Genomic DNA, 447500 nt, shown 5'->3' on the forward strand with positions numbered 1-447500 from the left:
CAGGACTCTTCCTAGAGCTGGCAGCCCAGCCAAACTGAGCAATCAGGGATGGCAACAGAGGTAACCAGGAACCTGATGCCTACTCTGGTTGAGCTACAGAGATCCTGTGTGGAGATGGGAGAAAATTCCAGAAGGACAGTTCCGTCTTCCTCATGTCTTAGTTTTTTGCTCTGAGATGCACTGTCAGCTGTGAGACCTTATATAGACAGGTGTGTCTTTCTAAAAATCATGTCCTATCAGCTGAATTTACCACAGGTGGACTGCAGATGATTGAGAGAAATGAATTGAATTACAAGAATCATAGTGAAGGGTCTGAATACTTCTGTCAGGGTGATATTTTTCCTTTTTAATAAAGGGATCCGAATACTTTCTGAACACACTGTATGTCAACAGGGTTTAGAGGACCTCAGAGATCTTGAAAAACAGCTTGGGTTTGATAGCATATAATGATAACCATCTTTAAGACCAAAACATACTCTGTGTAAGGGCACAGACATAGATATTTACCAAAATATATCATATATATCTGAAAATATATCACCTAAAATTGTTGGTGCCTGGTCACAAAAAAAGAAGCACAGATAACCTTATTTAGCCTTGTTTTTTCTTTTCTTTCCCTTTTTTTGTTATTATTTTAATCTCATTTAATTAAAGGCAGCCTTCTCTGTTCTCCAGCACCTGTAGAGGATAGTGCTACAGGTTGAGGTAATAAGGACTTGCCTCAGTTAAAACTGCAGTTATACAAACTTTCACACCTGAAGCTTGGTTCATTTGGTCTGGGACAAAAGCAACCCTTTATCACTCACTTTCTAATGAATTCAACTGCTGAAGCTACATAAGAATATAACAAGCACAGTACACTGCAACTTTTACTGCTTTTGACCAAGTGACTGATCAGGGAAAAAGAAACCTAAATCCAGCGGTCTTGTTCTGGTTGTTTGGTGAGCACCAAAGTTTTGACTGGCATCTTTTACACCAGCCCAAAAAAAAATACACTGAACAGCTCTAAGATCGTTTAAAACAAAAACCAGTGGTGAAAGCACCCTCAGCAGAACAAATTTACCTTTACCAAATTTGCAGTTATTCAGATCACATAAGACAAATTGACACCATGGACTTGGGGGCTTTCAGGGTCCCAGAGCAGTTGCCTGCTTTGCCCAGTTGGTAATTCAGCTGTACTCAAAGATCAGTGCCAGCAAACAGGTTTGCAACTGATGAAGGGTGTGAATTTAGGGCTGGGTTATATGGCCTAAGTCTATGTGAAAGCTGTGCACATACTGACTTCGCTTCACAACCCAATCATGAAAATGCTGGTGTGACCAGGACCTTAGCATGACCCAAGTGTGAGCTTTAGCTTGAAGTGTCACTACGAGGCATGCTTTGATTTGTGCTCCTGTTTGGTTCTTCACAGCTGTCACAGCAGTCTCTATAAAGAGTTTATCATTTGCACTTGTGCACTTGCATAGAGTATGTTTCAGACATTAGGAACAGTGACCCCCTCATAAGTTATATCAACAACAAAACAACAAACTACCAGCAATGAAACACGCAGAGGTATATATATATATATATATATGTCCTGACACACTAAACAATGTCCAATTGAAGCAGAACGATTCTCTACAACAGAAAAGTGGAGTCTGAAATCTGATAGAGAAGAATAATGTCACTGTTAAAAACATACCATTAAAATCAACTATTTGTGATGTATATTGCATTCCTGCAACCATTTTATCCTAACAGTGTCTTTTTACTACCTCCACATGATACCAGCATCCCTGTGCTCCAGCTACAGCAGGGCTATCTCCCACAGAACAATCTTGACATCTCCATTAGCCTCTATAGACTAGAATGCGGTGCAGCCATAAGACATGTTGAGTTTGTGGTAAGGGTTCTGACTCTTATTGTCTTCACTGGAAAAACTACTTCTCCAACAACCCCTGCAGAAAGCAGAGCTCTGGGATTATTACAACAGGAGTGGTAACCAAACCCAGCCAGTACCCACGTTTTCTAGATCCAACTGAGGCTCGAAGCTATTTTTTCATTACTTTATTTCTTACTGCCTATTAGTGTGCCAAGCTAATGCAAAAATTGATATTTGAAAATAACCCATAATGTACCTAAACCCAAAACTTTACACAACAAAATGTCCCTAACCTGACCTGAAAGCTAGTACTTTGTCAAGACTAGTCAGGAAAAAAACTCTTATTTTCATAGTTTTGGCCATCATACTACTAGTTATGAGGGGAAAGAATCACAGTCAGCCAATCAGACAAACCAACAGTTTGTCTGGATTATCTAAGCCACTTCATTTGAAGTGGAAAAATGGAAAGTGAGCCCACCTGAAATTCTGATAATACTTTGAGCCCAACTGTTGGCCAATACCAAGATATTAAAGCCAATGGCTGAATGATGGCCTAAAACTACAAAAATAAAACCCAAATTAAAATAAACCAAAAATATCCCTTAAAAAGACGAGGCAGACTGAGTAGAAAGTGAGTACACCAAAATGGTACATTATGATGCTTTATCTCATTGATGAGATCTACCAGCATACAAGGATCTGAAGAGGAACTGTCCTTCAGTGTTGCGTATATCTACACTACAATCACATTTCAGGGTGGCAGCGTAGCCCAGCAATTACAGAAGCTGTCCTTGAGAGTGGACAGTCTTGAGTTCACTCACATCAACATGAATCACACCCATGCAAACTGGGTCATTCTGTGTAAGAGCTTCAGCTGATTCACTGAAACATGTCATGTAAATGTCTTGACAAAATGAGGGTTCATAGACCATAGAAAATGGCTACAGAGTTCCTCACCTCTCCATGGCAACATAGCTCACATGGCTGTTCGCGCTGTCGGTCCAAACTGGACCTGACCTGATCTCTAACTTGGCAAAAACACCCTCGACTGCTTCAAGTGTGTGTGTGTGGGGGGGGGGGATCAGGAGAGGCAGAGGGAGCTGGGAGAGGAAGTGAGGGTGCAGACTGGTGTGGGGAGGCCATAGTAGGAAGGGTCAGTGAAGGGAAAGAGGAAGAGGAGGAAGAGGATGACCCCAAGCAGGTAGGAGGAGAGGACGGTGAGGCGTTGCGGGTGCTCCAGGGCTGTGCTGATGGCAGGGAAACCCATGTAGTTACAGAAGGAGTGGCAGAGGACTGGGCCCATCAGGTGACCTGCAACACACAGTAAGGAGGAAACATTAACACCATGTTGACCAATGTACAGGAGGTGTGTACACAGGCCTCTACAATAAAGCACATTGGAGTCAGGAGAGTTGCACTGAACTGGTGTGGTGTCATAATATTACTGTATATCACACAGTATTAGGCCCTATTCAGAAATAAGTGCCCTCAAAATGTTGTGCCCCTTGCTGCTTTCTAGCACACACACTCACTCACACACACACACACACACACACACACACACACACACACACACACACACACACACACACACACACCACTCTCTAATTATAGTAGTATGGTTATGTGGTAATCCATAGGGTTTGGTGTGAAAACAAAAAATGTGATAGAAAATCCATAATTCTGTCTCTAAGTGTAAGATGTAAATGAAAGCTTCTCACCTGTTCTGATGAAGATAAAAGCAGTGTAGGCCCCAAACACTGCTGTGTAGGAGAACTGGAACACTGTTACAGACCAAAAGAAAAGGAAGTTCATCATCAGCTTCCTACTACTGTATGTCCCAGTCAGACCATGTGATACAGTCAGAGGAATGCATTGCACTTTTTTTGACACAAGATCTCACCTGCAGAGAGGAAGATCCCCGACAGCGTCCCCTGTCTGAACCGCAGCAGCTCAATCACGTGGTGGAAGTGAGCTGTAAGACAGGCGACAGCAGAAGTGACGCAGAAATGCACTGACATGAATCAACTGTGCATCAAACACGTGAGCAGCAGCTACTTTATCTGTTTCAAAATGTTGGGATTTACATTAACAATGTATCTGCTGCCATCCTCAACAAGTCCTCATGACTGCGACTCAGATTCTAAACTAAATTTAAGAACAAATTCAAAAACAGAAATGTTCATCTGAGTGCTGTGAGGTGCAGTTTGACTCACAGTTGGTTCATTATGTGGAGGCACAGGATGCATCAGCTCCATGTTAGCATCACTTTTCTGATATCAGTATAGTAACCAAAGTATACTGTAAGTAATCAAACTTAGGGTCTGACAGTAGGGCCGTTACCATAACCATTACTATATCACTGCTGATTCAGCTTCATGAAAATATAACACAGCTAATCAGTTTGTCAACAAAGCAGTTATTTTAAATAATTGTGGCTTGGAATGTAGGGGAAAATACAACCGAAGATCTAAAACTGAACAGCAGGTATTTGAAATTGGTTGATCGGTTTGATACCGATCCCATTCTGGATTCATATAAACACAACATCATGAATACTTTTAAAGTGGACATCATGCTCTAGTGCTGTTCCCAGTTGGTCAGGTGCTTGTGGTTTGATGGTTCAGGCAGACTTTCCTGCACACATAGTGTAAGTTCTAATGACCCCTACCATACTCCTGTGCATGACAGTCATCTTTTACCTACAAACTTAGATGGCTTTGTTCATCATTAGGGATGTGAAAATATCAGATTTCCACACAGTCAGAGAAAGTGTAAGTGCTGCTTTTTCCTTCCTGCCAGGCTGCTGACAGCGCTGTCAGCCGGACACTAGAACTGAGAGTATCAGCAGCAAAGCAAAAAGAAATAAGTTGTGTTGCTTCGTGCTACCTGCTCTTTCTATCACCTTCTATTTCCATCACAGTTAGTCTGGTGGTTCAATCATTTTAAAACAAGACTTGGTTGTAAAGTTTACAGGATGCCACACTGTTGCTCCTACACTGCTGTGTACTTTAAGGCAGCTAGAAAAAAATATAATGAGTCGAGGGTTTCTTGATGGATGCATCAACACATCGACATTTAAAGGGCCGCCTTACCATGTAGATGAGTTCTGATTTTGTCAGCACTCACCCACTCCGAAGAAGAGAGGGCAGGTGAAGATGGCAATTGAAGGGCCAGCACAGGGCACCAACATGGGCAGCATGCAGGCCCTGAATACCAGCTCCTCTGTTAACGGTGCTACCACCTGATTTCTCAACCAGCGCATGTCACTGAAACACAACATCCAGAACCACGGGTCTGCAGGAGAACAGAGAGAGAGAGCAGGAGCTTATTTCCTCTGTTGTAGAGACAGCACTTCATTTACACTTCACTGAACAACACAAAAACTGAACTGTTTCAATGTTGAAATGTGTCAAAGTGGTTTGAAAAGGCTCTCAATCCCTGATACCATGGAGAAAAAGAGGGCAAAATCTATAGCATGTTAGCTGTCTCACCAAAGGCTACCCTGATCCCATCCATGAAGCTCCAGGGACAGTCCATGGCCAACTGCATGAGGGGACCCAGAAACAGGACCTGTAGCGCACACAGGTTCAAACTTTTAGAGTTGGAGGACTTGGGATGTAATCAGTTATTTGTGACATACAATAGCCCAACTATTAGTGTTTTCAACTATTAGTGTGTAGTCATATCTGCCATACATGCAAAGTTATCATAAAGGAAGCAAATATTTATCAAATAGTAACTGTTGTCAAATAAACTCACAATGATTTTACAGTTTTTCAAAAGGTTTTTCAAAACCCCTGGAACCCAACAGACAAAAGAATACAGCTACGTTGAAAACATGGTTTCATATGAACATAGTAACACATATGCAGACATCTTGGGATCAATTCTAATGTCTCTCCATTAATTAATAAAGGTTGGAGCTAACCACTGCGTTTTTATAAAGTGACCTGCATCAGCTATACAGGGCTCATAGGGAGAGAAGTGAGAAAAAGATGAGGTGAAAGGGGGAAGTTCGTTTGGCTGCTGGCTCCTTCAGCTTCATTTTAATGGTGCCAATTTGCCCAAATGTCACCAAATACAAGTCAACTTGTGGCCCACAGCTCAACTCACTGACTTCATACAAACATTATACTTCCTGTTATCAAAGCATCATGCCAACTGTAGTTCCAAAACTTGGAACATGATTCTCCCCCAAATAGAAGACAAAGATTATAATGTATGTGTGTTCATATCTGAGTTATAACTCAGAGATGCAGTATGATTTTGGACACAGATTGGATAGTACCATAATTGTCCACATGAGCTGTGTCCCAACATCCACTGCTGCTGTAGCTGCCAACCATGTGAATAAGCAGGTCAAATCAGCCTGCAGGTTGTTTGTAGAACACCTACATGAACTTGTCCCTCTGACTTCACACAGTCATCGCCAAGACATCATCACCATGACAGAGATGGTTCATCAACGTTGTGTAGGATGTGTTTCTTACCATTGTGAGCACCAGAGGAAATATGATGGCGGGAATAAGGCCCTCAAACCGGATGCCCATAAGAGCCAGTAATGACGGACCAGTCTGACACACAAAAACACACACAGTAAGTAAAAAAAGCCAGGTTCTGTCTGATGATACAACAGCTAATGTGTCATAGTGCAACGTGACACAACAGAACATATGTAATAACAAGTTTAATCCTCAGGTATTAAAGCTGAATGTACAGACAGTAATCAGCAGCCTCTGAGACATGGACTCACCCTGACACTGGTGAATTCTCTCCATGCCCACACAAAGAGAGGTGACAGTCCCGACACGATCAGGACACTGGTGAAGCGTCTTTTTATCACAGTAGGGTGATCCCTGAGAATAGACCAGCACACACAATCATCACCACCACAGAAAACAGGAGACACAAGAGCTGAAACAGCTGATCTGCAACACCTTATAGCAGTCAAGAAGGTTACCAAGCCTGACATTATATGTGTCAGGATGTGCTGGATATTGGACCAAACTCCATTAAAAAAAATTATAGGGTGTCTGGCTTCTCATGTATCCCATGGAGCATTCTCAGTCAGGGTATTCTTACTTTGGTATAGTTGTTTCCAATCCATCCACACAGTGCCTAAAGGACCCATGTGTAGGATTTTGTCACTATTGTCTTGCAGTGAGAGCGCAGATTGCAACCAGTCTACAGTGGCCGTCAGGTGACAAAATGGGGTCAACTACATACTGTATATAAAAATGGGATTTTTTTCTTTGGCTTTTGGATTATTGCAGAAAATAACATCTGTGACAAGCAAATGCTTATGACACTTTTTGTTCCACAAAATAATCTCACAAATGGACACAGCTGTTATGTGTTAAAATACAACTATCAGAAGTAAAAATGCATCACCCCTGCAGCACTATATAGCTGACATGTAACAAGCTGTAACAGGCTGCGGCATCAATGTAAAAATGCAAAAGATATCTTACAGAGTCACTGTTTGGTTCAGTTTGTCTATTCTGTTAGCCTGGGCTATTACAGAAACATGTCAATTCAACATGGTACACACCATGTAAGAGAACCTCTCGCCTATATAGATATAAATGGCTCATTTAAACAAATGAAAATATGATTATTAGTTTAAGGAGATTTTGCACAAATAAAAATCTATTTATCATATTCTATTTCTGCCAATAGATCACTGCAAATATCACACAGTGGTCCTTTAAATTCTGACTGGACCTGTAACTTCTTGGAATCTTTGCTGGCTGCCAAGCAACTGCCACCAGCTAAGAAATATTCCAGTCCATAAGCCGCTGTAAAACAACAGGTTGTCATTTTTACACTTTAGTTTCTGTAAAGATTAAACAAATAAGACCAAGAATGTTTCTTAGGCAGATTAAGAGGTGTTGGTTGGTGGATTTTATGACGGCCAGGCTAACTGTTGTCCCCTGTTCCCTGTCTTTGTCTTAAACTAAGCTAACCAGCTGCTGGTGGCGTCATGTTTGTGCTCTGTGTCAGGTTACACATGTCAGTCCGGACTGGGTTGCAGCTCCAGTTCACTAGTCTGAGGCGGTTCACTGCTGGCCACAGAGCGGCGCTAATGTTGTCTGTCTCATGCAGTATGAGGACAACATGCTCGGAGAGAAGCTGTGTATCGTGTATGACTTCCGTATGATGTATAATATTTGTGACTTTACATAGAAGCACGTTGAATCCTGTGCCAAATATATGGATAAGAAACTAAATCATGTCAGAATGCACATAACTGAATCACATAACGTTAGCAAAGTGCAGTAAAGCCATAGTATGTCTAACAAAGAGCTATCTTCGGCTCACCTCGGCAGGTCACTCCTCCACACGTACAAACTGCCGACATAAGAACAAGCGAGCAACAGACAGGACAGCACTGACACCCAGCATAAACCCTCTGGAGCTACGAAGTCGCTATTGCCGTTTATTATCCCCTGTGTCAGAAGGTTTGGTGATAAATCCTCCTCCTCTGACATGACGACTACCTTTTGAAACAAAACCAAAGTACTACTGGGCACCGGGACGGCCGCTGGACCATCTAACCAGATAAAACACCCGCCAACATGAGCCAGGAAGTTGTCAATAATCTTCTATCCGAAAGCAGGCTAACCGGCTAACGAGGCTAGCTGGGGTTCTAACTGCTGTGGCGCTGTATTTCTACGTCATGAAATGTTTCTTACTCTCTTCCTCTTCTTCCTCCTCTAGCGGCGGGCGCCTCTACTACTGATGAATCCCTGCCTCTACTAGTCGTGTCCTCTGTTAGGTAAAATTGTAAAAACTGGTCCCATTTACGTTTTACTTTTTGACATGCGAGAGACGGTGAAACATCGTTAAACCACCGCGAAAGAAAACGTTTCGACTGTAAACTGTATTGTTGTTTTCCCACCAATGCTCTACTGTCTCCTTACCGTTGCCAGTAGAGTGGAAACAGCGACACCCTTGTTGCCAAAAATATATTACATCCGTAGTGATAAAAGCCATAGAGAGTGAATGGGAAAAGTTAAGAATTTGTTGATTTTGAGCTCATTTCGCATTGAAAAGCGGATTTTTAACACCTTTGTGTCATTTAGAACAGAAGTGGTAGTACTTGGTAGAAGCTTTGTTATTGTTTTTTTTTTTGTTGTTGTTGTTTTTTTCAGTATATTTTTTTCCTTTTCAAATTACAGTAAACATTTTTAATTTTTTGTAAAACAATGTAAAACAAAAAAATCCACTATCACCACTCAAAAATATTTTGCTATGGATATGATTTACAGTTTTGCAATTAATGGCATGTAAATGAAAACTTATTTCACATAATTATTACGTGTAACTTGACTAACCAGAAAACATCCTGTAAAACAACATTCATTTTTAATTTAAAAAAATGATTGATTAAAATTGTTTAAAACATACATTTTTTATTGTGTAATAGTGCATTATTTGTTGTATATTATGTACACAATGTTCTGAAGCAAATACATTTCTTTGGGATTTGAACAGTGTCTATTTGAAGGCCCTCTGGTGAAAAGGTTGTCTTCTATACCTATCTTCTATGTCCTGTTTGTATACAATAGTAGATTGCTAATTCCAAGTCATTTGTTTATTTGTATAAACTTACTTTAAAACTCTGGTTTATGTACAGAACTAAATTTTCTCAGATTTGGCTTGAGACTTTGGTTCACAGTGGATGTCCTGTAGTAATTTTATGGTACCACTGAGTGGCACTAAGAAGCAGCACTCAACTCTAGTGTCATAACCCTGGATATAGAGTATATATCTGTGGTAAAATAAAAAAATTAATTTAATTAAATTTAAAAAAAAAACACTGTATCTGTTACATCACACAAAACAAAATTAGACCGTTGTATTCTGCCAGTCACTTGTAACCGTGTTATTTAAGACCAAAGAATAGATATGAAGTATTTCAGTCTATTACAGTAGTCCTGCAACAAAAACTATCTAACAGATGAGCATGGAAGTTCATTCCATTATGAGTGAGCAAATAATTTCAAGTTCACCTCTCCACACCACAGGTCACATGACATGACATGGCATCAGAGCTAGTTCCATCTGATAATGAGGACCATGAGACATTGGTAAAGATGGTAAGCTGGTAGGTGGACCTTTGAGCATAGATTACTTTGTCACACACGATGCTTAGCGTCACAGAGGGGTTGATTTCTGTGTTCAAAGTGCTGATGGTATATATATATATATATATATATATATATATATATATATATATATATATATATAATCTTAATTCAGATAGCAGTTCTTGTCCTTGGCATGTTTTCTTTAAAAGTGTTATATAACACAGAGTTGCACAACTGCAAAAAGCACATCCTTACACAATCCACAATGAAGCTTGGAAATAGAAATAAAACATCACAAGAAACAAAGTGATCATCACTCTGCTGGTAATTGAGATACACAACAACTCAAAAACAGATGCATCTGCATCATCATATACTAACTTTAGAACATTTCTTATTGTTGTCAAAACACACACTGACAGACAGACACACACACACACACACATATTTTCTCCAGTGTGTCACTTTCATTCTTCATGAGTTACTTCCTGTTACTAATCATCCCAACCAGCAGGCCACCTCAGCTTCCCCCTCTCTAACCACATAGTAGAACACTCACTGTTTGGAATGGATACTATGTGCGCTTTCTCTTAGTACTGTAAAAATCACAGGCATGAAACAGAGCCACCTTACATGTGCAATTTTGGTTGTAGCTGCTAAAAAGCTGCACGTGCCACTAAATGTATTTTTTGTGTGTTTTTATGTTTGTAATTATGTTTCCCTCAGGGCATAATGTCCAGATTAATTAATAGTAAGGGAATGTTACTTATATGATACAGGGTTGGTCTAAATCCTGTCCACAGCAGATCCAGATCAAATAAATTCCTGTGGTGTTCACTGTGTCCATTAGTATGTATTATAGAATTAGGTTTGCTGTTGTCTCCTGTTGCTGCTCTCATTTTTCTTGCATTAACTGGAATCTGGAGGTGTAGCTCTGCTGCTGGATGATCTCAGCAGTGTTGTTTCTGACTCCTCACATATTTCCTATCTTTTTCTTCTCTTTTTCAGTCCGTGTGTGTTGTTCATATGAAATGAGAGGGGGGAGTGGTGAGAAAGCATACATGTCATAGGGGTCTGCTTCTCAAAAAAAAGTGCCAGCATAGGAAAAATGACTAAGATTCTATAAATAGATGGAGCTGGATGTTCACACTTTACACAGTTTTTCCATGATGGCCATGGGAAACTAGTATGAACATTTGTGTACGGTGGAGGGGGCTAGGCTGGGTTAACACCTACCCTACAACCAGCAGAATGGTTAAAACAGGATCTGTGCACCACTTATGAGAAAGAACTCTCTGTTTTTCTCTCTATTATTGTCGTAAAGCTCTCACTTCACCAGCTGTGAAGCTGATGGAAGAATGTGCTCAAGGTCAAGCCTTGACTTGTACTGACCACTCTGGAGGAGAGAACCTTCACAGGTTTACAGGAGCTGATGGGAAACACAGCAGAGGAAAGTTGACTGAAATTGAAAAGGCATGTTTGTCATAGCCCTGTGAGGAGTGAATCACTGCAGGGAGGTGTGTGTAAGTCTTTATCCCCGGAGGTTTTGTATTGAAAGGATCAAGTGCCCTTACATGTAAAAAAAAAAAAAAAAAAAAAATTCAGCAAATTTCTTTTTGAGGGTACAGGTTACATTCTTGGAATATAAAAATATTGTGTCTACAGAGTATGATTCATGGAACAGCAGCCAGTAGCCAGGAGCCTCCCAACAACAAAACTGTACGTTTCATATTTTCTCAACATAACCCCCCAAAAGCTGGGGAAAAAGCAGGGAAAAATTATGGTGGAAAATATTTGATTTATCCACATATGTATTTCTTTACATAAATACAGTGTAAAATACTGATATCTTCAAATTCTAATATGAAAACTATTCTTCAGGCTGTCAGATTCCCAGAAAAATACAGTCAAAAAGACAATGTGACCTCTGTGTCCTCAGTGATAGTATTAGCCCTGTCTGACAGCTTTAGCCTGTCTGACTGTCTTCTGTAAGTGCTGAGTATATTGTTTAATCACATCCATTTACACTTGTCTAGCACTTTATTAGGAACACCTTTTTGTGCAATTATCAGTCAAATCAGCAAATAATATGGCAGCAGTGCATTGTATGAAATCCTGATCCAGATCCAGGCCAGGAGCTTCAGTTAATGTTCACATCAAACATCAGGATGGAGAGAAAATGGAATCTCAATGACTTTGACCATGGCATGACTGTTGGTGTCAGACGGCTGGTTCGAGTATTTCTGAAACAGCTGATCTCCTGGGATTCAAAAGAGAGTCAGTGATGGCAAATCTGAAGTCTGAAAATGCATGGCACAGCAGGTTGCAATATCTATATCTCACTCTTCCTCGCTTCATCAAAATAGTCCACTTGTTGAAGAATACACACAAACCTGTGCAACTCTGCATAGATCTCACCACTAACACTGTTAAAATGAGACTGAAATCAACCAAGACAATTCACCACTGCCTTGACAATGGTAGGAACATTTCCCATATATTTGCAACTTCAATACATTTACATACACTTGGAGAATCTATAACATGGAGTACTGAAGCTGTTCTGGAGGCTCATCGCTAACATGCTTCATGTTACTTTTTCAGGTGATTCATTCATGATTGTGATTCATTTCCAAAATTACATATTAAGACTGTACTGTGTTAAAATGTTTTCCTCGTGGTTAGCTATAATTAAGATTTCTATGTGTCATTAGGTGAGGGATAGGGTTGGATGAGGATTTAGCCATTGAATGTAGTCAGTTGAACTTTGTCTTAATTGCAGTAATATTAATATTAATAATAGTGCCTGTTTTGCTTCTGCACACAAATGTACACCTAAGGTGGCTTTTTTGTGTTTTGTTGAGTCCTATTCTAGATTAAGTCATTAGGCTGGCAGAAACTAATACTCAACATCCAAGACATATAATAAAAGCACAATTCACATCATCATCATCATCATCACACAACTGGAGCAGAATAAAAAGTGATTACTCTTCAACTGTATCAACATTTTAAGTGCTCTGTTGTTTTAAGTTGTCTTAATTGAATTTCAGAAAGAAAACTATTATAATAAATAAATATGAACTATACAGCAAGAAAAAGAGGAAAATTGCATATAGAGTTGACTAGAAGTGACTTTGCTATAAACATATTTATTAAATATAGTAAACTATTGATACCATAAACAACATACCCTGGTTAAAAGTGGCTTAAGCCCAAAATTATCTGGCTAACTATCTAATCTCACTCTGTGATACAGGCCTCAAAATGGGTTGAAGGGCACTAGCCTTCACATTTCCATCTTGAATTTATTTGTTTTGTCCTCTTGCTCAGACACAGATTTGCATCTTGCAAAACACTGACAGGAATAAGTAAATTGTTATCAAGGTTTTGAGACAACTGTTTGCACATTTGCAAACATTGACTCACAGGCCCTCATGGTGTAAAAGTGGTGAAAAGAGACAGTGAATCACTCTCCTCTGCAGGTAGGAAGGAAGGGGTGGGGTGGAGGTAAGTCAGAACTCAAAGTGGGAGCATATATACTACAAATTAAAGCAAGGAGAAAGAGATACTCAAAGTTTAAGTGTTGTTTACTGTTACCTTTGAAGCAGTATGAGTTTTAGCAACATAAGTCTTAATTCTCAAGACTAAGTCCAACTAACCTTACCTAAAATTTTGGAAACAACAAGCAAGCTGAACCTGGACTTAGTTTTTGTCAAGTTACAGCAGAATATTTGAAAGTGTAAAGAACTAAGGAGTCCAGGAACTAAACATAACTGATATTTCACAGTACTTATGTAGTTCCGGTTTTCAGTGCCTCTACATTTCTCCCCAGTGTGCTGTTTTGTGAATACACCAGGACAACCAAGGAAACATTGGGTGGATCCAAGCTAGATCCAGGCCAAGTCCAAACTGGTGCAAAGATGCCAAGAGTCCAGTGTGTGTTGTCTGTGATATCGCTGCAGGGCTTATCTGGATTTATGCTTGTTTCAGTGTTTGAGAGCAGGTATGAGATGTGTTTCAGTCTCTATTTGTGTGTTTTGTCTGGTCTTATGATGGGTCAACAGGAACTGGTCATGTTATGTAACTGAGCAAGTTGAGATGTTTGTTTAATGCAAGTGTATTCATGAATGCAGCGCACCAGTCCTTTGTCTGTACATTTAGTCTGGTTCACCATAACCTCACCCACTTACTCACCCAAACCACATGCAGGTAAACACAGGCCAGTTTTCCGTTGCTTATCCCTTTTAACTCCTACTTTTTACACACTGAACTCTTTCAGCATGACTTTGCTCAGAGCAATGGAAAGGTTATGTAACAGAGTCATTTTAGATTGTTATTGTAGGCTTTGAATGTACACTCTGTGGCCATTTTATTAGGTATACCTGTACAATCTAAATCAATCCAATAGATTTTTTCGACAATAAAGTCTACCTTTGTGGTGGTGTTAAACTGGACTGCATTATATACAGAGATGTTTCTAGTATGCTGCCCTACTCATTTATGTAAACGGAAAGGACAGAACAGCTCTTAGTATATGTAATCTACCTTTATTTAACAATACATAATATGAACAAACTAAGTATATTTTGTAGCTTCAGTTTCCATTATGGATGATAAACCTGACTTTCATTATTTAAAAAATCATAATAGTATTGGAAAATCTTGCCACACATTGGGCTGATGGGGTTTATTCAGCAGAATGAATTATGCTATAGTGCACTCAAGTCAGTCCTGGTCATGGAAATCACTTATAAAGAGTGAGTGTGTTGTTTGGTCAAATTCTTTTGATGTGAGATAATGCACTTACCAGTCACAGCAGCAGGCTTCCCTTCGTGTCTATGTTGACTCCAACATCAGACCCCCCACTTTTACTTCCTTTATGCACAAGCCCTTTTCATAATACCGTGCTTTGGAAATATGAGAATTTACAGCAGTAAGAAACTGCTGGTATCAGTCCTTATCTTAATGAAGCAAATGCTTTGTAAACACTTCACTAGGCACAGTTTCTGAATACATTTGAAGTGAGAAATAACTAATGCATCTGGAGTCTCAATGTGTATCTGCTGTTCCTAGTTTCCTTTTTAGTTATATAGGGTGACCAGTGATTGTTTTGGTGAGTATCTGGGACAGCTGAACAGATGCTACCACACTTAAATTTTGAAGTGAAAACCCAGGTCACTAAATGAAGTCGTAACATAAATGTAGTTGAATGAATTTCATGGCATCCATCCAATACCTGTTATTTCAGTCAGGACCAAGGTGGTGGACTGACTGACTGAATCTGTCATTATATAGGTGCCAAACATAGTTTCTATTGTATCATTTCATCATCTAACATCATACTATACCAGTAATATTTGACCTATGTCTACTTGATGTTAACATTATGCCCTTGCAGTTCTAGAGGCTTGGTGACAGAGTGACCACTTGCACAGCTATCCATTAACATACCTATTCTAGCAACCCATACAAGATAGCCTGGCTGGCTAGAGTAGGCTGAACTGTAAGGTAATAGTTCAGGACTGTCTTTGAACCCTCAGCTTCTGTCAATCGAGGCACTGCTAAACAATCTTTTTTGTGAGAGATACTCCGGCAGAGCAGGATTATACAAAACTGAAATGGTGTGACACTAAAGAACTAATATGATAATCTGCTCTGCTTTGGATGTCAGCACTATCAAGAAGGCTTGCAATTGGTCATCAACTTTTTCATTGTTAGTATATTATACAATGATGTTTTACTCTCTGTATTTCAATGTCAAGTTCTCTCTGTTTTCTGTTTTTGGACACCAAACCAAAGTTTGAACATTGGGTGGAAACATCAGACAGTATAATTTTGAAGAAAATTAGTGATAGTGTTCCTGTTAGAAGTATCTGCCACCTCAATACTACTCAACTGAATCTGTCTTATTTTTTCCAACATACCATAATCCTTAAAGTATTCAAAATAAACATGATAACATTTCTTAGTTTCTGCTAGGAAGTCAGGAAGTGTGACTGACTGTATCCATTGATTCACTTCCTGTTTTCAGTCCCATGAGGCATATGCTGTTGTCTGATGTGACATGACAATACCTGCTAAAACAGGGGCTGTTCCTGTTTGTTCTTCTTCATACATACAGGGGCATCTGCAGTTGCCACGGAGTTGCCCAAATATGTCTCGCAAGGGAACATGTCAGTGCGTCTTCCATGCTGACTGGGACTTCACACTCACTCCAAAAACTGGTGCAGGTTTCAGTAAGTATTTTGTGTCCTATTTAGTTTATTTTCATTTTAAAAAGAAAGAAAAATAACTCATCCTCGCTTTTAATGCTTGTGCCTATCAGCATGAGGAGTGCCATCCCAGTCTGCAACAAAATTCATTACTACTAGAGGGACTGTAATGACTACTATGGTAAGGCACAAAAACTATTTGGTTACAGAAAGGTCATATTCTGGGTTTGCATTCTAACGAACCATCCGTCTACCATCACCCTACAACACCCTTTCTCTGTACAGAGTAGCAGTAAATAACCATGCCCTTATCTTATATTGATGGAAAGTGACTGGCCAGTCATCTCTGGAGCTCGGCTGTTAGCTGCCAAGATAGCCAGTTGGTCTCGCCCAATTGGAGGTTCTTCATATCCAAAAACATAGGGGCAATTTTGCAAATAGGCTTTTCTTACAAAAAAGTAAATGGTTACTTTATCACCAGGAATGATATCAAATTTATAATGTATTAGCAGCCCTGGCCCAGTTTTGAGCCAGGCTCAAAATCTGTGCCATCATAAAATGCACTCTGGGACACTTGGCTTCCCAAGTCCACAATAGTCAGCCTTGAAGGTACACAGGATAAAACAGGTAGAGTGAGAACACTTCTGGTCATTTGGGCTGTACTTGGCTAGACGCAGACTAAGTTGGGCCATGACTAATGATGTTTCACGGTAAATAAGAACAGTACAGACAAGAACATAGATTGAGAAAGGTCTTCTGTCGTGTTTGCTAACATAGGACACAGATTATTTACAAATGTTGGAAAATCCTATTATCAATTTTGCTGGTTGCTGTGGAGCGAAATCACTGAGGGCTTTTTAAAAAACAGTACGTTAAAAAATACCAGAGTTATCCTTCAAGTCCTGTCCCATTGAAAATTTAAATCATAACAAAACAGCAGCTGAATCTTTTCAAACATTGCATGGGGAACACTGCATGTCATGTGCACATGAAAGATTTAGTGAAGGCAGAGAGGATGTCCAAGACGATGAACGTTCTGTGCGCCTGTGCACATCAAAAACCTCTGAAAACATTCAACAAACTGAACAAATCATTGGAAGTGGTCGAGGACTCAGTATAAGAATGAGAGCAGAAATGGTCTCCATTGATAAAGAGACAGTTTGGCAAATTTTGCATGAAAATTTGAACAAGTGTGAGCTAAAGTTGTCCCAAAATCTCTGACTCCTGATCTAAAGGAAAAGCAGTTGTCCCAAAAACAAATCCCAGTGCTTGATCACCCTCCCTATTCACCTGATCTAGTCACCGTGTGACTTTTTCCTTTTTCCTATGATCAAATCTGTACTCAAAGGAACACGTTTTGAGTCTGTCAGAAGTTAAGAAAAGAACCACAGAGGTTCTGAGACAACTGTCTGAAGACCTACTGCACTGCTTTGATCAGTGGAAGACCCGAATGCTGCAGTGTGTTGATGCAGAAGGGGAGTATGTTGAAGGAGAAAGACATTGAAAAGTGTTTATGTTAATAAAATTGTATTACAGCATTATTCTCATTATTTAATAGCCGTACCCTGTATAATCATCCAGTATGGACAAGACTAAATGTTTAGAGGAAGATTCATAACATGGTTATCCCACTTAAAGCCACGTAAAGCCAAACATCAAAGCAAACAGTTTGTAATGCCCTCTCATTCTATCACATGTTCTCTGAAATCAGAAAAACTGCAAAGACAGGATGATGCTATTTGTCATGTGCACCGATGATTTAATGTGTAGTTTCATGTTATTAGTAAAACATTCAATACTTAGCAAGAACAGATTGCTGCAACACCCTGTTGTATTGCTGATACGATCAGAACACCAGTTCAGACTGGTCTGATGAGTCACTTGTTACATGCTTTTTCTGCTTCTGTGTATGTTTTCAGCATTTCAGGTGTACCCAATATAGGAAAAACAACACTCAAATCTACAATGTCATTCTGTTAAGCATCTGACAGCCAACCCTAAAGGTGAAAAGGTCAGCTAGTGAAACAGAGTCCCCTCTCTAACCATACCATGTGCTTATTTCCCTTTTCTCACTTCTGCAACATTTCCTCCTCTGCAACATCCTGTATGCCTAACATGAGGATGAACCCATCACTGGAAAACCACAGTTACTAAGAATTCGTGAGAAGTTGACCAAGATGTTACATTTAAAAAATGGGGACACTTAAGTCCGTATATTCAGTCAGTATACATTCTATGGCATAATTCAGTGGCTGTAGTTACATCAAGCAAATGTTTTCTCCTCATGTGAGGAGTCTGCAAAAGTATTTAGATGTGGTGTCTTGCCAGATTGGACTGACAAAAAATCCAAAAACAAACAAAGCACTAATGTGCATTAATTGTTTTTCTAATTCCTGTTTCCTTGTGTGTCCACCACTGAGACTGGTCCAGGACTGGAAGCAGAAAGAGCTAGCCACTGTGTAAAATAATGTTTAAAAAAAACAAAAACAAAAAAAAAACATTTAAATCATATGGGCATTTTCAAGTTGGATTTCACTGTCATTAGATATTATAACTCCAAATACTGTAAGTCTCAAGTGACAGAGGAAATGAGATGAGAGAATTATTCTTAGTGGCTGTATTAGAAAAGAAAACCAAATACACCACTTGGGGAAATACACCCCAGGAAGTAAGCAACTGGGAAATTGGCCAAAAAATAATTGCCAAATACCAAGAACCTTTAATCCACAGTTAAACAAGGCACACAGACTCATTCACTGAAGGGGCAGAGACATGATTCAATATGAACTTTTTGATTAGATTGAAAAACTAAAGGAAATAATGTGATATGACTGAAAAATACATCAGCAAGTGACTGGAAATTAACAGAGTAGATTCCAGATAAAACTATTAAAATATTCTTTAACTACAAAACCTTCTTTATTATTATTAAAATCTTTTAAAAATATAGTCATTTAGAATATACTTCCGTTACTCAAAAGAAACAAACCAAAGCTAAGCCTAAGTGGGTTGAGGCCGTGAATGGAGCAGCAGCCTATACTAAGGGATGTCTAGGGATGTTACCATAGACTCAGTAGTCCAGTCACAGCAAACTAAACATTCACACAACAAACAAGAGAACCACTCATGTGTCCCAGTGCCTTAAACACAGCAAACTGTGAAGGGACCTCACGCAGGGTGACTCCTTCAGTAAACTGGCAGCCAGCTCCACTGAAACTGAAGAAAGAGAAAAAAAATGGAACTATAAAGTTATCAGAATGAGCTAAAAATACCAATTGTTGCCAACACATTTTAGTGTTTTAAGACGTATAGAATTATCTTCAATCTACAATAAGACAATTTAACAGTAGTCCAGGCCCTGCTTGTGACCACAGTATAAAACTAGTAAGCCCCACTGGGATACCCTGGCAAAGAGGCCAAAACAATAATCCATCTCATTTCCCATCTCAATGCAGCTTCTTCCTAAAGGTAACAGTGTTTTTTACAGAATGAATGAGTAGACCTACAGCTAGAGCACATGGCAAAAGCAATGGGAAAGGAGGAGCAAGTGAACAGACCAGCTTTTCCCAGTTTTCCCTATCCCACATGCACACCTCTAAGGCTGCATGTGCTATGTTAGCGGCACAAGGGGGAACTACACAATAATAGGCAGGTGGTTTTAATGTTATGGCTGATCAGTGTACAAGCGCACCAGATAAATCAGATAACTAATGGGAAAAAAGAAGAAAAAACAATGAAAGAACAAAGTTTTGACCCACATCAGCTTTAGCTGATTTAAAAGATAGTCGTTGCTGTTTCAGAGCTGCACCACTGGCATCATTCTCCACCTCCTCAACAGGCCTTGCTACCAGTGTTGCAGAGTTTTATTTTAATGTATCCATGCTTTCCTCATAGTTGGCTGGAGAATTACAGTAAGTAAGAGAGCAGCTTGTAGGGCCCAAAGGTCAGTTAATTAGGTCTTATACATACAGTAAGTTAGGCAACAATTACTGCTTTATCTCTTGGGATGAGTCTGCGTGTATGATGTTATGTATTGTCTTGGCAACACTTGAGTCCCATGTTCCTGAAACCCACACAGAGAACTGAGTGGGTGGTGCAAGTTCAATTTCCATTCACAGGCATATATGGAATGTAGTAAATCCTTGGGGATTGTGGGGGTTATGCTAAGTTACAGTAAACAGATGTGTTGATACATCTGTATAGTTTATGTCTGTAAAGATTCTCAGTCATCCAAGTCATGGTTACCCAAGAAAGGCTGAGTCAAAGGTAAGTGGACTTGGCTGCAGGTATTTGATATTTGACTGGTGGGGAAACTCAAGGGGTAACTCAAGTCCATCACTTGGTTCGTGGGTGCAGGTGTAGGTAATCTGCTGAGGCTTGACCTGAGCAATTGGCCATTCTGTGTTGAGCCATGCACCAAATCATCGCACAGTTTGTCATACTGTGAACCAGATGATACTGCATTGTGTTGCAGTAAAAGTTAAACCTCAAGATTTACATTTGGATATTTTCAGTGCAAACATGAGTATTGTGTGTGGAGATTAGGGTGGTGGTCGTATCACAATCTAACCATTTTGTTAAAACCATAAACACAATCACTAAACCATACTGGCTGTCTTTTTTAGACAGGGCTGGCATGATTTGCACAATAATCATAGGCAGCTTATGTAATTATGTTTATTGATACCGTGATGTTCTGGTAATTCTGTTATATAAACACAACCTATTATATGTAGTGTTTTTCTTATTGATGTTCAGTTTCTGTCACTAGATAATATTTCAAAGCTAAATTCCATTCACTTCCATTTAATTGGGGTAATCCCTTTCTTGACTCCCTTCATTACATAGTATTTGCCATGCCATTGATACTTAAGTTTGTCCTTTCTTCACTGAGGACAGACATCAAACACACCACAGCTAAGTCATGTCAGCTCCAGGAAGTTCTTACTGGTTTTGCTTTTTAACTTCTAACAAACTAAGTGGCTTCAATAAGGATTTTTGTGGATCTGCCAGAGGCCTCAATCAAGATAGATCTGGAAAATGTGGGTGTTAATTTCCATTCTCTGTCCCGTTTACCAGATGCTTGGTGAGTAGTGGGAGAAGGAATGTTGAAACCCATGACCAAATTTGGTTTTTTGATGTGTCACCACCCAAAGTGAGAGTCTAGAGTGACTGTATGAAAGATAAGCTGTTAGCTTGGTGATAAAAACCATCAGAAAAATGTATTAATAATATTAATATTATAATATTATCTCATTGTAAGTGTGAGTGTAATCTTGCAATTCTCAGTAGCAGAGAGAAAGTGTAGTGCTCAGTAAATTTCCTGACTGTGAATATCCAGGTTGGCTGAGAAGTCCTAACTCCTGGTGATGAAAACCATGTGATATGATTAAAAGCTCCAGTACAGCTACTAAATGGACTTTGACATTTGTTTTGTTTGTTTCTGAAAGGTCATGAGTACATTTCAAAACTCTCCAGGTGATGGATATAATGTCTTTCTCAAAACATGACAAAATGGTCCTATTTAACCAGGTAGCAGTAACTGTGGAGCAGTAAATCTCCAATTCTAAGACAGTAATGATATCCTCTGCATACTAATATGACATGGTGCAGGTAAACTTTCATTCTCCCCAGATTTTTATTGTTTCATTGTTTCAGTCACTCTTGATAAGCTTTTCCTGGACCAAAGTTTAATAAACTTAATAAACATTGTAAATTCATATGTTTTTAGGGATGAAAAGTTGGGGTTGATTTTTGGTTACAGTAAGATCACAAAACACTTTCATTCATCAGAAAATGAAACAAACAAAAAACAAAACATTAACACAATTTTCTCTACAGCCTTTAGATATTTTCTTCAGGGGAAACACAGTCTGACGGCGCAGCACCTGGCTGTCAGCCAGCTGATGACAATCTGCAACATTTATCACATTCAGACATTCAGACCCAGGGAGATCCATGAGTAAAAAACATGACTGTTCCTTTCTCTCTGAGGACACTGTCCTGCACATGCCAGAGTGATGTGTGTGTGTGTGTGTGTGTGTGTGTGTGTGTGTGTGTGTGTGTGTGTGTGTGTGTGTGTGTGTGTTTGGAAGAGACAGGGACAGTTCAGTGAGTTTCCATATGGTCTGAAAAGCTTCAGGCAAAAGACAGAAAAGAAAAGCAGGAGAGGGAGGAGGAGGGAGAGAGTGTGTTCCTGAAAAGGAAGCTTGTCCAGACAGTGTCAGATGACATCATCGTCTCTAATAATGTGCGTGCGTAGGTGGGGGTGGGGTTCTCAACCATGCAGCCCTACACTATAAAAAGAGGAAACCCCATTCAATCCTTCAGACTTAAGCAGCAGCAGCAGAGAACAAGACTGACACTGAAACAACAACCTGAGGCACTACATCTGACACACTCCAACCACCAGGTAAGACTAAACAAGCCTTGGACATTAGAATTATAAATGTAATATTCTTTAAAAAGCTGGAAGATTTTTTTTAGTTAGCCAAACATAACTCCATCCTAAGTAGATGTGACATTAAAGTGCTGCTTACACATGAATGCATCAGTAATTGAAATTATCAATCAAATGTAGTACAGACACTGTTCAAAACTATAGAGTTACAACAGTGTCAGGGAGCAGCTAAGTGCAAATATAAGCAGGGGTTTGAGTGAAAAGTGAATGTGAATAGCTGAGGGGATGAATGACTAATTGAATGTATTCATCCTGGCAAGGTTGTTTTGATAATTACAGTCTGATGGGAGGAACTGGCATAACAGAAGAGGGAGATGTTACAGCTCCTGTACACCAAGTAATATTTTATGTCACGATAGATAAAAATAAAAAAATTAAAAAACATAAAGATGCTGGACAAACACAATGTTTAAAAGTTTTGATGGAGCAATAATTAGGTATACAGCTTGTAGAAAAGGTAATAACTGGACCTTGGCTAATGTATGAGTTCTATAATCAAGGTCCATTGAAGAGGAGTGATGGATTAGACTAAATGTTAAACTGATGGAATAAATAAGTAGTTCCCAACCTTTCTGGCTTATGACCTCCTAAAACAAAGTCTGTGGACAACCCCTCGTCACTGTTTGCATATACAGATGGATGACATATTGAAGGAAAAATCTATCACCTATGGGAGATTATGGGTTGATGTGTTAGACAGCACTCCAAACACAAAATGAGGGAGCATCTTTTGGATGAATGGTGTTCCATCACTCCAGCAGAGTTCAGACACTATCAATGCCAAGGAGCACTGAAGCTGTTCTGCCAAGTCATTGTGAACCAACACATTACTGAGACACTGTATATTGGTTTTTATCTCTCATTTGTGACATATATACAGTATTATGTCCACCACTTTAAGCACAATATAATTTTGTTTTGTTTATATATTTTTTTTCATGTCATTTCTTCTGAATACTGAATACATGATAGGGAACTTTTCTCAAGTCACTCAGTTGTTTTGTTTTCTTTTTTGATTACTGCACAATACATTCATTTGTAAGAATGGCAAAAAGTTCTTTTTCTGTTTGTTTTTAATGATTGATGTGAAGTCATTTCCTGTATAACCACGCCCTTCGTGTTCACTTTTCTGGAAGCTAAAAATATCCTTAGTTTTGTCTTGGCTCCAAAGTTTTATAGAAAACATCTGTTCATGTTTAGAATTGTTCTACAGCGTTGCACAATCCAATATATTTACTGCTCCCTCTTAATAAGAAACAGAAACAAATGTGGGATCCATCCACTTCTTTTTACAGTGGAGCAATATTTTGTCCTGATATTTGCTGAGCTCTTGCTCTGCCTCTGGGGTAAGGTGCACTATTTACACTCACATGGTTGATGCATTTTACATATTTATGCAAAGAAGAGTCAGAGCGTTAGTGTAACTGGCCCAGTGACTGTGTGCATTCAAACTGCTGTAAAACTGAATCTGAGTTTAAACCAACATAACTAGGCATGCACCTGTTCTCTGCTTTCTCTCCCAGGATGCTCTGCGCTTACATTTTCATGTTGCTGACCCTGAGCAGAGTAGGGCTGGGCTCTCTGCAGGACAAACAGACTGACTTTGGCCTGAAGGTATTCCTCCAGCTCAGCCAGGGCTCTGTGGACAAGAACCTGGCCTTCTCCCCATATGGTGTGGCCTCTGTCCTGTCCATGGCTCAGCTTGGCGCCGCCGGAAATACCCGTAAGGCCTTGACCACTGCAATGGGCTTTTCTCTGCAAGGTAAGTGATATGGATTAAAAGATGATGACTTGGGGATTCTGGTATATATCTGTATATATAATTACACACTGGTTTCCACTGCATAAGGCTAGTAGTAGATTACAATAATAAAAATTTAATAATAATGATAATTACGATTAATAACAATTAGAATTGGAATAAATGTAATTCCACCACTAATTACAGAACTCCCTGCACTGAGGTTATATATACACTTATTTCAGTTTGTAACTATAATAATATTGAAAAATAATACTATTTTTTACCGATCAAAAACAAGTACACAATGCTTTGCAGATATAGAATAGACAAAGCATCGAGAAAATATATACTCACACACAAGAGCACATGAAACATGTGACGAAAAAAAAAGAAAAAAATAAGATTAAAAAAACAGTCAAGCATAAAACTAATTACAAGCGTGTAATGTAGGTTGGATGCCTGAACAAACAGTTTAATGGAGCTGTGAATGTAACAGTGACTTTGGTGAAATCACACAACTTAAACTCATCTCTCCTCTCCCGCAGAGCGAGGGATGTCACGGCAGCAGCGTCTTCTGCAGCGGGATCTGTCCAGTGAGGAGGGCGTGGAGATAGCTGGTGGGGTGATGGTGGAGAGGAAGATGAGTCTGGAGAAGGGATACCGCCGTGCCCTGGCCAAGGCCTTCCAGACCCACCCACACCAGATGGACTTCACTAAGCCAGACCAGGCGGTTGCCATCATCAACTCGTGGGTCTCAGACCACACTGCAGGTACTCGCTCTGTCCAACTAACACCATGTCATCTCCGAAGAACGCCTCTGCAATCATCTTTGTTTTAAGGGGCTTGCTTTCTTTTGTGACTTATTTTTTCTACCTTTTCTTCTGTAGGTTCCATCCCTGAGTTCTTGGCAGCTGGATCTCTGACTGATGAGACCCGCCTGGTCCTCCTCAATGCTCTTCATTTCCAGGGCCTCTGGAAAGTTCCCTTTGACCCCAGACTGACACAGGAGAGGATGTTTCATTGTGCCAATGGCAGCACTGTGCCCGTGCACATGATGAGACTCACAAACCACTTCAGTTATGGTAGTGTGACCCAGGGCATGCATATATTTCATTCTGATACTGTGTTCCACAGGTGACAGTGTGTGCTAACACATCTATCTTCTCCTTAACCAACAGGTGAGTTTGTAACTACTGACGGGGTGGACTATGATGTCATTGAGGTTCCATATGAGGGTGAGTCACTCAGCATGCTCCTAGTGTCACCCTTTGAGCCAGAAGTCCCACTGAGTGTGCTCAGTGCAGATCTGAGCAGCAAGAGGATTAAGCAGTGGAGGGCAGAACTGAGGAACGTCAAGCGGCAGCTGGCCATGCCCAGGTGAGGGAAACAGTCAGACACTGTGTGGGAAGCTAACATTCACTTATTTTTGAAATGCTCTCTCATAGACTAAGTGCTGTTCTACATTTGTTTGTGTCATATTCAAGGCTAAAAGCCTAAAGCAACCAGAAAGAAGACTGAGGACTTGTGTTTGATTTTGCAGGTTTACTCTGAACTCTGAGGTGAATTTGAAAACAGCTCTGCTTAACATGGGTCTGGGAGACATGTTCAGTCTGGCTACTGCTGACTTCACACGCATCACCAGTAAGTTATTATTATTATTTTTTATTTGTAATTTTTTTTGGCACAAAAAAGGACAGTTTTCTTTGGCTTCATCTCACAGCATGTACACAAAAACAGGACAACGGAGGAGAGAGCCTGAATCATTCATTAATTTATCAAGTAATCAATAAATACACAGAGAGGCTAAGTGCAAAAGTGCATTCATACATTTGCCTATTTCTTTTTTGTAGCATCCCCCCAACCCCCAAGGGTAAAAACTCAAATTATGAGTATACAGATATTAGATCAATCATATTTCACCCTTAGATGTATCTGTGGCTCCTTATTCTAACCTCTGCAGTTTTGCCTTATTTATATAACCAAGTTTTCATAGCACATGATCATATTGGAAACTACAGTGAGTACAGTGCAGTCAGATGAACTATGTACTCTGTGTGTGTTTCTGCCCTGCAGCTGATGAAAGGCTGTGTGTGTCCAAAGTCCTCCAGAGAGTGAAGATTGAGGTGAATGAGCGAGGAACAAAGGGAGCGGCAGCAACAGGTGGGTTCACAAGTCAACCTCACACAGCGCGCGCGCACACACACACACACACACACACACACACACACACACAAACACACACAAACACACAAAATTCAAGTCAGTGAACTCAGTGAGGAATTTGAGAATGATGAATGATGAATGAATGATGCAGAGGGACCGGACACTTTCTCTTTGATTAAGGCATCAGGTCTCAATTTCAAACGTTTTAGCCATAAAATACTTTCAGAATTATTTTAGACATGCAAATGAAAGTTGAACAGTCAAACGCTGCAGAAGAACCACATATATCACACCACAGCATCCAAACATTGAGGCATAGTACTGATGAGCTTGTCTGTCTCCACAGTGGAGGTCATGTTGTTTTGATAGTGATTGACTTTACAGATTCACATTTCAAATTCAGTTGAGGACGCATTCTCTTTGTATTGTAATGTTTATTGACTGGCACTGGTACAGGAGTATAGGAGTTTTTACTATAACATGTAACAATAATAATTCCCTGATCTGATCTGATATTCAGGAGTACTGGTTCTGGTATCTGAGGCTGTGACAGAGACAATGAAGGGGGCCCACAGCAAATGTTTTGCACATATTACAGACACTGACCTGTTTTTCTTTTTGTCCCTCCCTCAGCCGCTGTCATGTTTTCTCGTATGGCAGTGGAGGAGATCACTCTGGACCGACCCTTCCTCTTCCTCATCCAGCACAAACACACAGGTAACACTATTATGTTTTGTTCACAATACAAGTCAGCTGAGCGGTCCAGGCAAAGTGCGTGGTGTAACCACTGTTTTCCCTTCTATGTTTAGGTGCTGTTCTGTTCATGGGTCAGTTCAATGAGCCTCAGGAACAATAAGCCGTGGATCTGTCTGAATACTGCTTCTCATACGCTACATGATGACCACACCAGACCACCAGGATTCATATGACAGGACAGACAATGGAAACAGGAGTTTATATGGATGTTGTTTATTTATTTCTCTGAATGTTTGTGGTTGACAAGACAGGAAGAAATATGAAGGAAGGTGAACAAATTAGGTTGTTTACTGTTGTTTGACTCAATAGTCACTGATGCACTTCACATAGCAAAATGTTGCTGCACACAGACTGGTGGCTGCATCAGTACAAAAAAAAGATGTATTTTTCTCTATTTTTACAATGTTGAATTTATTGTCTATTGGTGTTAAGTTGCAGTTATATTTTTGCAGTATTTATATTTATTAAAATTCTATGTTTTTACATAACTGCAGTGTCTGTAGTGAAATCTGTGGAAGGTCAACACTGACCTCTTGTGTCAGAAATCTTAAGTCATGACTTCCCTGACGTAAAACAACATGAACTACTCTGTATGTGGCCAGGCTTTACATGCACTCAGTGAAGGTCGGGTTAAATAAAATAAAAATAAAAATTTATAGGCCTACATGGTCAAGACAGCCTTGAACATCTGCTACTACTTTTTTCTACACGTGAAAATATTATTTTATTTTTTATTTATTTTAGATCATTATAAAATATGTAACTATGTAACATTATAAAATGTGTAATTCAAGAAGTCAACAGCCGCTGTATGGAGAGGCGTTACCTGAGAGGCGAAACTGAGGGCAAGACGTGTTGAGTGTGCGCATGCTCACCAGAAGCGGAACTGCTCAGTGTAGTAGGTCCTGTTCAGTAGTACAGTATCTGACACAGACATGGAGCGTCATTTCTAGCTGCGGTGTATACGTCTACATTGGACCGGGCAATACACAAGGAGAGTTCCTTTGTAACGTCGCAGTATCTCAAAAAGAATCCAACGAAATGGTAAGTTATAGCGACTTATTCGGTTCAAAAAGGCAAGCGCTAAGTGCTAACCTAATGCTAGCAAGGTGTATGCTTTCAGGAAGTGTCCACCTGCGCTACGTTCACCTGGTTTCTGTCAGCATAGCCTGCAAGCTAACAGGCCGTACAACAGCAGAAGATGTGAAAATGTCCTGTCTTTCTGACATAGGGTGTTCAGTCAGTGTATGGATTGTTATAATGCAAACTGTCGCCTAAAGGCACTGTTAAAACAGCAAGACACAGAGCGAGCATTTCAAATGTAAAAATATTGCCGAGCTTCCTCGGCGCACGTCATCAATGAAGTTGACAGATGGCTGTTATTCAGCTGCTTGTTTCCAACTTCCTGTCAGCCTATAGCTGGATTATAGTAATGAATTATGATTAGATTAGAATGCACAGGAGCAGTTTCTTTGATTACAAAGAATTTGTCCCATTTTTCAGCAGTGTGTCCAGCAGCCTGGGACCCCTTCATCCCCTGCACACTATACTGTGTTGTAGATTTGATTAATTGAGTGAATTTCCATTTTGCTCATTATTCTACACTCAGTGACCCACAATGACAAAGTGACAACATGTTTTTAGAAAAGTTTCTAAACTCTAAAACATCAAATTCTGTCATCTCGGCTTTCATTTTGTCAAATTCTAGTCATTTGATTTTTCGTTAGTTACAGTCAACAAAAACTGAATCTGACAAAAATATTTATTCTAGAGCAAACAAAGACTTTAGTCCAGTTTTCGTCACAGACATGTTGGGCTCATTTTTCTCCCGCAGTAATGTCTTCATTTTTAGTCTACAGCTATTGCCATCTTTTTGTACAGTTGCCATGGTTACAGATGTATATTAAGTGTCTGTTTTTGGACCTAACAGATCTGAGGACTCCTTGAGAGGAACTGTCACACATGGTAATATACACTTGTTAAACCTGGTACCTGTGCTGTTCATTGTCTGGGTTTTGTTTGAAAGGAAAAGCTATATTGTCGGATAACATCAACTGTGATGTTTCTTTAGGGAACATGATTTAGATGGTTACTGCTGACATTAATCTTGGAATTTACTTATTTTGATCTAAGAACAGGTAACACCATGTAACATGACTGACAGAAACATAATATTGGAGGGTGTTTCTTATCTCAGCAGTAGTTGATAAGGTCAAGTGGCCAACTCATCTTCTGAACAACGATATTTCAGGCAGCGGTGGAAACTGTTACTAAACAAGAACTACAATGTTCTACAGGTTGTTGAATAAGTCGCTTTAAAACATCCATTCATCTGTCTGTCTCATTAATGTTAAGCTTTTATTTGTTTATGAAAAATGTAATACATTTCATCATAGTTCTTGTTTTCAAAGGTTACTTTTTTCAGTACAGCTGGAAATTGGACAGTTTGTTCATAATAATTAACAATTAATAATAATTAGCAAACTTGCAGGGGAACTGCTAGTCACTCGTGACTGATGGCAGCTAGTCCTGGCCTGGCCATATTTTGGTTTGATGTTTTGGGGTTGAGGTCTGTCTAATGCTTGTAGGAGCTTTTACTGCACCTAACCTAACGAGCCATCAACCTGTCTCATCACGGTGAAAACAGATGGAGAGGGGAGAAATGTAACTATAAATGACAGAGATTCTCACACTGAGCTGAAATGAAACAAGTTCACATAGCTCAAGTGAATAACAGTTACAAAATATTTTGTTTTCTTAATTCTTTACTTTTTTATTTATTTATTATTTTTCTTTAGTTTCTTGGTGGGGGCCACACCTCCCAACATGACATAGGGAAAACACAGGAGCCCTTCTGCACCTCAGGGACCTCTGTGGCCCAGAGGGCAGTACACTGAAGTGTTGGTTGAGGGGGTGTGTGATTTCCTGTGCTATTGTAAAGCACGTGTGATGACCTTACAGTTGAGCTCTGAGCGATTAGGTGTGGGGCGACCTATTCTCTTGACAGCAGTGTTGCTTATGCATGTGCATTTGGCCCAGTTTGTGAGAGCCTGTTGAAATAGCTGGAGCAGTAGAGCAGGATGGGTTGAACAATACTTTTGGACAACTAGTAGGAGGAGATGGTGGCTGACATAGAGTCCTTTGAGTTTATGGATGCCTGATAGAGCTTAATTCCACAAAGAGCATCCTGGCAATGGTGCCTGGACGATTGGCAGGGTGGCTTCTCCAGGCACTTCATTATTGACTAGGATTCACCAGGATTATTGTTGTGGTTTACCAGAGGGTGGGCATTGTTGCAGATGGGTAGGATTCACAGTAGAGTGAGTGAAGAATTGGTGAGAGCTCCGTGGTACAGATCTCGACAAACCTTGCAGGGATGCTTTCACACACCACGGCCTTGCCTGCCTCACACTAGCTAAGCAGGTGATATACCCTCTCCTCTGAAAAAGCGGCTGGTTCTTTGGGGTCCAGTGAAGAAAGGGCTCTCAACTCTTTGACACATTGTGAAATGCTGAGTGTTGAAGCAATAAAAAGCTCAGTTAAGTGGTGAAAAGTTTGTGTCCTTTTACGTTTCATGGTCTCAGTCATTGTTGTGCTGAAAAGTTAACTGTCGCCCCAGTCTCTGGTCGCATGCATCCTGGAGCAGATTTTCTGCAAGGACCTCTCTGTGTTTGGCAGCATTCAAACTGCCCTCATTTTCCCTGTCCCTGCCACTGATTAGCACCCCCATGACATTATGCTGCCACTTGGACTGTGTGATATGACGATGTATATGGAATCACAAAATAAAAACGTCTATTGTCTCAAATTATGCTCTATTTTTTCATATTTTGTTGTGTCGCAAAATCATTTTGATGTAAACATGTGCACCATTTGTTTGGTTCACTGTTCCTGATCAATACTGCACCATCAAAAGACTTTTGTCCCTATCTATTATTTACACTCAAAAACATGGCCTAGGCCAAAAAATAACAGTGTTTCCTTTTCTTACATATTGTATTACGCAAAAGTTTGGTTTTACATCCGCTGTTTCATTCATGGAGTGTTTTGGTCACATGACTCAGCTTGACTCGCATCTTAACATTTAGCACGATTCTGACATGTCTAAGCAGACATCACTCAGGGAATTAAGTTGTACTGACTACTTTAAATTATCTATATTTTTTTGTTTGCCCTAACCCTAATCCTAACCCTAATTTGTTTAAATGTAGGTATATGTATGTATATGGCAGGAAATATTGAGAATTGTGGAAAATACACAGTATTGATGACAATATTTGTCATCATTTGGATTACAGTTTGCAATGATATGATATGCCCTTTACTCAAAGTGGCTTCTGTCTAGCCAGATTGATGGAGTGCTGCTTATTTGGTCGTCCTCCTGGCAGGTTTTATCCATCTCTGCAGAGGACTTCTGAAGATCTGTTGGTGACCAAGGCCCTGCCTACCCAGTGTGTGAGTGGCCATCAGGTTCTTTGTCACCTCTCTTAGGCAAGAGGGCCTTCTCCTCTAACCAAGGCCCAGTTTGGCCAGGTAGCCAGCTCTGGCACGAGTCCTGATTATTCTAAACTTCCTCCATTCAGGAATTTAATGTGTTCTTGGGAAGCTTCAGTGCTGCAAAAGTTTTTCTGCAGCCTTTTCCAGATCTGTGCTTTGACACGGTCCTGTCTCTAAGCTCTGCAGCCAGTTCCTTTAACCTCATGGCTTGGTTTTTGCTGTGATGCACACTGTCAGCTATGAAACCTTATATAGACACTTGTGTGTCTTTCCAAATCATGTCCAATCAATTGAATTACCACAAGTGGACTCAAATCAAAGTGTAGAAACATGTCAAAGATGAAAAAAAATGGGGGGAACCTGAGCTAAATTTCAAGTGTCATAGTAAAGGGTCTGAATACATATGTCAATGTGATATTTCAGTATTTCCTTTTTTGATTTTTTTTTTTTTTTAATCAAAAATTCATATCACTATGGAGTATTTTTGTAGATGAGGGGGAAAAATATTTTTTTAATTCTACCATAAGGCTACAACCTAATGAAATGTTTTTTAAAAAGTGAACGGTCTGAATACTTTCCGAATGCCAGTGGACGGCTGTGCATTTCTCACCTAGGCTTTCACTGGTGTCCTACCTGGATTAACCCACCTCTGTTGTCTGAAAAAACAGCTATTAAATCTGTACTAACATGTTTTAGCTTGTGGTAGTAGCTATAGATGCAGTAAGCTAGCTCTGACCAGTACGCTCTCTGACCATCCAATCAAATGACGTTAGCATAGGCCTGGTCTTGCTAACTTGAAATCTGATTGCTTAAAGGATCCACAAGCCATTTATTTTAAATTACAGGAGCCTGTACTGTTGATTCTGAAGGGCTCAAGGCAGATTTCTTTTAACTTGGCAACAAGGGGCTGAAATCTGATTGGATAAAAACTCCAACATAAACAGACTGTATTGGAAGCAGCACAACCAAGACGAAAGTACATGAGATGAAGAGAATAGACTGATATATAAAAATATGATTCAGTGACTGTGGCAGTGGTTAGGACAGCAGAGAAGGCCTTGCTGGCCCTGACAGCCCACCTCTGCCAAATGCACTGTATAGTCCAAGGGGGGAAAGTGAAAACTGAAAAGATTCAGACACCACCCACACTTCCTAAGCAGTCAGTTTGTAACACTATTTGAGGTTAGTTAGTTTGGTAACATGTAAAAGCTGAGTGTCAAAAAAACATTGTTAGATGAGACTACCAGCAGTTTGTCACTGTCATAAGTGGACAGCTGTGAAGCTGTTGCAGTAAATGCAGTAAATTTCCTCCCCACACACAGAGAGAGGAGCAGAGGAGAGAGGAGTAGTACAACTCGTTGGGTTAAGGGTCATTCTGTGTCAAAGCAGATAAAGTTGTTGCAGCACCATCTCAGATTTTGTTCAGCCTTTGGCTAAATCATGAATGGGTCCCAGAACCAAGGCTAGTAAAATATTTTGATTCTGATGTCCTTGGTTTAGATCATGTGGATCAGTGAGTCAATGTCTCGCTTATTCCTGTCATACAGCTTGATGCCATCCATTTAGAGGAGGTGACTGATGGTGGCTCCACGTCAGAATCGGTCTTCCCCATGGAGTTCTTGTTGACGGATAGTGTCCATGTTTATTTCCAAGCATCAAACTATCCATTGATGTGGTGTGTTCCTAGTCAGTCCAGGTGGTGCACAGGTTGGTCTGCTTGGTCTTACAGTCTCGAATGACTGCTCTATTGTCCAGTGCTATACTCATGTGAAGAAGAAAGTACACTCTCTTTGACATAAAAAATCATCTGGTCTAAGCAGGTCTTAAAATTAGGTAACCAACATCAGATGAACAACACATGACATATTACACTGTGTCATTATATATCTTAACAGCAGTGTGTGAAAAGAGTTCTGAGCATACATATTTCTCCCTCCTTTTCTCTGTGTGTATGTGTCGCTCTAATTATACATACAAAAACCACATTTTGTTATATACAGTATTTGTTTATACAAACACCATAACACATGAAATGCATAATAGAGGAATAATATGAATGTTCTGTTGTTGATTGTCTCTGTTCAAATGAATGCTCCAGCCAGTCTTTGACAATTTATGGCACTTGGTCTCGTTGATGCAGAATTCACTGTTGCCCTCAGTCTCTCTATCTCTGACATTAGCTTGATGTGCTGTATCTCCTTATTATTCATCACCATTGTGTTCTCTGTTTCTCATTGATGATTACACTTGGTAATATCCAGCACTGCCATGCGATGAACATCATCCGTACCATCAGTAGTGGTCTTTGTTTGTAGTTCTTCTATTGGACCGATAATGCTGATTACATAATCTTTTCATTTTTTGTCAAATACATCAATACAGAACGCTCTCCTGTCTTTGTTCTCCTTTCTTGTTTTGAATAGTTTCTGTCTCTGTCTGTTTGTAGATGCGTTTCATGCTGCTGTTCAGCCGGCAGGGGAAGCTGCGTCTGCAGAAGTGGTACACAGCCACAGCTGAGCGTGACAAGAAGAAGATGGTCAGGGAGCTGATGCAAATAGTGCTCGCTCGCAAACCAAAGATGTGCAGCTTCCTAGAATGGAGGGACCTCAAGATTGTCTATAAAAGGTAAAACTGCTAAATCATGAACTGTCACAGATTTGTCGTCAGTCATAGTTATTCCATCAGCTGACCTCCTGTCCACTGACACTCTCTACCACCTGAAAGTAAAAGATGACCTGACCTGGGGGCTCTGTTGATTCTGTATATAGGTGGAAAAAAGTCTGTCTATCTCTATCATAGCCAAAGTAACCATGGCAACACGTTTTAGGCAACAACATTTGAGTGAGTTACTTAGGACTGACTGATAGGATGATTTCCTGCACAACCACATTTAACATGGTTGTGACCGTAAGTATTCTGATTGGCTGGCTGATATATTTCCAAACCAGATAACAGAACACTGCAAACACTGCAAAAGGTGTATTGTTCCGAACAGCTGTTTATCTTATGGCCACTGAAGTCTAGGCCAAGTCTGTCTGTCTATCCATCTATCTATACACATATATATGTATATATTGTATATATATATTTTTTTGCCTTTATAGATTCTCTGGTTGTAGTATATCCACTCCACTGCTTGAGTACATCTCTTACAGACCAAGAAAAGTTCTCATTTGTTTGCATGTGGGCTGAGCAGCATTAGATTTTAGGTGGGTGGACAGGGTGAGACCCTGCATTCCATTCTCATTGATCTAACTGCACTTACACACACACACACACACACACACACTTCGAGTGTGTATCAAGGCTCAATACTTTGATCAGAATGCAGAGGTTGACAAACAGTACAAAGGAGTGTTTCTGCCTGTGTCTGTGTGTGGGTGGGTAGGTGGGTGATGGGTTGAGGAATTTCCTGCGGTGAAGATGGACTCAGGGAACACTGTATTTGTAATGGAAGCTCCACTGCTCATCAGAAATCTCCTTTTTACAAGCCTTGCATTTTGGGTATATTTTAATATTCCAGTTCTTGTAAGCTTATAACATTTGAGTTGAGAGTAGAACTGCAACGATTAGTCCATTAATCAAACTATAGTTTTAAATTTTACAGTTCCAGGTTCTCAAATGCAGCAGATCTAGTATTATTGGGTTTTGGACAGCTGGCCGGATAAAATATGATGAAGTTATTTTGAGCTTTAGGATATTGTCATGGGCATTTTTCAGTGTTTTCTGATGTTTTATAGACCAAACTATTATTTGAGAAAGTATACAACCCAGGTCAGAAGTTGGCGATAACAGAGTAAAGATTTGTGCACTTTAGATAAACTCTGGCCATTCACTTCATTTCTTTACAATTGTATGGAAGCTGTCAATCAGTCAATCGAAGAGGGTGTGCTCCCAGGCAGAGAAATGTGAATGTGGTGGTGGTGGTGTGGTCTGTATAATTTATATAATTATGACATTACAATGGATGAGTTATCTGTCAACCCATGTGACTACATTTTGACAGCTCTTAGCTCATTTGTAAACAGACCAACTGAACTGATATCTTATGAAGTTTGGCTTGCACAGTGGTCAGCCACAACATTAAGATCACTGACAGATAAAGTGAATAACACTGTTATTTCATTGCATCAACAGTCAGTTCTTAAAGTTAATGTGTTTGAAGCAGGAAAGATGGACAAGTGTAAGGATCTGTGGGACTCTGACATGGGCCTAATTGTGATGGCTAAATGACTGAGTCTGGGTATCTCCAAAACAGCAGGTCTTGTGGGGTGCTCCCAGTTAGCAGTGATCACTACCTACCAAAAGTGGTCCATGGAAGGACAACTGATAAACTGGGCACCCAGGGCTTATTGATGCATGTTGAATGCGGACGCTGGCCTGTTCTGTCCAGTCCCACAGAAGAGTTACAAATTGATTAAAACTTTTAATACTGACTACAATAGAAAGCTGTGTAGCATCAGACTGGTCAGAGTGCCCATGCTGACCCCTCTCCACCACCAAAAGTGCCTACAATGGGCACGTGAGCACCAAAATTGGACCATGGAGCAATGGAAAACGGTAGCCTGGTGTGTGCATCATTTACCTGGGGAAGAGATGGAACCAGGATGGGAAGAAGGCTAGCCTTTGGAGGCAGAGTGATGCCCTGGGCACTGTTCTGCTGGGAAACTTTGAGTCCTGGCATTCATGTGGATGTGACTTTGACACATTCCATCATGGCAACAGTATTCCCTGATGGCAGTGGCCAATTGTTCAGGAATGGTTTGAGGAACATGCCGGAGAGTTCAAAGTGTTCAATCAAGCATCTTGTCCATGCCAGAATGATAGCTTTGTTTTTCATTGGTCAGTTAGATGGGCTGGTTGACAAGTTTTGATCCAATCCTCTGAACATAACCAGCATAAGTTACCATGGCAATTTACCTAGCCAAGAAGTGAACCACTGTCGTAAGACCCAGGGTTAAACCTGATGTTACCTCGCTAACCACAAAAATCCCACTTCATTGTACAGGTCTAAACAGAAGTATTTGTACATGACACCCAAAAGTTTGCTAACAGTAAAATTATTATTGAAATCCATTAGCTGGTGTTTGGCTTTTGAAGGAACTGCAGCTTAACACAGCAGTGTAGACACAGCAGTTGTAAACTACATGGCTGTTTTTACTTCACTTTTTGTTAAAATGTGTGTTTTGGTCTTTGTCTTTTTTCTGTGTATGTGACTGTGTGTATTTGTGCAGGTATGCCAGCCTGTATTTCTGTTGTGCAATCGAAGAGCAGGACAATGAGCTGATCACACTGGAAGTCATCCACCGCTTCGTAGAACTGCTTGATAAATACTTTGGCAGTGTAAGTGATACACTTCTAAATCTCTCTGTTGTTCACACAGCTGAATTACACGGTTAAGTGAGAAATTGCTCCCCTCCAGAGCACGTGAAGACTTTCCTTGCTGCAGAAAGCATTGACAACTTGTGCTTGTTGTGTTTGTGCAGGTGTGTGAGCTGGACATCATCTTTAACTTTGAAAAGGCTTACTTCATTCTAGATGAATTCCTGATGGGTGGAGAGATCCAGGATACGTCTAAGAAAAGTGTCCTGAAAGCCATCGAACAAGCGGACCTACTGCAGGAGGTAACCTTGGCTTTCAGGTTTTCCCTGCCACCTCCACCAAGGAGGATTTGGGTTTCTGTCCTGTTTCTATGTCTAGTAGTTATCAAGTTATCTTAAAAAAGGGAACATATTTCCATGGAATCAGGCTACAATAACATGATATGGTGATGCCTCTGAACTCATTTTGTGTAAATGAATACAAACACAGCCAGTATAACCTTCATAAAGTACACTGTGCCTGCAGCCACACAGAAGTTTTATTTACTTTCACACCTAACCTTACAAGTATTTGTTTTGTAGAGCCAGGAGCAGTATTTCCTCTCTGACAGCCAATATGGGTAAAAACCTGTTCTCCTCTGCCAGCATCTTCGCCACATTTAGAGTTTCAGAGAGATTTCTAACACTTGTTGGAAAGCTTTTATCACACTTTAATATAATGTAACAAGTTGTCAACCTGTCTCTGCTGTGGGTTTAACCTGAGAGCTGCTACCAAACATTGGATAATGTAGTAATATTTCTTTTGTAAACATCTATAGGACGGCTGACATTAATCCTGGATCTTATTCATTCCTTCTAATAGCAACACAAAAGAAAGACAACTGAAAATGACAATGTTATATTTATATCCACAGCACTTGATAATGTTAGCTTATCTTTATATAAATGATGTTATGTTGCCTGCATGTTTTTATAGTTTGTTTGTAACTGTGTCTTATCTAACTGTCAGTGGGTTGTAGATGAATTTTGCCCATCAGCCTGTTTCTTAAATTACTAGTAACATCAGAAAACACTGACCGAGACAGTAAGCTGCTGAATTAAGATGCTTCTTATTAACAATAGTGATTCATATGTCTGTACCCCTGAGCTGAGAGCTCACAGCTCCATAAAATGTTGATGTGTATATTTGTTGTTTTTTTTTTTTAATTGTTGTTGAGCGTTGCTGAGTCCTGCATGTCTCTGTGTTTCCCTTTGCAGGAGGATGAGTCACCCAGGAGTGTGCTGGAGGAGATGGGCTTGGCGTAGTACACAGCAGTGTTGTGACAGACTATAGGTACTAAGGTAGAGGGCTGGATGAGAATGGACAGGAGAGAAAATGGGATTGAACACTCATGGACTGACGGCATTGGCTCTGTGTATCTGTGGCTCTGGGGACTGATGTACAGTGTTTAACTGGGCAAGAGATTCAGTTAAAGAATGGAAGATCCTTGCATTGACAGGCCCTTAAGCTCTGTGTGTGTGTGTGTGTGCGTGCATGTGCAGGCATGTATGCGTGTGTGTGCATGTGCACGTGCGTGCGTGCGCAGGCATGTGTGTGTATGTGTGTGTATGTGTGTGTGTGTGTGTGTGTGTGTGAGTGTGATCCAAGTGTGGGGTAGAGGAAATGGGGTACACCTAAACTTGTGTGTGGCTGCAGGGGTGTTGTGTGTTGAGGTTTTATAGGAGGGAGATGGAGTCCAGCTTTGCTATCAGTAATTTAAGATAAGAACCCACGGTGGATACTGATGTTAGACTCATAGGGAGGCAAGTTTGCTGTTGATGCACACTGATGCTTTGATGAACAGTCACATCTTGCTGGGAATGTGAGGTACTGATTGTGGACTGGTCAGGAATTTGAAAAATAAAACAGAAAAAAAGAGATGGGCTTCACTCAAGTGGTAACTCTGGTGTTACTCTATATGTTTTGTATTTTCAATGATTCTCATGAAAAGACTAAAACCAGCAATGTGTTAGGTCATTTCTCATTACTTTCTTACTGCCCTACACTGTCTGTGGTTCGCAGTCCCATACTCATTGGTTGAAGAGGAAAATAAATTTTCATTTCTATGAAAGGTTAAGTAATAAAAACAGGTGGATGCTGTAATTTTATTATTTATTTAGCCTTTATTTAAAGTTTACAGTGTTGTTAATGCGGGTTCAACAGGATGACTTACTGGTGTGTTTTAATGGAGCTCTATGGAACAGAGGAATCAGCTCTTTCAGGCCTTGGATATGCACACAATACTTCACAGGATCATTTCATTGTTGGTTTTGATCTTCATATGAGATTTGCTGGCAATCAGAAAAATGTAGAATATCACCAGACCTTTAAAGCAAAATTCTGTTACTACACAATCCTGTAATCATAGCATTTGCCATTATTCCTGTTGGTTATGTATGTGATAATATATAACAAGGAAATGAACACATGGTGTGCAGGTGAAAAACACAAACTGTTATCAATATAAACACACACAGGAATGCCACTCTCATGCATGTGTAGTGATAACAACAAAAACTGTGTTCAAATTATTATTCACTTTAAATTTTTGGATATTTTATTTTTGTAGTTTTGTCCACGATTCTAATCAGCTGTTATTACATTGTTTACCCATGTCTACCAAACGGGTCCCAAATTGAATTATAAAAAGATAGATACATGATCTACCAGCTTACAGGAGAAACCAAAAGTGAGTGCAACTGAAATGTATGTTACAGTCACCCATAGTGTCGTGAAACTGCACAAATGATCACTATCAGCACTATCATTTAAATATGAAGCAGGAAGCAGCTCTGAGGGAGGAAGTGTTTATTTACAGCAGACAGTTTGGGTATTAAAAAGTCACCTTCATTCTCAGTTCTGGTTCAGATAATACAGTCTGTGTTTTTTACAATGTAAGTGAAACCTCATCATAACCAACAGGATTGAGGGGCAAAACTACAAGTTACAGCACAGGTTGCAAGAAAACAGAATTTTCTTTTCATTTCTGCCTTCCCTCTCTAGTTGTTCTGTTACTACTTAGTTCAAAAACTTCCATATTATTACATTTATTTGAACTATTTTTGATGTGATTTTTTTGGAGTGAAATTCATTCCTGTGTTTGTGATTGGCCCATCTTACTTAACACAGCAGGCCCAGGGATGATGAACTGCATTGTGGAATTGTGAATAATGAACCAAAGATAGATGAGCCTAAAATAACTTGTGTACATATGAGCCCTTCATGTGTACTGTAAGCAGACTGATGTACCAGGTGAGATGGAAATGTCAAGTCTGTCTTATGCAATTTTATGAGGTGCAGCTGAGAATCACATTCCACTCAGTTTTCCTCCAGGCAGCAGGGAGTACACACTGACATGGAAGAAAAAGGAGCAGAACTCAGTGTTGGAGTTGAAATTTGACATTATTCTGCTGGTTCTGGGATCATTAGGACTAGATTAAATTCATTAAAATAATATGAATTTTAGTCAAATACATCTTATGGTCACATCCATATTTTTACAATGTTTTAACTCTTTTTTTTTTTTTATTTTGTGGTCGTTAATGATGTTGGTGATTTAAATTCGTGTGAAATGCAGGATGAGCAGCCACTGCTAGACTAATGGAAGAAAAGGAAAATGGCAGAGTCAGATATACACGCTCTTCCTGAAGAGCTTCCACTGGAAAAACTATATTGAGGAAAATAAATTATTGCAAGTTGTATGCAAGCAGTCTTGTTCATGCTCACTGATCTTGCCTCGTCAGAGAAGACGAGGTTTTCAAAAGCAAAAATGTTTTTGCAGGAGCTCATTAGTGATGACAAATTTTTACTTTCTTTAAATTGGTATGTCTGAAATAATAGTTCCCATAAAATCCTAACTGATTATTTCTTATTCAGTGACCATGCAGTAGGGTTTTCTAATGATTAGAGCTAGTCTATACCTACAAGATCTTGTTTTTAACTTGACCTCACTGTAGATACTGTAACAGTGCTTTCATAAAAAAAAATCTGTCATGTAAAATGGGAGTGGGTATTATTTTACACAACTGAAACTTTCATATCTTTGCTTGTTTGGGTTTTGCTATATTTTCCAACACTATTAGTCTTACAGGGGAAAATCTTGCTTGCTTTGCCTTAGATTGTATCAGATTCCTTGATTGCAACCTTCCTAATCTATGAGAGGCTGTTGTTGTTGGAAAATGGTGGATGGGTGAAGGAAAGATTTAAAGTTGGATGGAGGACTGACTGTTTTTCTTCTCTCTGGGGCTTGCTGTCTTGCTCAGAAAGTTGCTTCAGCACAACCAGACTGTCATAGAAAGATGTCTGTTTATCTAAGTGACAATGTTCAGGATGATGAGATTATGCTTAAAGTTTGTGCACTGTGATCAGCTTGATTGATGGGTCACTGTTTTAACTTGTCTTTGACTCTATTTATGTAGTGGTCTCCACCTGCAAAATATTGGGACAGGCAAATTGTTATGCATATTATGAATACCCTGTATGTCCTGCTTGGAGCACTGGTTATGCACATCCTCAGAGGTAGATTTAGGATTTTGGGGTTCGTTACAGTGCTGAAAATGACCTGGTTTTCTGCATTCATTGGTCATAAAATATGATCTGATCTTCATGCAAACACAATGTCCTTAAGCTAACACACAAACTGTTTTAATCTTGAGTCTTTGCTGAACACACCCATTAAAATGTTACAATTTTGTTGGGAAAAGTAAGTGAACCCTTGGATTTAATAACTGGTTGAACCTCTAACGTTTAGAAGGAATTTTGGACCAGTCTTCCTACAGAGCTGCTTCAGTTCAGACATATTCTGAGGATGTCTGGTGAGCCACCCAAAGGCAGATTTCCTTTGTTTGGAGTCATTCTCTAATAGATTTACTTTGATGTTTGTCCTGCTCTATGACCTAACTTCTGCTGAGCTTCACCAGGCAGACAGCCACCCTGACATTAGCCTGTAACATACCTTGATAAGCTTGGGAATTCATTTTCCCTTCGATGATGGTGAGCTGTCCAGCCCAGAGGCAGCAAAGCCCCAAATCACAATGCTACCTCCACTGTTCTTCACCACTGGGATGATGTATTCATGTAGGTATGCAGTGCCCTTTTTACGCTAAATGTAGTGCTGCATGTTCTTTCCAAACAATTCAACTATAAGTTTCATTAGTCCACAGAACATTCTCCCGGTAGTGTAGTTGTCAGACTGGTCTTTGACAAACTTCAAGCACAGTGTTGTTTTTGTCTTTGGAGAGAAGCAGCTTCCTCCGTGGTGTCCATGACAGGACACCATGCTCCGTGATTTGATTTGATTTGATTTCCTTAAATCTCTCAGCTGTTACTCGGGGCTTCTTTTTAACCTCACTGAGGACTCCGTATCGTGCCTTTGGTGACATCTTAGCTGGGTGCCCACTCTAGGGAGAGAAGCCACAGGAAGTAACTCCTCTCCATTTATAGGCAACAGACAACAACCATTCATAGGATAACACTTTATATTAAGGTGTGTATATTAACCATTAACTAGTTGCTTTTTAGCATGCATATCAGTAGCGTACTGCCTCTTTATTAGTAATTATAAAGCACTTATTAATATCTTATTCTGCATGTCCATATTCTACAACTACTATGCCAATAACTAAGTTTTCTCTCAATTACCTCCTAATTACTGCTTATTGATAGGAAGTAAGGAAGTTGTTATACTTGAATTACACTCTTAATATGCCTTGGTGGTAGGTTGTAGTATCACAAAAATAGGCATTCTCCTTATTTCCTCCTTACTTAACAAATATGGTCTATTCTTATGTGACAAAGCACAAAACTATACGTGTTAACAGTGTCTTAAGCTAGTCATTAGGCCTATTTAGATGCACAGGTTTACCTCCCAATCATTTGGCAAAGTATAACATATACACCTTACTGCAACAACACCCTCCCTCACTCTGTTGCGAAGTCACACCTGTCCTGGGAGACTGCCCAGTACTATATAAGTCAATGTACTACTATTACACATGCTAGTAAGCAGCTATTTAATGGTGAATATACTTCATATAAAGTGTTACCAGCAGTTGGTTTAACTGTGGACTGATGAATATCGAAAGTCCTCAAGAGGACTTTGTAACCTTTTCCAGCTTTATCAAAATCAACTATTCTTGATAAGTTAAGTCAAGTCTTGAGAGATCTCCTCTGTGAGACCTGGTTCACATCAGCAGATGCCTCTAGTGAATTGTAAACTCAGACTGTTGAGTGATCTGCACCCACTTTGCTGTACTCCAGGAATACTCAGAGTATACAGGCAGGTTTGTCAGCAGTGCCAGTTATGTCATAGCCCCTTGTATACACATACGTGTTAATAACAAAATAACAAGCTTTACGCATTCCATTGCTTTGATGAAGTCACTTCCATGATGAGGCTCCAAAATGACTGGCCCACTCTGAACAGTGGTGAACTTGCATGTTACTTAATGCACAGTTTAAACAGAATGAGTCAAAATTAAGCAAACTGGAGTCCAAACATCTTCAGAGCTTACCACAGATCCCAAGGTTGTTCTCTACACACTGTTAACATTGCATCACTGCAGTCTTTCAAATAGAAGTTGTAGTAACCAACCTTTTGTCTACATTACACTAGTTCACGGAAACAGAGGTGTGATTATTGTTGCTTTAAAAATTGACTGTGGTTACCTTTCCATGACCATGTACCATGTATGCAAGTTTCTATGTTGACTCAGAAATGAATGAACTTAATGTGACCTGCTGATTATGCTTATTTGTGCAGATAAAGAAGTTCTATTCTATTGGACTGTTACTCAAAGACTTTGTTTTCTAAGAAGGTACTACATCGTCAAATGACCTTTAAGCAAGTATACTGTAGGTCCAATACAAATGATGAAAAGACAGAGGTCTTTGGCAGGTATAGGTTGCAGGGCAGTCAGCCTGAACCTGTGTAAAGATACAACAAATGGCACAGCAGAGTTAGTTTAAAGCTCTGTTGTCAATACAGTGACTAGTCCTTTGTTTTCCTCTTCTGAATTCTGAATGTTGTAAGAGTAAGGGCTTAATGTGTAATCTGATTGTTTTCTACAATGTTAGAGATAGAATGATGTGTGATTTCCATGTAGTGGAACAAATGGAAAAGAGGAACACCGGGAACAGAGGCAGAAAATATGTTGAGTTATGATCTGATGAACTGCTGCAAAACTTCTTTGTTCAGACATATAAATCAGAATTTTAATGATCTCACTATTTAAATATATTTTGTTCCTGTGACCCTAAAGGCCTTGGCATGCCCTAAACAAACTATTAGAGATCAGGGAGGTGGTGGGTTATGACAGCAGACTCTTAGATGTGGTCAGACACTGTGCACTAACCAAGAATTTAGTTCTTCTTGTGTATCTTTTAGTCATGATGCAATAACTGTTAGCACATTCAGACATTCAAGTCAGAAAGTTGTTGCATATAGCCTTCTGATATTGCCCCAAGAAAATGGTTTTCAAATGCTGTTGGACATTCTGACAGGCACTGTATTTGAAGCATACAGAACCCTTGGCCCACCTCTTCTGTTCATTTGAGCCTTTAGTTGACTCTTGCAGCTAAAGCTATTGCTTTCTAAGGTTGTATCATTAATCTCTTTGGTCAAGTAAGCTCCTCTTATGCAATGACTTGTAATGAATGTGGTGATTGTCTTGTTCATAAATTGATTCATTTAAAAGAGAATGAATAATTAGATTTTAAATCATGTCTTGTTAAAAGTTGTTCAGTTCCTTCAAGGACAAAAAGATGAGACAGTGCATGGGTGAGAGCAGTAAAGGGGCCCTATTGTAGGAAAGCTAAAGGGACTGGATGTGTGAATGTAATTTTATAAAGAAATAAAACATTTTAAGATCAACTAAACTGTTTGTTCCTGGTGTTTTGTCACTACCTCTGAAATCAGCAGGTATTACCAAAAAAAAAATACAAAGTTATGACAACTAAAATGTATCTTCTACAACACCAACACTCTCCAAATAATTCTCCTGCTAATAGTACAAGCTAAATAGTCTTTTTTCATATATATTTTCAAAGGATTAAAATTCCATTTTACTAATTTCATAGTAGGAAACATGGAAAATATTGCTTTTTTAAAAATGTGATTTTATTTTACAATCAGGTTACATTGACATCATTGTTTTACTTTTTAAACTCCCTTTTGAAAAGTTTCATCCTGATAAAATGCTATGCAGTGGTTATTCCTGGTCTGCTAATCCATTTGATAAGTTTTTGAAAAATAATCCAATCCAAGGTCAACAAAGGATGTCCAAAAATGAGGAGCTATTTATTAAAAATTGTAAGTGAACACGATACTCAAAATGACAGCGACTAAAAATAAGGATTCCAAAGATATTCCGAAGATTTGCTAATAAAATAATAAAAAGGGATGGACATTGTCTGTGGCTGCCAGGATAGGAGGTGAGGTTAAAAGACTATCCTCCTGCTCTAACCACACCTTCCAGGCAGCATCCATGGCCTTTATCAGTCTCCATCCCAGCCCCAGCCACTAGATGGGGTTAACTCACAGAGAACAAGTATTAGAATTCAGAAATCAAAATTTTGCTCCTACATACTGCTTCAGTATGTAAACTGTATAGTATTATTCAGTGGCGGGTGGTGCATTTCACACCTAGGCCTTCACTGGCGTCCTACCTAAATTAACCCTCCCCTTTATACCGTCATTATGATGTCACAGCTATAGAAGCCATCAACAACATACAGAAACACAGTATAACAGAACTTTGAACAGACAGACAGACATGTAGCCAGAATAAATGCCATTACTGAAGCAATGCTATAAAAACCCAATTAACACAATTCAATAGGTCTCCAAACACTGCAGCCACAGCTGCTCCACACACATCATCTCCAGCAGAAGCATCAATATTAACTCAGAAAATGACAAAGATGTAAACAATAAAATATACTGTAGGTAAAATGCATTTTACTGACTGCAGCTGATGATTATTTGTAGATAAATAAAAAACTGCTTCTGTTGAGCGAACATTCTCAGCCCTAAAGCCAATTAAAACTGGGCAGACTCGACTTTCAGCGTTAGCCTCCCCAGCGATAGAAAAGGACTTAGACAGATAACCTCTACAACAGAGTCACTGAACTCTTCCTCCTCCTTCAGCCGTTGTGGGTTGAAAAAACAGCTATAAAATCTATACTAACGTTTTAGCTTGTGCTAGTAGCTGTAGATGCAGTAAGCTAGTTTTGACCAGTACACTCTCTGACCATCCAATCAAATGACATGAAAATCTTGACGTTAGCGAAGGCCTGCTAGAAGGCCCTGATCTCACCAACTCAAAATCTGATTGGCTAAAGGATCCGCGAGGCAACAGTTTCATTGCATTGGAGCCTGTACTGTTGATTCTGAAGGATCCAAGGCAGATTTCTGTTAACTTGGCAACGGGGGGCTGAAATCTGATTGGATAAAAACTCTAACATAAACAGACTGTATTGGAAGCAGCACAACCAAGAGGACTGCCACTGGCATTATTATATGTGATTGCATGAACAATTTATGACACATTAGATGCTCCAACTCTAATAATACTTTGTGCTAATACATGTCTTACAACACAGCGCAATCAGGTTATTTCATAATCAGCCCACCAGTCAAACATGAAGGCTTTACATTATTCTGAGATTAGATTTAACCAATGTTTATTTAACAGCCTCACTGTGTTAAGGCGTAAAGGAATGAGTCCATGACAAAATCCACAGGGTTCTCATATATACAAGGACATGTACCTCCACCTTTCACGTGGGCCCCAGAAAGTCTTGGTCCGCCCCTGAGAGATCGCAGGATAAACTGCAAATTCATTCACCTTCTGTTCATTCAGCAGCTCCAGCACTGCAGCTAATTGGCTCGATCAAAGAGGGGAGGGGGTGCAGAAAATCTTATGAATGAAACTCTGTCTGGTGACGTCAATTGGGACCGTTTGACGCATGAATCACATGGGCCACGAGGGCGGAGGTATAAGAGAGCCGCAGCCGCTGTCCGTGGTCCTGAAAACAGACGAGCCACAGGCGGAATCCCGGGAGAGAGAGGCGCAGGAAGAGACCACAGCTCAGCAACAAACAACATCAACAGTGACTACACTAAACAGAAGACAACAACAACAACTCAACAACAACAAGCGCACGGAGCAGGCAGCGCGCTCTGTGCATGACAGCGGGACTTCTACCCGGTCCTGGCAGGGAGTTTGACTTGACGAGGAGAGGGGAAGCTGGAATCCTCCCGCTGCTCCAACTGAACTGCAAGTAAGTGTCAACTTGGCATTACTTTACCTTCTGTTCTGAAAAGGGAAATGTGATCGTTAATACTGAGGAATTTCTAAAACACTAAAAACGACCACTCTGCAGTAAAGTACGGTTCACATCAGAAAAAAACTAAGATGTACAAAAGAGGAGAGAGATTTCTTGTGTCTGCTGCGCTGCAGAAGGTTTAATAGTTGAATCAGAAACATTCATATTTCCTGTTGAATTGCCATATTTCTTTGTTTATGGTCAACACAGAGGTGGCCATATTATTCTCCTCCTCTTCCTCCTCCTCCTCCAAATCATCATCATCACAATTACCGTTGTCTCCAGCCATCATTGCCTGGACTGGCCTGGCCAAAAATAACCAGATTGAAAAAGGAAGGAGGATGAAGCTGTTTTGAAAGTGTTCCCTGTGTGTGCATTAAGGTGCAGTGACGTTCACAGTAAAAAGGTTACGACACCACAGAGACACTGCCAGTCCTTTGACATGTCAGAAATGTCTGCAATACACTGATATCCATGTTGGGGGGTTGTGAGGTTTACACTCAGTGTGGAGGCTGCTGGGAGGTTACTTATGTTGACAGAAGTCTGGAGGTGGCTTAATGCTGACAGATTTTTCTTGATTCTGTCCACTCAGATGCAGATTATTAACCTGCCTTGCTGGTATAAAGTGTAGCATGATCTGCTCAGGTCAGGATCTAACCTTCTGCAGGAGAAAATAAGACAGATGCAACCAAGCTGATTTGTTTGGTTTGTATACAGAGCATGAGATCAGTCATATTAGAACCTGTTTGTCTTAATCATTCACTGCGAGTTTGCACATCACGCATCACACATCCCCTGCAATCCAGCCACCTCCACTGCCTCCACTGAAAAATATGCCTGACTCAACCAGTCCTTTGGTCTGTCATCATTATTACTAATAGAGAAACAACAACAATTTGGAAATGTCAACACATTTTTCATCACAAAACATCCAGCACTTGTATCAAAATGATGATGATTATTTCAATATTTCTTTTTATTTCAGGGTCCTAAGACTAATGCCATCAAAACCTGTGTCATGTTGTCATGTAGCACAGTGGTCATCCATAAAAAAGAGCAGCTTATCTTGGCCATAGAGTGATCTTTTCAACCCATGTGTGCACTTTATACAAATCCTAGACTGTTCAAAAGAAGGAATTCCAATATATGTGCAGTTATGTTTGGCTGTTGTGAGATTTTAAACTAACTAAACAGTCAACATCACTGCACTTGTTGCACTTCAGACCACTCAGTATTGAAATTTTCAGTACCAAGGACAGAGCCAGCTCCCCCCCCCCTCCAGCTGCAGCAGCAGCATCAGGAGCTGTCCTTGATGCTGAGCTGAAATCAGTAATATTACTGTCAGCAAAATGGCGTTCCTATGTCGCAGTGGTGCTGCCTTCTGGTCCTGGAGAGCCACATCATGGCATATTTTCATCTCTCCTTGCTCTGCCTGCACCTGATGAGCTGCAGCAGAGCTTCTCAGTCAATCAAGAGCTGTTGCCTTCCTGATTTTCATAGGCTGAGCATGCAGTAATCAGTGTGGGAATTCCAAATAGCACATGTGAAATCCATGTTTTCATATGTAATATGGCCTTTGACAAATGGAATGTAATTTTTTTTCACATGTAATATTATATGCAAACTTATGGCACAAGGTAAACTTGCACACAAGTTTATGACTTATAATTACATACCTGGTATACACACAGTAATCGATTTGTGGACAACACTATAGCACTAGAACTACTGTGACTCTGTTTACAACAGCATCTCTAGCTGCTGTGTGATTCCTCGTGGAACAAACAGTTGGCCACCTAGACATCCATACAAATGTTGTACCCATAGATATAGCAAGAATTCTGTCCATGCTTTGAATATTTGTCACAATCCCTATTCAATCAATCTTTGTAGGAGGTTTGGTCTGTAACCATTTTTGTGTTTCAGCTTTCTTGCTGGCTGCTGGCAATATCTTTAATAATAGCTGTTTGTCTCACACTGCTATGTCACCCAAATAGATTGTAGTGAAAGAGCAGTCAACTTGCCACCAAAAATGTTATGTACTACTCATATCACTTCCTGCCAGTTTGAGCAAATGACTGGGCAGATCCAAAATATATGGAAAATGATCTGCCAGCTGTCCTCCATATTTCCTCCAACATAGATCCATTCCTAACACACCTCTCTATACACACTTTAACTTGGAGGTTACAAAATATCTCATCAATTTCCACCAACAGGAATTCTCTCCAGAGACCTGGGCTGGTGGATGTAGACTGTACAAAGCACATATTCAACCAGTCCTCCTCTCAAACTCCAGATTCTTTCTCTAACCTTTTTTGTTAAATGTTTTTAAGGGATTGAATACTTGAATGTCAATAAATATGTCAATTAAGTTACATGAATCAATTTCTCCATAAATTTGATCTCATTATTAAAATAAACCCTGTTTTGTAAAGACCTAAAAACAAATTTCTCAACCACAAATATCAGAGACGTTCTGAAAGCTCCCTTAGATGAAAATGATCTTCCATTTCCCATTGCCATTTAAAGCTTTTGCTTTGAAGCAAATTGTATGTGGGCATCATCTTTTGGCGCATTTTCATTGGCTTCTATTTCCAATCTGCCATTATATTATATCCATTTGCCATTTCAGAATCAAATTACTTATTTACCAAAGTATCCTGATATAACTGATGTCCAGAGCAGTGAATGTCAAGAAAATCCGACAGATTACCGTTTTAAAATTTCTGCTTTCAGCTACAGTATGGTCGAGTTAAGGGTAAGACATAGGGAATGATCTAAAACATACGCTCATATGTCAGACAGGCTACCTCCTGCACTTGGTGGTACAGAATTGTCTTCAGTAAGAAGGATGAAATTCCTCTGATACCATGCAGAGATTTTGTGCTACAGAGCAAGAAAGATAATGAAACTGAAGATGTTTTTTTCTCTCTCTCTCTTCCAGACATTTCTGATCCTCCTTGCTTCTCACAGCCGGTCCTGTTCTGAGTGGCCATGATTGGGTACCACGATGCCTCAAGTGTCCTTACCCTTCTGGTCCTCCTGACAGGGGCTTCCATCCTCCATCTGTCCAGCCCCAACCCTATCTACACATCTGGAGATGTCAATAACCCACACAGAAATACTCCTTCTGGGCTGACAGTGTCAGGAGAGGATGAAAGAAGGAATGAGGAGAGACAATCGTTACAGAAAGAAGAGGCAGAGACAGAAGAGGAGCTCTTTAAAGATGTTGATCCCAAAACACTGGCAGCGGTTTTACTGGAGGCACTGAATCGCTCACAAGTAGAGAGAAGGAGGGACGGAGAACAGCACAGTGAGATGGAAGAAGATATAGAGACCAAGACAGGGGAGGTTAATAAAAAGGAGGAATACAGACAAGTGAGAACGATGGGGGGTGCAGACCGTGATAGAGATGGAAGACAAGAGTTAGAGCTGCTAATGGCCTCGCAGGGGAAGGAGCAGGAAAGAGAGGAGGAAGAAGAGAGGAAGAAAGCTCAGGAAGAAGAGGAGAGGATGACCGAGAAGGTGACCAGTCGTACTACAAGCCAGACAGTCCAGGTCCAGACAGAGCAGCAGCCTGCTAGTCCAGACGGGAGAGGGGAGAATGGGAAGGGTGCTGCCCCTCAGCAGGGACCAGTCACATCTGAACAAGCCAACAACGAGGAGGAGGAGCAGCTCAGCCCAGAGGAGCTGAAGAGCCTCGAGACCATGATGAAGGAGTTTCCTCGTTTGGGCACAGCCATAAAGAGGAAGGGAGAGCCCAAGCAAAACCAGAGAGAAAGCAGAGGTTATAGCAGCCACAATGACATTATACCAATGAATAAAGGCAGCAACCTTGCCATGTCTAAGAAGAAACTGAAATGGCAAGAAGAGACACAGAAAGCCCTAAACTTTCCAATATTCAGGGAAGGCAATTTTATGAATGACTTTGAGGACAGTAATTATGGTAATAATGCTGCACAGTCCCAACCAGAGCAGGAGATGATGGAAGAAGATGAACCAGAGGACGAGGAGGAGAGGGAAGATGAGGAGGTATTGAGTCCAGAGGAGGAGGAGGCTCAGGCCAAAGCAGAACAGGAGGAAATGAGGAGGCAGGCAGCTGAGGCACAGAGAGCCAAGATGGAGGAGGAGAAGCTGGCTGACATCGCCTCAGACATGCTGCTGAGCTACATGGTAAAACAGAATAATGGGAACAAAAAGTACAGCTCCCCTCTCCCAAATGCCGCAGAGGACAAGAGGTCTGATGAGGAACAGGAAGTGATGGAGGAGGACGATATTGATCCTCAGACCATTGACAAGCTGATTGAGATCTCCAGCAAGCTCCACCTTCCTGCCGACGACGTGGTGGACATCATCAGCGATGTGGAGAAGAAGAAAAAGAAAGACGTGCCACCTGAACTAATGTCACATTGGCAACAACCTCTATTACCCCTGTCTTCTTCATTCTCATCTACCAATGGTTACTCAGCATCACAGATTTTAGCCAATCAAAATAACTTCCTTGTCTCTAAACAGTCCTCTCCAGCTGTCAATCGTCTTAAAACTTGGTTCCAGGAGAAAACATCAACAAAACCACAGGATCACTGGAGCAAACCTGCAAACCCTCTGTTAGCCAATCAAAATGCTTGGCCCAAACCTCAGAACCCTCTTTCAGTCAAACAGGACCTCTGGCTCAAATCACCCAAGCCTGTTTGGACTAGTTACCCTTCTTACTCGTACATTTACCCATTTTACTACCAAAGGAAGCCCTACCGAGACAACTTCCACATCTATTTTTCACCTCCCCCCAGGCCAAAACCCCATTACTATATTCCCAAACCTGCTCTCACCCTCAACAATTTTCTGGGAACATCTGTAGATGATGCCCACACTTTCCCTCCCAAACGCCATTACCACAGCTGGGTCCAACCCCGGCTGAGAAAACCTCCCGCAGGCCTCCAGCAGAAACCTTACTACACCAGCTACCCCCTACCACCATACACGCGAACATTTCAGCCACTCCCCATTCCCAAACCACGTTCACCTCCCCGAATGCCTGTAATCTCTCCTCAGCAGAAGCAGATTTATTACTCAGCCCTGGCACCTGCAGTGATAAGAAACAAAGATTATTATATGGCTGGAAAACAGTCAGACAGAGGCAACGGTGATGATCTGGAGAAATACATACAGCAGATACTCATGAAGAGACCGCAAGTGCTGGGCTGAAGGAGGGATGAGAGGAGAGAGAGTATAGGGAAAATGGAAGTAACGAGAGATGACCAGAAAAGAGTGTATTTCTTTCCGATTTTATTTTGCTGGTATTTGCTTTTGTTTTACATATGTACCAAGTTTCTTTCTAATATTTTGATTGCTTGATATATGGACAAGGACATTACAGAGGACTTTTTTCCCAGAAGTAGTCTGGAAAAAATTAAACTGAAGGCAAGATACACATCTACACTCCTCCTCTGTGAAGGAGGGGAATCACGATGAACATGGTCTGTTGGAAAGCAGATTTGTATCATGCTAAAACTCATCCAAACTCCTGGCATGACAGTATTTTTGGACATATTTGGACATTTTGCAATGCCAGCAAAGGAGGATGCTTAAGTATGTTAATACCTGTAACCTGAAGAGTGACAGTCAGATGAATCATAGGTAGTGACGGATTCAGGAAAAACACATTGTGGGTGGTGGAGTGTTACTGTATAGACACAAAAGGAACATTTGTGATATTGTCTTGGGTTGGGAAAACTGAAAAAAATATTTCATGAGTATAATTTCTCAGAAATGATGGCCAAAAGTATATGGACAATAAACATTCCAGCCATATTTGTCAATTGAACAAATGGTAGTGAAACAGATTCTGACACTGTGGCCATTAATGTGCTGCTATAACAGACTCCACTCCTCTGATTTCAGACTCTCTATCAGATATTGAAATTCAGATGCAAAAACCTAAGAGAGCTGTAGAACTGATGGTAGGTAATAAGGTCTTGCTCACGGTGTCTGTTACAGCTCATCCCTAAGGTGTTGGAAGGGGTTGAGGTCAGGGATTTCTATAGGCCAGTCAGGTTTTTCCACACCAAACTGGAAAAACCATTTCTTTATGGACATTTTTTGTGCGTGGAGACATTGTCATGACACAGGCTGAAACAGGAAAGGGACACATCCAATTAGCAGATGTCTCACTAATATCTAAAATATCATTGTATGCCAGGGCATTAAGATTTCCCCTCATCAGAGGATGTCCAAATAGTTTTGGCCACATAGTGTATCAACTGACACATGAATCACCTCATCAAGATCATACCATTACCTGGGAATGGCCTCGTGCCAAATCCATTCCTTATACTTATCTGTCAGAATGAATACATTTTATGCAAATGTATCATTTTGTGTTATTTGTGTAAAAATGCAGCAAAAAAGAAATCCTAACACATACTCACCAAAGCTCTTTGTAATGAAATATAATGCAACTAAAAGCATATTTCATACAAAGGTCTGTGAAACCACACTAACACCACTATAATGGCATGGATGACTCATCCTTTTGCATAACTTCAATTACCTTGTTGCTATGGTGCCATACCCTGGCCCAACTCTATATGGCATTCTTTTACAGTTTACACCTACAGAGGAGGATGCAGTGGTGCAGGCACACTGCTCTATAACTAAACAAATGCATTTTAAAGGACAAGACTGGTGTGATTCTATATTTTTCTTATCAAAAAAATCCCAGGAAAGGACCAAAGGACCAAACCAACAATGTGTTAATCAGTCTCTCAAAGACTTCCTTACCCTGTCTGCTGCTAAAGCCACTGATTCCTATGGAGACATGTATTTTTAAAATTTCCACAACTGCATAGTCATTTTAATAAAAATAAATAAATAAAAATTAAAAATCCCCAAAACAGTCTGCTTCAAACTAGTCTATACGATATGTTGTCCAACCACATCTAAAAGTATAAGCTATATCAGGCTTTGGATACACACATACTTACACATATTTATTAGTAGGATGAATTCGTTGTTGGTTTCTGCCTGCCTCTTCACATGTGATACCTTATCCTTGTCCTTTAAAGGTTTTGTTATAGCATCACTGAATCCCCAAACTTCCTTTAGCTCAAGGAAGACCACTTAATGTGATCTTAATATTCATCATATGTCTTTCATTCATCGTCATCATTAGCTCAAAATCTATTTTAATTCTTTTTCTTGTGAGCTAAATGCTGCATAATCATCAATAATGCATTTTATACATTAGTAGGTAGGAAGTTGTTTCCAAACTCTGAGCAGGAATTTGTTGCCTTACACATTGCTGTGACATTCCACCCATTGTGCTTTTTTTTTGCTTTTGTACCACTTGATATTATCCATAAGGCTGCAATCTCCTCTGTAATGGAAGAAAATGGGATAATGGAAATTAATCTCTTTGACTGATTCCACTGGAGATGGGAACCGTTTGCTCATATTGATTTATTTAAGCCACAAAATAAATTAAAAACATAACATTGAGATTTTTCACTGCTTGGATTGAATGACAAACAGTTATGAAAAAAAGGACTCTTCTGCTGAGATTTTCCTTCTCTATATAAATGGCTACTGATAATCAGTGATCATTAAATCTCTTTTTCTTTTTGATCTTATCATTGGGAACAGGAGCAAATGTTACTCTCTGGTTTGTAGGTGCTCTTGACCTTTGTGGCCGTCTGTTGCTAAGGGATGAGCAGACCTCAGCATCTGTGTTGCTAAGCCAGGACAGAATGATGGCATTGACAATCTTGCAATGAAAAATATTAGTCAAGGCCTTTAGTCAAAAGAGAGAGAGAGGTGAATGAAATTGAGGAAATTGGAGTAAGAACAAAACTTTTTGTAATTTTTTTCATTTGTAGTTTTTTATAAGATTGAGAAGGAAGTTACATTTTAAGAAAGAGAAGGGGAGAAAAACGGGGGCTGAGATGAGGGTACAGCGTGTGCACGTTTCGGTATACTTGCATTTAAAATTGCTTCTTTTTTGTACAAGCATCAATTAAAAAAGCTTAAAAAAATCTTAAAGCTGACAGAAACAATGACATCGTTGTACCTTAAAATCATTGCTTGAGTCATGTATGCGGCGAGTATTGTCCATGGTCTTTCTAGATGTACCTTGTTGAAACCATCGTAATAAACATGTGTTTGCTGGATGTTACTATGCGCATATCAATGACTACTTTTGCTACACATAAAGAAACAAATAAAGTCTACTATTTTAATTACAAAAATCTTTCATTGTGGACACAGATAATTTTTATGTGAGTCTGAGAGGAGACAGCAAAGGTCCTGGACAGCCATCTTACTAAATCTAAACATTTCAGTCCCTCAGGCGTTCAAGCAATTTGTTGCAGGAAAAATGTTGAAAACTCACCAGGTGGCAGACGTAGGTAGATACTACCTACCAACATCTCACTTAGATGTATAGTAACAAAAGCATTATTAATGGTGACAAACAGTGCTACTGCAGTGGTGTGGGTCCAGTGTGCTTGATGCTTCCACTCATGGACGGGAATGTAATGCAGTAATAATTTTTATTAAAATGATTCAGTGGGACCATTGAGCATATTTTCAGCAATCATCCTGTACTGAACACTTGTGTGACTGAAATGTCCATGCACTATGAGACAGTTATACACACAAGGCAGTTGGTATCGATTGATAAACCAGATGGATGATGGATGAATGAATGGTTTTCAAAGCACTCACTACTCACTACAGACATGAGGAATAATTGTGAGAACCACTGAGAGAACATACATTTATTTATTTATTTTCCTTTGATCTTATCTTTATGTCTGTTTCCCTTCTTATATTGGGGCCTGGACAAGTTGGCTCATAACAACACTGAAGCAGGCTGAAGTTAAACAGATAATATCATTTTAAAATGACAGAACTGAATCATAGGTTTCATTTTCCCACAGGTAACAATATTTTCTCTTGTTTTGGAAGGTGTAAAAGTAAAAGCACCAATGCAGCAATGTAAAAATACTCCATTACAAGTAAAAATCCTGGTTGAAAACTCCTACTAGCAACAAAATGTGGTGAAAGTATTTAAGTAAAAGTATTGTTTTAGTCATTGGTCATTGGATCGGTCAAAAAAACGTGCCTCGTTGTTATCTTTTGTCACACTAGGCTAGTTTAGTGTCACAACTAAGCTATCATTGTTAACACTTTAGCTGGTTATTCTACAATTCAAACTATATTAGCTGTATATATCTTCTGTTATGCTCATGTCATGTTCATATAACTTAGAGCACATGTCAACATTTACACATCTCATTTTTTGTGACTCAGAAAGTGAGGGTGTTTATGCTTCAAACTGCATTCCATAAGCTTCTTTACTGGTAAAGAAATCTGCATGTGTCCTTTCTTTAGTGGATTTGTGGTAACCCCGTCAGTGACATGTCAGTCAATCAAGACAAGACGTGTGTATCTCACTGTATTTTCCTGTAAACTCTCACTGATTGGACTTGCCTCTGTTCACTGAAGATAAATTACAACACTGCTGTTAAAATGACAAACCACTCAAAGTGGAAACTTGGGACTAAAGAAAAACTCTCTGGGGCTACAGTCCCACATGTCCAGCCCTGGTGATGCCTACAGCTGTGTTTAGCAAATATTAATCATCATAAATATATAATCATCATCCATCTCAGTACATGTCTTCAGCCCATGATTGGGAAAAGGTCTACCAAAACATTTTGAGCCTGACCCATAGGGGGTGCCACAAATGCCACAAACCTGCATCTGCTGGGCAAAATTGGTTGATTGCATGCTCTGGAGGCAAGTATTAACCAAAATCTAAAGTGCCATATTGATTGGTGCAAGTGGATATGGCCTATCACATATTTTCTCATAACCCAAAATGCATTTTAGCAATCCTGATTCAACTCACTGGAGACATCCTTCACTATCTCCTGAACATACACACAGAATTTGTTCAAATCTAATGAGGGGAAGACACAAATGGTGTAACTTTGAGCACTCAACTACTGCAGGCTGTGTGATGGCTGTGTGATGGCAGTGTGAGATTGGTCTCACTCCTTTAAACAGAATTAAAATACACTCAAAAAAATGAAACATTGACTTTAATTAAATTTATTTTGTCAACAGGTTCCACGAAAGTGTATTATGTTAGTTAAAAGCAAAAATGTTAAGGTCATCTAACTTAAGAAACTTGTATTACATTAACACAATGTAAATGGACCCAACTAGATAAAATTAGTTCTGTTCAACAAGAGATATTTAAGTTTATCCAATCAAATTCAGTTATGTTATGTGGACATAAATAATATATTTACATACACATGTGCCCATCAGTAAATCCACAAATGTGTAAATCATTCCCTTTCTATAGTTGACCCCCTTGCAATCTGCACTGTTAGCCATGTTTACTTCTGCCATGTTTGGGTACATCTGCTGAAGAGGCAATGATACATCATCTTTCAGCACCTCGACAGGGACTCTCGATACACTTAATACTTCAACTCCAGGTTTCTGTGGACCCGACGAGTGTAAGTGATACGCAATCATCATCTGGTGTTTTCTTGACAGTGTTAGAGCAACATTCTTGAAACACTTGGTGTGATGGGCAACTTCCTTAAAAAAACTGTGTTTGCCCTCAAATCTCATGGTCCAGACCCCAACTAGAGGACCAAAACATCGGGTCATGTGTGGGTAATGCTCTAAGAAGTGATGCTTTGGGAGGAGTTTTTGGTTGGGAAATGCTTCTTGATATTTCTGTCTGTGATCAGATATTTTGAACTGAAGATATCCAATGGATTCTTCTGTATGGACCTGAGAAACAGCAAGTTCCACTATCTCTTTTAAATCCAAAATTATCTCCCACACTGGTTCACCATCAGGTATAACATCTCCAATCATGAAAGGCAGCAATCTCAGGAGGGTCCAATTTTCAGCAGCATTGCCACCTATTGTCTTTTTGCTTAAAAGTTTTTGTGGCACAACATGGGGGCGGTTTGTTTTATCTTCTCCTTTGTAAGGGAAATTGAGAATGACCTTGTTTAAAGTGTCCAAAGAGAGGTATTGTTTGGATATCAACACACCCAGGCACTGTGCAAGTTCCACTGGAACAATACCCTCCAACAGATCGTGGAGTACATCAGGTGGATATCCAGTTGTTACATCAAAATGAGAAAGATTTTCTGTCAGCACACATGGCCTTTTCACTCCAACACAAGGCTTTCCACTTTCCGCTGCATGTTTGACATGTTCTTTGTGTTCGTCTTTGGATCTAAGACTAAAGTCACCCGACAGAACCTGCTTGGACTGAAAATCACTGAAACGCCCTGTGCAAAATCGACAAACATACTCTCCTGAAAAACTTTCCACAAAGCCCGCAATCCCATGGGCACCCAGATTGTCTGCAGCTACACATTGTACTGTGCCTTTAATATTTTTTCCAATCTGTGGGACAAACACGCCATGCTCTTCCAAGACAACCAGATCACGCAAAAGAGGTTCAAGCACTTTTCCATATCCATATTCCTTGATATAGTTACTTTTACACAATACTGCCAAGTAGATGGATGACAAAGAGGAGTGCTGGCCTGGGGGTAAGTTGCTCAAAATCCAGTACATTGCGCAAAGTTTATGCTTCTTTCTGGAAGTGCCCAGAGGGTTGCACACTTCAAACTCATCAATATAGAGGGTCACACTTATTCTCAATTCCCCTGAAGACAGGAACTCATTTTGTCTGAAAAACTCTCCATCCCGAAATGACCTGTATTCTTCTTGTGCAGTTTCATTTTGGTGAGCACTGTAGTTTTCTACTACATCATCAACTATACCATCTTTGCTAAGGAGCTGCTGCAATGACTGCAATAATGGCACATATTGGTAGGTATGGTTGCGCTCCTTATCCAAAACATATTCAACGGGTTCAACTACTTGGAACTTGTCTTTGAAATACTGTTTCCGCTTAAAAGCAGTGCTAAGTGGGCCCTGATCTCCAATTGCTTTGGTCAAGGGATTAGCAAGACAGAAGGCAGAGGCCAATTCCTCAGTTTCTTTTGCATCAAGAGCAAGATTATGCTTAGTACAAAAATCTGAAATAATGGCATTTAATGTAGTCTGGGATGCAGAACTCATTAGGAAGTGCAAGTCCTGTAAAAGCTCATCAACTGCATTACTGGGAACATGGAGTATGTTTTCCAGCTTAAGCAACACTGCTGCAAGTTTCTCTTCTATCATCTTCTCAAGATTTTCTGAGCAGTCTCTCTGAAAACTAGACTGCACTTCAAGCTGGGCTTCTTCTGATTCTTCATTGTCTCCATGTTCACCTGAAACACTTGAGCTTTCAAAACTGTCTCTTTCTGTAACTATTGCAGGTTTAAAGTCACTGTAAGAATAACCAAGGTGCTTTCTATTTCTATGTGATTTAAATGTCCCATAAATATTTGTCCTAAATGTACAACCCTTGAACATACAGGGGACTGTTTCATTGGCTTTGAGATGCAAATTTATATGAGTGAAATACTCCTTTTCAGAGGCAACTTCAGAGAACCCACAAACACGACAGCTGAATGTCGCCGATGTCAATGTTTGCCGTGATGTTTCTCTAGTATGGACTCTACACAAATGTGACCTGAGCGCATTCCATGACTTAGATGTACATGGACAACTACTATATGGACAAGGATATGGGTGCCTGCGCCCATAATGGGGATGTTTTAATCTGTAATGTTTAAGCAACTGGCCTCTAGTTGAGGTCTTTGAACTGCAACCTTTACACTGCCACATTCAAATCTGGGAGGGGACAAAAAACACAAAGGATATATTGGTAAAGTAAACTTAATTTGTAAAACATTTTTAAGAAAGAAAAGTCTAACTGTTAACATACCACAGGCAAGCTCAGCAGTGCCGTCTACACCAAATCAGTGGAGTGGAGTTAGGAAACAGCTATCACACCCAGGATCTGAAATTCATCATGTTAACAGGATCCATAAATTAATGTAGGTCGTTACATGTTTTAAAGAGAAATAGAAATCTAAAAAACAAAAACACATATTCAGAACGAGAGCAAGAAAATTAATCTGTCACCTAATAAATGTTTAACATAAAAATACTGGCAACTCAATTCACAGTAATTAAAGTAGCTAGTTGTGATCATACCTGTTACGAGTACAGTGCAATGGGCAGACAGGAGGAAGCATAAATCAGGACTCACTCTCTCATCAGGACCTGAAATATTGCAACATGATTATTACAAAAAGAGAGAAAGAGAAAAAATATATATAAATATGTTAACAGATTAATTATTGGTGTGCTTTGTACAGGGTCCTACAAGAGATACATTTCCTTTAAACCTACTTTTCCTACTTAATAATAATAATTGATCCGCCAGAGTCGCAGAGTCCGATTTCAATAGCCTATCACAGTTATCAAAATGCATGACCGTATAAATAGTATGGTGGCACCATTTGTGGTAAAAACTCTTGACAAAAAGCATACCGTAAAGCGTGATAAAGGATAGAACACGACAGTAAAATTACTCACCAAACCACATTTCCCTGGTTAAGCTAATATAGAAAAGCGTGGTCACTGCTTTCTCTGTGTGTGTGTGTGGGGGGGATAAAAGCAGACCGACCTAACGTTAAGTAGCGTTATGGTGTCTACTGCTCTCTGAATCACGAACACTTCGGACTTCGGAAATTTAGAATAAGTATTGTATCATATACACATAATTAAATCATGCTCAATATGAAAATACTACAATAAGTATGGATGAAAATGTCCTCCTACCTCTCTCAAGTCAAGTCTCAAGACGAACCGTTGGCAACTTCACCGCCAGATTTTTGCCAGTTTGCGCATGCGTAGTCTGAATCATTTGAATCTTCTTCTTACTGCCACCCTCCGGGTGAAATAAGTATTTCAATCATAATTCACTTAGATTAAATGGTTTGTGATTAACCAACACATAATTATTTTGTACACATAACGAAAGGCACAATTACATGGACTTTATTAGAAAAAAATATTTCAACTCAACAAAAACATGTATTTTAAGTAAACTGAAAACATAAAAATAATATACAGTGCACAACCCGCCTCATTCACTTTTTTGAGTGTAGCTGATGTGACTTTGCTCTGCACTGGCAGGTCTGAAATCCACTAGCTGATGCTTTTGGGTGATTGCGCTGCTTCCTTCCGTTGAGTGCGAAAAGGTTAGAAACCTGCGAATTGCTGAGTTCTGGTTTTCATCTAGATGGTAATTTGATGCATACCACCCACCTAAACATTGCTGTAGACCAAAGGCTGCATGCTGCATGAGGAGGACCTACGTGATATTAGGGAAGTCCCACAACTGTGAGCAGTTTTTAACGGTGTGGTTGGAGCATTGTCCTGCTAGGGGAGGCCCCTGCCGTTGGGGAGTGCTTTTGCCATGGGGGTGTGTGCTTGGTCTGTAACAATATTTAGTTGGTGGTACATGTCAAAGTAACATTGAGATAAATGCTGGAACCCAAAGTTTCTCAGGAGAATATTGAATTGTAACAAAATAATCAATGTTTTTCTCTTTACCTGTCAGGGGTCATAATGTTATGGCTGATCAGTGTATGTATTATTGTTATCTCCTCTCTTCAGCATTCACTCTTGCTGTGAGCCAGAATGAGCTAGAAGCATGAAACATGAAGCAAATGCTTACCAAGAAACATGACTTCAGTCAGCCTGATGGTGGCTTATAATTAAGAGCCAAAAAGAGAACAACTCTGTGACTTAAAATTTGGCATAGATACATGTCAAAGATACAATGCATGTATGTAAAGAGATGCACAGAGATAAAAGACAGTAATGATGAAATGAACATGCATTAATAAGTGAGACAGTCTTCTACAAAAAAGCATCTCGACAATAAACAACATTGTGACATATTTTTTACCAATTTGCATAAAGTGAAAAACAAGTAATACAATTTTTTGGATTCCAACTCTATCAACAACCAGTTTTGGTGTTGACACAATTCTATATATAATAAATATATAATAAATAGGCACAATTGGTCAAAAGACATGGCCACCATCAATCAAAAAAACTAACTCATAACTCAAGTTGTTTCAGAGCAATCCTAATCAATCCTAAATCAATTCTGTGGTTAAGAATGGTAATCCTCTGTGATCCCTGTGTAGACCCTAAGGCTGATTACAGCACAGACAATACCTAAAGGTGGGGGGAGGGGGTGGGACAGGCTTTGGCTTGCTTTGATACTTCATGCTGCTCAGAGGTGGGAGTGTTCAGCAGGGTGATTAGGGGTTAGAGCAGTCAACAGAGGAGATGCTGAGTGTTGCAGAGATGTGCCCACACAGACCAGCAACCACAAATGCATGTTTGTGTCAAGGTTTGAGAAACATTGAGGTGTGTAAGAGTGAGCCTTCTCTTGTCTACTGAAAAGGACTTCCACAGACTGTCGCATTATGTTCAATAATAGAACCTGAGAACAGACAGCATGTGTAAATTGCATGGGTGCAGTGTGACAGAGATGCACAGAGATAAAAGACAGGAATGATGAAATAGACATGCATTAGTAAATGAGACAGTCAAAGCAGGACTGGAGGTGAGGCTGAGACATAAGGTTAGAATTAGTATAAGGCTGGACTAAAATAAAATCAAACAAAAGGCTTCTTGTAAAAATAAAAGAGGAGCAAAAGAGAAAGTGGAAGAACAGAGAAGACAGAGAGCTCACCAGATGACAGGGTGAGGAAAATGTAACACAGGGCTGGGCAGAGGCAGGGAGGAGGGAGGCAGGAGAGAGTGAGGGATGAGATGGGAAGGAATGGAGTGGTTGATGGTTGCAGCTCTGCCCACGGAGAGGTGCGGTGATTCATGATGTCACGTGGTGAAGACTGGGTGACTCATCCACCAACATCATCATGCAGCCACTGCAGAGCACCCAAACACACACACACACACACACACACACACACACACACAGATATATGTATGCATTGCATGATCATTCAAACAAAACCATGAAATGATTAAACATATTCATGAACATACAGTTGAATGCAAACGTTTGGGCACCCATGAATGAATTCCATATTATCTCTACTGATCTTTTATTGTGTCTGTGCCTATTCTGCAAACCAATTAGCATCTGGGATAAAAATAAAAATAAAATAATGTAAATACAACCCCTGCAACAAACCAACATTAAAGAAGGATCCTTTTCAGTGTTAATGCACTGTAACCTAACTTCATGAAAATAAAAAATTGGTAAGAAAAAAATAATATAAGATAGTAATTGTGGCATGTGCAAAAGTTTGGGCACCCTATTCGGTCAGTACTTCATAACCCCCTTTGGCAGATATCACCATTTGCAAACATCAGTTAAGAATCTTTATTCCTAACTTCACATTCTGAGATATGTTTAGGCTGTCTTAAGTCACGTTCAGCTTGTCTACAGAACTGGACCCCAAAGCAAACACAGCACAGACAGGGAAGGAGGTAGCTTGGTAAAGCAGACTTTACTCGGAACACTGGGAAGGCAATAGAATGCACTGGAGTGCAGGTAGAGGGAGATCCTTATTATCCTTCTTCAAGTTTATCTCCACACAGGAAGTTCTCTTGATAAAACAGGCTGATCAAAAACAGATGCAGGGATCTTTAGATTCTCTGAAGTTTGCCTTCACAGTTGGTAGAGGTGTGGAGGATGCTGCTGAACTTCCTTTATTATGATCTTGAGATCCCTCATGCCAGACCTCTGTTCATTGATTTCTCTTTTGTTTTTAACACCATCCAGCCTCATTTGCTTACAGAGAAACTTCTCTCTGAATTTAATATAGATATATATAGATATTAATGTCATTTGATGAATTTTAGACTTTATGACAGATCACAGTCCTTGAGAGTCAATGGTGTCCTCTCTCAAAAGCTCCATTTATCCACCGATTCACCCCAAGTATGTGTACTCTCTCCACTTTTTAGATCCACGTACCAGGTATTTTAAAGATTGGTCATTAAGTTTTAATATTTCAGCAGTATATTCTAATATGTGTGCAATTAAGTGCTGTGTAAAAATTTTTCATATTTGTTTCCCTGCAGAGGGGCAGCACGGGTTTAGCGGTTAGCTGAGAGAGTTTCCAGGCCCCCACGACCCTTAATGGATAAGCAGTATAGATAAGGGATGGATGGATGGATAGGTTTCCCTGCAGAGCAACAGTAGTCCACTTGCTGTGGGACTATTTTTGAGGATTTACATTACAGTGTGTACTGGTGTAGGGACACCAGTGCCTACAGCACAGCCAGGACTGCTTTAAGGCAAGGCATCAAATCTGCCAAGCAGGGACATAAAATGAGGATTGAGGCCAAATTTTGGAACGTTGCAGATCCACAGCAGGTGTGGGAGGGGATTAAGGCAGTCACAGACTATAGGAAAACAACATCCCCCTGAATGAACTGCTGTGCCACCTTGGTGGAGGAGCTTAATCTCTTGTACGCCCATTTTGACAAGAACAGACCCAGTACTGCCCCCCTTCCCCTCTACCTCTACTGACATCGCCCCAGTCATGAGCACACATGAAGTACGTCTCTGTCTGCACAACATCAACCCCAGAAAAGCAGCTGGACCAGACGGAGTGCTGGGACAGGTGCTGAAGGACTGTGCAGACGAGCTATCAGAGGTCTTCACCGCCATACACGTCGCTGTCTACATCACAGGTCCTAACAAAGCAGCCACAATAGTCCCTGTACCCAAACTGTCAAATGTCACATGTCTGAATGATTATAGGCCTGTGGCACTCACCCCCATACGAGCCAAATGTCTGGAGAGTCAAGCACATTAAGCATGCATTACCATGGACATTTGACCCATACCAGTTTGCATACAAGGATAACAGGTCAACAGAGGACGCCATTGCTATCATGCCGCACACTCTATTAGAATATTTAGAGCACAAAAACACCTATGCAAGGCTACTCTTCGTTGACTTCAGTTCAGCTTTTAACAAAATTCGGCCGAACAGACTCCAGTCCAAACTACACAACCTCGAACTAAACACCACTGGATTTTAGTTTTTTTAACTAACCACTCACAGTGTGTCAGAGTCAGCAGACACACTTCATCCTCCCTTACTATCAACACCGGGGCCCCACAAGGATGTGTGCTTAGCTTAGAGAGGTAAAGAATAAATAGAAAGGTCAGGGCAATAAAAGATGGAAAGAATGGGTGGGTGAGGTGAGGTGAAAGTGAGGTTCCTGTATCCTGTATTTATTGTATGTTAATCCAAATATTTCCTAGTTATTTCTTAGTTGTAAGCAGGTACTTACATAGACTGATGGGCTGGATATGAAATAATATTTTAAACTGTGATATACTAATCATATTGAAAATTAATACAGAACTTGTGGAAATTATATCTTGATCTTTACTCCCAGGCTCTCCAGTTGACACATTGTTTGAATTGCCAGTACTAGCTATGCCAGACAAATGCTGGTCACCATGAATCCTTGGGTGCCACCATAAAACACAGTTCTTCTCCTTCTGATGTTTTTGGTCGGTGAACAGCTTTTTGGTGTATTACTGCCACCTTCTGGTGTTTAGATGTTCACGTTCTTTAGAAACAGATCTGTTCAGTTCAGTGTCCACCAAAATTATAAGCATGTTCAATGACCACGCTCTTTAAGCAGTCAAACGGACAACTGATAAATTTTCATTGATGTCTGAGTCAGGCATGTGAGTCCTGTGTGTGTCTGATTTGTGACATTCTTTCTCAGAGAGACTTGTGGCAATGGCCCCACAAGGGTTGGACCTTTTGGGCATGTATAAAACATAATCCAAGGCAACATCCTTATCGGCTTATCCTTTGAGGGTCGCAAGGGGCTGGAGCGCGAATCCTAGTTGACATCAGGCAAGAGGCAGGGTACATCCTGGAAAGGTCATCAGTCTATCGCAGGACTGACATAAAGATACAAACAACCATTCACACCTAAGTGTAATTTAGAGTTGCCAGTTAACCTAACCTGCATGTCCTAAGACTGTGGGAGGAAGCTGGAGTTCAGAGAGGGAACCCACACAGGCAAAGGGAGAACATGCAAACTCCACACAGAAAAGCCCAGTGCGAAGCACTGCATCAGGGTGTGGCCTATCCAAGACAATATTCATGCTATAAAAACTGCAGGTGTGAGGCATACAATAAAAAACAATTTCCAGCTTTCATTGAAGGACATAATCAGGACAATACAAAAAATTCAGACCAGGGCTATTGCAATTGTGCTCTTATTCTTAGAATTGCTTTTATTGCTTCTTATTGTTATCCTTAAAATTGCCCCAGTGATGTGTGACTGTGTGTGACTATGTATATGTGTGTGTGTCTGTGTGTGAGAGAGAGAGAGAGAGAGAGTGGTCAATATGACTAGAAAAGAGCTACATAAATGAGGTCCATTTACCATTTACAATGATCTGATTTCAGGTTCATAATCCAGTTTGGAGTGACCAGCAGATGGCAGCATTACAGCACAGAGGCTGGATAAATGAGATCCAAGCTCTGTCTCAGCACCTGCACACAAAATCATTGAATTCTTGACATTATGGATTCAGCATAGATACAATTAAATGTTCATATGTTGGGGTAATCCTTCCTAAGATAGATAGATAGATAGATAGATAGATAGATAGATAGATAGATAGATAGATAGATAGATAGATAGATAGAGATAATGCGTTTCAAACTGAAGTTGTTGCACTGTGTTAATCTTAAAATTAATGTAGACTGTTTATTGTTTATTAGAGAGAATCCACACAGATTATTGTTGAGGAGCCCAGTTGCAGATGGGAAGAAACTGTTCTTGTGGCATGAGGTATTGGTTTTGATGGACCACAACCTCCTGCCAGAAGGGAGTGTCCTGAAGAGTTTGTGACCAAGGTGGGAGGGATCGGCCATGATCTTTCCTGCCTGCCTCAGGGTCCTGGAGGTGTACAGGTCCTGGAGAGAAGGCAGGTTACAGCCAATCACCTTCTCAGCAGACCGTATGACACGCTGTAGTCTGCCTCTGTCCCTGGCAGAAGCAGCAGTGTACCAGATGGCGATGGAGGAGGTGAGGACGGACTCAAGGATGGAGGTGTAGTGTAGAAGTGCACCATCATTGTCCTTGGCAGGTTGAACTTCTTCAGCTGCTGCAGGAAGTACATCCTCTGCTGGGCCTTCTTGATCAGGGAGCTGATGTTTAGCTCCCACTTGAGGTCCTGGGTGATGATGGTCCCCAGCAAACGGAAGGACTCACAGTTCTGACTGTGGCTAGTCAATCTCCCTCCTGTAGGCAGAACCCCCCCCCAAAGGATGATGGTGGTGTCACCAGCAAACTTGGGGTGCAGCTGTTGGTGTACAGGGAGAAGAGTAGAGGGGAGAGAACACAGCCTTGAGGGGAGCTGGTGCTGATAGTCCGAGAGTCAGAGATGTGTTTTCCCAGCTTCACATGCTGCCTCCTGTCTGACAGGAAGTCTGTGATCCATCTGCAGATGGAGTCAGGCACGCACAACTGTGAGAGTATGTCGGAGCTGAGGTCCACAAACAGGATCCTGGTGTAGGATCCTGGGGAGTCCAGGTGCTGCAGGATGAAGTAGAGGGCCATGTTGACTGCATTGTCTACAGGCCTGTTGGCTCTGTAGGCAAACTGCAGGGGGTCCAGGAGTGGGCACAGTACAAGGTGCTCAAATGACTTCATTGCCAGAGGTCAGGGCGACGAGGGACAGGGATGATGGTGGAGGCCTTGAAGCAAGCTGGCACATGGCATGTCTCCAGTGAGGTGTTGAAGATGTCCATGAACACTGGAGACAACTGATCAGCGCAGTGCTTCAGGGTGGATGGAGAGACAGAGTCTGGTCAGAATCAGAATCAGAATAGACTTTATTGCCAAGTAAGTTTGCACATACAAGGAATTTGTCTTGGTATATTGGTGCTGAGGACAGTTATAGTAAAAGAAAAGAGTGCAGAGCAAGAAGCAAGAACTATATTTACAGGGAACATAAATATACATAATTAAAAAGTAAAGTATAAAGTGTAAAGTGTAGAGTGCAAAAATGTTAGAAGGTGGCAGTGATTGTCCGGATGTGTGTTAATGTAACGTATAGATGTACGTTAATGTAACATGTAGTGGGGGGTAGGGGGATTACAGTCTGTGACAGTCTGCGTGTGTTAAAGAGTCTGTTGACGTCTCTCTCCAGGATGGAGAGAGTTGGGGAGGAGGGGCCTCTAAGGTGTGCAGCTTTGGAGAGGCCCTGAACCCTGCTGTGCTGGGGGAGGGTGAGAGGCTGGTGTAGTGGGGCTGGTGGATGGTGTCACAGGGGATGGTGTCAGGTCTGTCGCACTGTCTTTCAAAGCGGCAGTAGAACTCATTCAGGCTGTTGGCCAGACCCCATTATAACGGCCTGTGGATCTGTCGTTTTTTTATTTTAATTATTTTTATTTATTTATTTATTATTTATTTTATTTTATTTTATTTTTTTGCCATAGGTAAAAGTTCTATTGCAGCATACACCGTAAAAGTTATGTGAGTGAAATTTTCCGTGGATGTAGAGAGTGGTGCACACGTCAGAAACAAAAAAAATGATACATATCCAAAACGAAGGCAGTGCTATGATTAATGTAAGTGTGTTTTGGCCAGTAACTCCCACATCATACATCGCACATTCAAAAACCTTATATCCACACAATATATAATCTTGTGATATAGGCCACATACATTTCAAGGCAACTGTAGCTCTTCATTTTTATCCTGGTCACTAATGACCATTCACCTGTTCTTTTAACTTCCCTCTGTTGGAGCACTTCTGGACTCTACTTCCTGGACCAATGGATTATCCTATCCCTAACTGGTCAACTTGAGCACCTAACATCAACCATCTTCCCAGAACAGTTATGCAGTTAAAGTTAATGGGCCCGTAGTCCACTATTAAAGACTCCGATCTCTTTCTTCCTGTCTTCTTTTCCTTTTCTTCATCATCAAAGACAGCTCAAAGCCAGGACAAACAGACTTCCCAAGAGCCATCACCACCTTGAACTCTCACACACAACAATCCCCACCATCAACATAACATAGACTGTGCAATATACCTCACTCTGTGCACTTTAATATTTAACTATTTAACTGTACAACCATCCTGTGGAATACAACACACCTGTGCAATACATTCACATTCACACTTATACCTCATTGTATATAGAGTTGCACTGTTTTTTATCTTCTTTATATATTTGTTTCTGCATATTTTGTATGTTTGCACTGGAAAGGAGAAGCTCTCCAATCTCGTTGTACTATTAGTATAATGACAATAAAGGGCATTCTATTCTATTCTTTTCCAATATATATATCCATAAGTCTTTACCCTCAAACAGCCCTTTGAATTTATGAGAACCAACTGTCCTAACCATGTTAAAACCTGCTCAGCATGATGCTTTCATATTACCATTTTTTCACCCAACTGCAAAAAAAGGCATGTACACACTTACACACAACCTTTCTAACATTGTAGAACCTGAAAATATATTTTGCAGACAACTTCTACTTCCCTTAGCACAATACTCAATACAATAAACCATACTGAAATAAACACTGGCCCATAACTCACACATCACACTGCCTTCTTTCACCTGTGTAATATCACCAAAATCAGATACTTTCTGTCTCAAAAAGATGCAGAAAAACTAGTCCATGCATTTGTTACTTCTAGGCTGGACTACTGTAATTCATTATTATCAGGCTGCCCCAACAAGTCTCTAAAGACTCTGCAGTTGATCCAAAAATGCTGCAGCACCATTACTGACAGGAACTAGAAACAGAGACCATATTTCTCCTGTGTTAGCCTCTCTACATTGGCTCCCAGTCAAATCCAGAGTAGAATTCAAAATCATCCTCCTCACATACAAAGCCCTTAATGGTCAGGCTCCATCTTACCTTAAAGATCTCATAGTTCCCTACAATCCCACTAGGACTCTGTGCTCCCAAAATGCTGGTTTACTGGTGGTTCCCAGAGTTTCCAAGAGTAGAATGGGAGGCAGAGCCTTCAGTTATCAGGCTCCTCTACTGTGGAACCTTCTCCCAGTTTTGGTCCGGGAGGCAGACACCCTCTGTACCTTTAAGAGTAGGCTTAAAACCTTCCTCTTTAATAAAGCTTATAGTTAGGGTTTGCTCAGGCTTGAACCATCCCTTAGTTATGCTGCTATAGGCCTAGACTGCCGGGAGATCTCCCATGATGCAATGAGCTCCTTTCTCTCGCTCTCTCTCTCTCCCTCCCTCCCTCTCTCCACTCAATATGGATTCATATCCCATGTTACATGTTACTAACTCAATATCTCCCCTTTCCTGTAGTATTGTGCTCTCCCGTCTCTCTCTCCTCTTCTGTCTCTTTCTGCAGGTATTTCTTCCTCTGGAGCTGTAGAGTCTGATCTGTGATGACAAGTCTCCTGCTGCTCCTACAACTCCACTCAACAGCTGCTGCTAGAATTAGAAATTACTTACACTGCTATTAGTTGTATTGCTGTGTTAGCAGTTAATACTTTAATTATCACCACTATCATTACTACTGCTGTATTAATGGCATCACGTTGCATTTTATATGGAACCTGTGTTATGCTATGTGCCCCCCCCCCTTAACCCAACCAGTCAAGGCAGATGGCCGCCCACCCTGAGTCCAGTTCTGTTCGAGGTTTCTGCCTCTTAAAGGAAGTTTTTCCTTGCCACTGTCTCCTAGTGCTGCTCATGGTGGGATTTGTTGGGTCTCTCTCTGTAAATACCTATTTTAAATGAATATATGAAAAGTGCCTTGAGATGACTGTTGTTGTGATTTGGCGCTATATAAATAAAACTGAATTGAATTGAATTGAATAAAATTTATTCTACATTGCAACTAAACAACATCCCACAGAGTTTCCTCTTGTCAGAGTATCTTTATGGGAGCAGGACTTCCAAACACACATGTTCATAACTGATTTGTTGATGATGTTATCTTTTTATGATTTGAGTATAGTCACCATGTACAGATCAGCTGAGTTTAAAGGTCACTTTTTTATGGGTATACTTTGCTCTCACAAGTAAAAACTGAATCATTCAAGTGATTTCAGCCATTTTAAAATTATGCACAATTTTCTTTATCATTTTGAGTTGGTCTATACAGTAGAGGAAGGGGAAACGTTTATGATTAGATATCCCTCTTAGATTCAATGAATGTTGGATGTCTAGACATGTCTGTAGAGAATTGTGAGGGGGAGGATCAGGCTGCAAAAACATTATTTTTATTGACAAGAGGACATGAGGTGTAATGTGGATGAGAACTTGTGGCTAAATGCAGAACACAGGACTGACTAGCACTTTTGTATTTCTATATTCATTTCTATCCTATACACATTTGTATAGTGAATGTGAATAAGTATAGTTTTATTCTTATTGTTTAAATTACTCTGTGTAATGGGGAAAAATAACTAATCAAAGCAAATTGCAGTATTTTTGATTCATAATTTATGCAGATCAATGTTCACTGACTGACAAAGTTTTCTTGCCAAGAGACAAATGTTGTCAGTACTAGAGCTGACCCTGAGATATGGTTCAAGTGTTTGTTTTGTTTGTTGCATTTCAAAATTTTGAATGTGAAATCAACAGATGTGCAGAGTGGTGTGTTGGTTAAGAGAACTGTCTGAAGAGTTTTGAAAAGCTGGACTCAATGTGAACAAATATGTGTTTCTTTGCACTCATACTTGTTCAAGAAAGGACACACTGTTACTGTTACACCCATATGACTCAAAGAAAGTCAAACCATCAGAAAAGGTCTAAAGATCAGAGCAATGGGACAGACAGAGAAAGTGCCTTGTACACACCCTATGTTCAAATACTGGCTGCACTTTAACGAGTTTCCAATCCGGATTACAAACTGTTCAAAGCAGAAAAGTGACTCACCCTTAGGGCCCCAGGTTTAATGGCAGTTTTGTGGTAATTAGATTTATCTTTATTCAGTACAATTACATGACATTCATGCCCAACAGAGAAGGAAAAACATTAAAGCCTTACCTGCTTCAAACAAACAATGTCAAGTATTTTTGTTCTTCTGAATGTCCACACTTGAAGGCCAGGTGAAAAGCTGGACATCTCTGGCCATCTCTTTTTCCTCTGTGTCATCATCATGTTGTCCCAACATGATGAATTTCACAGTAACAACAAGTCAATTTTATTTATATAGCGCCAATTCACAACAGAAGTTATCTCGAGGCACTGTACATATAGAGCAGGTCTAGACTGTTCTCTTTAGCTTTTAAAATTTACAAAGAGAGACCCCACACACTTTCAGACAGTCTTTCCTCTAAAAAGGACAGACACAGCATTTTCCAACCAATAAGGTAACAGTGAGGGAGATTTCAGACAATCTGACAAGTTATTTGGTTGGAGGATAAGCAACACCCTCCCAAACCCCCCTTACAGGTCTGAAAAATCACTGTGCCACTGTCCTTCACCCTAACTCCCTGTCTACACTAGATTCACTTTAAACTATGTTAAGATGTTTAAACTAGGTGTTTAAATTGTTATGCTGGTTGAGAAAAGCCAAGGCAAGGTCACCCCTGACCTTTTTGGCACTTCATTATCTGGGCAAAACCAATTCATGACATATATTAAATAATACTGAACAAGTTCCATTGAAATTTGTCATGGTTTTTCATGGTATGGGTATGATAGAGGATACATTTTAATGTTCTAAAGCTAAAGCTTTATTTGTCTGTCTGTTCACACTAATTTAAAGCAACACAGTGTTTTGCTGGGCAACAGTGGCTTCTGCAGCCACAAGTGGTAATTAATTCTCTTGGGCTCCAAGTCCAAGCGGTTATGTGTGGCCCCACTAACTGACCTGAAATACAACTGTACATTGCCCTTGCTCCTTCAATTGCAAGACCAGAAGTGCAGTTGCTGTAATAAACTCACCAAACTCTGATGTTTTTAAAGTTTCCTCACTAGATATAGGAGATGAGCACTGTTTATAATTACTTCCTTTTAACTGATATACAGTTCAGTATCATCACTCCTGAACTTGCTGGGCCTGATTCCAACAGTTTAAGCTGCTGACTGAGATCATACTTGCTTACCAAAGTTGCCTAGTGCAAGAGTAGGCCTTTGGATTGTGGAGTGGGAATCACAGAGGCATCATTCTCCTTATTGAAAAATTAAATAAATAATTTTTAAAAAACAAAATAAAACATTCAAAACATTTGTTTAAAATCAGCAATCAAAATTCAAATTTGGCCCTACTGAGGAAGTGTCCTAGGCAGATCACCACTCTGCATATGCATTTTTAGACACAGAGCACATGTCTTTATGAACCCAGCAATATAAAAGTAGCAATCTGTCTGAGAGTGTGATTCTTCACCACAATAGTCTCAGATGTCAGGGGTCACCTAAGTATGTGACCTCCTTCCCATCCATCACATTTTGTGTTTACTGTAAAATCTGCTATCTTCCTCCTACACCTCTCATCTGAAACTGAATTGCATGACTAAGGTGTTTTAAGAGCTGAGATAAAACCACTGCTGATGCCAGTATGACTAGGTGTAACAGGTGTAGGTGAGGGAAAATGATTTCATAACTGTGATGTTTGTCCCCTACCCTCTGACACATCTCTAATTTGATGACACATAAAATATGACAGCCTATCCACTTAAAGGATAGGCTTAGTTACAATCAATGTACTTTTATTCAAATTCAGGGAATATCTCCACGTAGTCCTCTAGCTTTCTAGTCATTTATGTATTTGCTGAAAAAAAGTGTTTCTCACAGCCCTGGCTCTAGAATTGTGATAGAAATGAAGTGGATCGGCATGATACATTATAGCCAGTCGCTTTTGTACTTGTGCACATGAGGTGGGAGGGTATCAAGGGGGCAGTGGAAGCAAGAAAGATGGAAATTCTGGTGCATGAGACAGGGTAATGGCTGACAAATAGCTTATGAGCAAACGTATAAAGGAATATACATTTAAAAAGAGAGGCTATGATAGAGCTAGTAGAGCAGTATTGTTTTGTCCTGTTTTGTATTTGTTTAATTAGTTAGACAACGACTCTATCTATCCATCTATCATTATTGTGTGTGTGTGTGTGTGTGTGTGTGTGTGTGTGTGTGTGTGCGTGACCTGAATCTAGCTAGAAAAAATAGTGTAAATCAGGTCATATAAAGTTACACTTGATGTCATCTTAAACCAACACTATGGCAGCATTTGTTTCCATTTCATAGATAAAGTTCAGCAATATAAGCCAACTGTGATTGGGGTAAGCCAGAGGTCAAATTGCAGTGAAGATTAAGTCTGGTTGCTATGGAAAACAAAGTTTAGCAACAACCTATCGTTTGTCTAACACACTGTAACAAAGGTGATTATGATGATTGATGATGAAAATATAAACCCATAAGAAGATCAAGACAGGACAAGACCTTGTCAGGAGATGGATTTAACCATATATATTCTATATAATAGCACTCTCTCTCTCTCTCTCTCTCTCTCTCTCTCTCTCTCTCTCTCTCTCAGTATGAGGTTGTTTTTGAGTAATGCAGATGAGTCGACAGGTTCATCAGGTGGGCCCCTCTCAATTACTGGTGTTTTGTTAAGCTGGGCCCATGACACCAAGGAGGCTGTGTGCCAGCATCCCAGAACCACTCCTCAGCAGCAGGTTGCAGCATATTCACTTTGACTCTGACAACATCATCCTCTGCCACCATGCTAGTAAAGGTTTAAACAAACTAGTTTGTATAAGCTGCCGTTCATTCTGACTGTCAAAACCTAGCAAGCCAAAAGCTTGCTGCCATAATGTCCTCGTGGCCACATGTCACTGCCTCCCCAATCTCTCTCCAAGAATTCTTTGACTTTGTGTCTGTGTAGACTTCAACATGATCAGAAACTGAAAATGATAAAAAATGCATACACAGTATGTCCTTGATGGGATTCATTGTGCAAACATGACCAAATGAAAATTGACAAAACTAGTCAGCATAAAGCAGACATGATTGTCATATTACCTGTTATACACAGTTACAATTGTCCAATCAAAATTCTTGTCTGGGGATGGAGTTACAGAATCTGACCAAGATTCGACATTGACATTAAAATTATGAAGGTACATTCAAAAATACCGAAGAACGCCAGTTATCTTTGGGACAGTATGAGTGTCTAGCATAGCATGTTTAAATGGATGAACTGTGATCAGAGTCCAGCACCCCATCAGGTTACAATTGTGAACATGAGCATTCCGTAGATATCAGTACAACTACATAGGTTGCAAACAACCAAATTAACAATATGTGATTATTTGGATAAAAAAAAATACTGCATATTTCACTAAAAACACAAATTTAGTAGTGTGTGAATGTTTGACTGTAATTCTTAGCACAATTATGTCTTTACCATGTACCAGCACAGGTTTCTGACTTTACCCTGCAAGGAGTCCAGAGTTCATACAAGAAAACAGATTCAGTGATTTTGACCATGACATGATTGTTGGTGCCAGACGGACTGGTTTGAGTTCTGCTGAAACTCATGATTTTAAAGCACAACAGTCTCTAGAGTATATTCAGAATGCTACAAAAAACTAAAAACATCAACTGAGTAGTGACTCTGCAGACACAAACACCTTGTTGATGAAAGAGGTCAGAGGACGATGGCCAAAGTGGTCGGAGCTGACAGAAAGGCTGCAGTAACTCAGATAACCACTCTTTACAACTATGGTGAGCAATAAGCATCTCAGACTGTGCAACATGTTGAACCTTTAGGTAGGTGGGCTACAACAGCACACGACACCACATGACTCCTGTCAATCTTGATTTCTGTTGAGGCATGCATGGTTGGGTCAGAATTTGAAATCAACAACATGAATCCTTGGACCCAATCTACCTTGTATCAACAGTTCAAGCTTTTGGTGGTGGTGTAATGGTATGGGGAGTGATATGTTTTATTTGGGCCCATTAATACCAGTTCACCATTTGAATGCTACAACTTTTCTGAGTATTGTTGTTGACCATGTGCCTCCCTTTATGACCACAATTTACCATCTTCTAATATTGGCTTCCAGCATTATACTGCACTATATTACATAATGAAAGTAATCTCAAATTGGTTTCATGAACATGACAGTGAGTTCAGTGAACTTCAGCAGCCTCCCCAGTCAGAAAGATCTGAATCTAATAGAACACCTTTGGAATGTGGTAGGAGATTGGTAGCATGAATGTGCAGCTGGCAGATCTACATAAATGATGGGGCATCTGAAAGAATTGTTTCTAAAATCTTGTGGAATCTATGTCACAAAGAAAAGGGGCCGTTGGTTCCTAATAAAGTGCTTGGTAAGTGTAGTTTGTGGTAAGTGTTGACTCTTATGATTTGAAGACTGGTCAGATGTCCAGCCAAGCCAAGTTAGATACTTGTGGTGGTCCTCAATACAAGAGCAAATCTTTGACAAATGAACTTAGATAGCCTTAGATATTTTTGTCATATTCCGTTTAAATAATAATTCCAGTTTAGTCCACCATTTCAAGGGGTATAGGTTTGGTTTTATCTTTGGTAGGGACAATTTTTGTTGAATTTCAAAATAAACATATGTGTGAGCCATAGCTGGAACAGTTGTCACCCAAGGGGCAGAATTAAATAGCACAGCAACATTTCCCCCACTAGAGTTGGCACGGTGGTACAGTTAGCACTGACGCCTCACATCATGAAGGTTCTGGCTTTGAGCTCCAGTTCAAGCCCGGGGCTTTTCTGTGTGGCGTTCACACGGTCTCCCTGTATCTGTGGGGCTTCCTCCCACAGTCCAAAGACATGCAGGTTAACTGGTGACTCTAAATAGGTGTGTGCCCATAGGTGTGAATGTGAGTGTGAATGGTTGTTAGTCTATATATTTTGGCCCTGTGATGGACTGGTAATCCATACAGTGTACTCTGCCTCTCGCCCATTGACAGCTGGGATAGGCTCCAGCCCCCCACGACCCTTACCGGATAAGAGATATGGATATAGATAATGGATGGATGGATGGATATTTCCCCCACTTGTTTCAATGAAGATAAATATCATTTAACATTTTCATAAGCTCAGCCATTAACTACACTTCAGTTCTACTTTAAAAAGGACCTGATCTCAATTTATTTGGGAGGTATTTTTACCCATGGCAGTAAAATCATGTAATAAAATGACAATGATCAGCAATGATCACAAATTCACCAACAACTATAAACATAATATCAACCAATGTTATTTTTGTTATTTCAAGATTATTTGAATTCTGTGATTTTGAAACATTCAAACTACTGCTGCCAGGCAGCAGCTAGGTATCAGTGCCCAATACAGTTTTAAGGATGATAGGCAAGTGTGAAGAGTTTTGGTTTCTATTTTGGAATATATAAAGGTTTCCTCAAACACATGTCGACATATAGTAAATGCTGAAAAGGTGCTTCAAAGTATTCTGTTTATTACACAATAAGCTTCATAATGTGTCACAATACAAGTTCTTATTTGTATTATAGTGTTTGATGGGCATCCCCACCCAACTGCTGAGAGGTCAAAAAGCATACATACACACAGGCTCAGATACACACCTACAAACACACAGAGAATACGCCCTGTCCATATCACTCACTGTTACTCATTTACACATTTTGCAACATCAAGTAAGCAATTCAGCATCTGCACCACCCACCCAACACATCACCCTTGGTTTCCACACAGCACTCCCCTCACCCATCCTGGCTCTCTATATAAAGTCCTCTGCTCTGTCCTTGTCCCTTCTGTCTTCTACTCCTGCTAACTAACAGTTAGCCATGGATACATTACAGTTTCTAATTTTACTCTTATGGATGTGTGGCTGTAGAGCAGAACAGGCACAGCATGGGTGAGTCATTCCCCTAAAATGATCAAATCTGATATAATGAATAATTAAATAAATACATAATGTAACAAGTTGAATTACATAGAAAATTTTACAAACTTTCTTAATGTCTTAAAATGTTCTGGGGGCATGGGGATGGGAGGGACTCATCACCTCAGCATTTCTAAAATCCTCACCAATAGCCTGCAGCTCTGTGGTATCTGGGTAACTCTTACTATATCCCTATAAAAATGTATAGATTGCCTTGAGTAATAGTGAGTTTATGGGGACTTTATTCTATTGATGTACTGCTATTATTGCTTTTACTCTTCTAGTGCTGTGTTTATAATATCATTTTAATTGGGATTCTTATAGTTATGTACTTTGGATTTTACTGTCAGTAGTTTAGTCCAAATTTACAGACAGGTTAAAGGGTCACAATATAACATAGGATGAAACCTAATTTGATAACTCACTTATGTCACTCATAAAAATTGCTGATAAATTAATAAATCCTACAGGATTTGTTAATCACAGCCTGCATGTCGCAAATTTGATGACGCAGGCCTTTGGTGTTGTTGACTGACCTTTTACGTTGGATTGTTATGTAACTGCAGCACAACTGTTGCACATTTCCTTCATCTGTAATTACATATGATGGCAACTGCAGACTAAATCTACACTTACCTTATACAACCACAGAAGTGTTCTTTAATGTATCTAAAATAAATATTTCACCCTTGGTAATATTTAGATATCAACGTCTTTTCTCATGACCTTTTTAGGCCTCTGTATTTTACTGTAAAGGGAAACAAGTTGATAGACTTTTAACCTAACTTTAACTGGAATATGTTCCTGTCTGTCTTTTTATATTTACAGACTACAGACAACACAAAGAGAAGATGGTAGGTTGGTTTTAATAATCCAATTAATTGTTATCATTTTTAGCACTTATTTACACAAAAAAAACACATAAATTAAATGGCAGACTAGTCTATATTTGAATGTAAGTATAACTTGGATGGCAGGCCATCCATCCATGTATTTTTAGAACCAATTATTCTGAACTAAACACACATACACATACAGTCACTTTCACATTCACAGTTATTTAGTCCCCACTTTACCAGAAACTACTGACTGTTAAACCTATGGCCATTTTGCTGTGAGGCAGCATTGCTAACACCATGAATGCCCACAGCAAGCTGAATGATAATAAAAGCCAAAGAAACAAGAAAAAAATGACTTGTTTTGGTGGTAAATTACATTACATTGCAATTCTTGATCTGCTTTACCTCTACAGTGTCCAATTGTCTGTGTGCTTGAATTGTGTTTGTGTTTTTCCAGCAGGAGTGCTGGCCTCCTGTGACTTTAACCAGGACAGTGACCCGTTCTGTAGGTTCAGCCAGGACACCACAGACAACAGTGACTGGACTCGTCATAAAGGTCCAACCCCAACACCTGGCACTGGCCCTAGTGGAGACTACCCTGATGGAAGTCAGTCCTGAATGCATAGTTTATTTAAAATATTTAGTCCACCATTAATTTAGAGCTCTATGATGGAAACACTGAGTTGTGATTCATGATAAGATAAAGTCACATCACCTGTCTAATTCTGTCTGCAGAGGGATTCTACATCTACCATGAGTGTGACAATGTGCCTAATGGGCAGACAGCTCGTCTGCTGAGCCCTGCCCTCTCATCACCGGCCTCTCAGATCTGTGTCCAATTTCAGTACTACATGTACGGCTCAGATAATATGAATACCTTGAGGGTTCTGGCCAAGAGGCCCAGTGGAGATGAAGAGGTCTGGAAGAAAACAGGAATCCAGAGTCCATCCTGGCTGAAGGGCTCAATCACTGTGTCCAAACCCAGCAGTCAGAGCATCACTGTGAGTGGCTGATCACTGTAGATGTTGCTTTAATTTTAATTTAACTTTAAATGTAACAGCAGGCGTTGAGCATGATTGTAGGAGCAGCAGGAGGCTTGACACAGATCGGGAGGCTGCGCACTTGCAGAAAGCGACAGCAGAAGACAGACAAAAAAAAAGCATAAAAGTGGCAGAGAATGATGAAGAGAAGGGACAAAGAGAGAGCAAGGCACACAGCCTGGAAGCTTGTATGCTTGAGGAAGGAAACAAACAGAGTTTGTTAGAGTGATGCAGACAGCAACCTACCAGTGGTAGAATGGTAATAGGTCTGAAATAAGTATAGTATACATAAGGTAATAGAAACAACACTGAACATAACTCACAGGTGAAACTCATTCAACCATGACAGCTAACTGACCACAAACACACTTTAAAATGAATGAGTCTCCTTTTCAGATTAGCCATAAAGACATGCTTTCCTCATGCACTTCCCATCCACTCCTTGTTTGTGCAAAATATATTCCCACACCTATCTAAAACTAAAATGAGGCTCCAGTGGAGTGACTGTGTCAAATCAAGTGGATATTGTTTATCTTTTTAGTATTTATCTTTATAGCACAAAATTCCCTGTCTGTCTGCTACCATGCCTCCAGGACACCATCATGGCCATCCCTTATTTTCATAGAATACCTGTTATAGCTTAGACACTATAAAAACAAAGCCATACCCCATGTGAGGAGTCAAGATTACATTCAGGTTTAATGTAAATCTTTCTTTTAAAATTCCAGAAAACTGGTAAAAGAAAATTAATGCATGCTTCCATCTGCTACAGTTTTATGCTAACTTTCCAATCCTTACAAGATGTTATAATTAAAAGAGCTCCAGTCAAAGCTCAAACAAACAAACAAAACGTTGAGGAAATTATGATGTGACATTTGTTTATGTTTGTGCCATGCAATAATGGGAGGTTACAGTCTCCTCATCATTCTGCACAGATGCAGTTCCATGCAGATTTTTAATCCTAATTTACATATAAAAATGTTTAGCTGGAAATGCACCTAATGTCTTCTAAATAAAAAAATATAAAGTTGAGCCAAATCAGCTGTGGTGCACTGTAACCTGAGATAATTGCCATTTGAATTAATTAATCTAATCCAACAGTGCAAAGCTGAACAAGGGCTTTGTAGGGTGATAATGTTTTCTCTTTGTGTTTCTAGATTGTGTTTGAGGCACAGAGAGGCTTCACTGCCTCCTGTGATACAGCTCTAGACAACATTGTCATTACTGAGGGAGCCTGTCCATGTGAGTTAACACATACACACATACACACACACACACACAAATATAAATATTACTGTATGGCTGATTGAATGTTTTTGTTTTTTGTGCACAGCTTGTGTCTCTGGCTGTGATTTTGACACTCTTGGTGACCTGTGTGGGTGGATGACTCACAATGAGGATCCTGATGCATTTGGCTTTGAACAGTGGGTTGGGGCAACAGACACTGAAGGCACTGGACCTGATGATGACTTCTCCAAACCTGGATGTAAGTGGTTCCTCTTTTCAAAAGTCAGATAAAGTCTGATGATAAAGGGCACAAAATGCTTTCTGAAGAAATGATAAGATGTCCAGATTAAGGGTAACATTATTTCCCCCCTGACCCTCTCTTTGTGTTCATGATTTAAGTGTCATAGACACTGCATGATATATTTTTTTTATTCTACTCACATCTTTCCATTGACCTCTAGTGTTTACATTGCATTCAGTCTGAGCACCTCCTTTTTAGCCTCTTACAGTCTTGCTCAATCACATTTCTTAGCACCACGTTCGCTTTTTCAAAACACTTCAGTCAGAACAACAGCAGTTGATGAGAAGCTGCTGATCACTGATTTTTCAAAATCCATGAATAATTTTCTCAACCACCACTACAACAACTATGTTGTAAACCTAACAGAGTGTTTTAATTGGATGGTACACTGTGAAGTCTCACCATACTATCCTAGTCACAGAGTGGCACAACCTATCCCAGGATGGTATCACTTTTTCTTCCCCTTACTCTCCTCACCTTACATTTCTTTAACCTATTAGAATAATTCTTTCCTCATTAACCACCAGCCGCATGATCAGATGTCTCTCTTGCACACAGTGAGTTCTAGATTTCTGCATGTGTCTCCAGAACTTTGTTACAGTGGATCAGGCTGCAGTAAGATCTTTCCCAGGTGTATTGCAAGAGAGGACATGAGGAGTGATGTGAATGACAGTTAACCTGCACTTTTGTATTTCTATATCTGTAGCTATATACGTGTTGTATTCCCTATTGTATATGGACAACAGTGAATAGAGTGCACTTATTCAGTGAATAGTGAATACATATAGTTTTGTATTGCATTGCTGGAAATACTTGAAATACACTAATCAACCACAACATTAAAACAACCTGCCAAATATTGTGTAGTTCCCCTTTGTGCCCTCATCGTGCTTGGTTTGCCACAGGTAGCACAGTCCATGCAATGAAGAAATGGCATTCTTGTAATTAAATCTTGGTTTATAACAAATTCATATGGTAAAAAAATATATAAAAGATAATTAAAAGATGATAGTAACATATATTGTGATACTACCTGTTGTTTATGTTTTTTAGGTGCAGAGGAAAATAGTACTGAGAAAATGTCATTCTGGTACCAGAGTTGCCTCTGAGTTGTAGATCAAGTGTTTCAGTTGTAAGAGCACATTTGGATGTGAGATTAATAATTGTGCTGAGTTTTGAAAAAGTGAGCTCAGTGTAGAGAAATGTGTTAGCAGTTGTGAAAAACTATTACTGTGGTATAGGGAATAAACCAGCAACTTGACAAAGTCTTTATTTTATTTGTTTTATTTTATCCCTACCTAAATGGCAGTTGTTTATTTTAACCCTTCTATACATAGTGGGTGCCTACATGTTGATGGATTCCTTTGGAGCTGTCCCTGGAGTCAGTTCTCAGATCAGAAGTCCTCTATTAACCCCCTCCTCTGGATGTCTGGACCTCATCTTCCACTACTACCTGTATGGCACCAGCACCTCCATGGAGCTCAGCGTCCACACCATGACCGCAGGTAAACATTTATTGTAATGTGTATAGATAGACAGAAATAACAGACAGCATAAACATATTTATTTGGCTTGAATTTGTTTTTCCATTTACCAGGTGGAAGCCTTGGACCTTCTCTTTTCACTCTTAGGGGGAACAAGGGTCAAGGCTGGAAGTCTGCAGAAGTTCGCTACATTGGAACTGCTGCTGTTAAGGTAAATACTAGAACTTTTTATGTCTCTGTGTGTGCACACAGTTTTATATTAACTTACTTAAATACATTTATATATATTTCAGTTTGTCATTGTGGGTACCTACGGCGAAACTTCTCAGACAGATATTGCTGTTGATGCTGCGTGCATCATGGCCTGTAAAGGTGAGAAACTGACCAAAGGATATTCAAGTTACTCTCTGCACCATCAGAAATACATATTTGTTGTGCCAGTGATAGATGTTTTTATGAGAAATTATTTATCTTTATCTATCTATTTATAGCTCAGCCAACAACTCCTCTACCACCAGTAACAACTCCTGGACCAACTACACCTAAACCAACCACACCTAAACCAACAACTCCTGGACCAACCACACCTAAACCAACAACTCCTGGACCAACAACACCTAAACCAACAACTCCTGGACCAACCACACCTAAACCAATAACACCTAAACCAACAACTCCAGGACCAACAACACCAAAACCAACTCCTGGACTAACAACACAGAAACCAACAACTCCTGGACCAACCACACCAAAGCCAACAACACCTGGACCAACTACACTTAAACCAACAACTCCAGGACTGACTACACCAAAACCAACAACACTTGGACCAACTACACCTGGACCAACTACACCAAAACCAACTACACCTAAACCAACTACACCTAAACCAACAACTCCTGGACCAACAACACCTAAACCAACAACTCCAGGACCAACAACACCACAGCCAACAACAACTCCAGGACCGACTACACCAAAGCCAACAACTCCAGGACAGACTACACCAAAACCAACAACTCCAGGACCGAGTACACCTAAGCCAACAACTCCAGGACCAACTACACCAAAACCAACAACTCCAGGACAGAGTACACCTAAGCCAACAACTCCAGGACCAACAACACCAAAGCCAACAACTCCAGGACCGACTACACCTAAGCCAACAACTCCAGGACAGACTACACCAAAACCAACAACTCCAGGACCGAGTACACCTAAGCCAACAACTCCAGGACCAACTACACCAAAACCAACAACTCCAGGACAGAGTACACCTAAGCCAACAACTCCAGGACCAACTACACCAAAACCAACAACTCCAGGACAGAGTACACCTAAGCCAACAACTCCAGGACCAACTACACCAAAACCAACAACTCCAGGACCAACTACACCAAAACCAACAACTCCAGGACCGACTACACCTAAGCCAACAACTCCAGGACCAACTACACCTAAGCCAACAACTCCAGGACCAAGTATGCCTAAACAGACTACCTCTGGACATCTAAGCCACCAAGTATGAGGTGCCCACAGAGGCTTCTAATAAATCTTCCCTTCTTTCTCTTTCTTCCTTTTGTCCTTTCCTTCTTCTGTCCTTTCTTTCTTATTTTTCCTGTACAGAACCATGCCCTCCTGGTGCAGAATATGTAGACTGTGGTCCAGCTTGTATCCCAACCTGTATGGAACCCTCCACCAATTGCTCTGGGTCCTGTATCAGTGGCTGCTTCTGCAAACCAGGATTTGTTTTCAAGGGACGGCGCTGTGTGCCACTGGAGAAATGTGGCTGTCTGGATGACCACAATAACTATTATGAGGTTAGATGTCCTAGTTAATATTACCATGTGTATAGATTATTTAGTAAAAAAAAAAAAAGCACTTCTATGTCACTAGAAGCAGTAACACAGAGTACACACTGGTAGTATTAATCCTTTGTTCAATTTTGTTTCAGCCTGGAGAGATTGTATTTGGAGATGGCTGCTCAAAACTGTGTCGCTGTGCTGGGAACTACACTTTGGAATGTGTTGATAACTCCTGTGACCCCACTGAAGAGTGTCACACAGTTAATGGTGTTGCAGGCTGTTATCCTAAAGGTAACAATCCCTGGTACCTTGTCAAGGAATCGGTGCAGGAACTGGTGCAGCAGCTTGAAATTATTTAGTTTGAACAATTATGCCACCCAACCATATCTGAATGCAAAAGTGTTTAGAACTGTTCCTAACAGCCACACTAAGAAGTGCTGTTTTTTACCTTTCTGAAACTGTTTTAGCAGTGTTGGTCTCTGAGGGTGTGCAGAGTCAAAAATGAAAGACCTATCATTTTGGCCTATGCCATTTCATGAATCATGTCCCTTAGGCGGAATAAAAAATGCAGTGTAAAGGTCCTGTGGTGTGGTCTGTTGTTGGCATTGGAGTGACTCCTAAATGTGAGCTTACAAGTAAATTTGCTGACTTGATAGTCAGGTTCCAGTGGTGCAATACATTAATCCAAAAAAAAGAGTTTAACTTTGACTTTATGACTTGTGCTAGTGTTGAACTACATTTTAGTATTTATCATTGTCCTTTAACTGTCAATTGCAACCAAAGTGGTTGCTCCTCAACAAAACAAAAAACATATTTGTAACAAAATAGCTTTTAACATACAGTTTCTTGTGTGTTATTACCTCAGGTACATCCACATGCATAGCATCCGGTGACCCCCACTACACCACATTTGACAAACGCAAGTACAACTTCATGGGCAACTGCAGCTATCTGATGTCTGGACCCTGCAATGAAACGGTTCTGCCATACTTTGAGGTCCATGCTGACAATGAAAATCGCTTTAACAGGCCCACTATCTCCTATGTGAAGGCTGTACATGTATATGTACAGATGGTGAAGATCTCCATTCTCAAAGGTGGCACTGTGCAGGTAAGAAATGAGAGGAGGAAGTGCAGCACTAACACAGTTAAAACAGGGTGGTACAGTTAAAACAATAGCATGAAAACAATTACACTATTGTCATATCTATGGTATATTGGCAAGGGCTGTTGTTTAGAAATCACTTGCATACTGGTGAAAATGCATCTCTCCAGTTACTAATACTATTGTAGTGTAATTAGTAACTGAAAATTCAATACTGCTGTAATCACTCATGTTATTCACGTCTGCTTTTCCTATACAGGTCAATGGGACCAATGTAAACCTGCCAGTGACTTTGCCTCCTAGTGTTTCTGTGTTCAAGTCAGGAAAGCACTACACTGTGTCTATGGACTTTGGTGTGACTGTTCGCTATGATGGAAACCACTTCATGGACATCAAAGTGATCAAAGAGTGAGTGAAGACTGAACAGATGCTGTCACTGGAGACTGTCTCTTTATATGCATTCTTCCCAACCCCACACAGAATCATATTTTTAAAGGAAGATTTGGAATGATGCTGAGAATTGATTGATAAGCAATGCACATGCTAGTGCTTGGTCGGAATGACAAGTCACAAACATTTGGAGATTGTTGAATATTGTGGAGAGGTAGAAAGATGCAGCTAAATTCTTGCTCTCACTTCCACAAATTACTAACTTGTAATTTTTTTTTTGTAATGAGCAGCTATAAGGGTCAGCTGTGTGGACTGTGTGGAGATTATGATGGGGATGCCAAAGATGACTTCCGTAAGCCAGATGGATCATTGACTAACAGTGCCAATGACTTTGGACACAGCTGGAACACTGATCCAGAGTCAGTACTGCAGGGATACAAACATTCATACATTTTCTTCAACTACTGTAAATTTTTGGTAGCTATTTTGAGATTTAGTCTTACTTACAGTACTGCCATCTAATGATAGCTTTAGTCTTATTTAATCCTTTTTGTTTTTAGTCCATTTTTAGTTAGCTGAAACTCTTTAGATTCTTGTCTTGTCTTGGTTGAAAAAAAAAAAACTAAATATTTTAGTCTAGTTTGAGCCAACAAAAACAGTTTATTCCTTTTAAATATTTCAAATTCTCTTTATACAACACCAGCTACATTACAATATTTAGATAGTTTTCTTTTAGGGATTTTGATTGTGCCACCAGTGATGGGTGTGGACTTTATAACTCTTGTTGCACAGTTGCATGTGGATAGCACAAATAATTTGATGAGGCATGCGTTTTGATATGACTGATTAAATCAATATGCTGTCTTTTGACCTGGGTTCCACACCCAGGCTGAATTAGATGCAGATACGGACCTTCATGGTCACATGCTGAATATTACCTGAAGATAAGCATTATAACTGTACTCAATTCATTCTTTTGGGAGGGACCATGGATTCACAGTGCAGATGCTGTTGGCTTTTGACAACAACACTAACACACACAGAACTTCTCTAACTGACTATGTTAACAGGTGTAATAAGAAACCCAACACCACCATCCCTGGGTGTGATGGAGGAGAGCAGGAACTGTATGAGAGCTCTGGATACTGTGGCATCCTGTTGGACAAAAAGGGTCCTTTCGCTGTATGCCACCCCAGAGTCAACCCCAATGTAATTGCACCCACATTCACACGGCATACCCATACAAATGTATACACTGCACACAAATATGAAGCTGTTCTCACATCAAAAGGTTTTGATGTTGTGAGAATTCTAGTGTAGCCATACATAATAAAAACAAGCAGTATATTATTTAAGTAGCTGTTCCATTTTGTGGTGCAGCAATTCAATTTCCTTTTATTCCATCCTTGTAGAGAGCCATAACTGAGTATTTGCAAAGTGGGCTTTTGTAGTATTGTATTAAAGATACCCTGCTACAAAACTCCTAATGGAGATTATTAAGTGTATACAGAAGGGATAAGTTATTGAAAGTGCTGACCTTAATTTCCAATTCCAATTCCAAAAAAAATTGATAATGCTCCGTGATAGGTAAGATGGTTAGCTTTGACTCAAAGTTCCACCAGATAAGAGTCTAAAGCTGAAAAGAGACCAAAAAAGACAGAGACACAAATTTGACAAATTTGTAGTATAAGATGAAGAGACAGAATTTCACATTGTAACTCAATACTCTGTATGTGTGTCTTCAGAATTACTTCAGGGACTGTCTATTTGACTTGTGTGAGCTGGATGGAGCCAAGCCTATTCTGTGTGAAGCCATTGAAGCCTATGTAAATGAATGCCAGGACCGTGGAGTCAACATTGGACCCTGGAGGAATGAAACCTTTTGCCGTGAGTGTTGGGTGAATGAATGGATCAAGAAGTTGTAGCACTATTTAGGAAGTCTCCTAAATGGTGAGATAAGACTGCTGTAAATGCAGCCAGCATATGCCTATCACTGACTTCAGCCTGCCATCCTCTCCCTAGCCTTGAGCTGCCCCCCCAACAGCCACTATGAGCCCTGTACAGACCCTTGTCAGGAAACCTGCTTTGGGAAACCTCCCTCCTGTGGCGGGCCCTGTTCTGAAGCCTGTGTGTGTGACCCTGGCTACGTCCTGAGTGCCGGCAAGTGCGTCAAGAAGAGTTCATGCGGCTGCAAACACACCAATGGCCAATATTATGAGGTACACGGGGAGGGGAGTGTGTATGTTTGTGTATTGACAACTGTGCCTGTGTAGCCTAGTTATTCACACAGTTCTCATGTGTGTGTATGTCTCAGCCTGGAGAAGAGTTTTATGTCGAGGACTGTAAGCTGAAGTGTAGGTGTGATGTTCCCTTCGTTACCTGTGTGGCCTCTGAATGCCCCCCAATGCATGAGTGTAAACTCCAGGATGGAGAGTTGGGCTGCTATCCCACTGGTAAGTTTATAGCTGCACTGCCAGCCGAGTGGGAACTGAACCGGACATGAATTACTACATCACAGCTGAGTTGTGTTCTGATGTCCTGGGGTTGTCTTTCTCTCAGGCTCTCAGGACTGTGTGGTCTCTGGAGATCCTCATTACAATACTTTTGACAAGAAATTCTACAGTTTCATGGGAACATGTACCTACACACTGGCCAGGACCTGCAAGAACAACACAGGTAGGAACAGGTTTACACATTTATGTCTTTAGAAGTGTCCTTCATTGCACCTCAACACTGTTTTCATCCTAATAATTCATCTAGTTTTCTTTTTGACTGTCACCACCTGCAGTTGTTGCAAATGTCTCAACCTGCCACAAACATAAACACATTCTCCAGTTGCAACCACATGCATATCCTAAGACAAGTGACTCTGAAAAATCTGATGTCCTCAGAAATGAAAGTGATACCACAACTACATGATAAATTGTGGTATTAATTTAATTGTGAATTAAATTGTGGATTTTGAGGCTGGTGTGAATTTACTCACTCAGTTTTTAAAAAGTATGGTGTTGTGCTCTCTGTGCAGGTCCTTGGTTTTCAGTGGAGGGGAAGAATGAGGAGAGAGGAGTGTCGGGTGTGTCCTACCTGAGAAAGCTCTACGTCACTGTGAATGGAATCACTGTGACCATGATGAAGGCCAGAAGGACGCTGGTCAGTATGGACATTTACACCACTACACAATGCAGTCTATTTCTATAAATGTAGATAACTTATCACAAGAGGATGACTGGGCAAAACATGTGCATATACAGTACACACACACACACACACACACACACACACACACACAAACACCAGATGTAGCACTCTCTCTATATCAGTCTTAATCCTCTGGTTTAGTGAAATTACAACTTAAAGCCCGTCCCTTGTTCTTGTCACCTTTTTATTTGATCTTATCCTCCGCTCTTTGACTTTTATCCCTTATTCCCTGTATTCCGTAATCCCAGAAATCCGTCCACACCCTCCCTCTGTATCCTCTCCTGTTTGATGTGTCCACAGATCAAACATGTTTTCTCAGTGTCAGTGTTCTGTCATAATATCACACAGAACTAGGCAGCCAGAGATCCAAATCCCTGTGATGGCTTTTAGTCCATGTATTTTATGGCCTGTGATGAATCAAAATTGAAAAGTTGACTGTAAACTGTAAACTTACAACAAATTTTAACTGTACCTGTTAAACATCATCTCTTTGTCATCATTCCCTTATCCCCCCTGGGCAGGTGAACGGACGGCGGGTAGCCCTCCCTCACTCCCCCTCTCCTCTCATGTCTCTCAGTCTTGCTGGTCAGTACATCACCCTGCAGACACCCTTTGGTCTCAGGGTGCGTTGGGATGGAAACCATTACGCCCAGATCTCAGTTCCCAGGTTGGTATAGAGGTTTATCCAAATTAAACATGTCAAATAGTGACCTTCCTCTCCAGGTGTTTTGATGATGTTTATCGAATATGGCTGCTGTCTAAATAAAATGAACTCTCTGAATTGTTCTGATATTTCAAGGCAAACATACAAAATATCTACATGTATGAAAAATGTTGTGAATCTGATGAGATACATGCATCATTTTACATAAGAGTTGATAGTTTTTAATCCATGTTTCTTGCTGCAATGATGAATGCTAAAATTGTTCTTAGATGAAGCAAATTTTGCTCTTGTTTCACTTGCAGTATCTCTGCAGTTTGTTGCTGGTTGTTGCTGCTGTTTATTTTGGTATAATGGGGTCAAGTCAGGCGATGCGTCTGCACCTCAGCTCATGCCACTCAGAGTGAATATACATCCATTGTGTCTTTGAATTGACTGACCACACCTTTGAAGACAGACTGACATGGACTGGTTTCCCAGCAAATATTTTTAATTAGTAAGAATTTCTTCAAATGCAGCCAAGATGTAAAAGTCTAAAGAAAATCCGAATCTGATTCTAACTGATGAAAGTCATAGTTTAATCTCAGTGTAGATTGACACAACTAAAGAGGTATATTTCATGAAAACTGCTTAAGAAATCTGCTGGGCATCTGTGCAAGCTGTAGTTTAAAGGTCATACAGATCTTCTGTTCTTTTGTTTCTGATAAATCCTCCCAACATTCCTAATACTCTGGTTCTATACTGCATATTCCATTGATAATGCCCTGAGTAATAGTATCAGATGAAGAGATTTCTATGTTCTGTCTCTTTGTTTAAAGAATTCCAAAGGGCCAAACTGTATTTGGCCTTGTAAATCTTCTTAAGGTATTTCTCTTCATCTCTTAATCCCTTCTTCTCTGTGTCTTCGTCTCTTCAGCTCCTACTATGACCAGATGTGTGGTCTCTGTGGTGACTATGATGGGAACCCAAACAATGACTTCACCAAACCAGATGGTGCTCTGGTAGGAAATGTCAATGACTTCGGGAACAGCTGGCAGACAGAAGAGGATGAGGATGATTCGTGAGTTACACACAGAATATTTATGGATTTCCTTAAAACTTCCTTCAAAATTCAGTCATGTGACCAAGCTACACATGACTAAGCTCACGAATGAATAACAACATACAGAAATATATTTTTTAAACCATGTGGGCAATGTATGGATTTATGATTGTGTGCAAGTTCTGACAGCACAATGGGACAGTTTGAGCATGAGAATATTGTGAAAGCCAACATAATAAATGTTACTGCACACAGAACTGAGATACAAATAGAATGTCATAGATTTCTTAAATTACCTTTCCATTAACTGTCTAAATTGTCATACTTCTTGAGGATAAATGAAATGTGCTGTTGATTTAAGAAATAGAACGTGACCCTGTTGTTCTTGTATCAATCAGGTGTACCCCAGGCACCAAGCCTGACCCAGACTGTGACCCCAAACTTGAGGCTGAGGTGGTGAAACCAGACAAATGTGGCAAACTTAAAGACCCTGCTGGACCATTCCGGTGAGAAAATTCCTGAGTTCTGCTGTTAAGGTTGGAACTGCAAAATCATCCTGAGATACAGAATCAGAATCAGAACAGTTGTATCAAAAAATCTATAGATAGCTATGATATGACATGTGTAAGTCATATCATGTTGTTGTACTTTAACAATACTTGTACTTTAATATGTCAGTGCACTATTCTGGACTTCTAGTCCCAAACATGGGTCAAAAAAACTCCAGATCCTACATTTCCCATGATGCAACCTAGTAGTGTCTCTTGTTATTAATATCACTTGTAAATCTAAAATCTAAACTCATCTATTTACATGTCTTTTAGTAAGATGATTAAATATTTTTATTTGACTATATTAACCTTAAACCTTTCATCTTTAATGAATATCAGAAGAAAGACAACTCCCTGTTCTGAGCAGTGTCAGCATGTATTTATCTGGTATGGGTGTATCAGATTACAGAAGCAGTTAAAGGGTGTGACTGTGGATACTAACATCAGTCTGAATATTTTCAAGTGATGGTTTATCAGTTCAGTTTTGAACCTGCTCTACAACTTCACAGACAGTTGGTGTTTTATTTTGATAATGTTTATTAGACACTCACACAGAAATCTTTACAAAGATTATCTTATCTTATTTCAGATTACAATTATAGCTTTTTCTAAGTATATTACATGAACAGCAGTGGACTCTGAACCACACTAAAGACTACAGAGACATAAACACACGTTACAAGGATCCTATATTTTTCTTGCCATCAATAAATCCCAGCAGTGTGTTTGGGTCACTTAGTGTTTTAGGGTTTCAGACACCTGACTGACTTTGATTCACCTCAGTTTATGAAAATACTTAGAATGCTTCATTCTCTGAGCCCATAAGCTCTCTCTCTGGTTAGGTTATTTAGGATGTGGTTAAGTGTATTTCATATATAAATGTTAATATTTGTAATACTTACAAAGAAAGAGTTGGAGACTAATAAGAGGATGGTACAAGTGAAATCAGCAGTCAGTTGTCACTCTGCAGCTTCTTTCTGTCCTTCCCTGAGCTTTTTAGTGTTGGACCATCTGCCTTCTCCCCAGACAAAGTGTTCTTCTTTGTTCCAGAGAGTGCATCAGTGTGGTCAATCCTACTCCATTCTTCCAGAGCTGTGTGTATGACATGTGTCAGTTCAATGGCCAGCAACATGTACTGTGTGACCAGCTCCAGGCCTACACTGATGCATGCCAGAGCGCTGGAGCCAAAGTCCACCAGTGGAGGACTCCAGACTTCTGTCGTAAGTCCTCAGTAACTTAATATAACAAACTTTCTTTTTTTTCCAAAGAGGATCATCGGCTTCTGGTTGGGGAACAGCACATCCTGTGTGAAGGCAGCATCAAGCTCATGCTTTGGGGAAGCTTACAGTGTGTTCCTGTGGTTCCAAATGTATTTATTGTTTTTTCTATACTTAGAGAATGTGTATATTTAGCAATATCTCTGGTAAAATGTTTAAAGAAAAAACTACTACATGTAATTTTTAGTGACATTAGAAACTGCTGATAATATTACCTGACAGAAACATATACACAGAACTCTTTGGAACTCCAATCTGGACTCTATCGAGTGACTATGACTTAAACCAGCCTCGTACCAGCCTACACCCCTCCTTTCACCTATCCCTGTCTCTATCCTACCCTCCTTTGATTCATCCTCCTGCCCCTCCTTAAATTCATCCTACTCTCCACCCCCTGATTTTGACCATGTCATCCCTCTGTTCCACGCAGCCCTGGCCTGTCCTCCCAACAGCTCCTACTCTCTGTGTGTGAGTTCATGTCCAGAGACATGCCTGGGTGTGGTCGGACCGCCCGGCTGCGAGGATGTGTGTGTGGAGGGTTGTGAGTGTAACCCAGGCTTCATCCTCAGCAATGACAAGTGTGTGTCACTGAAAGACTGTGGCTGTGTGGACACCAGTGGAGCCTATCACCCTGTAAGTGGGAACAACCTCCAAGTTACTTTAATCACAGTCTGTTTGAGCTAAGATCCATACTAACACTTACTTCATCATGGAGTTTAAGTCAGGATATAAAATGACAGACTCTGATGGAGAATATATTGCATTCATTATTACATAACATGTTCAGAACGAGTGTTGCTCTGCACAGGTGTAGGAATATGTGATGATGATTCAGACACATGTTTATGTAGATTTCATCATCTGCTCTTCAGATCAATGGGCTGTGAATGTGTCTGACCTGAATAATGTTTTTGTGGAGGCTTGATGTGTAATTTGCATTGTGTGTTGTGTTTGTCAGGTGGGTGATGACTGGTACTTGGAGGGCTGTGAACAGAAGTGTGAGTGTCACAGTGGAGGTTTCATTCAGTGTCACAACACCAGCTGTAAACCAGTTACTGAGATCTGCCAGCTACATGATGGAGAATATGACTGCCGCCCTGCAGGTAACACTCACACACACACACACACACACACACACACACACACACACACACACACACACACACACACACACATACACACACACACAGCTCACAGGCCAAGTTTCCTGTGTGGCTGCTGGATTAAGGTGATATTACCTGAATATTCTCTACTAATGTACAATATCAACTGACAAGAATGTTCAGTGGGACCTGCTTTAACTGTGCTGAGGTAGGTCCTGGTTAATTTGTGGGAGATAAAGCCCACCAGTGTGAAAACAAACAGTACAGAGTACAGACTCCTCACACTGAACTCTCACCTTTCTTGTCCAGGAACTGGTATCTGCACAGTATCCGGTGACCCTCACTACACCACCTTCGATAAACGCACCCACCATTACATGGGAGCTTGCTCCTATACCTTGACCAAACCCTGCAACGTTTCTTCTGACTTGCCGTACTTCACCGTGGACACCCAGAATGAGCACAGAGGAAGTAATAAGAAGGTTTCCTACGTCAGGGCTGTGGTGATCAACGTGAATGGTGTGACTGTCATCCTCGGCAAAGGCCGCACAGTCCAGGTAGGTCACCTGACAGAAAAAGTTTGGTTTAAATAAATGCATGCACATACAGACAGTGACAATCTACTCTTCGTCCATCATCAGAATAAATATCTCTCTGTTCTTTAGGTCAATGGGACAGTGGTTGTCCCACCTGTCACCTCAATCAGTGGAGTTAAGATCTACTTGAGTGGGAAGTTTGTTGTCCTAGAGACCTCCTTCGGTCTTAGGGTGCGTTTTGATGGGAACCACCACGCTGATGTCACCGTGCCAAACTCCTACAATGACGTGCTCTGTGGCTTGTGTGGTAAGAACCAGTGTTTGTTAGTTATTTATTGGCTGTGTCCCATTTCAGGCATTACTCTAGACATATTCATTATTTATTTTAACTACTGGTTCCAGTCTAAAGCTTGCCTAAATTTAGATGTCCAACCTAAAACTACCAGTAACCAAATTACTGTGCTGACTAATAACTCTGTAGTGAGTCTCTATATTTGTTGCCTCAACAGGAAATTTCAATGGAAACCCAAAAGATGACAACTTGAAACCAGACAATACACCAGCTGCTAACACCAATGAACTGGGAGACAGCTGGCAAATTCCTGACCCACGGCCTGAGTGAGTCACATCACAGAATAGAAAAATACAGAACTGCACTCTCCAGTATCAATCGTAGACAGTGCACATAATATAGAATAGTGGCCCAATTTACCCAATTGGAAAACATTGGGGTAAATGTTCTCCATTCACTTTATTCTGTTCTAATAAATCATCCACCTCCTCTCAAGCTGCACCAATGGTGGAGGACAGGAGGACTGTGATAAAAAAGTAGAGGAGGAGGCCAAGAAGCCCACCAGCTGCGGCATGATCACTGATCCCAATGGTATCACACACACACACACACACACAACAACACATATACACAATGTAATTAGATATATTCTAGACTAGCTCAGATCTCATCATTCTCAAAAGAATACATAAAAAATAATGATATTGGTTTGATACTAACTATGGCTACTATTGCTGTAGAAAAGAATAGAAAAGAAATATTGTTTATGTGGGAGCCCAAAAAGTCATTGGTTGGCCCCTAATACTACTAATATACTAATACTATTAATAGAGATACATACTGAAAATGATCAAGTAAAATCAGTTTGCCTTGGTATTCACCTCCTCTATGTGTCGTTTATCTCAACCTCAGGTATCTTTAAGCCCTGCCATGCTGTTGTGCCACCCGAGCCATACTTTGGAAATTGTGTGTATGATATGTGTGCCACTGGAGGTCAGACCGTGGCTTTGTGCCAAGCCATAGAGAGCTACGCTGACATGTGCGCCGCTGCAGGAGTCCCCATCGTATGGAGAAACAATACTTTCTGTCGTAAGTCTGTGTGTGTGTGTGTAAAATATAGACATATAGTCATGTGTTATGTCATGTTTATCACTAATATACAATACAATATTTATAGGCAGAGAGGACCCAAATACAGACTCAAAGGCAGGAAGATTCCATGGAGATAGTTTAATGTGAAAATAAACAGGCTTACAGGCAGTATGTGTCCCAGGGTCACATCTGCCTGTCTTGAGATAAAAACGTCCAAATTTTGACCCCAAGGCCTATAGTTTAAAAATGAGAAATTACATAATATTACTATTTGGACAGACTGACACACAATATATCAGTAACCAAATTCTTGCCACTGGAGTTGGAATATGTGAACAAAATATATATATATATATAAAATATGCAGCATTACCTTTGAAGATATACACATCTATCCTTTTTCTTAAGAGATTGATGAAAACTTTAAAGCTGTGTAATTTACAAATTACCTTGCAAACATCCCTTTTTTGCAAATGTCCTCCTCCCTCCAGCTCTGAAGTGCCCCCCAGGTAGTCACTACACCCCGTGTGGCCCCGCCTGTCCCCAGCCAAGCTGTCAGGACCCTTCAGGCCCCGGTGGCTCCTGCAACCAGCCCTGTGTGGAGGGATGCATCTGTAACCCCGGGCTAGTCCTCAGTGGAGACAAATGTGTCCCACTCAGTGAGTGCGGATGTACTGATGGAGACGGAAAGTACAGACCGGTGGGTTTTCTTGGGTGGAACACTCAATAGGATTTATTTGCTGTTTCTTGTATACACCGATCAGCCATAACATTATGACCACTGGTGGATCAAGTGAATAACATTGGTCATCTTGTCATCTGGGGAGTTTGGAGCCCAGGTCAACAGCTTTGATTCTTTATCCTGTTCTTCAAGACATTTCTGAGCAGTTTTTGTGGTGTGGTGGGAGCATCATCCTGCTGGGGAAGGCCCCTGACATTGGGGAGTGTTGTTGCCATTGGAGGGGTGTGTGCTTGGTTTGTGACAATATTTAGGTGGGTGGTACGTGATAAAGTAATGTCCAGATGAATGTCAGGACCAAAGGTTCCTCAGCAGAACAATGTGTTGTAACGAGATAATCGACTTCATCCACCAGTGGTCATAATGTTATGGCTGATCGGTGTATATATGTTTGAACATGTGTTACACTTACTTACTTGCACTATTGTTCTCTCTCTGTGTGTGTGGGCGTAGATGGGAGACACCTGGTTCACAGAGATGGATTGCTCAGAGCGCTGTAAGTGTAACGGCAACAACAACGTCACCTGCGAGCCGTGGCAGTGTAGCCCTGCACAGGAGTGTAAAGTTGTGGAAGGAGTACTGGACTGCCACTCTACAGGTAAACTCAACAATACACTGAATGAACATTCACTACACCTGAAGCTGTGTCAGTAATTGAAGAATAATCACAAACTGATCATTTTCCATCTTAAAATACATTGTATTTTGATTCATAGTTTTATAGTTTTGTTCAGCAGTTTCTACTCACCTGTCACTGATTAAATCACCTAATTCATGTTTTACATTTACTGAGCCTCATTTCTCTCCTCAGGTAAAGGAGTGTGTCACGTGGCTGGAGATCCTCACTACTACACCTTTGATGGTGTGATGCACACATTCATGGGCACCTGCACTTACACCCTGGTGGAGGTATGGGATGAATTTCACCTTTACTTCACTTTTCTTTTTCAGCTTGATACACACTTGATACGTGTTTGCCCCTGACTGGTGTGCCTGCAATGAGACACATAAAAAATAAAAACACATTGTTTCAAATCCTTTTTTTTAATCCTGTAGGTGTGTAACACCACCAAGGTAACTCCCTTTAAGATAGTTGCTAAAAACGAGGAGCGTGGTCAGCCAGAGGCCTCCTACGTTCGCTCTGTCAAAGTCTACCTGCCTCATAATACTGTGGTTGAACTGCAGAAGAGCCGCAGAGTTCTGGTAAGGTTTAATGGATATAGGGATATAACTGCATAAAGCAGCATACTGAATTGATCAGTAGCTGACTGATATCTGTGTCTCTGTCTTGTCCTAGCTGAATGGACGACGAGTGCGAACCCCAGTTTCCATTGACTTGGCTGGAGCCAAAGTGATAACCAGTGGATCCTACAGTCTGCTAGACACAAACTTTGGTCTGCAGGTGAAGTTTGACGGAGTCCATCATCTGGAGATAACTGTTCCCGGAGAATACTTCAACAAGGTATGAAGACGTCAGAGCAGCCAAGTTCCTCAGCGTTAAGTTAGACAAACACAAAAGGTTTAACCAATCGTGTCATTGGTAATTGTAGTTGCTTGTTGTTTTACTGAATTACGAATGCTTTAAGATGCAAGCTTCGTTGAGGTTGAGTAACTCTTTCATCCTCCTGTCCAGCTGTGTGGCATGTGTGGGAACTACAACCACAACTCCTCTGATGACAACTTGATGCCCAACAAGAAACCAGCCAAGGATGTGATTGAACTGGGCAACAGCTGGAAATCAGAAGGCGACAGTGATCCAGGGTCAGTGGATTACAACCACTACACATGGGTTAGGGTTAGTAGGCATGTAACCGTTCTCCACATCCACAGTTCTGTCCTCTGTATCATGCTACAAGATTTTGGATGTTTGTATCATGGTATCAGTTCCAGAGTCATTACACCACTAATGATCAATGCAGTCTGAGGTCATATCCCATAAAACTCAGTATTTAGCTCTTCTGATGGTAGAAATGACATTTTCTGGTCAGTACAGTTACCCTAACTTACCCTAACCCTAACCCTAATCCTACTATTTCACACAGCTTTGACACATGCAAATATATTGAGAGAAATGAGCTCAGGTAAATGCAATTTGTTTTGACTTGATGATTGATTTCAGTTGAACTGAAATCTAAAATAACATAATTAACAGAAAGAATGACAATGGCGCTTCATGATATCTTTAATCTATTGTTTATCTCCTTTTGACAGTTAACACCATGTTCACAAATATGGTAGATCATTTTGCATCTCTTTGTGGTCATTTGAGTCTCTTCATACAGGCTCTGGTAATCAGTCCATGGTTACATGGAAGTCACAACAAACTGACAATTTAGTGGGGTCTAAACATGTTGGACTGTAGTTGCAATTAATCAGACACAACATCAGTAATCTTACTGATCCATTGTGACCATTGGCAGATGAACTTGAGAAAATTTAGGATAGCATAAGTTCATACATTAACTAAGTCACTCAGCGACAGCACTGCAACATCCCAAGCCTGCTTAACCCACTCATCCAAACATTCTCCTCTAGCTGTCAGCCAGACACTCGTCCAGACATCCACCCCAACTGCACCTCAGAGGAAGAGACGCTGTTCGAGGCTCAGTGCGCCGAGGTCATCCTCTCTGACCTCTTCAAGCCCTGTCACTCTCTAGTGCCCCCCAATGCTTTCCTGGGTAACTGCATCTATGACATGTGTGAGTATGACGGCATGCAGGCAACTCTCTGCGACAATGTCGAGGCGTACGCTCAGGCCTGTCAGAGCGCTGGAGTCACCATCAGCTGGAGGAACAACACCTTTTGTCGTAAGTTGCAACAATCTGATCAACAATTTATGTAAAAGATTCTAGTTTTATTCTTTCCATACTCACTTCTCTTCCTTTTCCGCAGCCCTTCCCTGCCCTCCCAACAGCCACTATTCAGACTGTACTGCACCCTGCCCCCCAACCTGCTCTGACCTCTTCCCCGTCGTCTGCCACCTCCCCCCAACCACCTGCGTGGAGGGCTGCCAGTGTGATGCTGGATATGTGCTCAGCGACAGCAAGTGTGTTCCTCTGAACAAATGTGGCTGTCTGGACTCAGATGGAGAGTACCACGATGTGAGTGAAGCCAAGTCCATACTGCTGCTGGCTGATAGTTCAAAACAGAAACATCCTGAATACCAATATTAGATAATATTCCTAGGCTTTTTCTTGAAAAGAAAGATAACATTCAGAGGTAATTATGGAGAAAATAAGAATTTCCTGGAATGAAAAACATTTTTTAAATTCACCGTAAATGTTCATTATTATTCATTTATTTATTGTTTGTAATCGTATTTTCCATATACAGTGATCAGCAATAACATTAAAACCACTGACAGGTGAAGTGAATAATATTGATCATCTTGTTACAATAGAATGTTCTGCTGAGTTCTGGTTTCCAGCAGGGGGGACCTGCATGATATTAGTGAGATCCCACAAATGCTGGATCAGATTGGAATCTGGGGAGTTTGTGGGCCAGGTCAACACATTGGGTTCTTTTTTGTGTTCCTAGGGCCATTTGTGAGCAGTTTTTGTGGTGTGGTTGGAGGACTGTACTGCTAGGGGAGGCCCCTGCCATTGGGGAGTGCTTTTGCGCTTTTCAGTTGCGCTCAGACTGAGTCATTATTGTCACTTTCAGTGTTATTTTAAGCATAGTGCCAAGTAACATGGGCAATTTGTCTCAGCACCACTGATGCCCCTTTTCCACCAATATGGATCAGGTTCTGTTCCCATTTTTGAACCAAACATTTTGAACATTTCCACTAAAAATATATTTCTGGTATAAATCATGATGACATCAGTGGGCATGTCACCATGTATTCTATAGGGTGGAAAGATGGAGAAGGCAACAATGGAGAGGGCATATAAGAAATCACCTGAAAAAATTTGCCATTCACCTTTGTCTTCCTCAGTGATATTTAATGGCAGCTGGCATCCAAGTAGCTGCATTACCACCATCTTATGGAGTCAGTCAGATCTGACATTATCCTGACTGCTAAACTTTTCCCTGTTTCCTGCAAGAAATTGATTAAGCATCTTCTGTCCTGTTTACTTACACCCCACTCAAGCATGTTCTTTAATTTCCTTCCTCTCATCCCTAATCTTTGCATTTCCTCCATCATGTCCTTTCTGATGGATATCTATCACTGCTGGCGATAACACATTCTACAGTTTCTGGTACACTGCTCACAGAGACCAGTTGAATGCCTCCCTATCGAAATGAGCTGAATAGATGTAGTTAATACTGACCACAGAACTGGTGGAGACACAGGCTGGTTTTGCCAGATAGAATCCAAGAAGCCTGAATAGAACCAGTTCAAGAACCAGAGCTAATTTTGGGGAAAAGGGGAAAACTGAAGGTCCTCACAATCAGGTGTAAAACAAAAACCTGTGGGCGAGGAGGGATGAAAGGAAAGTTTGTCAAATGAAGCAATACAGCATTGTATTTAAAGTCTACCTGATGCTGACATCAAATAATCTAAATGTCGTATGTGTGTGTGTAGGTTGGAGACTCGTGGCTGACAGATAAATGTGCTGACTCGTGTACCTGTAACCTTGGTGGCAAAATCACATGTAAGGACCACAGCTGTAATTCAAACTCAGTGTGTGCCCTGGACAAATATGGAGACTTCTACTGCAAACCCACCAGTGAGTCCACCACTTTGAGAGGCTTCATCTGTCATACTGCTACATGTTTTAACTACAGAGTACGTTGGTTGATCTGCACCCCATTTTAATCATTTAATCGGATTTCCTTATCACCCTCAGAGTTTGACAAGTGCAGCATTTCTGGGGATCCTCATTACAGGACATTCGACGGTTTCACCCATCACTTCCAAGGTCCCTACACCTATGTCCTGACTCAGGGCCACAACCTGTTGGCCTCCCAGTCACCCCTTGTGGTGAGGGGGAAGAACATCAGACGTGGGGGCAACAGGAGGGTGTCATTCCTGGATCAGATGTACATTGATGTTTATGGCATCAATGTTCGTTTCATGCAGAAGAAGAAAGTGCTGGTCAGTGGTTTGTCTTCATCTGATGAAAAGCACAGCTTATTTTTTGCAGTTTGATATGGTAAAAATACACTATCTCCTCTAGGTGAATGGGGAGCGTGTTGCACCTCCTCTCAGTCCAGTTGATGGTTTGACCATCACAATGAACTCCAGACAGGTCCAGCTTACCACTGACTTCGGACTCACTGTACGTTTTGACGGCAGCAGTCGCGGAGGTAAAAGCAGAAAGCTCTGTCCTCACTAACTGAGCCCATCTTTGGCTCGTTAATGAATTAGTTGATTTATCTGCTCTGTGTCTCTGTTTGTGCATCAGAGATTGTACTGCCCAGCACCTATAAGAACTCTGTCAGAGGGTTATGTGGAAACTATGACGGCATCACCAGAAATGAGTACATGAAGCCAGATGGGACGGTGGTCAGGAACCTGAACGCATTCGGAGAAAGCTGGAGGGTCAGTGACCGGCAGGCCGACAGTCTGAAGATCTCCAACCTTCCTCACACAGTCCATGCCCATAGGTAGGACCACAACTAGAGTCACCTTAAATATGGTTCCTTGACATTTTGGTACTAGTTCAAAGTGAGTCCTGATTAGAAACAAGGTTTTACTTTTTCCTGAAACTTTTGTGCCTTTCCTGCAGAATTCTTCAGGTTGTGATCTACAGAACTTTAGTCACATGATAACAAGTGATCATTCATCCCAGTCAGATCATGACCTTTATCTTTATTTATTAATTAATTAATTTATTTATTTATTGATTTATTATTAGCAGGTTCCTTCACCGTTGGACCTGTAGATTATGTTTGCAAGCTTTAGAAAAGGCAGCAAGTGAACAAGGGACCATGACTATCCACAGCAGCTAATGGATATGTACGGTCAGGGCTCACAAATCAGTTCTTAGAAGGGATGCTGGATAAGTGCTCAGTGCAAAAAAGGTTGTAGGTTCAAGCATTTTTACATTGTTAGTTTGCCAGCTCTTTTATTCTGTCATCCATCTGGAATTCTTGACGGTCAGACATGATGAGGTGTGGTAGCACGTCTTACTACTCCAGTTTGGCATTTTCAGAGACCTAAGGATCAGTACCTTGCATTGTTACATATTGCTGTTTCTTAAACCTCCACATCTTGATAATAATTAAAGGTCCAAACCTCTGTTTCCTCTGTCCTTCCCTACTCTCGTTTCCTCAGACGAGATGTGGACACTGATCCAGACTCAGGATTTGAGACATCAGACTGCTCTCAGTCTCAGCTCAATGATTACAACAGTGCAGCTCAGTGTGGAGCGCTGTCTGATTCCAAGGGACCTTTTGCCGCCTGCCATGTCACCCTGCCACCCAATCCCTACCAGGAGTGAGTATCTGAGTGTGTGTCTGTGTGTATGTAGAGAGGGTAGCAATGTCGTTCTAATTTGTGCAATTACAATAACACCCCTCCTCCAAGTTGTCCCTGTGTTTATTGTGTGTGTGTGTCTTTCCCTCAGTGACTGTGTGTTTGACCTGTGTGCTGAGCGTGGCAGTGCAGCACTGCGCTGTGCCAGTTATGAAGCGTATGCTGCAGCCTGTCAGGAGGCTGGAATCAAACTTGGAAAGTGGAGGCAGCAGCTGGACTGTGGTAAGAAGCTGAACATGCATAAGAAGTTATGCTGCATTCAGAATGACAGTGAAGAGATTCTCAGCACAAGAAGCATGTTAGAATGAGTGGTATCACTGAAATAGCCTGTTTACCTCAAATCATGAAAACACCTCTGGCACCTCTGGAAGACTCTGCATCTGAGAACAGAGGTAGAGTCTTCATGTATTGTTCCAGAGTAGAGTTAGGGTTATCATGAAAATAATTATATTGTTACTTTGACAAAATTGAATGTGGACTCTATATATAGAAAATAGTGACAGGAGAACATAGCATAGTGCAGATACCATGTAAAATGGTATCAATAATACAGTGGTGGTAATAATAGTAATGACAATTAAAGTTGTACATGCAATAGTAACTGTAATACTAGAGGCATCTCTAATAATTATTAAATATAACAGCAGGTGTTGAGTGGAGTTGTAGGATCAGACTCTACAGACCCTACAGCTCCAGAGGCAGAAATACCTGCAGAAAGAGACAGAAGAGGAGACAGAGACGGGAAGAGCACAATACTACAGGAAAGGGGAGATACTGTTAGAGTTAGAAACATGTAACATGGGATAAGAATCCATACTGTAGAGAGAGAGAGAGCGAGAGGAGAGAGAGAGAGAGAGAGAGAAGCTCAGTGCATCATGGGAGATCTCCCGGCAGTCTAGGCCTATAGCAGCATAACTAAGGGATGGTTCAAGCCTGAGCAAACCCTAACTATAAGCTTTATCAAAGAGGAAAGTTTTAAGCCTACTCTTGAAGGTACAGAGGGTGTCTGCCTCCCAGACACTGAAATGAGCTAAAACAAGCAAAACTACTGATAATAATGCAGAGATCAATATACCTTTACTCTCATAATGTTTTGTACAGTCACCTACATTCCTCCCTGTAAACTACAACTAGCCTGTTAGAATTCACTTCAAAGTGAACTGTAAAAAAAAATTATCAGACAGTGTTTTGACTTCTGTCTCTCTGTCTTCCAGTCTTCTCCTGTGATGCCAACAGCACCTACTCCTCTTGTATGACACCTTGCCCAGCCTCCTGCGCCAACCTGGCAGCACCCTCTGAGTGTGACACCACTTCCTGCATGGAGGGGTGCCAGTGTGCCAGCGGTTTCGTCATGAGCGAGGGAATCTGTGTGCCGTACTCACAGTGCGGCTGCATCTTCCTCGATAGATATTACCCTGTAAGAGGCCTGCAGAGGTCGCAGCAATTATTGTGTTTGTGTCACTGTGTGATGATGTGATTTCTTTTCATTTCACGTCATTCCTCTCTCCCTCCGTCCTGCAGCTGAAGGAGAAGTTTGTGACTGAGGACTGTTCTCAGCTCTGTGAATGCACCAGCACTGGTGTTGTGTGCCAACCCAAGACCTGCCAGGATGGTTACGTCTGCGCCATCTACGACTTCAAACGGGACTGCTACAGAGGTGTTTATCGGTTTGTGCTCCTATGAGATAAGCTCATCCACTCATTATCATGTCAACTCCCACCATGAGAAATGACAGAATAATGGCCAATCCCTTCGACAACAAACTAATTCAAACTATCATGTCTTGTTTTATGCTGCAGCGAGCCCCTGCCTCAGTTACCCTTGTCTGAATGGAGGGACATGTAAGGAAGTCAGCAACAACATGTACACCTGTCAGTGTGCAGAGGGCTACGAGGGCACAAACTGTGAGGTGGAGATAACATCTCCTCCCAGTGGAGGACTGGGTAAGGCCTCAAGCATCTGCTTTGCTCTTCAGGGAATTAAAAAAGCTAGAATAAAAAAGCTTGTACATTTTCCCACTGATGGAATTTCCAAACTGATGACTAGAGTCACACCATGGTATTTACATGACACAAACATCTGCATCAGGCATAACAATTTAGCAAGAGAAACAACACAATGTAAAAGCATTTTACTAACTATGCAGAGGTCTGATAGAAGGAGTCAACATTTCTTTTTTTAATGTTGTTTTTTACAGAAACAAAGTGGATAATCCTGATTGCTGTTCTGGTCTCAGTCACTGTCATCATTATTGTGACCATCATTGTTTGTGTGTGCAAATCCAAAGCCAAGTAAGTTTTAACTGCTTCTGTGCTGTACAAAACAGTTCTGTGTGTGTGTGTGTGTGTGTGTGTGTGTGTGTGTGTGTGTGTGTGTGTGTGTGTGTGTGTGTGTGGACAGCATACACCGATCAGCCTTAACATTATGACCACTGGTGGATGAAGTGAATAACATCGATCATCTCGTTATAACACATTGTTCTGCTGAGGAACCTTTGGTCACGTGCTTTGTCACGTACCACCCACCTAAATATTGTCACAAACCAAGCACACACCCCTCCAATGGCAACAACACTCTCTCATGTCAGGGGCCTTCCCCAGCAGGATGATGTTCCCACCACACCACAAAAACTGCTCGGGAATGTCTCTAGGAACATGACAAAGAGTCAAAGCTGTTGACCTGGGCTCCATACTCCTGAGATAAACTCCCCATACAGCATATCAATAGCATTATCCTGCTGGAAGAGGCCCCTGACATTGGGGAGTGTTGTTGCCATTGGGAGTGTGTGCTTGGTCTAAACCTGGGAAGATATAAAGCATCTTCTGACATTTATGGGTTAAGAACTTTAGGCAGCCATTTACTGAAAAGGATTTTACACAAAATAATAAGATAATTAATCTGCTGATTTTGTTTGACATGTCTAAATCATTTGATTTTAAACCCCCAAACTTTGGGCATTATGTGTAAAAAGGGCTCTCCCACATAGGTCTTTATTTATATAAACCTACTATAAACTACTACTTTTTTTGGAGTGGGGTGATAATGCTTTGTTTCAGTTCCTTCCTCTAATTTTGACTTGTTTTAGCAGTAGGGATGTGACCATTTAAGAAAAAAGTTTCATTTTCATTCCAGGTCACAAGTTTATGTAATTCAGAAGCTGAAATCATCTCACAGTGGGTGAGAGAAAATTACAAATTCATCACCTTTTGGGGAATTATCTGGGCACATAATGTATTGTTTCAGCACTGGGAAGTTTTGGGGGTGGGGGGTCTTCATTGACTGTCAATCTTTATCTTAATCTTTATGTCCTTTCCTCTTGCCTGCAGACACAACATGTTAATAATGTTCTTTAATCTCTAGTAATCTTTAAGCCTCTCATCTTGGTTCTTTCTCGCCACAGGAAAAAGAAGTGTGAAGAGAAAAAAATCAGCATGAAATCAACAAGTAAGAAAGATCACTATTGTTAACATTCTCTGTTGACAGTCAGACATCATTAGGTGACTAACTATGACAAAACTGAATTGAATTTTGCTGTCTAAATGTGCATCGGTATAGATGCAAAAATACTAAGAATCCCTATATTTCTTCTTGTTGGAATCCTGATGGTGATTATTTGTGCAATTCTAATATCTATCCCTTTTTTCTCTTTTAGGTGTTCCATATACAAACATGAGTGATGAAAAAAATGACAAAGTGACCAAAATGTGATGGCCTGTTTAGAGTTTACCTGAATGTAAGATCTGCTGTACAAGGCAGACAGCCCAGTCTGTTCTGAGGCTTCCTCAGTAGATCTCCAAAGACAAATAAAACTTCATATGCCCATGTGTTACTTTCTTAACTTATCCTTTTGAAGATGTAATTTCAGTCAGATGTGTGCTTTTAATTAACAGAAAAGTGTGTGCTTTATTGTGATGTAATACATATTTTTGGAATGAAATGTGCGGGAAAAAAGAAAATGTGTTTGTCTTTGTTAAAAACACCAATGACACACATACAGCAGATCAAGCTCATAGTTTTTATTTTTACACAACAGGGATTTTTAGCCATGTTTGCTGTGAAATTTGGCACAGACATAACCACGTGATAAGTCTGGTGATCCTCAGAATTTCCATCTAACAGGTCAAAACGTAGATTGTCTGATGCAAAATACTTGATAGAGAGAGGTAATGCGTCTGATGCAGGAAAAAGGCGGACATGATTAGTCCACACAATTTACCATGTCAGACTACAGCCGTTAGATGTGAGAGAATTTGAAGACAAGATAGAAGTTGTGTAACATTTGTTATCAAATATTTCAGCACTTAGAAGACTCAATGTCCCAAATAAGTATAAATGTATACTGATAGAAATCCCAGAAGAGCCATGAAAGAAATACATTTTTACAATCCTTGCAAAATGTTGGCAATAATCAATATTTCATGAGATCTCAGGAAGTGTTGCTAGAAGAGAAAAATGGTGTGGAGACTTTAATGTCACAATACTTTATGGGGAAATGAAAACACTATGAAATGTATGCAGCTGACATTTTTCTTTATTTGTCATTAAAGTAGGCAGAACACAGGACACCCCAAAACATATCTGACACCAAAAAGGTTTAGCAATAATCTTCCTCACACACTAAATATGACTAAAAGATTTAAGTCATTAGAAAGAAGGTTTAAAACCAAAGAATGAAATGAAAGGAAACATTCAGATTGTTTTTTGTTTTTTCAAAACTGTACAGAACTGCACCTGTGTTCAGTCAGACTCAACAGAGTTCAATGGACTGCTCCAGTGTACAAAGGCAGTGTGTGTTGTACAATTTCCCACATTTGAGGTCCTCACTTTGAACATTGTGATGTTCAGCAACAGTATCCTGATGATCCTCAGCATGAAGGATCTGGTAATGTCTAAAGTGTGTAACTGCTTCAACACTGGAATGTACAAAGGTACAAACATACTGTATCACAACAACTGGATAGATAAGATAGAAGTTTCTATGAAGATCACATTTAGCCCCATTTCTGATAAGGTCTCAGGATAGTTACAGTAAATCATCAGTATGTTTGTCACTCTATCCAACACTCAGCTAATTAGGAATGTAATGAACATTTCAGCATCAAGGTGCCACTGGCAAGGATTTTGTAACTGTACTGTACCCAGCAATTCACACATAAGCAAACTGCAGCAGAAAGCTTTAAGTTGAAAATATTTTAACTAATGACAAATACAGCAGGCTAAACCAGTGGGACTTGTATGACTGTGTGTTAATGTGTACACTCACAACATCAGCTGTTACAGCACAATTTCCAGTGAAATGACCTTTTGTGTTCACCTGATGAAGCAGTCTCTCTGCTATAGCATTAGCTGTGTTATATGTAAGTGTTGCCTGATAAAACTGACTTCTAAGTGTGGTTACTGCTGGACACAGTTTTTCAACAGTACAGTCATTTTACCTCAGTTAAAATGTGGACAGGTGATGTTTTATTTTACCAGTCCAACAGTTTCCTACTGATGTGTATCTGTAAACCCAAAGCAACCTAATTTGGTACTGGTTATTGGGACAGTGTTCACTGAGTACACTTCCAATTATTTCACTCCTAATAAATGCTGATATGAGAGAGTTCTCAACAGACCCTGCAGGTCAGTTGAGTATGAAAAACAATGAAATTTGTCATCAGGCAAACATTTCAACATAGTAAAAGGTTTTAAGAATAAATTAATATCTACCTGATATATAGATGATCTCTCTATACATATAGCTTTCTGTCCTTTGTCCAGTCACTGAGATTTTAATACTTCTCTTGAGAACATTCCTCTGGAATTGAAGAACTAAATAAATTGAAATAGTTGTGGCAACATAGACCAAAAATGGTCTCTTTTTCCCCCTACTCAGCACCCAAAACACCTAGAAAGAAAAAAAGAAAGTTTTACATAAGGTTTACAGGTTCTTTTCAGGAGACACCCAAAAAATTACAATGAAATCACTGACAATATGACTGTGTTTTAGTCTGGTTTAAGTCTGTAAAATGTGATCGAATCTTTTCATCTGTATTAAAAAGATCATGATCTCCCTAAACACTGCCTGAGTAAGACTTAGAGTGAACAGAGTAATGGTCCTATAATGTCAGTGTTGTTAAGAGCCTCATTCACTTGACAATGGCAGTTCAGCTACACAGCTGGGGACAAATAATGGCCAACAAAGTGAGTATACTACACTGATGCACTGTTAGACCATGCAGTGTATGTGTGAGGTCAAACAAAAGACAAGAGCATCCATTTAAAACCTGAAGTAAGACTCTGTTAATAATAAATAGGCAGCACTAAGACAATTAGAATTAAATAAATCAGCCAGCAGTAATGCAGCCACTGTACCGGACTGTTGTGGTAAAGAGGGAGCTGAGGCGAAAGGCAAAGCTTTCAATTTACCAGTCGATCTACGTTCCGACTGTCACCTATGGTCACGAGATCTGGGTAGTGACCGAAAGAATGAGATCGCGGATACAGGCGGCTGAAATGATTTTCCTCCGGAGGGTGTCTGGTCTCAACCTTAGAGATAGGAGAAGCCTGGACATCCGGAGGGAGCTCGGAGTAGAGCCCCTGCTCTAGGAGCCAGGAGCCAGTTGAGGTTTTTCAGGCATCTGGCTTAGGATGCCTCCTAGGAGACTCCTTTTGGCGATCTTCTGAGCACACCCAACTGGGAGGAGACCCTGGGGTAGACCCAGGACGTGTTGGAGAGATTATGTGTCTCTTCTGGCCTAGGAATGCCTTGGTATCCCCCAGGAGGAGCTGGAAAAGGTTGCCAGGGAGAGGGATGTCTGGAATCCCCTGCTTAGGCTGTTGCCACCGCGACCTGATTCCGGAATAAGCGGGAGGAACTGAACTGAACTGAACTGAGCCAGTGTAAAGACTACCTCCTCATAGGAACAGTGCAATACAACCCTTCAGTTCTGAGTTGAGATGCAATTGTCATCCACTGTAAACAGACACACATTAACACCTGTATTTCAGTTTTATAACCTTAAGTTTACCGATCAGTTCCTTAACATAGGAAATATAAAGAATATTCCAGCAATTATTATATATATATATATATATATATATATGTGTGTGTGTGTGTGTGTGTGTGTGTGTGTGTGTGTCAAACATGTGATTCAGACACCATGGGCATTAATGTGCTGCTTTAACAACCTCCACTTCTCTGGTGTCAGTTTACCCAGAGCCAACACTGAGGTTGGTCTGGCTCATTGAAACATAAAAGGGACATATAGTGCACGAGGTGGGAATAGGTCTGTTGCAGGATCTGTGCTAAGCTAGCAAGTGGATTTCACAACATATTAGAAAAATGTGACTTTATCAAAACTACAAACTACTGAATCCACTCTGACGCAAGAGCAGCCACATAAAAAAATAAGATACTTTGATAAGATCACTAAGATTCTTGTAATGCAATGTAAATCTAAGCTGAGCTGGGCCTCACACCTTTGCACACGTCAGGGGTGCTGTACACTGTGCAACAAGTAAAATGTCATTTCCTGTGTGGAGTGCAGGGCAGCAGACATGATGTACTGCACATGTTGTATCTCCTCCTGTGTCCACTACGCAGCCATAGAAAATGCACCAAGAGCAAAGCATGGTTTATTAAATGGTGATCGTCAAACAAGGCTTACTTTCCTTGCCAGTAGGTGGCGCTATGACTGAGTGAAACATCATAGATGTAGACGTCTTCAGGCCTTGACTCTTATCAAACGTGAAGTTTGGGGCAATATGGACAATGTATATGTAAGTTATGACAACTCCCTGTTTCAGAGCAAAGCATCACGCTGCCACAGCGTTAGATGAAGACTCACAATCTTCAATATAAAGCATCATCATGGCCTCAATAATAATTTGACCACATTTGTGGTAGATCTGCTCAACCCAACGGGGTAAGTATATTGAAGTATTAAACATGTTGTTTCCTGTTGCCAGTAGGGGGCGCTCTAACTATCACTGAATATTGTCATGTAGATGTCTTCAATGAACAACGTGAAGTTTGGGGCTGACTGGACAACTATCTGATTTACAAGAAGTTCCTGTTCCATGGCAAAACACTGAAACTCGCCACACCACCTTGGACATGCCTTTCAATGAAAACTCCTTGTCTTTAGATTGCACTGACCAATTTGAAAGAAAGTGTCTAGGAGGGGCATGAGCCGTTTTGCCAGACCCATAAAAACTTTCACCACATCTGATAAAAGTTTTCAGAGTTTTCAAGCACTTTTAGCCCCTAAAAAATGAGATTCATTTGCTTGAAGAAATACATTAATAATACTAATAATAAACATTGTGATTACAAAATGGACTCATACTCATTAACTTATAACAACAAAAATCACCCAGGCATAAGAAAGAAACATAAAAAGCCCTATGACTAAGATGAAATGTAAGCTTGAGGAAAATGTTATTTTTAAAAAATAATTTTAAAACTCTGATGGAATATGATGGGAATGTTGAAGCAGCAGAGGTAAGTCATCCAATGTAATGATAAATCCAGTGGAATGAAGAATTGTTGTGGCTCTACAGGGGCTTTTCTTTCCTCATCTCTGCCCTGCAACATCTCTCCAGCGCCACCCTCTCTCCTTCTCTCCTCACCACATCAGCACCAGACCTCCTCTTTGGCCTCTGATCCCATCCCTCTCCACACCTTGTTTCTCTCTAAATGAGACTGTGGTGGGTGGACATAAGGATCAAACGCTGATGTTTGTGTCCTCAGCACAACCTTCCTCTCCAGGTCATCTGATGAGAGAAACAGAGTGCAGAGAAACTGCTTTGACCGGTTTCAATTAAGAATTTTACCTGAACTGTATCAGTGTGGAGTATGCTTGGTTTCCTGGCTTTTATGACTTCTGCACTCTACCCTGTTTCCATCACTTTGTAAAATTGGCATCAACATTCTTCAATTTTTTCCTGCTGTTCTGCCAATGTTTTTGTCTTGTTTTCTAGAACCAAAAGCTGAATATGAACAATACATCAAGTCCTTGTAATGTGGGAAAAGTGAAGTACAAGCCCAGTTATATACTGTATTAAGAATTCTAAGCTTACTGCCCATGATCCAGATCTTAGATATAAGATAAACCTTTGTTTTACACCAGATTCCCCAAAGTTTTAATCTTTAATTTAAAGCTGCTGCTGGAAACATGCTGTATTTTGATTCTGAATCCACCAAAAGTAAAGAATTACTACATCTGACTAATCTATTTTTAGATTTTGATAAAGTTAACTGTCATCATGGAGGGCTCATCAGACACTGTCACAGTGTTAATGCCATTTTCTTACCTGCACTGTGCCTCTTGGATTGGTTCCATCACAAACACCTTACACTCTCTCTTGGCTATTTTGTCTAGTGAGATGACAGTATGGTCAGGGGTCAGGTAGGGGGCACTGCCCATTGGAGATCCCACAGGAGGTGTGATAGCCCGATGCTCCATCACACTGCCTGACCTAGAGCAAGCACAGATGCATGGACATGATGATTGACAAGAATGTGAAGGTCTGTCTGTAAATGTCTCTTATGTCCTACATAATGTTTATGTCTTTAAAAAAAACATCACTTGTGATGTGATGCTTTTACCCAATTGGAAAGGACTGTAACATCTCAATAAGTCCAAAGAGTTGCATTGCATTTCTAAAATGAACATCAGTTTTGGGGTTAGGGTGAGGGGACCCATGGGTGAGATGCTGAGCAATAGGGTTTACAGTCAGAGGCCAACCTCATTTGCTTTTATTGCTCTCTTTTCTTTCACGTATAATGTTCAGTCTTAGCAAAAAGGTAGTGGAAGCAGCATACTGGTGCACACAAATCCTCTGTACCTGATGTGGTGTGACCTAGATGGCTGTTGGTGTGAGAAGCTCTGAGATCGGCCCAGGCTGTGTCTCTCTAGCAGCTCTCTGGCTGCGGGGTTGGACGATGACGGACTCATCCTCAGTGATGATCGAGACCCCGCAGGAGGAGTGGACACAGAGGCCGTGAACTGGAGTTTCAGTTTCATATGCTGGCTTAACTACATCATGGAGCAGGATAGACGGGGACAAGATGGAAGAGCACTTTGAGTTTTACTGTATGTAGCAGCACTTATACTGTAGACCAAAACAAAAAAATATTTGTTCACAACAATAAAATCATGTGAAACCAGTGTGTGCCACAGCCAATGAACACCAAGGTTCTTGGTCACCTCTGTAATCAAAGCTGTCTCCCCTGACTGCTCTGTTTGACCAGGCAACCAGCTGTAGCAAGAGTCCCGGTTGTTACACTTAGCTTAGGAAGGTTCCTAACTGAGTGAGATGACCCAGAAGTATGTCAGTGGCAGCCATGATAAGAGCTAAGTCCAGTTCTCTAAATGTTAAGGAAAGGAGCTTCAGTGCTTCCTATTTTATCTCCTTTAGCATGGAAAACACTGGACCTTCCTTTACGACAGGAAAGGAGAGAATGCGGTCCCATAATTCCTTGCTGCAGCAGCGTTAAAGTGACGCACTGTCGTAGTTACACCGCGGCAGATCCACATACATATTAGACGCAACAGAGTACCTGCTTAATGTTTGTGACATGATCCAAAACATCTGAAAATCCTTCCACCCTCTACTTAAAAAAACATTTTTAAATAAGGTAAAAACGCCTGTAACAGGAAACCATACATCTCTGTCTGAATTTCAGTTACTCTGGACCTGTCGCACAATTCCTATTTATTGTTATTTATAATGGCTCAACTGTCTCAACTTGTACATTCATTTCACTGTTATTATATTATTAGTTTTGGACAGGAACCCTTATTGAATTGTAGAGTTTGTCACTGTATCTTTCCACATTATAAATCAAGTTGGTTTAAAAAAGCCTGGTGTAAGTGCAGTTGAATTCTCTAAATAACACGGTTCTCTTTTCCTAATACCTTATCAGTTCTCCTTTGCATCTTTCCTTGACTTCATAACGCTGTCCACTGAGGTCAAGGAAAAGTGGTTAGGAAAGGAGATTATTTTGGCTATTGGACCACAGCCAAAGATGCTGAAGAGAAATGGGAGGAACCTTAGCTAAATTTCAAGTGCCATACTAAAGGGTCTGCATTCTTATGTCAATGGGATATTTCAGTTCTTCCTTTTTAATAAATCTAAAATTCAGTTGTTGCATTGTCAATATGGAGTATTGGGTGTGGAAAACTGATTTTGTTTAGCAAAGGTTGCAACATTACTGAATGTGAAAAAGGTGACAGGGTCTGAATACTTTCTGAATACACTGCAGCACTACCACTATCACACTGTCCCCATAGTCAGAGATTTTGGAAGTTTGCTGCAGCTTTGTTCTTGGGAAAGCAGATAGTGAGTGAAGAGAGAAGGAAAGAGAATGTCATCAACAGGTCCACTCGCTCGCTGTCAAGGAGCTGGCAGGATAAAGTCTGATTAATGTTACGTCTTATATGACATCACCAACCCAGATACCTCAAAGAGTCCAGTCCTGAGGATCTGGAAGGCCACAGTGAAGGAGATGGTGGAGCCCTTCCTACACTGTCCCAGGTTGTTGAGGGGAGACTGGCACACCACTGCTCCCATCCTGGGGTCCTGCTGATACACCCGACTATGAGCTGAGGAATGGATGGATGGATGGAGGTACCAGGTGGTGGGAGGAGAGAAGGTAACAAGCACAGGTAGGAAAAAGAACGCAAAGTTAGACTGAGACATAGAACTGGTTGACTCAAAGGAGGTCAGGGTCATGTTATTCTGACCTCTACTCTCACTTCGTCTAATACTGTGAAAACACAGAAACTCCAATCACCTTTATTTTGCTGTTTTGTATATCTCTGTTATTCTCTATTGTAAATGAAAGTCTTGCAAGACAGTGCAGTGCAGGGATATCTAATGTAAAACATCTGTGCAGGATGTTTAGGAAGAATCAAGAGAAAAAACAGCAGACGAGAAGTGATTAGTGGGAGTGAAAAGTCTCTAGCTTAACACAAAATTAACACATTCAATCATTTGCACATACAACATGTACATTGTACTGAATCTGGAGGAACATGGAGGAATTGCTGAGTTTGCAATGTGGTCAAATATAGAGGAGACATTAGAAATAAAGGAATTCCTCTGATATACACCTGTTTCAAATGAAGGCCTGGTTCTCTCTGCAGCTGAGTTAAGTAAAGGCCCTTGTCCTGCTGAGTAAATGGTAAATGGACTGTAATACTTTAGTCATATCAACCGCTCAAAGCGCTTCACACTACAGGTCACATTCACCCATTAACACACACATTCAAACAGCACTTTTTCCATATCCTATAACACATATGTACAAATTCACACTCAGATGGTATGCCAATTTGGGGTTCAGTATCTTGCCCAAGAATACTTCAGCACTCAGACTGGGGCAGCCAGGGATCGGACTGCTGACCTTCTGATTAGTGGGTGACCTGCTCTACCTCCTGAGCCAAAAAAAGGATAAAATAATTTCCAGTTTCTAACCAGCCCACTTGACACTGTTATGCGCAGTAAGTGACTTACAGCATCTGTTCTATTACAGCATTAAACATTTGGGAGGACCCTTTGTGCAAATAAATTTGCATTTCATTTAAACCCATGCTAAACTAGGCTAGGCTCTCTGGAAATGGAAATTAGTTCACTTAATATCACGTTACTGTGTTATTTTAACACTTGATGAGTCATTGGCAGCTCCTTCACACTCTGTCTGTTCACCCTACACAGAAAGGACGAGGTCTGGCTGGCATTAGCGCTCTCTTTGTCATGAATCCAGATATGGGGACAGTAACTGACCAGACTGTCAAACTCCCAGCAACAGGTTGTCCTGTAACCTCAGCAGAGGAGTATTCCGCTGTGATTCAAATCTTGGACTAACTAAAACACACTGTCTGTGAGTTCTGGAGTCATGCAGTAGCGCATGGAGTGACTTACTTATCATACAATAACAACAGCTGACAATTCCAGGTCCCCAGTTGTCTATGTGGCCACTGGAACCACTCATACAGACGTTAGACCCCTCTGAGCAACGTCACTGTACTGTTGGATTTCATCATAGCTGCTTTTACTCAGCTTACACATATCAAAAGCTGCTATAACATGTTTCCATGCTGACTAAGCTGAAGATTACACATCTGGACATCGACCCAGTCATGACCACAGCTAGATCAGAGTAGCTGACTTTAGCTCACACCAGTGCAGACTGCAGGACACACCCCAGTTATTATCACATTCCTTGGATTATTACACAAGTGATTTGTGAAATTACATACTATATACCTCACTCGTGTATTGCACCACATACCCATAGATAAATATTTAACTACATTACAAGTACTTTAGTTTCACTCCACTGGTTGCCAGTGAATTGTGAGATTTATTTTATAATGACACAGATCATTTTTAAGGCAACGTTTTCCAAGACGTTGCCATGGTTTATTGCATGATACATCTAAAACACACCAAGATTAAGTAAGCAACTATAAGTACAATCCTTTTGATCCACCATTAAATTAGCAAAAGTGGTTTTAAATGCACCTGCTCTGTGCTTAGACTGTTTAACTGGAGCCCTGATTATTAGGTTCATTAACATGATGAAATACTCTTTACTCGACCTGCTGAGTTGCTGATGAACTCTTCAAGAAATAATCTGAGACAAAAGATGCCATTAAAACAGCAGTCAGAGATTAGAGGCCTGTTAAAGTGATAGTTTTCTCTTATGTAAATGAATCCATACTGACATTTTACATAACTCTTGAATTTTCATGTAGGTAAAGTGCTTTGAGCTGATGGTAACAAACCCTGCTTTATGTCTAAATGTCTAAATACCATTGCTTGATTTCATCTAAACTGGGCTGCAAAAACAATCTTTCAACTCAATGTGGCTTTTGTTGTAATTGGTTTCATCAAAACGAAAACCACGCCCATTTCCGCACACACCCATTTCATCAAGGCTTTCGTTATACAGAAGTGGCCGTGGTTTCACCTAAACTGGGTGTGGTTTCAACGACACTGATAGGGAAAATGATGTTCCAACAGAGTTTAGGTGAAACCACGCCCATTTCAGTAAATGCCAGTTCAGTTGGAGATTTTGTTACACATAAGTGTGTTGGAAAAACAATGTTCCAATTAATTGGAACGGAAGTGTATCTCCGTATACGTTTGCTTATCAAGGCTTATTACACAGGAGCAGGCGTGGTTTCACCTAAACTGGGTGTGGTTTAATCTAAACTGGGTGGTTTAGATGAAACCACGCTCATTTCCAAACATTGTTCCTTTTTATCACAGGGGTCAATGGGGACTGACTCGCTTTTGGAGCAAACTTCAAGTGGCCATTAAAGGAACTGCAGTTTTTGGCACATAAGCTGTGGCTAAATTTTTCAGCCCCAGACGTTGGGGTAACTTAGTGCCTGTCCAAAAGCCTCTCCAACTGGACAACATGTAATGAAATGACTTATTTTCCCACAGTGATTTAGTACAAGGTACAAAGTGACTGTGTGATGGTTGAGTCTGCTCCTCACCTTCAGAATTCCAGATCAGACGGACAGCCAGGAAGTCCTGCAAGTTGTTCAGCAGGGTGTATTTTACCCAGAAGTGCTCCAGTGGCCTGACAGCACTGGGACAGGAAGCTGTCATCACCAGCTGAGGACGATCCAAGCGGATACTCGGCAACGAGTACCAACTAGAAATACATCTGCAGAGAGAGCAAACTAGTATATGAATTTCTTTTAACAGACCTTTTTCATGACATATTGACTTGTCACAGCAGGGAAAGCACAGATAAAACTAATTTCAGTGGGCCAGAATGCAGGACACTCAACTATACAGGGAAGAAATGGAATGCAGCTGTTTTTCCTGCTATGACAGGCCAAAATGCCTGTTGTGGACAAGGTCTATCACAGATCTGTCAAAATGTGTTTTTTTTTTTTATCTTATTTTATTTTTCTTTGGAATTTGAAATATTTAATACACAAAAGATAATAAAACAAATACACAAAAACCATAGCTTCAGCTACCACAAATATGTCATATAGATGGGTTTGTACTGTGCACAGACTAACTCCGCCACAAAACAAATTATTATTCTACTAAATTGTTTTCAGAGCACTCTGAAATACACTGACAGCCAATTAAAACCATCACCTAATCTAAAAAAAAAAAAAAAACAGAGCAGTGTTATGAGAACTGATCCAGTGTTACCATTTTATTTTGTTTATTACTGAGTAAAAAAGTTGAGTTAGTTCGGTAATTCTAAGTTTTCAAAACAAGATCATGTTTCTTATTTTTTTCAGAAGACATGGAAAAATATTTTCAAATCTTCAAGGTGATGTGTTTTCACTGACTGTCAGTCTATCTCATTGTTTAACAATATAGGTAGAGATTTGCTAATTACATTACATTCCAAATTCCAAACCGGAACAGTTACCTTGTGAAAGGGAGTGCTGGAGTGTACCATTGTAACACAGCCACCAATGGGACTTCCAAGCCCTACACAAAGATACAATGAACTCATTACGAAATAACATGTACGAAATGATTTCATACATGTTATTCCCACAGAGAGTGTGCCAGGAAGTTGAAAAACGTCTCATTAATACAAGTTTTTAACAGTAAGTCTGGTATTCTGTATTTCTTTATTGCCAATGCATGTGCAGATTAAAAACAAATAAAGAATGTATCTTGCTAACAAGTATTGTCTGTATGGTCAAAGCCTGATATATCTTATTCCTCTGTGCCAGAGCTTCATTATTGTCCAGAAACACATCAGTGAGACGCGTGTCTTAATTATCACCAACACACACACTGTAGTTGACTCAGTTCCACATAAACATTGTACTACAAGAAATACAGACTGTATTTATTTTTTTATGAAACTATATATTTGTGACTGGTTTTTAAAGATTTTCCTCTTGACTACCCTCTCTGTGCCTGAGCCCACTCTAGGCTTAGGGCTGAGAGCCAGCATACAGAAGTCACAAAGTACTGAGAGGCACTATTAGTTTTGGTCTTTTCATGGGATTTGGTGACGATAAAAAATTCATAAAATCACTAAAATATATGATGTTAAACCATTCACAGTAGTACTAACTATGCACCAATATCACCAATAACACCAATATCAATCTTCTCTTATTTGGTCAAAACACTTTTGAAGGAATTCTAGTCTTTGATTTTGGTGTATTGCATTTCACAGTTTGTGGCTTGTACAACAATGAACTTATGATGGGTGCATTAATTTTCTTTGGCATCAGTGACATTCACACACAGATGGTATGCCTTCGGGGGCAATTTGGGGTTCAGTATCTTCCCAAGGATACTTCGGCACTTGGGGGAGCCAGGGATCAAACTGCTGACCTTCTGATTAGTGAGTGACCTGCTCTACCTCCTGAGTCAAAAAAAGGATAAAATAATTTCCAGTTTTCTAACCAGCCCACTTGGCACTGTTATGCGCAGTAAGTGACTTGCAACATCTACAAATTTGTATTTCATTTAAACCCACGCTAAACTAGGCTAGTTGCTGACTTCAGTGAGACCCACTGATTAAATAAAAGATATATGAAGGAAGTTTACGTGGCCTCCATCACGTCCTCTCACCTCACTTGAATCTTCCTCTGCTTTGTTTTGCAGTTGCAGCTGGAAAAGGAAATTCTGTTCCTCCAAGGCACTGAGCTTGCTGGGTAAGCGCGATGACTCACCGTCCATCCGACAGAATGAAGCCATGGTGACCTCAGCTGATTTGTGGCTTTAGAAGGAAGCGGAGACAGAGAAATGTTTATTAGGAGACTTTAAAGAACACAAAACACAACTCCTCATTTGATCACATACAGTATAATGAAGTCTGTAAGAGCTGAGCAGCTGTGTCAGCAGAATGAGCCGAAGAACAAAGCTCTATCTCATTTCAAAACTGCAAAAATCATGTTTCCAATCCTACCATTCTAATTTTAGAATGAAAATGTTTACAGTTAATTAAATACTTATTCAAATAAGTGCTTGGAAAGGGTGGAAAATTAAGGGCGAATCAAAGTGATTACAAGTCATAATGGGGGAATGACTATCTGACGATGTCAACAGCTGGTGGTGCAAAGGGAAAAGTCAGAAGAAGGCATGTGGATACATCCTATAGGGATATTATCTGTCCATTGTTTCATGCCAATCCATCCAACAGTAGTTTAATTCTGGACCAAAGTGACGGTGTGACCAATCAATACATTGATATTACCATCCATAAAATCACTCAGCTAGCATGAAAAATCATGTATGTGTATCATGCTGCGTGGAGAACAAGGTAAGAATACTGAACAAAAAAACAAGTTTGTGAATGCAGTCAAATGGAGGGCTGTTCATCTGTGAACTCTATGATCTCAGAGGTTCTGGACAAGAGAATCTTCCAGAGAATCAATCCTCAACTTTACTGAAAGCATACTGGGATGCCCTCCAAGACCCTGACCCAATCAGCTAATGGACAGACTGAGGATTTCTTTTATGTGTGTATAACAAGCACATATGTACTTACCAGACATTGTCAACTACAAGAACCGAACCATCTGGCATTATGGGGAGGTAGGATGAGTTATAGTTAGGAAGAATCCTCACATCTCTGACACATACCTCCTCCTGAGAGCTGCAGTTCAACACTGAGAGGAGAAGAGGGAGGAAAAAGTTGGCAAAACTCATTATACATCACCAGTTTATCTAGTCATTCTAATACTGATTACAGTTGTTGGGAAGGGTTGATGGAGCATTAATTAGTGTCATCCTCCACTAATATGACAGAAGGAAAAACAAAGGTGTAAATAATACGATAAATGGTAACTGAATTCCATTTAGCTGCTTCAGTCTTGGGGTCCTGGTAGGGCTGGCCCATTGTCACATTGTCATGGATTACAGGGACATTAGAATAAAACAGAGCCATCATTAATATTGTTAGTAACACCTGTGCATTTCCTATCATGACAAAGAGTTAGAGGTTAAAGTCAGAGCTAAAGACCATTGGTGGCCAAAGACTTCTCAAATTCTGCCACTAAACTAATCAGTAGTAGTTTTATACTGAGTCCTTGAGAACAAAACACTGTGTTTTTCTTTCTGGTATTCAAAATGTTCTGAACAATCCAGAGTGGAACCTGTTTCATGTTGGTGGAAAAGGGGTAAGAGTAACTGTAACTGTAACTTGTAACAGTTTTAAGAGCTGTCCTCTGGCTAATGGTGTCATTATTTTCAAACAGGTAAGACAGTAGCTAGCTTGTGTGTGTGCGTGTGTGTGTGAGTGTGTGTGTGTGTGTGTGTGAGTGTGTCAATGTGAGATGCTGGTCTACCTTTGAGAACAGTCAAGTGTTTTCCAGAGACAGTCATTTGCTGACATTGGACACTGGGAGGCGGAAGAACATTGAGGGTGGTGTTGACTGGGAACGGAAACAAGACAAAGACACAGCAGTTAAAACCAGGCACTTAACATCACTACAGGTATCCAGTCACTGTCAGATGGGACAATTCTAATGACATGAAATCTGTAATCCATTAGGACTGACTTTGTACACTTGTTTTACCCCCTGAATTCTGTACTCTTAAACCATGGTAAGTTTGAGGTTTTATGATGGAATGCTATTTGAATTCTGTTGGCCAACCAAGCTTATGTCTGGTGTAGAGAGAGAAGGTATGTGTACCCTGTGCCTTGAAGGTGCTCAGGTCCTGTCTGAAGGTGTGTGTTGGACTCCTGAGCTGCAGAAGAGTCAGGTAGCCATGTTCTCTCACCTCCACCTTCTCCTCCTCCTGCTTCCACACAGTTACTATGATCTGACACCACAGAGAGGCAGGTAAACACACAACAGGACCAGAGAGTTATACTGTATTCCATTACAGGCTCATTATCAGGCTTTCTTACAGGAAAATTCTAAATTAGGTTTAGGGTTAGTCCATTATTGCAATGTTACGACGAAACTGAGCTTCGCTGATAGTGGATGACAGTTTGGGTAATCATTTAACCTTCATTTTCTCTTCCAAATTGTCTAATATGATCATCTGACTGTTCCTGTTTCTTGACCTATCAGATTTGTCACTGTGATCCCAGATTTCAGCAATTCAGCTAGGATGAACAGTGTTATTATTACTGATAGAAATTATGGACAAAATGAAAAGCTGGAATGAACCTTGTCTAGCACATTCAGTTATTGTGCGGTGTGGTTGCTACCTTTGAGTGTGCATACTATCAGTAAATGCTACAGCTTAAAGCTAGAATGTTCCCACACTGGAGCTGAAACAAATATAAATAGCACACAATATCTAATAAGTTAGTCCAACGTTAATCCTTGCATCGCATGCACATTTTTACAGCCTGCCAGACATTTACTGTAAAATAGGTTGAATTAAAGGACATTTGTGTAACAATGTGTGTGTGCATTACAGGACTGATGAAGAAATTGAATATAACATAAATAGGTATGTTTTTATTAGTGTATAACCATGTAAAACTACTTATCGTTGTGTGTTCATTCCCTTAGAATGAGCCATTTATAGCCATCTCCTCCATAGGGAGCAGATCCCCCTCCACAGAATCTGCCATATTTCGTCGCTATATTTCTACAGTAGCCCAGAATGGATAACCTAACCAAACAGTGGATCTATATATAAGGCCTTTTGTGTTTTTATGTTGGCACCAGAACTTGGGCAACACATGCAGACACCTGGAGAGGAGGAGAGGAGAGAAATGACTGAAACAAAACAACAACATAAATAGTTTCCAGCAGCTTCACACAGGATCTGTGGAGATTAGCCAGAGTGACCACCAGGTTCTTGGTCACCTCTCTTACCAACTCTAGCAAGTTTGTTCAAACTTTCTTCCGTGTAGGAAGAGTTATGGAGGCCACTGTGCTCTTGGGAGCCTCCAATGCAGCAGACAGTTTTCTGTAACCTTGCCCAGATCTGAGCCTCGACACAGTCCTGTCTCTGAGCTCTACAGACAGTTCTTTCAACCTCATGTCTTGGTTTTTGCTCTGATATGCATTGTCAGCTGTGAGACCTTATATAGGCAGGTGTGTGCCTTTCAAATCATGTCCAATTAGTTGGATTTACCACAGGTGGACTCCAGTCAAAGTGTAGAAACATGTTAAAGATGATGAAGAGAAATGGGTGGAACCTGTGCCAAATTTCAAGTGTCAAGGGTCTGAATACTTATGTCAATGTGATATTTCAGGTTTTCCTTTTTAATAAATTCACAAAAAAAATCTTTGTCATTATGTGATACTGTGTGTAGACTGATGGACAAAATATTTGATATTTTAGCATAAGGCTGCAACATTAAATACTTTCTGAATGCCCTGTATATTGTCTCATGGTGTATATAGTCATATTGCCCAACCCTTTTAGTATGAAGATGTGTCTGACCTTGGCTTTGAGTGTGTTGACTGGCAGCTTGTCCAAAGAGACAGTCAGACAGAAGATAACCTGGTCATCCGACACCAGAGCAGACTGCAGGAGGACAAGCAGAGGACAAAACGTTTAACATTATGGACTCAGAGCTTCACTGAGCATCTCTTTGGTAACTATATGTAAAATCAATTAGCATACAGATAATCTCACATAGTAAACCTGCAACTAAAAACCAACAATTAACTATTAACTTTCTCAGTTGATTGTTTAGTCTATGACCTGGCCAGGTGTGTCCCCTGAGTATTTTAAAGCAGAGGGAAGAGCAAGAAAACCCCTCAAGCAAAGAACAGCTGAGAAGGATCATCTGTGAAGAACAGCAGAACATCTGTCCACAGATTTGTGTTAGACTGGTATCATGCACACCAAGGTGGATCCAATCTGGTGGGCACAGGTGGGTTTACAAAATCACAAAAAAAAAAAAGAAGAAAGAAATGTAATCTCACTAATCAAGTTTGTACTGACTGACTGTTGCAGCTGGTTATTTAGACCTTTCATTATATTTAATTAGTCAAACATTTCTGTTTTTCAAATTTAATTGGCTTCACTCCTCAGGTAGGATTTGAAATTACGTAACATTCCGGTGATATTTTTCACAACAAATACACAACAAATCATCATATTTTTGAAAATTCTGATCCAGTAAATTTGGTCATTTTTGCTCAATAAGTAACTTGAATAATAATTGTTTTACAAAATATCTGTTAAGTAATTTTGAGTCAATAATCAGTTAATCAAGTAATTATTTAAGCACTAAAACTTAACTTGTCCCATCAGAGCACACGCTGGAGGAAAACTTGTGACACACAATCTTTGCACAAGTAATGTATGTTTTGGTTTAGTTATGGTCTCTCAATTTATCTTCTCAACATGTACATAAGCCTTGACGCTGCCACTTAGCTGTTTTTTTTATTTTACTTAAAGATATGATTTGCAGGCTTTTCCTACAATCATAAAGTTGTCATGCAAAAATACCAGTAGAAGTGTGTATTTATCTGCAGACACCCTGCCCTCTGCCAGCGTTTTCTTCTTATTTTGCTGAGTCCACAGCTAATAACAGCTCACAGGGTGTGAGGGCAGGACTCAGCCAGGTTACACTGCTACCTCCATATATCTCCTCACTCTCTGTTAGTGTCATGGATATATAAAGAGCTGCAGGTCTGTGTCTGTTTGACCAAGGCCGAGGTTGAGCCTCGCACAAAACAATCAGAGAAACAATCAGAAAATAACATGGTGTTTCTCTGAACCACTGCATCTCGGAGAACTTGACACAGTTGTTCTGTGGACTTAGACTGTCTGTGTGTCTTCTGTTTCTCCATGTAATCCCAGACTGACTGCATGATGGTAGGTCAGGGCTTTGTGGGGACCAGACCACACACAGTACTGTACACAGCTGTATGCAAAAGTTTAGACACCCCTGGCCAAAAGTTCAGTTGAATTCTGAAGTGACAAGGAATAAATACGACCCCTACAGCTAACATACATTAAAAAACAAACCTTTCCATTAATGCACTTTACAATCACTTTTTAATTCATAATTTAGAAAACAGAAAAGATTCAACTGTAACTTTGGCGTGTACACAAGTTTGGACACCCTACTAAGTCAGTACTCAGTAAATCCTCCATTTTCATAATTTCAAGCTAGACATGCTTTGATAACTTTTATAGCATCCCTGCTTTGTAAGCATCACAGCTTCAGAAATTTTCTGATGACTCAGCGGTTGTTGGGTGTATCAGAGGAGGACATGAGGAGTATAGGGGCATGATCATGGACTTTGTGGACTGGTGCAACCTCAATCACCTCCAGCTGAATATCTCCAAAACAAAGGAGATGATTAATGATTTCCGAAAGAAGAGATCCATGCCTGCTCCTGTCACCATTGGAGGCATGGAGGTGGAGGTTGTTTCCAGCTACAGGTTCCTGGGAGTGCAGATGAACAACAAGCTAGACTGGTCCAGCCATATGGAGGTGGTGTACAAGAAGGGTCAAAGTAGGCTGCACTTTCTTCAACATCAGCAGACCTCTTCTGTGCACTTTTTACCAGTCTGTGGTGGCCAGTACACTCTTCTTTGGTGTGGTGTGCTGGGGGTAGGGGGCTCACTCTAGGGACAGAAACAGACCGAACAAACCGATTAAGAGAGTGAGGTCCACCATCGGGGCTGAGTTCAGCAGGTGGCTGAGGTAAGGATGCTCAGTAAGCTGAAGTGCATCCTTGACAATAATTCTCACCTGCTACATGACCTTAGGGTGTTTCGGTAGAGCACCTTCAGCCACAGACTGATTACCTCCGCAGTGCAGGACTCAACGCAACAGAGAGTCCATTGTGCCAGCAGCCATCAGGCTCTTTAATGTCCAAAAATGTCCAATAATCACCAGATATACAGCCTGCTCTCTAGAATATTAATGGTGCACTATTTTGTTTATTTTCACACATGCAATATCTTGTGTAATATTCTGTAACTTCCTGTATATTCTGTATATTTTGTATGGCTCTTGTTTTTCTTTCTTCTTGATTTCACTTTTCCCGTTTCATTTTATTTTAATTTATATTTGGTGATGGTTGATGTGCCGCTGCTGTAACAAAGCAATTTCCTGTCAAGGATCAATAAAGTACTATTCTTCTTCATTTCAGATCCTCAATCAGTTGCTTAGAGGAGCCCTTGGTTGTTGAGTGTCACCACAGGGTGTGAAGAGTCAGAGAATTTATCACCTCTGGAACGTCATCAGCTGACAATTCCTAACAACAGACCTTAACCTGGCCCACAAGTCCTGTCAAAGTCGAATCAAAAAATCTTGAGGCTCTGGAAGCAGAGGGGTGGCCAAACTTTTGCACATGCCACAGTTTTTATTTTCAAAAAATCATTTAACAAAAGTAACAGTGCATTAATATTTGAAGAAAGGGTCATTTTTAATGCGTTAGCTGCCTGCTGCTGTATTTACTTCTTTACATATTAACGCATGTTTCCATCCACTACTGTTGAGTGAATATTAGGAGTTGGTTCGTCCTGATCAACAGCTGGTGGCCCCATATTTCCTGTCATTAGATTATTGCAGAGGAAGAGGGCGCATTAAGATGACGTGATTAAAACTAATTAAGTCAAATCTCAAAGAGTGAGAAAATGTAGGGAACAAGATAAATATGTGGCATTTCTGATTGTTTTAAGTGAAAAAGGAATGTTACAGTCTCATCTGCGGATATTTCTCGTCTCCTCAGTGGACGGTTAAGTCACATGATTCATGTGCGTCATGGTCCATTGGTGTTTACACTGCACTGTTAAATACACAATTCTGCACCGTAGACCAAGGTAAAAACCTTCTGTGATATTTCGAGGTTTTTTTCCGAATTTGCGGCCTTTCGGGCTTTTTTCTCCCGAAATTGAAACAGTGCTTAAAAACATGTGGACTGAAGCCCACCTACTGCTGTCTGCAGCACAATGTGAATCACCTGTGGTGTTTCAGTATATGAGGGTCTCCTTCCTGCCTGCAGCCTGGCAGGCAGACAGCACTGGAGCTGAGTTAAAGTCCCTGAAGGTCTCACTGTGCTTTTCAAGTCTGAACACATCTGGAGCTCAAAGATTGTAGCAACAGGCAGCACAAAGGTCGCAGGCATTCGTCTCCGAGAGAATCAAACAACACAGAATAAATAGCGCGGTCAATGCAGAGAGGAAGTGTATAAATGACTGTGGTTTGTTTTCTCGTCAGCACAGAAATTGTGTGAAGGTTACTTGCCATCAGACTGCAGGTAGACCAGGGTGATGACAGTGAGTTTGTCGTTGAAGTTATCCTACGTGTCCTCCAAATACATTGTTCTAGGAGGGTGTGGAGAAATTGAGCCCTTCTTATCTACGTTCTTAATCCATCTTACCTTCACCGGTTCTCTCACACCCTGTCGCCCATCAGCCGAGCTGTTGTGAATGAGAAGCGGGTCGCACTGTCTGAATGTCCGGCTGCTGTCCGGGCTTCTTACACGGTTGTCTGTGAGTCCAGCAGCCGTCTCCCCGAGCTCCTCTTCCCCGCTGTCCTCGCTGCAGCTGTCTGGCTGCCATTCACCGCGTCTCTGCTGCCTGCTCTCGGCCACGCACACACTCGCCAGAGCAGACAGAGATCCCACTAGGTCTTTCCAGGGTAAAACACCGGAGTTGTCATCCTTCCCCACTGCGTTCCGGGACCGCAGGACCAAAAGGAACTGGACAGTCTCTCCAAGGTAGAGATGATTTCGCCGCGGAAGAGTTGTGTACTCCGCCGGGTCTGAAAGACTCGATATTGGAGCGGCGGGAAAATACATAAAATACTCACATAGTGACTCCATCGTTAGAACTATCGAGTATTGTTAACAAACATGAGCTAACTGTTGACCACCTGCTGCATTAAAAACTACCCGAGGAAGAAGCGTTTTGACCGGTCTCGTGTATGTTAAAAAAGACCGGAATGTCAGTTTGTTAGAAGACAAGCTAACGAAAACAGCCTAACATTTTATTATCACAAATAACATAATAACGGCCACATTTAAGCGGTGGATATCCATCCTCTCCGCCTCGCTTCCTCTCCCTGTTTGTAGCAGTACAAACAGGGCGGTTAACGGATGGCCGAAACAGTTCGTCAGACCACACTAATCTATCGGCAGAAAAACAGTCTGGCTCCATCTTTTTTTCTACAAAGAACTGAGCACAGTGCAGATAAGTGAAACCAACAATTAACAAAAATACATTGATTAAATGACAGAAACAAAAAGTGAACAAGTAAAAGAAGAAAAAATATGGTGGAAATCTGCTACCTGTGCTTAAAATATCAAATGTAAAAGTGGCCATTGTGAGCAAAGACTTGTTTCCTTGCGTTATATCATTAAATTGTCATTACTGATTACTTTTGCCTAAATGGAATTGAATGTTGCAGCAAAGCTAATTCAGCGAATAATATATTAAATACCAATATTTAATCAACTGTGAAGTAGTTTAACAACACATTCTGTGAGCTGATCCACGTCTTATATGTCAAATCTGAATTTGCCCAATAGCTGCAGTCAAAATAAATGTTTGCCTTTCCGCTAGAATAGAGGAATAGTTACATTAAGATCTTAAGTAAACTTACTAAAGTCGGCACAGCTCCCTCTTAAGCCATGTGGGCTTTTTACAGCTGTTACCAAACAGCAGCAGTGGGGGACCATTCCATAAGACAAGTATACAAACTAATGAACATTTCATTAGAGATAATTAGCAGCTAAAAAACTAAAGCAGTATGTTTTGATGGGAATTCCATGTTGAGATAAGACAGGGATGTAGCTCCCTGTTTATGACTCTGTGTTCTCTCTCCCACATGACACTACATTAAAATTCAAGATGATTAATGGGATTTCAAGTTGTTGATGCCATCAACCATTTTACCATCCAGCTGCTGAAAACTGAACGAATCAGTGAAAATGAAAGAGATCAGGAGACCGGTTGGTGACATTAAAGAAATGTTGCATTTATTCAGTACAAGAAAAAAAACAACTCAGTGGATGCACACAAAGAGCGTCATCGACTACAAATTTCAACAAATATATGCAGTTTCAAGTAAAATCCAAGCCAAGGTACACTGTTGCTTTCTGAATGAACTCTTGTACTTCCAGTTCAATGAAATCTACAAGTTGAGAGAAGATCCAAGAACTTCCTGCCAGTAATTAGTCCAGGGATGTGGACAGATAGTAGACAGAGATGGAAGCTGCTCAATGAAGTGTGCATGATCTAAGATGAACCATACTGAGTACCAGAGCTTCTGCTCATTTTTCAAAATCTGACATTTGAAGAGGGTTGACACAAGCCATAGCTTTTATTTTCTGCACCATTCTTATACACTATGTAACATACAACATGTTCACATATGAAAACTTGACTACTTGTAACAAGCTACAAAATAAGTCACAGTACCATATCAGTAAAAATATTTAAAGCAGATTTCTTCTGGAAGAATAAAAACAAAGCTCAGGAAGACAGCCATGACAATTACTCAGTTTTATTCTTTTTTCTGGTACTTATTATCAGATAATGTATTTGTATAATTGGGAGTGTGAGTAGGGATTAAACACACGTGTATACACAGTGTTTAAAGAACTACACTGTATTCACAAAATGAAAAAATAACTGGGAGATTGGGACATTTTGTGACTTCTGGGTCTTAATTGTGACTTGGCATCTCATAATAGAAAATATCTTATAAGTGAGAGAAATTATAGTACAATTACAAGTGCTCCATCATATAATTACAAGACCAAGATCTTGTCTGTATGAGATAATAATTCTGTCTTGTAATTACAAGATAAAGACTGGAGCATATTTTGTGATAGTAATGGTAAGATTTCTATTATGTGTGGGCCAACTCTTTCTCTCTTGATGCATGAATACTGATACTTTGGTGAGGGAGGAGGGGGCTGGTCAACATAGTTGAAACAAATATAATGATATCATGTACATAAAGTCACATATGAAGGAATCAGTGTGATTTTTCACACATAATTTCAATTACTCATTTTGTTATTTTTTAAAGCAAAAAATCTGCTGAAGTTCTAAATTTGGATGAATGACTTTTCTAAAACCATAGCATGATATGAAATTTATATCATGCTAAAATCCTAAATGTTAATACTGGATTATGGCCAAACCCTGACTGGCATTTTTCATCAGCGTTTCAACCTTGGCATTCATCCATGTCCCAAAATCAACAGTGAATTCCATCATACTCTTCCCCTCATCACCACTAACCTTTAAGGAGAGCAAACCCCTGATAAATACAGTATGTACAAATGGCAAATAGAATAATAAATACAGAAGGGCATTGTTTTAGAGCCCTGGTCCATTACATGACACTCTAAGGCATGAAAAAAATCCTATGGCGTTTCTATGACCGCAGCTGTTCTGTGTATTAGTGTTTGTTCTACAGCTCATGAATCAGCAGTGCCCCAGGACAGCAAACATGTACTAGATTTAGTCCAGTTATTCACTGTAATACAGGCATGTGGGGCTGGTTTATACATCACAATACAATTATGGCACTGGTGCAAATAATATCCCTACCTTAGACAAACAAACTGACTTAGCTGTTCTTAGAGCCTTGGAACTAAAGTGGAATTAAGCATGTAGAGTTTGTCCTGATGGTGGCACTGGAGGAAACGTCATGGAGACATTTAAATCAAAAGGTGCACGTCTGGGAGTGTAAATATTCAGAGCAAATTTTATGTCAGTCTGCATATTAGGAGATACACCGATCAGCCGTAACATTAAAACCACTGATAACTGAAGTGAATAACATCCGTCATCTTGTTACAATACAATGTTCTGCTGGGAAACCTTTGGTCCTGACATTCACCTGGATGTTGTTTGTTGTTTTTAGACCAGGCACACACCCCAAATGGCAACAACACTCGCCAATGTCAGGTGCCTCCCCCAGCAGGATAATGTTCCCACCACACCACAAAAACTGCTCAGAAATATCTTGTGGAACATGATAACGAGCCAAAGCTGTTGACCTGGGTTCCAAACTCCCCAGATTCCTGGAGACATCTCTGAGCAGTTGAGCTGGTGTATCTTACATGCAAAGTTGACATGTTGGACTGAGGGTGGCACTAAAGAAAGCTTAGAGACGAGCTAATATTTAGTGAATGTGCAGTAAGAAGGTCAGGGCCATGTGCCTGTTAGAATTCTATATTTACGATGAACAAATGGAGACTGACTTGATGGTGGCTTTGGAGGGAAGGTCAGAGTTTCACCCAAAAAAATCTGTCAAGTCTGTCATACACACACATTTTGTGGAAAATGCCCATTTGTTTTCCATAACTTGCATTACAGCCTAACCAATACATTGAGAATGTATGTAGCGTCTGAGCAGAGTGAAAATATACTAAGACATGTTTTGTGCCATTTCTGCAGTCAGTGTCAGTTTAACTATGAGCAGGGCTCAGGCCACTCCTCAACACGCTCACACGCCCACACACATACCACAGTGAACCAGGTAAAGTTAAGCAAGCATATTGCTCGGGGATAAAAGGTGTTTTTGATGACAACTGCATACCTCCAGCCAGGAAGTTTGGAAGAATAAGTCCACAGCTCCGGAGTGGGAACATTTTGGGTCTGCCAATGTGAGGTGTTCAGGGGACGTCTGTAAATTGTAGCTACAGAAAATTACCTGGGTTACAGCTCCCTCTAAACTGCATGCACACTGGTCACACACCACCATAAGTAAAGTAAATCTGTGGGAAACACTGAGGTGAACAAGCTGCTGTGTCAACATTGGTTTATTATATTTATTCATATTTAAGATTTTTTTTACAATCCAATCTGAATATCTGAATATTCTTAAGAATTAAAAATGTTTATCTTTATTATTTTATCTTACAATATATGCTTCTGCTTAAAAAAACAATAGTGGCTGATTCAAACACTCAAATATTTATATTTGTATTGGCCTCAAAAAAAAAAAAAAAAAATTGGTGTTAATTATTCCTGTTGGACCGTGTTCTGGAACCCTGATATTTCAGTGAATGAGCAGCTCATGAAAAAACGTTTAGGGGAAGAATGTTTCAGCAGCACATCACCTCAAGGAAGCTCAAGGAACTGTTGGAATATGCCTACCACCTCAACCAGAACACTGTGCAGCTGAGTTATGTTCCTAAAGCCATGTGATGTCATGTGGAGTGTCAGATTCTTTTTCAGACCTTCTTCATACTTGATATTGGCAAAATTGTTCTTTTCAATATTCAGTGCAGTCCAATGTGAACTGTGCTCTGCTTAATTTCTATCATGATCATGGAGAATACTCAGCTCTGATTACATCAGAGGGTGTGTATCTATTCATCCATCCATCATCTATACTGGCCATTTTTTGAAGATTGACCTTGTTGCTGTGGATCAACAATGGTAACCACTGTCAGTGGTGTTTGCATGTTCTCCCACAGTCCAAAGACATACAGGTTAATTGGTGACTAACTCATTCATAGGTGTGAATGTGAGTCAGTTATATGTCAGCCCTGTGACAGACAGACTGGCACTCTGTCCAGGGTGTACCCTGCCCCTTGCCCAATGTCAGCTAGGACTGGGTCCAGCCCCCTGCAACCTTCAAAAGATATCTGGAAACAATAATGGATGGATGGATGGATGGATGGATGGATGGATGGATGGGTGGAGAGTCTGAAGCTCCAAACTGTAACATCTTTTCCAATGCTGACAAAGGTAAGTGTCAACACAAATATTATAACAGTATACAGTGCCAAATATGAATAAACAGTGCTGTATATCATCATCTGGCACATTGCCATAGAATAAGCACGATAATTCATTCTGTAACTGTGTGGCTTTAAAAAGGACATAACATATCACATCTTATGTCTCTGTGTGACTGCTTAGACCCCCCACATGTAAAATATTTATCTCTAAATATCATTCTCAAATGACTTGACTGCAAGGCTGTGAAACAAATGAGGCCATGGTGCATCAGTGCTGTCACTTTGCTGTGTTGTTCTGACTGAAAGCACAAGTGAAAACCACAGCAGACAGGCATCTCGCTTTGAAGCACTCTCAAAGTTCATACACACATCCGCTTGTCTGCTGTCCAGTCCCACAGCAGAGAGCGAGGTGCTTGCATGGGTTCTGTGTGTGCTCTGCTTTTCCTCCCACATCACATGACAACCACATTAACAGATGTATGTAAAGGAGAGTGGCTGCTCACTGCTCCTGGACACTTAAACTGTTTCTGCTTTGTATTGTTTACTGGGAGTAACTTCAGAGACCACTCACAGACTAAGGAGAGGACAACAGTGCACAGCTTACATGGCATATAATAAATATAAGAAATCACTTCCGTGACAACAGTCATATATTTGGGTTGTGGTTCAGTCTGTCTGACCCTGAACTGACCCACGAGACCACTGACTGATTGAGAAAAACATGAGGTTCTAGTGGAGTTTGCTGTAAGTCTTAAGTATATTTATTTTACTGGAAACCATTAAATTTCCTCAGGGGATTTAAGTAAACACTTCAATGTAAGAATACCCCATTACAAATAAAGGATAGCACTTTAAAAGTCTATCCAGTCTATCAGTTGTTATATTTAATCATATTATAATAAGATGCCTCTCTGATGGTGTGCCCTGATAAAATCAGCTTACTCTCCTCAGCACTGTAGCTGTGGAATCATGGCCAGACCTACTGTAGCAGTGATGTGTGCTCACAGATCCAAAATGCTGTTGCAGAGTTGTTTCAGCTATGTTTGTAAAGGACATCCACTGCAGCAGTGAGGCTCACTGATGTTTTTTAGTCACATAAACCTCATAGTTTTACAATGTCAGCAGACATGCACGAGCACATTTCTGTGTTGCTGAACTTTAAGTATGATAAACTATCCTGACCACACTGGCGAGGAAGCAGCAGGTTTTACTAGCAGGCTATACTAGCACATGATTAACACACACTGCTGAGATAAACACAGCTTACGCTGTATGACATAATGGTGAAGATGATGAAGCATTTCAGCTTCTTCCTGAAAGGTGAAGACAGCAGTTTTTATAAAACTTGTGTTCATTTGCACGAACATCAGGACTAATAGCAACACCAGTCTGAGATAGTGTTACCCACCATTTCAACCATGGTCTCAGCTGTTACAGCAAGCTATCACAGATAACTTGACAATGATATATGTAATTGCCATTCATGGGTTATGCCCTCCATATACAAGCAAAGTCAGATTTAACAGTTTGTCTGGGTTTATGCACAATGTCTGTATTCTCAGCTCTTTACTTTCACCTGATAATGTCAAAAAGTGTGTTCAGTGACCAGTTACAGGTGCCCAGATCTTTTGAAGCTACTTTGTTTTGTAATTGATCGATTTTATTTCAGTTGTTTTTTTAAGTACGTGTGTGTAGGCTAATACTAATGTCCCCTTGAGACAGTACAGTTTAATCTAAAATGAGGTCAAGTTTAAAGACACACTTTTGTGATTTTGTTTTAATGCCACACAGCACCCCACCTAAAATAACTGCTTGTTCAAGGTTTAGTACCAAACTATCATCAGAGATCAGGGAGGATTTCTGGGGAGTTGAAGACATTATTGTGCATTCTAAAAAAATTAGGGAGTGCCGTTGCATTGAGATTCATCTCGGCCCACACTTTTAATAGGTGACATTACATCTACTTTGCAGACAGTGGAAGAAACTAATGTGCCTAAATGGTGATACTCACCAGCCTTCTGCAGACTGGTGAGTATAAAGCGGCTCAGAACAAAAGCACAGGCCTCAGATTGTTTTCCCCTCTTGTATTATTAAAGAGAAATTTAAGAAGCTGTTCAGGTTAACAGTCGGAAGCTGAGCTACAGTAAGTGTTTGCAAGAAAGAAGTTTACCCTAATTATTTTTGTTCTCTACCAGCCATTACTGACTTTACAAACTGTATCAGCCATGGAAAAATAGTGTTCTATACATACTATAACCCTAGTTTGTCCTCTAATGTATCACTTTACATCAGAGCTACATAGGTTACCTGAAAGATACTCAGCAATCTCTGAAAAACCCAGACGGTGGTTTGATAACACAGAATCACCACAAAGACTCTCTGGAAATACCTTCAAAACCATGAGAAATGCTGTGAAACAGCTTGTGTGTTTCAAAGATCATTAATTATTTATCTTAGAAAAACAGATGCTTAGCTCAGTGACTCATGTGACAGTTCTGCATGAGAGGCACAAACTGGGGCTATGTGTACCTTTACGCTGAGAAATTTCAAGCATGTGCACCAAGGTCAACATGAAAATCAGAACTCTTAAAAGTATTCATATGGACAGGGAATAAAACAGGCTTCCATGTGTCTACGGTCACACGCTAAGACTGTGAGATAAACAGCAGAGGGACCTGCCGACAACAGGAGTGCTTGGGGAAAAAAAGTGGTCCTTTCACATTCTGCTGAAACAGAACATATGTCCGCCTATCAGCTTGTAACTGCAGCCATGAAAGCATCCCAGGTGCTCAGAGGTCAAAGGTCAAGTCCACAAGGATTACACTAACTATGAGCAGAGACAGTTTTAAGGAAACAGGCAAACGACCAAAAAGTTAGAGTGCAAAGGAGGATCTTTTTGTTTTCCCATGTGTAAACCACATTCATCTCAGTTTCTAACTGTTCAAAGACCAAAGGTACCGTATTTAGGAAGTGGACTCACCTCAAACTATCTCAACCTTCCTTTGTCTTGCCCTCGCATCAAAGTCTGGTTGCTCCGCATTAAATGGCTTCCATCCCAGTCTCTCTCCCCCTCGTCCACTGTCCTCCCCCCAGCCTCTCCCCCCACTAGCCTCTCTCCTGTCCTGGATGAGTCTTGTCTTATAAAATAGCCACCAGCTGCCACCATCCGTCCCACGTTCTGTTGCACAGGTTGGCCTTGGACCGCCGGAGCCCGAAGGAACTGTTTAGCATCCAGCACATCTTTGTATTGGATCTCGGGCCTAATCATCCTGAGACAGGCTGTTCTGGTGGTGTTGTCCAGCCCTGGCTGGAGCTCATAGCCAAGAATCTTCACTAATCCACTCTGGAACGGCCGGATGTTTTTGTCTCGGATCCTGTGTGCTTCCACAGGTTTCCCCCCATCCCTGAGACAAACCCGGGCCAGATCTTCCCGCCGCATCCTGAGAAGAGACACTTCCTGCTCCATCTGAGAAAGACCAAACCTGTCGATTTCCTCCCAGAAGGTCTGGTTGAAGGCTTTGTATAAGTGCCAGTCTAAGGCATTCCACTGCCGCAGCTTCTCCCGCTGTTCCTCTGTTAGTGACAGATTGGGCAGTGTCTTGGCCTGTGAATGTCCACCTCTGACACTGACACCAGCCACTGCTGCTGCTTTGCCCACCCAACTTCCACTCATCCCCCCAATGCCACTGGGTTTCTGCTGCCGAGCATTGAGGCTGAAGGAGACAACAGCATCCAGTGGCCAGCAGAGGGCATGCCTCAGCAGGATCATGGACTGGTCGAAGTACTCAGACACTAGAATCAGCTTGAAGTTCCGGCGCACCATGGCCACGCCACGCTGAGCCAACGCCATAGAGAAATTAGCATTGTGGTCCATGCCAAAGTCAAACCACAGTAGGTTGCGGGCATAATGGTTGTTGCGGAGACGGGGGTCATAGTATTTCCTAGGGTCATCAGCAAAGTCACCCAAGCCTTTGGCTTTCCTAAAGGCAGGTGCTACTTCTTTGTAATAAGCAAAGGAGGACTCAGCCAGAGAGACCGGATCCCTGATGATAGAAAAGTAAAATGTGTCTGCTGGCATAACCTTTTCCACCTAAGAGACAGAGAAGAACTTTGTTACAAAAGTGTGCTAGTAATGTGATGCTATCCAATTACAACAGTAGCTAAACTACATCCTCAGAGCAACAGTGTACAGAACGTAGTTGACAAATGATCACCAGTAAACTGTCAACCCTTTGAGGAAGGAAACTACTGAAGTGCTTTCAGACGGTGAGCAGTCACTATTCGTGCCTTCACTGTGTTGAATGTAAACACAATGTACAGAGGTCAGCAGAGATGGAGGACAGCTGCCACTCTCACATGTAGCTACACTGCAAAATCATCTCTACTAGAAAGAAGCCAGATATTTTAAAATAGAATCAAATGGTCTTACACAATGCCAGTTTTGCTTGGCTGTAATTTGTAAAACTAGTATAAAAGCCTGTAAAATGTTTTTGCAGTTTAACAGTACACCCCAGCCTAAGATTAGTAATTGGCAAAAAAAGCTTAAAGTAAAACACAGTTTCTTCAAACAGTATAATACATTTTTTTGACGTCTAAATCAAGGCACCTGAAGCTTTTTTTCTTTATTAAAAACTACAGCAAGGGAGCTAATTTTACATGTTTCTGAGTCCACAGAATCATGGTCTACACCTTTTTATGAGCCAAGTGCAAAATCAGCTAGACCCACAAAGTCTAGGGGCAATAAACAACGTTTTGCTTTTTAGCATTGCCTGATTATAAGAACTCCATTCCCCCTCTCACACCTCTCAGTCCAGGATGTATTCTATTTGATGAGGTTAGAAAAGAACAAGTTTTACGGTCATGGATCTCTTGTTAGATTTAATAACACTGACTCATAGTTTTGGTACATGAGGAAAAGTTGTCACTCCAGTTTGACTTAACCTGGCAATTTTCACTCAGCTTGACATGAAGTCAGCTGGTTATCATCCAGATAACATACCAGTAGTTGGTGATATTGTGACAAATAGTGATATGTAACCAGTTAAGGAGGCTACTGTTGAGTGTCTGGATGCAGGTAGGTTTCAAGAACACTTTTCAGATTCACTAGGTCAAAGGCTACTAATGTGTATATAATATAACTAGTAACTCCTAGTAATAGAGCTAAAAAAATCAGAATGACAGTTGGACTGGATAAAACTGCCCCTCAAGTCAAGCAGATAAAATGTAGATATAAGACTGGATCAAGCTGCAGAGTATTTGCTCTTTTTTGGATGAGAGCTGTAGTTAACGGCAGTGTAAAGGTGCTGCATGACAGGGCTAGTTTTCAGGACATTTTTTTTCAATGTCAGTATTTTTTCAATGTCACTGATTTTCAGTTTCAACTTTCTGTCGCTGTTTTAGCGTGGAGAGGCGGGGCTTAAGTGGAGGGGCAAGCAGTGTTGGTGGGTGCAGTAAAGCACTTGGCTAGACACACACGGAGACAGAGAAAGCAAGCAAAACATGAATCACCTGCAAACCACCTTTGAAAGGCATTAGTTTTATGTAATGTTGCTGGTATGATGTCAATATGACTATCAACAGATTTTTTTCAGGTCTACTTTTGCTGGGAACTGTGCGCATCATGAGTGAAAAATAGGGGAGACCCTAAACTGTAGCCAGGCTCGAGCTGGCATGTCACTCGGCTGTGGCTCTAACCCGGTTACATGGGCACCGAAATCAAAACCAAGTGGTTCCTATAGACTGTATCTATAAATAAACATCTTTTCTAGATACAGTCTATGGTCGTTCCATGACCTCCATGCACACATAATGCAACTCCAGCAGTGTCTTGAGCAGTACTATGCAAATGTGCTGCAGCTTATGTGTGGATCTCGCGCTCATTGTCCCTCCACTTAAGCCCCACCTCTCCACCCAAAAAACAGTGACACAAAGTTGAAACTGAAAACCAGTGACATTGAAAAATTTGTGACATCGTAAAAAAAAAAAAAAAAAACTCACTGAAAGAAGACAGACATGTCGAAAAAATCTGCAGATTGTCATTGAAAAACACATCATAATACAAAAGATAAAGTAAGATAACAATATTGTGAGGTTGGATTTTTTTGATGTCTGGGTTTTATTTTTCAGTAAAACTAAAAAAAATGTTTTTACAATACAAATATTTCTATGCCAATGTTTCCTTTTTCAGGTACAGTTTGGGTTTTGTTTTCAATGCCAAATTTATTGTCAGTGTTTTATTAATGTCACTATTCTAGCTTCCACAGGAATACTCATCCAGTTTTTGGCTACATCCTAAGAATGTCAGGTCAGTGTTCTGTGTTATGCTGCTGAAGTAGAATCAGAGGGCTGCTAACCAACTATCAGTATTCCACTCACCCCTCTCCTCTTCTACATAACTCACCTCAGGCTTATTAAATCTCATGTGATTGCCCATGATGTGGAACTCCACAGCTCTAGGACCTCTGTAACCTTTGACCCTGTGAGCATTGAAGGGCAGCGGGTAACCCAGCTGGTAGCCCAGTGGCAGGGCAAAGCGGAGGTTGCGTTCCTCTCCAAAGCGATACAGCATGTTGAGCACAGTGCTGCTGGCCGTCTTGTGGGTCTTAAGGAACATGATGTGGTTGTGGGGCTGACAGGAGCCCAGAGACGGCCCCTGAGCATCAGGGGATGAGAAGATGGAGCGAGCAGCTGGCTGGACACTGCTGGAGGACAGGTGGAGGAAAGGGATTTCAGTTTAGTGCCTCAAAGCTGCACTAATCAACTGACTGTGCTTTTTTTCCCCTAACATTTTCAACATAACTTTATACAGTCATACTACACCAATGTTGTTTGCACTGCAGCACCCACGTGACCAAAAAAAAAAATCAGTTAATGCAGTTTTGACCTTCATAACTACGTGTCTTTTCAGCCTTTCATCCATTTTCGAGTCATCCGTCTCATGCTCATCTGACAGAACTGGTGTTTCACCTGCACCTTATGCTTGTAAATGTCACACAAAGAATTTTTACACTATTTTCTTCCATTTTACACACATAACTGACAGTCATTGTTTGATGGGCTACAAGCTGAGGACCTACACTACAACTCCATAATGTGCCTGAATGCATCCACAGAGGCTGCTGCTGCTACTTGATCAAATGCTGCTCACGCTACGCCTCCTGCGTACACACAGCTTAACACTGAAATGTAAACCTGCAGAGCAGGTCATCATTCTTGTGAACTGAAAATGCTTTTTGGGATATACCAGGGCAAAATTTGTCACACGATACACTGACAGATAAAGAAGGATGGTCAAGTGGCAAACTGTTCAGTAGTTTGCCTGTGATATGGACAGATGGAGATGACATTTTAGAATAATCAATAGAAGTCTGGAAGTGTACAACAAATAGTCACGTATTAAATGTCATCCTACTTGGCTTCTAACAACTCAAAGCTATCCATTATGAGCAGATGAACTCTTTCCCTTCCTATGTGAAGTTATACAAAGCTGGTAAACAGAATACGAAAGAAGATCCCAAAAAGACAAGCTGGCAGACAAAGATAATCAGATACATGTGCCTGTTCTGACTAGCCTGCTAGAAAGGCACAGCAAGTCTACATCATCACCCACCTCTACCGAATTGCAGCTGGTGCTCACATTGCTCAGAACTAAATTAGATGTGATACGGACTACAGTGATTGCTTATGGTAGGCTAACTTAACTGAGGAACCCTTCCAGGCCCTCAAAGCATTGTCCTCCATCCTGGCCGATGCATGTCCTCAAGTCATCCAAAAACGCTGACCTGAAGGGCTGAAGCTTACAAAATAATATTAGGATTGTTATCTACCAAAGTCTACTGAGGATCCTCAGCCCACAGCTTTCCTCTATGAAGCCCTGGTAGAGATAATCTAGGACCAAGTGCTACAGAAACTTCACCGTGCCCATTGTATGCTAACTGCTAAGTCACAACATGGGGACAAACCCAGAATGTGATTGCATGCTTCCACTGGCATCAAATCAGGAGTTTGTTTTTTGATAAGCTTGCAAAGAAATGACCTGAAGTACCAGGATACACTGGTCAACATCTACAAGGACTTGCTTTACACAAGGATTTAAGCAAACTTGGTTACTTACCTATGTAAGTATAATAATAGGAAAATTATGATATTATTATGATGTATTTGTCTGAATTCGCCAGGGGAAGTTAGAAACTATTTAGAGAGAATGCTTGTATTGCCAGCGGGGTGTATGCCTGTAGGAACTGAGGCTTTTGTAATTACTGTGTGATGTATTAATTATGACAGATTTATTGCTCCTTTTTTTCCTCTCTCCCTCATGTAGACAGTCATCATTTGATTTTAGCTGGTGATTTTAATCTTATTCCAGCCTTCCTCTAGATCTTCCACTCAAACACACTTCTGCCACACTACAGAAAACATTAGGCTTAAGCCGCCTTTGGAGATCCACCCATGTATCCGTCTCCTACCTTTTTCTCCCATGTTCACTATTCATACTTAAGAATTGATTTGTTATTATCTTTCATATCTTATTGACAATACACTTTTACAATGGACTAGTACTTACTACAACATAGTGATCTCAAGCCAAGCCTCCATGTCAGTTGACATATGTTTCCCTAATCACAGCTCCCTACCCAGACAGTGGAGGCTTTCCCCAGTATTGTATTTAAAGTACCTTTACCATGTCCTGATTTTTTTTCTTTTGTTCTGACTTTATTGCTTGGATTTAGTTGCTGTAGGGCTCTCCTGTTGCATGTATTCTCACCAATGGTGTGAGGTTCCACTGTTTTGCTCAACACTGTGGCATCATCTCTCCTCTTCTGTTTACTATGGCCATTGAACCCTTAGCCATTTGCCTTTGATGTTACCATCAGTATGGGTATCACTCACAAACTGTCTTTATATGCAGATGATCTGTTACTATACAACTCCAACCTGGTTTCATCTCTCATAATCGTCAAAGACATTTTAATTCATTTCAGCAAATACTTACTACTTACTAATACTAGATATTTGTTTAATTTTTATGAAGGTGAACCAAATCAAATTTTGGGTGGCTTCACATCTTAGCTCTTTCTCATATTCCTGCCCATAGTAGTTTTGGGTTGCTGTACTTGTTGGTTGGTTGAAATCATACATTACACTTCTTTGCATATTTTTACTCTAGGAGGGTTATCAAAAGAAAACTGGAATTACTGCCTTGCAGTTATATGCCTCTGCCAACAAGTCAAGTTGCAGGAAAAATGCTCACTCTCCCCACCTCTTCCTGACTTATGGTGTTACATAATAGCTATATTATGATGTCACATTGGAGTTGACCTTTAACATTCAGGATATTAAATGTCATCACTTCATCATTTTATCCTATTAGATCTTTGTGTGGAATTTGGTCTTAATTAGCATATAATTTGTTATTATGGAGATCCCCCCCCCAAGAAAACACATTCACATGAAAGGGACAGACAGACAATCTGAAAACACTGCCCCTGGCCACAGCTGTCACCGACATGGATGCATAAAAACAATATACTTTGATGCCTGGGTCACTGTTGTCTCTGTTCACAAAATAAGAGAAAGCAGTAGTACACACACCATGCAGTACATGCAATACAAACGTGGTGGCAGACCAAACTCTTTAGACAGTGGTGGTAACAGTGAGAAGTTACCACTGTGTGTACAACTCTGCTGCCACAACAACCAGCTACATCTGTACACCAGTCTGTAACCTCACTGCTGCTCACATACTATAGTTAAGGTTGTAGCTAGAATATTATGGCTTAGAATAGTACACAGTGCATACAATAATTGAACTAAACCAATATCATAAACATAATCCAACTTTGAAGCTGATGTTGCTCCACGCCTGATTTTCCACACAGTGAGGGGTGTCATGTGATTTGGGGCACTTCTGTACATTTAGGCTCTGTATCATTCTTCTCAGTTCTTCAGTGTGGTTTTTGTGGTTGTAGTCACAGACTGAGCAGACAGCTGCAAGCTGAAAATTAGTCAACCCATGTCACTGTGGTAAATACTTGAGCACACACACAGGAGCAGAAGCTGCATTTTTTTTTTTACTGCATTGTTGTACATAAAGTGCACATACACTACTGTTAATGGTAACCACACACTCAGAGCACCCTTAAGTTGCAAACATTACCTGTTTTTTTCCCATTTAGGGGCACAGCAAGCTGAAAACACAACAGCTGACATATTTAGCCAGTTGTAATGCAAACTTATTAGCAGGCAGTTACCCACTTCAACATCCAGCAGTACTACAGACCCATCCCACTATCAAGCCTTCTGTGGGAAAGCTGATCAACAGGATGAAAGCAGCATTACTCTGTGATGTCAGTGCAGGTATTTTGCCTTTGGCAGCTAATAGAAAAACACCTGCTGTCATAAGTGATTGGCATGTGGCCAGAGGTGTTACATCCCTGGAGGTGTTATGCCTAGAAAACACTGAGCAGCAGTTTGCTCTGTGTGATTCAATGATGACTTACCCTTTCAGGTATAAGTCATCATTTATACCAGCAAAATCTTACATGGGAATCAGTTCATCTTATGAAAAGGACATTATGGTACATTCACGCAGTGGGTTAAACTCTAGCTTTGACATGCAAATTGTAAACCATCTTTACAGTGCTAACTTTTGATGGAACAGAGAGCCAGAGAGGGTTCAAAATAGAAAGAAAGAAGAAATTAGGTGAGCCATTCCATTCAGTTTTATGTAGTCAAGCTCTGTGGGAGTATAAATTGTTTCAAAAAGAGATACAGCTTGGTTTGATACATGGATGACTATTTTAATGTACTGTCTTATGGAGGCTAAACAATCAGTCACCCAGGCTGATAGATCTGCCTACAATTGCTCACTGCAAATATATCAGCATCAACATTGATGATGCCCAATAAATAATAATGTTTTCATATTTTTTTAATAGAACAATAAGTTAACATTACTATTATTTATTGAAAACATGTATTTGAACCATGGACCTTGGTCGGATGACTGACTACAATCCACATCCCTTTATGATTAGCTAAAAAAGCTGTGATCAATTCTCAGTTCCACCAAGACAGTCACTGTAAAGACAGCAGTCAGACCACTGGTCAGCACTGTAAATTAGTATGTCAGAGTTCTCTAAAGCAGAACTTGACCTGATCAATTTTCACCCCTCCGATCAAATCCACTGTTTGTGGACATTAAGTGATTTTGTCACAAAATATGAGGCTAGCAACTGTAATGCAAATAGCAGAAATGAAGCTACAGAAATTAAAACCAGATGAGAATGCAGTGAGGAAATGAAATCAGATACCTCTTGTTGAAGATGACCCCCAGCAGCTGACCAGCAAAAGCAATGGCCACAAAAAGCAGCAGTGCTTTCCACATCCAAACTGGACCCAACCGACCGCACACCAGCCATCGCAACATCCTGGGGGAGGGGAGGAGGTGAGAGGTGAGGATGGATGGATGGATGGATGGAGATGCAGGGAGCAAAAAGGACGTGGAAAGAGAAACAGAGATAAAGAGAAAAGTGAGCCAGAGAGGGAGAGATCTGGGTGAGTCATAAAACAAACATGACTAAGACATCATCATAATCAACACAGGGAGGAAAGCACCCCGAAAACATCCAGAGGCAACAGGACCTGCTGTACTCTTTAGATACCAAATGTCAACACGGATTCTTCAGAATTCCATTTTCTGATCAATATCTGTCTGCTCAGTATATGTGCTGATAGGTTTATTTTAACTTGAAAAGGAACAAACCAACAGTCAGCTATATGAGCCTCCCCGAGCCATGACAGTCCTGTGAGCTGTGACCCAATCCTAATACCCACACTTGCAGTATTAGTGAGTAGTTGTACTTGTGTAACATACTGTATCTGCAGTAGCTGTCATAGTACCTGTTCAGACTGCAAGAGTGTGGAAGTTTATCAGAGCTCAGTGGGAGTTGGAGGTCATATTGTCACTCCTGCAAGTACTAATACTGTACTTAACATGCCCACTGCCTGACAGTGAGTTAACACACACTAATGTGGTCAAGTGTGGGTACTGGGACAGACCCGGTCTCGTAGCAAATCTAGAGATCACATCTACGAGAGTGAAAAAAAGACTCTGCACACTGATCTGAGCTCGGTTTGTGCTTGTTGGAGAGATATCTCTGGCTACCAAGCGGAGTGAACACTGGGAACACTTTCTTCAGTCTGTCCCTGTTGGAGAGCTACCACTAGCTAGCAGCTGCCTGCACATATCAAACTGATGTCTTGTCAACACAAACAATGCAGATGAATTAGTGAGCAGACTTTGAGTGTCTGTCTTGTCCGTGCTCACAGTGATCATTACAGTGCATGTCTGTGCAGCTATATGGGACAGCATTTGTTTTGGTTTTTTAAACATGCAGAACAATGATGCTCTTGTAAGTAAAGTATTTTACTATTCTTTTACTGTTTTGCACATGTCGGTGAAAAATATAAATATGTCATGTTTTAGTTATTCTGCATCTGAAAATAAATCCTTGGTCAACACAGGAAATGTGTGACAATTTAGGCTGTAAGGTGCACTTTACACAATTTCATCTTCAACAAAACAAGAGTGCTGCTCACTTGTTGAATGTAGAAGAAATATAAGTTCCCAGGATAAATTCTGAAAAGCACTTTACTCAACACTGATATTTGTCTGATCTTATTGAATCATCAAAAATTAAACTGAATCTAAATTAATTGACTGGGGACTTGAATTGAATCCATGTGGGCAATCAGTGCCAATATCAACCTAACGCAGCAGAGACAAGGATAAAATCTGCACAAGGAAATTCAAATTCTGACTAATGTAGCAGGGACCGACTGTACTTCTGTTCTCAGTGGTCCAGAACTGGATCTGTGAGTGGAAGACAGATGTGACTACATTTCTACATTTGCATACACAGTGTAAATTTACAAGTCAGAACCAAGTTAATGCAGTCACTATGAGTGTTCTCAGTTATACACACAGGGATACAGCTACAATGACCAACCTCATCTGATTCAACCACCTTCATATTATATTCTATTATATTCAACCACCTTTTCTCTGCTTTACATGACTGTAAGTTGAATTACTGTACAGCTGGTCCAACCAAACTGTCAATCTGAAAACATCTCTATTTTCTCACTATATTCCAGGACATTACAGTTTGAACTGAAAGAATTAACTAAAGAGTAATACACAGATTAATACATAGTAAAAAAAAATGTTGTTTGTTCCTGGCCTTATTTGATTCAGCACTAAATGATACTGTCTAATAACACACAGTAAATGTGTTGTAAAGGGTTGTGCAGTGTTTGTTAGAAGTTTACTAGAGGACAGAACCAGAGTAGCTATAGGAGATGGTGTGTGATGTAACGTGTTGTCTCGTCAGGATCCAAACAGAACCAAAGACTATGAAGGACTGAATGGTTTCATGTGATAATCGGTTTCAGAGACAATAAGAGCGGTGATAGACACAGAGAAATCAGCATTGGCCCCCACCCCACTCTCTCCACCACAACACAAAGCAGCCTTTAGTTGATAACACAGCTTTCATTTACAAACGCGCGCGGGGGCGCGCGCAGGAACGGTTCTCGCAGATGGACTGAATAAGTATTAAAAGACAGGCCGTAGCGCGTGAAGGAGCCTTTCCAGTTCTCCACCTACACCTTCTCGTTTTCTGCAGGATCTCAGCCCAACGCCGCCCTTTCTACACCACAATCTCTGCATCCCAGTCGGTGTAAACCGCCTCGGATTTCCGCCTGGACCTTCTTCTCGTCCTCCTCCTACCACACTGACCGCTCCTGCTAGCTAGCTACCGTTACCTGGCTCTCCGTCTGAAAAGCATAGCTGTGTCCCCGGGCCGGTATCGGTGACGGTGTTATTGTGTAGCTGCAGAGAGCTCGGAGCATCTCGAAGGCTTCAACTGCAGCTGATCCGCCGCCAGTATAGATCAGGCCACGGACCCGCAGCAGCCCTGCTGACCGACACGGAGCCTGGAGGACTCTCTCAGACCGCTCCTTTAGTCTTTGACCAAATTCTCTTCTGTGTACAGACAACTCTAATGCTTATTCTGCTGACGGCCAAGACTCACGGACTGTGAGCGGAGTGTGTGCAGAAAAGGGGAGAGAACATGTAGTACTTCCGGACACTTGCAAAATAAAAGCATTTTGACGGACATTCGGTGAGACAATGGAGGATTCATGCAGTCTGCAGGAATTTACAAATACTGAGGAAACATCTCATCTCATGTGGAATCATGAGAAAGCCTACACGGTTTTTCCAGGTGCTTGAGTTTTTATTGATTCATTTTCTATCATTTCAAATCACAACCTGCCAAGCATCTAATTCTAGGGAAGAAGGAAACATTTATTTATTTATTGTTTTGCTGACCTAAAGATAGATTTTCAAGGGACTGGCTTACTAAACAACCACTATTTGTCAGTGTCTGGTTGTGGGATGTTAAGCAACCCTTTCACATGAAATTCATTAAAAAAGATTAATAATCTTTAACTTTATCTCGTTTTGGTCAAATATTGTTGTCAAGTGATGAATCCCTTATGAAACTGCATATTGGTCGAAAATAAGAAAACGGTTTCAGCTCTCGATCACGTAAAAACGTCAACACTTCTGTGGAACTCAATGTCATAAGGCAACAAAGTCCGTGCTTTTATTTGATGAATGTGTGGGTGTGTTTCCGGTGTGGGTTGTTTCACCTCTGTTAGCTTGACAAAGCTAAGGTTTGCTGAATCTGACGTCACCCTGTGATGCTGACAGAAAGGCATCCAGAGAAAAAGAACTCTTCGCACCACCTTAAACGATACATTCAGCCTGGTGGGATGTAGAAGTGTAGACTGAGATCGTACCGCACTACATTCTGGAATAATGACAGAAACAAGACAAATAATCATAGGTGGCTGTTTGAACGGTTTGATCATTGAGTGTATCATCTGTCTGTCAAGGGTGATGATTAATGTGAAAATAAAAGGAATCCATTAAAGTCTGCAGAACAACAACATGTGAAGACGTCTGGATATTCTGCACCTTCCTGCTCATTTACTCACTAACTCCACTACCCAGATTTAAGGGCTCAGATACTGTGAGAGCAGTGACTGAGCTGAGAAGTCAAGCCTCAGCTTCATTAAAGCTGACAGTTGTTTTAGTCATCACAAAGCATGAGCGGACATGAGAAGACTCTGAGGAGGTCTTTGAGAGGGCAGGCTCATGGAAATCCCTCTTTGGAGAGCACAGGCCCAGGCTCACCTACTTTTTACTGCATGTGGAAATATGTTGATTCACTTGTAGGAACAAAAACTTGTATTACAACTTATACCTAAATCAAACAATATATGTGCTAGAAATCACCATTTAGAAGCTAGTATACACACACTCATTTTTTGAGTTCACTGTCAGAACCTCCCAGAGTTTATGCCAGGAACGACCAATGAAGACTCTGTTTAGCTTTGGAACCTGGGAAAACTACTGAAGTGAAGATAGACGGAAGCAGACTTTCACTACTCAGTTGTTGTCATCCCCATGGAGACACAATAAGAGCGGGCCATCAAAATACAACACTTGTTGTACATGAACACATACTAGGGATGGTCATTTTAATTATTCTTTGAAGTTGATTAATCCAGCCCTCCATTAATCGTGCCCTCCACCCAAACCAAAATAATATGTTGTCATGTCGAGTCATGAGAGCTGTCCAGGCATCAGCTGTTATTGCTACTTTCTTGGCTTCCATCAGATTCTTGTTCAGAGCTGTAGCTGCATATCATCTGAAATCATTTACGTCACCAAAGCTGTTTGTTATTTGTTCCTGTCGTTTGCGGTCACATGAGTGTTTAGGTACTATAAATCCACTGTGTTTTCTGTAAGCACTGACTGCTGGCCGGACAGTCGGACATTAAAACATTTTCAGCTGGCTACTTTCTGAATGTTTCAAATCATATCACTGTCACTTTAAGTAATGTTCTAATTCTAATCATAAAACAGATGAAGGATCTTTGTCATCAGACGTCTGGATCTTCAGTAATTAGACAAACGAGCTGAGCAAACAGCTGCTCTCAACGTCCTGTGTCTACCAAGCAGAGAAATGTTGTTTTTTTAATATGAAATCTGTGGATAATTCAGCTCCCAGTAAAAACCTCCTAAACGATGAACACTAAAGGAATCCTCACCTAAAAACAAGCTGAGCATCTAGAAACAACGTGAGCTAACGTTAGCAGCAGCTCAGTTATCAGCCCACAGGCCCTTAATAAACTGATTCTTAATGTGAAACTACTAAAACAATAACTCCTGCAAAGACCATTAAGCACCCCACCCCCACCACCAGCATAATGCCGCAATTTGCCTCTTTTCATTGCTGAAAGTCTGCTCCAGTCTTTTGCTTGCACCATACAGAGCGAGCAGCGAGAGTTACAACACTAAGGCAATCGTACCGTGCGTGAGTGGGATATTAGCTGACACTCATCGGGCAGCTTTTGTTTACTTGTTCTGTGCTCTGCTTTATTCACAATTATTTCAAAGACTATTTTCCTTCACAGTGAAGCCACGTAATCTGACAACAATGTCCCTATTCTATTGTGTTCTGCCTCCTTCAGGATGTGGGTGTCTGCCGTGTTTGCAGTGTGTAATCCAGGGATTGTTATTCATATTCATGTACACACACTGAGTTTGTTTAAGGCTTTACAGTACACACACTGCATGTGAGCACCAGAGCCACTGGTACTGACATGCTTCGTCACAAACTGGATGAAATGACCAAACATCGCTATCAATGCCCAACAACTCCAGACACAGACGCCCCATCAGCACAGATTCAGAGTGAGTGTGTGCACAGGAGGAGGCAGCTCCGGCTCTAAATTTAGAAGTAAAGCCTCTAATCGGTTAACCGGTGCCTTTGTTAAAGAGGCAGCACCAGCTGTTCCTGACCAGTTAAGCCATGTCTCCCTCGCCCCCTCCTCACACTCCTCCACATGGACTACTCCAGACAATAGCACAGTCTCACAAAAAAAGAGTGGGGATGCATGGTGTGTTACTGCAGGTATCACTGAGGTGACAGGATCTGAACCAGAAAGTCCTGTTTAAAGGCTTATCAGGTTTATCAGGTGTGGAAGGTTTTCACAGCAGGGATTGTTTTCTCCCTATTGGCCTTTGCAACAGATTTACTAAAAGAGGTGTAGTGGGCAGGGGATGCAGGGGAACACCGCCCGCCCACTTCTTTCAGCATGATTTAAAAAAATAGATAATAATAATAATAATAATAATAATAATAAGGAGCAGCAGCAGAAGAAAAAAGAGCAATTTTACTGTTAAACCGGTGTTATTAGCAATTGAAAAACAAGTTTCATTAGTATGATCGTCATCATCCTGAGACAGTCCCGCCTACTCATGAAAAAAAACAAAAGAGGAAAAGTGATACTAGGCTACACAGCTCGTTCTTATCTATGAACCTCACATTGAAATCTCAAGTTTTACTTTCGTAAAGATGTCAATTACAATGATGAACAACATCAGTTTCTTCTGAGGAGACAGCCAGCACCAGCAACGTTCACACACATTAGAACTGTTGGTGGTGGTGTTGATTTTTGTAATTGATTAGCTGTAGTTTCCCATCCTTATCTGGCAAACATTTAACCCGTGTGTGTGTGTGATTCTTTTTGATGATGTCAGAAAAATCAGCGTCTCCACCCTCAAAAAAATCCCCACTGCACCACTGACCACATCACTACAAACTACATGGAGTAAGACAGAGTATTACAGACCAGCTTCTTTGTTGCACAACTGTGTGTTTTTTGGCTGAGCTCTCTGGTGGCTCCTGCACCAATGCAATGTTTTTACTGAGTAGAATGATCAGGATACATTAAGACTAACAATACACGATATAACAATATCACTGGCTACTCCTGTCTATCACACTTACATCTTCCTTATGCTCAGAATGGTCTCAGTTCTCAGCACCAACCTGTTCACCATCTCGTGTGTTGCCCTGTCCGCAAGCAATTTCAGTGTAGATACCAGAGATTAGTGTTCCTCCCTAAAGTCTAAAAATGTTGAGGATGGTGTTCTTGGCCAAGAACCTTTGAGTGCAATAGTTGGCTGAGTGTCCATTAAGTACTGGGTGCTACGTTTGATTTTTATTCTTACTTATTCCACAGCTTTAACTGTTCTAAAGGGAAGAAATGAGACATGGTACTTTTTTGTGATTTTCACTGTGCTATACGATCAGCCATAACATTATGACCACTGGTGGATGAAGTGAATAACATCGATCATTTCGTTATAACACATTGTTCTGCTGAGGAACCTTTGGTCCTGACATTCATCTGGACATTACTTTATCATGTACCACCCACCTAAATATTGTCACAGACCAACAACACTCCCCAATATCAGGGGCCTCCCCCAGCAGGATAATGTTCTCACCACACCACAAAAACTGCTCAGAAATGTCTCCTAGGAACACGACAAAGAGCCAAAGCTGTTGACCTGGGATCCAAACTCTCCAGATTGCAATGTAGACGGGGAGTGTTTTTACTTGACTGTCTAAGAGTGCGATAAATATTCATGTGATCATGTGAAAGAATCATGATCTCAGTTCTCCTGGTGTATAGAAACACACAGACAGCAGCAGAACAGAAGTCTCCTGTTTGACTGAACCTCATGTACTGGCTGTGATATGTCCAGCTGTTGATAAAAGGAACACTTATGTTGACTCACCCCCACCATAAATCATTACACCACTGCCTTCTTGCAGATTTCTCAAATATTGCAAAATAAATAAAACTAGAATTACAGCCTCACAGCAGTATGCCTCTGCCAAACAGTCCAGTTGCAGTTATTTAACATGTGAGTTCTAAAGTTGAGGCCGAAAAACACGTGTAGTGCCATCAGTGACCTTTAACCTTTGACCAACAAATTTTAATGATTCATCCTTAAGTCCGAGTCAATGTAATGAAATTCCCTCTGAGCATTCCTGATCTATCGCATTCACAAGAACGTTAAGTCACTATGACCTTGACCTTTGACAATCAAAATCTAATCAGGTCATCAACAGTGAATGTTCATACAAAATCTGAAGGAATTCCCTCAAGGCAGTCTGGAGATATCACATTCATGAGTTCACTGTGACCCTGACCTCTGACCATGAAAATCTACTCTGTTCATCCTCAACTCCAACTGAACATTTGATGAAGGGATTCCTCTGATGCATTCCTGAGATATCACATTCAGACAGACGGACAACCCAGAAACATAATACCTCCAGACACAGCTGTCACCAGCACAGGGACATAAAGATTAGTTTCACTACAGTGAATTCAGATTAACAATAACCTGATAAGCTTTGTGATTGATATATCATTCTAACTGCTTTGAGAATAAATCTGGGGACAAACTAACTTAAAATGTATCTTAATATGTGAAGAAACGGGTCAAATAATATGGTCCAGGTCAAGGCTATTAGTTTCCTATAGACATTACATGTACAATGGAACATTAAACTGTTGCTACAGCTAATCTAAATTGTGATGTTGGTCAGTAAGGTTTTTCAACATCAGGAAAAATATATTTTTTATGTTATGTTGTAGGCTGCTTAAAATCAAGTTAAAAGGGGATAATATACTGCACATTTTCATGCACCTTAAACGCAGTAATCAAAATTGTGAAGTGAATTTGCATTGCTGCTGCTCTTAAACGACTGTTTACATAAAATGTCCCTCACAGGATCAATCAAGTACATTTATCTTATCTTATATCCTATATTTGATCCGTCTGATGCTGTGACTGTGCCATTTTTTGAACTGTTGTCTTACTGTGCTATAATAGAATACACTGTATATATTTACACATATGCACTTTTTGAAATTTAATTTTTCACTTTTGAGATGCTCAACAGAATCGCGTTGTTACTGAAAATGACAATAAAGAATTGAATGAATGAATGAATTACTTTGTCAAAAGCAAATATTCTTTACACAAATGACGTTTTGTGAATGTTGATAGTGATGATTCATTTGTAGCCTCAGTTTAAATAAAGAAGTCTTATGAAAAAAATTAAATATTGACTGTAGTTAGTTGCTGAGAGTTTTATATATATATATATATATATATATATAGTTCCCTCGTCCAGTAACCTGGTGTACTAGGTTAAACCTGGTCCAGTCAGGCTGGGTTAATACTGCAGGATCAGTCAAACAAAACAAGATTAGGCCTTCTCCACAAACTGTTGGACCAAATGCCTGGACAATAAGCCGACAAGTGGTCTGTGTACTTCACCACTGGAGTTTACAGCAAGGCACAAACAGAGCAGGTATCAGGTATGAACTGGTCGGGTCTGATCCAAAAGAGGACAGAGAGAATGAATGAATTGACACATTGTCGCCCAATAAACCTGGAGACAATGTGGTGTGAGGGTGTTTTCCTTTCAAATCACCGGTGTAACGTTGCTTGCACTCCAAAGTTGTGTCTGTCTGTTTCATTCACAGAGCATTTCGAGAGCAGGGCCATGTGGAGCAACGTCAAACAGGCGACTTTAACACAAACTCATCTTGTTTCGGCCCGTTCAGTATATTAGCACAATAAAAGAATCGACGGGGTTGCTGTGGGCTGTGGGCTTCCCACACTGATCAAGCCATGTCCAAGTCATATCAAAACACTGTTGAATTGGACTGAGATGTACTTTTTACGACAAACTTCACTATCCTCCGGCGGTTTCCAGCTAGATGAAGACAACTGAGCCCTGCTCCCCAGCACACCGCCACTGATAAACGTCTTCATGTCAAGTAGACTCACCTTCTGCTGATACTGTTGTCGGCTGTAGCCTGGTTAGAAACACTCTCCATGTGCCCTGTGTTCTCCTCCTGTTGGACCAGCGGCTCTCCAGCACACTTCAGCAGACGGTAGCTGAAGTCCGTCAAATTCCCCCGGCTTGTGTTTCAACGACGGAGCAGATCCAAACACCATACCGCGCTCCGGTACTCACTCTTCGTCTCTCAGTCGACAGCACAGGCTGCACGTGCAGCGCGCGGCGGTCATCTGAAAGCTTCACAGTGGTTTTATCAGTTCACCCTGTCGTCCTCCTCACCCCACCTTCTTCTCCTGTCGTCTGCCACCACTTGGGCAATTTACCCGACTTCTTATTCAACTACCTGCGCTGAGTGGTCTAGAGATTGGACTTATCTGAGGGAGGCCAGACCGTGATTGGTCAGTCAGGCCAGCCCAGGAACACCCACTCAACACGAGCTCGTCAGCACCGATTGTCTCGGTATGTCCGATGGCCAGTCTGACCACGGGTACGCTGTGAGCCATGTCTCCCTGTGTCACATCCAGGCAGATGTGACATCATCGGGACCTCTGCTCCTCGTGTGTTCTTCAACAGGTTTGCAAAAAGTTACAGAGTGGGATTGATGGTGTAGTGGGGTAAAATAAAGATAAGACAAGGTAAGAGACTTTATTTATCCCACTTGTGGGAAATGTACATGTTACAGCAAGCCAGAGTCAAGAGTGACAAAAATAGAAAAAGAAAAGATAAAAAATATAATATAAAAAAGGCACAGAGGGGTAAAAAAAATAAAGTGCAGCAATCAGCATTAAAAGTCTCTGTAATAAACAGAAATGTGCAGTTTGTACTATAGGGGTTGTCCATGATAGACGTCAGCTTGGCCAACATCCTCCTCTCACCCACCTCCTCAATGGAGTCCAGAGAGCAGTCCAGGACAGAGCCGGCCCGTCTGACCAGCTTATTCAGTCTCTCCCTGTCTCTCTCTGAGGATCCACTGCTCCAGCAGACCACTGCATGAAAGATGGCAGAGGCCACCACAGAGTCATAGAAAGTCCTCAGCAGTGACCTGCACACTCCGAAGGACCTCAGTCTTCTCAGCAGGTGGAGACGACTCTGGCCCTTCTTGTACAGGGCGTTGGTGTTTTGAGACCAGTCCAGTTTATTATTGATGTAAACACCCAGGTATTTGTACTCCTCCATGATCTCAATGTCCAAACCCTGGATGTTCACCGGTGCAGTGAGAAGTGACTTCCTAGTATAGTTAATAAACCACTTCAGTCTATCAAAAACTTAGGAAAATACATTTAGAATTTTGTGAACCTATAAATATATTAATACCTTGGTAAATTTCGAATCTTAGTCTTAGAATATGTAAAATAAACCTTTGGAACATATTTTTTCTGAGGGAAAGATGATGAAAGAAAACCATGAACAACAGATTGTATTAAGTTACGCAAATTTTTGACCTGATGAGAAGCACTGAAACATCATACATTCTCTCTCCACTTAGAAAAAAATCTCTTGTCAGCTGAACAGATCATTGTCTCTACATCAAGCTATACACCTGCTGTATTGTACCTGAGGAGAGCCTTTCAGTAATTATCTTTTTCATAGGATGTCCACTTTGGTAGTTGGTTGACAGTGACAGATGATTTCATAGCTTAAATACAAATAGAAACCATAATAAGTAAACTGGTTAGATGTATTAGAATACACCTAAGTTGTTGTGTAGAGACAAAAGTAGAAACGAAGAATAGTCAGGGGACAACGGCCAATTTTCCAAAGCCTCTATGATAGAAGGTGGTCTTTGAATGGCTTGGAGTTCACTTTTTATTACAGTTTAAGTCAGGGTTCTACTTGAGCTGTAAACTAGTTCAGTCTGCATTATTCACATACCTATCAGCTGAATTAGTTGGGAAGACTTGGACAAACCATTTGCTATATCATCAATTTTTAACAACCTTTACTTTTATCATTTGAAATACATGCAAGTGCATTTCTCATCTGTTCACTAGTAATGTTAAAAGCAATCTGGGAAAACAGGACCAAGAAGTGCTCAATAAGTCATGTTCTCCAAAGGAGTGAATGAATGGAACACTGGATTCCAGAGCTCTGAATTTTCTCCCTTAGGTGTTGAAGGGTGTTGTGATCTGTTATTTTTATGAGTTTTTCCCCCTTCACTTTATGAATATTCTGGTTGTCTTTTGGGCAGATCTGTTAGAAATATTTTGATTATTTTTTACTTATATACTGAGGTTTCTATTTTCCCTTTACTCATCAGTCTATAAAAAGCGAATGCTGTCATCAGGTTTCTTAACCTGAGTCTGCTCTTCCTCTAGGATTTCAGTTTTGTTGGTTTTGATTTATTTATTTATTGGTATTTTATTAAGTTAGGCGGAGACATAACAGATAAGACAAGACAGACCATCATATGTTGGGTGATACGACAGGATTAACACGACAGAGCAATGGGTCTATAATACATTCCATGATGGTCCACATTACTTTAACTGTTGCAGTGTGCAGTTGAGGTTACTCCAATAAATGAATCCAGCAAACATACTATGTACATGCTTAAATTGCATTAGCTTGGATTGAATGTAGAGCAAAGTGGCAGCTCCACTCATTAACCTCACCTCCACCTTCACCTGCACACCTGTCCTCACTCACCCTGACCCCACTCTGCAGTTTGTGATGGACACCACTGACTTTTGGTGGGAGCAGTTCTTTCCCAGTGATCACCTGAGGACCACAAGCTGCACCCCTGCACCTTTTTGAAGGTGTAGTACAGACTGGTGTGGGAGGAGGCCTGGGCCACTCTCCTCCACTCAGCTGCCAGAAATCAAAGTCTTGCTGACTGCCACCACTCCCCTGCTCCTACCTACTACCCTGGTCAAAAAGTGTGGCTCTCTTCCCTTTCCAGCGGAGCCCCATAAGTTGGCACCCAGATATGTTGGACTTTTTAACGTTGATAAAGTCATGAATCCCACTGCTATCTGACTCAAATTTCCTCCCTCTATAAGAGCATCACATGTTCCATGTGTCTCTCAGGGCGCAGCTTTGTCTCCCAGCACCTGGTTCATCTCCAAGTCTCAACACCAATCAATATCTCTCCTCCCACTCACGGCCAGACTGTTCTGCCATCTCAGTGGTATACAACTATTGACCTGCTTTCAGTACTGTAACTTTAACAGAAGTCACAATTAAAAGTTGGGCAAATTCAAGGGGGAGTATGTTTTCTTTCTTTCCTTTTTTTCTTGCAATGCATGTGGGGCTGAACATCCCTGAGTGCTGGATAGATAAATAGTTTATCAAATACATTTGGACTTCATAAATAATTTCTACAAAGTGGGCTCATTTACAAACAGAATACTAATAAATGCAGATTCATATATTCATTACGTTGAATTTCGCTGAATGCATCTTTCGGCCAGTATAGTAGAGAACTGCTGCCCTCCTGTGGACGGTTGGAGTTATGACCTCAGTTTGGGGAAGGAAGAAATTCACACGTTGATTTACCCATAGTGCTGTGGTTTGTAGTCTCCCCACTATAAAATACTCTTAAAGTCAGCGTTGTTATGCATGACCTCTACAGACCCACTAGTTTTTCAGTCTTTTTCAATTAACAGTTAAGAAGAGAAATGGTAGTGAAACGAATAATAAGTATATGCAGCGTGACCTGTGTTGAATTGTCTGTGGTGCTGTACCTTAATTTGACTCACGACAGAAAATGTACGATACACAAAGATGTTAAAAGTGCTCTTTTCAGAACGTTAGACTTTATTATGGAACTAAGCAGTTGTGTGAGTATAAAATGTGATTGATTAACAATACTGTATCAAGATGTGAGTATAAAACACATAAAAACCTTAAGTGAAACATACTATTATACAACACCTAGTCTGAAGAAGGAATAGCAACGGTGTTGAGATCGTCTGGCTGCGATGGCCGAGTGGTTAAGGCGTTGGACTTGAAATCCAATGGGATCTTCCCGCGCAGGTTCGAACCCTGCTCGCAGCGTTACTTTTTCTGTAATCAAGATATATTTTTATTTATGAAAAACACGACGGCGATCTCAGACGTTAGTGTCTGAACTGTGGAATTAAGCGAGGGAATGATATTTTATATTTGTTTTTAAGTTAAGTGATTGTGAAACATTAAAATAGAAGGGTTTACAAAGATTACACTGTCCACTGTAAAATCATTAGATACAGCCAAAAGAATCAAAACCAATTCACTTACATCCTCTTTCCGGCACAAAAGGCACCGCTGGGATTCGAACCCAGGATCTCCTGTTTACTAGACAGGCGCTTTAACCAACTAAGCCACGGCGCCATACAGATCTGTGACCTTGATTAACTATTTTTATAGTCGGCACGCCGGAGTCGTCAGTGCTACTTTCTTCTATTCATTCTCCAGTCCTCATTAAAACGGATGGTCTTTATTTTCGGCAACCAGTGGATATTTTGGTGGTTATCGTGCCAAAATGTGATCGTCTGCTGTTTATACATCTACAGCTGTTTTTATATGGAAACGGTCATAACATGCAAATACACATGACTTTATGTCCGTGGTAAAAGAAAAGAATTGCCTTTGTTAAAGGCTTCTTGTAAACGAGTTATCACAACTGTGACTAAAGAAGTGTTTATAAGCGCAATAAGACACGGCAGCAGTATTGTTTCTGATATGTGTTTGGTATGTCTAATATATGTGGAAACTAATCATTTGACTGATAATTATCTGGAAATAATCACTGGAACTACCCATTTCATGGGGGAAATAGTGATAGAAACTAAAATAATCAGACATTTCTGTTCACATTCTCAGTTATAGGCTCAAATCTGTACAATACACTTCCTTCCTTGAGCCTTACTATAGGCCTATTACATGTAAAACTGTAGGATGGTGTTTCAGTGTCTTAAACAATGACAGTAAAGATCTATTCTATATCATTTGGAAGTTAGTATTAGCATTTAAAGGGTGCAGAAAATACTTGAACATACTTTGCGTTTCATGAACTGTGATTATTAAGTTCAGTTCAATATTACCAACAGCACTCTGTAAACGAGTCACTGTACAGCTTTTAAACTCAAAGTCTTATCTCTGCTGAAAATGAAAAGTTTTGTAATTGGTCTAAAAATCTGGGCTCACTTTTTCAAAGATCTTTATTCACAGCTGCTCAGATATGGAGGGATGTTCCTCTACTTATTAAACTTTACCTGAAAATAAAGTGTTTGATTACTACCAGTCCGTCCATTTGAAAACTGACTCCCTATTAAAATGTTAATCTTCTAAATAAACTGGCACCTTACATTTTAAAAGCATCATTAATGTGCTGCTCAACAGCCACAAGAGCATTAGTGACATCCAGCACTGATGATAGTGCAGACCAGTCAATGTCTCCCAACTGGGAAAACCATTTCTTTATGGAGCTGGCTTTGTGCACTGGGGCACTGGCATTTTCAAACAGGAAAAAACAGAGCTGAAATAGGGATAGAGACTAAAATAGTTTATTCATCATGCTGACGTCAGACATTTCATTTACTAGGTTCATTTATTAAAAAAAAAAAAAAAAAGTATGTACACTAGTTAAAAACATTACATTCAAAGCTGAACCTGTACCAGGAAGTCCAGAACTTCCTGGTCTGCAACTTAACAGTTCAAGACAATGAAAATAAAATATCCTTGGGAATAAGGGGATTTTAAAAAAATAATAATAATAATAAAAAATAATAATAATAATTCACCAGTGGGTTTAACTGAGCTTTGGTGTTCAGTGCTGATGCTGGTTCCAACTACAACCACATCCAATCAGACCGCCCGGTTGTCCCAGATCTCCTGTGCCTTGCTGCTCTCAAGCTTCTGTAGGTGGAGGGCCAGCGGCAGCAGCAGGTCACTCAGGTGCTGGCTGGAGAAGGTGAAGGCATTGTGGGCTGTAGCCTCTACAGGAGGGGTGGTGAGAGGGGAGGTTGATGGAGGAGAGGAGGAGGTTGAACAGTTTGAGGAGGTGGAGGTGGGGGAAGGTAAACCTGAACTGCCGAGTGATGACTTTGGGTAGGGGGACGATCCTCCTTGACTCAAGTCAGGGGTTTTGATCTTGCTGGGGAGACCGTGCTGGAAGCGACAGCGTGTGCCATACAGACAGAAACCGAAGGAGCTGAAGGTACGACACAGAGCTCCTCGAGGCTTCCACCCCTTGTTCTGCAGTTGAAGTTGGGGGCTCAGATCAGATGGGGTCTTCTCCCCAATGTCAGGAGACTCCAGACCACTGCTGACATCTCCACCCTCAACATGCAGGAAGTTACAGCGAGTGCCGAAGGGGCAAATGCCAAAGGAGCGGAAATTGCGGCAGGGAACGTTCCTGCGACGGTGCAGGGGGGGGCGCTGCTCGGGCCGCTGCTCGGTGGGGCTGTGGACGAACAGGCAGCGGCTGCCGTAGTTGCAGTAGCCGGTGGTGTGGTAGGTACGACACAACTCCGTCTTATACTTTGGGTGACGGAAGGGAACGTGGAGTTCGTGAAGGCCATGGGCAAACTGGCAGCGTTCTGCATACTTGCAGAAGCCAGTAGTGGAGTAGCTGGTGCAGAGTTCAGTCTTGTAGCGGGTGGAGCAGACCCAGGGGATCAGGGGAGGACAGGAGGACTCTACCAGGGGAAGGAGGGCCTTGGCCAAGGAAAGGCCTTCACCACCATCTCCATCCAATTCCTCACTGGACAGCAGGTTGTCCACCAGCTCCTCATCTTGGCAGGAAGGCAGGAACAAGTCATCACTACTGGTCTGTAGAGAAAAAAAAAAAGTCTGGGTTTCAGTTTCAGCTGAGCATGGTATCGAAGTCCTGCCTTGGTGCCAGGCATCTGTTCTAACTTCTTTAACTTGTTGAAGTTTGTTTCGATCAGTTTCTGAAAAGATGTTCAGACATGTCTGTCCATACTGAGCTTAATGTGTTTCTAGTTCTACAGTCAAATTTTAGCAGCTTGTCATTTAAAGCTCCTATACAGCTTTGACAGAGCACTGGCCAGCTTTGAGACTTTGTCACCATATGGGGCTGTCAAAAGTTGCACAATAGAACACAACATTTTTAGAAATACTTCAACTAACAATCCCATAATGCAATGCATCACATTTTCAGAATGACCAAATTACCTCTTTAAAAATGTCAGTCATGTCTATCCTGTTTCTACAGTGCTGTTCGAATTCAAACCCTCACAGGACAGAAGGCAAAGTTCTTCACTAACTATGGTCACTTTAAATATCATTCAGCTCTAATCTGTTCTCTCCTACAAACTATTCATGATCAAATAATCATTGTTTCATCTATAAAAATGTTCCCATTACACAAGTAAAAGATGAAACTACAAAAAGCAGCAAATCCTTAAAATAGAGAGACTGGGCTAAAGAATGTTCAGCATTTTTACTTGATAAATGACTTTTACAGCAGATAAAACTTTACCTTTTCGTTACGTTTCTTTTTGCCTCAACCATGAATTAATCATTTCCATAGGTTAAGTGTGTTCGGAGTAGGTCTGTCTATAAATGGACACATATCCATAGTATTTCACTGACAGCGAACAGAAACTAGCTACAGGAAGAGAGACGTTATATTTTCGAGCCAGTTTAAGAGATAGCCGTGTCTTAAAGGATGAATGTAAAACCTGATGCGACCCACCTCGAACATGGCTCCAATAACTGTGGATGAAGAGCAGCTTGTGGTGATTTCAGAGGCCTGGCAGGAAACAGGCTCCACAGCGGAGTTAACAACAGAGGAGCTGCTGAATCTCAGCAAAAACCGCGTGTTAGTGAAGCGGCATGAACCCTGACACTCCGTGACGCTTTGTTACACACTTCCATGCGAAGCACCGCTCCTCTCTTCTGCTCTTTTAACCTGATTCAGCTCCCGCCTTCCACTTAAAATAAGCATCAGGTGTGCTCGAGCTCGACGTCACAAGGGTGTCTAAAGCGGCCAATCACGTCCACGTGCGAGGAACGCGCTTGATGACGGACCAATCCGATGAGCCGCTGTTTAATACCCGTGTCACGGTGCGTAAATGTGTGCGTATCGTCGTTTATTTTCATGTATACAGGTATGTGGAAACGACCGCTCTGATGCAAAATAGTTACATACACATACTAACAGAGAGATTTCCTGATGTATGTTTTTATTCACACAGGGCATTCTTAAATTATTTACCATGTCGTTTTCAGTCAGCACATACGCCAGATGAATCAGTAGAAATCATTTCAGGCTCTGTCAGGTTTGATGGGAGGTATGGATGAGACATGGGTGTAAAGCTGTGAAGCCTTAACGGGTGAAGAACCCAGCCCACTGCTGTCCTGTACTCACTCTACTGTGCAGATACGGTGACATGATACAAAATGTTTGTATTTTCATACTACACACTGACAATGTTTTCTTACTCCAATTTTCGTTTCCCTCTCTAATGTATCATTTTTCAAATTTTGTAAAATTTGGAAAATTATCAGAATTATTTAATTTGGGAAATGCCTATCAGGGCACAGGCAAATGATACCAATTTTTGATATTTGGCAGAGTTTGAAACCCAGCTGTGTTGAGGACATGACCTCAGTTTTCTCTTCGGTGGCAGGCTGGTGAAAAACAAAGTCAAGAAAAAGTCCTCATCTGACCACAAAGAAAAAAAATCTTTATTTCTTTTCTTATCAAGATACATTAAAGGATACAGAGACATTGGAATAAAAAACACTTGAGAAAAACTTTCAATTGTAGCATGTTTGTCTCTCCACCATACAAAAATCAGCACCCTGTCCCTTTTTCAATGCCCCTGGTTCAAATGACCAGCCCACCCACCCTATGAAGGAGAGCAATGTTCCACATGTACAGTAGCCTATTACAGCCATCTCCACAATAATGGAGCAGAATTACACATTTTAGATGTAAAAAAGTTTCCAATATGCCAGTTTTCCACTTTTCTTTACACAGATTAGTATTTGCTACAAACTCAACACTTGAATTTCTTTTTTTTGAGAAATATTACAAAGCCCACATTGGGACCAGACTTGCTTATAAATCCAGTGTAACCCCTCACTGCTGTGGGGGTTCACAGGCTGAGGGATACAAAGGAATTATAATTATCCAATTAACAACTTACTTTTAGTACTTACCCTTTCATAATGGTACAGACAGGGGGAACTAAAATAAACAAAGCAAATGAAAGCACAAGTCAAGACAGCTAGATTCCTTCCATATCGTCGTCATACCCAATCACAACCAAACACATCACTTCTGTTTAGCATCATCAAACATTTACAGGAGAGGATTAAGGCCATAGAAAAGAGTTCTGAATCAGTCAATACTTAGAGAAAAAGTACGACTTTAATCTCAGGCTGTTGTTATTTTTAACAATAATTTCAGAACAAATTTTTGGCCCTAATTGTCTTCCGTACATTTACATATTGCTGCTGTATTAACAGACTTTTATCATCTGACCATTAACATAATTGCATCAGTTCCATTCAAACCAACCAAACACTACATTATCAGAAATGCTGTGGCTTAAGTCCAACATCACCTTAGGGTTTAAAGTGTCCACTCACAATGGACATTAACCTTTTTCTCCACATTATGGCTTCATTTTGGACTTCAACAGACTCGACCATAGTACCTCAAAGCCAAATGTGTTCTCTCAGCATGGCAAGTCGCACAGTAACTCGTGCCACAATCATTTGAATGTCATTAAACACAGTATGATCCCTCCTACTCTGTAAACCTTTGACTTTTGACTCTGACGCAACGGGCCTCTCCCCTTTGATTCCAGGCTGCCCGTTCAAACTTCTTGGGGTGAGGTCAACAAAACAGGAGTCAGGTTACTTCTCCCTTTAAACTGGTTAAAAGTGGCTACAAAAGCCTAGCAATTACATGACAGGAGATACAGCTTGACTACAACTGCAGCCCTTGCTCAATTTCTTAAAAAATGACTACTGTGATGCCTTATGAAAGTAGACACAGTATGGAAGTTTATTAGTCACAAAATGTGAGCACAAAAAAATTGAGCAATTAAGCCAGGATTAACTTCAGGCTGTACAAAAACTAAAAATGTAAAATCAGAATTTAGTAAACACACCAAATCCTGATTTTGTGCACTCTCACTATTAAAAAAGGTGTATGTTCCACGTTTGGCTAAATCCCGAACAACAGTTAACAACAGTTAACAATTTGAAGTTTTCGGATAGTATTCAGTAAAGACACTAAAATCCAGAATTTGTTCACACTCACTTGATTCTCTCTATTTTTATTCAATATTTATTCAGTTTAGGCCTTTAGCATGGGCAAGGTAACCTGATTAGAACTGTAACGATAAGTCTCTTATTCAATTACTTGATCACCAGCAAAATCAATCAGAATAACTGTGATGACTGCTCATTTAATTTAATTGTAAGTAAAGTGAGTAAGTAAAGTGAATACCTGGGTTTTCGACTGAGATCACAATCTGAAGACATTAACCTGGGCTCTGGAGAACTCTGATGGACATTTGTTTTCAGCGATTAATAGAGGATAATCATCAAAATCATTAGTAATGAAAATAATGGTTAGGGCATCCCTGAAACTGAGATCAACTTTTGACAACAATGAGCAAACAAGGCCCTGCTGCTTGTTTATCTATGGGTCTCTTGCCAACTCAAAACATGGAGTACACTCTACATTCCATCCTCACTTAGTCTACAGTTTTGTTATGTACTCCTGTCACTGCACACCCTCTAACCTCGACTTTCCCACTTCTCAAGTTGTTTTGTGCTCACTCAATATTTCTGACACTGAGGGACTTCCATAAGATGATACAGAGGATACAGATGGGATGAAAAGGGTAGAACGTAAGCTGTTATTAAACCCTGTAACAGGCCTGTGCTTGGCTCCTGACTGATGATGGAAACAGCTGACAACTTACAGAGAGAAAAGTACAATGAGAGGAGACGGGTCTGCATTCACAGCCATACGATTTTTCCCTGCTGGAGTGGAGTAGAAGAGTGTATGAGTGAAATCTTCAACTCAAATCAAATGAGACCTTTTGCCTGCTACAGCTTTCCTACACAGTCTCCTATTTCCACTTCCCCACCCCCACATTCTTCTCACATACTGTGGGCGTCACCCCTTAAATGATGCATATATTTACACAAATATAGCGACATGGAGGAAAAACTGTGTGCTTTATCACCATTGTTTCAGGATGAGAAATATCTTGATTTAAATTACACATTTAAAAATAGGCGGCATTAAAAAGGGGAGCAAAATAATTCAGTATCTGGAAAGAAATACTACAAAGCCCAAGGTGTTGTGTGAATGTCTGTGTGCTGACGTGTGCGTGTGTGTGTGTGCGCATAGTGTTTAAAGGTACACTATGCAGGATTTGTCGACTGATGTTTGTAAACACACCATTCAAATCTGCCCCCTCCTCCCTGCCTCAACGAGCGAGCAAGTCAGTTAATTGAAAAAGTAAAGTCAATACCTGGGTGTTGGACTATGGGTCAGTCAAAACAAGCAATTTGAAGACATTAACTTTGGCTCTGGAGAACTCTGATGGACATTTGTTTTTCATTAATTAATAGGGGATAATCAGCAGAATCATTAATAATGAAAATAATGGCCAGAGCAGCTCTGAAACCGAGATAAACTTTGTATGTTGTTTGCTCATTGTTTTCAATGTACAGCAATGTAACCTGGTCTCTTCATGTTTAAGAGTCCCGCCCTCACACACTGTGTGCTATTATAGGGTGAGGTCTACACACCCCCTGGCCAGAAAAACCCTGAACACAGAAAAATAAGAATAAGCAAATACAGGCAGTGGGCAGGGTCTCTGCAGATAAACACACCACCACACACTTGTAGTGGGTCATACATGATGATTACAAGAGATTATTTCTGAAAATTCTGCTTAGTGCACCTTCAGTATGATGGAAACGTGCAGTCATTTAAGTGCTTGTGTGTATGCTGGTGTGTGTTTGTGTGTATGCTGGTGTGTCTGTGTGTGTATGCTGGACACATAAACTTTCAGGAAGTAACAGAGAACTAAAGAAAAATGACACTGAAAAGAGGGGAAAAAAAAAAAAAACTACTGGTATGGCGTACTGTGCTGCCTCTAATTGATGGCCTGAGCACAGACCCTCCCCAACTCCCTCCCAATCCCTATGTCCTGTTAAAAGGCCCACCCACCCCCTGTTCAGCCTCCCCTTCAGTCCTCCAGGACAATGGGTTCACTGGTGCTGGAGGGGAGCAGTGGCATGGCCAGGGAGCGAGGGGGTGGCGGCAGCTTGATCCGGACCAGGAGATGAGGTTTTCTCGCTGCCCGACGCATCTCTGACTGGGTCAGATGTTTCCTCAGAGCCCTGGTTGAAAGAAAAACATCATGGTCAGCCAAAAAAAAAATCAGTGTATTTTCAAAATCTCACTGCTTTAATCTGGGCCTGCTTTTCCTTAATGAGCTGTCTCACCTACATTTGAGGAAGATAAGTGGGCAGTAGATCATATCACAGCAAATTTTCTGCTTAATTCACTTCAGGAAAACTAACTTGAAACTATCAATGTCATCCATTCACACATTCACAGCTAGAGTACAGAGATTCAAAGACCAGGAGGTTCCAAAACGAGCCACCAGTCTGAACATATTACCGCTCAATTTTTGTTGCTTCAACTCTCAGACAGCCACAGCACTAGGCCAGTGAAATGTACCTGGTGTCCTTTGTAGCCACAAACACCACAGGGTTGGGAGCTTCTCCCTGGCTGACCTTCTGCCGCTTGATGACTGACTGAGAGGTGGTCCTCATACCTGAGGTATATGGCCTCCCATTGGCTGGGTACGGCACCCCTGTAGCCTGTCAACCAAGAGAGAAACAGAAAGTTATGATGTTTACATCAAAATGAAAACATATAGGCCAGTGCCTTTTCAACAACAGACTGTAAAGCTTCAGGATGACATGTTGGAGTAAATACTAAAGACTAAATCTGTTAAATAAGGTAAAGTGCAAGAAGGTCCATTAAGCTTCTGTCACAGACAACAGAGGTGTTCCAGTGAAGCTCCTCTTAAAGCCTGACTAATCTGGATCAAAGAGGGTGTTCCTTGTAGGGATGCACCGATTCCGATACCAGTATCAGGTATCGGGTCCACTACCCTGTTCCTGTACTCATACTCGTGTTGAGTACAGGAATACCACAGCACCTGATACCACTTTATGGCAAGTGTGATGTTCAGTTGGGCGGTGAGGTGCTAATTGAGAGCTAGGAGGAGCAATGTCGGCGGTGTGGAGGTATTTCACAGTGGATGATGGTGACTAAAGTAAAGTGGAACTGCAAATTATGCTCTGCAAAGCTGTCAAGAAGAGGGAGGAAAGCAAGTACTTTCAACACAAGCAATCTGATAAAACATCTAAAAAACCAACACGACGCTGAGTTCAAAGACTTTGCTAATAATGGCAAACAGCAACAACCAACTTTGCAGCAAACTCTGGAGAAGAGGGAGAAGATGTTAAGAGACAACCTGTGTGCAGTGAAAATAACAGAGGCTCTGACCCAGTACAACATTGCATCTTGATGACCAGCCATTGTCGGTTGTTGATAATATGGGATTTAGACGTCTTCTCAGCGTACTGGAGCCGAGGTATGAGATCCCTAGCCAACACCACATCACTGACACAGTGTTGCCAAAGCTACATGACTTTGTGAAGGAGGCACATCCGCAGCCTGTTGCGAGACATTTCGGCCCTCAGCTTCACCACTGATATTTGGACGAGCAGCATTAGCCCAGTGTCCCTCATCAGTTTAACTCCAGCTGGCTGTTAATAAGGGGCTTTTAGTTTATGTTCAAATGTCAGTCACAGCAATTTTTACAGCCAAAGAATGAAACAATATCTGATGAAAATAAAACACATTTTCAAGTAAATGTACGAAGTGTAATGGAATTAATAAGTACTCGTATCGATATCGGCAAATACTCAAATGTAAGTACTTGCACTCGGATTGAAAAAATGTGGTATCGGTGCATCCCTAGTTCCTTGAGAAGAATTCTGAGACCTGTTTGAAAAACTACCTGTTTGACGATGACCTTAGGTAAGAATGGAAGTAACAAAACCAGTCAGTAGTTTCTGACCTGAACAGAGTCAAGCAAAATCTTTTTGAGCAGTGGTGTTAGCTGAACCTGGTTGAATGTGGTTGGAAATGTTCCAGAAGTGAGTGAAGCAATTCTCAGGTGTGATTGTTGGCACAGTGGTGTAAGGTATGGCTTGGAGGAGGGTGGTGAGAATGGAGTCCAGCACACACAGAGCAGGACTGTAGTACTACACTAATACTGTAGCTAAAGTGTGCCTATTTTATTCAATGATTAACCACCCATGCTGTGAATACAGTGTATAATGGGAGAAATACTCACGCTGTCAAAGCCCCTCTTTCCCAGAAGGCTTTGGCCAACTCGAGGCTGGCTAGCCTGGTTCCTGTTGATGGGTGTCGGGGGTCCTCTGGATGCCTTCAGTTTCAGAGGAGCTGAGATGGCTAAAGAGACACAATGAACACTCCTTGAGAAATAATCATACTGGAGGTCAGACAAGGCAAAAGCAGCCATTTGTTACTTAAAACAGTGTTTCCCAACCAGTGTGCCGCGGCACATAAGTGTGCCGTGAGAAATCATCAGGTGTGCTGTGGAAGATTATCCAATTTAACCCGATTGGTACTCTTAGCGAGTGGCGTGTACTGACAGGCAGAACAATTACATGCTCTTCCACTAGAGGCAGTATCGCGCTAAATACAAAAGTACATAGTCATGCTGCGAGTGAGACAACGCCGCAGCTGTGCCGCGGCTCAAAAAGGTTAGAATACTGTAGAGAGGGGTGGTGGTTACATGATGTGTCCTTACCTAAATCCTTCACTATGGTGGCCAGTGACTGTCGAGGAATCAGCTTGCTCTTTAGAGGAGTTTTTGTGGCTTTTGGCAGCCTGATCATACCTGAAGGAAGAGACATGACCAGTCAAACATTTATACACAGATTAGAATGGTCTAGAACCATACATTCATCTGCATATTTAATCTGCTGAGTGCACAGTACAATTAAAGTAGTTACTAATTATAGTATGTGATACTAACTGAGCATCCTAAATCTTGACTTGCTCCAATTTAGACCTTAGACCTTAGAGTATGTAGCGTACAGATGTAGCGGTCAGTAGTCTTCCACATGCAGTAGGGCTGTCACCTTTTCTAAAAAATCAAGACTGAATGAATTCGAAATAACTCCGCAGTTCATTCAAATTAATTCAAACACCACCAGATAGCCGTATCATTGGTCGTGACATTGCAATCCTCAGTGTAGGGCTCAAAATACTTCCACATGCTGCTTCTCAGATGTTTTGGTGTCATGGTTGTCCGTTCAGGATGGCTCTGCTCACTACTGTCCTCCATTTTTAACACTGTATTACCATTAGCTTGGTTTACTGATAAGTCAATAGGTCAAGCTGATGGAGCACCCTCTGCTGGATCACAGGCAAACTACCTCAAATAGTCTGACGTCCTTATAGAGACAGCAGCCTACATTTCAAACAGGTCACTGCAGTTCAAATATCAACTTTTCACCCACATTCAAACAAACACTCAAATTTGGAATAAAAAGCGACAGCCTTACAGTATGTATATGTTACTTAAGATGGTTGCACATATAATCCTGTTTAACTTGAGTATTGTGGATGTGTGTGTACATACACTCAGCCTTGACAGCATTGGCGTTGATGGAGGCGTAGGGTCGTCGCGCAGCACGGCGAGGCTGCAGGATGTCCTCACACACCCGCCGAGCGATGCGGGTCAGCTTGGTGGTCTGCAGGATGAACGTTTGCCGGTTTTTGGCCAGCAGCTTGGCTCGACCCTCGTTGCGGGTGAACGGTGACATGCCCTGGACCTCCTGGCGTGTCATGTGACCTCGGGGGCCAGATTCCTGAGGAGGGGGGATATCAAGGGGCATTCAGAGAATATGATTTAGCTCTGTACTGCTTTTAACTTATGTAACATTTAAGATTACATCTGACCGTAGGGAAGGACACTTACAGATCCACCTCTGGCAGCGCCCTCTAGCTGTGTGGGGGTCTTCAGGCCTCCATACTTCTTCCAGTAGATCCAGCAGGAGGCGCACAGTCGGCATTGCATGTTGGGAGGCCCCCAGGCATACCACTGAGGAGACTGAGCCGCTAGTTTGTGACAAGGGAATTTATGTTAAGAGAGCATCTCTAGAGGCAGATACTTGACTGATAAACAAACCTCATGACAATATCGCTCTTGTGAGTTTCACTGGTTTACAGATAAGATAATCCTTTATTAGTCCCACAATGGGAAAATTTAGATGAACACTAACATGAAACCAAAATCTGCAGCTTCATTCAGACAATGGACAGTAAGTACTGGAATGTGCACCTGAGATGCACCTGACAGGTAACAATGAACAATGAAACAACAATGAAAGGAAAAAACAAACCATTTCTTCAGAGTTTTCCTTTTTTGTCACCTGTCTGTACTTTCATTAACAGTATAGTTACAGTAGCACGTAGTCTCTTTCTACAGGTGACACAGCAAATTAACATCTGCTTTATTGTTGTAATTCCAATATATTACACTTGAAGTGAGACTTTTTTTTTTCTCCAAATTTCTTGTCCTGTGTCTACTTACTGTGGCAGCTCTCGCAGCTGAGTCCTTTCTGAAAGCCTGCTGCCCCGTTCATGCCCGGCTTGCTGCCAGGCACCATGATCTGATTGGGGTTGGGTTTGGTGCTGGTTAAGGAAGGGAAGAAAGGAGTGTTATTTTGACAGCAGTTCTAACTCAAGGCAGGTACTTGGTGTAGCAGCTGAGAGTGATACTTACTAGGTGGGGATGTACACCTGCTTCAGCTTGCTGTCTGCCTCTGCTGCCTTTAGCCGTTTCTGGCAGAGAAAACATTTTGGGTTTTTGAGGAACTTGGTAGAAACATAGTAAAAACCAAATTAAACAGAGCCTTTCTGGCATTTTACAGCTTGCAGTGGTCCTACCTGTTGGATGTAGCGGTCAGTAGTCTTCCACATGTAGTAGAACTGGACCACACTGGCTAAAGACTTCCAGGGTAACTGTAGAAGAAAACATCTATTGAACCACAATTCCACACCACATTAAAGTTTACCACAGACATTTGCATTTAAATGGTGAAAACCTGGAACCTGACATCAATATCACACTTATTCAACTTTCCTTATACACACTGTAAGAGACAGCAGAGTAGGAGAGCTTACAAAGTCCTGGCGGATGTCGTTGAAGTCTTTGCCATATTTCTCCAGAGCCTCTTCAAACAGCATGGCCTCTGAGGCGCTCCACTCCTCCATTTCGTCGCGGCAGAGAACTGGACCCCCCTGAGGAACCAGGGTGGACATGGCTTTGGCCAGGTCATAGTTGTTCTTCTGCAGTGTGTCCATGGCATGGAACTGACAGCAGAGACAAACAGAAGAACATTAGAGTGTCATCATCACAGACATCAGATCCCCTCACTGAGCAGTGATAGTAACATTAGAGTTCATCATCTGAAATCAGCCACATACACTTGTAAACACAGTCACATTGCAAATCTTTTAAGGAACAAACGACCCAAAAAAGGCAGAACCGGTTAAGTTGGCAAAAAACAAACCACATGCTGCTGTTCTGGTATCCGAAATCAGACAGTTAGATGGGAGAGAGGAAAACTCCCCTTTATCATCATAAACAAAGTCACAGGACACTGATGGTGTCGAGACACTTTGGCTACTTTAAGTCCTATTATGGCAGAGTGGGTGAGACTGTCCTAAAAACTGCCAACAGAAACTGGAAACCAAGTTTATCTGCTAATGCATCTAATAATACCGGCAGAGTGCAAGTACATGATCTCAAGAACTACAAGTTAGACCCTTCAACCCCATCACACATTGTACATTTTTTGAGCAGTAAAATCATGGTCCTAATAGATATTTCAGAATGCGATTTTATGTCATTTACAATTAAAGTATTTTACAATTATTCAGATTCTATGCAGCCAGTTAACAAAGGCTGAACCTGGGTCTTCTGGGGGATCTGGGAACAGAAAACCCTAGCTGTTCCCTCTGTTGCACTCCAGCCTTCATTTGTGTTATAGTACATTATGAACTAGTTTAGCAGGTATTACACATAAATGTACTTTAATGTTGTCACCTCTCAAGAAATTATACAAGACATCTGCCACTGGGATAAATTAATGCCAATTAAATATTTAAATGTTTGTCTTGTCACCTTTGGGGCCTATTAGGTGCTTTCATTATGGTACTGAAAAACAAGCACACAAACACAGACTGTCTCACCAGTGTGATGTCTCTTGAGGCTGCAGCTGCACTCATATGGAGGCTGGGCTGGCGAATGGAGCTGCTGCAGTCCAGGGCCCGAGCAAATGTCCCCACGGCTCTGAAACAAACAGATCCCGGTTCCTATCACTGATCCATCTGCATTTGCAACAGACAAATATTACTAGTGTATTTGTGGTCATTTGTATAGTGTTGCTGAATGTTTGTTAAATGGCCACTAGATGGAGTGTTTTGCTAAAGGACTGATTTATGGGCAGCAGAATGATTCTGCCACTGATAGTCTGGTGACTTCACTCTCTACAATGCACATTTACAGTCTTAAGTTCCTGCAAACAACTGATGTTGAATGTATTAACAATGAAGAAATATTCATTTCCCATGAGAGATGATCAAACTTGCTGTCAATTCATATACGTTTCCAAAAAAAAAAAAAAAAAAAAAAAAAAAAAAAAAAGCTGTGCTGCGGATGGTAGAGTCAGAATTGTCATGGCAACAGGATCTAGAGATGATGATGCAACCGGGTGACAGATGGCAGGGGAGCGTTACCTTGCCACCACAAGAAACTGGTCAATCTGAGGGTCTTTGAGCTGGTTGTTGGGGTCCCACACCTTGGTCTCCAGCTTCTCCTGGACCCGGTTGTCTGATTCACCTGAGATGAGAAGAAACTGGTTTCAATATCACCTACTCAACACTTGTGAAGATTAATTTGTTACTGTTTCTGGTCATTTTTTTCTTCTTATGGCAGGAGGTAGTGACTGACTTCAGGAAATTGTGTTTGCTTTCTATCTCCAACTTTTAGTGCTCACCCTCAGCTAGCTTGTCAGGGATCTCTGCCTGGTACTTAGAGCCCACACGGATCTCGCCCTGATCTGCCAGCAGGGTCTTCTGGACAGGGTCAAACACCAACGAGTAGAAGAAACAGTCCTGGACAGAACGTATGACAGAAGATTACAACTGCTTGCCATATGTATTGTGTTCCTCCAGTTATTTCACAGACTTTCTTTCTGTATTGCGGGACAGTAAAATCTGAGAATATATGGGTGCTGTAAGTAATATGCTGATAACCAATAAATGACGTATTACCTCCTTCTCCAGGTAGCCAGCCAAGACATCTGTTTCATTGAGGAGGGTGACGTTACATTTGCCCCTGAGGAGACAGTAATGAGACAGTGAGACACTAAGCAGTTCAGTCCTAACTGTGCATGGCAGGTGTCTGTCAGTAGTTCCTGTGAATACATACCGTATGTGAGTAGCTGGTAGAGATTCAAACTGTCGAGACAGGAAGAGTTCTCTGTGTTTGAGCTGGTGTTTCTGTTGTTCAGAGAGCACTGGTTGCTTCGATTCCTCCTCAAATTCTCCTACAAAGACAAAAACATCATTGCATCACATCACACACACACACACACACACACACACACACACACACACACACACACACACACACACAGTCATAAACACATACAAACTGACACACAGGATTCAAAAATGTCCTGTAGATTAAAAGGTTAAAACAGTTCTTCCTGTGGGAAAAACATACAGTGTTGTTGTTCATACACTGGAGAAGAGTTTGAACAAAAGTAACAAGTAAACCCATAATTTGCTTGTTGCTCAATTTGCTTGAATTAAGATTTTTTGCCACTTTTTGCTGACATAGAAGCGCTCTGGTGGCCACTGGACCAGCAGCTTCTTAGCTCACATACAGCAGGTTCACATTAGCCTACACAACTTATTCTTGCAAATGCTGGAGGAGCTGACCAGAGTAAAACATCTGGCATCATCACATTTCCACTGGCTGTGACACTTGGCTGCTCCCAACTGCCTCAGGGGGGATTCACCCTTCATTTAACATGCTTGTTATTTGCAACACATTTAAGGCTCTGTGACTATGAAGAATCAAAATTCTGCTTTTTTGATAAGTAACCACAGTGAAACCCATTCTCTATTTTGTACAGTTTTCTCTCCTGCTCTCTATCTTTCTTCTTTTACTCACTTATACTCCTTTGATAACGTAAACATGCGTACAATGTGTATAAACTGGAAACACCTTTTACTCATGATGCACCCATTCATAAAGACCTTTTACTCTGCTTCTTACTTTCTTACTTATTAACAGAGACTCCAATCTGCAGTGTAGTCCCATACATCTCACTGCCAAACCACACAATAAAATACAAAATAATAATAGTACTTAACTTTCAGTTTCACTTCCTTCCTTCTGTCCACACAATACCTCTCTCTACCACACATCTCTCTTCCCCCCATGTTTCCCTCTCAGAATCAGAATAATTGAATTAATTTCCATCCCTGACAGAAACAGTAGTTAAAAGCCTAACCTTGGTCAGGAGGAGCATCTTGATCCTGACCCATTCAGATATGGGTTGACATGGGTTGACCAGTGTCCAGTGTCACTATGTTGATTTGAATGGGGTATTATTTTCAAACATACATTTGTGATACAGTGGCAAGAAAAAGTATGTGAACCCTTTGGAATTCCATGGTTTTCTGCATTAATTTGTCATAAAACGTGATCTGATCTTCATCTAAGTCAAGGGTATTGACAAATATAATGTGCCTAAAATAATAACACAGAAAAATTCTGGCCTTTCATGTTTCTATTGAGAGCAACCATAAAAACCTCATAGTGCAAGTGGAAAAAGTATGTGAACCCTTGAATTAATGACCTCAAAAAAGCTAATTGGAGTCAGGTGTTAGCATACCTGGAGTCTTGTTAGGAAACTGAGTTTGGAGGTGTGGACTGGATCTACTTTGACTGATAAAAACCACTCAAACTTTTTGACTTTACTCATCACAAGAGAATACGCTTATATGAGCCATGCCTCGCCAAAAAGGATCTACGATCAAGAATTGTTGATTTACATAAAGCTGGAAAGGGTTATGATGTAATTTCAAAGACTTTAGAAATTCACCAGTCTACAGTTAGGCAAACAATCTACAAATGGAGACACTTTGGGACTGTGGCTACTCTACCGAGAAGTGGGTGCCCAGTCAAAATGACCCCAAGAGCACAAGAAGACTGATCAATGAGGTAAAGAAACAACCCTGAGTGACAGCCAAAGATTTGAAGGCATCATTGGAGCTGGCTAACATCTGTGTTCATGAGTCTACAGTACGTAAAACATTGAACAAGCAGGGTGTCTATGGCAGGACACCATGAAGGAAGCCACTGCTTACTAAAAAGAACATTGCTGCACGCCTGAAGTTTGTAAAAGTGCACATTGACACTCCACAAAATGTTTTGTGGAGTGATGAAACTAAGATTGAACTATTTGGAAAGAACACGCAGCACTATATCTGGCGTAAAAAGGGCACTGCATATCATCATGAAAACATCATCCCAACCGTAAAGTATGGTGGAGGAAACATCATGATTTGGGCCATGCTTTGCTGCATCAGGGCCTGGCCAGCTTGCAATCATTGAGGGGAAGATGAATTCCCAAGTGTATCAAAAAATTCTTCAGGATAATGTGAGAATGTCTGTATGTCAGCTGAAACTCTTTAGAAGTTGGGTGATGCAACAGGACAATGAGCCAAAACACTGGAGCAATTCCACAACAGAATGGCTTCAGAACAACAAAATCCACCTTTTGGTAGTGGCCAAGTCAGAGCCCAGACCTCAATCCAATAGAGATGCTATGGAATGATTTGAAGAGAGCCATACACATGAGACATCCAAAGAATATGACAGAGCTAAAGCAGCTCTGCCAGGAAGAATGGGCTAAAATTCATCCTGAACGATGTGCAGGTCATGGTCCACAGCTACAGGAAGCACTTGGTTGAGGTTATTGCTGCCAAGGGGGGGTCAACCAGCTATTAATTCCAAGGGTTCACTTACTTTTTCCACTGCCATTTTGAATGTTGAAAGAGTGTGTTCAATAAAGACATGAAAGATCAAAATGTTATTATTTTAGGCACATTTGTCAATACCCTTGACTTAGATGAAGATCAGATCACATTTTAGGAGAAATTAATGCAGAAAACCCTGAAATTCCAAAGGGTTGACATACTTTTTCTTGCAAGTGTAAGGCACGTAAACCCACAAGCTGTCTTGTACTGCTTGATGTTGTAACTTTATCTTCCAAGGTGTGTACTGATGGGGTGTGTAGAGGACAATTTCACTCACCAGGTGAACAACAGTTTACAATGAATCTTAGCCAATTGTGAGCCTGCCTTTACTGTGTGTTTGACCAAAGACAGCCCTGGATTAAAAAGATGCACTAATGGGGGCATGTTGCTTCAGGTACAGCAGAGACAATGAAATACAATCACAGGAGGACAGTTTGAGAAACAGGTCTGTGAGTCTAGAGTCTTTGGCAAAACACTGCAGAGGTGAGACAGGATTTTAGAATTCTACAAGGTATCACTGCAATATTCTTTTTATGCTTTGTCTTGACAGTTACCAGCTGAAGTTGAGCAATGTGGTGAACATAATATACTGTATACTATATAAAGTGACTGTGAGTGTGATCATTGTCGTTGACTCTGACTCTACACAGTGTGCAGTAGTAGGTGATACAGAGTTTTCGCAGTTGTGTGGTGTTTTTTCAGTAGTTTTACAGTGTAACATCCATGTCTGATCATGCTGAATTATTGTGCGTGCGCAGGCTGCACAAAGTCCAGCCTGTCAGGACATCGAGTCCACTACTATTTTCCTGACAGGAAAAGAAACTTTGCTAGCTTTTGTGCAGAGATGCATTTTGTGCAGGTGAGGAGACTTCACTGCTGCATCTGTGACTAAAAACACGATCGTGTGCAGCGCTCATTTCAGACGGGAGGATTATGTTTCTGCCGATGTAATAAAGATGTGTTGTAGAGCCCAGAATTGTGTGAGCTGGAGCGGTTCCTGCAATTCACTCAGATGCCTCACCAGGCCACTGTTAGCAGCAGCTCGTGGTTCTGCCATCAGTGGCAGTGGCAGCAATTGAAAACATGAGCAGGGTCCTGTTTTCTAATGTTTGCTATCTTCCAAATTAGCCAGCATCATGATTTCAACAACAAAAAGCAAGCATGCAATGTCAAGGTGCTCTTTAACAGATGACACAGCGTAAGTTAAAGAAGAATGAGATAAGAATAATTTTCTATATTTTTCTTATCGTCAACAAATCCACACAAAGACCAACAAAATAATAAATGTGACCTAGAAGTAAGTACTGTGTGTACACATACAAAACCTGACTCTTCTTATTTGTTTATGCTACAGAGCTCCGTTACTGTGAAAAAAATTACGAAAATATCAATGAGCCTTACCAGCATGGCCAGCCCTACTTAGACTTTCTGTTCTATAATGACCTTCAGCCATTTTCGTCTTCTGGGTCAATTTCTCGCATTTTGTTTTTTTTTTTTTAATTAATTTTTAATTCACTCTTATTTTACCAAGCAAGGTATTAAGAACACTTTTTTATTTATAATGACAGCCTTCAATGCTTCTGTTTCCTTTTGTACCAGTTAATATTTTGTCAATCCTCTGTAAGAGTTCAAAGGTCATCAATTTATCAGGGCAGAGAGAATAATGGTCTTGAGTGCCCCCTGGTGTGATTTCTTAAATTTAGACAGTGTACTTGATCTTTGCCATCCACTACAATGAACTACCAACACAGTTATTAATGACTTGTGGTAAAACAATGTGGCTGTCTCACATTACCAAACCCATGTGACAGCCATGTTTCCTGACAGTAAGAAATGCAAAAAAACACTGAGCCATAAGCAGCTATGTCTGACTGTGTGTATATGTGTGTGTGTGTGGTGTGTGTGTGTGTGTGTGTGTGTTCGGTCACTAGATTCCACATTCCGAATTTCAGGCGGGTGAGTAATTTATTGCAAGCTGGGGGGGAGGGACTATATCACTCCATCTCTGTGGACTCCGCCCCTGCACTAAGCCACAGGAAACCCTGTCAGTGAGGGCACGAGTGAGACAGAGAGAGAGAGAGAGAGAGAAAGTGAGCGAGAAGGACGGTACCTTTAGCCACACCCCTTTTCTGTTAACCTCTCAACCCCCCACCCCCACCCGTCCAGCTAGTCCCTGCCAAACAAAGTAGGAAACCCTGTGCACCAAACCTGAGGCGCCCATCTCCCCCTCCCCTCCCCCCAACATGTATCCCCAAGTCCCTACACACACACACACACACACACACACACACACACACAGAAGGAGCGACCAGCACTTAAAGCGCACACAGCATAACAGCAACACACACTCCTACAGACAAATACAACAGACATACACACTTTATTCGCTCTGACAAAGACACAAGTCAAGTCAGAATTAACCCGTTCTGTGCTGCAGCCCTCAGGGATAGATCAAGGGCCTTTTGTTCTGCACAAAGAATTGATGTGAGTGTAGAAGGAGAAGGAAGAGGAGGGGAGCAGAGATTTTTTTAAAAAAAAGGAGGAGGAGGAAAAAAAAAAGCTGCAGATAAACCGTGGTCTGGTACAAATGAGCAGCAGCAGCAGCAGAGAGAAGGCGCCTGCTCACTTCATCACTGGCACGGGATCATAATGTTCTAAGCCAGATTAGACCTGAGGAGTGTTTCATAAAGCAGAGCTGTCATTTAAAGTAGCCTTACTTCAGTAAGTCAGGTTTATTTTAAAAAAAATCTCTTTTAGGCGTTAAAACGTAAATGATAAAAAAAATTTTTTAAAAAGCGATTACAGTTAGCATGGACCTTTATCTGGCTAGCTGGCTACTGGCATTTCAGTTACATTAAACACAAAGCAAGCCCGGTGGTTCAGAAATTTCTCAGTCCCTCCTAAGGATGGACTGTATAAAAAGTACACAGGGCTCCTGTCTGTTAATTTTGGATTACCATAGTGAAGAAGTAGGCCCTATTGACTTGGCTCTGAATTGGCCCAGCTCTAACATTGGTTTCTTAGGTATTTAAAACCTATTTATTTGTTTTATTTTTTTAAAGACTTCTCTGTACATGGATGCCCATGATTCCTCGATTGTTGATCATTTTTAAGTTTCTTTGCCAAGCTGCGAAGAGTTAGTTTTCTTTTTTTTGTTTTTTGATTCCCTATCAAAGCAGCCAAATATTACAATGTGACAGACCATTGACTGGAATTATTGTACACCTATAATGTAGAGCTAAGGCCCTTATCAAGCTCAAGCATCTGGACAGTTTTACAGTCAGTATATGTAGCTTCCTACAGAGCCTTGCAGGTGCAATGGTGGGTAAAAAAAAGATTATTTGTACGCATGAGAAATCTGGCTCTTAAAGTAATAATTTAAATGCAAGGATTGCTGCACTACAAAATTTGCTCTTATAAATGCATAATTTTGCCACATAAACCAATTGAATGTTACATAATGATACATTGCCTAAGTGAAGCCACAGACACTGTTTTTGCAAAATCATATTGCATATTACATATTATTTACAAAAACAGCAATGAATTCAAATGGCTCAAGTATATTGTCAATGGCCTGATGACCCACTGCTTATTTTTGCACTATTCTAGTATGAAGGATTTACAGACACCGTAAACAGGAGAATTACACTGTTCATGTTACAAAGTAATTTATCAGGAATGTGAGCTTGCATGTGTTGGCCAGTGCAGCCAGTTAGCAGAATTGTACTGTAGTCAAAGTTAAGCCAGGTTTAACTTTTTTGTCAGCCGACTCTATATTTGTCCACATTAGTCACCTTCTGGTATATTTTACTCAAAGCTATACTGCCAGGGAAGTGTGCAAATGATAAATTCAAAAACAGAGTAATTTCAAAATTCACAGATTAATGATTGCTTCAGTAGCTATACACAACAAAGAAGAAGAAAATCTAAAGAGATTGCTTGGTCTATTTAAAAGAATAAATGCCTTTAAGACAACACCTCAGACCTGCTAGCAGACACAATATATGGTGAAATTACGGTCACTGCACGTAGTATAATGTCAAATTTGTCTATACACAGCCAGAGAACATATGCTTAGCTTCTGTGTGTGGTGCTGGGCACAGTGAAAAAAGCAAAGTTAATGCATCCATTTTGAGGTGTGTGTGTTTGTGTGTGTCTTTGTCTGAAGCACAGCAGCCCAAGAAGAGGGAGGGGGAGCTGGTTATGGTGTTGGGGTGGGGGTAATGAGTGAATGTGATCAGGCCTCAGTAGTCTGCATGCCATTAGCACCACCCCACTACCTCCATCCTCCCACCTCCTTGGCTCTCTGATCACACACAAGACACAGACTGAGCTCATTGGCTGATCAGGATAGGGTGGAGCAGGATCCACATACTGAGACAATATTACTGATAAAAATGTTAGAAATAATAATATTAATTTCTTCATCATCATCTTAATTGTTATTACCATTATGTCTCACCAAAGAAATAACTCTGGTGGTGTGTGTGATAATTTTATTACCACACAATCAGGTTCACTGGAATCAACCAGTAAAACCTGAGGTGAAACCTCCGGAGCTGAGCAGAATAACTGGGATGTTTATTTAATGTATCTGACACACTGAAATGACTACCAACTTTGCACACTGTACTTTTCACAAGCTTCTTGACCCAAATACTGGAGGCTCTGATTCAGAATGTGGCAGTTTATGAGCTTAACACATAGATATGATAAGAATTTAAGTTTAATTGGGAGATTCTGAAACAGAGTATGTTTTTTGCCAACCACCAAATCTTGAAGAAGAAGTAATAAAACCTGGATGAATAGGTTTTTGGTTAGATGCTTGAAATAAGGTCTGTAGTTAACACAAGCTCAAGACGTTTTTACATTTTACTCTATGACATAAAATACTCTATGTCATTTTTTTCACCCTGATTTTGAGAGGATGAGCAAATCACATTTAATATCCCTGCACTATAAACCTTGTGTAACCACTGTTTGTGATTAACATTTTTTCTGGTGTACAGTGATCACTCACAAAAATGTGAAGGGTTACTTCATTTCCCCCCATATTAAAGTGCAACTTAAAAAACAAATGTAGATTTCAACAGATATTGAATACATACAAGTTAAAGGGCCAGTGGTGGAAAAATGTTACAGTGGACATTGCTGCCATCAAGTTAAGTCGTGGAATTTATGTTAATTAGTGACAGCTGATATGACCTGCTCTTTGTCATTTTAACTGGCAATAGTGACAATCAGTGCCAGGTTCAAGTGGGAAACCACTAGGTGAATGTTTTGTACACTGAGCTTTACTCAAAGTCATTTTACTGGTGCAGACAAATAATTTGTCACATTCATTCACTATAAATTTCACTCACAAGGGTGAGCAAAATGCTTACACTAGTCATGGTTGTACTGCCACAATTATGGCAATTATTTAGTTGCATAGGGCATACAGTTATTACTTCAAGGTCCCAAAGTGCAAAGACAGCCGCAGTCTTGAGGTTTGTACTCAGCCATGATTGGGCAGTTCTATTTTCCTGTTGAAACTGTACTGGCACACAACAAAACTGTTCATTTCCCAAGTGATGCATTTCCACACATTGTTTTTCTTCTTCAAGTCCCTTAAGTTCATTAAAGTTAAAAGTCATTAAAATCCTCTATCCAAGAGAACTGGGAAGCTCTTGATTGCAATGATCAGCTATTCCTTCATTTCTTTCACTTATTTTTATGTAGTTGAGCTAAAAATGAACTGTGCTACAGTCTCCTGAGGGAATCAAAATATTGGTGATTGTTTGTTACCATATTGTTGCTCGGGACAACGATCCGGGACAGTATTTTTAAACTAGAAAAGTAATCAATACAACATGAAACCATGTAATCATGTGTGTTGTATCACATGTGAGTAAAGTTAGTCGAGCCAGCATGTGTGTGTGGATTTAAGATCTAACAATAGTTAAAATCACATTAAAGTAGTGCTTTTTCAATGCATATTGATTTATATAAGAGGTATTATGAACACAATTTATTACCTGTCTTTGTAATGAACAAATAAAAACAAGCTGTCCTTTTATATAAAGTCTTCTCCAAACTAGCCTTCAGCATTAAGCCTTAAACAAAACGGATGGTCTTATATTAACCCTGAAGCAGACCATGGTGCAATTTACAACATAAAAGCTACAGAGGTGCTTTGAGGCTTTCATGTGCAACACAATGAAGAACAGGTTCATTAAAGGCAGTGAGCCATATCATACCTGCTCTCACACAGTATAAAACAAGAGTGGAACTGAAAGCAGGCTTGGGCTTGGTGGTTGCTACTCACTTGCATTGCTGTCAGCCAGAGTGTTGAGGTTGCCCGAGATGTCTCGCCTCCTGAACAAACACACCACCTTTGCCTCCACATTCCCATTGGCTGTCTGTAAATGTAGAGTCAGTGGTTAGAAATAGGCACCATAATGAAGCAGTGGTTTAACTACATATATATCACATACTGATCATTTCCAATTCATTCTGACTCCAGTTTCAGGTTGGCATTTTAGCACTTCTGATTCTTGCATTTTCTGAGCCAGCCAAAATATATTGCAGATAAAAACCAGTAGTGTTTGGCCCATCATATCTACACCAACCATTTCACTAATATTGCTTTGTATAGATGTATAAACTCTCCAATCATAAATATACACTGTTTTACCTTTGTCTTGACAGAAACATCTGTGTGAAACAACCACAGAGCTTAGTGAAGTATTAGTTGTGAGGAGATGCAAGGGTAGCGTGTTGGCAGTAATGTTGGCATTCCCAAAACACAGTATACAGTGTAAACACTATAGTAACTGCCAGAATGTAGGTGGAAAATATATGTAACATAATGTGTAATTCTCTCAGGTAAAAAAAGACACTAAACATCAGACTGGTAGCATCATCATGAGGCAGTAACTTGCATGGAACAGAATGTATTCTGTACAATTGCAACATAACTGAAGGTGAAATTACTCATCTTACAACGTAACTTGCTTATGTGTTTGAAAAACAGCTCAGTAACTGAAGTATCTGCAGCTACGGTGAGAACTGTAATGTGTCCATGTTTCACAGTATCTTGGATTATTTTTCACTTCCCTCTAAGATTCAGCCCATCTTAGGAGAGAGCTCTCTACTCAGATGTGCAATAAACACAAATCTATCTACTCTGTATATAATATTATCTGCACAATTTAATTTAAATAATGTAAATGTATGTAAATATTAACAATGTATATAGTGTCCATTTTGAAGGGGTATATTTCTTTACTTCTTATTTTTTAAGGATTGGATTTCATCACTATTTTATTTTATTTCTATGTTGTTATGTTACTTTATTCCTCTTTATTTATCTATATTTGACAAATAGAGCACTGCAATGCAACAATTTCCCACAAGGGATTAATAACAGGATTCTGATTCTGATTTTGACAGGTGCATAGGAGTCACCCCTCATGGCTGCAAAAAGTCCAAGAAGAAAATATCCTGAATCTGTGAGAGCAGGGTGGTGGAAGAATATCAACATGGCAACCAACCATGGCATCAACTTGATGACAAATCAGATAATCAGCACAGCACTTGAGATATCAGCTTCTGGACAACTGAATATGCAGCGGCAGGTGGTCCAGGATATCATCTCTCAGACGCTTAAGAATATATCTAGGCCATATGCAGTGCTTGAGGGCCAGGACCTCACACTGACCAATATCTCCTGAGAAAAAGACTGAGTCAGTCGAGTAAATCACAGGAGCAGGAGCAGGACACAACAGAAAGACTGCTGAGCATCAATAACTGCTAAGGAGAAGAAGATGCAAAGCCACAAATCACATGTCAAGTCCAGCAACAAAGACAAGTGGACAACAGTCATTACAAACCTGAGTACAATTCTAGGTGGACTTTGGGAATCGGCAGTTAAGAAGCTGGAAAGACTGAGTGGCCTGACCTACAGCTAAGGGTAGAAAGGTTTGGTACAAAAGAGGAAGGGAATAAAAAACAACACCCCTTCTGATGTTTAAAAACATGCAACTGAATGTGTTGTTAGGGAGAGGAGCCTTGAAAAACCGAAGAGTAGAGAACCTCAGAATTCAACTCAAGGAGAAGGAGAGGGCATGCTCACCTTTCTACATGGATCCCTTTAAATTTGTTAAAGGACCCTTCACAAAAGAAAAAACTTGTTAAACTTCCAAGAGGGTTGTAGAGAAAGAACACCTTAAGTCTGGAAAGCAACTACATGGATAACTTTAACACCCTGATCTCAACTGTTGCATGTACAAGGTGATTACTGGAGAGCTTCATTTACACAGCAAATCCTGGATCATATCCTTTGTTAGAGGGGAACAATGAAAACAAACCAGAGATTCTACATCAACAACAAGCCCTTTCCAAAAGTGAGCTTGGGGTGGTGGTACATTGTAAACCTCAAAGATACAGACCAGAATATTCAAATTAGATAAAAATAAAAAATAAAAAAATAACCAAAGATCTGGTCAGCCTAGACATAACATGGCAAGTTGAAACTGTGGTGCTTGCACTTTATACTGCTTCCAAGGGTGACAGTCATGAGATTCTCATGACCAAAATCAAGAAGTTGGAGCAATCAATCAATTCCTGCATAAAGTAGTGACCTTAGCAGTATCAGCTTGTATCAGAATGGTGCACTGGTTTCTAACCCAATTTAAAAGTACAAATGCACCAAGATGAGGCTGGACATGACCATGTCGGAGTCTCAAGATGGTGGGATACAAGCAACTGCTCCCAGAACAAGCAAATTCTACTCTCAGGCACGGAGACACTGTAGGTCAGGTGTAGCATGAGGGTGGTTTTGGTCGCGACAAGTTGGCCCACTTACCACAGCACAACAAGGGGTAAAAGCTGACAGGGGCACATGTGGGATGCCAGATGTTGACATTGAGCTCTCTGTCATGTGTCATATCAATGAAACACCAGTGAAGGGTGAATCTGATGACCCCAATGAAGTGATTACACCTACTACCATTCAAGAAATCAAGGAGTGCTGATTATTGTAAAAGATTGTTACAACAAGTCCTATGAGCTAAATACAGTCAAAATTCAGTACTAGTAAAGTATTACCAGCAAAACTCTTATTTCACATTTTCTTTGTGAGGATGTTTAACAAACCAGATTTTTCAACCCTTCTATGTGCAGGTAATGAAATAAGTTTTTCACACCACATGATATACATACATACTACATACTAGATTTAGTACAACATTTAAAAATGACAAAACTCTACTTAAAAATGAAACACTTTATTCAAAGCAAATGAAATGCAAATATAATCTGGGTATGTACAGTATACAAAATAACTTTAGCCTTTTATGTATACAGTCCAGATCATGTCCTACAGTTGATATTGATGCTGCTGATCCTGATGATGCTCACTGCTATGTTGTTTTCAGGCCATCACTGACAACAACTCAACTATAACATCACCTTCTGACGGTCTCTCCTACCATGCAGAGTAGGAACACCTCATCAAATATGCTTCATCAGGTCACTTTAATAATCTATAAAACATTGCAGATTCAGAGTTAATGGTACAGTATATTGTTTCATTAGGGCCATCTAGGTACAACTGCAGAAAACATTGGTCTTGAATAAAGCAAAGCAAAACAAAGTTTGCAATCCAATCAAAGTGACCATTGTATGTATACTCCTTGGCTAATGATATCAACAAAAGTTAAATGAGTCATCATCGAGGGGAAAATGAATTCCAAAGTTTATCAAGCTATCTCAATGAATAATGGCAGGGTGGCTGTCTGCCTACTGAAGCACAGTAGAAGTTGCGTGATGCAACAGGACAGTGACTTTAAATCAAAGTAAATCTAGTACAGGACTTCAAACAAAGAAAATTTGCCTTTTGGAATGGATCAGACAGAACCCAGAATATACCCCAATAAAGATACCGTGGAATGATCTCAAGAGAGCTATGCACACTAGACCTCCTAAGAATATGAGCTGACACAGCTCTGTAGGAGGAATGGCCCAGGATTACTCCTTAACATTGCTGATGGAACAGCTAGGGGTGCCACTGACAGTGAGAGGAAGAAACTGAGAAGACTGGCCTCTGTTTCATACTGTAAAAAGACTGACTGAAGTAGATAAACATCTGAAACAGTTTGTGAAAAACTGAAATAAACAAACTAGCCAGCAAGCTAGCACACTAACGGGTCACAAAGAAAAAAAGATTTCATACTTACAGTTTGACTTTCTGAATCAAAACACAGGTCCAATAAAGTTACAACTGCCAGTCCTACAGTAGCAGCACAGTGACGATCCTGGCCAGCCAGCTGCCGGTTGGCACCTGGTCGCCTCAGTGAAATGTGGAGTTGTACTGCTGTATGAGGTTCACAGTGTACAAATGATATCTGCTTGTGTCCAGTGTTGCATTCCCTCCACCACAGCAACAACAGAAACACTTTCTTCCAGACACTGCAGGTGCTATTGCAGCTTATGCAGGCTGTAATTCATGGGTGTGCTCTGGTACTGGGTCATGATGAACCTGGACCTGAGGCCCGGAGCAGAAGCACATTTATGGACTTACACGGCAATCACACATCAAGAATGTTGGGAAAGTAAAAAAAAAAAAACACTGGAAAAGGGGTTTAGAGTAGACTGAAATGTAGGCTTTTAACATAGGTCCAATGTACTAAAGTTTTGGAACTTTGGCTGTGTTTAACATGGACAAGGCTCCATCAAGGCCTCTTTTTATCAATATTTCTGTGTACTAGATCTCAGCTATTAGCACAAATTTTGATGGGCCAAGTAGGAAGTCTTATTATTGATACTGATGACAGAAATATTTCAAGATAGATGTATAGTCAAAGGTGGGTAGTATGGCTTTAAAACAATATAATGATTACAAAGAATCTTGGTATTTTTTTAAAATAACCATCTTTATGGCCAAATGCAACAGAAACATCTTTACACAAGAACCTAATGATGTGAACAGACCTTCAGCTGGTCAATCCAACTTTAAAATAACTTCAGCTCTGTGCAAGCCTCATTGGATGTGCAGATGGTAATCATCAAACTAACTTCAGATTGATGTTTGACAGTTAATGTCATCAAACCTCTTCCACACTACTTACCTTGTTCCTTTTCTTGGAACCAATTTCACCAGTTTGTACTGACATTATCATAAACTGTTTGTGGAAAACCTCTAATAGATGCATTAAAGGTTAGATAGTGGAGATGTCATTCTCCCAGGACCTGGACCATGACGGACCATAAGAAAAGGGAAAGTAGCAACGGCATACACACAGTGCTTCCCTCCATATTTCAGCATGGGCTTAGAGATCTGGCTACTCTGTCTCTCACTATCCATTCATTGTGCTCAGCAGCCATTAACACTCAGGATGATGCAGTCTTCCTGGTGCTCAGCACAAGCCCTTCAATGTAAGAGTATTACATAAATGAGCTTAATCCTTTGACTGGGAAACAAGCCTGTGTCATATGCCTCTGCTTTTACGTAAGTGGCTGCTGTACTACTCCTTTAGTTACTGTCGCCATAGTTTACCAACTAAATGGACTGTACTTATATAGCGCTTTTCTAGTCTTTTCGACCACTCAAGCGCTTTACACTACAGATCACATTCACCCCATTCACACACATTCACACAGCACATATTCTATATATTAATGTGCTTTTTTTCTAAACACATTCACACACATTCACACACATTCACACACATTCACACACCGATGTGAAACACACACATCGAGCAATTTGGGTTCAGTATCTTGCCAAGGATACTTCGGCATGCAGACTGGAGGAGCCGGGAATCGAACCACCGACCTTCTGATTGGTGGACGACTGCTCTACCTCCTAAGCCACAGCCGCCCTAGTATCCAGACAGGGGAAATATCAATTTAAATTTGGCTGCCATATCATTCAAAATAGATACTTTGTGCAGGACTCCTGCCACACTTGGAACACTCCCTGGATGTCCTGTTCTGCAAGCACATTAAGGACCATCTGCTATTTGCGCTGGATCTCCTCCACTGTCTCAAGATGGTAACCCTTTAGCTTGAATTTAACGTTGGGGAAGAAGAAATCAGCAAAATCGGGTGAGTGGAGCAGGTGGAGAAAAATTACCGTGTTGGTGTGGGCAAAAAACTTGTGTGCAAAAATACCCTGTGAAAGGGTGCATTGTTTTGATGGAGCAACTCAATTGCCATCACACACAGTTCAGGTCTTTTGAGGGAGGACATTTGGTGCAGACACCTCAGTAGAACTCGGCAGTTAACAGAGCTCCTCGCAGACTTGAGGTGATGAAACTGTAAATGTGCATCTGCAAGTGGTCACAAAAACGTGTGTAACACAAGTCCAGCTGTGGATCATGCAACGTGGAATAGTGACTCACAAAAGTTACTGCTCACACCTACTGCATGCACATTACTAAGCCACACTCAGTTGGTTCGCCTCAGGAACAGTCTCAGAACTTTTTGATCACACTTCTTATGTTGACTGAAACCATGTTAGAAGAGTCTGAATATACATTTTTATTAATGCCTGCCAGACAACCAGCATATTTTGTGGCTATGGTATGATTTGAGAAAATACAGATGGTTAGGGTGTACTGTTAAACAATAAAACATAGGTATTTTATAGACAACTTTTTGATTGAAACAAGAAACTGTTGCAAGACAAGAAGACAACAACCAACCTTGTTGAGCTCTTCTATTCTGCGGATCAGGTAAGGGTTGCTGGAGGAGTTCTCAAAGTACACATAATCTGGAAGAAAAAAAACAACAGAAATCAAAGATTTGATACTTATGATGTGTTCACAGTGTAAAACACAAATCAATGCACAACCATACCTCATAAAAAATATTAAGTATGATAAATAACAAAACATTTTACAACAGCAACTCCAAATGCATGTCTACTCGACAGATACCTCCACATTTCAGTTATTTCATCTCATTAGCCCTATGCATGTTTTGTGTGTGTAATAGTAGAACTGAAAGGATTATGGGTAACATGATGAACATGAATCCATATTCCCTGACACACACAGCTATAACTGAAGTCTGTCTTTTAAACACTAAGAGCCAGACAATGCCAGCTCAGTAAATGAACCTTTGTAATGTGAGCCCAAGAAAACTTCAAACACAATTTTAGTAGTGTTACAGTTATAGTTAAATACAGATGCTGGAGGAGATGACTAGGGCTAGCCTCCCTGCCAGCAAAGCCACTGTTAGCAGATGACGCGTTAAAAAAAGTTTATATTTTCATCCGATGTTTGGGCTGATATCTTGGTTATTTAAAGACAAGAAGACAAGACGACAGAATAGCGTGCACTACAAATTGTGTCGAAAGCATGTTCCCACAAAGACAGGTAATACCACTCATCTTTTTTACCATCTGAAGCAGTGCCATACTTTAGAGCAGGCACAATGCAAGCCTTTACTGTGCCAGACCTGAGCAAGTGCTGGTGGTCCCCCTAAAACAACCAAATAGTGTCCAAATCCATCCTGCTAACCACTGAGACATCTTCAGCTGTTATTAGCAGCAACACATCAACTGCAATATGGTTGGAGTGGAAAGAGAATTCACATAAAGGTCTCATACCTGTGTGAGACCTTAGTGTTACAACAGTCTGTTGAACTAAACTGAAGCAAAAATTATTTTCTTGTACCAATGGTTCAGTTTCTGGTTCTGGTGTGGATATGGTGCAGCTGGTCATGTAGAGGAGCTCTTGTTTCTGTTTAGGAGAAATCTGCAGGTCACATCCAAAGGTCATGAGGCCAGTGGGCTAGCCAGGAGCAGCATGACTGTCAGATGAGTAAATAAACTACAGTGCTGTCAACATTCACTCCATAGCAGTCCTTTACCCAACAAGTAATCCGCAAAAATGATGTGTATGTAAAATGTACTAACTGTGAAAACAGAAATGAAAGATGCAGATTTTATTAACATCTTAACTTCAAATAAGGTCTAACTGCCAGCCATACTTTTTTATTGTGAATGCTGCAATTAGCCAGAGCTGCAGCCCATTCTCCCTGTGCTAATGCCTGGGTGAAAGGTGTGACAGATGACATCTTGTAAAACCAGCACAGTTTGGCATTTTATCATTTAGAATATGAAAATATGATCATATGTTGGCTGTGTCGGAATAAACTGGCATATAATTACTCAACCGGAGCAATGTGTAACCACATTCAGCACAGGTATGTAGACTTAACCTGTAAGGAAAGATGGCTACTGGATGCCAGTCTCATAACCTAAAATATTTTTACATTTCTTATAATAACATAAAAGATCTCTGATGTAGTGTTTTACACTGTTATTTCAATGTAGAACTAAGAGCAGCGCATTGATTTGCTTGGCCCTTCCTTACCCCTCTCTCTCAAACACAATGACAATGGACCCGTCTGTCATAGCACGACCGGCCATTAGGAGCAGTGGGAGAAATCCTGCACTGGTTTGCTGGTGGTTTGCCAGTAGAGAGCAAAAAAAAAGAAATCCATTACATTTTTACCATCCCCTTTACCCTACAACCCCTGTGAAGGTGTGTGTGTATGTGTCTTTATTAAAAACAATGTTAAAATAAAACAGGAAAGAAAAACAAGTACAATTTTCCAAAACCAATGACAACTAGCCAACTTACAAGCCGTTCAATGCAGCATGCTTTTCTATTTGCATGTGTTTTCTTACACTGCAGTGTGTTGAGCTCTCTCGGCCACCCTAACATTGCCCTTATACAAAGTCTTTACAGATTCACATTAGATAGTTAATGACACACTGCAGCAAGGTTGAGTTAAATTTGTCAGTCAGTGATTTATGAAAACTGTTGGATAAATTAGTTCTTCAGAGTTAACTGACAGTGAAGGTGGACTCAAAATATCAGCTGGTGTCAGGTTGAACTAACAGCTGTCAGCCTTTAAACCTTGCATTGATCAAACCTTCCCAACATTTATCATTCATTATACCACTACCACAGACACAGTACTTCCTTGTGGCTTCACGTCAAACTCCATCTGGTCCTCCCACAAGCAGGGACAGAGAGCCTCAGGAGGATATCAGTGGGTTTTTGATGCATCACCACAAGCAGAGATGGAGAAGGAAGGATTCAGACAGGGAGAGGATTTCTTGCTCTACTTAACACGCTGATGGGGAGTCTGACCAGAGAAGCATTGCCTCCTTGCTCAGTGAAGAAACACAACCTCACCACATTACACAACACTGGCCAAAGCACCAAAAGTGGATTTGTATTCCCATGTACTTGACATGACTGATTCTATGTGTAAAGACATAGTGATGGTAGAGGGAAGGAGTTATTATATTCAGGCCATCCATCTATTCTTCCTCTTGCCCAGTGGGACAAATAAAGGAATCCTGTCCCACTAGCACTTAGATCAGCTGAATGTATCAGTGGGAGAGGAGACCAATGGATCAATGAACCAGGAGAAAAAAAAAAAACACTGGACTTCAGCGATATCACACCATCTACCATATGGAAAACAAAACACAGACCTCAGCTTGACTTGGCACTTTTTCCTCAGCATTAACACATCACCTGTGAAAAGGGATCAGCTGGTTTAAGGTTACTGTATGTAAGTATCAGTGAGTAGGAAACCAAAATTATCCAGAGACAAAGTGTCTGCTGAGGAGCTGCTAAGGCAGCTGTGAGTGTTTGTTGTGGACGTATGCAGCTGGAGTGGCGCAGTACGCTAGGTGCTAGAGGGTGAATGAAGAGGAGGAAGCCCTTTGACTAATCTTTGGGGAAGATAATGATCTTACATGCAGCCTGAATGCTCAGTGCTTCTGGGGACTGGTAATATAGGCGCTCACCCATACAGAACTGCCTGCACCAGCCAGATGCAACAAATAATCCTTATTGAACACAAAATCCATGGACACTTGCTTCACAAGCACAAACCCATTCAGCCAAATTAATGTCTAACAACAATATTGCTGGGGCTGACCTGGATGCTTCAAATAGCCATTTGATTTATATTTCTTTAATTATTATTGCATATGCTTTACCACAAACATCCCAAATAGCCCATGGTGACACATGACCTGATGACAGGCTTACAAGATGTGGAAAGAGATGTGGAAGTGACATATACAATTTGATACTTGTTACAGAGTTTGTAGACAATTATCTGTGACAGCAGAAGTTCTAAGAGTTTATAAGCAGTATCTTAGAAGAAACTGTCCATTCAAATCTAAGTAAATACTAATTTGTGATTTAATTATTAATGAAAACTATATTCTCAATCTATGTTAAATTGTATGCTTTCCTGCAGACACATTTCAAATTTCAATTATCAATTCAGTTATTAATGTTTTTTAAGGAAATTCAATGGAAGTGAACCAAGTGAATACTGTCCATTTGCTACAAGCTGCAATTCAGCATGGCAATCCTAACCAGGTATTTTCTTGCAGTTGCTGTGCATAGTTATTTGGTAAATTTACCACAACTTTACAGGGGGCCTGTATGTACCCAGGTTGGCAGAGATGCTTCTAAATTACACAAGCTATCACAAGTGTTTCCACACTGCAAAGGCAATTATTTTCAAAAAATTGCAAAAAAACATATTTACATTAGCTGCTCTTTAAGCCTCTTCTTTCTACACCTACCCAGAATGCAATTTTCTGCATTTCTACACAAATATTATTTCATGCATCCTCACAGAAATAATAGCTCCATTGAGCCAAACAGTCATACTGAAGGACACTACCTGCTGTGGCAGCAACACACACACACACACACCGATGCATTAAGAGACAAGAGCATGTAATCCCTAATGGGATATGGAGTCACTTTAAAGTGAGAGAAACCACAACACCAGGGACACGGTTACTAGAATAGGGTACTGTACATCAGAGAGCACATTGTTCACACAAATACAGCAACACATAATACAGGTGACTGAAGGCCATGAGAAAACAGTGAACTTAGCCATGAATTACATATATAGTGTGCCTTAAAGTAAGAAATGGAAAAGACACTGAGCCACTATGTGAATAATCAATATCTGATATTTAATAAAAGCCCAGTATCACACCAATCTGACTCTACCACCAACATCAATGAGACATACCCCTGCAAGTGGTGAGAGTTCTAGGCTCATAGTAGCAGCATACTAACCAATGCAGAAACTGAGACATGCAAAAAAACACAGACTACAACCTTTTAAAAAACAACTTTGCATTGTAGTATGAAGTTGTAAAATGCAACGTAACACGCCTGTTGGGACATTAGGCACAGAATTACACTCCATATTTTGCAGAGTAGTGTTTAATCAGGGTGACCTAAATAGCCTACAGACTCCTGTGTGACCTTACACAGCAATAAGCCTGTCACATAGTCCCACTTAATTCAGCCATCTCTGCCGCCACAAAAATCAGACTCAAAGAACGTACACAAAGTCCTGACAGGTATCAATGCTTACAGAAAAGAAACGCTGTTCGCAGGCACTGAAAAGACGAGGTGACAGATCAATATCCACAGCTAAAAAGTACACGCGTTCATATCGCAGGGATGGATGAAACTGGAAAAATATGATGAAGGGAATCTAGCTAGAAGCTAGCAGTCTCTACCGGCGTTTCGCTCCTCTCCACAATGATGGTGACGTTAAGAAACCCAATGTTAGCAGATAAAGTGAGGTGAAAATCTTGGTAGGGCGACGTGCGATACTTTAATCATGCAAATACTTGATACTGCCGACGTGAAAACGTAATTTTACTGAGATACTATAGTTTCCTTTCAGCAGCAAAGTAGCAATACTAGTACTAGTAAAATGAGAAGTCTCACCAATACTGCAATTCCTACTCTGATAGCAAGTTAATGTTAGCTAGCTAACTCAGTTAAGCTGTTTGAGGAATTAATGCTAAGTTCCGTGTTTCACTTGCCGGTGTTTCCTTGTAATTGATGATAATAGTTATAATGCTGGGTGGTTGTTCACAGTAAGATGAACACTTAACCGCTAGTGTTTCACGAGCACCGGCTTACTTATAACTACTTACTTATAACTACACACTGCAATACGTAAGGCTAAGCTAACAAAACTTAGCAATCAAAGTTAGCTAGCATGGCTAACTCTACCCGCTGCTTATGAAGTGATATGGCGGATGCGATAATGAAATTAACCCAACCCACTGACAAAGCTAGCCGACCAGCTTTAGATGGCTACCACAGACGTCGCTACAATTAGTTGGATGCTGACCTCTTAACAGCTAGCAGCTAGTGCTAACTAGCATTGTGTTCACTTCCAGAACGTTATTATGTACAGAGACCACGTCAGAAAATGTGACAAATTACGGTTGTTTCGCTTACTTGCAACTACAAATACAATTCGGCAAATTCTGTTACCTCGGTGTTGCATTTAATTTAAATGCCAACTTTCAGGACGGGTTTCGGCAGCTAGTCGCCATGGGTTATTTTAGTGAAAAAAAACTAGTCGGCATTTCACACCAATAGATTTTAGAAGTTAATATTATCTGGAAGTACACACTATTAGGTGCATTATATCCATGCCGAATACAGGAAAGATTTTGGCTAAATGCAACTCAGCATAAACCAAATAATAATGTTGGAGTTATTTACATTTGCCCATTGGCTAAAGTCGCATTATACTGTTGGATATTTTAATAGATTCGACGCTCCTCTATGCAAAAGTGGACGCACGTACGGACGCTAAAAGAGAGTTAGCATTAGTTAGCGGCTAACGGAACAGACAGCTAGCGTCTAGCTAGCCACCTTGTGTCGAAACGAACAATCACGTTGAGGGGGGTGTCTTAAAAATGTAAAACATTCCTTACCTCCCACTCGGTACATGTTAGCCGCCATTCTCTTGCAACCTTTATCAAAAATAGTCCCAGGGTATTGCCCACTTGGGTAGAAAAAGGTCGATGGTGATCTGTTTTATTCCTTCATTTATCGTAGACACCCCCGCCGTGAAACAAAGCCGGCTCCGGGGAAAACAAGCCGAGCTGTGGCGGGTAAAAAGTTTAAAGTTTCCGTTAGTAATGTTCCGGAGGTTATCCACAAAAAAATCAAGTCTTTGTTTTCGGTCCCTCGGACGACCTTCCTCTCCTCTTCCTCACTCACTCACACATTCACACACACACAGCTAGCCTGTCTCTTACTCCACTCTTCCTCCCATCCTCCGCTCCCAGCTTCATCCTCCTCTTCTTCACCTCCGCTCAGTTCAACACACACAGTCGTACACAAAAAACACACACACACTCACTGGCCCCCTTCGTTCGTGTGCAAAGCGTCATCTTCGGATATTGTCGACAATCTCCGGTGTCTCATAATTACCCTTTCGCTGGCTCTAGTTTAATAAACAGCTTGTTTGAGGTGAAATTGAAACTCACACATATACGACTAAATGTGTATTACTATATATTTTATGGTGGACAAAAGGGTATTGTCACGTGAAAAATCAGCATACAATTACAGCGGCCACAAAATACACACAGAAAGTAAACAAAGTTAAAGTTATTGCCAGATTCAGACAAAGCAGAAAATTGGAAACGAGCGAGCGCACACACACGCGCACACACACACACACACACACACACACACACACACACACACACACACACACACACACAGAGGAGTAAAAATGTCTCCTTCAAAATAAAACACTGAAAGCACCAAGGAAACGCTGTTAAACTCTGTATTACCAAAACAGTGATGTGATAGGTTATTAGTAATAATTGGACTATATCACCAGTTTGACAGAGACCGAACTTGCTGCATGTAGGGCGAGCAGAGGGGTTTCACACAACTTCAAAAGTAAAGATTTTGACCATATATCTTATTTGTAAGTTTAAGAAAACAAATTTAACAAATAAAAAAATATCAAAATGATTAAAATGACATGGCATCATTATGGTAGAGATGGTGCAAGATTTTTTCTAATGTTATTTCATGACATGACGAAGTTTTGTTTTTGTATTCTTTGTATACAGAAAATTGACCTACTAACTCAATTTTCAATTATTCAAACCGAGTGTACCTAAGAGGGAACTGCTTCCAGTACAATATACAAAACATGAAGTGTTTATAATATACAATGCATTGCAGTATATGAAACTACAAGCAAAATTAGCCCTATCTCAACCAACTGCCCCATTAAATGAGAATTTTATGTTAGTGAATTAGTCATAATAATCCAGTGGTATAATGTATTCAACTGTAAAAGTGGCTTTTCTTTTCTATGCTTTCTTTTGATATATTACTCTTATAAATTACTTAAAGTAAGTAATATAATTTATAAGAGTAATATAAGAGTAGTAAAATTTTTAATTTAGGTATAATTCTTACTGAGTAGTTTTCATTGTAATATTCATTAAAGGATCAGAGTTGTGATTGTTGATCAGGTGTCAGGTTGGATACCACTGACTTACTTATCTTCCTTTTATTAACTGAATGAATTAAAAGAGTAAGATCCTGTTGTACTAATTTTACATTTACACTTTTACTCATTTGGGGTTCAGGGTTCAGTGTTTTGCTCAAGGACAGTGGGGAGCATGGACTAGAGGAGCCAGGCATCAAACCTAGGCGCCAACCTTGCGATCTGTGGACAACCCACTCTACCACAGCTCAGGTGGCTGGCAGGGAATGGGGTGCAGTATGATGTTTTATGGTCTGGGACAGTCTGGGAACATGTATTTCCTCAACATACAGCAAACACACAAAGTTCTTAGAACAGCACTGCCCACTAGTGACACTTCACACACAATACACTTTCCAGTCTTAAGTAATTTATTGGGAGCTTGACAGATACAACATCACAGTATTCCCAATGTTATTTAAATATATATAAAACTGTACTAAAGTAATCACGTTCAAGTGTACTTATCAACTGTTAGAGAAATTAATTAGTCAGAAAAGCTGAGAGTTGATTTCATTATAACAGGTTTGTCACAGTCTATCTAATGCAAGCATAAAAACAGCTTCAGTATTAGCTGAGATGTCAACCAAACACTGTTTAGGATACTAAAGTCATGTAAAAACATTATGCAAACATCTTTGTAGGCACGACGATATGCCAAGTGCAGAACTCTGGTATAAACACAGGAATGTTCAGTAAAACCAAAGTCTTTGTTACCACAGAAGTCAAGTCATGTTCTGTACCAGCGTACATACATGGCCACTTCTGAAGATTCTCACCACATATCCAACAGAATGACAAATAATCTGTGCTATGGAAAGTATCGCACTGTCCAGTTTCACAAGGCTTTACATGATTATGGAGGTGTGTAAGTGTAAAATTAATATAGGTGTTCCTCCTGAAGAGGATTCCTCTACATGTTCTGTATGAAACTGACAGCAGCAGCACCACAGAGGCTGTACTGAGCTCATAGCTGTGGCTGCTGTCCACTGACCATCACGCCTCTCTGTGTAAACAATTCCCCCTCTGTCGCTCTTAATAACACAAGTCCTTCCTAGCTGGTGGCAGGCTCTGGAGAGCTGGTGGAGGTGGACGAGCCTGAGGCCAGTCTCTCCCTGCTGTCGACCATCCCACCTCCCCCAATCACCTTCCACTGAAGGATGCACATGTCCTTCCCGCCCATGGAGAGCAGGTGGGAGTCACTGTGGGTGAAGCAGACGTTGGTGACGTGGCTGCCATGGCCCTCGTACTTGTGGCTTGGCGCCTGGAGAGGAAAAGAGAGAGAAAGGGAGTCAACTCTGGATATAGTAAATCCAATTACCTCCCACCTCTGTCGCCTCTTTGTTTTCACAGAAGAGAAACATGTTAGAAGTGATCAGGCTTGCAGTTCTGGCAGAAATTTTGAATGCTTTACCCCCTCCTGCCCTGGAAAAATAGTATTTTATTGTGGTGTGAAGAAATCCAAAAATAACTACTACGTGTTAAAGTCAGGGTTTCTTCAGTCAGCTATAGCTGTTAGTTATTATCTACACTGGGACTTGTTGAAAATCATCTCAGCAGCAGTGAGGAAAATCCAAGTCAAAACTGCACTGGACAATACTGCACAATTTACCACAGTGATATGTAGTTCTAACCACTGAGTTACATGAAAATCATGTAAAGCAGATCATCACTGATCTGAAGGCACCAGCAGAGTGAGATATAGAAGATCTCCAGCTGAGTTTAAAGTCACCAACCATGACACCTGATCACGGAATCTGCTAATTGTTGAAGTTCCTCATACCAACTCTGCACTGGGTCAGACTGGTTTTCAATAGTAGGCAATTTACTACTGGAATAAATCACAAAACAAACTGAAGTTACAGTTTGTCCCTCTGAGGAATTGTAAGTTCTCTTTGGGTGAGTCGGGGCTTTAGAATGCTGTTGACTCTCAGAGGGACAAGTAGATTTATGAGGCATAACCTGATAGGTCAAAACATCATTTAAGATTAAAGAGAAGTTTGATATGCACTGTTTCACTGCCCTCTCTGACTGAAAGCTGCTTCACCTCAGAAGCTCCACCTATAGCCACACCCAACAGTAATGTCACAGAGTCCTCAGCTTTTTTCTCACTTATCTAAGTTGGATGCACAGACCTCATCACCTGCTCACCTGTTTGAAGTCAGACAAGCTCTGAAGTCAACAGGAGCTGCTGAGATAGTGATCACAGAATCTGCTATCACTGGGTTTAAGGCATATTACACCAATGAGGTGACAAATTAAGTTGAAGTGAAAAAAGAGATATTCCTGCACAAATATAATATAATGCTCACGTCTGTTCAGAGTATATCATGTGTTCATATGTGAATCCTATTTTTGTATCTGGCTCCATGCTAAACTATAAAAAACAGAGAGGTGAATTTTTGAGGCTGTGGAATCATCTTGTTTGACTGCCAGCGGAAAGACTGACCAAAAAGATTTTTAACTGGCGCAAATGGCTATCCTTGGTCTGAGACTGAGACAGTACCCTCTATTAGTGATTTTAGCTTCGCCTTTGGGAATAATCTACAGTGTAATATAAATACAGTTCATACACAAGATTGGAAGCAAGAAATTTATATGAAGTCAAAGCTTAGAAATTATATTCAAATTAAAGATGATTATTTTACAGAACAATATATAAAAATACATTTAAAGAGAACCCAAAGATCTTTGTGCGCTCAGTTAACTGATACATTACCTCTGGAAATTGAGGTGGGTAGATACAAAGGAACATTTTCATATTTTACTTCCCTCTGTATTTTCATCTCTATTTTATCTGTTTGATAAGGTTCAACTGCAGAACCCTGACTTGTTTTGGCTGGCTGATGCAGTTATATTAAGTTGGCTTTTTAAGGTGGTGGTGCGGCTGTGGTTCAGGAGGTAGAGTGAGTCGCCCACTAATGTAAAGGTCAGCAGTTCAATACCCAGCCAAAGTATCCTTGGGCAAGACACTGAACCCCACGTTGCCCCCGATGTATCATCATTGGTGTGCGAATGGGTGTGGATGTGTTAGAGCGCTTCATGTATAGAGCAAGCGCTGTATGAATGTCTGTGTGTGTGAATGGGTCAGTGTGACACGTACTGTGAAGTGCTTTCAGTGGTCGATACAACTAGAAAAGGACTATACAAATACAAGTCCCTCCATTTACCAAACCTCTGCTTTGGCAACATTCATAGAAGATGTTTGGCAACTGAGACAAGAGACTCTGTATCCAGTTGGGGTGGGCACTATATGGGCCATATGGGCCGGGCACCAGAAGGTGCAAGACACTTGAATAGAATAATCAATCGATCCACATAATAATTCCACCCTCTACTCTCTACAAATGGATGTGATGACCCTCTTTAAACACAGTTAGCTCTCAAAATGTAGAGATTAAAATGACTGGATAATTGAAATCCAAGTTTAAATCACAATACATAAAGCACCTTTACAGCACTCTAATATGTTATGCACCTAGAAATCACACAGTGCTCATAATTTACTGATGGTAAAGACAAAGTCAGGGCAGATGGCAGTGACTACTGTTGGAGTAGAATGGAAAATATTTGATTTTTCAGATGGCGATCAACAAAGACTGAAGCAGGGACAAAATGTTTCTGTGCTGCAGCAGCCTGTGAATGGCTACTGAAGACAGACAGGTGTTTAATCCAGTTACGCTTACACACAATGACTTAAATCAAGTCATTTTTATTTACACAGCACCACATTATAACAGAACAGAGTTAATCCAAAACAGGTTTGTCTCTGTTGTTATGGAAACAGTTAAAGAACAATACTTGCTGAGCGTGCTTATAAAAGGACAGAGCTTTACCTTTGGTTTAGGACAGGGGTACTGGAAGAGGTGGACTTTGCAGAAGTCATCAGCCACAGCCACCACCCTCTCACTGTGAGAGCGACATAGAGCGTTGATGTCTGTGCCGTCTGAACCCTCTAACCACACACCTGCAACACCACAGCAGCACAGTGAGTATCATTTTTACTTAATGTGAAAGTAACACCATACAAAACTGAACATGTGACGGGGTAGAAACATTTGCACTTGGTGTTTCTCACCCATCACATGGAAGCCCAGCACACAAGTATAGGAGGCCCACTCTCTGTCTTTGCTCTCAAAGCGATTCCTCAGCAGTTTGCACCCTGCTGCAATGTCCCCTGTGAAAACACATTCACAGTCAGAGAAGTAGACGGTCATGCTGTCTGAGGATTTGAATACTAAAAGCTATGTGTTCACTTACAGTAAAGGATCTCATAGTCGCCAGAATTAGACATAATGTACTTCCCATCTTTGGACCAGTCCAGGTGTGTTATGAAGCTGGAGTGGCCCTGATCAGAGAGAGAAGCAGATGCAGTGTCACACAGTGCTCTATGACCCAGCAGTGAAGTCAGGCTGGTGTTCTCGATTTTCTTTATCAGTTGTCAGTTTTGTTAGTCTGTCTCTCAGTAGCAGTTCCTGGGGTCCCCGCTCTGTCTGTGGCTCTCAGCACCAAACCCACTGGTTCCTGCTTTGCTCTGGTTTGCTACTTAAAGCTTTAAGTTAAGGATGGGTTCAGTGTTGGATTTTTTCCAAATGTAATCTATCCACCAGAATAAATGAACCGCTAATGGCTTTGTATCTCTGATTATCAGAAGACTGATCTTTCTAAAGTAGACAGATGAAATGCCACCCACCTATATTCACTGAATAAGGGTTCTGATGCAGTTTTTGTTGTTAGATTCATTCTGAGGGTTTCTACTTATGTGTTTTATAAAGCCTGGTTTCCCCCATTTTGAGATTTACACATGTTCTTGTTTGGATATGAATGCTGCTCAAACTAGCATTACTGGAATTACCACCTCATAGTCGTGTGTCACCAAGAGTGAAGACTAACAAGAACGTTAATAAAAGGTAGTAAGTGTAGTTTGTCATAATTAGCGTCAGGTGAGATCACAGTGACTTTGACCACTGACCATCAAATTCTAAGCAGTTCATCCTTGAGTCCAAGTGGACGTTTATGTCAGATATAATGAATTCACACTGCAGCATTCGGGTCTTCCACTGATCAAAGCAGTGCAGTAGGTCTTCAGACAGTTGTCTCAGAACCTCTGTTGTTCTTTTCTTAACTTCTGACAGACTCAAAACGTGTTCCTTTGAGTACAGATTTGATCATAGGAAAAAGGAAAAAGTCACACGGTGACTAGATCAGGTGAATAGGGAGGGTGATCAAGCACTGGGATTTGTTTTTGGGACAACTGCTTTTCCTTTAGATCAGGAGTCAGAGATTTTGGGACAACTTTAGCTCACACTTTTGTCATGTTCAAATTTTCATGCAAAATTTGCCAAACTGTCTCTTTATCAATGGAGACCATTTCTGCTCTCATTCTTATACTGAGTCCTCGACCACTTCCAATGATTTGTTCAGTTTGTTGAATGTTTTCAGAGGTTTTTGATGTGCACAGGCGCACAGAACGTTCATCGTCTTGGACATCCTCTCTGCCTTCACTAAATCTTTCATTTCATTCAAACACATGTGCACATGACATGCAGTGTTCCCCATGCAATGTTTGAAAAGATTCAGCTGCTGTTTTGTTCAGTTTCACCAAAAACGTTAACATTAAAGTTAATCGTTGCTCAACTTTTAAGCTAATAATTTTCTGACGTTGCAAAAATACATGCACTTCAATCAGTAGCTAGCAGTGAACTAAAGACGTCACCTATTGGAAACTGACAGCAGTTGTGTGTGAATACCCAACCTTTAATATATAATACTCAGTGTGACTGTGAACCACGTGGTTTTATCTTCATAAGCACAGTCTCATTATTTAATACCTTGTATACACTCATTCACACACACACACAACCGCAGTGTGTGTAAACAGACATAAAAATGATAGATAACTCACATTACATTTCCCAAAGCGAGTGTAGCGCCGGCCACTCTCTGTCACATTGTAGATGTAGATAAAGTTGTCATGAGATCCAACAGCTAAAAAGCTGCCATCTGAAAACACAGGAGGCCATTCACACAGTTAAAGGGGAATTCCACAGTGTCTTTTTCTCAGGGTACATACTTCTTTCATTCAGATTTAGCTTAGGATATTGTTTTGGTTTTTGTCAAAAACTGGCCTATTTTCATATTTATTTTTCATAATTATTGGATTACAGATATGGATCAATCAGTATTCTCCATGCCTTCCTTTATGAAAATAACCCCATAATGGGCTTTTCTCATTGATATTATTCATACATCAGATATCAGATTACATATCAGAATTCTGTCCAAATAAATCTCTCTGCTGGGCTGCCGGAGACGTTGGTGTTGGTGTTGGTAATTCCCTTCATCCAAACATCTTCTTGTCTAGGGTGTCCAGGTAGCCTTGTGGTTACAGAAACCTACCATGTGAATGCAAGGTAACTGACACCTTTGCAACATGTCATTTTTTTCTCATTGCTTATCACATCCTCTCTGTCCACTTTGAAAAATAAAGTAAAAAATGTCCAAATACTAACTTTAAAAAAATACCAGCACCAGCCATGAACTGCAATATGCCAGAATGCATCCATTAAAATACTAATAAGAAATAATAAATAGTAGACAGTTAGATAGCAGGGAGCTGGCACTGAACTCTGACCTGGTGAGTATCTCATGACAGACAGCTGCTCATTCCCATCAGTGGACTCAGAGACCACCTCTCTGGTCAGCAGGTCAAGGACCATCCACCTGTTAGTGTCCAGGGGTGGGGGGGGGTAGAAGAGGTTCAACAGAGACAGAAAGGTTAAGAGCCATTAGTGATTATAACAGACTGGACAACGTGTACAGTAAAGTTTACTGAAGGCAGAAACACTCTTTAATTCACTTTAGTTCACTGTCCGTTGACTCACAGCTACGTGACTATCTCTCTTCTGCAAATACACCCATGGTACACTTTACTCGGAACACCTGTATACCTGCATATTCATGCAATTATCCAACCAACCAATCATGTGGCAGCAGTGCAGTGCACAAATTCATCCAGGTACAGATTGAGAGCTTTAGTCAGTGATCATGTGGAAGTTAGACATCATGGGGAAAAATGTGTTGGTGTCAGATGAGCTGGTTTGAGTATTTCTGAAACTGATGATCTCCTGGGATTTTCATGTACAACAGTCTCTACTCAGAATGGTGCAAAAACAAAAAACATCCTGTGAGCAGCAGTTCTGTGGATGGACACAGCTTTCTGCATGAGAGGCAGGGAAGGCTGCTTAAGGAAGCTCTGCCCTTAATTTGCAGTCCTGTATTAGATATGTTAAATCTGTCCTTGTTAACAGGTTATGTTCCGCAGTCGTATAAAACAGCTGTAATCAAACCTCTTCTAAAAAAGCCCACTCTAGATCCAGATGTATTAACCAACTACAGACCTATATCTAACCTCCCCTTTCTTTCTAAGATCCTGGAGAAAGCAGTTGCAAAACAGTTGTGCGACTTTCTACAGGACAATAGTTTATTTGAGGTTTTTCAGTCAGGATTTAGGTTGTATCACAGCACAGAGACGGCACTTGTAAAAGTTACGAACGACCTTCTGATAGCATCAGACAACGGACTTGTTTCTGTACTTGTCTTGTTAGATCTCAGTGCTGCTTTTGATACAATTGACCATCACATCCTTTTACAGAGACTGGAGCACTTTATTGGCATTAAAGGAACGGCACTAAACTGGTTTAAGTCCTATCTATCTGATAGGCTTCAGTTTGTACATGTTAACAACTACTCCTCCATGTACACAAAAGTTAGACTTGGAGTTCCACAAGGGTCAGTGCTTGGACCAATCCTCTTCACTCTGTATATGCTTCCCTTGGGCAATATTATCAGGAAACACTCCATAAATTTCCAGTGTTATGCAGATGATACACAGCTTTATCTGTCAATGGAACCTAATGAAACCAATCATCTAGCCAAACTCCAAGCTTGTCTTAGGGACATTAAAATCTGGATGACAAGCAACTTCTTACTACTAAACTCAGATAAAACTGAAATCATTATAATTGGTCCTGAACACATCAGAAACAAACTTTCTAATGATGTAGCTCCACTAGACGGCATTGCCCTGGCTCCCAGCTCCACTGTAAAGAATCTGGGAGTCACCTTTGATCAGGATTTGTCCTTTAACTTACACATAAAACAAACTTCTAGGACTGCCTTTTTTCATCTGTGTAACATCTCCAAAATTAGACATTTTCTGTCCCAAAAAGATGCAGAAAAACTAGTCCATGCATTTGTTACTTCTAGGCTGGACTACTGTAATTCATTATTATCAGGCTGCCCCAACAAGTCTCTAAAGACTCTGCAGCTGATTCAAAATGCTGCAGCACGACTACTGACAGGAACTAGGAAAAGAGATCACATTTCTCCTGTGTTAGCCTCTCTACATTGGCTCCCAGTCAAATCTAGAGTAGAATTCAAAATCCTCCTCCTCACATACAAAGCCCTTAATGGTCAGGCTCCATCTTACCTTAAAGATCTCATAGTCCCCTACAATCCCACCAGGACTCTGCGCTCCCAAAATGCTGGTTTACTGGTGGTTCCCAGAGTTTCCAAGAGTAGAATGGGAGGCAGAGCCTTCAGTTATCAGGCTCCTCTACTGTGGAACCTTCTCCCAGTTTCGGTCCGGGAGGCAGACACCCTCTGTACCTTTAAGAGTAGGCTTAAAACTTTCCTCTTTGATAAAGCTTATAGTTAGGGTTGGCTCAGGCTTGAACCATCCCTTAGTTATGCTGCTATAGGCCTAGACTGCCGGGAGATCTCCCATGATGCACTGAGCTCCTCTCTCTCTCTCTCTCTCTCTCTCTCTCTCTCTCTCTCTCTCCACCTCTCTCCACTCAATATGGATTCATATCCCATGTTACATGTTACTAACTCAATATCTCCCCTTTCCTGTAGTATTGTGCTCTTCCGTCTCTCTCTCCTCTTCTGTCTCTCTCTGCAGGTATTTCTTCCTCTGGAGCTGTAGAGTCTGATCTGTGATGACAAGTCCCCTGCTGCTCCTACAACTCCACTCAACACCTGCTGCTAGAATTAGAAATTACTTATACTGCTATTAGTTGTATTGCTGTGTTAGCAGTTAATACTTTAATTATCACTACTATCACTACTACTGTTGTATTACTGGCCTCATCTTACATCTGATATGGAACCTGTGTTATGCTATGTTCTTCTTTCGCTATTCCCTACCCCCTCTCCCTCCTCTCCCCCTCTCTCTCCTTCTTAACCCAACCGGTCGAGGCAGATGGCCGCCCACCCTGAGTCCGGTTCTGCTCGAGGTTTCTGCCTCTTAAAAGGAAGTTTTTCCTTGCCACTGTCGCCTAGTGCTTGCTCTTGGTGGGATTTGTTGGGTCTCTCTCTGTAAATACCTATTTTAAAGAGTATGGTCTAGACCTGCTCTATATGAAAAGTGCCTTGAGATGACTGTTGTTGTGATATGGCGCTATATAAATAAAATTGAATTGAATTGAATTGAATTGAGAGGTCAGAGGAGAATGGTCAGACTGGTCGGAGCTGACAGAAGGGCTAAGGTAATTCAGCTAACTGCTCTTTACAACTGTGGTGAGCAGAAAAACATCTCAGAATGTCCAACACATCCAACCACATCAGGTTCCACTCCTGTCAGCCAAGAACAGATATCAGAGGCTGCAGTAGGCACAGACTCTCTGGACTGTAAAAACATAGCCTGGTCTGCTGAATCTGGGTCAGAGTTGGGCATTAACAGCATGAATGCAGAGACCCAACCTGTCTTGTTTCAGCAGTCCAGGTGGTGGTGGTATAATGGTGTGGACTCCTTAATACCAATCAGTTATGGTTTGAATACCACAGCCTATCTGAGTGTTGTTGCTGACCATGTTCATTCCTTTATAGCCACAATGTGCCCCTCCAGCATAATGCGCCACATCATATAGCAAAAATCAATATCCAATAAAACACCTTTAGGATGTGGAGACTGGCAGCATGAGCGTGCAGCTGATAAATCTGCAGAAGTGATGTGATATAGTCATGTCAACATGGAGCAGAATCTCAAAAGGAATATTTCCACCATCTTGTGGGTTCCATGTCCCAAAGAACTGGGGCTGTTTGAGAGCAAAGGTAGGATCTACCCAGCATTAGTATGGAATTCCTAATAAAGAGCTTGGTGAGTGTATATTTATTGCATTACATGAATAGTTAACATTTTGGGAAATATGCTTATTTGCCTTTTCTTCTGAGAGTGAGAAATTGCTATCCTCATGTCTGTGTGTTAAAGCTTCAGCTTTGTCAGGTATGAGGGGGTTTGAGTGGAGTCAACCATTATACTTCTTTCTCAAGCTCTCTTTTGTCATTTGTAACACACATTTGTAACGTTTGCGGCACTTTTAATGTTAACAACTATTGCGACACTCAATCAATCATTAGTGCTTTCAGTAGTGGTTAGCTTAGCCTAGTGTGAACACAGGAAGTAGTGGGAAAAAGCTTGTCTCTAAAGCTCATTCATTTAATACTTGTTAATTAACATTTGAGGTTTTAGGGGGCATTATGTGCTGGAACTGGTTCCAGTCCTTATGCTAAGCTAGGTTAGCCATCCAATGAGTTCTACATCCATTTGAAAACCTCACTCTTGGAAAGGTAGATAAGACAAAAGAAGTATCTTCCAAGATGTTGTACTATTCCTTTAAAATCTGGTAAAAGATTTTCACATACTAAGCAATGTCTTTTTATTGTTGTACTTAATTCTTTTCAGCATATAGATGTCTTTAAATCTAACATTGCTGGAACTTAGCGTAGCATTACCTTCCTGTGCTGAGGCCAACTGAAACCACTGATCCATTAGGGCAGAAATCAGCACACAATCCATACTCCTGTCAGAAACACACAGGGCTATTAATAATATATCTGTCAGGGCTGGAATAGCAAGGTGTAGTATAAATATAGTTACCATATGAAAAAGTATCTTAATTGTGAACAGTCAGTGCATAAAGGAAAATCACAGTGAAAGATCAGTGTGTCCTACCTCCAGGCTGATGCACCAGTCCAGCTTATGTTCCTCTGTGTTCCACAAACACACCTGCCTGTCATGACCACAGGTGAGGAAAATGTTCTGAGAGGGGTGTGTTGCCAGCCCCCACATCTCATCTACATGACCCTGAGACATGCACACAGAGTGAAAGAACGATATTAGGACAAAACATGATCTGAAAAATTAAGAAAACAATAACAATAAAGTATAAAAGAAAGTGGTCATATTGTAAATTATCATTCATATATTAGTTAACTAACCCTTGGCTTTAAATTTTAGCTCCTTATCAAAATGTTGTTGTTGTTGTTGTCTGAACTGTTTTCTCCCTATGTGCTGTTGACTAAATTTATCAGCACAGTTGCCAGTAACTCTCTGGTTCCAGCTTCTCAAATGTGAGGATCCTTCAAGTTCCAGACTGACAAACAGTTGCTGCTTAACCAACCAGACATAGTGGTGGTCGACAAAGAGCAGAGGAGGGCCAGGTACAACATCTGAGGTCTCTGTCCAGATGAGCGCAGTCCTAGGAACAGCTAAGATACTGTGCAGAATCCTCAAACTCCCAGGCCTCTGGAAGAGGACCTGAGCTTGAGGAAGACACACACAGAATTTTTTATAATACTGCATGTCAGTACTGGACCAGAGACATTCAACAATAGCCTCTTTGATCCACTAGCAAGGCTTTAGCTTTTAGCTGTGTTGTATGTCTGGAAGTGGTTTCAGTTTCCCACAGATAAAAATCTAATTTGAGCAGGCAAGCCAAAATTCCAGTGGTCAGTGGAGACATTGCTAAAATGGACTCTGCAAGCTGTTGTCTACAATCTGCTGGATCTAAACAGCCAGAGCAAATGTGGATACAAGATAGTCAGGGGCCAGATGAACCTGTTAGGGGAGCATGGGACAAAAACTCTCACCACCCCAAAGCCAGATTTGAATACTATTCATGAATGGCACTTTCTCAGACATTAAATGTACGATGGACACAATTATTGGCACCCTTATAAAGGATGAACCATAACCATGACCCAGCCTCTAAATGTTTTATGTAGCCATCTAGAAGCTTCTTGCACCTGTCTGCTGGTAGTTTCTGCTACTCTTCCATTGCTATGCCTTCAAACTGATTTCAGCTCTCTTCAAAGGTTTTCAATGGTCAGTCTTTTCCTTCTCAACCATTCTTTTGTGTTGCTGGATGGGTGGTTGTCTCACTAAAACCTAGTCTTCTGACACTGGGTAACACATTTAGCTACATTTAGCTAAAACGCCTTGGTAATCTTCTGATGTCACATTCCTTTAATACATTCAGTCCTTGCTGAACCAGAGGCAGCAAAGCAGCCCCACAGCATGATAGAGCCTCCACCGTGTTTTACTGTAAGTACGGTAGTCTTTTCCTCATGGGCTTTATTTCAGTGCTTATAAACAACTGATGCACTGCATTCCAAAAGAGTTCTACTTTGGTTTCATCTGTCCATAGAATATTATCCCAGAAAAACTGGGGCTGATCAGTTAAGGGTTTTGTGCCTGTCTTTTAATAATGATGTCCTCCCTGGCCTGTGCCCATGGAGCCATACATTGGTAGGTGTGGTGTATGGTATAGGCTGAAACCATCACTAAAGATGTCTTGTGTGGTGTATTTTCCACAACCTGCACCAACCATGACAAACTTCTCTCATTGAGATTCTTCTTAGTGCCATTACCTGGAAGCTTCTTAACACTTTCATTATGTGAAATGTCTTCATTTCTAGATTTTTGATGATTCCCTTGTTGTGTTTAGAATTATGTTTTTTTGATAATAGCATTTCTGATGCTCGCAGACACCTCTCTTGGCTTCACCACTGTGAAAAAGAAGCTGGAAACAATCAGTTCTTTATTATGCAACAAAACCATCCATCATGTGAGCAAGCAAGTCTTGTTCTTTATTTTATTTGAAGAACTGATTTAAATTGGGTCTGAAGAGTGCCCATAATTATGTCCCAATTTTTTTAAATTTCACTATATGAAACCATTTTTTGTTGTTCAATAACCTTGAACATTTTCTTAAATATTCTGCTGATACAAAATTGGTGCATTTGCATTTATTTCTGAAGATATTGTGAAATATATACTTGGATCAAAACTGTATATTACCCTCAGGAGCAGACACATTAAGCTGTTGGATGAAGAGATGCAGACAACAGGCTGAACACCTGCAACTATTCACTATCATAACCAGTTCACTTACTGTGACCTGCTGTTGTGTGGAAACATATTTGCTGATAACAAGATGGCAAAAAGCTGATTATTGACTGATTTCTTTGATAAAAAATGTTTGTTTGTTTGTTTGGCTGCACTCTGCATTCTTTTAATATTAGTCCAGTCCATTAAATACGCACAAAATTGTCTGGCAGCATTAGTCCAAAAATATGTAATTCTAAAATACCTGGCAAGCATCCAAAAACTTGAAAATGCTAATGTACAACTACGTTATCATACCTGCACTATGGCCACAAATCCGTCTGAGAAGGTGCCTCGGAGGACTGCATTACGGGTTGTACCAACTAATAGTTCCTCCCCATCCACATCAGCAATGGTGCGGACTGCCCCAAATTTTTCTGGAATCTGAAGAAATGATCGTATTAATCAATGAGACTTCACCTTATTTCAATGTAAATTCACAGACTTTTCCATCAACAGCATCACACACACATACAATTGTGGTTCACCTCACACTCTCTCTCAGGTGCCAGGTCAGCGCTCCAGCGGATGATCTTGCGGTCTTTCCCTCCACCACTGAGCAGAGCGCCGCCCTGCAGGGTGCACAGGGTGAACACACTGCCTTCATGGGCTCTGGTTTGACGCATTATCTGGAAGGTCTCTATGGGAAATGAAAGACAAAATAAGCTGATTTGCCAATGTGTCTATATCTAGATATCTAGAACTTCAAAATCTGCCATACGGTGGGTTGAGATCTGGTGACAGTGAAGGCCATAGCATAAGATGGCACAGCCAAAGCCCAAACTTTAACCTAACGAACATCTGTGGAGAGACCTGAAGATGACGTATCCCATCCAATCTAATGGAGCTTGAGTGGATCACCCAGGAAGAATGGGATAAACCGTGCACATCCAGGTGTGAAAAGCTTGTAGAGACTTACCCCAGAGGACTCAAAGCTAGAATTGCTGCCAAGGGGCTTCTACAAAGTACTGAATCAAGGCTCTGAATACATTTTAAATGAGAGATTTCAGTTTTTGATTTTTATTGAACTGCTAAAATTTCTAAAAACATATTTTCACTTTATCATCAAGGGTTATTGAGTGCAGATTGATGGGCAAAATGGCAATTTTATCCATTCAAAACACACAAACAAAATCTGAAACACAAAGTTTGCAAAAGTAACATTAATTCTTCAACTTTCAGCTTAAAAATGTAGCTTTTCATCTAGTTTTGTGACTAGATTATTATTACAGCACTGACCTTTGGCTCCTTTACCCAGAGTTTTGATATCTGCAGCCGATTTTCCCCACGTCAGAATGTTTCCTTCAGAATCTCCGGTCAGAACATCTCCAGTCAGACTGAACACAAAGCACTGGATGAACTTGGGTTTCTTATATTTCTGAAAAAGAAAAATGGAGACTTGTTCACATCAGTTTGAAAATGCAGCATTATAAGTTTTTGGTAACATGACTGTGAGCTTTTGGTTAAGTGATAGCACTGATACTATAACATAATTCTGAGGACGTATGAGTAGTAATACACCATCAGACCAAACACAGTGGTCAGTGGTACAGAACTGGGGTAGTAACAGGTGTGAATGTGCTGTAAGTGAATGTATGTGAGCTCAGCCGACATACACCGGTTCTAAGACTTTTATCTACCAGTGAGTGAAGACTGAAAGAGCATTTACATGTAAAGCTTGATTGATTTGGAATACTGGCTGAGCAGGAAACACTTGTTGATTAACATGCTGCTTAGAACTAAATAACTGGCTAACTAATGAACTGACTTCATTCTTCCTGGGCTTTGACTGAAAACAAATCCAACTGTATAAAATGTACAACATGGACAGGATTTTTACTTTAGGCATACTTTAGTGATACCGACCAGAACATAGTTTTGTTGTATATTGTATGTATAATAGTATGTGTTATATGTTGTGTAGGTGAAAACTGGATTGTAACAACAACAGTTGCTTTTATAGTTTTGGGTATTTTGTTGTGATCTTCAGAATCCATCAAGCTAATTTCAATTCTCAGCTCTCTGTTTAAGCCCCTTTTTGACCTCAAACTGAGGAAGCTGCAAACGTCCTTTTATAGTTCTTACTTACAGTCACAATAAGGGAATTGAGGTGACGTTAAAGGCAACAGAAATTGACACCAAGTATCTTCAGGATAAACAGATCAAATAAAATCAAGTGAGTCTTACTCCAAAGATGCCTTGTTTCTTGGTGAACTGTCCTGCACTCAGTGTCCAGAAGTAAACGTGGGATTTACCACAGGTGATGATGTTGGTGCTGTCGCTTGGATTAAACTCCACAGCAAACACTGCCTCGTTGGTACTCTGAAAACACAACAACACACACAAAAACAGTAATTGTACAAGAGCAGATTACAATATAAAGACTGAGCATATACAAACAAAATCTTGATTACAACTTCTTGTAGTTAGCATTTTTACAGTGTTTATTTGTGAGGTGAAATCTGAAAAAAGAGCTGAACTGTACTGGAGAGACAAAGTCTAATATAACAAGAAGAAATGTGATTTTTAATCAAATAAAATACATCAGTGATGTTATTTTTCATGCTGTTGGTCAAAAGAAGAGGTATGAGTAAGTTTTTATGTTCAAGTTCAAGTCTGTGTAACAGATCACATGCTTTAAATGTGTTGATGTTTAGAGGAACTGTTGAGCTCTATAGGAAAATCAGAAAGAGGTCTTTTCTTTAGCATGTTTTAACTCATTGTTTTGGTTTTGCATCCCACAGAATCAGCCTGGTTTGCAGCAGCAGCTGTTTTCAGAGAAAAGGTTCTAAAAAGTCACTGTGCACTACATGCTCATTGACAAACAGCAGACAGACAGTTTGAGACTCACTGGTGAACACAGTGGAGCATTTAGTTGTTAAAAGACCCACATATTTTTCCTCAATAGTTGGTAGAGACCAAACCAGAACTAAAGGGAGAGTGAACATTGGAGCAGTTAGGCTCAAACATGGCTCCAAAAGAATGCTAATGTTGCTCTGTGTCTGTGTGTGTAAATAGTCAACTGTTAGCTGACACATCGGCCCTAAGAACTTTTTAAGGTGGTAAGTTAAATATTGTCTTTTTAATTAGTTTTGCTGCCTGAAATTCCCAAAAAGTTCCAAAATGTAGGACTGCCACCAGGTGCAGACACACAGCTTAGTCCCACAGACAGGTCTAAAGTGATCATATATACTGTATGTGCAGAAAGTACAGAAGCATTTCTTCACAAAAAGCTCCATTCATGGCCATGCTATAAAGTGGCATATGGACTACCTGACTGCTGTGGAGGATGGGGGTGGGGTATAATTATCTTGTTTCTGTTGGATGAACTCGTATGTTTATACAGTATGGGTCAGCGTTGGTTTGCCCAGCTCTGAACTGCCTCCCTACACTGAACCATGCACAGGGGACTGGACACTATATTCCACACAACAAGCCCATTAAAGAGATGATGATGAGATGATATACAAGTTCAAACACCCACCTATGCATTCCTGCTGCTGCATTAGGAACACACACATACACACAGCCAGACAAATTCATTGTATAAAATATTTACACTGTTGCCATGACAGCGGTGCTGAAATTGCTCTCAGGGAAGTTGTGGCATTTTGGGATAAAAGCCCATAAAAGCATAGAGACACCACCACCCTTAATCTCTCCAAACAGACCTCCTTTATAAACAGCATCTACACATTCAGCATGCAGCCACACTGGGCATCTGGCTGCAGGACAGCCTATCTGTCACTGTGTTCACATTACTGCTGCCTGGCTGAATCGCATACTTTATCTTCAGGAAGGGTTTCACTGTTTCTGCATGGCTTTAAAATAGGGTTATGAAACCCTGTAGTGTCTGATAATTTCATGTCAGATGATGTAAAATTTGTTGACCCAAAGCCGTCAGAACTGCAACAGAACATGTTAAAGGAACAGTCTGACATTTTGGAAAATGGAAGTGTTTGTTACCTTGAGTCAAATCAGTGGTTTGATATCATTTTAATGTCTGTGTCTCCAGTGCTCCACATCAACTTGAACACAATATGTCTATATTATCACTTCATTAAGTTTTTATGTCAGACATTTTAGCAAGTGATTGCTAGTGATTGGATGTACAACTTTACCTGGATAACTTAGATACTTTCAAATGTGATGGTTCTGCAGTTATAAGGAGCATCTTCCTTTTAAATCATTTCTATTTTCAGTTTTCGGTGCTCAGGGTGAGCAGTGTCAAATCTACTGCTACTGCAGGATCTGCTGACCATATCTGTGAGTGGGCCAAAGCAATGTCCTGTCCTATTTAGAACTCCTGCATGCACCTTTCCATTTTACCTCACCCAGTGTCCTCAGGTCTCTCCCTCCGTGCCTCCCCTCCTCTGGCAGTATTCATGCCCATACAACTATTTTTATACTGTACCACTGTAACGATTTGTGACTGTTTAGGGAGGTCAGCAAAGATTAATGAAGCTTAACAACACCTCCTAATGTGTCTGTTGACAGTGTTCCCATTTTGAATAGAGCACATAATAAGAAGTAGTTGTATCATTGTGTATCAATTTTTGTAGTATCTTTATTACTAAATCCATTAGGTTCATTTAGACTTAATAATGACTGCACTCTGACTTTTCTTTACCTTGATCTCCGCATGCTTGGTCCCCTTGTTGCAGTCCCACACTGACAGCATGTGTTCATTAGAATCATCGATCACACACAGGAACGCTCCCGAGTCCTGAAGATAACACATAAAAACACAAGGTACATTTCATCATGTCATACTCACCATTCTGCTGCCCTCACTGTCTCTTTTTACCATAAGTGCTGTTTTTATAAATTAATTATTACCAAAAGATCACACCATGCCATTTTTTTGTAGAGATGTTTCACAGTCTTCACAAAGCCTTTCAAGAAAGGAAAGGCTGGGAGCTTTTTTGTCACACACTTGTACAGAAAGTGTTTAGTTTTACTGTTGGTGGTTTAACTGAGATCCAAAAATGGCATAGCTGGGAGACAGGGTAAATATTAACCTTGATATGTTTTGGGCAAGGGACACAGGAGAAAGGACCCAAATGCAGACACTACGAAGTCTCACTGGAATAGTTCTGATCATTTATTTGCTAACAGAAAAGAACATAAAGCTCACAGTCCAAAGAGGAGAAGTCAAGATGGCAAAAAACACATGATCAAAATACAGTAACCCAACAACTAAACAAGGGACAGACAAGGCTAAATACACACTGGGGATAACTGCAAATGTGACACATGAGGGCTGAAAAAAGGAGGGAAAATGACAGGAAATAAAAGCACAAACCAGGACAAGTAACTACAAAGTAAAACAGGAAGATGAAAATCCACAAGAAACAGGAAGGAGGGAGAATTTTCAAAAATAAAACAGAGATTAAAATCACTTATGAACCAGGTCATAACAAATCTGTTCATAACTTGTACTCACTGCATAAATCATTTGTAAATAAGTATTTGAAATTTTATAGTATGTTATATTGCAATCAACTCACAGCAAAAGAAAAGGCAACTGATCCCACCCCCTCTGGAAGGTCCCGAGGCCAATCTGCTGCAGCGTGACCAGGGAGGTGGAGTCCCAGATATGAACACAAGGCTGCAGGGGCTAACACGCATACGCACACACGCACGCACGCACGCGCGCACACACACACACACACATAAGCACACACACACAAACAAACAAACACATATGGTTATGGTTACCACAACTTGTTATCTTGATAAAAATGAAAATACTGTATATCTGCATGAGTGTTTGAGTCTTACAGGGAGATATCTAACTTTAAAAGCAAACTTATAACACAATATATACATCCAGATGTCTGTAGAGGATCAAACGGCATTAGACTGGTATCACAGCAGTCCTCACCTTGCCGTCTTTATCCACCCCTGCTGTCTGGCCTGATGCCACTCGCACTTTGTCAGGATGGAGGGTAAGACTGCAGGAAAAACCAAAATAATTCCACTTAATAAGAAGGGGCTGTTTAGGGTTTTAGGGCAAAAAATACATTTACAGTGACAATATATGTCTGTATAGGACTGTATTCATCATGGCAAAATAACCAAAATGCTATTACAGCCATATACAGCAGTCCATAAGAGATTGGACCAACATTTTCAGTTGTGTTGGCACTGTAATCCAGCATATTGGATTAACTATGAGGTTAAATGCTGACTCTCGGCATTGATCTGTATAATATAGTCAAAGTTACCTGAACACCATATGAGTGGTAGCCATTTTTATGTTCCTCATGTGTATGTTCCTGTGAGCCTGAACCAACACAGTAAATGTGTGAGCGGTATAACCGAAACAATGAGTTAAAAGAGGCTCAAATGCTCTGTAAAACCGAGGAGAACTGCAGTTTGTAATAATTCTCTTTAGGTTTGTCACTATGAAAAACCCTTGTGTTAATATGGTTTGCAGCTTTAATATTCAAACTGTTTGTTGCTAACTACATCAAAAAAGCAACAGAATAGGGATGCAAATTGTCGAAAAAGTGTAGATGAGATTTACACAGCTGTACAGGTTGTTGTGGGAAAATTTACAGAAATAAATTCTAATGTGCTGGAATACACAACCAAAGAAATAAAAAAGTGTCAGTGCCTAAATAATTACGGACTGTAATGTAGGAACAGTTACATTGTCACTTCTCTTTCCTTCTCTTTAGGTGCCATTTGGAATCCAGAGTAAGTTCCCCATTATTTCAGGAATAGGACATATTTGGACTTTGTAAAGTAAAGTAACACATCTATTACAGTTACACAACCCACAAAGCGGTTTTACATACTGAAACTTAACATAATTCCCATTGTGTCATGCCAAAACCATAACACTGTGGAGGTGTCTAACCCACACTCCCACATTTTACCTGCACTCCTAAAATCTGACATACTCCATCAAGCTCTTTTCATTTATTTGTCCAAAATACTAATAGTGTATGAATGTGTTTGTTTTATTTTATTGTTGTATATTGTAGTTTAACAAAAAGTTTTCTTAGTTTAAGAGTTATCTCACTGAGTACAGCTAACCCACAGAAAGCAACTCTCAGTATTTGATCAGGTTGCTCATATTCATGGCTTCATGTTGGCATCAGCTGGGATTGATCAGTGTGAACTGAAAACAGGCACAGAAGAGAAGTGAATCCAGAAAATGCTGGATGACTGAATTCAAACACCCACTGTTGTTGTGCAGCATCACAGACTATAGAGCAGAGTCATCCCAGCTCCTCCCAGAAAGCGTAAAAGAAGTGCTTCTCCAAATGTTTTTCTATTTATCATGATAGAAATTCTCTTGTACTAACCAGCGGACACAGTCTGTGTGTTTGCGATAGTGCCGTTGTGTACGGTTGTTGATGTGGTAAAGCACAATGACGCAGGCGATGAAGTACACTGCCTCGCCTGTAGGAAGGAAGTAGAGGTTGGCCCGGCAGTCCCGTCCCCGGTAACCATAGCTGACATGACAGAGTCAAGGCCACTTTCATGTCACTGATCCATTTCATTCATTCCATTGCACTTCACACAACAATAAGAAGTGTGTGCATGTAGAAATCTGAACATGAATAAATGTATGATGCTAGTTTAGATTTGTGACCTGTCCCTTTAAATATATGGCACCCACAAATTCATAGCTTAGACTTAATCTGCAGTTGACTCTGCTCCCACAAATGCTTTATCAGCAGTCCGAATGTAACATAACCCTCATAAATATGAACAAGAGGCTGAACACTGCTGTAGCATTCTGGAAGGATACACCCAGTCCAGCTCCAGTCTCTCTGAGGGCGGCTCCATCTTCAGATCTTCATAGTTCTGGATGTTAGAGGGGATGTACATGGTTATTGGCCGGCCTCGGATGAACATTTTGATGGACTGCCCTGAAAGACAAACAGCAGCGAGGTAATGTAGCATCAAACACACAAACACATTAGTTTATCAGCTGCAGAAAAGTCCTTTATTTGAAAGAGGCTCATATTGGGCATGGTCTATATCTGTATTCCCTGTTTGATGTCTATATCTTACATCCACCAGTGTTCTGACCTGCTCCTTTTAATTTGCTGTTGATGCAAACTCAACATTCCCTCAAACTTGAATTGCTGCCTTGGTAATCTCAATACATTACCATTGTACTGTTTCCATCACTACAACAACAGTCATGTCATATTCACCACTCTGCTCACTTTCTCTTTTCAACAGGAATACTGCCTTTATTCACTAATCATTTCCAGTTGCTTCCACTTCTCTGTTTCGCGATGACTGTGAAACACAATACTTCCTGCTCAGATGTTTCACATTAGTGAAAAGTGGCTAAAATGGCATAAAGCTTCCCTTTTTAAAGTCAAGGATAAGATGTTTGGCTATAAATAGACAAAAAGTGTTTTGAGCAGTGTGTTGGATATGGCATGAGTCTACACTGATCAGCCATAACATTATGACCCCTGACAGGTGAAGAGAATAACATTGATTATTTCGTTACAATTCAATATTCTCATGAGAAACCTTGGGTTCTAGCATTTATCTCAATGTTACTTTGACATGTACCACCAACTAAATATTGTTACAGACCAAGCACACACCCGCTATGGCAAAAGCACTCCCCAAGGGCAGGGGTCTCCCCTAGCAGGACAATGCTCCAACCACACCACAAAAACTGCTCACAAATGGCCCTAGGAACACGACAAAGAGCCCAAGGTGTTGACCTGGCCCACAAACTCCCCAGATTCCAATCTGATCCAGCATCTGTGGGACTTCCCTAATATCGTGCAGGTCCCCCTCATGCTGCCAAAACAGCTCTGGTTCATCAGGGCATGGACACAGGACCTCTGAGGGTGTCCTGTGGTGTCTGGCACTGAGACATTGGCAGTGGATCCTTGTGGGTCCTGTGGGTTATGGGGTGGGGTCTCCATGGATCTGGCTTGTTCCAGTGCATCCCACAGATGCTGGACCAGACTGTTGTCAATGGTTTTAATGTTGTGGCTGATCAGTCTATATACAACATTTATCAAGTAGGGTCAACATAGTACACTCCCCCAAAATATTTTTTACCTAGCTTTGGCTACCAGTGTTAAATAGTTCATCCACTAACTCAGATATTATTTAAATACCAGCATTTTTTAAAATGTGTTTTAACTGTGTCTATTATGTACACTATAACATTTTCTTACAATCCACCTGAATAGCACTTGAACTCAATTTTGCCGAATGAAAGGCAAGATAACTCATTTTAAGAGCATTAACAGTGCTCTGACTTCAACTTGGCTTCTAACAGTTATCAGTAGGATAAAACTGTATGAGCCTCAGAGCTCATACAGCACACTGGCTCAAGATTTTTACTAACTTTATTTTGCCCTAAAATTCACTTAGGTTAACAAATGACCTCTCCTCAGAATATATCTAGATAACTGCATCCAGTGGCAGTGGCAAGCAATCAAGTAGTTGTCAAGACACATCAATCTAGACCCAAAAATGTCAAATCATCCAAAGTGGTGAACTGACTTACACTGCCATTACCAGAGGCATGCTGCTAGCATGGCTAAAAACAAGCCATACTGACAATGTGATTATAGCAACTATATTTGATGCCGCAAAATATTTAATTGACTTTTTCACCTGCAAAAACTGAAATAATATCTTGTCTTTTCTTTTTTCCCTTAAAACCGCATGAAGGGATTTATTGAGCTCTTGGCAGGAGAACAAATTGAAAACAAAACCTGTGACATCTATCACCTCAGCCTTATCGTCACACTGGAATTATTTTCTGTTCACCTGATGAGTCTAATATTCTTTCAGTATGGTTATAGTGGTCAGCTGCCAAAAGACAACAGCAGACCGTGTGTGGGATATAGCTGGAAAAGTACAGCCTGCTCTGTTGACCTCCCCTGCGTAAATAGAGCTAAAAACAAAGTGACATAATATGGGGTCTACCTTGGCTGTAGGTTCCTCTTCTGGACCCAGGGGATCCTGTGTGAGAATGAAAGTCAACATTAGCCAGACAAATAAACACCAAGATCATCTGAGCTTTAAATCACAGCTGATTCACACTGGGTTAGATCTATGAGCTTTGGATTTCAAGCTGTTTTCCTTTTCCATGTCTTTCTGGGACTTCTAACCTGGGTCTGTTACCTCGGCAACTGTTGAGTTCTTTTATGAGACTGGAGCGTGAAATGTGAATGCTTAGGGTCAGGGTCTTTAATTTTTTGTCTGACCAGGAAATAACAGTAAAGGGCCAAAGAATCCAGGAGGGTTGGTGCAATGACAACTTGAGGAGAAACTTACCAAGATATAATCCTCATTTTAGCAAAGTCATGGAACAGTGAGGAAACAGGAAGAAATAAAGCAGGACAGGAAGAAAACTCCTTCCTGCTCTGCTGTGTGATTTGCCAATTTGGTTTTATCAAAAAAAAAAAAAAAAAGACAATAAGAATACTGTTCATCACACATAAAAAAAACAGAAGACACAAGATACCTCATATATGTGGGGAATATGTTACCACAGATGGAACATGGAAAATTATAGAACCAGCCAAGGATATTTAAGCCACTGATTTTTATTCTTATCATTACAGCTGTCTCTGGATGGGCAAATCCCATGGCTGAAGGTGACTTAAAACTAAGAGCCAGCACTACAAGGACATGAACTGTTAACATTTGTAGTGCACTACTGACTGAAGAACATCATACTGTGTAGCTTATCAGTGCCTTTTTCACCTTTTCAAGAAGCTATCAACCATCAGTGATTCCAGTTGTCTGTATGTTTAGAACATTCAGTATTATGCTGTTAAGTTTGTACTCTGTTTGGAAAATTAGCCTTGTTTGCTAATCTTAGCACCATTGTGCATGTTATTCCAGCTCCTGCTGAGTTCCCATCAGCTCCTGCACACTCAGTGCTATGTTCCCACATCACTGAAAGGAGAGGAACATGCTAGCATTAGCTGTTTCCCTTTCATGGGTTCAGATGGTGAAGGCAATGACCAGACTCACAGCAGTTGGTGTCTCTGTGACCTCAGCGCTCTATGTTACACTATGACTTGTATTACTAACACCCCCCCCCCACCCCACCCCACACACACATGTATATCATCGTAAAAATATATTTATACAATTTCAGTTGCCATACTTATGTAATACTACTATACCATGTGCTTATATAATTTGACACCTGTGTCCTATTATTTCCTGTCACTTTCCACTGTCAAGAAACTAAAAAGTTCAACTCATGCCAAGCACGACAACAAACAACAGTTATGAGGAGATCCAGGTGGAATGAGAGGCAGAGTGAAAGAGCAGAGGAAGATTTGAAAAATGTTTTTTTGGCATCCTCCTCTGCAGAGCTGACCATCCATCATCCCGTCAGGCGAGTTGGAGTGGTGCGGCAGCTCGGCTTACCACAGTGGATGGGATTCCAGGCAGCACCCACGGCCCAAACAGGCTGTGCACTGTTTGGCTTCACGAGAGCTCACATTTTTAAAAAAACTGATAGAAAGTTTAGAAAAGGAGGGAACATCCTATTTCGTGATATTTCTGGTGTCCAAGGGGTATGTTAGGCCATAAAGATGGCCACTGACTGAGCTGGTAGCTTTCAGCCAGATGTAAAGCTGAAGTAAATCAGTTTTATGTCAGCAGGTATATAGACCTTTTTTCCTGAGGGAGATGTATAAAATGGTCAGGCTCCCCACACTTTCCTGTCAACACTTATTAGTTACCACTACACTTGTGCCATTTCTGTATTTAGGCACCATTCACACATGTAACATGTCTATTGCTAACACAGATGTTCTGAATTTTTAATTTTCCTCAGAATAAAATGTACTTTTCATGGTTATATATATAATAAAAATATATATATGAGGGTCATTCAATAAATAAGGTGAATTTTTCGGTATAAGGACTTCTAATACAGATAGAAGCTTACTTTTTTTTTTATTTTTCAACGTAGTCTCCCAGCACTGTCACACACTTTTCCCATCTGTGTACAAGCTTCCGTATTCCCTCAGTGTAAAAATCTTTGGACTGATGTCTCAGCCAGTCGCTCACAACACTTTTGACTTCATTGTCACTTTCAAACTTTGTGCCTCTCGTGAACGCTTTCAAGGGACCAAACAGGTGAAAGTCTGAAGGGGCAAGGTCTGGGCTATAAGAGGGATGAGGGAGCAGTTCCCAGCCCAGCTCGTTGATGGTCTGCACCGTTTGGGCTGCTGTGTGAGGCCTTGCGTTGTCATGATGCAAGATGACTCCTTTTGACTGATGACCCCTGCGTTTGTTCTTTATGTCTTTCTTGACCTTGCCTCAGCAGTTCACAGTAGTTAGCACTGTTCACAGTGCTTCCTTTTTCAAGGAATGAAATGGTGATTGGGCCTTGCATATCCCAAAAAACGGTGAGCATCACCTTCCCACTGCTCCTGTCCTTCTTTAAACAATTTAGCCCACTTGTAGACATGTTTTTGGCTGAAACATGTGGCACCATACACAGTTGACATTCTCCTATGAATTTCAATGGGTTTGCACCCTTCAGCAACCAAAAACTTGATAACTGACCTGCTGTTCAATCCTGGAGCATGCTTTTTGGTCGGCCATCTTTGTTAATCGCCAAAACTCTCAAAGTTTTTTTTAATCTGCAAAAGAAATTAAATCCATGTGAAAAAAAAGTAAAACAAAAAATTTTTTAAAAAAGTAAGCTTCTATCTGTATTAAAAGTCCTTATACTGAAAAATTCACCTTATTTATTGAATGACCCTCGTATAAACAATGAGCACAATGACTCCCTTCCTCAGTTCTATCCACTCAGGGTTTTTACTGCTATGGCTTTTCTCAGACTGGTATGACCAGTAGGTTATGGTGGCTAATATCAGCTAATTTTAGCTAGATATTGTTTCATAACTGACAAGATTGATTCAGTTCCCTGTATTAGGATTGGTTTCAGTTATTTAGCTGGTTATTTTGGTAAATTCACTTATTCACTTTTGCTTTCTTGCTGAGAATTAGATGAGATAACTGTCATTCCCATGTTTATGTCTGCTGGTAAATTAGCATAAGGACTTGAAGCTTGGGGAAATGGCTACCCTGGCTGTCCACAATTTTAAAAAATATGCCTATTAGCACACTAATTAACATGTGATCTCATTTGTTTAATCTTCTACCTTTAGAAGATTTGGTGGATTATTTCTTCAGCACAGCTTGCTAGTTTTCTCCATATTATGTTAACAAAAAGAACAACAATACAAGGGATTGCCTGTTGCACTCATACTGCCAAGTTTGACACAGCTATCTATTTTTTCCCTCATGCAAAGTGTTCTTTGAATTTCAAATAAATAGTGACAGTCCTGTTTTGCCCATGCTAATCAGAAGCAGGTACTGTCCTGTCAACATGGATGCTGAGGTAGCTGCTCCTAGGAACTGTTATTAATGTCAAAACAATGTTTTCAGCTATTTGTGATAGCTGAAAATACCTTGGTTGTGCAGAAACACAGAACTATTAGGATCACTGAACAAACCAGAGGTGAGCGCAGCACTTCACAGGTCTGAAACCAGATTACAGTAGCTGCAAATAAACATATAATTCTGATTGTATTTGAACTTATTTGAGCTGCACTTACATTATTATTTACATGTTAAAATAAAACCCTGTGACTTGTATCATGGCATGTGTCCAACCAAAAACAATTAGTAGGCAAATGATGGTATTTAGTGCGATGTGAACTTTTCCACTAGCTTTGACTGGTAGAATTCTTCTTCTCTCTTCCAGCACTGTACTATACGAATGAGGCCTAAAAACAGGGCTCACCATGACCAGACTGAGGGCCAACACTCATAAAAGCTATGCTAACCACAAATGTGGTTGGTTGAGAAATGCACTCATTTTTGCACAAATTACTACATGTGTGAAACAGTGAGCCGCTGCCTGGGCACCAGTACAGAAGTACAGTTTAACTCAGGCCTTGCCAGCAATTCAGTCAGGACACATGAAAGCATGGGAAAAGTCCCTTATTTAAACACAGTGATATGTGATAATGATCACTGATAGCCTTTCAAAACCCCAGAAGCCATTTTGAATTCATGCAGCATGTCTATATTTGCTCCATTATGGATTGTACTGCTGTACTCGAGATAGCATTCATTGAGGAAAAAATATTTCGTATTGTGCTGTTTTTGCATTAAAAGATCACCTGTCAATTAAAAAGCCCCATGTTCATTCAAACCCATAGCCTATCGTTTGATATCTGACTGTAGATATTGTCTGCAGGCAAGCAGGCGTACTGACTGAGGACAAACTGTCAACAACAATTTTTTCATCAGATGGATGAAAACAATATCACAGTGATTCAAAGAATTCCCAACAGGCTTCTATGCCAAGAAAAGAGTATTAGTTACGGTGAGTCTAATCCTGCACAGCCCAGACAGAAATCTGGTTCTCAGCTCTCTACTTGACTCTGATAGTATCTGGGTTTCTGTGTACAGATGTGTCTCCTACGTATCGTGGAAATCTCTGGTGTACTGAGTTACCTCAGCAGTTACATATGAACACAGTTTAGCTTATACTGGCCTGGGCTCTGCTCCATTTAGCCTCTCCATCCAGTCACCGATAATGGAGGACAAGAACATCAGTGTTTCCCGCTTTTTTTACTGAACATTGTGGAATCAGGTGAAGATGTGAGTCACACATGCAACATTTTACCACAGCTACTTGTACAAGACGGTGGACCTTATATGACAGAATCATCATTATGTTAAATACACATACACTCAGGTACACCTGGCTAAAACGCATACAGTCTAATATAACATTCCTGCAATAAATCCCACCCTCATGAAAGTCACAGTTATCAGCACTAGTGCCAGTTATACTTTTGTTGATTATGATGTTGAGGTGGTTAGGGTTAGGGTTGGTTCAGCTGTGTCATTTTGGAGGCTGAAGTTAGTGGTACTGTTGATTATAACCATTATACTAATATAAATGGGTGGACAAAATACACACACACACACACACACACACACACACATATATATATATATATATATATATATATATATATAAAAATACTAATAAATACTAAATACTTTGACAAAGTGCGATGTCAGTCTCAGGTCAGGCTTAATGTAAGATAAGACAGGAAAGTGTGGGGATGCATTCATACCTGCACTGGCAATCAGCTCCTTAGCTCGGCTGTGGAGACAGAAAACAACCATGTGAGACGGACATGTGAAACTATTTCATGCAAATTAGTGTCCACCAGTCCCTGACTTCTGAATCAGATGGTGTTTATCTGTCAGGGGTTTTCATGGGAATGGAATTTTATTATTATTCATAGGGGTCATCAGTCTCCAGCAAGTGTTCTTTGATGAGATACAGTGCGTGAGGCTGCAGCAGCCATAGGAAAATGTGAGCTGTGTAGTGACAGGTGTGAGTGATGGCAGTGTGGCTTACTTCTCCAGGCTGGGGGAGCGGGTGAGAAGGTTGGCCGAGGACGCCGCCTTCTTATCCAGACGTTTCCTCTGCCTCTCCGGGTTCCCCAGTTTCTCGCTGTTCCTACGGACCCTAGAACGCCAGAGGAAAAGAATCAGCCTCCAGGAGTAAACACTCACTGTGTGTCCACATGCAGACACTAGACCCCTACACAGATGGATGCAATTATCTCACTATGTATGCATGCAAAATACCTGTAAACTACCAGTGTGACACATGCAGAAGCACGCTTGTTTATTTTGGTATACTTGGAATCTTTTATTGATTTGATTCCCATTTTCCAAAGATATTTCTGGTTTATTACAACTTGGGTTTTAATTTCATAGTTTTGGCCATCAGTAATAAGAACTGCACTCACCAAAGAGCAGGCAAACATCCCCAAATCCATTAACGAGGCAGACAGAGCTGCTAACGTTACCCTATACTCTGAAACAGTATCCAGCACCAGTATTAAACTGCCTCCCACACAGTGGATGTTCCAGTCCTAAATGGTTGTTCTCAATTAATCTTACCCCACACAATAATGTAGTCAGCTAATGGTATGCTCACTCTTGGTCTGAGAAATAAGCTTAGGTTGTGACTGTGAACACAGCAACATTACTGCAATGAAGTTCAGCTTAGGGTAAATAATAAGCGAGGTTAAGTGATTAGACACGTTGTAAAGAAGCCAACAGTGAATCCAAATGATCTAAACCACTTCATTTAGATGTAAAACTGGAACTGGGTTTACCAGAAATTTCACTAATAACGCCTCACTGCACAGACAGACTGTGTGCTCACACCTACAGTAAACACACTAGATCAAAATTGAAGCAAGAAGTGGGTCTGTAAGACGTGATGGATGTTTACAACGGTTCAGGGTCGCAACTTACTCAGTATTCACATTTATTTTCTCTTTCAAATAAGTTTGGCTAAGAACCTTTTTACAACCTGTCTGATCAGGTTTCTTGCCCTTTTTAGCAATGTCACCATGTTCACAGATCTCAGAGATGAGCTTGGTGAGTCCAATATTATTATTACTGAAAGAAATAATTACAAAAATTGCAACCCAAGTTATAATGAAGGAAGGAATTACCTTTTAACCCCTTGCCTAAAACTAGAACAGTTTCAGTACTTCCTCAACCCAAGTCCTAATTCTGGATTAAGAAAGGGTAAGAGATACACAACTGTAAAGCAGAATTAACCTGTTATTGTCTCTGAGGATTTCTTGTGGCACACCCCGTTTCCTGTGACATGAACCAGAAGCATCACCAGACAAACTGTCACAAGACTAAAAAAAGCTTTGGAGTCTGGTTGCCAGTGCAATGGCTGGCAACCAGCCCCTCTCCCCAAATCTCTGTATTACTAATCTTTAAACAAAGTGTTGAATGTAGAGGTGTAGTTGGATGAACATGACGCACAACTTTCCCAGTACCTCAGGGGGGCATGAGAGAGCTGAGCTGAGGGGCTGGAGCATATGTTATTCATTACCAACAAAAGCCCTTTTACAAGCCACAACAAGGAAGTAGGCCAGAAGAACACCTGCATGCACAAGCAAATACACAAGTAAACAAAAGCAGTAGTACCCCAGCACTGTGCTTTCTAATCACTGTTAGAAAGGAAATCACTCAGTTTACAGTTGAGAACAAATCGCTGGATGTAAGAGATCCTTGATTTATTTGAGGAGGACAACGGAAAAGGACTGATTAAAAGGTTGTAACAGAACTGCATTAAAAAAAGATTTTCTTTGTGTGTCTGTGCAAAACCCACTTGTGTGGCAGATCCTCAGTGGCAGTGTGTCAACTCTGCACATCTGCATCATCTAACAGAAACATCAGCCTTAATACTTTGTGGCTGTAGTGAAGTTGTAACTCTGACGTACACTGTTTGGACAGATATGCCATTTCAGAACACTTTATGTCCTTGAAAGGTTACATCTGTTCACTCATACAAACTCCCCAACCTTTCTCCTTCAGTCTCATGTGTATACATACTGTGAACCCACCCCTACCCCTTTCTGCACGTTATGCTTTGTTCAATTGCCCTCACATCACATTTTCCACTGGGCTCAAACCTCTATTTGCTGTGAAGCTAATGTTGGATATGTCACTCAGTGTGGACGAGTGCCGCCATTATGTTCCGCTACGGCTTTATCTTTCCCCAGGCCCCCGCTCAAATACATGGAAAAGAAAGCACATGGAGGCTGGAGCGAACATGATGACAGAGCATGTCATCCCCCTCGGGTTTCCTTCTCTAACACAGCATAATCACACCCCAGCAACCTGACGCTGACTGTTTCATAAGGAGGTCTGCAGCGCAACTGGGTTTGCAGTCACACAAGTCAGAATCAGAGAAAGAGTTGATTCATCAGAGAAAAGCCATGCAGTCAATCACAGGACAGAAGATGATTATGAAGACAGCGGTGGTGAGGCGAGATCACGCACAGAGGCGCCTTCTGTCCCTCCTGGATGGGGGCCAGGGGTCCGCGGTCTGAGGTTCTAACTGAGGCCGAGGCAGAGCCCGGATCTTCTGGAGAGCAGCTTCCATCCTGGAAGTCCTCCCTCTGGACGCCTCTGATGGTGGTGGGCTGAATGGGCTCCTCCACTGATGACGTCCAACTCAGCTCCTTTTCCTGCTCACCTCCTCCTTCTTCATCTTCATCCTGCTCCTCATCCTCCTCCATACCAGGGATGCGGTGGAGCTTGGCCCGCGTCCCCTCGAGAGGCTGTCCAGGTAGGAGGGCGTCCTCCAGGTTCAGGCTCTGGGCATGCATGGGCAGAGGGACCCTGTCCTGCCCAACATCTTGCTCTGGGGGGATGGGATCTGTCTGGATTGACCTGTCCAGTGTTGCTGGTCTGGGCTCTACGGACATTGGGCATCCTATGTGGCCATTGGCATTGGTCACAATGCTGTCTGACAGTTGGCTAAGGACAGTTCACAGGTTGAGATCAACACACACAGTCATAAAAGCAGAACACACAGGCATCATATGAACACAACCAGGCTTCTGAATGCACCAGCAGGTCTCTAATGTAGCAAGTAATATGACTGTACATCAAGTAAAATATAAAGATTCAGGCCCTTCATGCTCCTGTCCTTCTAAGCTCTCAGCGTGTAGGTCCAGTACCTGGTAGGAGCATGGCGGATCCCATCGACGGCTGAGCTGGAGGACAGTTTTCTGCTGCTGGTGCAACCTTCTGAGCAGCATGCTTGATTCAGCACACGTGCAGCACCAGGGTTTACTGGGTGGGATGACAGTTGATTATTAGTTATTTGGGAGTGATACAGTATTCTGTGTGTCCATCTGTGCGCCTTCTAAGGTGGGGTCTTTTATTTAACAGTCTCTGGTACATGTGCTGAGATAATACAGTTTTACCTCATTAACTCTTTGGTCATTGAAACAATACTGCAGCACCACCAGCCACTGTTCCAATACATTCTAACCTTTCCATTTCCCAACAGACAAAATTCAAAATATATCCACTTGCAGCATCTCAGTCCAAAATACAAAATAAACTATTAAATCCAGGCATTTACATTATACTGTCCATGGTCTAGCAAGTATCACTGTTTATTTTGTATTGCGTTTTCCACTGCATTAGGCTAAGCACTGCACCTAACTGATAGGCTGACCAATATTGTTATGACACCATCCAAAGTAGCATCACAACTGAATAAAAGAGTTTTGACGGAACAGTGGTGAATGTAATGAGTATGATAATCAATGACTTGAATAGAGTATTCATAAGTACCTTTACTAGCAAAACACAGTTGCTAGCTAACAGTGTGGGTGCTACAGTAACCTCATATTAATGCGAGACGTACAAATTACTACTTCCTACATCCAAGTTTTTAACCAGGAGGACCATGAATTACTTGTTTGCTCACAGTTTGTTTTTGACATGACATCTACAGAGCTATGCACATCAAGGCTTAATGCTGTCCAAGAGCCTTCTCAGAAAGTTTTAACCAATACAACAAATATCAGAAACAGGGCCTTAGGTTCAATTTATCATCTGCATTCAATCAAGAGCCTAATTTGTCACACAGCTCCAACATGGCTTCTCTTATACAACAGGACAAAGTACATACAGTGGCAAAAGAGCAAAACTAAATCATTTTAGGCTCTAAAAATGAACAAAACTGAAAATAAATTGCATTTTAACTTTTTTGACCTTTTTTACCCTTCTGTGCCTTTTATTTTTCTATATTATATTGTTATTTTTCTATTTTTGTCACTATTGTTTCTTGCTGCTGTAACATGTAATTTCCCCCCAAGTGGGATGAATAAAGTATATCTTATCTTATCTTAATAGCACCTCATGACAACACATTATCAAGTACATAGGCTAAAGAGCAAAAACTATCACAATTCACTATTTATTTACCAATTACCACATTTTGACTTTGCGTCTCAATCAGATAATATCCAGCGTGTGACCAAGATACACACACATATAAATTATTTCTCCCAGTAAGGGGGATAGTTAGACTCCAATGGACTTTAGACAAGGCACTGTATAATACACTATATTCAGATTGTCCCTCTATTGGGGAATTTGACTAAGTCTGACTTTCATGTTGTACATATTGTAAATAATTGATGTGAGGTCTGCATGCTGATGTGACTGGAATCCACACCTGAGTTCACTTAGGTGAGGTCTATATGTGGATCCTCTTGGTCACTTGGTATAACCAGATGAAGATGTGAAGTTGAAACTTCAATGAGTCCAATTTTTTTGGGAGCACTGATTCAATGTGCAGCCATTCTTTGTTCTTAAAACTGAAAAAGGTGAAAAGTACAACACTTTGCGGTCTTTGTGCATGTAATTGTCACATGTGCCAAAAACCACCATGTCAACACTGGGAAATCTTTAGGCTGTAGAGTTGATGGAGAATGTTGAAGATCACCTACCTGCAATGAGTTGCTGTTTGAGTAACGGCAGGAGCTGATCATGGAGGCGGATCCTGCGCAGGGCGTCAGCCAGTGAGGATTTCAGCAGCGTGATCTCATCCTCTTGCGCCTGCAGACGCACCTCCATCATGGATGCTCTGTCTGGGAACTCAGCGCTGCTGTCGGCTGATACATCATCTACAAAGAGACCAGAAGGCTGTTTCATGAGTGAGGCTCAGAGAAGCAGAGTTTGTTATGAAAACACAGGCCTGAGACATCAAACACACATCACATCAACTCACAATACAGAAAACAGACATGTTAAGACAAAATTTTATACTAAAATATGAGGGCAAAACTTAATATTGGCATAAAAAAGGCAAGAAGAAGAAGAAACATTTTACACACACACACACCTATATAATGATGCTGACAAGAAATTGGCAATAACTACTAATGCATGTCAAGTTATGATAAATTGGATATGTGCTGCAACTTGACTTTGACTCGTGTTCATAACAGATCAGTGTTGAGGCACAGTTTTGTGGGGGGGGGCTCTGAAGAAAACACCATGCACCGGCTTTCTTTACACTCCTCAGGACAGACAGTGAGAAAGAAAGCAAAACTGACTATTAATGCACACTGTGAAGCTAACCCTAACCCTAACCCAAAGCAGCTGGAAGAAAACAAACAAAAGTAAAAACAGGCACTTGCCCTTACTTTATTCTCACAGACAATACAGTTGTCAGTCACTGGATATTTTTCTAACACTGCGTTTGTTGTGCGACGATAAGTTGAACCATGAGACTATTATATGTGTACTAAATGTGTGTCCTTGCTTTTGTATTTGGAAGAAAGCACAAAGTCAACCAATTGTAGCTGACACTAAATGACACCAGCAACTGTTCCAATACATACTAACCTCCTCAAACTGAGAGACTTTTCCACCACACTTTCTTTTTTTGGATGTTCAGGAAGTCAAATAATTTGTGTCAACCAAAATGATGGGAACACAATTAGACTGCATTTTCTACCACAATATTTTAAGGGACTGTGTAAAAATGGAAACAAAACCTGAATACATGCTAACACAGGGCCAATTTTAGTTTTAAACAAAGAAAGTGAGGACATTTCAGCATTATGAAGACATTTCTGCATTGTGAGGACATTTGATTTTGGCATTTATAGTAGTTAAAGTTAAGGTTAGGGGCTTGGGAATGAATTATATCAAAGAGCGTCCTCACAAGTATAGAAAGATAAACATGTTTTCTGGCTAGCTGTCCATTTTGAGAGTGGATTACAGATGTTTAGAGCATTCTACTCATACAGAGGAGTGTTCACATCTTCTCAAAGACCCTATTGTGTGGAGGAGAGCCACAGTTTTGGTGTGTGTGAGTGCATATGTAGGACATAGCTGGTTCGGGTCCAAAAAGCGTGTGTACTTATGTGTGTGAAATGCTTCCCTCTGTTTGTGTGTCAGAGGATGGAAGAAAGCTGTGCATGGCGAGCATCAGGACTGTAGGAAGATATTTTCATGCTCCAGCTCCACTCAGCTGTGTTGCTAGTTCTCATGATTACTCAGCCACTGAATTCTCACTCAGCCATTTTAAGTGTTATTTTTGCAGTGGAATCCAACAAAGCACAGCCGTTAATTGACCGCAAAGTTCTGAGGAAATGGCTGGCCATTCAGTAATAAGTAGGTAAGAGGTCCTCAACCACCACTCCTCTCTACACAAATCCTTTAAAGCCTCACAGACGCAATTTTAGGAAAGGGTAACAGTTGCGATCCACAACCAGGAATTACGCAGTGCCAGTAATTGCAGTCTAAAGCTCTATCTCCACATGGATCTAAATTTTCTGGCAATTCACGTGCAATACTCAATACTCTTTATTGAAATATCTAATTTTGGCAGGAGTAAAAAAAAGATCTTGCCAGGTAAAGCACACCTTACACTGTTCTCATATCAAAGCAAGACAACTGATGACTAAATGATCAAATAGTGGTCTTTATTTTCCCCAGTTAGAGAGTCTATCAGGACTTAATTTGAAACAGGATTATATTAGAGACAGGCATTTATTTTTAATTGACCCTGTTTTACATAAGTATATTTGATTATATTTTAGTGAGAAGCCTCCCTGTTTTCTTAACGGCTCCTTCTCTAATTAGCTTTTAATACAAACTCAACACTTCTTCAGTGTTTACCTGGTGACTTTACACATTCAATATGGTGTATAATGTTAATTTTTACATTTCCACAACACAAATCTGGTCTAGTCTTGTCATACTCACCACTCTGCTCTCATACCATAAATACTGTTTTCAGTCACTAATTACTTCTAGTTGCTGTTTGTTGTTGTTTTTATCACTGTTAAGTTTCCATCAGTGAAACACAACTCCCCTGCACTGATATTTCACAAACTGTCATTCCTGACAGACTTTTAATCTGAAACATCGGTAGGAAGCATTTGTTTGATTGACGGTAACATAACACTGCTTGAGGAACCAGTGATAAGTGGATGTGATTGAAACAGTGAATGAAAACAGTGACTGTGTTAAAAAGAGAAAGTGAGTGGTGAGTATAACATGACTGTGGTACTGTATATATACTGAATTTACCATGTAAACTATTGTACAACTAAATTATTGTAGTACTGATAAGTCTACCCTTTGATGTTTATTACCCAGTGTTCTTTCACAACCAGCCTTTATTTGTACAACATGGCCATTATTTGGGAATACTAAATTCTATTTCTAAATTTACAGTATTGTTACTTTTAAAACTAGGAAACTCCGCTTAGCCACAGCACAACAAGCTAAACCTAAATCTAAAGTTTGCTAACATTCACCAACATTAGCCACATAAGCTTCCATCAGACCAAATAAGTCTTTATTACATCTGAGTGTGTGGAATTATTCAAAGGTGTGTTTTACTGCTCATTATTTTTCTTTACTTGTCAGAGGAAGACTGTGCTATTTCTTCTTTGAAAAGTTCCATAGAGACTCTGATGTAACCACAAAGGTGGAAGGAGATGACCAGAAATGAAATGTGAGAAATGACACAGAAGATCAGTCAAGTTTTCTGATTCAGGTTTTGATTGCATACAAGTGACCCTGAGCTCAGATAATCCAGAATTTAGTCCATATTGCCCTGTCACCTTCTAAATCCTCGACTTGGCAGGAGCACAGCTCTGTTGTAAGATTTCATCATCCTCAATTCTGTTATTTGAATACATTGTTTTTGACCTTCCTGTTTATTTTCACTTTGTCCCAACCTGTCTCTTCCTTGGCAGTTAGGGGTTTATTACATTTCCCTAAATGTCAACTGAAAACTCCAGCCAACTTATGCAAGAATAATGTTATGGGTAACTGTACACTCACAGAGGAACAATGTACACACCTCCCAGACTTCAACAACAACAGTCAAAAAGCCCTGCATGCTAGGTAAACATCTCCAGACAACTCTGTGCATGTTTATCTAGTCTGGCTTTGGATCAATGCGAGCTACAGCTCCCATGAAAATATAGTGTGGTGCATATAATCACATCATCATGAACACTCTCTTATTCAGTCATTTTTTTAATTTTCAGACATACTTTTTGCTGTAAAAAACATCTACAGCGTTTAGTAATCTCTGACCTGGAACATTTAGCCCACAATGGTCTATGAGCTATGGGCAAAAAAAACAAATACTGACAACAACATTAGATCATGTGTTAAAAATTGCCATCCTTATCTACCTACAGACCAGATCATGAGTTATACAGTTTTGGTTTTCAGACTCTACATTAAACAATGAATACTACTTTAAAGTGTGGGAGTTATAGGCCTTGTAAAACAAAGTTTAGGAGATCAACACGTGGCTACTACATTGGCTTCAGAAAGTATTCAGACCCCTTCACTTTTTGCAAACTCTTTTTGTGTTGTAGATTTCATTTTAAATGGATGAGGCCACTGTGGTAGCCACGTAGCCAATAAGTTGGCACAGTTGTATCCATTATTTCATTTCAAATCTTCAAATCTTCTTCAGTGAATATAACAGAAAGCCAAACTTCCCTTCTAAATTTTTGTAAATGGAACCTAGCCTGGATCCAGATGCCCACACTTCTGTCAACTGTCAACACCAGGAGATGTCATTGCCTTTGCCAAATGAGTGATGTAAAAGCAGGCAAAGGCCTGGTGGAGGTTTTGGCATGTCAGGATTATGATTCACTGTGACCTCTTTCCTTTAGTGTAACCGTTTCACTGGAACAAGCATTTTATCATCACTGCTACTGCAAAACCCCTGGAGCTGATCCAGCTTGGCAGAGGAGGAAATGTTCACACTGATAATCCTTCACAACAACACAACAATTTATACAGAGTGAAACACACAGAACATGATATTCCATACTGCTGAGTGTAACAGTGTCACAATTCTCACTTTCCTCACACCACGCGTGCTCTGAACATAAAGAGACATGGATTTACCATAGTCAGTCCTGTTGTTATAAATACAAAATAGGGGCTAAATAATAAGAAATGTACTGAAACGAAAAGAAAACCCTTCTGGAGCAGGAAAGAAGTCCTGCTGCCACTAATCATTAGAGAAACCATAGAATAAGGAGAATAACTAATGAAGACAGCAAGGATACACAGAAACCAGTTATATTAGAAACAGTCATTCCAAAGCATTTCTCAGACCTCTAAAACTCTTTTAAATCTAAGAGCATTTTATCTTTAACTCTTAAGTTAGTAAGAAGAAGTCAAAGTGAAGGATTCTTACTTTTATCTTTAAAAATACAGGCCCTGACTTTTTCTAAAAGACAGTATGGATCCAGATGTCCACTCACCACACTTGAGTACTTACAAAACATCATTTAAAAGCAACTTGATTCAAATAAATGGATATGACATAGGACGTAACCTAATTATTAATATTTCTGTATGAGTTTAGCTTTATCAAGTTCAGTCTTTGACTCATATTAAACAGTCTCTGTTATATCCATACTGAGCTGAGCTTTGACAGTTTTTTTTTTTTTCCTTAATCATACAACCATTGCAGACTTTAGGTCTGTATTCAAATTAGTGAGACAACTTAGTTGTGTACAAAAGAGTTCCTCCTCGTCAGCACACCTCCAGCTGGTGCCTTTGGTAGCCACATCATTCACTTATGCCTAAAAACAGGATTTTTGCTACATGTGATGAACTCTCCTTTCATTTATTTCGATATTTTCTGTTTTCATTTATAGAAATAGTGGTGACAAGCATGTAAAAGGAGGGTGATGGAACATAGGGGGTGGAGAGAGAGAGGGATGACAAGCAATAAAGGTCCATGGCTGGAACTGAATGTGATATGAGTCCCAATCACTAGGCTACAGTGATGCCCCAGCACCATGAGACTTTCCCTGTCTTCCCCCAGTACAAATCTAGCTGGGGAAAACAGATTTCTCTAATTGCCTACCAGGGCTGAACAACAAATTGAAATATTACTGAAATCTCAATATGGCCAAGTACAATATCCAAACACAGAAGCTGCAATTTTTTTGATAAAGTAAAATGTGTCACAATATAACATTATGAATAGAGCACTGCGGTGTTACAGAGATGCCCTTGCCGATAAATCATATTCTCCAGATGTAGGGGAACATTCTTGTTTGGTACAGACCTCAGCAAAAATCACATCACTTTTATTTCTTAAGTGCTAAGATTGAAGGCAACTGGACTTCTTTTTGGTTTGAAGACGTTTTACCTCTCATCCGAAAGGCTTCTTCAGTTCTGAAAACTGGTTGGGGAGTCCCCAACTACCATGACCTGGATAGACTGAGAACCTTCACAGGCAGATCACTTTTATTTGTTTTTCAGTGAAAATGAAATTTAAAACTTACAATTCCCACTAAAATCTCTTTAATCTTTGGACATGCCAACTCTACAAAGAAAAGCCAGACAAACTTAGATTTGAACCTGGAACCTTCTTACTGTGACACCACAGTGCTGACCACTGCACCACTCCAGTGGTTAGCATTGGTTATTCAGAATTTAAACTATTTAAATTTCCAATCACTGACAGTTGCCAATAAATGTATCTTTTTCTTTGTCATTCCGTCTGACCTGCCAGGTGTTTACAGATTTGCAGCCTGTATAGAAACCTCTAGCCAATGGCCACTGGCCAGCTCAAGAAAGAAGAAGTGTCTGATGAAGTGACATAAGTAACTTGTTGGGAATTTCCAGTGAGACAACACACACCATCACTGCACACATATGTAGAAAAAAGAAGCAGCTGCTTTTGTTTCTATTCACATTTGGTTCTGTATTTGTTCACATTGCAGTACAGGCTACAAACACATGCAAACACTCACTGACTGATGCAGCAGTATGTGCAACACATTGACATATTCTAAGAGAACAATGCAACTTTTTCTCTCAATATTGATTCTGAAAGCTAAACTCAGGTATCTGATGATAATGAGTGTCATCAGTTTGTGATATATTGTCAAAGTCATTAATTTCTATAACAGTTAAGTTCTTCTATGTGTAAGCTGACACAAAACTGGAACTATACATCAGTTCTTACTGTACAGTAACTATAAGTGGAGATCTTGGGGTTTTTTTGTATTTCTGCTTTATTATGACTAACAGTGGAGACAGACAGGAAAGGCAGGTGTGAGAGAAAGGGGATGTCATGCAGCAGAGTCAGATTCAAACTGGTGCTCTGGTAAGGACTTAGCCCCATGCATTTATTGTGAGGCACAAGCAGTGGTATCTGCAGTAGATTTATATATAAACATTACCTCACCACAGGGTCATACCATGCCAACTCACCCAGAAGGCAGAACTCTTCCTAGTTCATGTCAGAATTCATGGGAAATCTCCAAAACCCTATAGCTCTACTTCAAATTCTTTGCTAGTTATACATTTTTTAAGCTTGGCTCTTTCATAATTGGTGCAATTCTTTGTATTCCAGCCTCAGCAACTGCTTATGAATTGGCTTGAAATTTGTACCGAACATCCAAGAACCTTAAGGATAATTTGCAACATGTATTCATGTAAACAGCTGTTGCTGAATGTTTTACAGTAATCACATCTTTTACCTGATTAAATTATTAATTAATGCAGAAAATCAGGTCATTCCAAAGGGCTCGCAGGCTTTTTCCTGATACTGCACTTTATAACACAGGATATTGTGGAAGCTCTCTGTTCTGCCTGTGCAGACTTAAAAAGAAGGTGGCAGGAGTTTTAATAGGAATCTTAAACCCTTCTCACTAAACACTACCTGATAAACAATTAAAACATTACAGTCCTCCTTTTGTAAGGCTGCTGCTCAAACATGGACAGAAAAAGCTGAGAAAAGCAGAAACACATGCTAAAAGCTCATACACTGTGGGCCTCCTGCCTCGCTCTGAGGGGAAAAAGAGCCCTCATCAGTCAGAGCAGCATCAAAGACCAAACATCATTAGCAAATAAAGACGTTTCACTCTGAAACCCAAATGAACCCCATTCAGCTCCAACACTCAGACAGTGATGGATGGACACATGATTGTAAAAGAGTTATTGTCAGCAAATCTTTCTCCACAAAGGGTGTTCTGACTTTGTATTTCACTCATGTGGGATTGCAGCCACTGAGAATGTCAAAATACATCTTGTGGTGGGGAGCTGTCTGTGTTACTGCTGTTTTTATTTTACATTTCTGTATAGAAGCTGTCATTACTGTGTATATTCTGAATTTGAACCTAAACCTTTCTGGGAGCCTGATGGTGGATGTACTTGAACACATGTATCTATCCCCTGTCAAGTTTTTTAGCTATCTGATCTGACTGATACGGGAATAATACAGCAGTCCAGCGCACACTCGAAGCCCCTAAAGACAAAGGAGCCCTACATAAGCAGACAATCTCAAAGTTTGAAGACACTGATGCACACTGCCATGATTAAAAAGATATACAGGACACAGGTTGAAGTTAGTGGAGTGTAGCAGCGGACATGAGTTTGCTGCCTCAGGTCTACACATCTCATCTCTATCACCACACCTTGCATCTGATGTTTTGATGTTGTGAATTCAACTCATCATCTCAGAAGATAACTGGCGAGATGGCATCAACCTCCTGTAATTGTATCCTTAGAAGTGTATTTCTGAACTCTGGTTAGAGGCCAGCTCTTTTTCCACCTGCATCCAGTCTTTATGCTAAGCCACGTTAACTACATCCCAACTCCAGCTTACCACCTTACTTAACCCAGACATGAGAGTAATATCAATGTTATAATCTAACTCTTGGGAACAAAGCAAACAAATGTAGTCCAGACATATATCAGAACCATCTTCTCTTCAGCTGGGAAGTTCTCATGAGCTGCAGCTTCATTATACACGCACACAAAAAAAAACCCAAAGTCTCACCAGCTGGCTCTAGTGTAATGGATTGTTGAAATCTTGCAATAAACAACGACCATTTTCTTTCTATCTGCCACAACATTTCTCAAAGCTTGACATAATTTACAGTATTTTGAAAGGGTACCATTCAAATAATATGCATCTTTGACAAATATTTCAAAGCATAAATCTGACAACTGTCAGACAGCAAAAACCTACCAAGTGAAAAAACCTGCTATGCTCTGAAGTCTTTGTTTTTGGTTAATCAGATAGAGATAATCACTTGACATGTAACATGTACTTTCCACCTGACAGTTACTGTAGGAATTTACATTGCCCACTGTGTTTTGGGAATGCTAACATTGCTGCTAACATACTACTTCTGTTTCTCCTCACAAGTAACGCCTCACTGGGCTCTGTGGGTCACTTCACACAGATGTAAAACAGACAGTTGTAGAGGTTATGCATTTATACAAGCCAAACATTATGTGACAAAAATATAAGTATTCACCTGTGGAAAAATGTTTGTTGCTGATGATGTTTATTTCTTTCTGATTTTGGATTTTGAGGGATAAGTGCAGCTACACTCTCTTCCTCTAGGGCCACCCTCAAGAAAAAATGTCAACAATGTACACAAGATGAAATTTACTGAGCAGATTCATGATCCCACCAGAATGATCTTGTCTGGCCATAATGAACTCTGGTAGGTGAATGAATGAATAGGGTACAGAAGGGAGCGCACATTCAGAGTAAAAATGTGTCATCTCTCAAATTCAAAGCCCTGCAAAACATTGTTATAGATCTCACAAGGATAAGGATCCTGAGAATGGAGAGGGCTCACTGCCAGGGTTTTGTCTTGTTGCCAGCTGTAGATACATTCCAGGTCAGTGGGTGCAGAAACTGGTATCTGTCACAATGATGTGACGTTATCTCACATATGATGTTGGTTCAAAAATGGCAGCTCAATTAAGAAGTTCAGGCTAATCCAGTTTGAGACCTACAACTTAGATTGGCTGTTGAACTGTAACATAGCTGGAACATTTTCTACAATCAGACTCAGCTGTAGCAGTTGGAAATATCTGTCCGTTACATCACTGTCTACATCTGGTCAACTCTCTACAGGAAGGTACACCAAGCAGGAAGTTGGAGTTTTCCTCCAAAGGCACTGTTTATTGCTAAATTTGTCCTAAGGGAAAAAACCTATTAACCATCAGCAAACAGCCCGGGTCCATCTGTGACTCCTGCTCACACATATAAATTCCAAGCTGACAATAAAAGTTGACTTTCAAGAAGACTAGTGAGGTCCAAAGCTATGGGCTCAAAACAAGGTCAATAAGATAACTGAACACAGAAATAATTCAAAAGATTATAAATTAGCCTTTGGAAACCTTTAAAATAAAACTGCATGAGAAATTCATATTTGTGCATGTGTAGAAAAAAAAGAATTATTTGAAAAAAATAGACTTGAAATGTTTTGTGAAAATCTGTTTGAAGATTCAAAGTAGAAAACTGTAGTAAAACTCAAACTCTGACAGTGACAATCCCATCATAAAGCAAGAGTCCAATCAGAGGGCAAGTGGTCCTGTCACTTTCACCTCTACTACAGGTCCTGAAAGGCTTGGTAGATTTTAGAGTTTAGATGGACGACAGTGCACGTGTTCTTCCATGACCCAAATGATGTTCACCATTATTTTTCTACAGTATCATCAGATATAATTCCACCTGGGTCCAGGACAGCCCCTGCTATCGTATCATCGTCATCGTTACCTTTCAGGCAACAAAATCATCTGTCCTCTGACTGGACAATTTGACTAATTTGTGATTGGATTGTCACATCAGATTTCAGGAGTACAGAGTAGTTGTAACTTCAGCATCGCACACAGTGGAAACTTTAAGTCATGAGTTCTATTTGCAGTTTTCTGCTCTATATCTGTATATAGTTTTTCACAGTGTCTTTATGTAACCTCACCCTCATATAATTTAGTCATATTTTATTTACATGGTTTCTTTTTTTTTTAAATATAAAACTTTTCTACACACCTTTTTTCTCCGATACAAATCTACACATGTACAAATTTCAGTCTCTCACATGGTTTTATTCTATAGGTTTACAAAGGTTGAATTGCAACTACAAACTTTTGTGAATGTCACTTAACAAGCTAAAAATCTTACTGACCCTAATTTGAGCCCATACAAAGCTCTGTTATTTTTAGCATAGCACAGAAGAAACATTAAATACTGTATCTAAGTTCTGTTTCTGTGCAGCCTATCTTAGGAAAAGCTCCTTTTACAGAGTCCATATTGTAGTTATGGTGAGGCTGTGACTGGCAGTTTGGTGGCACCACACCCATTGCTGCTGTAAAAGAGCTTCTTCACAGGATCTGTTTTTGGCAGAGGGATCCTGTACTTGGGAGGCTGGTTTTATACATGGACTAGATGAATGGAGTATTTTATTGTCTGGTTTTACTGGTAGTGGCAGTGGTAATGTGAAGAGAAAATATGGATTTCTGAAGGGCTAACACTCCATGTCCAAACTAACATTGAATGAACATTGAATCATCCAGAGTGTCTTATTATGTCAAAGTACATGTTAGGACAGTCACAGTGAGTGACAGTTAAAATATAGCAAACTATAAATATAACTCTGGATGCATGCTATTCTTCTTCCAGACTGACAGTGTGAGGCTCTATGTCTAGAAACACCTAAGCTCACAGACCTTCATTTTTAAATCATTACAGTTGATTTAAATCATTTTTGATGAGCCCAATAAAAATTGTCATCAGACCTACAACACAAGAGACCACCAGTTAAGCCAAGTGACCTAGTGGCCTAAAAATAATCCAAGGTAAACCCAACCCGAAAGAAGTTTTTAAGATTTAGTTTTACTAGAAAAAGTCCAAAAATGAGTCAAAGTCATAAACATTTATGTTGAATATTAAGGAATGAAACCAAACACCAAATAGAATGACCTCAAACAAAAATAAAATAGAATTAGATGTCTTTACTTAGATCTGTGAATATTTTGGTGTGATAACCAATGCTGAGTGGCACGAGATAAACAAGATCCTGGACTCAAGTTGATTGCCTTGATTTGGAACACCTATCTTAGCATAAATGCTAGTTGAAGTGCATGAGAGAGAGAGAAAATATACAGACTATAAATATAACTTTCCTTTCCAGTGAAAGTTTAATTTTATTGTGAATAAGGCTGTTTGCAAAAACATGAATCTTAACAAAGTAAAAAAAAAGCATCTGATTTTTGAGTATTCAGCTTTCCCATTCTCTACGCCTGCACACAAACACCTCACCAGTGTATCCTGCCCTCTGCTTTTTATAGCTACAGGTTTAACAATAGCAGTGGAGCTAGACTGATAATATTTGGGTCACCAAACTAAAAAGGTGCATCCCTTTGGGAACATGAATGCACTCAATAAATACCTGTGACATTATGAGAAGCAGTCAGGTGACAACTGAAGGGAAAAATCTAAACAGAACAGTGTAGAAACATAAATGCAGACTCTCTCCTACACATCACAACATCTTGATTCAGAGCTCTATGCCATCTCATTTCTATATGATAACAATTCTCTTGCGTTTTCATCAGGGACTCCAGCTTCAGCAAAACAAACACTCCTTTCCTCTCTCTCAGGAAATGACAATGAGCAGCAGAAATAAACCCAGCAAGAGCCAGTGAGTGAAATGAAAAAATGAAATGAATCCCAATCCAGTTGGACCTTTGCTGCATGTCATTCCCCCTACTCTCTCTCCCTGTTTCCTGTCTCTCTCTACTGTCCTATCTAATAAAGGCTAAAAGCCTGAAAACAATAATACATTTTTTTAACTCTGCTGATGATGGTAAGAACCACCTTACTGTGCTCATGTCAAAAAAGATTAGCTAGTTCAGGTTACCATTTTCTTTTTCTTTTTTTTAACCTCTAGGCTCAACCAGGTATTTTGCAACTTTATAATATTGTGAGACCTGAAGATGGAAGTTCAAAGACATTTTCCATCCAATCAGATGGAGCTTGAGTGGATCCGCCAGCAAGATTAAGATAAACCGAAACCTAAATCCAGGTAGGCAAAGGTTGTGGAGACTTATCCAAGACTCAAGTTGTAATTGCTGCCAAAGGGGCTTTGAAAAAAAGCCCTGAATTAAGGTGTCAGAATATTTTTGTAAATGAGAGATTTCAGTATTTTTTTATGAATTTGTAAAAATGTATAAAAACATGTTTTTACTTTGTCATAATGGGTTACCGAGTGTAGATTTATATCCATTCAGATTTAAATCTACAACACCTGTCAACGAATGAGGCAAATCTCAACATGACAGGTGTTCTGTGATTTTAGAGAGGTCTGCGTGTGTGAACTAAAACCACTCAACTTGTGTCTTTTACATTCCCTGTAATGTTTATGGACAAATATTGGTGGTGAAATGTGGAAGAAGCATGATGTTCAGACTTATCAGACTCCTAATGTGCAAAAAAAGTTAACTACATTTTTTTTTTTTTTTTCATGAAGGACAGCTTCCATTCATTTGGACTGAGTGTAACAGTGTAGAATAGTGAAGGTGTGTTTCTCAAGTTAAAAGCATGAGAGCTGCCAATCACACACATAAGCACTCATCACAACTGAACACCTACAGGAGATTTCTAGAGCAACAGGTTTTCCACCATCATCATCAAAAAACCAATGGAGGAAATATCTTTTGGAAGAATGTTGTTCATCCCGCTAGTAGATTTCCACACATTGGCCAGTCTCTGACAAAAAGACTCTGATAGAACAACACCTTACTAGAGAAGCAGAGGTTTTATGACCAATGGACCAATGACCAAGTCTAGGCTTGGTTATCCATTTTTGCAGAGGACAACATTATACATAAAGTGAAAGGCTACAGACACCATAGAGCATGGAGCATACCAGCATCTACACACACACACACACACACACATCTACATGCATGATTGCTTTCCCGCTCTAGTTTGAGCGTCTGGTTTTCTTGTATAATTTTTTCAGTTACAAGCCAAGACTGTGGGTGACTCATAGTTATTTGGCAACAGCTCAGGGGAAGCAGGAATTTTGATCCACATTACATTCACAGCAACTGCAACTGGAATTCTGGTTAACATTCAGACTTCATCTGATCATAAAATTACTGAGTTAACATTGTATTTGAAAATTATTTGAAAAGTGCACATAATGTCACGCTTTTTGATTAGCAACTCAATCTTTTCAACTCCTGTGAATGCTTCTCTGTGTGTGAGTTTCCACTGAAGTGTGCGGCATCTTACATTCCTGCCCAAAAAGTACCAGCATGCAGAAGAAGTGACAGGAAATGATGCATGCATGCATATCAAACACTGCATACAAGAGGCTCTTATTTCATCTGTTTTTATCATTTAATATTTGGAATGATCTGGCCATTAAAATACTCAAAGACTGTTAGAGAATTTCATCTTCTGATATCATCTTCAAACAAAAAATGATTTTCAAACAATAACAGTAGAAATAACGACAGGATTACAAACTAGTGCCCAGGACCCCCAGGGGAAGGCTCCAGGTTCACCATGCATTCAGTTCTACCAGTTAATTTGTGGTAACAAACTAACACCTGCATTTTTAACACATTTAAAAAGTAGTTTGCTCTAGTGTAGTGCTGTAGTAGTGTTACTATGTGACTTTCAGTGGTGGAGAAAGTATTTAAATCCTTTACATAAGTAAAACTACCACACAACACCACAAACAAACTATCTGATGGTAACTGAGGCAGCTGTAGCCCAGCAACTCCCATGTTCTGTGAGAGTAGAGTGATATTAACGGCTATTTCTAGCTAAACAAGGATCTTACTCTTTAACAAAAAGCCCTGTCTCTGTCGAAATACCTTACCATAATGTTAGACACTTAGAATAACAAGCCGAACTTGTCAGTGGCAAAAACAAGAACTTTAGATTAGAACTTTGGATTGACTTTAACACGGACAGTTCCACCGTTTGGTTACTTCGCAGCATATGTTTAGCAGTTCAGATGGCAAAGCTTTGTCCCTATCAATCATTCAAACCCAGAAACATGGGAAAATAAAACCTGAAATGATCCTTTAAAGTTAGAGAAACAATTCAGAAACCACTCAGGGGATGTAAGTTTCCAGTAATGTAGCAATTATCTCACAAACTGTGAGCTACAGTAAACAGGATGAACTTTAAAATGATTTGAAATCGACTTCCATGTAAAACACTGATATATTAACTAGCACCATTACTCCCCAGTGTACTTTCTTGATGATACTTTTCTTCCATATGACTGAATAATAACTTAAAATCTAAATGTGTTTAATGTAATGAAAAACATTAGCAATATAATACAATATGCCCAATCTAGTATCTAACTGTAATATGTTATGACCAGTGTAATATCAGTAGAGGCCCAGAGGTCATTTTTGCCACATGGCCCCCTGATAGGTTAATCCCTGATACCAGTAAACTAAAACAGTTTAATCAGTCAGTAAATTATTAACCCATAAGAGCCCAAACCAATTTCCCCATTTAGAAAAATTATATATTACAGGGGATATAAAACATACACTTCATGAGTTAAAAGTCAATTATGAGAAAGTTCCGCAACATTTAAAGAACTAGTGACACCTGTGTCACTGTGGGCTCTTATGGGCTAATTTATGGTTATGAAGAAAAATGAATCAGATCAGTTCAACAAAAAACATACTGAGCTAGTGAATCGTGCCTCCCTTAAGTGAGTGTGAGAGTTTGATGGTATTCAGATGAGAAGTCACAAGTATTCAATGATCCTGAACAAGAAAAAGCAGGAGAACTGGACTCCAAAGCTGGGAATACAAATCCTCTATTTGATTTCACTTTTCTGAAAGGCTCAGGGTCATCCCAGGTCTTGTGGGAGGTTGGCTGGCTGACGGCTGTTCAGCCACACACTCTTGGACTGATTTGATTCTTTTGTTGAGTCTCAGTACCCATCTACAAAGCCTTTCTTGTCCAACTGGTTGATGTACAAGTTTACAAAAATGTCCCTTTTGATCTAGCTTGATTACAGCCAGGAGTGGAAGCAGCACATGTAATTAGCTTAGCATGAGTTCCCATTTTACTTTTTACCTACAGTGAATCTGTTTGTAATCTGGGTTACTGCCTCCTCTCCAAATATTTAGTAAATCAAAGGCCCAAAAATGAAAGCTATTTCTATACTGGCTTGTAATGTGTGTGAAAATATCAATATCAGCCTTCAAACACCAAACGTATCTCCTGTAGCAGTTAGTTGACAATTACATGCCGCATATTCTGTGTCTACCCACTCATTACCTCTATCTCTCACTCAGGGTGCTGCATAATGACCTTAGCCCACCTACAGATGCCGTTTGTACCAAAGCACACTGCTCACTGCTTTTAGTTTTTTGATTTTGACGCCTCGCCACCGCTCAACATCCTGTACGCCCCTGCACTAGTGTCTGAGGTCCCATTTGAGAAGTGAAACAGAGAACAGCATCATCTCTGAGAAACACTTTCTCTTCCCCCACTGCATGACAGTGACTGCACGGTTTGTATGGCTCAATTGTGCAAAATTATAGCTGTCATTTGACTCACAGTGTAAAGCAGTAGGAACTATTTAACATCAAATGACTCCTGTGTAATGCAAAAGTGAGACAAACCCAGTGAGGACCCCATTTATTTTAGTTTTCCAGCCCACAACTCAGCTCTCATCAACCTGCTTTCCAGCTGCAGCAGGCTGCTGATGCAAAAAAGCTGTGACGACGCCACCTTACACTACCTGCACAGCAGCAAACAGCACACAGACACAGTTAGGCTGCGTTCACACATGCACTGCGACCCTGAACTTTGTAGACATTACCCAGAGGAGATGTATGTGAGAATGCAAATGTCCAAATCAGTTGGACCAGACTTTATCCTGCCAGCTCTCCGATACAAATCCTCTGTAATGTCTGACTGAGCCAGTGTGTGGACAGATTCAGTCTGGAATTCACACCAAGTGATGTTCTATCCTGGCACCACCCCTCACCTAAATCAAATAGGACAAAGTGGAGCGTTTAGCACCTTAAGAGCCAGACACTCTCATTCTCAGGAGTTGGGGGAGACCAACACAGAGCTAAAGGAGAGTGACTGCTGTGAAAACTGTTGGCTGATAAGTCCACAGAAGCTGACACAAATGCACATGCCCATATATTTATATCTATTAAATATCTGCAAGTATCTCATCCAATATTAGATTATATTCAGTAATGTTCTGGACTAAATTATTCAGCTGATGCAACAAGGGTTGCAAACAACAGTCAGTCAGTATCAGGTGCTGGTGTTATTCTGACACAATCAATTCAAGCTGCCATTATCTATCAGCATTCAGTGACAATACACAAACAACTCAATAAGAGGCAGTAATTATTAGCTCTCAATGTAACTGCGAGGACATGTTTGAGGAAAGGGCCCCACAACTAGGGTTTCCCTTCTGATTTAACCACCCATTAAAGGACCAGTCCACCAAAATGATGCATCAGTTTACTTATGATAGGGAGTGCTATTTGTCTGCTGTAAAAAATTGCATAATGTCTTCTCTGGCGCTGGAGGAGTTTTGTCAAGCCTGATGAAATAACCCTAATGATGTCATAGTGAGGAGCATTTACCAGACAGGGAGGGTCCAATGACAAACAAAAGTTGCATTGTGGGAAATATAGGATCCATTGTTGTATGATTAAAGGCTGTCCCATCAAAAGCTAGTTTAAAAGGTGTATTTTAGTTTATACTGTGCTTACACTAACTAAATAAGGTGGAGGGTCCCAACAATAAAATTTTGCACTGGGGCCCTCTAAACAGGTTAATCCAGCCATGCTGAATGGGGACTGTTCCTTTAAATAAAAGTGTTTCATACGTAAACCTTCAGGAATTAATTCTCATTTCTTGCCAAAAGCCCCTTTTAGCTGTAAAACATTCTCTCACAGAGGTCAGGCTTTTCATTTAGATTCTTCAGACAGAGATTCAAAGTCAGCCTATGTGGTATGCCTGCTAAATGCACAACTGCCTCAGAGGATAAAAGCACCTAAAAATAACTGTCAAAATGCCAGGGGAGATGATACATGTGCAAGCTCAGAGTGCTGGCAGCAGGTTAGCTAACTGTCACAGATCTGACTGTCATATCTCCCTGAAACAGACACAAACATTATGCGAGACCATGCTTGTTTTGCATGCAGATAACAAAGCACCGAGCTGCTCCTGACTGCTGATGGAACATAAATCTCTGCAGCATGATGATCTCACTGAGTGAAAAGTGATGAGGTTTATAGTTACTGATTCAATAACCAGAGCTCGTTTACCTTTGGGGACTGAGCTGAAGTCGACAATAAGCTGTTTTTGTTCTCTCTGAATTATATTTCTATTTCAGGCAGTTGAGAATGCACAATATTTTAAAGTCTTTGACACTTGTTCTGACACTAACAATACTTTTGTCCATATGCTATTGAAAAGAATATAGACGTCTTCATTCAACAAAATAGGTTCTCAAACGTTCTAAAAGCTGCATAAGAACTTGCCTAGATAAAACACTCCAAATAAGTAAAACACTCTGAAACTGAAATTTCAGACATAAATTTGACATAAAGAGCTATCTGAACAAAAACTAAAGTGTCTGCTACAGTTTGAAAAAGCGAAGGTTTAATATGCAGCCGCACAAGACAGAAAGAAAGTGACTGTCTATCCCTAGACTCTAAAAAAAACACCATCTCATGCTTTTCAGAAATGTGGTATTACAACATTCAGGGAAAAACACTGAAATATCTGCCATCTGCTGATGCAACTTCCTGCTGATCTCTGCACAAGTTGCACCGTGTCCCAAATCCACACTATACTAATTTTAAAGTCAGTTTTTTTCCTAACACCAGAGCCAGAAAAAATAAAGGATCATTCCACTTTATTACAACTTGGTTCTTATTTCTATCAGTTATGGTACCATTATATTACTATAGCTTCACTGGTCAAGTATATTGACACATGCAGAGTTTAACAACAGCTTGTAATTTTCAATACACATACACAGTATCAAACAGAAAAGGATATGAGCTGAATTAAACATAATTTTATATATAGGCAAGAGATGAACAATAAACTACACACAGGTTCCTCTATTTACAGAGGGCACACTAGATATGCATGTACAGTAATATGAATTAGTACTGTAGTGTTATTCTCCAGCAACTGTTTTAGACCTCTCATGATTGAAGAAACTACTCACACCTGCAAAAGATTATGACAAATTGCAGATGGTAGTGAAAAAAAAGTAGAGAAATCACTGTTTTCTCTCAGTAAGTTTAATTGTTGGTGACATTCCTACATTACAGTGTGACTGACATTTGATACATACTGTATGTAGCGTAATTTCACTCCAGTACAAAATCATAAACCAAACTGTGGTTTCATATGTATGTATGCTTGTGTATATATGAAGAACAGAGTGCCACCCTCAAAAACCAAACCTGAACAGCCAAACATTTGCAGAGATGGGTATCTTAGTCCATTCTTCATTCTGTTCAAAAAGCTCATGTGCGATCTACTGTTTACTTTCTTCTCATCTCGTTGTTCTACTCTTCAGCAGAAAACTAAACTCATAAACTCACGATGATTATGATCATCAGATCATCCACAGATCATTCTGAATTGTGTCCTCTATGATTCTGTTATTCTCTCATGCTTTCACTATATTTCTAGAGACCTGATGATGCTGTCACAGTGACTCAGTATTCAAGTTATGCTGTAAGTTTCTTCTGATATAAGGTGTGTGCAAAGTGTCCGCCTGGGTATTTACTGGGACTTGAAACGTAGCAATATACAAACATATCATATCAGTATCAGTTATTAGCTTCACAAAGCATAAACATGTCAAAAATGATTTTTATGCAGATATTAAGCTGGTAGTTGTGATCAATTTGTAGATGTTTCTCATTTTAAAAGCAACAGAAGAGAAATGGTTTTAGGTCTAGTTGATAGTTCAGTATTATCGTACATAGACTTTCAGTCAAACATATTAAGATATATTATCATGTTCTGTCAATGTTTTACATATTTCTGCTGTCCAAATTAAAGATTAAAAGCAAACTGGAATTTAAAAAGTTGTTACATTATTCATTTACCTGTTTTGTCATGTAATATAGAACAGTGAAACACACTCCACTAATTTACACAACATTTATAGTATTTCATGTGTACTTTTGCATGTAGGTTTTACCATATTGCGATAATGCATATTGCTATTGAAGCCACATCCCAGTAGCTCACAGTCCTTTTGTTTAGAAGCATGTCATTGCCTCAGGATATGTTTGCCTTCAAAGTATGACCTTTTGCTCCTGTATTTGTACAAAGACTCCTACAAAACCGTGCATCATATTTTGGGTCGATATGGGTGGAGACAAAAGTTGGAGTTGGACACTAGTATCTCTGTAATGCTAACCATGTTATGGTGCAAGATAGTCATCTGACAGTGACACACAGGCAGAAGCAGATTCATAACGAGGCTGAAAAGCAACAGTGTACCAGATCACACAGCTTCAAAGTAATTAAATCACCTTCCTTATCAAACAGGAGAGGATAGTTATCAATAAAAACAAAGACCTTCACTAAGACCAGTAACAGCCTCTACACTCTGTTTTACAACACTCCAGCACTGAGCCACGGCAGCCTTACCCACACATGCTGGAGAGTGTCCCCATGTGATATTTACTGTTCCCCTGTGCTTTGCCGCCCCACCATTTTATAAGTCAAGTAAACACAACATCAGCACATAAGGTGGGACTACAGATGTGCAACAAAAGCAGCATTGTGTAACAGTGTTCTGACTCCTGTTGAACAGTCAGCATTGTGGGGGCAGAGCAGGTGGAGCTTCGCTTGCAAAAAGTCAGCTTGACAACAAATTTTGAATTACAGTTTAACACAGGAGTCAACTTGTGCATAAACATGACTGTCTGTTAAAGTCTGTTAAAGGATAATCATTTGAATAGAATATTCCATATACATGTATTGTATTTGAACTATACAGCAGAGTTATAAAGCAGAGACCAGCTCTGCTGCTGGTCTAACAATGTGACAACTCAAAACGAACCTCATGCACAGATTAGCAACGCAACACTTTTAACAACAGCCAAGTTAACAATGTGTGCTACAGTAACGTTACAGGAACGTCTCAAATTCCCCTCGCCCCTCGCGACACAGTAAAGGCAGCTGGGAGAATGTGTCTTAAATCACCACGCGCAAAAACGAAACTAGCTAGCAGCAGAAATTTTATCTTCACCAACTGTTTACCAACAGCTCAGGATATGCGGCAGGTCTTACACCTACACAGTTACAGAAATCCCGCTGTCATTTTGCAACACATCGTGCAACGACAAATGACGCGCCCCCATCACTGCTTGAAAAATAACATTTGAATATATCTGATAAAACCGTAAGACTCTGCGAAACGACCAAGAAGCATTCTATATTTCCGTGCAGCCCAAAAGCAACAGACACTACCAAACTTTCGATCAACTTTTTGTAGGAGCCCGCCTGTTATTCCCACAATCCTCTTCAACCAAAATTCACCATGGAATGCGGCAGCAAACACTGCGAAACAACTGTAAAACTTTATTTATTTATTAAATTACGAGCTGATTTATGACTTTTTGATAGGCATACAGACGAACCAACCTAAGTATTACATTTTGTAAAATACTACGAGTCATGTTGTCTGATGTATGTGCGTTTTCCGAACAGCAAATCAACAAGTAATTTCAAATTTGAACGTAGTTTGGCAGTTTCCCTGCATAACGATGTTAGCGGCAAATCCGACCACAGACAGTTAAGCTTCCATAATGCTAGTGAGTAAAAATCACTTATCATAAATACAAAAGGTGCTTTCCGTTTCTTTACTCACCCAAACTGTTTGTAGAGGAATTCATAATCCGAAGTTTAAGTTGCAGGAAGCTTCTCTAGATGTAAAGTCTGGACTGAGGTGTGTTTTCCATGCTGAGAGGAGTGTCAGAAGTCACACACTCAAGTCTTCTGTCAATGTACTAGTTTTAGCAACATAAATTCCGGAAACACTGACAGTTTTCCTGTAAATAAAGCATTGTTGCTCATTAAACAATAAAAAAAATATGTTTTCAATTCGCGTGGATATCAAAACATTGTGTTAAATTGTTAATTGTAATAAAAATGTAAAAGAAAAAAAGAAAGAAAAAGAAAAAAACGTTGAGTCCTCAGCAGTGTCTTCCGGAAAGGAGGTAGCTCATTGTGCCTAGCTTGACAGTTCACGGGAAGACACCAGAGATACATCATGAATGTCAAAAGTTGCATCTGTTTACTCCCTCCAGTAGTTATTTTTTCCAGTCACTATGACTCAGTGAAGAGTATCTACATGTAGGTTACCAGAAGAACGTAGTATGAAACTCTTTCAACAGCGTTTTCGGCCAACATCTCAGCGCTTGTCAAAATATGAGAGTATTTGTTCGGAAGGCATTTGTCACCACCACGCGGCAGGGTTGTTTAGTGCGCGCGCTCAAGTGGGTCTGTCCTATGGTCTGTCCCAGTAACACCCTAATAATAATTAGAATACACTTTACGTGACCAGCCTGCGGGTGTCAAATGGAGGCTTCTTCTGCTCAGATTTAACTACGGTTATGTTTGTGCTCCCAGCACCTCGTGTCTCCTTAATCCAGTGGTCATTTAGTCTCCAAAAATACGGATGCAACTGAGAAAACATTTTGGCCTGCAGAGATTTTCTACTCTTGTCCCAGTAATTAACAATCACCAGTTTAATCCATCTAACTCTGCATTTCAGCTGTGGTTTGATATGGGCATAACACCAGTTAATGATTTATGTGGAACAGGAAATCTTTCTGTCCTTTGTAGACCTGTCCACCAAATTTCACCTGACAGTATCTCCCTTCTTTCCTTTCTGTCAAATTAGACTTTTTCAATTTTTTTCCTACAGAAACATTAACTGGCATTCTTCTTACTGTAGACCCCAGTCAGAAAAAGAATATTTCATATGACTCCATGGATTCTGTTAGATCAATTTTCCCCATTCAAAGCTGCTTAGGAGCAGTCTCAGGGCTCACCATGGGTGATGACCTGTGGGAAAACATCCTTCATCTAGTCCATAATTCTTGTGTTTGTGCCCAATATGGGCTGAAATTATACAGAGACTTTACTATACTAACCACAGATTGTCTAAAATTCACCCCAGTGTTTGTGGGTATGTCAAACTGAAAGCATTGAAAGAACAGCTGATCCAGAATTTCCACATCAGTCAAACAAAAGCTACAAGAACTATTTTATTTATTTTTTGTATTTTTTGCAGAATTCAATGTATCATCGTTTTTCTCTATTTGACAAGATTTTCTGATCACTACTAGTCCAACAAATCCAATTAATCTGTCAATGACAGATTGGCTTTAAAATTTAAATGAATGTTGAGCAGAATTCAACAAAGTGCACACCAGTGGTTTGTGGAACAATAGTTTCCGCTCATGTTTCTGTTGTTCGGGGGAAGCGAATGTCTGCAGAACCAGGAAGTTCTACCGGTTTTTCAACATGGAGGCGTCCATAGTGAACCGTCTGTGAAGGAGACTCATTTCTTCCGACGTTCTTCGTCATTAGTGGTGGGTACTGAATAAAGGAGATATAGTTAGATATGTCACTACAGTACATTCTGTATATAGGTCATGTATTACAGACTAATCCTCTGATATTGTTGATAATAATTTGCCTGACACTTTGTCTTAATCCCCCCTCTTACATGACATGCTAAACCTTGTCCAAAAATGTGTCTGTATATTGTTTCCTTAGCTCTTGGTAAACATTTCTACGCGACAGACGCTGACTGAAGAAGGTTTCTGAACGACTGTTTGCACAAAACGGTTAAACACCTTGTATTCAAGTCAAAATTCTCCTGTTCCTCTGTCACTACAGTCATCTTCCACGACAAAAGCCATCGCTCTGGGAGTTGTCTCTGTTGGAGTAAAATAGGAGATATATGTGCTGTATAAAATTGCCAAGTTTCATAATGTAATTGAGTCAGTCTGAATATTTTTTAAGATAATCAGAGGCAGAATAGGGGCGGGTCTTTGCCCACCTCGGGTAGGAAAAACACCGTTGTCTCAACACTGCCCATGTCTTTCTAATTATTCTGGTGCTGTCCTCTTCTCTCAAGGTCAGATTTATGGTCTGACCATGAAGTGTGCGCGCTGCCTGCTTCAGGTGCAGTGTCTCAGACTGGTGGACCAGCCAGCCAGATCGGCTGCCCAGTATGGCACTCTGCTCCAGTCAGCCTCCTTCAGTCAGCCCCGTGTGCTACACAACACCCAGCACCAGGTAAACCTTAATTTCTGTAAGTAGCATCTAAACTCAGACCTTCTCTGAATCATCTGCAAGTCGGGACACATCCAGTCCACTAAGCAGCACTTATTGAAATGATTTCAAGTCCATGTCTAGAAATTCCACATGCAGAGCCAAACCAATAAAGAATATATCCTGCTATGTGTGTGTCTGTCCAAAGCCTGATATATCATATTCCTCTGTGCCAAAAAACACATCAGAGTATCAGAATTAATCCGCCGCTGAAAATAGTCCCCAACAAATGCACTGTTTCCTCCAGTGTGAGAAAAATTTGCTGAATACCTACAGCAGCCAACTGTTTTAGGAAGTTATTGAGCTATTTTGTAGAACTATAGCTAGTAGCTGTCCCAGGCACAATAACAGGAAGAGAGAATGTATGTTGTATTGGATATTGATGCTATATATAAAAATGTCACCTGTAGGTGTTGAGGCAGTTTCATACCAGCCCAGCCTGCGCCAAGGGTCGGCCTGTACCTGCAGAGTTTGTTGATGAGAGCAACAAGAAGAGGGACAAGTCTCTGATCACCCATGATGACCTGTTCGAGCAGGTGGCCAAAGAGGTCAAAACCAAAGCCACATTTAACAAGGTGGTGGATGTCTTCATCAAAAGAGACATTAGACGGCGGGGTCATGTGGAGTTTATCTACGCTGCTCTGAAGAAGATGCCGGAGTTCGGCGTGGAGAGAGACCTCACCGTCTACAACAAGCTTCTGGACATTTTCCCCAAAGAAGTGTTTGTGCCCAGAAACTTTATCCAGCGAATGTTCAACCACTACCCCCGACAGCAGGAGTGTGGTGTGCAGTTACTGGAGCAAATGGAGAACTACGGTGGGTGTCTTACAAGATTCAATCTGTTAGTGGAATTCCTGGAATACTATGGAATTTAAAGAGAGTTATTCCACACAGGGAAAGGCAGGGATCTGGATACACTCTGTCATACACTCAGGGAAATATTTATACATTTTATAGGAAAATAGTGGTGTCTGACTGTCTTCATTTTAAATTATCTTGTTTCAGGTATCATGCCCAACATGGAGACTAAAGTCCTTCCTGGTCCAGATATTTGGAGAGAAGGGCCACCCCATGAGGAAGTATCAGCGCATCATGTACTGGTTCCCCAGGTTCAAGCACTTAAACCCCTTCCCCGTCCCCCAGCAGCTGCCAGAAGACCCAGTGGACCTGGCTCGCCTCAGCCTGACTCGCATCGCTAATGACTTGGACGCAAAAGTTACCGTCTACCAGGTACAGCTGTAGGCTTTGTATGGGACTTGGATGTGTGTGTATTGAGTATGGAGCTGGTGTCAGGATGTGGTTAACCTAGTTTAGCATAACAAGACTGGAAATGGTTAAACAGCTAGCCTGGCGTCCAAATTCAAAAAGACACCTACAGTCGCAAGAAATAAATCAATCCTTTGGAATTATCTGCGTTTGTACTGCACCCAGAAAGTATTCAGACCCCTACCGCAATGTCTCAGACAGAGGTATTTATTTCAAGCAGTACGCTAGCAGAGAAAAGGCATATATACCTCCAGGCACCACATGGTTGCAACACTTTTCCTTACATTACTTAAGTAAGGGTAAAACATGCAGATTGACACTGATGAACACATCATAATGGAAAAAAAAGCTAATAGGATTATAAGGCTCTTTGTGACGCATGTATTTGATTTTTGGGAACTTTTTTCAGTGCCACTACAACTTTTCTTGATACAAGTATACCAATGCCAATGTCAGAGTGGCTGTCTGCCTGCTGAAGCTCAGCAGAGGTTGGGTGATGCAGGAGTACATCTGGACAGAATGATTTCAAACGATGGAAAATCCACTTTTTGGAGTCAGTGCACAGACCTTAACTCAACAGAGTTGGTGTAGAATGAGCTTAGAGAGCTGTTCTCAGAATATATTTGAACTGAAGCAGTTCTACAGGAAGACTGGTCCAAAACTCCTCCTGAACGTTGAGCAGGTCTGATCCACAGAGACCAGAAGAGTTTGTGTGAGGTTATCACTGCCAGCAGAGGTTTGACCAGTTAGTCAATTAAAGCGTACAGTTTTTCCACCAAAACTGTAAATGTTTAATGGGTGTTGATTGATTATATTTGTTTGTGTGATATCAGCTTAAGCAGAGTGTTTGTCTGTACTTGTGACTTAGCTGAAGATCAGATCATATGTTATGATCAGTGAATGCAGAAAACCAGGTCAAAGGGTTCACTGACTTTTTCTTGCCACTGTGCCAACATCTCTAAAGCTCATTTACATATTGTATATTGTTTGTTTAATCTGTGTGCAAACTGCTATTACTTGCTTTTCCCAGTGCTTCAAACCACAATTTTACCTTAAGGGGAATTCGCCACTTTTTTCAACTGCAGTCTTTTCTCATCATCCATTCACGAGCTCTCTCCATAGCTTTAACTGCGATTCTTACTCAGGGTCCACTTACATGGCTTTTTTTCCTGAGCTCTCAGCCACAATCTTAACTCAAGGTCCACTCACTAACCTTTTCCAGAACTTTCAACCACATCCCACAGTCTTGACATGCAGATGAAAAAATGTTTTTTAATGTTTCTTTATTTCTTTTCTTTTTCTTGTTTTCTATTCTTTTTGATTTTGCTGTTGCTTTTTATTTTGGTAAAACTACAAAAGTTGATCCTGAACTTTACAGTTTCCATGACTGTAATTTTACTTATGAGAGTTATTAGGCCAAATTGTAAGACAAATTTCAATGTGGTTATGATTGAGGAAAGTTCAGTTTTCACTTCAGCTCTGTACAGTTGAGTCACAGAAAGGAGCAGGATGTTTGGGGAAATTACCAAGTATTCTTCTTTGTTGTGGACATGAGGATAAGCGTGTGTGGCCTTTTATTCATTTTATTTTATTTATTAACTTAATTGTCGTCGATTTGATCAATCAAACAATCTGTCTTTGCCAAGATTAATGTCTGTTCATTTGTTCTTCCCACCAGCTGCCCTGTACAGATGTTACAGAGAGTGGAGAGGAGGTAACACTTCCACATATAGTAGGTATGTAAACAACTTGTTTCACATGGTTCGATAGGATTCCTGCTGCTCACTGAATTTTGAGAGTTGTGTCTGAGACAGGTTAAGTCAGGGGATATAATATCTTGACAAGTCTAAGATTATGATTAAAATTTTCCATCTTGCTGTAGTCTCACAGAAACCTATCAGAAATAGTTTTCTTTGACCAGAGAGCCAACAGTCACAAACCAGGAAATTGCATTTTCATCATCTTAGTCATGAAAAATAAAGTATTATCTTAATACAATGGTGGGATCGTATCCATGTATACCCCGACTTGAGCTCACTGTCTTTGTTTCCTTTCCTTCCTGTGCTGACACCAGGTATCCAGAGCCCCAGCCAGATGGAGCTGCTGGCCAAGCATAACCCAAACAGGCCAGTGTTTGTGGAGGGCCCCTTCCCTCTGTGGCTCAGAAAGACATGTGTGTACTACTACATCCTCAGAGCTGACCCCACACCGCTTGATGAGAAGGTGGGAAAACCGTGTTGTTACCCATTTTTACTCTTAATTGTTCTTAATGTTATGTAAAATCAGTGTTAAATAGTAACTAGGTTTAGATAGATTATCTTTGACGAAAACAGTCTAACACAACATTAACATATTGCTTCTGTCTGACCCTCACAGTCTGGATGTGAAAGTACTGTGTGAAGTAACTAATTAAACCCTGCAAGAATTACCTGCTAATTGTCAATGATGTAAATCACGGAACTTCATGATTTCTTACATGTTGATTATAAGAAATTAATAATTTAATAAAAACTAAATCCACGTGATACTATAAATGTGGAATTTCAACCAGGAAACCAAGCTTAACTGATCCCACAGACTAAATTTCGATGAGATTCTAACCTTTATTTTAATGGCAATTGATGATTTCAACACACAACATTCCTACAGGATCTGCTAGACAGAGTCTTTGGCAAAAACACTTAAGATATAGACTTAGACTTAGACTTAGACTAGACTTTATTGATCCAAACTAGACTTTATTGATCCAAACTAGACTTTATTGATCCAGACTAGACTTTATTGATCCTTTACTCCCATTACAGTGTTGATGTAAGTCTACAAGTGAGGTGCTACTACAAGTAATGGCAGCTTAATTCTACCCAATACCTGAATTTGTCTATAAATTTAAGTCTAAGCCTGTTTTGAATGTACAACGATATATAAAGGAGACAACAGTAGTATTCAGTAGTATTGCTGTGATGTACACAGATCAGCCACAACATTAAAAACACTTATATGATTTTGCATAGGTCCCCCTTGCACCACTAAAACAGCTCTGACCCATCAGGGCTTGGAAACAGGACCTCTGAGGGTGTCCTGTGGTGTCTGGTACTGGGATATTGGCAGCAGATCCTTTTGGTCCTGTGGGTGGCAGGGTGGGGCCTCCAACATCTGGCTGGTTCCGGTGCATCCCACAGATGTTGGATTGGTGGGATTTGGAGGTCAGGACAACACCTTGGGCTCTTTGTCGTGTTCCTTGAGCCATTCCTGAGCAGTTTTTATGGTGTGGTTGGTGCATTGTGCTGCTGGGGGAGGCCCCTGCCATTGGGGAGTGTGTTTGCCATGGGGAGGTGTGCTTGGTCTACAACAATGTTAAATTGGGTGGCATGTATCAAAGTAACATCCAGATGAATATCAGGCCCCAAGGTTTCCCAGCAGGACTTTGTTATTGTAAAGAGATGATTGATGTTATTCACTTCACCTGTCAGTGGTTTTAATGCTGTGGCTGATCAGTGTATTTTCCAATCACCAGTGGCAGTACTGAGCACTGCTGAGCAGCTCCGCAGACTGAGTCAGAAAGAAATCTTGCACTCACCGATTTTACAAGGTTTACATTGACTTTAATGGAAGAGACCTTTCTTGGTTGCACTAAAGTATTTTTTTTTTTACACCTGCATATGTTTTTTTCCCACTCTGTAAGTCACTAAGAAGATTGTCATTACACATTTTTGAGCTTCTCGGTTATTGATATGTCCAAGTTATGGGAGTTAACACTCCAGAATGTCCTGCATCAGGGCTGCATCAATATGATCCAGAATGGTGTTTCTTACTTATGGAAAACACTTTGGCCCAATCTTAGCAGTAGAGACACCAGAATGTTGTTTGACCAGCTTACTGAATTAACACTTGGTTTCAGCTGACTAAATCTGACAGCTACAGTTACAGCTACAGTTTACTTAAAGGATCAGTCTGTAACATTTTCTGGTATCTATTGGAATATAACATACATAAGTATGTTTTTATTAGTGTATAATCACCTAAAACTAACTAACAACTGAATACAATATCTAAATATAGCTATATGAATGCACCTCTTCACTTGACAGACCAGTTGATGCAGTAGTTGACACCATTTTGTTATTATTATTCAGTTCATTGCAGTCTGCGTTCTCACTATTAGTTGCCCCTAAATCTTACGCACTGCTCCTTTAATAGCTAGAACTGTGAGCTGTGTAGGAATTGAGGTCTTTGTGTCTCCTCACAGGTAGAGGAGCCCTATGATCCAGAGAGATGTCTTGACTACCCCCTGCAACTAGACCTGGATTTGGACTGTGACCTTGGAGATGACGAGAGCTTTGATGTAGAAGACCGTAAGATATTTGCAGCCCTCCTTGCGTACTCTTGTTTATCAGAAACCATCATGTTCAGTGTGTGATTCCGCTATTTTATGTTTTGTGTATCCAGTGGATGAGGGCCCAGTCTTTGCCATGTGTATGACCAGTCAAGGAGACCAGGCCACCCTCAACCAATGGATCTCTGGCCTCCAACAGAACAACCCAGTTCTGGGTCAGGTCCCCACTTTGTTTCGTCTGGACGCTGGGCCCCGGGAGCTGCAGGGGGCAGCTGACACAGAGTCAGGCCACTCCCACAGGCCTGAACCAGACACCCAGAGAGAGGAATCACAGCCTGAGGAAGACTCTGAGGTTACTGTGGAAGAAGACCTAAGGAGGAGCCAGGGGATGAAACAGTGAACAGCAGTCAGACTGTGTGATTAAGACTGACAAAGAAAAAAAATCATGACATACTGACTATAGCTGATTTAGTTGTATTTGATGTATTTGTCCAGGCTGGTAAAGAGCCAAACAAGGTAGCACACTGACTCAGCACAACCTGAGGAGGACTCTCAATAATGTTAGTAAGCTTCAGGAGTCAAATAAATGAAATTAAAACTGAAGTGTGCTTCCCCCATTTACTGTCTATACAAGTCTGCATTTGAAATTATCTAAAGTAATGGTTCCCTACTTGGGAGCCAGGAAATCGCTTCAGTTTGAGGGGTCACAAGCCAAAAGAGGTTTGTCTGTGGTAAGGATGATTTAAAGTGGCAAAAATAAATCATTGTGCATCCATTCAGACATTCAGCCTAATAGCTATTGGGTGACACTCATTGAGCTTTCACCCAGGTATTAATGGTGTATCATGAAGATAAAAACCATTTGTTTTTATATTTACATGAATCCAAATATCCTGTCACTAAAATCACTGACAAATGACTCATTGTTTAACCATTACAACTCAGTTCATTAGTATGTATGGCCGCTCTTACCAGCTTGTCACACACATATCTGCAACAGTTTATATGTTGGCTAATAAGAAACAAGAAATGTCTCCAGAAATGACAAATCTGTGCTTGAGCTATATGCAAAGAAATGTCTCAGTGTAACCAGATTTAAAGGACTATAGTGACACTTTATAAAATATGCTCAATTGCTTTCTGTGTAATAGTTAACACTCTCACGTCTGTGGGCTGAATAAGAAACTACAGCCAAAAGACAGCTGTCTAGCTCTGTCCAGAAAACAGACACCTTTTAATGATCACTAATTAAGACATCATCTCTGTTGTGTGATCTGAACAAAAAGAGCAGCAATTTGTGGTTTTAGGTGGAGTTATTTGCTGGAACTGTTTCTTGGCAAATAACAGCTTGGTGCAGTGACTGTGTGCTAAGTAAGTCTTGTCATATTAATGAGTTTGCTAGCTTTGGTACCATCATGTCTTTACAAACCAACCAAGGACCAAAATCACTTCAGCCTTTGTATGAGTTGAACAAATGAGATATAATGTGTTCATTTGTAAACTTCAGAGGTAGGTTAACTACTATTAACTACAGGCAGAGTCAGGCTGTTTCCCTCTGGTTATTGTCTAAATGCTAAGCTAAGCTAACCAGCTTCATAATGAATATAAAGACATGGAAGTGATATTAACCTTCTCATCTTACTCTGCAACAACACAACAAAGTTTACCTCCTAAACTCTCAGACTATTCCTTTAATACCAGTACTGGCCTCAAAGTCAGGCTCTATACCTGTTCACATGTTCAACAACAAATATCAGAACAGTGTCTGTTTAATACATCTGTTGTACAAGTCTCAATTATGGATAATTACCATTCACATATAGTACTAGCACTACATTTTGCATGATAACAACATACATTTGAAACATGGGGGTCACTCTTTGATTTACATTTGGGTTCCAGATTGTGTGTGTAGGTACAAGTACAACAAACACAATGTGTTTAAGCTAATAACGCACAGAGAATTAGAATCTTTCATGTCTTTACAGGTTACATGTTCTCCTTGTGCCTGCGTAGGTTCTCTCTGGGTACTCCGGCTTCCTCCCACAGTCCAAAGACATGCAGGTTAACTGGTGACTCTAAATTGACCGTAGTGTGATGTGAGTGTGATTGTTGATTGTCTATGTATATTGTCTGTGATGACTGGTGATCTGTATAGGTGTACCCTGCCTCTCGCCCAATAACAGCTGGGACAGGCTCCAGCCCCCTGTGACCCTTAATGGATAGGTGGTATAGATAATGGAATGGATGGATGTCTTTACTGAACACACATATTCAACATTCACAGTGCTGGTGGAAAAAGAAAGTGAGGTGAATTTAATAACTATTCAAACCTCCATTGGTAGTGATAACCTCAGGCAAGCTTTTTGAGTCTCTGTGGACCAGGCCTGCTTGTGTAGCAGGACGTATCCCCTAAGCAACCCCCCAAGTCTTGGGAAATAACCCTGATGATGTGATTGATGTGTCATCATCATAATCAGAGTTGTCACAGGTTGGGCTCTGAGACTGTAAATGTATGGCAGAAATCCTGCATTACAAACTGGAGGTGTGTGTGGGTGTTTAACAGACAGACAGGGTCTAATAAAATGATACTGTTGGTTGTGTATAGTATCCATTTAAAAAATCTGTCTTGTATGTACTAAGTCACAGAAATGCTAAGGTAGTAATACAGCACATGGGCATGTGGTAAGAGCAAAAATGTTTTGTCTAAGAACCTGCTAACACTGACTGATACAGTGTAGAGAGCAACGTTCACAGGCACATCTGATCTGAGATTTAAAAAAAATTAGCCAATAAATGTGTGAAAAAAGATGGACAAGAACAAGCCCAAAGGTAGAAAAGGTTTATTACTTAAAAGGCATTTAAACATTCCCTTTGAAAACTGGTAAACAAGTCAGAATTACATTCTCAGAAGGTAAATTAGCTTGGTCACTTCCAGCTATTTACAGTGTTGTAACTGTGCGAGCAGTGTCTCTGAGCATGACTGATCTCCACAGCTTTGTGCTCAAACAGAAAATTATTTCAGCATTTTACTCTTAATAACAATCAAACATGGGAATGCATTCCAGAGCTCATCTCTTATATACAACTGTCCATCCATTTACTACTCATGCAGGAAAGCCTTTGGATCCTCAATACTCACAAATGATATACTTCTCTAACATGGAACTAACTATGGATATGAATAATGCATCACCAATAATCAGTTATATAAGAGGAGATTCAATAAATAATAAATAAAGTTGCTCAAAAAATTGTGAAAAACACAAAGAAAAATTTGGCATCTCACCACTGCTTATGTATTTTGTGTATTTACAGAGTAGAAGACTTTACATCACATGGCAAAGCTGATATGAACTGCAGGAGATTTTTACAGAGTAGAGAAAGTTACTGTAAAAAAGTTGTCTCAGTACAAAAAGTTGTCAAAAAGTAAAGTTCAGGATGGTGCAGTGCCACATAGAAAAATGTGGAACAGTTCCAGATGCCCTTGTAACAATATAGTAATTAACAAGGGTCTAACACAGTCTCAGACCTGAATGCAAGCCTGCCAGTACTGCAGGAAAAACTTCATAGAAAACTGATTGCAACTATCAAGCTCTTAGAAATATATACAAGTATAAAGGGTTTCATTTTTGTGCTGTATGTGTGTATACTTCTTGTAACTGGCTTATGCTGGGGGTTTAAATCTGAACTGACCAAATAATTTATCATTTAAATATTTTTTTATTTATCTGTTGAATTGTTCAGTAGTGTTTGTTCTACATCAATTCTCCCTTTGACTAAGTAAGGTAGTTGGGTCTCTCTGGCTGTGGAGGGAGCTAAACTCGCTGATGACTGTGTATTTGTCTGATTCTAAAGTGACACTGTGTAACAATAACATTATCCTCAAGAAAACAAAAAGTCAAATTCATAAGCTGTAAACCACACCCTTGCTTGATTCAATACACTCAGTCGTTTTACTGCTACAGCCTTACTTGGTCTGGTATGACCAGTTGCTTATGGTGACTAATGTTAGCTAATGTTAGCAACTTTAGATAGATATTGCTGTGTAATGGACATTGCTTGGACATTGTTTGTTGACTCTGTGACCCTTCTCTGCTTGTACTACATAGGGTTTAAATAGCCCCATTTGTGTCCTCAGCACAACATACAGAACTCTGTGAATCAATTGCATTATGTACGCAAACCTTACTTTTCACCTGTTATGCAGCGGTGGTTTGTATTGGTTGGAGAAGAAAAGCAAGGTTTGAGTAAATGTTGGATTTAATCAAGGGTTTTGCTTCAGGCAAACATGTTATTATTCAGGGCAGATAGAAAAAATCTGAAAATTTAACAATTTAAGAATAAATCTGAAAATACCTTTGACCCGCTGCTAAAACTAGTGTGCTAAAAAAAATGTGTTTATTAGATTTTTCTCCAAGGATTTACACAGACAACAATACCAAAGTTTAAGGACAGGGCAGTAAGGTCATATATAGGGCAAAGGTTAAGTATGTTACCAATAAACATTTCAATTGTTTTGACTTGAAAAATGAAGGGAATTTGCTATGATTCTGAAACTGCCACTTGTCACCACCATGGCAACTGTCTGTTTAAAGGATCGGTTGAAATGCTGTTTCACTGAGTCTTCTATCAAAACGGACTTTAAGTCTGGGGGAAACACTGGATGTTTCTAGTTGCTGAGGTTTAAAATGGCCAAATTTAAATGAATAAAGAAAGATTTTAGGAAGTAGAGCAAGAATGAAAAAATAAAATAAAATCAATGTAAGTTTTATCTGTGTCTGTTACAGAGAAAGGTCCAGGATGCATTTAGCCTAGCCTTAGCACAGAGATCGTGTTTCCTATTGGACATTTCCTTTAAATTAAAATGTCCATTCAAAAACCCACATTACAATCCTGGTAGTAAATGAGGTAAATCTGCTTTTGGGGGTGAGTACGGTATTTCCTTTCAAGATGACTGTCTATGAACGTAAACAAATTGGTTTTAAAAAGTGCAATAAATAAAAACAAACAAAGAATGGGTTTTCTCTCTTGGTCCATGGTCATCAGTTGACTCCTGCAGTCACCGTCTTTGCTGATCAGTTCCTGTGTGCTTCTGTAAAACCAAAAGTCAGACAGGTTTGCCAAATTAAAAAAATGGCAGAAGGTCATGATACAGGGAGCAAACATAGTGATGATGCTCCTGTACAATCTAACCAGTGATAGTGGATCTTTTCAGACCTCTCAGAATTATTTAAATGAAGCAGACTGAGAAGGAACTAGCATACTTTTCTCGAAACCAGCAACAGGACATTGCCAAGTGCACATTCATTCAATTTAAAGCCCTTAAACATTTCTGACTTCCAACCACAAGTAATAATTTCAAAAAAGACACCGTAGCTGACAGAAATTCATGAAAAAGTATGCTTTTGGAATAAGTTAAAAGATGCTGTGATCAAATAAAACTAATGTAAAAAGGGGCTGGGAGAGGTCACAGTGAAAAAAGGTTGCGAAACACTACCAGAATAAAGGTCATAAAGTCTTTTCAGTCAAAGGGATTTATCCTCTTGGGAGCCTGGATGAGCTCAGCAAATTTCATGGTGGCTAACTGCCTATCAGATAATAAAATATCTGTGCAAATGTCCTGAGGCTGGTGCAAAAGGAGCATCCAAAAATAGCTAATGGTAAAAGTCAAGGCAAATTTACCCTCAGATTTTGAAATCTCTTGTACAAGTAGAAAACTTCACTCAATGGTGGTGCTAGCATAAAGGTTAGAGGGTCACCAGAACATCAGGAATAATCTTCTAGGACCATTAAAGCACAACTATCTACTACTACCTACTCAGCACCAAACAGCAGACAGACACAGTTAGAGACCAGCTCGTGAACATAGAGGAGCATTAAGCAGCTGAAGAGCATCATATTTTTCTCAGTTGCTGGTGGCGACCAAACCGGAGGTAAAATGAGAATGAACACTGGGCTTGTGTTTACTAGGTGAACAGAAATGTGACTTGAAATGTGTCTGTTAGCTGTTTAAATATGCAGTTGTTTGCTAACACATTTGCCACAAAAACCCTTGAAGGTGAAAACATGTTTTCAGCAGTGTGTTTTCAGCTTGCGGACTGCTCAAATACCAGTGCAACAAAAATGCTGGTCCTGGGCTCTGTCACTTCTTGAACAACCATATACTGTATATAAACAATACCTTAACAGCTGCAGTTGTTGCCCTCTCTGAGGTCATAATGTACCTGCCAGTGACCCGCTCTGCTGCTGGAGTTGGCTCGTGAAGAAACGTTCCCGCTGGGACACCTGCTCATCCCAGGTCTCCAGTATTTGCTGTCTCTCCCTAGGTTCCAGGGTCAGGGTGTCTGGGTGGGCCTCATCGATGTGGGCCTTCACCCCCTCCAGACTGTGAGAGTACTGCAGCTCCCCACACACCATGCACACCAGCAGCTGGTTAAGTGGGTCGTAGTCCATGAGGTAGCGGTCCCTCCACACGGCGTCTGAGACAGAACCTTCCTCACTGTTGTTATTTTCATAGTCAGTAAACAGAAGCTCTGACTCATCTGTGAAGACAGTTAAAGAAGACTGAAGTTTTGTGCTGATTTGCTATTTTAAAGTGCATTCAATTCCATTCAAAGCGGCAAAGTTAATACTCCACCTTCTACTGGAGCTGTATAATTTGGATATGGAAACGATCCAGGGTCGGTGTCTACTGAAGTGCTGTGAAAGAAGGAGAACAGTTATATGAATCATTATCCTACACGGAGCCTGTAGCAGCAATGCTAAAGGTTAGCAGATCACATCTCCCACCTCATTAGATGTTCTGACTCATCAGAGGAGCTCACCCACTGACCAGAATCCTACAGGGATTAGACAGAGAGGAAAAAAAATGTAAATGTACTGTACCAAATGATTCCCAAGTCTCTTTTCTTCTTACTGTATATCAGTACAGTAAATATAACTTCACCTCATTCACCTTAGGAATTTCGTGAATGACTATTAAAACGGAACCATATCCAGTTTCTGTGTTTAACTTGTAACAGCCTGTATGCATTCAGTAACTAATATCAGACATAAGGTGATCTGACGCAGTTTAACTCATGGTTAGAACCTTTTCTCATTTTGCATCTCATCTCATCAGTTTACATCTCTTTGTAGTCATCTTTGTGGTTGTTGTGTGCCTCTTTGTGGTTCGTTTGTGTCTCTCTGTGGTAGTTTTGTGTCAATCTGCATTTGTTTTTGTTTTTTTCTTCTCTTTGTACTTGTCTTTGTGGTCATTGTGTGCATCTTTGTAGCTGCTTTGTGTCTCTTTGTAGTCATTTGATTGACTTTCCAACAAGTAATGTTAGTAGTCACTTCAAATAAAGGCTCAACGGGCCAACCAGACACAGCCCAGCGCCCCTGGATCTATCCCTGGCCAATACTGTAAGCCAGTCATGGTAGTACTACTCAGTTCCTCAAAACTGAACAGTGTCTTCTGTGACTCTAGAGAAACTGTCAGGAACCTAGTGATGTGATTATGGAGACTACAAATTAAAAAGAGGGCCTATATATACACAGTCAGGTGTTGGGAGTGTGACTCTATCTATTTGCATTATGGGATTTGTAAGAACTAGTATTTTTGGAACCCAGACTAGTGACTGAAAGTCACAATATTCCCGCCCTGCTGCTTTGATTTTGTTCATTTTTATGTTAATGTCTCCTACAAGGAGGCAAAAAGCTGAATAATAATTATACAACTTTAGAGATGGTTAGAGGTTATTTTTGCATCACCTTGAAGTTCCTCATTCCTTAAAATGCCCTGAAAACAATGTATTGATTTTTTATTTAAGTCATCAGTATAGGAGGTACTGGTGATGTCTGTCTGTCATTACAACCTTGTCTGTGTGGGGACACTACCTGAGGGTTGCATAGAGGTCTGTCAGTATTTGTTTACTTTAGAAACTAACTGTAATGTAATACAGACCAAATAAAGCTAAGTTGTCTTTTTATACCCCTTATGCTCTGTTTTCACTCTCTCTCTCCCTCTCCTCACTGTCACTTTATAATGCAACATTATGGACGAATAGAGAGGGACTGTGCTGGAACCCAGGGCCGGTTTTTGCTATGGGCAATGTGGGCGACCGCCCAGGGCGCAATCTATGTGAGGGCGCACGAGGGCCCTCAAAAAAACAAAACAAACAAACAAAAAAAAAAAAAAACAACTCAACTCAAAACAAAGCTCCCCAGTTTTCTAGACTACCGCTCATTTCCATGTCAAGTTAGTGGAGTGGGCGCTGGGGTGCCCTCATTGTCACGTCAACTTGCTGCTGAGAGTCATACATGTTGTGTGTGTCTGAAGAGGCAAAGGGGAGGGGGGCGAGGGATAGACTGATGCCAGGCCACACAACACAAACTGCTTCCAAATAAATTGTATTTCATAATTAACATAGACCCATATGCCTACACATAATTGATTGGGTTATGTGAAAAATGTAAAAAAAAAAAATAAATAAATAAATAATCTACGTAAATTTGTTTACGTCACGTGACTCCAGACTCCGGTTGATTGACGGGTGAACAGACGGTGTTGGCAAAAGGTAATGCGAAAGGTCATGTTATGATGTCGAGTCTTAAATGAAGATTGTGGATCAAAGTAAAAGGCCAAAGAAGCCATCAGGTGCCCAGTTTAGAGAAAGAAGGAAAATTATGTGAAATTTATATACTGTATTTTATTTATTGATCTTGTTTTTTCTTTGTTCTAGTTACGTTTTTGTATTTAAGATTATATGTAATAAAATAATACAAATAATATAATATATTGTTGTGTTGGTGGCGGGGTTTGGGGGTAAGTCCTTTTTTTGTGGGGGAGGGGGTGGATAAGGGATGGTTTGCCTAGCCAGGACCGCCTCTGCTGGAACCAAAACATGAATGATTTGTGAAGAGACATTTAACCCACAAACAAACTGCATCATACCATTATCTTCCAGTTTTCACTAAGAATCTAATCTGAGAGGTGTTTAAATGTGTGTAATCGCTGCTCTTCCTCCATTAGGCACACAGCCCTTACCTGTGTCAGTAAGTCCTGTGCAGGTAGGATGGGCCTCCAGTTGTTGGCAGCTCTCCTTGGGGTGATTCCCTTGTCTCGAATGGCCTTCCTGGCTCTCTGCTCCTTCTTTTTTATCCTCCAATATTCCCGCTTCCTCCTCAGAAAGTCCTCCTCAGACTCGCCAGGGATGGGCTTCGGTGGAACCATGGTGCTCATAGGTGCCAGCTTAGTGGGAGGCTGTATCATATGTGTGGGGCTCTGAAGTTGAGAACAAGGGATTTTCATTGGACTGAGGGTGGAATTTGGAGTTTGACCAGGAGGTTCAATGGGTTGCAGGTTAATGCTGGACAGTGGGTTTTCTGGGGGCTTCAGAGTAGGGAAGAGAGGGGGCTGAGTCTACATCTGTGCTTCTAGACATCCACTTTCGTGAACTCAGCTTAATGCTTATGTCATTCTGCTCACCTCTGGGTGAACAGGAGACACTGGTGACCGGCAATTTGACCTGGAGAGTGCCCGGTGACTGTTCAGCATTACATGTTGTGGGGCTAACGACAAGGACAGTGGGGATGCTGGTCACTGCAGTCAGAGAGGCAATCGATGGCTTGGGTTGGAGAGATGATTTTGCTTGAGGATTTACACCCTTAACAGTGTTGATAATAACAAGACCTGGAGCCTGAAAGACAACAACACAACATGAACAAAATCAGTCAACACTCTCTCTGAAACATGCACATACAGTATGTTTGCATTTAGTTTTAAGTGGGCTTCTCTCAGTCACACTCTCCTCCATTTTTGCTGTTAACATGTCAAATACCAGAGAGGGGTTTGCAGTCTTATGATTCAGGTTTCAACTGGAGAGGGCACTGGCAATGCCTATAAGATCTTAACTCTCTGTGCTTATAAATAAAGTAACATTCATTGTATGAGCAGTGATATCTGTAGAACCACTGAAACACTCAGAGCAAAGGTCTGTCTTTTGAGAGTCTTCAGTTCTTTGTTTAGATCATCTGAATTCTGTGTCATTAAGTTATGAGTCATTAAGAGTCAGACACTGGAAAATATTTCACTCTTTTTCACGCTGGCCACTAAGTTTTAAGGCAATCATATCGAAATGCCTCAGAATACAGAATCTATGGACCCTGTAAGGGAACGTGACCAAAAAAAATTTAGTGTACCACAAACAGGTTCTGGTGCCCACCAAAAGTGAAACTAAATGATTTTCATAGCTAAAACATTCCTGGGGTTTACAGTTCATCATCTCACTTTAACAGTAACCACCACTGTACAGGCTGGCAAAATTTGAATACCATGTCATTTTAATAAAAGCTGGTCAGCATATTAACATTCAATGAGTCTTAGCCAATGACCCATTGTTAAAGCCTCTTGGGAGCTAAACATTTTTGCTGCCATCAAGTGCGATGTTGTATTTTCAACATGTACGCAACACAATATGCTTAGTGTTCAAGTGGTTTAAGGGCTAACAGCAACAGCAAAATCCAAATGAACCAAATACAAATGTTAAAGGAACAGAAGCTGGCTATACAGTCTGGTTAGACAGTTGCTTTTTCTAAACTTTGCCCTCCAGCTCCCTCACACGGTCTGTCTAAAACCCAGTCATCAATGCAAAATAATGCTGTATCAAGCATTCTGTGTATTAGCTACTGGTCACAATATTGGCTATTTGTTACACTGCAACACAACATATCAGAAACTCGGGAGGATATACAAAATGAACATTATTCCCACGTGTCAATTCACCTGGATGTTTGCTGGGGAAAGCGGACTGCTGCATTCTCCGTGTCTCTCTTTCTGTCTGGCCTTTAACCTGGCCCTTTGCTGCCGCTTCATCAGCTTCCAGTATTCCCTCTTCCGCTGCAGGCTGGTCAGGCTGCCCTGCTCACTCCCCACACTGCGATATCTTTGTGCCGATGGCGAGTTGCTGTTTTGGCTTTGTTCTTGTGCCTGACACTGTTGTTCAGTGTGTTGTTGCTGTGGATGTGGTTGATCCAGCAGTAAGTGATGCAGCTTTGGTGGCTCTGGGGAGCAGCAGTTTTGGTGGCCCACTTTTTTGGTGCGAAGCCTCTGGGTTCTGCGTGGTGAGGATGGACCCTCAGAGGCCTCCATGGAGGAGTTTACTATGAAGTTCGAAGGGGTCTGGGAAGAGTGCTCACAGGTGGGATGCAGGACTGTTTCACTGGAGGTAGGGAGAGGTGGAAGTGTCTCACTAATTTGTGATGAGTCTTTGAGATGAGGGCTTGGTGAACCTGTGTGTGCTAAGGCATCAGTATCTGGCTGCCAGCTTTTTATCTGCAGTGTCAGGTCAGCAGCAATGGGAGCCACCTCATCCTTATCAAAACAGAGCTGAGGTAAATTTGGCTTTATGCCTCGCTCCAAAGCCTCCTCTGTTGTTTCTATTTTAATGTCAGTCTGCTCACTTTTACATTCCCTCACTGTGCTGAGTGATTCTTCCAGGAGCTTCTTCATAGAGGCCACGGCTAGCAGAGTGGTAGCTTGGCTGTCTGCACTCAGAGCTGGATCAGACTCTGGCTGGGGCACTGGAGGTAGAGGTGGAGGTGGGGAGGTTGGGGGTTTGATATCTGGACAGATGGCTTGTTCTGGTTGAGAATTTAGGTCAACTGCTGGCATAGACTCAGCCTCTTGTTTTATCTCATTTGCATTTGGTGTAACAGGCACACTGTTGTTGGGAAGAGGTTCTGCATTTGCTGTATGGTTAGTCAGACTTCTGCTCAGTGGTACAGTGGTTACTGCTACTTGCTTCTGGGCTTTCCTCTTCTGTAAGACTGCGTTGGCCCTCGCTTGTAAGACACCCTGTTTTAGCCGCGCTGCACGAGCCGCTCGCTGCTCACGTTTCTTTATCCTCCAGTATTCCCTCTTCTTTGCCATCCTCTCTTCCTCTGTCAGCTCTGGATCCAGAGAGAGTGCTGATAGTGATGGCGCACTATTTGAAACAGCCATTTTCATGACACAGCCACTGAGGTTCGACCCTGCTGCTGATCCTCCAGAAATGGCATTTTGAGAGGATGGGGGATGAGTGAGCGTGATCTGACCTACGGTTTGGATTGGTAAGGAGTGTGAATTAGGAACAGTTGTGCTTTCAAGTTGAGTCCTTGGTCTGACTGACAATAGTCTTAGAGGCTTGTTGACTGACTGTCCAGAAAGGGGAAAAGAGACTTTGACCTGAGCTGGGCAGAGTGGAGCGGGGGGCTGGTTTATCTTAACAGGTGCAATACCTCTCCGTTTAACATTAGACTGATGTTGAGGTTGTGTAATGGGGGTATTATTGGAATCTAGATGAAGTTCTTCTTCACTTTTATTTGCTGCTGTGTTGTGACCTGTTGGACCTTGGGGAATGTTAATGGTCACTGTCCCATCCTCCTTGATGAACCCTCCAATGGTCTCAGAGGCGTGGGTAAGAGTGTTTCCTGCTGATTGTGTCAGTGCTCTGGCCTTCCTCATATCCTCTAGGATCTTCTGGTAGCGCTTCACCCTCCGCATCAGAGAGTCCTTCTCCTTCAGCCGAGCCTTCACCTCCATTGACAGCTTGGCTCGCTGTTCGCGCTTTTTGATCCGCCAGTACTCTCGCCGTTTCGCTATTATCTGCTCGGGTGTGTCATTGGGGTCGATTCTGGGGATGTTTCTGGTACCAAAGACTGAAGTAAGCAGTGGGGATTTACATCTTATGTTCCTTTGATTCAAAAAATTCTTCTGGGCTTCAATGAACCTCTGTCTAGGTGTTTTACATCGTGCGATCCCTCGGGTTACATTAGAAAGATGAATGTAACTTGGAGGCTTTCTCTGTGATTCTCCCGGTCTTTTCACAGAAATAACATTAGACATAATTGCTGTCTGTGTTGTCCTATTCTCATGTGGATTTTGTACTTTTATCTGATTTACTTGCAGGTTAGGTGTAGCTACACCTGCTGCTCCACTTTGCTTATTATTCTCCCTTTTGGCAGATGTAAATGAAGTTTTGACCCGAGTAGGACACTGCCTCTGGCCTGCTCCTCTCAAAAATGACTGAGTGCCACCCATTGTTTTTTGTGCTGTTTGTCTCTGTACCATCATCTCTACGCCCTGCGTCCTCTCTCTGGCTTTAGCTATCCGAGCAGCCAGCTTTGCTCGCTGTTCTCGCTTTTTGATCCGCCAGTGCTCTCTGCGCTTCGCTGCTCTCTCCTCCTCGGACTCCATGGAAGATTGTGAGTTGCCAACACCTTTAGCCCTCTGTGTGATGACCAAGGCACTCTTTGTTCCACTTTGAGGTGTTGTGTTCACTGGTTTGCCCTCTGTTTTAACAGAAATGGGGCTACATGGAGAAGACACAAGAATCATACCTGTGGTCACATTGCTGGGTAAGAGTTTAGGCTGAATGCGTAATGTAACTCGTGCCTTCTGTTGTGTTTTGGGGACTGATGTGCCCTGTATAGACACACGTGGCTGAGGTGTTGTTTTGGCATAGCTGCCATTGGTAATTCTGGTCACTCTGACTGGAGGCACTGAGGAACTGGTGTTCAGCTGGGTTCCACTAGGTGTGGGTGAGGTAACAGCTCTGTTCACAGCACCCCTTGCTGGTCTGCATTTCACTGTGGCAGTGCTGCCCCCAGCAGCTTTGGCTGAGATGGAACATGATGCTGGCAGGTGAGGCAAGACCTTGTTGAGTTTCATTGTCTGGAACCATCTCTCCTTTTGGCTCTCAGTGGCTTCAACTGAACTGTCGCCGACTGTATTTTCACTCAGTGATGCAGGAGAGACATTAGCTGTTTTGTATGACTCATCATTACTCTGCATAGGAGAAGGGGGAGTAGCTAAGGAGCCAGGTAAACTGGAATTCACCACTGCAGGGGCGTTTAGATGCAGGAGCTTCTCCCCTTGACTGTCTTGTGTTGGCTTTCCTCTCCGCTCTGACAGTCGGGCCCTCTGCTCTCGTTTCTTGGTTCTCCAGTATTCTCTCTTTTGAGCAAGGGTGGCATCGTCGTACTCTGAGGCAGGCCGGTAGCGGTGGGACGCTGGACCACCTTTACCTTTTGCAGTTGGCATGCTATTGCCAGCTTAGACAGCTCATCAGTTTTCATCCAGCAGTACTAGTTGGTTCTTCCCTTGTCACACTGATTCAATTCATCCCCTCTGTCCAGATTCCTTACATTGTGTCCTCCTGTACGATGCTGCAGTAGGTGTGTTTGCTCTACTGAGCAGCTACCAAATCTCTCAGACATCACATCAATATGCAGGTGTCCTGAGGAACAAAGAACAATTCTTAGCTGCATCCTGATAGAAACTATAGACAACCCTGTAATTACATAGATCAGAATGTTCAGTTTTGTTGACACTGTCAAAGAGGAATTAATTCAACACTGGTGTTGTGCTGGACTGTATTACATTGTGAGGCCTCATTAATGTTTTGACCATCACCATTTATAAACTACACTTTTAGCCCAAAATGTGCAAGTTCAGGCCTAATTGACTTTTTTTTTTTTTTTTTTAACTAATTTGAATGCAAATAAATGCAAATGCACAGTTAATATCAATATATTTAAGTAATATCATTCATGTTATCCATTTTCAAAGGATGCCTTTTGGAACTTGTTTTGAATTTTTTTAAGAATAAGAAAACGTTTTATAATGTGCTTATTGTCCAAGCTTTATCATTAGTTAATGTGGACCATTCTTCAAAAGTGTGTGGTGTATTGTCTGCTGTGCAGAAATTGTCTGCTCTGATTCACAGGAACTTCTGGTCATTTTCAGGGAATTATTATAACTTCTCTGAGTTAACAGTGTAACCTCATTAATATACACATAGTTAAATGAACACCTCAGGAGCAGCTTCAACAGAAACTGAACATTATAAGTGTCCTACGGGTATAACAGGCTATTATACTGCATCACATCAGAACAATTAATGCTCTACTTTCACTTGTAATTGTAATATTGCACATCATCAGTCTATGAGAGGACCCTGATCCTTAACTATCTGCTGATTTTCAAATAGATTCATTAACATTTTTCTGTTACAAAAAAAACATGCATTCATTCTCATATGTGAAATAACATGTGATTTCAACTATTATGTATTGTATGTAAAATGTGAGGCATCTTATGCAAAAAACGTCAATTAAACACATATCATTTGTATCACAAAATCTAATTAAAGCACATCTGGAGCTAAACTGTGATTTTGAAAAATGAAACGGCTTTTCAGATGTGATACATTCACATCACAAAACCACAGGTTTCAGATACGTTATCGCATATCACATATGAAAACAAGAGTTGTTGATTTACTATCATATATGAATCACATTTCAGATCAATGTTAAATTCGCATTTCAGCGCATGCGGGTTTACTACATATGATACATTTCATATGCAGCGAATTCATATAAGTGATGATCTGAGACATTTCGCACGCTCATTTTGGAACTTTTTCCTTAACCACATTTCCTAAATATCACATTTTGACTCACTGTACCAAGTGTTCAAATCTCCACTTTAGAACGCTTGTTCAAAATGGATTAAATACAAATCAAAGACAATACATGGGGACTAAAACGCCCATTGCTCTATTACTTGCACATTGTGCACAGTGTGCAATTCCCACGTGAATGATGTCAGGCTACATATTATAGTTGTTAAAATATTTAAATGCAGCGTTAAAAACATAAATATGAAAGACTTTAATTTCCATAGCATCTGTGGTGACACAGACACGTCGTGCTTGTAAAATATGTAAGCTACAGGAACCAGGAAGGAAGCGGAGTGACACTGTCCCTTTAAACCTGTCCCTTTCTATCACAAATTATATCTGTCGAGAGCCATATTTATTCTTTATTCGGAGTCTGTTTGATCTTAAACGCAGCGAATCGACTTAGCTGAAGCACAATTAACTCAAGATTCAGAAACTCGGTGAAAAAATTACCACATGAGAGCGTAAATGGTGCCTAAAGCGCTGTCTCTCTCAGAGGCACAATGGACAAGATCTTCCTCCTCTTGTCCACACGGACTGCCGCCTGTCTGAGTCTGCTGCCTGTCTAAAACACGCGAGAAAACCCGCACATTACAGTCATAAAGCAGGACGCTTGGAAACGTGTGGAAGAAAAACATGCATATCCGTTACCTTTTAGTTACACCTAACTTTCCGGGACAGTTTAGTGAACGTTTTTGGACAGATATTTTTGCCAGGACACTGCAGCTACTTTCCGCCAGCCTGCCGTGCTCTGAGGCTGCCTTGACAACGCTAAAAAGTACCAGGATGTGGGACCTGGATGCTTGCTCTCTCTCTCTCTGTGTGTGTGTGTGTGTGTGTGTGTGTGTGTGGCGTGGACACAGAAACCATGTAGTAGCTACAACGCCCCCTCCTTCTCTTTTCAGACTCTAACCCGTCTCTATACGGGCTATTTTTTATTAATTTTATTTCACAAAAGTCGAACAATGAGCTCATGTGTATGGGTTACACACAGTGTGTGACTGACGGCTGCTAATTAGGCCAACCTCGTTTGTCATTGCACTGATGAAGCCTGAATTTGGGAGAAGAGACAAATTCAATAACCGATGAAAAGAAAAATCCAGTGACAATGCACAGAGATTACATAAACATACAGGCCTATCCAGCTTGGAACAGCTGGACAAAGGTCCATTGATTTATTGGCTCTTTGTACAGATGACCTCAATTGATGCGGGATTTTTTGCAGAAGCTTCAGGGTGAGGGATACAGTTTAATATAAGGTTGAAATAATATGTTTGTAGCAGCAGAAACATGTTTAAAATCCTGTCCTCAAGAGAGATGGAATTTCCATCCAACAAAATAATAATTTAAAAAAATAGTCATTTTAATTTCAATATAGTTTGGAATTCTATAAATTACATCAAAAAAGAGAATTTATAATTAGAGCTGATTTTTTTAATTTACCAACACAAGCAGTCAAACTTATAAGAGAATAATTGAGAATAATTCATCATATAATCAATTTACAATAATTAACAGAATCCAATTGGAGCTATGAAGTTATTTAGTTGATTGATGAGTTAAGCAACAATCTTGATGACAGGTGGATTTTGTCTATAGTTTTTTGTGCTGAATGTGCACAGCCTGTTTAATGCTTCTCTCTGTTCCCTGATAATAAACTGAATATTTTAGGGTTGCCAACCTGGGCTCATGTCGACAGACAATTCATTCATTAATCAACCGAATGGGCAGATCAGTCAATAATGCACAGAACTATTAGCTGAAGCCGTAGGTTTAATAACACAGGTTATTATTGGGTATAGACACACACAGGATTTTATGAAAATACCATATGGCATCCCCAGCACAAAACATGATGAGCTGGAGCTCATGGGGCCCTGATTTGCAGCGGACCCGCCTCCTGTATTAACCGCTGCTTTGCCGCAGCAAACCGCCTCAGTCATCGCATGATTTTGTCAGAACAACAGCATTAGTATTAGCAGCTTATCTGTATTAGCGCCTGCTGCTCCGGTAGCCCCCCACACCCTCCCCCCACCCCACGGGGTGGGTGTGCATTGTCGACGCTGTTACTGTCTCTTTAAATTTACCCAGGAGCCCCTTAAGGAGCCCCAGGGGCCCCTAGTCCGGCTCCCCACCCTGAAGACAAGCAAGAGCCTTAAAATACATTACTGGAGGCCTGCGCTGGCGCTTCCACACAGAGCAGGACGGAGGAGCGGGCTCTGTTCGCCGGCGGAATACATGATTGTGTGATTATATGAAAAGTTAACTTGGCTCCCGTGCGGGGCGCGTGGGGGGACATCGTACAGCACGGGCTCCTCAGCGATGGGCTCGTTATAGAGCGCCAGCCAGATGCGTGTCGAACGGTGTCGAGCGGTGTGAACATGTTTCTGTTGTAACATGTTGTTGTGAGTGTGACATGTCCCGCTTCGGCGCTACGGTACAGTGAAGGAAGGAGGAACTAGCCACTATTCAACAGCAGCCAGGCCAGTGATGGAAGAGAAAGAAACGGGGGAACGCGAGCCTGTGGACCTCCGGTGTGCCGAGCAGGCTGAGCTGCTCTCATTAATAATAAGCGGAGAAGAGGAAGCGACGCAAGAGGAGAGTGACTTGGGAGGTAAAGGAAAAAAAAAACTAGTGTTATTATTGTGGTGTTTCCCACCGCAAAGTGGGTCTGCGTGGCTGTCAGAGCCACGGCCATTGTCAAGCAGCCAGTTACTCCGTGTCACGGACAATGCCATAGAGCAGCATGGCCCCTCTTGTCTCTGTGGCTCCTATAAACAAAGGCTCAACAGCACGCAGGCAGGCGGACTGAGACACAAAGCTGCCACCCAGTGGACAGCGGCGGCACAGGCCGTCTTATATCAACGAATAAACAACCATATTATGGTTTGTTGATTCAAATGAGTTATATCATGTAATAAATTACATGAAAAGCCACTCACCTGCAAGGTAAAAACACTCGTTTTTGCATTAGAGCAGAGAAAGCTGCGAGCTAAGTTTCGTAAATAGCGATGTAATGTAAGCACACCAGCTGTCAATCATCAGGAGCCAAACAATGACAGCTTAAAGGATTACATTTAGAGAAAACCTCTCTATATATTTATATGTCACAGGTTACTTGCACCGCTTTAATGTCACTTTCTCTCACGTCTTCATGATGTAGCTAATCCTTTATTACAATCAAATTAGGTCAAGATCAAGATTTTAACTGTCTAACAAATTATACACAAACTTTGCATAAGAAGGAAAACATTTAGGGAAACTGCACACCACACAGCAAGAGCAGTCCCTTTGTTTTTGTTGTTGTTTTGTACATAGAAGACATTGGGGTTTAGATTTAAAGACGAATATGAGATCAGAATTAAGAATTTCAGCTTTTATTTTCTGGTGTTTCCATCTAGATGTGGTAAACTACTTAGAACACAGCACCTTTGTATCAAACTGTCCCTTCTTTATCTGTAAAAGTAAAGTGTTGTAACAGAAAGTCTATAACTTGTAAAGTAAACTAGAAAATGCATTTCCTACTGAAAATGCAATGTGAATGCTGAAAGCTGAAGGAAATTACTGAAGCAATGCTGAAAAAATCCCCAGCTAATATCAACTAAAATGCATTCCTTTGAAAACCAGGAGACTGAAATGCAAAACTGGAGCTGGGAGCTGAAAGATGTTGCTGAAACAGCTAGGCAGGAAGGAAGTAGAAATGAAAACAGAGAAAGAAGATATTCTTTGTATTGATATCAGATGAACTGCATCTTGACACAGCTGAAGGTTTGAGTTTCAGTTAAAATGGAAAGAAACAGTTCTATGGTGTGTGTGTGTGTGTGTGTGTGTGTGTGTGTGTGTTAGTGTGTGTGGAAGTTGAACCTCCTCAAGGGGTCTTCGGCCAAGTGAAAATAAGCTGTGCATCAATGAATGTGAGGCCTGAAACAGCTGAAGGTTTGGCTTTATGAACAGTTCAAAATTAAAGCTGAAGTTTAAACAAAGTTGTATCAACTGCCAAATACTGGTTAAAGGTAATCCACCAATCAGAATGATCCATGTGTTCATGTACATGCAGCCTGACAGTGCAGGGTCAGTAGCCCCTTTTACGCAGACTGTTTCCAACTCACCATTCTGTGTAAAAGGTACGACGAGAGAGTAAGGAGACATTGTTATCCCACCATTAAACCAGCAGCAGAGGTAGTCACAGAGCCAAATCAGCTTCTGTATAAAAGGGAGAGCTGGCATGGCAGAACAGACACCAACCAACGCAGAGGCGTCTGTGTGACACATCACGCCTCTGACTCCATGATGCCAGCATGCTATGTAAAATCACACACCAGGTCAGCGTTATGTGTATCTGTGGTTCAGTGTAAACAGCAAAGGCTGTTTAATTAAGTAAATGGACTGTACTTATGTAGCACTTTTCTAGTCATGTAGACCACTCAAAGCGCTTCACACTACAGATCACATTCACCCCATTCACACAGCACATGTTCTATATATAATGTGCTTTCTAAACACACTCACATTCACACACCGATGTGACACACATCGGAGGCAATTTGGGGTTCAGTATCTTGCCCAAGGCATGCAGACTGGAGCCGGACGGGAATCGAACCACCGACCACCGACCTTCTGATTGGTGGGCGACTGCTCTACCTCCTCCCGCCACAACCAAGGGTCTTCTTAATGTCAGTATAGTGTGATCTCTGTTTAAAAGGCGCTATTGTTACCAGAAAAGTGGTTTTCATTCATGAAGGTTATCTTGCTGAACAAAATATAGAAGTATCATAAACATTTGTTCAGGAAAGATTTTATCGTCTGTGATAATCCAAAAGCCAGTTGACCACCTGGCCACTCACATCACTCACCGACAACATCAACATCATCATCATCGCTACAGCACTGTAGAAGCCATTATTATAATCTCAGAACAGGAATGAAAAAAGTATAAAATTTAAACTGCAATAATTCAAAAAACTGCACAAGATATCAAAAAGCTGAGTGTAAATTTAAGAGCTGACAGTCTTGTGACCAGTTAAAAGCTTAAATGAAGTCTGTAGCTCAAAGTATGCTGAGGTAGTTGAAGTAGGAGAAAGTAACACATGAACATTCCCTTCATTCATTTCAATTGCAGAGATTTATTTGGAAAAAGCTTAATATTTGAATATGTTAAATATTATAAATGTATGTACACACACACACACACACATTAGCATATGTACCACATACCATATGTCTAATAGATCTAGCTTCTGTCAGTACAGAAGTGACATTAAATTCCACTCCCAGTCAATCCCATTGCCATTTCCTCTACGTGCTCTCAGCCTTAGGAAAACTGATCTGCTTCAGTTCTGATCTCACTGAGTCACCAGCCACTTACACTAACTCATCTAAATTAACAAAATGTTTTCAGTCCATGTACAACAAATACTGAAGAGTATTGGAACAACAAATGCTGAGTATTGGAATTGAGATATTTACATGTCTTTAAGATTTTTTGTGTCTTAAACACACCTAAAACAAACAACATACAAGGACTGATCTGTGTTGTGTTTTGTTCCTGTTAGAGGAGGATGGCCTTGCCAATGGCCATGGTGAGGAGCAGTCGGGGGCTGGCATGGTCACACCTGGCAAATCTCCTGGTACCAGCTACTGGAGCATCACAGAAGGCCCCGACCACCCACTCCTCCTCTCCCCAGCCCCTGGGCCGTCTGGACGAAAACCCAGGGTCCAAAGGGCCTCACGTCCAGGCCTCAGTCGGATCCCAGGTCGGGACCACCGCCGCTACTACCATGAGTACTGGCGCAGCGAGTACTTGATGGACTTTGACCCTCAGCGACATGGGATGATTTGCATGGTGTGTGGCAGCTCACTGGCCACCCTGAAGCTCAGCACCATAAAGAGGCACATCAGACAGAAGCACCCAGACTCCCTGCTGTGGAGCGCCGCCGACAAGGAGGTGATCCGCTCAGGCTGGGAGAGCCACCTGAGCCTCGGGGGAGGTCACAGGACGTACAGCTCTGTTGTTGGACCTTCACCTCAGGAAGAAGAGGAGCAGCTGGACTCAGGCCAACATGCTGATGGTGGGTAGGACCACTTAGACTGTATGTGATAGAAGTGTTGTAGATCTCTCACTTGGTGGCAGTATGAGTTTGTGTTTTGGTGTGGAGCGTGAGGAGGAGATGATGTAATAATTGACTGATGGTGTTCAGAAGAATGAAGAGGGAAGGACTGTGCCTGAACTTGACTGTTTCAACGCAGCCTGTGAAAAATATATTTAAGATGACAGAGGAAAAATGACAGAAATAATGATTTTTTGATTTTTTACAAATTTCTCATGTGCTCTGAAAACCTTTTTTAATTTTTAATGACAAACCATTTCAATATGCAAGGCAATAAAGCAACTGCTACAGCTTTTGTCATTAAAGGACAGAGATGGGTTGTTATGAAGCTGTGTTCATGTGATTTTGGGAAAATCAGTTGTATGAGACGTCCGGGTCGTCTGTAAAATGACACAGGCTCTATGTTGGAAAATAAAACCCAGGTGTATGCAAAATAAAAGTGAATGACTATGGAGGAGTCAGCTGCAACAAAACCCAAAGACTTTGGCACTTGCTAAGTCTGTGTTCATGTAGTGAAGCAGGATGGTAATTTTATACAGACTTTCCCTACAGAACCCATGTCCCCGCTCATACACAAAAATAAAGCTGATGAATTAAAAGAAAATACTTAAGGTTAACTCAATTATATCTGTAACATGTGTGATGATTATCAGTATTCATCTGCGTTTCAAAACAAGATGCAGCGAGTTAATCAGTGAGCTTTACAGGTTGATAAGAGGATATTTGAACTTTGTATAGAGCCAGGCTGCTGTTCCCTTGATTCCAGTATTATCTATTCATATTGATCTTCTCAGCTCATTCTTGCTACTTGTTACTTAGATGCATGTATGTTCATGTATGTATTTAAATAACAAATAGCAATGAGATGAGCTCAATAATGTCAGGACTTTTTACATTGAGTGTTACTTCGAGAAATCAAGTTATGTGTGTTATGTTTTCAAGCATGTGTTACACACATTCTGTTATTTCTGTATCAGAGCAGACAGTGCAGTGGAGGGACAGACAGACAGACACACAGCACACGTGTTCCTCACAGAACGAAAGTGTCTAAATTTAACAAATAGTCAAACGTCCTGCAGTGGAAACAACCTATTCAGACTTTGAGGTTAGTTTATTAGTTTAAGTTTCAGTCAGACTTTGCATGGAGTTATGTTAAACACAAGGATGATCATCACTCCATATTATAATCTCTCCTTTCATCTAACCGCTGAGCCATCGCTGTCTGCAGTCTGTGGTCATCATGAAAAGCTGATATGAGACACAGGTACCTGTATACATGGCTGAGACTTTTCCAACAAAAAGCACTTGAAAATAAAGTCGATTCATGGCCGTCTTTCTCCTTCCTTTATGTTTTTCATGTTCTCTGTACATTTGCATGGGTCCACACCCTGTGTTACTTACCCACTCCTCCTGCTACTGCACGCATTGTGATTTTTCTTCTTCTTTCTTATTGCTGTTGAAATGCAGAAACAGTCAGACATGATTCAGCAGCTACATACAAAGTGCATTAGTTTGCATAGAAAGATAATTCCATGTGAAATGAAATATAAAAGCAAACAATAAAGAGATTATTCCTAAAGACCTTATAGAAAATAGTGTAGCACAAGTAAATAAGAGTCAGCGAACTATAGTAACTTAAAAATGTCTTACAGCAATGTCTCTTTCCTGATTCTCAGCAGAACCTCTGGATCCTGTGACGCCCCAGGAGCAGCCACAACAGCCTCTCAGCCTTTCTCCTCAGTCTGAGGAGGTTGAAGCCCAGCAGCCCCAGGAGGAGGAGCAGGATCTCCCTGGTCCGTCGGCTCAGACCCTGGAACGCTACCTGAATGACTCGCTACACGCCTGGTTTCGCCAGGAGTTCCTGATGGAGTATGAGGCGGAGGCTGGCCGGCTGCTGTGCATGGTGTGCGGAGGAGAACTGCCCTCGCTTCACCTGGACCACATCAAGAGCCATGTGCTGGACACTCACCCCAACTCCCTGGTCTACAGCTCTGAGGAGAAGCACTGCATCCTGCAGGCCTGGGCTCAGACTCATGGTGAGAACAAACTGCACAACAATATATGTCCCACAGTTGTTCTCCAGAACTCTCTGTCCACACTGGTTTGGTTTACTGCTTAAAATATATGACATAAACTCAAACAGTTGTCTGTGACTGTGAATGTGTAGTTTGATAAATTCATCTTATCTGTCTAACCTTTGAAATCCACCTGTCCCCTACTCACCAACCCCTTTTATCACTGCTTATCTGGATCAGTGTTGCCATGGTAACAGTCTGTGGTTGTGTGTTTCATTAGTATACAATGATATTCTCCATAATTCAAGATTCAGATTGAATACAAAGATAAAACAGTTTCTGTGGAGCTCTGATGTCTGGTGGTGCAGCAGCAGACCTCTGTATGGCCTGCCAGGTGGCAGCAGGGTGAACAGGCTGTGGCTGTGGTGGTTACGGTCTCTGAGTATCCTGTGCTGGCACCTCACCACACTGATATCACTGAGGCTTGGTAGATGGGTGCTGATGATGTTCTTGGCAGTTTTAATCAGAGCCTTCCTGTCCTGCTCAGAGCACATCTCATATCACTTTGTGATGTTTCCAGTTGGCTAAAAGTTAACAGGAACTTGGCACAAGAATCACGTTTTTTCAAGTTTCTTTAAGAGGGTACAGTTGTTTCTTATCTTTCCTTATCAGGATGGAGATGTGTGATGACTGTGACAGGTTCTCAGGAACCTAAAACTATTCACCTGCTCCACCTCAGCTCCTCTGATGCAGACAGGGTGTGTGTGTCTGTGCTGCCTTTTCTCTAAAAATCAGCTCCTTGGTTTTGTTGACATTGAGTAGTAGCTCGTTCTCTGTGCAACACACTGCATGACTGTTGCTTCCCTCCTAATCTGAATTCTCATCACTGTGTGTAATCTGGACGGTGATGGTGGCGTCGTCTGCCAGCTCCACAGTAGAGTTCACTTCATGTCTTAGAATGCAGTCATGGGTGAACAACGTGAACAGAAGCTTCTTAAAGGACTTCATCAGAATGGGGGTGAGTGCCATGGGGTCGTAATCATTTAGACTAGACTCTGCTGGGGTGATGGTAGCTGTCTTGAAGCAGGTGGGAACACTTCACTATGACAGAGATAAGTAAAATGTTTTCTATATGTGCTATAAGTAATAGCACATAGCACACCAGCTACAATACAAATAGCATCTGGTTGTTTTGCCATGTGAATGCTGATGAGCTTGTACAATCTTGTGGTGCACTGGAGGAATGTAAAGAGCAGCAACAAACACACTGGTGACTGGTGACTGTGTTTGAGCACCAGGCAGCATTGATGTAAACCATGTCCACCTCCCCTATATTACCAGAGTCTTGTGTTCTGTAGCTGTTCTGTAGTAGTTGCTGAGTGAGCCTGCCTCTTATTTCATCCGTTTTATTTTACTGCGACTGGATAGTAGACTGGGTAGTGGAATAGTCTTAGGTCCGAGCTGACTCTGGACTCTTCCTTCTCTTTCCTGGGTTGATTGCGCTACTTGCAGTTACATTCAGTCTGGCCGCTCTGGCTGGCTAGTCGGAGGATACAGAGGGCAGAAGACGTACTGCACTTAATTGAGTTCCTGCACGTCCTTTTCCAACACTGATGTTCTATGGAATCATAAGTATCTGTGCTTCAGTGATAAAGGCAAAAAAATGCAAATGAAAAGAAAAATGTAACAAAATTTGAGGGAGCTGCTGGTTGCACATCAGCACGTTCCACCGTCAAGATGGTAATGATTTCCATGAGTCTTTGACACAGGCACACTGAAACAACCTCTTGGGAGTTGTAGTAGTTAAATGCCAAAGAAGTAATCTTTTAATGTTCTAAATGTTTATGTTTTCTGCCCCACAACAGAAGAATTACAAAACTCAATCAAATCAGAGCCCAGCACCAAAGAAGGTGGGGTGGACCTCTTTGCTCAGGATGTGGAGGCCATCCAGATTGACGCAGACTTGTACCCAGGAAGTGATGGCACTTTAACTCAGGACACTTGTCTTATCGGTGAGGACGGAGGTGTTGGAGCTCCGCAAGAGGGACCCCAGCCGCCCCGCCAACCCAAGAAGAGGCGGCTCCGCGGAGGCGATCCATGGCGGCTCCGCCTCGACTACCTGGTGGCCTACGGGCCTCAGGGCCAGGACACGTTCTGCATGGTGTGTTCTCAGGTTCTGCATGAAACCAAGGTCAGCAGCTTCCGCCGCCACATACAGGAATGTCACCCTGAGGCCACAACGCTGAGCCGACAAGAAAGGGAAGCCATGGCTGCTGCCTGGACCAAAGATTATTCTAGTGAAGGCAACATTCAAGATGGTGAGATGATTTTAGCTATTGTTACATGCTACTGTAAAACAGAAAGTTCTTAAATAGTGGCCTTATTGTCATTCAGTATGCAGCAAGTGTATACAGAACGAAATTTCGTTTGCATAGGCCTCAGTTTTTCAGTTTCAGTGCAGTGCAAATGTATGTGCAAACATTTCTGCAAGCAGAATGGGAAGATATATACATAAATATTAAATATGTACAGCATGATTTTAGGGTGTATGGCGATTGATCACTCCTATTGATCCATGGGATTGATGAGGCCGGAACTACAGTTTTTGCACAATTTCAAAAATGTGAAAAGAAGTTTTGTAAATTTGCACTCAATGTGTATCTCAGTAAACTGAAATTGAATTGTAAGAACTGAATTTGAATTATGAGCTCTGAATGTGAAGAACATAGAGAGCTGAATAAACAAATAAATAATTTCAATCAATTCCATAATATTACAATAATGTTTCAGTTTCAAATTTATTTGAATTCACTCAGATTCAGTTTTTTAATGTAATTATTCAAGTTGAGTAATTCAAATTTGCATAGAAATGATTCATACCTAGTCATTTACAAGTTTTATTTGAGAATTTTAAAGAATTGCACAATTTCTTGAGAATTTTTTTAGCTAGTGTTCATATCACACAGAATCATTTGATTTTAGGAAATAGGATGAATAGAGTATATCTTAGCTAAGATGCTGTTCTTTCTTGTCTCACTTGGTGATGTGGCCTGATTGAAACAGATTTTCTTACACACAAATCTTTGCATATTGCAGCTTTAAGATACACAATGTGACATACCAACTTGTAATATGACGAGGACAGCTTTGATCTTGGCAGAGGAAATAGACAAGCATATAATATTATGATATTTCAGTATGGTGGTTTGATTTAGCTGAACTACAGCAGCAGCCTCCCTCTCATTCACTCATTGTTTTCAGAGATCAACCTTAGTGAAGCTACGATGGGAGAGATGAATGAGAGTGACACCTCCCCCGATGTCAGAACATCTGGTAAAATGATGAAGAAGGAGGATGGTGTGAGTGGACGAAAGGGTAAAGCGAAGGACAGCAGCACCACAGCCACACCCTCTCGTCACGGCCATTACCCTGGGAAGGATCAGAGGAGGAACTACCAGGTGCGCTGGCGGATGGAGTATCTGATGGACTATGACTGCAGGAGACACGGACTGATCTGCATAGTGTGTGGAGCCACTCTGGCCACACTGAAAGGTCAGCACCATCAAGAGGCACATCCAACAGGTACACCCCCACTCTCTGGACTACAGCCCGGAGGAGAAGCAGCAGGCCCTGCTGAGCTACAACCAGTCCGCCCTGCACTTCATCCACTCTGATGACTGCTTCTCCTCCCAGGACCATGGGCAAACCGACTTGGCTCCCAGTCCAGCACACTTTGGCACTTAGAAAGGGCTTCCGTCTGTTGCTCCTCACATGGCCCCGTTCAGAAACAGCCCTCTACTTTCTTTCTTTAAGGGAAATTCAGGTCAAACATGGTCTTACTCTCCTATTCCTGCTCCAAGCCCTCTTTGTTGCCCAGTTCCCCAATCTCTACAATCAGTGCTGAGTAAAATGTTACCAAGACCAGTTGTCATAATGGACAGAATGATGAGAGTAAGACCCAGGTCAGGAAACACTTGAATTTCCCTTTAAGTTTAAATCTGAGAGTACTGCTGTGGATAAAGTGGCAGGTAGCAACTGCTGCAAACAACATGACACAACCAAAAAATGTCTTGGCCTGATAAAATGAAAGTCCAGCCATTCATTTGAAACTAAGGCCTTACTTGCACAGGATCAGTACTACACAAGTTCCTTATGGGATTTAGGAAATTCTTATTCACATCCCTGTGTGCACATTTGCATGGATGGACAAAATCAGAATTTAGCAGATAAATCTCCCAAACAGGTTGTATGTTTAAATACCATTAAAACATGATGTAGCTTGATCATTTTCCACGTCATAGAAAACACTATGTGAAAACCAAGGAGTCTTAAAAAAGATTATATAGCCCGTAGTGAGATGCTGAGTCATAGTCTCTGCTGAAATGTGGTGAGTAATTTGCATTAGAAATGTAACTTTACAGATCACACACTCTGTAGAATGTTTATTGGGATTAAGACTATAGATTACCATCACAATTACTATATATCACAGGGGATCCCCAGTTAAAGGCCTGGTCAGACCAGCATTTATGATTTCAAAGCAAATCTCACTGCAAAAATCCAATGAATTTGTTGTGTTTGTCAGACTTTCCTGTGCTGAGCTTCAGCTAGCTTAGCAGGCTATAGAAAGCCTGTTAAGCTAGCCTGACATTACCTCCACACTAGCTAGTTGTCCATTAGCTCTGTACAATCTCTCCTTCATCAGTCTTTCAGAATTTTTTTGCCTGTGATCAGTGGACATCTACAGTAACATGTAGTTGCATCATGATTTTAACAAAGTTAACAATTTACTTTGTTAGCATACACAGAAATCAGAGCTAAACCTTTGCAGCGCGGCCACAAAACTAATTTGTTCCACTCACTTGTGCCATTAGCGCTACAATTTTCTTAGCTAGCATGTAAACTGTTAGCTCAGTAGCTACAGCAGGTTGCCACCCAGCTTCATAAGTAGTCATTTGATGAATTCAGCAGAACCTGCTTCGCAGGGACACATACATGGAATCAGTTTCTGGTCTGACTGGGGGATAATACTGAAAATGAGGCTTTGGACATTAAAACTCCGCCATGCATTGTCCATTTCCTTGGACACCTAATGAGTACCTGGACTTTCAGTTTTTAATGGCACACTGACTACTTGTAGTATGTCCATTCTGTCCATTTCCATTCTACCAGTTATCTTTCAGGTCCAGGAAGGGGCCCGGGGCTTGTTTCTGGTTGGGGCCAGAGTCTTTCGCTCTCAGGAAGTTAGAAACAGTCTTCGGCCAGGCAGAGCTAAATTAGTTTTACGATAATGTGTCTGAAGACAACACAGCACTTTGCCCTAAAAATGTACTAAACTCCAGCTTTCCTTCTGTACAGCTAATAGAATGAGACTGTATTTGATGTTATTGCTGAAGACAATGAATGCCAGTGCGCAGTCAGTGAGTTCAGATCTCTCTAGTGTATTTAATTCCTTGTTTACAGTGGAGGAGAAGGAAGTCCTCCTCTCTCTCAACTATTATAATGAGATATGTTATCTCTGTCATTTTGCATTGTTGCTACATCGGCCTGCATCCTTTGCATCACCCACGACTCATCCTAGCTAAAAGCTGCACAAAAAAGAATATGTAAATACATATATGAAAAATTTGAATTATTTTTCATTTATACAAGCACTTTTCTGCACCCTGGTTTCTACAAAACATGTTTGTAATTATGTCCCGGTTTTTCTACTTCATTCAAGATTTCACCCATGTCATTCTTTAATGGATGGAGAATAGCTTGTTGGACTTTTGCATTCACTTTCGTTTTTTTCATTCACTGTACAAAATTTATGCAACAAAAGGAGTTAAAGAATAATTTACAACTGTCTGAGAAAGAAAAGTCTGCCATAAAATGTCACTTCTTCACCTGGAAAAAGTAACTCAGGGATTCTGTTTTCATCAACAACCATTTCAGTAAACTTTTAGGATCCTGTTAAACTGTTGTGGCATTTGAAGATACTGGATACATTTATCTGCTTTGGGTTGTATGGTGTGATGCCACAAATGTTATGGGCCAAAATAAAGTCATAATGTTAGGATAATTAAGTTGTAACTTGAAGGAAAAAGTCATGATACAAAAAAGTAAATTTAAAAGAGAAAATTTTGTTATAAAATTCAAAATATTTTGAGAAGGTTGAAAATTAGAACGAAGTAGTTATTTTGAGGAAAAAAAACATAATATAATTAGAAAAAAGTATATTTAGAGAACAAAGTTGTAATATTTACAAAATCTTTACTGGAAAAGCAAAACGTGCACATGTAATTTAACCAGTATCCTCACAACATATGACATTTTACTCTCAAAGAATAGGATGACTTTATTCCTGAAATGTGACTTAATTAATTACTTTATATTGTAACACAGTCACTTTTTGCTCTTGAAATTCAGAATTACTTAATATTTTTCCTCAAATTTACGACTTGGTTCATTATTTTCTCAAAATATTTTCATTTTATTCCTGAAATCTCAATTTTTTTCTCATCTGTGGCCCTACCATTCTACTGTTGTACATAAAGGTGAATGACACATAAAAACTAAATTGCTACAATTTTGAAGAATGATCAGAATTGACTTTTTGATACAGAAGCCTAAGCAGACTCTCCCTGTTACACTCTGATAGCAGAGAAACAGTGGTGTTTCCATTTCACTGATCCACCCTGGCTCAGAACAGGCCCACACATCACACTTGAAGAAATCTGACATAGCACTTAATTATTTAAAATGGAGTAAGATACAGTGAAATGAATGCTTTTGAATTTGAAAATGAGATATAATAATGTTTTTACTTGTATGTGTGTGAATGATCAGCTTCTCAATTTTCTTCACTTTGACTTCGTCTGCTCACATTTCATCTGTACATGGCCAACATGTGAGATATGCATTCTCTCCTCCTATGATCTTTGAATAAAAACTCAACACTGTGAAGCTGTTTGCTTATTTACACAACATGATTTCAGCTCAAATGTGCTGTTAATCACAACAGCCAAGTTTGTCCAAGATTAACCTTTTTTTGAAGAGCGAGTAGCCTTGCTATCTAATCTATGTTTAGGCTTCATGATCCAGCTAAATGTTACTGAGATGTACTTGTGGAGGTCTGGACTAAAGGATTGTTGCTCTGACAACTCTGGATTTTCCAGAACCTTAAAATCCAGGTTCATGTCAGAGTGCCAGCATTCAATTGTTGTCCAGGTATAAAGAGCAAGGCCCAGGCATTACATCACTCTGCTATAAACACTGTACTGTATGTTCATGTGTAACACATCGGCTAACATTGTGACATTCATTCAGTATTTATGACTAAGTGGCTTTGATTCTCTTATGTAATACCACATAGGCTTTAAATGGGATGTCAAGTGTTCATGTGCCTATGAACACTGTTTCAGTGTGCTGGCTTGGTCTAAAATTAGAAACTATAATCCTCCCTCCACCCAAACACTGTAACAGACAGCAGCCTCCGAAGTCAAATCTTCTTATTTTGGATATTTCATCTGGATGCATTTTGTAATCCTCTGTCCTCCTACACTGCAGGCATGCTGGGAAAACATATATTATAAAGGTCCTCAAATGCTCTTTAACCCAGAGACGAGTGAACAGACGCACTGAGCCTCTGGTCCTTTGATGTGTTTTTATTCATTTCACTTTGACATCAGTACAGAGACCACATACTTTTTTTTTCAGTTTTCTTTTTTTTTTTTCTGCAACATCTTTCCCGAAGCTTCAAAAATTGGAACCAAAGTCAGAGCTAATACAAAACAAAGCTGATGTTAGTGAACAGTGTCTAGATAACAGTAAAGAGTCAAAAGTAAAACAAGACTCCTCAGAGACAAGTAACGTCAAATACACTCCTGCAACACACTCCCATACCCAATGAAAACACAAAGGGACAAACGGGAAAAGGAGAGAAGCAACATGCTGTGAGGGAACAGGTTCAAATATGTGTAAAGTTTCATTCGTATTATATATTACACTCTAAAGAAATAAGCAAAGTACAACTGAGTAGTAGTGATCTACTGTATATAGCCTTGGTAGCACACTAACATGGGTAACATGGCCTTTCCTGAAGTTTCACTTAAAGGTGCAGTGCATAATGAGCTTTCATAGCACAACACTTGTGGGGTGAGGTCAGACTGACAGAATGGTTCAGCTCTAAGGTAGCTGCTTCAACGTTTAAGGGTCGATTCAAGCAAAAATACAAGACATACCTCCCGTGGTATCTAGCCTTGCAGGTAGATTTGGTTCTATTTTGTTCTTCCAGACTTCAGAGAACAACATTACAACATTTCCATGTGCAACCTTTGTCATATTTGCCTCGGTTTTTAATTCAATTCAGTGTCACAGAGATTTCTACCTCCACACTAAGCCAATGGAGGTTTTCAAGTGGAACAATAAAACAGAAGTTCCTTTAATTCTGGATGATCGCCAGTAACACTATGCTTTTTTTTGCAATTTGATTGAACTGACCCTTTAAATAAAATAAAATGTATGTAAACCAAACATTTAATACAAATGTATTCCAGTATTTTATGAGGACTTTAAGATGAAAATTAAAAGGATTATGCAACTTCTTGACACTCAAATAAATAAACATGATGCATAATCACATTATCAGTCTCTGCATTCAAGCCTGATTCCCCCTTTCACACCCCTCAGCCACTGTGGAGGCTGTGCACATCCTGCTTACTTCAGCCTCAGGCTAACTGACACCTCATCAACATGAGTACAAAGTAGGACCACAACCTGCCCAGCTAAGGGGTTTGAAGGAGGGAGGAGGAGAGGCTTAACAACAAGCATCTGTAACAGAAACGTTGCATATTTTGGTTTAGACACCCAGAGTCTGAATGAGACACCGTGCAAGACGTCAGTGAGACGACACCCGGTGGAGGGCATGCACGGGGAGGAATGTTCTGTCAGAGAAAACATTCTGCTCACAGAAAGATGTCTGAGTAGTTCGAGTTGTTACATTGTTGCATCGAGAGGCTCCACTGTTGGCCATTCAGTATTCAGGGGACGTTTGCTCAAGTGCAAACTTACTTTGGGGCATGAGGAAATGGAGAGCAACACTAACGGAATTTTCTTTCCTTCTACATACTCGTCCCTTAAAACAATATGGAGATGTTGCAGTAGTACTAACATATGACTATGGTTTTTACTGAGCTCAAAAACACCATTGAAACAATCACAAGTAATAATCATATTTAACAAAAGTCGGGGTCAAAAATATGATACAGCCTATATAAAGGGTGAGAATCTTTCCAGCTTATACTATGACGTGCTTCGTGGCAGTCAGAGAAAAAGAACAAAATGACAAAAAGAGCTCTATAATAACCACTCTGAAAACTGCTTCCACATTCCCCAGCTACACACTATTCAGAGTATCTCACCCCAATTTTGTTATACCAACCCTAATCTTAAAATGTCTCTCAGGTCACTGTTGAGGCTTTGTACAGAGTCTAAAATGTGCCAAAAGAATAATTTTTACATTTTCAAATAGGACAATAAATTAAATTACTAGTTAACTCTACCATTTAAAATTACTGGCCAGACTGACGGCATATTTGTGATTCCATTTTTTATCTGTTTCAAAGATAGGTTGAGGAGAAGATAATTTAAAAGATTTCATTTTTCCATAAATGTTAACTATGGCATGGGCTAAATGCAAAATTAATATAAAAAGGCTTTTGTGTTAATAGGTTGTAAATGATTGTAGGAGTTAAATTCTTCACCATGGAAGTTTTCAAGAGCTGTCAGCCCCGTCTCATGGTCTTCAAAGCTCTGGAAAAATGCCGTAAGTGTTTTTAAATTAGATTTATTGGATAAAGGTCTTGGCACACTTTAGACTCCAAAGCTTTGACACTCAACGTGAGTTGAGTTGATTTTTTTGTAAATGAAAGTGAGCTGTGAGGACATTTTAGAGATTTCGGGGTGTGATAACACATCAGTTTATTTCTTAACCTATCAAACCATTTATGTCTCAAGAGGCCTCTGACAGACCTTCAGTTTAAGATGATGAAGCTCAATGACACTAACATAACTCTTACAATGCTGTTGTCAAGCTAGTAGGGAGTCAAAGCAGCCATTCTAATTAATATCAATAATAGTAATAATTAGTGATAAGAATAATCAAAATTTACAAGTGAATGTGAGATCTCAACACTTTGTGGCTTGAACAGGTGCGACAAAAAAGGAGTTAGAACTGCTGTAAGTGAGGGAACTTTCCTTTGATATAAAAAGCGAGGCTAACATTGTTCAATACAGCAGAGAGAGCCTGTAGTTGTCTTCAGGTGTATTTACATACAGAAAACTGCATCTGATCAAAGAGGGTGAACTAGACCAAATTATCACAGCTGGCTCAGTGTTCCAATCCTTTTATTTCAACCTGCTGATGGGTTTAAAAAATAAAAGTTCAGTGCATTGCAGAAACTTACATACAGAAGTACCTGTGAGGTGAATGGAAACAAACTCAAAACAGGCCAATCAATAAGAGCAAACCCATTACCAGCTTCTAAAAATGAACTCATATCTATCCATACAACAGCTGCAGAGCAAGAGAGCAGGATAAGACTATCCACAATAACACCCAAAAGGTTGGTTTTCTTCTACTTTTTTTCTTTCTTTTTTTTTACATTTCTGTTTTTCTTTAATGTTTCCAGCTGAAATTAGCCACTTATGTTCAGGAAAATGTGTGGTTTAAAGTACAGACATTTGCTTTTTGGTGACATAAACAGCCATCATCCATCCCCCCTTGCTTACTGCACGATGAAACCAGGTCATATATTCAGTCTAGTTCACTCAACCCTGCCTCCATTCCCCTGTGGCACGCCCACAGACAGGCGGGGTCCACTGCGGCGTTACATCACATCCGCTTCCTGTCTGCACAGGCACAGTTCTTTTCTAATGCTTGCAAGTTAAGCTGCGCAGTAGTCTTACATTGAATATCGAGTAGCTCAGAGATTTTCTACCTAGCAAGGTTCAGTGTAGTAGGATGGTGATGGTAGATGGAGTGGGGAGGGACAGTTAGACTGGGGAGGGGTACGGGAAGGTAAGGAGGTTTAAGATGGTGATAGAGATGAGGATGATGGTGATGTGGAGGGTTCTAATGGAGGGGGATGATCATTCAGTTTTGCTGCGCTTCACAGCTCCGGGAAGTTTCTCTTGCAACCTGAGGGAGAAAAACAACAGGCGTGAAATGAAAACATCTGTCAACTAAACCAATGCACTAAAGCTGCTGGTTGTAAGATGATCAGTGATGATTACATTCACTTACTTGGCGATTGTGGTGTTGACTTGAGTACGTGCCAGGTCAATGTACTGATCAATCTGAGTCTGGAGGGAAGATAAAAGGAGAGAGGATGAGCAAAACACACACACAACAACACACAATTAAATACTATTACCAACTAGTGGAACCTATGAGCTACATTATGAGCCTTCCGGTCTGTGCAAAATGTGTGAATTTGACACAATCTGAGGTCTGGAGAGTTCGATGACCAGGATCAGGATCTGCTGGCTTTATTAGCCTGTGACCTCTAACATGCACTAGTGGTGTTTTTCAGCACCTCCTCCAGTCTTAGGTGATGATGCTTGGGAAATGCTGAATGGCACCTTTATGCTGGAAACTAGTTGAAAGAATTCTCAAAGTAGCTCAAGATCTTGCTTATGAGTGAAGGTGAGGCTGGAACATGAGGTCACCAGGAGGACTGATGCAGTGTTAACAGTAATGTGGACATCTGTCAACATGTAGCTGAGCCTGAAGGTGAACCTCTTGATTTACCCAACAATCTATATACAAACCCTCACCTGTGGTTATGTCTGGGTTAGAGAGAGAGCAGGAATAGACTTTAGACCGGGCTGAATGATGTGTCATACTGACTATTTTAGTTGTGTCTGAGACTCAGTTTGTCATCTGATACGTTCATGATCTGGGACGGTGGATCACACTCACCTTGTTCTTCTCATAGACTGGAGGCACAGCGAAGAGCAGGATGTCAGCTGGAGAACAGAGAGAGAGACAGGTTAGAATGTCAGATCCAAATATTAATCCACAGTTTCAAATAATGCAGCAAACACCTGCTACAGTGCTACATTTAATACAATATTAGAATCACCTCACAATACAGTGCAGCTCAATGCAACATCAACACTAACTACAGTTTCTAAAACAACCACAGTTTTGATCAACACCTTACTTTTCTCTTTACAGATAATCTCTGTCCTCTAAGGGTCAGGCCCTTACAGTCCAGGTGGGTCAACAGTCCATAAAAATGCCAACAAATTCATCTAGATCTACTCACAATAATAAGCTCTGTGAGCAGTGGTGAGTGGCTGTCAGACTTTATCTCTAACGAACATCTTTCTTACATTTATGGAAGTTTAAAAGACCTACTTTATTAAAGTGATAATTCTCTTATCTTATCGTAGAATATATGGAAATGACCATGGTCAATTTGTTGACCATGACATTGTCTTTAGATGTGTGTTTGTTTACATAAGAATCAGCAACATTTTAGCCACATGATGCCAGTAAACAGCAGCATTTTCACTGTTGCAGTGACTAAGCTGAATGAAAATATGTTGAGACACGTTTAGCGTCATTTCTGTGGTCTGTGTCAGAGGTTAACTATGGGTGGGGCGCGCGCGCGCGCACACACACACACACACGCACGCACGCACACACACACACACACACACACACACACACAGCCACAGAGAACTGGGTAAAAGTATATATGTATAAAATAACATGTTACTCGAGACTAACAGGTGTTTTAACAGGTGTATGATAACTAAAGGTCCACAGTCCACAGATCTGGTGTGGGAACATTTTGGGCCATAGAATCTACTGATGAAATTGCCAATGTGAGGTGTTCAGGACCATCTGTAAACTGCAGCTACAGAAAGTAAGCTGGGTTGCCTTCTCCCTCTCTAATCAGCATGGGTCTCTAAGAGCCTATTAATGCAAACACAACAGTATGTTGACTTTTTAAAATGATTATCATGATCATTTATGTTTACTTAGGATATTTCAAAATTTCTAATATGTTTTTTTACACATTCCAATTCTAATGTTTGAATATTTTTAAGAATTAAAAATTGATTGCTCTTTGAAAAGGTGTCCTTGTATTATTATGGTATTATATTATCATATTGCTGACATAAAATGGTCTTAACATTGCAATATTATCATTAATAATATCTCACCCAAGAAAAAAAAATAGTGGGTCACCTACTATTACTATTACTCACATTTATATAAATGTGTGTAAATTCATACTCAGTAGTATTAGCTCTGACATGAATCCATTTATTAATCATTAAAAACCATGTCAATCAAATTTGTATTTGTAAAAGTTTCCATTACAATTGAGGAAAGAGACATGGCTGATTCTTTATGTGAACTGAATGTACCACAGAGAGAGCAACATATCAGTGGGTTGCTGCTCTAATCCAATTACTTTGAATGTGAGCATTTTAATGGGTAAAACAGAAACTTGCACTTTTTCCTGCAGCGTGGTGAATGTGGCGTTTGTTTTGGTTTTGCTTACCCAGGATGAGAATGGTGATTCCATTGAAGACAGCTCCTACATAGGTCAACAGCCACATGACCACAGCCAGCTGGGGAGAGAACAGCAAACACAGAAGCACACAGAGCACATCAGAGAGGTGAAGCATTTCTAGGAAAACATCCAACACTTCACATACACTCAGTTCATTAGTTTAACTGACATCTGAGAAAATCAGACTGTAAACTCTCAAACTGTGTTAAATAACAGTGGCCAACACAAACTGATAAGGGTCAGAAAAACATTGATGGTGGGTGGTATTGTTTGTACTATGGTGCCAAGAGCTCAGAGAGCTGTTTGCACCAGACATCCTCAGATGTGTTGGAGCCTAACCAGTTCTGAGGCAAGAATGCTCCAAAATTCCTCCTGAACTTGTGCTGCAGTCATTCAAACTTGACTTTCTGAAAAGATTTGGGCCACACCTTTCCATTACTGCAAGACGCTAAACTAAACTCCCATGATCCACCCAGACAGGCGTTTTCACTAATGTTGCCTGATCAGACCTCTTCTCAGGACTGTGTAGGTGTGTACAGACGGAACCTGGCTGTCAGCTCACTGTCTCTCCTGTTAGTTCTGTTGTTCCTGTTAGGGAGGGACTACCTGCACATTTATCATTCTTGTTAGTTGATAGAGTCTGATGACACCATTACCAAGCTCCTGCATAGCTGTGCCCATCCTCATCAGTCAGAATAACTAACACACCGTGTGGGTGTGAAGAGACTTTAAAGGGTAGGTTGGAACTTTTTTCAGGTCAACCTAACATCCTCTCACCAGGGGCTTTTCAGAAGGCTTTGTTTCCACTGTTTTACAGACTGGGATGTTTTTCATATATATATATATATATATATATATATAGACACTGCTGATATTGTTATTTCTGTCACAATACCTCAAGATGAGATACAAATTTATATGCCAACAGTGAATCCAGGGCAGAGCTGGACTGGCACAAACCTGTTGATGGCCCAAAATGGTGTCCAGCTCAGTGAACCACTTTCCAGTTTGTCAGTTAGCTCCACTTCCACTTATTGATTTTCCTGTTTCATCTAATTCTTTCTTCCTGCCAAACAGCAGTCGATGAAATCATCCTTTTGTGATGTCATAATACATCATCTTGATTGATTATAACACCACTGCCAAAGCCTGAAAATACCAAAAACTTGTTTGGTATCTCCTTGATCAGGAACTTGTTCCCAAAGTGGTTTGCAAGCAGTGGAAACAAAAGCTGGAACAAGGCTACATGATTCAGATTCTGCGGTGAAAATAGCTGAAAGAAGAAATGTTGTGTTACAAGGACGATAACTCTGTAAGACCTAATATAATGTCAATTAATAGTAATAAATCACATTTTATGTTCAAGACTAAAACTAAATAAAAAGTAACATCTGAAAATGAGAACTATGATGAAATTTTTTATCAATAAAAACTAAACAATAATGTTAAAGACTGATGAATGGATGTTTGCTGATTAGCAAAACAGTTCCCTTTGCTGCCCAAAATCTCTCTTGTTCTGTGTATTAACTGTACACAAAGATGGTGACGGCTGTAGCCTCAAAATGACATAATAGACATACACATTTAAAATGAATGAGAAAATGATACTAACATGTCAGTGACGAAAACTAGACTAAAACAAACAAAAAATCAAATGAGTGAAACTCAATGAACACCAGGCGTCAAAATTTATATTTGGGTACATATGATAAGCATCCCCTTAAAACTGAGTTATATAAATTTTTTTTTCTTTGGGTGTGTGTGAGACCAACTCCCTCCACATGTTGAGTTACTAATCAGTAAAAAAAAACTGCTCCCAGGAGAGGAGTAGAGTGGGAGTAGTTTTCCATTATATGAAGATTAAAATGGGATGACAGTGGGCCGTGGGTGAAGGCTGCAGCCACACTCACCTTTAGGGAGTCCACGAGGTCCTCGACCAGAAAGAGGCGGCTCATCTGCTTTAGGGCTCGGTTGATGTAGGTCAGGCTGGCGTCCACGTGCTTGCGGAAAGTCTCTGGAGGGATGCTGACATCCTTATCTATGAGTGTTCTGCAGATAGGGAGGAGGAGGGGAAGGTGAGCACAAAATGAGGCTAAGTGTCAGGGCCGAAAGTGCTGCAGGAAAACGTACAGAACCACCCTGTGATGAAGAGGATTCAAGGAGGAAACAGAAACAGGGAGCTCTCATTTCACTTCAGATGCTCAATAAAAAACATTCTATTACAACATGTAGCACAAACTGACCACATGATCTAAGGGTGGTTTACCAGTGGCTCAATGATAACTTGAGTAGCCAAGTCAGATTTCTTGTTTGATTTCAGAACTCAGTGTCTGGCTAGTGTTGCACAGCATGCTGATAATAGACAGGCATCGCAATACCCAGCCATTAAAATTAGGACTATTCCCCATTTTATTAGTATCTGTACTTTGAGAATGACGGCCTCAGTGCCCTGAGCAGCTGGACCCCAGTTTGACACCCGGACCTTTGCTGCATGTCATTCCCCTACTCTCTCTCCCCATTTCCTGTCTCTCTCTACTGCTTCATGCCACTGCTTTAACACCATGCAGGCATAGGGGGTGTGCCAACCATTTTTTTCCAACCTGTCTCAAAAATATAAAGAGCAACAGGTAAGTGAATATGAAAGATAAGAATTACACAATGCCCACATCCTCCAGTGTACATCAAATGAGCATGATTTATTTTGTGACGAGCAAGCATTTTTCACCAGCAGTTAGAACCAATGATAACTGTTTAATTTGGCTTGATTTTTTTGGCAAACATCTATATATACATAGACAACGTTAACACTGGTAACGTTAACTTTATCATAACAAGCTACTAAAAATCAGGTGTTCACAAGTATTCAGATCAACACCAATTAAAAATGAACAATTAATTCTCAGCACTGGTAACGGTAATCACGGCATGTGCATTTTTGTCTATTTTTGGACCACACATGAAGTCAAATTTAGGAGACAGCAGATTACTGCATACTGTAAAAGCTTTCATAAAACTGTGATACTGATCTAATTATTTACAATAATCAAATGATTAATGTCATAAATGTACCAACTCACTGTCAACACATCATGGTGATGAAGCTCAAACCCAGGATTAGCCTGCCACATGGTCAATACAGCTCCTTGGTGGAGGTATGTGCTCTAACGAGGTTTTTTTTAATTGATTTAAAAAAAAAAAAGTATAAAAAATCATCTATTATTGTCATCTATTATTCCATTACTTTTCCTGATGTTTTAGGTTTCACATGTGTGTAGAAATATTGAGGCAGGTATCCTATCTGAGTAATGATTTTGGTATCAAGACAACATTATTTCTGGCACATACTCCTGCGGCATGATGTTTTAAAACTCATGTGGCTGAGGAGTTTTTTTTTTCAAAACAGAACTGAACATATGAACTTCACAAGTTTGGAGAACACCTACGGTAAATTCTAAAAGGATATATTTAACTCAACTGCAGAGAGACCACATTTGTTTATATGCTATTACTTTGTTGTTCTAATATTATAGCTTATCATATTTTTGTGACAGGCCTCTGTTTTCTGATGTGCTACTGTTTTAATTTGCTTTTGACTGCACTGCAGGGTGGTGCAGTGGTTAGCGCTGTCGCCTCACAGCAAGAAGGTTCCGGGTTTGAGCCCCGGGGCGTTTCTGTGTGCAATTTGCATGTTCCCCTGTTTCCCAAAGACATGTATGCATGTGACTCTAAATCGACCATAGGTATGAATGTGTGTGAATGTGTGTGAAATGAAAGTGTGAATGGTTGTTTGTCTATATGTGTTGGTCCTGTGATGGACTGGTGATCTCTGCAGGGTGTACCCCACCTCTCGCCCAATGACAGCTGAGATAGGCTCCAGCCCCCTGTGACCCTTAACGGATAAATGGTTTAGATAATGGATAGATGGATGTACAGTTCATACAAACTCAATGCTATTGATGTAATGTATATTTCCACAGCACTAATTCTAGCAGTACAGCAGAGGTTTCTCACTACTCTGCTGAAAACACTTTTTCCTCTCTGACACAAATACTGTATTGTACTGCATTTTTTCCAGTTGCTTTTGCTTTTTTTTTTTACTGTAAATCAACAATTCTACACAGATGCTTCATATTAAAAGCTTCTGAACAACTTTAAGGGCACAAGGCCTCTGGTAGGCTTTTAATCTGAAGTGGATGAGTGAACACCTGAGTTTCACTGGCAATAGCTTAACAGTAAACAGTATGTCTCTGCTGTTATGTCATAGAGTGCTGCTGAAATGTACATTGCACTGGAATTTATCACATGACCCATCACCGTACAGTTCCACCTTTCCATAGTTTGCTTAAGTGGACAATATCAGTATTATGGCCCGGCAGGGGAGACACTATACATGCCCATATACAGTCCAGCCACATACTAGCTTTTTGTCCTTGTCTTGTTTTACTATTTGTTCATGATGACCACCATTTTTATTTGAGATTAGCTCAATACTGGCTTTTATTTGAGAATTCATGGTAAATATATTCCATCATATTGCAAAGAATGCAGATTAGACAATGAATAGATTATCTGTTTACGTTAATTAATCACCTTGGTTCGGTTGGAGAAGCACTTTGAAGGAATCACCCTGAGCTCTGAGAACTTCTTGTTGACATTTCCCACTATTTCCCGACATTTTACAGACTAATTTCTTCAGCTGCTATCAGCCTTTATGCTTTACTTTACTCAGAAGGCAAAAACAGTGTTTCAAGTTTCAAGTTTGGAACCCCAGTTTACTTCGTTTCGTTACTTTTTTGGTTGCCATATCAACATTACAAGTTTGAACCAGTGATTTTCTCTAATACCAAAAAGGAAGTGCTCTAAATGTGGATAGTACATGACAGTGATCTTTTTTTCCCTGGGACTTCAGAAATTTGAAGAATAAGAATCCTTCCTGCTTGTAGGATCTCATAGAGTCATTTGATCATGCTCCATTTCAGAGAACATAAAAATTAAGAAAAAAACAATGAGTCTTTTGCCATTGTTAGCTTTAAAATAAAAACATTTTTACTGGCACTATCAAACCAAGGTCAACCAAACCTCCCAAACAAGAAGTCAAAAAGTGGAAAATTGACATGACAGTGGTTTTGCCATTAACCTTCTCCTCTATTTAAAAAGAGTTTCTCCTCTCTACTGTTGTCAAATGCTTGCACAGGGAACTGTTGGGTATTTCTCTATAATATGGTAAGGTCTCCACCCTCAGTAAAGTGCCTTCAGATAACGTATGTTATGATTTGATGTTAAATAAATCAAATAAAATTCAATGATTTGGTCTTACTTGAAGGGGTGTCCCTCGTTAGACTTCTGCACAGCCTGGACCACAGACTTGTAGATGCGGAAGGTGATGGTGACACAGAGCAGGGCCAGTAGCAGGTATGAGACCACGCTGATGACGCTGAAGGCTGCCAGCGACAACAGCAGCAGCATGGACAGACCGAACACCAAGCCTGACTTCTTGGGGTCTCGCCAGTGGATCAGATCCTTAACTGCAAAGAGGTGGGGGTGGGGGGTAGACTGATTACGATTTGCTCAGACTGGCTCACAATGAAATATCATGAAACCTGTAATTGTTTTTTATTTCAATGGTACTAGTCAATACTAGTTGCTTCTACTCTGCCATTATTTCAAGCAATATTAACAATCAATAAAACCTAACACTTCCCACAGATGTTTCAACTGAAGCACAGGAGGGATTATGCTCTTAGATTGCTGGAGGGCTTACAGGTGAAACATCTGTGCAGAAGCTGTTGACTTTCACTGACAGTCGCTTAAATGCACATAACAACGAAAATGTAGAAACAACTGGGAATAGTGAATGAAAATATCTTTGAGCAGCAGAGTGGTGAGTATGACATGACTCTATTGCACTGGTGGAATTAGTGTTGTAGAAAACTCTAACTCAGTTTATTAAGACAACTACTAAAGATGGCGTAAGTTTAAAATTTACGTTAATGGGAAACTGAAATAGGACCTGACCAGTAAACAGGAAAGCTTCTTAGTAACTGTAGGTAAAATAGAACTAATAGAAATCTAATAGAAATTAGACATAAAGTCAGTTCTTTATTATAAACCTGATCCAAATCTCTACAGATAAAGGACAGTTTACAGTCATTTAGAGGACTGAATACTCATTATTTGCAAGTGGTTGCTTTAATGGAAAGATATTGGTATTGGCTTTCAAAACTAAAAAAAAAAAAAAAAAAAAAAAAAAAGAATCAGCTAGTCCTTAGGAAAGAAACCCCTACTCTGCAACTTGGACCCAGTAAAATATGAATATGCACCATAAACCTCCTCTGGCATCTGCAGCCAAGAATAAAAGAGAAGCACATAGCTGTAGATGCCCATGTTTGCATGCATGTCCTGTGAGGAGTCGTGCATGCAGAAGTAACAGCCTTTATACAGGGCAGTTATGTAATGTTGGACTGCCGCTCCTTCCCTCTGCATGGGGAAAAGGGGGGTATGTAAAAAAGCCTTGTGTAAAAGTGGTGGAGAAGCCACGTGGGCTGATGCCTTAGGGATGATTCAGGCCTCGACAACTAGCCTCCAGCTAGTTTAATGGGAACACACGTTATATAGGACCCACACACATTTTAACAGCTACAGAGATCTATTTGTTTTTTCATAGGACACACAACTCCCATTCCACAGTTTTAAATGCTATTTGTCAACTGAGAACTGAGAAATAAAAATCCCAAGGATTTAGGAAATATACAAATTTTTGGCAATGTAAGAGCCCTACTTTTGACTTTAACCTCGATCTTAGGCCTAGGATTGGAATGCAAAGGGAATTTGATTTTATTCGTACGTTTCCATGTTTCTGACTGTGACCTGGGATTTAAAGCAGGGAGAAGTTGAAGACAGAGACATAAGACAGAGATGTCTTATGTACAGTATGTCAATGTGGGTGGACAGAACAGAACACCACAACTAACTACAGCCTCAGAATTGACCACATTGTTGAGCAGACTTGAATTAACACCCATCAAAAGCTCATAAGAATCATAAACCTCTTAATTGTAGGAGTTGTTGCAGTTGTTCAGATGTAATTAATAAACTGGTATTGGACTATAGACACAGCAGGCTCCTAAGGCGATCATGTTGCATGTCAGCGATATTATTGTTGCCTGTGCATCAAATCTAGCAACCATGACAACTGTGTCTTAAGTGCATTTTTAATTATTCAAACTCAAGTCAGCAAAGCTCACATGCATCACATGTTCTAACACACACAGACACACACACGCACACACACACAGACACAGACACACACACACACACACAATCAAAGGTCATATGTCACGACTAAGCCAACCTCTCATTTTAAGTTCTGCAGGCTACTTGATATATTAATATTAACTTTTGATTCTAATAAAACAGTTTTGATTAATAAGCTGTGAGCGGAGAGTAATATTAGAAATATTACAAACAAATATTAGCAAAATAACTAATAGTTATGACTGATATTTTGGGCTATTTATAAGTTCTCTCTGGTGCCTAATATTCCTCTCAGGGGCCAGTGATGGTGATGGTTGCTTGCCAAGAGCTTCAGCCATCATAATTCTTGTTACAGAAACATTATCAAACAAAAGTTAGGGCTAGTTTAATCAGCTAAAGACCCATGTTCAAATCAGCAAGGTGGGAACATTTTAGTGGTACAAATATTTGTCTTGAAAAAACTGTCTTAACTAATTGTCTACTTAGTGACAGAACTAGTCTGGAGTGCTACTGTAAATAGCTAACAACAGTAAGTTCGTGACGAGGTAATATGACCAGCTACAATAGTCCAACTAGCCCTGTGAGTAGTCATTAAAAGCACCAAATTTCAGCACCACCTCTATATAACAATCCATGTTCTAAAAACCCTTTGAGGTTTTATGACGTAATAAAAGACAACCAGTATCTCTCAAACTATGATGATGCAGTTAGATCCCAACCAAATCTGGTTCATTTCAGAACAATGATTATTTCATAGATACTCAACTGACATTATATGAAAAAGGTCTTCAATACCATTTTCGGTTCTTTGTTTTTTAATTTGCTTTTGAATGTTCAATGTTTAGCAGTTACTGCTTTATTAATAAGTGCTTCAAGATGGCGGCGCACGAGTGGCAGCCTGTTGTGGCAACTCTTGCGTACTGTTAACTTTTTTTCCCTCTCTATGTCCGCGTTGTTTAATTTTCTTTAGTTGTTTTTGTGTGTGGTGAGCTCTGCAACTCAGAGCTGCTACCCCAAGTAAGGCCCAATGTTCCCGCGAACTGCGCAGGAGGAGACGGGGGAGCCGTGCCGGAGCTGAGCATCGCGCTCGGAGGAGACGTTACAGACCCGTCCTTCCGTCAGTCATCATGGGGAACGTAAGATCTCTCCATAACAAGATGGACGAGCTGATGGCGCTGACCCGGCACCAGAGGGAATATCGGGGGTGCAGCATCTTGGTGTTCACAGAGACATGGCTGACCATATATTCCCCCTCTGCCAACGCCAACGACGCCTGTGATGTCCTCTACTCTGTGGTAAGCAGACTGCAGACACAGCACCCTCTATGGGTCACCTCTCCTCTCACTTCCAGTTGACATCCAACCATCTCCTGGGGCACCAGGGAAACCCAGACCACCAGACTGGTGTGGGGACTCAGGAGTGGCGTGAATGACCTGAATCTGTTTTTCAATAGATTTGATCAGTCCACCTGCCCCCTCTCCCGCCCTGCTCAGTCACCACCCTGCCTGCAACCGCCCCCTCGTCTGCTCCCCCAGTTCACTGCCCCACCCCCACCTCCACACCTCTGCCAACAGTGTTCAGCTCACAGCTACCCCCCACTGCTCCTCGTGCCAAACACCGACCCCCCTCCACCCACACCTTCCAATACACAGCCCCCCTGCTCTTATCTGTCCCTCACAACAACCCAGGTGAGAGATGAGCTCAGGAGGATCAAGGCAAGAAAGGCCACAGGTCCAGACGGCATCAGCTCCAGGCTCCTGAAGTCCTGTGCAGACCAGCTGTGTGAGATCGTGGAGTGGCTGATTCTCACCCATCTCCGGCCCTCGGTGAGACAGTCAATGGAAATGCTGCAGTTTGCCTACCAGCCTGGCATCAGGGTGGATAATGCAGTCATCTACCTTCTCCAAAGAGCTCTCTCTCATCTGGATAAACCTGGGAGCACTGTGAGAATCATGTTCTTTGATTTCTCCAGTGCTTTTAACACCATACAGCCCATGCTCCTGAGGGACAAGCTGGAACTCATGGGGGTGGACCAGCATCTCGTATCCTGGATACTGGATTACCTCACCAACCGTCCGCAGTATATGAGAACACAGGACTGCATGTCTGACATGGTGGTCTGCAGCACAGGGGCTCCGCAGGGTACGGTCCTGGCTCCATTCCTCTTTACCCTCTACACTGCACACTTCCAGTACAACTCACCTCACTGCCACCTGCAAAAGTTCTCTGACGACTCTGCAGTCATCGGCCTCATCACAAATGAGGATGACAGGGAGTACAGAGAACTGACGCAGGACTTTGTGGACTGGTGCCTGCGGAATCGGCCTCCAGATCAATGCAGGGAAGACCAAAGAACTGGTGGTGGATTTCCGCAGCAGCAGACACTCCCCCCCAGCACCAGTGAACATCCAGGGAAGAGACATTGAGATGGTAACATCTTATAAGTACCTGGGTGTTCAGCTGAACAATAGACTGGACTGGACAGACAACACCACTGCACTTTACAAGAAGGCTCAGAGCAGACTCTACCTGCTGAGGAGACTCAGGTCCTTTGGAGTGCAGGGGGCACTGCTCAGGACTTTTTATGACACTGTTATGGCATCAGCCATCTTCTATGGAGTGGTCTGCTGGGGCAGCAGCATCTCAACAGAGGACAGGAAGAGACTGGACACAAGCTGATCAAGAAAGCCAGCTCTGTCCTGGGGTGCCCCCTTGACCCCTGGGAGGTGGTGGGTGAGATGGACAACGGGGTGAGATGGACAACGAGCTCCATCCTATGCAGGACAGTCTGACAGCACTGAGCAGCTCCTTCAGTGATAGGCTGCTTCACCCAAAGTGTGTGAAAGAGCAGTATCGCAGGTCCTTCCTTCCTGCTGCTGTCAGACTCTACAACCAGCACTGCTCCTAGTACACCACATACACACATGGACCATTTTCACTAGTTTTTTTTTTTTTTCTGCACTTTAATTAATCCAAAACAGCTGCTATCAGTCATATCATTATGTACAATTCCATTTTCAAATGTGCAATATCTGTATTTAGTTCATTTCTGTCTCTAGGTATAAAATCCTGTGATTATTGCTCTTCTGTTAATATTTTTTACTGCATTCTCATGTTTATACTGTTGTGTATATTTTTATAGCCTTATCTTGTTTTTAATCTTGCCTTTACTCATATTTCTGTCTTTTTCATCTTTTCAATCACTTATGCTGCTGCAACAATGTAAATTTCCCCATTGTGGGACTGATAAAGGATTATCTTATCTTATCTTAGGTAATATTATTATTATAAAATTATTATAATTCCAAGAGCTTAACCTGTTTGCAGGAGTTTAGAAGACGAGCAGCAACAGCAGCACTGCTGAAGCACAGACAGAAACCGAGAGATCTCCATTGTTTCTGTTTCTATCTCATGAGCCTACAATTAGAAGACCTCATAAGTCCAGTACAATACAATTTTCATTCATCAACTCAGTGAGCTGACAACATTTGGGACAAGTGGATTTAGAAATCCCTTTCAAGAACTGATTTGAAAACGTTAAACTGCACTGCAAAGTTGACTTCCTCAGAGATGTGATGATTTCATCCAGCAGCAACAATGCCAAATTTGGCCCTCGTTCATTACTCTCTCTCCCTTGCTGTACTCTGCTGAAATCCCAGTGGCTGTTGAGGTGCAGTGACCTGCTTTCGTTGTGTTGTGCTGCTCTTAAAGCTACACACACAACCACAGGACTGGGAGGAAACAGGTGGCAGTGGACCAATAATTTAGGCCTTCTGAATTATACTACAATTTAAAAGATCAATTGTATGTACCGTTTCGCTGCAATCTTAAGTGACAAGTATAATTTAAAAGTATAAAAGGGTTTGTCAACATGCCCCAGGACTGATGCTGGATTTACAGTGGATGCAAGGTAGGGACTGACTGAGTGTAGTTTTTCAGTTATAGTTGAGTCAGATTTCATGTGCTGATATCACTGCTGCAGAGCTAGACACACATGTTGCATCAGGTTGCATCGTGCTTTACATGTTTATTTTCTGCAGGAACTGTGTCAACATTATTTAGTCCACTTGTAACGTGGGCAGTTCTAGGTTCTGGTGAAGATCCAGGGTTTAGCCCTGAGTGTGGGGTCACATGCAATCCAAACATATAGCAGATTTAATAGGTGCTATGTTGTTGTCAGTGTGCGCTGTTCAGCATTCACACTATTATTATCACTATTATTACAACATACAATTAATTGTCCAAAAAACCAAAACATAACAAACAAAAAAAGCTGTTGTGTCCTAACCCTGGCCACTTTTTTGGTACTATAGCTATATAATCTACAACGATCATTACAACAGATTTGCCACAAACTTAGAAACAATATAATGTTGAGTTTTTATAGACACCATCTCAGGTGTTAATTCAACTGTTTATTATTGAGGTTGTTAGTAGTACTCTCAGTCTTTTAAATGAACTCTCTGAGCAGAACTCCAAAGGACAGAGAGACCGGTCAGAATGCAGCAGAAAGGTTCTTGAAGAAAACCTGCTCGTGACCTGAAACTGGGGTGACAGTTCACCTTTCAGCACAACATGACCTGGAACAGCCAAGACAAGGCTGGAGTCTCTGACGGTCCATGAATGACCCAGCCAAAGCTCACACTGAAACCCCATAGAACATCTGTGAAGACCTGAAGATGGCAGATCAGACAATTTCCATCCAATCTAACAGAGAATGAGAGGATCTGCCAGGAGGAATGGGATAAACTGCCCAAATCCAGGTGTGCAAAGCTTGTAGAGACTTGGCTAGGAAGGCTTGCAACTGTAATTGCTGCCAAAGCGGCTTTGACAATGTACTGAATTAAGGTTTTGTCTTTTGTTAATGAGGGATTTCATATTTTTGTGAAAACTCCAAATGTGAGAAAATAATCAACAGATTACTGCACAATGAAAATAATCATTAGTTACAGTCCTAGTTTTGTTAATAAATTAAGGACTGTGTGATTACAGTTTGATGCACTCAAAAATTCAAGACCCTATGCCAAATATGTAGCAGAAATTAGATGAATCCAGAGTTTATGAGAGCAAAGTTGCTGGGCTGAAAAAACAAAACAATGATGGGTAGCAGTGAGACATTACAAACTGCGTCACTACTAACTGTTCTGCTGGAGTAATTAGCTGTAAGATTATTTTAAGTAACAAACCAGTATGCCGTTAAACCGTGCTCTATTTTTCATTTGACCCCATTACAATCCCTGAGAAAAGTTACTGAATCTTTTGTCAGGACATTACAGCAAGCAAGACATTACAGGTCCACATGAGAGAGTTTAATAAGGAGTCAAATACCAAGCACCGATAGAGGTTCAGTTTGATTCAAATATTCACATGTGCCTTTCCTCCACTTTACCAATCTTCAAACTGAGGACTAACAAAAATCCCAAACACCAAAATGGCTGGATTTATCAAATCTTTGAAGCCCTGAGTTTGGTATTAGTTAGCCCACAAAGAAAAGTAGAGAACCACTTTTGACTACCATTATATGGGTTTCACTGACAGATGGTCGTGGTGATTTTTTATATTTTTTATTTTTTTTACAAAGCTTCATTAATCAAAAACTGGAAAGGTAGTGAAATAAATGACAAGCATATCCAGCATGACAAGTGGCACACCAATTGAAACAAACTCACCTTGCCAAGTGTACCCCGCCTATTAACCTACTGAGTTGTGGAGCAGCACTGCAGAGAAGCACTAAAATAGCACAAGCTCATTGCTGGAGGGGAGGACTCAACAATACACGGTTCTCTATGAAACACAACACAAAACAGAGCTTCCTCTTCAACACTAATATCCTATCTTGAAAAAGATTACATAATGTGCACTGCTAAGAAGCTTCACAGAACAAAGAATTTAAAACTGCTGTAAAATGATGCTAAACTGACTGATATTTCATGACATTTCGTGCCTCTTCAGCACACTTTGTCTTAGTTTTTGACTGTAGCAGTCTGTTCTCTGGTTTGCCAGCTCCAGGTTAAAGTATTCAGCACATGTAGTTATACCACTGAATGTGTTGGGATTACTGTCTGCATACCAGCTTCTGGGCCTGTGTGTGTGGAATGGAGATCATGTTTGCAGAAAGGGGGGGTACTACAGAACTGGCTGCTGTAGCTGCTGAAATACATTCCAGTGCTTTGGCCTTGATCTGGTAAACTTTTAATTAAAGAGTATTCACAATAATTATCACAGAAAGGTGTGGTACATGCAAGCAGACTAGCAGCTCTAATATTTATAGTTTTTAAGAGGAACGCTGAGCCTGGAAGAAGAGAGGACTGAGTATGTGCGGACTGGAAGATCTGAGAACATACATTTTCTAAGATGACATCTAGACTGAAACCTGAGTATGAATTACTGTACTAACATAATTTGTGATATGTAGAAAAACAATTAATTTTGCATCTTTTTGTACCATGTCTCATATTTGTATCATGGCTTTCACTAAGTGTACTGTGGAAAATTGCATGAAGACAGAAACCTGACACTGGGGATTGACTGTACTGCGTGACCTCCAAGCTTCTTGCAAGCGAACACTTGGCCACCATATTTAATCCCCCACCCACTCTCTGCCAATGGCCCACTGCCGAGCTGTAAAGGACAGAGGGCAGGAGAGGGTTATAAACTCAAATTGAGTCAGAATCACTAGACCATATGCAGCCTTATTGTCCATACAACACACTACACTATGTTTTGGCTCCTATAATCTGTGACAACTGCAGTCTCTACAGCTTTAGTATCCTGGACTGGAGTTGTCTCTCTCCAGGGGGAACTATCTCTAGTATTCCTTGGTGCATCAGGTACAAGACATTTTGACACAAGAGCACCTGCTCCTACTACCCAACTGTTCTTTGGCATTTGAACATTCTTCCAACATGATAGCACATGTGCACATGTGCTATCATGCTGTAATTATTTGCAGTACTAGCAACTATGGGTTGTGTTAGTGCATGCCAGATGATGATGACATGAATCTTTGAAAGAAGTGAATTCTCCAATACAATTTTGTTAGACCGGATGTTGTTTGAATAAGATTAAAAAAAACAAAAACAAATGACATGTCAACAGTAAATTCTATGGAAAGTTGTAGATTGAAGCTTTTGTGTCATCTTAATGAAAAAACACAGAAAAGTGTATGCCGACAGTGACACAAAGTGTAACACACCCAGTGACCCTGGTTCAATCTCAGGCAACTATGCTTTTTTTTGGAGCCTTACCAGCAAACATTGTCAGTCGGTGTTATCTGGAGGCAAATATTTGACACAATAATTTTAACTGTTATTTCACTTAGATATTTAATTCTGAAAACCATCTTTCTGAATTCACGTGGTCTGACTTTCACTTTGTGAAATTCTTAAAAGTCAATTTCAAGTTGTGCAATTTCAAAAACTCCAGTTCAAAAACAATGGTTTCTCAAGTACACTTGGTCAGACAACTAAGTCCAAGATACAAAACAAATCTCTGGCAAGCATGGATGTATATTAAGTAAAACCAGCAAGTGTTGGTGTGCAGGGTGCATTAGTCGAAGTGCATCCACCAAGTTTCCACTGGCTTCTTCATGCCTGTGTTTTTGGGCCCACAGGACATCTTCCAGTCAAGGCTGAGAGCGGTGCATCTGAGACTTCTACCAGCTGAACTGACTGACTTCCTGTCAGGTCCTCACATATATGAACAGTATAGTATAATCATATGGCACCTCTTTCTAAATGTTATTGGCCCAGTATCAAATTCTGAATAGTCATTTCATGTAAGGCTGCACTATTATGACTAAAATGATAATCACAATTACTTTGATCAATACTAAGATCCTAACTGATTCATTCATTGATTTTCAAGGTCGGAATATTTTATTGCATTTTCACATTTTACACTAACAAAACTATAAATAAAACTTTTTATCCAAAATGAAAACAACAGAGGACTGCTGTACAGTGTTTAGGATGTCTGAACTGACGCTGGAGGACAGGGATTCACTAAGATAATGAATGAATGAATGAATGAATTTTTTAACCACCTGTGTTTTTTCAGGTGGTTAAAAAAAATTATTTCTCTTGCTTTGCAGCACAGACACACACTTTTGCTTCCATTCCCTTTTGCACCCATTGCCCTAACTTTGAAATACTTATGTTTGTAAGCATTTTGTAATTCCACAACTTGAAATTGATTGTTGAGTTTCAAGCAAAAGTTGAAACAACAACATAAATTCAAAAAAGATTGTTTTCAGTGCAGTAAATTCAGTGGCACTAAAATTTCAATAATGAGTATTCGACAGCGATTACATTTTAAAATCTGGTGGTCAGTTGCTGGTATTATGTATGGCAACGATATGCTTTCATAATGTACACAAACATGCAAAGCTGGGAGAAATACCAGGGCAGAAGTGTGATACTGCCAGTAAGAGGCTATGTCCATATGGAAAAATAAGTGTGAATTCCACCTAGGTCATTTAAACTGAGACCTTTATGCTCTCTTAGTGTAAGTTCTTGCAGGCAGGTGATAAGAAGTAGCAACTATGATCAAAGGACAGGCTTCAATACCAAAAGGAGGAGATGGCCGGAAAGAGGTCTGTCCTCTATTCCCAAATGACTGTTTCTTTCCTCTTAGCAAATAGAATATCCCTATATGTAAACAATATGTAAAAACAGGAAAACATTTTGCAGGCAGTTACGAAGTGCAAGTGAGAAACGGGGTTAGAAAAGAGCTCAGAAGGCCTACTGCCCTAAAGGAAGGGGTATTACCTGATACGTGGGTTAGTATTGCTGTCAAGACATGCTCAGCAAGATGATAGGCTTCGGCTACCCATTCGTCAATGGCCTCCACCTCTTTGGAATATGTGGTGTCGAATGCACGGTCACTTTGGGAACGCGGGAGGTTAGGAACTGAGGTAAAGGAAGACTGCTGTATAGATGTAGCGTTAGGGTTAGCTTTGTCCTGGTCAGAAACCTTCGACTCAAGAGACACTACCTCCTCCTCTTGACTGCTGCCCAGCTCTTTGAGAGCACTTATAGTAAGCTGTTCTTGATCAAGATCCATCACCATGGTTGGAGGGGACTGGGAGGGAAGCCAACCAGTTTCGCTGAACTCAGTTTTGGAAGAAACACTTTGGTGCACTTTGTCATGTTCTTCATCCTGCCTAGATTTCAGGCACTCTCGCATGAACTCCACAAAGCTATCTGTAGGCTCAGAAACTGACCTGTCTGTATCAATGCTTTCTGGGTTCCTTGTTGCGTCAGGTGCATGGTGACCTGCTATAGTATCCTGCTGGATCTTTGAATCAATTTTCTGTGCTGAGAGGGAGTTTCCATTTTCCATGTTATCTGAAGTTATGTCAGTGGTCATTTTCTTTTTAAAATCTTGCTCATTGATGCCGCTAAGTGTCTTGCTATCAGTCAGTGAAGTCAAGTCACCCAGATTTTGATTTTCCTCTGGAATATCATTTTGTGCAGTGCTTGTATCCAGTGTTTCAATGTGGATTTCAGAAGGATCAGAAAGAAACCGCTCCTTAGCAGTGTTTTGCCCTTTGTCATCAATGTCATCCAAAGGAGAAGATGCATCATAATCATAATCAAATGATTGTCTGTCATATATATCGTCTTGCATGAAGCTCGTTTTAGAGAGAGAAGCCATCTCCATGTAAGACTCTTTTATAACTGTGTCGTTCTTTTCATCCATGTTGGATTGGGTATAAGGAACTGGTTCCTTGGATGCAAGATCAGTCCTGAAAGGTCTGACCAAAATATCTTGTGCTTCATCTGACCATTCGTCCTCATTGTCTGGGAAGTCCACTTCTTCATTTGTGACCATGAAAGTAGAAGGCTCATCATGTACTTTATTGGGAGTGGTCTGTGACTTTTCAGATTGTGCTTGAGAAAAGTCAGATGCTGAGTTGGTGGAAACAGTTGGATTGGGCTTGGATGTAGATTCTTGGTGCACAGTTTCCAAATGAGATTTGAGTATCTTGTGTTTGGGAGTGTACTCAACATCAGAATCCACAGGTGAGGATGGAGGAGAGTAACCTTCCATGAATTCAGTTTCTAAGGGTCGTGTCTTGGGTGGTTCATTTTTACTGTCCTCTGGCTCTGGTTCTGGGGATTTTGGAGCCTCTCTGGCCAAATCTTTCACAACCTCATAATCCTCATCTTCCTCTGCTTCAAGCTCCATTTCCATCTCCTCTTCACTGTAATTTGGTTCATCTGTCTCAATAACATTGATGGTTGGAACCTGCATTAGCTTCCTCTCAGACTTTGGTGGAGGGGTCACCTTTTCCTCAGGGGGAAGATTGGGAGTTGTGGAAGCAATAGTAGTAGTAGGATCATTTGTAAATGCTGGATCAGAAAATGAAAGGGGAACAGATGCAGGAACAGTCACACAATCTTCAATGACCGTTTCATCTGACTCTCCAGAGCTGTCTGCTTCACTTGCCTCTGGGGGCTCTAGATCTCTGGTCCAAGTGGTCTTCTTGTCATCCAAAACATTCTGTTTAGCATTCCTATCAACTGGTGGGGAAATAGGAGGAGATGGGGAACCAAAGCCGGTGGGAGGTGCAGGTGAAGCTGCAAGCTCTGACTCAAGATTTGCTTGTGTCTGGACACCAGATTTTTCCTGCTGATCCCACATGTAGGCTGTTGGCAAAAAACTAAGGTCAAAATCAGACTCCTCCTCAACACTTGCCTGTTTCTGTGCATCACTGAACTCGTCCCTCAGATCTGAAGTTTCTATAGGAGAATCCATGAAAGCATCAGGGACACCAGCAAAGGCAGCAGGAGCATCAGGTATAACAATGTCAGTCTCCTTCTCCTCCTTTGATGTAACATTGTCTGAAGTCAGGGTGCCTTTGATTAAATCTGCACCATCAAAGTCTGGCACAGGGGGTAAATGAGTCTTCATCCACTCTTCTGTTTCTTCAAATTCATTCACTTGTCTTAAATCTCCAAGAACTTCAAAAGGGGATTCTGGTGACTCCTGATCAGCAGAACCTTCTTTTTTCTGGACAGTTGGCACAATTTTCTCAGTGGGAGCTTTTTGATTCTCAGAGGGACGTTTCTGGGTCTTGGTAGGAGATTTTTGGGTCTCAGTGGGAGATTTTTGGGTCTCAGCAACAGGTTTTTCATAGTGGCGATCTCTGAAATGAGAGAAACCTCCATCGCTTCTAAAATCAGGTTCGTTCTTTTTGGCAGCAAGTGCTTCCAATGCCTTAATTCGCTCTGAAACAGGAGATGTCTTTATCGGTGAATCCGGTTGACCATCTGGCGGCCCTGCTTCACTCCCATAATGACCAGGTGTGAATGAGCCAGGCTGAGAAGGAAAGCGAAGGGATGTCGCTACACCTTCGCAGGGCTTGTCAGAGCCCAGGACAACTCTTTTGTCTGCATCACCATGCATGAAGAACGACAATGAAGAGGAAAAAGGAGGGGAGGTCATACAAATTACAGAAACTAAACTCCCATGCACTTCTCTTATTCAGCGAGGCCTTAATGTTGCAGCATCAAGCATTCATGCATTGCATCATGGAAATGTAAGGCAGATTCATATAATGGATGGGATCTTCACTTTTTGCATGCTGCTCTTAACTACATCTCAGAGTTACCATCAAGCAGCAACTTAAATTCCTGGAATGATCACATGAAGCAGCAAATGAAATAAAACTCACTGACACATAAATTCTTGTAAATCACCATGCGTGGCGATGGTGACTGCACATGAGTTGCAATTTGTATAGCATGTGTACACAACTTGCTATATATTTGCAGGCTTGAAAGCAGTTTCTTTTTGATACTGATAAAGTTAAAATAAATATGGTGATAGTGTGTGGTAGGCCTGGGTGGTATGCCAACTTTTTAAGTTATAGTTATAAATATATTGCTCAATATATTTACAAACAAGATACAGGTTAAGACAATACCGTGGATATATGTATGTATATGTTACATTACCCATTTCATCCATAAAACCATGCTGGTGTTTGCATCTCATCTCTCTCACACTGTGCAACCCTGCCCCCACTCTCACTCTGTGTCTGTGCAAACCTGGCCCCATTTTTGGCCCCACACCTGTCTTGAGTTGCATGTGCTGCAGCACGACCAGAGGATTTTCGGTGCACAGCCACCTAGCTAGAATCTATCGATTGCTGGCATGTGATATGGTAGGTAAATTGTAGTGTCTAGCAATAGTCTGCATGTGGGGCATTTAGGGAAGGTCTGTAAATTGTAGCTTGGGTAACTTGGGTTACTCTCTTTCCCTCCACACTGCATGGGTCTCCCACCGTCATCAGTTTTACAGAAAACCAGAAAGTCTTAATAACTGACTTCATTACCATTTTCAGTCAATTTCACCTGGACCAACGCAAGGCTGTCACAATACTTCCCACTGTCAGTGACTCCGGTCTATAGTGTAGTTTGGTAATTATGCTGAATTGCATCACACTGTATCTGTTCCTTTTTAAATGTCTGTTTAAAGCATCTCAAAAAACAAACTAAAGACCACTAAGATACGGCCTGTACTTACTCCCCATGATCCTTTTTGTATTGAAGGAAATATTATATACACTCCATTTCAAATAAGGTTTACGTCAAAGCTGACAGATGTGACGCTCATTATGTTCTTTTGCAGAGATTCCCCCATCATCTACAACAGAGAATGGCCCACTCCATCTGGACATTCTGGACATCATAGATATTTTAAAACGTAACACTTAACCAGTAGCTCTTTTGCAGTGACTTTTTGTCATATTAATCCATTACAAATCAATGCTTGTAAAGTTATTAAGATTATTTCCTGAGCTTCACATACATTCAGAACCATTCCCGTGACGTGCCATCTTGAAAAGATCTTAATCAACACATAACACAGCCTAGAAGGACAGACTGAGCAAACAGCATCTCCCCAGTGCATAGTGTGCTCTTCAACACCAAGTGGCAGTGTGATTAACTGTCACTAACTATCCAACACAACAGATATGGACTAGAGTTCGGCTACCGAACCCATAGTGAGAGACTGTCTTGTTATGAACATCTCACTATGAGAATATATATATATATATATATATATATATATATGTATATATATATATTTTTTTTTTTTTTTTTTTTTTTTTTTTAATGTCTGAATGTGTGTTCTTTAAAAGAAAGTTTAAAGAAATGCAGACCTGCATACAAACTATTGTTCCAACACTGACTCTAAACAGCTGGATTGGGTATTGCACCAATAGGGAGGGAACTAAAAGCTAAGGGTCAATAGTTTGGTGGTGTTTCACGCTTGCTACACCAATAAGTTCAACGGCTACTTGCAATATCTGCAATCTTTCAAGGGGTAGCAAAGGCACTGCAAATTACAATGCACTAACTTCAGCACCTCCAGACATGACAAGTTCAACCAAAATTATTTTTTTTAAAAAGAAATGATTCAAAGAAGCTGTTAACTTTGTTAAATGCATTGAAACAATGAGAGAAGCATCCCAGTAACAGTGAGAAAGTGACAAAAATAACAGAATTCTTTGTTCTATAGCAAATGACAGTCCTTGAAAACAAGGGCTTCCATTGCCTGCTTGACCACTTGGAACAACGGTACAGCGTTTGTGACTTCACTGTGATTCAATGTTTACATTTTGTTCACTTAATTGTTTTATATTTAATATTGTAATTTTAATTCCTGACCAAATCTGGTGCACGATTAGGAAAGCAGCACTGCAACACTGGTACTGCATTCTACTAAATCAGACCGTATATTTCCAGTAGGCGAGAACTGGTCACATACAATCTCTGAATGTGTGCTACATCTTTGCACATCATACAACAATCTCCCATGTCATTTTCAACACCAAACATCAAACAACAACCTGCTCCTATCAATGACCAGTTAACTTTCACCCAGGCACTTTTAAAAAGGCACTTAGAGATCCATTTTGTCTAGATATCATGGGCTAGATTCTTCGTCAAGTGAATGTTAGTTGTGTTGTCAGCATGATCCCATGACCCCACCCCTTCCCTGTCCCTGTATAGACACAGACTTTTCTACTGTTGCCCAACTGACTGGTCCACTTTATCTTGGATAGCACTGCCTTCTCCCCTGCACCACAATACAATGCCTTGTTCAAACTAGGCCACATGAATGGACTTTCCATCTTGCCAATAGTGTTGTGGTCCTTTGGCTCTGTACTCGTAAACAAATTCCAAAACAACTAGTGCTCTGAGAATACATCCATTGGTGTTAGACAGAGCCAGGGATACTTGATAAGAACCTAAACTTCTTCCAGTGGGACTATAGTTCAGTTGTGGTTTTACAAACATGGTTGGGGTATAGCTGTCAGCAACTTTGTTTAGTAACAGGCCACCACCCATGCACCATCTGCCAATTTGTGGCCTTCTACATCTGATTTATGTAATCTGCTTCTCCAGTAGCTGGGGTTGTGTGACCGGGGTATCAAAAACATTAAATGAACTGGGAGAGGCTCTTTTAGACTGAGCCTGGGAGTTCATTCTTGACACTGGGATTATTTTGTGTGACAAAATAATCTCAACAAGGTCCTCTTACTAGTTTTTAATTAAGCTTTAAGTACATCTCAGTCTCCACTGAATGCTGGTGGTGAGGTCTGAACCCCTTTCTCAGTTCAAACATGGTATTTGATGTGATAACCATAGCTGATGAAGATCATGAGTTTTTGTTGAAAGGTCAGAAAAACCCAGAGTTGAGATGAGTTTGTCACACATGTTCTTCAGCATTGTCTGAATGACTAATCACCATGGAACTAATTTAGTTTGGTACTAATACTGTCTTCAAAGCCATGTAACACAAATAACAAAATATAATTAATTAGGGCATTTTACATAGTAATCTCAAGCATTGATTTATTTATGAAACATTGTAACACATAAACCAAGTCACTTTGCTGAGACGCAGATGAACCAGTAAGAGGTCAAACTCCACATGGTGCAGTCATGTCATGTTATTCCTCATTAAGAGTAAATAGGTTGGATGCTTGAGTGTGTAATGGAAATGTGTGACTAAAAATACTTTGTGTTTCATGTTATCATCTACCCTAATCTATATCTATCCTAAAATATTACTATTTAATGAACACTGCTTTTACAGTATTGACTACTGTTTATTCACACAAGTGCAGACTAACATTGATAAAAACCACAGCTCAAAAAGAATCTGAAAATAAAGAAGCAAAACTGGTCAAAGAAAACCTACTTTTTAATGCTTAAGCAAGGATGTGAGACATGCATAAAGCCTACAAAGCTATAAGCAGATAGTGGGGTGGAAGGCGAATGAGCAGCCACAAGAAATGGCAGGCCCAGGTCACTGGGCAGTAGATGGTATCTCCAGTGCCACTCATCCTCTGGGGCCCAGTTGCTACTAGGGCTCAGGGGGGGCTTGGATACTAGGGCAGCGGGAAGGTAGGACCACCCCCACGGGACACCAACCTGATCCATTTTTAGGTTTCTGCTCTTGTGTGCACAATGTGAACTTGAACTTCTCTGCTTTCTTAAAATAAGGTGGCAATCTTGGGATTATCTTGAACCTACAGTGAGTGCTGCTGACCTAAATAATGCTTGTTAGCAGGCAGTACAGACTGAAATGGATTGGACTGCTAACAGCTGCAGAGGCAAAGTTTTACAAGTCTAATTCTCAGCATCTGAAAAGATTCTGGAAATCAGCAAGAACATGCAGCAGTGATTACTGAAACAGAGTCAGACTGGTTTTGATTTGTGCTTTTGACTGCTGGTGATTTATGCCAATTTGATTAATCACCTGAAAGCAATGCAGTGTATTAGCTCTGTTGGTTGAGCTTCTGCTGCCTAGACTATGACCATGCATAAATACATTTCCTCTAGTCCTTACAATAAAGATGGCTATTTACAGCATGAGCTTGAAAGGTTTCATCTCAAGTTGCAGCAGGGGTGGGGGTGGTGAAGAAAATTACCAACGCCATATGTCACTGAAAACAGGGGGAGTTGTACTGGCCTGCTAACTTACAATTAGTCCAGCATCTGACAGTCAGCAGTGTTCAAAACAGATAAGGGTACATGACAAGGTTTGTAGGAGGAGGGGTGGGTAAACACTGGTCGAGTTAGGAAAAGAGCTAGAACTAGGGCTGGAGTTCATTATATTGCTGGTTTCTTTGCAGGTTCATTCTATTTTTATTAGACTGTTACGAGCAGGAGAGGGGCACTAGAAAGAGGGATAAAGTAGAGCAGTGCAAGTAGAGAAGTAGCGGCAGGCCAGCGTGAGAGTACAGGACAGAGGGAGAGCAGGCGAGCAGCGTAAGAGAACCATACACTTGCCTTGAGGAGACTGAATGAGAGATACAGGCGAAGAGGAAAGAAAGGAATCTGAAAAAATAAAAAGGACAGAAGAATGATCATCCTAGAAGAACTCCTCCTATCCCCTGCACCCATTCTAATCAGAAGTTAACTTATCCAGCCTTAACAACTCTACATGCTATACAAAAACTACGTCAAATAAAGAACAGAAAATACTTAAGTTAACAAAGAGGCCCCATGCATATGCTCTCACTGTTTACTTTCAGTAAACGTACAATGACTTTAACACATGCACTTATATTTGCTATGCAGGCAAGGCCAAGACAATTTACTTACGAAGCAGACAAAAGCATTTCTCACTTTGCTTTAGTTGTTGCTATGACCAAATAGAAGAGCTTCCCACAAATCAACTACAACAAAGACCACTATTTTTTCTTCAGTGCCTCTTGCATGGTTTATGTTGTTTACACAAGGAAGTAGCAGGACACAATCATTTCCTGTACACTATAGAGCCAGAAGTATGTGGGCAGGCTTGTCAAACACACCTATCCATATACTTTCGGTCTGGGGCTTTTTTCATAGTTTGGGCTAGGTCTTCTTAGTTCCAGTTGAGGGAAATCCCTGCACACAAAGCCAGTGCCATAAAGAAATTGTTTTCCCAGTTTGAGGAATTTGACTGGTCTGTAAAGCCCTGACCTCAACCTCATCCAACACCTTTGGGATGAACTGCAAATTGACTATGGGCCACTGCTTATCAGCCAACATCAGCACTGGATGTCACTAATGCTCTTCTGAAGTATACAGCCTTGGTGAGAAATAAATGTGTAACTTTCCAAATACTTATGGTCTGGACTTTAAGTAGTGTTGAGTGTTTTAAGACATTACATCTTCCATCCTGAAATCAGCCTATGAGGGAAAAGTAGAAGTCACTGAGAGTTGACCCCTCACTCTTATTCCTCAGAAGAAGATGGGACTGCCAGGATAGAAACATCTTGAGTCATTGGTTAGGCTGCATTCACACAGACATTCGCTCTGCCCTTCTCATTCTTTTGAATGGGAAAATGTGCAGATGCAGCAGAGCTTTGAGGGGATGGCTGTCTAAAACGAGTGCATCGCACCGCAGAAAAAAGTTGAATATGGTTCAACTTTTGCTGCAATGCAACATGACGTCATCTGGCATGTATGTGATTGGCTGCGCTGGCCAATCACATACAAGCAAGCACGCATGCAAGTCAGTTCCTCCAACTGGACTCCTCGGATTGTGTTTCACTGTCTCACTGGTACATGAAACAAATCACCCTTACCAGCACAGCCTGTTGCCTTGTTTTAATGCAGGGCAAATGTCTGTCTGAATGTGCACCGAAGATGTGTGGGAGTTTCAGGTTTACCCAGGGAAGTGCAGCACCTCTCTTCAGCTCATCTCAACTGGAGTCTGTACAGGCTGAGCAGGTTGGGGTTGGTGTGCCCTTGTGGTGCAACATTCCTTCTCTCAGATTCACATGGCTGTTACTCTCAACTCACCACACCTTCACTTTTTAACCATGATGCAAGCTTTAACTCTTACTTGTGTTTCCAGAGGCTAATTGGTGGGGGTAGAGTTAAGTAGTGTGCAAGAAGACGATAGACACTGTACACAAACTATACATTAATATGAAGTTAAATAATTCACATTCTTAGTGACACCAAAATGAAAAACATGCATAAATGTCATGGTTAAAACACCACATATATACCATGTTAGGTCACAATAAGCACAATATACTATATTGAATCCTAAGGTCTTTTCAGGCACTCAACTATCAGTTGAAATCTGACTGATGTGAAGCTGTGGAGATAAAACTGCAGCCACATACTGTTCTGAAAAGGACTGCACGACTTGTCCATGTGATAGTGTTTTGAACAAAGCAGAGAGAAAAAAAACTGAATATATGAATCAGAGCTGACTACACAGATCAGAAATTAGTATTACTGTTTAGTGTTTCTGTGCAGACAAAGCAGAATGGAAAATACAAGCACTGTTAGACCAGTCATTCCTTTTATTTAAAACTAAATTTTGGAAGGCAGCAAACTAGTTGAAAACACATCTGATCTAGTATCACCTTATAAAGGTGTTAGCAAATAGTAAATTTACAATCACAGAAGACATAGAGTAACCTCAGCATCCCAATGATGTTGATTTTCTGGCAACGTTGCGACCTAAAGATTAATTCACCTTAAGCTCTGATTTCACCTAACACCTGAGAAAGATGTGTGGCTCTGTTGCTGCTAAATGCTCAACTTTCTTCACCAGCTAGTTTTCTAACTATGACTACTGTTTGCTGCTGGACAGGTAGTCTACAGTCAGTTTAACAGAGCTTTTTAGCTGCCTGCTCCTGGAGGGAGGTTGATGAGATTAAAGTTTGTGGGCCAACCAAGACAATGAACTGATAGAGGCTACAAATCTCAGAGCTGGGGGGGGACTGCAGAGTTAGTAAGGATGGGTGTCACTGAGATCTAATCAATACTAAAACTCTCGTCAATACTCCTTATTTTTCCAGTACCACATTAATGCTCTTATCAGGTCTTGTTTTATTACTGTGCAAGAAAAATATCAATTTATAAAGTTACTTATATTGCTGAAAATAAAACACTGACTCAAAGAACAGTCACTGTCACTCAAAAATCACCAGACCTGCCCTCTGGTATCCTCTCTCTTATAGTGCAGTCACACATAATATTGCAAAGTATTTGGCTGTATCTGGTCTCTCATGAATCTGTAGTTCTGGGGGTGTGCTGAGCACGTAATTTACATACTCTGCTCCAACTGGACAGTTGTTTTTCCCTGGCACCAGACACACTAACAAAGCCTGATTTATCTCCACATTTTATATCCTAGTAACTCATTAAAGACATGGTGTAGACAACTGAAAAGCGAGCAACCACACAGATCAGCTTTTACTCTATTTTGTTAACAGTATAATTTGAAGTATAACTGAAGTGGTAGAGTAAACAACTGTGCTTCTGTTTCTGCTGGAAATAACATGGGCATGATTGGCTCTGGACTGGCTGTTGCTTGCACTGCGTCAGAGGTTATTTGCATAAAGTTGAATCTGTTGAGGTCAGTGGTGGGCCTGGGTTGCAGAACCAGGTCTTGATCACAATGAAAACCAGCCATCATTGTCCCATCTTTTTGAATCTGTATGTGTGAATGACCTGTTAAACTGCCTTCATGTAGCCACAGTCTACATTCTAAAAGCCAGCTCTTCTGTGGCAAATCTCTCATTGGCACACATGAGTTGGAAGTCACCTTTGTCTCTTTGGCCTTGGGCTTTTTAGGCTTATGTCTTGGTGGAAGTGACATGCAGGGTGGTGCTCCAGCGATCCTGTACTATCCACACCTGAGGGTTATTTGATTGCTCCAGCAAGGAGAAGGGGGAGGTAGGGCTGCCTTGGCAAGGCAAGTGGAGAGAGGAGGAGGCTGAAAGAACTCCATGTTCTTTGCAGCTTTGCTTATATGTTTCACTTTCAAGTGCCTTATAGTGAACACCTGTCTTGATCAGTGAACCAAGATGCTTTTGATTCACTGAAATTAGTTCATTAAACACCACTGAATAATACAAGAATCATACCCCTACATGTAACCTATTTTTTCCTGTCAGACTGCAGCTTTAGTAAGGAAATGCATGTTCATTGGTTCACTCTAACTTTGGAACTCAACTGCAATACAGCCATCATAGTTATGTTAACTCATTAAAATGTTGACAACCAATAGAACACAACACTCTCTGAAAGCTATTAGAAATGAAATGAAAGTTGGGATCTGATGCCTCCAGTAATATAAAGGTTAGTCTGCTCATATTAAAACATTCCTATGAGGAAATATGAGCACAGAGACAGCTGTGATACCAGTTATCAAACAGTGAGCTCAGGATTAATGTTAAGTGTGAGACTGCTGCTTCTCTGATCTCTGTTCATTTTAAAGTACTTTTGATCAAATATATATAATTACTAAATTAATTTAAAAAAATAATAAAAATACAATATTTGATTATACATAAGGCAGCAACACAGATATGATTCCATGGCTAACTTCCCTTGAAAATTTGATGCAATGTAGTTTGAGAAATGAGGTCCTCTTCTTGAAGTGTGCCACTTCCTTTGTGACCAGTGTCACTCATCAGTGTGCAAGTCAAGTGAAATGGGTTCATCTACAGAAAGAAGCTGCACAGGCGGACCAGGCTATTTTGTATCTGTGCCGTCCATAGACTGAAAGATAAACCTGGTATAGATAACTGCAATAAATACGATGACAATGAGGGCTAGACTATACTGACAACAGTGCATCATAATGTCTCCGACAGAGTCCCCTCTACACGAGTCATGTGGCAATATTTCAGCAATGTATGCTGTATTTGCACACATATGATTAACATACAAGTGGCTGACACTAACTAATAAAGGCCACTTGCTACACAATAACTGATATAATGAATTAAGTATAATATACATTTCCACACCACTAAATCCATCAGTACAGCAGTCAGACTCACCACTCTGCTGCTGTTTCTCTTATAAAGAGATACTTTTTCCTCATTTACCATTACTATATGCACCAACTTGTTTTTTTAACAGTTTGTGAGTCATCTATTCAAGAAGTGTTGCATTTGACTCACAATAGCTTAATTACATTTTTTAAAGTAAAGTGGAAGTGGCTGGAAACAATTAGTGAATGACAAATGTATTTTTGTTGTGCCGTACTAATGGTATTAGTACTATGGAAATGTACATTGTGTTGAATTTATCATAACAAAAGCAATACAGTGATTTTTTCATACCTGTTCATCTAATCACAGTCAGAAAATAGTTGAAAGATTAATCCAATACAGATAGAGCTGAAGACCCATTTCATGGGGAAAAAATGGTTGGTTTTATTTAAGTTGAAAAATAAGTCTGTACACTATTTACAATAAAAATAAAGATTTCTTAAATATATTACAAAAGTTTAAAAGTAACATCCATTGGCAGCCTCGATAAATGTGTGAGGTTTAGAATATTTCCAAATCAGATGATGACGTGGACAAACATGCAATGCTGAAACAGAGTAGGGCCCAAAAGCCGGTATTTTGAGGTGACTCAGCAGTGCTGCAATGACTAAGGTTTGTGGAAGGCAATAGCCTCTCTGTCAAGGAATGTTTTCAAAAAAGAAACATAATCATTATGGGGTTGGTCTGAGCTACTAGAAAACAATTTTTTGTCTCCACAAGAATTGCAGTTCCAGACTATAGTTTTTGTCTGACAGAGACTCATAAAGTAATGCCTGTGTTGCTTGTACTGCAGCTGCATCAAATATTATTATTAGGCACCATAAGTTCCAAATTTGTTCATGACAGCAAATTTTCTGGGACAAAATGGAGACATCCATAACTGTTGACCAATAGACTAGATTGTAATTATAACAGATTATAATTTGGTCATTGTTGTCATAAGTTTTTAATCATATATCACATGATTGTAAGCATGGAAAGAATCGTGGCTCTAAATACTATCTGATAAGAATGTATGTGCTTATTTTTGCATCCCAATCCATTTCTGGTAAATGATTTATTTTTGTCTTCCTCTCCTTAATGATAACAACTTTAAAACCAAACTGAAAAACTGAAGCATGATGAGCCACACCCTGCCATATCCAGCTGACGCCCACTACTACACATGCTACAATTCTTTATAGCTTACAATCCTTTTGATAAACCAAACATGGTTTAGAAGGGTTTTCACAAAAGGCTCTTATTTTGTAGTGGCTGATTGAGCCATGGAGCTCAAATCAAAGAGCTAATCCCACACACACAAATATACACACAATCACTGATGGTGAAGTTGCCACTCCCTAACACACAATAACCTGTCAATAAGGCCCTAAGGGGCAACACTGGTCCTTTGTTTTAATTAGGACGGTCTAGACTGTAACTTGGAAAACTACACAGACAATAAGAAAAAAACGCGATGGCTTATTGAAGAGAAAAGAATGAAAGCAGTGAAACCCTTAGGCTTGATGTTTTGTTCTGGGTATGGGTACTAATTTCAACACGACACAAGAGGGGCAATGCGCCTTTAAGAGGTCCTCCCTTTACTGGCAGTTGCCCAGTAACAATGCATCTGCAGTGCAGAGCATCGCAACATTTAACACCGATAACGCTTTGTCACCGCACACGTTACTGTAAAAACTGTCATGTAATGTTTCTTTACTTATCTCAAAAACATACCCACTTCGAAGAGCATGACGTAAGACTACATCAGCAATTATTGGAATACTCATTTAAAATCGGCGGACATAAAATTCACAGAGCAGCACGTATTTGAATATTTTTATATCATATTTTCCCCGCTTTTCGAGCGGTCTCCTTGCAATATAATAAAGCCACTCAGTAGCAAACAATTTCAGTATTTCGCTGTTTAACTGACCAGTAAGCTGGCCGATTACATTGTTCAGTAATGTGTCTTACTTCATGCTCTAACACATCGGCTACTGACTGTGCCATTGCCTATTAACAAGGCGTCATAGTTAAAATTGACGGATTCCTGAGAGACGTTTTGCTTGGCGTTATCGCCATACAAGACAATTGCGTGAATTCTAGGCAGGCCGAAGCTAAACTAACGTTAGGGCATGATCGGTAGCCGTGTGTCTGGATATGTTGACTACCACAGGTGTTTTCCATAATAGCTGAAACAAGCTTAAACAACCAGGCACAGGCCAACAACAGACAAAATGAAAAAGAAGGGCTTCGGCACAGCAATGGCTACAACTCTACCTTAGAAATGATGAATATGCCTGTAAATAAAAGCTAAACAGACATTGTTTAGTAATGGTAAAACATTAAGTCAACATTACATGTAGCTAGCTAACTTAACGTTAAGCTATTTCTTACCGGACAGCTTTGATTCTTTGGCAGCGGAATTCTGCCCATCGGCAAACCCTTGCGACGATGATATCTGGGCGGACTGAGTCATTGGTTCCATTTTACTGTAGTTTCAAACAACTGTACAAAGGCGGTGAAATGTCTGTCGTCTCAGTTTAAACTCTTATACTGTCCGTTGAAGATGTATATGTCGTCTGACTTCCTCAAATTTCCCCAAGAGCAGGACTCTGGTCTTCACCTTAACGCACTGTCCGAGCACTGAGAGGAAGGCAGAGATGGAGGGAAACAAGCTGAAGTATGGAGGAGGGGGAAAAAACATGTCGGGTGAGACACGTTCAAGTTCTCCGCTTAGGCTCCTATATCTCAACTTCAACCTGACCAATAAGACTTGATTCATCGTTCAAGTGCAATAACATAAACGCATTAATATAATTTCTATCCATTGTTTATTCGTCGTCCACATTCATTGCCTTTTGAAAATATGTTACAGCAACTCCTGTATCAGTAAAATCTAATTGCAGTAGACGGGATTTGTCATCTGGTTGTGAAGTTCATGCATGGCATAGAAATATCCGATATTCATGAAGGCAGCAATAGGAATATTCCTGAACACAGACACCATGTTTCATACCCGCTGTGAACAAAAGTGGGATTTTATTTTTCGGCATTAGCTGTTATATCACTAGGAGGCTGCAATGTATGAACTCTGAGTAAATGTTACCTATTAAATAATTTAGTAAAATTTTGTATTCAATACATAATCGATGTGTTTGAGCTGTTTGTAACAAAGCCAGCCAGCCACACTGCTAATAATAGTTTTGATAAATGATGAAGACGGATTGACTTCAAGGCTACAGTACGATTTTATTCATCTCTAAACTGTGCTGCCTTTTATTGTAGCCTGTTTTCCATTATGTAATGTTTACCTTTGTTCATTTGCCTGTTAAAGCCTATATCCCATGAAGGCATCGTGCTGCCCTCTATTGGGGGGTGTTAATCAATAACATAATATGAACTACATTTCCCAGAATGCATGCTTGTGCGCAGTAGTTTAGATCTATAACTACATGCATGGGCCTATCAACGTTGAACTGCCGGTGACAGCGACTTACTGGTTGTTAGGAGATCTTCTCTGTTACGCAAACGTGGAGATTGGTAACATATTCGGACAGACTGAACTGCGCGGCAAAAGAAGGGGGACACAAACAAAAACATGTGGCTGAGGCTTTGAGAAAACGGGTACGTAATCTCTTACAGACTGGTCAGATCTTGCATTGGAAAGAGCTTAGAGTGAGTGAGTGTTGCGAAATATTATAGCGATATATTTCGCGGGAGTGCTGAAGGAATAAGCGGTATACAAAATTGGCGAGTTCAGCTAACTAGCAGCTCGTTAGCTTGCTAGCTGCTTCTGACAACAGTCATCATTCAGCCAGCTGCTCTCAAGCTGTTTATAACAGTGTGGGTCGACTTTTGGGTACAGGTTATTTTAGTGCTTAATCTCTATTATTTAAACAACCTTGTATTCATTCAACAGTTTAACACCGAGAGTAAGCTTGTATAGTTAGCTAACGTTAACTTCACTTAACTTTAAATGGTTAGCTAGTTAGCCTACGTCAGCCAACCGGGCTGGCCGGTAAATTCATTTAAGCGAGTCCGTACAGAAAGACTAAGCATTTGTGATATTGCGGAGACTTTCGTTGTATTAATCGGAGCGACGAACTTCAAAGAGCTTTTTGCAGCTTTGCTTTGAATGAACTCATGTAGCAGTGGGAGTGCCCCGCCCACCTAAGCGCCATGTAGTCCATGATAGCGGCATTGATGTAACCAGCATTATGCAACGAGTCATGCTGTTCAACCCAGGATCAGTGTCTGGTTTAATGGTTTATTTGTTTAGCTTGCATTAGTTGTAATAATATGGGCGACTTTCTTGATGCTGGGATCAGTAGTTGAATCCTGTCCTACTTGGGAACTGTTTATTACATCTGGGATTTTATTGACAAACAGCTAGTAGGTCTTTTCCCCATGCAAAACTGGATTAATTCGGCTTTACAGACATGTTGTCTTGTGCATTTACAGCATACTGCAGAGAAGAAAATATTTGTGTGTTTGGATGGGGATTTCAATTACTGAGCCTTCTTCAAAACTGAAATTGTATGTTTGTGAACTGGTTTTTAAGGTCTACATCTTCAGTAGGAACCAAAGACTTGTAGATGAGAATCAAGCTTCCCTTATTGTTATGACTTTTCAGTCTTCTTTTGATTTTGCTCTCTGCAGCGTCAGTGTGTGATACTGATGGTTAGTTGATCTCACTGCTCTGTAACATTCACTACTGCAGGTGATGAGAACATCTTGTTTGTGACTGACAGTGGACACCATGGGTTTACACTCAGCCCAGAAAAAGCACTTTCCCCTGCGGGGGATCGATGGTGTGGTTCAGCTGTTTGATGCTGAGCTCCGGAAGTCTGAGCCAGACTTAGCCCTTCTTTCCCTGGTCCTGGGTTTTGTCGAGCACTTCCTGGCTGTGAACCGAGTCATCCCCATAAACGTTCCAGGAGTACGGTTTGAACCGCTGGAGCCAGACTGCCCCAACTCCTGTTTCCCCACAGTGGAGCTGGGTATGATCTCTGCACTGTATGAGCGCTTCACAGCCCAGATCCGCGGTGCGGTGGACCTGTCCCAGTACCGGAGGACTGCTGCAGGGTCCAGCAGGGAGCTAGTGAAGAAAGTGTCAGATGTGATCTGGAACAGTCTCAGCCGCTCATACTTCAAGGACCGGGCACACATCCAGTCCCTCTTCAGTCTCATCACTGGTAACATACTACATTTATTATAATGACGTGAGTTTTTACGAGGATGTGCCTTAAGAGAGTATAGCTGATGATTAACCTGGAGTTTGTGATGTCAAAATGAATGAAGTAAAAATAATTAATTATTACATTTAAACCAGGTACCAAACTGGACAGCTCTGGAGTGGCATTTGCAGTAGTGGCAGCCTGCCAGGTTCTAGGCCTGAAAGATGTCCACTTGGCACTGTCTGAGGACCACGCCTGGGTGATTTTTGGAAAAAACGGGGAAGAGACCGCAGAGGTCACCTGGCACGGAAAGGGTAACGAGGACAGACGAGGACAGACTGTCACAGCAGGAGTCAATGAGAAAGTGAGGCCCACTTTAATCTTCTTCAAAAAATGATGAAGTGCTCTCTTAGAACTTAGATATTCTGAAACATTGTTCAAAGCTCACTGTATGACTCATCTGCCTGTATATGTAGGGATTTTCCCTTATCATTTAGAAAGTGAAAATGAGTTAAACAGTGGTGGGCTGAGTTGGTGTGCATGGGTTGTAGCAGTTCCACCTTAGAAATTCAATGAATTGTGGTGGTCATATAGTACTTTACTTTTTTCCATAGTGTACAGCAGAAATGTGAGCAAAATGTCACAGTAATATAGAAAAACATTTTCATAGTCAGAACTAATGATTCAGCTCTGAGGACGGACAGACAGACAGTGTCAGTATTTAATGTTTGCTTCCTTTGATATTCTCAATGATGTAATCCTGTCCTCTGTGTGTTTGTCTCCCTCAGAGTTGGCTGTATTTGAAGGGCTCCTACATGAAATGTGACAGAAACATGGAGGTGGCCTTCATGGTTTGTGCCATCAACCCTTCACTAGACCTACATACTGACAGCTCTGAGCTCCTGCAGCTACAACAGGTGAGCACTACCACTTGTAATGTGCAATAGGTCTTACTTGTCTGTTATTCTAATCTTTCCTCAGTACACCACAGTTCTCAGTTTCACTGTAGATTTTAAAGGAAGTGGTGACCTAGATGTGAGAGGGACGATATAAAAATCCACTTCCTGACATTACACAACTGACATAATTGTCTGTTTATAAATTATCTCTCTGATTTGTTATGCAGTATGGTGCTTAGAACTGTATTTTCTCTCCGAAAATTTTTAAATTTTATACATACAAATCATTTACATATATAGTCAATAAATTCCATTCCTTTTTAATGCTGTTTCACATCAGTGCAACTCAACACTTCCTGCAGATGTTTCATATGAGGATCACTAATAAATCTGGTGTTGTTGGGACACTTGGGATCCACAGCTCTTATTATTTAGAGTTACTGTCTTTGTTAAATGATTTTTCATGATCTGTCTTGTATTACACTTCCTATTTTTTCTTTCTCTTTTTAAACAGAAACTCTTGTGGTTGCTGTATGAACGAGGTGACCTGGACAGGTGAGGGTTTTGTGATGAAATAATGAGGAAAGGAGTTAAATATGATGAATCTCTCTTAGACTCTTACAGTCTAGACACATTATGTGTTTGCTGCAAACATTTCACTTGTCAGATTTCTTACGTCTATATCTTTCTACTGTACTGTGTTCCAGGTATCCCATGGCTATGGGCACTCTGGCAGACCTTGAGGACCAGGATCCAATCCCAGGCAAAGAGAGCCCTCTTACAATCCACCTCAAGGTAAGCCTTTAGAAGGGGGTTCAACAGATATCATTGTACTTCTCTGCCTCTAATGTGAGGTTAATATGGTGCTGTCTACAGCAAAGTGTATGAGAGTGGTACAAATTCTCCATGTGTTTCTTAATAGAGCAGGATATTTAATAGGACATTATATAGCCTGTGTGTCTGTGCTCCCTCTCTCAGGCTGTGACTTCTGCTCAGAAGCACTACAACAACGAGCACATCTACCCCTACATGTACCTGGCTGGTTTCCACTACAGACACAGGGATGTGCAGGAGGCTCTGAGGGCCTGGGCGGAGGCGGCTCAGGTCATGCAGGAGTGAGTTCACACTGCAGGGGACAGGGAAGATATGAATGTAATCAGTTTCTGTCTGTGCACTGGCAGGTAGAGCCACAGTACTGTTGACTGCTGACGATTATAAAAAGTTTAACCAAATAGAAAGCCAAAAAATGTCTATGTTGTTAATCATTTAATTGGCCTGAGTCTGCAGAGTAACACAGGATAACATTTAATGTTATAATTATGCTACATTGAAATGAAACACGTGAGGTTGTATTTTCAAACTGGGATGAAGAGTACATAATCTCAGTATTCAGAGGCTTTAGAACACTGTTTTACCACTTACAACAAAAACATGTAAGGTATGCTGCAACATGCAGTGACCTGAGAGGTGTAAGAAAATACCAGAGAAGACAGAGTAGTTCAGTATTTCAAACAGACTCCTATGAACACCATAAACACCATGACACACAAAAGCATCAGTAATTAACTGTAAAACTCTGAGGATCTTTGTAAGGAACAGTGTTCATTTTGGCATCAGTTTAGTTTTTGACATTTGACAAAAACATGTGTACAAGCTGGTCATATTTCAGTTCCTTTTTATTGGTTTTAGTCTAGAAACTAAAACTAATATAAACTGAAGTTTTAGTCAAGTGTAGTATTTTAAAGCCACAGCCATCTTTGACACTGCCTTGTTACAGGTGTTGTTCCCATCCATCATATCACTACCAGGAAAGGCTCTGTTTGCATATTTATGCTGACTTACCTGCAAAGACTGTGTGTCATAAGTAAATCTGATTATTATTTCCAAACTCTTTGAAGTTTGATTGTTTTTCATTGATAAAATGAACACAAGGAGTTTTCAAAACCCAAGAGGAATTCACTCTGACAGTCTCAGCAGAACCTGAGCATGCTGCTAGCTTCACCTGCTGAAGTTTACATCAGGGCTTTCATACTGTAAACATGGGTGTAAGGTGATCATCAACCAGGAGCTTCAGTTACTTCATCAGGCGAACACAAGATGGCAGTAAATACAAGAATATCTTTCCTGACTTCTTGTAACAACATCATAAATGTTAACGTGGGAAAATAGCATGTAACAGCCACCTCACCTTAGAGAATGAATAAGAGAATATGACATTGTAGTTGAGTTTGAGCTCTGGTTGAGATTGTTTCCTGTGACACATCCACCACAGAGAAGCCCAGTCCCAGTTAGTTTGACAGGGTGGGGTGGTTGAGTGAGGAAGTGTCTGGATCTGCATCCTCACGCTCTCTCCTCCCCTTAAAATGCACTGTTCATGAGCTGCAGCTAAAAATACCATGAGTGACCCACCAGACCGCACATTCCCTCCCCATCTCTCAGCTTCCTTTTCCTGCTCCCCCATTGTTCTTCAGTTTCAGCCTTTCCCTCTGTGCACCAGCTCAAGATGGAAATATATGTGTGTGATCATAACAGTGGATTCTTTGTAGGTTATGAGACAGAGTTCACTTCTTGTCATGTATAGACTGCTGCAATGCCTTCCAACACTACTGCAACATGTTACAGCCTCACATTCACAAGTTTTCCTCTGATCACCTAAAAATCCTCCAATTTAATCAGAACTTCTTGGTGGAATTTCTTTAATAATGATTGATTGTACAGTCATCCAGCAGATAAAAATAAAGAAAGCATTTAAACTCATATTCTCTGGTAACTTGCAGACTATCTTCTGGCCTCCTCCCTGCTGTTATTAACAAGTCCTTCTGTCTCCTGCTCCTCAGTTACAACTACTTCCGTGAGGACGAGGAAATCTACAAAGAGTTCTTTGACATAGCAAATGATGTTATCCCCACTCTGCTGAAGGAGACTGCTGCTGCAGAGTGTCCCGGGGAGGCAGGAGAGGGAGGAGAAGGAGCTGACAAGGTGAATATTCTCAGCCAGAGGAGGACTCTAACACACCTGAAACTCATCCAGTTAGTTATCCTCTCATCTGGTATTGCATTGGATGATGCATTAGAATTAATTTACAGTATCATCATTTCATTTTCTGGTTGTCACTGGTAAGACTTAGTCATTTCAGTCATTTCTACCTGGTTTTAACACATGACCTGTATCTGGACACCATATCTGGATAATATCTTCAGTCATACCTGCAGCTGTAACTGTAACCAAGCAGAGATTCACAGCACAGTAACTAGTTGTCATGAAGAGATTAGTTACTAACTAAACTAATTTACACCCAGTAATGCCAGGTGGAACTGATGTGTAGCTGACTGAACCTAATCAGAAAAACAGTGAACAAGATGTGAACTGGTGAAATTTTTAATTGCGTTTTAAATTTAAATTGCACATAAATGCTGCTAACTGTGAAACACAGATTAGTTGATGGGCAGAAAATTCATTTGGTCAGTATTGATAATTGTTATTTTAAGATGTCACTTTGGGATGTGATAAATTATGAAATTCATTCATGAAAATAATTGTTTGTTGAACTGATTATACTGCTGTATTACAGCCCATGATAATATAGTGACTTCTTGTTTACATTTAGATTGGATGGCACTACAGATGTTTCTTAGAAACCAGTTTTTGATCTCCAGTTTTCATGGAGCAGTCTGATTTAGTTAATCACTGACTGTATGCAGATTAGGTGGGCGGGGTTTGTAGGTTTGTCAGCCAGCTTGGCCCAGATGAAAGGAGCAAAGCTGCTGTATGAACTCTACTTGTTTCTTCTTCACAGAGAAAGGATTGCCTGCAGCTTTTTGACAGACAGCTTGAGATGGAATTTTTTTTCTTTAGCTAAACTGTTTTTCCCCCCAAACTTTGGTGGTTAATACAAAAACATACAAACCACAAGGGATAGCAGACCAAAGGTGTACAGAGATGTGATATGTGATTGTTGTGTGAGTCGAACCACCTCTAGATGTGATTCTGATTGCGACGACCCCCCCCCCCCTCCATTTTACAGGAGCTCCCCAAACAGGTTCCAACCTTCTCAGCTCTCCAGGACCCAGAATGCTTTGCCCACCTGCTGCGTTTCTATGATGGCATCTGTAAATGGGAGGAGGGCAGTCCCACACCAGTCCTCCATGTGGGCTGGGCCACCTACCTGGTCCAGTCTCTGAGTCGCTTTGATGCTCAGGTGAGGAACCCAGAATAGCAGACTTTGAACATCAAAGCCTGGTGTTGCCATACGTGATGATACTTTGGAGCTAAAAATGCATTTGTGGTCTGGTTTCAAAGGTGCGTCAAAAGGTGTCGATCATCACCAAAGAGCTAGAGTCCCAAGACGATGACGACCAGTCCAGCGATGACCCCCGGGAAGGCCGCAGACGAGGCCCCAGGAGGGAGTCCAAGCTGGAGGAGCAGAACTCTCCTCCTCCTGCAGCTCCCACCTCTCCACCCACCCTGCCAGCAGCAGCATCTCAGCCCAAGAAGGTGGGGGAGGGAGGGGGCCGCCGCCGCTCCTCACAGGGCCTGCGGGGCGGAGACACTGAAGGAAAACCCAAGTCCCCCAGCCCAGATTCTGCACCCTCACCCTCATCCCAGCAGCAGGTATCCCCCTCCCCAGCTGGTCCCGTTGTCATCTTTCAGAGTGAGAAGATGAAGGGGATGAAGGAGCTGCTGTGCGCAGCCAAGGTGAACTCCAGCGCCATCAAGCTACAGCTCACCGCCCAGTCGCAGGTCCAGATGAAGAGACAGAAAAGCACACCAGCCGGGGATTACTCCATGTCCTTTATGAAGCGGCAGCGCAAAACACTCTAGACCTGGTGATTGTTGTAGGAGGAGTTGTTGAGAATCTGTACGACATACTGTGAACAGCGACACGGACACCTGATTAACCTCGATTTTGTCTGTGAAACTTTTTACTAGTGTTTTCATCCAGAGGTCCTTTTCAGTCTATATCCTCATAGTTCTCAGCAATATATTTGACTTGCACAGATCTTATGTCTCATGTCACATATCAAGTGTTGAACTGAAGTCCTGACAATTTAACTGTTTTCATTTGAAAAAAAGATCATTTCTGGGGAACTGCCTGGTTTGATGGATTGTAACCTTCACTCATTAGTTTGTGTTTTAATTGGCAGCCAATTGCACACTGACTATTAACTTCTCATTGACTTATATATTGATGTTTGAAGCCAAAGTAATGAGGATGACCAGAATTCAACGTACAGATGTGTAAATACCAACTTGTACCATTACGAACCTGTTCATGACTGAAGCCTTGGAAATAATTACTTTAGGATAGTTACTGTGTAACATTGTCCACTTCTGCTCTATCGACAGCTTCTTTCTTGCTAGCTCTATGTTGCCTTACTTTGCTTTTGCTCTTTTCTAATGTAGGTGGCCTTTAGTTTTGAAAATAGCTGAGCTAGGCCTATTTTTAATGATTATAGAAGACCAGGAAGACCATGCACTGTTGAGACAGAGCCACATTAGGTGGCCCTGCTACACCCTGTTCGCTTGATGACTTGTGGATTTTGTTCTTGTTTTGTATCTGCAAGTAATAAAGACCTGATGACATAGATGTGTTCTGCTGATGTGTATTAGCTGTAGAATTGTGCAGAAACGTATGTGAACCTTTTGGAATGACCTGATTTTCTGCATTCATTTGTAGGACTGAATAACTATAATAATGATCATATGAAAATATGAATATGGTGAAGTACACAGTCTAAATCACAGGAGCTGCAATTATAGATGGACGAAGGTGAAATGTGTCAGAGTGTACAATTATAATTGAAGCACTGTGGTGTTGCAGAGATGCCCCAACCTACAAAACAGTCCGCAGCAAACTGAAATGTGATCTGATCTTCCAAGTCACAAATACAGACAAACAGAAACAAACAAAAATGGTTAAGCTAATAACACACTAACTGATTATCTTTCTTCACATTGCTGGTGAAAAACAGAACTGAATTCTTGAATTCAATGGCTGGTGAAATCTCTGGCGGTCTCTGTGGATCAGAACTGCACAACCTTCAGGAGAAGCTTTGGACCAGTCTTCCTACAGAGCTGCTTCAGTTCAGACATATTCTAAGGATGTCTGGTGTGAACAGCTCTCTGAACTAATTCCACAGCAGCTCTGTTGAGTTAATGTCTGGAAATGCTTTGTTTATCCCTCCCTGTGTCTATGGGTTCTCTCCGGCTTCCTCCCACAGTCCAAAGACATGCAGGTTAACTGGTGACTCTAAATTGACCGTAGGTGTGAATGTGAGTGTGATTGGTTGATTGTCTATGTATATTGGTCCTGTGATGGACTGGTGATCTGTACAGGGTGTACCCTGCCTCTCGCCCAATAACAGCTGGGACAGGCTCCAGCCCCCTGTGACCCTTAATGGATAAGTGGTATAGATAATGGATGAATGGTCCACATTATCCATTGATGATTCCTGTGAACAGTAAATGTTTGATTGTTTTCAGTGAATCAGAGTAGCTCTAACCCTAACCTCCAGTCTGGTTTCACTGATTCAGGTTAGTTTTAGTGGATGTCATGTCATGTCTTGGTTTATAACTGTAACTCAGCTGAGATGTATATAATGATGCAGATCATTACAAAGGGTTTGTTTAGTTTTTCTTGCCTCTGCAAAGGGGGGGGGGGGGGGGTAGGTCACAGGTGACTGAGCTGAACACTTGGATGGCTGTACACTGTAAAAAGAGAGAAAAAACAGTCCATGTGAACAGGGTGTTTTATCCTGCAGTGCGGAGGGAGGCAGATCAGTGCTCCACCTCCACAGAGCAGGACACCAGCTGTCTGTGGACGATCTTACACAGGCAACTGTAATATATTATATATGGAACCGTTTTCCGGGTAAATAAGAGCATACATGGGAAGGCTGTGTGTATATTTGACAAATGTGGAAGAACGTGTGCTGAGGAAAACGGTCTGAAACTGACATTATGGTATTTAGATCATGTAACTGTGATGAATTACAGGAACATGCATTTTATTAAATCAATACACACAAAACTCACGCGTCCAAAATAACATCTACAATAAACACAATACATTTTGATGATATATGATGTCAGTGCTGTGAGGTAATAAGTGAGAAGATTGGCTTTTAAGTAAAAATTAGACTCAGTAATTAAGAGTTTCAATCTATTTTTTAAACTACTTTTTAACATCTATTTGTGCTTTTTATTAAATGATTTATTAATGATTTATCTATTATTTCTGTGGGAAAACTCGTCCATTCAGTGGCGTCAGACTGGAGCTCCACACAGGCTGAAAACGCACACTGACCTGTGCTGAAATGTTTTACAGTGTGGAGCGGCTCTGCTCATGCGTGATTTGACTCCAGCGCCGCTCGGAACTATTTGCACACAGACGCCTGCGGCGTGTGTCAGTGATCGCGGAGTTGTGTGTTTGTGTTGTGCGTGTCCGTCCTTCTCAGTGACCCGCTCTCTCTCTCTGTTTGTGTCTGCCCGCCTGATCGATACACCAGCAATTAGTCAGCTCCAATTAGTTCCCATTAAGCAGCCGCTCAGAGTGTGTTCATCTGCTGCTGCTGTTGCTGCTTTCTCCTCCGACAGCAACTGGGATGTGTGAGTAGAAAGCCCGCCAGGCTCACCCGCAGCACCCAGAGGTGTCTCCAAACATGGACAGAATAGGGGTGTCGTTCCTGGACCCTTTGGATGACTACGAGTTAATTCACCGGATTGGGTGCGGCACCTACGGAGATGTGTTCAAGGTGAGTGAGAACATTTTGCTCGTGTTTTCATCGCGGCAGTGACAGAATAAAAAGAAGAAAAAATCCTCCATCAGGACGTATTAGTTCACGAACAAAGATTGTCTTACTGCTCAAACACTACACGGTATCTCACTTCCTGTCAAGGTGAAGCTTCTCCTTTTGGAGAAGTGCCTGTTGTTGATCGGGTCAGTGCTGCATGTGAGAGGTTTATAATACACTGAGGTTTGATGTGAAGAGAGTGGTCAGGACTGAAACACTTCTTGTTACCTGTGGAAGGTTAAATCACGTTACCTCCTGCTCATTACACACATGAGAGCAGACAGGATGTCAGAGTAATGCTCCGGTAATGCTGTATGTAGCCACAGCCAGCATGAAGGAGGTGTATGTGTGTGCGTGTGTGTGCGCGCGCGCTTCATTAACATTACAATAAAGACATTTAACTCTGTCGGGCCTTAAGAAAAACAGGTTTTGCTATACTAATGAACACAGTGTCAGCCTGTTGCAACAGTGGTGCCACAAGTTAATGTTGTCAGAGAGATGGGAAATAAGTACACATACACACATATATATAATTGTGTGTATGTGTGTGTGGTGTGTGTCTAATTTCCTGAATATGAATGAATAATTTCCTAAATAATCAAATAATCATCAGATAGATAAAGTAACTACTTGAAGAGTCTATTTCTGGTTAATTCCAGAGTTAAAATATCCAACAAGTCAATGTACTTGATATTAAAAGGATAGATATCATGTATAGACAGTATGCGAGATGGACAAATTTCTATTGTCACAGTATCATATCATCCAACCATTGTGTTCACTAGGAAAGTGCACGTTGTCTCTTTTCACTCAATGATTTGAGTGTCAGGACGCAAACATCCTGTGCTGTTAACCCGCCCCGGTGCCTCGAGCATCCTGCACAAGTAAAACATGAATTCATATTGTTTCTTTTTTACACCCCAGACAGCATGGCTGGAGTAAACAATCTGAAAGTCCTGAGGCAAAACATGACCTGTGGGCCCCCACCTCCACCCTGTTGCCTTTATATAATCAACAAAATGAAACTGTGGAGCACAGGATGAATTAAGGGCATGAATCTGGTGATATTCTGTGTTTTCCTGAGCATCTCTGAAAAGACTGCCTTCCCTGCCCTTTCTCCTGACGCACATACAGAGCTAAAGTGAAACCATAATCTCAGATTCTGTTCCAGCAGCAGTTTCATTCATAGGCTACAAAGCTGTTGAATAATTATGTTATGGCGGCAGTGTAATCACTGGCTGGATTATGTGCAGTCATTTTTCTAAGTTAGGGAGAGATTGTGGTTTTGGTTAAATATAAATAAATGCATTGTGTTAGGCGTTGCGGTGCAATTTTTCTGTGTCAAACCAGACCACGGTCTTTCACTAACCTTGACCAAGAGCTGTGAGAGTCTCAACAGAACCATAAAACAGTTCTATAATGTTAGAATCATTGCAAGAGGATATTGTGCTGTGACATACATGAATTAACAACTTGTGATGTGGTTGTTGCCACGTTTCTTGCAAAATATATTTACTGTGAATGATTTGTATATAAAGGTCATTTCTAGGAGACAGAGTTGCTCTAATCACACAAAGGGCTGAAAATACAGCCATGAAACATAACCTTATTCGACAGTGTATCATGCAGTCAATTTGATTTATCTTCTCCGAGATGATAAATAAACAAAAAACAGAATTGTGGCTTTTATTTAGGTCTAAACTAACAAAAAACCAAAAACAATTATATTGCGATTATTTCTGTCAGATATTGCGATAAGCCATGATTTTAGTGTAAATAGTCATTTTTGCATTTAATTTTTGTGTGTGTGAAGTGATTTTTGTTCCCTTCCATCTAGAGAGTATGATTTCTAGTACTCCATTTATAATGCTGTGACACACTTTACCTTTATTCAAAATCGCAGCTCCTGTGATTTGGATATTGAGATGTCCATAATATTTCAATTCACTGTTCAGCCCTGCTATTAATGAACACCATTTCCCACAAGCCCAAGGCTCCTGTGGGTTAAAGCCATAGACTGCAGGTTAAACCTGGCCAACAAAGGCCATTCAAACATCTGCTACCAGTCCCGATATAACAGCAGCAGGACAGACGGGACTGAACCCTACAGACGTTTGTAGATCACAGACATTACAGCAAAAAGTTGGAGCAATGACATTAGCACAGAGTGATGGTGGATATCATGGATCAGAGAGAAACCAACAGTTCTAATACCTGTGCTGCTGTGTTTACAGGTCATTGTTGTTTAATACTGCTAAAATCATGAGGAGACTGGATTCTAATAACAAGAGCTGTAGATAACCATTCAAGATGTACAACTTTAAAAATGGGTCACAGATAAAATAAGTCTCAGTACTTTCCTGAAACAGGCGGTCACTGTAGTTTTTAGTTAGTCAAAGAGAAAGTAAGAGCTGATCTGTTGGGGGCCATCTGCATTTTCTTCAGCTGCTTTCACGGCTCTTTGTCTGCACAGTCTTTCCCATGAGAACTCTGGTGAGACAAAGGAAGTGATTTGTTTTCAGTTTATCTTCAGTGGTTTTATTCATGGCAGACGTGCCAAACTGTGTATTTCATGTTGTGAGCTGAACGTTCAGTCACTGCAGTGGCACATCCTCACACTGCTCTGCCTACATACAGGAAGGTGACAAATATAAACGTCAGTAAATTCTGTTGGCGAGGCCTCGAGAACAGCTTCAGTTCTCCTTGTCATAGATCGACCTGTTGATCTCTGTCTTCAGATGTTGTTGTCCCAAATGATATTCCTGTACCTGTAGGAGATATGAACTCTTTTCAGTGGGTTGAACTCATTGTATCACTGACAGCTTTTTCCCAATGCCAGCATCTGCTCACAGTAAACCTGACACAACAGGAACCGAGCAGTAGCAGCAAGAGAGAGCTTTCTATTTAAACAGGAGAGGAGAAGCTGTAGTTGTGGACTCACAGTTCAGAGCTCCACTGATTTTCCACATCAGCGTGTGTTTCCAGATGTTGGGGTTACTCATGATGTCATTTGAAAAGTAAACAGTCTCAGGGTTTGTGGAGTTAGAGAGAAGACCTCTCCTGCAGGATCCTGGCTACATTAGCTGGCACTAGCATTTCACTGGTGTCCTACCTGAATTAACCCTCCTCTTTAAGATAAGATCAGATAATCCTTTATTAGTCCCACAATGGGGAAATTTACATCGTTGCAGCAGCATAAGTGATTGAAAAGATAGAACGACATAAACATGAGTAAAGGCAAGATAAAAACAAGATAAGGTTATAAAAAAACATATACAACAGTATAAACATGACAGTGTAATAAAACATATTAACAGAAGATCAATATACACAGGACTTTATATATAGAGACAAAATGAACTAAATACAGATATTGCACATTTGAAAATGGAATTGTACATAATGATATGACTGATAGCAGCTGTTTTAGATTAATTAAAGTGCAGAAAAAAAAACTAGTGAAAATGGTCCATGTGTGTATGTGGTGTACTAGGAGCAGTGCTGGTTGTAGAGTCTGACAGCAGCAGGAAGGACCTGCAATACTGCTCTTTCACACACTTTGGGTGAAGCAGCCTATCACTGAAGGAGCTGCTCAGTGCTGTCAGACTGTCCTGCATAGGGTGGAGCTCGTTGTCCATCTCACCCACCACCTCAATTCAATTCAATTCAATTCAATTTTATTTATATAGCGCCATATCACAACAACAGTCATCTCAAGGCACTTTTCATATAGAGCAGGTCTAGACCGTCCTCTTTAAAATAGGTATTTACAGAGAGAGACCCAACAAATCCCACCATGAGCAGCACTAGGAGACAGTGGCAAGGAAAAACTTCCTTTTAAGAGGCAGAAACCTCGAGTAGAACCGGACTCAGGGTGGGCGGCCATCTGCCTCGACCGGTTGGGTTAAGAAGGGTGGGGTGGGGCGAAAGAAGAACATAGCATAACACAGGTTCCATATCAGATGTAAGGTGAGGCCAGTAATACAGCAGTAGTAATGATAGTAGTGATAATTAAAGTATTAGCTGCTAACACAGCAATACAACTAATAGCAGTATAAGTAATTTCTAATTCTAGCAGCAGCTGTTGAGTGGAGTTGTAGGAGCAGCAGGAGACTTGTCATCACAGATCAGACTCTACAGCTCCAGAGGCAGAAATACCTGCAGAAAGAGACAGAAGAGGAGACAGAGACGGGAGAGCACAATACTACAGGAAAGGGAAGATATTGAGTTAGTAACATGTAACATGGGATATGAATCCATATTGAGTGGAGAGAGGGAGAGAGGGAGAGAGAGAGAGAGAGAAAGGAGCTCATTGCATCATGGGAGATCTCCCGGCAGTCTAGGCCTATAGCAGCATAACTAAGGGATGGTTCAAGCCTGAGCCAACCCTAACTATAAGCTTTATCAAAGAGGAAAGTTTTAAGCCTACTCTTAAAGGTACAGAGGGTGTTTCTGCCTCCTGGACTGAAACTGGGAGAAGGAGCCTGATAACTGAAGGCTCTGCCTCCCATTCGACTCCTAGGAAACTCTGGGAACCACCAGTAAACCAGCATTCTGGGAGCACAGAGTCCTGGTGGGATTGTAGGGGACTATGAGATCTTTAAGGTAAGATGGAGCCTGACCATTAAGGGCTTTGTAAGTGAGGAGGAGGATTTTGAATTCTACTCTGGATTTGACTGGGAGCCAATGTAGAGAGGCTAACACAGGAGAAATGTGATCTCTTTTCCTAGTTCCTGTCAGTAGTCGTGCTGCAGCATTTTGAATCAGCTGCAGAGTCTTTAGAGACTTGTTGGGGCAGCCTGATAATAATGAATTACAGTAGTCCAGCCTAGAAGTAACAAATGCATGGACTAGTTTTTCTGCATCTTTTTGGGACAGAAAATGTCTAATGTTGGAGATGTTATGCAGATGAAAAAAGGCAGTCCTAGAAGTTTGTTTTATGTGTGAGTTAAAGGACATATCCTGATCAAAGATGACTCCCAGATTCTTTACAGTGGAGCTGGGAGCCAGGCCAATGCTGTCTAATGGAACTACATCATTAGAAAGTTTGTTTCTGATGTGTTCAGGACCAATTATAATGATTTCAGTTTTATCTGAGTTTAGTAGTAAGAAGTTGCTTGTCATCCAGATTTTAATGTCCCTAAGACAAGCTTGGAGTTTGGCTAGATGATTGGTTTCATCAGGTTCCATTGACAGATAAAGCTGTGTATCATCTGCATAACAATGGAAATTTATAGAGTGTTTTCTGATAATATTGCCCAAGGGAAGCATATACAGAGTGAAGAGGATTGGTCCAAGCACTGACCCTTGTGGAACTCCATGTCTAACTTTTGTGTGTATGGAGGAGTAGTTGTTAACATGTACAAACTGAAGCCTATCAGATAGATAGGACTTAAGCCAGTTTAGTGCAGTTCCTTTAATGCCAATAAAGTGCTCCAGTCTCTGTAAAAGGATGTGATGGTCAATCGTATCAAAAGCAGCACTGAGATCTAACAAGAGAAGTACGGAAACAAGTCCGTTGTCTGATGCTATCAGGAGGTCGTTCGTAACTTTTACAAGTGCTGTCTCTGTGCTGTGATACAACCTAAATTCTGACTGAAAAACCTCAAATAAACTATTATTCTGTAGAAAGTCCCAGGGGTCAAGGGGGCACCCCAGGACAGAGCTGGCTTTCTTGATCAGCTTGTGTCCAGTCTCTTCCTGTCCTCTGTTGAGATGCTGCTGCCCCAGCAGACCACTCCATAGAAGATGGCTGATGCCATAACAGTGTCATAAAAAGTCCTGAGCAGTGCTCCCTGCACTCCAAAGGACCTGAGTCTCCTCAGCAGGTAGAGTCTGCTCTGAGCCTTCTTGTAAAGTGCAGTGGTGTTGTCTGTCCAGTCCAGTCTATTGTTCAGCTGAACACCCAGGTACTTATAAGATGTTACCATCTCAATGTCTCTTCCCTGGATGTTCACTGGTGCTGGGGGGGAGTGTCTGCTGCTGCGGAAATCCACCACCAGTTCTTTGGTCTTCCCTGCATTGATCTGGAGGCCGTTCCGCAGGCACCAGTCCACAAAGTCCTGCGTCAGTTCTCTGTACTCCCTGTCATTATCGTTATGATGTCACAGCTATAGACGACATCAACAACATACAGAAACACAGTATAACAGAACTTTGAACAGACAGACAGACATGTAGCCAGAATAAATGCCATTACTGAAGCAATGCTATAAAAACCCAATTAACACAATTCAATAGGTCTCCAAACACTGCAGCCACAGCTGCTCCACACACATCATCTCCAGCAGAAGCATCAATATTAACTCAGAAAATGACAAAGATGTAAACAATAAAATATACTGTAGGTAAAATGCATTTTACTGACTGCAGCTGATGATTATTTGTAGATAAATAAAAACTGCTTCTGTTGAGCGAACATTCTCAGCCTAAAGCCAATTAAAACTGGGCAGACTCGACTTTCAGCGTTAGCCTCCCCAGCGATAGAAAAGGACTTAGACAGATAACCTCTACAACAGAGTCACTGAACTCTTCCTCCTCCTTCAGCCGTTGTGGGTTGAAAAAACAGCTATAAAATCTATACTAACGTTTTAGCTTGTGCTAGTAGCTGTAGATGCAGTAAGCTAGTTCTGACCAGTTACACTCTCTGACCATCCAATCAAATGACATGAAAATCTTGACGTTAGTGAAGGCCTGCTAGAAGGCCCTGATCTCACTCAAAATCTGATTGGCTAAAGGATCCGCGAGGCAACAGTTTCATTGCATTGGAGCCTGTACTGTTGATTCTGAAGGATCCAAGGCAGATTTCTGTTAACTTGGCAACGGGGGGCTGAAATCTGATTGGATAAAAACTCTAACATAAACAGACTGTATTGGAAGCAGCACAACCAAGACGAAAGTACATGAAATGAAGAGAATAGACTGTTGGGAACAGTTTAATACATATATTAAAATATAATTCAGTGATTGTGACAGTGTTTGGGCCAGCAGAGAAGGCCTTGCTGGCCCTGACAGCCCACCACTGACTACCATGATGACAAACTGCCCATTTCACCAAAAATGCTTCTACATACTGATATGAGCAATATTCAGCTGACTTTGAGGTTGGTATCAGCATCATATTTGTATAACACTGGACATGTTGCAGGCCGTGCGTCTGCAGTGAATGGGAACAGAACTACATGCAGTAACAGACAATAGCACATTATCATCCCCACTGCTGCTGCTGCTGCTGGTGGGTTCAGTTGAGCTGCGACCGCAGGGAGGCAGGGGTGAAACTTGTGGACATGTGACTGCGTGGGCATTCAATGGACTGTCATTACACTGCTGTTATTCAGGGGAAATGCAGCTCAGAGCTCATGTGTGTGACCCTCTTATTAATCTTGATCCACATCTTCCTGTGGCTCCAACCAGCCACAGCCGGTCCAGACACACACTGTGTCTGTCCTCAGCTGGTCTCAACCTCAGCTAAATCACCTCTGTTTTAAAATGATTCTTAGTTACTTTGATTTTATAGTGTAGCCATGTATACTTTATGTTTTACTATCACACAGAGCATTAGTGATTTTTTTTACTTAGTCCTCTAAAAATCTGAATGAAAATGAATTCAAAATCAAAGTGTCAGAGGTCAGATTGAAATTCAAGATGTCTGTTTTAAATCTGTAATCTCTAAACTGAGATAAAGGGTGCGGCCCAGTAGTCCTTTTTAGGAAGGTTCCTAACTGAGTGAGATGACCTGGAAGTATGTCAGTGGCAGCCATGATAAGAGCTAAGTCCAGTTCTCTAAATGTTAAGGAAAAGAGCTTCTCTACCTAAAAAAACATTTAAAAAAAAAGGTAAAAACGCCTGTAACAGGAAACCATACATCTCTGTCTGAATTTCAGTTACTCTGGACCTGTCGCACAATTCCTATTTATTGTTATTTTAATGGCTCAACTGTCTCAACTTGTACATTCATTTCACTGTTATTATATTATTAGTTTTGGACAGGAACCCTTATTGAATTGTAGAGTTTGTCACTGTATCTTTTCCACATTATAAATCAAGTTGGTTTAAAAAAGCCTGGTGTAAGTGCAGTTGAATTCTCTAAATAACACGGTTCTCTTTTCCTAATACCTTATCAGTTCTCCTTTGCATCTTTCCTTGACTTCATAACGCTGTCCACTGAGGTCAAGGAAAAGTGGTTAGGAAAGGAGATTATTTTGGCTATTGGACCACAGCCCATGACAGCTCAACTGATCCTTGTGAAATAATCAGGGAAATGGTCCTTTAACGTCAAGGCAGACTAGATTTGACATTTGGAGAACAACAGTTCCTCTTAAAGTAAAGGTGATTTTAAAGGTCTATTTTCAGCTTATTCTCTTAATGTTTCAGTTCTATGTTTTAGTGGTTATGAGTGTGCGTTACATGAGTATGTATGAGCATTTTTGTGCTATCGTATTAGTGAAGGAAAATGCAGCCATGTGTTTGTGTTGGTTGTTTTGTTTGGCTGTTTTGTGGTTTGACAAATAAGAGAAAATCCTCTGCACTCAATGTCCATGTAGTGATTACTGTGATTTGTAACAGAAGCTCCATTCTGGGTGTCTGATTAAACCACTTGTTAGATGACTTGCATGGTTTTCATTGACAAATTTTACACACTGTTTTGTTTTTTAAATTCTAAACAGCATTTTTTCACACAACACTGTAAACCTGTAAAGCTGTTTCAACATGAAAAAGCCATCGCAGGAAATCACCAGGAAAAGTTGATCCTATCATATTGTGTAATAATGCCATTTCAAGTTCAGACTAACTGCCTAGTAGTGATAAGGAGTATTTTTTTAATGAATGCAGATGTAGAAGATTGTAAATTACATGTCATACATGTCATAATGCACTATGAGGTGTTCAGATACACCGATCAGCCACAACATTAAAACCACTGACAGGTGAAGTGAATAACATCAATCATCTCTTTACAATAAACAAAGTCCTGCTGGAAAACCTTGGGGCCTGATATTCATCTGGATGTTACTTTGATACATGCCACCCAATTTAACATTGTTGTAGACCAAGCACACCTCCCCATGGCAAACACACTCCCCAATGGCAGGGGCCTCCCCCAGCAGCACAATGCTCCAACCACACCATAAAAACTGCTCAGGAATGGCTCAAGGAACACGACAAAGAGCCCAAGGTGTTGACCTGACCTCCAATCCAACATCTGTGGGATGCACCGGAACCAGCGAGATGTTGGAGGCCCCACCCTGCAACCCACAGGACCAAAAGGATCTGCTGCCAATATCCCAGTACCAGACACCACAGGACACTCTCAGAGGTTCTGCTTCCAAGCCCTGATGGGTCAGAGCTGTTTTAGTGGCGCGAGGGGGACCTACACAATATCATGCAAGTAGTTTTAATGTTGTGGCTGATTGGCGTATAAGCACATAATGGACCAGGTGGAGGAGACTACAAGGTTCAGTATTTTGTCTAGTAGCATGTCTGAGTATAGTATCACACTTATACTGTAACCAGTTACCAAAGAGCGACTATGAAACCTGTCCAGGCTCACGGTGCATGTGGACATTTTTAAGATAATGTGACTGAAAGAAATACCTTTAACCCTCATGATAAATATACTGCATACCTCAGTATTATGCATTTGGTTTTACCAAATCATTTTTCTACTGTAGACTAACTAGTCATTAGTCATTTTCATAAATGTCATTAGACTACAGTTTAAACATCCTTCCCAGCACTGAGGTTACTATATCCTAATATTAGATTATAATTATATATATATATATATATATTTTTTTTTTTTTTAATTCACCAGAAGTGAGGTCTGTTTTCCCCAATAAACAACTGTGTGAAAACATGTTGTGGATCAGTGTTTCTACAAATCACTGTGAAGTTATGATCACTTCCTGTCTCCCTGTCATTCTTCCACATACATCACACACACACACACACACACTCGCAGAGTCACTGCACCATGTAGTCGTGTGCTGTTGTAAAAGATAAAGGTCAAGGTTTATTTGTCTTCGTGTTTGTCTTTTGCTTTTTGCTTTAAGACTAGTAACTGATATAGACAACAATCCTTTTCTAACAGATATGTGAATGTAAGAACAATGTACATGCTGCAGAATACAGTGATGATGGAGTAGTCCATCAAAATAAAGCATTGTCAACAGAGTTTGAAAGTCATAGTTAGTTAGAGAGAAGCCACATTTGGCCTGTGTCTGCGTGGCTAAAAAAACACCCTGTGTTTATAGTGGCATTTGATTGTTTGCAGTCAGTTGAAACCCATGGTTCATTTAGATTCACCAGTGGTAATGTGGTAAAGCAGGAAGCATCAGTATTATTGTCATCTCTTGTTGTTTAAAGTCAAACTATTAACTGGAGCTAACTGAGTGTCCTTGACAGTTGGTTTTAATTAAGTTGATGTGTCTTGTGTGATGTGTAGGAAGTATTGTCCAATACTCCACTTTTAAAGCAGCAAGAATGGTTACTGATGTCTTGACTGAGTACAAATTAGGACTAGACAGCATACTGGAACACACACACACAAACATAATTATTATGTTCTGTGAGTGGTTTTGCAGTTTTGTAGGATGTTTTTTTCCTCAGATTTTTGCCTCAGAGTACAGAGAAACCGTTCAAAAGTCTCTGGTGCTTCTCTGAGACAACTTTGACTCAGAGATTTGTACTTTTTCCCACATGCATACTACTGCTAATAATATTGTAAGAATTTAGTTTGTTGTGTATTGAAATACCTTACTATGTATGTATGTATGTATGTATGTATGACTTTTTGTTAATATCAAATGGCGATGTACATTGATTTCTTGTATATGAACTGTCCAAATTTTAGAATATTAATACATAGAGTGTGTTTTATAGTTGCAGTATGTGGCACAGTATTGGGATACAGCTTTTGTCACAGTAGCATATTCACCAGACTCCAAATGAATGCTAGTGTTGCTCTGTGTCTGTTGGATGTGGAAATAGTACTTAACTGTTTGTTAACATATTTGCCATAACAATGTAAGGCAATAATAAGTAAACCAAGCCCAGCAGCCAGGCCTAAATTGTCAAATCCCATTGGGCCATGGCCTCAGTGGACTGGTGGGCCATCAAAAAACTCAGAGATTTTATCTGCCCTTTTATTTTATCTGTCTCTTTACTGAGCTTTTGGCCCTGGGGCTGGTCCCAGCTGCTGAGCCTAACAATCTTCCTGAGGAAAACCTGGGTCAACCTTGTGCTTTTTGCTTGCTATTGCAACTAAAACTGCTTTAGATATTTGCGCACACTTATGACTGTAACTTTTGCTGCAGCAGCCACTATGGCCACAAACCATAATGTACTGTAACAGCAGGGGGTCATGAGGTCAGTGTAATGACACAGCAATATCGATCTTTTTTGCTAATATAGTCGCATCATTACATATTCTTACTTTAAAGAGTCCACAATACCAAGCACAAAGCTACATTTCCCTAGTCATCTTTTTGTCAACAGTTATGTTCCTGTTGGTGTCAGAAGCCATTCGTGCGCCATACTGTGTTCAGTAGAACATGAAATGGTCTCATTATGAAGGAGTTACAGTTTGACCAGAGACTGTACATCATTTCCAGCTCAGAGGCCATTTGTGTGCCTGATCAAAATACAACCAAGTCTTTGCCTCCTCCATCCTATTTAGACGTAACCCTCAGCTGCTGTTATTTCAGGCTTAACTATGTAACAACCATGTCAGAGACGTTACTATCACTGTAGTCACAGGAAGTCCTGCGGTAGAACAGGAAGGAAAACAGGAAGTGAATGCAACCAAGCTACAGGTTGTGTTGAGGCAACCTGCTTATCCTATTGGCTGCTGCCTCCTTTTGTTGTGGATACCCAGAGCGAGGAGCAGTCCATCTGACGTCAGTCCAGTCAGTGAATGGGGATGACTGATGTTCCCAGGAAGAAGTGAGGAAGTTGAAAACATGGTGTAGCTGCTTTGAAACAACATCTACCATCACCTCTACTGTACTATTGTACAGATTTATCTTGGCTGGGTGAACTGGTCAGAATTGGTAATTGGAGTAATTTTACATTGTTATGTTTCTGCTGTCTGTAAGTGGCCATTTTCAAAAAGAAACCCCATCCTAGAAACAATCAAGGTTCAATGCATGGAATGGAGTAAACAACTGAAATCCTAAAATTCTGAGTTAAAGTAGATTTTCACAGAGCTCTACAGACTGTGGTATCTAATGATGGTGATGTTGATGGATTAGTCCATCTGTCACTTTGACTGTGCATTTAACACTTTGGTTGAGAGCCATATGTCTCAACAGAAGTTACAGAGTGTTTTCATCAGTCTGATGTGAATCTTCATTGGTCCCAGATGATAAATTGTAATGTACTTGGTAGCCTCTATAACAGTTTAAAGAATGAGTCTCAGTCTATCTTTGACCTGAGCAGGAAAGAGCAGGAAAGAGCTGTCTGTGCCAATACTCGTAGACCATGCTGTGGAAGCAATACAAGGTTAAAGCCTCAATAAGACCGCAGACTAAACTAATTATAGGTCCTTCATTACCAAGATAGCATGCTGAGCAGTTGGATATGTGCCCAGGTTTTGTTATCTTGATGGAGCAGACAGAGCTCCAACCAAGACTTAATGTTTTCACACACTGTGTTTGTAAAAATGTGTGGATAATAGATCAAACAGTAGACCTCATGCAAGCATGTTTGTATATTCATACACTGAATCTTCATTTTTTTTTGTTTTGTTTTTCTCACATCTGTGTGCCACATCTGATTTATTGATAACTTCTTTTAACTTGATAAATGGCATGTGATCATAGAAAGTGTAATTTCATGAGTAAGTGTGTGTTGCTGTATTAGGCTCTGTGTTTTGCTCTAAGAGAAAATGAAGAACTCACAAGCGCAGAGTTAGAAATCTTCCTGTAGACTTTATCTTAAATTTAAAGAGTATGACTTCTACACTGAAAGAAATATCAGACAGAACTGCAACCATCTAACCAACAAAAGTCTAAATCTTCATGCTAATAAAATGTAAAATGTGTTGAATATAATCATTCCCAATAAACAGGATCATCACAGCCTGGCAGACAGTCATGTGGTTACTTATTGTCTAATAATTGCTACATTGTGATGGTTTGTTTCATGTAGGGTGTTACCTGACATGTCCTCTGAGGGTATTGTGTTGAGTAATACAAAGCCACTTTTCATTGTTGTGCAAAACACAATATACCTCCTCTTGGGTATAGTGCAGCTTGCTACCAGCTGTATCGGGGAATATCACCCAGGCTTTCAAAACCACAGCAGCGTGCTCCACTGCAACTCATGTCCGCATGTGACGAGCACTTCTGTCTGCTCTGTGGGTCGACCTGTGGGGCCATGAGCCAAGGAGCTGAAGTATATCCTGTGCTGACTTTCAAAAGAGGCACATTTTAGATGAGTGAAAAGTCATAATGCATGGGGCAAAGATAACATTTGACAAAAACAAGTAGCAATAAAACACCCACACCCACTTTACTTTATGTGACTTCTAGTACTACACAAATGACTTGTGTATTCCTGCAGTCACTAAACAGAAGCTTGCATTTTGAATCTGATATAATCTGGACATTGATAAAGTGATACTCCATTTCCAGCTTTTTGCATCACTCATTGAAAGGGAAGATGCTATCTGCCTCTGTCAGACATGTGTAAGCCAACTTCAACTTAGGAGGATTTATTTACTGATGAATGTGGTCACACTGTACAGATTGGATTTATACCATGTTGTCTGATCACACTGTAGTTTTCTGCATGTATTAACACCTTGCATTAATATGCATGTTTCCTTGTCCACCGAGGATATTATATACAAATCAGATGTTGGTGGGGGTGGGTTGATTCTGATAATATCTCAGCATGTTCTCCAGATACAGGCTTGTTTCTAAGTTGTTTTTTTAAATGGTTTCTGATGATGTCATTGATGAACAGAATATAAGGCAGTTGTGTTTATAGGGGATTCAGCTCTGAAGTTAAAGGCTCTGTATGTGCTTGCGTGGGGGTTTGACCATGGCAATACAAAGCAAACAAGCAAAGGTTAGCCAGGAAGCTGCAACTTAGCTACACTGCAGGGGTCCAGCATTGGTTTGTTAGCTGATGAATCAATTATAAAACTGCAAGCTTGTTGATGTATCAGCCAGATCAGCCCAGAAGTTATCTACTCAACACAGTAGTTTGCTACAGACCTGTCCATGTTAGCAGGCAAGCTAACGTCAGAGAGCATTAGCAAGCTGAAACCACAGTATCGCGGTAAATTTCACAGGCTTTGCAGTAATGTTAGCTCCCCTGTCCAATAGGAGAACCAGCTTGTGGTTGGTTTTGATCCTCAAAGCTGAACAAAGGTCCCTCCATGAATCAAATGCTCTGCTGATGTTGACCCTAGTTCAACACACATTTGACCAAACGGGCCTCACGAGAAACAGTTTTCTGTTCTTTGCTCTTGCATGGGGTGTGTGTTTGTTGGAATATTTCTCATACTGGGAGCTGGTCGTTTCATTATGGCAATAGACTCCATTTCAAAGTGAATGATAGTACATTTCCTGTGCTGTAGCAGTTCACAGAAGAGAGACTTTTGCTGTGGCAGGGTGCTTAGGAGGGAGCATGAACCTCACATCCTGAAAACGTGACTGAGTTCTTTCCATAGAAATCAGTCTACAGTGTGTTCCATGCAACAGAGAATGCTGGGTAATGGCCTGTTTTCAATCACGTTAATATTTTTCACACATTGGTGATAAAAAAAGCAGTTATTTTATGTAAATTGTTCTAATGGTACCTTTAATGGCTGGAGGAATTACAGGTTTTTGCTTTTTGAATGACTTCAGCATTCGGTTATTCATCTCACTGCTTTTGTTAGAAAACTTTTATCACCTACAGTGACCCAGTCCTTTTGTGTACAGTTTTGTGTGTCTGTGATTGTCTGTGTGTGCATGTACATATGAATCTCCTGCTTATGAATACAGTACATTTGTAGGGTGAAAGCAGGGTATAATGTCTATGATTACATTTATTTATTACATAGACTCTCATATATTTTCCATCCCTTTCAGGCTCGGAACATCAGGACGTCTGAACTGGCAGCCATCAAGATTGTCAAGCTGGACCCTGGTATGTTAACAGTTGACACATGTTCACAGCTGATTATTGACAGATTGATACATGGTGCGATTTTGGTCTGTCTCAGACAACAATTCACCTCTGTGAGAAAAATGTAGTGAAACCTGACCGACACTGGCTCACACAGACAGTGGAAGGGCCTGTAAACAGTCGCACACACTGGCATGTACTTGTTTTACAGTAAGCTCCACTTTACAACACAGTAATACAATATATAATGAAAAAAATACAATAAAAAACAATGATGCGAGGATAGCTTCACATTTTTCAAGTCTATCTTTAAACAATACTAACATGCTCATATGTTCATTATAAGAGCTCAGTATTTCTTCTGTTCATACTATCTGTGAGGAGATCCCTTCTTGAGGTGATTTCAGTGTGAGAAATGGAGGACAGTCTTTATTGTGGGCAAAAAGGCACTGCACAAAATGTGCATACACCCTCTTCCTGGTCTCTGCTTCCTCACTGAGTTGCAGTGGTGGGATGGTAACACAAAGAGGGAATTTTTGAATCAGCTGTTACTGTTGGATGAGGCTGCAGTGGTCAGAAAGTTGTGTTTAACGTAATGCTGAGCAGCTGCAGTGCATCACTATACTCGTCTGCCTAATTAAGATAAATAAATGCATGAATAGATAAACCAGCTGTCCTGATGTTACATGAATAATAAACCAGTCCTCCCACTAGTCTAACCCTGTGTGGTTTACCAGTCTATAATTTTCCTCCTAGCTTTATGAACTGAGAAACCACTCACTAAACTGTGTGTCTGCTCAGGTGACGACATCACGTCCATCCAGCAGGAGATTACGATGATGAAGGAATGCAAGCACAAAAACATCGTGGCGTACTTCGGCAGCTACCACAGGTGCTGTGTGTTTTCAGCCTGTCCACTTCAGATGTGTGGAATTCCCGGGATTGTTGGTGGATTTAAATATGTGGAATTTGACTTTTATTTTCCCCACACTGTTGCTGGATTCCTCTCCCACTCATTCTAGTGTTTAGTTAGATTGTTGGCACAGCAGCAGTGAATGATACTCTATGCATCTGTGGGTGTGATGCATTAGCTTCAGAATGCTAGGGAGTGTCTACTTGTGTGCGTTTCCTTTTGATACTGAATACTTCAATATTGCTTCTCACAGTTCCTGCAAAGCAGAGAATAAGCAGAGCACATGTCAAACACTGAGATAAAAGTTGTGTCTCTCTCCAGGAACACCAAGCTGTGGATCTGCATGGAGTACTGTGGTGGAGGGTCACTTCAGGATATTTACCATGGTACAAATACAAATTTATTTGAAAAATTGAAAAAACTGAATATAGGACTTGTATTGAATCAAATTTTAATGTCAGTTTTAGTACATATTTTAAAAGTGCTGCATTACCATTTAAAGAAACAGTGGTGTTTCTTACCCAGAGAATTCAGTGAAGAACAGGAAAAGCTCTTGTTAACCCAAACCTGTGAGCCTCTGGGTAGTCCTATTGCTAACCTTATGCTCACAAAGACAACAGACATATTTTCCAAATTGTCACTTGTAATCACCATATTAATTTTGAGACTTGGTGTAATTAGTGCAGATGTCGAAGTAGGTATAATGAATTTGGAAGAGCAAGTTCTACTCTGTTTTTAGAAATGTACCTGCAGGCTCTTTCTTTTTCCTCCTCCTCTTGAGTCGGAGCCATTAATCAAAGTGTTCTTCACAGTGACGGGTCCATTAAAGGAGAAACAGATAGCATACGTGTGCAGAGAAACCCTCCAGGTAAGACTTTTTAGGTGAAAGGCAGCTTGTTACTGTTGCATTGTGAAAACTCTAAAGATACACTGCTGACAGAGTGAGTCATGTGTTTTTCCCAGCAACAGAAGAGCTAAGTAGTATTTAACCTCACCAGACCACTAAATATACTCTAGAGATAAATGGCTGCTGCAGCATAACAGAGTCAGGAGCAGAACATACACATCAGACTGTCTTTATTTTGTTAGTGAGTGACCTTCTGTTCACTTAAAGTTTTCATGCTGAATTAAAAAGGAAGAAATCCCAGAGAACGACTGAGAGAAGAAAGGTCTTGTCTGACTTTGTTATTCTAAATGGACTTTCTTGGTTTATCCACATTTGGTCACATTTGCCTCTTATCTAAATAAACTGATGATTAAGAGTGATCACACAGCTAAATAGTTCACTGGCTTTGGATTCATAATGGCAGTCCTTTGCAGTCGAGGGATTTCTGGCCCACTTCACCCACTGCTAAGGTGCATGGAGAGGGGAAAACAGTCTTTGGCCTAAGAGGCACTGATCTCGTTTGGACATCTTCAGATCCTTTAGTGAAACTTGGTATACAAGTGTTGTTGTGTACATTAGAATTTTTTGTTTTGCCTCTTTTCTTTCCCTTTCATCCAAACATTTGATTTTGTTGTTCAATAAGCACCAGAATACATTATTCCATTACATCTTTTAAAACAGACACAGGAGTTTTGAGACGATGAAACCAGAATTTTAATTTGTGTTCATTTTTAATGAAATTATGGTTTGTTATAACCAAACTATAAAAGAACTGATGACTGATCACTGACTTAAACTGGCACCTAAATAATACTGCCATGGCTGCATCTGAAATAAGTTAATAAACAGCATAAAAACACACTAATCCAGGATGGATTTAAAAGTGGTTTAAAATTAAGAATCTTAGTTTCAAATAAAAGAAACTTGAAGGTAAATCAGAATTTAACCTAGCCTTGAAAATAGTCCTGGTTGTTGTTGAGCTGCACTGTTGTCATTGTGCTGTTCTGTGAGCTACAGTACAAGTAGCACTGTCTCCAGCAGCGTTACCCTACTACTACTCTGACTGCTTCTTTGTGATGTAATGAGCAGGACTGTTTTATGGCATAAGCTTTGCATCAGTGTGATGCAACATTGATTTGTATATAAGTATTTATTTACATGACACTATCCTGTTACATTATCTGTAAAGGGTTTCTCATATTATTTTTAAAACTGCTGTGATAATACCACTGGCAGAGGGTCCTGCATGATAACCTGCTGTTGTGGCCAGTTTTGTAGAGGTCTCTGTGTCAAAATGTAGTTGTAAGACCATAGACCTTATTCTTGTTGACAACTGTGCCGATTGTTAACTAACAAATTAAATCAAAATACCTGAAAATAACTGACACCCAGAAAACTTGGGGCCAGGTATCTCAGCAAAGGACTGCTGCTGGCTCCTGAGTGTTAGGAGGCAGAGGTGGCTAACAGGGGCCCAACAACTATTTTTTGCCCCAAGGCCCCGTAACAGTTTAGTCTCGCCCTGCACACCTGTATGATGGTTTGCACCGTTTTTCTTCCAGGGTTTGTATCACCTACATGAAACTGGAAAAATGCATAGAGACATAAAGGTACAGCAGTTTTTGTTAAGGTGTTACTTTATAATTGAGATCATACATTATTATACTGTTGTCATGTGAACAGATGCTTACATTTTCATGGGTGTTCTCTCTACAGGGAGCCAACATCCTCTTGACAGAGAGAGGAGATGTGAAACTGGGTCAGTGGTGATCTGTATCGGACACACACACACACATATACACACACATCTGTAGTACCTATTCAACCATCCAAACTCATTAAGTAGGCCATCTATATTGGATTTCAGCTGCCGTCAGCCCCACTGTTACCTTATCTGTCTCCTCTGTGTCTAGCTGATTTTGGAGTGGCAGCAGAGATCAGCGCCTCAGTGGCCAAAAGGAAGTCTTTCATTGGAACACCCTACTGGTAAGATGAATAGAGCTGACCTCTGCCTGTTTACAGTACCATGCAGATTGGAATTCAAGCTGCAGGCGTTTTTGCAGGGTGACGCAGTGGTGCTGTTTGTATGATTTGGATGAGGGTTGCAGTAACCAATATTTTATGCTAATATTCGTTTTCATTATATTTAAGAAAATTTATGGCCAGAAAAATGACCACAGTTCTAAGTACACAGGGTTTCCCACACAACACAACAGCTGAAACAGTGAGTCACTGTAAGAGTACTCCTCTGATTTAACAGTACACTATAATATAAGAACAGACGATACTACTGTACTCTCTGCTATATATGGCTTTATTGATTGATGTTGTTGGAGTAAGAAACAGTATAAAGAGATAGGAAACAGATAAATAATCATATATATATAATAGGTAATAATAGTTAATACAAAATATATGACATATACAGTAGTATCTATTTGTAAGTAAGGAAAATCAGAGGGGCCCAAGGATGCTGCCTTGAGGAATTTCATCAATGAATCAGACGTCCTAGTTAAACTTGTTCAGTTAAACAATATATATGGTAATATTTTATTGTTTTTCTCTCTGTTTGTGTAACATTTGATAAAACTGATGCTGTTTTAGGAAATTTCTGAGCCTGTTTTAGAGACTAAACGTAATTAATATTAGGGAATAAACATCTTCATATTGGAAGTTGACCACAATGACTATTTGACACTAAAGCATCAGTTGAAGGCCAGTGTCTGCATATATTTCCTTTTCAGGAGTGTTGTATCTGATGTTCCCCTCCTCTCATATCTTCTCTCCCTCTCTAATCGTCCAGGATGGCTCCAGAGGTGGCTGCAGTGGAAAAGAAGGGAGGGTACAACCACCTGTGTGACATCTGGGCTGTCGGCATCACCGCCATTGAGCTTGCTGAACTCCAACCGCCCATGTTTGACCTTCACCCAATGCGGTGAGTCAGCACCGACAGCTCAGACAGCTGGAAACAGACAGACGTAGCAGTGAGATAAACATTAGAGACTTGTGTTATGTAATATTAAGGCTGGCCTTGCATTTTATTCCTGGACAGTCACAACATATAAACAATTAAGACATTTTCCAGCCCGGTGACATTTAAAACAATGTTTCAGAGCACTGATGTTGATGTCCAAGAGCAACTTCCAGCCTCCAAGACTAAAGGAGAAATCCAAGTGGTGAGTTGGACTGCCTGTGTTCCTTTGAATTATATAGTATTAAGATAATTTTTTCCCTTTAATCTGATCAGTATCTTCTAGATGTACAATTCAGTCACACTGTATCTCTCCCCCCTTGTCTTCTCTCTGCAGGTCTGCAGGTTTCCACAGCTTTGTGAAGATGGCTCTCATCAGAAATCCTCGTAAAAGGCCCTCAGCAGAGACACTGCTGCAGGTTAGTCTGAATCTGAATACATTATTCAGCTATGAACAGCTGATACTTTTCAGAATAGATGTGAACATGATTTATGTTTGCCTGTGTAATATCATTGTAAACAGAATATTTGTTTAACATTCGGTGTGGGACTGTTGATGAAACAAAATAAGACCAGCACCTCGGCCTCTGGGAAACTGTGATGGGCATTTTTCACTGTTTTCTGACATTCACTAGACTAAATGAATCATGAAGATAATTGACAGATAATGAAAGTAACATAGTTGCACCACCAAATGTGAGACATGAGCAGTGATTTAGGGGTCTAGAACCAGCTTTTCAATATCCTTGCAAAGATTTAAAATTTAATTAGAGTATTAGTAATTATTAGATTGTAATAATTAATATAATAATTATTAGACAGAACATTAATTAGTTTGCAAGTTAGTGTGGATTTAGTCATTTTTCAGTACCATTTAACACATGTTCATTGCTGTAATCTGTAACCTCTCCCTCCAGCATCCATTTGTGACACAGCTGCTAACCCGTAACCTGATCATTGAGCTCCTGGACATGGCCAACAACCCTGAGCTCCACTCTGCCCACACACACAGCATGGATGACAATGATCTGGAGGTCAGTGCTGCAGTGATACCACATTTTAGATGGAGAAAAAAACAGCCGTTTTCACAGTGGATTGTGTTTTCATTAATGCTCTGTTGACAGGTTGGGGAAATGGCTCCTGACAAGATTCAGTCAGCAGGGAAACACCTGCCTGTAGAGAGGACGCTGTCTGAAGAGCAATGTAAGGACACACTCACATACCCATACAAACATGAGGACAGTTTTTAAAGGAACAGTCCAACATTTTTTAAAAATCTGACTTGTTGGGAGCTGCTCAACTTTTACAGTCTTTGTGTGGGCTAAACATATGCTTACATACAGTATCTCAGTGTATTTGATGCACGGTTATTGACCTGCTTTGGGTTAGGGGGACAGTCACAAGTCTAAATCCCAAAATTTTGGTATGCTTCCTTAGCCTTAAAGGAATACTCAAACATTTGGGAAATAAACGTATCTATCCCTTGGCAGACAGCAGCTGCTGTCTTATAATCCTGTTGAGGTTGCCAGGTTTGGTACAATATGTTCTCTTCATCTGCTCTGTACTTCACAGATGCACAGAACAGATGGATGATAAGAAATTGTTGCAGTGAATTTGTGTACAGATAAAACAGTGGAAACAACATTAAAGTGCCAAGCCTCAGCTTTAATTTGAGAAGGTTTACATTGACATAGAATTAATTGTGTGGCAGATAGTCCTTCTAACACATAACACCTAACGTGTAGGAAACAGATAGACATGAAGCCTGACACCCTTGCACCCATAGACATCAGCAGACTTTTTTTCCTTGTTGTGAGGTCTCTCTGCCTTTAGTCTGGTCTTCAGAAAGTGGAATGCTGCTCGGTCAGATTGTGACTGACTTGGCCTGTTTCACCTCTTCATCCTGAAAAGCTCTTTGGTTGCTTTAAGCTTATGTTTTGAATTGTTCTCCTCTTGAATGATGAAATGTCATCCACTGAGGTTTGATTCATTTGGCTGAATCTGAACACACAGAACGCTCCTGTATACCTCTACATTTACACTTTTAGCATGCTGATGTTAGCATTTAGCTTAAAACACAGCCCCACAGAACTTCTCCTTGCTTGCAGTATTTATGCTAAGCTAAGCTAACGTCCTGACTCCAGCTCCATGCTTAACAGGCAGACATGAGATTATCAATCTGAACAGTTCAACCTAGAAAGAAAGTGAATATGCATATTACTCAAAATGTGGCACTATTCCTTTAACTCACCCAAAACTACCTCATATGCCTGTGTATTGTTTTGTGTTGCACAGTTTCATCCTGACAGCCACTGCATGTGCAAGTGTACATGATGGCTGTGTCTGTGCATACATAAATATACTATACATTGGTTGTACTTGCTGATGAGTCGCTTCATTGTCCACCACAACCCCCGGTATTCTTTGCTGTAATCTCCATAATATGAGTAAGGACAAAAGCCTCTCAGTCAGCCTGCTGATGGCTGCCCTCGCTCTGTAACCTGTCCATACATGTGGGATGGAGGCTGTGTCAGAGGATGGCACTGACAACATGCCACTGGTGTGTGACAGACAGTGGTACTTCTATGCACTGGCTAGAGTGACTTCATGCTGATGAGCTGCCAAAAGGCATCTTGTGGCCTAAGTGTTTCTGAAGTGTTAGTCTGGCTTAACACTCTACCCAGTGCTGTATCATAAACCAGCCGAGTGTTGACCTCTACTTCCCTTTTATACAGTGTGTCATTCATAGATGCACAAACCACAAACACATACAACACCTGCACCTTAATTTAGCCTATATAGGCTTTGAAGGCTCACACCGCTTCTGCTATTACTACTGCTACTGCTAAGGGTCATAATATTACTACACAGAGCTGGGGGAACATTAATACTTTTTTGGTACTCACCAAAATATAATAAAAAGTATCAGAAACTGTCAGTTGCTGAAAGATGGCATCAAATCTGTGGCCCAATTTGTGCTCTTCTTTAATCAGACTGTTCATAATGTATTTAGGCAAAGTTTAGACATTTAACCTTTGAGAATTGTTTAAGTACAACACCTATTACTGTACCAGTGCTAAGTGCACTTACTACCAATATATAAGTAAGTTAAGAAGACTTATTTGAAGAGTTAAGAGCAAGAGTAAAGCCCTGTCTTACACCTAGTACAAAGCAACACAAAGTGGCACCAAATGTGACGCTACAGTCAACACAGTTGTCACTTTCCTGCAAATGCACCCGCGCCCATCCGAGCACCCATGGGCGTGTTAGTCTTAAAACGAGGTGCGGTGAAGTGCATTCTGGGCGCATTATTATCTGGACGTGTTGAAAGTGATTGACAAACAGTCTGAAGTCAGTGACGCAATATTTCACTGTTATTCTTTAATGGCGCATTATCAAGATTGTAATAACAGCCCATACCAGTGAACCTGCCTATAAAGGGGAATGGGTGAGGGCACTCTGATTGGTTTATTGTATGATACGCCCAAAACACAGCCATGATTAATTAAGAGACCAAGTACATTCCATTGATCCATGTGTGTGATGTTGCAGCTAAACTAGCAAAGGTAGTTTTGGACACAGCCTAAATGCACCTACTCCATGTGCTTAGACTGCTAAAATAGAGCCCTCAGAGTCTGTAGCCAGTTGCTCTGTGAGGCTGTACTTAATAGTAACGTATTAATGGTAGCATTTAGCTACAGCAAAGACAAAAAACATTTGTGATAGAAAGGCTGTTCTAGCTTCATCTGTATTTAACTAAGGATGTAAGATATAAGAGCACATATATGACCTGACATTCTAGCAGGAGGCAAAGAGATTCTTAAAGGTAAAGGGGAGACAAAAATAATGCAATAAAAGCTTGCAGAGAGCAACAGGAAATACAAAAATAGTATTAAGGGCACCAAGACATCCTCATACAAATAGAGCGCCAGTCAGAACACTGGGGAAGTTGGTGGTGAACAGCTAAGCGTTTGAATCAGGTTTCACCTACAACAATAGCCTAATATACAACAACAGATCTTCGACCAAAAAAGGACACTTATGTTCACTGTGGTGGAATTTCTGTTGCAAGCAAGTTTCAAGTCTCTGCAAGTGCTCATAGTGTAGTGAAATCACTGACTGTTGGGAAGGTTGTAAAAATCCAAAGTATGTAGTACACAGATTGGAACAAGGACATTTTGTTTTTGTCTTTATTTCATTATCGATTGCATTTTCATTTCCTCAGTTTTGACTGTAACATTTTGACGTGCATGTGGCATAATTCAATCGATTTTGCCATCCCCATACTCCCATTCAGTTTCAACCAGCAAAGACAACAATTGCAGAGATACACATACATACAGGCTGTTGCATGTTGTTGCTGAAATCCTGCATCATTCAGCAACAACATGTCAGCTAACTGAGCTGAGAGGAGACAGCAGCTTCTGCTTTCTGGTTCACTAGTTTTCTTATCCTCTGCTTCAAAGCCAAACTGTCAACCAATAGCTCATGTTCTCTGTGGTTACGTGACTTCACGCTTCCTCAAGTCAGATCTCACATCTCAGTCACTAGAGAAACCAAAGCAGGACATTTGTATGCAAGGGTAGACTGAAAATGGCACCTCTGTCTTTACTTATAACTCATTATGACTATGCAGATGTATGTAGGCCCCATATATGTATAATTTCAGATGTTTTTGAAAAAAGAATGAAATAATAAAAAAATATTCAATATTCCATAATGTCAAACCTAGAAGCAATCAACAGTGATGCAAAACAGTTTGGAAATATGGGATGTGATATTTGTTCTAATTAAATACTTTCATCTTTATTCAATGATTGATTGAAAGGAATACTCAAACCATAACAATGCTAAAGTGTTGGCTCTTTTTGTGGGGCTAAAATCACACTAAAATGGGGTTAAAAGTGGGACAGAAGGCCTGCTAAACATCAGTATGTTCAAAATGTCGTGGTGAGGATGTTAGCATGTTGACATTAGCATTTAGCTCAGATGATCAGATTAAATACAGCCTCACACAGCTGCTAGCATGGCTTTTGACCTTTTGTCTGGTTTGTGTACACAAAGATATTTTTAAAAAAATTGTCACTTTTTAATTCAGATTTTTGGAAGTTAGCTCACATCTCAAAAGTTCAGGACAAAAGGCCAAACACACTATATTTGTATAATGTGTGAGTTGTACTGTAGCTAGCTTGTGTAACGTTTGCTGAACAGTGACCTCTGTGGCCACAAGTGACAATTACAATTACAGGATAGTATTAAATGCTAAAAACCAGTACAAGTGGAGTCATGGTGTCAGTGAACTGATTCAGTAAAGTCAGTTACACAACAGTATCTGCAGAGATGACTCAGAGTTTGCTAGCTAACATTAGCCAGCATATGCTACTGGTCATACCAGACCAAATATAGTAAAAAATGTCATTGTGTTTTGTCACTTGTTGTCAGTCTGTATGTGTGTGTATGTGTATGTGTATGTCTGTTGTGTGGGGTCAGGGCTGCAGAAGCCAGTGTACCGTAGTGCCAGCTCTTTATTGATGCGATAGGTGATGTGTGGCTGCAGAGTGCTTGCTGTGTCTAGCCTCAACTACGGCCAATCAATACACTTGAGAGTTGAGTGCTGATCAATATTGTGGCCATAAAAATGCCTGGATTGTGTGGAAGCACACTGGTTTGCTCTTTATTATCTTAATCTGATAAACCGCACCATTTTATGTGACTGCTGAAACATGTTTCATTTTTATTGTGTTTTCTTTGAAGTTGACCAAGTGAAGTTTGGACCCCCACTGAGAAAAGTCACAGAACCTTATCCTGATTTGGTAAGACATTTTTGTGACAGCGGCATATACTGACGACATTCATCAGAGCATATGTGCATGAATATGACTGAAGCGTTTTGGCCCTTCTTTCAGCAAGGCTCTTATGATGATGACTGGAGTCTGTCTGGAGATGAAGACAGCTCACCGTAAGACTTTTTTTCTCCTTCACTTCATTCTGTATTGGGAATGTTATGGTTTTTTGCTGTACAGGATGCCTGTCTTGAGGCGATTAGTAGTTAACCAGAGGACAACAATGGAATTTTTTCTTTTATCCTCCTTTATCAATGAGTTGCTGTGATTATATTTTTAAAAGTGTCCAGTGAAGTACCTCCAAATCCAGAAATGTGAAATGTGTCGATTTATAAATCCCCAACAATGCCAAGTTGCTTTGGGGATTTGGGGGCACCACTGGATAGAATAACACAACCAGAGACAGAATGTGGGTGAGTTTTTAAAAGAATTAGGAACTTTTGTGTTATCAGCATTGATCCTTCTCAGTGAGACTGATTGTTAGATAATAATTTTGTCTTATTAAAGAGCAGAAGGTGACCATAGCAATCTTTAACTGTAGCAACTAACTTTTTTTTTTTAGCATGAAAAGATTAATTCCAATTAATCACAACTTAAATCTTACTTTTGTTGTTTTGGCCATCATCTCTACCAGTTCTGATAATATTGTACACACCCAGGTAATCACTGCCATCTGAGAACATGGCAGACAGGACAAGAAACAGCAGCAGTCAGGTTGGAAACAGCAATCTAGATGATCTAAACCACTGATTGCTGTAATCACTATACCCCAGTCATTACTTCTGTAGTCACCACAAGGTACAGGGACAGACTTTGGAGAAGCTCAGCTAATTTTAAAAGGTAGTAATCATGATGTGGTAAATAATATACTGCAACCACATTTTGTCATTAAAAAGAAAATTAACTCACACATAGGATTACAAACTGGTGCCGGGCTGATCTTCAGTATATTTACTGGCACAATACTAATGAGCTAGTAGCCTTGAAAAGCCCACAGTGCGGGACATGCCTCCCTGCCAACGTGTGTCAGCTCTAAAACCCAGACAACACTAACTGTGATTTACACTGAATGAAAACAAGACAGACATATGCAACTTTGGCCAAACCTTATGAAAAAAAGAGACTGACCCAAACAGGGCCGGTATTTTAATGCCTTTATTTGAGGCAACAGTAAAGAGATTACAAGAAATAAGGGGAGAGAGAGAGAGAGATGGGAAATGACGTGCAACAAAGATTCCTTGACTGGACTCGAGTCAGGGATGTTGCGGTTTCAGCAACAGGGCAATCCATAGCCACCACTGAGGACACTGAGGTCATGTCCTTACTATTTTGGGAGATGTGGAGGTTTTTGCACCCTGTTACTATGTCTAAGTTTCAATTTTGGTGGAAATCAAAGGATAATGTTCAGTGACTGTATCGGTGCTTTGGCTTGTTGGTCATTTCCTGTGGTTTTATATGGAAATATAACCATGTTTTACTTTAGTTGAAGGAGAATGATCGCAGGTGCCATATCTGAACTTGAAGGTGTGTAACAGACTTAACTATCAACTTTTAAATGTTTATGAAAACTAAAATTCCAGTCAGAAAATCACTTATCATCCACAAGAACTGCATGTAGGACATGACCATAATACTTATAAAATCCTGGCTACTGCCCCTCTTAGCAATTAACTCTGTGAACATAATGTTTTCATTACTGATAGTAATGATGGCCAAAAATGAGAGTATAAGAGCTGTAGAAGAGTTGTAGTAAATCAGAATTATCCTTTAGGACAGAATCAGCAGCTGTTTGACTCAGTCCAAGTATCAGCATCATGATCAGGCTTCAGAAACCCATAGGAGTCGAACTCTGGTTCCTTCCCTCCCATTGTTATGGGCCATTCAGGCCCATAGTCAGATAAACACCAGGTCTTCCTGTTGCAGGAGCCTGTTGGAATGTGTGGAGCAAGCTCTGCAGCTGAGGTAGGACACATCCCTCACCTCCAGCCTCTCCTAACAGCAGTGTCCCGCCATTCCCACATGAATTCACCTGAAATAAACTGCTTGTGATGATTTTTATTATGTAAATATCAGCTAATGCCAACATCTGTGACATAGTCAAGGGGTTTGTGTTCATTCTCCACTAATTCCATCCCCAAAACCCAAAGTCCGGCTGTACCTCTATGTGAACTGGATGCGGTTCTGATTGAGCACAAACCCTCTGGTTCTTAGCTTTTTGAGCTTTTTGTCTGCTTTTTTGTGGTGTTTCCTCCAGTTTTTTTTGTATGTGCTGCTGTTACCCCGCCCTCAGCATCTTCAGTATCTGCCTTTGTCATCCATTTTGTTTGATATGATGATGGTCTTGATTTGGATCTCATTAGATGACTTGATTCTTAGATATTTTTGAGTATGATCAAACGTTGTTGCTCCTTTCTCTTTCAGGAGTTTAACCATTAAGAGGGCGCCATCTACTGATGTAAGTGGTCACCATACAACTAAAAACCAGAGATATTTTCCATCTGTATACTATGTACTTTCATGTTGTATCCTAGGTTTGAGTATGTATACACCTGCAAAATAGAAAAGCACAGGCAGTTTTTTTTTAAACATATAATTATTTATCCATTAATTCAAAATAAAAGGCTAACATTAAAGCTATAGAACAGTGAAAACTGTGAATTTGTAATAAATACTGTAGGTGTTAATTGTGTTTGTGGCCTTTCCACCAACTCTTAAAAATAACGTCAACACCTAATCAGTGTGCTGTTCTTTTAACTGTAAAATCTTTATTTCCTGCTATAAATTGCTTGGTTTAAGTCAGTGGTGAATTGCTGCATCAATTAAAGCTTACAAATTATTGCTACCTAGTTAAAATGGTAAACTGTGACCCTAGCTAAGCTGAGCACTGCAGGGAATATTACTGATGCCTGTCATAAAGAATTCTAAACAAGTTGTTCCAACAGACAGCGAAGAAGAATGTTTTTCACATTTCAGCATCAGAGTCAGTATAAAATGCCCTGGCTTGCACAGCAGTATATTTGAGTCTCAGTTCTGATTGGTCAGTGGAATATTTTGATCACAGAAAAATATTTTTCTCAGATTTTATATTTTGTAGGGACATTATCTTTTTTAGTCTTTTTTGTTTGCACAAAATACTAGAGAAGAAACAAAGAACATTCTTTTCAACATTATGCACATAATACACTTTTGTTCATTCATATTATACTATTCTGTTTCTGATAATATTCTTTTTTGCCAAAAATATGTCCTAAAATATCACGTCATGCTCAGATATTAGACAAATATAAGTACACAGGTTTCATGGAGTTCCTCTGTTGGTATTTTGTGGAGCTCACAAACAGGTTTGGTTGTTGTATTGAATTTACTTGATGTACCTGATATGAAGCTGTATTTCTTACATGCACAGATGTTCTATCAGTGCTCACTCAACCTTCATCAAACCAAAGCATTTATTTCATTGATAGGTTAAATGTAGCTTTTCCTCCCATTAGATCCATACACAATAATGAACATAATCTAGATCATACTGTATGAACTGTCCAGTCCTACACAGTGTGTCAAGTAATTGACCATATATAGCAAATGAGAAACATCAGCTTATGATAGCTGTAGTGTAAACCTGCTTGAATATGATTCAATGCTGCTACTCAGCAGGGAGCCAAAAAGCTGGTTAATCAGCCAGTAACTGTGAAGCGTGAATAAAGCAGCTGATGCCAATCAACTAATGTAAGTCCTTCCTGAACTAACATCTTGCTTCCTAAAACCTGAGGAGTCTGAAAGTTTTCCAAAACTCTTTCTTTTTTTAAAAGAAAATATTCAGTATCCAATTAGTCCAATCTGTTTTTCTCAATAGAAACAAAGTGTGACAGTCTTGCCTCTGCCTCTGGTATTATATTTAGGTCTGGTCAGACAACCATACAGGTTTTGGCCCACCACAGCAACTCCATGTGGCATGAGCTGCTGACTTGCTTAGATGGTTGCTGGGCAGATTTTAACCCTATAGCACACTTTCTTTTGAGAAATGAATATCCCCTCCAGCAAGAGTTTGCAGTGGGGCAGTATCATTCAACACTATCAACAGACTCAGAGTCACAGTGTCCACAGATGGCATATATATTTCCATTCAGCAAAACCACAGAGAAAGAGCATCTCTCCCTGCGTTTCAGCCAGGCTGACCCAGCTGTTTTGACAGGGGTCATACCTATAGATGTTGTGGAGACTGACCCCTCAGACTGAGTAATGTGCTCGCTGGTATTTTTTTAGGGAGGCAAGAAAAGTGGCCTGTTCAGTCCCTCTACAGCCTCCCTGCCAGCCTTCAGCTCTTTAGCTCCCAGTACAGAGGACAGAGACCTGACGCTGAGACCGAGCTGCACACTGGGCCCTGACACCGCCACCACCGCTGACTCCACCTCCACCACAGGTACGGCACGCTACTCCATCAACGATCATGTTCTATCTCCAACATGTCAACCTTTAGGCATTGAAGAAAAGCTTTGACTTATATGTAGCTCACAAAGTGAAGACTGAGTCCAACAAAAATTACTTCCTGTTCCTCTCTCCTGTTTTTTTTTTTTTCATTAGTCTTGTCCAGGTGCTCAGCCACACAGGATGTCAGACAGCGCTGCAGTGACTCGTGTCTGCCTGTGGGGGATGCTGTAACAGCAGAAAAGAGGAGGACCACCACAGTATCCTCTCCAAAGAGAGAGACACCACTGTCACCTGAATGGAGCACACTAAGGAAAAAGACTGAGGACTCTGTGAGTTCACCTGTATCCTCATATCAGTAGTTAAGATCAGTAAGCTTGTGTGATTTGCTAACCTAATAACTTTCTAATGATTTGACAAATAATGTAACCAAACAAGATGTTGATTTGTGTCTGATGTGCAGTTTTTATCTGTAACCCTTGAACTTTCTAGAGGGCTGATTGTCATGGACTTCCTCCTACCCCTCAAGTCCATGTAAGTGTGAAATCTAACAGCATGTGACCTACAATGAAAAGTTGACCACTGGCAATGCTCTGATGACTAACAAGATGAGTTTTATCACATAGCATGACACAAACTGTACTAGGAAATGAAGCCTGCTGATGAATATTTTTAGACATCTAATGCAATATTTTATACACATTTTTCCAAAGTTCAGTCTGATATCAGTGAAAACCTCAGCATCCAGTGAGTGCTTGCTGATATTTGGGAGTCATGACTGTGTAAAGTAGCCTAGTGCAACTTAAATCCAAGTTATTATTATAATACTCATACATGCTTTTTATTGAAGTGGATGTCAATAAAACCATGACAGACCATTAGTGATTCATTTGCTGTGCTGGTTCTGTAGATGGGCGCCTGCTTTTCTAAAGTCTTCAATGGTTGTCCTCTTAAAATCCACTGTGCTGTCACCTGGATTTTACCCAAGACCAGAGGTAAGACAATAAGGTCCAATAATGCTTTTATGCCCTCTGTGCCGGCAATATCCGTGGCCAGAGGCATTGTATTGTCGGGTTGTCCATCCACCTGTCCATCTGTCTCACTCTCATGAATTCATTATCTCAGAAACACCTTTAGAAAACCTCTTCAAATTTATTTAAATCAAGAATTTATTAACAATTTCAACACACATGTATATTCTGGTCTCTTTGCCTTACGGTGCAGAACAAACTTTACTTATTGTCTCTTTAATTAACACTTCTCCTACTTAGATCAGTACCTTATTCTTGGTGCAGAAGAGGGCATCTACACACTGAACCTTAATGAACTTCATGAAGATACACTAGAGAAGGTAAGAAAAGGACCGATCCATGTATTTAATATGACTGTGTTATACTGGACTGTATACTTTAGTATAACCCAGTGTGAAAATGAATTATTATTGGACATCATGTTGGAACAGAAGATGGCTCAAGAACCAGAGGGGCTCTGGCTTTTTGTGGAACCTCAGATTCAGGAGGATTCATGTGGATTCTGTACTGGCTGTTGATCAGTTCTTCATTTTTTAAAGGCCTATGAAGAGTTTATGGGAATTTTCCATCCGGTCTACATGTGCTATGTTGACTTGGAGAAGACTTATCATTGTGTCCTCAGGGAGCCTTGTTGGGGTACTGTGGAAATACTGGGGGTGCCAGGGTAGTTGCCACAAGCCATTTGGTACTTGCAGAACAGAAATGAGAGATGTGCTCACATTCTGAAAAGTAAAGCCAAGCTTGTTCTAGGTGGGTGCTGGGACCCACCAAAGCTGTTGGAGTAATTGCACTGATGGATTCTAGGAGCTGAAGGTGAAGCTCTTGATTTCCAGATTGATCTATGTTCCAGCCATGGTAGTGACTGAAAGAATGATAGAGGTGCTGAGGCATCAGAAATTAGTTTCCAAGAGAAACTAAACTCTTCTTCCAAGAGAAGAGCAACTGTTTTTTCTCACTGAAAGAAATCAGTTGGTGTTTCAGTTTTTTGATCAGGATGCCCTGCTGACATTTACCTCTTGAGTCTAGCTCAAACCCAGGACACCACAGACGGTTTACATATCCCAACGGTCTTGGGATGCTTTGGGATCCTTGGAGAAATGTCTTGTGAGAGGGATGTTTGGCTGTATGATTTGGGTTTTGGATTGGCTTCAAAGAGCAAACAGAAACATGTTTCTCCGTCTATTGCAAAGCAGATATTTCTGCAGCTGAAATTTAAATGGTTAACATAATGACTTCAGATATGAGGAGATCAGTGTAGAGATCATAATATTGATATAGTAAAAGTCAAGACTCCGTTGACTGTGTGTCCTTTCTTCCCACAGCTACTCCCTCAGCGATGTACATGGCTGTATGTTATGAACAATGTGCTGATGTCCGTATCAGGTAACAAATCCCTTCAAATGATGGTTTTGCCAGAGAACACAGAATGCTGTATATTATCTGCTGCTCTAAGAAAATCTCCATCCTGCAGGGAAGTCGTCCCAGCTTTATTCCCACAGTCTGACAGCTCTCTTCGAACAGAAAGGACATCTGCAGAAGAAACACAGCAGTTTGTCACTCGGCACAAACCGTTTCACTGAGAGGATCAGCACCAGGTGGGACAGGACATTAGTTAGACTTTGAAATTTAAGTGAAAAATTTGTATGAGTCATGGTATAGTTGTTGTATTTCTGTTAGCACCAAACACATTCTCTCCTGGTTTTAAGTCAAAGTTAAAGCTGTTTTTGTGGATTTGTTTGTTCTCTCTTGATCCACAGAAAGTTTGCCATATCTGTGAAAATTCCAGACACTAAAGGCTGTAGGACATGTAGCGTAGGTAAGTGGTACAGAATTTACTCTGTTTATCTCCCACATTTATTATTATTATTCAGTAATAACAGTAACAGCTCCGCTTTTTTCTTTCTCTCAGCAAGAAACCCATATACAGACAGTACGTTTCTATGTGGGGCAGTTCCATCTGGACTTGTTCTTCTGTTGTGGTATGAGCCTCTTCAGAAGTTCATGCATCTAAAGGTTTGTATAAAAATGTCACACTTTGAATGGTCTTGGTTGAAATATAATGCTTTGTGTCTTGCTGTTGTAGGGTTGATATATTTTATATGTTGATTTTTGTGTTAAAATCAGCTGTGCTAACCCTAACCCTCCCTCCTGGACAGATTCATTTTCAGGTTTAGTTCCTCCCTGACAGTTCCTCACTGTTGCACTGTGAACATAATTCAGTTTGCAGTACATGTCAAATTTATTACATTTTGACATGGGCTGCAATTACTGCATACCTAAAATCTGAGCTTTTCTGCCTTGTATTCTAGTTAGAATATGTGTTTTTACATGCACTGCATTTAAACAGTATATACAGGGTTTTAGAAAAGACCTGTAGTTTCTAGAAAATGCTAATTGTCTTAGTTTTTACTATAATTACCTTCTGTGTTACTATGCATTGATATGTAGTTTCAGACATCTCAGTTTTGTCTTTACGTGACAGTTTTCTTTATTGTGTGTTGATGAGTGGATGTCTCAGGTTTTGTTTTGAAGAATAATGAATGTCCAGCCAGAGGGTAATTTCAATAAACCTCTGAAGTCTTCAGTGACCAGCTTCAGTCACCAGACTTGGCTGAGTATGCTCACATTAGCTCTGATTTAGCTTTGTGGAACAGCTTAATCCTGGTCTGTGAGGTTCATTTAAGTCAGGCTTTTTACAATAAGCCCTGGTTTTTCTGCTTCATAAAACATCCTTTTGGTCTTATCAATTTTGTCCACCTCAAAAATGTGGCGATTTTTCAGTGTTTATTGTTTGGAAAAACATTTTGATTGAAATTGATTGGAAAAAAAAAGTATAGATTTTTGAGCTCTGTTTTCATGCAGGCACAGTTTGCAGCACCACATTGCATGGTCATGTAGTTTATTATCTCAGAATAAATCTGTGTATCATATCACATTAAAAGCTTGGTAAACAGACTGACTTTTCAGTGTCTCCTGAATTATTCCTTAAACCACTATTTGTGGTGCTGATTCATACTGTATCCTCATTCACTACAATGGTGCCGTTAGTCTGAACTGTTCAGACAAACTCTAAATCAATCACATTCTGTTCTTTCTTTGTTGCCATGTGTTTGACTTGCAGCACATAGCGATAAGGCTACCGGAGTCTCTGCCAGTATTTGAGCTGCTGGTGTTGGTGACAGATGAGTTTCCCCAGTTGTGTGTTGGGGTGAGAGACTGTAGCAACGGGAAACCCCCAACCAGCCAACAGCTCAAATTTGATATTATAGAGCTGAACGGCACCCCTATTTCAGTACCAGGTAGGACTCACCGCCGTGTTTCTTTACTGCTGTTAATGCAGCTCAACTCAAAGCTTAACTAAACTCTCCACTTTGTCTTTCTGTGCGTCAGCAGATAGTGGAGCTCTCAGGGCAGCACAAGTGACCCAGCTGGACAGAGACACTGTCCTCATTGCAGTAGACAGTAAGTTACTTCCATCTCTGCTAAATCCTCATGCCATCTTTCATACTCATTCATAACATACTGTGTCTTAATGTTGATGCTCACTGGACAGAAACTGTTAAGATTGTGAACCTCCGAGGGCTTCCATCCAAAGAACTGGCTGCTGAAATGGTCTTCAACTTCCCCATTGAAACACTAGGTAGATACATTCATGTGAAAAACACAGTGAATGAGGCTTGATGTTCCTGCTGACAGTTGAGTGACATAATATGTTCTAACAGTCTGTTTACAGGACAGTGTGCTAGCTTTCTGGAAGCATGGCCTTAAAGGGATGAGTTTTCATTCAAATGAGGTGATTATCTACGAGATTTATGTCAGGCTGTGACTAAGGTGATGTCATGTGTTTGTCATTCATTCAATTTTGCACCACCATGTCCATAAAATGCGGAATTTCATCTTTGTCTGCAGATAACGCAAGAAATTACAGATGAGAGTCGAGTATTCAGAGTTTTGGGAACAAACAGGTATGTTAACATTAGTCAATTTCGATTCAATTCAATTTTATTTATATAGCGCCATATCACATAGCAAGAGAAGAACATAGCATAACACAAGTTCCAATAAAATGTAAGGTGATGCCAATAATAGAGCAGTAGTAATGATAGTAGTGATAATTAAAGGTTAGGTGCAGTTAATGGTGATAAGATGGTAGGTAGAGGGAGTAGTAGTATTTATTTTTGATAGTAGTATTACCAGTAGTATTATTAGACATAATAGTAAAGCTGGTAGTAGAACTTGCATAGATAGTAGCAGTAGCAGTGGTAGTATAAATAGTGTAGCAAAGCAGTAGTATTAATAGTAGTAATACCAGTAGCACTGGTAGTTGTAGTGATTTTAGTGGTAGTATAAAAGTTAATACTTGGTACCAATAATAGTAGTAGCAGTCTATAAATATAATATAAATAATAATAAACTCTGAGTCAGATCTGCATTTCTTTGGTTGCCTTTGATTCATGCTCTCTGGTTTCTCTGTAAAGGGACATCATCCTTCAGAGCACACCAACTGATGACCCCTCAGCACTGAGCAACCTATACATTCTGACTGGACATGAAAGCAGCTACTGAGAGCAAATGGGTCATCCTCTTCAAAAATCACACTGAAGAGAAGATGTCTTCTAAAATCATGTGGTAGAAATAACGTCTTTCCTGACTAAAGCTGTAGCAGACACCAATGCCAACTGACCCCGCCTACTCTCTTCTGTGAATGACAAATGTCAGTATGGTATTCAGTTGCCAACTGAGACTCAGACTGTATTTGGTTGGGCAACACATGTAAAAGACTGAGAGACTTGTCAGCATGCTAAGTGAGCTTATGTAACTCTTATGTGTTCTAATTAAAGTTGGAAGAGGCAAGATTTTCATGTAAGAGCAGTTCATCCTCCCACCCTCAGTCAAAGTGTGGCTGCTACAGAGATGATAGTTCCATTCCTGTTAATTGAGATGCCATAGATCTACTGCTGTCAGTATGGACCATAGACTGTAGAAAAAATGGACATAACATCTGTGACACCACACATAATCTTTTGAACTGATGTTTTGAAGCTTTAATTTGAGTTTACTGTTTGCTGTCATCTGTCAGCAACTGGAACCAGAACATTTGGTCAAACAGACCTGAGAGAAACTGAGGAGGGATAGACTCCTTTTGACCATGTGAATAAACCTTAATATTCCCATGAATGCACAGTATTTGTCAGACACATAGTAGACAATGTGAAAGAATTAGAGTTTTTAAAGGGACCTCTGTGGAGTGTGAGCCTCTTAGAACATCTAGTGACCATTGGTGGTACTGCAGCTTAAAGCACCTGGGCTACAGCTTGACTAATCAGCTATAGGGTGTGCCTTTTTATGGTATAATTTTCTCCGACATCATAATGCTGCATTCATGTCATGCTGAAGTTTTGATCACTTTACCATTTCACTTTTTTTTGTTTATTTACCAGTTTCCAACTTATAAGAACTGTTCACGTCAACATCCATGTCATGATTACAAGTGAATATATCCAAGTTGGTGCTTAATGATACAGAAGCCAAAGTTTGTCTGTCAAGGTAGTTAAACTCACATGTAATGGATATAGTGCTATATTGTCAATGCACAATGACGTGAACGCTCCCATGTCATAAACACAGATCTCTAACATTCATCTGATATGACTTAAATGAGACAAGTGATTTTACCAGAAGTTTCTTCCTCAACCTCAGAAAGTTAATTTTACAATTTTCTTGTACTTTATAGTGCCACATGGGATACAAAAACCTGTAATTAGAGTCACCACCGTTGACTTGAAAAGTGGCTATAAAAAAGTATAGCAGTCGTAGTATGTGTTTAATGTAACATTACCATTCAAAATGAACATCAGAAGTTCACATTAGCATAACCCCAACCTCTGTGTGTCCCACTGTTCCAACTTTGAAAAAAAAAAAAAACCTCTTGGGAAATAATGAGTGCTACAGTGTAGGATTTGACCAAATTTTAACCCCACTTCATGGTTTCACTTAGATTTCAGCACACACTGTAATTTTACAGAGGACCTCCTTCATTATTCTCGCATAAATCCTGAAACTAAAAATGTATCAATTACAGTTAGTATGAGGCTTTAACTTGGATACCCTATGCTGTAAGCTATGGTGTTCAAATTTTACCTCCCTGGTCAGTGGCTAGAAACACCCAGTATCATGTTTTGGATTTGTAGAAAGAACAATGAAAGAAACCCTCAACAAGAAAACACATTATCTGGTTGAAGCTAGCTTGAAAACGCAACAGAATGTTATGTAGAATGTGTGTGTGCGTGTGTGTGTGTGTGTGTGTGTGTGTGTGTGTGTAACCAAATTAACTTTTCAAATGTATATATTTTAGACCTTATATTTGAAAATCACATTTAAATGTATTTTGACATTTGTGAATGTGCTAGCTTAGCAGCATTTACATTATGTGCCATCATATTTAGAAAGCCTCAAGTTGCTGAATTTAAAGTATAATTTCATTGCAGTCAGTTACCCATGGGTGTTGAACACAGCTTAAACCTGTGTCTCTCTGTCACTCCTCCAGCATCATTAATAACACACAGACTAAATGTACATTTTATTACATGAGGTGCCATAGAAACTGAATGCAAACAATTATATGTCTGCTTGTTTTACAAAAATGTAAATTCCACTACATTAGTTTAGTGTGCAATTTTTTATGTTATTTATGGAAAGGAAACTGTGTAACACTGACCTTTCCCTGAGAAATACTTGAAAGGCATAATATGCATATGGGTATTTGTTTTTTAAGATGTTTTTATCGTTACTGTATATAAAATGTATGTATACAGCAATACAGTATGCTCTTACAGTATGGATGGATTGTAATATGCAAAATAAAGATTTTAATATCCTTTAAAGCTAAAGCAGATTTAGATACAGGCTTCGGAAAGTATTCAGACTCCTTCACTTTTTAAGCACTTTATTGTTCTGTATATTTAATTGTAAATTGATGAAACTGACTTTTTTATTTTTATCAAGTTACAGTCAATACCCATGATGACAAAGTGAAAACATGCATTACACTGTCTCTCATTTACAAAAAGTATTACAAAGTACAAGCTTTGCCTACCTGGATTTGGGCAGTTAATCCATTTGTCCTGGCTAATCCTTTTATGTTTCGTCAAACTGGATGGGAAGTATCTGTGAACTGACATCATCAGGTCTCGCCACAGATGTTCTGTGGGGTCTGATTTATGGAGTGCTGTTGAGATGGTCGTCCTTGCAGCAGGACATTTGTTTTCTCCATAACCTCATCAACTTGGACACTATTGTTACTCTGACAGTATCAAAAGTTTACGAGGATTATAAAAACTGATAACTGTTATTGAATCTGACTAACTCCCATCCATTTGTAATTAAATTCCTGGTATTCCTGTACTGTTGGACCTTGTTAAATGTGAGTTCCCCATATGTTCTTACTTCATCATGTACTCATGCAATTTCTCAGTTAAAACAGCTTTGTGCCAAAAAACTGTCAACAATCCATCGTAATGTCAGGCCTCCTGTTTTTGCTCCTACCAACACATCTGCAATTAAATGATACCCTGCTCAATATCATTCTATATCAGGGGGAAATGCCAGAAGAGTTGGCCAAGAGCGCTGGCTCCCCAACACTGCACTTTTCACCTTTACATCTTCAAATGCTTGGTCTCTGTAGGTGTAGCTGCTTTTGTATAAGATATGTTATGCTGATTTCTCACAGTCTGTACTCAATTGGCCTGGACAAAGTGCTCAGATCCTCGAACACCACCACATAATCTCCTCACAGTTATAACATTTGGGAAATTCTGCCTTGCATACAGACATGGTCGCTCCTGCATTTTGAACATCTACATTTAGAAGAACCAGCAGTTTGTGTTGAAACATCTGACAGTGCAACAATAGTCTTAAGCACTCATGAAATGCAATGGTTTCAAGGTAGTCTCTCTGGCAAAACATTGTCTGCAAAAAAGAATTGCAATTTCCCCTGTCCTTCAGGGGATGCACCTCTCTTTTGACTTCCCTTTCTCCCAGAATACATACTCCACTGCCTTCCACCCACCTCCTTAGTACCGCCTAACAAGGTAACTGACAACTGTTGAATCCTGTGGCTGCATTCTCAAGTGTACCATACATGAAAACACTCCCCCATAGACCTCACAGGGAAAGTAATTAGTTGGGGTTCAACAAATTAAAAGCACAATATTAAATAAATGTTTAACTTGTATCAGTCCATTATGTCCAACTTTACATACACTTTTCAGCGTGTATGTGTTTTTCACCTTAGTGAAGGAGATGCATGCCAGATCCTAATTTCATTGATTTAAATCTACACAATAAATCGTGCAATTTAGTGAAGGGGTATGAATACTTGCATGCAGCTACATCCTAATCTTTGATAATTATCTCACCCAGGCATCCTAACACACAATTACAGTGTGTACATCCACCCAGTAAGAGGCGGTAATGAAGCAGGATAAAGAAATAAAGGATAAGGAAGTAGAAGAAATAACAGCGCCATTTCACTTTTCATTCATTGGAGTTCGAGGCCTTCAGAGTTATATAGGTGAGTTATTGGTTTTTAGTTTGAAATGTGAGGGGAAATGCATTTTGGGAAGTTGATGGTATACAACTGTAATCTTACCGTTGTTATAGATGTTCTCTGTAAAGACGTCGACTGAATAAGCGTATAAGTTGTTAGCTAAATGGCTAACATAGTAGCTTCATAACCCAAACACAGAACGCCAATACACTGAAATATGGACACATTATCCACTGAAAACTCTACTGAATTTTATACAGAACGAGCGAGACGTTCAGAATGTAGCGGCAGGCCAGTTAGTTTCAAGGTATTGTAACATACAACCAAAAATAACAACAGCGTTGGTGTTAGCAAACAAGCTAGCACGACTTGCTAGCTGACGTTAAGCTTATTCAGAGATGACATGTTTACTTCTCTACGCGAGCAAACATTAGAGTGGACGATGTGAAATTCAAGCCAACGTGATGTGTTTCGAAACTGTATAGAATATTCGTGAGGGTGTTTATGTCAAATTCGTATCATGGGTGCTGCAGAGCCAAGAAATAATGCAGTACATGCAGCCTTGTAATAACAAGTAGGCAGCAGTTCGCCCTAAAGCTGCTAGGTGCTCTCTCGCCTCAACAGTATACCTCTGCCATGCCGGAGCAGCAGGCGGACGCTGGTGTAACCCCTCGTTTGACCCTGTCATACACTCTAGGTTCACTCAGATCAGTAGAACTGAAGTACACTGGTTTGTATTTGAACATTTAGTATTGCCCTGCGTGTGTGTGTGAGTGACAGTGTTTGTGTGTGTGTGTTTACGCGTACGCGTTTTGTTACCTCATTGGGTTTTTCTCTGGTATAAACACTTGTTGGGACCAGTAGTCCTGATTGGGGCCAAAGCCTGGTTCTAATAAGGTAAAATGTCATTTCTGAGGTCCTGGTTAAGTTTAGGAATAAAATGTGAAATGAGATTATGTTTAGGTTCAGGTTAGGCATGACTTGGTAAAGGTTAGAATTGAGATTAGGCTGTGTAAATGCATATTACATTCATTTTTATAGTATATTAAATTGCACCACTTTATTGTTCACTTTCGCTCATTTGAAGTTGGTTGTGGTTATACAGTAGTGACTGAAGTATTTTTCTGAATCCTCTAGGATAAGCAGAACGTCATCATGGTGAAAATTTTTATTGGCAATCTTGCCTGCAATACCACTGCGGAGGAGCTGCGTGAACTCTTTGAGAAGTATGGCAAAGTCTCTGAATGTGATATTGTTAAAAACTATGGTTTTGTACACATGAACAACATGTCTGAAGCGGAGGAGGCTATTCGAAACCTCCACCAATACCAGTTGCATGGCTGGCGCATGAATGTGGAGATGAGCAAAGGGAGGCCCAAGTCCACAACCAAGCTCCATGTCAGCAACCTTGGTGAGGGGGTCACAAGTGATGTCCTACGGGCCAAGTTTGAAGAGTTTGGCTCAGTGGTGGAGTGTGACATAGTAAAGGACTATGCCTTTGTCCACATGGAGAGAGTGGAGGATGCCATGGATGCCATCAGTAAGCTGGACAACACAGCCTTCAAAGGTGAACTCTTGGCCAGTGGAGCACTAAATGTCTTTACTGTCTGTAGATACGAATTTGGATCCTGTTCTGTCGCCGTAGTGCTCTCCTGACAGTTAAATCCACTAGCAGATATTTTTCCACATAAAGAGAAAGTATGGATAACCTTTGGATATGGATAACCCTCATTGACCAGGTGGACTGACAATAATCAATTTTAAGTTTGGCAGTCTCTTGTAAAACCGGTGACAGTGCAACTGTTGAATAGGCGCTGGCATGAAATCACCTGCACCTGCTGCTGAAGGTTATTTCGCTTCGCTCAAGTGATTGTCCATCAAATGCATATAAGTTTTTTTTTTTTTTTTTTTTTTTTTTTTTTTTTTAGTCGGTAAGAGGCTTTTCGTGTCAGAACCCCACGGTCTCATGCGTGTCTTCTCTCTCCTTACAAGGCAAGCTGATGAGCGTACAGCTGTCCACCAGTCGGCTTCGCACTGCCCCAGGAATGGGAGATCATACCGGCTGCTATGTCTGCGGGAAACATGGTCACTGGTCGAAAGACTGTCCAGTCGGTAGGAACGGTAGCCACGGTGATGGCACGAGAGGTCGCAGTGGCCGGGCCCCCCCACGCGGTCCCCCAGCTTATGGCAGGGGCAGCTACGGGATGGCTTCACCTCCAACAGCTGATTACATTGGTGGCTCTGCGTATAGTCAGGGTAGTTATGTTGGTGGGTTGCCGCCTCCCCCTCGTAGGCTTAGTGGGTATGGCTCTGAGCTGGGGGATAGGTACGTCAGCAGAGCAGCAGGCTCATATGCAGAGAGGTCATCAGCTTATGATCATGACCGCCTTTATAGTAGTGTTGACTATTATGAGAAGTACAGAGCTCGCCCTTATGGCTCAAGCTATTTCGAGGATCGTCGCATGTCCTATCTCCCTCCTCCCCCACCCCCTCCTTCCTCCCTTTCAAAGCTCTCCTCCAGTGTAGATCCATATGACCGTCGGCCACTGCCTCCACCTTCAACAGCCACTTCAGCTGCCGCATACTATGCACGAGACCGCAGCCCGATCAGACGAGTACCAGTCTCTTCGGCAGGGTACACCTATGAGCGAACACGGCTGTCACCAGTGTCCTCCAGGAGCTCCTACGCTGTCCCACGACCCAAGGATCATTATGCGCCACGATATGCGCCTTACTAAAACCATGGTGCCAAGGTGAGCAACACAGTATGACAGTTTATTTGATCTCTCAAGAGTGGGACATTTTACTGTAAAACGTTACTGGTCAGTGTGCCCTGGGATCTTGCAGATTTTTTTAAGGTAACTCAGTCCTTTGAAGCTGTGCTGCGGATAATCGGGGATTGAAACCCTGTTTCTGAAAAGGGATTGCTTTGCTCTCTTTTTAGGTCTGTTTGTGAACTGCGGGACTTTTCCTTTGCTGTTATTTCTTCAAACTACATGATTCCATCAGTCTGCGCAATATGTGGAAATTCAGTTTGGAAATTGTGTTGGCATCTTCAAGGCACCTGAGATGTCACTAGAATCAGATGAATCGTCCTTTTAGTCACATTCACATATTCTGTTTTCAATAAGGGTGGTTTAGCAAACTGCACTGTTTGACATTTTCAAAAACAATAATTTTCTCACTTGCTCCGCAGGTTTTCAGCTCAGTTTTTAGCCATGTCCCTTTTTCTTACTTGTGTTTCTCCCTCACATGAAGCAAATTGTTTAATTCAGCAAATGTTGTAGTTTGGCTTTTGTTTATCATTTAGAAGAAATCTGGATTTATGCCTCTGTATAAGGAGACTGCGTCATGCCTACAGGGGCTACGTGCATAGACTCTTAGATAGTCTACACCGTAACTGATGTTCACCTTATCAAAATTTACATCAGGGCCAGGGCTTTGATGGAGAAGCCATGTGGAGACAGCAAGAACTGTGACTGGCTGCTGGTGTTTTCCCTACATGTTACTGATTCAGATGGAGTTTGTACAGGAGGGGGATAAAAAAAATGTAAGCACAGTTACTGTGAAGAACATAAAGTACGATATGGCCAGATCATATATATTATGTGTCTAGCCTCTACAGAGGTGATATGAATGGGTGAAACCCAACTCGAGTCTCAGTCAAAACTGGTGCTGTTGGTACCTTACCTACAGCAGAACTCCTGTTAACCCCTTGCATGGACTATAAATCTAGTTTAAGTGTTCTTGTTCCATTAATATATAAACATTTTCTTTATTTTTTAATTGGGACGTGGGTTAACCCCTGTAGTTAGCTGTATCAGTTGCTTATAGTGCAGAAGAGCCTTATCTTGCATCTCTGCACACATCTGATATGATCTGTGTAAGTTATATGGATGTGGATTAATATTTGACTAAAACATTTTCCAAAAATAATTGTTGTCATTGGTGACAAAGAGTGTGTTGTGGAGGTCTGTGATTCTTCAAGTATATTCTGAGACCGCTAATACCAGTAGTTTCCTTTGTGCTTGAAAAGGTAAAACACTGTAAGCTGTCTTGTTTTGGGTGGAAAAGAAAACTCTTTGCCCTCTACAGCACATGAATGGACATTGATTCACACTGAAAAAGACAGCAGACAAATTAATCCATATCCATGCAACTGACCTGCTGTTCAGTCAGAATACAGATTCACACTTGTGATGTGTGAGAGAAAGGTAAGACAAATGATCTCAAACATTCCAGCCTCTCATTTTTTCTAATTTCAACATGTTCAAAAAGATAAAGTTCATGAATTTAATAATACTTGTTCAGGTATCTGCTTATGTGGAGTCAAAATTCTTGAAATCAGTGTTGTTGAGTGACACCAAAAGAAGAAAAATGTCTGACAAACATTGTGCAACAAAATAACATAACTATGTTTTCTTCCCACTTACAAGGTTGCACACTACAGCTCACAATAAAAATGAATCCTTCAAACCTGGGTTTTTAGCCTGGGACGGACATGTCTTGTATCTATATAATGCAGCATAAGCAGAGAGAGAGAAATGTGAGGCAGGACTCAGGGCTTGGGCTGTATAAGTCATGAGGCACTTGCTTTGTTGAAGGTGCCTTTGTTTGTTTTGCATATTGGTGGATTTGAAGTTTGTATTTTTCATACTTGCTGTAAAAGTATCAGCATACATTAAAAATCTAAAATGAATAAGATTTTTAATAAAGCCAGAATAATTTTGGTCTCAACATGTTTCTGTTCTTTGTTTGAAACTCCATTTGCTGATACCTTACTTTGGCTGTAGGTGCAATAGGACATTTCTCTATAACACATTATTTTATTTTGCTATTAGCATGAGGATCATGGGTTCACAACGTTATCATTTTAAGGGCAAATGTAAACTGTAGATACACAGTGTATGTAGGTTTTTATGTAGATCACATCAATGGATAGGCACAGCTCAGTATTTTTTTGGAAAACCAATTAGGGGATGAACTGAAATCCACATACTGTATTGATGTAGAAGTCTGAAACTAATGTCATCAAACAGTTGTGCTCATTGATTTGGCCTGATTTTCAGTAATTAGGAAATCTGACATAAGCATTTCTGTTGTTTTAAAGAATATATGGTCATGTAGCCCTACCAGAAAGTAGTGCCTACACAATACCACACTTACTAGATAAGTGGTTACTGGCCTAAGGGGTCAGAATAATTATTGGTGTGGGCAAAAAAAGCCCAAAAAAAAGCACACACACAAACAAAAACTATAACTATAACTTTATGATTTATGATAGCAAGTAGATACTGATTTATTTAAAGGAGTCATAAGCACAAAGAATTTGGAGCTACTGATCTAGACCTAGTTTTATCTTTCAAATAATTGCAGATACAACAATATTAGTGGCAACAGAGTTTTTGCAACAGGGAATGCAAATTAACCAATATTCTCTCTTGAAAAAACACTTGTTAATAAGATTGTCTAAACTGTTATTTGCAGTGGAAACCCATTGACACAGAAAACATATCTGTTCAACAGTTACGATATACGTGATTATAGACTTCTGAAACTAGTGGCTGTTCAAAGACAGTTTTTTTTTATGTAACTGTGCAGTTCATATATGGGAAAACATCAGAATTAAGATTTTTTTTTTCATACATTAACTGTGTAAGATGGCAAAAATGTTAATACATTTGTATATAGATCAGACAATAATTATGTGATATTTTTCCATCTAAATTACTAAACTACTTCCTGGATTTGTGGCCTCAAGTAAGTCTACCCTAATATCCAAGATGTTCTACCTATTTTTTGCATTTTGATTATTTTCTTTCCTTTGTTTCCTTCATTCTGTCTAATGTAAACACATTGGCATAGCATTTAGCGTTGTAGTCCCTCCCAAAAAGTGCTAGCCGAGTTAGCTGTAGCTATGTCTTTACCATAGAGTTTGCCTGGTCACGCGCTGGTAATGTAACGTCAGTCGGTAAAGCAGCAGTCGCCATTTCATTCTCCGAGGGTCGAGACACAATTTACAGCTGCAAAAGGTAAGAATTCAAGCACCACAATATGAATATAAACCTAAAGGTATCTTGGTTATCAAAATTAGCCGATGCACTCCGGTTACTGACGTTATCTGGAACAAACAGAGGTTCTCTATCATGTATGGATAAGCTAAGCTAAGTTAAAGACGTTCCATAGGTGTGCAACATATTTGTCAAAAGCGTGGTGAAGCATGTTACGCAACTTTGTTACCGATTAAAACAGTGATGTACACTTGAGCACTGTTGGGCAACATTTTTGTTAAGTCAGCTAAGTTAGCAGCGTTACTTTCTTTCTTAGGAGCTAAGAAGGGGTTAGTGAGCTGCAGAGCCACGATGTCCTGCTTATTCTGTGAATGGAGAAACCAAGCGAGAGATGGGTGTGCGACATTAGTGTCTTTGTAAAGTGATTTCATAGTCATTGGTGACGAAGGCCTGTTGATATTAGCCAAAGATAACTAATATAAATGCCTTTGACGTTGTGTATACGATGCTAGCTGAATATAAACAATTCAACATCGGAGTTGTGTTTTGCATTAGTGTACACGTTATTTTATTCACAGTTAAAATCGAAGCTCATCGTAGCATTATCACCACGACCTGTTGGTAAATTTATTCTTGAAAGTTAAACCCACTCGTGGGACGTTTCGGCCTCGGTAGTTCTACTTTCGGTGTGTTTTGGTCTCACACAACCATGACTAATTATAGATAGTTTAACAGCTCTAGCTCTTGATTCAAACATTGTGAAGTCCCCATACGACTGTTACAGCTATTGACACACAATTGGTTCTACACAAAAAGTCCAACTGCAGGCCATAAAATAGTATTTTTATGTCGCAAAACGTTTGTGCCCGTGTAACAGGTTATTGTCTTCTCATTCTCACGTTTTCGATGTAAAATTTTAAACAGTCTCTTTTCAGACGCTAGGACTGTGATCAAAACAGTTTAAAAACACACACCTTTTCATTTTGGATGCATTTTTTTAGGGCTTGGGCACAAAAATAGTGTTGTCTGGTTGCAGGTTAACAGTGAAAGTAAAATTACTGATAATGGAACATGGTAACAAAATTCTTCCCCAGTATATACTTCATAGAAAAGAGGCTGCAGGGCACTCCATAGTGGCAGGGTTACAATCTCAGGTTAGAGTCATTTATGAAATAAACTGCTGACATTCTGCAAACAAGCAGCTCTATTTCCAGCATTTAGCCACATCCTTTTTGCACTATTATATGCACTAATATTCATATTGATGTTTTCAGTGTTATTGTTTGGAGACATATGATGACTGCGCACAGCTGACATCTGTGTAAAATTCTCATTTGGGTAAATGAAAGGGATAATTAGACTATATAAGATAAGATAAGATAGACTTTATTTATCCCACTTGTGGGAAATTCACGTTACAGCAGCAAGAAACAGGGGTGACCAAAATAGAAAAATAAAAATAAAAAATATAAGAAAGGCACAGAAAGGAATTTAAAAGGCATACGTTTAATAGCAGAACCCTAGCTTTTTAATTGATGTTGTTCTATGTTCTTTGGTTGACAATTTCATGGAGGAAAGTTTTTTAGGAAATGAAATGTTATACAACATAGGTTAATTTTCTGTAGAACCCACTGGTATAAAAGTCTGCTTCCCTTTAGAGATTAATCATCCCATTTTTCAGAAGTAATCTTACTTAAAATCTCTCACTTAAAATGTCTTCTATTATTTTGAATTCGATGATAAAGATATGTGAAGTCACTTACAGGACAAATGATACAATGAGGGTTCATTGAGGGATTACTGCCCTAGTGTTAGAATAAAACTCAATTTATGTGTTACATTTTTCTCAACCAATATCAGTAAGATCAAAATCAATACATCACAGCTATTCAAACAGGAACACTTAAGTTAAATTGTTTTATATTCACTCAGGTAAAGAGCAAAGATTTTCCAAATCTGAAATTCAGAGGCAAATTGTGGTACTTAAAAAATAGAATCACTCTGGATATTGGTACTGTTTGGTGGTTATCCATTAATCATTTGTTTTTAGCAAGTTTCATCATGTCACAGATTATAATTGTGATTAGAGCAATGCAGTTTGCAGGATAGTCTTATGAATGCATGCAAATTAAGACACATATTTCTAAAATAAGAGTAATATCTTGGATTTGGATTTAGGTTAAATGAACAGTACATGGTTGTTTGATTGTGTCAGTAGAATTGTGGTACTAATAATCCTGATTTCCTCTCTTTCTGTAGAGACGTGACAGCTCCACAATGGTGAAAATATTCATTGGGAACTTGTCACCAGACACTACATCAGATGAACTCCGCTCTCTCTTCTCCCAGTATGGCAAGATTGCAGAATGCACTATTGTCAAGAACTTTGGCTTTGTGCACATGGATGACAAAGCAGAGGCAGAGGAAGCTATCCGCAACCTCCACCATTATGAGCTAAATGGCCAGCCCATGAATGTAGAATTGAGCCGCGGCAAGTCAAGAGGATCCACCAAACTACATGTTGGCAACATTGCCTGTACCAACCAAGAGCTGAGGGCCAAATTTGAAGAGTTTGGGACTGTGTTGGAGTGTGACATAGTAAAAAACTATGCTTTTGTTCACATGGAGCGAATGGAGGATGCCATGGAAGCCATTAATCAGTTAGACAACACAACTTTTAAAGGTGAACTCTCGGGCTGGGGTTAATGGGGACTTTACCCAACATTAAATATATATAGTATTGAGAATATTTAACTGTGTTCTTGTGAATTGACAGGTAAGTTGTGGATGCATTGCAGGTGAGTTAAAGGGAAAGATGAAGGGATAACGGTGAAGCTGAAGAAAGCAAAGCAGCCATGAATACTTTTTTTTTTTTTAAAGCTGGTATCCGTAATGTCATTGGTAATCTCCATCGGTGTGGTGGATTGTTGTGGCACTTGGTTGACTTAGCTGTTACACCTGTTCTGGGTGTGCAAGTACAGACAGTGTGGAAGGAATGAATAACATACCATATCTTTTTTACATATTTTTACAAAGCATTCTCAACTACCTCCATTAAAGGCAGAATGCGCATGCTGATCTCTTAATGCTTCATTTAGTTTCTGCACACAGATGTGCTCACGTTTGTCAGTGCGATCATACATTTTGGGCTGCACGTGCACAGTTCGCGCGAACCCTCGGCAACATGGATAGGTGACAAAATTTACATCACACGGTTAAAGAAATTAGAATTTTAGCAGTCAAACTTTGCTGACTTAAATAATTTTTAGCACTAGAGAATTTAAATAGTAGGCAAACTTGCGACCTTCCATGGTAACTCAGACATTTGTGGTGTAGTGCAGTGGCACATCGGGGACTCACCAAACTCTTTCTGTCAAGTATAAACAAACACATTTCACATCAGAAACAGTTCTGATCTAATTACACCTGTTAAACATTCACAGTGCTGGTGGAAAAAGTAAGTGAACCCTTGAATTTAATAACTATTCAAACCTCCATTGGTAGTGATAACCTCAGGCAAACTTTTTAAGTCTCTGTGGACCAGGCCTGCTCAGCTTTTAGGAGGGATTTTGGACCAGTCTTCCTACAGAATTGCCTCAGGTCAGATTCTGAGGATGTGTGGTGTGAATGTCTCTCTCTGTTGAGTTAAGGTCTTGGTTCTGAATGAGCCACTCCAAAAGGTGGATGTTCTTGTTTGGAGTCATTGTGTAGTAGATTTACTTTGATGTTTAGCAACCACAAATCATGATGCCCCTTCCACCGTCCTTCACCGTTGGGATGAACATCTGTAGTGTTGCATGTTTTTTTCACACAGCTTGGTCTTTGTTTCATACTTCCATCAGTCCACAAAACATTTTCCCAGTTGTGCATTGTCAGGGCACTCTTTGGCAAACTTCAGGCACACAGTTGCTTCCTCTGTGGTGTCCTGTGGTGGACACTTTGCTCTATGCAACCATTCACAAGAAGCACCTGCTCCAATGATTCCTTTAAGCCTTTAGCAGTAACTGGGTTTCTTTGTTGTCTCACTGAACATTGTGCGCCGTGTCTTTTGAGTCATTTTAGCAGGGTGCCCACCTCTAGGGAGAGTAGCCACAGAACTAACTTATTTCTGTTTACTGACAGTTCATCTGACTGTAGACTGATGAGTGTCTAAACTCTTTGAGAGGACTCTATAACCCTCTCCAGTTTTATGCTAATCAACAATTTCTTGATGGTAAGTCCTCTAAGATCTTTTTTGCAAGGCATGGTTCACATCAGCAGATGATTCTTGTGAATGGCAAACTACACATTGTGAGTGTTTTCTCTAAAACAAAGTCTAACCAACACCTCCAATCCGGTTTCATTGACAGGACTCCAGGTTTACTAACTCCTGACTCCAGTTAGCTTTTGTTGATGTCATTTTGTGCTATAATTCCAAAGAGTTCACTCTCTTTTTCTTGTCACTGTATGAACATAACTGAAGCTGCCTTTTTTCACTGCAGGGAGTGAAATATGGAGAAAGTTACGGATTTCAGCTTTAATAACTGTACTTTTCAATGCTCAAATTGTAGGCCATGTCCTAGTGCTATTTTTTTGAGTCTAATGCAGTGATGGATTATGCCAGGCAGGAAATGTCAAATATATTATTTGGAATAAATGCAGGCAAAAGTCCTTATTGAGTCTTTTCTTTTTAAGGCAAACTGATGAGCGTGAAGCTTTCGACTAGCCGCCTGCGTACTGCGCCGGGAATGGGAGACAGATCGGGTTGTTATCGTTGCGGGCAGGAAGGCCACTGGTCCAAAGAATGTCCTCTAGACCAAAATGGCTACCACAGAAACGGCTCAGAGCCAAAGTCTGATGGATATGATGCCTCGAGATTTGGCGGGCATGGTCGCAGCAGGGGTTATCATCCGGACTTCAGTGGCGATCCAGATTATGGTGGTGGCTATGCTCCTGTACATGTTTTTTCCCGGGGTTCTGGTCACAGCAGCAGCATGACAGGGTACAGAAGGGGTGCAGGCTACGAGAGTGCAATGAGATACGGGCTGCACCCGGGTTATGGCATAAGCGCTGTTGCTGAACATAGCATGGCTCGGATGTATGGCAGCGAGGCGGCATACAGGAGCAACGGCTCACTCTATGGCGCGGTACCAGCCTACCCGATGCGACGGTCGCCTTACGAGGAACGGGATCCGTACGGGGTCGTGGACTACTACGAGAAGTACAGGGCCAATTCTTATGGAGGCAGTTATTTCGAGGAACGCCGCGCTGTCCCCTTGCCTGCTCCATCAACATCCTCCTCCACAACTATAATAAGGGAACGTCTCCCCCCCTCTAGCCTTGACCCATATGAGTGCCCTCCCCTCCCTCCTCCACCAGCCCCAGTCTCCTCATACTATGCACGTGACCGGAGTCCGATTCGGAGAGCCCCTGGCGAGGCAGATGGATATGCATATGAGCGTTCGCGCCTTTCCCCGGTGTCCACCCTCCCAAGAAGTTCTACCTATGACCATTCGCGGGAATCCGGCGCTGAGCGGGCACGATATACATACTAATCCTTACGTAGTCCCATACAGCCAGGTGAGAGCTGACTGACATTTAGCAGATAGGATAGCCTAAGTGCCATTGGAATAACCGGAAATTAAATGTTGACCAGTAACATAAGGGGCAAAAGTCAGCCCTCTGTATTTGTGAGACGTGTGGATAGTAAGGGTTAGGGTTACAGTAAAGCTCGCCAGTCATAAATAACCTGCGACTAGATTTCAGTGTGAATTGTTCAATCCATTCACAGTATGCTGTGATCTCATCCCAGCTACAGAATGCAGCACAACCGATGCTCAGTCGATCACCTTTCACCGTCTTATTTACATGTTGTGGTGTTGGTGCAGTTCTGAGATGGCTTAGTCTCGTGTGGATATGCAGATACTGGGTTTATCTACAACCTGGTTGACATCCATACATCATACTGAATAAATATTTTACCCTCTGAAAGTAGCTATATGTTCATACACTATTTAGATTAATTTAATAGAAACACATTAAATTAGTGCATGGTGCATGTTTTAAAGGTGAGTCCTAGGGTTATGTTAATTCGTTAAATTCTTTTTGGCAGCATTTAATGTATGAATTTTAGTGTATTTGTGTTAATGTGGGTTTACACTGTTACTGCATACGTGAAGCAATGATGAAACAAATCTGAGTACTGTATGTTTCATCACTTACATTGTTTAACCCATGGACTTAAATGTCACACCTGTACCAAATATAGACCTGCACAGAACAAAACATGATTATACTTTTGTATTTGGGTTTTATCAAACCTTTTGTGAAATTACAGCGACAAACTTCTTATCAAACTGCATTGTGATTGTCTTTTTTTTCAGTAGGCACATTACTTAAGTTTATTTTCATTGCTGTGATAAATATGAGGCTTCACATCTTGAACATATGTTGTAGTTTCATAAGAAAATGACCTCAATTTCCTGTGCTGTCTGTCTTGAATTCTATTAGGTTAAAATTAAACTCTGTCTAAACTCTGTTGGAGACAGTGACCTGTGTGTTTGTTGTGCATAGTCATCTAGTAAAGTGTTCCATGTATGAGTTTGATTTTTAGAATGAAAAATAGAAAACTGTAAAATTTGATATAAAAAAAACCTAAAATAGAATACTTCATTTGTCAGATGAATGTATAATTGAGATTTTTTACTTTTTAAAATTTCCAAACAGTGAAATTGAATTGGAATGTCAGTGTTTTACTATTATACAATGATTCATTTTATTGATTATTATTTGTGTAGCATTGATGTGAATGCTGCATGCAACTGCTGTAGATGTTCAGGGTTTAGCTAATTTAACCCTTAAATGAATACCTTTGGTCTAAAGCAACCTGGGACTGTACACCCCCATCTAATTCATTCATTTCATTGATGTATTTTCTTCTCTTGCAGCGCAGCACCATGGTACAGATAAGATCACCGAATTGTACTCTAATCTTGGCATTAAATATGCTGATATTTTGTTAATGTTTAATAATAAGCATGGTTATGTAATTACTAAAACTAGACTTTAGATTAGGAGGACTCTGGAAGACAGCAGCACTGTAATCTGCAGAATACTGTCATTTTCATTTATAATCAGTTACTGCACCCTGGACAGCTGCACAAATACAGATGGATATATTCTAAAGGCAGAGAAAGACAGAGATGTCTGAATGATTATCAAAGCACTGCATCTGAGAGGGGTCTGAAGAAAATAGTCTCCAGAGGTGGAATTCTTTCCCAAAGAGACCTGTCTTCATTTAACATACTGACTCTCATACCTCAGACCTTTTGGCATTTATGATAATAGTTGCACTGATGGCTTCTCCAAGAAAACCAATGGCTTTACTACCAGCAGCAATCCCAAGGTAACCAGAGAGTAATATGTTGAAGCAATTCAGTGCCTGAATGGATGTCCAGAAGTTGAGAGGAAATCTTGGCTCAGAAAAATGACCTATACCATGTCATGTGGCATGGTGACTTTGCGCAGCGCCGACGAAAGTCAATGGATGTACATGATGGATGTGTTATACATCCATGATGTATATGCATCATTCATGCGAAAGTCGGACAAAATTTCTAACAAACGTGCATTGTCTTAATCCCAGTATGCACTAGTCAGCGCTGCGCAGCGCCGCGCCGCTCAAAGTCGCACGCACCGATAACACAACGCAAAACCCCGTTCAACAGAGGCCAGACCATACTAGCCCGTAGCCCGGGCATGACGTCATGATGATGGGATTGATAGTCATACAAGCCAATCAGTAAACACAATGAGGACAACGAAACAGATTTTGCCCAATAGAACCCGGCCTCTGGAGAAGGCCTTGGTATGGCCAATAGGAGTACTTTGTTCTACTACGGCTCATCCCACGTCCATGGGATCATCCTTTGTGGTTTTCTGTTGGGCGCCATTTTGATTCAAGTGTTATCAAGGGGGGTTAACAGGCGTTGCTTTGTTACGTTTTGTCTGTTTTAACCAATTTATTCTAGAGTCGACTGACGTTTGACAGATATTAGGTCATTTGAGTACACCGAAAATGGCCACAGGAGCAAATGCAACTCCTTTAGGGAAGTTGCACCCCAGTATTGGTGCTAAACGAGGATTTGACGCCGGGCCTGGTGCGGGGAACGGGTTGATGCCAACACCGGGGCCGCCCGCATCCTTTCCTTCGCTACAAGGTTTCCAGCCTTCGATGCCAAACACATCTTTTCCACAGTCACATCAGTTCAATCCAGGGACAGGTTTTTCGACTCAGGCTCAACAACAACCAGCTGCAGCGGCCGGACTAGCCAAACCAGGTACGTTAACCGAGCTTCCGCTAACGTTTGATGCGGCACGAGTTTACGCTAGCCAGCTAGGTAGCTAACTAACATGGGTTAATGGTTTAAGGCCTCACATCAAGCCTTGGCCTTGCACGAAATGGAGACAGTTCCGCTAATGTTAATTAGCAAAACGAATGTTTCTTAGTAGCTAACGCCCCTATATTCGTATACAGTTAACGGGGGTTACACTCTACCCCCCTCCAGTAGTAGAATTTGCACATATTGTATTGTAAGGATAATTAACGTTCTAAACGCAATGTTATAAGTGACACATACTTTTAACTCAACCAGTGCAACATTCCCGCTTCATTGCTGCTTGCTCTGTAATGTTTTGTTGAGTCTATTGCGATGAGTTCCCCTTGGTTTCAGGTAAAGAATGTAAAATGAAAACCCCCCTTTACTTCCAGCCCTCCTCCTTCTAGTCACCTGTGAGACGTTATTATATTCTAATTTCCTGTTGTCTGTACCCATAGTACAGATTTGTTGAGTGGCGCTTAAATTGACATTCATCCGGTAACGTTGCGCATAGAAACTACAGCTAATATGCATAAAATCCACCGTTTCTCTTGATAGATTTCGGTCAGAAGAAACCAAGGAAGAAGAGTCGCTGGAGCAGCGAGACGCCTGATCAGAAGACAGTCATACCGGGCATGCCCACTGTCATTCCCCCTGGATTGACTCGAGATCAAGAGAGAGCCTATATAGGTAAAAACTTAATAATTATCTCTTATTTATTAAAGTTCACGTGTTAATTATCAATGCAGTTTTGTCTTATTATATGTCTCATCAATTCCATCTTTTTGAAGTTGTAGTTTTCTTACATGATGCCTACCAGTATTAATCTTATACTTATTCACTGTTTGCTGAATTCCCAACAGCTAGAGCTCTCTAAAGGCACCCACAAGATGTGTTACTAACTAAAGGCTTTGAATCACATTTCCTATCTATTCATCAGTAACATTACTGTGTTACACAAAATAAGAAATGTATAATTTTGCTCCAACTGTTGAGACAAAGCAATAATTTGATGAGCAGTGATTTGAACTTGTTGATGTAAGGTGTTAATTAAGGTCATCTCTCTTAATGGAGGTAAAGTGGTTCTGCTGGTCTCTGTGGTCTTACAGTTTGCATACCATTGGGGACCCATTAGCAAGAGGAGTTTGAGATAGATTATTAAACACCACTGCTTGCTGATATCTGTCCTGAGCTGCAGGTCACTGTTCACTGTCTTGCCTGATCCCTACACTTCATCAGTAATGTTCCCGTGCATGGAGACGTTACTCATAATGTCCTAACATGCTAAAGTATGCTTCTGTTTATATTGGTCTAAGTGTGGGCAATGCTGCTTCAATGGCAAATCAATCCAACATATTTAAATCACCAACAAGATTTTTTTAGTGGGCATTGCAAATCGGGAAATACTTGATCACTGTTATTATGCTCTTAGTTTGGCCTGTTTAAAAAAAAAAAAAAAAAAAAGTTAAAGAATGATCATAGCTAACACACTGTTTTTAACCACAAATGCCTTTCAGCAGCAGTGTAGCACCAACATACTGTCTTCACAGGCCCTCAACTGGGTGTTCTGAAGCAGATAAGTCCTTTTTGTCAATAACTGACATTGTTATTGATGTTGTTCACTCATTGGTAATGGTTGTTCTTCCTTGGTATGTAAACATTCATTTGTGCCCACCTTCCCTTGTCATACTTATCATTTCCTTTGCTCATGTAGTAGATCCCCTAAAACAATCCAAGGGAAGCCTTTAAGATGAAATTGCTGTGAGCCACAATTCACAGGCCCTGTATTCATCTCTATACTCCGGAGTAATCGTTTCAGTGATTGAGTGTTTGGGGGGTGTTTCATTACAACTTTCATAATGTGCATGAGATGACTGATTGATTTATTTTTTCATTGCCTTCTAAATGTAAGAATTGTTTCTTTGTCACTGCAGCCCCTCAGTGTTAGATCTGTGGAGTGACAAGAGAGTCTTCACCTGTTTTGTTATTGAAACTTGCAAAACGAATAGACCAATCAGTGATTTTCAGACCCACTGTGTCCTTAAAATGCCAAAGCCTTTAAACACAATATGTTACAGTATGTGAAACCCTGTTTTCATGAAGAAAACCTCAGCTCGGGTTTGAAATACTAACGGTATGGCAGGCATTTTTAGGAATCATGGTCTAGTCATTTACTGACATGTTGCTATGTTTAATCATTGTCTGAGAAAAGCTTAGTCCTGTTTACGCTAATGTAAGTGACCTCTAGAACATATTCATATTGGGTAATGTCTGCCTCTGATGTCTTCAGAAATGAGTAAGTGGTTGTATGTTTTAGAGTCTTCCTAGATGCTTATTTGATCTCCTTTTGTGTTTTATTTAACAGACTCACCATTTGTTTTTACCTTAGTAATGAATGAGACCGTGCTCTTTGTGCAGAGCGTTGTCTCTCTGATGTTGTTGTGGTAACCACATTTCTCTCCATCCTTGTTTTTCTTTCCTAACCTGAATTCTTCCAGTCCAACTGCAGATTGAAGACCTGACTCGTAAACTGCGTACAGGAGACCTGGGAATCCCTGTTAACCCTGAGGACAGGTCGGAAAAAGATTAAACCCACGAACAGTAACATTTTCTCTACCTTCTTGACTTTTTGGAAGACAATGTTGATTTTTCAGTATGTATGTGGTTGATAGCCTAAATCTCAGATTGTTTAGTAATAAACTGGCAGAAGTAGTGTTTAGTTAGCTATTTCCTAATTGAAAGGCAGTGTTATTTAAAATATTTGAGCTTTTCACATTGCCTAGTGCTAGAGGATAGTTGATCTACATTAATATATTTATGAATTTCTCAGTCTTGTAATCATTCAATCACCAGCAAGTGTACATGTTTGTGCATATACTGGTACTGATTGCCTTAGCAGGTTTTATTTGTGAATTGGCAATGGTAAATTTTTATAACTGGGCACATAAAAATTATTTTATTAGAGTTAGGGTTAAAAATTATTAGTTTATTATGCAGTAAAAAATTTAACATGATGATAATTAAGTAGAAATGGTACAGTGGAGTGTAAAAACTTGCACCCAATTGATGTTTTTAGACCATCTTTAATAGTACTTTTTTTAAAATTGGATATATGCAAATACGCTTAGGTATCCGTTTATTTGGAACACCTGGCTAAAACTAATACAGTCTAAAACAACACCCCTGCAATAAAGCCTCCTTCATGAAGCTTATAATGTTCTGTCTTTGTTGAAACTTTGTTGAAGAGGTATTGATTCAACTGTACAGTCATTTTGGAGGCTGTAATTTGTGGTGCTGTTGAACTGTATTGCATTAAGACAAGGTGTGTGTCGGTTGTGTAGTCATTGATTTGAATGGAGGAAACAAAATAAAAAAAATATTTGTCAGCACCTCAAATTACAACCTCAAATGATGACACAGTTAAATCAGTACCTCTGAAACACTGTTTCAACAAAAACACTATATTATAACCTTCATGAAGGAAGATTTATTGCAGGGGTGTTGTTTTAGACTGCATTACTTTTAGGTAGGTGTTTGTAATAAACTGACAACTGCGTGAGTTGTGAATGTATTTTTACCCAAGACAATGAGACAGTTTTTGCAATTGAAATGAAACTAAATTCTTTTACCCATTTTCAGTTTATTAAATAGAATTCCATTTTCTAATTTATTAAATTGAAAGAAATTTGCATTAAAACATTTAGCTAAAGTACATACTTATATAAATGTTTGAAAATTGGAAATATCTATATGTATATATTGGAAGTATGTACCATGTAGTCAGTCAAAACAAATGCATACAATTAAACTTTTTGACTGTGGAAATAGTAGTTTGAGCCAAAAAAGTGTCTACTTTATGGCTTTTTTTTTTTTTTTTTTTTTTTTTTTGGAACTTTCAATGAAATCTCATGGTCTCTAAGAGGAGGGAGTTTGCTCAGAGCAGAGCAACTGCCATCTTCTGAGGAAGATAGTGAGATGTGGCTGAAAGCTCCCAAAACCCAGAAAGTAGACCTTGAGCTTAGTCTGTGTGTTTTGCTTTTTCTATTTTTATTTAATTTATTTTTGTCAAACAAATGTTAACAAGTTTATATGATCTCTGTTTCATTGTGATGTAGTCTTGGGTCAAAAAAGGCAACTAAATTAATTGGAAATAATTTTGCAAGAGGAAGCATCCAAAGTGGAAAGGAGCAGGAGGGTATGAATGCTTGGGCAACCCACTGTATATAGGTCAGTGTAAGTTCAGATGTCAAGTTAGCAAGTCACTGCCAGAGCCAAGATGACTAAATATTTGCACCTTTATACTTACTTGTCATTTTACTTGAAAGTTTAGTGGAGTTGCTGCTTCAGATTTAGCCTCCTAGTATTTATGCCTCATTGTTTCACCCACTGCTTGTTTGTGTCTGATGTAGAGTGCTGTGTGAATCTATACATGATGCTAAATGTATTAAGATTTTCCTCTGAAACAGGTTTGGGTCAATACACCTTACTCTGTAAATGAGTGTAACCCTGATATTTAAGATAATGTTAACTTTAAAGTTGACACAGATAAGATGCATTGGCTCTTTTGGAAAAGTGAATTGGTAATCAAAGATTCACACCTATCAGTTGATACTGCCTTGCCTGACTTACACACTGGATATTATATAACTATTTTTGACAATGATGGTCGAGCTCATGGCATGTTGCCAACATCATAATATACCAGTGTTTAATAGATTTTGTCTTAGAACTAACAAATGATTGGTCATTGGTGATCTCTGGTTTTCCCTTAATGTGGCTTTAAACATTTCCACGCAGGGGGAAGGGGGGCATGTGCCAGTTTTCCCTCTGGACTCTCGAGGTCTGGAGGAAAACTGCCAGAATTGTATGTGTTCTGGAAAACACAATGGCCAGCTTATAACATAGTTTCCATAAGGATCTGTTCCCGCAGGAAGTGGCTTGCTCTCAAGAGTGTGTGAAGTTGACCTTTGTTAGCTAGAGTCCCTGTCGTCTGCACACTGTGTAGAGTTTCTCATCATAATCAGACATTTCCACAGCAACCAAAAAGTTGATTGCAGAGCTGCAGCACTCTTATAAATCACTCCCCAATCTAATGTGACAGAACCAACTGGGGGTGTTTCAGGTTGTCACCGTTGGAAGTTTGAAGCATAAAAGGAAAAACCTATTTTTTTTTTTCCCTCACTCTTCACATCACATGGATACAAATGTGGCTCTCAGATGGGAGAGCATAGGAAAAGGTGGATATCTAATCTTAATTCCTTTTCTCTAACCCAAATTACCCCACGTCAACCTAACCCTTTTTCAAGCACAGAGCCTCCTTAACGCAGCAACGCAGGTTTTCAGCATCCAAGGGGAGGTACGGACCTCTCCCGCCACGTCAACACCAAGCAACTCTCAAAGCCAGCGTTTCTGCTTAGGATTGCGAATTTTGCTTTGGTTTTCTATTTCTTACCTCCAACTTTCCTTTCTTGTAGGCCAACAATCCTGTATGCAGGTTTAGTTATGGCCGTTTATTTGTTTTTTTTCCTGTGTGGTCAATGCCCCTCCAGTGTATTGGGTTAATTACCACTATACAGCTTTGGTTGCCCCCTTTTACCCTGAATTGTATAAATGAATGGACTCTAGCCTTTGAAATGTCAGTGCAGAGTTCCTACAACGTTTTCTTTTTTTGAGTTTGCTCTCGCACTGGCAGAGTCACATAGTCTATCTGAATTCTTTCAGTAGATCCAAATTTCCAAACCAGTTTTTTAAATTTAACTTTATTCCTATGACATGTCAGCACCCATTGATTCAAAATCCCTACTGAAGATTTGTAGCTCCTTAAGACTTAGTTAGCTGTAGGAAGCGTGTGTAATTGTTAATGGCAGAGCTCCACTTCTAAAAAGGTGTTGATGATGTCTTTCTTGTCTTTTGTCTGCCATTTTCAGGTCTCCCTCCCCAGAGCCTATTTACAACAGTGAGGGCAAGAGGTTAAACACCCGCGAGTATCGCACACGAAAGAAGATCGAGGAGGAGCGTCACTCCCTCATTACTGAGATGGTTGGACTCAACCCTGACTTCAAGCCTCCGGCAGACTATAAGTATGATTTATTTATTGATTTTACAACAAAGTGTTTTGGAGTTATTTGGCTATAGTTACTTTAGCCAGTAAAGTAAAAGGCATATAATTTTAAATGTTTCCTGTGGCCAGAGGCTGTCTAGATGCTATATGACTGAGCAACCAATGATGATGGCAATAATGATCTGAAATTATACAATGTTGGTTAGAGAGGAATTTTACAAAGAAATCTAGCTACGTGTAGTTCAGCAGATGTAATTTCACATCACAGCAAGAATGATTACAACAAATGTACAACAGGAACCATTTTGCTACATCTGTATGGACTATTACAACCAGTACTGGAAAAAAAAACAAGACTAGGTCAAAACCTAGTGTATGAGTGCAGGACACATATTTGCATATAATATGCAAAGTTTTAGGTGGGAATTCAACTATCACTCAGTTACGGACATTTTGTGTGTAAAAAAAAAAAAACAACAAAAAAAAAAAAACAGTTGGAGCACTTGTTGGACAGACAGAGGATTCTAGTGCATGTGATGAAGTAAACTGCGCAGTGGTTCAACATGAAAGCTGACAGGTTAATTCAGCAAAATGTTGAAGAAATCCATAGCAATATCTGCATTACTTCCCTCAGCCACCAAACACCACAACAAAAGGGAATTGTGCTATTTCATGATATATAGCAGAAAAAGAGCAGTTTTGACACAAAGCTCAAAAGGATTTTTAAAAATTCAGATTATGGATTCTCCAGATCACTGGTTGTTAAATTCCTACAGTAAAAAGGGACTAATGATTGTTGTTAAAATTCTAATTGGTGTAATTATAATAATACATCCACAGTGGCTTTTAGGAGAAGCAGAAAGTTCTTCATTGCTCCTAGTAAATGCTAATCTTGAATTCATTTCTTGCAGACCTCCAGCCACCAGAGTCAATGACAAAGTTATGATTCCCCAAGATGAATACCCTGAAATCAACTTTGTTGGTCTGCTGATCGGGCCACGGTAAACTAGATTTGATCTTACTGTATCCTGCATGTCTTACACACTTTGAGCAAGTAAATTAATTGCCAATATGAATGAAAGTTAGTTTAGTTTCTCATTTCTTTCCCCTTTTTGTTTTACCAGTGGTAATACACTGAAGAACATTGAGAAGGAGTGCTGTGCTAAGATCATGATCCGCGGTAAAGGTTCTGTGAAAGAGGGGAAAGTCGGTCGAAAGGATGGACAGATGCTCCCAGGGGAAGATGAGCCACTGCATGCCCTGGTCACTGCCAACACAATGGAGAACGTCAAAAAAGCTGTAGAACAGGTTAGATTACCTCAGTGTTCTGATGGTCAAACTCAGACATATTTGCTTAGGGCTTTACACTTAACCAACCTCATTCAAAGATAACATGTTCGATGTACCTTTGGGAATGTACAATGTGTATAGTATATTAATGTTGAGAAATTCACAGATTCGCAACATCCTAAAGCAAGGCATTGAGACCCCTGAGGATCAGAATGACCTACGAAAGATGCAGCTGAGAGAGTTGGCCAGACTCAATGGTACACTGAGGGAAGATGATAACAGGTAAATGTAACAAGTCTGGTGGGGCTTTGTGTTTACTTCACTATGGAGAGATCATTGGTGATGAATGTATGGACGCTGGAAAAGAGAAATTTAGGGAGAAAGTTCATAATGCCTGATTTAAGCTATGAGCACCGGTGAAGACTGTCTCTCTTTGTCTCTGTAGGATCCTTCGTCCTTGGCAGAACTCAGAGCCTCGCAGCATCACCAACACCACGCTCTGTACCAAGTGTGGTGGAGCAGGCCACATCTCCTCTGACTGCAAGTATACCAGGTGAGCAACACTTCAACAAGTCACAGAAGAGTGAAAGCATAATTTGGTTATGTAGTGTGTTCATCTCCTTGTAATAATGCTGTTTTGCTTTGTGTAGCACATTTGCTGCCCACAGAACAACAGGTGGCGAGCCACCACAGTCAGCCCAGGACAAGGCTCGTATGGACAAAGAGTACCTGTCCCTCATGGCTGAGCTGGGAGAGGCTCCAGTCCCCACGTCTGGTGGAGGACACTCCAGCACCCAGGGAGGAGCGCCGCGAGCCTCAGGTCCCAACAATAACCAGCCACCACCGGTTAGTTGGGGACACACTTGATTTTATACCTTTCATATAAGAAAGTTTTGTAAATGACTGACGACTGTGTGCTTACAGCAGAACAGGCCTCCTTGGATGAGCTCTGGCCCAACTGAGAACAGGACCTTCCATGGCATGCATGGAGGGCCTGGTGGCCACGGAGGACCACACAACTTCCCTCCCCCCATGCCTAACATGGGAGGGCCCCCTCTGCCTCCCAACCCCAATGGCATTCCTCCCCCTTGGATGCAACCCCCTCCTCCCCCCATGGGCCAGGGACCAGGACCTCATGGACACCCTATGGGTAAGAGCTTACATTTTTAGCTGTTGGGAGTTTATACAAATTTTAAAGAGTTGACAGATACTGGAAATTTAGTTCAAATAGGAGGAGGAAATAAGGTTTACTTTGTGTTACTGAGTCACCACTGTTCTCTCAAGTCCCAGAACAATCTTGAAGTACCACAGAGACGAGCATCCCTCTGCTAGCTCGTAACTTAACTGTGAAAAATGGTTTTTAATTTAAAGTTTTTTCCTTGTAGGTCTGCTGCCACCACCAATGGGTATGATGCCACCTCCACCTCCTCCCCCGAGCAACCAGCCACCACCGCCCCCTTCAGGTCCCCTGCCACCATGGCAACAGCAGGCTCCACCTCCCCCTCCAACCAGCAGCATGGCAACCAGTACGCCACTGCCGTGGCAACAAAGTAAGAACACAGAAAAGCTGTATACGAAACCATTGAGTCAATGACCAATCAGTACACATGCAAGGCGTCACCATGGTAAAACTAGCTATGGACACCTCCAGGATAAGTTTTTACTTTCTACATTGCATTGTGGGATACTGTGTTCATCACATAGGGTATAGTAGTTTTCACAAGACATTATGACAACTTCACAAAAGGCAAAACACTCTGCATTGCCTGATTTAAAAGTGAACAGTTTCAGACATTTAAAAAAGATGTTACTAATAAGAGATATCAAGAAGCTGTTGACAAGCTGATATGGACTAATTATGCTTGACATTTTGAAAGTAGAATCATTTTCTAGGATTACTAGTGATTTGTATTTATTTTTTTTCTCCCTTACCATAAAGCTTCCTCAATGGCAACACTGCATTTGTCAGAAAATTTTGTTAGCCAGTCATGGAAAAACAACACACGATAGGTCAAATTAAAATTTACATTTGTCAGTGTCTGGGGTTGTCCAAGTATGTTATGTACAGAGTGATTTCTTGGTTAGTCAACAGTATGTCTAGCAAAAAATTCAAAAAATGTATTTATGACGCAAATGACTGTGGCCTATATCGACCACTTCTGTGTTTTTGCTGATATTAAAATCCTAATAATCAGCTCAAATTAAATGACACCACATACTGAATGGTTATCCTGGGCTCTTCTGACTTCACAAGGTATAATGGCACATGTTTGACAGTTAACCTTTATTTTCTCCCACCCCTCCACAGATACCACCACTACGTCCAGCCCTGGCACCGGCACCCTGCCTCCATGGCAGCAGCCCCAGCAGCCTGCAGCCTCCGGAGCCCAACCCCCACCACCCATGGGCACCCCATCCATGGTTCCGCCCCCCCCTGGTGTCCAGCCCCCATTGCCCCCCGGCGCCCCTCCTCCTCCCCCTCCACCACCTCCAGGTTCAACTGGCATGATGTATGCCCCACCACCACCCCCACCACCCATGGACCCTTCCAACTTTGTCACCATGATGGGGATGGGGGTACCAGGCATGCCCCCCTTCGGCATGCCTCCTGCACCCCCACCTCCTCCACCCCAGAATTAACCCTGCCACAGAAGAATCATCCTCCCACAAGAGTTTCAACGCTGCAACATATTGTTCACCAGATGTCCAATAGACTGATCTTATATAGAGCGTTTATGTGTGCTCACAGAAAAAAATATAACCAGTGCTTTATTTTTTATTGATCCTTGATATTGTGAAGACATCTCTGATACATTGAAAGGCAGTGTTAGTTCAATTTGTAAAGTTATGTAACTTAGTTATTTTTCCTGTTTTTAAAGTTTAGATTAACACAAAGCTCCTTGTGTACATGCAAACACTGTTGCCTTTGGCCATGTGTTCTGCAGTGCTAAAATACTTTGTCATGTTACTTGTTTACCAAATAAACTGCTCAAATAGTCAGCTGCAAATTTAATTTGTTCTGAACAGTCACATTGCTTCAAATGTTCAAGTCAAACCAGAAAACGTAACTTTGGATTGGATTGGATTTAATATATTGAATTTCAGCTTGCATGATCCATTTTAAACACCTCCTTTTGTTTAAAGTGACACATTTATACTCCTGTCATGCTCCTATGTTGGCTTTGAGTTGAATAAGATTAATATTTTTGTAATAACGAGATGTGAAGTGTATCTTAGTTCTGTCAGAAAAACCTTTCTGTAGCACTGTCTCAGATTGTTTTCCAGAAATTTCCCAGGGTTTTAAAACTTTTTTTTTTTTTCCCTTTTGTTTTTTGTCTGTCTCAGTTGTGACACTGAGTTTGAAAAGGGGGTTTTGGTGCTGCAGTCAGTTTGCGTCCGACCCCCTGCACTACTTGAATGCTGGGAATCTGATATATCCTTGTTTTTCTGCATCTCTGTCTGCTCTGATAAGATGCTGTGTGCAGTGTTTGTGTTGCTTCTGCAAGGACAAAAGCATCACTTTTGTCCCTCAAGTTATTGGAGAAGAAAAATGTTAGTTTTACTCTGTTTCTGGAATCAGTCTGTTGTGTTATGGCACTAGCCTGAATGAATAACTGTTGAAATCTTGCTTGGTTTAGAATTAAACTGATCCATTTCACCTTTTTGTCATGTAGTGTAGACTGGTTTCTCCTTTCCTAGATGTAAGACCCTCTGTATCTGAATGCCTGCCAAGAGTTTTTTTCGCCCCAGACTGTTGGCTGCCTCATTCAACTGTTACATAATGTTTTTGTCAAGGGTGTCTCCTTCCTCTGAACTCTCCAGGAAGGCTTCACTTAAAGAAACGGATGGTTTTATAAAAAAAGTTTTGTATAATTAGGTGGGACCTCTGCTTATGTCCTCCACTACAGATTTTCACAACAAAGATGTTTAATAGTCCTTATGACTGTATGTTGCAATTTCTGAACGGAACAGTAAGCAATTAATTTATTAGTTATAACTAATAAATTTTGTAGTTTTTCTACCTGTGCAGACTTCACAGGCTAAATACTGAAATCAAGCTGAGAGGCAAGTGAAGCAACAAGTAAAATTGGAAGTAAATTTTTCTTTTGTAAAATTGAATATCAGCAAAGTAATGACATTTCATTTAAAAAAAAAAAACATTTGCCAACTGTAATAGAGTGAAACTCAAGGTCTACTCACTAGCTTTTTTTTTTTACTTTCAAGTGCATCATAAGGTCTTGGATCATTGAGATGTAGTTGCTCAGTTCTCATATACATGGCTCAACTGTCTTCACATAACTTAATATTGGCAGTGGATCCCGGAGTGGAGCTCAGTTAGACTGGGATGTGAGTTTGGAGTCCAGGTCAATGCCTCAGGTTTGAGCAGTCTTTACAGTGTGCCAGGGTGCGTTGTCCTGCTGGGGAGGCCGCTGCTGGTCGGGGAGTATGATTTCCATGGGGAATGGGATGGGTCTGCAACAGTGTTTAGATGGGTAACATCCAGATGAATGAAGGACCCATGGTTTCCCAGCAGAATATTGGATTCTAACAAGATGATGGATGTTATCCACTTCATCTGTCAGTGGTTATTCCGATTTTCTCCATCCAAATACAGGCAGGTGAATTGATGACTCTGAATCGGTTGTAGGTGTGAATGTGAGTGTGAATGATTGTTTGTCTGTATCAGTCAGTCCTGTGATGGACTGGTGATCTGTCCAGGGTGCACCCTGCTTCTCAACCAGGGTCAGCTTGGATTGGTTCCAGCCTGATCTGCAACCCTGAGGGATAAGTGGTATAGATAACGGATGAATGGATGGATGTCAGTGGTTTTAATGTTTTGGCTGGTCAGTGTTTCCATGTATGACCACCTGTTGTCACTAAGGTTCTATATTTAGGTCACTTGATGACCACTGAACAAACTTCTAAGGTCATGAGATGTCAGGCCCAGGAAGTATATGTGTATTAAACGCTGTTCCGTCCTTTGGTCACGTGATGACAACTGAGCAACTTCCATTTGCTGATGAAGAATGAGATGAGGTTGAAAGCTCTATCAATAATGATGGCAAGAAAACCCTGCATTGAGATTATTATTTTTTCCTTTATCAAACTACTGTTGCCAATGTTAAGAACGAACCTATTCATATAATAGTTATGTCAGTAGTTATTATTAATAAATTCTGGTGCAGTTCGCTGCTGTCCAAACACTGAAGGAATGAAGCTAACTGCGAAATACTTCTGAAGTCAGGAGATTTCTAAACAACAGCTGAACATCGCTTATGTAATTTTAAGACCCAAGAATGCAGAGCTGTGGCAAGTTAAACAGATTAAGACCGAAATTAGAGTGATTTTTGACGTAAAAAATAAAAGCAACGTCTACCGATTTCCTTCTTGCTAATTGACCAAATCCATTGGAAAAAGAAATGCGATGCTTTGCACTTATAACTAACACTTGAGGGGATTTTTTTGCTAAAACTAGCTCTGGTTTAAACACGGATACACGCTGTTCATTTATCTGCTGTTTATGATGCGAAATTAGTTACAAAGAGGCGTGTGACGCACTTATAAAATATGTAAAGGTCTGTTAGCTGACGCAAATTTGAGTTTTATTTTGAAAGTAGTAGCCGGAAAAGGTAATTTTATTCGATCCATCTTGACACGGAGTACGTGACATATAAAGTGGGCTGGTCTGTCACATCTCAGCGGCTGTGCTCAGTGGAGTCGGAAGCAGGGGAGATAAGCCGTTGGAGAAAATCCATTTGAATATTTAGTGAAAGCTTCAGAGAACGCGTCAGTAAGCATGGCCAAGCCACTGACAGACCAGGACAAGAGGAAGCAGATCTCGGTTCGGGGGCTGGCTGGGGTGGAAAATGTTGCGGACCTGAAAACTAATTTCAACCGACACCTCCACTTCACCCTGGTCAAGGACCGAAATGTGGCCACCAAACGGGACTACTACTTTGCCCTGGCCAACACAGTCCGAGACCATCTTGTGGGCCGCTGGATCCGGACGCAGCAGCATTACTATGAGAAGGACCCTAAAGTAAGCAGCGGACTGATGCCGCAGTCCTGCACGTACACACACTGAGCAATGGGAGCAGTGGGAGGGGATGCCGGGCTCTGTGCTGCAGTGTTACAGTTGATGGCCCTTGCGCGCGCGTGTGTATGTCTGCGTGAGTGTACGCGTGTGTGTGTGCGTGTTTGTGTGCGCGACTTTTGCTGCTTTGCTCCTCATATCCATTTATAGATATGTTCCGGCAGCTTTGTCTCGATGCTGTGTGACAGAGTTTGAGTGTGTGGTCAGAGTGAGTGCTGCTCAACAGGCAGTCCTGTTCACTCTGTATCAGAGCTGTCTGTTACATAATCAGCTGCTACTGCTAGATAGAGCAGATCAGTCACCTTGATCTTGATCTGCTCTGCGCCACTGAAGACGCTGCACGTCTGTGGCCCTTCAGATGTGTTCCAAACACTGGCGTTCTGCGGTGAGAGGAGACTCCGCCGGTTGAGGAAATATGTGTTACGCAATAGCAGGTCGTCGTCATCCCCCCCCCCAACCACCACAAACACACTGCGCATCCTAAAATGGCCACACTAGCACTAGATATATTGCATAAATCTTTCCAGTAATTACTCACTTCAACACATCTACAATGCCCTGCACTCAGCTTCCCTGCGTTTGTGGAACAGGAAGCTGACTGGACAATTTGACTCCTATGATAAATTAATCATAGCCAGTGTGTAAGGTTGCACTGCGTTCTGCACAGTCTGCTGCACAGAGTAAGGGCGACAGAGGCTGTCTGGCTTAAGCTTGACAATTCATGCCACTGGAAACATGCCATTTCCAAATATCCAGTAATTCTGCTTTTAACCTCTTCAACTCTGCTGGATCCTGACTGGTTTATCATTACAACCTCAGGATTGTGGAGTCACACTTGGTTCATCCTCACAGAACTTGATTTAAATTCTAGTGGATTTCAGAAAGTTTCTAAAGGGCCTAATTATGGCTACATTTGGGGGAGAAATGATGCATTAGACTTCACATGAGACAGCTCTCACAAAACATTCTCTTGCTCCTTGTGAGTGATGTTAACTCTATCTTAGCATGCTTTCATTTGATGAAATGGTTCAGTACACAAGTACTGTGTGTGTATCAAAACCTTATTCCTCTGTGCCATAGACCTCCATTGTCCTAAAACTATTAAAACACATCAGTGACTTGCAATGTTGCGCCGGGTTACGTTCATCACCATGTACATACAGACCATGCTTTATTTTGACTCAGTTACACACACACTGCCCTCTTTCCCCAAATTCTCACTAGAGCACCAAATGTGAATTAATCCACTGCTTAAAATAGTCCCTAACAGACGTACAGTTTCCTCTTGTTTGAGTGATTGTGAGTTGATTCTACACATATACAACCAAAGGAACCAAAGGGAGTGGGGCTGAGGGCAAAGGGTATGGAAATCAGAAAGTATTTCTTTATTATAATAAAGAGACAGAATAACCCTAGTCTTATCCAGTAAGAGGTCAAGTATCTCAGCCAGTATAGAATTGGTAGAGCCTTCTGTTTCCTGTTTAGCACACACCCTCCTCTCCTATTTATACTCACCACCAGATGCCACTGTAACTTTGGCACATGCTTTTTTCAAGTGTGCCTCCTTTATATGACCCCTGCCATCAGTCAGCAGCAGGGACAGAGATGTCATACAGCAGAGAGTCAAAATGTCAGCCAGGACACATAGAACACATAGTTTAACGTGACGTACAGTTTGGAGCTTTGCTGCTGTATTATTTGGCAGGCTGTCATCAGTGCATATATTAATTCTCAAAGTGTTGTTTTTGCAGAGCTGTGAGGAGATTACTGTGGTTTGATTCACTTCTCTGTGGAGCATAAGATACATTATAATAGCTGTGCTGTCTGACAGCAACTGTTGTTTTCTACCACAGATAATGTTACAGGGTCATTAGGGATACCAAATGGAGCATGTATGTTTTATTATGACTATCCTCCAGACAATCTGCACTTTAGTGCTCTATTTTGTTAATTTGTCAAATTTTGGATGAGATTTGTCTGCTCTTGCAAATTTTCTTACATATAAAGAACTGAGAGAATATATAAAGTATATGTAGCTGTATATCAGGTGGTAAAGAAATGAAACCCAGCACTCAGGCATTGTTTTCCTCTATTTTCCTGCAGCGTGTCTATTACCTCTCCCTGGAGTTTTACATGGGTCGGACTCTGCAGAACACCATGGTTAATCTGGCTTTGGAGAATGCCTGTGATGAAGCCACATACCAGGTGAGGCAAAGGATCATGGGAAAAGGACACAGGAATAGACCTATCCCAAATGAATCCCACAAAAATCTAATTGTTTGCTGTAGCTTTATGATTTCCCTTTATTGGAACTAAGGGTGTCAAACCAGGAAAAAAAAAACCTAGACCAAAAGGACAAAAGGTCCCAGAACATTCAAGATGTCCTATGAAATAGAGAGGTAGATTCTTCTTTAATAGACTGATGCATGGGTATAGGACATTAAAACCTGAGCGTCCAGTTAGAGACAGTGGTCCCATCAATGTTTTCATGGTAGACAGTGATTTAGCACAGTTCATGATATGGCAGACTTCAGATGATAGGATGATGCTGTAGGCCCAGACTGGGACTGAACCAAAGTCATGTAGTCAGTGCAGAGGTGCTTTGTAGAGGTGTTCTGGTGAATTAGTATCACACCAAAGATTTTACAAGGGACAGATTTCAAATGTCCAGCTCCAAAAACACTGAATCCTGTATTAGATCAGCTTACATCAGTCAATGGTAAATGCTTGCAGCGGTGGAGAATTACTCAGATTTTTTTTTTAAAGTAAAAATAGTAATACCACAGCATAGAATATTAAAGGTAAAAGTAACCATTTTGAAGAATTATAATCTCAGAATGAGTAGATTAAGCTCTGATAATACATCATCATTTGATCATCATTAGTTCATCATCATTATATCATTACTGTACAATTAGTTGATTATCTTTTGTATTAGTACTTTGAATCAGCAAAGTAACTATTGTTGATAAATAAATGTAGAGTAAAAAGTACTCCAAAATCCTGTGTAGTAGAAGTATAAAGTTGCATTAAATACTCATGTAAAGTACCTCAAGTACTTCAATGTACTTAATTACTTAGTTGTAAATTTGTAGTGTCTAGGCTCAGGCTGGGGCAACACTAGTGACATTATCATGGGTTATATTCTCAGAGTTGGAAACCTCCCCTGGCTCACAGAGGACATTATGCAACTGTTGCCACAGGCTGAACGGCATTCCACACAATAAATAGACTTATCTCTATCTGTGAAATTGTTGGACCGTCCCTTTAATGGCCATGAGTACCAGTATTTGTGACTGGATTCTGCACAACAACACAAATCCAGACATCAAAAACTCTACAACCAGGTTCTAGTCTGTAGTTAAAGATCAAAAGCTCTGGAAAGACCTAAAGCCTCACACTACTATATGATAAGGAATGTGCATACATTTACAGTTGGACTTGGAGGCATTATTTGTGTCTTTGTAAGAATATGTGGATGTATTTCTCAGCTGGGTTTAGACATGGAGGAGCTGCAGGACATTGAGGAAGATGCCGGTCTAGGCAATGGCGGTCTGGGTCGTCTGGCTGGTGAGTTCCTGCTGTTTTTCCCGATCAGCTGCTGACAGACGATTATGTTTAGTGCTGTGGACAGGCTTGTCTCAAACCCACCCCCTCTTCTCCTGTCTCTACTTTTTCCTCAGCCTGTTTCCTGGACTCCATGGCCTCTCTGGGTCTGGCTGCTTACGGATATGGCATCCGCTACGAGTTTGGCATCTTCAATCAGAAAATTGTCAGCGGCTGGCAGGTATACTAACTGGGTGTTGTTTCTTAGAGGCACCACCATCATCAGGGTCACAGTGGAGTTCAGAACAAGACCCCTGTACTTCCCTGAAATCTGATGACACCTAGTTACTGTGTTAACTTATGTAACATGCCTAACCTACCAACTTATTTTAGGATGCAGCCTAGTGAGAGTGAACTTCCCTCCTCTCTGTACCCAAATATGCATCACTAGAACATGGTTTGGTGTAATTTAACAGACACATTGGTGATGGAGACCTGAAAAGGTTCATACAAAAATTACCAGTTTTGCTAAAACATTGACTGACTAAGAACCAGAGACTTGATCACTTAAGCTGAAGGTCTGCAGAGTGAGGCCATTGGCAGCATGTAAATGGACTGTACTTATATAGCGCTTTTCTAGTCATATCAACCACTCAAAGCGCTTCACACTACATGTCACATTCACACACTCACACAGCATTTATTATATACACAATGCCTATTATATACACAGTACTCTTTAACACCCAAGAATGCTTTGGCATGCGGACTGGAGGAGCCTGATGTATAAACACTGTAAGAAATGCTCTTAAGAATGGTCCTGAAGTCTCGTTTGCAACATCGGTGTGTGAATGTGTTAGAGCGCTTTGTAATAGTGCAAGTGCTGTGTGGATGTGTGTGTGAATGGGTGAATGTGATGGGTAGTGTAAAGTGCTTTGAGTGGTCGATGCGACTAGAAAAGCGCTATATAAGTACCAGTCCATTTACCATTCAAGTCTGACTGCACTAACCCCTAATGTTGCTCTTCCATTACACAGTTTTAGCACTGCTCGTCTCTACTCGACTGGACTTTACTCGGTTACAGTCGTTTTCCATTACAATTAAATGCCACCTCAACGTGGGTGGGGTCCTCAAAGCAAGGCGGCCTGAAACTCCTGTGACGTCATTTGTATGCGCTGTTGCTGTTGCCAGGTTTTAAAAATGGCAGGTTTGATTTTTATGAAGGAGTCGCTCTCATGATTCATCCAGTGAGGTCACTCCCTGGCCAATCAGTGGCCTGCAGTCTGCTGACGTCACATTTTCGGCTCGACTCAGCTCACTTGGAACCCTGACCGAGTAGGTACTAAAAAAGTACCTGGTACCCCGTACTACCACCTAAAGGAAAACCCTAAAAACCCGAGTACAGTCGAGTACAGTCGAGTAGGTGCTAGTGGAAAAGCACCTTAAGTGTTCAGAAAGGACTACAGTTATGTCTTCCCACAATGCCCTCTCGTAAGCACTGAATCAGCAAACAGCAGGCCTAAAACATGTGGTGTCAGGCTGTGCTCCACTCCATTTCAACTGAGCAAAAAGATGCTGCTCAACAGCTCTGTGCAGCATGTAAACAAATGAGCTAATGGAGTGCAACCTGTCCTTTACAGCACATTAGGACCATTGTCAACTCTTTGGGAAAATACATGAGCCCTAATATGTTGTTGTAACACACATACATTATCATGATTAATACTACCCATCATACATTGTTTCCAACATTTGCATGCATCAGTATGAAGTTTGAAGTATCATTTATGAAAATCTAAAATGAAGGATGTACAGTAGTCACCATAACTTGGTAGTCAGCTGTTGAGGTCCTTTTAAAATGTTTGCATGAATGAAACACAGTATTTTTCCAGCACAGAGAGCTCAGGGATCAACCTAAAAATGAGTTTACAGGCAAGTTTATATGTAGAATCATTTAGTCATTTCTATGTTTTATTATTTGTTAGCTTTCAAACTCCAAAGAATTCCTATATTTCACGGCTCAGCTGATACAAATCTTACTGTTTATTTTATAGATGTAAATATGGTTAATGTGAACATCATGACAAAGCACTCTAACATAACACAGCAGAATGTTTTGTAGCACATCAAAATAAATACACAGTGGCCTATATCCACAGGTGGAGGAAGCAGGATGACTGGCTGCGTTATGGCAACCCCTGGGAGAAGGCTCGCCCTGAGTACATGCGCCCAGTCCACTTCTATGGAAGAGTGGAGCACACAGCCGAGGGGGTACAGTGGGTCGACACACAGGTTAGTAGGAGCAGACACAAATCTAACACCAGTATGGGATTATTACTGATTCCGTCAGTGGTGTTCTGCAGTGTATTTCATATGTTTTTATTTTAACCCAGGTTGTTCTCGCTCTTCCCTACGACACCCCAGTCCCCGGCTACAGAAACAACATTGTCAACACCATGAGACTGTGGTCTGCTAAGGCCCCCTGTGACTTCAACCTCAAAGACTGTGCGTGTTGAACAATCATCACTGATATACTGCACACTTTTTGGATCGTCAGCTACTAAATACAAATTGAGCAGATCTTATTCAGTAAGAGGAAAAAATGATGAAGGATGTGAAGTGGAAGCACAAGTTGCACAAACTTCTTTTCTCCCACAGTTAATGTTGGTGGCTACATCCAAGCTGTACTGGATCGAAACCTGGCTGAGAATATCTCCAGAGTTCTCTACCCCAACGACAATGTGAGTAGATTTATTGTTGTGTGTAAATATACCAAACATCAACTCTTCCTCTGTCTACATTTTACTCAGAGGGTGAGTCTAGTTGATTCCCACTTTGGACTACAACATTTCAGTTCTTTCTGTACTCTGGACTCACCATGTTTAATGCAAAATGGGACAGGAAACACTTGCAGTCAGACAGTCAGACATGTTGTAAACAAACCAACTCTTTATGCAGATGAACTAAACGACTCTATTTGGAGGTCAAAGTGAAAGTGAGTGTGCCTCAAATGTTGTTGTAAGCTGTGATGCTCAGCTTGGGTTTAGAATGTTACATTCTGCCTTCAATTTTTCCTCCAAATACGTTTGGCTAATCTGGAGTGACTAAACCAAAATGAATATTCAGTTACTTACACAGAAAAATGTGTTTGAGTGTATGCATATGAGATATTGGTAGATTGGAATCTGCCAATCGCTTTTACAGGCAGAATGAATCAGAGATACTCTCACGCGATGCCATCAGAAACGGGCTTTCCTCAGAAACAAATAAGAAAGCAAAGATGCAACTCTGGTCAAAACATTATTTAAAACTGTAGATGACCTCATGGCCAAGGTTTTTTTTGTTACATTAATCCAATTTTTAATTTTTTTTAATTTTTCATAGTCAAATATATCTTTCAGAAATTTAGAGGATTAACCACAAAAGCATTAAGTAGTGAGTTTTTTCTTTGATACAGCACAAACCAAAAGACATTTAGATATCAATAGCTTGCTCCTAGCTTACCATTTGTTTTCATCAGACATCTGCTTTTAGAAATCTGTAACTTGGCTCTGGCTGCTGATTTAAAACTCCACTAATCAATAAGGTTAAAATGAACTATGCATCAAGCCATAACAACTTTCTTGGTTGACAGTATGTCAGATGTTGTGTATTTAGGTTGTTGTGGGGTGTCACTGCCCTCAAGTGGCATAATAGATATTGTGGCAGGTATTTTACAAATGGCATGATGACTGCAACAGCGTTCTACATTGTCTTTGTTCTTCAGTTCTTTGAAGGGAAGGAGTTGCGTCTCAAACAGGAGTACTTTGTTGTAGCTGCAACTCTTCAAGACATCATCCGTCGGTTCAAAGCCTCTAAGTTTGGCTCCACAGGAGTTTGTGCGGTTGGACCTTTCTACACTGCCAGACAAGGTTAGAGAGCCATTATGTTAAATTATGATATGATACATTACACATTACAGTATCAACCTCTCACAGAAAAAATCTAGTCGGGACATTTCTAGATGACAACAGTTTGTAAAATGATGTTGGCCATATTTGATCATGTGTGAATCTGAAGTTGTGACATGTGGTCTTCAGGTGGCCATCCAGCTGAATGACACTCACCCTGCTTTGGCCATCCCTGAGCTGATGAGGATCCTAGTGGACACTGAGAAACTCTCTTGGGAGAAGGTATAATGCATTCTAGTAGTGAAATCATACACAGACCTCAGTAAGCTTAAAACAAAGTGCTTGTCACATCATAGTAGATAGCGACGGTGGAATCAGGGAAGCTACAGCAGAATTTGGATCTTTGGCTCTCATTCTTTATACAACTACGTTCATTAGTAGTTAATGCTGTTGAGGGTCAACTGTCCATAAGTGTGAGCCTATGCACACTGTATGGTGTTGAACAAAAGCTGTAACTAGAGCATTTTAACTGTATGATTGTTAAGCACTCAGTTATGCAGCAATTCCATCTCCCCGCATCCTTCAACACTGCAGCAACAATGACACAGCAGCAAGTCAGCCATAGCAGAATGACACATCAGCCAAAATTTCAAGTCACACACTGGAAATGAACTTTTTGATATAGGGTTGTCTTTTCCAAAAACCTGGAGAACAATAAAAAGTATGGTACAGTGTTTTTGTAAAATGATTTTCTGTTAGCACATTATCATTTCTTGTTATTACTCACACAAAATAATTAGTATTTACTGTACTAAACTGTAAAGGATGCACATAAAATGTACAGAATGTAATTTAATTGCCTGCCTTTTACAGCTTTTACCTGTCGTAATGAGTCTGAGATCCATGTCTATATGTGAGATAATGTCAGGATTCTTTAACCCACCTGTCCATGGCTCCATCCTCTCTGTCTGCAGGCTTGGGATATTGTGGTTCGTACCTGTGCCTACACCAACCACACTGTCCTGCCTGAAGCTCTGGAGCGCTGGCCTGTCGACCTTTTCCAAAACCTGCTGCCTCGACACCTGGAGATCATCTATGAGATCAACAGGAGGCACCTGGAGGTACTTCTGTGCTTAGTTTTATGAGGATTTTGATATCCTGATATCCCTTTCTGTCCAGCCTTAATGGAACACTCTTAAGATTTCGAGAATCATGCTTGTTTGTCGGATTCTGACCATACTATGTAATCTGTACACACCCAAAACTGAGGTCCTGCAGTAGTGCCGTCTGACTTCATGAGTAACCTGTGCTTCCTTTGTTATAGGAGTCCAGTCAAATAATGTTTATCAAGCAGTGTTTACAGTTAACAAAGCATCTGTGGAATGTAACCACAACCACAACCTCTACTCCTGTAGTTTCCTCTCTCACCACAGTGATATTAATTGCTGGAATCTATAAAACTGAAATGCATTGAAAGGAAGATGAAGTGAAGTCAGGGAGTGTTCTAGTTCTAGTTAGAGGTTTCTTTAATATCCTTAATTTTCTTGCTACATTGGGCATTAGCATTGGCATAAAACAAAGAGCCCTATGATCTACTTAGATGTCTCTCTTCTTCACCTCTGTAGCGCATCGCTAAGCTTTACCCTGGTGACGTTGACCGTATGCGCCGAATGTCACTGATCGAAGAGGGGGATGTCAAGAAAATCAACATGGCTCACCTGTGCATTGTGGGATCTCATGCTGTCAACGGAGTGGCTCGCATCCACTCTGAAATCATCAAAGACACAGTGTAGGAAATCTCCTCCTCAGCCTGTGTGTCCTGGTATAACATAACTGTAGCCTGCTGCTGTGTTCATATTTTGTATTTTAGGTGTTGTGTGAGAAGTTGGTGAACTGTCAGCTTTTCAAGAGCAAAGAAATCTAGCTTGATTTTAATGAGTCTTATGGTTGAAGAACATTTGAAGAACACTTTGAACTCAACTAATCTCTGACTGTGGATTCTCTTCTACACCAGGTTCAAGGATTTCTATGAGGTCGACCCTCAGAAGTTTCAGAACAAGACCAACGGCATCACACCCAGGCGTTGGCTGGTCATGTGCAACCCTGGACTGGCTGAGGTCATTGCTGAGGTGTGTTTGTTCTTGTTCATACAGACTGAAATGTTAGGTGATCGGCCTGGCAAATACAAGAATACAGCAAACAAATCACAGAAAACAACAGCAAAACAGAAAACGCAACCACACACCACACTCCTATTAACAAGGACGATCCCTGGTTAGACGGACACACCATTCCTCTTTCTAACAGGAAGGGTTAGATTTAGGGTTCATCTAAATAGTGATGAACAAAGATAACATAATTTAGAATTTACAGGCCTGAAGACATCAAGGTGTACAACTGCACAACTGTTGGAATCTACCCATTTCACTGGGGAGAAGATGAGTACTGTATGAAACATGACCTTCCAGGCCAGTCCCTTGAGCAGGCCTTCAGAAGACCCATTGTCAATCTATGCTCCAACCCTTTTACTAATCAGCATCAGTCCACCTCAACACAATTAAAGTTTTTTTCATTAACCTTAAAAGACACACATTTTCTTGGATGCTTTTTCCTAATTGAATCATTTCATACCACTGCTAGGTTCATATAAGGTGCCTGTGCACATATTAAGCATTAGCACTTTCAAATAATGATATGGTACTTAGAATTGGGTGGATGCAGCTTCACTGACATATTTTTCTTCCAGAGAATTGGTGAGGACTACATTCGTGACTTGGACCAGCTGAAGCGGCTTCTGGACTTTGTGGATGATGACGCTTTCATTCGAGATGTTGCCAAAGTCAAGCAAGTGAGCGCTTAAGATGCATAAAGAATATGATAATAATAATAATGTTCTATATCTTGTTTATTTCTAATCATTTTTCTCCGCTTGATTTTAAGGAGAACAAGATGAAGTTTGCTGCCCATCTGGAAGAGCATTACAAGGTGAAGATCAACCCCAACTCCATGTTTGATGTCCAGGTGAAGAGGATCCACGAGTACAAAAGACAGCTGCTCAACTGTCTCCACATCATCACAATGTACAACCGTGGGTGTTTCTTTTTTTACTGACACTTTTCAGAAAACAGATATGGATTCAGACTTAAGGTTGACTCCTTTTTTACTTTAAAAGGCATCAAGAAGGAGCCCAACAAATCATGGACCCCCAGGACAGTCATGATTGGAGGAAAGGTGAGCAGCATTCTTTCTTTCTTTTAAAGTATTTTTTGCCTTTATTGAGAGCAGGAGAGAGAGATGGGAAACAGGGAGAGAGTAGGTGAATAACACGCAGCAAATGTCCAGCCGGATCGGGAGTTGAACTGGTGTCCACCTACAGGCCAATAGGGCCCACATGGTACACACCCTAACCATTCATCTATGGGGCACCCCTGGTGAGCAGCATTCCATGTAGTATCTATGTGGTGGTATGCTCATTCATAATCTTCATGGATATGATTATGAAAAGTTGTTTTAACAGATCAGCGTGGAGTAGACTTTCCTCGAAATAATGCTTGGATGTGGTTAGCCTAGCACTCATCAGCTGAATCTGATAACCTGTGCTGTAGCCAGAGACACTGCACAGGTGTTAGGAGAATGGATGAACGTGGTTTCAGAGGGACTATGCCTTTTGTGCACAGATTCAACAAACAAGATGCATGTTAATAAGTGAGCTTTAGAGGTGTGGGTTGGTGTATTTTTTTTTTTTAAATTTGGCTAGCTATTTCCGGTCTAAGCTAAGGTAATTGCTGCTTAGAAAGAAAGCAATGAAGCACATTTACCTAAAATGTTGACATTTTCCCTTAAGAAAAAAAAACTCCCATTTCTTAATGATCAAATCACACTGTGAAATAATTAATTTTCAACAACACAGTGACAGAGATTCCACACAGATGTAAGTGTTCAGTTTTTTTCCCACATTCAGAAAGTGTTCTTTGTAAATAGGATTTACTTGGACGTCTCAGTTTGTATTTAGTGTTTCTTGTTTCCAGGCAGCTCCAGGTTACCACACTGCCAAGATGATCATCAAGCTGATCACATCAATTGGAGACATTGTTAATAATGACCCAGTGGTGGGGGATCGCCTCAAGGTCATCTTCCTGGAGAACTATCGGGTCACTTTGGCAGAGAAGGGTAATGGATACTGTTTATCTTGCTTTCTCTTTCCAAAATTTGAGGCTGTAGTCCTGTATTGTCCAGAGCTTTGATTTTCACAGTGACTGATTGTCCAGAGGAATGAACACACTACAATGTATTCTGATTCAGCTCAGTGTCTTCAGGCTGAAAGCTGGAAGCTGGGTCAGATTAGTGATGCACCAATGTGATATACTGAATAATTACCTATCATTGCTCTGAATCTCTCCAACTGTCCTCTCTGTGCAGTCATCCCAGCATCTGACCTGTCTGAGCAGATATCCACAGCAGGCACTGAGGCTTCTGGCACTGGGAACATGAAGTTCATGCTGAACGGTGCCCTCACCATAGGCACCATGGACGGAGCCAATGTGGAGATGGCAGAGGAGGCTGGAGAGGAGAACCTCTTCATCTTCGGCATGAGGGTGCATGATGTTGAGGCTGTGGACAAGAAGGGGTGAGTCTAGTAACAGTGTAACAGGATTAACTCTGTACTCTGTATTCCTCCCATCCCAAACCTGTGCAATAGAGAGTAACCCTGCACTTTACTGATATTATATTTCATGGATATTTATACTGCACTGATATTTATTACACTGTGTTGTATTGCATTTTCACTGTTTTTATTAGTCTTGTGTGTTTTTTTCAATTCAATTTTATTTATATTACATATCACAACAACAGTCATCTCAAGGCACTTTTCATATAGAGCAGGTCTAGACCGTACTCTTTAAAATAGGTATTTACAGAGAGAGACCCAACAAATCCCACCATGAGCAGCACTAGGCGACAGTGGCAAGGAAAAACTTCCTTTTAAGAGGCAGAAACCTCGAGTAGAACCGGACTCAGGGTGGGCGGCCATCTGCCTCGACCGGTTGGGTTAAGAAGGAGAGAGGGGAGAGAGAGGGGAGGAGAGGGGGTAGAGAATAGCGAAAGAAGAACATAGCATAACACAGGTTCCATATCAGATGTAAGGTGAGGCCAGTAATACAGCAGTAGTAATGATAGTAGTGATAATTAAAGTATTAACTGCTAACACAGCAATACCAACTAATAGCAGTATAAGTCATTTCTAATTCTAGCAGCAAGTGTTGAGTGGAGTTGTAGGAGCAGCAGGAGACTTGTCATCACAAATCAGACTCTACAGCTCCAGATGTGTCCTCTTTGCACTGTGTGGGTTGAGCACTCATAATTTCATTGTACCCCTGTACAATGACAATAAAGTCTATTCTATTCTATTCTAATGTAAATCACAGGATAATGATGAAAGAGTCATGAAGTCAGTGAGAAGACCATGTGATGTCAAGCATACAAAAATGTCTAGCTTAAATTTGCAAATTTGCAATGTTCCGTAACATTAGCTACAATTAGCTATTGGTCATACCAGAGAGAAAGAAAGGCTATAACAAAAACTAAATTGAACCAGAATGGACTGCTTTTCTAATGAATTAAACTTTTAATTTGTCAAGAAGAACATTGTGTTTAGAAGAGTGACAACAGTTTAATTTATAAACACAAAGCACACAAGTGGAAGATGGTAGAAACTGCTAGCTTAGTGCTGCCAAAATGTTTCAAATAAATGTTGCATATTGGTTCAGGAAAAGAAATACAGTGAGACATTGTAGTTTTAAGGGCATGTTGGGGTAAAAATCCTGTCCCCATAGTGTGGTGGTAGGTTTGAACTCTGTCGTCACACTGTTCTCAGCATAGCCCAGTTGACAATTTGATGTATGTTTAGCTTGCTAGCTATCAAAACTCACTTTTCACTTGGTAGCTATGCTAGCAGTGTCCTTCTCCTTTCAGTCTTTGCGCTAAGCTCAACTAAACCAATGAGACCTATCTTCGTATTAGAGTTCTGCCACCCAACCTGAACCTGCCACACATTGACAAAGTATCAGATTTTGTTGGTTGGTTGTACTCAAACCATTTTGCTGCATGAGGCTCTGAGCATGGATTGGATTTGGGTTTGGTTGTTTTCAAATATATTTTAGCAGGTAATGTCTCTCTTTGTCTCTCTGACTGTGCCAGCCTGCACAATAGGAAGAGTCAAAGAGACTCTTGACAAAAGCAGAGTACACTTCAGTAACACAATACTTATCCCAGTGTTTTATTAATGTCTTTTGTCCCCAGCTATGATGCCATGTCGTACTACAACCAGATCCCAGAACTGAAGCAGGCAATGGACCAGATTTCGGGAGGCTACTTCAGCCCCACCCAGCCCGACCTCTTCAAAGACCTCGTCAATATGCTGATGCACCATGACAGGTTGGAGCTCTCTAATGCTGATGCTGAGGAACATTCTCGATGCTGACATACGTTTATCTCCACAGTCATGCAGTGTCATCAGTGTATCTCTGTCATCCACTGTCAAATGAATGAGAATGAACCTACTCAACACAACCAAACCAACCAAAAAAATCTCACAACAACATCAAGTACAACATAGACAGTTGGAATGGCTGATGTTAATTTAGAATTCTTTGATAATCTGTCTGTGTGCATTTATTAAATAAAGAATTACATTTTCTGTCACAAGCACATGACTGAAATGACACTGAATCAGTGAAGACACAAAGTTTCTTAACAGAAAAAAATCCTTGTTCTGTAAAACATGATTCTAAGCTTACTAGCACTCTTGGATCTTGCTTTAGTGACCACAGTGACTGGTCCCATACTATTTCTAAAGCAATAGATAGATAGATAGATAGATAGATAGATAGATATTTTATTAATCTCGAAGGAAATTTGTGATGTATGAGACATGTCTAATGAAAGCAAACAGATGAATAAGACAGGTGTCAGTAGAGTATTCTGCTCTAAAGCCTAAACTTCATACAACTTAAACACATAAAAACATGGTTGTTAAAACTGATACTGGCCTGTAACTCCCAACATATGATTTACAGTTTTTCTTAAACAGGAAAATAACTCCAGCCCTTTTCAGATGACATGGGAATTTACCCTGTTGTACAGACAAGCTGAGCATGCATTTAACTGTGTGTCTGTGCTGCAGGTTCAAGGTGTTTGCAGACTATGAAGACTACATCAAATGCCAAGAGAAAGTCAGTGCACTCTACAAGGTCAGTATGTCAGCCAGACAAAGCCAGAAGAGCTAAGTTAATGAGCTGATACAGTGAGATGAATCTCTGAGATCACTTGTTAGACCTCAGTTTTTATAATCATAACTGCAGGCCTTCAGCCTGCCGTATGTTCATATGTGTGGAATTCTCTCACTTTACTGTTGTACCCTTTACAGCCAGATGTACACCACTACATTGAGCTTTATGGTACTATACAGTATTGTACTATCCTGTACTGTGCTGCAATATATTCATTTATACTTTACTGTATTACAAGGTATGGCTATTAAATAACGAGACTAATGCTGTAATACAACTTTATTCTACAGCCTTAGAACCTCTGTTCTTTTCTTAACTTCTGACAGACTCAAAACGTGTTCCTTTGAGTACAGATTTGATCATAGGAAAAAGGAAAAAGTCACACGGTGACTAGATCAGGTGAATAGGGAGGGTGATCAAGCACTGGGATTTGTTTTTGGGACAACTGCTTTTCCTTTAGATCAGGAGTCAGAGATTTTGGGACAACTTTAGCTCACACTTTTGTCATGTTCAAATTTTCATGCAAAATTTGCCAAACTGTCTCTTTATCAATGGAGACCATTTCTGCTCTCATTCTTATACTGAGTCCTCGACCACTTCCAATGATTTGTTCAGTTTGTTGAATGTTTTCAGAGGTTTTTGATGTGCACAGGCGCACAGAACGTTCATCGTCTTGGACATCCTCTCTGCCTTCACTAAATCTTTCATTTCATTCAAACACACATGACATGCAGTGTTCCCCATGCAATGTTTGAAAAGATTCAGCTGCTGTTTTGTTCAGTTTCACCAAAAACTTCAAGTTAATCATTGCTCAACTTTTAAGCTAATCATTTTCTGACGTTGCAAAAATACATGCACTTCAATCAGTAGCTAGCAGTGAACTAAAGACGTCACCTATTGGAAACTGACAGCAGTTGTGTGTGAATACCCAACCTTTAACATATAATACTCAGTGTGACTGTGAACCACGTGGTTTTATCTTCATAAGCACAGTGTCACTATTTAATAGCCATATCTTGTATACTATATAAGTATTGTGCAATTTTGCCATACAAGGAATACCTTCTATTCTAACTATAGTGCTACACTATATTACAGTTTATTATTCTGTATTATAATACAATTTAGTACATTATTTATATATTACAGTTTACTATCACATATAGCAACTTTTTCTCAAAATTTTCTCATAGGAATCACTAAAATCTCATGTTTTTTGTAACAGAACCCTAAAGAGTGGACCAAGATGGTGATCCATAACATCGCTGGCTGCGGTAAGTTCTCCAGTGACCGCACTATTTCCGAGTATGCCAGGGAGATCTGGGGCATGGAGCCTAGCCTGGAGAAGATCGCTGCACCTGATGATCCTCGTTAAACCACAACATCTGCCTCCTCCACCTCACTGTAGCCTACAACGTGGTCCAACCACGAAAGATAAAAACCCTGTAGCTTTTTCACTGTGTACTGTGGCATTATTTCTTTACATTACTGAACCTCATACGACCCCTATTACTTCCACTTCATCTTGCAGTAACTTGTATTGAAATGGGCTTAGTCAAAATCTGTACTTGTTTTTCTTCTGTGCACCAGCAATATATTCAGTGAGAATATATTTATATATATATATATATATAGTATATTCTCACTGTTGGGTGAAAACATTGTATGTCAGCCTTTCAGCAGCTAAGAAACAGCTTCAGCTGGAGTGAAACAGTTAAAGATAAACGTCCCTGGTTGGTCACTGTGCACGGTATTCCCATCATTTCCTCACCACTTATGTTTAGAAATTCAAGCTTAAAACATCAACTAGTAATGAAATCAAAACTTTTCGACTGAGTGCTTTATCAGGGACTGTATCTTTAACTTGTCTTGGACTTTCATACTACTGTTTTCACACAACTGATATTCTAACCACAATTCTGACTACATTCCCCTTCTTCTTCCAAGCACTAGTAGCCACTGAATCCCAGCAAAAATGCCAATAGACCTCAGAACTGTTTGGTTCCAAACTAACCAGTGTCTTCCACGAAAGAGAGAAGGGACACGCAGTGGTTAATGTGCACCACAGCCTCAAAGCAGCACTGTGATGAGATGGTTTTGGAAGGAAGCCATGTCTCCATATTGACAGTATTAACGTTTAGGTTAATATTTCACATTAAAAGACTCCGACTGCTCTCAGTGTTGTATGGTGTTTGCTGAATGTATCCATTTGTGTGTGTGCGTATTATCAGTAATGTTCAAGGGAGCCCTGCAATGCAGATTTCTGGACCTGTCAGTTTACCTGTGATCTCATTAGCATGTTTGTGTCCATCCCATTCTGCTGTCTTCATAAACGTGTCCTGTGTTAGAAAGTAACAAAGCCTTCTCTGCCTAAAACCTAAGTGACTGAATTTATCTTTGGAAGGTGTGTGTATTCTGTACTGTAGTTGTGTGTGTTAGTCCATGACACTGTGGAAATCAGCTTGGTTGATGTACTGTAACAGCATACTATTCTGCTTCAGCTCTTCTGTAAGACTGTCCAACTGCTGTGGTGCTGCAGAGAGAACAGTCCACGACACTGAACCTAATGTTTTCACTGTCAATGCTTTTCTGTTTTAGTCAGTAAATAATAAAACCACACCAACGGCTCATATGTAATCATTTGCTTTTTCACAGAAATGATAGGACCAGGGCCTAGAAAAGAGCAGGATCAGAGAAGACATGGATCATTTTGATCTGTTTTCAGACCAGGCTATAGACTCCTTAAGTTTTGATTAAGGGTGGCTGTGACTCAGGAGTCGCCCATTGATCGGAAGGTCAGCGGTTCAATTCCCGGCTTCTCCAGGTCGTGCTTGGGCAAAATACTGAACTCCACGTTGCCCCTGATGTGTATCGTCAGTGTGTGAATGGTTTGTGTGTAGAGCAAGTGCTGTGTGAATGGGTAAATGTGACGTGTAGTGTGAAACGCTTTCAGTGGTTGATATGACTAGAAAAGCGCTATTTAAGTACAAGTCCATCGATTTACCATAAAGGGGATTTGACACAAAGCTTACTTGAGACAACTCAGTCTTTGCTTTGTTGAACATGATGTGAATGAGAGATGAGGTATAATCTAGTGAAATCAGACTGCAACATACTAGTTAATGGAATGCGGAATTAAAAACTTCACCCTCTGGGTGCTCTGATGGCCGATGGTTAGGCCACGTACCATGTGGGGCCTCAGTGCCCTGAGCAGCTGGACCCCGGTTCGACTCCTGATCCAGTCGGACCTTTGCTGCATGTCGTTCCCCTGCTCTCTTTCCCCGTTTCCTGTTTCTCTCTACTGTCCTGTCTGGTTAAGGTGAAAAGCAAAAAAACAAAATTTTTTTAAAAAAAAACACCTTCTCCCTGAGCAGGGGGTGTGTGTATGACAAATAACACCTGATGATGAAAAGTTTGAGTGATCATGGGCAAAATTCCTCAAGGTTCATTGTTTGTGTTATCCTTTGGTAACTCTTTAATCTCCATATTCAATTCTTACAATGACTGCTGTTTCTAATGTACTCTTAACACACTGTAATGTAGTTGTAAACCATGGGTGTCACCAGACCCCTTTTACTCGAGCATGCCCCAGTATAAATGTGCTGTGCTGGTACTGCAAGCGAGTGGCGTGTAGTGACAGGCAGAACAATTACATGCTCTTCCACTAGGGGCAGTATTGCGCTAAATATGAAAGTACATAGTCATGCTGCAAATGAGACAACGCCACAGCTGTGCTGTGGCTAAAAAAGGTTGGGAAACACTGCTCTATTCTTCGCAGATAACAGCTGCTCTTTGCACAGGAGGATTAGTTGCTTTACCTTATGTACTCCAAAGATGTTTTAAGGTGAGGTTCACACCAAATGTGGTGGACCCCATCTGATCCAGACCAATTACTCTGGTTTCAGATCAAAGAATGTGTTGCCAGTGTTCATCAGGCTTCTTTCCATGTTCTCTGTCAGAGTTTAAGCTTAAGGTTTTGTGCTGTTGTGAGTAGTGGTTTTTTTTTTTCTTGGACAGTATTTTCTACAGTATGAATCTGAGTTATAGCCAACAGAAACCTGTCACTACAACTATTATACAGATTGACAATAATTAATATCATTAGAAAATGATACTGATGACGAAATGATGATTTGAAAATGATAGAAAAAAAAATCTATCCAAATATCTAACTCTCAGTGATTACTTAATGAAGGAACTTTAGCCCAAACCAAGTCTTTATTTTCTCTCCATGCTTTCTCTGTGGCATTTAAAACATTTAGCTCAGTATATTACAACATTAAAATAATATTTGATGACTTAGCTGTTGTTTGCTGCGTGTTTTTCTTTGGGAATTTATATTTAGTTTTTCAAACAACATACAAAATGTGAAGCAAAATTATTTACATATTTTAAATGACTGGAAGAAAAAGTCTCAAGTCTGGAGATAAAACCCAACATGTTCTGTTTCTCAGCTGATCATAATATAGGTATAGTCCTATTTCACTCCTGTGTTCATATTCTGGGTGTGAGTAAACCAGTTACAGCATCACAAGAGTAAACTAAGTTGAGATCTAGTTTGGATCACGGATCATCCCTTTAAACATTAATTTGTTATTTACCGTGATAACATTAATGTATATTTCTACAGATGACATGAAATTGATTTACACACAATCATTTATCCTGACATTACATATGACAGGTAGACAGTAATACAAAGACAGGTCAAACATTATATCAGAAAGTATATCAGTGGATTGTTTTATTCAAAAAAATAATTTAAAAAAATCATTGAACTGATGAATTTTTATGTTTGAAATAGTTATTGTCCAAATTAATATGATTGTATTCAAATTATACATCAATGATGTTTTTCCTATCTTCACCCAGTTTATATAGTCCAATACCCCCCCGTACTCTGAGGTGTAGACAGTAGAGTACAGTGGACAAACATGTAGACAGAAGTGTATACAAGACAACAATGAGTGGAGGACAGGGGTCTGAAGAGGACAGTATTCAGAAGACAGCAGAGTGTAGAGTGGGGCAGCCGTGGCTCAGGAGGTAGAGCAGGTCCCAATCAGTCCCAAGGTTAGTGGTTCGATCCCAGGCTCCATCGGTCTGCACGCTGAAATAAGGATTATTAAGAGATTAAGAGAGAGACCAAACAATTCCCGTCATGAGCAGTACTAGGTGACAGTGGCGAGGAAAAGCTTTTAAGAGGCAGAACCAGACTCCGGATAGGTGGCTGTCTGCCTTGACCAGTTAGGTTGAGAAAAAGAGAGGAAGAAGGTAGTAGTGATGGGAGGACAGCAGTGTGTAGAGGACAGTAGTACAGGGGTTATTGCTCTGACAAACCAGTGGTTCAGAATTAGATGAATCAGATTTGGTGTCAAAATAGAGTCTCCAATTAGCCTAAACTGCATGTTTTGGGATTGTGGGAGGAAATGGAGTACCCAGAGAAAACCCATGCACAGGGGGAGAGCATGCAAACTCCACACAGAGAAAAGGAGAGGACAGCTGAGGAGCTCTCTGTGAGGCCACAATACTAACCACCAAGCCACCGTGCTACCCAGAACTATGAACATTTTCCCAACACAACTCCAAAAATCACAGGTGGGTCAATAGAGGATGTACCTGTGACAACACCTCCCATCAACTCCACCCAAAGCTCTAACACACTGATGGTGATATCACATGCATTCTCTACAGATGCCCTGTGTGAAATACATCAAGAAAGTAGTTGTGACAGAAAACCTTCACAGAAAGGTTCATTCCTCCTCATCAACATTGATGCAGCTGCAGAACGTCCTTCTCATCCAGGTCAGGAAGGAACTCCTCCTCATCCTCGTCGTCCTCCTCCTCCTCCTCCTCCTCAGGCTCTGTGTCGTCTGAAAATCCAAAGGACATTAAATACTGCAGCCGTCCTCAGTAGAATTAACAACAATGTGAAAGACTTTAACAATTCAGAGACAAGTGGAGGTGAGTGTTTCCTACCAGATGTGCTGTCAGTGAGTTCTGTGTACTCCTGCTCCATGTTGTTACCCTTAGGTACAGAGGGGGTGGGGTGGGGTGGGGGGGTTATCCCTCCTGTGGTTCTCAACAGGACTGTTATCAGTACTGTCTTCAGGCCAATCCAGTGGGCTAAAAACAGACATAGATGCACACACACAGTTAATATCGGATTCCTGATGTGTCATGATGTACACACACATTCCCTAACCAGCTCTAACTTCTCCATCTCTCTCCTCTATCTGATGACTGACATTGTCTCACCATGCTTCACTCTGCTGTCCACTGTTCTCCCAAAGATAACACCTGGAGGTAAAATTCTTGAAGCGGAGTCCTGAAATCCACTGGAGCTGTGGAATTAAATACATGCAGTGAATCAAAGGTCCCCAGACAGCTGTTTAAGAACTCCTCCATCTGTTGGTATTCTTAGAAAAGTGATAAAAGTCTACAAAACTATAAAATTATTCTTTATGGTTTAAAAAACCAGACATCACTGAGATGAGCAGAGAAAATAATCTCACCAAGTTTCATACTCCCCCTCTACATCCTCTTCTGATGACAGGCTGCAGTCAGTTTGTGGAGGCTGATGGATTGTACCTGGTTCTGTTGCCTGAATGGGTCCTGGATCAGCTTCCTGGATAGTTCCTGGCTCCGCCATTTCACTGGTTCCTGGTTCAGTAGTGCAGCTGGTGTTTGCCTGCAGAGTTTCACTGCTGCCAAAGAAGGAAGTCACTCTGTTATATTCACGCCCAGAAAACACTCAATATACTGTATATAGGCAAGTTTTATGTGAGTTTTATGTCCAAGATGAAAGACAAACATACCAATAGCTTACTACATCATTTGTAGAGTTACAGGTTACACTACAAAACTCCTGTCAGGATATCTATAACATGAATGCTGCTAAAACTGTATTAACCAGAACCAGAGCTTCAGTCTACAGTTTCTATCTGTAATAATCTTGGTTTTAGATTGAAATATCTTTACATCTGAGAAATTATATATTTTTAACTGACATTGTAACAGAGCCACATATCATTCACGTCAGATGGTCAGAAAATGACTGGTGATATCTTTAAGTAAATGAATGAGTGAATGGGATAGTCAGGGAGTGAAAATCCAACATCCCTATGTCCTAGGGGAAGTGTTTAGGAGCATGCTTCAGGTCATTTGGAGTCAATTGATGGTGGTTTGTCAGACTTTTTGTCAGACCAATTTTTGGAGGGTTATGCATTTGTAATGTATTTAAATTTCAATCTGGGCTACTTTCAGAATTGAAAGTTTTGCTTCCACATTTGACTTAGGGTTAGGGTTAGGATAGAGGGTTTTAGCCAGAAGTGCCAGGGGGTGCACAGGTTAGGGTTAGGGTTGGGGGGGGTTAGGGTTAGGGTTATGGGAATATCTCTTTTTTTTTTTTGATTAATCTCTTTTTATTTTTCAATTAGGCAAAACAGAAATAACAACAGACAGCCAAGGATATATGTCTACAATAATTGAACAAATGTTTAAGTCACTCAGCACAAAAAAAAAAAAACAGGGAAAAAAGAAAAAAAAGAAAAAGAAAGAAAAAAGAATGAGTGGGGGGTCCACCAATCAGGGGACAAAGACTGAAGAGAGCGAAAAAATGTTAAGAAAAGAAGCCACTTGTTATAAAACAGATCCGAGTTACCTTTCACTGTATATCTGATTTTCTCCAGCTTCAGAAAAAACATAATGTCATTGAGCCACTGATTTTTCTACCTCTTCTACTGCTACAGCTATTTCCTCTCTGCTTAAGGTTGCTTTTAAGCTTGAGAAGGAGCCTCTTGTGGATAGCGCACATCGCACTTTCCAGCCGAAGCCAAGACCCGGAGAGCGCCATCGCCCCATAGTCGCTCGTTTGCACTATCATATGGACTGTGTGGACATATTGCGCCGAGCCAGGGCCCAGTAACGGATCGATATTGGGGACATGACTTTTTCTGTCTTCCCCGACCACACTCTGAGGACGGCTTGTGCCCGAGGATGGCAGCCTCACGTATGATTCCTTTAATGATGTCCGACGTCAGCTTCATGAGATACCAGGGATACGTTTTGGATTGCTCTACCCTGGCGCGTCTCCAGGTTACACACAATGGCATAGAGAAGGATTTCAAATCACCAGAAGAGGCCAGCGCATTCATCAGGTCACTCAACGTATAAAAGAACTGGGAAAAGATACACAATATTGATAAAGTAGGGATGTTACATAATTAATATTGACAGTTATTGTTCTTTTTAATTCATATCAGGCGTCTTTATAGTTTGTGTAAAGTTGTGCCTGTCAAATGTTGCTAAGTTTGCAGGAGTTCAAATTGAAGCCTGACTGTTACTATTAGGCTAAAAACCGTGAGCATTTGTTTTTGGGATATTACTCCTTGTGGAGTTAGCACTGGGTTCTCCATCGTTTGGGGATGGGGTCGTTGTAAGTGATTTGGGAGGGTGGGGGGTGGTTTGGGGTGGTTTTCTCTCTTTATTTTTCTTTTTTTCTTCTTGGGGGTCCACATTCAGTCTTTAATTTTTTCTTTCCAAAAACTTAATATATGGCCACTCATGTTAATACTGCTGTTAATCTGAATATTGGGTCTTCTGTGAGATTTTTAAGCTGGAATATTAAAGGCATGGGGAGTCCCATTCAGAGATCGAAGATATTTTCTCATTTGAAACGTCTTAAAGCTGACCTAGTGTTTTTACAAGAAACCCACATGCGCACCAAAGATAAGGTCAGACTTAAATGCCCCTGGGTTTCTGAGGTGTTTCACTCAAATTTTAACTCTAAAGCCAGGGGGGTTGCTATCTTAATTGGTAAGTCAATCCAGTTTTCTTCTTCTAAGGTTATATCAGACAAAAATGGCAGATACCTGATTGTTGCAGGTACATTATTCCATGTTCCCATTTTGTTAGTTAACATATATGCCCCCAATTTTGATGATCCTCATTTTATGAATAAGCTTTTTGAATGTCTTCCCTCATTGAATAACAATCTCCTTATAATCGGAGGGGACATGAATTGTGTAATTGATCCCAATTTAGACCGCTCTAACCCACAAACTCTGACCCCTTCGGTAATGTCGAGGTCACTTTCAGATTTCATGTCTAAAAATGGATGCATTGATCCTTGGAAATTTCGTAATCCTCATACCAAGGGATATTCCTTCTTTTCACAAAGGCATCAGTCTTTTTCTAGGATTGATTATTATTTTATTGATGCTAAACTAATTTCCAAAGTGTTGAATGTTACTTACCACCCTATTGTTATTTCTGACCACGCCCCTCTTTCCCTAGACATTCAGTTTTCCTCATAACCTCGGTACTCAACATCTTGGAGGTTCAATACTTTACTTCTTGCAGATGATAGGTTTAATACATTTATTGAAGTTAAAATTGATGATTTTATCGCCATAAATCAAAACAAGTCGGAACTAATCTCTTGTTCCCTGTTGTGGGAATCATTAAAAGCATACCTACGGGGTCAAATCATTTCCTATTCTGCCCATTTAAATAAGTCTCGTAAAGCCAAATTGCAAGAACTTAGTGTTAATATTACCAAATTGGACCAACAACTCACTACTAGCCCCTCTCCCAGTTTACTTAAACAACGTGTTGACTTACAGACTGAATTTGATCTTGTCACTACCAGTGATGCAGAGCAATTACTTTTAAGATCACACTCCGCATATTATGAACATGGTGGTAAGGCGAGTCGGCTTCTGGATCACCAACTACGCCGCCATCACTCTTGCCATGAGAAACATGCAAAATAATAAATCTCCTGGCCCGGATGGATTTCCAGTTGAATTTTTAAAAAGATTTCAGGATAAACTGTCCCCATTATTGCATGCTGTATATAGGGAATCTTTGCAAAATGGTACTTTCCCTCCCACTTTAAGGCAAGCCTCCATAAGTCTCCTTTTAAGAAAGATAAGGATCCGAATCTTTGCACCTCTTACAGACCTCTCTCTTTAATAAATGTCAATGCTAAGATCCTTGCTAAAGTTTTGGCAAGTCGCTTGGAAAATATTGTACCATCTATTATCTCACATGAACAAACTGGATTTGTTAAGGGGCGGCAACTATTCTTTAATGTCCGTACACTTTTAAATATTATTTATTCTGAATCTACCACAACAACACCTGAAATAGTGATCTCAGTCGACACTGAGAAAGCATTCGACAGGGTTGAATGGGACTATTTATTTTCTGTACTAAGGAAATTTGGGCTGGGAAATGGGATCATTTTGTGGGTACATCTTCTTTATACTTCTCCTCAAGCCAGCATCTCCACTAATGGCATCCAATCCAGTTTTTTCACTCTAACCCGTGGTACCAGACAGGGGTGTTCCCTATCTCCCCTGCTGTTTGCACTAGCTATAGAGCCCCTGTCAATTTTTCTGAGGTCCTCCTCCATTTTTACTGGGATTTCACGAATGGGCACAGAATTTAAGTTATCACTTTATGCTGATGACTTATTGTTGTATGTCTCAGATCCTGTCCTTTCCATTCCTACAATTATATCTGCCTTTCAGAGATTTGGATCATTCTCAGGCTATAAAGTGAACATCTCTAAAAGTGAATGCTATCCTATTAATGCTTCAGCATTACATCTCACAGTCTAATATCCCTTTTAAATTGAGCCCGTCTTGCTTTAAGTACCTAGGGATCAATGTGACGAGAACATTAAACTCTCTTTTCTCTGCAAATTTTTTGCCTTTAATGTTTAAAATTAAATCTGACCTCCAAAGATGGGGAAGTTTACCTCTCTCGTTAATTGGAAGAATTAATGCTGTTAAAATGAACATTTTGCCCAAGTTCCTATTTTTGTTCCAGTGTCTTCCTCTCTTTCTGCCTAAGTATTTTTTTAAAACACTTGATCAAACTATTTCTGACTTTTTATGGTGCGGGAAGACACCCAGGATCCGCAAATCTACACTTCAGAGATGTAAATTCAATGGTGGATTTTCACTTCCAAATTTTCAATTGTATTATTGGTCAGCGCATATTCACAAAATTTCATTTTGGTTTAAATCAATTGATTTGCCATGGTGTAACTTGGAGGCACAGTCATGTGTCTCATGACACATGACATCTTTACTTACCTCTTCTATCCCACCCAAGCTCTCTGGCTTCACAAATAACCAAGTGGTTCATTCCACTCTTAAGATTTGGTTTCAATTTAGGAGGCATTTCAAATTTAATGCAGCTTCCACTTTAGCTCCTATACTGAGAAATCATTTGTTTCGACCTGCGTTTACAGACTCAACCTTTTCTATATGGCATAACAAAGGCCTGAAATGTTTTAAGGATCTTTATAAGGATGGCATTTTTCGCAGCTTTATTCTCTCAGGAGAATTTCATCTCCCTCTCGCCCATCTTTTTCGATATTTTCAAATTAGACACTGCGCTAAAGTTTTGTTTACAGTTTTTCCCTCGTCACCACTGAGTCTACAGTGGGAGGAGCTTCTGACCCATTTCAACAGTCACTTATTTCTAAAGTCTATAATAAAATTCAGTCTTTTGATTCCTCACCAGTTACAAAAGTCAAGGCAGCTTGGGAGCGAGAACTGGGTCTGAACTTGGAGGATGATTGGTGGGACATTGCCCTTATAATAATAATACAATAATACAAGCTCAGCCTGTGCTCGTCTCACACTTATACAGTTTAAAGTTCTGTTTAGAGTCCATGTTTCCAAAGCTTGACTGTCACAAATATATCCCAATATTGCTGATAATTGCGACAAATGTCATGCTTCATCCTGCAATTTAACACATATGTTTTATTCCTGTTCACTACTTTCTCATTTCTGGCAGAATTATTTTGACACCATGTCAAGATACTCTCAGTGGCTATAAAAGTTTCCCCTCATGTCGCCATATTTGGACTTCCAGGAGACCATAAACGGTTTACACCTACTTCCCACTAACCGTATGTTGTTGCGCTGAGATCTCGCCTCCAATTCGTCACATTTATTGTCCAATCTTAACAAATCTGCTGACATACCCTCCACTTTAGCCTGTAAAGTTGTAATGTCATCGGTGCAAGTGGACAGTGATGTTTCCATTTCACCAACAGTGTCCTTCAGGGCGTGCACCTCCGACTGAATATTTGTAATACTGCCAGATAACTCCGACTTCACTGCTTCCAGTTCAGTCTTGATGTTTGATAAGTTCTCGGTCAGGGCCGCTTGAAGCTCGGTTTTGAAAATGGCCGCCATCTCGTCGCGGAGTGAAGAGAGCAGCTCGGCCTTGAAGTTGGCGGAAGGAGTGCCCCCGGCGGCTCCGTCTGGGCAGGAGGGGGAGTCACTACGAGTGATGTGGTATGAGAAGCAGGCCTCTGTGGTTGTACATGTGGTTTCACTTTTGGAGGCATTTTGATTGGCAAAAAATCTGCGTTAAGATGAGGTTGTAGTGGTGGGAAAAACACACACCGAAAAAGATACAAAAAGAGTGCCTAAAATAAAAATTTTTTAAAGGTAATTGCAGGAGCTCAGTGAGGCACGTCCTACTCCATCACCTGCTACACCGGAAGTTGGGAATATCTCTTTAACACTCCCCGTTTGGTCCGCCGACTCAGCGGTTTGGAGTGGAATGTCAAAGGCAAGGCACGGGCCAGCGCATATCGCTGCAAGGTTCCCCAACGGTGTGCACCCCAGTAGATAGGAGAGGTAGAGTGGAGATGAACTAAGTTATGATCATGTCAGTTAGAGAAGGACTTGCTGACGTACTGTGGTAAGCGTATTCTGTCACTTCCGGTTACCAGTGTTTGGTGATCATTGTTTGGTGTATACCTGTCTCAGACTAGATACTTTCTTTTTACCGACATTACTTCTCTGACTCTATCACCAATTTAATCTGCACTTTCACAGTAACAGTAGTTGCTAAATCACCAACTTTCTCCACTTTCTGTGTGGTACTTTATCGATTCACGCTATCTTCTGCTACTGATTTAGCTGAACTCTCAGCCATGGCCTCTCGCTCTCCTTCTCCCTCTCCTGCCTTCTCCTGCTCTGCGTGTCAGATGTTCAGTTACTCCTCTGCCTCGTTTAATGATAATGGTATGTGTAATAAATGTAGTCTGTTTTCTGTACTCGAGGCGAGGCTTAGTGAATTAGAGTCCCGGCTCCGCACCATGGAATCTAATTCAGCAGCTAGTGCTAAACAGCCCCCTGTAGCCGGTGCGGAGCAGCCTAGCATAGCTCCTGTTAGCATTCCCCCGGCAGTTCCCGAGCAGCCGGGAAAGCAGGCTAGCTGGGTGACTGTTCGTAAGGACAGGCGTAGTCGTAAGCAGAAGCCCACTGCCGACCACCACCCAGTTCACGTTTCAAACAGATACTCCCCGCTCAGCGACACACCCGCTGAGGAGCCAACTCTGGTGATTGGCGACTCCATTTTGTGGAACGTGAAGATAGCGACTCCAGCGACCATAGTTAAATGTATTCCCGGGGCCAGAGCAGGCGACATTGAATCTTATTTAAAGCTGCTGGCTAAGGATAAGCGTAGATACAATAAAATTGTTATTCATGTCGGCGCTAATGACACCCGACTACGCCAGTAGGAGGTCACTAAAGTTAATATTGATTCGGTGTGTACATTTGCAAAGACCATGTCGGACACCGTAGTTTTCTCTGGTCCCCTGCCCAATCTGATCAGTGATGACATGTATAGCCGCATGTCTTCACTCAACCGCTGGCTGTCGAGGTGGTGTCCAGAAAACGATGTGGGCTTTGTAGATCATTGGAAGAGTTTCTGGGGGAGACCTGGTCTGGTTAGGAGAGACGGCATTCATCTCACTTTTGATGGAGCATCTCTCATATCTAGAAATCTGACAGAGTTTATTAGGAAACCAAAGCCCTGACAATCCAGAGTTCAGGCCAGGAGACAGAGCTGCAGTCTTACATGCTTCTCTGTGCCTCCTTTAGAGCAGTCACCCCTCCATTACCCTATAGAGACTGTGTCTGCCCCCCGACCATTTAAATTAACTAAACCAAAGGTCAACAAAAGAGGAGTTAGTCACAATAATCTAATAAAAATCAGCACATCCACCTCAAATGTACAGCAAAATAAAATAAATGCGGATTACTCAATATCAGATCTCTCTCATCCAAAGCTGTACTAGTAAATGATTTGATATCAGATTACCATCTGGATATCTTCTGTCTGACTGAAACCTGGCTGTGTCAGGATTATTATGTTAGCCTGAATGAATCAACCCCCCCCAGTCATATTAATACTCACATTCCCCGAGACACTGGCTGTGGAGGTGGAGTCGCAGCCATTTTCAACTCCACTTTATTAATTAACCCTAAACCTAAACTCAATTATAATTCATTTGAAAGCCTTGTTCTTAGCCTGTCTCATCCAAGGTGAAAAACATTAAAGCCAATTCTATTTGTTGTAGTGTACCGTCCTCCTGGTCCATACTCTGATTTCTTGTCTGAATTTTCAGAGTTCCTGTCGAGTTTGGTACTTAAAAGATAAAGTTATTATTGTAGGCGACTTCAATATTAATGTTGATGTCAACAATGACAGCTTTAGCTCAGCTCTGCTTAGACTGTATTGGCTTCTCTCAGTGTGTAAATAAACCCACTCACTGTTTCAGTCACACTCTCGATCTTGTTTTAGCTTGTGGTATTGATATTGAACATGTAACAGTCTTCCCACAGAATCCCGTTCTATCAGACCACTTCTTAATCACTTTCGACTTCATATTGCTGGATTATGTATTATCAGCAAAAAATATCCTGACTAGAAATATTTCTAATAATGCAGTAGTTAAATTTAAGGAAATGATTCCCACTAACTTAGGTCCAGTGCCTCATCTTAATTTTGCAGAAGCTACTTCCTCCCAGCTTGATCATCTTGTAGACAGTGTTGCAGACTCATTACATACCACTTTAGATTCCATCGCCCCCCTAAAAATGAAAACAATAAAGAGAAAGAGGCAAGCTCCATGGTTTAACTCCTAAACCCGTACACTGAAACAAAGAGCACGTAGGCTTGAAAGAATGTGGCGTTCCACCAAACTGGAAGAATCCCACTTAGCCTGGCAGGATAGCGTCAAAAGATATAAAAAGGCCATCTGTAATGCAAGAAGTGCCTATTACTCATCATTAATAGAGGATAATAAGAACAACCCCAGGTTTCTCTTCAGCACTGTAGCCAGGCTGACAGAGAGTCACAGCTCTATAGATCCACACATCCCTGTAACCCTCAGTAGCAATGATTTTATGAACTTCTTTAATGATAAAATCTCTACCATTAGAGGTAAAATTAATCACATCCTGCCTTCAATCAGTACTGATTTATGTCATAACACAGGATCCATAGAGTCAGCTGCAAAACCTTTTCTCCCATTGACCTAGCCCAGCTCTCATCAATTATCTCAGCATCTAAACCTTCAACCTGTCTCTTAGACCCCATCCCAACTAGGCTGCTTAAGGAAGCTCTGCCCTTAAATTGCAGTCCTGTATTAGATATGTTAAATCTGTCCTTGTTAACAGGTTATGTTCCGCAGTCGTATAAAACAGCTATAATCAAACCTCTTCTAAAAAAGCCCACTCTAGATCCAGATGTATTAACCAATTCCAGACCAATATCTAACCTCCCCTTTCTTTTTAAGATCCTCGGAGAAAGCAATTGCAAAACAGTTGTGCGACTTTCTACAGGATAATAGTTTATTTTCTGTTATGGTTTGGGTTAGTTTGTCTTTGTGTTGTGTTTTTTCTCTCTGTTCCCCCTTCCCTTTTTTCTGTTTGGTTGCAGAGCTGGTGTGTTGCTAGGGGTGTGGCTGTCTCCTCCTGCTGGCTGATTACACACACCTGTTTCCACTCCGCTCGTTCTCCCTTCGCCTTCTTAAGCCCGGCCTTCACCCCAGTCCTTTGCCAGAGTATTCCTTGCTGTATCCTGTGTGCAAGCTCTCAGCGCAACTTGTGTTTGGATTCTCCTGTTCTCTGTGGATACCTGTGTTCTCCAGTGGCAGCTTTTTCTGTTCCTCGTGTCCTCAGTACTTTCTTAAGTCAGCCGGTCGCCTGCCACGCTGTCTGCCTATTGTTCCTGTGTTTTTCATCGGTGCCTTATTAAAGAGCCTTCTGTTGGAACTTACCTGTGTGTGTTCTCTGCATTGGGGTCCTATACTAGAGTTCTTAACATTTTCAGTCAGGATTTAGGTTGTATCACAGCACAGAGACAGCACTTGTAAAAGTTACGAACGACCTTGTGATAGCATCAGACAACGGACTTGTTTCTGTACTTGTCTTGTTAGATCTCGATACGATTGACCATCACATCCTTTTACAGAGACTGGAGCACTTTATTGGCATTAAAGGAACTGCACTAAACTGGTTTAAGTCCTGTCTATCTGATAGGCTTCAGTTTGTACATGTTAACAACTACTCCTCCATGTACACAAAATTTAGACATGGAGTTCCACAAGGGTCAGTGCTTGGACCAATCCTCTTCACTCTGTATATGCTTCCCTTGGGCAATATTATCAGAAAACACTCTATAAATTTCCATTGTTATGCAGATGATACACAGCTTTATCTGTCAATGGAACCTGATGAAACCAATCATCTAGCCAAACTCCAAGCTTGTCTTAGGGACATTAAAATCTGGATGACAAGCAACTTCTTACTACTAAACTCAGATAAAACTGAAATCATTATAATTGGTCCTGAACACATCAGAAACAAACTTTCTAATGATGTAGCTCCACTAGACGGCATTGCCCTGGCTCCCAGCTCCACTGTAAAGAATCTGGGAGTCATCTTTGATCAGGATGTCCTTTAACTCACACATAAAACAAACTTCTAGGACTGCCTTTTTTCATCTGCGTAACATCTCCAAATTTTCTGTCCCAAAAAGATGCAGAAAAACTAGTCCATGCATTTGTTACTTCTAGGCTGGACTACTGTAATTCATTATTATCAGGCTGCCCCAACAAGTCTCTAAAGACTCTGCAGCTGATTCAAAATGCTGCAGCATGATTACTGACAGGAACTAGGAAAAGAGACCATATTTCTCCTGTGTTAGCCTCTCTACATTGGCTCCCAGTCAAATCCAGAGTAGAATTCAAAATCGTCCTCCTCACATACAAAGCCCTTAATGGTCAGGCTCCATCTTACCTTAAAGATCTCATATTCCCCTACAATCCCACCAGGACTCTGCGCTCCCAAAATGCTGGTTTACTGGTGGTTCCCAGAGTTTCCAAGAGTAGAATGGGAGGCAGAGCCTTCAGCTATCAGGCTCTTCTACTGTGGAACCTTCTCCCATTTTCAGTCCGGGAGGCAGACACCCTCTGCACCTTTAAGAGTAGGCTTAAAACCTTCCTCTTTGATAAAGCTTATAGTTAGGGTTGGCTCTCTCTCTCTCCCTCTCTCCCTCTCTCTCCACTCAATATGGATTCATATCCCATGTTACATGTTACTAACTCAATACCTCCCCTTTCCTGTAGTATTGTGCTCTTCCGTCTCTGTCTCCTCTTCTGTCTCTTTCTGCAGGTATTTCTGCCTCTGGAGCTGTAGGGTCTGATCTGTGATGACAAGTCTCCTGCTGCTCCTACAACTCCACTCAACACCTGCTGCTAGAATTGGAAATTACTTACACTGCTATTAGTTGTGTGTTGCTGTGTTAGCAGTTAATACTTTAATTATCACTACTATCATTACTACTGCTGTATTACTGGCCTCACCTTACATCTGATATGGAACCTGTGTTATGCTATGTTCTTCTTTCACTACCCCCCCCCATTAACCCAACTGGTCGAGGCAGATGGCTGCCCACCCTGAGTCCAGTTCTGTTCGAGGTTTCTGCCTCTTAAAAGGAATTTTTCCTTGCCACTGCCGCCTAGTGCTTGCTCATGGTGGGATTAGTTGGGTCTCTCTCTGTTAATACCTATTTTAAAGAGTACGGTCTAGACCTGCTCTATATGACAAGTGCCTTGAGATGGCTGTTGTTGTGATATGGCGCTATATAAATAAAATTGAATTGAATTGTTATTATGTGAATTTTAGAACACATCATCAGTAGTGGACCCCAGGATCATTGGGTGTTTCAGCCATTATCACTAAACACCCTCACTCGAGGGAGGCCCGCTGAGGTTGATCACATCTCAGGGTGTGTCCCATCGCCAATTGGTTGTAAGTGAGATATAAATTAATTTTGATTTTAATTTTAGTAGTCAGAGGTCAAAGGTCACCACTTTTAGGGTTAGATAGTTTTGAGTTTTAGGTTTAGTTTTAAATGAAGATTTCACGGTGAACTGGTATACACAAACATCCAGGCCATCGTTAGGTTAGGGTTGGGAAAGGCTCCAGAACAGGGTTAGGATTAGGGTTAGGGATAGAGGGTTTTAGCCAGGAGTGCCAGGGGGTCCACTTGGTTTTTGGTGAATACTTTTGTCTGTGGTGGTCGCAGAGTCATGAAACCCACATGCTCCCCCACTAATTCTATGATGGGCTTTCCAACGGCGCCAGCCCCATGTCTCTACGAGCTAGCGTCGCCGAGCTACAGTGATATGGGGGGGGTGCAGTTGTATTTAGCCCAATAAGTTTGTCTGTGGTGGTCGCAGAGTCATGAGACCCACATGCTCCCCCACTAATTCCATGATGGGCTTTCCAACGGCACCAGCCACGAGTCTCTCTGAGTTTGCGTTAGGGTTATGGTTAGGGTTAGGGATAGAGGGTGCACTTGGTTAGGGTTTAGGGTTAAGATAGAGGGTTTTAGCCAGAAGTGCCAGGGGGTGCACTTGGTTTTTGGCGAATAGCTTTGTCTGTGGTGGTCGCAGAGTCATGAGACCCACATCCTCCCCCACTAATTCTACGATGGGCTTTCCAACGGTGCCAGCCCCATGTCTCTACGAGCTAGCGTCAGCGAGCTACAGTGATATGGAGGGGGGGTGCAGTTGTATTTGGCCCAATAACTTTGTCTGTGGTGGTCGCAGAGTCACGAGACCCACATGCTCCCCTACTAATTCCATGATGGGCTTTCCAACGGCACCAGCCACGAGTCTCTCTGAGCTTGCGTTGCTGAGATACGCTCTGTACGCTCTCTGGGCCTCATATATGGGTGCGGCCTTAGCGAAAATTCACTCTGGCTGAGCATAGAGGGTTTTAGTCAGAAGTGGCAGCAGGGGGTGCACTTGGTGGAGGTGGTTTGGGTTAGGGGTAGTTAGGGTTAGGGCAAGGGGTGGGAGTTGTTAGGGTTAGAGGTGGTTAGGGTTAGGGCAAGGGGTGGGAGTGGTTAGGGTTAGGTAAAGGTTAGGGTTAGGGATAGGGATATGATAGAGGGTTTTAGCCAGAAGGGTTAGGTTAGGGGAAGGGGACACCACTAGATGTCACTAATGCACTGGCAACATGTATTATTTTGATCTTAATCTTTATATATGTATATATACATACACACATATATACAATGTTTTTTTTAATATATATATTTTTTTTATTAGGTTCCATATTGGCTCATGGAGAAAAAGCAGGTTGATAAATGGTCCGGAGCTGGTTCAATGAGAAGAGAGTACAGGTTTTGAAAGGATATGAAGGTAAGTAAGGGGAGGGGACAAGGAGGGGTGAGGAAAACACAGCCTATTAGGACAGGGAGTATTATTTATGAAAATGTTGAATTTTTATATATCCCTGATATTTTTTTTCCAAATTTTTTTAGGACTCCACATGGAGGGGGTCAGGTTAGGGTTAGGGCAAGGTCGAGGGTAAGGTTAGGGTTAGGGCAGGGGCGAGGGTCAGGTTAGGGTTAGGGCAAGGTTGAGGTCAGGTTAGGGTTAGGGCAGGGGCGAGGGTCAGGTTAGGGTTGGGGCAAGGTCGAGGTCAGGTTAGGGTTAGGGCAGGGGCGAGGGTCAGGTTAGGGTTAGGGCTCAGTACAAGTCGAATGGTTAGGTTTTAGGAATCAGGTCAGATATAGGGTCAGAGTAGGAGTCAGATGGTTAGGTTAAAGGTCAGAGTCTGTGTAAAAATATTAAAATCAAAATAGGTTCCAGGGTCTGTTCTAAGTGCTGGTTTTTAAAAAGAAAAAAAAAAAAAAAAAAAAAGGAGGGGGGGGGGGGAAGAGGTCTGGAGGAAGGGAAGGTTCCACATCACGATGAAGGCCGCCAAGTTCTGGAATAACTAGTGGAATATTTCCAGGCATGATCCCCCCTAAAAAAAGTGAGGTGGGATATCCAACTGATGGGGGAGTAAATTCATAAGTAGAAAGGGTAAGCATCCAATAAAGAGCTGTAATCATGCAATAAAAATCATGCAATAAAAAAATGTAATATAAGAGCTGTACATAAGAAAGGCTGTACACAGGTAAGTGCTATATACAGATAAGTGCTATACATAAAAATTTAATAAACATGCATCTTCACACTATAAAATATATTAAGATATATACAACATGCTGGGGGGGCGGTTTGGTGTAGTAGGATGCATACCCTTGCATTTTTTTTTTTCCTTTTTTTTCTCTCTTTTTTTTTTTCCCTCAATAAATGTATCATATATATACACACATCTACATATGTACGCATATATATATACACCTACACATGTGTATATGTTTTCCAGTTATCCAAGGGGATCCCTGCCATTGGACCATTTTTCTGGCTGCTAGTAGGGGACTAATCGGCCCCGCAGTGAACCCCGAAGAAAAAATTCATAATTGGTGGATTGTATAAGATGTGAAGAATCGGGAAAGAAGGGAGGGTGAGTGGGAAAGGAAAAACACTCAAAAAACCGAACATGCATTGAACGCGACACATAATTTAGTAGTTTCCGTAAAAAGGAAACTGGGGGCAATATCCAAACTTCACGCATAATATTAGTATTGAACAGCATGCTTAATCATTATTCACGACTATTAGTTATTGTTATTATTTATATTGATTTGTTATTAAATTAGTAAGATATTTATTTTGTTAATATAATATAAGTTTTATGCTCTGATATGTTTATAAATAAATATATATCATAACACAAACACGTAAAATCATGCCTTCACATTTATCCACCAGATATAAGTGCTATTCATTACGGGGTATCATGCAAGGCGCGCACCCCCCCACCAGCAGAAGTATTATCCATTAGCCTTAATAGGCCAATTATGCTTCGTTCCAAGATCAAAGGCGGTCATAAAGCAGGAGACAGAAACTGAAGAGGAAGAGCCCACAATACACAGGTAAGATTTTAATTGTATTTTTCATTTAAGCCCAGTGGATCGATCGTTTGTATTTTTTGTATCCATTGTCTTTCTGTTCGACGTCTCTGTTGTTTGGACCAGGTACGGTTGCTATCCAGGATCCTGTATTTAAAATATTCAAGGCCGAACTGGATGAAATGCCTATGCAGGATGGATGTGCCCTTACCTCCTCATATGCGGTATAGATGTTGTGAGATTCTAATTTTGGCTGTTTTTTCTGTTTCCCCAATATAAAATTTATTACAATGTGTACATTCAATCATATAAATTAAATTGGTGGTTTGTGGAGTACATCTAAACGTTATTGTAGCTCCCTGCCCTGAATGGCTATTTACTATATACGGTGAGTATTTGAGTAACCATTTATCTGCATTATTGTTTTGGGAATGATCGAATCGTGTGTGAACCAATATGTCTAATAGATTTTTATTTCTTTTGTAGGCCGTAATTGGGCGGAAATTATTTAAGGGGGCGATTAATTCCTGTGTCCGGTGGAAATTGGCCTTTAATCCTGCAATTAGACCTGAAAGGTCCTGGGAATATGTTACCACCATCGGGACAAGTGTGAGACTGCTCTTTTCCCCTTTGTGATCTCCATAATTCTTAAAGGAGTTTCTGACCTCTGATCTAATCGACCTAAGGAAACGGCTGGAATAACCTCTGGGTCTAAGGGCTGCAAACAGAGTCGAGGTAGCTTCATCTATATCCCGCTGGTAAGTACATATTCTATGAAATCTTATTAATTGTGATTTAATAATCCCTTTAAATGTATGTCTGGGGTGGTAGCTGCTCTTGTGTAAGAGGGTGTGGCGGTCGGTCTCTTTGAAGTGGACCTTAGTGGCCAGCTGTTTCGAGTGGACGGTGTGATTATGAAAGAAGACTCGCGTGTCCAGAAATTCGATGTCCTGTGTTTGTAAGTTTTGTTTTAACTTTATTTTCGGGTGGTGGGAATTCAGAACTCCAAAAAATTCATGGAATGAGTTCAAAGATCCACTCCAAAGACCGAAAATATCATCTAGGTAACGAAAGTATAATAGTGGGAGTGTTTGGCATTTTTGGAAAGCCGTTTCCTCCCAGTCGGCTAAATAGATGTTGGCATAGGAGGGGGAATATTTTCTACCCATAGCGCATCCACAGACTTGCAGGTAATGTTTATTATGGAACTGGAAGTCATTCCTTGTTAATGTAATCTCCAAAAGTTGGAGAATAACATTATCAGGGCGGGTTAGGTCCGGCATTTTACGTAGCGCTTTTGCCACTGCCTGTACTCCCAATTGCGTATCAATATTCGTGTATAGGGAGTCTATATCAATCGTGAACAGGAATGTATCTTTTGTTACTGTTATGTTTTGTAATTTTTTTACAAATTCATAAGTATCTTTAATGTAACTCGGGTGGGTTTGTGCTAATGGGTTTATATAATAATCGATAAATTCCGCTATACGATAGGATTCCGAGCCACAGTCACTTACAATGGGCCTCCCTGCAGGCACCTTGCACGGGACCGTCCAGGTGTCTGGGGGTTTATGGATTTTGGGGAGGAGGTAAAATAATCTAGGACGTGGGTTATCTGGGCCGAGAAGGTAGGTCATCTGTTTAGCTTTAATATATTTATCTTCATATAATTTTGTAATTATTTTCCTGATCATCTGTTGTGTCTCAGCCTGCAGGGGTTGTTCCAGGGGGACATAGTAGGTGGTGTTATTCAGCTGTCTTTCTGCCTCCAAGAGGTAATTGAACCTGTCCTGTAATACAATTTGTCCACCCTTGTCTGCAGGTTTTATGATGATATCCTGTCTCTTACTAAGTGCAGAGAAGGCCTGTCTTTGAATCCCTGTAATGTTCGATTTAGGCCTGTAGGGGGCTCTAAAATGGGAGAGACATTCCTCATCCTTTCGGATTAGGTCTTGGATGGGCTCCGCCAGAGACTCAAAGGCAGGTTCCCAGTTGGAATTATTTGTGAATGGAATGTGTGGGAATTCTGTGTTATAATGAAAATGATCCAAGATTTTTAATCTTCTGTGGTAGGTGTGTAGATCACTGCGCAGTTGGTCAGGATCTGGTGGTCTTGGTGTTGGAATAAATGTGAGTCCCCTCTCTAAAATCTCCCTTTCTAGATGATTTAGTTTAAAGGAAGAGCAGAGGTTAGGTGATGTTTGAGTTTTGGGAGAGTTGCTGTAGTGCACTGCTCCCCACTCACATGTTTAATTGATCCACCCAGTGTTCAGCTATTTTCTCGGCCGTCTCCTTAGTCCAGTGTACTGGATCTCTTGGCTCAGTCCTGAAGTGGAGTGGACTGATCTCTGACAGGTAAGTGCATTTCTTTTCTATGTAGCTATTCAGGTGTGTTATTAGGTCCTTTTGCTGTTTCTCCAGTCTGTTGCTGATGTTAATAATTGGTATATAGATCAGGGCATTGGGAAATGTTTCCTTTGCTATTTTCAATAGTGCATTAAGTTGTTTTATAATTGTAAGTGGCTGTTGCCGTCTTAGGCAGTTATTCAAACCCACTGACAAAACTGCTGTTTTCACTGTTTTGGTAGGGGGAAGTTTTTTCAAAATCTCCCCTATGTGATGGAGTTGTGCTCCAGGGAAGCTGTCCATCTGGATTTCTTCACTGGCAAATTGTGGTACTTGAGCTAGATTTGAATCTCCTATTATTATAATAGGTTTTCTAGGTGTGAGGTGCCAATTCCTAATTTTATGCTCCGTTCTCTGGTGGACCGTGGGTTCACAGTCGGAGGTCACTGCGGCCCCAGAGTGCAGACGAGGTGAGGTGCTCTTACAATAGGATTCAGATTGTGCAAGTTTTCGTGCATTTTTGCTTTCTGAAAAATTTGCCATCATCACATCCTGGTTATTTAGGTTTGGTTTTTGAGTTTGTTCACCCATGTCTGCAGGAGGCCGCAGCTGCTCCGGCTGCTTAGACCGTGGTTCTGGAGCTGGAGGGGGAGAGGAGGAGACAGTGATTTGAGAAGGTAAAGGACTGGAGGAAACAGCATCTGAACCTGCTACTGCTACATTGCTATAGTGTGTGATGGGGAGTTTAGTGACTGGACCCTAGCCTGTTTTTGGATGCTAATTCTCTCTTTCTCCTCTATTTTAGGGGATTGTGGCTGGGACAGCGTTAGGGGGTCCTCAAAGGTCTGCAGGGGGGCCCCCCTGTGTTTCATGCCACAGCCCTCCAGAAGAGTGGATGACGCTGTCGGTACAGGAGGTATCTGCAAAGGAGAAGCGATATTCATTCTTGCAGTGTGTGAATGAGCCGGTGTGGGTTCCACCGGTTCCTGTGGTTTGGCAAGCGGGGAACTCAGAAGCCGGCTGTCCCTGTCAGGGTCTAGAGTTGGTGATTTAATGTTGTCAGGTAAGTTTTCAAATGATATTGTAATGGCGGTAGGTAAATCGTGTACCTGGGCATTCGCTGTGATATTATTTGATTTGCACTGCTCCTGTGTAGGGCTATGGGCCTTATTATGATTGTTCATTATAATATGTGTTAATTTGTTCCTGTGGCTTGGTCTCTGTTCCAGGTGTGTCTCGAGAGGTTGGGGGAGGGATGGCTGGTGCATTGGGGATAGTCTGGCCTGTGCCGCCTGTTCTGGAGTGGGGAGAGGTGGAAAATCCTGTAGAGAGGGTTCCACATTCTCTGGGCCCACCTGTGGTTGCCCTTGGAGCACCATGGTTCTCAGGGTGTCTATGGAGCTGTCGGTAAGTCGACGTCCATATCTCAGTTTAGCCCATTTTAAGGCTTTACTAAAGGCTGCTGGTTGAAAGGTTATCGCCTGTGCTAAAAGAGATGCTAATAAGGCATCATAATGGTCAGCCAGGATTATTAAATTATTGTTCAGCCATTGATCTGTGTTTATTTTAACCCTTTCCAGAGTTGCTGGATTAGGAACTGCTGGTTTAATGAAGTGAGTCAGTTGATTTGCTTTCTTCATCATACCCTTTGGGACTGTGTTTTGCTGTGTAGCCCTAGCAATAATCTCTGAGTGGTGAATGGCCTGTAACATCTTGAAATATACTTTTGTTAGGTCTAGATCCTGAGGGTCATTTGGAGGAGCCGAGGCAGTTTCCCTATGGGCTGGCTTGAGTAGATTTTGTTCCGCAGTCCCACACTTACCCGGGCTATTTGGTTGAGCCAGCACTTCAAATCTGTTACTCAGGGGTAAGGACATGGTGGCTGTGCTGCTAAGAGATCCGTAGTAAAAAGCAGAGGGTTTGTTAAACAGATGACAGTATAAAAAATAAAATTAGGTAATCAGTCAGTTAAAATGAAACAATAATTAAATTAATGATTAAAATTTCATTTAAACAGATCTGGTTAAATAAAAAGCAAATTAAGTGAGCATAAGAGATACTTAAAAGAGAATACTAAAACAAGGGGGGAACAAAAGGATTAAAAGAGAAGGGGGTAGGGAAGATAAGAGGAGACAACAGCACACTAGGTTAGCTTAAAATACTTAGCAAGGACTTACAGTGCAGTAGAAAACAATAAGGCTCCGTGATAATCCTGTATTATCAAAACAGGGGGACACGTGTGTAAAAAAATCAGGATTCAAAAATATCCTTGCAGGGCAATTATAAGTAGAAAATAAAAGATATAAAATATAAAGTAAATAAATAATAAAAAGTCCTTCAGAGTGGGGAATACATCCAAACAGGGGATGAGTTTTGTTTAAAATAGTTCAGGTTTGTGTCGATGCTTGGATTAGCTGGAGAGAGTTGTGTAGAGTCTTCCAACGTGGTGATGTATAATCTTCTGTGTGTGCACACTCTTTTTCCTTTAGGTTAGTAGACAAAACTCACCCATTTGCTGATCCAGGCCTGAGACCAGGTCCAGTAGGCCTCAAGCCTCAGTCCTCTGGTTGGACCCTGTTTGTGTATGTACCCACCAAAATTTCTAATAAAACAATAAAACATTAGAAAAAATGAAACAAAACCTGCACTATAAAAGCTTAAAAAAGTATTTTCTCTTTTTCAGTGAGAAAACCTGTCTGAAGTTAGTCTCTCTCAGAGGATTAAAGAAAAGAAGGTCCCAACGTTTCGCCTGGAAGGCTTCTTCAGGGGAGCAAGAAGAGAGTGAAGGATCCAGGCCTCTATGTAAGTAATCTTGGGGGCAGTACCTGGTAGGTGATTGGTCCTGCACTTGGTTTTTGGCGAATAGCTTTGTCTGTGGTGGTCGCTGAGTCATGAGTCAGAGTCATGAGACCCACATGCTCCCCCACTAATTCTACGACGGGCTTTCCAACGGCGCCAGCCCCATGTCTCTACGAGCTAGCGTCACCGAGCTACAGCGATATTGGGGGGGGGTGCAGTTGTATTTGGCCCAATCACTTTGTCTGTGGTGGTCGCAGAGTCATGAGACCCACATGCTCCCCCACTAATTCCACGATGGGCTTTCCAACGGCACCAGCCACGAGTCTCTCTGAGCTTGCGTTATGGTTAGGGTTAGGGTTAGGGTTAGAGATAGAGGGTGCAGTTGTATTTGGCCCAATAACTTTGTCTGTGGTGGTCGCAGAGTCACGAGACCCACATGCTCCCCCACTAATTCTATGATGGGCTTTCCAACG

The 447500-nt window shown here is 40.7% G+C and overlaps 20 protein-coding genes, 2 non-coding genes and 1 pseudogene across 41 annotated transcripts; 13 read left to right on the plus strand and 10 right to left on the minus strand.

Annotated features, from left to right (window-relative positions):
- Positions 1-1080: 1080 nt before the first annotated feature.
- Positions 1081-9188, minus strand: rce1a (Ras converting CAAX endopeptidase 1a). The gene is made up of 8 exons (XM_018671128.2): positions 8189-9188; positions 6621-6723; positions 6358-6441; positions 5359-5437; positions 4994-5161; positions 3768-3839; positions 3586-3648; positions 1081-3175 (listed from the first exon to the last, which is right to left on the minus strand). The coding sequence occupies exons 1-8, from the start codon at positions 8356-8358 to the stop codon at positions 2946-2948; spliced, it is 969 nt and encodes a 322-aa protein (XP_018526644.1). The 5' UTR covers positions 8359-9188; the 3' UTR covers positions 1081-2945.
- A 13309-nt stretch (positions 9189-22497) lies between these two features.
- serpine1 (serpin peptidase inhibitor, clade E (nexin, plasminogen activator inhibitor type 1), member 1) lies at positions 22498-27786 on the plus strand. Its single transcript, XM_018671107.2, has 9 exons — positions 22498-22587; positions 24159-24397; positions 24925-25149; positions 25267-25461; positions 25558-25756; positions 25920-26020; positions 26453-26539; positions 27176-27259; positions 27352-27786. Exons 2-9 carry the CDS (start codon positions 24160-24162, stop codon positions 27396-27398), a joined length of 1176 nt encoding a protein of 391 aa, XP_018526623.1. The 5' UTR covers positions 22498-22587; position 24159; the 3' UTR covers positions 27399-27786.
- Positions 27787-28156: 370 nt separating this feature from the next.
- Positions 28157-45031, plus strand: ap1s1 (adaptor related protein complex 1 subunit sigma 1). Of its 2 annotated transcripts, XM_018671110.2 has the most exons (6): positions 28196-28342; positions 29229-29263; positions 34242-34420; positions 37030-37138; positions 37282-37419; positions 38374-45031. In XM_018671110.2, the coding sequence occupies exons 2-6, from the start codon at positions 29261-29263 to the stop codon at positions 38419-38421; spliced, it is 477 nt and encodes a 158-aa protein (XP_018526626.1). In that variant the 5' UTR covers positions 28196-28342; positions 29229-29260; the 3' UTR covers positions 38422-45031. The 2 variants fall into 2 exon arrangements, with proteins under 2 accessions (XP_018526625.1, XP_018526626.1); XM_018671109.2 differs by lacking the exon at positions 29229-29263 and having other exon boundaries at positions 28157-28342.
- A 244-nt stretch (positions 45032-45275) lies between these two features.
- Positions 45276-55655, plus strand: vgf (VGF nerve growth factor inducible). The gene is made up of 2 exons (XM_018671126.2): positions 45276-47437; positions 50430-55655. The coding sequence occupies exon 2, from the start codon at positions 50480-50482 to the stop codon at positions 52688-52690; it is 2211 nt and encodes a 736-aa protein (XP_018526642.1). The 5' UTR covers positions 45276-47437; positions 50430-50479; the 3' UTR covers positions 52691-55655.
- A 2110-nt stretch (positions 55656-57765) lies between these two features.
- On the minus strand, positions 57766-61408 carry LOC108879726 (uncharacterized). Of its 2 annotated transcripts, none has more exons than XM_018671122.2 (4): positions 61265-61408; positions 60635-60703; positions 60363-60437; positions 57766-60268 (listed from the first exon to the last, which is right to left on the minus strand). In XM_018671122.2, the coding sequence occupies exon 4, from the start codon at positions 60260-60262 to the stop codon at positions 57770-57772; it is 2493 nt and encodes an 830-aa protein (XP_018526638.1). In that variant the 5' UTR covers positions 60263-60268; positions 60363-60437; positions 60635-60703; positions 61265-61408; the 3' UTR covers positions 57766-57769. The 2 variants fall into 2 exon arrangements, with proteins under 2 accessions (XP_018526638.1, XP_018526640.1); XM_018671124.2 differs by lacking the exon at positions 61265-61408 and adding an exon at positions 61019-61224.
- A 16801-nt stretch (positions 61409-78209) lies between these two features.
- Positions 78210-107309, plus strand: zanl (zonadhesin, like). Of its 3 annotated transcripts, none has more exons than XM_051075483.1 (53): positions 78210-78348; positions 79204-79229; positions 79672-79821; positions 79950-80215; positions 81412-81496; positions 81588-81740; positions 83120-83287; positions 83380-83477; positions 83560-83638; positions 83758-84747; positions 84893-85086; positions 85221-85362; positions 85937-86181; positions 86435-86583; positions 86856-86984; positions 87636-87774; positions 88311-88452; positions 88588-88784; positions 88880-89018; positions 89125-89241; positions 89591-89715; positions 90285-90430; positions 91341-91484; positions 91865-91972; positions 93068-93237; positions 93725-93927; positions 94253-94397; positions 94707-94954; positions 95063-95240; positions 95443-95551; positions 95722-95816; positions 96138-96314; positions 96809-97017; positions 97510-97654; positions 97868-97965; positions 98113-98259; positions 98354-98518; positions 98690-98817; positions 99592-99863; positions 99949-100157; positions 101585-101729; positions 101850-102097; positions 102180-102309; positions 102408-102609; positions 103280-103441; positions 103572-103702; positions 104695-104897; positions 105002-105137; positions 105280-105423; positions 105678-105771; positions 106613-106657; positions 106881-106924; positions 107133-107309. In XM_051075483.1, exons 1-53 carry the CDS (start codon positions 78278-78280, stop codon positions 107186-107188), a joined length of 8640 nt encoding a protein of 2879 aa, XP_050931440.1. In that variant the 5' UTR covers positions 78210-78277; the 3' UTR covers positions 107189-107309. The 3 variants fall into 3 exon arrangements, with proteins under 3 accessions (XP_050931440.1, XP_050931441.1, XP_018526611.1); XM_051075484.1 differs by having other exon boundaries at positions 79675-79821; XM_018671095.2 differs by lacking the exon at positions 106613-106657.
- A 172-nt stretch (positions 107310-107481) lies between these two features.
- Positions 107482-127883, minus strand: trappc14 (trafficking protein particle complex subunit 14). 3 transcript variants are annotated; one of them, XM_018671101.2, is made up of 12 exons: positions 127324-127883; positions 123836-123919; positions 122119-122248; positions 121771-121857; positions 120972-121092; positions 120053-120200; positions 118884-118945; positions 117979-118151; positions 114929-115071; positions 113312-113502; positions 112778-112942; positions 107482-109367 (listed from the first exon to the last, which is right to left on the minus strand). In XM_018671101.2, exons 1-12 carry the CDS (start codon positions 127486-127488, stop codon positions 109352-109354), a joined length of 1485 nt encoding a protein of 494 aa, XP_018526617.1. In that variant the 5' UTR covers positions 127489-127883; the 3' UTR covers positions 107482-109351. The 3 variants fall into 3 exon arrangements, with proteins under 3 accessions (XP_018526617.1, XP_018526619.1, XP_050931448.1); XM_018671103.2 differs by having other exon boundaries at positions 122119-123135; positions 127744-127796; XM_051075491.1 differs by lacking the exon at positions 107482-109367 and adding an exon at positions 110073-112237.
- Positions 127884-129316: 1433 nt separating this feature from the next.
- On the minus strand, positions 129317-154243 carry gal3st4 (galactose-3-O-sulfotransferase 4). 4 transcript variants are annotated; one of them, XM_051075490.1, is made up of 5 exons: positions 153872-153929; positions 146899-147950; positions 144384-144500; positions 139472-139772; positions 129317-137161 (listed from the first exon to the last, which is right to left on the minus strand). In XM_051075490.1, exons 2-5 carry the CDS (start codon positions 146919-146921, stop codon positions 136058-136060), a joined length of 1545 nt encoding a protein of 514 aa, XP_050931447.1. In that variant the 5' UTR covers positions 146922-147950; positions 153872-153929; the 3' UTR covers positions 129317-136057. The 4 variants fall into 4 exon arrangements, with proteins under 4 accessions (XP_050931447.1, XP_018526630.1, XP_018526628.1 ...); XM_018671114.2 differs by lacking the exon at positions 146899-147950 and having other exon boundaries at positions 139472-139769; positions 153872-154243; XM_018671112.2 differs by lacking the exon at positions 146899-147950 and having other exon boundaries at positions 153872-154243.
- Positions 154244-157798: 3555 nt separating this feature from the next.
- trnas-uga (transfer RNA serine (anticodon UGA)) lies at positions 157799-157880 on the plus strand. Its single transcript has one exon. It is a non-coding gene; the product is annotated as a tRNA-Ser (tRNA).
- Positions 157881-158121: 241 nt separating this feature from the next.
- trnat-agu (transfer RNA threonine (anticodon AGU)) lies at positions 158122-158195 on the minus strand. The gene has a single exon. It is a non-coding gene; the product is annotated as a tRNA-Thr (tRNA).
- A 1141-nt stretch (positions 158196-159336) lies between these two features.
- On the minus strand, positions 159337-161757 carry cth1 (cysteine three histidine 1). Its single transcript, XM_018671106.2, has 2 exons — positions 161527-161757; positions 159337-160637 (listed from the first exon to the last, which is right to left on the minus strand). Exons 1-2 carry the CDS (start codon positions 161533-161535, stop codon positions 159672-159674), a joined length of 975 nt encoding a protein of 324 aa, XP_018526622.1. The 5' UTR covers positions 161536-161757; the 3' UTR covers positions 159337-159671.
- A 742-nt stretch (positions 161758-162499) lies between these two features.
- On the minus strand, positions 162500-195268 carry mta2 (metastasis associated 1 family, member 2). The gene is made up of 18 exons (XM_018671104.2): positions 194852-195268; positions 188742-188809; positions 182360-182453; positions 173426-173543; positions 173269-173332; positions 172992-173109; positions 172732-172834; positions 172186-172285; positions 171115-171303; positions 170878-170952; positions 170714-170772; positions 170522-170622; positions 169907-170046; positions 169568-169796; positions 168731-168820; positions 168251-168369; positions 166558-166700; positions 162500-166214 (listed from the first exon to the last, which is right to left on the minus strand). Exons 1-18 carry the CDS (start codon positions 194877-194879, stop codon positions 166061-166063), a joined length of 1992 nt encoding a protein of 663 aa, XP_018526620.1. The 5' UTR covers positions 194880-195268; the 3' UTR covers positions 162500-166060.
- A 1519-nt stretch (positions 195269-196787) lies between these two features.
- eml3 (EMAP like 3) lies at positions 196788-251433 on the minus strand. The gene is given in 26 exon segments (XM_051075489.1): positions 196788-197698; positions 200271-200401; positions 200513-200611; positions 200695-200782; positions 202340-202437; positions 203069-203157; positions 207232-207299; positions 207452-207583; positions 209924-210049; positions 210154-210305; positions 210905-211043; positions 211853-211987; positions 214296-214391; positions 215176-215201; positions 215204-215285; positions 215553-215622; positions 216985-217134; positions 217434-217554; positions 219602-219637; positions 224809-224837; positions 225099-225209; positions 226322-226363; positions 227561-228040; positions 228244-228358; positions 230032-230208; positions 251275-251433. Coding segments are annotated over 26 exon segments (3027 nt in total). The 5' UTR covers positions 251300-251433; the 3' UTR covers positions 196788-197488.
- Positions 251434-252871: 1438 nt separating this feature from the next.
- On the plus strand, positions 252872-259953 carry ecsit (ECSIT signaling integrator). Its single transcript, XM_018671127.2, is given in 9 exon segments — positions 252872-253003; positions 253555-253715; positions 254162-254567; positions 254757-254788; positions 254790-254981; positions 256696-256753; positions 257092-257240; positions 259264-259369; positions 259464-259953. Coding segments are annotated over 8 exon segments (1371 nt in total). The 5' UTR covers positions 252872-253003; positions 253555-253574; the 3' UTR covers positions 259751-259953.
- A 2225-nt stretch (positions 259954-262178) lies between these two features.
- On the minus strand, positions 262179-275634 carry si:dkey-28a3.2 (uncharacterized). Of its 7 annotated transcripts, none has more exons than XM_018671120.2 (6): positions 268823-269027; positions 268382-268618; positions 266143-266192; positions 265991-266052; positions 265578-265895; positions 262179-264445 (listed from the first exon to the last, which is right to left on the minus strand). In XM_018671120.2, exons 1-6 carry the CDS (start codon positions 268889-268891, stop codon positions 264429-264431), a joined length of 753 nt encoding a protein of 250 aa, XP_018526636.1. In that variant the 5' UTR covers positions 268892-269027; the 3' UTR covers positions 262179-264428. The 7 variants fall into 7 exon arrangements, with proteins under 7 accessions (XP_018526636.1, XP_050931444.1, XP_050931445.1 ...); XM_051075487.1 differs by having other exon boundaries at positions 268382-268726; XM_051075488.1 differs by having other exon boundaries at positions 265535-265895; positions 268382-268726.
- Positions 275635-276793: 1159 nt separating this feature from the next.
- On the plus strand, positions 276794-293687 carry zfta (zinc finger translocation associated). The gene is given in 6 exon segments (XM_018671088.2): positions 276794-277452; positions 280391-280906; positions 282622-282981; positions 284826-285278; positions 286222-286508; positions 286510-293687. Coding segments are annotated over 6 exon segments (1935 nt in total). The 5' UTR covers positions 276794-277328; the 3' UTR covers positions 286705-293687.
- Positions 290595-327294, minus strand: rtn3 (reticulon 3). Of its 3 annotated transcripts, XM_018671085.2 has the most exons (9): positions 326989-327294; positions 320108-320155; positions 312560-315187; positions 301855-302062; positions 298448-298586; positions 296526-296595; positions 294926-294972; positions 294248-294306; positions 290595-294142 (listed from the first exon to the last, which is right to left on the minus strand). In XM_018671085.2, the coding sequence occupies exons 1-9, from the start codon at positions 327077-327079 to the stop codon at positions 294094-294096; spliced, it is 3339 nt and encodes a 1112-aa protein (XP_018526601.1). In that variant the 5' UTR covers positions 327080-327294; the 3' UTR covers positions 290595-294093. The 3 variants fall into 3 exon arrangements, with proteins under 3 accessions (XP_018526601.1, XP_018526602.1, XP_018526603.1); XM_018671086.2 differs by lacking the exon at positions 312560-315187 and having other exon boundaries at positions 326989-327275; XM_018671087.2 differs by lacking the exons at positions 312560-315187; positions 320108-320155 and having other exon boundaries at positions 326989-327274.
- Positions 327295-328037: 743 nt separating this feature from the next.
- men1 (multiple endocrine neoplasia I) lies at positions 328038-336255 on the plus strand. Its single transcript, XM_018671089.2, has 10 exons — positions 328038-328218; positions 329315-329789; positions 329927-330135; positions 330560-330688; positions 331185-331225; positions 331378-331465; positions 331649-331785; positions 333508-333649; positions 334695-334868; positions 334970-336255. The coding sequence occupies exons 2-10, from the start codon at positions 329354-329356 to the stop codon at positions 335489-335491; spliced, it is 1878 nt and encodes a 625-aa protein (XP_018526605.1). The 5' UTR covers positions 328038-328218; positions 329315-329353; the 3' UTR covers positions 335492-336255.
- Positions 336256-337899: 1644 nt separating this feature from the next.
- Positions 337900-376568, plus strand: map4k2 (mitogen-activated protein kinase kinase kinase kinase 2). Of its 2 annotated transcripts, XM_018671082.2 has the most exons (32): positions 337900-338424; positions 353547-353604; positions 354385-354475; positions 354818-354882; positions 355309-355364; positions 356942-356989; positions 357096-357138; positions 357293-357365; positions 358183-358314; positions 358493-358555; positions 358688-358769; positions 359268-359384; positions 359475-359553; positions 364105-364163; positions 364257-364309; positions 366117-366155; positions 366615-366648; positions 368457-368613; positions 368775-368950; positions 369111-369152; positions 369529-369613; positions 369890-369969; positions 370972-371032; positions 371121-371244; positions 371407-371465; positions 371559-371662; positions 372771-372948; positions 373043-373111; positions 373203-373289; positions 373372-373442; positions 373559-373614; positions 374128-376568. In XM_018671082.2, exons 1-32 carry the CDS (start codon positions 338332-338334, stop codon positions 374213-374215), a joined length of 2622 nt encoding a protein of 873 aa, XP_018526598.1. In that variant the 5' UTR covers positions 337900-338331; the 3' UTR covers positions 374216-376568. The 2 variants fall into 2 exon arrangements, with proteins under 2 accessions (XP_018526598.1, XP_018526599.1); XM_018671083.2 differs by lacking the exon at positions 366117-366155 and having other exon boundaries at positions 337901-338424.
- A 1511-nt stretch (positions 376569-378079) lies between these two features.
- On the plus strand, positions 378080-382934 carry LOC108879707 (RNA-binding protein 4.1). Its single transcript, XM_018671084.2, has 4 exons — positions 378080-378221; positions 379335-379764; positions 380190-380950; positions 381142-382934. Exons 2-3 carry the CDS (start codon positions 379353-379355, stop codon positions 380933-380935), a joined length of 1158 nt encoding a protein of 385 aa, XP_018526600.1. The 5' UTR covers positions 378080-378221; positions 379335-379352; the 3' UTR covers positions 380936-380950; positions 381142-382934.
- Positions 382935-384072: 1138 nt separating this feature from the next.
- rbm4.1 (RNA binding motif protein 4.1) lies at positions 384073-390725 on the plus strand. Its single transcript, XM_018671093.2, has 3 exons — positions 384073-384229; positions 386468-386891; positions 388883-390725. Exons 2-3 carry the CDS (start codon positions 386486-386488, stop codon positions 389740-389742), a joined length of 1266 nt encoding a protein of 421 aa, XP_018526609.1. The 5' UTR covers positions 384073-384229; positions 386468-386485; the 3' UTR covers positions 389743-390725.
- A 1392-nt stretch (positions 390726-392117) lies between these two features.
- sf1 (splicing factor 1) lies at positions 392118-403580 on the plus strand. 2 transcript variants are annotated; one of them, XM_018671090.2, is made up of 12 exons: positions 392118-392526; positions 393124-393255; positions 395064-395139; positions 398493-398645; positions 399538-399627; positions 399751-399934; positions 400083-400198; positions 400362-400469; positions 400567-400762; positions 400841-401066; positions 401302-401466; positions 402225-403580. In XM_018671090.2, exons 1-12 carry the CDS (start codon positions 392265-392267, stop codon positions 402554-402556), a joined length of 2040 nt encoding a protein of 679 aa, XP_018526606.1. In that variant the 5' UTR covers positions 392118-392264; the 3' UTR covers positions 402557-403580. The 2 variants fall into 2 exon arrangements, with proteins under 2 accessions (XP_018526606.1, XP_018526607.1); XM_018671091.2 differs by having other exon boundaries at positions 400844-401066.
- Positions 403581-405588: 2008 nt separating this feature from the next.
- On the plus strand, positions 405589-423354 carry LOC108879715 (glycogen phosphorylase, muscle form-like; annotated as a pseudogene).
- The last annotated feature ends 24146 nt before the right edge of the window (positions 423355-447500 follow it).

The sequence above is a fragment of the Lates calcarifer genome, linkage group LG14, assembly GCF_001640805.2.
Source record: "Lates calcarifer isolate ASB-BC8 linkage group LG14, TLL_Latcal_v3, whole genome shotgun sequence".
NCBI lineage: Eukaryota > Metazoa > Chordata > Actinopteri > Centropomidae > Lates > Lates calcarifer.

Excerpts from the sequence above, each read along its gene's own strand:
- rce1a (XM_018671128.2), bottom strand. The coding sequence starts at position 8,358 with ATGTCAGAGGAGGAGGATTTATCACCAAACCTTCTGACACAGGGGATA. Across the intron at positions 6,442-6,620 it reads GAGAATTCACCAGTGTCAGG|ACTGGTCCGTCATTACTGGC; the intron begins GTGAGTCCATGT and ends TTTGTGTGTCAG. Across the intron at positions 3,840-4,993 it reads CCCTCTCTTCTTCGGAGTGG|CTCACTTCCACCACGTGATT; the intron begins GTGAGTGCTGAC and ends CCTGTCTTACAG.
- serpine1 (XM_018671107.2), top strand. The coding sequence starts at position 24,160 with ATGCTCTGCGCTTACATTTTCATGTTGCTGACCCTGAGCAGAGTAGGG. Across the intron at positions 25,757-25,919 it reads CGGCAGCTGGCCATGCCCAG|GTTTACTCTGAACTCTGAGG; the intron begins GTGAGGGAAACA and ends TTGATTTTGCAG. Across the intron at positions 26,540-27,175 it reads AAAGGGAGCGGCAGCAACAG|CCGCTGTCATGTTTTCTCGT; the intron begins GTGGGTTCACAA and ends TCCCTCCCTCAG.
- ap1s1 (XM_018671109.2), top strand. The coding sequence starts at position 28,166 with ATGCTCACCAGAAGCGGAACTGCTCAGTGTAGTAGGTCCTGTTCAGTA. Across the intron at positions 37,139-37,281 it reads TTGATAAATACTTTGGCAGT|GTGTGTGAGCTGGACATCAT; the intron begins GTAAGTGATACA and ends GTGTTTGTGCAG. Across the intron at positions 37,420-38,373 it reads AAGCGGACCTACTGCAGGAG|GAGGATGAGTCACCCAGGAG; the intron begins GTAACCTTGGCT and ends TTCCCTTTGCAG.
- vgf (XM_018671126.2), top strand. The coding sequence starts at position 50,480 with ATGATTGGGTACCACGATGCCTCAAGTGTCCTTACCCTTCTGGTCCTC.
- LOC108879726 (XM_018671122.2), bottom strand. The coding sequence starts at position 60,262 with ATGTGGCAGTGTAAAGGTTGCAGTTCAAAGACCTCAACTAGAGGCCAG.
- zanl (XM_051075483.1), top strand. The coding sequence starts at position 78,278 with ATGGATACATTACAGTTTCTAATTTTACTCTTATGGATGTGTGGCTGT. Across the intron at positions 95,552-95,721 it reads ATTCCTGACCCACGGCCTGA|CTGCACCAATGGTGGAGGAC; the intron begins GTGAGTCACATC and ends CCTCCTCTCAAG. Across the intron at positions 106,925-107,132 it reads AATCAGCATGAAATCAACAA|GTGTTCCATATACAAACATG; the intron begins GTAAGAAAGATC and ends TTTCTCTTTTAG.
- trappc14 (XM_018671101.2), bottom strand. The coding sequence starts at position 127,488 with ATGCCTGCGACCTTTGTGCTGCCTGTTGCTACAATCTTTGAGCTCCAG. Across the intron at positions 122,249-123,835 it reads TCAACACACTCAAAGCCAAG|ATCATAGTAACTGTGTGGAA; the intron begins GTCAGACACATC and ends CTGTGGTGTCAG. Across the intron at positions 115,072-117,978 it reads TCTGATCTGGAATTCTGAAG|CTCATAGTCGGGTGTATCAG; the intron begins GTGAGGAGCAGA and ends TCCATTCCTCAG.
- gal3st4 (XM_018671112.2), bottom strand. The coding sequence starts at position 153,921 with ATGGAGAGTGTTTCTAACCAGGCTACAGCCGACAACAGTATCAGCAGA. Across the intron at positions 144,501-153,871 it reads GACAACAGTATCAGCAGAAG|GATGTTGCGATGGCTGGTGT; the intron begins GTGAGTCTACTT and ends CCCCTCCCCCAG. Across the intron at positions 139,773-144,383 it reads GGGGTCATCTTCAACAAGAG|CAGTGTCCAGCCAGCTGCTC; the intron begins GTATCTGATTTC and ends CCTGTCCTCCAG.
- mta2 (XM_018671104.2), bottom strand. The coding sequence starts at position 194,879 with ATGGCGGCTAACATGTACCGAGTGGGAG. Across the intron at positions 182,454-188,741 it reads GAATAGAAGAGCTCAACAAG|ACAGCCAATGGGAATGTGGA; the intron begins GTTGGTTGTTGT and ends CTACATTTACAG. Across the intron at positions 170,623-170,713 it reads CAGGTGTACATCCCCACCTA|CACCAAACCCAACCCCAATC; the intron begins GTAAGTATCACT and ends TTCCTTAACCAG.
- si:dkey-28a3.2 (XM_018671117.2), bottom strand. The coding sequence starts at position 273,415 with ATGCCAACTGCAAAAGGTAAAGGTGGTCCAGCGTCCCACCGCTACCGG. Across the intron at positions 269,034-270,118 it reads TTTCCCCAGCAAACATCCAG|GCTCCAGGTCTTGTTATTAT; the intron begins GTGAATTGACAC and ends GTTGTCTTTCAG.
- rtn3 (XM_018671085.2), bottom strand. The coding sequence starts at position 327,079 with ATGGAACCAATGACTCAGTCCGCCCAGATATCATCGTCGCAAGGGTTT. Across the intron at positions 302,063-312,559 it reads AATACTAACCCACGTATCAG|TTAAGGATCTGATCCACTGG; the intron begins GTAATACCCCTT and ends ACCTCTTTGCAG. Across the intron at positions 294,307-294,925 it reads CAGTCTATGAGAAGAACAAG|ACTCAGATTGATCAGTACAT; the intron begins GTGAGTGTGATC and ends TCTTCCCTCCAG.
- men1 (XM_018671089.2), top strand. The coding sequence starts at position 329,354 with ATGGGTTTACACTCAGCCCAGAAAAAGCACTTTCCCCTGCGGGGGATC. Across the intron at positions 330,136-330,559 it reads CAGCAGGAGTCAATGAGAAA|AGTTGGCTGTATTTGAAGGG; the intron begins GTGAGGCCCACT and ends TGTCTCCCTCAG. Across the intron at positions 330,689-331,184 it reads AGCTCCTGCAGCTACAACAG|AAACTCTTGTGGTTGCTGTA; the intron begins GTGAGCACTACC and ends CTTTTTAAACAG.
- map4k2 (XM_018671082.2), top strand. The coding sequence starts at position 338,332 with ATGGACAGAATAGGGGTGTCGTTCCTGGACCCTTTGGATGACTACGAG. Across the intron at positions 366,156-366,614 it reads GAGCAAGCTCTGCAGCTGAG|GAGTTTAACCATTAAGAGGG; the intron begins GTAGGACACATC and ends TTTCTCTTTCAG. Across the intron at positions 368,951-369,110 it reads GGAAAAAGACTGAGGACTCT|AGGGCTGATTGTCATGGACT; the intron begins GTGAGTTCACCT and ends TGAACTTTCTAG.
- LOC108879707 (XM_018671084.2), top strand. The coding sequence starts at position 379,353 with ATGGTGAAAATTTTTATTGGCAATCTTGCCTGCAATACCACTGCGGAG. Across the intron at positions 379,765-380,189 it reads GGACAACACAGCCTTCAAAG|GCAAGCTGATGAGCGTACAG; the intron begins GTGAACTCTTGG and ends TCTCCTTACAAG.
- rbm4.1 (XM_018671093.2), top strand. The coding sequence starts at position 386,486 with ATGGTGAAAATATTCATTGGGAACTTGTCACCAGACACTACATCAGAT. Across the intron at positions 386,892-388,882 it reads AGACAACACAACTTTTAAAG|GCAAACTGATGAGCGTGAAG; the intron begins GTGAACTCTCGG and ends TTTCTTTTTAAG.
- sf1 (XM_018671090.2), top strand. The coding sequence starts at position 392,265 with ATGGCCACAGGAGCAAATGCAACTCCTTTAGGGAAGTTGCACCCCAGT. Across the intron at positions 399,628-399,750 it reads GGTCTGCTGATCGGGCCACG|TGGTAATACACTGAAGAACA; the intron begins GTAAACTAGATT and ends TTGTTTTACCAG. Across the intron at positions 399,935-400,082 it reads TCAAAAAAGCTGTAGAACAG|ATTCGCAACATCCTAAAGCA; the intron begins GTTAGATTACCT and ends AGAAATTCACAG.